We start from the raw sequence: 429978 nt of genomic DNA on the forward strand, positions 1-429978 counted from the left end.
TTAACAAGGATAATCTGGTGTTTTTTAGTCGATGAGTAGTGCAGATATCACTGTAAAATCAATCGACAGTAAGGAGAATACTTACTTCCGGGTGTAAAATTCTCCGTTATCCAATGGGAATGGACGCTCGTAATACAATACAGGGGACATGATCATTATCTTTTAAATAACGTTAACTAAAGGGAACAATCTATTTGACACAGCTGAAGCTCTGGCCTTCCTTAAAAACTAACTAATTTAATAAAAATCACAGTTGCATTACACACAATGCACTGTTTTTTGAGAACACAAATTCGTAACTAATGTAATTTTTACATTCTGATGAAAAATAAAAATTATTATGAATACAAATAAAATAAAAAAAGCCTCCCGTGAGTTACTACAAGCTATAAAGTAGATTTAAAAAACGTTTTATAGAATAAAAGCTCACTGCGGGACGTTGTAGAAATGCGTGTGTGCACCATGACAAAGGAGCCTCATTCACTTTACATTGGGGTTGTTTGCGTGGTGCCGACACGTAAATGTAACAAAGTTCGTGACTCCACCACGCATTGTGGTGTTAAGAAGTCGTGGTGAAGTCACGCATTCTGGTGAGATCAGGTTGATTATGTCCAACTACTACTGTATGGTATCAAAGTGAGCTCAGAGAATTGTCAGGTTTGAGCAATACAAAAGTAAGTTTGGAAAAATCTAAAATGATAAAAATAATTTTTGTATAAAAACGTCCATAAATTAACCATGATTAAGTTATCAACTAAAACATACGGTGGACGAGACGATATGGGGTATACTGGTTGAGTTGGCATACCATACAGTAAAGCTGAGTCCTTAGAATATATTTAAGGTTAATGAGGGTGCTTTTTCGATATAATCAGAGAACATAGGCTGTTGATGCAAGGGGGGAAGCTAAAGCTGTATCTGAGTCTCTATCGTATATTTCAGCTGCCAAAGATGGTCAGTCTGGACCTGGACCAGAGAAACAAGCACCGGAAACTAAAGCACGAACTCACGTAAAAGTGTTGAGAAAAACAGTGAAGAAAGTCATTCCAGTTGCTGTAAAGGTAGCAACTCCAGCTCCTGAGGTTCCGCCCATTCAAGAAGACATTCCAGTTATTGAAAAAGAGCCAGAAGCAATATTTGTAAAATACCAGGTCTCTCATGAGCCTTTGGCTAAAGCTCCACAAGAAATTTCAGAGGAGAAAGCAGTCCCTGGAGAAGCTGGCTTAGCAGAGGCATCTCCAAAAAAGACCACAGAAGAAGTTGCCCCAGCTGTTGATGTAACGGCACATGTTGAGGATCCAGCCCCAGAAGCACCAATCCTGGTCATTTCTTCCGTAGCTTCAAAAGATGAAGTTCCAGAGGAAAATGTTGAAGAAGAAACTGTTGCTGTTGTGGAAGATGCACCCCCTGAACAGCATGATCTGGAGGATCCCCTTCCAGCAGCACCAATCCCTATTATTCCTGAAGCTACAGAGGAAAATGCAGAAGAAGAAGCTGCTGCAGAAGAACCTGTACTTGTAGTCCAGGATGACAATACTGAAGAAGAACCTGCTGCTCTTCCTGTGACACCAGAAGAAGACAACTCTATTGTCCTTGTCCCTGCAGAGCCAAAGGAGACAGAGGAGGCAGTTCAAGTGGAACCTGCTGCAGAGGAGTCAGCCCCGGAGGAACCTCCTGTTATTGTTCACGTGGAGTCCGCTGAACAGGAGCCTGAACAAGATGAAACTGCCATTTCAGAAGAAAACGAAGCTCCAGAGGAACATGCAAAAGAGGAAGAATCTGTTTCCCCAGTAGTCCTGGAAGAAGTTGACCCCGTTACAAATGAAGAACCTCTTTCTACGTCAGGAGAAGATGAAGCAGTTGCTCTCATTCCTGTGGAGCCTGAGACCGAAGAGGAAGTGGAGCCTGCTGCAGAGGACACAGCAGCACAAGAGTCATCCCTAGAAGAACCTGTTGACATGGCTCCCGTGGAACCCAGTGAACAAGTGGAAACTGTCTCTGTGATTTCTTTAGAAACAGAAGAAGAACATGCAGAAGAAGACGAAGCAGTTGACCCAGTAGTCTCTGAAGACATCGCTGAAGTGGACCCTGCTACCAACGAAGAAACACTTCCCAATACATTAGAAGAAGACGAAGCAGTTGCTCTCCTTCCTGTGGAGCTCGAAACAGAAGAAGAAGCTCAAGTGGAGCTTGCTGCAGAGGACACAGTAGCACAAGAGTCCGCTCCAGAGGACCATGTTGTTATTGTTCCTCTGGGACCCAGTGAAGAAGAGGAAACTGTCTCTGTCATTTCTTTAGAAACAGAAGAAGACGAAGCAGTAGTCCTTGAAGACACTGCTGAAGAGGATGCAAATGGAGAAACACTTCCCAATACATTAGAAGAAGAAGCAGCAGTTGCCCTGGAGGAAAAATATGATGACCCTGCAACCAACGAAGAAGATCTTCCCAGTGCATTGGAAGAAGAGGAAACTGTTGCTCTATTTCCTGTTGATCTAGAGACCGAAGAGGAAGAGGAACTCGCTGAAGAGGAAACAGGACCACAGGAGCCAGCCCCTGAAGATCCAGTTGATTATTTGGATCCATCTGAAGAGGAACCAGAGCTGGAAGAAGAGGTAATAGAAGAAGAGGTTTCCCCAGAAGAAGAAGCAGCTCCAGAGGAATACACAGAAGAAGAGGAACTTGTAGATCTAGAGACCGAAGAGGAAGAGGAAGAGGAACTTGTAGATCTTGAGACCGAAGAGGAAGAGGAACTTGTAGATCTAGAGACCGAAGAGGAAGAGGAAGAGGAACTTGTAGATCTTGAGACCGAAGAGGAAGAGGAACTTGTAGATCTAGAGACCGAAGAGGAAGAAGAAGAGGAACTTGTAGATCTAGAGACCGAAGAGGAAGAGGAACTTGTAGATCTTGAGACCGAAGAGGAAGAGGAACTTGTAGATCTAGAGACCGAAGAGGAAGAGGAAGAGGAACTTGTAGATCTAGAGACCGAAGAGGAAGAGGAACTTGTAGATCTAGAGACCGAAGAGGAAGAGGAAGAGGAACTTGTAGATCTTGAGACCGAAGAGGAAGAGGAACTTATAGATCTTGAGACCGAAGAGGAACTTGTAGATCTTGAGACCGAAGAGGAAGAGGAACTTGTAGATCTAGAGACCGAAGAGGAAGAGGTTGCTTTAGATCCTGCTAAAGATAAGCATGAACTGGAAGAAGAAAAAGATGAAGCACCAGAGGATTATACAGAAGAAGAAGAAGAAGAAGAAGAAGAAGAAGAAGAAGAAGAAGAAGAAGAAGAAGAAGAAGAAGAAGAAGAAGAAGAAGAAGCAGCAGCAGGGGTGCTTGACCCAATAGGCCCAGAGGAAGAATCAGAAGAGGACCCTGCTACTAGTGAAGACTCTCTTCCTGCTGCTCCAGAAGAAGAGGAATATGTTGTACTTGACCCAGAAGAGGAAGATCACGAGGAACCTGCTGTGGAGGAAACAGAACCAGCCCTAGAACAGCCACCTGCTGTTGATGTTCTTGTTGAGCCTGCCAGCGAGGAACTGTCTCCAGAAGAGCCACTCCTCATCGTCACTGTGGAAGATCTAGAAGAGGACACTTCAGAGGACAACACAGAAGAAGAAGTTGTCCAATCAGATCCTGAAACAGACCTGGAGGGGGACACAGCGGATGACAGCGATGCAGAGATCATTGTCGTTAAGGCCCCATCTGATAATGAAACCATGGAGACATATCCAAGTGAGGAAGTCCCAATAAATGGCCGCAGCATGAAGGCACACAGGGAAAGTTTTAAATCTGCAGCTATATTGATAGAAGAAAAACCTGTAGGTAAGACCCCAACACTGAGGTAGTTGATGTGTTAATGAACATAAACGTGTCTCTTTGTATCTCTGCATGCCATTTAGTAAATTGTTGATTTCACTAACAACAGTTTTCTTCTCCTAGTTCTTCTGAACAGAGGTGCAGTGCTTAGTGCAGCATTATTCACACTGATGTCTATTATTATTTCTGGGTTCCTTGGGATGACTATATACAAGAAACTGCGCTGAATGCAGGTGAGTACATCAGACAGTGTCCATGTTAAATTAGCGTCAGTGCATAACACATGATTGGTATTCATTTGTTATAGCTTGTTCAACAACTCTACCTTTAAACTTGCACTTACAATTATTTCTCCTGTTTTTAGGACACTGGAATAAAGTGAATATTAACAAATGAAAGAAGCTGTTTGATAATATGGAGTAACTGAAGCACTGAGCAGAACAAGTTTCTCTGCATTGGATTGCGTGGCTCAGGAAAGTTTCCAGTTTATACATGGTTTGGACAGCCAGAAATCCGCCATAAAATGGAAACTAAAAGTGGAAGTGAATCAAGATTGTCTACTGAAAAACATATACTTCAATAATACTCTACCAGACAAAGACCTGTTCATATTTGACTTAAAAGGTAAAGATGTGGGAGTATGTCAGCAAGATATAATGAAGGTGGTTGTATTCATTTGGCAGCAGAATGGCTCCAATAACATTAATTTGTATACAGTGTTTTCCTATTTGTTGTTAGTTACTACAGCTCAGGTGTTAACTAAAGCAGTGAGAAGAAAACATCAACATGTTGCCACAGTTTTGTAGCAAAATGGAAATACTCAAGCCAAGTACAAGGATCATACTTTCGAACTGTGTATTGCCCTTTTTTTAACTAAATGGCTGTTTTTAGTAGATTATTAGCTACTTAAGATGTGATAACATGTGATGTGTAACGAGTTGAGAGGTCAAGTTGTTATTTTGAACTTTTTATGGATGATGAAAACTGTAATGCACTTGTAACTTTACTTGTTGAGCTTTTTAGATAGTGGAACATTAATTTTAAAAGAAAGGTCAGTGTGGGTATAGTCAATATATTAGTTGTTAAGTGATTCAATCAAAAAGAGTCAGTTTTTAATCACAAAATGTTCTTTACATACAAGAAGTACATTTCCACTGGCCCTATGGCTCATACATAACATTCACCACATGCTACTTCATGCTGTTGAAGAGCCAAGAAGGTCCTATCACTTTCCCTGTGCTGTCAAGCAGCATGATATCTATCACACGTTGGCATGCTGCAGCACCAGCTATATGTGCTTGGCTCGTCCTGCACACAGTAAATATAATTAGGATGGTGAAGGGTACATGGTGTTCCAAATGAAACCTTTAAACAGTGTCCTGTATTAAAACTGCACCCCACTTTTAATCTCTTAATTTTAAAATATAGTGTGAAATAAATGCAGATTTACAAATCCAAAAGACTTGAATAGAATAATGTTGAGAAGATTACCATCACAGCATGACACATTTAACTTGAAGCATTGGCTGGTAACACTTTAAATCACAAGTCAAATGTATATTTAAAATCTAACATATTTGCTATGTGAACATTATACAAATAATCTATTTTTTGAATGGACAAGAATAGCCCTATTATTATTATTATTATTATTATTATTATTATTATTATTATTTGTTTTATATTTTTGCCTACAAACATGATTCTCTGTGAAAATCTGAATGAAATGTCCTCTTTTGTTCTTCAGTGCTAAAATACCTAATTTAAGTATTTAATATTTAGGTTGAATTTGATGTACCTTTGATACTCTTGGTCTCTTTTTAGATCATCATGCAACAATTATTAAATAAAACAAGTTCATCCACGTTCATTACTTAAAGGTGGGGTAGGTAAGTTTCAGAAACCGGCTCAAGTGCACTAAAATTTGAAAGTACACAGCCGAAAAGAATCCGCCCCTTCCATGGATGTATAATAAGGGCCCCTTCCCTCAGACTTCCTTACAGAGCACCTCCTCCATAATGAACGCGCACATGACGTCAGCAGACTGGTGAAAGTGGCCGCCTGTTGCTGGCGAGTCATTGAAGTACTGCTGCAATGCACGCCCAATGACGGCACAAAATACATTTGTGCGTGCACGAGATGGAAGGCTGACAGACAGGGCGGCAATTGTACTTTTTACAGTATTACGGCTTCCACAGATGACATTTTTTCATTGATTTGTTGTCAAAGCACTTAAGATATTCATTGCTACCGGGACGTTAAGAGCATTCCATGGAATATAACAAAAAGCAACCTGATCTCACCAGATCTGCTACATTTACGTGTCTGCACCACGAAAACAACCCAATGTAAAGTGAATGAGGCTCTTTTGTCGTGGTGCACACACGCATTTCTACAATGTCCCGCAGTGAGCTTTTATTCTATAAAACGTTTTTAAAATCTACTTTATAGCTTGTAGTAACTCATGGGAGGCTTCTTTTATTTAATTTGTATTCATAATATTTTTATTTTTCGTCAGAATGTAAAAATTACATTAATTTTTGTGTTCAAAAAACAGTGCATTGTGTGTAATACAACTGTGATTTTTATTAAATGAGTTAGTTTTTAAGGAAGGCCAGAGCTTCAGCTGTGTCAAATAGATTGTTCCCTTTAGTTAACGTTATTTAAAAGATAATGATCATGTCCCCTTTATTGTATTACGAGCGTCCATTCCCATTGGATAACGGAGAATTTTACACCCGGAAGTAAGTATATTCTCCTTACTGTCGATTGATTTTACAGTGATATCTGAACTACTCATCAACTCAAACACACCAGATTATCCTTGTTAATTACACAACATTGATTGGTTTAAATTGTGTACAATGCTTTTGTATTTCCCCCCTTCGATTTGGAGAAACGAATATTTTTTTGGATGGCAGAAGACACTACACTACCCAGAATCCTCAGCTATCGTTTGGGACTACACCATGTGCTTAGCTTGACAAACCCCGTGATCAGTCCTCAAGCTCTGTGATTGGTTGACCTCGAACTGCATTCCATATGAAAAAAAACGTTTCGTAAAAGATAAAATCATACTTTATTCAGCTGTGCTTGCTTTACTCTTTGAAAGTCATCACATGAATGCATTGTAATAAATGGTTTGGCTGCATTAAATATTACACATCTATCGTAGTTCTTTGTTTATCTAAAGAGATCGGGCATCAGACTATTATTTTACTGTTCTGTTTTAATTTCACAATAAAGTTATTAGTAATAATCTGTTTTGATATTATTGTTTTTTATTAACTACTAGACCTCTGGGTCATGTTAAGACCATATTTTATGTGTTGCTGTGGGTTTTTTCCATCGCTTTTGTGTTACAAATATCAAAACAATAACTAAATATATCCGTCGTAAACTAAACCAAAAACAGCAGTATATTTTTATTTTGTTAACACTGTAAACTTGACATATTTTTAACCCGCACCTCCTACTGGTTAAAGCACGTTATTACACGTTTAGAGTAATGCAATGCAGGTAGATTGTGTTGCTTTTTAATGACTGTTTAAAATGCCTTTTTCTTAATGTCTTTCATTTTTGTAAAGCACTTTTGAATGTGTTATATTTGATGAAAACATTTAAATATTAAGAGTACATACAAAATAGTGGGAAAGTAGAAGGTCAATGATATAAATATAGAATAGAAAATATCAAGAAGATACTGTAAATAATATCTACAATAAAACAGTTTAGTGCCTGATAGGAGGATGTGCAAAACAGACAAACTAATAAGGCTTTATTTAAACATTAAAGAATACTTTAGGCTAAGGTCTTCTTTTAAATAAGAAAAAAGCTTTGGGGGTATCTATCTACAGATACATATTAAGCCTGACAAAGTACTTAACATCTAATATATTGCATGGTTTGTTTTGGAACTTGACAATCAACTTTCCTGCAATGTTAATTATGTTGAAGCACTTATTTTAACCGATATTATACATATTTATTATACTCTTATAAGATGTTAGATAGAATAAGAAATGTGCAGAATATGACAGTTTAATGGTGGAGGTACACACATATTGATAGATGTCTTGTAATGCACTGTTGAGGAACCTGTGACCCACGTTTTGCATTCATTGCATAACTACACCGTAGTTGTGTATATGATAATTATGTCAATAAACCTTAGAACATTTTGAAATCTTGAAAGGGATGTGCAAAATATCAATTATATACAGTCTTTAATGAACGATTAGAGAATAACGAGTAATGAATATGCTTTATACGGATCTGCAGATAAATGTTTAGTCTTCTCAAGCACCAACTATCAAATATCTCTCCTGATTGTTGGCACTTGACGATCACCTTCACTGAATTTTACTCAGGTGTTACTAAAGTCTGATTTAAGGGTTGTTTATATTTCACATCATTAATCCGAATCTGTAAAGTAACTAAAATAAATGTAGTGGAGTAAAAACACCACATTAACCTTAAAGAAAGCCCTCAGGATTATAAAAGACCCCCATCACCCCAGCCACAAACTGTTCTGTCTGCTGCCGTCTGGCAGGCGGTACCGCAGCATCCGGACTAAAACCACCAGACTCAGGGACAGCTTCATCCCACAGGCCATAAGACTATTAAACACCTGAACTTAGAAACAACATCCATAACATTCATCTGGCTGCTACTTAGAAATTATTTATCTAATATCATATTCACAATGTAGTGACTGCTTTTTTGTCTTTTTTTTTCTTAGTTATGTTCTCTTTTATATGTGTGTGTTATGTGTTATGTGTAACGTTGCTGCCTTCTTGGCCTTCAAGGTCAGCATTGAAAATGAGATTGTATCTCAAGGCTTTTATCTTGTTAAATAAAGGTTAAATAAAAAAAATAAAAGATTCCAATCACTTGTTTATAGACTCTTATTGCACTATTTCACTATTTTTTCTGTGTATCTGTTTTATTGTGTTGCACTGTTGGAGGACCCTGCGACCTAAGGGGGGGGATAGGACACGTTCGATTCCTGTTTTGAATAGTGTGCCGACGATGCAACCTATGTTGCAAATGTATTATCTTTTCAATTTACACACGGCATCTATTGGACGTCTGTCCGTCCTGGGAGAGGGATCCCTCCTCTGTTGCTCTCCCTGAGGTTTCTCCCATTTTTCCCTTTAAACTGTGGGTTTTCTTCGGACGTTTTTCCTTGTACGATGTGAGGGTCTAAGGACAGAGGGTGTCGTATTGTCATACTGATATTCTGTACACACTGTGAAAACCACTGAGACAAATATAACATGTGTGATATTGGGCTATATAAATAAACATTGATTGATTGATTGATTGATTGATTGATTGATTGATTGATTGATTGATTGATTGATTGATGGGTTTCATTCCATTTCAAGGTGCTTTTTGACGCTCTGTGTAAACTTTGCGCACTGCCACTCCAACATCCAATCACAGAGCTTGAGGACTGATCACGGGGTTTGTCAAGCGAAGCACATGGTGTAGTCCCAAACGATAGCTGAGGATTCTGGGTAGTGTAGTGTCTTCTGCCATCCAAAAACTCCGAAAAAATATTCGTTTCTCCGAATCGAAGGGGAAAAATACAAAAGCATTGTACACAATTTAAACCAATCAATGTTGTGTAATTAACAAGGATAATTTTGTGTTTTTGAGTTGATGAGTAGTTCAGATATCACTGTAAAATCAATCGACAGTAAGGAGAATATACTTACTTCCGGGTGTAATATTCTCCGTTATCCAATGGGAATGGACGCTCGTAATACAATAAAGGGGACATGATCATTATCTTTTAAATAACGTTAACTAAAGGGAACAATCTATTTGACACAGCTGAAGCTCTGGCCTTCCTTAACAACTAACTAATTTAATAAAAATCAAAGTTGTATTACACACAATGCACTGTTTTTTGAGAACAAAAATTCGTAACTAATGTAATTTTTACATTCTGACGAAAAATTAAAAATCATTATGAATACAAATTAAATAAAAGAAGCCTCCCGTGAGTTAATACAAGCTATAAAGTAGATTTTAAAAACGTTTTATAGAATAAAAGCTCACTGCGGGACGTTGTAGAAATGCGTGTGTGCACCACGACAAAAGAGCCTCATTCACTTTACATTGGGTTGTTTGCGCGGTACCGACACGTAAATGTCATGGGAGCCTGCCTGCAGCATGGGAGCCTGCCTGCAGACCTCCACTCTCAGGACAGTTCCGGTGCAGACCTCCACTCTCAGGACACCTCCACTGTCAGTACAGGAAATGACGATTCTGACGCGTTTTTTTCCCGCCCACCGAAGGACTCGTTTGATGGAAGATCACAATGGAGACTCATCACGGAGGTGATGAGTCCGACCACCGTGCACTTTGGGTCGGCCTTGGTCAAGTCCTTTTGACCCCCCCAGCCTGGTTCTCGTAAAAGTTTTTCGCTCAAATGACACCATGGAGGAATGTAACGGGAGTTGACAGGGGACTCTGCCCTCCTCACGAGTGCCTATTTTCGGACACTTTTTTTCACTTTTCCCCGGTTTTATTATTTTTTTGGCTATTTCACCCGGTTTCTACCGGGGACATTGCCCCCCACAGCCTGTGTCCAGCCCCCCCCCCCACACACTCATCCATATATTAACGGATTTTGACCATTTTTGTTGCATTTTTCTCCTCTCACTGATCGAATGGCCAACGCGACCCACTGTCGGAGGGCCTCCGCGCGGCCGATATGAAGCGTGACCAAGACGCACCGTCCAGGGGTCCCACGGCTCCCGCAGCGGGGTGGAGGTTCCCAGCTGGAACCTCCCCAGCTCCGCCACGGTGCACCCGGCAAACACGGTTGTTTCTCGAACCTTCCACTGTTGTCTAGCGAGTGTAACTAAAATACAAGATGTCATATTTATATATATAAATAAATAAATAAATATATCTATATAGATATATATATATATAGATAATAAGTGTCAGTGCTATTTTATGTTGTATTAGCGTGCATTTCCTGTTCGGAAAGTGGTGCTGTACTGAGAGTAAACAATACAAGGTGTCCCTATTTTTATATATTTTTATTTTGTATTTTATTTTATTTTGTATTTGCGTACATTTCCTGTTCGGAAAGTGGCGCTGCGGCTTCACTGATAGTAACTACAATACAAGGTGTCTATATATATATATATTATATATATATATATATATATACATACATATGTACAGGGGTTAAATTGGGATTTGATATGTGGGGGGGCTGTGTTTTTTTTGGGGGGGGGGGCAATATATGATGCCCAATCCTAAAGCAACTGCTCCTGTATCAGATGCACTATTTCATGCCACCAATCGAGAAAGTAAACATAGAAAGTATGTCAAATAGACCGTCTTTTTATTAGTATTATTTAACTGGAATGAATTTACATTTGAAATTATTAAAGGTGGGGTAGGTAAGTTTCAGAAACCGGCTCGAGATACACTTTTTGTTATATTCCATGGAATGTTCTTAACATCCCGATAGCAATTAATATCTTAAGTGCTTGACAAAAAATCCATTAAAAAATGTCATCTGTAGAAGCTGTAATACTGTAAAAAGTACAACCAGGCTAAACGGATTGGATGACCTACCTGCCTGTCAGCCTTCCATCGGGGCACAAACTTATCTCGTGCCCTCATTGGTCATCTGCGCGTTCCTGTGTGTTGGAGGAGGGGCTCTATAAGGAAGTGGCAGATTTTCTCTGGTTGTGTATTTTCAAATTCTAGCGATCTTGAGCCGGTTTCTCAAACTTACCTCCCACCTTTAATATATACACAAACATTTTTCACAAATTACAGACCTTCAAATTGCCATTTTAAGTCAACATTTCCCTGCACACTTACTCAAGAACATTAAAAAACAACTATATGAGTACAGAGACATATTATCTGAATTGATTGAGGAATGAAAGTCCACATCAATATAAGCAGTTCAACAACATTACTGTATGTACGACCAGCTACTTCATCAAATCCCAGATGGGCTGATAGGGGAAGCCTGTGTAGTCGTGCATCTTTGTCTACAGGCTAAATGGTCTGCAGACCTTCTGGTAGCTACCCACTTCCTCACATATTTTGTGGGGTCCCAAGAGATAAGAGGAGGTCCAACCATTTGAATGAACATTAGAGCAGAGACATTTTGAGTTTTCAGTTGTGAGCGCATTGATATTACAACTGCATTCATTTCTGAGAAACCCCTCTCACACTCTGCACTGCTCACAGCAATGGTTTCCACTGCATTCTTAAGCTTTAGAAGGGACATGTGCATCGGCACACTGGCATTCTCCTTAAAGTCCCTATAACTTTGCTTAACACCAGAGAATCCGATTTTCAAAAGAGTGTATAGCTCTCTTATTTCACACTCACCACCATACATTAATGGTAGAGGGCTTGGCCATGTCTTTGTATCAAGAACATTGACCTTTTGAAAGAGGGATTCCTCTTCACTGAGTATGGCCGGTTATTTTTTTGCAATGTAGTATGCCGTTCTAAAGACATTATGGGTGGAAGCCAAAATGTCTTTTTGAGTTTTTAGAAAGCTTGATTTGAAAGCTTCTTCATTTTGTCTTTTTACTATGTCCTGTGCTAATTTGTAACTCTGTGAGACACTATGTTCATTTATTTTCTTTCTCAAAGATTTCATTTGCTTCTCATTGCTGTTGCCATATGGGCCTACCCTACAGTTCTGCCATTCAGTAGAGAATGAGCACCTCTGTTTCCCTGTTCTCATTGCCCCAAGGGATCCCGCTTCCCTGCATGATTTCCATCCCATTTTTTTAATTTCCAACTATTAGAAATGTATATTTCTGTGTAAAATATTCCAATTTACTTTGATTCCAGCAGTCAGGCAAGTTGTCAGCCTTTCATACACTGCTTCCCTGCTCTGCTCCTCTGTCCTCCTCAGGCTGCTCTGCTCTCCTCAGCCTGCTCTCCTCTCCTCAAGTTCCTCCACTCCCTTCCCTTCTTTATGCTGCTCTGATCCTCTCTCTTTTCCAAGCTGCCCTGCTCGCCCATCACCTGCCTTGTTCTGCTCAACTCTGCATTTAAATGTAGGATAATTAAGGAACTTATGGTGAATAAATAAGATACAAATGGCTTTGACACGCTAAGTAGCAGTGATGTCTTGATACCTTTTTAAGAAGTCTGTAACTTTCCTCCTTTTTGCTTCACTCATTTCTGCATCATGCCTCACTTTAAACTCTGAAACTTTCAAAGAGAAAGGAAATAAATATATGCATATCTCAGCGTTATGCACACACATACATAGCATCAGGCTGGGGCCAGTTGTTTCATGAGAGGGGTACAATAAAAGCAGGTTAAATTGACAAAGAAAGTATATAGTAATTTTGTAAAAATAAACATAAAATACAATAATTGGTATTTGTTTTGGTAAATTTAAGTGACAATTTAATTAAAAAACATAAACAGTATTTGCTTTTATAAGGTAATGAACAGTTTAATCTCCACTTTACATCCGGGTCTCTGATTTGATTTAATTCCAATAAATCATAATATTGTAACCTTTTTTTTGGAGGGTTACTCCAAAAGAACCGCCCCTGCATAGCATGGTTTAGGAAACGGGCGCTCTGCACGGAAGAACCGCAGCAGAGTCCCGCGGGAGGTGCTGCGGTGTAAAGCTCACGATCGGAGCAGAGACACACGTTCACTGACAAAGCCGACAAACTATAGCTGGTCGCAGAGATCTGCTATTCTAAAATAAAGTCAACAATATCGACCATTGGCTGGTGTCTTTCTCTTAGTTTAAGAAATGCTTGATTTGATCAAAAGTTAGTCAAACAAAAAAAGTTATTTAACTTAATGGTAGTCGAACGTAAAACCCGAATATCAGACGAATTCATGTTAAGAAACCTGTCAGCGTATTACCTATTTTTCTCCACACTTTTTCCCGGATTCACCTGCCACTCTGCTGGCTGTCTGTGTGACTGACGGAAGAGACAGTGTGGTCGCCGATCAGCCAAGTAGATTTGAAGAAAATAAAGAAAGGGGAAACCCGCGAAAAATTTGAAAAGTGCGTCATCTTATTTATGTTCCCTACAGCTAGAAAGAGTGTTTTATTGATTTTTCGAATTATTAAGAACCTTAAACATATAGAAAGAAAAGTTTTAATATGTATATATTTTGTGTGTTAACATATAATATAGGCATGCTGCATACATTGTTAAAAATATGCGAGGGGCATGACGTCAGAGCATTTTCCTATGTGCCGGTGCTTAGCCCCGGACAGCCCCGGCCCAATGTAACCCCTGCATATGTATATAATAAGTGTCACGATCCGATTTTATTTTGTATTTGCGTGCATTCCTGTTTGGAAAGTGGCACTGTACTGATAGTGGTGATTTTATTTTGGAATTCTTAACGTGCACTTCCTGTACTGACAGTGGAGGTGTCCTGAGAGTGGAGGTCTGCACCGGAACTGTCCTGAGAGTGGAGGTCTGCAGGCAGACCCCTCTCGTAAATGTAGCAGAATGCGTGACTCCACCACGCAATGCGGTGTTAAGGAGTCGTGGTGGAGTCACGCATTTTGGTGAGATCAGGTTGACAAAAAGTGTATCTCGAGCCGGTTTCTGAAATTTACCTACCCCACCTTTAAGTTCTTTTATACAAATAAGTCGTGCTGAAAACAGACTGAAGGTTTTTTTTAAATAACTGTTTATTAAAAGCTAATATTTAAGATTCAAGATTCAAAGAATCTTGGAATATGAGTTAGAACAAGCTTATTTATCTAACTCTGCTCATATGAGTAGCAAAGTTAGCTAAATAATGTTCATCCACAAAGCTCTGTTCTGTTTTAGTACAAACACCTTGTTTTTATTGGACAGTGATTCCTTTTGTCATTTTATAAAAAGGAGGGGATTTAGTAGTGTACCAAAGGAACATATCCACTTTATTTAAAGGATAATATAACTTTGAGTTGAAGTCAGGTTTCTGAATATTTTCACAAGACATATTTGAAGGAATCCAATCCAATCCAATCCACTTTATTTCTATAGCACATTTAAAAACAACAGAGTTGAACAAAGTGCTGTACATCAACAACTGTATAAAAACATAGCATAAATACATACAAAAACAGACAGGACATGAAACAAATGTAAAACACGAGACAATTAAACCAGATCAGAAGCCACAGACTGAAAAATTCTCATACATGACGTAAAAACAATACAAAACACGAGTAAGATAAAACCCCAAATTTAACAGCACAAGTGTCGGTCTGTAAATGCAAGGGGAAAGAAATGGGTTTTAAACGAAATTTAAAAACAGGCAGAGTTGGAGCAAGTCTAACCTGGAGGGACAATTCGTTCCATAATTTTGGAGCTGCAACAGCAAAGGCTCATGTCCTCGCTGCTTTAACCTCGATTTAGGGACGACCAGAAGGAGTCTGTCAGCAGACCTCAGTGACCGTGTGGGTGTGTATGGTTTTAAAAGATCTGCCAGGTACGGTGGGGCTAAACCGTTTAGGGCTTTGTATGCAAACAGTAACATTTTAAATTGTATTCTAAAATTGACTGGTAGCAGGGGCGGATCTACCGGGGTGGCATGGGGTGGCAACTGCCACCCTAAACAATAGCCTTGCCACCCCAGTTGGCATCTTTGTTTTGAAAGAAATGTTGTGGCTCATCGGACATTTATGAGAGAAAGTCTCTAATGTCCGAGTGCAGGTGAATGCAGCACAAGATGCACGTCATGTAACCCCTCCCCCGGTCCTGGCGCGAGAGTGGAAATATGATTGGTGGCGAATTCACTTGAACGGGACGGCGCAAAATGAGAAGCCTTTCGGACCCAAGCACTGAAGGAATGAGGTAGTTGCGGTCTACAATGACAGAGAAGAGAATGTCAAGTTTGGCTGCACTCAGCATTGAATCAAAACGCACTACAGCTGTTGATCTTAATAACTTTGTGAGGCGTTTTGCTGAACAAAATAGTAATCGCCGCATTCAGCTGTAATAGACATGTCAACTTGATGCTCTGCTCACGGATGACTCGATGAGAATAACAAACTGTTAAGATGATGACCTTGTATGCGTATATTTTTTTCTTTGAGGGGGTCTGCCCCCAAAAAACTGTTTTAAGTCCTGAAAAAGTTATAAAACTACACTGCCCAGCCAACAGAAAGTAACCACTTTGATTTAACTAGGCCAGTAGGTAAGGACTTTCCACTGGATAATAACTGCAGTGATGTTTTAGCTGAATACACGTTTTTTAACCCTAACTGATGCAGTTAGTCACTTCTTTAAGGTTTGTTCTTTCTGATGTAAAGTCAAGGTTTTAACTGTATATCAATAATGATATCATTACTTGTTTTTCAAATTTGAAGGAGGGTGAGCAAGCATCTTGATGAACATTCATCATTAACTCCTCCAAAAAAATATAGTTTATTCAATAATAAATGAATATGTGAATCATAACAGTTCTTCACTATATCTGTAAAGCGTCTTTGAGCACCTGTAAAAACGCTAACAAATTAAATCTATTATTATTGTTATTATTATTTATTAACAGTGATTGACAGCTGATAGGAATAATATGATTGTTAATAGTATCATATTCATTCAGACAAACATCGATGAGACAGTTAATTAATGTACTTATTGCAGCAGTCTGCATAGATTTGGTACCCCTGCTGGTCTAAGAGTGAGACAAACTCATTCAGTTATTGTTCAGTTAAAATTCATTAAATTACGTGTGCCACCTTATATGTAAGGCTTTACTGATGTGCCACAATAATATCACCTATGTCAGGGGTCGGCAACAGGCGGACCGCGGTCCGGATCCGGACCCAGACGCCAACCTATACGGACCCGGAGCTATAATCAATACATTAATAGGGGATTTTTCGGCGCCTCTCGCTTTTTTAACGCTGATTTGGGTGACTTGTGTAATTTGTGGAGAACCGAAGAGTCAGTCCGAGTGACGGACAACTTCTCACTTCAAAAAAGAAGAAGAAATCTAGACCGCAAAAATAATTAAACAAGCTTCTTGAACACAACACGAGCGTAACGTGTCTTCACGTGGTATATGTCTCGTCGGAAAGGAGTGCTGACAGAGAGCACCGGAACGCCGCTCCAGCCCTTAACATATTGCAATACCCAGGGGCGCCGTAAGGGGGTGAAAAGTTAGGACGATTCTAAGGGCCCGTGACTGACAGGGGCCCCAAAATGTTCAGAACATTAAGAAAAAAAATGTAAGTAACCTTTCATCAATCCTCAATAATTAACATTAATAGAACGTTATATTGATAAATTACTCACAAAATGTACGATTAATTTAACTTATTTTCTTCCAAAAGTGAATTACCCAAAGCCTCTGTACACCCCCTTCTATTTACACAGGCACTTGCAGAGAGTGAAAGCATGTGAGGAGGGATGCTAGTACTTAGCCTACATACGTGTGTTGTACCATGTTTCAACGACCAACAAAGTCAGGCTCTAAGAAAAGAAGAGAAAGGAGAGAAAGACAAGAGAGAGGGACTAAAGGGCGACAGTATTGCCCCTTTCACACCAGCGCCTTTTCAGCTCCGGCTCGGAGCTAGAGCCTGAAAAGCGCCGGGTTTTCCAGTTCACACCGGAGCTGCGCCGGCTCTTAGCTCCGGAATCCGCTTCATTTCCAGCTCCAAAAAATTGTCGGTCCAGAGGCAAGAGCTTTGGAGCTAAGAGGTGACGTCGCTTACGTCTCTCTTACGTCGAGGCATGCAGGAAACTAAACCCACCTCCCATGGGTCGACTGTTATGCCTGCCTACAAGCAGTAGTGCCTATAAACACACTTTATAAAGTCAGGCAACACTAACCAGGCTTCGTGTGATTCTGTTTATTTGTGCCTTACTTTGACCATCCGTTCGCTGTTATCGATCATTGTGGAGAGAGGCAGACGTGTTGTTTTGTATTATTGCAGCTATCGGATGCAAGTAGTCAGTTTAGCTTCGGTTGCTATGCTAACATCACCCGTTTTATACCAGAGAAACTTTCATAACAGCGTTGTGATACCAAACAGTGTCAATTCAGACTGACACACATTCACTTAGGCTAAGGGGAACTGGGGATATGCATCAGCTGCTTGTGTGAGTCGGACAGTGAACACTTTAGAGCGGCCACTGCAGTGTGAGCTAACCGGGAGCTAACGGGAGAATAAACTCCCGTGGAAGAGCAGCACTGCAGCGGTCGGTAAATGCTGCAGAAACACATGAATAAACAATGAACCACGGCACTCTGGAGAAAAGTATAAGGTTGGAGAAGTCGTTATTCAATTTATTCTGGCTTCGTGTGATTAAAAGCAACACGATCATCGACCCGACGCAGTTGTTTTTGTTGTGAGCTGCCGTAATGGGTGCCGTTGGGGGGCAAATCAGCGATGTAAACGGTGACGTCATGACGCAGCAAGGGCAGCTCTGGGGCGCCAGTGGGCGGTGTGCACAGAGCGGGAGCTGAAAAGGGAAACCGGAGCTGAACCAGAAAAGCTCCCGCTCGGAGCTAGAAACTGAAAAGCGCTGGTGTGAAAGCCGCATATGTCACCCCGTTTTTCACAAGAAAAGGTGGGTGTGGTCCATGAGTGGTGGAAATTAGTCTGTTAGCTAATGTTAAGTACTGTTAATATCTTTACAGAAAATGCAGAGGTCTTTAATTTCACTGCTCTTTTAGCTGACATTTAAAGGTATGGTAGGTAATTCACTTCAGATACACTTGTCGTTATATTCCATGGAATGCTCTTAACATCCGATAGCAATGAATATATTAAATGCTTTGACAATAAATACGTACAAAAATGTCATCTGTGGAAGCCGTGGCGCTGTAAAAAGCACGACCAATCATCTGAGCCGGCCCGGCTAAAATAACTGGATGGCCTACCTGCCTGTCAGCCTTCCATCTGTGCACAAGCTTATCTCGTGCCCTCATTGGTCATGTGCGCATTCGTGTGTGTTGGAGGAGGGGCTCTGTGAGGAACTCTGAAGGAAGGGGCAGATTTTTTTCGGTTGTGTACTTTCAAATTCTAGCGCTTCGAGCTGGTTTCTCCATTCTTACCTACCTACCTTTAATAAATGCAGGCAACATCTCTGTCTCCTATTGATCTGAGTATATTATAAAGAATAGCAGTTAATTGAAGCATTATAGCACAGGCCTTTGTCAGATGGTATATTACGCTGTTTTTTTTCTGCTTCGAATAGTTCTCTCTTTTTTCACCATACCTGTGTTTGCATCACTGTAACCAATGAGCACCTGCATGTGTGTGTGAGAATGGCCCTGACACCATTTCAGCCCAGATTTACAAACTCCTGGCAGGACAAGCTCAAGCTCAATTCTCACACTGAATTTAAAAAAAGTGAGTGATGGACTGCAATAAAAGAGGGAAAGAAAGAGAAACTTTAAAACTGTTCAATTGTTATGATGTGTAAAGACTGATATTGTTCTATAATCGTCTGAAACTGTTAGGTCATGATGTGAAATGGTTAACAAAGAAAAAGGGAAACTCAAGCTGCTGCTACACTTTATTTGATTTATCTAAAATTAAGCACTTTTAAGATGCACATATTTTCAAAAGCTATTTTATTTATTTTCTCTATTTTATTTGTAAATGCAGGCCGAGAGGAACATTACACATATCCACAGTATTTAAGTAATGTTAATTTACAATAAATATTGTTGTTTTTGTATTTTCTTTATTTGATTGGCAGTCAGTTGTTGATTACATGCAGACGTTGATAAAGCTGCTGTCACTTCAATATATATCACACTAATTCATGAAGCAAGTTAGACATTTTGATGTTCCGGACCTTTGCATGGGGAGATTTTCTCTAACTGGACCTCGTTGAATTTTAGTTGAAGACCCCTGACCTATGTGATTGAGTTAAAATATTAATATTGTGGCTTTCCAAGTTAACATTGATTATAGGGGTGTAACGGTTCCCAAACATTTTGTTTCGGTACATACCTCGTTCTTAGGTCACGGTTCGGTTCGGTACGTTTTCGGTACAGCAGAAAAAATTATCACAAAACATTAAAAAAAAAATTTCAATTATTATTAAACTGTGAATAATGTATTCAAATAAATACAAAATATAGTAAAATAAACATTAAGGTGCAGCATTTCGATGAACTGAAATAATCTGTATTTGAACTGTACTAGTACCTAAGCAGCCAGCTTGACATTAGGACTTGCTTGTCATTGTATTTTCATGTTGTTTAAAGAAAGATGAACTTATCCACATTGCTTGCTGAAATGGCAGATCTGCTGGCACTAACAATGTCTCCTGCTGTGGAGAACACCCTCTCTAGGGACAGTGGCAGCAGATACAGCCAGGTAGCGCTTTGCTAACATGGCAACATAAGGATATTTGGCGTTTGTAATAGATTTGGCTCGGTCTGAACTTTCTGCGAGTGGTGGAGGCTTAAATGCTAGTGGGAGTTGGGTTTGCACTTCAGTCTTTTTTCTTTTGGTACCGGTGATATTCACATTCGGGTGATGCCTTTTCAAATGAGTGTGATGTATTGCCAGCCGCGTAACCAATGTTAGTTGAACAATGCCGACAAACAGCTTTGGTTCGGTCCACCTGTCTTTGTCCGTCACCCTTGTACGTAACTGCGAAACCAAAATGTTCCCAAACCGGAGACTTCAATGATGCTGGAGGATTTTCAGCTCAACTTTATCTGCGTTCGCCATTTCGACAGTTCCTCAAATTACTGACTACATTTGAACGCATCCCTGTGACCAGCTCTCATAGTATGCCTCTCGTCCAATGAAATGACTTGGTCGCTCTATGATATATACCTGAGATTACTTCCAGAAAGTTGTTCATGTTCTCAATTTTTCACACGTGTACCGAACCGAAGGGCCCGTACTGAATAATTTCAGTACGGGTACGTGTACCGTTACACCCCTAATTGATTGATATGATTGCGATTTAAATCAGCATATACTTCTGTCAGGGGATGCCACACCTCAAAATCTCCTGCCACCCTCTTCCCACCCCATGAATATTTGTCTAGATCCGCCCCTGACTGGTAGCCAATGTAAAGAGGCGAGTACAGGCGTAATATATTCACGCCTGCCTGTCCTTGTAAGGAGGCGTGCAGCAGCATTCTGGACCAGCTGTAGCGAGACAGGGAAGCCTTGCTTACTTCAATGTACAGAGCATTGCAGTAATCCAGTTTAGTGGATATACAACAATGTATTACTCTCTCAAAGTCATTAAAAGAAAGGAATGAGCAGTAATAGCTGATGGGCATCTTCAAAGGGGGAAATGAGGAGTTACAGGATTGAGGAGGACCTGAGGCAGCTGTCAACCTGATGAACGTGAAGGTCAGCAGGGTGGAGCAGGGGTGGAGGAATCTGGCATTGTTTGAGCAATAAAGGTGAAAGCTTGTGAAAAAGGGGGTCAGCACATCTGTTTGAGACATTTTTTACATATGAGGTTATGGACACTAAAGAGCAGTTGAAGAACGCAAAAGATCCGCAGTGAGAGAACATTGCTATGATATATTGGAAAAAATTAAATAATGAAAAACTTCAAACATGAGATGTAATTAATATTCAAACCGTGAGTACCCACTAGTGTACACAATGTCAGACTTGCAGATAGTAATGTAGCAAGAGATCCCGCCTTAAGAAGTACACAGATTATTTCGTAACCTCTTACAAGAGGAATGTTTAATGTTTTATTTTGTACATAATAACATGTTCTGTCAGAACACACAACCAGCAACCACATTGCTTGATGTTCACCATGCAGACAAGGTTTTATGTTTTGTCACAATCAAACATGTATTGTTCAAACTCAGAACTGTTGCTGGTAACGCTGCTGACAGATGAATTATTTTTGTATCAGTCCTGTTCTGACTACAAACAGGCACAGACTTCCATCTAAAGAAGACACAGGCTGTTTGTGGTTGCACAGCAGCCTCTAGTGGCCACAGCCGTCCCCTGTAGAGAGAACAGTCAGGATTACCTCGCATGCCCTCTGAGACACAATGTGACCACTGAAGTTACAACATGTCCAAACAGGAACAGAATGCTGCTGAACATTATCCAGATATCAACTGAGGTCATATACATGCATGTCATTTTCTTTAGCTTGAGCTGCTTTTATTGTCCAAGTAACAAGAGCAACTAGATTTATTTCTAGTTTTTCTATTTTGAGGCTATGTTGGAAAATGTGATGATATATCAGGAACAGAGTGTGCATTTCATACCATCGAATATTTTGCAACTGTTGCTTGCATCACGGCAGCCGGCAGCTACATCCTCTCTTAAACTTCTCTGGGGGACTTTAATTTGTTGTGTATTTATATGATCAACCAAAACTAGGCTACCATAACATCACATCTCAAGAAGATGTAAAGTAGAACATAGAAAGGGGGAAGAAACAAACAATTTCTGGAGTAAATGTGACAAGCCATCAGTCACCATCAGTGATTCCTCTAAAAAGAACCACTCTTTCTCCAAGCTATAAGAATATAGCCATAATAGCTCCAATAAAATAAATTAACTTTTACTCATTTACGATTTTCTTGACCTTAATTGAATCTGAAGGTTAGACAAAGCACACATAAGCAAAACTAAATGCATGATAGGCCACTATTGCATTTTCATCATCACATTTATATCAATGAGTGGGCTAAATAATAGAAACACCTCTCTGTATGACACAATACAGTTCAACAGCACCTCAAACTACATCCTCTAATAATGTCAAATACAGTTAAATCACCTCTCTTCAACAGTAATCAGAAACTGAAGTGAAAATGTATTGCAAAGACTTATGTGAAGGTAGATGCATGTTTTGTGTTATCCCACAGTTAAAATGTAGTGTGTCATATATGTTTTCACTTCAACAGACTGTACCAAAGTGTTTTAATTTTCATATAGTTGGTTATAATATATTGAAATCAATTAGTACTATATTAAAAAAAATACGATGAATGGAATTCCAATTATATTGAATTGAATCATACCGAAAGAGTGTTTATGCAGCATATTTTCAGACAATCCAGTCATTTATTTCTATTACTAAATTAGCTTACTCACTTTTAGTCAGGAGTCATTTGATAAAAAGAAGATTTAAAAAATGTGATGGCAAATAATTCACCAATAATAAAAAATACAGCAACACATAGCTGCAGGTAAAGGACTTAGTTTAAATACAAATATTAAAGTTTAGAACCAACACTTTCCAGCCTGAATTTTCCTGCTTTTATTGACTTCGTCTCAACTAGATGCACAGATGGCAGCAGCCCTCAGGCCCATTATGCTCATAGATGAATCTAAGCAAGGTACTTAATTGGCATGGTTTCACGTTCAGGCTGCATTGTGGACAGGGCTGGAGCCACTGCCTGCAGGAGAGGACACCAGGGAGCCTTGTCGTCTACAAAACCCTCTGGCTGAACATTATTGCCCCATCGCTGTGAGAGCTGTTCTGACAGGCTGCCTCTCCCCAACCACAGTACGATTCGAGTTGCAGAAGATGCTTTCGACTCATGCCTCCATCCGCCATTTTCAGCAGATTGAAAGCAGGTAGAGCACAAAAATCACAAGCCCCCGGTTACTTAAAGCAGGTAAGTGTGCGTGTGAACAGCCTAATCCGCCAAAAAACCTCCGACAGGCAACATTTAGCGAGAAAAAAGCCCGTACTCCGGCCAGCATTGGGAAGGAGAAAGAGAGGGAAGGCCGGTTACAATAAACTGCATCCTCCAGGCGCTGCACGGTTTACAAACCCGGTCATTTTTAGGTTTTGTCAACTTTTTCTGATGCACGGAGGCAAAACGCTTTAAAATCTGCTTTACTCTCACACCGACATCTTTCCATTTGTTCCTTGAACTTTAGCTTGGAAGGATTTAAAAATGTCTCATCACAACTCCAGGAACAGTGGAGTATAGAGAGACACATCTAATGAACTTAAATGAACTGGTCAGTAAAAGCATGCATTGTTGTCTTTGTTTAAAGAGGGCGTAAAATAGGCCTACATAAGCTCGAGCATCACGATTCTAAGACAATAAGGTTTATTGTCTTAGATTACTCCGCTTTATTTGCTCTTTAAGATCATTTCACATCAGTAGAGTAATGTTTCTAAAGTCAAACGAAGCTGTGTGGAATATTGTTTTATTCATGAATTCAATGTGATGTGTGAACACATGGACCAGTTTATTGTGCTCCTGAACAATTGGCTTTCTGAACAATTGGTTTTCCTGCCATTTGGTACCAAAATCAAGTAACTAAAGTAGAGCAGGTGGAAACATTTGAATTTCAATTAGAGTAAGAGTATTTCTAAATGTACTAAGAGTTTCAAGATGTATTGAATCTTCTGATAATCAGGTAGTTGTTTAGCCATTTACTTGCGAGTGACAGGGTAAATTGAAAGTCTATCATCACTTATTAAAAAAAAAGAAGAATCCTTCAATAAAGAAAGACATCAATTCAAACTAAATTGCACAAAAAAAACAACGGCTGTCAGCTTTATTGAAAATATCATGATGTTAAGCCCTTTCTAACTGATGCTGAGCTCCTCTTGTTTTTTGGGCTTTCTAGGAAAAAAGGCATTTTGGAGACATTATGTGAGAAAAGAGGGAAAAGTCCGCATTTGATAAGTTGAAAATTGATTTTTCTGCCTTTTTAAAAAATGTACTTTATTTTTTAAATGACTTTAAAGATGAGTCCATAATCAACATTTTCAATAAGTGGTGGTTCCAAAAAGCCTCCCAAAACTCTCATTACAGTTTGTTGGACCAGCTGTCAGGTCTTATGTGAAAATAAGTCAAAGTAAATATTGTTCTGGTGTCATGTATGTTTCAGTGAATTATGCTTTCAGTGTTTTTTACTTTTAGCTTGCCTTTACAGGGTTGCAGTTATACACCTTTGTAATACATACAATTTGATAGCATGAATTCAACATTGTTGCTCTTTTAACCGCTAACTTTACACTATTCTTACAGTTTATGTGATGATACTCCAGTAAGACTTGCTGCACACCGTCTTGTGGAAACCTATCTTTACAGGTAAAAATATCTACCTGTTGTATTCTATAAAATTAGATTATCATCTATGATGCAAAGTATTTATTAACATACCATTCTTGTGGGCATTGCAGACCATGGCTTGTACTGGAGGGGCGGTGGAAAGTCGGGATACAATTCCAGCTCATGTGTGGAAGGGTTTACCTGACTGCTTGCATCTGGGACCTTCCACTATAAATCCAAGCCGTGTCGGTGAGTACAACAACTCTAACAACCGTTTTATCAAAATGTTGATGTGCATCTGCATTTCAATGATGTACAACTTTGAAAATAACTTCCAGCAGCAGATGAGTGAAACACAGTGAGACCAGACTGTGTCGGAAAAGGAGGATGATGAACTTTTTACACATATGGAGAGAGTGTAAACAAAAGTCAATTTGAATGTTAGTTCTGTCAAAAGGCTTTTAGTATTTTCAGACACACTTTAGGGAGCATATTTGGATATATTACTCTTAAATCCTGGTAAACAGCAGGCCAGGCCGTGTTAGGCCACACATGCAAAAACAAAAGTAACAAACACCTTGTGTGTTTGTTACTTTTGTAAAACTATTTGCCAAGTGATATAAGCCAGAAAGTTAAACATAATAAATGACATAAGCCCAAGTATATTCATTACATATGATTTAACACAATATACCCAGTTGAGACAAAGTATGTGGTGACATTAAATGAGTTTGTTTCCATCATTGTCAAAACCTTGAAAAACAAAAACTCTTCACCTTCATCTCCTGTCAAACATTAAGTACGTTATTTAAATGCAGGGTTTCTAGTCTTTAGTTTTCATAAACTTTATCCTGCCAATCCTGGAGATCCATTTATATCTACTTAAGTCTTAAATCACTCTCTTAATGTGTACATACACTGATTAAATGTCAACATAATGTATCATGTGCTTTAGCCATATATAAAAATAGAAATTGTTTCTTTATTCTTATTTTCAGGTGTCTGGGCCACTCGGGCGATCCCTAAAGGCAAGAAGTTTGGCCCATTTGTCGGAGAGAAGAAAAAAAGGTCCCAGGTGACCAGTAATGTATACATGTGGGAGGTATGTTACAGGCTGTTCTGTTGGCTTCGTTCCCAAAAAAACTCTCCTACAACATTATGTACGTAGTCATTGCGTAGCTAAAACGAGCCCAACTACATTCTTACATACTTTTGTCACTTGTAAACGCTGAATGATGAATTAATACAAACAAATAAAGTTTTAACTAATGTTTTGAAGGAACTTGAAGAAACCCTTGGTTCTTACATTGCTATGACATCCCTCCTACCCAGGTCTTTGCAGAGCTATATCAAATTGTTTGTGTATCTATGTCCTGTAGGTTTATTTCCCAGCACGAGGATGGATGTGTGTTGACGCCACAGACCCCATGAAGGGGAACTGGCTGCGATACGTCAACTGGGCTCGCTCCACTGAAGAGCAGAATCTTTTCCCTCTGGAGATCAACAGAGCCATTTACTACAAAGTTTTGAGGGTGGGTGAAAAAGACATCCATACTGTACAGCCTACTGGTCCTACAACCAGGGCCATATTGAGGATTATATAATGGATACGCAGATGGAGGAAAAGTATTCTTGGTTTGGATTGTTATTGTTATCGAAGTAATTTAAAAAAATTGCATTCCACCATATAGCATTTTTTTCCATCTCATAAATCATGACACATTTCTCTCCCTAATAATTTACTTATTCAAATATTAGAAGTACTATAATAGGATATATAACGCATATAAACATTACATATTTGGATGGTAATGTGTCAGTGGTTAATAAGTGGGTTTTAAACCATATATACACATTATTTGGATGGCCGTTATGAAGTTGCAATTGTGTTTAAAATACCTTGGTAAATGCTTGATAAATAGTTTGTAAAGCATCTATAGACATTATTTGGATAGTAAATAATTTGTCAATTAATGTTATGGATCTCGATGATAATTTGAGCATTAACATGACTATTAATCAGTAAACATGATTGATCATCAGTTCATTCTATGTTAAAAGTACATTTAAGAATGGTTATAGTTACTACCTGTGATGTGTTGTATGCAGTTTAACACCTAATAAGATTAATGCAAATGTAAAAGTGGTTAATGCAGTTACGGTTGTCTAATCCCTTTTTTATAATTAACGTGCCATCAAAAAAAATACGAGCACCATTATATAATATAGATAGATAGATTGATAGATACTTTATTCATGCCAAATTTGGAAATGATATTGTTACAGCAGCAATGTGTTCAGGCATTCAAATATTTAAACAGCATATCTACATAACATATAGGCTATAGTAGAACATCCATAGGCTACATCACGAAGAATACACAATATAACATATTCTGCATAATTTAGAATGTTCTATAAAATACCAAAACAAAAAAGACGTTTACTAGAATAGCAGAAACATACACAATGCAGACTATGGTGAAAACACTGTCAAATCCCCATACCCCCCTAGACAGATAAGATGCACAGTGGCCCTGATATCCCCCTTGCCTCTCAGCAAGCCGGGCTGTGATTGGTGGCCGACCTCATCTCTCATTGTTGCAGCCTATCGGGCCAGGAGAGGAGCTGCTGGTGTGGTACACTGTAGAAGACAACCCCGAGATAACAGCTGCACTGGAGGAAGAAAGAGCCAGCAGTCTGATCAGGAACAACTCACCCAAGGCGAAGCGAGGTGAGGCCTTTACTTACTCTAACCGAGATGCAGCTCGGCATTAACCTCCTACGTGTGTGCCGATCACATGCCACAGTAACTTAGCCACGATTTGATTTCCTTGCAGCCCAGTCGAAGTTGTAACAGGCGAGCTAGCTTAGCTACGAATGAAGGAAGGCTAGTGGTAGCTAACGTTAACGCGATGTGTGGGGCTGTCTACTTTCATACCCGACATTATATGTAATGTAGCTCTAAATAACGACCGATTAGCCAACTCGTTTCTAAAAAATACACAGTTTTAGCAGTTATACGAGCACCTGGGCAACTTTTCGGCAGCTTTTCCTCCTCCTCTGGGTCCTGACGTTGTCGAGGATGTGACCTTCCTTGAGTTCCTAAAGCATGAAAGCCATCCATCGGCGAGCCTCTGTACTTGATGATGGCCTAGCAGGTTAGCTAACTAGCCTGCTGCATGTATCCAACTGTAGGCTAATGTAAGCGCATGTACTGGATAACAACCTATACTTTAACTGTTATATGTTGTGGAGATGTTAAAATTACCTCTCACGTCGTGTTGGGTCCAGAATAACCAGTTCATCGAGTTGTCAGACTTGGTGTTGCCTGCTAGCATGAGGCTAAAGGGCTAATGTCTGAACACACGGATGTCCCGGTGTACAGGAACAGATGGCAAACTGTGTGGAGTAAATTATAGTTATTATTAAAAAAGCTGTGCATTTAATCGATATGTTGAAAATACAGGTTAACACAATGGTTCATAATAGGTCGGTGTTTGCTTTGTTTGATAGCGTCAACACTTGCAATATCAAAACAACACTTGAGACTAATGACGCCACTCGAACAGTGCTTCGTCCTTTTTAGTAAATGTTGTTTCTAATATATTAATGAATACTGAAAAACGCAACATATACAATTAACTAATTGTAAGACAAAGTCAACATGGCTGCTTTATTTCACAATAAAAAAAAAAAAGAATGAACTTTGGACATGGTGGTTTCATGTTTTGGATAATGTGGGGTATTCAATGCAGGACCATGAACTAGAGAACAAAGTGAACACATTTATCTGGAGTATCTGCTGGACTTGTATACAGGGTTAAACTATCTGTCTTCAATATGTGGCATGGTGTTGTGTAGTTTGTTGCAAAATGTGGTACTGCGAAAACTGTATAGATAATATGCAGCTAAATGGTTACAAATGTTATTTAGAGACACTATTTCTGTTTAGTTTAATTATTCAAAACAACAGTCAACTAATAGAAAGTGTTGAAAACCCAATATGAGGCCTGTTGGCAGAGTTTTTATTTTAAATGTACATGCCTTTTCAATGTGTTTTGTGTACTTTTTATGCAACCTCCAGCACACCAATGACACTCACATCTGTACTTAAAGTTAACTGTGATGAAGTTAGCCTACCTATCCTAGCTTCATCTGACTATCACACACAATTCATGTTACATAATAATTTCAGTTGGTGAATTTGTGCAGTGCCTGGTGGATTATAATATAGTAAAGGCTTGGGCCCTTTAATGGTAGCTCAGTATAACATGTTAAGGTAGTTGTGTTGCCTCTGTAGATTTAGCAGAAATCCTGTGACCATGCTGATGACCATGCAGGTCAGATGACTGACCTGCAGCATGTGTTTCTCTGGTATGAATTGGGCTTTGTAACCCAGAGAAGTGCACCACAAAGTGCGTTTAGTGGGTTAGGCTGGTATACTGAGCCTACAGTCAGAGATTTGATATAACAAAGGGGGGCTTTTTTAACTTTGTTATATGGCCATGGTAATTCATTTTACCTGGTGAGGGCCAGTTTATTTAAAATGGTTAAAAAAATAAGAAGCTCCTTTTGACTTATCAATTTCTTTTTTTTAGAAATAGTGCCACTCTGTATTTGTGATTTAATTCTTGAAATGCGTTGAGTATGCGTCAACATCACATTTGTAATGAAATAGATCAAAGTTCAGCCATCACATTAACACAAATCAAACACATCGTGTGAATACCGAAGAAGGAAACCAAGGTTAAATGTCAAAGGACACACAAAATGTCAGTTTTTACTTATAATTGTTGTCTACACTTTTCATGTCTTTGCTCTTGACCAAGTCTAATACAACGCAATGTGTGTGTTTGCTTGCAGCCAGAAAAAAGCTGCTGGATACAGCCAGGCAGGCTGGTTTGGGTGGAGACAAGAAAACAAAAGTAACCAAACCATCTGTCAGGGAGATGTGGGATGGGGGAAAAAGTAAGTTGACTTTTATTTGATCACCTTCTCCCACTTAACATGTCTTAGGAGGTTACTTATTGTTTGAAGATGGTTAACTGTAAACTGACATTCCTGAAATGATTTGATGAAATAGCAGACCGTGACACTTCTGATCAATTGTTTACAGGTCTGAAGGAGGAGGATGAGAGGCCATCAACTTTAGCACCCCCACATAAACCCCAGGCAACCCATCCGAAGGCAAGCATTGACCATAAGGAGGTGGAGGACATGTCAGCAGTGATGACGGACAGGGGACATGGGGAGGAAGAGGAGGAGGATGCTGATGGTTACGAGGGATCGGGTGAAGTGCAGCAGCAAACTGCTCAGCATTCACATGTGGCTGTTTCCATGCAAAATAAGCCTCCTGGCTCTTTACTTACCGGTGTTGAAGAAAGCCATAATTACTCGCAGGGAAAGTTAGATTCTAGAGAACCGGATCCTGATCTTGACCTCGACCCCGACCTTGAGGGTGACCTAGAGGGTGAGTCATATCCCTGTCAGCACTGTGAGCGTCACTTCTCCACCAGACAGGGTCTGGAGCGTCACATACACATCCACGCTATCTCTAATCAGCAATCGCAAATGTTCAAGTGCCGGTACTGCAGCAAATCCTTCGGCTCACAGGTGGGGCGGCGGCGGCATGAGAGGAGGCATGAGAGTGGGCTTAAGAAAAAGCCGGGCTCTCTGGCAGGGACAGCCAGTTTACTCAGTCCTGTGATGCAGACTGATGGTTCAAGTCCGGACTGCACCAGTCCAACAAGTCACTATATAGCCATAGGGTCCCAGTTTACTGGAGTACCTCTGCACAACGCTGACATGCAGAGAAAGGAAATAGGGCCTTATGCTGACCGTCCCTTTATATTGGATGAAAATGGGGAGTCAAAGGAGCTCCATCCCTGCAAGTATTGCAATAAAGCATTTGGCACACATACCAACATGCGCCGACATCAACGCAGAATACATGAAAGGCACCTGCTACCTAAAGGAGTTCGCAGGAAAGGCATGCTGCTTCAAGAGGCTTCAGTGCAGAAACAGCAGCAGCCTGACGAGTCCCCCAGCACCAGCCCCCCGACTGTCTACGTGCCCAGTGCGGACACAGAAGATGAGGTAGACAGGGATGATTATGCAGTTGACATATCCAAAAACATATCAGAGAATTTGAGCTTCTACATTGACGGCAAGATTGTGTCCACCAGTTCAGTGAGCAGCTGCGAGGTGATAGAGGTGGACTCCAGATCTGCAGCTCTGTTTGGTCTGGACACGGTCATCCTCAGCCCTGATCAGATCAGTCAGGCGCTGAAGGTGGAGGGGAGAACAAGTGCCGCAAAGCATGTCTCCAACATCGGCCAGCCAGCAGCAAAAAGAAGAACATCTACGCCCCCATTTGTTCCCAGCCTTAAAGTGGAGTCCGAATCAGCGACGTTCACAGCCTCTTCATCCTCCTCATCCTCCTCCACATCGTCCTCATCTAATCTACTAGTGAGCAGTCTGTTTCAACAAGCTGCCGATTCATCAGCATTTCAACGAGAGAAAACTGTGTATCTATCACCTAAGCTCAAACAGCTCCTTCAGACACAAGACATTCAGAAATCCACCCTCGCCCTGATAACAGAAAGCCATAGACTGGCCTCCCCGCTGTCGGTAACGCCGCTGCCAGGGGCTTCAGGCAGGTTTAAAAGAAGAACATCCTCTCCCCCTTCGTCTCCACAACCTAGTCCTGCATGTAAAACAGAGAGCTGTAAACCCGACATGGTGAGCTCATTCGTCCTCAAGGTGCCAAAGGTGGAGAGCCGATGCGCCTCCCCTCCTGGGATTCTACTGGACAAGGAAGATGGAGACAGCCTGAGCCTCACTGAGAACGATATGCACGGCCAAACCTCATCTAATAGCGGTGGAAATTCTTGTAATCAGCAGCCCTTGGATCTGTCGAACTCCGTCAGTAGGAGGAGGGACAGCTCGACGAAGGTGCTGGGGGATTCAGCTCTGGATTTAAGCTTTCATCGGAAGAGCAACGCTGAGCTTGAATCCAAGGGAAGTCCAGCTCCACAGCCCCCGACAAAAAAGAGAAAGCCAAACACCAGTATGCTTGAAAAAGTGCTGATGAATGAGTATTTAGGTCTGCCTTTGCCAGGAGAGGAGGGACCCTCAGCCATACCCAATTTAAACTGTTTCCCCACTCGCTCTCCAAACGTTGCTTTAGAAACGCCCCACCCCTCCCCACCCTCTTTGACCCCTGTCACCATGAACCCCTCTTCCCCTGGCAACTCCAGTATGACATCTCCTACTCCGCCTCCACCTCTACTGCCTACCATACCTTCTCCACCGGCTATGCCTAGCTCGCCTCTTTCTCAACCTTTAGACTCCCCTGCTGCGAGACCTCTTCCTGTCCTCTCACCGAAAATGTCTCCGAGATCAGCTGAAGACGTGTCAGAATCGGAGGAGAATTTGTTTGCTGAAGAAAACAAAGAAGAGGAAGATAACCATATATCTAAGCCACTGGACTCCCCAAACACTCCACTTAAAGATCCTCTCAATAGTTCGTCGGCATCAAGCCCTCCTGAGTCGACATCAGTAGATCTGTCCACTACGGAGGATGTTTCTTTGACTTGCAACAGTCTGTTAAATAACAGAATTAACCAAAACCAAGACTCGGAAGCAGAGAAATCTCTTCCTGCTTCTCCAGAATCCACATCTCCCTCATCATCTCCTCCCCCTGCCTCACAAGATCCATCACCATCACTGGTTTCACAGGCCTTGCCTCAGATTAAGATAAAAGAGCCTCAGCACTGCACAGATGAGCTGCCAGTTATGAATCACGCACCTCAGGATGAAGTCAACTCTTCACCTCACTCTCCCAATAAACCGTCTGATAAAACCTCGGAGGCAGAAAAGGTTGACTCGGCATACTGCAAGACTTTTGTGTGTAACGTCTGCGAGGAGCCGTTCAACTCCATCAAGGAGCTCAGTGGACATATCACGGAGCACGCTGCTGATTGGCCCTTCAAGTGTGAATTCTGTGTGCAGCTGTTTGAAGACGCCCCGGCCCTGCTGGCTCACCGCTCGGCACTACACGGAGTGGGCAGGATCTGTGTGTGCTCTGTTTGTTCCAAGGAGTTTGCATTTCTCTCTAACCTCGAGCAGCACCAAAAAGATCTGCATCCAAGCGAGACGTGTTCACACACCACTGTGGAGAGCGGCAAGCTTAGGCCACAGAACTACACGGATCCATCCAGAGCCAAAGAGGAGAGCAGTCCCTCAACACCAGCACCAGAGACAATAAATGAATCTGCTCCACACAGTGATGCTGATGTAGCAAAAGAAGAGCCCGATATTAATGGCAATCATGCAGAAGAGGTGGCGGAGGACCCCAATGAGGAGCTGTACACTACAATAAAGATCATGGCCTCAGAAGGAGGCAAGCCTAAAGGCCCTGATGTTCGCCTCGGCATTAACCAACACTACCCCAGTTATAAACCCCCACCCTTTCCTTATCATAGCCGTTCCCATGCTGGCTCTGTAGCCTCGGCCACGAACTTCACCACCCACAACATACCACAAACTTTCAGCACTGCCATACGCTGCACCAAGTGTGGCAACAGCTTCGACAACATGCCCGAACTGCACAAGCATATTTTGGCTTGTGCCACTGCTAGTGATAAAAAACGCTACACTCCCAAGAAAAACCCCATCCCCCTCAAGCAAATAGTAAAGAGTCCCAACGGAGTGGTGTCGCCCTCAGCAGCCATCGCAGGTCAGAGTCCTTTCCGTAGGATGGGTCAGCCAAAGAGACTGAACTTTAATCAAGATAATGGTAAAACAAAAATGAGTGCGCTCAGTAAGAAGAAAAACCAGCTGGTCCAGAAGGCAATTTCACAGAAAAACAAAGCTGCCACTACTGCAAAGAAGGCTATTGTTAAGGTTGAAGAAGAGCAGGCCTCTAATGTTTGCCCCCACTGCAGTCGGGAGTTTACTTATCCTGCAAGTCTCAATAAACATATGGCAGTCAGCTGTCCCATGAAGCCTGTTGTTAAAAGAGGCAAGAAAGGTCTAGCTGAGGTGAAAAAGGAGCCAGTGTCTGCGGTTGATAAAAACATGAATCTTAGAAAGAAAGCTTCAGACTGTGAAATACCGCAGGCAGAGCCGGAGCCCAAACCTCTGGGAAAGACCAGAGCCCGTAGCTCGGTGGCAGCGGACCCCGAACCCTCTCAGACAAGCAAGGCAAAACCTGCGGCTGCGCTGGGCAAACTAAAGAGGCCTGCCTCCTTCCCAGTGCCAGTTTCTGCCAGCAAGAAAACAAAAAAGAGTCAAGCTCAGTCTCTCCCTCCCACCCCCTCAGACCCAGACACTCCCAGCGAAGCAGCGCCACAACGGCCAGCCATGAGGATGCAGCGCATGGGCAAAGAGGCAGCACCCAAGAGATTATCAGAGGCCAAATCTCCACCACAGCCGAAGAAAGAGGAGCGGTTCTCCCTTCGAACGAGAGTAGGGGGTCCGGTCACCAGGAGACAGATGGTCAACACAGCTCCTTCTGCTGAGGTGAAAGCAGAAGAGTCACCAATTCAAGAGCCAAAAGAGACTCAGGTGAGACATCGCCCATTTCTTTGACATTTAAAAACCAACAACAACAAAAACATAGTTTGTCTACTAGGGCTGCTCGATTATGGCAAAAATCATAATCTCGATTTATTTGGGTCAATAATTGTAATTGCGATAATTAAATATGATTATTCATTGACTTATGAAAAAATATGTGAACAGTATGTTTTTAACAGTTTATTACCCTGAACGTTAAGTATAATTCAACTGAAAAACCCAAAAAGTTATATATTTAAAAAAAAATAAAAAATCGTTTTATTTCGATTACGTTGTTTTCGTAATCGTTGCAAGCCATAATCGTAATCGCGATTTAAAATAAGATTAATTGAGCAGCCCTATTGTCTACCAAAATAATCACGATCACCACATTTTTTTAAATGCAAAATCTCCTGCTCAGTTTGTCAACATTCTGTAATTCTTTAACAAAGTTAAATGGAATATAAAAATAAATAGATTATTGGTGCTGGTTTCAGATAAACAAGTGGATAAAGTAGTTCCTCATGGGTTCATATTTGAAAATTAAACTTTGGTTATGCCTGATTAAAGTCCCGTACTGAAACGTTTTAATAAATACATTTTTTAAAGTTAAACAGTGGGATGGAGCTGACTCACAGAAACATGTTTTTTCACCTGTCAAGCTGTAATCTTCACACTTTGACATTTGAGTTTTGAATTTATGAACAAATTATGAAAGCATGTTAACGTGCCATGTGTCATACATTTTGTATCTTTTTCTTTCTGTGATAGTCTGTACTATCATTGCAACTTTACATAGCTCTTTGTTGATCAGCTTGTGTTGTGTTGCAGGAGGTGCTGATGAAGTGAGCTCTGTGGACACTTTGAAGCTCTTCCTGGGTCACTGGTGCTCACCTCTCAGGCAACGCTCTGGACTAATCACGGCACTGACAGCACTGAGGGAGACCTCTGTGGTGGGCTTTTTCACTCATAGCAAGTGAAGTCTGCTTCTCTTAACTGCCTTTGCTGGATTTAAGGAGGGAACTCTTTATCTTCCACCGATCTTCTGAACTGAACTGAACTGAGCCTCAATTTTAGCCAGCCTTGCAAAAAAAGGAAAAATAAACTGTAAATGACAATGAGTTAATATATACAATACGTGTCATAACTTGACCCAAAACAGTAAAATTAGGGCTCCGTTATGTTGGGAAGCTGATATATTGCAAATGGCAATCATGTATCAGTTAGGGTTGGGGAAAGTTGTTTATTCTTTTGTTCTGTATTTTTCCCTTTTTGTTGATTAGATTTTTGGATGCTTCCAGAGTCTCTTAATGCATGTGCAGAATAGAGTATAAACTAGATTAAGCCAATTTCCATGTCTCTCCCTATGGGCACCTACTTCAGTTTATACATGATTTGCAAAGTATGTATGTTTTGATTTAAATTTCTGTAGTCATTATGTAGATTATATCTTTATTGGCATATTTTGTTTGGGAAACAAAAATGAAAATGGCAGTTAATCACTGCAACAATTGGTCCTCAGGAACACTGTATATGTGTGTGGTAAGTATGTGTATGATTATAGTTGGATGTGTGGCCTGACAGCTATTCCTTTGGATAAATCTCAAGTTTGTCTCATGTTTTTACTTGCCGTCTCATACTCTTGTTTATCTGACGTTGGCAGTTAATTCCAGTTGTAAAATGATGGGAATTGTGTTGTAGTTTCCTTAAAATATTGTCCTTCTTGAAAATAACTTTTTAATATCACTCATTGAGCCCAGTGTTTCTCACAGCACTTTAAAACAACCTGCCAAAATGTCTAGCTGGATCAATACGATTGGCTTACTTAAGCGTGAATAATGGAATGTATTCAGGTCTGTTGCACTTTGCAGACCCTGGTAATTTGCACCAAATTGGTTCAAATCATTAATCTGAATTCAAATACAACTTGAACAGCAATCGAATCTCGACGTTTTTGGCCCCTGTAATAATTTTACACAAAAAATGACACGAACAACTTTTTGTATCCCATATGCACGAAAACTCAAATCCTCAAATACGTTGAATGCAGCCGTGTTTTTATTCTTCTCTTTGTCCGTTGGACGTGTGAAAAGTTGTTTCATGTGTTGTTTTTCTTTACAAGAGACGTGTCACCGTAATGTAACTAAACCTTCATTCATCTTAGGATAAAGTCATCATTGTGAGTTCATCTATTTCGTAATTCTGTACCAATCAAATGCTTTATATTTTTGATTTATATTATCCTGTAGTCACCACAATTGCTCACCCTTTTCCATATTCATAATCAGTACCACAGAGATGGCAGACACACAGCCAGTGCTTAACCGCTTGTAGCATGTTATGGAAAAAGTAAATTGAACAATATGATTTGAAGCTAATTTATATTTCCACGAGAAATCTTCAAGTTTGCCTTTCAGCATCAAGATTATGTATTTAAGGATGAACAAAGACAACAATCCCGAATGACCTCAAGTAAAACATTGCTGTAATTGATATAATAAAAAAAGGTTTTTCAATTTGTGTAAAGGTTTCAATTGTTTTTGTTACAGGTTTTCCATATACCTGAATAAGAGATTGAATCCAAGCAGATATAAATTGAATGGGTATGAATTGTCTTCTAACATTGATCCAGTTCCAATTCCACTCATTAAATGTCCATACTCTTTGTAAAAGGAGTTTTGAAGTTAATGATAGTGTGTACATTATTATGATGTAGTTTACTGGTTGTGTAAAAATCTGTCTCGGACACCTAAGGGCTATTTAATCACCGAGTCTTCTTTTATTTTTAATATAATAGATGAGGCTGCTCTGCGGCTATAATAAAGTTTTTACAGATTACATTTGCTGATTGTCTTCTCAATTTACAGCCTCTCACGGTTCTTCTGAGATATGAAAAAGGAATTTTAGTTTCTTATTTTTTCCATTGCGATGCGATATAACTTAGTAGTTAAACATACATCTGAATTTAAGTCATTGCCTTTACGCTGCAGGTTGGCGAGCTGCTGGCCATCGTCAACTTGCTAGTTGCTGCAAGATCTGTATCTATTTTGGGAGCAGTGCACTTGAGGTTGATATGTGAGTCGTGCAGTACGTTACATTCTTACATCTGCTGTGTAGCTTCACTTGTGTAAAGGGACAAAGCAGCAAATCGGCAGGTGTATTTTGTCATCCACAGATATTATCTTTCAAAAATATGAGAATATAATATATAAAGGAGCAGCCTTTATCGAAACATTGTGCTACTTTGAGTTTTAGTGTAATTGCCTGGCTCTCTCCCATCATAGTAGTAAAACAACTTATGTTTCTTATTGCTTTATCTTGGTTTCTTATTGGCCACTGCCATAAATCACAATAGGACTAACATGGTGTGTTGTGCACACAATCCTTATTATGGCAGCATCAGATTAAATGTTTGTAATCCAATACAATTAATTACAGAAAACCTATTAACATCCAACCTGTAAAGCCACATATCAAAAAGTGCATCCGATTTTGGTTTAAACAAATAAGAAATGTACTGGATAAAAAAATATGGAACTCTTATCTTACTTTACTTTATAACACAAATGAAAATTAACTATTAGAAGTAGATTATTAATTAATGCCAGAATTCTTTTTTTTAATGAAATAAATCCAAATAAAGTTATGTTGGAGAAAGCTCCTGAATTGATAAATATTCATGAGATGCACCTTTTTAGCTAAAATAAACCTTTTCCCTTACAAAATAATACATTTTGTTTCTGGAACACGACCTAGTATAAAAAGTGTTTTTATAACCAGGATAGAAGACCAAAACATCTCAAAATCTCTGATGTTGCATTCGTGAATACCTTTCAGGGTCTCATCTGGCATATGTGCATCTGCTGAGATTATTTTTGTCCAGACCCATCCATCACACTCCCCTACATTAATGAACTATCAAGCTCAGCGGACAGAAGCTGTGTATCAGGTATGTGCCTCTGTCATCGGGAACAAATTCAGAGATGGGATGTCTTGTGGCCTGGATCTTCACGTGAGGTTATCATGTTGATGGATGGGGTTATGGATTTAATGCAATATCTATGTTGGATGTGATCCACAGGCCGGAATTTTCTTTATTCAATGGGATGGGGAGACATGTTTTTTATTTTATTTGCCTCAGTGCCATGATGGTTTGGTTTATGGATGGATGTAGTTTATGGGTGTTGAGCTGTGTGTGTGGAGGGCTGGGCATTTGGAAGAGTGCTGCACCATACTCATGCTGTCAGGGTGAAATACACAGCACTCTCTCTTGATTGCTGTGTACGGGGCTTCAGCCCTATTCATAAAAATGCAATTCCATGCAGCTCTGTGCCTGGCTTGACTAAATAAACTACGACACCCCAGAGAGGCAGATTTAAAGCGTAGTAGAGGCTCAATTACCTCACCCAGACGGTTTAGGACAAGCATGTATTTGTGAAAATACACTCAAGTAGGGCTGGTAGCCTATGCACTAACACAATTTTCCCCAGCATAATTTGACATCACAAGAGGTGGAAGAAGTACTCATATTATTTACTTAAGTAACAGTAGCAATACTACAGTGTAAAAATACTAGTTTACAAGTACAATTCCTGCATTCAAAATTGTACTTAAGTAAAAAATATATTAGCACAAGAATATACTTTAATTAGCAAAAGTAAAAGGATGCGTTATGCAAAATTGCCATTTTGAGCACCAGATATTTTTAAATGATTGGTGCATTAATGTTGGGTAAAGTTGGGTTTATTTCAATCAATCAATCAATCAATCAATCAATCAATCAATCAATCAATCAATCAATCAATCAATCAATCAATCAATGTTTAATTATATAGCCCAATATCACAAATGTTACATTTGTCTCAGTGGTCTTCACAGTTTGTACAGAATATCAGTATGACAATACGACACCCTCTGTCCTTTGACCCTCACATCGTACAAGGAAAAACTTCCAGAGAAAACCTTAAACTTTCACAGTTTAAAGGGGAAAATGGGAGAAACCTCAGGGAGAGCAACAGAGGAGGGATCCCTCTCCCAGGACGGACAGACGTGCAATAGATGCCGTGTGTAAATCGAAAAGATAATACATTTACAACATAGGTAGACCAAATGTTTGGAAATGCATGTGTCTATAATAAGAAGATGAATCCACGAGGATGTCAGCAATCTTTTGGGAGCCATCAGGGAAGTAGTATGGTGAGAGTCTGGCAGGACCGCAGAGACAGGTTCAGCCACGACTCGAAGTCCAGGACTCAGATCCAGTACTCAGGATAGAGGATCCAGGACACACGACCACAGCAACAGGATTAGCCTCGACTCAGGATCCCGGCGTATAATGGACACAAAAAAGAGATTTGGGGGAAGCTGGGTTAATCGGAACATGAGAGTACACAGGTACAGACAGAAAGACGGAGTAAGGTGCCCCCCCCAACAGTCCAAGCCTATAGGAGCTAAACTAACGTGCACTCCCTTAGGATAGGTTGAGGGAAAAGGGTAGCAAGTAAGAAGTAGGAAACAGAGGTGGAGAGGCACACACAGGGAGAGAGGTCCCCACTGGAACCTGAAATTGGTTAGAGGTAAGGAGTAGGTCTGTGGCTACGTTCCACACTCCCGGGCCAGGCCTTCTCTGCAACCTGTTACCCTCTATTAGAACCTCGAGAGGTCAGAGAGGGGAAAGGTTTTGGATAAAGTTTTAAATATAAGATCTAAGTTTTTAGGATTTAAGTGAAAGAGTAAGAACTAAAATGTATAGGTGAAGAGGCACAACATATCTACGTCAATGCACTCTTATTAGATTATTTTTATTTTATCACTATAAGCTTTATCAAAAAGGAAGGTCTTAAGCATACTCTTAAAAATGGATAGGCTGTCTACCGCCCGAACACAAACTGGAAGCTGATTCCACAAATGTGGAGCTTGATAAGAAAAGGCGCTGGCTCCCATTGTACTTTAAAGACTCTAGGAACAACCAACAACCCTGCATTCTTTGAACGCAATGCCCTAGTAGGACAGTAGGGTATAATGAGTTCTTTAAGGTAAGATGGCGCCTGCCCATTAAGGGCTTTGTAGGCGAGAAGAAGAATTTTAAATTCTATCCTGTGTTCTATAGGGAGCCAGTGTAAGGCAGCCAGAACAGGAGTAATGTGGTCCCTTTTCCTAACTCTAGTTAGTACACATGCTGCAGCATTTTGAATCAGCTGAAGCGACTTAACTGACTTCTTGGTACACCCTGATAATAAAGAGTTACAATAATCCAGCCTAGAAGTAACAAATGCATGGACTAGTTTCTCTGCATCGTTTTGAGGCAAGATATGCCTAATTTTGGCAATGTTGCGTAGATGGAAGTAGTCGGTCCTTGAGATTGATTTTATGTGGGCGTTAAAGGATAAATCCTGATCAAATATAACACCAAGATTCCTTACAGTCTCACTGGAGGCCAAAGTAATGCCATCCATAACTAGTATATCTTTAGATAGTTTGTTTCGTAGAATCTTTGGGCCGAGTACAATAACTTCAGTTTTGGTCGTGTTTAACATCAAAAAGTTTAAGGTCATCCACGTTTTTAAGTCCTTGAGGCAGTCTTGAATTTTATTTAGGTGATTGGTTTCATCAGGCTTGATGGATAAATATAGTTGAGTATCATCCGCATAACAGTGGAAATTTACAGAATGATTCCTTATAATATTGCCTAACGGAAGCATATATAATGTGAACAAAATAGGTCCAAGCACTGAGCCCTGTGGCACTCCATGGATAACTTTGGTTTGCATGGAAGATTCATCGTTGACATGCACAAACTGAGAGGGTTCAGATAGGACCTAAACCAGCCTAAAGCAGTTCCATGTATGCCAACTAAGTGCTCTAGTATTTGCAATAGGATATCATGGTCGATAGTATCAAATGCAGCACTGAGATCGAGCAAAACAAGAATAGAGACAAGTCCCCTGTCAGAGGCTATTAGAAGGTCATTTGTGACTTTAACCAGAGCTGTCTCTGTGCTATGATGTGTTCTAAAGCCAGACTGAAAATCTTCAAATAAATCATTGTTTTTTAAATAATCACACAACTGTTTTGCTACCGCTTTCTCAAGAATTTTTGAGAGGAATGGGAGATTAGAAATAGGTCTATATAATTGGCTAAAACCTCTGGATCGAGGTTGTGCTTTTTAAGAAGAGGTTTTATTACTGCAACTTTAAATGATTGTGGAACATAGCCTGATAATAAAGACATATTCATAATATTTAATAAAGAAGTGCTAATTAATGGAAAAACTTCCTTCAACAGCTTAGTTGGAATCGGGTCTATAAATATAAGTTGATGGTTTAGAAGAAAGAATCATTGAATTTAATTGTTCAAGGTTTATGGCTGAAAAGCATTCTAGTTTACTATCTATTGTAATATTAGAGCTTACATTTCCGGTAATTACTGAATTGAATTACTGAATTACTTTATACACAATTTAACCTATAATAATATAATAATGTGTGTTGATTTATATTTTGTATTAATAACCTACATCTGCAAAGTAACTAGTAACTTTATGTAAAATAAATGTAGTGGAGTAGGTACAATATTGTATTCAAAATGTAGTGAAGTAAATGTTTTATGTAGCATTATGCCAAAGTAGGCTACTCGGTAGCCTACTTTATAATGTAAATATTACATTACAACACTGGACATTACTGTATTTTGTGCATCACTTTATTTCTGATTATCAAGATATTGTTTACTGAAAACCTAATGCACCTACAAATGTTAAAAACTACTATTAACTACAAGTTGGGAAAATACCTGTTCTTCATGAAGAGTGACTCAACACCAGGTTAAGGAGCAGGGCTTTTTCTCTCTCTGGTTTGTGCATTTTCAGCCTGTCTCACTATAGGCTACATCCGGGCCGGGTCTCTCACTGATCGGTGAGGTGGGTCATCATATAGTGCTGCTGCTGAACCTGCAACCCCACCCACCAACAGGGGTGTCACCTGGTTTTTATCTTGACTTTTTAATGCAGCAGGTTGAAAAACAATGACAGTCCGGATTGGTAAGTGACTCCTGAAGTTAAATGAAACATTACAACCCAGTTGACGTCTCTAAACATGACGGTTTACAGTCATGCATGCAGCTCTGTACTGAGACACAACAGTGTGTTGAGCTAAATGCTAACAACAGCTAACATGGTGACACGCTGCTGTAATGTTTACAGTGCTAATTTGTTTTCTAATTTGATTACATTAAGTCCCTAAATTATGCCACAGGATATTTAGCCTTGGTGCAATATCATTTATAATAGATTATTTTTAATTGCTCTTACGTTGAAGAAACTGGATTGGAGGCATTGTGGTCTGAAAATTATCTTAATTATTCACACATTTATAGAAAATGGATGCCTCATAATTTTTTCTGTCTATCAACTAATCGATTAATCACCTCGAAAATAAGCTAGTGTTTTATTTTATTACAACAAAATATATATTTGAAAAAGGTATCTTGATCATACTTGATCAGTGGCTTTAAATTATAAAGTTATTTGTCTTCTACAGAAAGATAGCTGCCAGTGATGGGAGACAGAGTCGGAGGGAGAGACAGCTGCTCATACATGACAATATAAAGCCTCCAAAAAAAAACCTAATTCTGCCTCTACTTCCTGTTCAAAGAGAATGTCATTAAAGCTAATGAAGACAGAGAGGAGATTCATTCTGTTGGGCATTCATCTCTCAGACTTGAAAGTGAAGTATCAAGTCTTCTCCTTGTTAAATTTGGCTTCAGTTTGACCTTAGCATTCTGCTTTTTCGTCATGTTTGTATTCTACGTCATGCTCTTTTTTTTAACTGCTTTGGACATTGTGAAACACATCAATGTCAGTTATTTTTGCTTTTATGCTGTCAATACATGATAGGGGGTATGGTTTTCCTGTATTGCTGTTATCTTTTCACCTGCAGAACCACCTGCTTAAGTCAGCCAAATACCCGAGCCATCCGCCCAGTCTCCTGCCATTTCCTTTCAAAACAGGAGGATGTGATGCGAGGACGTGAGTGCTGCGGTCGAGTCCCTGATGTGCTCGCCTTGCAGGGCAGTGGTGTGAGAGATGGCTTTATCACAATGGGCTTCCTGACAATGTTTTCTCTTGTTGTTGCTTGGTAGGAAATTGTCTGTTTAACTCAAGTGTACCCACTGCAGAGAGACTAGACAGTGCAGCAATGGCTTTAGTGTGATACTAACATGTTGGAGTTTTGTCTGTAGAAGAGGTCTCCATGCCAACCGCTGTGCCTCCAAGGCCTGGAAGGGTATTTTAGGATCTCGTAACATGTGCTCATTTGATCTCATGTCACTGTTAATCCTTTATTACACCTTGGTGTGTCGCTTAGCTGCACCGTGTGGAGTTTTTTTCCACACATGCCAGTATGTCTCCTTTTTTTACTACTTCACTGTGGCTATTAAGGTACATAGCAAAACAAGTAGCAGTTACAAGAGTTATTTTTCTGTTGAGTATGAGCTCATTTTTATTTTATACTCAGCAGTTTTATACAATTCCTTTTCAAGACGAAGCCTCTGGAAACCACCAGCTGTACTACCAGCCCTACTTTTCCCTTTCTATTCAACCTCTCCAATTTCTCATCCTCCTTTTTTTCCCTCAGCACAGGGGGAGGATGAAGCACTCGAGTTTGCTAGAATCTGTTTCCCAGCAGCGGCCCGAGCCTTAAGATGGATCGAGGGGATTTGCATGGGGTGGGGTGGAGAGAGTAAGAGATCTGAGGGAGAACAGGAGAGGCAGAGAGAGATGTTACTGCTGAGGCTCTGCAAATGAGGGCTGAAGAGAGGGAGGAGAGAAAAGGGGGCATAGTAACACCTACCAGAAAACAACAGTCCTGTTCTGCTCCCAGAGCACAAACGCTGCTGTGTACTCACACTCAGAGTGAGGGGGGAGGAGGGACGATTGACTTTTACCTTCCATAGTCACTGTGCTCACCCCTGTCTTCCCCTCTTCTTTGCTCTTCCCCTTCAACCCAGCCTGTCTGGAGCCGCAGAGGACTGTCAGCCTGCACAGACGAAGCACAAGATCAGAAACTGTGCCTACAGCCCAGCTGCCTGCTCTACTACATTACTCTCACACACACACACACACACACACACACACACACACACACACACACACACACACACACACACACACACACACACACACACACACACACACACACACACACACACACACACACACACACACACACACACACACACACACACACACACACACACACACACACACACACACACACACACACACACACACACACACACACACACACACACACACACACACACACACACGCACACACAGGCACACACAGGCACACATTCAGAGAACTTTCTGTTGCGCACACACACTTACATGCTGACACGCAGGCAGGCACACCCCCTCCCATTATCTGTGCGGCGAGCAATTCTGCTCATATTGGTGTGAGCAGCGAGGGGCTGTATTTGGCTCCCCAGCAGCAGCAGCAGCAGCAGCAGCAGCAGCAGCAGCAGCAGCAGGACGGGTCCAGAGGAAAGCAGTCATCACCAGAGATCCCACACCAGCTTCTACAACTGAAGGCAAGCCCCATCCCCCCTCTTCTCCCTCTTCTTTTTCCTCCCTCATCCTCTGCTCTTTTTCCGTCTTGATGTGACGCAGTGTTGCTGACCTTCCTTTATCCCCCTCCTCTCTCCTCAGCGTGTGCCAGTGGGACAGCCATGGAGGACACCCTCACCTGCAGCCATGCCACCTTCTCCCAGGTGTTTGGACGCCAGGGACAGCTCATGCACGCCAGTGAGTAGCCGCAATTAAACCTCGTGCCTCCTGACAAATCATTAGACTGCTGCGTGTCCCGCATGTCAGCGGAACTGATCTCCACCCTCAGCATTTCTTCCTGATCCAATCTTATTGCCAGTTTAATTTAGTGAGATACTGAGGTGCAACAAACATCTTTTGAAGGTACAAAAAAAGATAAGAGGATGATAGCTTAAATCTCTCTGGACTGTTGCTGCTGCGACAAAACAGAGTTTCTTTGGGGGTAAAACAGAAAAACTGGGTTATTCGTGGGAAGATGTGCATGCTTATGTATAGGGAAAGAAGACATTATTATTTATTTCTATTGTGATTGTTGTTGATGTTTCTGTTGGCTTGGAAGTTGCTGAGAAAAAGGTTGGATACATGAACTTGTGCAGGCAACTATTTTATTTTAAGGGGGGAGCTACAAAGGCATGTTTTTTCAGATTTTCTTTAGGTTGAACTTGGGGCTGTGGCTAAGCTTGGCTAAGGGTCGCATTGTGATAAAGGGTGCACTTTTTAGGACTTGATGAAGAAAGATAAATCAGAAATGCTGTATTTGTTGTTGTGTTTACAGTTTTAAAGGTTTGTTAGCAAAGAACACTGCATGTCATTTACCAATTTCATTGAATTCGAAAGTAGCAAATCCATATTTTTTTACTGTCAGTTGTATAAACAGTATGACAGATGCTAGCTGAAATGTATTCATAATGCAGGTGCACGGTATTAGCGAGGTTGAGTCTGACAGACAGAGACACTATCAGAGCTACTCTCAGAGCTCAGACTGATAGCTGAATTATTGAAAACTAAATCTATCAAGATAGTCAGAGCCGCAGGAACATTGAACACAACCTTGGAGCGCTGCAAATGAAGCATACTTCGACTGATATCTTATTATGTAATGCACATGGTCAGAAAGAATACATATTTCCCTGGGGAGGAAAGAGGAGCAGTGATTGACTTGCTTCCAGAATGAAAGTGTCTGGTGCCTCCTCCCTCATCTGCCCTGGTATCGCTCCTCATAGAGTTGTGCTGTGAGAACTTAGTCAATGCCTTTGATGCCTATGCACATCTCACACAGTGTTATGATGGCTAATGAGGCGAGCCCAGGGCAGACATACAAAATATAACTGCCTTTAGAATTGCATCCCATACATTGGCTTTGCCACATCGGTTTGATTTCCCTATGTTTCCCTTCATTACCACCTGCAGAGAGAAGTGTCTGAGTGCAGTTTCAAAGTGTGTATCATCAGAAATAACCCAGCCAAGACAGCGCTTTGTGTTGCTAATAATGGAAACACGTCAGTCATATCCTGAGCTGGAAAAATGCATTCTCTTTTCACACGTGTTTCTTAATAATCAGTGGTGCAGGATTTCATCTTTTGGGATTTATTATTCACATTTGATACATAGAGGTATTTAAGAGAATGAACAAGAGTATCCTGCGCTGTGGATTGTTGTTGTCTTTGCTGATGTTCCTTTCCTCCTCTTTGCACCCTTTTTTATAAATAATGCAGTTAGTTTGAATGTTTATGTTGGCTTAATACAGTGTTGATAAGGACACATTACTGTTAAAGGGTTGCACGCCCCTAGGCTATTGTGCTTTATACAAGTGAAACCCTGGAAACACCTTTGCTAACTGAGTGCTTTTGGAGTGCTGCTGATCTGTATTTGATGTTTTATATCGCGAACAGGGAGAGCCATCCTGGCAGAATTTACGTGTAAATCATTTGTATTCAGACGCTGGAAAGTCAAACATATTAGTCGTGATTTTCAAATATACTGGCCTTGTATTAATCTAAAAGCATGCCGTGCAGGGATTTATGTATGGTCAGTTTATCTAGAGGGCATCACTGTATACAAGAGAGGTAAAACAAGAGGAGGGTGTGGCAGGGTTGAAGATGCTTATCAAATCATAGCTGAGTCTGTCTAGCCTTTAAAATACAATTCTGAAATACATCTGTACACAGGAGAATAAATAGATTATATACTTAAGATCAACTATACTTAGGTGCCACTTTATTAAATAAACTTAGCTAAAACTAATGCAGAACAAAACAACACTGCTTAAATCCGCCCTACATAAACGTTATATTGTTTGGTTTTGTTCTGTATCATTTTGAAAGGGTGCAGTTTGTGTTGCTGTCGATCTGTACGTCATTACACAGACCGGTCTTTCTATAATTTTGTTCTGTGATAAATAATAGAAACACATGTATCATTCTTTGCATTTAACAGCAGCAGCAACTGCATCTTTTAAAACATCTTAGTATTCAGATTTTTACAGTAAAAAAATGTGTTTGTTTATTTGTTTTTCGGACCCTCAGAACTTATCATGCAACTTATCAATATCTTATGTTGGGGTTTACAACTGGTATATTATATTAACTATTTAGTGATGAAGTAAAACGTAAATCTAAATAATATAAAGTGCTGACTAGCCTCCTAGATTGAGTTTCCTCTTAAAACAAAATAACTTATTTGTAAAATATTCATACAGTATCTGTTTTCACTCCGATCACTGTGTCTATTTCTTCTTTTATGAAAGGCCACATGAAAGTGTGATGTGATGTGTATACAATATCTGCCTTATGCAAATTCTGTTTGATTGGGCCACATTGAACGGCTTGGCTGTCAGAATGCACGCACAAGCAAGAGGAGCAAATCACAGTTCCAGTTAGGCTGCTATTGTGTTTTGATGTATTTATCTGAGATTTTATTCTAAGTGAGTGACATTGTTTTGCAAAAAAAAAGGAGAAGTCGTTATGAGAATATGTTTTGATGAAAACAAAGAGCTTTTTGTGAACAAACACTGCAGCATCTTGAAATGATAGATGTGTTCTATGATATGCAGCCATTTAGAGATAAAACATTATTTTCCCGCTGTGCAGAGCCATATAAGTGCTAAGACTAATTCTTACATGGACACATATATTAAGCAAATCTAAAGCAAGAGAGTCCTTTGGTCCAAACAGCCTTTTTTTCCTTAGTGGATCTTTGCCTCTTCTATAATTTTTCCCCAGTCGAATGGCAAGTAAAGCTGCTGTTTCTGAGAACTCCATGCATTATTAACTACATCTTGACTTTGTTTTTGTCTCCTCTTCATCCCTGGTAGAATTCTCTCCTCTTTATCTTTGCTTTTAGTTTTACTAACATGTTGTCCTACTTCTTGCCCCTAAACCAACTGCAGCAAAAAAGATGTTTATACTGGCTAGAAGCTCCATGAAAAAAAGCTTAATTTGCACTGCGTTTGCACAAATCTCTGCATGCTCAGACTGGCCTCCTTCTTGCCCAGATGACCATATCCTGTCTCAGTCACCTTTCTGCTCCACTAAACCAAAGTGATGTGAGGATCGGGTGCAGTGTGAGCTTGTCCGCTGCAGTGAGGTCTACAGAGGCTTAAACTCTGAATAGCTCCATTCTCCCTCTCGTGTCGAGCCATCTTGGTGTCTCTGCTCAGGGAGGTCAAGGTGTTGGCTTTCGGCCAATGTGCTTGTCACTATTAGACTCCCTAGCTGCCGGCTATCAAACCTAATAGTATTTGATTCGGAGGGAGTAAGGCTCTTTAAAGGGCTTCTTTAATTGAGTCATTTTTTCAGTGCAGGTGTCTACTGAATCTAATCTAATAAGAGCTAACATCATTTTGGCCAAATGTATTAAACTTCCACTCTTGGTAGAAGTAATAAAATACATCAAAAAAAGAAAAAGATATGCGACCGATGCTCAATTGGCCCAGTCAATGCCTCAATGGTTTATGTATGCTTACTTATATTATTGATCCCTGTCTCTCTGGGTATCTCCAGCAGCACTGAAAATCACTTCCTCTAATCTCCATATTGCATTAAAGAACCCCAGTAGAGCTGAGAGTGGCAGACCCCGTCGGTCGTCAGTCAGCTCGCTACGACAGTTTCGGGTCAGTCAAACTGATTCTGTAAGTCTACAAAAGCTGCTGTGAGTATCTGTTAAAGTTATATTCCATGTTGGTTGAATACATGTAGAAGCTGTTTGATGTGTAGCAGCGTGCTACATTTGATTGAGTTTTAATTCTATGTATTTATTTGCAAACGCTCCTCTAGTTCTTAATGGCAGGGGATCATATGTATCTTCATTAGAACACTTTCCCTCGGGGTGATCAATAAACCGATGGGAGTAAGCTGACTGCATTAGTTTGGTGTTTTCTCTCAGACTCGACGTGCTTGCTCTTCGACAGACTTCTTGACTGACAAAAGTCTCCTCACTGACAGGCGAAAGTGTATTGCGTTGAGCTTCATGAACTCCTGAGCTGTTACTCACAGCGTGACAAGAAGATAGGTACTTGGCTAGAGGCATAGGCGGCACGTGAGGCTCAGGTTTGGGAAGGCTAAATAACTTGTTTTACCTGACGCTGTCCGCCTCCGGCGTCTATAGAAAAGAGATCAACTCAGTTTGCGGAGTTTAAATCTCTCAAGTCATATTACAGGATAAAGGAAATACAGTTTAAACTGCCGTATGCAGAGAAGACGCCGACGTGTCGCACTCAGGGGCGGTTCTAGGGGGGGCCAGGGGGGCCAGTGCCCCCCTAACACTGACCTCTGACCCCCCTGTGGCCCCCCTAACAACTTTTTGTTGTTGTTGTAATGTGAAATTGTGCAGACACCCTTATGTAAAGTAGAGATGTAACTGTTCATTGCCTTTATGTTTATATAAATATGGTGTTAGTGCAAACATTGCACTATAACTTAAGCTGAAGCTAACAGTAATAACTATAAGCTCTATCTGAAATAAATAAGTGTACTGAAGCAAATACCAATAACTGTATTGCATTGTTTTCTTATGCACAATTACTTCATACTGTCTAGTTCTCTTTTTCGTCCTGCCTTTATTGTTTTGATAAAGCGCTATAATAAATATAAGGATTATTATTATTATTATTATTATTATTGTGCCCCCCTCAGAAAATGACTGGCCCCCCAGTGGCCCCCCCTGTCAAATTGGTCTCGAACCGCCACTGGTCGCACTTATCATTCATATCACATCATCAATCTGATCATCGATCATCAGTGTTGGGACTAACGCGTTACAAACTAACGCGTTACTGTAACGCAACTACCTTTTGCGGTAACTAATAACATTACTAGTTACCTATTCCCATTCAGTAACGCCGTTATAGTTACTGTGATTTAAATGGGTGCGTTACTGCGTTACATTATGTGATCCAACTGAACCGAATCTCCCTGCGGATGTAATTTACAGGCGAATACAGTGATGTCCTCTCACAGCACCATGGAAAAGTGAAAGTGACCAGAGAGGAGTGATGATTGGTTAACGCGGGGTAACATGTCAGGGTAAGCCAATCAGAGACAGAGTTGGGCGGGTCTTGCCTTATGGGGAAAATACACAGACACACAAACACTTGCCAACACACACACGGCAATGCCCACCACCAGCACACACACACACTATGGCAGATGCAAGTATCAGCGAGAGCAGCAGCGCATTTACAACTTGGAGATATAACCACTATTTTCAATTTGTGGGGATAAAGGACGCAAAACATATTACGGTCAAATGTAAACTGTGTGCAGGACAGAAAGCATTGTCCACATCGAATAACAGCAATGCCAATCTCCTGAAGCACCTAACTAATGTACATGTTGGGAGTTGTCTTTTCTCTTACGGTGCCACAGAACAACACAAAAACTTGTATTTGTATTGTTATTATTTTTAAAGTAAAGTAACTTGTTACTAGTTACTTTTATAATTTAGTAACTAGTTACTTTTTTGAGAGCAGTAACTATAACTATTACTAGTTACTAGGGGTGTAACGGTTCACAAACATTTAGGTTCGGTACGTATCTCGGTTTTTAGGTCACGGTTCGGTTCGGTACGTTTTCGGTACAGCAGAACAAATTATCACAAAACATTTTAATTATTATTAAACTGTGAATAATGTATTCACTCAAATCAATACAAAATATAATAAAATAAACATTAAGGTGCAGCATTTCGATGAACTGAAATAATCTGTATTTGAACTGTAGCTACTGTTCTAGTACTCACAAAACATAAACTATTAGTTTTGGGTTTTTAATTATTATTAAACTATGAATATTCACTCAAATAAATGCAAAATATAATAAAATAAACATTAAGGTGCAGCATTTCGATGAACTGAAATAATCTGTATTTGAACTGAACTGTACTAGTACCTAAGCAGCCAGCTTGACATTATGACTTGCTTGTCATTGTATTTTCATGTTGTTTTAAAGAAAGATGAACTTGTCCACATTGCTTGCTGAAAGGGCAGATCTGCTGGCACTAGCAATAGCCGCGTTCACACTGCGGTACTTTTCCCACAAAGGTTCATGCGAACTTAGTTCATGATCGCGTTCACACCAAAAAGAGCCGGTACTAAAAGTAGTTCATGCGAACCTTTTTACCCCCTCGAAAGTCCCTGCTAGAGAGCAGGGACTTTCGAGCGGCTCTTTTTTGAGAAAAGAGCTATATTCCTGATTGGCTGGGCGGATTGCAAACCACGCCCCGTAAAACTCCCAAAAAGCTTTGTGAAGCCGCCATTTTATTATCCTCGCATTAGCATTATTAGCATTAGCCCAGCGCAGAAACGCAGAGAGACTAACTTATGGCAACACAAAATAAAACATGGGAGATGAGGAGGTGTCGGCGTTCTGGCGATTTACTCGGAAGGCTTCAGTAGAAGCTGCTGGGAGTCCCAGCAGCTTCTCCTGAAGCCTTCCGAGTCCCCAACTCCGGGGACTTCCGGCCGGGGACTTTGGGCGGCAGTATACGCCGTGAAGTGGTTTGCGGCCTGCCAGTAAACCCAAAGCAGAAGAAGAAGAAGAAGAAGAAGAAGAAGTGACGTCGTTCACACTGCGGTACTTTTATAATGCGGTGTTTTATAATGTCTCCTGCTGTGGAGAACACCCTCTCGCTAGGGACAGAGGTACCAGATACAGCCAGGTAGCGCTTTGCTAACATGGCAACATAAGGATATTTGCCGTTTGTAATAGCTTTGGCTCGGTCTGAAGTTTTTGCGAGTGGTGGAGGCTTAAATGCTAATGGGAGTTGGGTTTGCACTTCAGTCTTTTGGTACCGGTGATATTCACGTTCGGTGATGCCTTTTCAAATTAGTGTGCAAGTTTGATGTATTGCCAGCCGCGTAACCAGGGCCGGCCCTCGGCATAGGCAGTATAGGCGAATGCTAAGGGCGCATCAACCCATAGGGGGCGCCGAAAATTGAAAAAAAAAAAAAGTTAGAAATTAAAAAAAATATATATTTTTTTTTAATTTCATAACAACACAATTTCCCGATTTTGGATCAACAAAGTACATCTTATTATCTTATACTAACAGAACTACGCCTATATTGTGTACAGCACCCATAAACTATGGCACACACCCCCCCCCAAAATCAAGTTGAACTGCCCCAGTCCCAGTAAAAACCAAAGGTTTATGTGAAATTGTTCTTTTTTTGAAATAATGGTTTTAGTGTGCAATTATAGGTTTCAATTTTGTATTTGTATTAATTTAAAATAAATCCAACCCCCCAAACTATTGTTATTGTTATTAATAAACAAGAATACAGTTTGAAAGGGGAGTGATTTGTAAGATATCCATAAAGAAAAAAAAAATCTGCTTACAGTTCTGTTTCATATGGGTGTTGAGAGATGTATCCATAGATCTCCTAATGTTGCTCTCAAAGTGCACCAGATTGATGCTTTTAACTTCAATATAAAAAAAAAAAAGTCTTCCCGGGGGTGCATGCCCCCGGACCCCCCTAGAGGAGCCACCCCCCCCCCCCCACACTTAAATCATGTTCAAATGGATAGGAAACTAAATACAGTTGCACACATCTTGTGTCAATATCTTTGTTTTTGTAGTCATACCACAACCATGCACGTGCGAATCATAGTGAGTGTCTGCATTTTGGGGGGGGGGGGGCGCCAGCTAAAATCTTGCCTAGGGCGGCAAATTGGTCAGGGCCGGCCCTGCGCGTAACCAATGTTAGTTGAACAATGCCGACAAACAGCTTTGGTTCGGTCCACCTGTCTTTGTCCGTCATCCTTGTACGTAACTGCGAAACCAAAATGTTCCCAAACCGGAGACTGCAATGATGCTGGAGGATTTTCGAGCTCAACTTTATCTGCGTTCGCCATTTCGACAGTTCCTCAAATTACTGACTGCATTTGAACGCATCCCTCTGACCAGCTCGTCCAATGAAATGACTTGCTCGCTCTATGACGCGTTGAACACAATGGGAGAAAATTACTCTGAATGCTGCGACGCAGCACCTGAGATTACTTCCAAGAAGTTGTTCACGTTCTCAATTTTTTACGTTTAACATTATATTCGTTCGGTACACTTCGGTACACATGTGTACCGTTACACCCCTACTAGTTACTATTTAAAAGTAACTTGCCCAACACTGTCGATCATATAATATCATCATATATCATATTCCTTATCTGAGTCAGCTTCTTGAGCCGTATCTGGCCGTGCAACACTTACAGTGTCACATACTGTATGCAGAAGTATTATTTTAAGCAACACATTAGGTTGACGAAACACTCAACTCAAATGTAATTAAAGTCCGATCCACTCATGTCTTAGATGGGGCAGTGATATCATAAAACTGTTGTACGCTTTCAAACACTCTGTAGTTTATTTATTTTGTAACCAGTTGTTCTGTATTGTCTAATTATGTGGCTTGTATCCTGGATTATATGTTTAAGTCATCGATGTTTAAAGCTCATATTTGTCTAATATTAGTTTACTTTTCATTAATGAAGTATGACGCTGCGCTGTCAGTACACTTGTCCCTGTTTTTGATTGGTCAAATGTTGCTAACCCCGCCCCTTTCACGTGAACGCGCTCTCAGCTGGAGAGAATCCCTGGCTTGATTTACCGAGTTGATAACCAGCTTCGTAGGACCGCTTTGCGAGATCTCGTTTGTTAGGGTTAGTTAAGATAACTAGGGTATGTTGAACTGGCTTCGTAGTACAGGGCACAGGTGGCTGCATAGCAGCGCTAATGTCAAAGACACAGACATTATACATTATATTTTAATTTTACCAGGATGCAGTGACACAAATATTTGGGAAGGCTTAGCCTTCCCTAGCCTACAATACCCGCCGCCCCTGGCTAGAGGAATATGATGCAACATGTGCTGCATGATGGAGCTCCTGACAGACTATGACTGGGTTTTATGGCGTGGAAAATCCAACACATTGGGAAGGGAAGCAACCCTCAGGAACGGACTGCTACCACTTCCTTTCTTTCTTTCTGATGCATGTCTTATATACTTGCATTAATAATTATTTTCAACCGTCAGAAATAATAAGCACACATGAAGGGAGGGTGGTTTAAATTGTATATATAGTGTATTAATCATAGTGTTCCCTCCCCATTCATTTATATCTGTGAACCATGAAAGTGAACACTAGGTTCAGAAAACAAGGTGAAGATGGTCAACCTTTTATTATCAAAGGGGAATTTTAGAACGAAGTTGCAAAAAGATAATTGGCGAGAAAGACAAGGCAAGGTCCAATACATGTCTGTGCTGGAGCTTAAGCGCATTACCGTTTTGGTCTAATACTGTATTAATGTATGTAACATTTCTGAACAGGGGGCACAACATAATGCTTCACTTGCTTTTACAAAACTAATTTCAACCTGACGAATGCTATATCCCTGAGTGTTTCACAAAAGGCAATTTGTTGCTGCAGCACTCCCCCAAACTCAAAGTGCTTTATTGTGTCTCCCGGATTTATTGAAGGCAAAGTGCTTTGCTATTTCTGAGGCATTTCATACATTGCTGCATTGTTTCAAAGGATTCTAGTAATTCCCACACTTTGAACTGTTGTACCTCCTCTTCCTCTTAATCTCCCGCTCTTTCTTTCTCTATCTCCCTCTGACACACACACGCATACGAAAGTGAGGTTATTGCACAATTTGAAGTGGATGCACATAAGCTGAACACTGTGCGCTCAGCGACCACATCTCCCGGATTTAATAGTCACTCATCTCCACTTTAAAGCGGCTATATTTGTCACTGCTCGATCTGCTGGGTATAGTCCGAGCTGCAGGAGATTTTTAAAGGTATAATCGACATCATCTTTTACAGTCTGGCTAATCCTGCTCATCTTGGCGTCTCAATGCTTACAAGTGTGTATCCCTGGGTGTTTGTGTAATGTTGTGTGAATGAAGTAAGTGTGGTGTAAGTTTAAGTACCAGTGTAAACACACACTTTCTTTGTCAATCAGCTGCAGGTCGGAAAGACAAAACACAGTTTGCCCTGATGAAAGATGTTCTTAATGAATTCAAAGAGCAGCTTCCAGCCTGCAGCACACGTCCCCGCCGTGTTTTCTGCGTCATTGAACCCTCTGCCTGAGTGTCTGCTGACTCGGCGAATCTGCCTCCCCGTGCCCAGTACTGCTGGCCTCTATTTGCCTCTCTGCCTGCCACAAACCCCTTAGTTACACAGCTCAGCCCTCTGCAGACACATGCTGAGCTGTTTCCCAATCACCAGTGTTAATCTGCTACAATACACCACTGAGTAGACAGAGAGAGGAGGGGAAGGAGGAGAGGGAGGCTAGGACAAGATAACCGTCAACACACAAATTGAAGAGAACTAACAATTGTATAAAATAAGAGTCTTAGTTTTCCTGATGCGCATGCGTGGAAGTTGTGTGTGAAGTCTGAGAGCGTGTAGCTCCCGTAGCAAACTTTTTGAGAAATCAGGTTATGATCAGATGAGCAAGTTGATCACTCAAAGTTTATAGCGAAATACGATGTGGGGAATGTAATGCCACCGAAGAAACCAAACAAAAAGGCTAAAGTGCCATTGAATGAGAGCAGCGGTCTTTCGGGAGTGATTGACACACAAGGAGCAGAGGAGAACGCCATGGAGAGCGGGGCCTCGCAGGTGAACCACTCGGAGCTGTCGGTACTAATCCGCTCCATAATAAGAGAGGGGATAGGGGCTGCTTTCGAGAAATTCCAGCCGCAGCTTGATGCTTTAAAGGGAGAACTTGACTCATGTTGTCAGAAGCTCGGTGATATGGAGGAGGGGATAACCGACATGGATTGTAGGATTGCTATACTCGAAACCGCAAATGGCAATCTAATGAAGGAAAACAAAGAGTTCAAAGACAAAATAGAGAGGATGGAGATTCAAAGCAGAAAGTTTAATCTACGTGTGATTGGACTGAAAACGGACATTGAGAAGAGCGATCCCATTGCCTTTGTGACAAACTTTTTAAAGGAGGTGTTCGGAAGTGAGCTCTCATGTGAACTGGCAGTCGAGATTGCATACAGGATTGGGCAGGGGACTGATTTGAGACCCAGACCTATGATTGTCACTATGCAGAGATATCAAGCTAAGGAACAGGCGGACCGCGGTCCGGATCCGGACCCAGACCTATACGGACCCGGAGCACTATCTTGAAGCTGGCAAGAAGCAAGGGAGAGATTCTTTTCCGTGACATGCGAGTGAAGATATTTCCTGATATTACTCCGGATATTGCCAGGAAGAGAGCCCTAGTCAATGACGTCAGGATGAAGCTGCGCAAGGCTGAGGTGAGGCATGGACTATTGTTCCCCGCAACGCTCATCGTAACCTTCAATGGACAAACCAAACTTTATCGGGACTGTAGTGAAGCTGAGCATTTCTATAAAACAGTGATAAGCCCGGTTTCAGTTCAAACCAGAAGTGAAGGTGGGAAATGACTGATTGACATGACCTGATAGATGGTATGATTATACATATAGGAGAAGAAATTAATTGTATTATGAAAATGGGAATTGTTGCAGTTTTGGTGATCTCCACAATTGTTTTATTTTCTTGTAGGCCAATATTCATTGGTCTGAGTTATCTACTCATTTATTTGAAGTTATTTACTTCATCATCTGCGAGTATGAATTTATGTTTATTAGATTTTGAATAGAGACAAATTTCAACTTGTCTCTATTGTTGTTTATTCCTCCTAAAATATAATTTTGATGTATTGATTAGATCTAGTGTTGCGAGACATTACCATGAATCTATTTCATACTATTATTTAAAAATGTTTGGGAGCTACCGGGAAGCTCGTCTAATTGAGCGAGTGAGTATGCACATTTATAGCAATCTATGTGCAGATAAATGTTGGGTTATGTATGTGATGGTGTGTGTGGTTGAAATTGTGTTACATGTATGTTTTAGTTCAGCTCTCATTTTGATAGGAAGTGAAAAAGAGATAACATTTAAATTGCCATCTTAATGTTGAATAAGTTACCAAGTAAAGGGTTTAAATTGGCTCACATAAATATATGTAGTTTAAGAAATAAAGTGTCTGAGATAGAGGAAATATTATCATGTGGTATTCATTTGTTAGCAATATCTGAAACTCACTTAGATGACACATTTAATGACGCTGCTGTGGATATTGATGGATATAGAATATTTAGAAAGGACAGGAATGCATATGGAGGTGGGGTGGCAGTATACATTCAAAAGCAAATACCAGCTAAAGTGAGATATGATTTGATGTCTGCTGATATTGAAGTACTTTGGTTGCAAATTAATTTACCTCACTTGAAACCTTTGTTGGTAGGATGTTGTTACAGACCTCCAAATGCAAACTTATTTTATTTAGACAAATTATGTGAAATGTTAGACAAAGTTTCTGATCTTGACAGAGAGATTTATTTTATCGGAGATTTAAATATTGACTGGAATATGTTACACTGTGCCCTTAAAAACAAGCTGCAGACAGTAATTAATACATGTAACTTGCTACAAATGGTGACTAAACCTACTAGGATTTGCATAAAGAAAGATGGGTCAAAAAGTGCAACTTGTATTGATCATATATTTACTAATTTTAGCCATGTATGTTCTCAGGCAATATCAATTCCAGTAGGGTGTTCTGATCATAATTTAATAATTATCGTGAGAAAGACAAAGGTGCCAAGAGCTGGACCAAAAGTCATTGTGAGGAGATCAATGAAATATTTTAGTGAAGAGTCATTTATACAGGATGTTCAAAAGATATGTTGGAAACATGTTATTGAGAAAGTCGATCCAGATGATGCTCTTGATGTCTTTAATTTGTTATTCATGCAGGTGATTGATAAACATGCTCCACTTAGAAAACAGACTGTAAGGAACTTTAGAGCACCCTGGTTAGATGAGGAATTAAGGGATCTAATGAAACAAAGAGATGATGCAAAAAATGTAGCTCTCATCAAGTTATGAGTCAGATGGGCACATTTATAGAAGGTTAAGGAATTATGTTACAGCATTAAATAAAAAGAAAAAACAGTTGTATTATGGAAATAAAATTAAAGAGATAAAGGACGACAACAAAAAACTGTGGAGTTTAGTGAATGGCATGATGGGCCGTAAGCCGAAATCCACCTCAACATATCTTGAGGTGGATGGGACATTTTTGACAACACCAGTACAAATTGCTAATCATCTGAATGATTATTTTCTTGATAAAGTAAAACATTTGAGGAGAAATATGAATCAAACTATAAATAGTAACTCCACATTTCTAATAAAGGATTTAATTATGAAAAATAAGAAGTGTACATTTAAAATAGAAAAAGTGACAATTACAGATGTTGAATGTCTACTAGGTAAATGTAATGATAAACCACCAGGAGTGGCTAATTTAGTTGGTACATTTCTTAGATATGTTGCTAATTTTGTTGCAGAGCCTATCTGTCATATTATAAATTTGAGTATTGATAAATGTATTTGCCCACAGGCATGGAAAATAGGAAAAATTATTCCACTTGCAAAAAATCCAGCTGGACCATTTTCTGGTACAAATAGCCGTCCAATAAGTTTATTACCAGCATTAACAAAGATAATGGAGAGAATAATTGTCAATCAAATACAAAAATACTTTGAAGGTAACAAACTTAATACTGTGTATCAACATGCTTACAGACCTGGCCATTCCACATGCACCGCTTTAACACAAATGACAGATGACTGGAAGGGCGAACTAGATAATAGGAAGTTAGTGGGTGCAGTTCTACTCGATTTTAGTTCTGCTTTTGATGTCATTGACCATTCTTTGTTGTTACACAAGCTGGAACAATATGGTTTTCATTTTGAAACGCTGAAGTGGTTAGAAAGTTACCTGACAAATCGAAGTCAAACAGTTTTTTTTAATGGAAGTCTCTCAAAGATGTACCTCAGGGTAGTTGTTTGGGACCACTTTTATTTTCTATTTTTACAAATGACCTACCATTAGTGTTAGAAAAAGCTAAAATTGTAATGTATGCAGATGACTCAACAATATATTATGCAGCATCAACTACAAGAGAGTTGACAAATGTTATGAATAAAGATCTACTACTGATATCAGAGTGGGTCATAAATAATAAGTTGGTACTTAATGCAGGAAAATCGTTATTAATAGGATCAAATTATCAGTTAAAAGGTGAACCAAAATTGCAACTACATTTAAACCATATTGAAATTGAACAGGTCAAGGAGACAAAATTGCTGGGTATAACCCTGGATCATAAATTATCTTGGTCTAAACAAATTGATAATGTTGTATGTAAAATGGGAAGGGGTGTGTCACTTGTAAAAATAATTGTAAAATATTTGCCTATGGATGTCAGTAGACAAGTTTTGGATGCTTTGGTTCTGTCGCAGCTTGATTATTGTTTGGTTATATGGTCTAGTGCTGCTGAAAAAGATTTAAACAAACTACAAGTAGCACAAAATAAGGCAGCACGTTGTGCACTGCAGTGCTCCTACAGAACCAGAGTCACTGAAATGCTGGAGACACTGAAATGGTTAACTGTCAGACAGAGGTCAACTTATATTTTATTAAATGTTGTCAGAAATATTACAGTGACTCACTCACCAGATATATTTTATCACAAAGGTTTATAGCGCAATATGCACAACATAACTATCAAACATGACATACAATAGAAGGAAGGTTTGTATTACCCAAATCTAAATCAAATATGGGACAGAAAACAGTCATGTACAGAGCCATGATCAGCTGGAACTCTTTACCGGTTCACATAATTCAGGAAAATTCTCAAGTACATTTCAAAAGGTTGCTAAAAAATTATTTAAGTATTACAAAGTAAATTTGAACTGTGCCTGTGGCTTTGTATGCATATATTATTATGTACACTTATTTGTATTTACTTTTGTTTGGCCTTAGGATGGCGATAATTGGATGACCATTTTAGTTTTCACTTCATTTCACTGTAAATTGCATGAAATTATGAGCTGTTTTGTTTTGTTTTAATTTTGTTGTATGTATGTTTATGTATGTTTTGAGTGTGTGAGGACCCCAGGAAGAATAGCCAATGCTCATGCTAGTGCTAATGGGGATCCTAATAAAGACATAAAAGACATAAAGACATAAAATACATTTTATAGTCTTATCTGCAAAACAGTTTTCTTATTGTAGCTAACATAGGTTACCTGAGCTGAAAAATGTAAGCTTTGTTATACTGCTCAGTGTGATTGTAAATAATATCCTTTATTCATCAGACATCCCACTTCCCATCCCTCACTGCACTACACACTGTGATGCAGAAAGCAATCCTGAGGAGAATCTGCTGTGCTCTGAGTCAGTATACATTTGCATTAGTAGTTAGTGTGGGCGCTCCTGTGGTGATGAAATATAGCCTATTCTCCCGGGTGCTTCTCCTTAACATGCAGGGCACGCCGTGCACGGACGGGAGTGACAGTGCACACTGTATGCACGTCAATGTTACATTGAGAGAATGAGAGTTGGATTGACCAGAAAATACTAACAACAATGGAAGCATTTATTTTCACTTAGAATTAATTTCCATTAGCAATAGGAAAGAAGAAAAAGGCTCCTGAAAGGTTTTCTATTTGTTATAGCTGAAAAGGAGCATGACGCGTTTGCTATCTAAAAGTTCAATGTTGTTTTGACAGTGTCAAAGCTAATGAGCAAAGCAACGTTTGAACCTACGCTCTATAAATCTGATGCTTACAAGTTGAGAAGCTTGACTGTACGTGGTACCAATTTATACCACAAAGGAAGGCATATGCTTAATGTCAAGAAGCTCTTAAGATGTGTACAGAGTGTGCATGTCAGAGAGGAGCTGAATTGAATTCAAGTTGATGCATCACAAAGGCATCAAATCGAGCCGGGCTTGTGATAAACGGCTCTTCATAAGAAAAGGCTCATTGTGAAACACACTGAAAAGAGTCATCATTCTGCAGGATTGAGTTTACAAGAACATTTTGAAATGTGTGTGTGTGTGTCTGTTTTTGTGTCTGTGTTTTAAGGAACCAGGAAACCACCACAGATGTATCAGGCTCAATGCCTGCTTTGTATTCATGCCCCCCGGTAATACGCCTTAATGCGGGTATAAAGTCACTAGTTTGTCAGACAACATTAGGTTAGCTGCTAGTTTTCTTGTGGGATTTGTTACTGACACCAGAGTCACCAGAGCCCACGCCTCACTGAGGTCCAATGTCAAACACTTAATGCTCCTATAAATGTCTCGGACGAAGCCTACATTTGTGTGAGGAGGCCTCTTTAAGCTTGTTGCATACCTATTGCTTCCATCTGACACTGATGCAAAGCATTCAAACTCACTAGTGGACCATTTTCAGTGTAACCTCTTAATGCAGTGGTTCTCAAACTTTTTCTGTCAGGCCCCCCCTTTGGAGGAAAAAAAAAAGTCGGGTGGCGCCAGAGATTTATTTTGGGGATGCTGTGGGGTAGCTTGACGTTTCATAGAGGGTGCTCAAACATTTAGGGTTTCCCATTAATGTCCCGGGCGCTACAGTGGAATGTTCTACTGCAACACTCCCCACGCACATACACAGTGTTCCCGCAACTGTTACAATGAAGGCTCGATAATCAGCTCACGGCATATAGGTGTAAGCAGGGGTAAAGTGCTATTTTTATAGGTGGTGTGTGGACCTCACATAGGGGGGTCCGGGGGCAAGCTCCCCCGGGAAGATTTTTAAATATTGAAGTTAAAAGCATCAATCTGGTGCACTTTGAGAGCAAAATGAAGAGATCTATGGATACATCTCTCAACACAGAACTGTAAACAGATTTACTATTTCTTTATGGATATTTTACAAATCACTCCCCTTTTAAACTTTATTCATTTTTTAATGTCATATAGTATTTCATACCTGTTTTTCATTTATTCTCTTATTTTTTTATACCTATAATGATCATATAAACAACACAGCCAAGCTTTAATGAAACACAGAGACCCAGACGTAATAGTACTGTATCATATTATTTTCGAATCAATAATTTTTCAAAATATATATATATTTTTTTATAACCATTTTTCCTCCTGGTCTCTCGCGCCCCCCCTGTCATGCCTCTGCGCCCCCCTGGGGGGTCGCGCCGCCCACTTTGAGAACCACTGTCTTAATGTATTGCAGCACCTACCACCAGAATACCACAATAGTTTTAATAGTATGCTAACAAAGCCAGTCTATACAGGCCTAAAAAAGCAACATCTCTCCTGAAGACTATGGCATTACAAATTAAGGTAGAACAAATACATTAAATGAAAATTATCTTTTATAGTCATTAGGCATGGCAGTGAGGATCTTGATAAATGATGTTTTAGAAGCTACAAGATAACTAACTAGGCTTCATCTGCTCCTAAATTGCTTGTGCATCTGTCAAAATGTTTTGGAAAGTAATACATGCTTATGCTCTTTACTATGATGTTTTGTTTATTTTCCTTTCCCACTCCCCACGTTATCATTTGCTGAAGTGCTTTTCCACTATGAGCCAGTTAGTTGATGGTTAAATCTGCTAACTGTTACATATTAAAGATATTCAAAATACCAGAAAACAGGGAAATAGTTTGTTTCCCCCGACCAACGGTCCAAAACCCAAAGGTATTCAGATACGAGAAATGAATGCATCCTAAAATAGCTGACCTTTTTAGCACAACTTGCTCCATGGATTTAGTTAATGCAAGGATAAAATCCTTTCTCATTCATGTCTCGTGGTATGTTTTCTACCCTTGTGTGCGAGTAGTACCAAGCATGTGGACAGAGCTGAGATCAGAGTTAACATCAGAGAGACAGAGGCCCCCTTCCTATTTCACAACCACATCCTACATGCAATGATGTCAGGTGGTTTTTGCATCACAGCTCTGAGCTGTCCTCCGCTGACGTGAACCTGGAGAGACACGCTCGCAATCATTAAACAGCTCCACTCTCTCCTCTCTGGAAAAAAGCTCACGAAATATGGAGGCAACAGTTTTCTCCACACGGTAATGTCTCACTTGCTAATATGTTGAGTTGATGCGCCTTTGAACTCGCACAGTTTGTTTACCTGCACAGAAATGAATGCATGATAACGGTTATACCCGCATCCTGAACTCAGTGTGGCTCATCTACTATCAGAAACTTGCTCCGAATATGAATTTTGAGCATCAAAGTGATAATAATAATGGATTCAGAGCTGTCGCCCCATATTAGAGCAGATTTGAAGTTCAGCTGTTTAATCCCCATCTGTCTCATTTGAAGTCTGTGAGTTGTGTGTTACCTGCCGTCGTGCTCCGGTACAAAGATACGCTGCAGCTCTGACCCACTTTCATCCTTCCTGAAAGACAGGTTCACACACTCGCTCACAAACAGTCCTAATTGGCTGCAACCTTGTCACCAGTGTCGCTTGTTGCCCCAGCTCTCGAAAGGCACTTCAGCGAGCAGCCTCTGGATTTTGAAATGTCATGTTTGAGCTCACACAGGTCTGCTCTAACAAGCTGTGTTTACCTCGGCTCAGTGAGAAGAGGAGAGGACCCTCATTTCCCCTCCTTATCTCAGCTGATGCAGGGACATTTCTCCTCTGCTGTCTGTCAGTGGCATCTTCAAAGTTTCTCCTGAAGCTCGTTTCCATGCTTTGTGGTTGCTGCTGGCAGCCACAGTATTAGTGATGTACCTTTGCCTTCCTGGGTCCAGTTGTATATTTCATATTCCAGCTAAATGTAGACACTGTGACATTGTGTTGGCTTTTTGCAGCAAAGCTAGAACAGAATTAAGCAATCTTCTGGTGATTCAGAGTGAGAGTTATTGTATGAGGAGAAGGCTTCAGTTTCTTTCCAACAATAGATTTGAATGAAAAGAATGCAAATGCTCACGTCTGTCTTTCCCTGCTGCTGTCACTAATGCTAAATATCTCCACCTACACTTATTACCCATTGAGACTTAGAGTAGATGAGGCAGTTTGCGTTAGAATTATTGCACATAACCTGAGACGACCTTATTGTGGATTTTTTTCTCTCATACATTGATACATTTGTTTAAGGATTACTATCATTCCTTTGCTCAAAGAACTGCTACTGTTCAATAATTGTATCAAGCTGTTGTAAAATCCTATAATTGATAATATCATGAATTCACCTTTAACCCTGGCAATCCATCTTAATTATTCAAACAGTCTCCTGACTCCTGACCTTTTTGTAAAAGCTGACAGTTAGTTGTTCTTTTTGTTTCAATTACACAAACCATTACATCTGATGCAGAGATACAGAGTAACTCCTTATATCTGTGAATGAATTACCTGCGTGAGTGGAAGAATTTCCGTGAGAGCCACAATCCTCTCGGAGTGGTTTCATTAGGTGTTGAAGAGGAGGCCTGAGGCAGATTATCAAAGGGCCATCAGAGGCTTTTATGTTCACCCGATGGCTCATCGACCCTCCTGACATTTGTTTTTTTAAAGTCTTTGAGTCAAAGGAAGAAAGGCAAACCAAGATCGCTCTGTACTGATCTCTTGTACTTCTCACTAGGTGGCACACTGATCAAAGTTATAAGAAATCAGAGGCGGGCATGTAAACCCTCGTTTTCTCTGGACTGTTAAAAACCAACATTTTAATTGCGTATAACAAACCGGTTTTGGGGAGATCAGAATGTACTCTTTTTTTTTTGTCAATGTATTGAACATGTCAGAAACAAAACATACAACAATAATAATAATATATATATATATATATATATTTTTTTTTTTTACTTATAATAATAATTTTAACAAAGTACAAAAACAATAAAAATTAATTTTTCAAATAGTCTCTGTCATGTTCAACAGGGGCAAGAAGAAGCTTAAAAAAACGTTTCTGGTCCTACCCCCTCTATCGTACATTTTTCTTGTAAATAAAACATTAGGTCATCATCATCAGCGTCAACCTGACTCAGTGAAGGCAGTGGCAGATGTTACAAAAGAGTATTTAGCCATTGTTGTCACCTCTTCACTGGCAGCTGTGTGAGCCCCAGTCTGTGAGACGTCTGAGAGAGGTACATGTTCGTTTCATGTGGTTGCAGCATGAATCAAAGCTACCAGGCGGTGGCAATGTTGCTGTGGGCAAAATGAAATCCCTCCTGCAGTTTCTGTCTCCACACTGGAGCTCCATTCTCTGATGCAGAGCGGGTTGACAGAGTGAGATGCAGCTCTCTACATCACAATGTTTCTTAAAGGGATTTACCTCAGATGACTGTTTCTTGAACAGGTAAAAGAGAAATGTCTATCAAGGTTTAAGGATAATGTGGCAGGCTGTTGAAAACTTGAGAGAAGTATTTGATCTGTTAGTCAGAAGCTGAAATCTACAGAAATGCAAACCTTTGTATAATCTAAAGCTACGGAGAAGCGTTTTTAAGGCTAAATACAAATAACCCTCACTTTGTCGTCTCAGTTTTGGCTTAGAGACTTTGAAGTTTGAACAAAAAGCCTTCATTGCAAACTGCAGTTAAAAGGATTTTAAAAAGGTAGCAGATGGCAGGGCAGTGAGGTCCAGTGAATGATGCTTTAGTTTCATTATAGGAAATGTAGTCAGTGTCCGGCCTAATGACTGCTCATTGTGGCTCAATGGGAACATAAACTCTGCAGTGAGGTTTAAAAATCCTCTATGAGATATTCAGAATAACATACGGGTGTCATTTAATGTGTCAAAAATACTTTTCGCTACCACATTCAAGAGAGGAGATTTGTATCATATCATCTTCATCATTTTGCTCTTCATCTGTTTGTGTTTATTGTCAACAAGCTACTGTCTGTAAGATTAGCAAGCTACAGATTATCCTATGGTGGTTTAAAAAGACTTTCAATAATCAAACGTTTTCCCTTGTGTTGTTTGAATTATTATTAGTATGATTTAGCATTTTTAATCTTGAAAATACATGTCTGTGTGTTTATTTGTTGACAGACGAGAAAGGAAGGTTAGTTTGAAATACATTTGGCTGACAAAATCAGTTTTGGGATGTATGAACAAAGTAAGGAAGGTTTCATTGCTCTCTTTTTATTTTGAATAAATCCTGCTGTCAACATCCTTACTTTCTTACCTTTAACATCTTTCACTTGTTCATAAACTGAATAGTAGAAATGAAAAATAAATAACCTGTTTGAGGGCAAATTAGGTAATTATTTTAAGCAGCTGTCTCATTAGCATAAACAGTCAATTTACTCTTCCATAGAAACCAGGATCAATTATTTCATAGTTGAAAAGATGTCTCTATTGAAATGCTATTGGCTGTTGAAACTTACAGTAAACATATATTTACGTGTTGACACCGGTTATTGAAAAACTATACAATAAAAATGTTTTTCAAGCATTATTTTATTTGCAGATAAGATAAGGTACTCCTTTTGTACTGGCTATTTTCCTAAACAACATCTGGATGTGGGTGTCATATTCACAGAAACATGGCTTATATCTCTTTACAACACATAGTATACATGAATAGAGGTAACTTCTGATAAGGAATCATGTATGTAAGATGTGTATAAACATTGTTGGTCCCCTTGGGATGAATCCTAATGACTGTAGAGATCTTTTAAATGTTCTTCTTGTGCCAGTATGGGATATCATTTATGGTTTAATTGGCAATATTACAACAGCTATTGGATAGATTAGGATGAAATTTGGTATGGACATTGATGTGCTGCATTCCAAATCTCAGACATCTTTTCATAATGCAGCTGCCCTTAGAAAGAATGTAAATCTACGGTCGCATGCAGTGTGCAATCAATTGAGACATACTACTTTGTCATAACATTGCACCTTGAACTTTGACCCTCTTGCTCTGCTCATAAATCTGCCGTGGAGGAGGTTGTGCGTCAGAATAGTCGCGAAAGGTTGCAGTAGGACATCCTGATATTTTTGGCATACTGCATTTGACTATATATTTACTATTTATTGGGACACACTTGATAATTTATCTGGAAACACTAATTTTGAACACACCAATCTTAAACATTACAGCTCCAAGACATGTGCATATTATCACTGATATTAGCATGTGTGACAGCCCCTAGGCCTTAGACTCAGGTCCCTGGTTAGCCACCCCCCAAATCAGGAGAGATTGCTGACATCTGATTTATTTTGACTGCTCAGCTACAAGTATGGGTGCCTGACCAGTCAGTCTCTCTCTCCTCTTGGGTTGCTTGGCTCTACTGGACCTTGGTGTGTTTGTTTTTACATACATTACTGATTATCTGACTTCATAGTTAATTTAGTTTCTTTAAATAAATGCACTTCAATTGGATGAATCATGTGTGGTCTCCTTCTTTTGTCCGTCCTTGAGCCAGGGCGTGACACATGTTACCTAACATTATGTGCACATTTCTTCCCTACAGCCTCAAAACAGCTTTTAGCTTATTGACTTAGCAGCTGTACTATTGGCAACACAAATGTAACCAAAAGCCTATTGTACTTACATCTGTATGCCGCTTGCTTACATGCACTACAACCGGCTTCAAAATATTCACAATAGGCGCGTTAGGTATTACTCCCAGGAACTGCCTGGATTGAGTTGGGATTGGAAGTGTCTGGATGAAGAACTTATCCGACCAGATACAGTTGAGCATCTCAACAAGCCGAAACATGCCTATTGCGTTGTGTTGACTGTGGAAATGAGAAATGGTTCCTTGAGAGATCCTCTCACTCGCAGGGGACCGAGGATAGACGACTGGCAGTCTGCCTCAGATGCTGCCTGTCTGATTGTTTTGGGCAGATTCTGTGATTTCTCAAATTCTCAGTCTGGGGGAACACGACGACACAAACAAACCCAGAGCCGTGTTTTTTCACGGGGGGTCAATCTCTTTAAAGCCACTGTCACAATTATGCACTCCCATGTTCACATATTCCCAGTTTTGCCAATAAAGGTAGACAAAGCTCTTCGCACACACGCGCTTCCATCTGCTTTGCATCGGAAATGAGTCGACACCAGCCATAGGGATAAGATTAAATGCATTTTGAGGAAGTGTGGAAGCGTGACATTGGAGTGAAATGTGTAGTATGCCGGACATAAAGATAGAAAAAGCTTTGTGGAACATGCTGTAACACGCTTGTAATGCACAGGATAGAGTGGTATTGCTTTGGAGAAAAGTGTCCAATTTCTCTGGGGAATTGCATAGTGAAAAGCATCAGCGGGTGTTGGGCCCTGCTGTAGATAGTGGAGTGGAACAATGAGGCAAACAGCAAAATTACAGGCCTATGTTGATGCTGTCAGACACGCAGAGAGATTCACTTATTTTTATGCAAAGCAAACGTTGCTAAGCTATAATTGATCCGTCCAAATCTCAGCATTTGAACAAACTTTGTTAACAGCGGCATGTTTTCAAAAGCCTCAAAAGAAACGTTCCTTGTGGAGTTACAGCCCTGGGGGGTATACCAGGGCAGGATTTTCGCTTGGCCGGCTAAATTCAGTGAAAACTCCGGCTTTCCGGTCCTACGAAGCTGGTTCTCTTTTTAGCAGGCTAGATCTCCATGGTAACTTATGCTTAGCGGTTAACCTGGTCGGGACCAGGGGGGTATACTACGAAGCAGGATTTTCGTTTAGCAAGATAACTTCTGGGATTTCCGGTACTACGAAGCTGGTTCACTTTTTAGCGGGCTAGATCTCCTTGGTGACTTATCCTGGAACCTAGTCTGTGCTCCGAAGCAGGATAGGTTCCAGGATAAGAGATCAACTCAGCGAAAGCACCACGCCTGCTGACCAATCAGAGCTCAGTGTGCGGAGGAAATACAGTTTAAACTGCGGTTGCAGGAAAGACGGCCGGCCAAAATCACCGACTGTGTGAACGTGAAAATGAATAGAACATCACCTCCCATCTTCAGAGCAATCTGACTATTATAACTATACTATTATGTTAAGAAAGCTTAATTAAATATCTGCCACAACATGGATCAAAGTAACATTACGTTGCCTACAGTCCGCGGCACTGTGAGTGCAGACGTCGATGTGTCCCATATCATATCACATCATATCACATCATAATGTAGCCTATCATATATTTCCTTATCTGAGTCAGCTGAGCCGTATCTGGCTGTGCAACACTCACAGTGTCACATACTGTATGCAGAAGTATTATTTTAAGCAACACATTAAGTTGACGAAACACTCGAGACAAATGTAATTAAAGTCAGATCCACTCGTGTCTTGGACGGGGCAGTGATATTATAAACCTGTTAATGTACGCATTCAAACACTTTTTCTGTTAGCAGCTGTATTCACCTTGCAGGTGCAGCTATGTGGCTTTTATCCTGGATAAAGTGTTTAAGTCATGGATGTTTAAAGTTTAACTTCTTCATTTTTGACTAGTATTAAAGTTGACTTTTCATTCAGGAAGTATGACGCTGCGCTGTCAGTACGCTTCTCCATGTTTGTGATTGGTCGAATGCTCCAGATACCACCCCTTTCATGTGAACGCGCACCTAACTAGATAGGACACGGCTGGCTTGAGCGATCCACTTGATAACCAGCGTCGTAGGACCGTTTAGCGAGAGCACGTATGTTTTGGATTAAGCCAACCGGCTAACTCAAACATATCCAGGTTAGGTTGAACCAGCTTCGTAGTACGGGCCCCTGGTCTAGGTTCACTGCAGACTTTTGTCCCTCAACAAGATTGTGTTGTGTATTTATCTGCCATCATTGTAATTGAAATGTAGCCTCACTCTCTTTCTTTTGGGATTGCCTCAGATTCTCACAGATTTCCTCACCCTTTTATCCCACTCTGGGTCTTTCGGGCCCAAAGTGTGAAGTTCTTGGAGCTTCCTGAAATTGCTTTGGCAGAAGATTTCTGGCTGCTGTGACTCTTTGGCTGTAACAGTCAGTCCCCAAAGCGTGGCAGAAGCAAAAGAGTCTTTTTAATATGTTCTCTCATCACACTTCCTGGTGGGACAGCTGACTGAGCTCATTTGAATATATTTGACTCTATTCCACTGCATCTGAATATAAACATAAGCCCTCCCTTGTTCATATTTTGAACGATTTCGCAAATTAAAAACAATCATATACAGAAACTTGAACTGATATTTTTCCCCAAGGAGGGATTGCATTTAGAGTGAGCTGATTTTTCTTTTTTTATATGAACATTATATTCTCCTTTCACAAGTACTGTGGAGTCTGACAAATCCCCAACATGCCTCATTAGAGTTCATTGTTGATGTTGTTTTGCTCCTGTGGGTGAAGATTGTAATGAGCTGCCCACAACAGGCCACCTGTGTGTGGGAGGCTGCTTCACAAAAACACAATATCCCTCTGATTTAACGTATTGTACATTTTACATAAAAGATAAAGAAGAAATCTGATGATGAAGTATTTTTTATACATCAGAAAAGGTTTAAGAAAGAATTAAAATCATGAAACATTGTGGGAAATCAATGAAAGACTCAGTGATAGACATTTTAGACAATCATACAACATACAGTATAACATTGCTGCATGTATATGTCCTGTAGAGAATGAATGCATGGAAGATTGCCATCAATCAACCAAAATGAACCTGGACTGAGTGTTAAAGGGAATAGTTATCTCTCAGTTCACATAAGGTCAGCTTCGACCGGCCATTTTGAATACTATACACTGTGTATGTGATCAGCGATGTGAAAGCATAGTTTGATGTTTCCTCGCTTACATATTCTCAGCAGAGAATCATCTCAACGCTGACGCCTCATCTGGTTTGCTCTACCAGAAGAATATTAATAAACGTGAAAATTGTAGTGTTAAATATGTGCAGATGTATTTTCATGGCTTACACGCTGTCCAACCCTTATCAGTCATGTCAGCAGCCTGGAGATTGAGTATTGGTTGTAATGTCACGAGTGAGAAGCAATCTGTTTTTGTAAAGGGTTCAACAAACTAAGCATCAAGTGGTCTCTTTGGTGCTTTATTTCTTTGGAGATGAAGCTGTTGAATTTTGATTGGGGTGTACTGTATGTTGACACATTCAGGGCAGTCAAAGTATCTTTTTTATCATAGAAACCCACTCACGATCTCCATGATGTATCACAGTGTGCGACAGAATGCATTCAGTACAAATTGAAAGTGGAGCAGAGATGAGAGGAGGTGTGTCTGTTCTCACAGCATGTCATTTCCAGCAGCTGCAACATGCCATTACCTGTGTTTGGCCATCTTTGGGAGCAGAGAGGTACACCTTGTAAATGTTGAATGCGAAATTACAATCCAATCGGCGTCCTTCCGTTGTAAACATTTTATTTACCCCCCTCGACACACCCTGCCTTGATTTGATGTATGCCGCGCTGCCTGCGGGGCCCAGTCTGCTCGTAAACATGCCTCTGTCTGCATGCTGCTGCAGTTCAAGAGAGGCGCTGAAAGGTGTTGCCATAAATCTTTGATCATTCTGTTGAAAAGCCGACCTTGAATGATGTCAGTGAGTCACATCGCCTCGGTCTCTCCGTCACTCTCGCCTCAAATTGACCTCTTAGCCTCTTAGTGTCTGTTTGTGAGAGAGAAACATAGTGATGCTTGACTTGAAGCAAGTGTATTCTTGCAAACACGCTCTCCCTGTGATGACTTATGTTGGTACTTTCGGTCTACTAAAACAACAATAATACTGAGAACACAAACCTGCCAAATATTTGCCGATTTTTGTTTCACAATAAAGAGGATTTGATGCTTTCATTTCCTGATTTATACCATCAACAACTGAAGCAATATATATAATCTACCTGCATGTAACTACTTCTCGTCACACCTAAGCAACCTTAAGCAAGCTACTTCTGCAGTAGTGATCATGCTCTCAGGAAGTTAACAATGCATAAATGGAGGCTTTTTTCAATCAATAAATCACTAATCAATTGTGAATCTAAAATATTTATTATAAACGTCTCTGTTGAGCTATTTGTTGAGTTATTATAACTGTATCAGACAGCTGCTTGTTTTTAATTGTAAAGAAAATCCAATAAATAATTGTGCATCTAAATAACTGACAGCTGCAGCATTGGCAGTGACTCTCTTATGTATGTTCGTTACTCTATTTGTTAATACGTCTCTTACAAAATGTCCCCCCCCCACGATGGCTTGTTTTAATTTTTTGTTCTTGATCACCAACAGGCTGTGACCAAAGAGACTTCTGAGCTCCTCATTGTATCGCTGTAGCCTCTGAACAAACCCAACACAATAGACCTTAGCACTGGGACTCTCTCCATACCAAAAGGATTATATGATGAATTAGTCCGAGTTACTGTGTCTTGGTAATGGATTGAGGCTAATGATGCCCAATGTCCAAAAGAGGGATTATTCTAAAGAGGAGAACAATGAAGGCTGCTGCTCCACTGAGGCCGCTGATGAAGGAAGTCCCGCTAGAGAGAGATGAAGCAAGCTTTGGAGCTCCTCGGCCCACATGGCATTAGAGGAAAAAATAGATTGTCTGCCATTAATACTGTGTTCCTGTGTCTTAGCATTTGTGGTTTTACAACTGTCCTTCTCCTCCATTGCAGCAGTGCAGTCTCTCAACAGCCTGAACGACCAGATTGCTCAGTTCATGGTGACCAGACCCTACAGCGTGGCTCATGAGGACGAGTCCTTCATGCCGGGAGAGAGGGACACCTTGAGGAAGTCCATGACTCTGATGAGACACCTGCTAATGGACGCTCAGGTACAGCCTCTGCCCTCTAATTTGAAATGTACCGACACAGTTGAAGACACAGCATGTTGATCCCTGAATTACAATGAAACGTTTGCGATAAGCACAATCACTTCAACACTGGGAATCAAATACTTATTATCTACAGCTAAATGCAAATCAATGTTTATCTTTTATATAATGCACATTTCTGGATTTTCTTTTTGATATTCTTACTCTCACTGTTAAAATAAACCTACCATTAACATTTTCTTTTTTCACCGAGGGCCACATACAAAAAAAAAAAGGTATATTGCCTCATAAATTCAGTTATACTGTAAGTTATCTTATCTTTGGGAAAACGTTGGCATCCTCATCAGTAATTTTATGAACAAGTGAACGCAGCGTTTTTCCTCAGTCAATCCTCACAATCAATGTGAGATTTGTTTCTGTCAAATAACCTGAATGTAGTTGATTGATGCACTCTTTGTCTTTAGGGTAAAAAGCAAGTGTCTTTTAGTTTTCTTTAAAAAGATATATTCAAATATATTCGTCTCTCTGCTCTGCTTCAGATGAGATGATAACTCATGTTTATAGTGTTGCTCTCATTTGTCCTTTTATTTATATCCCTTCTACATCTTGATGAATGTCAGATGATTCTTGACACAGTGATGCATTTAGGTCATCTATTAGCAACATGGCAGACGTGCATGATGGATACAGATTCCCCCCCGCCACTTTCCTGGAGATATTTTCTCCGACGTGGTGTCATTGATTAAAGGGAAGGTAATTCAGCAAAAGGCCGATGCTTTCACCTCAGTCCAGTCGTATGTAGGCTGGAGTGAAAGATTGTTAGCCCACAGTCAGTTTTGTCCTGTTAGTCAGGAACACAGCATTGGGAGGTGATGGATGAGAGGGAAACTCTGCCGCGGACAGAGTGCCGATTATCTCCCCAAGACAAAATAAAAGTTTGCCGGCAGTTTAGAGTTCAGTGAAGCACTCAGACACGTCAGCATGACAGCGTTCTCTGCCTGTTGGCCTTGTTTGTGTCAGACGGTACATCCACCACCTTTACATGTTCTTCAAGTGTTTTCCTTCAAAGGAGTGCAAGATGGAGGCTTCTGTCGGATGGGGGCCTGTTGCTCTGACAACAGGACTGACAGCTGCTATAGCAATATGTTTGTTGTTTGATATTGTGTGTGCTCCACAGAGTCTCATGGATTTGGCAGCTTTTTCCAATGTTGATCTTGAGTTGATGTTTTCTACCACATGAGTGCTGTTCACAAACATTGTGTCATACCTCCATGGTTGGAGGTAAGGATATAGTTGCCTGTTGAAGAGATAACTTATAATGGAAATTCCTTAACAGCTCAATGTAAACATATTGCTGTTGTAAACATCTTTAATATTTCTAAATGAAATATACATACAAATAAATGTATTCCGTTTCTCTGACCATAACAGATCACTTTATTTTGGTTCCAAAACCTCACCTTCATTAACCCTAGTGCTGTCACATTTTGATGTTGCAGTGTTTGCCCCTCATTTTTATCATTTTGGAAGGCCCAGAGAATGAATGTTGCCTCCTGATAAAGGCGTCAGAAATCTCTTCTGTATCTGTGACCTGCGTCTGAGAGCATGCAGAAACAGACGATTTTCTCTTTGTATTTAAAGTTTGTTTCCACTTTACTCAACACTCACACACTTAGGCCAACATTTCTGCTTCTTTTAGACCTTCCATTTAAACGCCGTGTCAAACTCTTTCAGTAATTATAACTCAACTGCCACTTAAACTTTAACTTCATTCAGTTTCTCAACAATATGTTAACTGTACATTTTCAGCACCAAACACATACAGTATAAATGTAGCCTTTTTCTTGTTGGTATAGATACAGGTTCAGAGGGTTTTGTTATCAGCTAATGTTAACCAGACATAATATGTTTTGAAGTAATTCATATTCAATCATTGTAGTTGATATTAGATTTGGATGTATTTGTGCTTGTCTTTGTACCTAATTTGCCTTCTCTGTGATTGAGCTGTCAGGCTCCCAATCATCACTCAGGCTAAAATGGACAGAATAATTGTGGCCAGATTATACATCAGATTTCTTTGTTCTCTGAGTCTCACAGGTCAGAGTAAAGTGTGATCTCATCCCACATAGAGGAGCTCAGCTCATCCAAAAGGGTTTTGCATTAATTGAAAGTGTATCTGCTGTCAGATGGAATATGAAATTAGACCAGCCCTCCTTATCTTCTATTCATTCTTTAATGTCCTGTTTCAAAGAGCCGGCTGTTCCCTGTGCAGTTCAGGCTCTGATGTCCAGCATTTAGTGCCGCTGGGTGTGACTTTACTGCTGGTCGGAGAAAACTATCACAGGCACTATAGTGACTTATGTCTTTAATTGGAAAACGTTTTCTGAAACAAAATGGTGTAGTTTGTGGAAATCAGGGTGGAAACATAATCTGAGGAATTCAGCATTCAAATTTCCACAACTACAAAAAGACAGAACATGAATTTAGAGGGGATTTGAATAGCTTCTCTTTGAATGCTGTCCCTGGATTGATTGCCTCATTTGTCATTTGCACAGATGAATTATTTATGTCCCCGTTGCTGTGCTGTGGTGACTAATCAAATGCATTTCAGAGGGTGTGGAAGCTGTGAATTGATGTAGTGGAACACTGCACTGCATTAGGTCGAAGGAGTCAGCGGGGCAACAATGGTGGCCAGATGATGGCATGACAGGGGAGACATGCTCATCATAGGTCTTTAAAACTGCACAGAAAAGTGTCCTTTTGTCATGATTTGATCTACTCTCCCAGGGTAAGAAGAAGACTCTGACTTTAAATAAATAGTTAAAACATCTAAACAAATATTGGATGAATTTATTTTTAACTGTGTGCAGATATCCACTTCAGGCAGATGATAAATAAATACAATATCTGGTAACCCCCGACTTTACATCTAGTGCCACCAGCGGTTTATCTTCCACATGGATGGCTGTGATATTTTGTAATTCAATTCAATGTTTTTTTTACTTTGGAGATTCTTTAGAGATGTTTTATAAGAACTGGATACTAGAATCCAAAATGGTGGCCATTCACTTGAATAATAATTGTTTGCTTAGTGCATATACCAGGAAATGTTTTCCACTTCCTGCTTTGCTTGGGCTACCTGCTGCACATGCATATTCCTTTTCTCTCCCTTGCAATGCTTTTCTAGGCTCTGCGAAAGTTTTACAAATATAAAACCATAATATAAACAGTAATAATTGACGTCTTGTTATCGTCATTTACTGGTAGCTTTCATTTTCATAGTTTAAGTCAAGTGAACCCACCTTGTTTATTTATATTAACATTTATAATGTATACATACACACTCAGCATTGCAATGCGCCTTACACCTGACAGCTTATCTTCTTCTTCTGTTTGCAGCCTCAAAGAGGTCTAATTCTCAGAGTCTCTGGGTACAAAAGACAGCTCAGCAACATTTGACAGGAAACAAAAGTTTCTATGAGTCAGAAATCATATCTGATTGTGGCAGAGCAGTAACCTGCCAGTTTAGCCATTTCAATTACAACGTTGGCAGGTCTGCCTTAATTCATTATTGACCACAGAGGAATTAAAGGAGCAATAAGAGTCTGAGTCCAAGGTGAAATAGATTTGGAGGCTAGATTAGTGATCCAGAGGGATTTGGGTTGTTCTGCAGTTGTTAGTGAGAAAATAGATCTGTTGGGATCTAGTGCATACTAATCTAATAATCTATTTCACACAGAGGGATGGATAAATAGTGAGAGGAAAAGAAGACAAAGGTGCACCAGGGACTGCAGTAAAACTGTAGCCCCATCCTGAAATCGATGTATGATTTCTGTTATTTTTCTATTCAGCCATTTTGAGTCTCAGTGCCTGCAGGAATAGAAGGTTATCATTTGTGAAATCCTCTTTATGTGCAGCTGTCTTTGTTCTGTAAGTATCTCTGGGTGTTTGAACAGAAAGAAACCAAAGCTTTCATCTCATGCCTCGTTTTTATTTTTTTACCCTATTGTATGGAAATCAGTCCAGCCCTAATCCTTTCCATCAATTTTAACGTTACATCCTTTGTGTTGCATTGGGAGCTGAAGTGGGCTGGACTTCAAAGAGCTGGGGGTGCTCTTATTTCAACTGCAGTTTCTTATTGTCTAGACTAGAACCAGTTCCCACATTTCCACCTTCAGAAACACCAGGTAATAACAAAAAAGATTCATGAATTTAAAATCATACTGGCCATATCGGAGCTAACTGCAGAGATTTTAAATGTGTCTGTCAAAGCTGATGATGGGGTAAACCCGAGTGATTGTGTTATGAGTGCAGATTTATATTTCCTGATATGACAAATGAGATTGTTTTTCCAAATTCTGCGAGACAGCTGGACCACCAGGACCCTATGATTATACCCTCACACAGTTATCTTTCATCCAATCAAATACATGGTATTTCTGTAAATAAAGCAGGCATCAAACCTTCACTGTGGATATTTTAAAGATGAAAATATGGCCTCACTCAGATGAAATGATGCATGCCAGATTGCGAGACTTCATCATTCTTCAGCCTCTGCACAAACCATCTGTTGATGCGGTTCAAGATGTGTAAGTCTGCCGTGTTCGGGGCATGCATGTTTCTATGGAAACCTCCAGAACTGTCACAAAGCTGATCCGGATCACTACACGCATCTCTCTGCTGAACAAAGGTGTTCACCTCAATTTCAGGGGGAGTTTGGGTGATATAAAAAAGCCTCTCTCCCTGTCAATCTCCCCTTGAGTGACAGACTGTTTGGGCTCTTTGGAGCCCTTTTGTCCAGGGTTTGTTTGTGTCTGTCTGATGTGGATAAGTGTCTAGGTTTGGCTTTGTTACGCAGGATGGTTAGGGTCGGTGCTGAGGTGTCTCCGCACCCTCCTGTGACTTTCTCTGCCAAGCACCACAGACAGCCCAGAGTTCCTTGAGAGATTTTCACAGCAGATATGTGAGCCCACAATCAAGTTGATTCTGTTTTGAGGAAATAACACCGATATATGAGTCCATTATTTAGCATTCAGCCTTAGGTGATATTCCTTGTAGTGCTGCTGCTGGAGTCGCCTCCACAGGACTGAAACGTGAATAATTCATGAGGAGAAATCAGCCTCTGTGTACGCAGCAGACATGAGTAGGGACATGAATGTGACATGGAGTGACATTGGCAAGCCTTTTGTTTTCCTTATCTCAAACATGTCACATGAGCCTGCTCTACGCCGTTGTCTTGTTTACTTTGAAATGTTTTTGCTCAGCCCCCTCATCAAAGGCAGAATTTCTGCAGAGACGAGGAGAGTGTGGAATCAAAGATGGGATACTTGTTATCAAAGCCATTGAGTTCCCTGTTGACCTTAGAAGAGATTTAAATGCTCCCTGCCTCCACAGCTGGTGGGGTGGTGCAGGAAATATAAATGACTCTCCCCTCAATCTGATAGTCTGCCAGAAGCAATCGCTCTGAGGAGTCGGCCAGGCAGGCATCTGGCCCAGAGCTGCTCCACACACACCTTCTCCTTTAAACCCATACACACTTCTTCAGTCTAACCTTCAGTTGGCCACGACACTTACCCTTTCATGAAACTCTATTAGTTTTTGGGTTTTTTCTTTGCTTTTTACTGTGAAATGCTTTTATTCATCATAAAAAGTTGTAGTGTATAGTTGTGACTACATCTTTAAATGTAGGAAACATCTAAGATATCACCACCTCTTGTATTCACAGGTCGTGTGATTGATCAGTTTTAAGTTTACAATTCTATATTTAAAGGCGTATTAAGATTTAATTATGATTTGATAACCATCTTTATCTACCTGTAGTTTTCCTTTCAATATTCTCTATACTGCAGAGAATAATAAAACATTTGATGGGAGGCACTGTACATGTTGTTTGACATGTTGTGTGTTTTTTTCAACACCAGTTGACTAAAGTTTAAAGAATATTTGATGGTTGAACAAGGTTGAGACAGAATTTGACTCAAAATGACCTTTAAGACTTTATTTTATCTTTATTTTATCACACTGGTGATTTACTTTACGTTTTGAAATAATAAAACAACATAAATCCAGCAATTTAACACATAATACGCAGAAAAAAACATGATATCACATCAATTGGTTAATGAACCCACACAGGGTTCGCAGTCTACCGCAACACAATCTTGTAATCTGGACTAATGCAATTACCCAGAGAGACTATCTGGTTGTAATCCCGCCATGTAAATCAGGCTCAGGAGGTGCGGAGTGCGATGGATCACCAGAGCTCTGCACTGGTGCGCAGGATTAGTCTCATTACACCAACTCATGGGTCCACACACAGTGATGCAGTCCGGCTGCCCTGTGAAGAGTACGCCACCGGGTGGTCGTAAGAAAACACTCTGTTCTCGTCCTCACTCATCCCCCATTGTGTGTCCTTCAAATCCCTAAAAGTGTTTCCTGTCTGCTAGAGTTTTGTTTATTGAGTATTGTTGTGTTTATTTATACTGTAGCTTTCATAATTTATCATTTTGAAACACTAATCATAGTTTAATCAGTCTAATTGTTATTATCAAAGTATTTCTTAAGCGTGTTTCTACAGCAGTTTGACATCTAAGGAATATCAGTTACGGAGGGGAAGGTGATAAAGTGATATGTACTTACTTTATTACTACTACAAAAAAGGCATGAATCCCAAACGTCATTTCCTTCAAAAAGGATTGCATGTAGCGTGCAAAAGAAAAAAGTTTCTTCTGCTCTGAATGCAATATATCCGTGAGTAAACGTGAGAGCGATTGTAGATAATTAAGTTACTCGAGGAAAACAATGAATTCAGTGCTACAACAGTCAGCCGGCAAAGCCTAGACATAATCATATCCCTGAGCTTAGAGTCCCCACAGTGACAGCTTAAAAAAGCTAAACTTGCGGTGTGGATTCCACGTTGGTCTTTCAAACTCAGTTATTTTAAGTGTGTTTTACTTAGTACTCTGGATGCATTATTATGTATATAATTCGTCATTTATCAATGTAGCATGTTGCTCTTATATTAGCACTCTTCCGCTTCATCTCATCGCTTTCTCGGAACATCAGGCTTAATGCCTACAAGGTCACAAATAGTACATTGGAAAGATTTACATGGCAAAGTGTAAATGCAGGAAATAGGATCAAAATGTCAAACACAAATGCTCATAATGGAAAAAGCTAATTTCGGTATGTTTCTATAAGCTTATTATTTAAAATGGAATCAGTGGGTGTGATTGTGCTGTGCTTGTCTGCATGTGCGCTAATGAATCATATTCTTAGTGTGCTATTCTGGTTTTTCCAGCCTTGTTAGTATTCATGATTACGGTTGCTCTCCTCGACTCCTGCTCTGAATCCTCTTACGCTCTCTTTCGGTTCTTCATGTATGAATTTGCAAGCGTATGATGCCGGCTGTTTGCAGCACTTTGCTCTGCCTGGATGCTCCGCTTATTGCAGTTTGACTGCTTCAGTGAGAACATGTTTCCAGGGATCTCAGCTGAAAGCTCATCAGCATGCATAATCATTCAGAGCTGTTGCCAGATTACTGTATCTAAACCTTTTTTAAACAATTCCTTGGAGAGCAATCGGCTCTCTCATGAATCTTTGCTATTTTGTTGTTGAGCAGATGGTATTTTAATGAACTAGGCAGAAGATATTTTAATGGGATACTTGTCCTATTGCAACCCTAACATAAACTGCCAGGCAAGTGCTTTTAAAAAAGTGGCTCTAATTGTTCTTTGGAGGCAAGGTGATACTCGACATTTCTGTCACGCTCTGTGAATGAACTTCGTAATCAGGTTTGAGGTCTAAATTCACTTTTAATGTTATAATTTAAAGATGAATGAAACTAAATTAGGATCTACATATTTTGATCTCATAGGATCCGATGTACTGTGTAGGTCATCAGAAGTGTAAGATGTTCTATTCTTGCATGTAGCCTCAAGTCATTCTTTTGAGTCTCCACATTGACATTTGTATTACAATGTTTCTTTTCATGTTCCAACAATGTATGAGGTTCCTGCAAAATGAGACTCAGCAGGTTTCCATTGTGTCTAGCTTAAACCAGTTCCCATCGTTCACAATAAAGAAAAGTGAAATGTTTGATTTGGAGCAGTTTTGAAAATGGACCTCTAGTGGGACAATTTAGGAGCTCCAAATGGCTAAAATCGCTGCTTCATTTAGTCTTCTGGCTTCCTCTACTTTTCGATCAAACTGTGTCAAACTTACAAAAACTGGAACAGTTAAGTTAATGCATGTCAGTACACTTACAAGTGAATACCCATTTTATAGCATGGATGTTTAATAAATATATTTAGGCTTTAAAAGTTGGAATTGTATCAATCTCGGATGCCCCAAACCTGATAAAGTGTTTACTGTTATATACTGTATATGAGTTAAATATATATATATATATATATATATGAGTTAAATGTTGTTCCAAGTATTGATTTATCAATTCATCCTAGCAGCTCAAGATCATATCATATCATAGGCTCTCCTAAAAATGACCTGCTAAACATCAGCATGTAATCATCGTCATTTTAAACATGTTAGCGTGCTGAGGTTTGGATCATTTAGCTGAAGGATCGCTGTTTCTCAGTACAGCCTCACAAAGCTGCAAACATTACTGAAGTCTTATTATCAACATAATGAGGAGACATTGTACTCCCACCATCCACGCCTACCACCTCCCTGCAGTCTGTGCGCTGCAAGAAGATAACACGGGCAATGACAATTATTTCTACAATATATATAGAAAAACAATTTAGTAGTTTATAATGAAGAATACGGAATAATGCAAGGTAGACATTTGAGTAGAGCAGAACATATAAGTCCTTATGGAAATAACAGGGAACAAAAACCTCAAAGATTTATGAATTTTTATAGAGTTTTACACATTTTTAATAGATGCCATTTTACAGTGTGATGTACTTTATTTACAACATTTTTAGATATATAAACATATACACAATGTATACATTTGAGCAGATTCGAGGGTGAAAATCTTTTTGTATTTATCAAATGTTATGCAATTGCAAACACCTACAGTGTGGACATGTATTTGAGTGTAATTGCACTGCACTCTGCAGCCTCTCTGTCTGATCTGTGGTTCTATCAAGGCATGGGTTTTCCCTTCAGGGATTAGCAGGATGACCATTAAGATTTCACATGATTGTGTTATGAAAGGTGATTTTAAGGTCTTGAAAAATTGCGGTCCTCTGTAAACAAACAAATACTATGTGGATAAACCAATAGTATTCTTGTCCTTCCTGCTTGACCTTATCTGACTGTGTTTGTCTCCATTGTTTTGACATCTCCTCAACAGGATCACACATACAAACAGCGAGGCAGCATACATATTTACACAAACACATGCACACACAAAGCACTCAAACAAAGTCTTATTAGATGCAAACACGCTAAACACCAAGGACAATAAACACACAGGGACATGACTGCAAGGAAAATGTTTGGGCACATACTCTGTAGCATATTTATCTCTTCAGCTTGAATGTAAAATGATACCTTGGTAATTAGTTTACCCACATGCAACACATTTAGAAACAGAAAGAAACATTTCATGGATTTCTCTTTCCATGGATATTAGTATTAATCAATCAATCAATCAATCAATCAATCAATCAATCAATCAATCAATCAATCAATCAATCAATCAATGTTTATTTATATAGCCCAATATCACAAATGTTACATTTGTCTCAGTGGTCTTCACAGTGTGTACAGAATCGCACTCTTAAAAACGGATAGGGTGTCTGCCGCCCGAACACAAACTCGAAGCTGATTCCACAAATGTGGAGCTTGATAAGAAAAGGCTCTGGCTCCCATTGTACTTTTAGAGACTCTAGGAACAACCAACAACCCTGCATTCTTGGAACGCAATGCCCTAGTAGGACAGTAGGGTATAATGAGTTATTTAAGGTAAGATTGGCGCCTGCCCATTAAGGGCTTTGTAGGCGAGAAGAAGAATTTTAAATTCTATCCTGTGTTCTATAAGGACTGGAAGCCAATGTAAGGCAGCCAGAACAGGAGTAATGTGGTCCCTTTTCCTAACTCTGGTTAGTACACGAGCTGCAGCATTTTGAATCAGCTGAAGCGACTTGACTGATTTCTTGGTACTCCCTGATAATAAAGAGTTCCAATAATCCAGCCTAGAAGTAACAAATGCATGGACTAGTTTCTCTGCATCGTTTTGAGGCAAGATATGCCTGATTTTTGCAATGTTACGTAGATGGAAGTAGGCGGTCCTTGAAATTGATTTTATGTGGGCGTTAAAGGATCAATCCTGATCAAATATAACACCAAGATTCCTTACAGTCTCACTGGAGGCCAAATGAATGCCATCCATAGTTAGTATATCTTTAGATAATTTGTTTCGTAGATTCTTCGGGCCAAGTACAATAACTTCAGTTTTGGTCGTGTTTAACATCAAAAAGTTTAAGGTCATCCACGTTTTTAAGTCCTTAAGGCAGTCTTGAATTTTATTTAGATGATTAATTTCATCAGGCTTGATTGATAAATATAGTTGAGTATCATCCGCATAACAATGAAAGTTTACAGAATGATTCCTTATAATATTGCCTAACGGAAGCATATATAATGTGAACAAAATAGGTCCGAGCACTGAGCCCTGTGGCACTCCATGGCTAACTTTGGTTTGCATGGAAGATTCATATTTGACATGCACAAACTGAGAGGGTTCAGATAGATAGGACCTAAACCAGCCTAAAGCAGTTCCATGTATGCCAACTAAGTGCTCTAGTCTTTGCAATAGGATATCATGGTCGATAGTATCAAATGCAGCACTGAGATCGAGCAAAACAAGAATAGAGACAAGTCCCTTGTCTGAGGCTATTAGAATGTCATTTGTGACTTTAACCAGAGCTGTCTCTGTGCTATGATGTGTTCTAAAGCCAGATTGAAAATCTTCAAATAAATCATTGTTTTTTAAGTAATCACACAACTGTTTTGCGACCGCTTTCTCAAGAATTTTTGAGAGGAACGGAATATTAGAAATAGGTCTATAGTTGGCTAAAACCTCTGGATCGAGGTTGTGCTTTTTAAGAAGCGGTTTTATCACTGCTACTTTGAATGATTGTGGAACATAGCCTGATAATAAAGACATATTCATAATATAATATTATATAATATTAATGCCCTGCTATAATCCCTTACACAGGCTCAACTCCCTGAGCCAGACAAGTTTCGGATTCAAACTAATTTAGCATGCAGATTAATGCAATTCCCAGCTCCTGCAGGAGCCAGCTTATTAAATGCAGTTAAATCACATACATTTACAATTAGAATAAATTAAGCCAATAGCTAAAACACATAATACAAAAGTATCTCATCAGCACACTTTGTCTATCCTAATACATTTGCATACATGCTTTGCCCTTTTGCACTAAAGCATATGTAAAGTAGTTGTACCCCTTTTACTGTAGTCGATGCTCAAAACAGGTTTATGGGCAGACACAAAGAACCTCCTTTTGCTTCAATTATATTCATGGATGAGTCAGCCATATTGCTAATTAAAACAATCAAAGTCCTGCTGTCAGGTTGGCACTTCTTCTGCACTGTTGTGGCTTCACTTTAATTGCTTTTGCATTTTAATGTTTGAGCCATTCCTGCCTGTGCATATGTATGTTGGTACAGGTGTGTGTGTGTGTGTGTGTGTGTGTGTGTGTGTGTGTGTGTGTGTGTGTGTGTGTGTGTGTGTGTGTGTGTGTGTGTGTGTGTGTGTGTGTGTGTGTGTGTGTGTGTGTGTGTGTGTGTGTGTGTGTGTGTGTGTGTGTGTGTGTGTGTGTGTGTGTGTGTGTGTGTGTGCGCATGTGTGTGTGCGCGCGCACAGTGCATATATGTGCATGACAGGCACACCATGCAGAACAATATGCTGAGCCTGGAATACTGAGAGAGTTTGCTCCGGTCTGCTCTTCAATGTTCCCTTTACTGACTCCTACTGCACGCTTGAATGTCTTTCAATTTAGTCTCCCTGATAACTCTTCTCTCTCTCGCAGAGATAAATGTTGAAATATAATAAATGACTTTGCAACTTCACATGTTTTTGGCTCCATCCTCGTCTCTCTCACACCGTGCCCTTCCATTTCTCTGCCTTATTTATCTTCCTCTCCCCTTCCCTTGTTGCTCATTTTTCAACTTGTTCCAACACGTTCCATATCTTGTAGTATTAGCTTCAGCAAATAATGGAAGTAATTCCCAGCACATAGCGACTTGTAGTTCTTAGGAACGATTTAAAATTCTCTTGGTGCCACAGGGCTTTTATTGTATCGTTAACAATGAAACAGCAATTTGTCTCTATGTTGTCAATTTTAATAAACATTGAGATGTTTGTTGTCATTTTGGGGAAAAATGTGGTGCATAAAGACACAACTGAGACAGTAAATGGACAGGCTTATGCAATATTTTTGATAAGAAGGGGACTGAGGGTGTGTCACTGAAGAAATGAAGAAATTGGAAAAAGTGTCCAGTGTATCGGTTTGCATACAAAGTAGCCTCTTTAAGACACAGATAAAGCAGTGATGGAGTGATTTTTGTCTCTAGTGTTACTGTTCATTGGAGCTGTCCTCTGAAGTGGGAACACATGATAGTAACATGAGTTTCTTAATCAATAGGCTCTGCAGACGTGCCTTTACACACACAGACAAGGGGATAAGCTCCTTATCAATACACTGTACCGAGGCAGCTCTCCGTCAGATATGGATTAATCTGTTCCTCAGCACTCCACGGATTTCTTCCCTCTAAACCTGTCAGTCAGTTATTTGCCTGCAGTGCTCCATTAAACCTGGGAGAAGCCTTTTTTTGGTGCAGAAGATTCTTGTTTGGTCTCAGCTTAAATGTTTTCACTGCAGACTGCACTGTAGATGGACAGTATGGCATCTGGAACTGTATGCTTCTCACAAGCTTTGCTTACTTAAAAGCATTGCTTAACATTTGGTAAATACACTTCGCTGTTTAATATCACTATCAACAACACAGGACACACTTTTTGTTTCTAAACATTGTCAAAAAAAATTCCGTCAGTTGTTTTTTCTTATAACAAGAAGATATACTCTGATCTACTTCAAAAAACATGGCTTCTGTTATCAGCCTGTCTACTCTCCAAAGCTAGAAATAACTGAAAGAAATGCAATTCAACCTAAAAAACCCAATCTCAGTGCTGTGATAAAGGCAACAGAGTAAAACACCCAAGTCGGCAGGTTGTGTCACCTACTGATGTAGCTTAGTAGAAATAATGCCATTATCCCTTTGCCTCTTCACCTTCCTTTCCTTCTCCACCATTGCATCTCTTTTGCAGGGTAGAGTTTACATCGTAAACATTACTGTAGTTATTTTGTTACCTGAGAATACCTTGTGGTTTCTATTTGTTATACTGTATGCCTAATGACAAAATGCAGTGTATACTGTATGTCTTATGCTTTTATTGTGATAGGGAGATCGTGAACCAAGGCTTATCTTAGTGCTGGTGGTTGCTATTACACATTGCAATTAACATAAAGTTCATAATCATAAGTTAAAGCAAACGTTTTTATCGCGATTTTATTATTAACAAACACTGTGTGTTAGCTTTAGTTTTGTTAGTGTTTTTTGTCACAGTCTGCTGGCTATAGCTTCGTAGTTACCGTACAGAATTGAAAGTGGTATCAACCTTCTCATCTAACTCTCAGCAAGAAAGCAAATTAGATTCTTTTATCAACATTCAATTAGGCTTACTCCCTTAAATGAGCTTCCTTTCTTCGATTTGTATGAGATTAATATGTCAGCCTTGAATACAAGCGTATCTCAAACTCTCTTATTATTTACAGAACAAGACGGACAGCAGTCCTGCCCCTTCATCTCTTTATCCAAGACTTGCCCAGTTTTCTTGGGAGGTATACTCTAACCTGCTCCCAGCGTCCTGCCATGATTAGCCAATAAATAACTAAACGTATATCATAAATCAACAGGGAGAGCTCTGTCGGGGTGATTTCCACTGCAGTTGCCCTCTGAAGCTCACTCTGCTGCTCCGAAAAGAAAGAGAGAGAGATGGATGGAGGATTGTTTGGCAGTGAATGAGGTTGTAGAAATATTTTACCTTGAGAGATTTCCTCGTGTAGAGACATCTCTTCTACTTTATTGAATAGCTGGTCAAAGTTATAGCTGTTTTTTTTCTCCTTTGTTTCAGGACTGTGATAAATCTGCCAAAAGATACGCCAACAATTCTTTGTTACTTTGATTCATGTAAATGACACTTTAATTATGTTGATGATTATAACACAGTCAGCTATCTTTTCCATCTCTTGCAAGCTATAAGTACATCTCTCATTCCCTCAACACCACAGTGTAATAGTGACTCCTGCAGAAGAAAGCAGAGAACAAGGACAGGGGTGAGGAACTCAATTAGACATCAGGAAAATGGCTGAATGGGAAACGCTACGTGCTAAACATGCACCTTTTTGTATCAATGCCCTCCCTATTTTTTACCTTGCCACGATCTGAATGCCATATGAGGTGACTGCAGCTTTCATGTCTGCATGGTTAATACAAAAGTATGATGGAGGGAGAGTGGAAATGAGAAGACATAATGGGATGAGGTCTGGCAGTGTATAATGGGGACCGCTGGGAGAAGAGGCAATGACAGAAAACAGCCAGCAGGGAGCAGAAGTGTGATCGAGGGGTCAAGAAGAAAAGCAAAAAGTGTGAAACAGTGGAGGAATACCATTTTCTCTATTCTTTTTCTCCAACAACAGACGTATATTTCCCTTCCCTAAGGTCTTTTACTTCATTATAGCCAGATCCTCCTCTCTCCTGTCCATTCCCTCAGAGTCTTGCAGACGAGCCTTTATCTTGATCCTCATCAAGGCCCCTGGCACTGCGTTTCATCCACAACCCTGTCGACTGCTTACGTCAAGGGGAGAGGCTGTCAAACGGTTTATTATTACCAGACTATCAGAGATGGGAGAAGGACGTGGCTGCAAGGCGTTGGAGTGGAACTCAGGGAGGACTTTGGGGGACAGACGTGCAGAGTTTGACAGCAGATAATAGGTGTTGCTCTGCAGGTCTTATCTCAGTCTCCATAGGCCGGCACAAGGGAGGAGAGTTAAGCCCTCAGCCAGAGTTCAAGCCGCAGAGGAGGAGTGAATCAGCTGCTTTCTACTGTTTCTCTACCTGTTGATGGCAAACGGCAGATAGTTTGAGCTCTCAGTGATTAAAGACCACAGTAGCGAGGTCAGAAGCTGATGGGTGCATTTGATGGACCAGGTTAAAAGGATGAGAAGTACTCCTTATGATCAAGTGTCTTGTTTAAGATGCTATGACTTCATCAAAGTCTGTTTCTTTGGCTGTGTCATTAAGTTAAATATAAAGATATTCACATCATTTGTAAAGTAATCCCCAACATATTGAAGTGACTGTTATTTTGTATATATTGATTGTTGTGCTTTTATTGATGTCTTAATGTGTGATTATGCATACATGCGTCTGTTGATTGTGTGTATATAGGTATATACATATTTTGATACATATCTTTATATATATTTGTATTTTTTTGTATTCGGGATTGTGGGAAACGGTATTTCGATCTCTCTGTCTGTACACACAAACTGAAAGATTGACAATAAAGTTGACTTTGACTTTACACCCAGAGCTGTACCTTCCAAACTAAGTAGTAAGACGTAAGCAGCAAATTGTTCCAGCTAAATAAAATAATAGGGCAGTACACAGATTATAGCCTTGTCACTTCAAAGGTTGTGATGGTGAACCATCAACAGCATGCAACAGCATTTGTTTTAGTCAATAACTAATACAAATAATTTGCACTTTATAAAACACAGACAAAGTCCATTACGTCAAATTTTCCACAACATAAAAAAGTTCTTATCTAACTAATAAGTCAGCTGGTGGAGTTGGAAAAAGAGAAAGAGACAGAAAGGAAAAGCGACACACAGACAAAGAGACAAGAGTTTAGTTTCTGCTCCCTGCCATTCACTGTTTACTCCATCAATGCCCCTCTGTCCCTGCGTGTCACCACTCGGGGCAAAATGCTTTCTCTCCCCGTCACTTGCACAGACATAAATACCCATTTCCTCCAACTGTGACATTCGCTTTTGATAAATCTGCTGAGAAGACTCAAAGCATTGAACTGTAAGTGACAGTAACTCAGCTTTCTATAGCTTTTTATGTTTACTCACTGTCAACTGATGCATGCTTGATGATCTTGATGTGTCTTACATCTGCATATATTGTAGTAAACAAAATAATCAACCACCATTGAAGATGATGTACACCCGTGTCCGTGCTGCCTTATTGCTGTGGGATAGTGGTGCCATTTTCAATCCGACTAGTGTCTTGTTTGCCACGAATGTGGGCAAAAGAAAGCAAAATTGTCCTTTTTAAAAGGACACATTGTTCCTCTCGTCCTTTTGATGCAGCACTTTTTTCCATTTGCTTACTCTGTTTTCATACACATATAAACACACTACACTGCTGGTGAACGCACACAAGTAACATCTAAATGCAGAGTGCAAGTGTACCTGCCTAAGTACAAGTCAAAACTCTTGTTCTCTCTGATGTTGGCAGGTGGGGTGTTGTGTACCAAGACCAATTCAGTTCCAGAATAAAATGTCCGGAAACCTGCTGTTTTGCTTCAGTCCATAGTACACTGAAGATTGTGAGATTCAGAACTGCCACCTGTGACGTTTTGGATTGAGAGCAGCTCTACTTTATGTAAAGGCTGCAACATACTTTCTCAAGTATCTATCTGGGAAACATAAACAGACATAATGTTCTATAAGCCCTCCAGAGATGCTCCTTGGCTGTTGAAGGGGCCTCATTCCTGGTGGAAGAGTTTCTCCCATTCTTGGAGCCAATTAAGCGAAGAGGCCTGTTATTATTTGACCATGGAATGAACCCCAAATATTTCCATTTCATAAATGAGGTTTCATTTAGAAATCATTAAATATATTATATGAGCATTTACAGACATAATTGCAACTGTTAGCAATACTAACTTTATAAGGTGATAATAATCAATGTTGTTTTTACTGCTTGTTAGGCTTATCCACAACAATTGTTTTAATTAAGTGTAGGGTATTGGTAAATCTGTAAAAACTTTGAGTATTTGACATACTCTATCGCACTGTATGTTCTGAAGTCCTTATGAGCCTTACATGGAAACACTTTTCCTTTCCCTTTTATTACACACTACATGATAGATACAACATGTATGTTAAAAGTGTTTATACATGCACATCATTCTTTAGAAATGAATCTTTCTCCTATGAAGACATATTTTATTATAGCAGCGTTCTATTATTATTTCATCATTTTCAATGGGGTGACATAACAGACCTGCTATTAATGAGACATCTCCTCCTCACATATATTCACACCCTGACAGGCATTTTAACTTTATTCTACTCATCGGATTTGATGGACATTACGAGTCTAGTGAGTGAAGTGGATATTTTCCCCAGGCCCCTCATTGGACCTTTATAAATACTTGATCAGAGCCCTAAATTACTTTCCAATTGGGAAAAAATGGAAAGCATTCCAGTGTGTAGAGGATTAGTCGATATTCAATTAACCCAGGCAGACAGTCATGGTGACTGTTTATCAATACCTCTTTTTAACTGCACACCCTTGGCACACTTCATTAAACTTCCCATTTAAAAGCATCAAACAAGAGAGCAAACTAACAACACAAACACTCGGCTAAGTTTGGAAGAGTGAAGCAGATCCATAGAAGCACTGGCGGGAGAACTGGTTATTTAAGAGAGTAAACCAAGTTCCTGCACTGGTCTGTTGTCCACACAGACTTTCACTGGAGTTGTGAAGACGGAAGAGGACTTTGACATCGTCAAAGTATCCATCTGGTTATTGATGTGTATCTGGGACATGTCCCGACCCTCGACCCCAAAATCATTCATTTCCTCGCATTCCACAGTTGAGCGTTCAGCAGACTGTGGTTGTGGCTTCATATGAAGGAACACTTAACAGTCACGATGTTTAACAGAAGCAGTTGGAATAACGGGACCCTTCTGTGTAAATCGAGACGTGGAGACGGCCCTCCTCCCCGCCCTGAGCTACACATCGTGCTACATTTGTCCTTTGCTAATCAGCCTCAAATCAGGGCCAGTGCACTAATCGCGGACAGGGACGTGTCTGTCTAGACGGTGATAATGATCTGCTAACATGTGATGTGATGATCCAACATGCCACTTCTGGAGTATGTCTTTTCGAGTGACTGAAATAATTGTTTGCTTGTCATCGGTTTTACGTTGAACGGCAGGGATTATATAAACAGAAAGGTTATATAATAGAGAGGATAGAGACAAGAAGAGGACAGATGATAAAACGAGCAGACTGAAAATATCTGGACAACCATGGATTTCCAGGATATTTGGTCATCCCTCCAGTTTGGGGATTCTCTCATCTTTCTTGTACGCCACCAACAGGTCAATGTTGGTTTATGAACCTTTAACTCTTTTTTTGATAATAGTTTTGGTCCACATCATTTCAAGCACAATTAAACTGGGATGACATCTATTGTATAAATTCCAATGTTATATGATTTTAAATTATCTCTAATAACAAGACTAATAATTTGAAAACTTGTTATTTTAGAAAATACAATTAGGTAGTGTTTCCCTGGTCTTAATGTACAGAGAACTTTTTTATCATATATTCTGGATATAAAAAAAACATTATAAACATATGTTTTATTATTATCTCCCTGTAATGAGGGGACCCATTGTTGCATGCTTGTACTATTCACTGATCTGTGTGTGACCGTCTGACTCTGAGAAAGAGTGATTGATATGTATTGCTCTTGTTTTAACCATGCAGCCACGATAATGGACTCTTTTAAACTTTTTGGGGATATCAATTCCCTTTCTCGTGGACAGAATATGTATTTTTCTATATCGCTCTAGCAAATACATTGTTGTATAGTAGTGGTTCGGAAATGTTATTGGGAGATTATTCATAGATATGTTTCACTGCAACACTGCCACAGTATATCTCACAACCCTTATTCACTACAATATGTACTGTCGGGATCTGATAAGTTAAGGCATGCAGGTTGGATTATTCTCCAAAGGGGCCGCACTACAGGCCCCAGTCTGATAGTTGTAGACGTGATCTGATCTGTAACAACATCACTGTGTGGACTTCATCATAAAGCCGTGAACAGACCTGCAGTGTAACCAACAAGTTGTGTGTCTCATTGTGTCAGTCTCGCACGCTTGCAGTCCCATCTCTGCCATTGTGTGAATACCAATGAGCATTGAGCCGTTATCACCCGAGCCCGGGATGACAGCCTCCCAGTGATGTATCACTCATCTGCCTCCGTTTCTTGCCAGAGACAGGATGTGTTTTTATAGGAAATGAAATGTCAAATGCAGATTCAAAGTTGTGATTGCTCAGCAATATCTGGAATTGTTTTGAGTTAAGATGAACGGCCTACCCCGTCTCTATAACCTTTTTGTGTTTGTGTGATGGAATGTGTACAGCTTTACAGATAAGACTTCATAGTGGCAGTGTTTGTTTTCAGTGCCTTCAGATAAGCATCCTTCCAACAGTTTTTGATCAAAGTAGTAAAGCTGTACTATGTTCTCGCCACAGCTCGATTGTAATTCTCCGGGCCTCCCCTCTTTGTTTAGCCCATTAGAGGGCTGTGCCTCTGTCCTCTGCTAAGTTTGCTCTCTGAGTTGAAATGTTTTCCCCTTGGGCGCCTTGAGCCAGCCCCCTTCCCCGTCCACTGATGTGGGGGTGAGCTTTCCCAGGACAAAGAGATGAATATATAATGGAATGAAAAAAGAGGGGGTGGGAGAGACAAAAAGACAGCGGGTGTGTTAGTGAGAGGGAGGAAGGGAGAGTGAAAAGATATACGGGGCTTGATGAGTTCTTGTCAAAGGGTTCAAAACGGCTGCCAAGCTCAGAGTGCAGGGACATGGCGAGAGGAAGAAGTAAAGAGAAACAATCTGTTCTTTTCCCGATTACAGACTCGATTGCTAACTCGTTACAGACTCCATAGGGTGTGTGATACACAACACTCTCTGTAGTTAGAGAGTTACTGGAAAGCCGCTCAGTCCAACTGCGTCCCCCCCTCTCCCCTGGTCCTCCAGCACATGGTACAATCCATTTAAAAGGCTGCATGTCATCTCAGTGTGTGCTGGGTCCTCTCTGAGAGCAGCTGCTCACAGCACATTCTCCTCTGCGGGAGCACTCACTTTCCCCTCCGCCCGCTGAGCTAAATCTCTCTTTCTCCTCTGTCTTTTTTCTCTCTCCCTCTGCCCTCTTTACGCTCTCTCTTCCTCTCTTTTCCCGCGCTCTATCTCTCACACACATGCGTTTCTGACAGTGTGGTGCTTGGCCACACAGACGTTATTCTTTGTGCAGTAACAGGTAGACATCATCTCTGTGCTGCTCAGTGGAGAACAGAAGAAGAGGGACTGGCGTTTTGGCTTTTTTTCTTCTTTATATGTGCAAAGTTAACTGTAGGAGAAGAAGCACAGGTGGAGGAGGAGGAGGAGGAGGAGAGGTGGATAAGAGGAGGAGGAAGCTTCACCCCCTCTGATGCTCCACTTGACATCATGCTGCTCTGTGTGGATTTGGTCCTCAGGGGAAAATTCTTAAAATGATGGAAGACAACAAACATCTGGCTCAGAGGATTGATGGGGCTATCCAGTCTGCCAGTCAGGAAGTGACCAACCTCCGCTCTGAGCTCTCCGCCACCAGCCGCAGACTGGCCGAACTGGGTGCCAGCAGCCCCCCCGCTTTAGAAAACCATCACCAGTACAACCACCACGATGACAGCCTCCATTACCGGGGTGAGTGTCACAGCATGTGCATGTATGTATGTGAATGAATGTGAGTGGGTGTGTGTGCGCTCACACCTAATCCCCTGCCTCTCTGTGAGTGTGAGAACATGAACATGTGTGAGTGTTTGGAAATCAACAGTGGGAAGTATTTGAGGAATGTGCAGCAGGGAGACTAATATCAATCCAACCGTTCAACCGCGGACTTATTTTTCCCAAAGGTCCACAGCAGAATGACAGTGGAAAAGAGCCAGACTGAGTGTTGTTATTAGCCGGGAGGGGCTGGGGTTAGAGAGCGTGGGCCAGAGCCGGTCCAGGTTTGGTTTCCCAGGCTGCAGTTGGGCTCCTCTGGGGCTGCTCTCCCTCCAGCTCTGGCCCCCTCTCTGCTCTCCCCGAGTCTGGCAAGGAGTCTAAAACTGAGCCTAAGGCAGAGGAACTGTATGCCAACATCTCTGATGGGCTGCCGACACCATGGCACTCAGCTGGGAAAGAGATGTGATGAATGTGGAATGAGCTTTAAACTGAAGTATTCATGGGAATGTTGACGTGTTGGCTTCATATCCTGAAATGTCATACTTACATACTCTAAGCACTGCTTTTACTCCTTTAAGTTATAACCTAAGTCTGCTAATAAATACTGTATTGTATTTATTTGTTGCAGACCTAAAGACGGTTGCTTTTTTATAGTTATTTTATGTGTGCTTCAGCTTGGGCTAAACGATTGGGCGGTCTCTAATAAACTTTTGTATGATACATTCTGTTAAGCTTATTTATACAGCTGACATTTTGGTTTAGTTAATGATGGATTTTATTTTGTAATGATTGGAACAACTGTGAAGAGGAGAAGTTAATCTGATTTAGTTTGTCTTTTACCCTTTGTCTGATCAGATCAATATATTGAGTAGAGACTAACGCTACCAACAGGATACACTGAGGGATGGGATGCAGATTTATCTTTTCTTTGGCTGCTTGAACATAAAGTTTGACTTTCTGAAGTATAGAAGAGGCAACTGAATAAAAAAAGACCTCACGTTGCTCGTCTTTGGCCTCCGGGTGTCTGCGCTCTATATTTGACTCGGATACGTGATGCAGCCTGGAGGTTATTGAGATCGTACCCTGCCAGGCAGCTGGCTGTCACTGTCCATTAAGTGCTTCCCTGTGTCGGGCATATGTAGTTTAGCAGCAGGTGACTCCTCATATCTGCTGCTGGCCCTAAAGGCTGATCTGTGTGAAATGTGGTTTCAGAGTGTTGTTGTGGTTGTTTTTATGCTACACCAAGCATGCGTGTGTGTGTATCCTGCGTTTCCTCAGTCTTGCTTGTTCACATTCTCAAAATGTATAACATTAGTGTGTCTTCAAGTAAAAAGGAACTGCACTGATTTTACAATGAGTCAGGAATGCATTTTGCCATTATGGGGAGTGAACGACGACACAGTGATTTTTGGGTTAAATCCATGTGTGTCTTTACGACTTTGTTATTGGGCATTCTTTCTCTATTGTGTCTTGCAGTCCCCCAAGTTTATGGGATTGAAAAACTATTCGATTTGACACCCCTTTAAGCACATGCAGAGTGGGGGAAGTTAATCAGGATGTGGTGTAAGGTCAGCAGCACACAGGGAACAAACCACAACAACAATAGCTGAAAGTTATTGGAGAGAAAAAGAATGTCGTTGTTGTTGCTGCTTTTTCTCTTGATCCCTTATCAACAAAAGCAACCATCATGAGGGGGAATTTTGTATGCAAACTGGAAGTTTTCAATGTACATAATCAAGAATGGAGCAGGGCTGACTGCTGACTAGAGAATATACTTTTAATCCTCTAGGTACACACATAGTCCACAGACAAGGCATCCTGCTGCACAGTTGTGGTCTATGCTTTTTTTAAGTGAGTATATAACAAAACTCTATAACAAGTATTTGTTCTCTATCTGTTGGCCCGAGGAAGAAACAGCAGCATAATGGTTGTTGGGGTTGTGCTAGTAAGTAATATTGAGAAAATACAGGTTGAGTGATACATGTAGATGTATGTCTTTAAAGGGTTAATATATGCCCACATATTAAACAGTTTATAAAGAGATATGTAAACCTCAGGAGGATGAAGTAGACATTTTACCAAGTAAACTATTAGGAATGTCCATCTGCATGCATTTGATTGGCCGATGCATTAGCCTTTATTTCACTTCAGCTATAGCAAAGCCAGGTCAATTTACTTGCTGGATGACAAGGGTCAACAGAGTGGTCCCATTCAGATGAGGGGTGGCCTTTTTACACCACAGGGCTAAGCTTGGCCTTTAGTCTTTAGAGTTGGAATAACTCAGCTGCAGTGAGTTATCTGTCGCTTCATCCGGCTCGCTCTCTGCTCTCTGCTGTTAACATGCAGCCTGACATTCCCACATTCCTGAATGTCAGTGATGTCATACTTCCTGTTCCCAGAGGCCAGGCCAGCAGTCAGGTGATTGATCTAACCAAACACAGCCACTCAGCCCTCCGCCACCCTCCTCTCCACCAAAGTCACACATAGCTCTCACCTCGCCTGCATAAAGAGGGATGATCCGAGGAACCGCTTAGCTTAAGGATGTTTTTTTAAAGATTTTTAGTTTAAGATGATTCTGAGAGATCTGTCGGCCGGGTTAGGCAGTGTGGTGTCAGATGAGCCAGCGTCAGCGTCCAGTGGCTTAGGGAGATTAAATGTTCGTTAGGTGTGCATCCCTCTCAAGGCCAGGCTGTTTGTTGGTCCAAATGTGCAGGATCAAAGCAGCCACCACAGACCTGGTTTTTTAATATGCATGAACTGACTTCCTGCAAAATACATTATGTTGTGGCAAAATGTCAGGATTTTTGCAGTTTCCCTCTGGAGCTTCAATAACGTCTCTGACAGATGTCCAATAAGGCTGTAAAGCTAAACACAACACTTCGGCCTGTTGTTCCCTTTGGCCTTCGGTCTGTAATCATGAGAAACGAGAGATTAAATCACCTTTATATACAGTCAATGCAACTTTCTCTATACCCTGCATCAGGATTTAACTTGCTTTTGTATATTTTGTGTAATATCTCAAAGCATATGTATATTTTACAAAAGGGTGTTGGTTTAATGTCTTATTTTTCGAGTATATTAGAGTCAATGGAAAGCTGGCTGAACGACCTGCCTCTGTTTATTCAAGCCGTTGACAGTAATGTATTCATTGTCGGGGTGATGACACACCTCTTATTATTGGTCCTTCCTCTTAATCCATCATATTGATTTAGAGGCTGTGTTTAACGTTCCCAAACAACGCGGATGTTTCAGCATCGACTGCATTGCTGCCATATCTATTGTCCGTCTTGTGGCGGAAACATATCCAGCTTGCACTTCATTTGTCTCAGGGAACAGAGTCTGTATAAAAAAATGTTGTCCTCTAAAATCAATGTGTGCTTGATTATGGAATATTACATTATTTATACTCACATACTCTTGGTCTGTCGGTGAGAAAGGGCTCATCACACACTCATGGGAATCTGCCAATACTAATCCATAAACCTTTCTAAAACACAAGCAGGGGCAGACGTTGGTGACTCATGCAGCTTGGGGAGTATGGATGACACAGTTTCACTCGTCCCTGAGCATCAGGGTCAGTCACAGTGAAGGTAAAACAAGGGGCTCAGGGCGAGTTCTTTTGGATGTCCAGGATTATCTGAATACATTTAATTTTCGAAATAGACAATGTTTGGTGACTTGCATTCGGAGCAGGCCTTGAAAGGGGATGAAACAAAAGATGAGCACCTGTGTTTTAAAATCTCTAGTTTACTGATAGAAAGCTAAAGGTACACAATATAAAACAAAGTCAGATTAAAGAAATCTCTGATGTGTGCATGGAAGCTAAAGATTGTACTTTTCAGAAAACTAATGAAACACTCATAGTTGTGCGTTATTTATTTTATTTGTTACAGTTGTGTTTCTTGCTCGGCTTCCTCTCCATAGTGACAGTGGCAGAGGCTCATTATTATTCTTGTATTCTGATAAACAAATGTAAACAATTAACACTGATAGGTCAGCCATTATGGTATTCTAAATTCATTTAGGAAACTCAGCATTTCTATGCTATCAAGTGTTAGTGCTATTAAATATGAAGTGCTTTTTATGGTAATCAGGACTAAAAGTGCCTTGGATTTGTCCTTATTATTTGCAAAATACATGACTCTCTAAGCAGTATTGTTTGTTAAGTGTGACTAAAACAACATTTAAAACAGTTTAGGAAGTAAAATGCCCTCCAGTTTTGTCCTTATTTGTTTTTACATTGACATAACCTTAAAGTAAACATTAAAATGAGAATTCAGATTGGTTTAAAAGTACTTTCTGCAACGCTGCAACCCTATTAAAGGTGCTATGGAGAGCCTGGCAGTATATTTAATTCAGCAGAAGAGAGAGATAACACAGCTTAAGGCTTTGAGACATTCTCCAAATTGTACAGTATGCGAAAACAACTTGTTGATTAAGAGTTCTCCTAAGAGAACTAGTGATTATCTTTTCTCAGTAGAGGAGAAGCTGCACTCTAATGCTCTTTGCTACAGAGTAATTGTGGGTAAGAATCCTCTCCCCATCTGGCCTGAGTTTGTCAGAGGCCCCAAGTCTCTCATTACTTCATCGCGCACATGAGTAGGGCTGGGAACAGGGCGCCAAACTACTGGGGCAGAATCCCACCCACTCCAGCTCTTTCTCTTTCTCTCACTGTAACGCTCACAGGGGACCACCCGCCTTCCTGTCCGCTGTCCACATGCAGGGAAAGTATGCAATGGGCTCTAACCTTCCCCCTGTATCCATCACCACCCGAATACCTCACCCCCTCCCCTCCTCATATTCCCTGCCTGGCCTCCCGCAGCCACGCCCTGTCTGTGGTCAATGCAGCATGAGAGGAACTGTGTCCAAACAATAGCAAGAGAGAGGCAGCCCCTCACTCCCCTAACACTTCACCCCTCTCTCTTCCTCTTCCACATTAGACTCCCTCATGTAAAGAACTAATCATGGCAGAGTTAGGACTCTCCAAAACCAGATGAGAATACCGGCACCAGGGGCGTGAGAGGGTTTACGCTTACATTTAAAGAGGATTTAGAGGACTGTAGTGTTTCAAAAAGACAGAGGCAGTGGTCTCACAATGTGTCATTATCCTCTGAATGGCTGGTAAACGTTTGGCCTAGACTAGAGTGCTCACTTTTAAATTAGAATAAACATAGACCAATACAAAACATTTAATGATTCTCAACTACATTAATAAGGCACGGAAACCTGACAAAAGTATGACAGCATATGCACTTGGATAGAATGGGTGGCTGTGGCTCAGTGGATAGAGCGCTGGACTTCAAATCAGGGGGTAGCAAGTTCGAGTCCCACTGCAGTCAGCATGTCGTTGTGTCCCTGGGCAAGACCCTTCACCCCAAATTGCTCCAGTGGGGATTGCCCACAGTACTGAATGTATGTAAGTCGCTTTGGATAAAAGCGTCTAACAAATGACATGTAATAGAAACTGCAACAGCTAAAAAAGGCTGAAGTTGAAACTGACCAAAAGAGATGTGACAGATGTAAACACTATAAGGAGAAAACACATTGCTATTTGGCTTGTTTAAAGCAACATCCCATCTTTATTGCAGTGTTGGATTAGGTTTGTCTTCTGTATTTTCTTCCAATGTAAGCCTGAGTATTCCTACACTTAGTGGCTGAACAGGGCTTAGAAATACTTACCGGCACATTAGCTCCCTTTGTTCTACAGTCGCTGCTAATGGCCATAAATAATTAACAACTCTAGTTTTTTTGTGTTGCTTCAAAAGCAATGCAAACCCAGGTAATGAACTCACAGAGCAGTGCAGGTTGTCAGTGGGAGCTGAAGCACTGTGGACTTTGACTTGTGAAAGGTTTTCCACTCCTGGACTTGGCTGCATAGGGAGGCGGCAGGACAGCTGTGCGGCACATATCCACTTTCATGTCCATACAGGGGCAGAGGAAGCTGGCCTGTATTCCTCAAATCACTCTGAAATATTTCCAAGTTTGTGGTTCACCAGGAGGGCACAGCAGAGTGCTTCTGATTTCATGTCACTGCATTCGTTAAGGGTCAGATTTGACAGAGGACGGCTGACCCCTGTGTGTCTCAGCTGTATTAGCAGGGGTGACAGAAGCGTCAGCTGCGGTGGCATTTCTTCAATTTGTGAGGCAAGTGGCCGCAGTGCCATCCCTACCTCTGATGTAAAGGGCCACTTTCAGGGAGAATGAACCAGCAAAAGGCAGGCAGGGGGACAGGCATTGGAGCAGAAACAGAAATGCGAGCTGTAAGGAAGACGCCAACTCGAAGACAGCGTACATCTCCAGCAGACATTCCTCTGCACTTCTAGTTGCCAGGCGAGTTTTATCTGAATGAAACTTTGCAGAGAAAGTCAGTGAAAGACGATTCAAGGAGAAGTGAGGAGTACTTTGGAAGTGACACTAAGCATTGAGCTGCTTTCGGGTGTGACACTGCCTCTGAGATGATGTTAGCCTTATCAGTGAGACTGATATGTCTACGTATGATAACTAGACTCAAGCAAGAAAAAGTACTCGTTTAACTGTTTCCTTCCCACCGGCTCAGACCAGCTTTGTTTCCCACAGGATTTCTGATGAAGACGCCGTTGTATATGGATTTCCTGTGTCGAGGTCATGGCTGAGGTTAAGAGCACATTATGAGACTGGCTGGGGAATAGAGAGAGGAATTGACTAATGAAGATTTTTCCCTCCACTAGATATTTCCTTCATGTGGGCCCCTCTTTATAACTTTGATGCAGCAAAATACTCAGAATTCTTCACGGGAAATGGACTGTAGAAAATAAGATTGTGCATATCTCCAGTGAGTATCTTGTATTTATCACCACCATATGTCAGAGTCGAAAATTCATGTTGTGTATTGGGTGAAGCATTGCTTCCTGGTTGTGTTTTATGGACTTACCGGGGAATGTTTCATCGACAACATGATGCATCTGGAAAGGATCAGACTGTAAGTCCGGGTCTGGGAAACTTGCAACGAGCAGCTCACTCCACAACAGTGTGTCAGATCTGGCGACATCTTGCATTTTGCTAGCATATTGCAGCGAACTGCCCCCAATGAGTACCCCTCCCTTTACAAGACTGTGGTTATTAACCGCATTTGCAAAGCTGTGGTAACACTGTGGTATCTGTAAAGACCTTCGCCTCGCTCACGGGGCAATCCTTATACTACTTTAGAAGCAGCAAGATTCAGACATCTTTCGAGCCAGGGGTTGGTTTGTATGTTCTGAACTACTGTAGAAACATGGCGGTGCATCGTTGCGGAATCCAAGAAAGAGGACTTCACTCTAGGGTAATGAAATACAGCGTGTCTTAGTTTAAGGTGATTGTACACTAATGGAATAATAGTTGCAAATATTATGTATTTAATTTCTGCTAATCAATCCCCTTCAATACTAAACATTTAAGATAATTTCCTCCACTCTGTCTACGGTAGTACAAAACACATCATGCTGTGTAGGTTTGATGAAAGTACTGAAGCCTGTCATTAGCTTAATGAGAGCACAGGACATACTGTATGTTTCCTTTAATGACACTGGAGTCACGACTGAAAGGCATTCGCTGTACTGCGCTGAGACAAAAAAATGAGCTCTGACAGAGTGCTTAGTATAATTCTCCCAAGTGGGATATTTCAAGGCGACTGCCTGGGTGTTGTGGTGCCGCTTCGCAGCAAGAGGTGCAGATAATGATCAGACTTTAAAAACATGTCGTCCCCAGCCTCCACTATAAACATCTAACCCTTTCGTTTTCACCTTAAATCATCCAAATCCCTGTTGAGCCCCAACTCCAAACAATTGCATCTCTTAGAAGGGGGGGTTGAGACGGTGAGGGAGCCTTCACAACAGTCCCAGCTCATCCTATTAAAACGCCTCATTGCTTTAGCAGCGGAGACTTTTTATCGCTGTTGGTACATATTGTTGCCTTGGCTGTAGTGTAAATTCATTCCCAGAAGAGAACGGACTACACATGGAGGAAAATGAGTTTTGAGAAAGTGCAGAGAACCCCCTGTACCCAGAAGACGCAAAGCGTGACATTCCTGCAATGCGGAGGATAAGCAGAACACGTTGCCACTGCTACGAATCATCTGGTTCACGCAGGCCTCACAAAAGACTGATGGGATGAGGACATCCTGAACATCAGGACATTACCGTGTGCTTTTAAACACCCACACAAAGCATACATGGCAAATCATTGCATTGCGCTGTAATGTTATCTCCTCTCAAATCATAGAAGTACTGTCTCTATCATTTTACTCTTAATATAAAACTGAAATCATATGTCAAGATATACTGCAGGACTTGAGCTTGAACTTCAAGTGCTCTGCAGGCATCAATTTATTATTACACTCATGTTTGTGCATTTACTTACAAATGTATTTCCGACTAAATAAAAAAAAAAAATGTCTTGCAAAATGCAATAGATGACTTGTTGCAGTTAGTATGATGAGCAAATTATTGCCTTTTTTGGGCTGTGACACATCCTTGAAAATTAAGAGGGTCTTACTATAAACAAGCCCTTTTAAATATGTCATTTTTGGCTTTTGGAAATTGATGTTTCATTGTAAGTCAACTGTAACAGTTTGTAACCAAACTAGTTGAATGGACCACAAAAACAATATTTCGTTGTTCATCTAAGGTAGCTGTTATGGTCCACTTTCCTTGTTCCTCTGCATATATCTTGGCTTTGTCTCCATGCTGCAGACAATCACAGATGTCTCACTCGAACACACGTCACTGTTTACCTTCTGATGGCATTTCACTGAGCACCGTTGCTCCGGTTGTTTCCAATTACTCTGAAATGAATCAATTCAGTGTTTGAATGTATCATTAGGGAGAACATGGATTGAGATTACAAATGAGATTACATGCTGCTGACAAAGCACGCCATTAAAGTTAAAATAGAATAACATTTATCTGGCTCTGTCTGTCTGTCTGGACTAAAGCCACTTAATGGGAACCCATTATCGACCAAAACCAGAACAAATCTCCACAGTATAAGTACAAGGCCTCGTTCAGAACGAGCACAGTTTGCTGTTACTATTTTGTATCACCACATAAGGCCCACTTCTCAATCAATCTCCCATAAGATTAGACAATGGAGAAAAACACTAATGATGTGGGGCGTTTTTCTGCTCTTCCTCTTTCAGCTCAGACAATTGTAAGGCTCTTAGCAATGCAATAGCAGCAAGCAAAACGCCTCATTCTCATTCAGAACAATTAACAAAAGCTGATTAAACTCTTGTACACTCTTTTAGTTATATAATTAATGTATCATATTCTCTTAGGTAAAATCACATAACCAGTTATTACAAAACAGCTCAAAATTAAATGTGTATGTTTCTGTTGTCGCATCATCATCATCATCATCATCATCATCATCATCATCATCATCATCATCATCATCATCATCATCATCATCATCATCATCATCATCATCATCATCTCCCCAGGCCCCCTGAAATGTTGACATGAAGCATGTAAGTGGGCTCCATCCCTGACTTATTGTTGGTCTGCAGCCTGTAGGCATTAGTGTTGAAAGCATGCCTCTCTGTTTCCTCCTGCTGAGGAGGTTCTGCACAAATATTTATCAGGTCGCCAATTACTGTACCCCGTGTGCTTAGGCATATACACACAAACGCGCTGCGTAGAAGGTTGTGTATATGCATACCAGTCAATTTGTTTTTTGTTTGCAATAAGGGTCTGGATACATCTATCTCATACCAAATGTGCTGCCAGACAGGGTGGTGTTTCTCAAAGCTTGTGTTTATTGTTAGAGGCATGTTTGTGCATTCCTGTTTTAGATGAGGCCATTCAGAAAGGCATCTTTATCACCAGGCCTCTTAAAGTTGCTCACAGCTAGCGAGCAGTGGGCTCAATGTCCAGAGAGATTGCTTTTTTCTCTCCTAAAAACGTCTATTTTCAACCCCAATTTCCCACATAAATGGATCTGATTACCTTCCTCTTGTTAATCTCCAATATGCCACAGATTAGCTACATTCTTTGTTCCTTTTTAAACAAACAAACCAAAGATAAACCTGCCAACCTATTTCAGCTGATGGAACTATAATTCCAAATTGACTCTAAATCTATGCATACTCTACTGACTGAGATTGCCATGGGCTATTTGATCAGAATTATGCAAATTAGAATGAAGAGAAAGAAACAATCAGCACTTTCTATTCTATTCAGCATTTCTCTGTAGCTTTACAGTATGTGCTTCCCATTATGACTAACAGGGTAAACCAAGAATATAGAAAACTGCGTTAATATTCCCAGCAGGCTGATTTCAACTCGCCATTTGTATCAACATGATTTCAGTTTCATGCATAGCAACAAGACAAATTAATCTGCATGGCTCCACGCTGCAGTGATTCACTTTATTGACTGCATGTTATCCTAGTGAGTCACTCTCAAACATGATTTTATGATTAAAAAGTTATATTCAATACCATTCATTATTTTAAAGTACCTTTTTAATGGTTGTCATGGAAATGACATCAATATGCTTTTTGTTGGAGACAACACATTTGTATTACCTTCCTTCTCACTATCACTGTTTCATATCTCAGGCCGAGAAAACATGTTTCACCCCCCCACAACAACGGGACTTTAAATTATTATGTGTGACAGTCCTGACTAAAACAGAGTCAGACAGTTTCATGAGTCATGTTTGAACACACCCAATGCTTGTACTTAAAAATGGTTAAGTATTGGTTCTAACAGCATAGGCTGAGACATCTTGCTTTCTAGTTGTTAGTATTGGTTGAGCTATGAATAATGCAGATCTTGCAATACGCATAATGCAACTTAAATGCCTGGTAGATAACCGGGCAGAGCAGGCATCTGTTCTGGAGCCACAGACCCTCAGAGGCCCCACAAACCCCAGCTTCATTCTCTATCAAGTTATTGGAAAAAATATGTATTGATAAATGTATTTATTAATGTACCTTTATGGACCACTGAAAAGCAGTAAATAGTTTGTTCTCCCTTTTGTAGAGTGGTGTGGTTTCAACTTAATGGGCAGAGTGGGGACACAACAACCTTTTAGAAACCCTCGCCAATAGCACAGCTCATTTTTGCCTTTTGCCTCGTCACTAAGGGTATTTTAGACTTGACAGAGCCTCTCGAGCAGAAGAAGTTGTTTTCACAGGTTGTGTTGTACTCCCAGTGAGTACTTCAATTATCAACTTTCTTCTTTTCCCTCCCTTGTCATCTGGTTTAAGTCTGCTATTGGCCCTCTCATAGTGAGGACGGCAGTTCAGACGACTGGACGTAGTGATGGAATCTTCCGTTCTGGCCACCGCACAATGAGTTCCATTCAACATGGCCGCCGTCAGTTGAAGTGGTGTGGTTTTTTTGGTGGGAGGTTTCAAATTCAGGGGTTTCCCACAGACTCCACTCATTAACGATGGAAAGAGACTCAGCTCCTCTCTGTGTCCAGGAATGTGCTCCCAAACCTCCAGTATGCCTCAGTTCCATCGCTGCAGCAAAACCCCCCTATTTGTAAATGATGTGCAGCAGGGACACTAATGAAAACAAAAGAAGTTCATTTCTGCTTTTACACAGTTGGACCATTACATTTATCTGCTGTGGAGGGATATAGCCGCCTGCCATACCTGTGAGTTTTACTGCTTCTAGTTTACCTGTGGCTCTAAGGGAGGCACTGCTGCTATGATACATTTTTTCATTGCTATTGTGTGTCAGCAGAGGCAGGCTCTATTACTTTCCCTTTATGAGGTTAATGTGTGCCACAGGGCTGCAGAATATCCACTGATTTGTCAAAGAACTGGTCTGAATAAGAGGAGCTGGGTGTGTGTGTAATGTACTGTATCGTGAGGTCCTAAAGCAAAAACAAAGAACAGGTGAGCAGGGGCAAGGGGATACATATTGGAGATTATGAGAAAAGAGAGGGGGAGTTTCAGACCTAGATCCTTTGATCGACCCTGTGTGCTGCTGAATTGATTTTTAAGGTCAGACCATAAAGCACCGTGCTTCAGCATACTAACAGTGGCATCATGATGGTGTTATTAGTGAAGAGGGGAGGGACTGGGACAGGGGGAGGCTGGCAGGGATGTGGGAGTAATTTACAGGTATGTTAAAAACAAATGCTGTTCCAGAAAGAGACAAAGAGGTGGTGGTCAGACTTCTTCTGTGCGCTGCTGTTAGCCAACTAGCTTCAGAGTGTAACAGTGTGAGTGCATTTTTTTTTTTACGCATGTTCATCTTCTGCTACATATGCTTTCTTTGCTCTACCCAAGAGAAACTAGTTCATTAAATAATTGCCATGCAGTAAAAAGTACAACTCTTTGAAGTAAAGTTTAAAGTAGCAAAAAAGGGAATACTTAATGTACTTAGTTACTGTACATCACTAACCACCTGGTGTTAGAGATCCACACAGTTATCAAAGGCACTCGCTTACAATCCAAATCCAATTTCTTTACATTTTAATTTCCATTAATCACATGTTTTGTCAGCAGTGTTGAGACTTCGTAGAATAATAAAAATAATACATTATATACAGTAGTTTAAAACATACTACAACAGCAGCTGCTCAGTTTTGGAAGAAAACCCCACAACAGCTGCCCTGTTCTTCTAATAAAAGGATGGGTTAAATGCAGAGACTAAATCACTGTACGAGCCTTGCTGGTACCTTTGTGTGCTGATTCAAAGAGGGTTTGTTTTAAATCCTCCATTTCCACTCTTTTTCTGGTTAAGAGCATAAACAATACAGATAAACAACACCAGTACAGTCTGTCCCCGGCTCTCACCTAATGGTTACAATATGTCTTTATTAGTTGAGAAAGATAAATAAAATAATTTAGAATTCAAATCCATAAAAAGCCACAAAAACTTAATTGCGTAGTCTCTCTCCACAGACTGTGTTTTGCTGCATGGACTCACTGGCTGCTCCATCTGGACTCAATTAAAGGTCCTAGCTAAACTGACCATTCATATCTTTTAATAGATGCAACTTTTTCTTATTAACTGTGTTTTGACCTTTCAACAAGTTAACAGCGGCCCAGTAGGGGTTTAACTGGTTTCTACTCACACTGAGCCGCCTTTATGAATAAATGAAAAGGTACCTGGAGCAGGGAAGCTGCACAGTAATTAGTTTCACTTCATAGACCTATAGCAACGGTTAATGCTGATTAGCAAATGGAAATAATCATAAGGTTGCTCTTGTGGAAGTAAAACTGATTTGTTGTTAAACTCTCCTGTTCCCTTTAGCGCCTGTAGTGGAATAATCTCTTTTTCTTTGCTTTTCCCAGCACCGCTACAGTCGTGGGGGAATTCCCACCCTCTCAGTGCTGCTGAGTCAAAATGTGCTCCAAAATGACTGCTCGTTTCAGAGAGGTTTACGGTTACAGGGTCTGTAGCATGTTTTGCAAAAGGGAATGGGGAAATTTGAATCGTTCCAGATATGTCATCCATCTCACACGGATAAACTGTTTGGACAGCTTAAGCAGCACCATGCAGTACACACACCCTGCCTGTGACAACAGTTCAGCCCTTTGTACCCCAACATCAGTGTTTTGTTTTATTGTTCTGTGTGCCAACTGAAAGGGAAAACGTTGCGAGGCGGGCCTTTAGTCAGCGTCTGGGCATTATGGGTGTCTCTGCATTGTTTTCATTATGCGTGTAGGGTATTTCCATCTTTCAACACCCTCCTCTTTAAGATCTCTTGTCCCTGTGCTAACTATATTTAAACTGTAACCTGTGGTCAAACTCATTCATACAAATTCACAGGCACAGATGCTACTGTATTCTCAAGGACTATATCTTTTTTAGCAGAGAGAGAGAGACAAGGAAGTAGATAGATAAGGGCACACAGTGGACAACTGAGACATCTAGAAAAAGAGATGATATGAAACAGAGAAGATGATTGGAAAGTAAACACTTTTAGACTGTCAACAGACCGGGGAAGGGATGTGAAGAGCAGCAGAGCCCTGCGAGAGGCAGGTAATGAGTGCGTGGTAATACACCTCCAGACCGTAATTGGTTTGAATGAGCAGGCTGGAGAGGCTCTTCCATCAGGCGGTGGATGAGCAGACTGTCAGGTGACAAGCCGTAGAGGAGTGGACTAATTGGTTTTCTCCTCCAGACACGACTCCTGTCTTTCTTCATGTAGCTGACAGAAACATTGGCAACATGGTTGACAGGCTGGGCTGCTGCAGACCCCAACCCTCACTGTTTACATCTGTATGTGCTTGTTTAGAACATGTGCTTACATTCATAAACTAGGCTTAAATGAGCTATATGTACAGTATGCCAAGATTTTGCCGATTTTTCTTATTATGACAGATTTCAATATTATCTAGAAAAAGACACATTTTCTTTTGGCATCATTGACATGTGCTTGCTGCTGAAAATGTTGATTTCATACATTAATGAGATTGTGAAAGGAGATGACATGGCAGCTAAAGTTGGAGGAGGGAAAGAAGTTGAACTGTGAATTTAAGTGAAAGCAAAACGTCCTCCATATTACTGTATGTTGTTTGTCCATCCCCTCTAGGAGAAAACATTGAAGTGTTTTTTGTTATCTCTTTCATAATGTGATAACATAATGATTATGCTTTTGCTTGATTAGCACGAAGATATCTTAGGTTTAGGAAAGGTTAAGGTTAGAGTTGAAATAAATAAGTAAAGTAAGGGAACGTCAACTTTAAAAGAAGTCTATAAATGTTTAAGGGGTGTAATTTGGGGGCTCTTACTGAAAAACTGATAGTGTCGTTCTTTGGAGGACAATATCAAAGTTTCTTTTGAAGTGAATGAAGGGAGTTGCAAAGTCATTCGGAGTGAGGACGATGAACTGAGCTGGAAGATTCAGGTGAAGTGAAAGCCATGAAAGAAATGAGTGCCCGCCCAAGTGTGTAAACCAAAAGAAGGTGTCAGTTGCAGAGTCAGCAGAAGTGTAAGCTCCGACAGCAGCTGGAGTAAATTGTGCATGAACAGTGGAAGTTGTGAGCTATAGATTTTGTATTTGTTGTTGTTGAGGGGAAGGCGCTGAAAGGTGTCCGATAAAAGAAAGAGCTGAAATGCCAGGAAAAAAATATCATTTTAAAAAGGAAGTCGGAGGGTTCCCAGAAAATTACATTTCCATAATATTAAAAATAAAGATATAATTACAACATCACATTAATTTGTATATGCGAAATCTGCCTATACTGTTAAAACAGGCATGTCTGTCACATTGTTTACTGTATTTCTTCACACATTCGGCTGACTCATCTGCTTTCTGCACTTGTTCAGAGCTGGTGAAGTACTATCAGGGCCTATTGACCTCATTTGATTTCTCTGACGGGGTGTGAGGTACTGAAGTGGCTGTTAAATGACACACTGTGACTAAAAGAGTGGCTCGTTTTCATGTCAAATGTGCTCTTGCTATTAGAGGAAGTGGAGACATTGTTGCTGCATGTTCAAAGTGGATCCTTTAATACTGCTGATATCAAAGGATTACACCAAGATTGTTTGGGGCCTTACATATGTCTCCGTGTCACTGTCTCATATTAGCTTTCTAATACAGTCTTCTTTAGCTGTCTGATTACACAGCTGGAGGGTGAAGGTCCCGGCTTAAGAATGACTGTAAGCCAGCAGTGAAATTGTGTCTTTGGCCTGCACAGGAATGTCCCATCTGCCATACTTGGATTGATGGTAAAGCGGGGTCTTCGGGGTTGGTAGAACCAGCAGGGGGTTGGCAAGGACATCACAGGGTGGTACAGGGTAAGCTTTATTGTTGATAAGGGGGATAAAGTGGGGGATGGGAATAATGGGAGGGCGTGGATTGATCCCCATGGAAATCTGTGTCCCAATCCGTCTTCTGGGATCCTGCGATCAGTACACTGATGCAGTGTCTAAAGGAGAACATGCCAATCCGGAAGGAAATATATGGATGTTTTCCTTTGTGTTGAGGGCTGAGAAGATGTTGCGTCCCAGCTGTATACCATGGGAACTGCATGGACCTATGACTAATGGAGGTACAGCAGCAATGCATTACTTTGCACATACCAGGCTCAGAGATGCAGCGATGCTCTGCATGCACCAGCTGCTATGTGGTGTCATGCAGCTGCAGTGCAGTAACTTTTGATTCATGGGGTTGTGTTTCAACTTGTGATGAGCTAGGATTGAATATGGACATACATACAGTATAATTTAACCTTTTGACTAGTATGTGTGGCCATTGGATATTGAGGCCAAGGGGCAATGCCTGTGTGTCTGTTCGTGCTTGGATGAATGCACACAATTGGGTAATATGTTTCGATTGAATATGTTTGTCTCACAGGGGTGCGCAGACACATTGTGAAACAGGAAGTGAATGAATGAATCCCTCCCTGAATATGTCTTGTTTAAGTTGAACCCACAACTTCTTTATGTTTCAATCCAGCAATTAGCAGAACTTAATCTATGAAGTATTTTATTCTGTCAGCTCTGTTGCCCTGTTATAATGAGCTTTCCAAACCTGTTTCAATACTATTTATTTATGCGTTCGGTGGCAATGTCATTTCCTGACATTTTTAAGCACTAAATTAGCCTGTTTAGCTCGAGTCCTGCTGATCTAACAGCCGCCAGCTGCTCTGACATTTCTAGGCCAGCATCAGGTACGAAGATGAAGAATGGTTAAATTAAGAAAGGCCAGCCACCCACTGCCTTCGTTATTTCAGAGCACTTAGGTGTTTGAGAGACTCGCTGGAGGAGATTAAGCAGAGCTAGTTTTATGTATTTTAAATTACTTTTTCAAATGATCTGTAAATGTGGCTTTGTATGTATTTTGCCCCTTTTTAATTCTGTTATTTCTATTGTATAAGCAAATCAGTTATACAATCGACATGACCTATAACTAGAGGCAATCTAGATATAGAGATATTTGTTTAGCTGAGATCATAACACATATTAGCTAGTGTTTAATGTGGTTAGTATATTAGACCGAAAAAAAAAGTCACACACATAACATATATGGCATCGACTGTGTGAAATAGCTCCTTTGCTCTTTTCTGTTTAAGGTAATGTATTTGTTTGGCCTGTATTTCAGCCAAGAATACCCACCTACGCTTCTATCAACTCCATATATACCGTATGTATTCTATAAATATTCTATACTTTCAAATAAGGCCTGCTATGAATCAATCGCAATCTCAATCTTTATTTATGTATAGCACATTTAAAACAACCTTCAGTTGACCAAAGTGCTGTACAGGCAATAACTACAATATAAAATAACACAATGGGAGTACAATAATAAAACAATAATTAAAAACATGATAAAAAAGCACAATAACTAGAAACATATAAAAACACATACAAATGTAAAAATGTAATGTTCAACTAGTATTAAACATCAAAAACAACTGATGCAGAGGCACACAAATGCAATAGCAAGTCAGCACTGAGAAAGCAAAAAGTGTCACTCCATACATTAATTAAAATGCTGGAAAATGTATTTTAAAAGATTCTGTGATCATGGTGGGCATGTTTTCAGAGCGTAGACTGCATGTGTAGTTTAATGAGCGTTGTTTGTGATGACCGTGATGTTTCTGAACCATATACAGCATAAAGACTTTTGACTTTAATTCCTCACATCAATCGTTTTGCTGTATTATTCAGAGGCTCTACTTTCTCTGGCTTGCTAACATTTTCTTCAGAGAAAGGATTAAAGTTTAAGCCAAAGGTTGCCTGTACGACTGTTACCAAGCAACCCTGCTAGGACTGCATGCCAAGGAGTAACAATGGATGTCGGGTCTCTCCAAGTTGTTTGTTTTGAAGTTGCCAGTAGCTTTCAGTCAACCCAAGAGAAAACACGTAAGTATTTTGGTTCTAGGATAGTGTTTACGTCCAAGTGTGATCCGTGAAATTACAATGAGTAAGACAGCATCTGATATCAATTGTACAACCTTAATCACCTACCGTTTGAAGTTATACTGCAGATACTGAAACTATACATACATCGGAAGAATGGCAACTTTTTTATAATCAATTACTCGCTCAGTTGTTAAAGCAAGAAAATATACCATACATTCACTGGCTCCCGTTTCTTAAATGTGGCGATTTAGTTATTTTCTCTCTATTCTGTCACTTTTGAACTGGTGTCAATTTAAACATTGACATATAAGATTGAACTAAATCACATTTTCAAAAGGTGCAGTGACCTATCGATGTAAGAAAACAATGACTATCTCTTGCATATTGATAAAGGTCTTCCAAACAAATAGGTGATTTGAAACTAATTCAAGTTGTTCTGCAGACATGCTTCAGGTTCCAACAGCAACAACACAGAGTTTACACAGAGTTTGCTTTCACACACGCAGCTCCGTCCACCTGGAACAATTTGCAGTCAGGGCCGTAGCTCTGATGGAGGAAACTGACAACATGTCCTTAGATTTGTCTCTGGTATTGCGCGGGGGTTTAGTGGCTTGAGAACAAGGTCACATTACAGAATTACTCATAAATTGTTGGATTGATAAGGCAGTCATTTGAATGGTCTTCAATCCAAACCATATGTTTGTTTCTTTGTGTGGGAGGAGGACTCATGTTTCTCAATATGTCTTTCTGAGCATACATTAAAGTCAGAATTAAATATGGGTATCTTGAATCGTTATGAAACAAAATAAATATGTAAGAATGTATAAGATTCAGAACTCACATCCTTTAAACAGAGATACATATAACTCGTGAGGAGACAGGGCAGAACTGACAATTACATTTTCATATTTCCAGTTTCCTTATTTCCTTTGTGAACTTCAGACACATTTTCCTGTCTGTGAATTCTAAAGTAATCTTCTTCTGCACACAAAAGTAAGCTTACTTTCCTCTAGAGAACTCTCACAGAGTAACTTCAATGGTAAATTGTTCTCCGGTGTGCAAACAGTAGCTTCCAATAGCTCTTCAAAGAGAAAAAAAAATCGGTTATTGTATGAGGTCGGCCAGATGCTCAGGAGTGTCTTGGGAGGCCGTCCTATAGAAATATGGTGCAAATAGGAAACAAAATGGCGCCTCAAGACTCTGAGCTGACTGTTCGTTATTAACCAAACAACACTGTGGAGGAAGAGGGAACCGATGAAGGTCTCCAGTCACTCCAACTCTGTCCCTGGGGAGTGCACTGCCTCAGGGACACACAGGAACTTTTTGTTTCAATGTTTTTGATTTGGAAACGATGCCATGCTGATGCCTTGCAGTGGCCATATTGATGAATTATTGGTATCATAATGAATTGTGGAAGACAGAGTGTTCTAGTCTAGTCTTAAAAAAAACATTCACCTAATTTCTGTTCTCAGTGTTTAAGTGACTTCATTGCTCTCAGTGGCTGTCCTGCAGCAGGGCGCTGGCAGTTTGCATCTCAGAGCCTCTCTGCTCTTATTACTGCAGCTACTCTCATGGGAAGTGGCCCCAGCGGATCGAAGCAATGGTGATCAGTGACGCAGAACAACTGGAGGGATGAGGTGGCGGAGGAACATTAAAGAGAGAGGAAGAAACTGTGACGAGAATAACTATCACTGCAGGAGCTACAGCACAGAGGCAGGAAGGGAATCTTAAAAATCATGAGGAAAACAAATCCTAAGAGAGTAGGAGCTAGATGAGTTGAGGGATTTGTGGGCTGTAAAACTTCCAGAAGAGGCTGATTGATGAAGGAGGATGGGGAAAGAGAGGGCAGTGGGGAACACGATAGGCTGTTGGGCCCTCTGCACAATTGCACTGTTGGCGGCGACATAGAGAAAAGCTGGGTGGATAAAGAGTGTACACACTGACAGACGGAGAAAAATTGCCTGTGTCCCTCTCAGCAGTTTCAACTTCTATAACTAATGAGATGACATTAATCACTCAGTGGACCACTAAGCCAGTTGCTATTGTCTGCACTTGTGATGTACAGCATCCCACAGAAGGTCAGCTTCCTCGACAGGTGGACGAGCTTTTTGGACTGTTGCCTACTTATCATGCTTCATATCAGTATTTCATTACAGCCTGAAGCAGGATTGTAGGGAAATAAACATAATCTGTAAACTGGGAAAGACATCAGGGTTTTAACAAAACACCAAAACAACTCTTTCACATCATAATGTCTACATCCTACAGATGTTGAATTATTAAGTTTGTAGTGATTTTATCCCTCCAACAATGATGTATCTGGTTTTTGAACAGAAAAGACTGTACTGACAGCTGCAGGGGAAGTTGTGCAGTCTTCCACTGAGACATAGTTTCATCAGACAAGACCACTTTAAACTTGGACATAAAAGATACACATTCAATTACTTCAATCTTCCTCAAATGTATATCTCACATGACCTTTACTGGGTCTTGCTTTCATCCGAACGTCTCGCTGCTATCAGTGAAAGTTAGCTTCAGGCCGGCCTTTCTCACTAATGAGATTTCGGTTTCCACAGTTTTATAGACTAAATTATATTGGCTTACATAAAAGAGTATTTACCGATTTATAAAAAAAGAAATAAGACTGCATAAAATAATATTTAACATGTACTTCTTTAATAACGCTGAATTAAAGGGTTGAATGTTTAATGATAAAGAAAGAAGTAATAAAGAGAATCAGGCCACTTATATTATGATTATTTATGATCCTTGATATTACAAAAGATAAATCTGTGTTCGGTTCTAACGAGTAAAATTGGTTGTGAAAAAACCTCATAAAACCGAAAGAGAGAGACGACTGAACATGATCATTAATATGATTGTTTTAACTATGTTAAACCTACTGGGAGTGGCATTAGTGGTAGCAATAACCGCCCATAACACCCTTTACGTGATGTGTTAACATCACATAAAACAAAACAGTAGCTGGTTACATTTTTGCTAATTATTGCTTAATATCTATATTGGAAAAAATAACCGTGCATCAATCATTAACAATTTAGTATGTAATGCATGTGTCATGCCTGCACATGACCTACACAGACGCCTATAGGAAGCATAGATGAACTGTACAGTCTTCTAAATAAACTAACATATAATTTATTATTACAACAAACACTTCTAACAAGCCAGCCATGCCCAGACCTTCTGTACTGGCTTCAATCACACCCGGCAGAAAAGGTGACTTGACTTCCCAGGTGTTACACCGTTTCCCTTGACCTGCCTTGGTCGGCCATATGGCAGCATCTTAACGAAGAAGAGTAGATCAGAGAGTCACAGAACATTACCATTTCACAATTTGTTCCACAAAGTAGCTGCCGTTAAATTAACAAGCCATAATTGCATAAAAGCAGGACATCTTCCATATTGAATTGCTCTAAAATGAAAGGGTGTGTTAGGAGAGAAAACAAGTTATTTCAACAAACTCAACAACCCTGAATAGAGGTCACCATGAAATCAAAACCAATGTTAGTGCTGGAGCTGCAGGTATGAAAATCTTCAGTAATTGGTAGATGTGTGAAGTGCTAAGAAGAGTGTGTTATGTGTATGTATGACATGGGCACGAAGCACTGTGGTTAAGTTCGTAAAACCTAGCTGAGATGCTAATTAGCCCCTCCACTGCCATCCCAGTAATTACAGTCTTGTGTAGGCTGTAGCATTGACAGAGAGAAGAGGGTGATTAGATTTAAAAGTGGCTGCTGTGCTTCACAGGAACTCATCTCTGTGCTGCTCTGATGCGGTAGGAGAGGAGTAAGTGGTCAACTCTCTTCTCGAAAATTGGCCGTATTGAGGCGTTATTCATTCTGAGCATCGCATACTGCTGAGCGAAAAGCTGATTCAGGTTCTTATAGAACTGTAAGGTATTGCAAGCGATGACCTTAAAGACTTTAGTGTCTATTGTAACACTAGCTGTGAGTTGGCGTGGATTGCTTACTGGGTCATTTTTCATTTGCTGAATCCTTCACCATTACTGTAAAACTCGCCACCACTATGGGGGATGTAATCCGGTGTGTTATATATTTCTTCCTCCAAGGATAACAAAATGACTCTACTATTTGTATTTCTCACCCTCAAACGTCCCTTCTCTATGAAAGCTTATTACGCAATTCAGATGTTGTAATATGAGCAGTAACCGGAGGGATCTTCTCCTGCTATGATCTTTTATAATGTTTCTAAAACCTCCTCCTTAACTGAGCAGGTCCCATTTACTGCAGTGTCAAACTGACTGCTAACAACAGGATTGTATTTAACAAGCCCCCAAAGGCGTCATGACACACTGACGCACTTGTTAAATCAAGCTATGTATTTTCTCCATGCATTGTTTATCCTGGGTATACAGTGTGTTGCTGTTGATTACCTTTATGCTGTAAAGTCCTTTACACTCAGGACATGTTGTCAGGCCACCTTCGCTATTCGAAATAAGAAGTTGAGATTTAATCATATTATGTTTAGTTTGGAAAGATAAAAAGGGCACCTGCTACATGTGTGTTGCCACATTGTGCAGAGAGTGTACTGCTATGTAGAGCAGCCTTTATCTTCATTTTAAAGCCCCCAAGAGGGACTGCTGGAAGAGCATTCTGGGCACGTTCCCTTAAATCCTAAATCCACACGTGGCTAAGAATATCTATATTAAATAATATGTTTAAAATCCAGCATTAATTGCACTGTGGATAACAATATAACATGGATATGTAATTGCAATGTTTGCTACCGTTTACTTCCAAGCTTGGAAACAACATCGGGATTGTTTATTTTTTAGCAAAGATTTAGCACCAGAAAGCTAACTACAGTAGGATGCTACACACTGAGGCTCATCTAAATGTAAATAATCACAATATACATAGATTAATCTTGTATTGTCCTTCTCCTCTCTCATTATGTACCTGAGAGGTTTAACAATAAGATCAAACGGTAAAATATCAGCAGAATTTGTATATTAACTGAACTTTTCCACCTTCTCTCTCTCAGTATTGTTGGAGCTTCACTTTCTCCTCCCGTCATGACCAACTATTTGGAGGTCAACCTATTTAGGGTCAGCGTTTAATTAAGTTGAACTATGGCAAATATGTGAACAGCGATGGCTCCTGCAGCTGCATAAAGAAGCACAGACGCTCGCGCTACATGGGAAATATTTGACATTGCTCGGCATAATGTCGAATTTGCACTTAAGGTGTGAGAGACCTGTTCAGCTAAATTCCAGCCTGTACCTACGGGTGAAACACTTGGGTCACCTCGGTGCGAGCTAAATCCCTATAAACACTTATTGATTCCCATGGCAGTCAAGGTACTTAAAATAACGATAACACGTTGCTGACCGCAGGGGTTGTGCAAGATTTCTTCAGTGCCACTTGAGAAAACACTTGGGTTTTGAGATCGAGTAGATTAGATGAAATTGCTTGAAAGTGCTGCTGTGCGTTTTTTCATAAACTTTTGTACAAACTTGTTCATTACTTTTGTAGTTACCTCGTGCTTTATACTTAATCACATGTGTGTTTGTAATCAGGGATAACCTACATTGAAATAAAGCCAAGATTCTCCTCAGGGAAAATAATTATCTGAATCAGACATTTATGTATTCCTCACCCCTGCTGCTATAATGATTCAAGCTGAGGAGTTCTAATGCCAACAGAAACATCTAAATGATTTTTTAAATACATTTTAAAGGAGTTTACCTTATTAAATAATCAGTAAACAGGAACATTGTGTCACATTTGATTACATTGCAGACCTGCCAGGAAAATGTGTTCATCATAAATGACTTATTTCACACCTCTCTACCTAATTGTGTGCTTGCCAGTTTGAGAAGTGTTACAGCATGAGAACAAATGTTGACTAATAGCTCAAGACTTTGTTGTCGGGTCCAAGACAGCAGAAGAGCACTTGTGGTTTTTTTTCATAATTGCTTGATGCCAGAAGCACAGCATGGTTTTGTGTTCTCTCTGCTTTTCTCCTGCAATTAGCAAGTGTAACAGACAGTAGTGGCAACTCTACCAAGCAAGTGCTATTTATAACAAAAGCAAGATGTCAAACCCCAATAGCATCCTTTAAAATAAATAAATCATGTACCATTTTTTTTATTTGACTTTCATTTTTCCTCCTGCAGAGATATAGCTGCTTGTTAAGCTATGCTACATTTAGCGGTTGTACATTGCAGATGATATTAAATTCTATTTGAAGACGTGGTACGCTGGTAGAGCTGACGGTGCGACTTCCTGTGTGAGTGAGTCCCGTCCTTCAATCAGTACAGCTGGCTTCTCTGGGCCCAGTGAACATGGTAGTCTTAGTTCTATTATTCACACCTTTACCCAGCTTCTCCCATGGTCAGCACTTCTAACTACTGTATGCCTCAAATACTATAGCTAGCTGTTATACTATAGCAGCACCAACAGAAAATCATTCGCTCTATGTTTTGCACCCACCACTAACTCCAAGGGCAGCGTTACTGTGTTTTATTATTCGGCTTGATGAGTAGTGAAGGTTTTCCCTGGAGAAAGGGCTCATCTCTTCCACTGGAGCCCTTTAATCTTTCATTTTAGGGATGTTATTTCGTTTTTTAAAGCCGTTTCTTTTTTCTTGCAAACTCTTCTTTACCTCATAAAACAACATTTTAATCCACCTTTTGTTTGTGAAGACCGGAGTGAAAAATATGGGCTTGTTTAGAAAGCATAGATCAATCTTTTCAACTATTGCGGCCAAGCCTCACCCTCTAGCCATCTTTTAGTACAAGGGAGATGATGCCCAGTATCGGCCCTCGGTCCCAGCCCTGCTCTCCAGAGAGAAGAGGGTCTTGCTTGGATCTTGCCGAGGCAGATGGGACGGGCGTGGCAGGACGGGCATGTGTGAAAAGACTGTTAATCAATTCCCATGCCCATAAGGGGATAGAGGTCAGCAGAACGTCTCACATTTTCCAAATGTCCCCGCACACTCTGACAATATTAACGACCTGAGGCCAGGCCCATTGCTGCCCTCATCACAGCTTTGCCCAAAAGCAGGAAAGGCCTTGGCACAAGGAGCTGGAGGAATTGTTTTAGTTGTGTCAGTGCTGGATTTCTTCCAGGCAGATTTTTCTGCTTAATCTTCAATTTAAATCCGTCCTCATCTACAGTAGCTTTGCTGGTCCGGCAAAGCCTGTAGGTTACGGCAGGGCAGACGGTCCCTGCTCTGACCAGCTGTGACTCTCAGTATCCACCATGAGTCCTGAAGTGTATGTGTCTGTGCGAATAATACTGTTTATATTTTATATAATATTTGTATTTTACATTTTTAGTTGTACATTTTCTGTTCCACCTTTTAAGTATTTTTGTTTTTGTCTGAACTCACTGATGCTTCTTCTGTAACAAAATAATTTCCCGAAATTGGGATCAATAGAGTATTTATCCATCCATCTATCTATATATCTATATCTATGAGAGGGGTTTTAGTGTGTATAATGTGTATTGTGTTTTTGTACACATGCACCTACACACATTTGGTCACAGGGTGTGAGGAATTCGAAGCATTCATGGCATTTTAGCGATGGCATAGAAATAACAGAATTGTTGTTGATTTTTCGTTTCATCTATTTAATGTTAATCTTACTTTTCTTTGGCAACTGTACAGTGCTGTCTTCAGTAAATATGCTGGCTGAGTATTTAAAGGTAACATAAATCCCACATGCAGTTTTGAATTTGTTCTCCATCATCACAGTCCAACCGAGCCTTGAGCTCACTGTGGTTCTCCTCGAGGAGGCTGTGTTGGATTAACTAGCGTAGGGGCGGTGGTAGTTAATCCTTTGGGGTTACAGAAACATCTAATATCTAGGCCATAATGGATTCCACATTTTTCACTGGTTGAGCCACAATAATGATTACAAATGCCTGATGCATACATCTGGCTCATGTCTTCGTATATTCAGTAGCCAGCTTGAAGGATAATGTCTTTTTTTTTTTACATAGTGTTGCACAGATCAGTCGTCGTTAAGCTGTAGTCCCTCACTGTTCCCTATTGGCAAGCCAGCCCCTCTGTGATTATTCACCAGCCACCGACATCATCCTACCAGTCATATGGGAGGATGTATCACTACCGTAGCTATGTACACCTTCCCATAGTGATGCCAAGGTTGTGCATATACCTTAACCTTGTTTTCCTGATGGCATGGTTATGATTAATCAACTGAGGTGCGTTCTGCTCTCTTGAGCCCTTCAGCTGTTTTGGTTTCAGCACCACAAAGCTCAGTGTAATCACAGGGTTGAGCTCTGTACCATCATTATATTGTTTTGAGCAGATTTGGTATGTGACATTTAACTATTGATTAAAGGGATACTCATTCAAGGTTCCCCTGGTTACTTGAATATAAACAATGTAAAGCTTTCCTCGACTACAGAAAGTAATTTTCTAGTTGTTCAGCTTTTTGCTTAATTAATTGATTTAATCTTAATATTTGATACCAAAGATGTACTTATACATTGCTTAATAATCAGTCTTAGCATTCAAAACATGTGCTATTTGACTAAGACCAAAATTACCAATTAGTCAGCTATCAGCCTTAAAAGAAAAATCCATGCACAGACTTTGATACTCTTATTATTCTGCAATTTCCCTCTTGCCTCATTACATTTGTATTATGATTGCATTGACTTGTTAGGACCATGTGATATGAATAAACATGTTCACATTACAATTTTATACCAATGCATGTTGTCATAGCATCTTGCAAAATCCACTGAGAAACAGTTAAGGGACTGTGTTAAAATGATTTTGACTGAGATTTACGTAGACAGGTGAGGGTGTTCCACATGATTCTTCGCCAGATGCAGTTATGTCTCTATAACAGAGTTTTTCTTAATGTAACATAAGAAATGAAGATATTAAAGGGTGGCTTCAAGTGGTTTTAAAGTCAAATTAAAGGTTAAAAGAAATCATAAAAAGCCCTGCCTTGCTTTTCTTTTTACAAAATTAACTTTTACCTTGTGTGTATGTTGCTTTGGACCAATGAATATGCCAAGTGGTTAAATGTAAATAAGTTGCAGTCCTTCTCACCACTTCAACAGTTGTCTGAGAGTCCCTTGTGGATAGAATGACTGTATATAAATGTGTGTTTTATTTGAATCCAGTGAATTATAGGAGTGATATAAACTAAACTTTATCACATCGATTAGAACATCCAAAGTGCCATTCAACTGGTCCACAGTAAGCCACAATGCCCTCATACATCCTGAGATATTATGGATTATTATTATTATCCATAGCTACATAAAAACATCTTATTACACAATATATTCTCCTATTGCCCATCTCTCAGTCTAGTAATTAAGCTTCTGCAGCTACATTTTAACACTGACACTGAACAGGACTTCTGGAGGTTAGTGAGAGGCTCTCAGCACACCCCATCTCTTTACGTGTTCCTTTTTATAACACTGCCTTTATTTCGTCCTTTGACACTGAAATCCTTTATGCAAGAGAAATGCAACATACTCGCAGAGTGGAGCGCAGCCATAACACCGGTGACCCTGGTGGACACTCATCTTCCACAACAATTCCTCATCATTGATGTAATGGCCATGTCCCTGAACAGACTTATTTTTCTCTGTACGTTTTTCCTCAGGGCTGGCTGCTCTTTTGCTTTTAACGGCAGCACGCCAACAACTCCAATGGCTATGGATCACACAGCCTTGGAGCAGCCGTTCAGGCCTAATGTTCTGTGAGCACTGCGAGTATTGATTCCCTGTGACATGTATGATTATAAGCACAGATTAATAGACAGGAAGTGTACAGCTCCGGGTAAAGGAAAGTATTAGAGGGAGGACATTTTGCTGCAGTGTTATGGCTGCATGTTGGGGTGGTATAATGGAGATGTAACAGCTCGACCTCCCATACATAGTATATGCAATATTTCCCACGGGAGACATGTTGCTTTTCTTACAGTGTAAACAGCGTGTTAAATACTAAGTCAACTTTCACACAAAGTTTTCCAATGCTGTGGTCTGACACATTCACAGCCTGTGTTTATGGAAGCTTCAATTTGTCGTTTTTCTGGTTTAGCACAATTGGAGCAAATTATCGTTGCCACCTGTTTTAGTGATACCAACCAGTGGAAATGCGTTGTGCTGTGGGAGCGCCTTGTCAGTACTCTGTACGGTGGGATTTGGCTGAGCTCCATGTGTGTGTGCCTGATAACACCAGAAGAGACCTGTGAACATCAAGGACAGGGATGAGGAGTTTCCCTTGCCATTGTTCAAACACTTAATATCGCAACCAAACTCCATCCTGTTGAGTTATGTGACCACGCTGGGTTTCTTTTGGCTCTGTCGTGCGCCAAAGTTTAGAAGCATCATTAAAGGCATCACATCATTTAGCATTGTTAATGTATTCAGTGCTGTGAAATATAATTTAGATAGCGTTTCAAATTCTTCACACATTAAACTGTGCCAATTTCAAAGCAAGAAATAATAGACATTCAAACACTGTGGCTATTGTCATGACAATGGGGAATAATTACTGTGTAGTAGAGAAAAGGGTAACATTATTAAGGGCTTTACACTTTCTGATTGTCTTGTAAAACATCTCAACACTTATATTTTTTGTACCAGGGTTACTCAAGCTTTTCACCACCACTTTTGTTCTGATACTTCTTGTTGTGTCCCGTCAATTATGTTAAGTTTTGTCATGTTAGTTTAGTTTATGTTCCACTTCCTGTTTTATTAGACTGGGGTTTAGCTAAACGCCTTAATATTAAGACTGTCCCTCTCAAGCATCCTGTCAATGCCAGCGCCCTAGATGGCAGACTAATGTGTAAAGTAACTGATTGTACGGAACCCATTCAAGTAACAATTGATAATAATCATGTAGAAATAATGCAGTTTCATCTATTCAATTCAGCACAACATCCACTGATTTTGGGGTTTCCTTGGCTAAAGACACATAACCCACAGATTGATTGGGGTTCAGGACAAATTAAGGGATGGGGAGGGAATTGTGAACAGTCCTGTAGAATCCCACAAACCGTTGCATTTTCGGTTAGAAGCTCAGATTTTCCTGACCTTTCCAAGGTCCCCTCATGCTACCATGACCTTAAGGAGGTTTTTTAATAAAACCAAAGCTCTGTCACTGCCTCCTCATCGTCCTTTTGACTGTGCCATCGACCTGCCGCCTGGCGCACCCATCCCTAGGGGGCACTTATACTCCATCTCGGGACCGGAGCGTGCGGCCATGGACGATTACATCTCCTCCTTGTTGAAAACGGGGATAATCCGTCCCTCTTCGTCACCTGCTGGTGCAGGATTCTTCTTTGTGGGTAAGAAGGATGGGTCGCTCAGGCCATGCATTGACTACAGCCCATTGAACAAAATAACTGTTAAGAACCGCCACCCACTCCCGCTGATGTCTTCAGCATTTGAACTGCTTCAAACAGCCAAAGTTTTTACCAAACTCGATCTCAGGAATGCTTACCACCTCGTCAGGATTAGAGAGGAAGACGAGTGGAAAACGGGGTTCAACACCCCAAGCGGACATTATGAATATCGGGTCATGCCTTTTGGACTATGTAATGTTCCTGCTGTATTTCAGGCCATGGTAAATGACATTTTGAGAGAGTATTTGAATGTTTCTGTTTTCGTGTATCTGGATGATATTTTGATTTTCTCCCCAGATAGTCAGTCTCATGTCATGCATGTCCGCCAAGTTCTCCAGAAGCTTCTTGAGAATCAGTTGTATGTGAAAGCTGAAAAGTGCGACTTCCATGCAACCACTGTCTCCTTTCTGGGCTATATTGTCACCGCCAATCAGGTGCCGATGGATCCATCCAAGGTCAGTGCGGTGGCCAACTGGCCCACTCTTGATAGCAGCAAAAAGGTTCAGCAATTCCTGGGGTTTGCCAACTTTTATCGGAAGTTTATACGCAACTTCAGTTCTGTAGCCGCACCTTTGCATGCTCTCACCTCCTCTAAAGTCTCCTTTCAGTGGACCTCCCAGGCCGAGTCCGCCTTCCAATGCCTCAAGAAGAGATTCACCACGGCACCTGTACTCACTGTTCCGGATCCCCAGAGACAGTTTGTGGTTGAGGTTAGGGGTGGGCGATATTGAAAAATATGTTATCACGATATTTTCAAGCAGTATCACGATAGACGATATATATCACGATATTTTTTCATGTCGGTTATTATGGTTATTTTTCAAGTTACTTAACAGTACAAGCACCTACAAGGTAACAGAAACTAAAACAAAAAGGAGTAACAGACCAAAATAGCATTTCAAGCTGGTTTTATTTCAGAAATGAAGCCCTGAATGAACAAGTGAGCAGTGAACATCAATAAACATGAAAAGGAGGGTAAAACATAACTAAGTAAAACATAAAACATCAATAAGGAAAAGTCAGTGCCAAACAATTAAAATGTAAACTTTAGAGTAGACTTGAAGTGTAATAAAAGACTTTAGCATAACTGAAGGGAAAAACATAAAACGCCACCGCGTCAGTTATGTCTTTCCACCGTTTGCTAGTCTTTTCATAAGGAGCCCCTTTATGAAATGCCTGCCCTATGGTAGTTTGTTTTGGTGCAGTCGCTGCGGTAGATTGTGCATTCACACGCGGGGGACCTTGCACTCTTACAGTCTCTGCATGCTCTTTCTGGTGCTTGCGTTTGAGGTGGTCTCGTAAGCCCGACGTGTTGCCATCTGTCGCTTTGAAATTTCCTTTTTTGCACATTTTGCAAATTACATTTGTTTGCTCCGTGTCTGTTGTGTTATATCCAAAATATTTCCATACCACAGACGTAGAGTTCTTTTTGGGGACTAAATCTAATTCTTCTACATCAGAATCTGACTCTCCGTCCATTATTGCTGTGTGTGCAGACTGCCAACAGTGTATTTTCCCTCGCTGCAAAGAAAGGGGGCGGGGACTTTGGGAGCGTGTCAAACAACTCGGACTGAACGAAAGCAGAGGTGCGCTGACATTGTGAAATCGATCGGGCTTGATATATGGTGAAATTAAAATCAGTAGGTGAGGCTGGGGGAGCGGGAGGGGAAGAGGCTCTCCGTCCGCTGTCATAGCCCCCTGCGCCGCGCACGGAGAGCCTCTTCCCCTCCCGCAATTTTTTTTTTTTTTTTTTTATCACGATAGGACGATATCTCTGAAAAAGCATATCGTGGAGACCTAATATCGTCACGACGATATATATCGTCATATCGCCCACCCCTAGTTGAGGTTGACGCATCCAACGAGGGTATCGGGGCTGTGTTGTCCCAGAGATCCTCCGAGGATAACAGGATGCACCCCTGTGCCTATCTATCGCGTAAGTTGACCTCAGCTGAAAAAAATTATGATGTGGGAAACAAGGAGTTACTAGCTGTCAAAGCAGCTTTGGAGGAGTGGAGACACTGGCTAGAAGGGGCGGAGCAACCATTTCTTGTTTGGACTGACCACAAGAATTTAGAATATGTTAGGAAAGCCAAGCGACTAAATTCACGTCAGGCCCGGTGGACGCTGTTCTTCAGCAGATTTAACTTCATATTGTCTTTTCGGCCCGGTACACAAAACCGTAAGCCAGACACACTGTCTCGTCTCTTTGAGCCTGAACATAATGCCAAGAAACCAGTATCAATCCTTCCACTGAACTGTGTGGTTGGGTCGCTAACATGGCAGATAGAAACAGATGTGAAGCAGGCGAATGTTGTGAGCCCGGCACCCAGCGAGTGTCCAGGCAACCGCTTGTTTGTCCCTGTGTCTTTACGCTCTCAGGTAATCCACTGGGCTCACACGTCCAAGTTCACATGCCATCCGGGCGTCCGACGAACAATGTTTGCCATAAAGCAGCGGTTCTGGTGGCCGGCCATGAAAAAAGAGGTCTCCGAGTACGTGGCGGCCTGTCCAGTGTGTGCCCGGAATAAGTCCTCGTCCCGGGCCAAGATGGGTCTTCTCCAGCCCCTCCCAGTGCCTCAGCGACCATGGTCGCACATCTCCATGGACTTTGTGACTGGACTACCGCCCTCCAAAGGTAACACTACCGTCCTGACGGTGGTAGACCGTTTCTCAAAGATGGCACATTTCATTGCTCTGCTCAAACTTCCCTCTGCCAGGAAGACGGCAGAGGTCATGTTAACTCACGTGTTCAGAATCCATGGTTTCCCCAGTGACATAGTTTCCGACAGAGGACCACAGTTCATTTCCAACTTCTGGAAGGAGTTTTGCCAGCTCCTCGGCGCCACCGTCAGCTTATCTTCCGGTTACCACCCGCAGTCCAACGGTCAGACAGAGCGCCTGAACCAAGACCTCGAAACATGCCTCAGGTGCCTCGTGTCCCAGAAGCAGACCACTTGGAGCGATCACCTTACCTGGATAGAGTATGCCGACAACACTCTCCCCTCGGCTGCCACGGGTCTTTCCCCTTTCCAGTGTGCTAATGGATACCAGCCTCCTCTCTTCCCTGCTAATGAGGAAGAAGTCAAGGTTCCATCCGCGCATGCCATGGTCCGACGCTGTCGGCGGGTTTGGGCCGGTGCTCGGCAGGCGCTACTCCGGACCTCGACCCGGATGAAGTCAGCGGCGGATCGTCACCGGCGTGCGGCTCCCCTCTACAGGGCGGGCCAGAAAGTCTGGCTCTCCACCAAGGATCTACCCCTACACGTTCACTCCAAGAAGTTGGCACCGCGGTTTGTGGGTCCTTTCCCAATTTCAAGAGTCATTAACCCTGTCTCTGTGCGCCTCAAACTCCCCAGATCTTTGAGGGTCCATCCCACGTTTCTCGTGAGCAAACTCAAGCCAGTTCGAGAGAGCACTCTGGTTCCCGCCTCCAAGCCCCCTCCACCACCCCGGATCATTGAAGGTGGCCCGGTGTACACAGTCAGGAGACTTCTGGCGGTCCGCAAACGGGGCCGAGGACGACAATTCTTGGTTGATTGGGAGGGTTACGGCACTGAGGAACGTTTGTGGGTCTCCTCAACGTTCATTGTGGACAAGACACTCATCAGTGACTTCTATGATCGTCACCCTGAGCAGCCTGGGCCGTCAGGAGTCGGCCCTAGAAGGGGGGGTACTGTTGTGTCCCGTCAATTATGTTAAGTTTTGTCATGTTAGTTTAGTTTATGTTCCACTTCCTGTTTTATTTTGTCCTCACCTTGTCTCATTCCAGGTCCCTTTACTTCCTGCTCTGGTCCCTTTTCCCGCCATCATCAGTGTCTGCCCCGCCCCTGATTGTTTCCACCTGTGCCCACTTACCTCATGTATATATTGTCCTGTCTCCCCTTGTTAGTGGTCGGTTCGTCTTGTTCATTGCTCCAAGAAGTAAGATCTAAGCCATTGTTTAATGAAAGCCAGTGTTTTGCCTTTTACCCTCCACGAGAGCGCTTTACGTTTGTCAGTTTGTTCATTCCTCTAAAAGAGTGATTTTGTTTATTTGCAAGTAAAGACTATTTTTTCTTCAAAACCTTTTTGTCTCTGGGTCGTGCATTTGAGTCCTCCAAGCTATTGAGTCAAGGTTCCTAACACTTCTGTTTTTAATATCTCTTTTCTAAGTACATACCACAAGCTAAATATTTCCCTAAGAATCCATTGTAGAAGCTTTGAATTGCTCTATTTTAATGTGCACCAAACCCCCAATCAACACTAAACGATAGCTCTCCTTTCCTCAAAAACCTTTTAGTGGACGTTAATATGTGGAAACACAAAACATTACATAACCTTTTGTTCTTCAAGTCTGCTAAAAGCAATCAACTCGCAAAGCTAGCTCTTTGACACACACACAAACACACGCAGTCTGATTACAGCATGTTTTTAGTCATTGTAAATTATTGTAAGTGGTAGCTAAACATGTTTGTCTCCGAGTGAATCAACATACACAGCCCTGTTATCTCAGTGTTGTGCCTCCACAGTATCACTGTGATGTTCTCGTCTTTTTCCGGTGCGATGACTGATACAGGAAGGAGTGTGTCTGCTGCCTGCATGACAGACTGAATGCCACTGTAATTAAAGGTTGGCTGAGGGTGGGCAATGATGAGCTGTCTGCACAACCAATGATAGTTTCCTCGCATTTCTGCTTGAATACCCGCTATAACTCCCACTGAGCGTTTGTCTCCTCTTTCCATGGTGTCGTCTGCGTCTCTCTGCTGAGTGTTGGCGAGGAAGGGAAGTTGTGTCAGATGTTTGGATAGCCTCTCTGACTTTCTTCCACACCCAGGGGTGTTTCTGCAGTCACACACCCGCGCCATATTCTCATTAGTATCTAGTGAGTATTTTCCCCGGTGATGCTGTCAGGGCTGGGTTTTTCCCTCGTCGTCTATAAGGAAGTCTCTGTTATTTATTAAATAGCTGGCAAGCACACTTTTCAGTTAAATGGAGATGCATATTTTTGCCACAGACAAATAGATCCGATTTATAAATGAAATATCTTGTTTTGCTCCTTTGAGGAAAAAACATACAGTAATCAAAAGGGAGACATTTACATAATAATGTTTGACACTATCTGTGCATACTTTATTCAGTGTGTAATTGGGAAAACATCTCGAGATGGAGAATTTATTTGCAAATTGCTAATAAAAGGCTGTTTGCACCTAATTGTAATGAATCAATATTCTGTTACTGTGTTGCCCACTTCCTTGCAGAAAATGTTTTTGGATACATATTTGTATTTGTTATTGACACAGTTAGAGACTCGTCGGTTCTGATTGGTTGTTTTCCTTGCCAGCGTTTTAATGAGGAGGAAGAGGCAGAGGAATTGAATGTTCATAATTATCTGTCTTGCTTCCTTTGGGATTCAGTGGCATTTTCAGCAAATATGATAAAAACATTTTTTTTTTGTAAAAGTTACCAATTTAACCTTGAAGTGTCCTAGTTTTATTTTCTATATGGCCCTACTTCAGTGAATTAGGCTATCATTACTTTAATACACCCTAGCTGCTACTACCTGTCAATATATATGCTTCAAAATAGGTCTTGATTTAAGGTGGACTAATCGATCGAAGTGAACACCTTATTTTTGAAAGATGTTTCCATATACAGAATGGGACATATCACTGTAATTCAGGACCAGTCAGCACAAATCCTTTTATTCCCTTCAATAATGTAAATGAATAAATTAACATTTTGACCTTACTTTTGAGTGCAAAAAAGCTTTATTTTGTCACCTTTATAGCACTTCGCATTTGATTAAGATACCGAGAACAGGCCTTTTGAGATAATAAATATCTCTAAAAGACGCCTAAAATCCAGCAGATTGTTTTGGCACTGGCATCATTGTCCTGTTGTTTGTGCTCCTCTTCTGCTTTGGTTGGTCAGTTAGATAAAAGATAGACCTGCACAGCCTTTCCATAACGTTTAACCTCTGACTGCAGAGGTGTATCCAGGCAGAAAAGAGCTGGAAGATATACTGCGCACTCCTCAGGATATACTTCTCTTTGGCCATTCCCCTTGAAATGCAACGGACCCCTTGGGAATGGGAGGTTATTGAAACCAATGAAAAGTTCACATGACTAAATTCTGTAGAAGTCACCAGGGTGATGTGTTTTCATCAAATGATGGACAAATATCCAAATGAATCCTTTGCTTATTTTTCTCATTTGACAGGATGCTCTTTTAAAAGTGATGACATTTGCCTTCCCAAACCAGGCTGGGTTACCATACATTTACGTATTGAGGTTTTTAATTTCAAATGCACAAAGCATAAATACATTTAAATAAGTGCAAGCATAGATTGCCTGTTTATTTGTCTGCCCGCCAGCAGCTTTATTCCCTCTCTCTCTCATTATTGTTTGTGCTAAGTAAAGCAGCCTTTGAGTGGCCGAGCATGAGCTTGCCCGTTGTCCAATCTCCATATTAAACACTGAAGGGAAAGGTCAACACCTCACAGCTTAACAGTTATTGACAGGTCAGGAGGAGGGAGTAGGGACTGGGAGTGGCAGGTCACTGATACGGTCAGGAAAATGAAACTGTCAAAATATGCAGATTAGAGGGAAGATGAGATCATTGTTGAGGATGAGTGGTTGAGCAGATGGCACTACTCATAAGGCACCTGAAGCCAGACGCAAATTGCTGCACTCATGGACAGGTTCATGGTTAAACTAATCAACTTGTTTCATTAGCAGCAGCAGCAGCAGCAGCGTGTGACGATGAGGTGTACATTTGAGAGTTTGGAGCAAGGACGCCAGAAGTAGGGAAGGAAGGGGCCATTTGCCTCAAAACTTAACCCCCTGGCCCGATTTGCTCTAACCTTCATCTGGCATGAAATCCTACATTTGTAGCATTAGAGGGATTCACAACAGCTGTAAAATGTCTTTGGTTAGAAGATCGGTCAGATCAATAGCGGCGTCTGTAACCCTTTTCAGGAGGAAATCATTTTCGTTGTAATGCTACGGTATCTGTTCTACAAAATCATTCTCCAAACAGCAAGGATATTGTTGCCTCCAATAATCCTTTTTGTAGCGTTTCATTCGTTACAAATGGAGGTGAAACATTTAGAAAATGAGGTGGAGGAAAAGCAATGGACCTTGATGATTTCTAACCAGTTCTGTTCACTTCTTCTCGATCTCTGCAAATAAATTACTGAGTGAGAGGAAAGGAAATGTTGAACCTCAGTTACTGGAGCTCTTAGAAGTCCTTGGTCAGTGTGTTTAGCTGCATGTATAGAAAAGGGTCAGTGGAGTATATTAGAGTCACATAAATAGATTAAAAATTGAGAAAAAGAGAAGGGAAATTGAATGAAATATAAAAAATCATTGATCATGAAAAGGAGAAAAAGAATTGGACAAGCATTTTTGAATAATGAAACAAGCCTGGGTCATTACAATACAATGTTTGCCTCATTATGGCTTTGAAATGCCATAAACAATTGCAGTGATTTGTAGGACAGATTCATATTTGCAACGTCTCTGAAAGCTCAAGATTGCGTGTCGAATTGACATCATGTCAGAATGAATCATCTAAGACAAGAGGCCTGCTTCACGGCTGTGCCCTGCTCACACACTATTAGTATGAGTCCAACACATTACAACAACCTGGCTGTGAGAATATGAATAAGACGTTTTGACGATAGAATAAACTGATCGGATGTTCTGAGTGTAAATGTTCATTTCTACCCCCTGCAGATCCATCGATGCACCACAGACAGAAGACGGTGGTGAGGGACATGTGCTACCCGACAGAGATATCCAGCCTGATGGACTTTGGCACCCCGGACTGCTCGCTAGGCAAAGGTACGGTGAGGCTCCAAATATACAAGGTGTTGCCTTGGTGACAGCAGGAAGTGTGCACAGCGATTCATCGTGGCAGTTAAAAGACACAGAGCTGTCAGCTTGACTGGGAGGTTAACACTGGAGCAAAGGCCTGCGCAGGCTTCACGTGTGAGAACAATCAGATAACCGCTCCCTGTACCTGGTGACTCACAGCTCACAGCTAAATCACATGTTTTGTCACCCAATGCATAGCACAGATGCACAAGACTGGATTGACTACTTGCCGCAGAAAAGCACTTTACTTTGCAGATTGCTTTAATCTGAACAGAGCTTTATTGAAGCTTATTGCACCAGAGCTCGGTTTTTATCTCAAATTACATCATTGTAGCAAGGCCAGTTATATTCTCCAATTACCGCCATCAGTTGGACAACACATTTCTTTATAAAAAGGCCTGTGTGGCTCGGGGTAATAGTCTCTCTCGGTCTCTCTCGTGTGGAGTCATCAAACTGGCCTGCCTGTAATATTACACACCGCATAAAGTATATCGATCGCAACTGTTTTGTTGTTCACTCCTTTCTCTCATCATAATCACCACTGTTATTCTCTATTGTTCTCACACCAATGCCAAACCAGAGTGCCTGCAGTGTAATTGTTGTAATAATTTTAACTCCAGTCTCTTCATCCCATCTATCCCTCTGAAGTCGACAGCGCTTGCTCAGCGGCTATTAGACAAGCCTCATGTCATTTCCACCAACAATAGGCGGCGCTGACAGCGTTGACCTCAGTCGCTCATTCTCTTCTTCCCACAGTGCGCATAGCTGCTTTTAGTCCCCCTCCTCCTTTTTTTTATTTCACCTTCTTCTCTCTCAAGGCTAGCTAATATCTTAGTATCACTCAGCCCTAGCTCATTATCAACGCTTCCCAGCACTGATAATGCAGACTGACAGGTGAACCACGTGCAGCTGAGAGAAGCTGGAGCAATACAGTGTAGGGTAGAAAAAGAAGGATTTCTTCTGGCTTAAATGTGAGCAAATTAATGACATAGTGATACAGGCTGGAATATGTCAGACTAAAGAACTGTCAGGATAAAAGCAAAGCTGTGAATACAATTCAGTGTGGCTGAGAGGCGGGCTACAGCGTGACCTTGGAATTATGAAGTGCTACATTTGATACCAATTTGTATCTGATTTTAGAAGTTGTAGCTCTTAAGACAAGTTAAAATCAGCTTTAATCAGACATGCTCAAGTTTAAGTGGGAGTAATTAGCATCTCTAAAAGTTCTAATAATTTGGCTCCATTTGATATTATAACTGTAATACTACAATGATGACCAGACAGAAAAACATATAGCTTCAATATGTAGATTAACTTCAATTGGGAGTTGATTGTATGCACGATAAGAGAGATAGATTTCAATCTTTTGTCTCAGCTCTGATCAGTCAGAGAGAAACAAGCCTGGCAGTAATCCTTCAGGTGTCAGCCTGTGATGGACAGATCCATTGCCTCATGTGACAAGTATCTAGTTAGAGCACATGTGATCTGTGGACGGAGCTGAACACTGAGCACCAGCCTCTGACAGGCAGGACAAATGGCATGCTTGCTCTGAACTGCTGTCACGTCTTCAAGTGCCAGAGGTTTAACTCGCCTTTTTTTTGCACAAACACTCACACACTTTATGCATACACTCGTGCTTTAGTATGCTAGTTATGGCACTCAAGAGCTCATAAACCAAAAATTCCTTTTATAAGATTATATCCAGCCGTGCTCTGCAGGCTGAATTAATTCAGTTGCAGCCCTATCTGTTTTCGTTGTACCACCTACCTCAGGGTTCAGGCCTAAATAGCCCTGGCAGGCAAACAGGACCAGCCTTAACCTTATTTACTCTGCACACATCTGAGTTCCCATCTCACATGACACAGACTGTCCTTCCTCAGACAGGCAGAAGAGCTGTCCATGGAGAAATCCCTGCAGGGTTAAAGATAACATAGGGCAGCTCTTATTAATAATCCAATCTGAGTGTGTAGAGCAGTTTGGTGAGAAGCATGAACTTCATATCACATCACTGCTGTCATGGTCCATTTTTATGTAGGGTTTACATTCACACACTTTCACATTCAGGAAGTCAGTATTGTAAAGTCATGTAGGCTACAAAGGCAGTGTGGGCTCAGAGGGAGCAAAGGGCGCTCACACTGAGGGCTGTTTTGTTCTCCTTTCAGTCCCAGAGTGTAACTCCACACACTTTCCTCTGCTAGCTGTTGGCCATCAGGTGGAGTGAGAGCTCCATGGACTCACCTGGTTCATTACCTGAAGCCTAAGGTGCAGTTTGTATTCCCCTCCCCCTCCTACTGCTTACGTTTGTACACAAGGGGGGAAAAGATGAAAAGCAGGAGTGGGCGTGGGGGGAAAGTTGTCCTGGTTGCCACAGGGCGTGTCACTAAACAGGTATATAGAAAGTGGGAGCGAAAGAGAGGCACATAGAGAGGAAAGAAAGAAACTAAAGGAGCAGGAAATGTAGCCGAGTGGCTCCCAGGAGACGACTTCCTAGTAACCTGTCTGGGTGGAGCCTCACAGGCTGGGAGCGGCCGGCTGTGGTGGTGCATTCTGAGCGTTCGTTCACCGGTCTGTACGTAGACAGTACGTGTGTGTGTTTCCTTTATTTTTACCTGCTATGAGAGCTCACACCACAGTTGACAGTGGAGTCGAGCGGAGCCTGTGCTGGAGAGGACATGAGGTCCGAGAAGGAGGAGGGGAAGGCCGGTGAGTGACAGACAGAATAGAAGATAGAGACGTTGTTTTTGTGTAGGCCATAAAAATGGCTTGTGTTTGCGTTGTGAGCGAGCTCAAGTTCACATGTGGGTGTGTATGGGTGCCTGCTTGGATTGCATGAGAGGAATTTGAGTGGAATGAGAAAAATGTATGATACATAAACAGTCTTGGAGAATACATTTATTCAGTAATATAGTATATATATATATATATATAGTCTAATCAAGTACAATTGTGTACAAATGTGTGCCGTACTGCCATACTACATATCAGATATCATCTAAATGTGCTCAGTTTTTTTTAATATAATACATTTTGTACCTAGTAAACAGTATGTGAAGTAGTGCCGGAATGATTACAAGTGTTATTGAATAATCTACCTTTTATTTTTCATTAATCAATATATTGTTGATTCTATAAAAAAAAAGTTTCCAGAGTCCATACTGAGGTTTTAAACTTATCCTAAGTTTCTTAGCCCACCACCTAAAATGTAAATAATGTATTATTCTAGAAGACTGAGAGAACAACCTATTATATGAAGAATAGCTGGCAATTTTCTGACTATCAATTAATCGATTAATTTATCTAGAGTTTCAGCTCTAATGCGATCTAAAGAAATAAGCTTAATGACATATACTGTACATCATGCCTTATAAAACAATAATGTCCTGAAAATGTTCCAAATGATATATTGAATACCAGACAATTGTGTTTATGTTTTATTTTCACGCAGTTTAAGTAAATAAACATTGCCTCTACCATGGTTCATTTGTTTACAATTATATAGAAGGTTATTTAACATGATTAATGTGTGTACTCTTTGGCACAGCCCTTTACAGTAAGTGCTGATTTATTTAAATCTATTCCATAGCAGAGACTTACATATTGTTTTTACTTAAGAAAATAACTATATGCTGACCTAGATATGACATGTTCATATAGATAACATGATAATCTGTTAATCTTTTATAATCATTGTACATGAATATAGTGATATTTGGTGAGATACTGTACAGTGTAACTGATTTTAGTGGCTTAACAACAAATACTAAAGCTCTTATAATCTAAGGGAAAATACTACTGAGGGGAAATAATATATCCATTGGCTCTAGTGTTGTCATTATTCTCTGAACAATGCATATTACCTAGTACGTGTATTGTTGGTAATTGAAGATGTAAAGAGAGGGCTTGATGGCGAGAGGGGGCCCACTGGAACTCATAGATAAAACATCATTATTTTTAACGTGTGGTTGGCTCTACCAGTCTCTTCATCTGAACGTAAGAGGGGGTTCAAGCCCAGATTTCTATACTGAAAGTAGAGATGATGGACACGCTGGTGTTGGTGTCACTTGAGGGACCCACCATTCAAGACTTCAAAGCTGAAGTGCTAATGGTTCTGTAATGGGAATATGCTCAAAGGTCTAGAAAAAGACATTTGGAAAGGGAGAGACCGGATGATCAAGCAACCAGTGTTTTGCTGTATTCATTTTTGAGGGACCCGTGACCAGCTGCACTACAGAAACTAGATACAGTTTGTGACAGTTTGTGACAGTTGGAAAGTGTCACTGTGTTACCATGGAAACATATAATGTTAACTGTTTCGAACGGTTCTCTTTGAGTTTTAAGCTGAAAAATAAACACACAGCTTGTAAAGTCAACAATAGAAGATTATCCTCTTTGTAACTTCTTCAATTTTACATTACTCACTGAGTAATAAGCATATGTAAATCTGCACATTTTCTTACTTGCTCAAAATATAAAGTAACTTATAATGGCAACCATATAATCAGTTTGGCAACCAAAACCTGATGACTTGTTGCGAGTCTGGCAACCTCTTTTAAAAGTTAGCGTTCAGCCCCGGGTCCTCTGTTAGTTATCTTTATTAAGATGTTATGAAGTTCTCTTAAGTCTGTTTGTGTATATGTGTGTATCTATTGTTTGAGTCGAAGTGGTGTATGAATGAGAAGAGTTTGATTCCACTGGGTTTTGCGTGACTCCTACTGCAGCCGATGTACCCTGAGGTCACCACTCAAAACTGCAGAAGATAATGAGTTTTACTAATTCTCAGTGCAACAGACAGATGGTAGAGTCATTATAAACTAAGATCGTTGTTTTAAAGTCCTTCAACACGACCATAAGAGACTCAATGTTGCACATCCCCATGTAGAGCATCATTTTGTTGTTGCATTTTTCCAAGAATAATTTCTATTTAGACTTTGTTTGAGCTCAAGCTTCCATGAGCTAATCAAAGACATGTTCACTGTGTTGAATATTAATGATCTAAGTATTTATTGCCCTTTTTCATTATTCAAACTCCTCGGTAAGGTTTTTAAAGTGTCATACAGAAGCTTTAGAGGCAGCTTCAGGCCTGATGTGGAGTTATTCTGCTTGGGGACATGGGGGAGGCCCTTTTTCAAATCATGGAGATTTCTAGTCCTCCACGGAACAGATCCCGCGGTTTCTGACAGATGTTAATTCCCCACTACAGATTCAACAGGGACAATGTGGCCTTTGGCATTTTGGTCCTTACTGGCTTATGCAATTTCATGGACTTACAGACATTGACACACAAATCCACGAGGGCTGAGGACTGTCCCTCTGCGAAATCAGCAAGAGTTTGAGGGCTTTAATGAAGGCTTGATGATGACTTCCAAATGTTTGGTTGAACAGTATTACTTTGCTTATTAACATGGAATTAACATCTGTCAAGTCTGTAGAGATATGAAGCTACAGCCAGAAGACAGTTAGTTTAGCTTAGAATAAGGCTAAAAACAGCACAGTAGGATAATAATAATAATAATATTTCCAAGATGTTAAAGTAGTCCTTTAGACTAAATATCTGCCTAAAAGCCTCTGTCCAGATAACATGACATCATAAAGTACCTCACAGAAATATTCCGCAGTCGACAAATTTTTCTGCAATCAGAGACTTGGCACAGGAAAATCTGTGTTTGAGGTTTTATTACTTAGGGCTTTAGGGGGAGATACTGGGACCAGGGTAATATTTGAGTCAAAACAGACATGCTCAGACACCTCACCTGCAGTATGAGAGGTGTAGGAAATGAGAGGGTGGAGCTTAAGAGGGACAAGGGTCATCTTGAAAACTTGAATATTCAATGCTCATAAATACTACATTTACTGTACAAACTCACCTCATTATCTTGGCTTTCCTTGCACAGATCAAATGATTATCTGTTTCCTGTTCATAACCGTTGAGTCAGCCAGGTTAATCACTGGCTAATTCACCTCATGTTAACCAAACCCAAGCACGGTGAATGATGCCGGTGTCGAGTGACAGTGAGGGTATGTTTTTCAAAATGCAGCTCTCAACAGCAGTATTAGAAATCTATCTAGCTTTGTCCAAGTTCTCAGTGCTCTGCCAGTGGCACATCCTTGGCAGCGGGCCTAATCTGCACATAATAAACGTGTGAATCAATTACAGCTATCTGCTCTTGGCATTCTTGCACTGACCTCAGTTGTAATGTAAACCCAGAAGCAATTAATTATTGGAAGCTGTTTCTAATAGATACTGTATACTCTCTGGCACAGATACACTGTACACATGTGTATTGGGAAACGCAAAGATACAGTATTCAAATGCATCAATATGCAGGACACATACTGTATGCTTCAACCATCTTAACTTTGTATCTGCTTTCAAGTACGGTATGCAAGGTTTCTTTTAAATGAAAAAAGATAAAGCTATCACCACTATATTAAAGTTTTATAGCTGTACTGAAGCGGAGCGCGGTGTTTTCTCTGCAGACCTCGATGAATTACCATTTAAGTGGTGAATACTTTGGTCAGGTAGGTTTGAGAGCAGGCAACATGAATTATTTATGCGCATATGTGTTATTGAGAGGCAGACTTACCCTGACCTACCCTGAGTAGGAAACTGACATGAACCCTTACATGCAGGGCCTTTTCAGGATAAGGGAAACACAAGCATCAGGAAGTGGAGACTTGTCACTGGATTTACCGCTGTTTGTAGTTTAAGCATGTCAAATCTGAAACTATACAACCCAAGCAGGTCGATACAACATCTGTACCATTATTGCACAAGTTCCTCTTGTCACTAGCTAAAACTAACAGTGAGAATGCTAAATAAAATCCTTATTGTGACATGACGAAAGACAGCACTTTTAGTTGCTGCCTACCTGTGACATCTACCCAGTCTTTCTAGGATTTGAGACTCTTCTTTTCCCTCCTTCTGTCGTTTTTCAGATTTGGTTTTCGTGCTGATTTGATGCTTTTCTTTCATAAATCCTTAAGTATTATGCTTAGGTAAACAGAGAGCTCAAGGATCATAGAATGCTATGTTTCTTTCAGCATCATGTCAGGAAACTCTTCAGTTTCATAAAATGAGTTGTTTTGTTTTGCCCTTTCTTACTTTGGTTTGTAATTGTACTTGTCTTCTACCATGCTAGCAGTTCTGTAAGGCTGAACTTGTCACAGCGCAGGTTTCAGCTAAACGCTAATGCTAGCATGTCATACTTCTCACAATGATTATGTTAACAGGCTGATGTTTAGGAGGTACAATGTTAACCATATTCTAGGCCTAAGGGTTTCACAGCACTAGTCGACAGCGATCACTGTTTTAAACCCATCGTCAAAATATTGTATCTTAAGGGAAATAGGAATGTTTACCAAATGTCATGTAATATTCCAGAATAATCAACTAAAACTGCACGTGATTTTCATGGTGGTGCTAGACAAACATTCTGAGTATCATCGAAGTCATGAGGATTTATTTTCTGAGCCACACATATTTTGGTGTTGACTAAAGTGGTGGACGGGCAGATCGACGATATCGCAAACGTGAGAGCTATGACGCTGGAGGGGCTTAAAACTAAAGATAACTTTTGAGACATCAGGGCGTACCTTGAAGTACAGAAGATGGTGTTGACAAGTGCTATCTGTATTATATTAAACACATCCTCTCCTGTGCGGCTTAAATCTCTTCTGACATATGAGGAAACACTCTGAAGCAACGCAGATTAATAAGATGAGGCTTTTCGCTTCTGGTTAATACACAGCCTGCAGGGTTTATTTCAGTCCATCCTCGCTGTCAGGGCTATTGTGTTACCTCCATGAAGAGTTTAATCAGGAGCTAAAGCAGACTGCTGTCTTCTCCTGGATCAATCTCCACTGATCTGTATACTGTAATTAGTGTAGGCCAGAGCTCAGCAGACATACACTCCTCTCATAATACTGTGCAGGAAGAGCCATTACATTAACACACACTCACAAACACGCTCATACACATACATACCCACACAAATGCAAATCAAGTAATCCAGCAGCAACAGGGGGAAAGACCTCACCACACAGAGTGATGTAATGATCAGTAGATGCTCCTCACTGCTTAATATTACATATACAGTATGACGCCAACACTGATTGGCCTATTGGTGTAGTATGGGACTTTGGAGGGAAATGGGTCAGCTTTTCTTCGCTGCCTTATCCACTCAATTTTATAAGCGCTTGTCTGTATTTGATTAATTAAATGATTAGAAATTAATTTAAAAGTGTTCAGTGTTAATTAGAAAATGTTTAATGTTAACCTTGATTCGTTCCATTAGAATGATAGACATGTAACCCATCAGGTAAAAGTAAGATAGATCTGCAGGTGTAATTGCAGCCTAATAAGAATCATACACTGTAGATGAACCTCACAGATAGAAGGTGTTCTTTGTCTGTGGATCCTGTTGCTTGTAGTCATTTAACTAAGATTATGTTTAGTCAACTGAACTGAGAGAGTAAGCTTGAGCTTATTTTTTTCTGAGAGCCGTTGGTATATTTTGTCATTGAGGTAAACATGAACCACTTATTTGTTCAAGTGGTAACCCTATCATTTAGTCCCTTAGTCGTTAAGAAACACGATGGTGGGTTGTTTCCCCTCAGGGAGGCTGACAGTTTGGTTCAAAACAATCACCTGCATTGCAGATACTCACCAACGTCATGTTTACTCATTCACAGGAAGCCTCTGTCCTGGGTAACAACTTCTAATGTTTTTATTTTAATAATAAATGAGCATATGAAAGTCGAATGGGGCTTTGATTAAGCATTTTAAAGGCTTTCGTTTTTAGTGTGCACGTATCAGAGAGTTAAAGAAAAGCTTTGGTTGTGTTGCTGTTCACATTCCCAATGAGTATTTGTCAATTTGCTCTGAATTTTGTTTAAAGTAAATGTTGATATTGGTGCTTTGACGTGCTTAGCTGCACCCCCTCTCAGACTTTCTGTAGAAAGCCATTAAGCTCCCATTCACCTGAACCTCCTCCCCTTATAGATACCCCTCTCCCCCTTAAAGGTAGCATATTAGAGCGGTGCACCGATACTGAGAGCCAACAGGGGAGAAGAAACCGTTTAAGGTCTGCAGGCTCAAAACAAATCTCAGTACTGTAGTATAATTAAACAGTTGATTGTATAGCCATGTGTTGAACAGTGACTTCATCTTTCCCTGGCAGCTCAAGCTGTTAACACATCCCTTTGACACACAGCAGCAGTATGAGTGTGTCATATATTGTGTACAGGTTCTGTAAAAAATAGACATGTTAGGAATTGACAGTGTAAGAAAGAAGTGTATTTAAAAAAAGCCCACAGTTTGATGGTTTATTAAATGCAAGAATGTTTATTAGGTATTTGAAGATGAATGAGGTGGAAGATGTGTTTCATTCTCCTAACTCCTCCAGAGTGAAACAGGACATCATTAATACTCTTTGGTTGTGCACAGGAGTCTTATATTTAAATGATTGTTTTAACATGACAGTTATGTCAGCAGTGTATGTCTTCCTGCAGCAGTCAAGTTGTAAAATACTGAACCACCTTATTATCAAACCATGGATTTCTGCACCTGAGAAACAAGAGGACAGAAGGAGGCAGCAGCACGGCCTCCGGCTTTATATTGGACAGAAATAGCTGAACGATACCACTGGACTAACTAAAGTTACACAGATTTGAATTGCCAGAGAGACCGGAGGTAGTAAATCAGAATCAGAATACCTTTATTCAATCAGGAGAGACGTGATGTATGGAATACATGTTTATTATCGGTCACATTATATAAATGAAACATAATGATGACAGTTTATAACAGGTAGATGAAATGTGTTTTGGCGATTAGGCCCAGGTTTTGTAGGACATCATTCGGGAAGGGAAAGAACCGTTTCCGATGAACCCCCCTGGGTCTAGACCTGGTGGTGGTGATAAGTGGTTAGGTCCGGTTGGAAGGGAGAAGGTTGAGCTTGGCCCTGAGTTGGAAGCAGGAGGCGAAGGGGTGGAGGAGGGTTGCGCGTTGACACCTGGAAGACAGCTGATAGAAAAGGGGAGAGCATATATAGAGGGATTAACAGGTGCGATAATTAGGCTTGTGAATGGAGGGAAGTGATATGTTGGCTGAGGAGTGGCGCTCCCTGTCATCCAGTGGAGGGAGCGAGTATTGCCATGACGAGCAATACGGAGTGATAGGTCTTCCTGCCTGGACTTGCGCTGAGCTTCATTTAGTCCCACAGAGGGGAAATGTATGTAGTTACAGCAGAAAAAAGAGCCACAGACAGCTTAATGTTACATATGTTACATGCATTAAAAAGTACTAAGTTATGATATAATAAAAAGTTACATAATTTTCAAAATACACATCCTGTTAGTTCTTAGGAATATAGGTATATATAGCACAGTTTTACCGGCATATATATATATATTACACATATAGCACATATTGCACATAGTTGGTTGGTATTTAACAGCAAAGGGTGTTATAGTCTGTGTTGTGGTGTGTGTGTGTGTGTGTGTGTGGGGGGGGGGGGGGGGGGGGGCGGTGAAAGATATGTCATATCTCCTCCAGGCAGATCAGTTGGCTGCTGTCACTGAGGTGAGTTTCGACACCCCTCTCAATCATCTCAACCGTTTTAGTTTCATGGTTTGCTTTCAAATAGAGTGTGGTCCATTGAAACTGTTTTAATGTGTTTGATTGGACAGGTAAGTCAAGTTGAATGGTCAGTTCACCCAAATGAAGGAAGTTTTCTTTTTGATCTCTTACCCTTAGAGGTATCTAGGCATGCAGATAGTTTTTATTGTTGTTGTTCTAGTTATGTGTGTCTCAGATTTCAACTGTTTGTTTTACTCGAAATATGTGAACTAGACTCTTTTATCCAGTAACAGAGACATTGGTCTTTGATAATTAGTTAATCGTTTGAGCCATTTTTTAAATAACATTTTACAAAAAGAAATCCTTGCTTCTTAAAAGTGACTCATTTTACTGATCTTCTTTGTCATTGTAGACTTACTATCCTTATTTTGGACTATTGATTTGACAAGACCCTATTTTCACTATGTTCTGAAACAGTAATAGGCTACTCATGAAGGTCATTCGCACATATCAAAACATAATCAATACAACAATGTAAATTAGCAGCAGCCCAAAAGATATACTAAATGTCTTTCAGCCCTGTTTTATGGGGATGGTGGAATACACCTCAGACACATGTCCAAAAAAAAAACGATCTTTGTGGATAGGTGGAGGATAGTAAATAGGTATATTATATTAGCAAATGTGTTGTGTCATTTGGGTGAACTGACTCACAGACTCTTATGCTGAATTGAAATGAGACTGCAGGCCTCATCGTCAAAAGAAGCTCAGAATACTAAACTCAAACTAGGAAACATGTCTGATTCAGATCAAACCTATTAGATAGAAGTTTTTCAAGCACTTGCTCTAAAGTTGCCTGGTTAGAAAGTGATGGCTTTATGGTAAGAGCCAATCAATATGGATGTACTGAGAATAGTACATCTGAAAGTGCCTTAAAAAAATTACGGGTTTTGGCAATGAGAGCTTTAACTTTTAATTTAACTTCTCATGCAAACTCAATATTGCAGCACAGCTCACATTAAGCATCTTTGATCATTCATGTATATAAATAGCTCCACTCTAATCCTGCTGGCGCTTCATATACGGGAGACTAGTTCAGGTCTTTGACCTCCAATCCACACATTTCATGCTCCCACTTCCCCTTCGAGCAGCGAGCAAAACCTCTGCTTACTTTCTAATCTTAAGCCAACAGCCAATACACACAAGTAGTATGTGTGTGTTGCGTTGTGACAGCTCTGCTATGCGGGGGGACTTGGAGTGATGGCCTTGTCCCGACTGGCTTTGATGGACACTCTCATCAGGCTTGGATGAGAAGTAAATGGAATAGGTTACAGCTGAATGCAAAGGGAGAGAGTAGGCTTCTCTTAGGACCATAATATTCTGACCAAGCATCCTGTACAACCTCTCAAGCCCTAAACATCCGATACTGTGGAGTGCAGTGGACGGTTTATATGATTGCATGAAACTGCATGTGGACCCTCCTCATCTATAGGTGGGTTTCGCCTGTCAGTGCTTTTGGTTCAGCTTTATTCAAGTCAGTGTGCAGTGGAGCAGCTTGTGTGTCTCTTCACACATTTCTTGAATGTAAACCGGCCATTCATTCAGGGGAAGAAGACTTCCCGAGATATGTTCCTCGATTTTACATCTAATGTGTTTATCACTGAGGATGCTGGAAATTATTGCAAATTGGATTTGGGAGAGTTATGAAACTGATTTATTTATTAGACACACTTTCAGTAAATCTAGTGTACATTTTCCTCCATTTTTAATTAACTTACAGTATATTTCCCACAGGCCAAGTGCATGCTGCTTGTGAAACACTAATAGATTATGAATAAAAATGCTAATCACCATTTGAGAATCACTCTAATAAACAGGTTCTTTGCTAAAAACAACGACTCTGCCCGCTAAGGACAAGAGCATAACGACATTCACAGCACAGCAAGAGCGGCCGATCATTTAAACATCCTGTTTAGAGTTGCAGATTAAGCCAAACACAATAAAGCACCTACAAAATACACACTTCAGTCCAGTGGAAAAAAAGCGGAAGCCTGTAGGTAAACAGATGAATAAGCGGATTTAGGCTGCAAGAATGCCGTGAACGATTGCTCTCGCAGGGAAACAAACTATTTTTGTCACACGCAGCGCAGAGCTGCCCCACGTCTTCCCATAGTCCTGAGTCGACAGAGAGCGATGGACTGTCCCTTCCTCTCTTATCGGAGCTGCTGCAGCCCCACGAGGTCTGGCTGCACGCCTGCAGAGACAGCCTCTCTCCTTCTCCAAAGACACAAACACATACATTGTTGCATGCACACTTGCTGTTGAATTTTACATAACTGCACATAGAGTCTTGTAGGGATTTGCATAAAATGAGTTGCTCACTTTTGTATTCATTTCTTTTCATTTTTTAAGCCAGGCGAGCATCCTTAATGTTGGGATGCCAATATTTGGTCAAACGGAAATAACTCAATAACTATAGGAAGGATTGCGATGAAATCTTTTGCAGACGAGCAGGTTAACACTCAGCTACAGCAGTTGGATAATTGATGCATTGTATAGACATTTTATTTAAGATTCCTTATTTTCATTATTGATTTATTTGTCAACTTTCAGTTAATTCATTAATTGGTTTTGTCTATACAATTTAAGAATGCAGTGAAACACAAATTCCCAGAATTTGAAATGAAAATTGTTTTTTAAAACCCAACTTTATTGCTTTCCAAGTCACAAGGAGAATCAAATCTGCCTATTTGAGCAGTTGATCAATTAATTGTATCCTTGTTAATTGAAGAAGTTCATTTTCTAATGAGCAACTATCTTTTTATTAATCATGTATTCTTTCCTGCGCGATCCAAGTTGCTACTTTTCTTTGCTCTGCTATTCCGTCTTGTATTTTTTAGAGTATCATATAGGTTTTTGCTGTTGAATTACAAATCTATCATCAGAGTCTATACAGTTTTACATTTTCCTCGAGTGTTGGGAGGAATGTCATAGTGCATGGAAGACTTTGACGAGCACGGCTCAAGAGTGTATCGCTGATATTTGATGTAGTCTTATCAGACTACTTCCTCTCACTTACACACAATATTCACATGTTTCCGTCTGTCACTCAGCATTTATTTGAATTTCTTAAACCGCTATGGCCACAGCTGAGGCGGGAGCATTGAGTCTGGAGGGGGTTTGATGTGTTGATTTGAGCGGTTATTTATGTGCTGCTGCTGCATAATGACACCTTCTCTCTTTAATTCCAGATGTTTAAGCCTACGTTATAATGTCCTACTTCTTGTACATTTGGCTTATTTTGGTGCTTCATGTGTCCTTTTCCTCTCTTCCCTCCATCTTTCCTACTTTTTCCTGTTTTCTACTCTCTCCCTATGCTTGTTCTTATGTCTCCATTACTCATCTCTCTGTCTTCTGATTTATATTTGCAATCCAGCCCTCTCAGGTAACTCATTCCTCGTCTGCGTTCTCTAAATACCCAAACTCTCTCTGCTTCCTTTTCCCTCAGTGTTGTTGCGTGAGGAGGTGGTCCAGCTTCAAGAGGAGGTCCACCTGCTAAGGCAGATGAAGGACATGTTGAATAAGGACCTGGAGGAGACCCAAGGAGGCTGCTCCGCCAACCTGCTCTCAGCCACCGAGCTGCGCGTGCAGCTGGGGGACAGGGAGCAGGAGCTGGACCGCGCCAAGGAGGCCCTACAAGGTCAGAGGCCCACACAAGCATCTATCTCACCTACTCCATCCCTTAGTGTCCCTTCTTTCCAACAGCTACTAGAAAAACACAGCATATACAGTACAGCTGCCAAAGCTTTCAGTTTGAAGTGCTAGCCTTACTTGAATTCCATCAAGACAGCATATGTTGTAATGCCATGAAATCCACTTTATCTAACAAAAGAAAATCAGTCACAATTGCAATGGACAAAAGCTATTTAAAACATTTAAATACGTAAACCGTATACGTTATATTTACAGTGTAAAACCAGAAGAAACATATTGTGACAATTATAACACAAATAAAATCATCATCAGTCTAATTAATTATTTGCCGAATCCTGATGTCAAACTCTTTTGTTAATCATCTCCTAGGTGTTCCCAAAACTACCTAACTTAAATGTTTCATAATGAATTGTATACATTCTCACTGTTATGCTACATTTCTTGATATTAAAGATGCCAAACAATCGATGCAAATATGTCCGATAAGTCAGCTTCATTCAACCCAGTTTGCCCAAAAGTTAACAAGATCAGAATTTTTTTTTTTAAGTATCTTGTTCTCATTGGAGCAACAGATGTTCTTTAATTCATGTAAAACAAACAAAATATAATAATTTAATGAAGATATTTTAACACATTTTAAGATCAACATAATTATGTACTATATATAGTGCAAATTCTTCTGACTAGCTTCCAGTTTTAGGATTGAGTAGCAAAATACCAGTGGTATTAGCACATCAAGATATTTGCTCTGCTTACATAAAATAAATAAAACCGTTTTCCCTAACACACAATTTCCCGCTATGTACTGTACACACAATTGTGGTTCAGTCCGCTCACCTTTCTTAACTTTAGCAAACAAGAAGAAAAGTCTTACCAAAAAACCTCTGGACTGTGGGAAAATGTCTTTTTAAATCAGTTTCAGGGTGAATCTCTCAGCCAGTTGTGTCTTGTAAGTGCCAAAGTTTAGAAATGTGTTTACTCAAGTGGCAACAGAAGAGAAACCTGATCCTTCATGTTTGGATCTCATTGGTTTTGTGTGTTCCTGTGTTTCGACATTGTTCAGTCTCAGAGATGGGTGTCGCCCCTGATGAGCAGCCAAGTAGACTCCAGGTTCACCTAATTTTAATGAACATCCATCAATCATGCAATAGAGGCTTTACTCTGAAATATTAATGTGGTATCGATGTGGAATGGAATGTGGCGCTGGTTGTGTTGTATTGGATTGTTTTTATTTCTTGTAGGAAAACAAATCCGACCACAACGATACCCGACATTTCTCTGTCGGAGGGGAGTAAAATAAATCAGTCCTACATTAAGGATAATTACCTGCCACAAAAATACAAGTTAGGATTGAAACTCAGTGGTTGATTTAGTTTACAGCTCCTGTTTAGCATATTTCTCCGCTGCTCTGAGTTGCAGGTGGTAATCTTCAAGCTCGTAAACTGGGTTGTGTAACTGCTGCAAAACAGGTTTGAATGTCAAGTGCAAATTATGAACGTTGTCTGGAGGAATGCCTCCTGAATGTTCAGCTATGAAAGTACAGGTTCCAGTCTTGCCTCTACATTGAGTACAAACTGTCAGAGCGTTGTTTTTAGTTTTGCTTGCAGCACTTGCATCATAGCTGTTGAGTTTTCTCTGCAATAAGTTGAAAGCAATCTGATCCAATTGGTCTTCTCTGGAACGAGTCTCCACATGACAGCCAGAACAGTTCAATGTATGAATTAATAAGTGCTAATGTACCACCTACAGTATCTTTGAAGTGATTACATATTTTTCTCTGAAAACAACCCATCGTTCTCATGAACAGAAGACACAGGGCCATCTAGTGGCTCCCTGCTGCATCTGCCAAACTTTATTTCTGATTTCAAAGAGCCAAATCTCATTGACATTTATTTGTTTTGTTCAGTTTGACAGTGAGATTGTTTTGTTAAAATGCTTCATGATTAACAGGATGTGAATGCATTCTTGTTGTGTGTCGCAGCTATGAAAGGTGACCGGAAGCGTCTAAAAGTGGAGAAGTCAGACTTGATGAGTCAGATGCAGCAGCTGTACACAACACTGGAGAGCAGAGAAGAACAGCTGCGAGAATTCATACGCAACTACGACCAACATCGAAAGGTAGCAGCCTACTCCATTCATTATTTTAGGCTTACACTTTTTATAGGTGTATAAGTGCAGAAGAATTAAGAAACACTCCGTCACATTAGTTATCTTACAAATAAAGTACCTAAAGTCCACCTTTTTAAGCTATATACATGTTTCATGAATAGTTTATAACACACTATAGAGTATTTGTGATTAGATGTATTTATTTATGTATTTGTCGACAACCATCACTTCTTCTTCTTCTTCTTCTTCTTCTTCTTCTTCTTCTTCTTCTTCTTCTTCTTCTTCTTCTTCTTCTTCTTCTTCTTCTTCTTCTTCTTCTTCTTCTTCTTCTTCTTCTTCACATAAGCAGAGGCAGATGTATAAATAAGAAGGACAAACAAAGTTGTTCAATTATAAATATGTGTTCATTGAAGAATGTATTACTGTGACATGTTACGTACATGAAGACACTTCATAAATACATGATGTGTTAAAAACCCTTATTTGAATTTGAGTGTGTGTCTGTGTGTGCTCGTTCTGCAGGAGAGTGATGACGCAGTGAAAGTCCTGGCAAAGGAGAAGGACATGCTGGAGAGGGAGAAGTGGGACCTGAGGAGGCAGACCAAAGAAGCCACGGAGCAGGCCAACATCCTGCGCTCTCAGATGGACATGAAGGAGAACAGGGTCAAAGAACTGGAGGCCGAGCTGACCATGGTGAGTCACCTTCACATGGACACAGTAACAGCGTGGTTAAATGAACAATTCAAACACACAAATGTCCCTTTAACATCAATATCTGGCTCATGAATGTAAACAAGGTGTTTGCAATCATCCTCCCTTTCTCAAAGCATGTATTCTCCGGGCTCTTTTCCTGTGTTGCTGTGTCCCTCGGAGGTACAGTTGTGTGTCATTAATCTCTCTCCTCCCTCGGCGAGTCACAGCCACCCACAGACCCTCACATCAAGCTGCAGCACAGATCACATGTGTTGGTAAATCAGTGCTGCATCGCTGTCAAGAAACAGAACCACACAACTCTTCTCTTCTCTCCTCTTTTGTTCTATTGTGTTCCCTCATCTTCACTTATTTTTTCCCTAACAATAATCTTGTTGTTTACAAATGTTTCCTTTGCTTTTATTTAGAAGCTTTCACAAAAGAATCCTGAGAAAAACATGAAGTAGGATTAGAATATTGCCTGTTGGCTAACTTCAAAGGGTAGAGCTGCTGTTATTCAATATACAATATTTTGTTGTTGTCAACGTTCCCATGAAAAGACCAAAACCAATAACGTGTCGCTCCATTTCTCAACACCTTCCATTTCCCTCCCTGCTGTGGCTCTTAGCCTCAAGCCAAGCTGTTTCTGTTGGATGCCTTAATCTTTATAGACAAGTGAAACGGGCAAACCAGGAGAAGATGATTTATTGGCTGGAAAAAAATGTTTAACAGCGGATTAAAACACATTTGGTGCTCTATTGGGAATTTACAATATTGTTATTTTTATTATTATCCAGGAAAGACTAATTGGATGCATAGAATTACATTTTTAATCTACAACAAATATAAGCAATTTCATGTATATCTCATGCTTAGTTTCTGTTTCTTGTGTTTCCCAGGCAAAGCAGTCTCTGGCGACGTTGACGAAAGACGTACCTAAGCGCTACTCGGTTGCCATCCCCATGGAGCCGGTGGTGAACGGCAGTCAGGAGTGGGTGATGCAGGCCGACCTGCCGCTCACGGCCGCCATTCGGCAGAGTCAACAGACCCTCTACCACGGACACAGCACAGACAGACAGGGTGAGCTCTCCTCTCCACTCTGCCTCTTCATGCTGCTTGGTGTTGCTTTTACAGACTAAACATACTAACACAGGGTTTTCCTGGAGATTTCCCATACTAACAGGGTTTTTTCTCAACATGTGTGAAAATATGTGTGTGTGGCACATCTAGCTGTGGTCAGGATCAGCCCCTGCCACTCTCGCCAGCCCTCTGTCATCTCCGACGCCTCGGCAGCCGATGGAGACCGCTCGTCGACGCCCAGCGACATCAATTCACCTCGGCACCGGACGCACTCCCTCTGCAATGTAAGAGCTGCCTGGCCCCCTCGAGCAAGTAATCACACCTCCACACTTTCTATAAGTACATCCCTCCTCTTCGTCTTCTGCTGTTTGTGTCTGTCCCTCTGTTCTGTCGGCCTGCTGGGTGTCAGCCTGCCTGCTGGGTGGTGGCGCTGATGTTATTTTGCATTTAAGTCACTTGAAAGCAACATATGGACATTTTGGGAAATATGCTTATAATTCTTCCTGCTGGGGAAGATAGCCAGCAGCCCGACTCCAAGTAGTTACCGTTTAAAGCCAAGAAGCAGTCCAGCACAGAACAGTGTGAAATACACATATGGTTCTTTTTACAATAAGATAAAAATAAGATGTACTTTATTAATCCCAATTTGGGAAATGTTTTCGTTGGAGCAGCATACAACAAAACAAGGCATTGCACATAATACAAAAATGTTAAGAGTAGAAATAAACAATTCTAAAATATAAACATCTCAAAATAGAAATAGAAATAAACCAGCATTAGAGAGTAACACAAATATACAGATGTTACACTTAGGTGTTAGATACTTACTTGTAAATCAGTTTAAAGCTTTAAATTGCTTAAAGCAACAGACACTGGATTTTTGTGATTTACGATGCGTCAGAGTACAATACACTTATACAGCTATCGTAAATAAGGACAGCTGTAACGTAAAAGGCATTTGTCATGATTTTCTTTATTGCTTAAGATAAAAAAACGGAGAGTTGATAACTTTGTATACACAGCCGAACGTAAAGCAAATGGAACAACGTAAGACATAGCAACCTAGCTAATATTACTTACCCTGCTCATTGCCTGCTTGCCCTGCTCCTGGCAAATCCACTGTTAGCTGCTGACAGTGGCTTCATATTTACTGTACAGTAATCGTTTATTCAACCAGTAACAACATGAATAAGCACATTTCCCAAAATGTCGAAGTATTTATTTAACTCTGTATGAGAGGACAGATTCAAGCTTCCTGTGTGCTCTGCCCCGTTCAGTCCATGGAGGATCTGGAGGACCAGAAGCGTAAGAAGAAGAAGGAGAAGATGACTCTGGGATCTCTGTCGCGGGTTTTCGCTCGAGGCAAGCAGCGCAAGTCACTGGAACCCGGCCTGTTTGATGGTACAGCCACCCCTGATTATTACATAGAGGAGGATGCCGACTGGTGATGCTGAGTGTGTGAGCCTGCGTGTGTGAACCTGCGTGTGTGTGTGTGTGTGTGTTAAATGTGTGTGGATATCCACCTGGCTTTAACTGTGTGTAAAGAGTGTTTGTGTGTGAAGGTGGGAGGCGGGTACATTTTAAAAGAGAAGCCTGAAAGAGACTGCTATCCCCTTAAATGTACAGTATATCGCCCTTAAATTGTATGTTTGTAAATTAGATATATATTTATAGATGTACATGTATGCATATGTATATATGTTTACATGCGTATAAATATATACATGGGGTTACTATTATGTGTAGACATGTTAATGCTGTATTATCTTCCAAATGTCTTTAATGTTTTGTTTTTTTATAACTGGAGACTTGAAGGACTGCTGTTCATATGTAAATACTGTAGGAGTTATTGTGAATCTAGTGTTTTTAATTTAAGTATCATTTGGCTTTTGTTACTTTACAGTTGCTTTTTTATGCTTTGCTACATTGATATCTAATGTTCTTCTTATTCGCACTCTTGGCCTATTTCTTATTATGAAAGAGATATTACCTGATTGGCTTCAGAAGAAATTCATCACTTGGAGTTATAATTGGCCAAAGTCTGTGGTTTTATGAAAAATAATACTTTTTATAAATGCTGGCTCACAGTATTTAAACATAATGGGTGGCAGGGATTTTTTTCGTGAAGGTTTCCTTTTGAATTTTATGATTAACATCATATTATCAGTTCCTATAAATAATAACTGGCCAAGAGTTTAAAGGGCAAACATCCTTAAAAAATATAGTTGCCCGGACCTGAGTGCAAAAACAAAATATGAACAGTGATGCTTAGTCAGGCACACCTCTGCTCTGCACTGCAGTAGAAACACATGGGCAAGTGCCAAAGGTTAAACAGTCGTCTTTAGAGGACCTGCGTATCATTCTGTCACTGTTAGCACTAGCCTATCATTGTTTATGTCTGACTCATATCTTACTGAGCGCTATCTAACATGCCAATATAAGACGAAGGAATGTGCATTACACACCTGCATGATCCCTCTTTGTTGCTTTGATTAGATGTCCATTCATTGCCAATCAAATTAATAATATCCACAACCCTGTGTTGCTCCTATGTTACCTTTCCCCTTAGCTGAGTTATCTCACCTTGCATTATGAATGCACGGTCCCTTTTGCCTTTTTTTGTTGTTGCTTTGTGTAGAATCCCTCCTCATTTATGCAAATGTGGCTCTAATAATTCTATGTTAAATGCTTTGTAATTTAGGAGATGTTGCATAAAGATTAAATCTATTGAAGTATTTTATTTAAAAGACAACAAGTAGAGGTAACTTCAAATATGTATCTGCTGCAGCTGTTGCAGCCAGATGTCGAGGAGGTTTTAGCATTTACAAAAATGAATTATAATTGAAATGAAATCTTATTTTAAAAATAAAACTAGTAACTGAATACATCCTATGTGGCAGTTTTCTGTTCCATGAGTAATCTTGTTCTTGTGTCCCAGTCTAATGTGTCTGTCCCTCTCCTCCTGCCATTTCTAATGGCAGCTCTCTCCCGCCCGTGAGTAACTCCCCATCTGTGAATACCTGCTGTCTGTTCTGCACTCTGGGGATTATTCATATCACTCAGGTCCATTTAAAAAAAAAAAAAGATCCATGTATTACAAACGTATAATTTATCTTTAAATAAAAGAAGCGGTGGACTTTGCATGCAGCGTTTCTGTCAGCATGTGGAGACGAGTCAGGTAAACACGCAGAGTTCATCCTGGATTTGTTGGTTCAGTATGAATCAGTGTTTTCCTGCTGTTGAGAAAGGTGGTTAATGGGCAGGAGCATGATGTTATATGAATAATCCCTGTGTCTCTAATACATTCTCCGAATGGTCTAAAGTCTCTTCATAATCATCAGATAGTTACTTTTGTTACATAGTATTTTAACAACTTCACTACACTTGTTATAGAACTCACTGGACCGCTACGCTCTCATGAAACATCTAAATGGGTTGTATTTCATATGGACTTCAGGTTTAGATGGACACAACTATATCGTTTTGTTTATGTGATGTCTTAGTTGGTAAGCTAATTCAAAATACACAAGAGTGTAAGAGTGCAAAGACACAGGAAGTGAAGTTTCAAATAATTATTCTGGCTCCACCTAGTGGCAATTCGGTGGCACTTAACACATTTAAAAACGGTTTAAACTACTTTTCATCCAGTTTACTCTGACTCTGATCAATACATAAACACAAGCAGAAGGCATAAATCCAAATGCCTGTGGACAAGACATTCTAATATCTTACTGTAGCAAGGATTTGGCGGCTCTGTGTCGTTACACCTTGAAGTGGGGTGTCTGTTTTATGTAAACACCCACTGATTTTGATGTTAACCCTTCTCCAGAAGAGTCACTTCTTTTGATTTCCATATCCCTCTGACCCTGAACCCCTCCTGTATGCCACACCATAACTTCTCCTGACCAATCCAGACTCTGACAGCCTCACACAGCAGAGCCTATCTGACGGAGAGGAGCAGCTGGATCGCCTCCAGCAGGCCGAGCTCACCAGAAGCACATGCATGTCGCAGTGGAGGGCAGGTGCAGTGCAGGCCTGGCTGGAGGTTGTCATGGGGATGCCCATGTACATCCGAGCCTGCTCTGAAAACATCAAAAGTGGCAAGGTACACCTTTGGTAAAAGTGGCTTTTGTTTGCTTTGTGGTTGAGAGTGCGGTATCAGGCTGTTCTTGTTTGATGAAGACCTGTATTTGTGCTCTTTAGGTGCTGCTAGGCCTGACAGATGAGGACTTGGAGCTGGGTCTGGGTATCGGTAACCCAATTCATCGCAGAAAACTGAGGCTGGCCATTGAGGACTACAGGAGAGCTGAAGGGGACCAAGGGTGAGCTGCAACAAATGAAACACTGAAAAACATTTAGTTGTTGTATAAAAAGTTTTCTTTATTAAAGTAGACTTAATAAAGTACTGTAATTAAGGACATTGTCTTTACATACTACTTCATACTTATACTCCATTACAATCCAGATTTAAATATTGTCCTTTTTGTTCCACTGGATTTATCTGACAGCTTTAGTGTACAATAGATATTTAAATATAATTAACCTAACTTCATCATATAAAATAGTTTAAATTCTACCACATATCCAGAACTCTGCTGCCCGCCTCCTCACCCACACCCGCTCCCTAGACCACAACACTCCCGTCCTCCAGAACCTCCACTGGCTCCCCGTCCGTCAAATAATCGACTTCAAAGTCCTCCTCATTACTCACAACGCCCTCAACAACCAGGTCCCCCCCCTACCTCACAGACCTGCTGCACCACCACACCCCTTCCCATTGCCTCCGCTCATCAGAAGCCAACCTCCTATCCATCCCCACCCGCATCAATCACCGGACCTGGGGGGACAGAGCCTTCTCCGTCGCTGCCCCCTCCCTCTGGAACGCACTCCCCCAACCCATCAGAGACTGCCCTGACCTCACCACCTTCAAAAAACTTACAAAAACTCACCTCTTCAATCTGGCTTTTAATCTGCGATTGTTGTTATATTGCTTGATTTAAATTTGACTTCAACTATATTTATTTGTTGTTCTTTTCTTTTCGCTATCTCTGTAAAGCGACTTTGAGCACCTGTAAAAGCGCGAACAAAATAAATCCATTATTATTATTAAATTATTAGTAAAATCAATATCATATTTAATAGTATAACATTATCAGAGACCATTTGTAAGCATCATTGGCACTTGTTTGAGACAAATTATATTTAGCTTATGATATTTGTAATTCACGACTTAACCTTGTCAAGGGTTTTTTCACAGTGTTGTGTTGCTCCTTTCACTTCAGTACATTATATTAAATGTTCTACCATCATTTGTGGTGTCTAATCATCTTCCAGGCTATCCAAAGCATCTGAGTTGGACCATCACTGGGTCACCACATCGTGGCTGAATGACGTGGGGTTGCCTCAGTACTCGCAGACCTTTCAGACCCATCTGGTGGACGGCCGGGTGCTGAACTCTCTGAGCCGCAGAGACCTGGAGAGATTACTCAACATCAGTGACCAGTTCCACCAGACCAGTCTCCTCCTCGCTATCCAGCTCTTGCAGATACTCAACTTTGATAAAGAGGTCAGATTATTCAACAAAATTCTCATGAGATTAGAAGAAATGTATTGATAGTTCCTCGACTACCCTCACAAAACCTCACATGATTTTCATTCATATCCACCAGACCTGTAGCTTGAGTGCATGATCTCCGCAGCCTTCATCCTACCCTGACCTCATTCTATATGTCTTCAGACACGGCCACACAAGAGCTTGGGCATTAAATGATGTTGTCTTTTTGCAGGCCCTGCAGGCACAGCGGGCAAAATGTGAGGACCAAGACCAAGAGCCCATTGTTTGGACGAGTCACAGAGTAATGAAGTGGATCAGAGACATAGACCTCAAGGTGGGTGGTAGGTCAGGGACGGTATCTCCCTTTGCTCCGGAGATTTTTGGTGCAGATTGGATGCAGATACCACCCTCTTGTGTTGCCACATCACTGCTGAAACATTACAGAAGAAAACACAATAGAGAAAATAGCAAAAAATCATTCTGGAGGTTTTTTTTACCCATCATTAGACACTTCTTGTTATGACCAGCTTATTTTTTGTTAACTTTTAGCTCTTGGCAACAAACAAAACGTTTTGTTTTAGCTCGGCATGACTGTGGTTGGCTGATATTTGCGATATAATGTGACCTTTCTACCAGTATTGTTTCCTGCAGGACTGTATGTAAAGTCTGACGTCTGTGTGTGGGTTCTCTATGTGCTCCTCAGGAGTTTGCAGACAATCTTCAGGGTAAAGGGATTCATGGAGCTGTGATGGTTCTGGACCCGTCCTTTGACTCAAACGCCATGGCAAAAGCTATTGGGATCCCCAGCAACAAGCACATGCTGCATCGGCACCTGTACGAAGAGATGAAATCCCTCGCCGTCCCTAACAGGTAGCTTAAAACCCTGTGTTGGTGCACAATGGTTACTCTTTGTTCTACTCTTTAAAGCAACATGTGATTGTGTTCTATGCCATAAAACATATATCCATTCCAGTTGTCTTCAAAAATACCAGGATCTTGTAACCCTGTGAAAATAATGTTATTATCTAAGGATTACTTTTAAACATCATGTACATACATTCATTTGTAATTCCTTGTATTCACAGCAGTGCAGAGCAGGGCACTGAAGTGATCACTTCTTCCTCACCTGTGGCTGTAAAGGGCTTTGCTGAGGAGAGGGTGTCGATGAGAAGATCAGGCAAGGTATCATTTCATTTCACAATCAAATCATATTATAGGAGCAGATATTGTGCATACATATACAAATATATATTTGTTCAGTTTTGTTTTAATGCACCTTTAGCAGCTGCAATTTCCACCCAAACAACACATGCATGAATACAGAAAGAAATACAAGTCTAAGTTTTGAGAGAAAGTTCCTTCCTCATGTAGGATGTTTTTCCTCATGGGAGTTGATGTTGACAATGGGATTTCGAAAAGCCTTTCCAAGGTTTGGAAAGGTGAATTGTTTGTCGCAGCATGATTTAACAATATGGATATAAAAGAAGTACGTGTAGAGTGATTAAAAGACTATGACTGTATTTATTTATCCACATTAGTCAGTAGTCTGCAATGTAGTGTTCGTTTTTAGACAGTCTCAGAGGTCGCGTTAACCGAATATTTTCCGTCTGACGGATTTTTTTTAACAATGACGGACAAATCTGAAAGCAGTCCGTCATTTTGACAGATTAGAACAAACTCGGAACAGCGCCAAAGTTTCCCCGCAGCGAGGCTCCGGTGTTATTCCGTGTTATGCATGCCCTCCAAAAAGGAAATTATACCGTTTCCAAACCTAACTGTGCCGTACAAATCATTGAAATGTCTGTGAGTTTTGGCTTTACGCTGTGCACGCTCCCGCGAGGTGCAGCAGCCATGCATAACACGGCGCATGTGAACTGTGTCCCCCCCCGTTGACAGTTCACGAGCATGCTCCCCCCCCCCACAGTTGTGTAAAGGCCGACGGGTAATTCTGGAGTTTTACGATCCTGTCCGTCAAAATGACGGGCAGCGAAAAAGTCTAGCGCAACCTCACTCACTTCTATTTAACTGACAATATGTGGATTTGATTATTTTCTTGATTTGATTTCTGACTTTGAGAAATAAAATCCACATTTTGTTTAATGTCCCTTTGTTTTCCCAGAGTCCGCTGAGGTTACGTGCTAGCAGCCAATCTGTGGAGCGCGGTCTGGGCTTCCACGGCGGCTGCGGCTCCCCGCCCCGAGAGGCCCGGGTCCAGGCCGTCCCGCGGGCCAGAGGCAGCCCCATGCACACCTTCAAGAGTGTAGAAATCACCAACGTGTGATCAGCCATCCAGATCGCTCACACTGTTACCATTGTTGACATTGTTATTGTATTATAGTTGTTTTCTACTGAGAGTGACCTACACTCGGCATCGTTGGACTTTAAAGATGAAGTCTTATAAGGGATGTACCCCTTAATAATTCCAATATATTATTATTTTGTCCAATATAAAAACAAAACTTGAATAGAAACAAAGATCATTTTGACCTGATAATTGTAAATATAAGGAAGAGGGAGATAATTTAGTTAGTTAGATTTCCAACTAAATGTCCGGATGAGTTTCTTATGACAAGTTTATAGAAGGCTGTTGTGACCTAGCTCAAAAGGCCACAACAAAGACCATATCAACGGTTTAACAAAATATGTTTATTAAAGCAAGTGGTTCAAATTAGCCAAATGAATTAAGTGCAAAGCAAGTAAAGCATGAGGTGTGGATGTCAGTGTTATCAGTAATGTAAATGCAGCGTGAGGATTGCATGGACATGTATAAGTGTGAGAGTGTTGAAGTGCACAAAGTGAAGCAACTGAAGAACTCATAGCATACTCAACCGAAACCGGGTGCCTGTAGAAGAAAGCAGAGGGCAAACAGAGAGGAGCAGAGGCTTTAAATAGCTGCAGGGCACCAGACCCAGGTGCCCTGAGTTACTGCAATCAAGGCAATCAAGACAGCACAGCCACACCCTCTCCAGATGAACCCACAGGGGCATCACAAAGGCTTACATTTTGATAACCTCCAACAATAGCTGGAAACAGTGTTGTTCTTCTTTGATGCCTTATACAAACAGGTCTCACAGCACTGTTGTGTCCTGCTCTAACTACTTCTTACATTAAATGAAAAATAATACGTGAGATGTAGGAAAAAAGTCATAACACATTTTACGGTAGAGATACATATCCTCTGTTATTCTTTTGAGAAGACATGAACTGTGTGCACTGTGCAGTCAGAAGCCCTACACTGAGGCGTTATCTGTAATCATAAATGTTATTAATACTGCAACAAATAGTAGTCCATTTTTTATATTTTAAGAAATGTTAAAGCTGGAAAAATCCATATTTTTCTTACAGTTACAATATGTTTTCATTTAATTAAAGAACAGATTTTCTTTTGGTTTTCATTGAATGTAAATGTTTTGAAATTTGTATTGAAAGAACATCCCACAGATGAAACACACTGTTGAATGTTGAGTTATGAAGGTGATAATGTGTAAAGATGTAAGCAATTGATACATGTTTATACTGTATAAGCAGTAAGCACTGAAGAAAGGGAATTCTGTGACTTATATTATAAAGTAAATAGAGAGAATGTAATGGTATATTTTGTAAGGTTTAATCATGTTTTACAACACACAGTAACGTTTCTTCCTGAGCATGAAAACTCACGTGTGAGATATATAAATAGAAAACAGGTTTTCTGTGACTTTCTGGGCAACTGGTTTATTAACCAAGGGCCAACTTGTATAAGCGGGAAGATTAGACAAGTTCAAACCTGTATGGAAACAGAAGGAAAGTCAAAAGGTGTTTGCTATGATGTTCAGCTTCCCCAGCTGTCAGAGATTTCATGTACGTCGACATTAAAGCTGAAATGATGGTCAACTTATCTATCACAGCCCTGTCGTTATTATTTTTTCAAGACAACTTCATTTAAGTCTCTCATAAACATTAACCAAGGGATTCATTATCCTATGAAAATGTTGAAGTGACATGGATTTGTAGTGCAGATAGCGCTATTTCAGAAACATGGCCGAAAGTGACCAAGAGTCATATTAGTCACATAGCTTTTTGAAAAGATTTTGACTTTATTATTGCATCAAAAATACGTTTTTCATTTTGTTGACATAGGATTGAATGATTGTTTAACCTTTAAGTGAGTCTGAGACGCAGTCACACCTTAGAGAACCATATCAAGGATAGCTTTAATTAAACGAGACCAAAAACAAATATAAAGGAACCTTTTGCACACACAAAAAACCTCATGATAGCCAGAACATAGTTCAATGATTAACAGCCACAGTTGAGACATTAAACCCAAAACCATTTGGTCCCCTGATCTCTATGGGATAGGGGGACCTATACTGTCGTTATGCTCATGCCTAAAATCATAACCTAGATTAGCCTCTGCTAAATTACAACAAATACAACTTTTATCATGTCACATTTTCGTCACATTTTCATTGATCAAAGCTTATATTTATTGTATTTGGTAACAGCAATTGACAAAATCATTCTCACCACAAAAAATCTACTAATATCCAGCTTTTTATAGAATCCCACCTTCCTTCTCAGCAGATGTGGTTTGCCTATTGTTAACACATTTGTAAGCAATCATTTGTATACTGTACATGTTGAAATGAAATAAAAAAGGGAGATTGAGCATATTCATCTCCAAAAAAACGTGTCAACTTCATCCGCTGATGAAGATTGTGTGAAACCATCGATCTGATGTGAAGCCACAGCTACTGTTTTTGTGAGCTGTGTACTCTTGATGTTCGTGAAGATACAACTGCCGGCCTACTACAAATAATATGAGCTGAATACGTAAGACCAAAACATGTAATAATAGTTGATTTTTCTCTACTACACAATAAAGGAAAAAGTTTGCAAAGCCAAGGTGGGCTTTAATTTGGATTTAATACAATTGTAACAATAATCATAAGAGAAAAAGTGGTTGATAGTTTAAGTGATTGTCAACCAAAATTCTGAAAATTACCAGTTTCTAGCTTCTCAATAGTGAGGATTGGCTGCATTTATGTATCTGATATGATATATGGTCAAACAAAAGAAGCTGGTTGAAGACTTCTGGTTGAAGACTTCTGAATATTTTAGATATGTTGTATATAATGGACTATTGCATTAAAAAAAGCAATAGATGGACTTATAAATATCTGAAAAAAATAAGATAATAATAATAATTGTTTATTTTAGAAATATTCTGAATGAAATTAGGTCATATATAACATTAAAGTGTTGACTAACTACCTTATCTTTGTTTTGTTGTAATATATTGTTTAATTGTTCTGTTTCCGGGTGTGTCCTTGTCCCACTCACCTGTCCACAGAGGAGATTCAGAGGGCGGCGCTAGGACCATGCGGGGGACAGACCGTCGGTACAACCAGGGGAGGGAGGTTTCACTACGACTGGAATTTGAACAAAGTTCTTCTTAAAACATTCTTACCTGTAGCGGCTAACCTTTTATTTATGAATAGAGCGCTTTTTTATTTAAAATCTCAGTTGAACAGGGCGTCGGTTTTTCGCGTCTATGTCGTCTTCCTCTTTTCTCGTGAGATCTTCCTGAAAACACCTGCGTGCTTCAGGTAACTCACCAGTGAGGAGTGAAGTTTCTGGGCAGTGAGCGGCGGAAAGGTAAGGCCTCTTCCAGATCTCCTCCACAAGGTTAGACGATAAACACTATCAGATTCACCAGAGCCAAGAAATGCGATGTGAATTTATTTTTATGTTTTTTTGTTGTTGTGTCCGGATACATTTAGTTGTTAGTGCTGCTCCATTGAGGAGACGTGTCCTCCCTCTGAGGTCCCTTCCTACTTCACAATCAATAAAACCGCTTGCTGAACGACGTAAACACTCAAGAAATATTTCATTTGTTGTAGCAAATAATGTTACCCATTTGAAAGCCTAAAAGAAGCAGACGGCAGGCTTGTCATTATAGACGGATATGCTGCTTTTAATGCTGGCAATGTCCTGATGTTGAACAGGACACACCCATGCACACCGCCCAGCGGCAGGAAAGATCACGTTTGTTTGTGATAAGAAAAACAACTGTATAAAGGATAAAGAAGGTCAGCATGCAAACTAACACAATTACAGACAGACTACAGCACCACCATACAATCTGGTTACCATGGTTTGCCTTTATTATGGAAGTTGTACAGCAATTATGGTTATAAATGAAATGCAGGTCATCAACAGTGCATGTAGTCCATCAGTTATCCTGGTGTTTTATTCAGTGATCAGACGCATACTAAAGAAGGGCTACACATATCCAGCTGTTTTCTCTCGTCATGGCAAATCCACTTCTTATTTACTGTAGAGAAACCTAACAATACTGAATCAATAGCATTACTTCCTGTGTTACAGACATACTCTGTTTTGCATGAAACATTTATATATGGTAAACGTGGGAAAGGGATGTCATTGAAAACCTGAACCATGACTTCCTGAAAGTGACTGATTGTAGAATTGTGTAGTCATTTCAGAATTAATATTTGTTCTATTTAATAAAGACCGTACTTCTCCATGTAGTAATGTAGTGTATTGGATCAGAGCAGTTGCACCGGGTATTGTACTTTATTAATAACCACAGAAAGTGTTTTTGAGAGCTGTCTGTGTAATCACAATATTATCAAAACATGATATATTACAATAGGACACATTCACACATGCAAAATAAACTCTTCTATTCAAATACATGTTCTTAAGTCAACAATAACAGCAGGACATTTAACACCTGACTTTACTTTTCAGGTGAGGCCTTGTTGTTACAATAACAACTGTCCCCCTCAAACAACAGCTGAGAGGAACTTCAATCACTCTGAGGCAAAGGGACCTCAACAACCAATAAATGTAACAATCTAATACATTTAAAATATTTTTTAAAACAACATCAAATTAAAACAACTCAATATTAAAATAATTTAAAAAATTGCCATAAACAGCAAGAACATTGTTTAGTTAACATGTTTAACATTGTACACAAAATACCACATTATTAGTATTTACAACACAGACCTATGTTATCTTATAGACATTTCAATATCAATGAGACATTTAATAGTCTGCAAGAAAGGAACTAACGCCAGCTTCAGTATCACAAGTGAATGCACTGTGATTCTGGTGCCTGTGTATCAATACCGTTTTCCACTCTTTAAATCTTGTGTACAGAGAGTCTTGTGTAAGAGGAAGTTTAATTGCAGGGTGTGATCCTTACTAAGGGTTGGACTAATTAATTTGCATTTTGGCAAATTGGTCACTTGCTTGAATACTTTCCTCTTTAATAATGAATCAAAATGCCATCAGTTCATGTGTAAACCCAATTTGTGTGTCAATCCTGTCCTGAGTATAGAGCAGCTGCCGGCCAGATAATGATATAAGTTTTAACGGAAATACTTACTTTAATTTATGATGTACATACAGTAGATCTATACAATTTTATTTGACACATTGTCAGTTTACAGAATTGCTAATCCCACCGCACAGCTAATACACTTAGGGGAACACTAGGATGGATCTGGGAATAATTGTATTCTGTACTATAAATAGGTGCCTCAGACACTGATATGTTTTTATTTCCAAAGCTTTTCTAGCTAGCTACTTATTTCTATATATTTGTTTCAAAATATTGAAAATGGCGTTTCCAAAGTCAGGACAGGTTGAGTAAAGAATGTGTTTTACTTTTTTTCCCCGTACCTATTGCATGGAAGAATCTACAGAATGTTCCTAAAATTCAAAGCATGGCAACTCTTAAATGTGTTTATGTAAGGATGATTAACTCTTAAACTTTACAATAGGTGCAAAAAGAGAGATAGGCTACTTACTGTGAACAACCTGTATCACAAGGTCAAGTCATTTATCATCCATGTCACTTCAAATATTTGCCCTGAAGTGTTCACATGTAATTCTCTCCTGCAGCCATGAATTTATTTGACTGGAAACAACCATTGCTTCAGTTTGAACGTGTTTACTGTCTGATGCACACCTTGTAGATGCATAGATTTTGGCACTTTTATTTTACCCTGTTTTCTTTGAATCTGTACTTTAATTGATCTGCTTGTTTGTTGTAGACCGTTTGTTTAGTGCAGATTCTCCTTATACAATTAAACTGGCTGATGGAATGATTCAATGGCCAATAATGTGTGTGTCATGATAAACCTTGACACATATTATTATTCTTATGCTCTTTTCATCACCAAGGCCATTTTTGTTGTGTCTCGCCATTCTTTAAGTGTGAGTCACTCAGCTCCATGAAACTGTCTCCCCGCTTTTCATGTTAAAACATGTGTGGAGCTACCACATGTGTTGTTTCAATGTAACCTGTTTTCTTCTCATCCTTCTCTCTCACTCTTGATGCTAAAAATAACATTATCTTTTCACAAATGCATATTTGTGACGGTGACAAACAGGCGTAATGCAAATATTCAGTCAGGACATTGTATTAATTGTTGGATGCAGCAATACATAGCTTTTCAGAGCAAATCTGAGCAGGCTTGAAACAAACCCCATAAATCCTGAGATGTAAAACATTTGAATGGACAAGGTCACACTTTGAACATCGCATACACTGTGCTCTAAACGAAAAGGTGGAGGGCGCAGGAAGACTGTCACTTGCACATGCAGAATGAAAAACGCTTGGAGAAAAATATCCAGCATACAGATACAATGATTATCAAATGTGTAAATGTACATAAAGTGTTAAAGATGGACCTTTTGTGGAAATGTGTGACTGACCGATTTCTGGAACCTGATGCAGGACAAAGCCGAAAGGCATTTGTCTTACAATGAACTTGTTATATACACAAACTGTTGCAATGATTGATTACAAACCATATGACTAGAGCTGAAACAATTATTCTATTAATCCATTATTCAGAAAATAATCAGTATTTTATTGGATAATGATTGTTGGAGCCATTCATGTGACTGTAAATCTACCTGCCTGAGCGTCCACGAGGGTCCATTCAGGCATAGCTGATGGCTGGTTATGACTGATGCATAATTGTGAACCTACTTAAAAAGACGTTTGTCAAGGAGGCTCAATTCTGGAAAAAGAAAAAGCTCCCTGTACTGTAAACCACATGGGTTTGCATAACAACTTCATCATGGTTAAAATACATCTTTGTCAAATCATATTACTTGAATCATTTGATATGATTACAGAATGACAGTTTCACAGTGTAAGTCTTTATCTGTAGTCTCTTCTCACTGTGATCCTCTGTGTTGCAGCTTGTCCTGCAGGGATGTGTTCGAGTCGAGGTTTATGCGGTGACGACAACCGTCCCAACAGAGCCTCCAGCTCAGAGGGCTCCGGCTCAGGGGCCCACTATGCCCTGTGTGCCCTGGGAGTGGGACTCATCGCCCTGGGCATTGTCATGATCGTGTGGACCGTGATACCCAGGGACGGAGAGGACATCCCCAACTCGGCCGGCAACTCCACCGGTAACCCTACCACCATTGATCCGGAAGAAGAGGACAAAGATGCAAAATCCTCTACAGTGGCTATGGTGTTGGTTGGAGTTGGTGCCGCCATGTTGCTTTTATCCATTTTCCTTGGCGTGAGGAACAAGCGGAGGCGAGGCAACGCAAGCAGCCAGGCAGTGGCAACAGGAGTCCCCCTCATGATCGATGTGCCCGGGCAGTGAGTAGTGGCTTTTTCTTTTTGTTTACATTTCATATCTGGTGGTGTGAACAAAGCTACTTTGTATTGGAAATATACAGGCTTCCAGGCCTTGAAACATTTCTACCTGCAATATTTAAAGCCACAATCCTACATTTTCATCAATACCGTGATCTGGCTAAGTTAGTTATCGGGCTCAATAAGACCGATATTGTTGTCACATAATTTAATAGTTTGAAGTCCAACTAAAATATTTATTATGGGAGGGTTTCTAAGAAACAACGTCTGAAAGAATTATGACTGGACTCTTCTGTTCAGCACAACTCCACGAGGCTTTAAGTGTCTTTTAGCCCATCAGTTATTTTTACTAATCACAGTCTGTTTTGGGTAAGTCTCGCCGCTCTCATAGCATCATTTCTGGTCTCAGTGGGCAGCTGTACACCTTCCACTCAGTACCAGACCACACAAAGACACAGATAGCTGGTGAAATACTATAGCATGGTAGAGGCCAACAAACTCATAAAAGACAGTGAATAATTGACCTTTATTTGATAGATGGACACAAACAAGATAATGATAATGTGGCTTTCTATCTGCTGGATGTGAACATTTGAAAAGGTTTGCCCACACCTCATCATATCCGCATAAAAAGGGATCATTTGGAAATGTAGTATTAGCAGCTTATTTCTGAGGCCCCCTTAGTGGCAAAAAAACCGATGCATAGCAGCTTTAGCTTTAATTATTTTCCTATGTATTTTGTTTACACTGCACTTTCCTACTGAGGCTCATCTCTGACGTTCTATTGCAGAGCTGCAGACCCAACTACATTCAACGTGCCAAGCTACGAGGAGGTTGTTGGCAGCGATGACTACCCCGTCCGCCACAGCAATCTTCGCAGCAGCACTTCCCAGCTGCCGTCCTACGAGGACATCCTAGCTGCTGTGGAAAACGAGGGTAGACAGACCACTGACAACCCCACTGAAGACGCTCCTCCGAATGATGCCGCAACAGCTCTGGCTGAAGCTCCAGCTGACCCCCCCTCTGACCCCCCTGGCCTCACTTCAAACCCCAGCCTGCCCACCCGCAGCACCAGCCGGGCCAGCCGTCTACTGCGGCCCCTCCGGGTGAGGAGGATCAAGTCAGATAAACTGCACCTGAAGCACTTCCGCCTTCAAATCCGCACCCCCACACAAAATCCAGTGACCATTGAACCCATCACCCCGCCACCGCAGTATGACAACAAGGTGCCAGAATTAGAGTAGTGTCTCTCGCTGACAGCGTGATAGAGGCCCAGTAGGAGAGACACCCCTGAAATGAGAACATTGTCTTTATTACTGATGCTTGTGATCAGCATATTTATTCTGTTATAAAGCAAAATTAAGTCTCTGTGTTAAAGATTCTGCTGTCAAAGTTGAGATTTTGTCCTGACATCATTTATGCCAAACATGCCTTTCAGTTTTATTTAATAGCTATTTGTGTGTTTTAATAGACAATATTGTTAACTCATATAATTGTTTTTCATCTGACAGAAAAACGAAATATTCTGGGTGGGTTGCTCCTGATTAGTTTTGAGAAGTTTAAACCGTATTGTTGTGATTCAAAAGGGCTGAAGGGAAAAACATTTCTGGAAATTCTGCTATTAAGTATCATACAGTGTGCAACCTTTATGTGATTGGTAATGCACTGAGAACACAAATGTAGAATGTATTGTCCATATTTGTTATCGCTTGTTTTTAAGTATATTGTCTTAAACAAACTGTTTCCTGAAAATGAAAATGCCCTCTGTATGATGTAGTGTGACTGTGAACTGTACAATTCTTAAAACAGTTCAAATCTACTGTAACACTAACCAGAGAAAAACCATTGGATATTCTGGTACGGCATGGGTGATATCAATGCATTGTTTTCAGGACTTTTTTAGTGTTTAAATATTTAAACTTTGCTGTATGATGTTTGTAAAAAAAGTGGTGAATAAATGTTTTTCTATTTTATTCATGATCATGTCGAGATTTTATACTTTTTGTTGTTAAATATCACTGAGAAATACTTCTGTTCGTTTAATTGCTTAAACATTAACTCACTTATATGCCAAGATCATTAGAAGTAAGTAGGTCTTCTACCCTCTCCTAAAGAAACCCACTCTCAACCCGTCAGATGTTATAAACTACAGGCCTGTCTCTCTCCTCCCGTTCCTGTCTAAAACACTTGAACGCGCTGTCTTTAGACAACTCTCCTGCTATCTCCATCAGAACAACCTTCTGGATCCGCACCAGTCTGGTTTCAAGGCAGGTCACTCCACAGAAACTGCCCTCCTTGCTGTCACTGAGGAACTGCACACTGCTAAAGCAGCCTCCCTCTCCTCTGTCATCATCCTTTTGGACCTGTCTGCTGCATTCGACACGGTGAATCATCAGATCCTCCTTCGCACCCAAGAACTTGGAGTTTCAGGCTCTGCACTTTCTCTCCTCACCTCATACCTCAAAGACCGCACCTACAGGGTTACTTGGAGAGGGTCCGAGTCCGACCCTTGTCAATTAACTACAGGGGTCCCTCAGGGGTCTGTTCTCGGTCCCCTCCTCTTCTCCTTGTACATAAACTCGCTCGGATCAGTCATTAGCCCGCATGGTTTTTCATACCACTGCTACGCTGACGACACCCAATTAATTCTGTCCTTTCCCTGCTCAGAGACCCAGGTCGTCGCACGCATCTCTGCTTGTCTAGCTGACATCTCTCAGTGGATGTCTGCTCATCACCTCAAGCTCAACCTTGACAAGACTGAACTGCTTTTCCTTCCGGGAAAAGATTGTCCCACTCTTGACCTAACAATCAACATTGGCACCTCTGTTGTTTCCCCGACTCAGACTGCAAGGAATCTGGGTGTGACCCTAGATAACAACCTGTCCTTCACTGCAAACATCGCTGCTACAACCCGCTGCTGCAGATACACGCTTTACAACATCAGGAGGATGCGTCCCCAGCTGACCCAGAAAGTGACGCAGGTTCTGGTCCAGGCTCTCGTCATCTCACGCCTAGACTACTGCAACTCCCTCCTGGCTGGTCTACCTGCATGTGCCATCCGACCTCTGCAGCTCATCCAGAATGCAGCTGCTCGTCTGGTCTTCAACCTTCCTAAATTCTCCCACACCACGCCGCTCCTCCGCTCCCTCCACTGGCTTCCGATAACTGCATCCACTTCAAGACAATGGTACTTGCGTACCATGCTGCGAATGGATCTGGCCCTTCCTACATCCAGGACATGGTTAAACCGTACACCCCAGCACGTGCACTACGCTCTGCATCAGCCAAACGGCTCGTTGCACCCTCGCTGCGAAGGGGACCCAAGTTCCCATCAGCAAAAACACGTGGGTTTGCTATCCTGGCTCCAAAATGGTGGAATGAGCTCCCCATTGACATCAGGACCGCAGATAGCTTACACACCTTCCGGCGCAGACTGAAAACTCATCTCTTTCGACTCCACTTCGAGCGATAGAACTATTAACAAAGCACTTATATACTAATAAAGGGCTGGCTTATCTAAAGCCAGTTGAGTAGCACTTGAAATGTTTTTGCTCTATGAAGCCTGATGTACTTATATGATTCTGTTTTCTTCAAGTTTGTATTTTGTTGGTCGAACGCACTTATTGTAAGTCGCTTTGGATAAAAGCGTCAGCTAAATGCAATGTAATGTAATGTAATGTCTTCTAAATATGTGTGCCACTCACTTTTGATGTTTTTTCATGCTGCAACTTTGATAAAGCTGTATTTATTTTGAGAGAGATAAATATCTTCCTTGTGCTTTCTGTTAATAAAATCTAACTGTAGACGTTTGCTTTGTTTTATTTGTTGTCACATTGACAAACTCCCTATTTGATTTTCTGTTTTTGCACCAACTGCGATATGTCTTAATAATCATCGGTTAATATTCAGCACCCTCAAGTGGTTGAAAAGGGTAAAGTCCAAACTAGGTTGATTCGACCTGTCAGTTTTAGTTATACTATAGGTGTTATATTGGAATGCTTATTTAACATTTACCATTAGTAAATTAGTCTATTACACATGTACCTGGTTAAATAAAGGATATATATATATATATATATACATATTTGTTTTAAAGGGAGATATTTAACCCTTAGATGCACCAGTTTATAGAAAAGTATCCATCTATTCATACTAATTTTATTAATGGCAGCACTATTCACATTATTTACTTGCGCGACGCGCGTACATGTAAAAGCCTGCATTGAATGCATAACTTCTGGGTATTGAGGAAATTGGCAAACACAAGTAGTTGAGAAAATAGCTGACGTAATTTTCCTCTGAAAAATAATTATAGCTTGACATTTTTATGACATGCAGTACTACAACTTTTCTAATAGTTTTTAATGACATGCCATGACATTTATTAATATCTACTACTATATTGCAGTGTGATTGTTTTACGAGACACTATATTATCACTTTTTGTCAACATTTTCAACATTTATGACGACATACTTCACTTGGACTTTTTTATGAAATAGTTGTAACATACTGTAATATGACATTTTTATGTTTTTTTAGGACCTTCCTCGCTATGACTTGATTGCTGTTTAAGATATACTATACATTATATGACATTTTTATGACTTTTTTGACTTATTTATGACTTTTTCTTCCATAATGTACAACTGTATGATTTTTTTTATGACATAGCCTACCATAAGATAATTTTGTAGGAGATTCTTATGACAGCCTCTGTAGTATGACATTTTACGACATATTTGTTTACAGATTATAGTATAGTATAGTATGACTATTCTGTTACAGTTGTTCTTGAGATTTTTTTAACGTAGGCTTATAAGTAGGCCTAACTCTGGAATTGAAGTAGGCTATACTGGACATTAGCATAACATGGGAAAACTCAAGTAGGGTTATTTAAACATATCCTTAAATACAGTAGGCCTACGTGACTATTAACGCATTATGTTACCTTCCGGCAGCTCATACGTCTACAGTTTCAGGTTGACCTTCTTAAGCAAATAAACAAAAATACAGTAGAGCTTATCATGATCCTCTTTTAAATTAACATGTTAAAAAAAGTTTCTAAAAATGACTAAACTGCTGATCCTAAGGCTTAAACATATGAAATAAGAAAGTTTATTTTAAAATTTCCAACATCCACTATATTTTTTAAGCCCCTCCCCTCGGTTCAGAGGGATTTTTTTCTTTTTTTAATGTGCAGCTGCCATGTAGCAGAGGGAGGAACAGCTGGCTGAGGGAAGAGCCAGCCCGGGGAGTCAGTCACATTCCTGGCTGGGATTCAATGACTGAACCAGACACAAACAAACAGAGAGGGCGAGAGAGAGAGAGAGAGAGAGAGAGAGAGAGAGAGAGAGAGAGAGAGAGAGAGAGAGAGAGAGAGAGAGAGAGAGAGAGAGAGACACACACACATTGAGTGAGTAGGGAGACAGACTGAGAGTACGCCAGACATATTTCGAGCGCACATTAGGAGTGCGTAAAACCGCAGGAGCGTATAGAAACACGGTACCCGGTGATTGTACGTTGGATAATACGAGTTTTGAGTCGCGGAGTTGTCGACTTTAATTGCGTCTGCCTACAGGAACAGCCCCTGTGTGTTCGGCAGCCGTCAGTTTTCTGAATGGACGCGCTGGGAAGCTTCTCCGGTGACATGGAAATGCGCGTTATTGAGCGTGTAGCCGGATGCTGAGGACGCTCGATCCGATTAGTCAATTTCAGTTTTCATTTTGAGTTTTTAACTGTGTTTTCCAACCGGCGACAACATGGAGGGTACGAGCTTTCAGCCCCATCCCGGACTTCAACAAACTCTGAAGCAGTTTCATCTGAGTTCCATGCGCTCTCTCGGCGGACCGGCAGCGTTCTCCGCTCGGTGGCACCAGGACTCGTTTTTCAGTAAAGATGGAAAGTCCGTCGAGATGATGTTAACCATGCCGGCTCAGACGCCTCCGGTAATGTCAGGTCCACTTTTCATCCCGTCCGACCGCTCCACGGAGAGGTGCGAGACGGTCCTGGAGCGGGAGCCCATCTCCTGCTTCGCGGTCGGCGGTGAAAAGCGCCTGTGCCTGCCGCAGATCCTCAACAGCGTCCTGAGAGATTTCTCGCTCCAGCAGATCAACTCGGTGTGCGACGACCTGCACATCTACTGCTCCAGGTGCACAGCGGACCAGCTGGAGATCCTCAAAGTGGTGGGCATCCTGCCCTTCTCTGCTCCGTCCTGCGGGCTAATCACCCAGACGGATGCTGAGCGCCTCTGCAACGCTCTCATCTACGGTGGCACCTTCCCTCCACACTGCAACAAGGAGTTGGGTTCCCTGGAGTTGGAGCGAACCGAGAAGAGCTTCAAAGTATATCATGAATGTTTTGGCCGGTGTAAAGGCTTGTTTGTCCCGGAACTGTACACCGGCCCGAGTGCCACCTGCATCCAGTGCATGGATTGCAGACTCATGTTCCCTCCTCAGAAGTTTGTGGTCCACAGTCACAAGAGACAAGAGAACCGGACGGTCCACTGGGGATTCGACTCCGCAAACTGGCGGGCTTATGTGCTCTTGGACCCGGACTACACCGGAAAGGAGGAAAAGAGTCACCTGGAGGAGCTGCTCAAAGAGTTAAAATCAAAATATGACCCTACGGGCAAGCGGTCCAGTAAATCGTGCAGAGTAAGTCTTTTTTGTTACACCTTGTTATTAACTTACACTTATTTTTATTTGAGGTGTGTTGTTTGTATCTGTGGATATTTCAACAGCACCAGGCATTCTACAGCATCTGCATTAATTAACATTAATTCGGAGAAGGCTTCCTTCTCATCAGGCCTGTCACTGTCTTCTTTGATTTATTGTTTCCACTTTATTAGGCACCCCCAGCAGAGTTATAATGCAAATCACATGTCACATCCCAGCTTTCTGTGTGTAACCCTGCACTGTGAAACACCTCATATGAAGCCTCACTCACCTCATATATGTCTGGAAGAGGTGACAGGGAAGCCTCTAACCATCAGCTGAAGCCCCTCAGCATCCCCCCCCCCATCCTCCAAAACTCACCGGACCACCCCCCACCCAAGGGCATCTGCATTATGATAAATGGAGACTCAATGATATATGTTATTAGTGTGAGAGGGGAGAGGGGGGCAGGGAAGCCTATTATAGTGCCACGAGGTGGGGAAGGGGATAAGAGTTTAATGAGGTTTGGGATATGGAAATGTGTGTGTGTGAGAGGATAGGGGTTGTGGCTGGTCAGGATAGGATAAGATATGTGTTTGTGTTGCTTGGGTCAGAGATGTTCAGTTTTGGACAAAGGGCCAGGAGACGAGGTGGCTGTTCCTCCGTCACAGAGCAGCTGTTGTGTGGGACTCTGCTAATGAGTGGGCATCTCTGTATGCATCACCATGGAGCTGCTCCAGTCTGAGCAGGAGCCAGGAGATGTCTCACAGGGAAAACCTCAGTGCTCTCTTTGAAACATTTTGAAACATTCTCAAGAAAATGCTGTTGGCTTATAGAAACACGTCTGAAATAATGACATGGGGGAGGTTATTGGTCCTGCACGCTGCACACAGACGTAAAAAGCTGATTTATTGCATGTTTCCCCACAAATTGAACACAGACTCCTGACAAAGTCTTTGTCCAGTCAGAAAATATGTCTGTACAAAAAAAGTCTTCCACCTGTGGCTAATTTCTTCCTAACTAATGTCAGCAGGACTTGATGGATCACCTGTGAGTTATATATCTTCTGAAAATGGTGAGTCCTGCGCTGAAAGTCTTTCAGTGTGTGTGATACTCAGGCCCTGAGCATCATGGAGGGTGCGAGGCGGAGGGGGCAGTGCGCTGGCTGTGGTTCACTGTCAGTCGTGTCCCAGTTAGCAGACAGGCCCGGTCCTCCGGGAGCTGCTCACCAGCGCCCCCCCATACATCAGCCTGACAGGCCAAGCTGCTGAAAGGCCGGGCGGGGGGTTCGCAGACCACGCTTGGCTCTGCTTACCTATGAAACAAAAACTCAATGTTATCGGCCTGCCTCAGCCTCCCTCTGATGTCAGAGTGTTTTATTAATAAGAAAGAGCCTCGAAGGTTGCCTCCTCTGCCTGTGTCATCTGTCTAGACTCCCACCTCATCTACTGTATGTGGGGAATGGTGCAGATACAGCACTGGTGCAGGGAACTGCTGAGAAGATTAATGCTGATGAAGCAAGTGTTTTTTTTGTGTGGAATAGTTTAAAAGTTCAGTTTTCTCGATTTAAGTGTGATATACAATTATTTTAATAGTTTATTTTATTGCTAGGCTGTGGGTGTGAGAAAAATAACCAGCCTCCTCACACAAGTAGAAGCCAGATAAGAAGGGGGAATAAGAGCAGTGAACCATTGTGTCTGTTTTGCATCAAATCCAGCATTTGCTCATTGAGCTCTTTGCTTAATGGGCAGATGAGGGCAGATTGCTGAGAGGAGGCGGCAGACCTTCTTATTCAGAGGATGCAGGGTGTGTGTGAGCCAGGCCTTGACATGTGTTGTCAAAGGGCCGTGACCCCTGACCTTTCCCCAAAGACACTGACCCACCTTCCCCCATTCTTTTCACACCATCCAATCACATGCCCTTGTGTCCAGTCCACTGGCCAGATGGCTGTCTGATAAAGGACGGAGGGATATACAGTGGACTGATAAAACAACTCTCATCTGCAGCTTGATTGCATTAAAAAAATAGCCATTTTGAGATCCTTACAGTATTTTTTATATCAAATCCTGGATGATTATTTTGCTGACACACGGACAAAAAATGTAAATTTCTTGGAGTCCAATTCAAATTCCTTCTTGCATTGTGTTGAACCTTGCATGAAATAATTCAAATGTTAACTTTTCTGATTAGCATGACAATATTGAAGAAAAAGGATTGGAAATGCATACAAATGTTTTTTTCCCCTTCAAAGTCGAATACTTCTGAGCATTAACTGGAAAAAAATCCCTAAGTAGTGTAGGCAGTGTGATCAATCATCTGACTTAGTGGAGAGTAAAAGGGGACTCTTGAGAACCATGTAGACCTTTCTAAATGGGATGGATATTAAAGTCATTCAACTGAGGCCAATGTATACCATTTCACATCCCATTGTTCTGCTCACTCAATAAAATTAGCTTCCAACCTGAAGCAAACCAATCATGTGTGTGTAGAAAGGTAAATAATTCAGTTTTTTAATTATTAGCTGTTATCAGAAAGTGAATGAAACATACCTTTCTCTCTATCGGGCTTCTGTGTGTTAATCTGCGCCTGTGCAGTGCGTGCATCTTTAGGTATAGCGAGTATACGAGTTGTGTTTGCATGTAAACAGGAGAGTGTAATGACTGGATCAGCTGTGCGGGCCAGATTAAAATGAGCTCTCTGCCGGCTCATTTCCATTCCCATCTGTCTGCTGACCTCTGAGAAGCCCTGAAAGCTGACAGCGTGCATCTCTTTGGTCCTTGATGGGCCTGTCTGCCCAGCGATGACCCAGTCAGCTAAGAACCAATCCGCCCACATCACCCAGATACACATGGCGTCATTTGCATTTAGCTCAGATTGAGCATGTTTCTTAATTTTCTCCTGTTGCAGCCAATATTTTTCTTGGTAGTTTGTTGCAATTGCTTACTTCTGACTTCAGCCGCCTGACCACCTAACCCCCTCTGAACTCCCAACTGACCAACCCCCCCTCCCAACCCCCCCAAAAGACCATCACCTCGTCTATGCAGTGGCTGCTGGACGGAGTGTTTTGGCCATGTCAAGGCAAAGGAGTGTCAGGCTCTCCCAGGGGTTGTGGCCTTCATTCTGCGAGGGGTGACCCCATGTTAAAAGGGTGTCAGCTGGGGTTCTGTCATGGGTGATGTGTGCTAAAGACCTGCCGCCTCCTTTGTTTGAGGGCCGAGCTTTCAGAGTCTGTGAAGTGCAGCCATTTCTCTTTGTTGGTGACTTGTTTCTTTGGATGCTGTGTGGATTGGTCTGTAACCTCCAGCCTCTCCCAGGGTGGGAAATCCATGCTTGAGAGTTTGCCCTGTCACGGGTTTCCTGGTTTGGTGCTCAAAGACAGATTGGAGCCTGCAGTGGTGTCTGCATGTCTGATAGAAGTAAGGCTGGGCGGCCATAGTTCAATATTATTGTCTGTAACTATAATATATTTTCATGATATTGTCCTACAAATGTGTGTCCATATCAATGATTCTGGCCATGTTTAATTAAAATCTTAGTTATGGAATTTAGCTTTTTTACACAAATGTTTTATGGCCGCTTTGAACAGAGAACATCAAATTGATATTTTAGATTTAATTCTAAAAACATTAGCAGTCATGCCCCATTTATTATATATAATGATATAATGTATTATAACCATATTGGAAAATATTCATATTAATAATCTAATATTTTAATGTTATCTTGATTTCAACTGCCTTGTTTTTAGATGTATTAAAGCTCAAATAAAAACAAATATAAAAATACTTCTACCAACTTCCTCCATAAGTTAATACATGTTCGCACTGTTGAAAGAAGTGTTCAGATTTTTCACTTAGGTAAAAATAGCGACGCTACTTTTTAAAAATACTACAAAAGGTAAAAATTGCAAAAATGCTATATAAAAATACTACATATAGTAACGGCATACATTACAAATCTTAATTGAGTAAAAGTATTGACATTAACGTGTACTTTAAGAATCACATGTGAAAAGCAAAAAAAGGTATTTTTTACTTATCATTTGTTTTTTCATGTAAAATCTGCATGTATTGAAAATTGATAATCAGGTTAAAGATTTTCATATATAAACTAAGATTAATTTAGATTACATTTGAATATTTAGAAGCTAATTAAAAAATATGACTAAAAGTGTATTTATATAGCACTTTGCAAAGTCAAATAGCAAGAACAAAATCAGAAGGAAACACCATATAAATGCATACATGCATGCACGTTTTCAAAGTTATATTGTACGTTTTTATTTTGAAGTTGCCCGGCCAGCTCTATTTCTGATCAGTTCATGTTCAGTGTTTTGCTCCATCTTTTCTAAACCTCGATGACACAGCACAGTGCTAATGTGTGAAAGACTTCTTGTGTAACTCTTGGAGTGAGGGAGGAGGATGATTAGTGTTGATCAGCGATGATGAGAGGAGGAAGGAGATGAGCCCTGGCTGTGACTGCAGTCAACAAGCCAGACAGTCCGTCGGTCCTTGAGTGGCAGAACAGATGCCTGTATGGGTTAGTGTTATTCCACAATCATCATCAATTCCTCCTCGATCACCTCCTGATTTCCAGCTCTGTGATTAAGAGTCAGGCCCATCTGGTGCAGAGACAGGAAATCCTGGAGTCTGCATCTGCTGCTGGCTGAGCTACTAAGCTGCTGTAGTCATGGGAGGGGGGTTAAACTCTGATAATCCTACATAACCCCTGGAATGCATAGACCACAGTGCACATCAAAACCGTCATCTCCTCTGGAAAGCGTCTTCAGGAACACGGATACACTCAGACAGAATGAATGTTAGCCATGGTCTTTCTCCTCCTTCTTCGTCCCACTCTAAGCATCCTCACAATTTATAACCAGTCCCTGTGGAATTGTCTAATTAGAGCATGAATTAGATGTACTGCGGAGAGTGCACAACATGGAGAAACCAACAGTGAAACTGTGCATACAATTCATGTTTCCTGATGAGACTTTAGCGGCCAGACACATTGCAATATTATTCCCTTACATCTTCTCTCTGTCTCTCCTTAATGACCCTAAGCTCTAAGCTACATAACTGTTAGACCACATTGGAGATGTGCTAATGGAGCTCCAGCCAGAGCAGAAGTAGGCCCTGCTGGTGCCATATGACAAATCGGCATGCTGCTCTCGCCTACAATCCGCCCACCGACCACCTCCAAAGCTATCATAAGGATTAGCTCACGCAGCTAAACCAAACAGACTGCTCAGTGTTCAGACAGCATTTGGCCCAAATCGTGCTCGTGCCTCCTGTTTTGATGGCTGGCAGATCACAATCGGGGCTGCTATCGTTCACTTGCAACTGGTGCGGTGCCAAGTTGCAGCACGGAGCCTTGTGTGGCTGCGGGAAAAGCGGAATGAATGTTTTAAGGATTTACACGTCTCCCTTGCTCTTTGGGATATGCATAATTAAAATGTTCGGATTAGGATGGTTTAGATTAACTTTGAATTCTCTGCTGAGTTCTGACGAGGAGGAGACGACGAGGGGTGTGACTGCACTTTTGTCTTCGTCTGCCAGCGGCATAAAGGTTTTGAGCTGAATCCTGGAGAAATAGTTCACATTACAGACCGGTTTTGTGTATGTGTGTGAGTGTGAGTGTGGGCAGGTGTGGACCTCAACATTTAGAGGTCTCTGTCAGACTCCACACATTCTCAAAAAGGACTCGTCCTCTGTTGGAGTCTGCTCCGTGCGCTTGTGATTGGAGGGCGGCTGTGGTTGCTAAGCAGAGCTGCTCTTCCTGTGCTAAATAAGAACTTCGTGCTCTCTGGCTGGTGGGCTCAAAGAAGCGCGCCAGAACGCAAAAAAACACACTCACATGCATGTATAAACACACAGTGCATAGACCTCTTACATGTACAGAGACCTTAGCCTCCTCCATTCACCGACCATCCTCTTTCATTGTGACCTCCAATAAAAATCTCTCTTCCTGCTGCTTTCCTTCCTCCTCCTCCTCCTCCTCCTCCTCCTCCTCCTCCTCCTCCTCCTCCTCCTCCTCCTCCTCCTCCTCCTTGTCTCTTCATCACACACACTTCTCCCACAGGTCAGTACTGTACAAAACTCCCCTCTCCATCACCAAGACCTCCATGTCTGACACCTCCTCTGCCCCGCCACCATCACTCACCTCCTCCATTTGACACCTCCTCGACCCTGTAGGACACACACACACACACACACACACACACACACACACACACACACACACACACACACACACACACACACACACACACACACACACACACACACACACACACACACACACACATGCAAACACAGGTTCTCCTCCTCCACTGAGATCTCCTACTGCACTCCCCCTCACACTGCATTATACTTAGATCTCCACCTCCACTGTAGTGAGCACATGCTGTATCAGTCTGTATTCAGACTGGCCTACATACGCCGCACATGTATCACTGTACTTTTCCAGGGGCGAGGGCTGATCGTCTACTTATGAAGAGATGAAAACTTGCAATCTGTCTGTGTTTGATAGAGATAGATAGATAGATAGAACCATGCTGTATCTCCCTTCTTTCAAGAGCTCGCTAAATGCTAAAATGAGTGGGATCCACATCATTTTTCGACACATTTTGCTGTGTGCCATTGCAGACGCCTATCATCTCACGTATCGGCTCTGCCGCCAGAACATTACATCTCAAAATGTGATCTTAGAGCTCAGATTCTTTTCCCTGACAATCTGCACGTACTGTAGAGCTCCGGGGCCGCCCCTCTAATAAATGGTTTATTTCTCTTAGCTGGGTTTCGCAGGGGTCAGAGCCTTGGGTTGTACAGCAGAACAATCATTCAGTGTTGGTGAAAAGCTGCGAGCCCCTGTGTGCTCTTCAGACCCTCTCGACATGCTTTCTTGCAGAGACGGAGCAATGCATCATTGTCAGCAGGCACCCGTATCAAATGAATTCAGCACAGCTGTCCTAACCGACTCTATTGCAGTAAGGGGGGGAAAAGTTATTTATTCAGTTCTACAGGCACCCCAGGATCCGTCATGGTCACTCTTTGCCACAGCATCATCTAGTCAGATGGCTTTTTCTTTCCTATTTGACCTTTCTAGTCTTGTTTATTACTTCACTGAAAAGCACAATGGACTACATTTCAGCAAATGCATCCATATTTGGTTTCTCTAAGTTTGAGCCACACCTTGCTCTCACCTTTTGCTCTTTCTTTCTGCATCAATACAGCAGGGTCTTCATTTATAAAGACAGGCGTGCAGATTGGCCACAGTTGCTCACACACCCCCTTTTGCAGGTGTCTAATAGTTGCAGGGTTGCCCCGCAGTGTGCTCACTGAGCAGGCTGGCCAGCTGGGCCTTTCTGCCTCCCTCGTGCTTGTGGCGTTGACAAGTGTGTGGCTTTATTTCCAGATAGTCGACGAGTGCAGACACAGACAGCCATGGCCTGAAATAGAGCAGGCCAACGCTTTATCCTATAATGAGGGGACTATTATAAGCCTTGTGTCTTAGGCACAGTATGGCCGGTGTCAAGAGTAGAGGTAGTACACGCATCATCTTAAAAATACGGAAAGCTGCTTTTCAGATTATCATCAAAATCACCAACAGTCTTAAGCTGCTGCTGCACAGGAGTATGTGTTAAGGTCAAGTGTCCTTTCGAGATCTACTCAAGAGAGGATTAGAACAATTATGAAGCCTGCATGATAGTTTTAGATTAGAAAATACATTGATGGTGCAAAAACAAGCAAGTATTTTGGATATAATCAATTCACTCCTGACCTTGCATCAATTCAAAGTTTTAAATCAAATGCAAAGAAGATGGTCTGTTTGGGGCATCTGCCCCATATGGAATGTATGAATTATTCCAGAGGTAATAGCAGGGCATTGTTGGTGCATTCATCTTCACAAAGACGCCCATCTCTGCATGTCCACATTGATTTCAGGCCTTTCAGCTGCCCAACTGTACAGGCTTTTGATATAATGAGTCCCTCCAGAGAGATTAGTCGCCCTATCATCAACACAGCTCCCTAATTTCTCTGCCTTTGTTGTGGTGCAGGCTTTACTAAATGGGATGAAGGGGCTTGGCCCGGACATAGTGGGAGGAAGTGGCTTTTGTGTGGCTAGCAGGTGCAGTGGATGTATGCGTACAGGGCCACATGTATGTGTTTGTGCATGAAGTTCTGTGTCTCCCCCGTCCAGGAGGGTATGTTCTCCCCCAGTGCCGTTGAGACACACCAGGAACCTCTGGAGCTCGACTTGAACCCTCAATCACACGGCTCCTCAGGGGTTTGCAGTAAATTCTTCAGGCGAATGGTTTTCTCTCCCCTTCCTCCTCCTCCTCCTCTTTCTCTCTCTCTTTTTTCTGCTCACATCTGGTGAACAGCGCTAGCACCCCTGTCATCTTTTACTGCGTTGAGGTCATTTCCACCCTATCGGTAAAGTGGAAACACATGATGTGCAGGGTTCGGCCTTAATGGGGTGGGGCTGGCATGGACCAGCACTGACACAACTTTACAGCCCAGAGCTGCCAAAACAGCCTCTCTGTGGAATGCCTCTGACTTCAAAATGAAAGACATTTGCGCAAAATAATGTTACAATTATTATATTTACCCATAAGATACAGCTACTATAATTACTTTTTTAAATGTGTTGGATGTTAACGTGTTTTTCCTATAATTAATGGTGCAGCAAAGCAGAGCAGAACATGCTTTTCATGGCCCTTTGAAACTGCGAAAAAAAAAGCAAGCATTGTTCAGGCTTACAGAAGGATATGTAGTGTATAATGAATAGCAACTCCAGAAAGAAATGTTTCTCCTTTTGGAGTTTTTATACCTCCGTTCCAAGTTGAATTTTTGCTGCAAAATTCTTCACTCTCTTTTCCCCTGTTAATCATATTATTGATTCCAACTGACGAGCTGGAGAGATTTTGGCAATCACTCTGGATAAAGGGTGTGTCCTCAAGTTTAATTGGGATTCTCCTTTAGCAATAATGTTGATTTCCTCAGTTCTATGCCCTGCTGCGCCTTCAAATACTTCACACCACAGCTCGCAGTGTTTGTCATTCTCAGGAATCCGAGCTTGTGTCATTTGTGAGAACTCAGCGCCGCCATCTGACACGTTTTAGTTGATTCTTTGACAGTGCATTATTAGTATCAGCTTGGTATGAATGAATTGTTCGGTCACGTTGACTTCATTTTATGGTAACATTTCTTTCAAATCATCTATATAAAGTATTATATTTTTCGCTGTAATGCACTCAAACCACAGTTCTGTTTGCAACGAGTTAAAGAGTAAAACACATTTTACCACACATAATGTATAGCTTAAGTATCTCAATGGAATAAACAGTTTTACTGTCTCACTTCATGGATCTCAATGTGTTTCCAAGCAAATTCCAGTCACACTGTGGTTTCCATTTTGTGGTAGACAGAGCTGCAGTGTAAAAAGGGGTGGGCTGCAGTCAGTCAGTTACTGCTGTCTGTGGGTAGACTACAGGCAGAGTGGCTGCTAGCAGCAGCTGCATGGATTTTTATTCCTGCTGTCCAACAGGACTCCATCATAGACTGCTGCAGCACTCTTTATTGAGGGCACACACTCCTGTGCTGCATGCCTCTGTCCTCATTACCTCTGCTGCAGCTTAGCTCTCTGCCTTTGTTCTCTCTCTTGGCTTGAAACTGGAGAATATAGAGAGAAGTGCTGAGGCTGCAGTTAGCTCGGCTGCCCACAACTTCTGCCGCACAGGAAAAAACATAGCACAGACAACCAGATATTTTACAGTAAATTAGAATAAAAGTACAACTAAATACTGTGACTTTACAGTTGCCATGCCCATGGAATTACTGTGATATAGCAGTACAGAGCTGTGGTATTATGGTACCTTGCTGTACATAAATTACAGTAATTACTTGTATTTTCACATTTTTACTGGAGAAGTAATGCAACACATTAGCCAGTAATTTACTGTAAATATAAAAATGTAAATAATACGATAATATATTGTAAATCTGACTAGTTAACTGGGATTTTACCATAACTACACAATTCAATCAGCTCAATCAACAAAGAAAAACAAAGAAAATGCCCATTTTAACTTTGTATTACTCCATTGAAGTGCAAAGTATATTTCACAGTGTCTTGGACATGTTGTTACGGCCCCAACCTCTACTCCGCGGTGGTGGCTCGTGCTGAGACCCGCAACATGAAAGAATACACGCAATAACCGGTACTTGGTAACGAGCATTTATTGATAATCAGCCGTTTGCTTACACAAGCAAAACGGGAAACAAAAAGAGGTCTGGAGGACTGGCCAAAAGGAACAAACAGAAGGAGGGAACCCGAGCCAGCCACACACCGGGCAGTGGGACCCAGAACTCCCCCCCCCCCAACCAGAAATCAATTATAAACACTATGGGAAACAAAATAAAGCCGCGAAAACTGGACTACCAGGTCCTCCAGGCTAAACATAAACACATCTGCAAAAATATGGCCTACAGCTCAAAATGGCAAAGAGGTATTCTAAGGAGAGTGTCTCCCGGCTTTAGGATAGGCGAGACATCCTTCTCCTCCAGCTTCTCTTTATATACACGGCTGAGTGGAATTTGGAACACCTGGGCAGAGACGGAGCCAGGGGCAGACCAGGTGCACCTGGGCAGAGGCGGAGCCAGGGGCAGACCAGGTGCACCTGGGTAGAGGCGGAGCCAGGGGCAGACCAGGGTTGCGTTCCGATAATCCAAAAATCAGCTCCTAAATTCTAACCCTATCTCCTATTCCTTGACCTCTGAGTGAAACGTCACGGGATTAAGGGATAATGGATAGGAGAATTCAAAAGGACTGCGGTACTTTAGAGAATCCGAATGCACTTTCACTATCCAACGTGTTTATGATGCGCCAGCGGACGTCATGAATGTGCGTCTGCTGCTGCTGTGGGGAAACTATGGAAACTACAGTTTTCTATACAGCGGACTACAACATGAATGTTTAATAAGAACGAGGGACTACTGTAAACTCATCTAGAGACTCTGCACCGTGCTCTGATGCTGCTGCTTTGCTTTATGAACGTGGACAACAGAGAAACATATTCTTCATGACCAAAGTTGGAATTGAAATAAAAAAGGAAAGTGAAACTTATGCTCGTCACCCTCTCCCTCCGGTCCACATTAATACAAATTATACCAATACGTATGATAGTATGAACTATGAAAATATCTTAAAATCAATACAAATGTATTTATTATAAACGTTAGTCCTTAACATCTATCACTGTGTATATCACCATTCAAACATCTTTTAAAAGTTGAACAAACTCCACACAGCTCAGTAAAGACTGTGAAATGTTGACTTTATTTGATCATTTCAGTAAAAACTAACGTTCCTATTTCTCTTTTTGATTATAATACTGATGAACGTTCAGAACAAAGCACTTTGGCAACTTACCACATACGTTTTAAAATGCTTAATAAGCACCGTAACGTTCATGATATAATTTCTCGGACATAATCGGTTGTTTCCGTGAACGGCCAACTGTTGAGTGACGGCAAATGCTGCGGCTGCAATGCATTATGGGGCAGCATTTTCTCCTCTCCTTTCGGTTAGGGAGGTCCAGTGGTTCCTAAGCTAAAGGAGGTTATAAAGGAAGTTTGAAACCTCCTTTCCTATCATTTGGAGAATTGGAACGGCACTTATCATGGCTGCCACTGACGTACTTCCGGGTCATTTCACTTGGTTAGGAAGGTTCCTAAGCTAAATGGACTATTGGAACTAGTGCTGCGTACCTGGACTCACATTCAGGTTCAGGTCCGGACTCAAGTCCAGAGGTTCAGGTTCAGGTCCGGACTTATAAGTCCGGACCTGAACCCATGGCTTGTGTCAAGTTGTGTGAGTAACTAAAGTGAACTTATTGTGAGCTAATTATCAATTGAACATTAACTCATAATCAACTCAAATTCAAACTCGTCAGGTTTATTGCGCTCCCTTCCAACTTGTGTCTACATTTCTCTAAAAAGTACAAATGTAAAAAAAACACTTTTTGCCACTTAGTCTACAAATGACTTATGACAGCAACTACAGTGAACTACTACAAAGTTCAAACATGTATTTCATTTACCAAACTAAAGTAACCAAACAGTCCCTGAGCTGACTGAGCCTCAATCCCTAAAACGTTGCTGAAAGGTAGAGTGTAGAGTAGACTATACGCATTACACTGTTACACACCTACTATACAGTATACACTGTAGTGACTGTACAGTCAGAGTGTACTGTACTGTCTGTACACCATGTCTTTTCTACAACTCTACATGTTTACATTATACAGTATACTACATACATAGTGATGTACATACATACTGTTAGAAATTAAAATCAATGTTGATATGGCGTAATTTTGAATTAAATACACTATTTAATTTAAATCAGTTTTATTCTGAAAATCCGGAAGTTCACACTATTTACTTAATACTTTTATTCTGAAAAGTCTTCACTTCCGGTTAGCATTAGCATGTGGCGAAACGCTACGTTTTCAAACCGTGAATCGAAGGTGAAATGACATGTGATGTTGTACACTGAGCACACTGGGATTAGCACTCATTTATTGACACTGAATAACGTTCATCAGGGAATGTTTAAATAACCACAGACACCAGAATATACGTAAGTGCCAGTTTTTTTGCGAGTCCAAGTACCGGTTCCTGACGTTCCGGTTTTAACCGGACTTGAACCGAAACTTTTTACAAGTCCAGTACCGGTTCGGCGTACCGGTACGCAGCACTAATTGGAACGCAACCCTGGTGCACCTGCAGGGAGACAGAAAAGAAAACAAGGAGGGGAGCACATGTCTACACAGACATCCACTCGAAGTCAACAATTTTCTGAAGAATGTGCTGACATGGGGGTTTAAATTGCCATGCCTCTTTTTGGCTTTCGAGCCCGTCTCAGGGTTAATGCCCAGGAAGCACCTGAAAACAATAAGCCAAGACAACAATTTCAATTTTACATAAATGTATATGTTGCATAGTTTATTTTAAGGCACATGCAGCGGTGCCCCCTTTTCAACGTTCCTATTTCTCTTTTTGATTATAATACTGATGAACGTTCAGAACAAAGCACTTTGGCAACTTACCACATACGTTTTAAAATGCTTAATAAGCACCGTAACGTTCATGATATAATTTCTCGGACATAATCGGTTGTTTCCGTGAACGGCCAACTGTTGAGTGACGGCAAATGCTGCGGCTGCAATGCATTATGGGGCAGCATTTTCTCCTCTCCTTTCGGTTAGGGAGGTCCAGTGGTTCCTAAGCTAAAGGAGGTTATAAAGGAAGTTTGAAACCTCCTTTCCTATCATTTGGAGAATTGGAACGGCACTTATCATGGCTGCCACTGACGTACTTCCGGGTCATTTCACTTGGTTAGGAAGGTTCCTAAGCTAAATGGACTATTGGAACGCAACCCTGGTGCACCTGCAGGGAGACAGAAAAGAAAACAAGGAGGGGAGCACATGTCTACACAGACATCCACTCGAAGTCAACAATTTTCTGAAGAATGTGCTGACATGGGGGTTTAAATTGCCATGCCTCTTTTTGGCTTTCGAGCCCGTCTCAGGGTTAATGCCCAGGAAGCACCTGAAAACAATAAGCCAAGACAACAATTTCAATTTTACATAAATGTATATGTTGCATAGTTTATTTTAAGGCACATGCAGCGGTGCCCCTTTCAATTTAAGTAAAACCTGCACCAAAGAAAGAAATTAGTGTTTAAAGCCAAGCAAGAGCGATACAATTAAGAAAATCACTTAATTTGTTGAGTTATCACAGAGGATGGTCTGAATACAGTATTTTACTGTGAAATAATACAGTAACATGTGAGATCCTGGTAATCATGTATCCTGTACATTCACAGTAATTAACTGTGCCTGCATTGATTTCACTGTGAAATTCAAAATTACAGTATTATATTGTGAACATTACAGGTAAAGACTGTAAAGTGGTAAAACAGTAATTTATTGTAAAATATTGCAGCTAAATATTGTGAAATCATGGTAATAATTTACAGTGTACATATTTCCACAAAGCCAAAGCACAGGAGATGCTCTACTTTGATTCATCATCCTGATTTGGAGGCAGCCCAGTTTGCTTCTTATATTCCGGCTGCATGTGTCTCTCGTCTCTATGAAAGATTTCACTCTTAAGTGTATTTGAGTGCTGGCCTTCTCACTAAATGCCCTCATGGTCAATCTGCTGTGTGAAAGGTCCGATAGACTTGTTCCTCAGAGGCGTCGAACAGCAGCCGTGCAGAGTGGCTGGAGGGACAGTAAACTTTTATCACACTAATAACCCACAGTCACAGCTACCTTAATGGCTTAGGCAGCCATGCCAGGGGTTGCCTGGAGGTCAGGTTGAATTGCAGGACATAAATGGTAGATTCCAACTGGAAGAAGGAGGGGCATCTGAGGTGAGCAGAGGGGGAAGAAAGTTGTTATTGGAAGAGCAGATAATCACTTAAATTGATTTGCAATAAAAAATAAGCCATTGATTGGACTGCTCTTTTATAACACGCCGATCTGTGGCCTTTTAACCCTCTTTCTCACCCAACGCCACAAACCTCGGACGCAGTTCGAGCATGCCGTCAAAGGACACAACTCCTACACAAGTGACAAGTGAGTGAAAACATTTGCCCAGCACTTGGTGAAAACATCAGTCAGAAAAGCAGCAGGAAAAAGGAGTGTGATTTGTTAATGGAGTTTAAATGTAAACCTTTTCTCAGATTCCTCTCCCTCTGGCTGAGGTGGATGGGTCTTGAGAGTGTTTGTTTTAGGTGAAGTCAGTGCTGGAACAGAATGTTGTGAACCGCAGGCCAGACTGTGGTTCTGCGGTTCAGCTTCGACCTGAATGCAGACAGCTCTGTTTGTTTTGCTTCTCCGTTTCTCAGGGAGAAATGTAGACGCTGCCAAAGTCCTGCGCTCACACCCAAGGCATGCAAATAAAAAACCCTTCACACAGGAGAATAAAAAAAACTGTACCTGGGTGTAGTCGCTACATCTGGACTTCACCACCAGAGCAAGGGTACACGTCTATTGGTGTCTCTGCTGTCCGGCTCTCATCTTGTAAAAGGGCTCTTTGGGAGATGAGATGGCATTTGATTGTTTCAGTGGCAGGATGTTTGTGTGTTTTGTTCCAAGCCTTTTCATAAATAGCAGTTTTTATGTTGCTGAGGTCAACTGGTTTTACTAGACTGGAGAGGCAAGTCCAGAGGCACGGAGGCCTCCCCACCATCTGGCAGCCATAAAAGGGGGAGCAGGAGGTTTTTAGTGGGGGTTTATGGGATGGTAGGGTGAGACATTGAGGGAGAGGAGAGACAGAGTGGATGGTGGACTTTGGTTGCCCCCGAGCTGCAAAGCTTCCTCTGCAGTCTGAATGACAGGTCAGAAGTTCATTGCCTTTTTTTTCATCCTGCATCTGCCTTGTAAGGTGAAGGAGGTGACAGTTGGTTCAGAGTTCGAGGGCAAAGGAGAGGACGTCACCGTGAAGCTGTTATCACTGTTGCAAATAAAGATATATTCTGGGCAGGAGATCTTTGTTGTGTTGTAATGAGCTGGCTGTCTTTTAAAAGTGTTTCAGGAGATGGTAGCTCAGGGAGTGTGTGTCCCCTTGTTCTTGCAGAGCCGTCAGCTTGTTATGCTATGCAGAAGATCAGATCTGAGTCCTACAGATGGTGCAGAATTATGTGGCTGCGTAAACACTGGTGATTCAATGGCTTGGTGTTGTTTGGGTATGCGTCACCCTCCGAAAGCGCCATGCACACCACAGAGTAATGAACATTAAGTTGTTTTGTACAAATTCAGGTTCTCTCTCTTTTTGTCCAGAAACAGCCCAACAGTCAGGTGGTGGCTTTACTTTATTTGCACATCTGCCTTGAGCGGGAATCACAGCATTGTTAAGCCATGAATATACTGAAGTTTGGGGCCAGTGAGATTCTCGTTAAGATTTTCTGCAATGAAGACACTCCTGAGAGTCTCAGTTATGTTCTGCTGGAAGATTTCTTTCCCAGTTTTAAGAGCCTGAGCTGGAGCTGTTTGGTCCATCTGAAGCTGGATGCTCAGCCTTATAGGTTTTCCAGAATGGGGTTATCATTGCAGAGGACTGTGCTGCTTTGCTGACTCTGGCACTGAAACCTCCCATAGAGATTTCATCGTTTGTTATGCTGCAGCTGAAATGTGTTAACCCTTAAGCCCCTAAGATATTTAGGCAATAGAATATTTGAAGTTCTGTTTTACCCACTGAGCGCTTCCATGTCATTGTTTTTGTATTCGTGTTGTGTTATATTACATTAAGAGTAAAGCCAATGTTTTCTTCTTATGAATAAATGTTATTGACCTAGTTCTCTCGCCTTGCGTCTTGCGTTGGGGCTTAAGACCCTCTGCCGCTCTGTACAGTTTGTATATGAAGAGAAAGAAAGTGCTGACGGCAAAATAATGTGTTTGGCAGGCACGCCCTTGTAGGTTTATGTGTCACTCAACTCTAATACATTTTTAATTGTTTCCTTGCTGTGGTATAGAGCTCAACATGGCTTTGCTCAGTCACACGCTATTTAGGCGTCTCAAGCTCGGTTCAACTTGTAAAAAAAGGAGGAATAGATAGTGTAAGATAGAGATTTTCATTCATTAAACATAGGAACCTTCTGAAGCATGTTCCTGGCCTTTTTCTAAATGTCTCTGTGTCGAAAAATGTATCAACAACATATAACACATGGAGACCAACCCTTCCTTTTGTAGGCTTGACAGACACAAATACACCCAGCAGGTATTGCCTGATTCTCTATTTGAGCCATCAACAACTAAAATAATAATACATTTATCGTTTGAATTGTTTTTTCCAAGCAGAAATGCTTAATGGTTTGTGGTTCTTAAATTGAGCAATTAGCGGCTTTTCCCACTTTATTATTATAGTAAACTGGATATTTTTAAGACATTTTGTGTCCTGCAAATTGCGATGGATTTTTATATACTTTATATATCAAACAATTAATTGAATGCAAAAATATAACCTGCAGATTAATTGTTGATAACAAAAAAAGACATATATAGTCAAATGATAACACCAGAGGCAATTTTTTTTTATAGCAGCAACTTCAGTAGTAGCATTGTCATTTTAGAGTCAGCATTAGCATTATTAGGTTTATTTTGGAGTGTCTCAAAAAATCATAACAATGGTACTATTAAATATACTTCCACTGCCAAGAACATTGATTGCCCTTGCAAACTTTAAAGAAAGCATCAAAGAGATAGCCTCTCAACATACTTCGGCCTGTTTATTCACGTAATGTAAGACTCTCAAGCTTTAAGAGAATGAGTGAAATAAAGCCCAGGCCCTTGATTGAGAGGCTGGAAATGAAGGACTCTGCTCTTGCTCCGTACACTGCAGTGATTCAGAGGATAAAAATGTGGCCTGTGTCTCTTTAAGAGCGCTGGCCTGTCTGCAGAATGCATCAGTCCTGTGGAGCAGACACAGGCCAGCAGGAGGAGGGGGGTTAAGGGAGGAGTGTGGGGCTGTGCGGAGGGAGGAACGAGGACAGGAGGGAACAGCCGCAGTCTGGGCTTCCAGCCTCCTGGCTAGACTGCTGAAAGTTATTATTGAGTTCCTGTGTAGGGCCTCCCCTCCCTGCGGCATACTCCTCTGTGCTCACTACGAGGTAGATAGGGAGTACTGGAGAGGCAAAGATAAAAGTTGGCAGCCTCCCATGCCCCTTTGCAATGACCCTATGTGCAACAAATAAAGGATAATTTAGTTTGATTGTGTGTTTTTGCTGGGGTGAAGCCTCTAAAAGACTGAGAGCAACCGCACACGCTAACAGTCTTACAGCTGCTTGACAGCAGCTGAAACTGCGGGCTAGCTCACTGTTGTCTTAAGTTACAGTTTAGCAGACATGTCCTGTTTTCTTAGGAATGGCCTTAACTAGTCAAGACAAGAAGGTTGGCGGTTCACCAATGAGAAATCAGCAAACTAAATCCTCTCCTGGCGTGCTAAGTGATGAGTATGATTCAAGGACAGGTGGTGGGAGCACGACGTCTCCTTCAAACAACTTTGTCTTTGCAGTAAATGCCGGCTTTGAATTGAAAGGAAAGCTTAAAGCATGGATATAATGAAGATTATCAATAGATTCTTAGTTGCAACACAAGCTAGTTCGCATTTATTGCAGTACTTGTGTAATTAGTCTCTTGAAGGTTATCTTGTGAGCGTCCAACCTGCCTGTCTAAGAGATTTGCTGGGAAAGGCCATGGAGATTACATAGTTACACACATCATGCCCTCCTTCTCAGGTCTGTGCCTGCCTGCAACACTTATCCCTGGCCTGCCTGCTTTCCCCGTTAGCGGCTACATTAGCGCCTGAGTCCTTCCAGCTCAGCCCACCAATATAGAGACAGAGTTTTATGTAATGCTCTGTCCGGCAGTGGCGGTTCTAGATCCATTTGACTGGGGGGGCCAGTTATTTTCTGAGGGGGGCACAATAAATGCAGGACGAAAAAGAGAACTAGACAGTATGAAGTAATTGCGCCTAAGAAAACAATGCAATACAGTTATTGGTATTTGTTTCAGTACACTTATTTATTTCAGATAGATCTTATAGTTATTACTGTTAGCTTCAGCTTAAGTTATAGAGCAATGTTTGCACTAACACCATATTTATATAAAAATAAAGGCAATGAACAGTTACATCTCTATTTTACATAAGGGTGTCTGCACAATCTCACATTACAGCAATTAAATCCTGCGGTTTTTGGCAAACCGAGTACCAGAAAATATGCATTTAAAAAAAAAAGTTCATTGTTAGGGGGGCCACAGGGGGGTCAGAGGTCAGTGTTAGGGGGCACTGGCCCCCCTGCCCCCCTAGAACCGCCCCTGCTGTCCGGTGTATTTGTTCTGAACCTGCTGTTCTCAAAGTGGGGCTCCTGCAGGTTAACAGTACCCAGCTGCTGCCCGCCCTACTGTACTAAACGTGTCAGGGCTTTGGCTCGCGAAAAGCCATGCAGCACCTGAGGCTCGCCAGGAGTCAATTTTCCCTCACATACCTTCTGTAGCTTGTCACATGTGGGCCCTGATTAATCCAAGCATGTGTCTTCATTCATGGTCAGTGCGATCACTCGGCCTCTGTTTAAAGCCGTCTCGGGAAGGGTTTGCAGGAAAGCTCGGGTGAAGGGGGAAAACCCTGGCGCTGAAATGGGTATTTTGTGGAGTTCTGTTTGTTGAGTCAGAGCTTAGTTGGGCTCTACTGTTATGTGGTTGCCATGGAGAAAAACACAGGCTCTTGTGCAATAAAAATCATCCAGGAAAAGACATTTCCAAGAATTTTTCAGAATCAAGAAACAGACGTCAAATTGCAGAATTCATGAGGTGCTGCGGTCCACCACCCGCCCCTCTCAGTCCTCCATTTTAGAGAGCTCGTATTCATTTTATGGAAGCTTCGAGGCTCGAGCCCTCTCACCTATTTACTGCTGTAAGCAGATATGTTTTCCTATGAACGGAGGAGGGAAACAAAACCAGTGTTTAAGGATGGAATGTGTGATCTAAGGAACGGATGTTGTGGGTGTTTTATCCCCTATTTCCCTTACAGACAATTCCTTGAACAAGTGGAAACAAGTGAAATGCTACTTGATCTCTTTCAAATATTACTGTATACACACACTCGCACTGTGAGGCCCTCCTTTGATTCAGCGAGGTGAACATTTTCAGAGATAATAACCCCTGGTGTAGTTTTGAAAATGTGTTCACAGTTCACAGTTAATTGGTCAAACACTTATTTTTAGTAACACTGTTTAGTTTCCTTCGTCAAGGTTGCCCATTGCTTTGTAATTTACTGTCTCTTATTCTTACTTTTGTCTATCTATTTGAATGGACCCATTAGATATTTTCGCTCTCTGCTTGCTTTATAGCTTTTGTAAAACGCCTCCTGTGTGGTGGTGCAGTATAAAAACCCTGGATCTCAGGCTTTTTAGCTGAATTTGAAGTTCAAAGTTAATCAAACCAAAATAATGCCTTTAAATGACATATTCTGTGTCTGTATTATTAATTTCGTTAGTATGTTATTGTTTAAATTGTCTTAGACACAACAGTGGTTGATAAGAGGTTTACTAACCTGGTGACCAGGAAGGCAGCATTTTAACAGAATGACTAGAATGGTATCTATACATTTCAGCAGGATTTATTACCTAGGTTCAACCAATTAGCTCCTGAGCTGTTCTCAGGACTTATACTGTGTTGGTGAAATGACATCACATGGGAGCCTGAGTGAGCAGTGACCCTAACTTCACCTCGCCCTCTCACAGATTTTATGACCTCCTGCCCTAAATCCCCCTCTGCCCGTCCCGTTCCCTCACACCTCTTAACCTTTGGTATTCATCCCATTTTCATCTTTCCAAATAAACCTGCCACCTGCCCTCCTCTCCACTGGCTGCTCAGGGAGCACGTATACATGTGTTTTATCTAAATTAGCGAGTGTTACTGCGCTGATGGTTATTGTTGTTTTAATTATTTAAAGCAGTGGGTCTTTATTATGTTATATATTTAGTCTGCAATATATGCCTATGACCTAGAAACTGAAATAGTGACTACTAAGGAGCTGAAACAAAAAAGAATATCTGCAAGGGTGGTAATGGATACATTGTTTAAAGAAATTAAACAAATGTTTTTTTTCCAGCCTTCCAAAAAAAAATCTTAAATGCTGCTTTTCTCTGTCTCATCTGGTTGTTTACTGATTTTGTTTTGGGGTTTTGGACTATTAGTGGGACAAAACAAGCAACTGTGATCAGCACGTTTGGTTATTTTACAATGGATTGAATAATCAAGAAGTGAATTGTCAGATACATTGATGAAGAAGAGAAAGGTTATTTGCATTGGTACTCTAGAGAAGTCAGCAAAGTGGAGGCCTATGAGGATACATGTGTTTGTAATGTGAAAATTAACGATCTAATTACTTACACTGTAGCAGGGATTTTGATTCTCTTATATGTATATATTTGAAAATTACAATAAATAAATCAAGTATAACAAGACCACTCTCTAGCATAAGAGTGTGTTCTTGGTGGCCTGTTTGACTCTGTCCTCGGTTGTTAACATGGGGATCTCTCAGTGGAGGTCTAGACCCTGGTGAGGCCGAACATTTAGTCCCCCTCCCTTCCATCCCCCTCCCAGACCTGTGTCTGTCCTGACTCCTTCACCATCTCTGCCCTGTGAGGGAGGTGCAGAGGAGTTGTGCTGTACCAGGTACTGCGAGTGATATAATGGTCTGTGTATTATGAGCTGTAACTATTTGGGTTGCGGAGAGGTTATCCAGTGACATTTTAATCGTCTTTCTGCCTTCTTTGACATGGCATTAGTATTAATCTGCAGGATTAAAACCAAGCCAGTCAGACTGGACTGAACAGAGGGAGTGTGCTGACAGTGGGAACGGCGGTGCACACTTCCCCTGCATACAGGCAGGGATGTGCTTATCAGTGACAAACCAAGGTTTCCAGTCTGGAGACATCAGAGCTCTGAAAAGAGAGGATGGTTTTTTAACACACCCAAGTGTCTCAGAAAGGACAGAGTTGGGTTTTTTTCAGCGAGAAATTCACAGATTTTAACTTTTCTCTTTCATTGTTTATGTTGTCTTTTATTCAGACATCATTTTTTGTCATTTGTCTAAGGAATCATTTTTTACGCCCGTAAAAACCGTCTTTAAGGGTTTTCTGCGGCCCTGGAGGAATTTTCTAAATTATTTAACATTTGACCGAAAACCTGCATCATGAACCGGGGCATTGAGTGTCATGCCAAGGGCATTTTACTGACAATTAAAGTTTTTTATTGTATTACAGTATGCGAAATAACAGATTTATTTTAAAGCTCGGTACCTACTGTGCACTTAAAATCAGGATATGTCGACCTTAAACTTAGATGATTCTTTTGTTAAAAAAATGTTATGCACATCTCCCAATATTATGAATGTGAAACTTGAATGCCCCTTTAAAATAAATATTTTAATATTCTCAGATATGTTATCCTGGCTGTATTTGAAACTCATTCTGTTCCAGAAAGAACAAGTGACCCTTGTTGAAATTGAATTGTGGTCCCACAAGTGAAACCGTATTCGCAAAGAAATTAATGAAAAAATAACTTGTATTTTCAACAAATCCAAAATATTCTTTTCTTTGTTAATATGAATTAGATTTGGGGAATTTTAAATCCCAATAATTATAATTGGAATGAAAGCAGGTTTAATACTTTTTTTGTGGATTTTTCTAAACTCCTCATAGCAAACTGGGCATTTTACTTTTAGAATCAATTGCCTGTCCCTCTATGACCACAAAACTGGCACTGATGTCCAAGATTTGACTTATTGAACCAAAGCTGTGTTGTTAACAGATAAGAGTTAACCTGATTGTTACAACATATTATGACGTATTTTTAGCAATTTGATTTAGAATTATGTCACAATGATACATTTAAATACATGTAAGTTATATATTATTTAAATACACAGAGAAGCATTAGCGGCACAGATGAGTGTCATGTAATGCCAAGGGATTAAGCTAGCATGGCAAAGATGGCGTTGGCACTGCTGCACAGCGGAGATCAAGTTCTGTGAAGGCACGCAAACATGTATGTGAGGCAGGATGCAGTCGCACACGCTCTGCAACCCGGCTGCATGATACTTTAATGATAACTTTTACATTTTGTAACAATGGTAAAAACAGCTGAAATTCATTATGAAAGAATTTCACTATTTTAGGCGTGGGAAGTATTCTTGCACACGCCTACCTGGAAACCATTTTAGTGGCCCCGACAAAGACTTTCTCACAGCTTTCCCTTAATTCAATTCAGGAGCAAAAAAACACTCTTTATCACTGCTGTGTGTTCCAGTAGAGTTGCAGCTAAAGCTAATTTAACAGAGCGTTTTTTTTACGGTCATCAATGGATACTGTTGAATAGAGGATACAAAGAATAGAAGAAAATAAATAACAATATTTACATGACATGTAATATTTCATTTGTTTGGCTTGAAGCCCAAAAAGAAAATCACTCTACTCCTTTTCCGTGTGAGGTTTTGAACCCAGAATCGACCAAAACCAAAGTAGTAATTGGCTTTTGAATCTAATTTCCTCACGATTTCACAGAAGCCTTTTTTCTTGTTTTATTCATGATGTTCCTGAAAGTTTCGTAAATCCTTTTTGAGTAAGAATTCATTTTACCCTTCAGGAGCACTAAATTAAATTCAATAAACGTAGGTCAACTCGAGTCTGTTTTTGCTCTACCTCTCTTTCTCGTTAACCTTCATCCCCTCCGGCCTCCTGGTTAGCGCTGCAGCTGCTCCTACATTATAAGTGTGCTAGATGTGAATAGAAGCATAAAGGCATTGTGTGTGTTTATGTGTATGTGTGTGTGTGCCTTTCTTGGTTTGCAGACACAGCCTTGCGTCTTCACAGATCATGTGCTCTGGAGTTTAATTCTCTTATTGCAATAGTACAGCGGGGGGCTCAGACAACTATCTGCTGAATTTGGCGCTATGTGCTCCTATAAATACACCCGTCATAGAGCACGTTTCATTTCCTAAGATAACTTTGCCTCACAACCATACCAAACATGCTCATGCTAATAATGTATAATCTGCGGCGATATCTGTTTCGTGTGTTTTAGTCTCGAGTGTCCATGTCTGTTTGAATGACTTATGAGCCCTTTGTACTGCGAGGTCATCCTCACAGAGAGAGTGATTTGGATGCTACTGTCAACATACTGTAAGAAAGGCAGGCAGGCATGTCCATGTTATTACGGTTGCCATGTTTGGACCTGAACTGGAATTCATTTCCCGCCCGTGTGAGTACGGTATAATCTTTCTTTTTTGTTTGTTTTCACCAGGGAGATGGTCTTTCAGAGAACTCACTTAAATCAGGAACAGATTTATTTCGTGACGCAGAAGGTAGAAATGAAACATGCTAGCAAAGGATTATAGAGAGTTGGGTTTATTTGAATAGTTTGAATTCATATTTGGGCACGCTTTAAATAGTATAATTTTTACTTTGCTAAATATTCAATAGCTAGTTAGGAATTGACACCAAAATATATGATTCACTTGTGAAATATATTGTACAAACGGTGTACATAAAGTATAAGCTCCAACTCGACCAAATACAACAACAAGACGCTTATAATAATAATACAATATAATAAATTAAGCAATTATATCTAATTTTACAATAGAGCATACTTCTGAAACGTTTAGTACATTTTGCTACATTCGGTTAAATTATGAGACATGAATAATTCTTCTGAGGTTTAAGGACTTAACGATGGATAACAATAATTTTAAAAGTCTTTACGTATGTACAACAGACGTAACTCTATATACTTAGGAAAAAAACCTCAGGAAGAGTAACCGAGGTGGAACCAATCTACAACGAGATGCTGATATAAGGAGGTTTATGCATCTGTGGTCACTAGATCTTGTGTAGCATTAATCTTCCACACACAGCTCACTTTATTAATGCGTGACAAAAGCATGGCAGTTCTCTAACACTGCCTTTAAGCTATAAACGTAAAGCTGTGCGGACCTTATTAGTTGTTTTCCACCTTGGGAAGCAGTCGCTCTCAGACCTCATCAAGTCTCAATCCTAAAGACAATTAGGGCAATCCAATAAGCTTTACTTTAATGCCGACCTTATGCCAAGTCCTGGAGCTCTCTTTTTGTGTCCAAACTGTCATGGCTCGGTTCAGCTACATAAACAATATATCCTCAAAAATTGACACAGCAGTGGAGACAGAATAAATTGATAAGTTAAGCTAAGATTTAGCGAGGGGAAATGGGAGCTTGAGTTGTATCGGTGTGGGTGCACGGATGAGGTTTCAGGGATATTTTGGGCAGACAGCAATAATTTTCCCCCAGCTGTTACAAAGTTACCACAGAGCTTTATATAAATCAAGAGGTCCAATTTATGCAGTGAGAGTTGAATAGAGAGCTCAAGGCATCCCTGTGAACATCCACACCAAACTACACTGTACAGGGATCAGATTACTAAAACTAGTATTCTCTCACTTCCAACTAAGGCTGTCACCCGAGCAAGCCATGCCAGTTGGTGTGCCCTTGAGTGAGACAGCGCCCCACTAAGCACATGTCGATCTGGGGATTACATTCAGGGGTTTAGGACGGGAAAAGAGGCCGTAATCTGAAACTGTTGTGTCTTGTTGCTGTGCACTTTTCTTAATGCCATGCTATCATGCAGCATGCGTTGGTATTGTATGACTCTTGCCCGAGGAAGTTCAGCTGGGAAACTATTTTTGTCTCACCAGATGAGTGCTACCCCATGTTGTATTTCTTGATAATTTGGGGGGGGGGGGGGGGGGTTCACAACAACACATGGTAGAGGTTTGGATTTAGGGCCCCCTTCAATCAGTATTCTCTGTAGTGTTGTAGTGAAATTCACTCTCAGTTCAACAACAAATGGCAGCCCTAGTTTGGTCCTAGATTAACTGCACCAGGGTTCAATAAACAAATAGTGTTGATTAGCTCCATGTTCAAGTAAAAAAACAGTACAATCCCCATCACGCTCCAGTTAGCACAATATTGACAAATTATTCTTCAAGCAGGTCAAACGCTCGTTGACATTGATAAGTTTCCGATGTGTTGTGTTTCTCAGTGATTATCTGCCATGCCAGCATGAAAATAGCTGGGGCTTATCCCGGTATTACCATGCTATTACAGTATATGGCACTAATTAAAAAATAAAGCAGGTCTACTCTTGCCCAGCTGCTATTAGACCCTGTTTAGCCTACAGGTTTGCTTTGAAACGCTCCCTCATTACAGCGCCTCAAAGAAATATCATACAATAGCGAGTTGAAAAGGGCAATGCTTGAATGGAGTCTTAAAGGAGAGGCTGTACTTGGCCTTCAAGTATACATTCCTTCAGCTCAGTGCTTCCTCTGTGGTCCCGCTCCCCTGGCCCACCCCCCTCCTACTCAAGACTCTGTTCCCACAGGGGACTGGGCCAAAGCAAACTCCTCAGAGGAAGTCTCCCTCTCTTAGCAGTGAGAGAGGGATGTCCTATCATCTGGCTCAATGGGTCCTGCTAGGCAGTAGGATGTGCGCAGAGGGTGTTATGACTCCGTGGCCATGCTATGTCTATGATGTGGTGGTGAGTTAAGCTTGTGCGACTGCTCTCCTGTGAGGTCAGTGTCAGATTTAGCCAGCAGGTCCCCAGTGGTGTCTGGGAGTGTCTGTTTTCTGACTCTATTATGTCTAGCACTCCTAGTCTTCCTGGAGCTGTAAACCTCAGGGTAGAAATAGTACCAGACAGGCAGACATCCTTTTGTCGGGAAAACAACAGTCATGTCAGTAATTACAGAGTCTGATTACATCAGGGCAGCAGTTCTTAGAAAACCACCGGCCTTGAGTCAGGCAGGTGAGTGGACGATCACTGCTGAGCGGGATGCAGTCAGCTGGAGGTCTGGGTTAAAATAATTAACCTACAGAAGCAAAACCAAACACTAGGCTGTTTTTGTGTGTGTGTGTGTGTGTGTGTGTGTGTGTGTGTGTGTGTGTGTGTGTGTGTGTGTGTGTGTGTGTGTGTGTGTGTGTGTGTGTGTGTGTGTGTGTGTGTGTGTGTGTGTGTGTGTGTGTGTGTGTGTGTGTGTGTGTGTGTGTTCTCACTCCCATCCCGTCACATATTGACGGATGGTCAGGGCCCCTCCCCGTCGCTATATTACGTACAGGGTACCCCTTGACCGTCAGGCTTCTACAGGCAGGGCGTCCCATAGACCTTCATTACGGACCCCTTGACCGTCTACGGGCAGGGTGTCCCATAGACCTTCATAGACCATGTGATCAACAACAATGGCCGAACTTCGTGTTATTCTCGGTGGAAAATGCCTATTTTAAGGTTCATTTGGCCATTAAAATGCGTTTTAATGTCATTTTATGCGATGAATATGAGTTGTTAGTTCTGATTATTTGTGCACTAGATGTACATGATGTTTAGTTTGCTAGTTATGACGAAGATTACTTCATGAATGTGTACACATTCATGGTTGCTAAGGTGGTTGCTATGGACGCTGCAACAGCTCCCAGACCACGTGATCAACAACAATGGCCGACCTTCGTGTTATTCTCGGTGGAAAATGCCTATTTTAAGGTTCATTTGGCCATTAAAATGCGTTTTGATGTCATTTTATACGAGTAATATGAGTTTTATTTCTGATTATTTGTGCAGTACATGTACATGATGTTTAGTTTGCTAGTTATGACGAAGAATACTTCATGAATGTGTACACATTCATGGTTGCTCACGTTTTTTTGGTGAAAATGTGTTTTTTCACAGCAAAGTCACCCTCTGTACTTGGACTTATTGGGAGAATCTAAAGGCAAGAACATCCCAAATATTAATTTAGGTCTTTATTTTAGACCTTTAGTGTTGCCGTCTGTGAGAAAAATAAATGGGGCTCAGAGCCTCAGGATACTGAAATCTGTATTTTTTAAATCTTTTTTCCTTCTAATTTGTTATTCTTTTCAAAATAACACACTGTTATTTACTCACCAATAACACACAATTATCCTTGCTTTTATTTATTGGTTTAATTCCATAATCTCGGGCTTTTTTGGCATCCGTAAGGAACTGAATTTCAAAATAAAAATAACCGGAAACAGACATAGGCATTTCGAGCGATTACCCAAGATCCTCAGCTATGGTTTAAGCTCGCTGATTGGATGTTTTAGCCGCAATGCATGCTGGGATTTGGTGTTTATATTATATGAAATCCGGAAAACATTTTAAAAGAATAAAATAATACTTAATTCCGAGTGCTCTTGCTTTTCTCTTTGAAAGTCATCACATAACGGCATTGTAATGCACGGTTCGGCTGCATTACATATTACAGATCTGCCGTAGTTCTTTATTTATAGAGCCCTGATGAGAAGACCTTTGGAAAAACTGAAGAAATGCTGCCGAAACTGAATACTTGACGTGGATCATAAATATATCAACAATTAAACAACATCTTCAATTTCTCTTCACACAATACGTCTCCTTGCAGTATCAACACTAATTCGGCTGACTTTTACATTTGATCTAATTCATAGATGGGTTATATTTACACCATAACGGTGCACAGCTGATATAAAAGGACTTGTAGTTTTTAAAGATATTACTGATTTGAATTTAATTGAATTTTGAATGTAAGAATGTAAATACTGAGTCTGAAATAGTATAGCAATATGCTGTAAAATTATGTGAAAGCATGAATAAAACTACACATCTTCAGATGTTGTACATACATAAGTGTCCTACACTAATAATACCAAGTTATTATTGCTGTGTGCACCGCCTAGTGGTTAAAGCACGTTATTGAATTATTGTTTGTATGTGTATTTGATTAAAAACATATTAAGAGTACATACTTTCATAGGGGGAAAGTAGAAGGTCTGTGATAGAAATATAGAATATAAAAAATCAAGAAGATACTATAAGTGATCTCTACAATAAAACAGTTTAGTGCAGGATGTACAAAGATATTAATAGGAGGAGGTGCAAAACAGAAAAACGAATTAACCTTTATTTAAACATTAAATAACAGATTAAGGTCTTCTTTTAAATAATAAAAAAAATGTGGGGGTATCTATCTACAGATAAATATTAAGCCTGACAAAGTACTTAACGTCTAATATATTGCTTTCCTGCAATGTTAACTATGTTGAAGCACTTATTTTAACTGATATTATACATATGGATTATACTCTTATGTATGTAGATAGAATAAGAAATGTGCAGAATATGACAGTTTAATGGTGGAGGTACACACATATTGATAGATGTCTTGTAATGCACTGTTGAGGAACCTGTGACCCAAGTTTTTCATTAATTGTATATGATTATGTCAATAAACCTTTGAAAATCTTGAAATCTTGAAAGGAATGTGCAAAATAGCCATAATATACAGTCTTTAATTAACTATTAGAGAATAATGAGTAATGAATATACTTTATTACTCGTTTCCATTCATGTCAATTGCAGATACATGTTTAGTCTTCTCAAGCACCAACTATCAAATATCTCTCCTGATTGTTGGCACTTGACAATCACCTTACCTGAAGTTTACTCAGGTGTAACTAAAGTCTGATTTAAGGGTTGTTTATATTTCACATCATTAATCAGAATATGCAAAGTAACTCAAATAAGTGTAGTGGAGTAAAAATACCAGGTTAACCTCTGAATTGTAGTGGAGTAGAATTACAAAGTAACAATGAGCTGTCATGCTATATATTAATGCTGCATTATGGACAGCGATTTTCACCCATTTATTAATTATATGTTTTACATTTGATAACACCAATGTGTTTAATACTGGCAACTTCTAATTATGGGAAAAACGAAAACGTTCAGTAGAGACGTCCCATAGAACATTTTGCGAAACACAATAGTGTAGTGTGTAGTTCTGGGGGGGGCGTTAGATTCCAGTTTTGGATAGTCTGGCGCGGTTTCGTTCCATTTCAAACAGCTGTTTGACGCTCGGCGTAATCTTGGCGCACTGCCACTCCAACATCCAATCCCAGACCTTGAAGATTAATCACGGGGACTGTAGTCCTAAACGATAGCTGGGGATTATGGGTAGTGTAGTGTCTTCGGCCATCCTAAACAAAAAAATGTTGACAATCGCAATGATGCTCGAAATGTCCCTTATAGGCCTACGTCTGTTTCCGGTTATTTTTATTTTGAAATTCAGGCCCAATCCCAAACCACTCCCTCGACCCTACCCCTCCGTGATGGAGTGAACTCCGTCTGTAGCCACACTCGCAGCTCAACGAGGCTCCCTCCTGTCAGATGGAGGGAGTAAATACAGCAGCAAGCTTTGGGACGGCCTCCCCTCTCTCCGGCAGAAACAGGAAATGCCGTAACTGTATGTAACAACGGTTTCAAATCAGCATCTCTTAGACAAAAAGTTTAATTTAATAACTCAAATAAAACTCCAAACATCTTTCATTGAGTTTCAAAGCTCTTTTAGTTTTAAACCTGATGTTTATAAGCTTCTTAGTTTTTGCAACGGTCTGTAAATATACACAACTTTATAATAAAATGCACACATTTACCTTTTTCTAGACTAAACACAGGTACGATCCTAAGTTAAAAACATATGAGGTTATCATGAGGTTGTTAACATCGCAATTTATCTGTGGATGTTTGCTGGAACTACTTGTAAACAGCGTGACTCCGGTCAGGTAGAGACCGGTCTCAAGTCAGCACTGCTGCAGACTCGCTGTTTGAGGGCTTGATAGCCCACTCCCCCTCCACACTTGTTGCTTTGGAACAGCCCTCAATATGGCGGACCCTCCGCGTGAACGCGCAAACGGAGGGGTAGGGTGTAGGGGTAGGGTGTAGGGGGCGGTTTGGGAATGGGCCTCAGTTCCTGACGGACGCCAAAAAAGCCCGAGATTATGGAATTAAACCAATAAATAAAAGCAAGGATAATTGTGTGTTATAACAGTGTGTTATTTTGAAAAGAATAACAAATTAGAAGGAAAAAAAGATTTAAAAAATACAGATTTCAGTATCCTGAGGCTCTGAGCCCCATTTATTTTCCTCACAGATGGCAACACTAAAGGTCTCTAAAATAAAGACCTAAATTAATATTTGGGATGTTCTTGCCTTTAGATTCTCCCAATAAGTCCAAGTAAAGACGGTGACTTTGCTGTGAAAAAACACATTTCCACCAAAAAAACATTAGCAACCATGAATGTGTAAAATAGGCATTTTCCACCGAAAATAACACGAAGGTCGGCCATTGTTGTTGATCACGTGGTCTGGGAGCTGTTGCAGCGTCCATAGCAACCACCTAGCAACCATGAATGTGTACACATTCATGAAGTAATCTTCGTCATAACTAGCAAACTAAACATCATGTACATCTAGTGCACAAATAATCAGAAATAACAACTCATATTAATCGCATAAAATGACATCAAAACGCATTTTAATGGCCAAATGAACCTTAAAATAGGCATTTTCCACCGAGAATAACACGAAGGTCGGCCATTGTTGTTGATCACGTGGTCTATGAAGGTCTATTGGACGCCCTGCCCGTAGAAGCCTGACGGTCAAGGGGTACCCTGTACATAATATAGCGACGGGATGGGAGTGAGAACGTGTTGGTGTGTGTGTGTGTGTGTGTGTGTGTGTGTGTGTGTGTGTGTGTGTGTGTGTGTGTGTGTGTGTGTGTGTGTGTGTGCGTGCGTGCGTGCGTGCGTGCGTGCGTGCGTGCGTGCGTGCGTGTGTGTGTGTTTGTGTGTGGTTACAGGTTAGACTGGAAGACAGATTTGTGAGACAAGGAGACTAGAGGGGAGTGTCCAGACAAACATGTCATGTGTATGTCATGAAACAAACACCTGTATGAAGTAAAACTAGAAAAAAGAGATCAGTCATCAGATTGTGGATTTTTTTTTTTGGTAACAGTTTACTTTAACATAAGGCTTTTAAAAGCAGTCAATATGTTCGGACGAGAAACTAAAACTGTAAAAAAAAAATTGGTAGAACTTATTTATATTATTATTAGAATTGTTGTTATATTTTGCTTTATATTTTCTTCTCTTGTTTAATTGACACATTTGGATTCTAAAGTGTTTATATGTCAACACTCGGAGACTAGCGACCACTTTTTTGGAAGCTAATATGAATTCAATTTTTTTTTTAAGTATATGAAGTTTTATTTTATTTGATCTAGGATTATGACATGAAGAGCAGTGATTTTTAGAATTTGTTTAAATTACCAGACAAAAGTGAAACCAATTGATCACTATTTCCTAGATCTCAAGGCAAAGTGCTTGTTTTATCCGTTTAACTAAGATAATACATTTCAGATTTCATTTTTTCATTTCAGATTTATATATATATATAATAAAACTCTTGTAGAAACTCTTTTACTTATTTTGTTGCAGCGCTACAGACAATTTGGCTATCTGTAGTTCAGGTATATACAGTATATACCTCCACCCTTGAACACACTGTACCAGACACACACAGTCCCACACACACATACTGTATGCATGTCAACACCCGCCAACCACCCACCTCCCCACGCGCCCCAACTCCCACTCATTCTCATAGCTGCCTGCCTGCACACACACACAAACACACACACACACACACACACACACACACACACACACACACACACACACACACACACACACACACACACACACACACACACACACACACACACACACTCATGCAGCGGCTGGCATTGTGTAGCAAAGCTGTGAGACGTGAATCATTACCGGCCGGGCTTCTCGCTTAATGCTAAATGAGGTTTGTCATTAATTTCCATCTTGAGGTGATTACAGTGGAGCAGCGATAAAGGTTTCACAACTACTCGCAACCCTGCAGGAGTGTTTTCCATTGAGGATTTTGAATGTAGACAGAGTAATCATTTGTCTTGAATCGCACAGGCAGACGAGGAGATGGGAGTGTTTGCCATTCCTGGAGGCAGAATGTCATAGTAGTGAGTAAGAGAGCAGCAGGCAGGTCTGTGCTGGCCTCCGCGCCTGTATAGGTAAACATATCCTCTGTCTGACAAGTGCAGACCTGAGAGCTGAGGAGAAGCTATCTCAACACGGGGCTGCAGCTTGCCACACACACACAGACCCTACAATATATACAATCAGGGTCTCTGGAGATTCTGTATTTTGTAGCACTTAACAAGGCAGATGCTTCCCTCCCCGGGTTTTCTAAGCGTAGTTTCGCTGGAACATTTCATGCCTCTGCGGCCCTCCCTGAACTCTCTCTGAACACTTCAACTCAATCGTCTGTCAGATCTGAGTGCAATTACTTTAATTTGTCTCCCTCTCTGTCTCCCTCTGTTTCTATATTGCAATATTTCTGTGGTTCGGGCAGTCGATCTGCTCCACCTGATGGCGCCTCTTCTGCCTGGCAGGGAGCAATGTAGCCCTACTGGCTGCCAGCCAGACCAGCTTGAGTGTCTGCTCAGCTCAAAGCCCTGCTCCCACTCCCACACACACACACACACACACACACACACACACACACACACACACACACACACACACACACACACACACACACACACACACACACACACACACACACACACACACACACACACACACACACACACACACACACACACACACACACACACACACACACTCTCACTCTCACACACGATCATGTAGACATGCCAAGCTCAAGACTGAACGCTTACACAGACACATCTTCTATCCCCCTTGTCTCTCTGTGACTTGTTCTCTGTTGGTTGGATTTTCTTGCTTTCTGTGAGGCTCTGCTCTTGGCTGTAAAAAGTCACTCCATGTTCTGACAAATCTGTGTGCTGCCTATGAATAATGCCATTAACAGTCATACAGTAGCATTTTTAGAAGTCGTGGGCTCCTGAAATATCCACTGTACTCCATGATGTAATATGTGCACTTTATCTCTGTAAGGATCACAATGATTAACCGTCTAATCTCTTTCCTCTCCCCAGTCTCCAAGCCCGGCCTCAGCCAAGAGGTCCAAATTTGACAAATTACAATCTCCGTCAGCTGACAAAGACAGGAAACCCGACTGGCTACAATCGCTGTCAAAGTCTGCACACAAGGTTTGTATGCGCACATTGCTAGTGTGAAAACCGGATTTGCCGCAAAGGTCAAAGGGGGGACTTATAAGCCGTTGTCTTTTTGAATCATCACATTATCACCTATGTATGGCCTCTCAACATTCAGCCTAGTTAAATGAAAAGGGGCCTTTGAGTGTATTCACCACAGATTACTTTATGTTCTAGTTGTAGTTTATTGTGAGTTTATTCAAGTTTGTTGTTTGGTTTGTTGTTGCAGGATCTGAAACAGGTCCAAATGAAACAGAGGCCCTCCGCTTTCCGCCCCTGGTCTCCGAAAGCAGGAGAAAAAGAAAAGCCGGCCACTAAGAAGGAGGTGGATAGGTGAGTCATCTGATGAAAGCTGTGGTAGTTTTACTTTTAAAGAGACAATATAATTGTTAATATCAGACTTACAACCATGGAAATCTTTATATTGATCTTCATTGTCTACACAGGTCCTACTCAAAGACTCAAGAGACTTTGACAGCGGCTCCCCTGGCCCCTCCAGTCAATCCCAGGGACAGCCACACTCCTAGCAGGGGGTCAGCAGTCATTTCCAGGCCACCACAGGAGATGCATAATGGAGACGCACAACCTGAAGTAAAACCGCCTCCCTGCAGTCCTGCCAACCAACCGGAGGACATGGACACAGACGGAGAGATCGATGTGGACAACTGTGATGACCGTGAGTTGGAATAATCAGAAGAAACAGAAAACTTGACAAATGACAAGATGTATACAGTTGATATTATACACAGGTTTTACAGTTACAACTGGTTTTACACAGTGAGCCCCACTGGACAGGAGGTCAGGGTGATTCCTGTACAACTCCGCCCCCTGGTGTTTAGTAGAAGAAATACAGGGAAAATACAAGTTGCATGCTAATGTTGCTGTTATTAGCCAAAAAAACAAACCCCAACATTCTACTTTTCCATGTTTTAAAACTGAGATCTAGCTAATAACTAAGTAGCTAGTACTTTCCACCTTTTATGCCAGGAGGTACTTTTACCTTAAAAAGTCGAAATTACAATTAAAATACATGAATACAAAGTTATGTATCCACACATTGAGTCGACTTGAAACACATTAACACATCAAGTTTGCAATGAAGTGTGAAAATAGTAAACACAACCATATTCTTGGTATGGTCTTCTTATTAATGTAAAACTATGTTTCTCTTAGGTCCAGTGCCAGCTTCCTCCCTGGCTTCTCCCGCATCAGCCTGCAGCAGTGTGTCTCAGACTCTGACCCCTCAGAGCGTCCCTCCACCTCAGGACGCACCCAGCTGGCAGTCGGAGATGGTTTGTCCAGAGATGGACACCCTGAGACAGATGCTGTACGGAGGCACAGACAGCAAAGAGGCCCGGGAAAAACTCCTGCAGGAGATTATCAAGATAAGAGTGAAGCAGGAGGAGAAGCTGGCAGTTGCTTTGCAAGCGAAACGAAGCCTTCAGCAGGTATGACATCCTGTTCCTGTGAAATACTATGTGGCAGGAATGAGATTCATCTCTGTGTTTTAAACATGAAATGATTCTGATTTCTTTGTTACCAGGAATTGGAGTTTGTGAGGGTGGCAAAGAAAGGCCGTCTTCGTGAGGCCATCGAAGCCAAGCGAAACCTGCGAAAGGAGATCGAACGCCTTCGCGTGGATTGGGAGAGGAAGATGAGGGACGCGGAGGAGTCTAGTGGGCGGCTGAAAAGAGAGCTGGAGAGGGAGAGACAGCTGCGAGTGTGTGACAAAGGCTGCGAGGCTGAACGTCTCCGGGTCAAGTACTCCACTCAGGTGAGATGTCTGCAACATAATCAACACAACCACCTGTATATACTCTGTTGATTTGTGATTTTATTGTATCCCTTTGCTTCATTTGTATACTGACTGCCACCTGTTGTTTTGTGCAGATTGAAGAGTTGCATGTGCAGCTCCAGCAGGCAGAAGCTGACCGTGAGCAGCTGAGACGAGAGCTTCAGCAGGAGAGAGAAGCTCGGCAGAACCTGGAGAGTGTTGTTAAAGACCTGCAAACCCAGCAGGCCCTGCAGGCCGACAGCAGCCCTCCTGCAGAGCCCATGGACGCAAACACAGACGCACACAGACAGACCACACAACCCACCAACGGATCTTAAAGTTGCACATTCAAAACTGGAGAAAGAGACTCAATAACAAAGGAGCATGGTAAAGGACTTTGTTGCACCTCCTGTTAGGGCAAAGAGAACTCAACAAACTGCAACGTTTTGGAGAGGAAAAATCAGTCATATATAATATGGTATGATACAAATCAATATTATTATGACAATATATGAATTTTATGAAATGAACTGGAAAGTAGCATGATGTCTGAGCATGTTGTAGAGCGTGAAATTAAGAAAGACTTCTTCAGTGATGACCACATCTCTCCAGTGACGTCAGAGACACATAACGCTGTCCAAGGATTTTATTTTGGTATAAGCTATTCTATGATGTGCAAATATAGCCACATAACACTACTTGAATATGAAGGGAAGAAACATGTTGAGTGGATGATGAAACTCTTGGTGCCACAAAATATTGGTACACTCAAAGGTGTCATTGCAGACCACTGGAAACAAGAGACACCAGTTTACCACTATTTACTTTTAATATCGGCTTGCTTTTTATAACTGTGTAGAGGATGTACTTTTTAAGAAATAATGCTTGCGCAGCACTGTTATTCCACAGGCAAGAAAAAACATCCATATACAAACATGTACGCATGTATACCGGCTTGTCTACCTTTTGTATTTTATAAACCTGAAGTATTGGAGGTTACGTGGGCTGCCTTCAGGTCCACCACTGTTTTATGCTTAGATATTTTATGGAAGTGTTACTTTTTAATATTATAATGCAACTTTATTTGTTGTTTGAGCGTTGTTTTCCAGTTTTTGCAACCAAACCATGTGATAAATAGCAAATATTCTTGCCCACCTTAGTGCAGATAGGTCAACAAATGCCCTCCTAAAAGAAAGAAAAAGACTTCAAGAGACATCTGTTTTCGTTGACATGCGGTACTTCTGATTTTCTATTGAGTATTGTAAAATAATTTATATTCTATAATAATAATTTGCTGCCTATCAACAGAAAGCATTCATTTTTAGTCACTGGTTTTAGGGCTCTTAAATCAACAAATGCTGTTTATATGAACAACATTTCTACATATTATACGAAAATATGGATATATATTTTTTTACTTTAAGAAAAGGAATTGCACTTTTTAAAGAAAAGAACCTTGCATTGAGCATTGTACTCCCTGTTACATTTTTAAACACGAGTTAAGAAACTTTGAATTCAAATACACTTTCCCTCAGTTTCCTCTGATGTAAATACAATGATATTGTAAATAAGATATTTGTCGGTATGTTTGCTTGCTCCAGACTTAAATTGATTATGAATATTATTTTTTGCTCTTACTTGAAACCAAAAAGAGACTATATTTGGATTTTTAAAACTGCAATTGTGTTGTTGTATCCCTGAGCATCATTGCGATCACAAGGCATTCAGCAGAATGAATGGACCTGTTGGTTTGAACGAGGAGAAGGAAACCATCAAAGGTCATAAACCTATCAGTAGTTTTTCTAGGTTTGACACAGCAACAGATTATTATAATTTGTCCCTTGATTTTGTTTATTTGAAAAGATCTTTATTATTTGATGAATTATAGAGTATATATTACTACAGACCAAAAACTGAAAAATGGATTTGAAATCTCTGCACCTCCAGCTCCCTCGACAGATAGACCAGAAGCGACACTTTCTATCGGTTTCATCCATAGGTGCTCTCGTGTATTTTAGACAAGAAACACTTTTATGTCTTATCATTACTTATGATACCCTTGCTCAGTATTTGTTGGGTACAGTGTAATAGCAATATCCATTTTGTTAGCTGATGCTGTTGTAGTTTTGGTTTGGATGTGGGGTTTCACTTGCCTCTTGTTTAAATGTTTTCTTTTCCTTTGGAAAACTTGTATAATACCCATTAAAATCTAAATCAATCCTAAATCGTTCTGAGAAGTGTTTTTGTTATTGTGCCTGCGATGGAAACTGTGTTACAGTGCATGTTTGTGTCTCGCAACTTGGAACGCCGAAATGTATTACAGACATTCAGCGGGTTAAGAAAGGTTAAGGTTGGGTAATTGACAGAAATCACTCCAGCCTGTTTCCTCAGTTTCACAGATCGTCTCAAGTCAGAGGATGGTTAGCTCACATCCCGGCCCTCTCTTTACCAGATCACTCCTGAATTTGTTCATGAATATCTTCATATAAACCAGAAGACAGACTTAAATACAATAAAAAGAGATGCATCGTACTAATATGATATATATGATATGAAAGCTATTGAAGAAAAAGACTTTCCATAAAAAACAGCATGATTTGGGTCACCAGCTGGCGGCCCAAGTATTGGGACTCAGTTTCCGTGCGGAGGACACAGGTTCAAGTCCAACCTGGCACCATTTACGCATGTCCTGCCCTCTGTCTCTCCCTTTCAACACTGTCACTCTTCAATAAAGGCTAAACTGGCCAAGAAAAAAAGAAACAGCATCATTTTTGTAATATTTACAACGTTTGTATGAAATAGAGGAATCACTTAAACGCAATACATTGAGTTGAGTCTTCCTTGTCAATTGAATAATAATATCTGGTCACTATTTTAAGTTACTGTTTCACATGACATGAAAGCTATTAAAACACTGAAATTATCTTAAATGAAATGTAATGTAAATCTTCTTTTGAAATATCTTTATAAATAAATCAATAGCACATAAGTAAGAAAAAGGCGTGCCACATATCACACATTTATTGTATAATGTTCCCTGATATGTGCAGGTTAGAATGGAGTTATTAAAAATAACATTGATCTTGTATCTTCCAATTGGTAATTTATTGATGGTCCCTAAGTAAAATCCGGTTTTATCAGTTATTACAAGAGAAAACTAGTTTTTGTTATCCTGAAATTACGGCATTAAAAAATAATTTCAAGCATGTCATACTTTTGCCTGATTTATTTAGCTAATTTTCACGATGAGTTTGTACAGCAAAAAGCTTGAAATAAAAAATGTGCGTGTCTTTTTATACCTTGTATTGTATGTCACACATTTCCTCTAGGGGGGATCATTGCACACAATTGAAGGATGGATAATTTAGTGCTTGTTAAATCAAATGCACCAGTGTGAAAATATCCCTAAATCATTATTTTGTATATCCTGAAAACCACCTATTGAATCAAATTCAATTGCTTTACTATTTAATGATAAGGACTGCCATTGTTGTAGTTAAATGGATATTACCAGTCTTTCTGCCCCACTCTCTTTCTTCAGAGACTTACTGGTTGCGTGAAAATCCCTGCATGAAAGCAACGCACAAGCCTTAGCCTACTCCAGGATTACAGCTTGAGGAAGATTTAGTCACTGGCACATGTTGCAGACTCTTTCTCTGCGAACCTCCTCTGACTGCAAAAAATAGACACAGAAGAACATATGGCTGCTACACCGGATCAATGGTCATTTCATGACGAGGAATGAACCTTCAGGATGGGAATATTGTTCCCTGATCCAATATGGGAAGATTTAAACAGGAAGACATGGATATTCTGCGTGAGAGAAGCTGTGCTATAAACAAACTTCCCTGAGGAGTCCAGCAGAGTGAGGTGAGTTAATGGGACAGGAGAGTTGGACTCAAATGTACAGCTCAGGGATGAACAGCACCCCAGCGATGGCTCTTCTGTCTCCAGGGCCGAGTGGCACCCCACCACGCTCGCCTCTGTCACCCAAGAAGAGCACCTTTCAGTCTTTGGGGTCTCTGACATCAGGAGTTATGTCCCCCTCGCTTAGTAAGGGCTCCTCTTATCAGGCAAGAAAGGCTTCGATTGCCTTGAACTCATCCAACCAGTCCATAATGACCTCTTCGAAACTCTGGCAGAAAGCGTCCATCTCCAGACTGGCGGAGGAGTTTTTCTGGATTGGTGGCAGTGTGGTGGCACAGCCAACATGGAGACTGGGTCAGATGGGTAAGACTTGCAAATTACTCATGAATCTTCAAACACAAAAATACTGCAGAAAAAGGTTGTTAAGTAGCATTTTAAAATATTTTGTTTACACAATATTTGATATTTTAAACATTTTGAACTTTAACCCTGATATTTCAATACAATTTTCCTTTAAATGAGTGCATGTCTCAACATAACAGAGTAGGCCAGGGAAGCCTGTGAGCATATGGACGGTAGACAATCCTTTGGGATTAGCCTAACTGAAGTAGCAGTTTGCGTCACATGCATCTGAGCTTCAGATTACAAACAAAGGCTCTCAGCACACAAAACAAACACCCCACTTTCCCATTGGCCTGAGCATTACAGGATAATTAATTGCTTGATCTGAGATGTTATTTCAGTAGATGCACTTTGTACCCCTAGCATTAAAAAGTTCCAAGAAATATCAGCTGTAGTTAGTATAACATACTTTGATTCACAGTGAGGGTCTTAATAGATTTGTTTTTGTTGGCAAAGATAATTTTACGGTGGTGGATCTTTTCCCTTATTTTCCCTTTTATCATGAACACATAGCTACAGTTGCAAGAAAAAGTATGTGAACCCTTTGGAATTACCTGGATTTCTGCATAAGTTGGTCATAAAATGTGTTCTGATCTTCATCTAAGTCACAACAATAGACAAACACAGTCTGCTTAAACTAATACCACACAAACAATTATATGTTTTCATGTTTTTATTGAACACACCATGTAAACATTCACAGTGCAGGGTGGAAAAAGTATGTGAACCCCTAGGCTAAAGACTTCTTCAAGAGCTAATTGGAGTCCGGAGTCAGCCAACCTGGAGTCCAATCAATGAGACGAGATTGGAGGTGTTGGTTAAAGCTGCCATGCCCTATAAAAAATACACACCAGTTTTGAATTTGCTATTCTCAAGAAGCATTGCCAGATGTGAACCATGCCTCGCACAAAAGAGCTCTCAGAAGACCTACGATTAAGAATTGTTGACTTGCATAAAGCTGGAAAGGGTTCCAAAAGTATCTCTGAAAGCCTTGATGTTCATCAGTCCACGGTAAGACAAAGTGTCTATAAATGGAGAAAGTTCAGCACTGTTGCTACTTTCCCTAGGAGTGACCGTCCTGTAAAGATGACTGCAAGAGCACAGCGCAGAATGCTCAATGAGGTGAAGAAGAATCCTCGAGTGTCAGCTAGAGACTTAAAGACATCTCTGGCACATGCTAACATCTCTGTTGACGAATCTACGATACGTAAAACACTGAACAAGAATGGAGTTCATGGGAGGACACCACGGAGGAAGCCACTGCTGTCCAGAAAAAACATTGCTGCACGTTTGAAGTTTGCAAAAGAGCACCTGGATGTTCCACAGCACTACTGGCAACATATTCTGTGGACAGATGAAACCAAAGTTGAGTTGTTTGGAAGGAACACACAACGCTATGTGTGGAGAATCCAAAGGGTTCACATACTTTCTCTTGCAACTGTACTTAAATCCCTGTATGACGCAGCCTATAATCTCATGAACAAGTGCTTGATGGTACACCTCTGCTTGTCTCCACTGCTACCTTGTTTGTTATGAAGCCTCAATCACAATAATTCTCTCAGCAAAATGTTTCAATAATACATTTTATCATAGTATTACTGATTGAATGTGATGATCCGTGTGGATTTCAGTCAAGCTCAACTAATAGACGATACATAATGTGTCTCCATGTGCGTCCTTGTAGTGGAGAGGTGTATGTGCACAATGCAGATCGGCACTCAGATGACCAAAATGAAGGGGAAGAAGAAAGGACTTGTCCGATTCTTTTACCTAGATGAACACAAGTCCTGCATCCGGTGGAGGCCCTCCAGGAAACATGACAAGGCTAAAAGTGAGTCATGAACAAACTGAGTTTCAATATTTATTTTGGCGGAGCTGAACATACAGTACAGCTGGCTGTCTTGAGTGGGTTTGGTGTTTGGATTTAGACATATAGATACAATTATTGAAAGTGTATCACATGGCGTGAAAACTTATGTTCTTCTCTAAACTTCTGTTTTAGCATATTTCGCCTATGTTTTTCTTTGGTTATGATGATGTTCTTAGCAACCAGTTTCTTGTAGTTTTACCAGGAAGCTCAGAGATGTTGATGTTTAGTTGATTGACCCCCAAGACATTTATTTTATCGTCTGTTTCAGTAACTATCGATTCCATCCATGAAGTATGTGAGGGGAAAAAGTCAGAGATGTTCAGGCGCTACGCAGACAACCGTTTCGACCCAAACTACTGCTTTAGTATTTACTACGGGGAGCGAGTGAAGTCCCTGGACTTGGTCTCCAACAACGCAGAGGAGGCCCGCACCTGGATCACCGGGCTCAAATACCTCATGGCTGGCATCAGTGATGAGGACAGTTTTACGAGGAGGCAACGCACCCGTGATCAATATCCTTTTTCCAGTTTCTCATGCACATGTTTAGTTTTTAAATGATTAATTATTACAAATACATCACTACTTGTCTAGGCTATCATAGAGGTAAACATAGCCACTTGTAGAAGAACAGCAGACATAAACTGATTCATGATCATGGCTTTGTTATGTTCTCCTTAAGTGCATCCTCACATGGTTACAGCAGACTTTCTCTGAGGCCGACAAAAACGGAGATGGCACCTTGAGCATTGGAGAGGTTCACCAGCTGCTCCACAAACTCAATGTGAATTTACCCAAGGAGAAAGTCAGGCAGATGTTTCAAGTAAGACAAAGGTTGATTATGCAAACTTACGTTACATATATCTACTGAGCATGACCCAAAGTCAAAGCGACCTCTGTAGCCTACTTTTATATCTTCAGAATGCATATTGCATAACTGGAAATATAGATTGTTTTCAATTGTGGCTACATGGCTACACTACAGATGACTACAGACTACAGATACTATAGATGTCTGTACATAATGTAGTGTAAATCCATCTGATACCTGTTTAGATATTTCAGTCTGAACCGAAGTATAAAATAAAAAAATAGGTTTGTGGATGGCAAATAAATTGCATCCAACAGAAAATGCTTTCAAACATAACTTAAACCCAGACAGCATCTGCAAGACAGGACCGTAAAGCAATTATTTTTTGATGTACTCTTTTTATGGGCAGACACACTTTCTGAATGTACAAACTGGCTACAGAAAGTAAAACCGGAAAGTAAAGTGGTAGAAGGTTTTTGATGTTTCCCTAAGAAGCCTATTCTTGTGTGATCTTCACATGATTTTATAGACGCGGTAAGATACAAGGATGGTGATAAAACCAGCAAACAAATATGTAATTACAGTATTTTGGCATGAAATTGCAAGAGAGTGCCACAGGAAAGCCATATGGCCTCCGCTGAACAGATGGCTTTAGTTTTACTGCAGTATTGCTTTAGTTCAGTAGCTCTCTGTCCTCTCCTCCTGATAATGATGATAATCTCTGTGAAAGAGCTCCATCATGTTTGATGGAGAGAGAGATACATATATCCTTCAGATGGGTCTACAGTGGTACATGTTTTCTTTGGCAGGGTTGTTATCTGAAATCACAAAATGTGAGTTATTTCTTGCTCATAAAATACTTGTTGTCGTTATCTGTAGGAAGCAGACACAGACGAGAACCAGGGCTCTCTGGGCTTTGAAGAATTCTGTGCGTTTTACAAGATGATTTCCACTCGCAGAGACCTCTACCTGATAATGATCTCCTACAGCAATCAGAAAGAAGTCCTGGATCTTCACGACCTTGCACGCTTTCTGGAAAACGAACAGAAGGTATACCAACAACATTTGTGTTATCATGTAAAGTTGTTCAACTCTACTTGACACTTACACATTCATGGTTTTCCTCTAAAGCCATTCAATGTATTTTTGGTGTGAAGTTACATTCCGTATTGTAGTGTTCATTGTTGGATACAAATGTTTAGTTCCAAAATAATATATAAAAAGCCAAACATGGCAAACAAAATATTATTTGTAAGGATTGATACATAATAACTCAAATGAACTATTATAGAACATTTCCTACTTCACAAAGCATGTATTTAACATATGTGTAAAATGTCAGATGAGGTAAGCCAAAAATAACATTTCCTGATGTTTTATTTGCAGATGCGAGGTTTGCCTAAAGAGTATCTAGTTGACATAGTAACCCAATTTGAGCCATGTCCTGAGAACCTGCAGCGAACAGTGCTGGGTATTGATGGTATGGGTAAATTGTTTATTACAACTATATAACAATGCATCAGTAATTTCACATTTGTCAATTAAACCTGAAATGCAATGAACAAACAAATAATACACCTGCACTGAATCTCCCTTTCTTTAGGTTTTACTAACTTCATGAGGAGTCCGGCAGGTGATATCTTCAACCCTGAGCACAATCAGGTGAACCAGGATATGACGCAGCCGCTGACCAACTACTTCATTGCCACTTCACACAACACGTACCTGACAGGAGACCAGCTGCTCTCTCAGTCTCGAGTGGAAATGTACGCCTATGTTCTGCAGGCAGGCTGTCGCTGTGTGGAGGGTAAGAGCCTAAAAACAGAACTGCAGCTCTCTTCACTGTTATTTTAGGACATTACAGACAATGTGACTCACTCATCCTTCATTATTTCTTCTTCTCTTATTTATTTCTCCCTTTGCAGTGGACTGCTGGGACGGGCCTGACGGGGAGCCCATTATTCATCACGGCTACACTTTGACATCCAAGATTCCATTTAAAGAAGTCATTGAGACAATTAACAAATATGCCTTCACAAAATCACCGTAAGTGGGGTACTGATCTTTGCAATCTTTCACAATAAACAGCATCTTTCATGTTGGTTCAGGTGTCATCACCTCGCCCCTCCAGGTACCCAGTGATCTTGTCCATAGAGAACCACTGCACTGTGCCTCAGCAAAAAAAGATGGCTGAGTATCTGAAGGAGGTGCTGCAGGACAAACTGGATCTGTCCGGTGTCAACGTTCATGAATCCAAGAGGCTGCCTTCCCCTGAGATTCTTAAAGGGAAGGTTTTGGTCAAGGTAAGTTGTTTTTGCAACATCTGCAGCCAAATACTGCTCAGGAGTATTAAACAAAGCACACAAACAAAACTGACTGGTAATATTCATTAATTCATTTATGTTTTCCAGGGTAAAAAGCTACCAGCAAACCTAGATCCTAGTGCAGAGGAGGGTGATGTGTCGGATGAAGACACTGGTGATGAGGAAGAGGAGGAGGAAGAAGATGACGATGATGATGATGATAATTCACAGGCAAAGATGGATTGATGGATGGATGGATGACAGACAGACAGACGGACAGACGGATAGATAGACAGACAGACAGACAGACAGACAGACAGACAGACAGACGGATAGACAGACAGACAGACAGACAAAAACACAGAAACACACAACGACAGACAGACAGACAGACAGACTTTCTTGATTGGTAAAATAATGTATTATGTTTGACTGTTTTAGGACGGTAGTATCGTTAACCCTACCGATCAAAGAAAAAAGAAAAGACGATTTGACAAATCGATCATAGCGAGCTTCAAACGAAAGGTCAGCCGCTTGCTTATTCTCTAAACGCTTTTGAAAATGGCCCATTCTACAATTTCCCAGTTACTACAGATACTGCAAATAAAGTTTATTTTTTCAGAGGAAAAAAAGGTTACGAGTGAAAAACAAGACAATACCTGGTGGCGAGTCAGACCACAGCAAGGAGAAGGCACAAATAGTTTACCATCCCAAGTAAGACTGGTCATAGAATTAAGCACTTTTAGTCATTTCCTTTTCTTAATATTGTGAGTTATACTTACTGTATGTCTATATCTCTACTTTCAGGAAGAGGAAAACAATGAGGTTGTCCCGACATCTGTCGGACCTGGTCAAGTACACAAAATCAGTCCGTGTGCATGACATAGAAACACAAGGTAAAGGGTCTTAAAAAATGTGAACATCAAAACATACATACAAATCTTACAGTCAATAAAATATTCAAGCAATGAATGTTTGATGTTGTGTTTATTCTATCTGCTAGCATTTGAAAACAGTTGGCAGGTATCATCCCTCAACGAGACTGTTATGAACCAGATCTTACAGCTGAAAGCAGCCGAGTTGGTCCGCTTCAACCAACGCCAACTTATAAGAGTCTACCCGTCCAACTACAGAGTGGACTCAAGCAACTTCAACCCACAACTGTACTGGAACGCAGGATGCCATATGGGTAAGACGGTCACAGAGACTGCAATGATGCCTACTTTAAAGTTACAGTGAGAGGTTGTATTAAGTCCTGCAGCAGTTTTTCATTTGTTTTCATGTATTTTATTTTAGTTGCACTGAATTATCAAACAGAGGGCCGGATGCTTGATCTGAACCGAGCCAAGTTCTCAAGCAATGGGAACTGTGGATATATTCTAAGGCCAAAGGTCATGTGTAAAGGTATGTGCATATACAGATTGCCTAAAGTGAAAGACAACTGTCTTTGTGGGGTAGTTAATTGAGTTTTCTTTTTTTCTCAGGTGCCTTTAACCCCATGTTAGAAAGTCCCCTACAAGGAACCAGAAAGATTCAGTTAGTGCTGAAGATCATCAGCGGACAGCAGATTCCTAAACCCAAAGACTCAATGTTTGGGGACAGAGGAGAGGTGAACATGCTGCTCTTTTAAGAATATCTATTAAGACAATTGGACAAACCATTAAAAAATATATTTCTCATCACTAAAATGCTCTTTTACTCATGTTTCTCCTCTTGCAGATTATTGATCCCTATGTTGAGGTTGAGATAGTTGGTATAAATGTGGATTGCTCCAAGCAGCAGACCAAGGTGGTGGATGATAATGGTAAGTCTTATCTCATTATTTCATAAACAACCATCGTCCCAATAGTTTTTCTATTTGTGTGACAACTGTTTAACTGTCATTCAGGTTTCAATCCAATGTGGGAGGAGACCCTTGTCTATAACGTCAAAATGCCGCAGATCGCTCTGGTGCGTTTCCATGTGTGGGATCATAATCCTCTTGGACGAGAATTCATCGGACAGAGAACTGTTGCTCTCAGAAGCTTGATGCCAGGTAGATTACTTGATGGGATATCTGATATGCAGACTTTTGCGATGCGACAAACAATACCACGCTGCAATAAAGTAAATTAACCATTCCAATAAAATAAATGTGGCGTAACGTAAAAAATGTAATGTGCAGGTTATCGGCATGTGAACCTGGAGGGGATGGCGGAGTCATCCATCTTTGTTCATGTCGCTGTCAATGACATGTCATTAAAGGTAAGGTTATCTTAATTAAGTCAAATCAATTGTCATCTTTATCTGACAACACTGTCTTTAAACCTTTGGTGTCCTTTATGACACAGATGAAACCTGGAAATGCGGTGCATGCGGCCAGAAAACACATCCAAAAAGCAGCTCAGAAGCATATGAAGGGTCCTCAAAAGCAGCCTTCTCTAGACTCCTCTGTCCAGTCATCAGAAGACGGACGTGGTCTGTTCTTCCGCAAGGATCTGGATACCATTTCCCAGGACAGCAGGAATGGAGAAATATTTCCTCTGTTCCAAGGCCCAACAGCCAAGACTGCAATCCTAAAAGGGGCCATGAGTGAGCCATTGAGGCGGGCGCACCGAGTTAAAATTCATGAACCATCGGGGACAAGGAGGGGAATCTTCAGCCGGGTGTCCTCCACTGACTCCTACTACACGGGGGCTGCTCCCTGTGCAAAAGAGGATAGCTTTGACCTTGAGACCTCACCCCAGGCTTCCTGCGAGGTTCCTGACAGCCAAAACTCAATTCAAGAAGAGTGGGAGAATGAACTTGCTGAACCGCCAGAGTCACACTGTGCTGAGCAGGAGACAGTTCAGAGGCTTGAGCCAAAGCATCCTGAACAGTTCGAGGAATTACCAACAGGACCAGACCCAGACAAGTTCATTGCTATTAAACCTAAGCAACCAACAGACACTCAAAGTCAGCCTGATACACTCTCTCTGCCTCGGCCTCAGCTTCTGCCTAGACACATGCAACAGCATCTGCTTCAGCCCGAAGAAAAATCCTCTCCACTCATTGCTCCACCGTCCCCTGCCAGGATGAGACGGACTTTAGAGGCTCCAGCCACACCTAGACAGTTTACACCAATACGAACAAAGGCCCGCTCACGCAGTTGCCCTCGAAAATCAACTACATCTCCTCAGACACCTATGGTAACCCGCAGGCCTGCTGTCCCCTGGCAGACCCAAGGAGCACATAACAACAGCAGCTCCAGCAGCCAGGTGAGGCCAATCCCCAACGGCCTCCTCCTGTCTGACAGCACATCCAGCGGCAGTGGCGGCAGCACAGACAGCCTGGAGTTTCTTCCGTCCTGTGTGCCAGCTGGGGCAGAGTCACGTGAAGGCACCCTGCAGAGGGAGATGAAGGCCCTTTTTGACCAGAAGATGAGGGAGATTGGCTGTAAATCCCCAATGTTTCTAAATGGTGAGTCAGAAATGATGTGTCATAGTCTATATATACACTCTATGGTCATAGAAAGTAAATCAAAAGAATTGCAGATACAAATTTGGTTGACAGTATTAATCATGCATTTCTTTTTTTCCCTTTACGTTAGAACAAGCTGAGATTTGACTGGTCCTTCCGAAGACGATGAAGAGAGTAACAATACAACCACAAACGGTTGTTCGAAGAAATAATTGAGATTTTCTTTATAGATCAGTAGGAGAATACCACGAAATGTACACAATTAGATATATTTTTTTATTGTTATAGGCCCGCTGTAATGTTTACAATTAACACAGTTTGTATGCATGAAATTGTTTTTTTAAATACATTGTTGAATCATCTGACGCCATTGCCAACTGTACAAAACAGCATAACGCACTTATATAAAAGTAACAGTAAACTAAGCACACTAGCAATATTTGTTAGTCTTATTGTTAACAGTGATCACTGATTGTTTTTATCATATAAAATCCATCTGCTTTTTTATTGAAATGTTAGTAGTACTATTTTAAAATCAATAAATTGCTTATTTTAATAAAATGTGAGTCCTGTTATTTGATATGCCGATGTAAAATATTATTTTTCTTCTGATGAATCTGATATATATTCAAGCAAGGGAGTTCAAGACCTACATTTAAGTTAACACTTCTGTCAAATGTTTAAGAAAATGCTCAGCTATCAAAACTAAAAGTAACTATTGTCAGATTTCCTAAGAATAAAACTATGTTCATGTTTTTTATGCTTTTTCTTTATCTATGACAACATTTTCTTGGGGTTTGTTCGCATTATTTGTCCTCAAGCGCAGAGTCAGTTCTTCAGTCAGCATGGTGCAGCAGGATTTCTGTAGGATCGACAAATAAACAAACAATAGGTAAACAAATAATTCATCAATATGTTTTAATTTAATGTCAATCGTTTTTTAGATGAGATAGATTTATTCAGACAAATGAGAGTCTGCATTTTCTTGTTGTGCTGATATGAAAACCAATTGGTTAATGCTTGTATCTGTAACATATGTGTTGTTTTCAAATGGTTAAGTTAACGCTGCAGACCTACAGGCTTATGAAACCGTTCAAACCCCCTTTTGGATACATTTAAGTACACACTGCTGAGCAAAGAACAAGGCTGTTTGGTATAGTTTCTGAAAGGTTAGGAAGTTTTGTTGGTGGATGTTTTTTTTTCTTCCGCCTAACGGAAGTAATGTGATTTGAATGCACTTGCACTCACCCTCTGCTCAGCTGCACTTCTGCGGCTCTTGGAGGTGAGCTCCAGGACAGCCAGCAGTGCTCCCAGACCCAGGCCCAGGGAAAGAATCAGAAACATCCCCTTGAGGCTGTGTGGCTGCACAGCTGACGACTTGGCCTTGTCTGCGATGCAGCTGCTGGCCCACCACTTGCTCCGCAGGTAAGCCAGCTCCCCTTCCTCGCTCAGCTGTAGGATTGCCACACTGAGGTTCTTTATGATGGGTGAGCCTTGAGGAAATGTATAGGTTTATTGTTAATTATACAATTTTAATTATTAATTCTTTCAAATGTCATTTTCTATTAGTTTTATAATATGCTTAAGCTCACCAAGGCTGGCAGCAATGCTGTATCCTCTCATTCCAACCACTTCATGAACTCTGACTAGCTCACAGTGACGTGCTACTGCCAAGTCCAAAGAAACAGACTCTCCAATAAAGGCAAAGTTTCCTTCTCTTGCACGCCAGACCCCTTCGTCCAAAGACGAGACAAAACTCTTGGTTTTCTCCATGTGTTCAAAGATTCTGCGGTACACTGGATTGTTTGAATTCTGCATGAATGAAAAAACTGAATAAGAGAAACAGCAGAGAAACAGGGGATTCATAAATAATCCAATGTCTGTAGTCTACCTCGAAGAAGGCAAGGGTGGAGGAGCCACCCAGACAGCCATACTCGATCGTGTCCTGATTGGCCAAGTCTTCAAACCCTTTCACTGTGAGGTGAGTGGATTCAGAGGTCTTAGTGGAGCTGAGGTTAGAGAAATAACATGCCAGGAGGACGATGGTGAATAACCACCAGCTGCAGCAGATGACACGTCCTGAAAGAGCTTTGGGGTGAGGGCCAGCACCTGACAAAAACATTTGAAAGCAAGGAGGGAGATCATTTTATAGAACACAAACAATAAGTACATATATTGTTGTCCATCTCAATTTGGGGGGATACAATTGTACAATACAATGTGTCACCTTGTAGAGTCAGAGCTCCAGCTGTGTACCACAGGCTGTGGAGGAGGCTGAATCTGTTCTTCTCACTCTGAGGCTGACTCCACTCACATGGGCTGAGTCTGCATTTGCATAAAAACATTACTTATTAATTCGATCGCACTCAAAGGAATTCCACTGCCAGCAGAAATGTGAAAATATCCACAGACAAGATATTCAAATCCACATCACATCGATACAAATCCACTAATAAATCATTAATATCACTGTTTTAATAGATTATATTTGAATCACTAACCTGGCAGCTAAAAAGATGCAAGCAGCGGTCCCGAGGTAGGCGATGAGTATGCCGACCCAAGTCTTGGCTGTAAAGGGAGACAGGAAATCAAAGAGGCCCGGTCCCTCTGAGATATCCTTCCTCAGAAGGATGCTGATTCCTGTCTGCATGAATGGTTTGGTCATCCCCACCACTTTCTCCCGGGCTGCAGTGAGTGTCAGCGGAGCAATAGCGAGGTCCGCCTCCTGTAGAGAACGCATAAATACTTACTGTTAATTTATAGAAACTGCTTAAGAGACTTTAATGCACCAGCAACCCTGCTGATAAAGTTCACAAATTCACTGATTTTGAATGTATCCGTTGTGAGTCACAGACACCAGCATTCTAAATCATTCTAAATCCAGCAGAGAGCATGGCTGCCCTTTGACCTTTCCAAATGTCAGTGTTGATGCATGCACTCACCCCTCTCACCACCTCTCCAATCATCCCATTCCAGTTCCCGCTCTCATCCTGTCTGCCGTATGCAGAATCCTTCACCAGGTGCACCTTGTACTTGAGGCCCAGTTTCTTGGCTACTTCAGAGAGCAGGTCCATGCAAAAGCCTTCCAGTTGTGAGCCTTTGGACACTGCATATGGCTCTTGCTATAAAATAAAATACATCGAAAGACAATCAGTGACGTGTTGCATCTTAAATAGTTTACATTTCATGGAGGTTAAAATAAAAATACCTTTATGGTTGTAATTCTCAGCTCTGATTGCACTGGTGTTGAGGGTGAAAAGTAAGAAACATGTCAGTACAAAAAGTCTTCCACATAAGCATGTTAATCTTTTCTATGAAAGCTTGGAAATGAGACAAGATATGAGGGGGAATAAACCCATTGGTTCTCAACATATAATCTGAGGAGTCACAAGATGAGTAAAGGGATAAGAAAGAAAAAAGTATTTCTTCAGGCATCCTTTAAATCAAGATGAAAAAAGTGACCCTTTGATTGAATTTCAAACTCTGATGGGGTAACAATTACATGCTGTTCCAATTTAAGGGGGTCATATGCGAGCATGGGAACCATTGGAATAAATACTGTAGATACATATTGTTATCTGGAAAGGTTGATCACAGCTAAATATGGAAAGATCAGAGGTCTCTTTTGTGCATTGGCCATCTTTAGACTTGACTGTAACATGCAGAGATGTCTGAGATTAACATTGGGTGACCATGTTTTGACCTTCTTGTCACAACTGTTTTCCGGTATCCTAGAAATCTGGCCTCTCTCCTCTTTTGAAAACGGTTTGAACACCACAATCTGTTTAGAGCATTGTTTTAATTCAAAGACTCTCAATGCCATGGCACTGTGAGATGGGACGGAAGTCAAAGAGTATCAAAAGCCCTCGATTCAGGCCAAGGCCTCGGGGATCCATCGCCACAGGGTGATCCTGACAACCATCAGATCCTCCTTTTCAAAAGATGACACGTATACAAGCTCTTCAAGACGTTTTGGCCACTCAGAAACACAAGGCCTTTGTTTGCTCCATAGAGTTAATTTATTACCGTTTTTTGTGAGAGTGACAACTGGCTCGCTTCCCTTTCTGTTTTTCAAGAAGAGTTGGACAGGATGTGTTGCTACACTTTGATATTGATCCGAGCTGGCTGTTTATGTATTTATGTCTCCTCAAGCCTGAGAAATTTCTACCAAATCCAGCAGTGAAAACATGAGGAATTTGGCAGGGGATAAAAAGAAAGCTGTCATCACACTGAATAACAAAATACAGTGACCGGGTCAAACTTTGAAATATTGGTGAAAAGGGACAAACCTAAGTTTTCCAATGTTGTCAATCCAGCCAACTTGTATAACCAAAAGCCCATTTAGTCAATTTCAACATGGTTCAAGGTTAAAAACGTATTTGTTTTTATCTTACAAGCCGTGTTAAATATTTAATTATAATTATTTCTGCCTAAGTAAAACCAGTGGTAAAAAATAAATAAAGTTCCTTACCTGCAGTGCACACTCCCAAGTCCAGGAAAAACCCAACAGACAATACACAGAAGCCAAACAGCATCCTGATTCTCTTGATTTGCATCCTAGAAGATATAAAAGAAAAATAGTGGTTGGTTCACAACCTTTCTTGATAAAAATGCAAAGATGTGACTTAAATCAAGACACCAAATAGTGCCACCAACAATCATTAAGGAGAGAATATGATGGATGTTAGTACCTGAGATGAGTCCAAGATGTGGCTTCTGAATTGGGACGTCAGACTTCAAACCGACCTGGGCGATCTCGACTCTGATGCAGTGTGATCTGAAGTTTTTCAGACTCAAATGTGTTATGGAAACAGCCAGCAAAGTTTTTGTGGGTGGAGAAATAGGAAGGATTTTGAAGGGGTGGGAAGAAGCAGCAGGAGGTACACACAAACAGCTCCCACTGTGGATCATCATGTGGATTTAATACTTAATATGACCTTGAAAAATCATTTTATAATATGAATAAAATGATCATGTTGTAACAGTAACATTACAATTTTATTTCAATGAAAATTAATATCACACTTTTTATAATGTCTATTGCATGTTAACAAAGTTGAATAATTATGGCTCCTGAATATCAAAGCAGCTGTCATGCTTTGTGTTTTGTTCAGGAAAAAGTTAATTCTTTAGAACTGTTACTGATATTGATTAAATACGTATGAATAATTAATTAAGATTAAATGTATAAATATATATGTAACCATTTCTTTGGAGGTGTTGTGCAAGTTTGGAATGAGAAGGTTAACAAGCTTTAGTACCTCTTTAAAAAGCAAATAATTCGACCACAGAATTGACTGAAAGGCCGATGACTTTGTGAGGCCATGGAGGTTTCTCAAAGTCTTGCAAAAATGTAGAGAGAAAATAAATATTGAGTTCACATATTTGTGCAGAAACCAAACAAAACATATATGTGCTGTAGCTGGAAGACGGCCTTGAAAGGTGTTAGAGGCTCAGTAAAAAAAAAGTAAGGAAGTCAGGAATTGTATTTTGTGTAGCTCCGAAATCAATAATAGTAATAATAATAATACATTTTATTGATATAGGTGCCAATTTTGCAACAGTCCTTCTTGTCACACTCACTCATGACTCGTGTTTTAATTTCCTGCGATTAATTTACTGAATAGAATGAGTTGGTTAATGTTTTTTGGAGTTGGTTATGGTTTTATAGAATTATGTTGCTCCTGGGGTGAAACTTGACCTGAATTAGGATATATTTATTCATTTTTCATCTTATTTACATAATGGTCTAAATAAATCTTCACATAGAGCTACAATATCCCCATAGGTCAAGACCTTTATATACAGTCTATGGTCAAGACCAATGAACAGAAGAGAAAAAACATAGAAATCAAGTGCACTGATTATGAATACGGTGTGATTCAGGTGTGAAGCTCTCAAAAAACATGAAAGGGGACTCGGATTTGGATTATTTGTTAACTGCTTTATAGAAGGAATGTACAGGCACTTTGCATAGTTAACTAGATGAATACATTATTATCATGTAAAACAAGCTAGTATTTTCGTATTTTATATAGTTTATTTTTGTATTTTATGTGGTCATTACTTCGATATTGGATTGTTTAAATTACAATGTATCCCGAGAGATAGCAGGTGTATAACAGGTAAACCTACCTATGGGAAATAAAGACCAGGATATAAGGCGCGCAATATATGCTTCGTTGTTTTTCTCATCGCTTATTTCTGTTATGATCTACTTGTTGACTTCGATGAATTCGGTTTATCTCTTCAACCAATCGAAAAACGATGCGCGTTGCGCGCGAGGTGAATCGGCCTCCTACAATTGGCTGAGGTGTTTTTTTTCCAAAGGGGCGTATTTTTCTAGCCATCTTGACTGAATATTTAGCCCCATCCAAGGAACATTAATTTGATATCTTCGGCATTTTGCTACCTTTAAGTTGGGAACAAGCACCATTTGGAAGGTTTAAAACATAACTATGAAACCGGGTCGAGTTTGTGTGTATGACCGAAGTCACAGCGGAGAAGTGAAGGGCTGAAGATGACGCTGTCGCTCCTGAATTACCGGCTAGCTAAGCTAACGGCTAGCATGTCCGCCTTGGTTGTAGTCTGTCACTAGCTGACATTTGGCTAGGTGCAATTATTCTGTCTGGCACTCGCACTGGAGAGGACGACTTCGTAAGGTAAAGCACTCTGATATTTTCGGCCTTTTCAGCGTTGCTTAGGAAACCTGCCGTTTTGTTAAACAACTTCTAGTGTGTCCTGTCCGACCGAGTAACGTTATCACATCAGCGAGAGAGAGATAGTCTTTTTGCAGGGGTCTGGAGTACAAAGCTGCAGCCGAAACGTTGCATATTTGCAGTGACGTGAACTAATGTATACATGCAAGTCATTTTTGAATTCAGGCTCGGTGCATACAGTGTGTCTGCTTTCTGGTTGCTGTTGGCATGTATAATTGGGCTGCTAATCAACTTGCAATCCAAATGTTGTCTGTGCTGTTGTGCGCTTAAAATGGCTGACAGATGTTAGATACTCGGGTTGGTATTTAGCGCTCTTCAACCTAACTACGCACAGCAACAAGGAAAAAAAATAGAGGATACTGACATATGATTGGGCTGAGGGAAATGAGGGAGTGATCAGGCTCCAGATTGGACCAATGGAGAGACAGCTGAGGTGCATACATGCGAGCAGTGCAACTCACAGTAGTTGTGTTTGTGCAGTAAGAGTACTTGAGGTGTCATACTGAGTTGACCCCTTTTTACCTATTAAATGTTGTGACGAGGATTGATAATGAATCACAACAAGGCTTACAATTACATTGCATTTAGCTGACGCTTTTATCCAAAGCGACTTACAATTAGTGCATTCGACCAAGAAGATACAAACTTGAAGAAAACAGAATCATATAAGTACATCAGGTTTCATAGAGCCAAAACATTTCAAGTGCTACTCAACTAGCTTTAGATAACCCTTTATTAGTATGTAAGTGCTTTGTTGGTAATTTTATTGCTCGAAGTGGAGTCGAAAGAGATGAGTTTTTAGTCATTAGTCAATAAATGCAAAAATATAAAAGCTCTCTTCAAGGAGTATGATTAATAAGGGTAATATTTATCATGCCACACATAGGAACACCAAAATAATAACAGATAAACAATCTCGGAGGGGAATTATTACATACATTTGTAACCATTTTATTTATTCATAAATGATTAATTTGTATTTTTAATTCATCATTAATTTTTTTTCTCTGTATCTGTCAGGGAGCTGGTGTAAACTCCCATGCGGAAGGTGAGCAGGTGGGAATGTGAGACAGTTGTAAGCGGACTCAAAATGGGTAGGGGCCGAGGCAGAGGGAGAGGAAGGGGCAGGGGATCGTCTGGCCAGCTGCGGCCCCCCTCGCCCTACAGACTGCAGCTCTCTCCATCCAGGGAGACTTTGACGTACGCTCAGGCACAGAAAATAGTGGAAGTGGATCTTGAAGGAAGGCTTCATCGGATTAACATCACAGATCATCTGCCAGTTATTACCGAGGACGAGATGATGGCCCAGGACATTGCCGAGTGCAACAGCAACAAGGAGAACAGTGAACAAACGCAGAGCAAAACCAGATCATGCAGGAAACCTTCAAACTGTAAAAGTAGGAGAAGTGGTAAAAATACATCTCACCAGAACCAACGGTCCGGCTCCCAGCAACACTCAGGACCTACTAACTCCCTCCACCCACCATCTAACCATATCCCTCTGCCCGAGCCCGTCTTTCGTGTGCTGAGTTCCGTTACCCCGTCAGAGGCAGCTCCTCTCCCAACAGCCTACTATCAATACATAGAAAAGTCAATGGAGGAGCAGGACAGTGTGGCTGAGTACGACATGGACGAGGAGGACTTGGCCTGGCTGGAGATGGTTAATCAAAAGAGGGTGTGTGACGGGTATGCCTCTGTATCGGCAGACACTTTTGAGCTGCTGATTGATCGCCTGGAGAGGGAATCCATCCTGGAGTCCCGCAACCAGGCCCTGTCCCAGAGCGCCGTGGACGAGGACGCCTTCTGCTGCGTCTGCCTGGACGACGAATGTCTGAACAGTAATGTCATCCTGTTCTGTGACATCTGTAATCTGGCCGTCCACCAGGAGTGTTACGGTGTGCCCTACGTACCCGAGGGTCAGTGGCTGTGCCGCTGCTGCCTGCAATCCCCCTCCCGTCCTGTAGACTGTGTGCTCTGTCCTAACCGAGGAGGTGCCTTCAAACAGACAAGTGATGGACGTTGGGCCCATGTTGTCTGCGCCATATGGATCCCGGAGGTGTGCTTTGCCAACACAGTGTTTCTGGAGCCTGTTGAGGGGGTGAAGAACATCCCTACTGCTCGCTGGAAGCTCACCTGCTACCTGTGTAAGCAGAAAGGCCGAGGAGCATCCATCCAGTGCCACAAAGCCAACTGTTACCGAGCCTTTCATGTCACCTGCGCCCAGAAGGCCGGCCTGTTTATGAAGATAGACCCAGTCCGGGAGACTGGGGTCAACGGTACCACCTTCTCTGTGAAGAAAACTGCTTTCTGTGAGCATCACTCTCCGGTGGGGTCCCGACGGGACGGGTCTGGGGACGAATCGGTTGAAGGGAGACTGGTGGGGGGAAGGGGAAACCGGGGTCAGAGGTCCTATACTCAAAGCCCCCCACCAACACCACCAAACAAGAAGGCTACCAAGGGCCAGAAGAAGAAGAATACGAAGGGTCGGTCATCACGCCGCTCAACCGTGCCTGTGCTGCTCGTGCCTCAGATCCCATCTCACAGGTGTGACATTTGCATACTGTTACATTTACATACCAAGCATGCCTTATTGATTTACTGTTGTTTCTGCTGTGTTACAATATGTATTAGTAGTATTGTTGAGGTTACACTGGTAACACAGGTTTGGATCCAGTGCATTAAAAAAGTATTTTATGTATATTTATGAATTGATATTTAAATGGCCTAACCATATCACAGTACTGCTGCACCGTTTTCTTTGATGTAATACTGTTACATCTCCACAGGCTGAACAAGATCTGCACAGGAGTGGAAGTCCAGAGGAAGAATCAGTTCATGCAGAGACTTCATAACTACTGGTTGCTGAAACGACAGTCACGAAATGGGATGCCTTTAATACGCCGACTTCATTCCCATCTACAGGCCAACAAGACTGCAGAGCAGGTGAGGAGAGAGATAATGTATTTATGTGTTTAAAACATGAAAAAATACTCTGATAAAGTATAAATAAACTATTATTTAATTTAGGGGTGCTTTCAAGAACTCACTTATTTACTTATTGTACGTTGCTTTGGATAAAAGCGTCAGCTAAATGTAATGTAACTCAACAGGACAATTAGTATCATGACATACAAGGGTAATAAGTCAATATAATGCCATGCTGTAAGTAAGGCATTGCATATAGCAATTTTTGTATCTAACTTCGAAAATACCGTTTAATTATAAGAACACCACCGTCTGGATAAAAAGGTCAGTTGATTGCATATGGATTTAGAAGTTAATATATAACTACATTACCCATTTTAATTATCAACGCCCATTTTCATTAACAGTCATTAGATGATCAGACCTTCAGAGAACCAATGAAGTCCTCTGAGTCAGTGGAGTCACTAGGAGCTGAGCACTTCACACCATGTTTGTGTTCTCACACTGAAATTAAAACATAAGCCCAGACATCACACTTGCAATGGCTGATTTAAATACATGGCAGGCTTCCACACAACCCTTCACAGCTCTCTCATATTTGCTGTGGACCTCTCACAGCTGTAGAGGTGTGCAACAATTTATGGATATTTATTTGTAATCTAATGCCAATTTTCTTATAATGGTAGGGAATGACTTGAGCTGCTTAAGGGTCATAAAATGCAGGTTAAAATAAATATTTTCTCTAAACGTATCCGCAGGTTTATAAAATACATCTGTATGACATCGTACATTTTTAATCTGATGTCCCTATGTTAGCTTTTTATACAAACTTAAACTTGTTAACATAAAAATGTAAATTGGGATCCAATCCATTTTTCACAAAAATCCTCATTGCATGGATTTAGACTTGAGTGTGCGATGTGATCATTATTATTTTCTTTCTTTCTGGAAACCTAAGGGACTAATTCAATTACTTTTCAAAAGGCGTCTGATACCTTTAGCACACTTTAATCTCATCACTGCTCTCCAACGCAAAGCTGGAAGAAATATTGATTGTGATGGATTTGAAAGATGAATACAAGTTTGATGGTTTTGTTTCTTTTGTGTTCAGAGGGAGCCTGATGAGAAGCTGTGTGCTGCAAGAGAGGAGCTACGATACTGGCAAAAGTTGAGGCAAGACCTGGAAAGAGCCAGGCTTCTGGTGGAACTCATCCGCAAGAGAGAGAGGCTAAAGAGAGAACAGGTGCGGTGAACAGGAAGTGTAGACGAGCTATAATTATTCGGGGGTATTTTTTACACCCTTCTGTATTGTCATTAATAAGCACGTATATCAGAGCTACAGAACTACTCTGCCATTTTGCCATAAAATGTAGCTTTTCAAACGTGAATACTTGCTAATTGTTTCCCATCCATGATTGATGGGACAGTTCAATCTGAAAACCTTGCAACCTTGGAAATAGTCGCATTTTGTTTTTGTCTATTTTCTAAAATCTTACCATCTATGAATAATCTAAGTGAAATTAAAAGGCGGATGAAGCAATAACGAAAAAGTCCTTGGATGCAGCATTAGTCTCTGCTCTATTCAGCATTTGGAGTAACCTTGGTGTACGCTTCTCTCTGCTGTGTGTTGCGTCATCACTCTTTAGATGAAAATTCAGCAGGCTGCTCTTGAGTTGAAGTTGACCCCTGCGCTGGTGCTTCTGCGATCCACCTTGGAACAACTGCAGGAGAAGGACACGGCAAAAATCTTCTCTCAGCCGGTAAATCAGTCAGAGGTTGGTGCAGTTAGAAAACTACTTAAATACAAAATTCATACCAAGCATTGCATCTGTTTTGTCTCTGGCCCGGCTAACAGTCTTATTCCCATCATCCTCTGAGGTCCCAGATTACCTGGAGTTTGTTTCCCAACCCATGGACTTCTCCATGATGGTTACCAAACTGGAGGGACATGCCTATTGCTCCATCGCGGACCTAGAGAAGGACTTTAACCTCATGATCTCCAACTGCCTCAAGTACAACTCCAAGGACACCATGTTTCACAAGACAGCCTTACAACTCAAGGAGGTGGGCGGAGCTGTTCTCCGTCACGCCCACAGGCAGTCTCAGAGCATCGGCCTGGACCCCAGCACTGGCATGCATCTCCCAGAGTCTCCAAACAAACATGGCTTCTCCAACTGCACCTGGGATGATGGTGAGTTGAGTGTGGAACATGCTAGTTCTTTGCAATAATCACCCTCATGCCTCATCTCTGGGTTTATTTCCTTTGTCTTCTTGTCCTCCCTACAGTGGACTCTCTCTTGGACCCAGACAACAGACTGCACCTGACCACAGAGGAGCAGCTGAAGGCTTTGCTGGACAAACTGGATGTGGTTGCATCCATGCGCACCAGTGGGGGTCGAACCAAACGCATCAGACTGCTGCGGCGAGAGATCAACAGTCTCAGACAGAAGATGAACCAGCCGCAGCAAAACTCTCAGTCTGTACACGGTAACGACAAGGAGGAGGATGTGAAAGAGGAGGAAGAGGAGGAACAAGAGGAGAAGAAGGAGAAGGAAAAGAAAAAGAAGACAAATGTTAAAAATGGACCTTTGACAGCCGTCTCAAACTCTGCATCAGGTAAAAATGATTTTCATGTCGTTTATGCCTCTGTTAATGCCTTTTTTTAAATGTATTTATCGAGCTGCAACTTCATAAGTCCAGTGTGTTGTTTTGTACTATCAACAGTTCAAGACCAAATTGTTCATGAATAATTAGGGATGTAACGATACCAAAAACTCACGGTACGATAATATCGCGGTAACAAGTCCACGGTATGGTATTTATCGCGATATTGAATAATAAAGAAAAAAAAAAGGAATTTTTTTTGAAAGTGTTCTTTATTAAATAATAAATCTGATTTCTACAGCATTTTAGTAGGATAGCAGTATTTTAAAGTGTCAAAAACAAAGTGACAGTAACAGACTGGAACAAGAAAACCAGTAAAAGTCACTAGTCACTCACTCAGCATCATCAGACAGGTTTTTAAGAATATGAGCATGTCCACATTTCCAGGTAGATGCTGGGATGTTTGGGCGTTTACAATATCCCCTGCTGTGGAAAAAACTCTCTCGCTTGGTACTGATGTTGCTGTTAACCGAATATTCTTTTTAACAATGACGAAAAAATCTGAAAGCAGCCTGTCATTTTAACAGATACTTGGAACAGCGCCAAAGTTTCCCCGCAGCGAGGCTCTGGTGTTATGCCGTATTATGCATGCCCTCCAAAAGGAAATTATATAGTTTCCAAACCGTACTTTGCCGTACAGATCATTGAAATGTCTGGGAGTTTTTGCTTTACGCTGTGCGCGCTCCCGCGAGGTGCATGCATGTCTCGGTGGGCATGCATAACACGGCATAACACCGCCCACCCGCCCCCCCCGTTGACAATTCACGAGCGTGCTCTCTCTCCCCCCACCCCCCCGTGTCAGCGCGACACGTTAGTGGCAAGTTCAGACCCGGCGGGTAATAATGGATTGTGACGGATATTTTACGATCCTGTCTGTCAAAATGACGGACAGCAAAAAATTCGAACGCCACCTCAGTGGGACGGAGAGATATGCTTTGGCCATGGGTGACAGCAGTGGGTCAAACTGTGCATTGTCTCTCCACCACTTCAAAAACAATACAGTTTTTGCCAAGAAGGTGAGGCTTATTGACAGGGCGAGATATAAATATACTGTTGGTACTTGTCAATGTCTCTAGGTATTTAAATGTAGCCCTGTAAATACGATGTCCTTTTGTGTTCTGTTGTTTTATGTTCATGTTGTAACCTACTTGCTGCCATGTTGGACAGGTCTCTCTTGAAAAAGAGATCGATGATCTCAATGGGACCACCTGGTTAAATAAAGTTTTTTTTTGTTTTTTTAATAAAAATGTATATCGCGGTATTGGGACGTTTATTGGGACTCACGACGGTATTGGGACGTTTATTGGGACTCACGACGGTATTGGGACGTTTATTGGGACTCACGACGGTATTGGGACGTTTATTGGGACTCACGACGGTATTGGGACGTTTATTGGGACTCACGACGGTATTGGGACGTTTATTGGGACTCACGACGGTATTGGGACGTTTATTTATCGCGATATTCGGTATATCGTTACATCCCTATGAATAATACAATAAAATGCACTAAATCCTGATATGGCAGAAGCTGCAACCAGAGAAGTCTCGATATGAGTTAATAAATGACTTATTACGTAATCGTTTTAGCTGTATTTATGGTTCTTCTATAACATTTGTCTTTGATGCAGATGACTCTCCACCTGTGCTGGAGCTCACCTGCCCAGTGTCCTCACCTCTTCCTGGCGAGGCTCCTCTGGAACCCCCCGTCCTGGGCATCGCCCCTGGAGGGCGGCGGTCTCCTGGGCGCTCCTACAAGCGTCAGAGGTCATCCCGCAGCGGAAGCAAAAGCCAAGGTGAAGACGAGGCTGAAGTTGGTGAAACACCGTCTTCACAAACAGAGGCTGTTCACGAGGTCACTCCGCTGGGAACCCCCCCGACTCAGCCTTTGGTTGGAGTCGGTCGCCGTACGTCTGTTCTGTTCAAAAAAGCTAAGAATGGAGCGCGGATGGTCAAAAACAAGTCTCCGCCTCAACAGAACGGGCAAATATCTGAGGGGAAAACCAACGGGATGGACAGCACCCCGGTCAGCCCAAAACCCCCCAGTGTGACCAACATCACCACCTTACCTCCTACCCCCAACGCCTCCCCCACACCCCCCTCCTCACACCACCTGAGGTCCAGAGGCCCCAGCTCAGAAAGTGATGCTGATAAACTCCCTACACCACCCAGTGAAGAAGGTAAGAACTAAATATTGACTAAATTACAGCTAGGTAATTTAAGACATCTATTTTTGTCACTAATTCAGTTGTGTTTTGGCCAGGCCTGACAAATGGAAAGCACACCTCTGTGGATCATGATGATGAAGACCAAAAACTAAAGTGAGTACGGAGCCACACAGGCAGTGCACCCCATGCAAGAACCTCTCAGACTTCTCTTGAATATCTTGAATCTCACAAATGAGCACCTCGTCATGAACAGATTGCATTTATCACGCTAAAATAAGATATTTACAACAGGTTTAGTTTTGTGAATCCAACACTTGTCCAAGCAAATCCAAAAAGAGAAAGTTTAAATGTTCAGCACAAAAATTCAAAACATATTATTCTTGCATGAGGTCCATTTGTCTTTGACATCCTTAGCCATTTCAGTCTAGCTATAGTCTCACCATACATTTTTCTAATCATAATTCAATTCTGTATTGTTTACAGCTGTAGCGTCTCCCCGCCCAAACGAAGTCGTGGAAAACCTGCATTGGCAAAAGTTCCAAGCAGTGAGAACGGAGACATCTGTGGCTCTGGTGTGTATAAGGCATGCAACTAAAAACTGTAACCATCTAAGTAGTTTAAAATGCCTCTGCTTTTTGGATCACAATGGAAAAGCTTTCTATGAGCCATACAGTTTAAAAAGAAAATAAGATTAAAATGTCCTGAATACAAATGAATTGAATGTATGGGAATATCCTGTTCACAGGACAGTCTACACTTCTGTGTTCAGAAAGTGAGACCGAGCTCGGACCCCTGGACCTAGTTTGGGCCAAATGCAGAGGGTACCCATCATACCCAGCTATGGTGAGGATGTAGTTGTCTTGGAGTTATGGTGCATCAGTCTCAGAGCTGACATAAAGAGAAAAGCCTCCCTGTTTCCTATAGAAGGGCGTGATAATCATGTAACTTAAACTGACATTATTCATTGTTTCAGATCGTTGACCCAGACATGCCCCAGGAAGGGCTTCTTCACAACGGCATCCCCATTCCAGTGCCTCCCGTGGAGGTGCTCAAACTGGGAGAACTGAGAGAAACAGAAGAAGGGGAAAAGCTCTTCTTGGTGCTTTTCTTTGACACCAAAAGAACTTGGTAAGATTCAGACAAGCCGGCTTAACCTCATACTGACTTTCAAATCAGTCATGAGCAGTCTTGGTCATTTTGTCTCTTCTGCTTTTCAGGCAATGGCTACCTCGGGACAAGCTTCTGCAGATGGGGCTTGACGACACCGTGGACAAGCTGCGATTAATGGAAGGCAAGAAACCCAGTGTTCGCAAATCTGTGCACACTGCGTACGACCGGGCCATGGTACATTTAAATCACATCAGGGGAAATGTTAACTTCACTCCCTCCAATTTTATATAACATTTTAGTTTCAATGTATAGAAGCTTTATCAATGCTATTTGAACAGGTGGGGAAGCTGGTTGTATTTGAAGGTTTTTCCTGCATAGAAGTGATTTATAAAATGGATAGAAAAAGTGCTTGAAGACATTTTCCTAGATGAATTTGTTCATTTATTCCTGTAATTTTTGTAAAAGATTTTACACAACCACTATTGCTATGTGTTCATATAAAGTTTTTATTTTAGGGCAAAGTGAGTCAAGACTAGCTGAAAAAAGTGTAAATATGAAATTGTCAAAGGGATCGTCTTGATTCAAAAACATATTTAGATTGTATTTGCCATTGAAATGTCACTGTGTTTGATGGGGTGTGAAAGTCCCAATTAATGTTCACGTCATATCTGGACTGCAAGTTTGGCTTTGGAAGATAATTCAAAGACATTTCCTTCTGAGTGATCTGCACTCCGTTGAATTACAGACCCTATTCGAGTGTGAACTCATTTAGCGAAATTGCTCGATAGACACAACAAGATAGATGTTAAGAACAATTCGGCTGCCAATTCTTCAACTTGCTGTCCAGCTAAGATGTGTGGTCGGTGGGGCTTAAGAGGTCTTTACTTATTTTTCCATATTGTGAAACTGTGTTATGATACTATAATGTCGGAGTACCTGGTGCAGCTACTTGGTTAGTGAGATGTGAAGCCACTACAACAGTGAAGCTGGTTATTTTGTGCTCATAACAAAGTCTACTGCGATCACTCACTGGAGAACCTGCAAGTTGTCTGCTAATCTGGCTGAAATGACTTGAAAAGCACAATCGGTTCGTTAAAAATAAAAGAAGAAAAACGTGTAGGATTGGTGGAGCCATACTGTATGTGGCATTACAGTGTGTGTGTGTGAGTGTATATACATATATAAATACAACCTCAGTGTAGTAAAGGTGCATGTGTATAGTTTTGTAAATATGTAAATCTATGTTTATATTGGCTTACATGAAGTAATTTAAGGAATGCAGAAATCAAATTTTAATTTATAATTTGTGGCAGGAGTGTTATTTAAAAAGTAAAATATTGAAAAGATTTATGTATGATGCTAAGTAGCTCTTTGTAATAGTGATGGTATTCACCAACATGTCAGAATATATTCTGTAGGAGTGAGGAGGCACAGAGCTCTGTAGGCAGCAGTGAACGCACCGTCTACAGCAGGACGTTTTGGATCATGTCACATGAACTGTTCTGCAGGATCTATAATCTGAGACAATATTTTCTCACACAAGAATAAATGCTGTTTGAAACTACTTCCTGTGTGTGTCGTCTGTTGACTTTTCACATGTTTTGTCCGACATCTTCCTCTGTAGGTCAAATGATCGTTTCAAGCAGGGTTTGAGTTATAAACTGAGCTCTATGGGGGTCTTTTAAACTACCACATGCACGCGCGCACGCACACACACAGCAGCAGCCCTCTACTTGCTACAAACTTAAATATGAAAAGGTTCAACTACGCAACGCACACCACATCATCTCGGTTTGCGCAGCACGCTCACAGGCATAGATTGCACAATGTATTGCGCACCTTGGAGGTGCAGTGCAGGTGTTCTTTTGGAAAACATGTTTTTCTTTTTGTCTATTTACCTCGTTAACGTAAATAATACTCATTACATTCACACATGCATTATTTGGGATTAAACAACTCAATTACCCCAATTCATGAAAAGTGCACAATGATAAAAAGTTAAAGATGAATTTGTTAGCATTATTTATTACATTTTTCAAATTGTATTTAGGTATTGCGCACATTTCGGTGTCAAATTCTTTTTGCCACCATAATCGTAGTGAAATGTGATATCCTGACAGCCTTAGTGTCACATTTTGATAGTCTCAGAAAATATTACAGAAAATCAGACATTACTTACAATGCGATGAAAATGTGTCATTTTCTGCTAGGTAATAAATTATGCTTGTTCACAACATCTCTACTTAATCAGGACAAGTATAGATTTGTGCAATCTGGGATTTATTTCATAATACTATAGACATACTCTTAAGACTTGCATTGACAAGAACATCCTCAAAGGACACAAGGATGAGGCTACTGTTTATAAACCATCTTTACAAAACTGTCATCGAAAAAAGTCGCCTGAAGTCACTACATCGAGTGTTGACTGATAATCATTGAGTGAGCTCAGTGGCATCTTCTTAGCTAGACTCGATGACAATGAAAACACTAGCTGAAAATAATGACGTTGTCAAGTAACAGGCTGAATCTCGTGAAACTTGTTTTCTACACAAAATGTAACATGAATGAAACCTGATCATCTTAAAATTTGAATGACTGGGATATAAAGTTCTATCACTGGGATGTGCAAATCAACAGAGAGCAATTTGCCTGTTCGTAACGCAGCCTGAATGACACATGGAGGCCCATCCCTGTTCTGGAAGCCAGTTGTTGTTTTACCAGTTTATGCTGAGCCCGAAAACATGCCACGCATTCATGCCGTGCATATCCCGTTTTGTTCCATTGGGTGCTTTTGTTCCATGAAATAAATCTCTATTACAGAGTTTGCAAAAGGTAGTTTAAGTTGTTTTTACTTCCTCATCTTTACTTACTGCTATTAATAGTTATAGCTTGTGAATAGCCTGTCATCTGCGATACATTCACTGTCCGCGAGGGAATTTCCTGTCTTAATGCAGTAATAAAACAATATAAAAACATTTAAATATCATTGCAATTATTTTCTACCACAGTTCAATTTAAAACATACTAATGCTGTTTTGCCCTGACTGTTTCTGATCAAAAGCAGTGGCGCAATGACATGCTTTCTTGTTCAGGTAAAGAAATACTACTATATTGAAAGAGTTCATTCCTTCTTAAATATTGTAAAACGTTTGTAGTGTTTGATTCCAGTAGTCGATGTTTGTCTAGTCCAACATGTTTCAAAAGAGGCTTCGAAAATATCTTGGAACCAGTGTACAAACTATTGTTGAATGAGGCGGAGCGCTAAGAGAGAGAGAGTCCTATAGAAGAGATAAGAAGCCGTTATCTGTGGAGTCCTGCTGGTCAGATTTACCACCTCGAGAGCTCTTGCTGGGATTCGGGGTGGTTGAATACTTTGGGGGGTATCTGATGAAGAGACGGTCCTCCTCCTTCTTAATCCACCTCAGAAGCTTGGTGATAGCAGTGATAGCACAGGCCTTTGTCACCAGAGGACTGAAGCAGGTGTACAGCTCAAACTTACTGGTGACCTGCGGCAGAGAAGAAAAAAGACAAATTAAGTCACGGTCTGCATTATTAGGAGAATATTTTGACTTTTTTTTTTTTTTATATATATAAATAGAAATTGTTGAATTAAATGAGAAAATAGATATAGGTTCTTTAAATATAAAGCTACAACCAGAAGATAACTGAGCTTAGCATAAATGCAAATTACAACAAATCCACATACAAGCAACTTTAAAGCTCTCTAATTAACAGGTTTTATGAGTAAATCAATTATAACCTGCTGTCTCATGAGAAATTATCAATAAGATAAATGCTATTTTCAGATGTTTGTATTTTTTTGTTAAGTTTATAAACTGTATTTTCTACACACCTGAAGGAAATCAAGGTATTTATTATTAAAGTATTATTGTTCAAATTGTATTACCCCAAAAAAAAAAATAGAGTTCAAATATTCATTTTTTTCCCTCTAGTACAGTTCATCAAGAAAATTGCAATATCGTATTGTCTTCCTCTAAAACTATAAAAACGGTTATTTGCAGATGTTAAACCAGCTTTACCAACAATTGTATCAGAATGTGTAAATGCTAGATTTAAGTTAATGAAAGCAATTTGGCTTTGTATTGTATCAGAATAAAAACATAATGTAATTGTCCCATTATCGGCCACATAAATATAGTTCATCCCAAATATGTATTGTATAGTGACAGTGCCCAGCCGTGAAATAGTACAACACCTAACCCCCAGTAAAACCACAACAGCTAATTGTTCCCCTTATTTCCATTTGTTTTTATGCTAAGCTAAGCTTACAGTCTCTTGGCTCCAGCTTCATATTAAACAGACACATAAGAGTGAAAGTTTTATCTAATCTAATCTTTTTGAAGGAAGCAGATGAACATATCTATGAAAATGTTTCCTTTAGTAATCCTTCAAACACATTTACAGTTCACACCCTCATGTCAACATTAGTGAATATTGGCTAAGACAGTATTTAGAAGATGTATATGGCGACAGTGCTACATACCCAGGCGAGCAGGGTCTCCCTCTCAGCCACGTGGTAGATGAGCTTGAGGGGTCGGGAGGTGCTGTGGATGCGGCTGTGCATATACCGGTAGAGGTCCAGCAGTCTCATCTTCTCCTCTTCACTGCTGTACGGGGCCTCCATCTCTGGGCTACATGCAGCAACACATTGCACAGTAAAAGTTAATGACAAAAAAGCATTCAAAGCATTACAAATACAAAGATACAGTAAAATACAACGGCAAATTAATTGATTTGTAAAACATAATGCACCAATTTAGAATAGTTTATGTCCCCACTGTAGTTGCATAGATAATAATAGTGAAACACACTCACACCCCCACACACACCTGGTGAACTGAGTGAGCTGCTGGTAGGTGTCTGGCACGTCAAAGGGCTTGTACATGAAGTGTCTGAGGTCTGAGACGCCCACCTGGCTCACGCTGTACGACTGGACTTTGGCAATGAGGCTCAGAGAGTTCTGCGCCATCATGGCTTCCTCTATCTTCCTCTTGCACTCAGCTACAGCGTAGAAAGCTTCCTTGTCTGTCGAGAGCAGCAGCAAGCAAACAGTGCATTCTGGAGGGTCCAGGTAAGAAATGTATGCATAAAAGTAACAGTCAGGATTAAAGAGGGGGAGGCAGATGGGAGTCCAGATCTCCCCAGCCTGAAAGGCAGAGGAGGCTCCGATGAGGTTGAGCAGGAGATGGATGTCAGCGGGCTCCAACCTGGAGTCCTCGATGACTGTCTTTTCTTGGACGATGGTGAGCAGCCGGTTGTTGGCGATGAGGATGGAGAAAACCAGATTTGGGGTGATGGCTTTCTGCAGTATCTGGCTGATATTGTCCCTGAGAGAGGAGGCCAAGGGTAAGCACTGTACAGCTACCAGCAGGAAGCTAGGGTCAGAGTCCACCAGGTTGAGAAGACCGTCCAGAATCTTCTCTGAGCCCGCCAGAAGTCTCCTCAGGTCGTAGTTCTTCTTGTGTTCAAAGATGCGAGATATGCTGGCTTGTGTGAGCATGCTGATGATCTGATAGTAGACATAGAGGAGCTCTCCACGCAGCTGCTTCTCCGTCTGACGACTGCTGGAGACACACACCAGCACCAGAGGCCCTTTCTGTAAAAACACCACGGTGTGCCCATCTGATGCACGAGAAAAACAGACATCACCAAGCATTAATGTCAGTACTGGTAAATCACACACACACACACACACACACACACACACACACACACACACACACACACACACACACACACACACACACACACACACACACACACACACACACACACACACACACACACACACACACACACACACACACACACACACACACACACACACACACACACACACACACACACACACACACACACACACACACACACACACACACACACACACACACACACACACACACACACACACACACACACACACACACACACACACACACACACACACACACACACACACACACACACACACACACACACACACACACACACACACACACACACACTTTACAAATGAATTGTAAACAAAAGTCTAAAATTAAAGATATAAGATAAGATGGACTTTTATTAATCCCTCGTGGGGAAATTATTTCTCTGCATTTGACCCATCCTAGTGTTAGGAGCAGTGTGCTGCCATTTTGAACGGCGCCCGGGGAGCAGTGTGGGGAACGGTGCCTTGCTCAGGGACACCTCGGTAGCACTTGGTCTTGCCGGGACTTGAACTGGTGACCTTCCAGTTCCCAAGCCAAGTCCCTATCGACTTCACAACCACCGCCCCTGGACATGTTGTGGACTTGTGTGTGTAAATAGTAGTATAAACTTCCAAAATAAATTGCTGTGCTACTTGATGAATGTAAAATAGTTGATTAAATGTGTAGTTGATATTAACGTCTCCATGCTCACGTCATAATTATTTTTTTGGTAATAATTTCTTGTCCACTTTGGCAAGCTAGAGTCACTGCGACTGCTCTTGGTACCCACTTCCTCTGAAAAATGCTTACACTTGCTTTAATTAATACAAATAGAAAATTGCATCTATAACAAAGTTGCAAACGTTATATGAAAGAAAACAAAAAATGCTCTCACCTGAATAGATTGAGCGGATGATATTATCTCCACTTTGTACAAAGGAAACCAGCGCCATCATGACTCCCATTGTAGAAGAAAGAGCCTCTTCACTGCCGTAACGGGAATATATGGGTTTGCCTGCTTCACTCAGAACAAAAACATGCTTCCTGTGCTGCCTCCAGCTGTCAGCTGTCACATCCTCATCACGATGAGACATAAAAGCAGGAGGCTCCTGGGTTTCTGCCTCCATTAAGGGAGAAGACCCTCCCTTCACGCCTAGTCCTTGCTCCTCCAGCTTGGCCTTGGCCAGCATTGTGGCAACAAACTCCCCAGAGTCGCTCCGCTCATTGTCCGTGGCAGTATCCTCATTTTCTATGTCCAACTGCTGGGAGGACACATTGTTCTGACACTCGGAGCTTTCGGTCTCTTCAGTCTCTAGCGGTGTTACCTGGTGAGAGTGGGGCTCTCCATCCAGACTCTCCTCCTCAGCTGTAACGTCTGACAGTGAATCTGCAGGCTCCTCTTTAACAGCGCTCCTGTGTTTTCTCTCCAACGGATAAGGAAACATGTGATTCCCCAAGAGGGAGAGAGAAGTCGCCAAAGTGTCAGCTAAAATAAAACAACAACAATTAGTTTATGTAATGAATGATAAAGACATGCCAGCTTAAAATGTGAATAGCTTGAAACAATAATTTACCAGGTGGATTGCTCTCACAGGGCGGATCACAAATCTTCACTCCCTCTGTCTCTCCTACTTGATTGTCTCTCTCCATGATACCATCCCAGTCACTGGAGATTTAAAATAAATTACAATATTATTATTATGTATTATATTACAACAAAACAATTCGAAATGAACAGCAGTATAGCTAACTTATGTATAAAGGTGGTTGTAGCATGCATGCACATCTCAATCTCTTATGAATAGGATCAGTCATACTGGAGCAGTGGTCAGGTCACATGATAACAGAAATAATTGTTACAACTCCAAGATACCAAACAGACTTACATTTTACACTGATTTAATCTCCTAGCAGCCTGGCTAATGTGACACTGCAGACACAGGGCAGTCGGTTAAAAGGACGGGGAGTACCGGTAATTGGTGTTTGACCGCCAGAACTAGAGAACAGACGTTTCTTTAATAGTAGCTTAACTTACAAACACGTTTCTTAGTATACGAACTCCTTTACAATCAAGAAAGCCTACCTTAACATTCTGATACATATTTGACTGTATATTCCGATGCAACTAATGAAATGTTGCTGTCTGCACTCTGCAGTTACATGGCTAACACTGCTTGCTAGCAAGCGACACTCACAGATCAATTTCATGGCCTCGGCTTAACAATTAGCATGCCAGTAATCGTGGTCAGCTAAAATCAGACAGATAAAGACAAAGAAAGATACTTACGATTTTGAGCCGTCCAAACGTTGAGTTGAATATTTTATTCACTACATCAACTTTCATCAACAGCCCGGCTCCAAACAAGCTGTCAGGAATGAGAAGCAGAAAACAAATGTTCCTCTTACGACAGCAGACATCCGGAATCTCTGATGACAAGCTAATCTGACCAATCAGGCTGCTCTGCGGCGAGGTTTAGCCCCGCCCCCTCACGCTGCGTTCCTTATGCACTGCGTATGAAAGCAATGTACGTTGGAGCCTTTATACATACAGTACAGTCTATGGTTGTAGCCTACAGTCTATGGTTGTTGCTGGATGAGCGTAATATTTAAAGTTTATACTTTATAAGTTTAAAACAGGAATCCCATCTTGCTATTTCAGCATTAGCCACATTGTCCTACGGGTATGTGATCAGCAGTGTTCCCTACCAACATTTTAGAGAGATAAACACATTTGTTTTTGTATTATACATATGTGGGTTTGAACTCTAGCAATATTTTTTACAATAAACATACAGTCTCCTGTATGTCCGGATCGATACAATACTTTCACGTGCAACAGTAAGGGTTACTTGATACCCTTACTTATGTGACCTGCAATGTGCAATATACACAATAATCACTTGTTATGTGAACAAAATATTTTTTTAGAAATGTCCCAACCTTTTTAATAATGTCTCAACACCTTAATATGTTATGTCCCTTCGTTTTTTAAATTGGTAGGCTACTAATTTTAACTTCTTTTATTCTATTACGAACGTGTGTTTTTCTTCTCTATATATTAAGTTAGCTAACACTTATTATCGCATGCCTTTTTTAACTGCTCTTCGACTTTTGCTGGAACACTGTAAATATCCCCGTTTAAAGGAATTATAATTCTGATTCTGAAATGGGTTGCTAAGCAAACTCTATGGTAGTGCTGGGCTCACAAATGTGACTACGAGCTAAGTAAACTCACATTTATGCTGGTTTTAGCATTACATTTCATTTGAAACACATACTAAACAGCCGGACGTGCTGTAGACATATACATGCTCCAGTATAATATTTATTAAAAGTTGGCTAGAGAAGACTATTTGAACGATGTTTGTTGTTGTAAACTAGCAGGGCTAAACTACGTAACATCAGTCTATGAACGTAACTTACGTCATATCCGATTCTCCAATCCTCGCCACTGACACAAACAACGTAACAGTAGGGACAGGGAAGAGATGGCGACCAGTATGTCAAACGCTAACGTTACCTAGCCAAGGTGATGTTTTTTAAACTACCCATTAGATAAAGAGTTTACCTTGTTGATTTCACATAAGCTAAATAACCGGACACTATGGAGGAACCGTGGAACTTTGAGTTTCTGTCCCGCATCGCTGACAGCTGCTTGTCGTTCCTCTCAGAATTTGTTGACGACTGGCTCGCCAACGATATGAGAGTTTGCATATTCAAAATCCTACTCAGCTGGCTAATTGTAAGTCTTATCGCCATTCACTTTGCCTGGAAAGTGTACGGAAATACAGTCAACGACATGTATTATCGGCAAGGTACGTTTTCTTTGAGCTTATCTGTATCAGTTGCTAAACTAGCGCTAGCCACGTTGGCTTCATCTCTGGTGTGTTTGTGTTGATTTTTAGGGACTGGACAGAATGGAGGCACTCCTGAAACAGCATCTCATCTGAGTGGATGGTAGGTGTCCGAGCATCCGTGTCGCTACACACAGGTAGATGATCCTCCTCACACTATCTGCTGCTCTAAAGCTTCAGTTTATATAGGCCTGAGCATCAGTGCAACAGTTACGATCTTTGCTCTTTATTATTATTGAATACCTAATAATTAAGGGATATGTATTTCCTAGTTAAAAATGTTGAAAGGATAAAGTGTAATCTAAACGTAATACATTATTGCCAACAGATCACTAATAGGGGTGGGGGGGAAAGTGTATAAGAGCCTGAGGTATTTTATCATACTTTTTTGATTTAGAAAAAGCATTATGTTGTTCTTGCAGGGAAGGCAAAGCAGGAGATACCCTAAAGACTCATCGCGATTAACAAGACATGGGTGTCGGACCTTTTCCAAGTGAGAGCTGGGCTCCTGTAACGAGACATTAAATGCACCCTCAGACTTTGCTTCAATGCATTCAAGATGCATGCACATTCTGGCAACTTCCCGAAGAAACATCTGCTATGCATACCAACAGTGTCACACTGATATCCACTGTATCAACTACATAGTGCTGTGAGTTGTTTATTTTGGCTTGTCAACATTGGTCATTGAGCAGAACCTTGCTTGAATTGATTTGTTGACAATGGTCAACTTTTTTTTCAAGAGGCTTCAGTACAAATGGGTCCTACAATGATGGGATTGTGTGTGAATTGAGGTGCTTTAAGAACACGGACACGGTGGCACACACTTACCGCAGAGCAAAATAATTGGACTTGTTTAGATTTATGGAAAGAACAATTAACACTGTTTCTCATTACCTGAGAGGAACATTGTGTGAACCTAATGTGAGATACAGAGTGCCTGATTAGAGTATTTACCCCTCTTTGACTTTTTCCATGTCATTTATTAAACATTGAACACTCAGCCAACTCCTGTGCCAAAATAAAACAACATATCAGATACAACGGATCAAAATTTGATTCTGATATTAAATACTTTTGACTGTTTTGTTAAGAAATGCAGCATTGTACTGCACTTCACCAGTTTTAGAATAACATCTGTAGCAGGAAAAACATACATGAGATCTGGGCTGTGCCAGCCGCCACAAAGCATTGCAGCACGTTGTATGGATGTTTCTGTACAGGAGGCCAAGGGGCTTATGATGGGAGAGGCTCAGCTGAATGAACCACAATACAGGAAAAGTCCTGAAGGAAAAACTGCTGCATTTAGCTTGAAAACAAAGCCAAAATGGCTTTAAACAACAATATTTAAATTCTTTAGTGATCAGTTCAGAGTACACACCTCAGTCCAGATTAGATAATAATTTGGTCATCAGATTTCCAAAACTGAAAGAAATCTATCCATAATTAGTAGATTCAAAGCCATAATTGCTGCCAAAGGGACCTGAGGATTAAAATATTTTCCTATGTGATCAACCATTTAGAAAAAAAATTCTGTTAAGTAAGTGGCAAAAAGATTAGTTAAATCCACTTGGGATTTAATGTAAAATAATAAAACATGAGAAATTCAAAGGGGAGTTGAATACTTTCAAAGTGCATTGAATGAGCCATCTTACCATCAGCTATTATAACTGACGTTATAATACTGTTATAATGGTGAAGATAAGACGATGTACTGCAGTGTGTATTTACAGAAATGTTTAATGATGTGCATAGTCAAAGGAACTAAACTACAAAATCATCAGCATATGAGATAACTTGAAGTTCCTGAGAAGAAAATACAACTGCAAGTTTTATGTAAATGCTTGGTTGATATTAAATGTGTTGTTTTTGAAAATACTGACGTCATTGCAACTCTCATTTAACGTTTTGTATACACTCTGTGGCTGTTAAAATGTAAACAGCAATACTAGTTTTGCCTTCAGGTAGATAATACTAATAATAACTAACTAATAGTTTCACAAGTAAAATATCTAAGTTGACTTGGAAGAAACAGATACTACAATGCCAAGCCAGATAGACTGGTAAATTACTTTATTTATTTGATGTATTCCCTAGAACTAAATCCTCTTATTTTGTGAGATTATCCTATGTTAATAGGGATTGGTGGAATTAGCAGCATGTGCACATCCATCACATTGGTGCAGGTTAAGCCAGGTACAAGTAAGCGCTGCCCAGCAGAAAGACGTGAAAAAAACGTGTAAGAATCATTGTTGGTGAGGAAGTTGTTGACGTCCAGCCCCTGTGCTTGTGCCTCTTCGTACAACCCCCCGTCCGTGATGGCCCCCGCTGCATCAGTGGGTCCATCCTGACCATCAGTTCCACCGCTCAGGAAGACGGGGCCAGTAGGCGGGAGCTGCATGCCTCTCAGCTCCAGTCCCACTCGCAGAGCCAGCTCCTGGTTACGACCACCTCGACCCTTGCCTGTCAGCTTCACAGTGGGCTCACCTCCGGCTAACAGACACGTGGATCCCCATCCTTCTGTACGTCCTTCACCCAGAACCTGCATAGTACGGCAGAGGTCCCAGCTCTCCACTCCAACTTCAGGCCCCAGCTTCAGCAGCTCAGCAGCAATCTCTGGAGGAGGTTCCTCTCGAGAACATGCAAAGCGGGCCAGAAGGCCGTAGAGTTTGGAGACTGCCCTCACATCACCACACACTCCTGGTGCCAGCACAAGAGGGCGGAAACCTAATTCGAGAGCACGGCGACCTGCCGACTTGAGGGCAACACTGTTGGATCCAATGACGGTGTTGAGAACACGCCCCGATCTGCTGGATTCATTTGTTTTATGGCTCCTACTTGGACTTGGTCTCTCAAGGACCTCCTTTACTGAGGCTGGAAGCGAGTTCAACAGCTTGTAATGTTCAAGGACTGATAAAACTTCTTCAGGCCACACCTCACTTGGCACTGTGGGGCCGCTGGCAATGATGTCCAGAGGGTCCCCAATAACATCTGACAGAATCAGTGAAACTACCTGTGAAGAAGTAATTAGAGAAGTGATGTTTAAAGGTAAAGTGGAGAATGAGTTCCGTATGATAAAAAGTGGATTAAAGAAAGGTGTATTACCTGGGCAGGGTGAGCATAATGCGCAAGTCTTCCGCCCTTCAACAAAGACAGGGCGCGTCGCACAGTGTTCAGCTCTTGAATAGTGGCACCAGCACCTGCAAGTTTGCGGGTAACATCCTGTTTCTCTTGCAACGAGATTGGTGGGATGGGTGCAGGTAATAGCGCCGAACCTCCACCTAGACACAGTTTTGACACTTTGCATCAGTGATTTACATTACAAGGTATCATTTTGTAAAGAAAAAGCAACTAAAATATCAAATTCTTGCCTGATATCAGTACAAGTAGCAGGTCTTCCTCCGTCAGTTCACTGGCTAATTGCTTGATTACTTCAGCGGCCTTCTGGGCATCAGTATCAGGCAAGTTGTGTTTAGCTCCCTCCATGACTCTGATGCGACTGTTTTCTTTTAACAACAGGTGGCTGGGATAGAAGGGATACATTTTAATATTCTGATTACTCCTATTTGTGTAGAATCGTTGTTATTTACATCCTATGGTTTTTGCTTACTCTTTTCCGTTCTGCTGCAATGTCTGCTGAATCCCATGTGGCACGCTTACTACTCCTTTGACTAAATGATCCCCCAAAATCCTCTCTGCCTCTGCAGCCATACCCAGTACAGCTTTTCCGAAGCCCACCAAATGCAGGTTCTGTTTGAGTGTAAATGTGTGACCATTGATAATGACCGAGTCCTGCTTGCGCTCTATACTCTGTCGGACCACTGTGTCTGGCTGCACAGCTTCCACTGCAGCTGCAAACACCATGCGTGCCCTGGAGTCCATTGACATTTTGCACAACGCAGGTTTTCGCCTGCCCACGTGAACCAGAAAAGGCTGATGCCGAAACAGGGAAAGAATACGGGCCATGGAGAGTTCACTTGCTCTGAGCAGTAATTGCCTATGGAAATAAAAAAGTAACAGTTACAAAGACGGTTCCCACAAAATATTTTATTTTAAAACGCCACATAGAATTTAGCAATGTGCAGAGGGAAATGTCAGATATTTAGTTTTTCACAAAAAAAAATTGTGGCCACTTTTAACTCAAGTAAATATTGAAAATAACAGGACAATTGTTTATTTACTGTAAACCTGCTGAGTTTTCAACATTGTACACCCTAACCCATAGCACTACTAATTCTGCAGTTATAACTGGAATAATTGGCTCAGAACTCAACAGTAAAGTAATACATTTAAGGCGAGTGGTCACTTACAAATTGAAATATCATGTTGCAGAGTCCATTGACTTCTGGCTCTATTAAATATTACCCATGGTTAAATCTAAAGAATTCATGATAAGTGTGGTACCTATTCTACTCACATACATGTATCATTTCTTTATGTGTTGCTTGTCAGCTTACTAAAAGGCTGAAAATAAGGTTTTCAGAACCTTCAAACAAAACCCTACATAGATAATAGCTGTTATCATCATAAGCCAGTAACACATTTCCCGGAATAAGCTTTCCAAAGACTCATGAGACGGCCTACCTGCAAAGGTTGTAAATGGGATATAAAGCCTGTGGATTTCTGTTGAAGCCTGTATTGTAGACTCCAGCTCAGCAGTCAGGCAGTGTACGGAAATATGACCAGAGACTTACTGGAGTTGTTTACCCTGTGGGTAATGATTGACTTAATAGACCACAGGACCCATCAGACCCCTGACCACCCAGTTGTGCATCAGTCCCTGTAGTTGTTTATTTCTGTCCCCCAGGACCAGGCGAACGAGAAAGAGTAGTATCTCACTGAGTAGACTTTGGAGCCATTCATACTAGTTCAAAGATTACAAAACCTACAGTATAACTAGTTTGCACTGAATTCATGTTCATGCTGGTGACAAGTCTTGTTGTCTCTAAGTTTGCCAGGAATTGTTTTTTGACATAACGTACATTATAACTGATTGTATCAATATCACCGACCCTACAGACACAATTGGTAAAGTCAAAAATAAGCATATTAAATACATGTGTTTGTGTAGTTTATTATAGGCCATGACAAATTATTTATCCCTTAAGAAAAACACACACACACACACACACACACACACACACAGTGACTCGCACTGATTGAACCATAGACTGTGTAACTAACCGATTAACCACAAGATGCTCTTTAGTATTTAATGAATGCACTACTAATTCAACAAACTACGTATGTCATTGTATGAGACAAGAGTACAATAAATAAAATACAATTGGTGAAAGAGAACTGAACCTGAGGAGTTCCCGAGCACGAGTTTGTACGTTACCATGATCGCTGTCGACATTTTACACTGTTGTTGTTTTTTAGGAACCTCTAATATATCTATGCACCTGTGCAAATCTTCGCACTTTTGACATTATGACCAAATACACTACGCTGCTAACGGATAAGGTAAAATGGATTCCTACCTCACAATGTCTTGTTTGTGAGAACAAATCCCCCGGTGATGTTTTCGTCCTCACTTCTCCTGTGTCCATTTCGCTACCAAGGGCAAAACCTAGAAGTTGATAGAAACGAGAACAGACAATAAACTCTGTCTGAGAGCAGGCAGACAAAAGTGGCAGAAAGTGATGGACCAGACTGTTGACACAACAAAGACCTTATACGTCCATTCACCAGACAGGCAAAGAGAGGAATAAACTGTAAGATATAATTGTATTCTTAATTGGCTGTGTGAGCAAGTTATTGTCACTTTATTCGGGTTCTTTCATGGCTACTTTATGGAGGAATTTACGGAACATGGATTATTTTGTAGGTCTTCATAATGCAACTATCGCGATATCTAGCGTAGTTTCCGGACAATGCGCGCGTCAGGTGATGCGCGTCCCCGACGTGTGGAATGAAGGCGGTGCGTCTTTTCCCTCCCTCCTATTCCGAGGATCACCAGTATTACAGGCGGGCTTTTGTAGTTGTTTTTGAACTATTATACTTGTAAAAATAACTGTTAGCGCCATTGCAGTTCACATATATATATATATATCCGAATTCTAATAACTGACAATCGTAAACCGATTTACAGTAGAACGAGGGCCTGCTTCCTCTCAGCAGTAGAGGCCATCATGAAGCTGACGGACAATGTGCTGCGGAGCTTCAGGGTGGCTAAGGTGTTCCGAGAAAACTCAGACAAAATTAATTGTTTCGACTTCAGTTCAAACGGAGAAACGATTATTTCTAGCAGCGACGACGATTCCCTAGTCTTGTACGACTGCCAAGAGGGAAAGTAAGAGCCGTTTCTCTTTATTTTTGCTCTATTGTTTTTGACGTGAGGTACATGCTAAGCTAGCTAGCGGGCCTGGTACGATAATGCTCCGCAGCGATGTTATGAAGACAACATGTTAAATGTCTGTATTTGCATGCAGTTTCAAATCCTAAATTGATTCTGATTATTAGGGTTATTATTTAGTTAATATGTATATGATATCAAGCCATCGTACTGTTGGAAAAGGCTACGAATTATTTTTAAATTACCTGCTGTTACGTTGCAAAGAGTAGCAATCTTGACCCGTTTGAGTTTATTGCAATCCCTATTGGTTGATATGGGCTGCTTCTAACATATTATTTACTTACACGGATTATCAGTTATATTAAGTAATGAGCTTAATATTTCTGAATCAATGAGTTGATGACCAGAAAAATAAATCGACACCCAAATGTGCAGCTTTACTTATCTATTAGTATTTACAATAATCATTAAATGGGGTCAAGAATGTTGATCAGCAGTCCAAAAAAAACGACTGTCTTTGAATTTGGGCTGGAACTTTGATGTGCTGGATTAATTGAATACCAGTCAATGATCTAATGCTTTCTTTTTTACTCATCTGATTTATGGCAGACCCAAGAGGACCCTCTACAGCAAAAAATATGGAGTGGATTTGATCAGATACACACATGCTGCAAACACTGTGGTCTACAGTTCCAACAAAATCGATGGTATGTTGATGCTCAAGCCTCAAGGACTTGTTTGTAGTTTTTGTAGCATGAGTATCTGTTATGTTGTGATGTCATGTGATATTGTTGCTCTAATTGAAGAATGCCAAACGTTTCTGTTTTGCAAATACTAAATGAATTATTGTACTCTAGTTATAATGTGAAATGTGTGTTCATAACTACTGGGGAAACAGTTTTGTTGACTACACCGAAAATGTTGTTTTTGAAAAGCTAACCATCCTGAAATGCGAGTATTGTGTTGCATAAAACATTTTAGAAATGATCATGTCTTTCCTATTCGAATACATTTGACTTTTTGACCTATCATCGCTCTGCGGTTATTGCAAACAACCACCCGCGTGCCACCCTACTCACTTTGGTCTGAGGTAGTTGTTTGTACAGTTTGAGGGTCTGTGATTCTGCCCCATACAGGAGCTAACTGTACAACTGACTGCCTTGCCCACGGTTGAGTCTACTCATCATCCTCAGAGCCTGTAACCCACTTCCTGTTTGGATCACGGCCTAATTCTTGCTGCTGTTGGTCAAGTTGGATGTTTGCATTGTCATTTTTAACTTGTGTTAATATTTGTTAAGATACAATCCGGTACCTGTCCCTTCATGACAACAAATACATCCGCTACTTTCCTGGGCATAACAAAAGGTGAGGACTAGATTTACAAACATGTGTTGATTTGATGTTAGGAGTTTGAATTTCCTCTTTTCTCACGTGTTTCTCTTTTCTTGTGTGTAACCAGAGTGACCTCGCTCTCCATGTCTCCTGTGGACGACACATTTATTTCTGGTTCGTTAGATAAAACAATCAGACTGTGGGATTTGCGGTCACCTAACTGCCAGGTGAGAATCTTTTTATTGTAGCATCCACCCTGTTCAACTAATATGTAATATTAAATTGTTTAGGCTGGAAAAAGTTGATATTGACCTGCTCTTTTGATCTTTTAATTTCAGGGCCTGATGCACCTCCAGGGGAAGCCAGTGTGCTCGTTTGATCCAGAGGGTCTTATTTTTGCTGCCGGAATAAATTCAGAGATGGTTAAACTTTATGATCTGCGGTCGTTTGACAAGGTAAGAAGTGTTTGTATGACAGAGACTTACCATAATGTAATACAGTGTAATACTTGATATTTAGCTTTATTTTTAAAGGAGCTAAACATATTTATGATATCTCTTGTCCACAGGGTCCTTTTGCAACCTTCAAGCTTCAGTATGACCGAACGTGCGAGTGGACGGGACTCAAATTTAGCAATGACGGGAAACTCATTCTTCTTTCTACAAATGGTGGAGCTCTTCGTGTCTTAGATGCTTTTAAGGGTGCTATTATACATTCGTTTGGGGTAAGACACATCTCATTGATACACATAATGTCTGAAAACACTTGACACTTAAAAGTAAAAAAAAAATGTAAACAGAATCCACATCTCAATCACACACGTGCGCAGTGTGTCTGTTTTAAATTCAAAGCATCTGGAAAACCCTCACATGGTCAATCACATACATTACTGACCGTTTATGTTTTTAAGAAATGATGAGGATCATTAAACTTCCTACCAGTTGTTTGCTGTTCTGGTGTGCACATAATCATTTCTAATAGATGAATGTTCGTTCACCCACAGGGCTACAACAACAATAAATGTGTAGCGCTGGAGGCATCGTTCACGCCGGATTCTCAGTTTGTAATGATTGGTAAGTTTCCCATTTCCTCTGGACAAGGTCAAATAGCATTATAACAATCATAAAAAGCCTCGGGAGAGGAAAGTACCCCAAAGAAATACTGTGGGCTGTGGTCACGTTTTCATAAAATATATTTTTCTTTTGTTCATATATATTTGTAGGCTCTGAGGACGGAAAGATCCACGTGTGGAATGCAGAGAGCGGCATGAAGGTGGCTTTATTAGACGGGAAGCACACGGGACCCATCACCTGCCTGCAGTTCAACCCAAAGTTCATGACGTTTGCAAGTGCCTGCTCCAACATGGTGAGTGGGGGGGTGTGGAGGAAAGAGTGTAACTGTTGAAGATTCCAGAACCTTTGTAGATGCAATACATGGAGAATGTAGTCAATATAAAATGGTGTCACTCCACTGAGCATCTCATGGACTTAATCATCTTGTTCTTAGTAACATTAATATAAAATGTACTTATGTTTTGTAACATCCTTAAAGCTCACAATTACTTTTGTGTACATAAAACAAATGTATTCAGTACTATATAATGTTTGTTTCACCTTTTTATTTTGTAACTAATTGTCACTTTATCTATCATTGTCTTTCAATTTGAATAGTGTCATTTTATCCTTGTGTCATTTAAAATGATTTCATCTTTTTACGATTAGTACTCCCACCTGCAACTGGTGCTTTTATTACCGCTGCCCTCTGAACCTACATATGACTAATAAAACTTGACCTCCAAACTAAATCTGTACACGCGTGATAGAACTGTGACTTTGAGAGCGTCATGACTTTCAATCTTTGTCTCAGGAAAATGGAGAGAGCTAAATACTTTTTTGGAAAACTGAGAAACCTTGTATTTTTTGATTCGCCACATAAAATCACCAGCAAACACAAAGCGGTTCCGATGTGACGATACATTTTTAAAACGTTTTCTTCTTTCAGGCGTTCTGGCTCCCGACCATCGATGACTGATGAAGGCAAAGTGAGGGCTTCTGTTGGAGGCCAGAGACAGACAGACAGAGCAGCACAGCCAGCACGGTGTACATTTCACAGGAAGTGCTGTCTGTTCAATACAATTTGTAAATAAGTTCACAGAAATAGATCAATTGTCTATTCTTTTTTTATATTTTATATTTAACATTAAACTGTTTCTTTGTAAGATTTTGAGTTTGTCTTTTTCATTGCTGTGTTGTTGTTGTGGTGTGTGTGTTACACAGGTCAGAGAGAGTCCAGTGTTACCAGAAGTAATTGATCTTATTGAGCCACTGACTCAAAGAAAAGAAAATGTAATTAAATATGTTTTGTATTTTTGTCCTGATTCACTTTGGTATTGGTTTAGATAGTCAGATTAAAAAACAAAAATGGTTGACACATGAACAGGAAATAGTGAATTACTATAAATGTCAATGCTATTTAAATTACAATCTTACAACACTTTTGAAAAGTACAAATGATGTTTTTTCTTTCGTAAAATATTTATTCAAGCATTAAATCTGTTTGTTTGATAAGTCTTATGAGTTCCAGTTGTGAGATTACTTTTTTTTCAGCTTGAGTTCACAGTTAATGTGTATCGCCTTATTTTCCTAGGAGTTACTAGGAAGTTAGTTTTAGATTTGTGGATCAGAGATTGTAAAAAACTGTCACCATGTTCACATGATTTACACCGGAAAAACATCTTACACAATCTGTTGACTATCAAGTTTGCTATGCGTATAGTAAACTGAGATTGACAAAGGTAAATATGTTGGGTAAACTTTCCAAAACAGTATGCTCCTCTTGAAATAAAACCAAGCAGCTCCTCTTTTAGATGTTTTCCTTCTCATCCCAAATCATTGTGATTTCTAAATCATAAACCACAGAAAGTCTCCGACATAACACGTACTGTGGGGGAAACTTCTGTGTAGCAATGCAGGAGGAGTCACCGACTCAGGAAGGAGACACGGAAAGCTGGAGCTTTGATGTCAAACACTGATGGTTTATTTAGGAGCTTCGGCCGGAGAATTCACAAAACAAGAGCCAGAGGTTCTGACTTCACGGTAGAGTTGCCACGTCAATTCCGAAGAACTCTACCCCAGACCCATGTATTTAGCTAGTTCAGAGAGAATCATCAACATTGTGCTTAACAAGATAGAATCATAACACCTCTATCAGCTGACGCCAACAGGCAGGAACAGGGAGACAAAACACTGAGCACAGCAGCCAAGGTTACAGGTGCGTGTGTTCAGTCAGGACAGAACTGATAAACTGGGTCAAAGTTATGGGTCTTGGAAAATATTTCCCCAACAAGTATGCTACTATCTTACCAAACACTTGCTCGTGATAATACTTCTTGGCACGGAGGTAATTAGGTCTGCAGGTCAAAGTGACTTCCTACAGGCAGGGCCGCCTTAATGCACGGGCTGACCTGGGCTGAAGCCCAGGGGCCTACGGAGATCAGGGGCCTATCATGAGCCAATACAAAAGTTTAAAAAAAATAATTAATTAACTTTTTTTTTAATTTTATTTCGGATGTTTTTAAAAAACATTTAAATAAACAAAGTCTTGGCTTTCAGAATATGAAACTTTTATTTCCAAAATCACACGATAAATACATTTTTGAAGCTTGTAAAGGGAAGATGACAGCTCTCACTCGCCACTCACTCCCCCTCCCTCCGGCTGACATTATGAATGTAAGGCGTATAGTAATCATAGATAACACGGCAGGGTCCGTTACAGTTTGTTTTCATCTGGTTTCAAATAAACAAAGTCTTGGCTTTCAGAATATTAAACTTGTTTCGGCAAATTCAGATGATAAATACAACGTTGAAGCTTGTAACGGCATAATTACAAGCGGAGAACGGAGTAACTTGACGTCACAGCAGGCATAACAACAGCCTGTGTTTCTCGTGAGTGTTTTCCCTGGGAAACAAACACAATACACACAAACGCAAAAATACACAAACACACACACTCGCGAGCTTCCCCCAGACCAGTAATCCAAACGAAAATATCTTCCCTCTGTAGTATTTTGATAATTTGCTCCGCTAATCAATCAGATCGATGGATTCCAGAGATTTTTCTCAAACACGATGACTCCGAAACAGTCAGTGGGCACCACTTAACAGCCAATCAGAATGAGAATATGTTTCACATGTGACTTATTCAAATTGCGAGTGATTGAGTGACAGATGAAGGTTGTTTAGGAGAAAATGTTTGAGAAGAAAAAGTTTGAGAGTGGCGCTCGGCAAATGAAATTGTTGAGGGAAAAGGAGTTTTGAGACAAGCAGCTATTACAAAAAATGCCGAAGCTTACAGGTTAGTTTAAACCTGTAGGCCAGGATGAGGAGGAAGGACGGATGAGTTCTGGACCGAGCAGTAGCGGTGCCGGCCGCGGGGCCTCTGAGCCAAGTAGGCCGTCTGGTTCTGATAGCGATGGAGTAGCGGGAAAAGAAAAGCAGACAGGAGGGACATTATCTGTTGGAGGAGATGGAGAGGACGACGAGGACTTGCTACGTGGAGGGGAGCCAACGGCAACCGGACAAATACATGAGGGAGGCCCGATACGTCACTCATCTGGAGGAGAGGACCAGGCGCGCGTAGAGCAGAGTGGAGAAGTGCGATCACAGAGCCTGCCGAGGCTATACATGACTTTCATTTGTTGTTTAAATAGGGGGCCTACAAAACCATCAGCCCCAGGGCCTGATGGCAGGTTAAGGCTGGCCTGCCTACAGGTCCTGCTGAGTGGGGGATGGGTGTGAGTGTCACAGACTAGGACCCGGGGCTGGACACTCAGTCATTGGGAGCTAAATTTGGGAGAGAGGTGATCAGGTTCCAGGTCTGTGCACATGATACCGTCCTACTTACTTGAGCGATGCCCCTTCTCACACCAACACACTCTCAACAAGAGCAGACACACTCGGCGAACCTCTTTTTCAGAACGGAATTTAGTCTGATCATCTGAAGTAAATCACTTTTTTTAACAGGCTTCCCTTTTTGGAGTTCAGTGTTTCTTGACTGGACTGAATATTTGGGCCTGGTGCTGTGGAGCTCCAGTCCTCACGCGTCTTTCAACACCCGTACTCTAGTGCTTGGTGGGAGGAAGACACCGCTGACCCGAGATGTTCCTCGCACTAGTGGTGACGCCAGAGCTGAGGGAGTTTCTGACCAAAGCGAGAGGTGGAGCACTCCGCCTCCTCAAGGTGTGCATCCAAGACGGTGAGTGAGTCTCAGAGCAGCAGGCGACATGGAGATGAGTTGGCCCTCAGTGTGAAGAGTGAGATAGCAGATAGGTCATTCATGGGTTTTTTTGTTTTGGAAAGATTTTTTTGATTTCTTGTAAGTGGATTACTTTGAAACTGTGAAAAAAAACATGTGACACAATGTGCTGGGCAACTTTCCAGAGCTTTCAAATTACCAATTGACACTCAACAAATCACTGTCATCTGGAAAAACAAGTTCTTTATGCAAGTAGTGATTGTCCATGATTTATTGCTTTTAGTTATTATCAGACGAAGAAACTAAGGTGGTCAAAGGATAAAATGTTACATTAACACTCATCATGGTCCCAAGATGTTACCAGACAAAGAAGACACAACAAATCACACAATCCCAGAATCTAAAAACATGTCACAACGATTTAAGAAACAACAATACAAAAAACTAAAAGAAGGACAGTTAAATTCATTGTTAATTAATATCATTAACCATTTGACTTGCAATTTCTAGAAATATCTGCTCGTGTCAACTTATCACACATTTTTGCCTCTGTGTGGACATTTCAATCAAATTTTATTTATAGAGTTGAAAGAATTAAGTGTTTTGAGAAAAGCAAAGACAGCATGAAAATGTAAACATAGTTTTATGTAAGAGTAATACATACATTGGTTTTACTCTGTTATCCCTTTGATAATTTGGTGACCCCTCAGATTTTCTTGGGACCCTTCAGGGGTCCCACCAACAACTTTATACTATAAATTAAAACATGTCTGTAGTGACCTCGAGTGGCTCAAAATGCAAAGTCAAGTTTTCCCTTTTTCATGAGCTGCAAACTTTTCTTAAACTATAGACCTCTGGTTCCCAAAAAGAAAAAAACATATTTCTGTATTGACTAATGTAACCTATCGGTCAACAATATTTATTATCATGCAAATCATGAGAGGCCTAAGAATCATTTTATAACTGTTATATTTTGTTTATGTAAAGATGGCATGAAGGTATCCAATGTATGTATGGCTTCATATAAAGAGGTCACGAAACAAAAACAAAGTTGCTTAACCGGAGTTACAGACCGTATCTAACTGGTAGGAGAATAGTGGAGGCGTGTGAAAACAGACATTCAGAGTGTCAGCTGAGCAGTGAGAAATTATCATTGAGGCAATAGGTCTCATGGCAGCTTATGGATGAGGACTGATATGTTCATGAGATGTTTATATCTTGTTTTGGTATGTGACACTTTAATCTGATTCATGGCAGACACATTCTGTTGCTATCTTTGTGGACTGTGCCTCCCATATAAAATATGTGTCCTCATATTTTGAAGTATTGATGTCAACAGATATGAGTTTTCTGCGAAAGAGACAGCCCGTCTCGTGGCAAAAAGAGTGACAGGCCTGCTTCACTTTCTTACTGAAGCACTGGGATCTTTCCAGGCGTCACTCGACTATTTTGAGCGACACGTGACGTGACTTGGTTGCTTGCTGCTGCCAGCTGACACTCATGTTCGTTCCACTTTTAAAAGAGAAACAAGGTCCATCTGGTTGATTTCATCACAGCTGGCTTTGGTACGCGACTCGGACAAAAAGTCCTCTGATAGCTTATGACTGTATAACCTTGTTTTAAACTTGAAGTTAGAAAAGTCATGTGTTTACATTCAGTTAAATACTGACATGGACCAATAAAGATTGAGCGTATGGCTGAGCAGGAATGTGTTGTGGCTCAGAATAGAAATGAGCCCCAAGAGACAGTCAGGAAATCCCCCCGCACCCCACAAGGACAGCATTTAGGTGTATGATTCGTGATTTCCAAGCCTAGAGTTTTGATTAGGTCATGTTAAAAACTCATCCTGACAAAGCAGTCAGACATTGATCAGTGACCTTATTCCACCACAGGGTGAGGGTCACCACATGAAATAACAATGTGGACTCTCAGCAGGTTTTCAGATGTTATCAGTTTAGACTTGAGGTAGTGACAAATGATACGTGTTTGTTTCTGATGGAACAGGGGGCTGAAACAGTCAGTCCGAAAATATTTTCATAATCAACCAAAAATGCCAAACTTGTTTCAGGTTCCAGCTCCTCTAATGTGAAGATATGCTTTTGTCAGTGTTATGGCACAGTATACTGAACACTGTAAACTGGAATTTTGGTCCGACATAAAAATGATATTTGAAAGTATCACCTTTGACTTTGAAAAGTGAGCATTTTGACAATTTATAGAATAAGCCATTCATCTATTTATAAGAAACATAATCTGCAATTTAATCATGAATCAAAATCATTTTTGGTTGCAGTTCTGTTTGACCTAAATAAAAGGATAAAGATTGACAAGGGCTACGTAGACAGTTTTGAGAGTTTGTTATTGTATTTGAATACCATCACATTATGTTTAAGTTGGTTACTCTAAAATATGAATACTTCACTAAAAAAGTATATGGTTTGTTGAGATTATGTTTATTATCAAAAGTAAATGACTTAATTAAAGATTTTTAATTGTATTTGACCAAGTTAGTATGAATGTGCATGTTCAACAAACAATGACAAATAACAATGACATTCTGTCTGAAATTATATATTAAATGACTACATATTTAATTATCCTCCTACATGTAAATGATTATCGTCTGTGGCTGTACTGTCTGTGTCAATGTGCTCCATATGGGGGGGTGAGGTATGTGATGCGTTGTGGTCTGATTTTCAGAGCAGCTGGTGCTGGGGGCCTGCAGAGAGCCGGAAAAGAGCTGGGAGCAGGACTATGACCACTTCCTGCTTTCTCTCCTTTACGACCAGGAGCCCTGCTACATCCTGTACCGCCTCGACTCCCAGAATGCACAGGGCTACGAGTGGATCTTCATATCGTGGTCTCCTGATCAGTCTCCAGTATGTCGTTGAGCATATTTTTAATTCTGCACTAAATACTAAAGATCCATGCATACATTGCTGTTGATAAAGAAAGCCTCAGATATACACACTTTAAGGAAATAGTTCTATAGAACAGCACCTCAGTCAAGCTGTGCTGAGACGGTTGATTTAATTACAGCAGATCAGCGACTTGTCATTGTACCAAAGGCTTTCAAATACTCTATCTAAGATATCTTTGATGAAATCATCAGGGTTTCAGGTTAAATCAGAGGGGTGCCTCTTTAAAGCAAGTCTTTTTTTGCTTGGTGACTTTACCAAATAAACAACGTTTGATTTCCAAGGGGTTTACAAGTGTTTGAATGAAGCTAAAGTACATTGGCTCTATTAAAGGGGACATATTATGCAAAATCAACTTTGTCATGTATTTTATACATAAACATGTGTCCCCTCTGTGTAAAGAGATTATGAAAGTTTCAAGAAAAAAGATTCTCTCTCTTTTTGTCCTGATCCATTTATATAAAGACCTGTCTGAAAATGAGCTGATCAGATTTTGGCCACTTTATGATGCCATAACGATTCTTTGGCTTGTGTAACCATTAGCCAATCACCAACCAAGGTAACCCCCCCCCCACACACACCTTATCACCTGAATCTCCTCCTAGAGCACCATTGTGTTATCACATTGGTGGCGTGGGGAGTGGCTCCTTATTTTCATCTAAAGTAACAGACAGAGAATCAGCACTTTTGAAACAGGGCTGAAACAGAGGGGATTATGGGATGCTACAATGCATGATCTGTTTGGTATTTCTAGCCAAACACTTCAGAGACATGTTTTGTATATCTGAGACCTATAATATATTGATGAAAAACACTATAATAGGGGACCCTTAATTCAATTAAAAACCTTTATTTATCCAGGTAAAATCCCATTGAGATCAATGATCTCTTTTTCAAGGGAGACCTGCCGCAGTAGGTTCCACAAGAAGACATACAAACATAAACAACCGAACAATAAAAGGACATCATACAGCAAAATGTACAGGGATTACAATTTACATATCTAACCACATGTACAGGTACCAACAGCATCTGATTTTGTAGCATCCAACCGAGCTTTGAAAACATGTAGTGGTACTAGCTTGGTAATTTTCCATTCTTTTTGCAGACTGTTCCATGTTAGTGGAGCTGCACATCTAAAAGCTTTCTTCCCTAAGACAGTCCTAGCACTTGGCACATTTAATAAAACCACAGCATGCGATCTCAGGCAATAAGTAGTTTCAATTCGCCGAGAGATCAGGGAGCAGATATAAGATGGTAGTTTATCCAACATGGCTTTGTAAATGAAAAAGTACCAGTGACTGAGCCTCCATACAGTAAGTGATGGCAAAACCGCCTTGGTATACAGGGTACAGTGATGCGTAAGTGCTTTACAATTTGTCAAAAATCTCAGTGCACTGTGATACGCAGCATCTCACTTGCTCAGGTAATGGGCAGGTGCATTCATATATAACAAATCACCATAGTCCAGCACAGGTAAAAAGGTCACAGTGACCTTGAAAAGTGAAAAGTGAATGTACTTTGAAGTAGTTTACTTCAATATTTCATGCTAAACTAAATTCAGGAGTAAAATGTTCACTTGTATTCCCTAACATTATTTTAGACCAAGTTATTCGTTTGTTTGCAGATTTAGATCATTAATACAAAATATAAATCATCCAACCAACTATGGTGTATTACTGTAGATACCCACCTGCTGAGCAGTGCTGAGTTAGCTCTATATTTAACAGTTGAAAATAAAAACTGATGCACACAAAATAATGCATCCCTAATTATATTACTTATTACCCATAATTACTTATATTATTTCAAATTAGCCCATGCTGCAAAAGAAATACTTATACTTTTGTTATATTGATGCTCTATTGATACTTTAGTTCTTTCACTAAGTAAGATTTTGATATGCTGGACTTTTACTTGTGACAGAGTATGTTTACACCTATCCTACCTTATGCTATCTGGATACTTCATCCACCCCTGAGTAATCTTTAGCAATGAATTGAGCAATTTTTTTGTTTTCCCTTAGTGCAAACCATTTGAAAGGAACACTCACCAGCAACACACAGTATACAAACAGTGCATATCTTTTCTCCTCCTTTGGCTGCAGGTGAAACAGAAGATGTTGTATGCTGCCACCCGTGCCACAGTAAAGAAGGAGTTTGGAGGTGGCCATGTGAAGTACGAGATGTTTGGCACAACCGAGGTCAGAAGTATTTGAAATTCTTCCTGATCTACTGTGACTGATTGTTTTTTAAAGTGTAATGACGTGTGGTGTTTGACTCTTGTTTGTTTCTTGTTGTGTTTTCAACACTAGGAGGACATTTGTTTGCTGGGATACCAGCGCCATGTGTCCTCCTGCTCAGGTCCTGCCCCGCTCACACTTGCTGAACAAGAGCTGCAGAGGATTAAAATCACAGAGGTGAGAGGTCGCCATACTCTCTGCAGTGTTGGCATTGTTTCACATGCCTCGTGTTCGTAATACATCCGCCTTTCTTTGAAGTATAACACTTTGATGTGATTTTATTCTTTTCAGTGCCGGGTTAAACAGGTATGTTGATACAGTGTTATAAATTCAAATTTGAGCTGGATGGGGAAAGACAAAGAGAACATATCCATTGTTTGTGATAAGTGGTCATTTTATATACGATATATACTATAAGGTAAGTCATAAAGGAAATGTGAGGCTATGTTATCCAATGAAATATTTGCTTAATTAAGACGCTTGAAGAGATAGTCAACTATTTTGTGTGTGTGCATGTGTGTGTTTGCTGCCCCCTGCAGGTGAAGACAGAGATCAGCGTGGAGAGTAAGCACCAGACACTTCAGGGTCTAGTTTTCCCTCTGCAGGAGACTGCCAAAAGAGCCCTGCAGCAACTTTCCCAAAAACGCATCAACTACATTCAACTGGTGAGCCGTAGGGGATTAGTTCAAGAGTATGAAAATGAGCTACCTCGTAAAAAAGCCAGTGGCATTTTTCCAGTTTAAAAAAAAAGTTATCATCAGGAGCAATTAATTCCCCCGTGCTTCTGTGGTTGTATTCTAAGAAACACATCCTGTACACTGTGCATTATTTATGTGTTCCAGAGGTTGGATGTACAGAAGGAGACAATCGAGCTGGTCCACTCCAACTCGACAGAAACTCGTGAATTGCCCCACAGAGTTCCCAAAGACACTCCCAGATATCACTTCTTCCTTTATAAGCACTCTCACGAAGGAGACTACCTGGAATCTGTTGGTATGTCACTGATTTCCTGAAAATCCTCTGCTATTCACATCTGTTTCAATATGTACACGCAGGCACGATTAGGTTCACATCTGTACACCTGGACTGCAGATGCTCAGAGATGTTGAGAGAGAGTGCAAGAGTACATGCCTTCATCCGCATCAGTGGTTCCCAACTGTTTTGCCTAGTTGACGCCTTAAAATAAAGCAACAGTTACTTGTAAATTGGATGACAGAAAATAGCTGCTGTGAGCATTTCAACTGAATATTGATTTTTCCTGCTCTATTTATTTACCTTGATGAATTTGTGTAGGCCTTGGGAGGTGAAATAGTCTGTATTTACAAGAATAAAACCGATAAAATAAATTCATTTTAAACCATCCAGATCTTAGGTACCTCTTTTGAGTGTTTGTTCCCTGATCCACATCAACATAACATATTCAAAAATATTTTGTCTTTTTTTTCCTGCATGCAGTGTTCATATACTCCATGCCAGGATACAGCTGTAGCATTAAGGAGCGGATGTTGTATTCAAGCTGCAAGAGTCGACTACTGGAGGACGTGGAGAAAGATTACCATTTGGAAGTTGCTAAAAAGGTAACAAAGGGATACAACGATCATTTAAGACAGTTTAATACATGGTTGTAGTATCCATTATAACAGTCTGGTCATGTTCTCTGAAATATTTTCATTAAAAAACGAAATGAAAAAAAGATATTCAGTGTTTCTCCTCCAGAGTTGTTGTCCCTGTGAAAGGCTTTGAAAGACACTCAGATTTGAAGACATAATTTACAGTTGAACTGAATAGTTGATATATAAATAATAAAAAGAATAAGGAGGGGATGGTTGCATTAGGGGATTAGAACCATGACCTCAGCATTTCTTAAATCCTGGTTTCAGTCCTGGTTGTATTCACTACCTTTAAATGTAATTGATGTTCATACTAAACACTGAGTACTCATTCACCTGCATGCTTGTTTCCATTGTTCTGCCTCTTGTGCAGTTGGAGATCGATGACGGAGACGAACTGACTGAGGACTTCCTGTATGACGAGGTCCATCCCAAGCAGCATGCTCACAAACAGGCCTTCGCTAAGCCCTGCGGCCCGGCAGGAAAAAGGGGACACAAGCGCCTCATTAAGGGGACAGGAGGCACCCTACAGAACAGCTAGAGGCGGACCCCTTCCTCCCCATAGTCCCCAGACCCTCTAACACCCATAGGCCCAGAGGAATGAGCACAGTGGTGGACTTCCTCTGCTGCTTGTGTACAACACTTGTGCTTTATAAATATGTTTTTGATGATACAATAATGGTCAAATATATGTCTCTCCCACAGACATGTCTTATAAAGACAAACTATAGATAACATGTGTAAGAAAACATGACTCAAATCCCTAATCAAAAAACAATCAGGCTAAACACTGACAGATTAGCTTGTTGTTGTATAGCTAATCTGTCTGGTTCTTTCATATGTCAAACATTTATTTCTGCCATTTACAACATACAGATTACAAGTTTTGTATCAGCAATGTTTGTCTGAGAATATGAAAGGAAATTTCAAATAAATGTTGTTTATACTGTGATATTAGACCTTCTTGATACAAATGTGTGTTATTATTCAGCATGCAATGTTTAACCCTAAATATATATAAATATATATATAACACTGAGTTAAATCTTTAGACTAGCATCTGTCTTGATCATAACAACCAGATATATATTTTTCGTTTTCACATTTGAGCCCTTTAAGTTCTATTTTGTTTACATATTGCCACGGATAGCAACAACACTGACATTATACAGCAGCAATAGGTGGAAACCATGAGCAAAATCATTTGTTTTTCCCACAGGGAAAACATGATAAAGCTGTTTTAAAATACCATTTTGAAGCCAGTGCTGCTCTATTGAAATACATACAAGTGCATAGGTACATGCTGTAATGGCATGGTCAACAAATGTATTTTTTAACGGGACATTTTTGTCCTTAGTCCCTGAGTGTATTTAGCTTCACAGTTCATTATAGACTTATTGGAGCTGTGGTTGCTGTGGCTGTTTTTGCACAAAAACTGAAGCCATATTAGAAACATGGAAACCCAATGCATTAACTGGGCCAACATTATTGTAAAATTAAAAAGCCGTAACTATTCCAAGAAAGGTACAAGGGTTAATCCATGGACTTTGTGTTGTTTGTGGCCGAAATCTCAAAGAATAGGAGTTTTAAATTAGACGAACAGTGAGCCACCAAGGGGACAGCCCTCTGGTCATGGCAGTGAGACTGCAGTGTTTGAAACGCTGCACCGTGTTGATTTAACAACATCAGCAGGAGTTCTGGCTAATGTGGCCTCAGAATACAAAAACAATGCGCAACTCTGCCCGCGTCAAACGACGAAAGGTCAATAGTTACAAAATGACTTTTCAGGGCTCTTTTAATGCAGACACTCTTTTTCAATTTTTTATTTTTTTTAAATCTTCACAATCTGTGTAGATGCTGCATACTTCTTCAACATGCTTCTGCAAAACCTCTGAGGAACTGGACACACTCTTGTAGTCTGCCACTAATGAGTGCACACAGAGCAGAGGGGATGCTCTCTCAGGCTGTTAGTCAACTAATTGGTCATAAAGGCTCTTGGTTGACTAAGAAATCTTAAGCTGATTAGATGTATATGCTTTTATTTTGAGGGGTGCTCACATGCTCACAATCACGTTATGATCAGGCATTATAACTACCAGGTCAACCGCCTATAGTTTATGATTTGATAATTAGCACTGAACACAACTGCTACAGGCCGATGGGTTTCATTTGATTAATACTGATTTTATAAACTAAAATAATGGACATAGTCAACTTTTGGCTTCATGGTTGTTCTGTATGTAAAGTAAGGATAACACAAAAAGCTGTTAAATACATCTTTAGGGATGATGACTTTTACTACTAGCTGAATATTAGTTCAAATGTTTCAATCTGGAATAAAGTGGTGGACAAACTAATTTCCATTGCTATCACCTCCTAGAGCAAAGCTGCAACTAGGGCAACAATACCACTGTCAATCTGTTTATTGTTCATTGTGTAGTGCACTGTCATTATCACATTTATTTGCAAATTAAAGTAACCAAATTATAGTTACAATTGTTGGACGAAAACAAACCTTTTGTTCTGATCCCTGTGAACAAAGCTCTGCTGATGAATAAAGTTTTCTCTCAATAACCAGCAGATGGATTTATGTTGCTGATTCCAGGCCATTAAAGCTTTTCTCAGAAATAGTCTGGATAAAGGCCCTTTTTTCCCCTCCATGTTGGAAGAGACAAACAGTTATTCCTTTGTGTCTCAAACATCTTATCAATTCTTAGAACATTCTCGGTATGTTAAAAAAATGGAGTAAGCTTCAGGAATTTCTTGAACAACCCAAACTATTTCTAAATCTTTTGAGGAATATTTGATTTGGTAGGGTTTAGTCGACATCACTGTTCAGACAAAATATCTTCATATACGAACAATGAAAACCAAAAACTGTGAATTACTAGATTTTGAACACAAGTAACAATATTAAATTGTTGTTATAGGAACACAAATGATTTGCTTTTTCTGTATATTATCCGTGCTTTTTTAGCTGCAAGAGAATTCCAATGGTTTTTGCAACAACACACAATCTTTCTGAAGCCTCAATATCTCTGCAGTGATACACAATGCATTGTGCTGCTGCACCTGAACAAAGATAAGAGGTTTTTCTGAAACCAAATGAATGCTGTATAGTCCGCTTACTGTTTCCAGAAAACTTGCCCGGTTTAATCTTATTACCAAGATGGGGAAAAGCACAATTACTAGAATTCACTCGACAAAGTATAACAATAAAATATCAGACAAGCAACATACTTTATTTCCGGTTTAATGGGCCTCTAATCACGTCATAACCGAATAATCACCACATAAAAAACAGTTTTCGCCTTTCTTTGTCTTCTTCTAAAACGACTGTCAGGATAGTGTAACACAGAAATTATGCAAATCCCAGAATAGGGTTTTGTAATCTGAAAATAGTAAAAAGGGAAGCTCTGCATACTCAGGTGCAGCTCAAGTAAACATAGGAAATATAGTTCACAATTGTCCAAACAAGAGCTGAAACAATTGGTCAATTTCTCCATTAGCTCAACAACTAATAATACATCTAAAACCTTTTATTTATTTGTTTACATGGTCAATTTAGAACCAAACCCCCCCCCTATCCTGGTTTCCATCATTATTTATTATTCTCCCTGAGTTTTAATTTCCCTCTTTTATTTGTTATAACTCATAAACCATCCTCATTACAAAACATACAAACCCTAATCTAACATGACATGTCACAAAGACCAGCAACTAAACGTTCCTCAAAAAACCAGACAAGTCAAAATTAGACCTCAGTCACAGTGTTAACATCGAGCTGAAGGTTGATACAGTATGTTCCTTTCATCTTCAAATTCTTGGTAGTTTCTCTGCCTTCCCAGTACAATGTTCTCCAATTACCAACTGTCCCTGGAGTCTCTGTGCTCCTAAAATCTGCTTTTTCATATCATACACTTTAGGACAACGTTCAGTTTGAAATGCTTTGTATATAACATTCAAACATGTACATCTTCCTTTATGAGGAAGGTCGTTTCTCTAAATATTGGTTATGGTTATTTCATGTTTGTCAGGTTCAGTTGTAATTTGCTTTGTTTGACTGCTGAATATTGCATGGTGCCAGTTTAGCAAACAAGATAATCCTGTTACATAATAAATAATAAAGTAAATCAAGATAAAGGTTCACGGAAAAATAACTGCACTGTTCTTTCCCCCCCCTGAACTTAAAAAAAACATAATGTGCAAACGCATTCAGCGGGGTAAATAAGTCCACAATTATTCCTAGGGGAAAAGCACATTTCAGGATTTCTTGGAAAATGTGGAGATTTAGAAATTCTGGAACAGCATGCTTTGGTTATGATACAGACATGTTTGATATGTTTGTGTGAGTGATGGTTCAGACTTTTAAGTAAATATTGAAAACACTTAAACAACTAAATGGTGAAAAACCAGCTGCCCAGCAGGCCTTATTTGGTCATTCAGAGTAAAAAGAAAAGTTGAACTGATGTGGATTTCCTAGAAAGATTCCCTAGAAAATAAACGCAAGAGGGATTAATAAACAGAAATATTACATTCTCACCCTGAGGCACGGCTTTTGGATAACAAATCAAGCGTAATGCAATGCAAAAGAAAGGATTAGAGGGTGAAAATACCTTGGCAACATCACATTTGTCTCTGCCTGACAGTAGTGTTAACTCGTTTTATAGTGTATTGTCACAATAACAACTTCCTTTGTCGAACGTAATTACTCCGGCAAACCTCTGAGAAAACCTCTCGCAGTGTTTTTCCACCATGGATCGAGGGAAATCTATATTACTGGAAACAGGCTGTGTGTGCATTCCTATTATCTTTAATGTCGAGGCGGTGAATTCCCAGAAAGAGAGCTCTGTCAGGGCGGCCCGGCGGGGCGGAGTCAAGCCCTGCAATTATTCCTGGAAAGCGAATAGGGGGAAACTGCCGCGCGATTCCTGGGAGCGAGCGCTCGCTTCAGCCCGTGGCCCAAACACGGGGGAGAGATGAGTCTCAAAACCACCGGGAAATGACCGGGCTCACCGCGGTGTTATCCTGAGAATCAGCCGAAAGAAAAACAAACATTTTTTCATCAGCAAAATCGCTGCTAAATACCGGAGCTGTTAGAGCAAGACAACCAGAGGCGAAATGGGAGTTGGTGCGGCGGCTGTGACGTCAGAGCCGCCGGTGCTGTTCTCAGAATAGACTTCTAGGAAAAGGTGATTTTTAAAAGCCCAGCCTTTACACTCTGTCCTTCACACATTTGGATCCCATTCTGGTGACAACACACTCCAAACCGCTGCTACGGAGATTTCTATGTTTTAAACGTGTTGTTTTCATGTTTCTCGTCCAGTGTTGTTCTTATTACAACTACAGGACCAGACCATTACTGACTGGGTACACCGAGCTCTTTTATCACCGATTTGAACGCTTTTCGTTTTGTTTTGTGGAAGTGCTTTTTCCTTTCTTCGGACGGAGATCATTGTCTTTATGTTTCGTTATTTTCTGCGGAAGAAACACTGACCGGATCTTAATCTGCAGAGGATTTAAGGAATAGCATGATTCTTTGTGTACCAGCGTGAGTTGACTTTCTTTGTAGCCTATATGCGTTTTCTATTTTATTGTGTGCGTTGAGAATCCTATCAAAACCAATTATATGTGTAAAAGTAATACACATTGTATTATTGTTACGTTTTATCTTAGTCTAACAGTGTTAATTGTACATGTTTTCTAGGAATCGCAACTATCGCAACTCATGTATACCAATTACAAATGGCCTGTAACACGGATAACAAATATTAAATGCTCTTTATCAAAAACGTCTTAATTATATCAGTAGAAATCATACAGTTAAGTTTAACCTTTATTTAACCACGATGGACTGATTCAGGTTAAAATGTTATTTAAGGGTCATTACCAAAATTGCCATCAGTAACAGACAAAACATAAAATATGTCTAAATTAAGTATTACATATGTATGTATTAAATTTAATTACATACAATTACAACTGAGATAATTCATAAGAATATTCACAGTTTGTGCTTCTCACGTTTAAAGTGGACAAAGAAGTGAGCGAGTGAACGCCTCCATCTGTTCCTTCTTATTTAGCAATAAACACTGAACTAAAAATATTGATGTACTTTAACAAGGAAGAGCAAACCCTGCATTGACTATTTTCTTTTATGTTTTTTTTTAAACCTTGTTTTTCACTTTATTTACAGTCCGAGAGCACCTCTGACTGCTGCTCCGTCCACTGATACCCTGAGGGGGATGCGGGCAGGAACAGCACCTACCCCTTGCCTTCAAAGCACCCCCCCACTATGGGACCCAACAAAGGACCTGCGGGCGATTGCCAGCAACTTCTGCTATCTAGAAAACTCAGGTATGAAAAGTGTTTAACACTCACACTCTTTGTAAAAGATTTAGTTAAATGTCATAATTGTGGAAAATTAAGCAACAAACAGGTCAGTAATAAGGAATGTTCAGAGTGACTAATATTTAGGAATGTGTGTGTGTAGGATGGTACTGGGGAGCTGTAACTGCAGCTCAGGCCCACGCTGCGCTTCAAGAGGCATCTGAAGGAGCTTTTTTGATACGAGACAGCAGTCACCCTCTGTACATGCTGACCCTCTCCGTCAGGACGGCACGAGGTCCCACCAGTATTCGGATCCAGTACAGCGGGGCACAGTTTTTGCTCGACTCCAGTTCCCCGGCCAGGCCAAGCCTGTCGTCCTTCCCCAACGTGCCCAGCCTGGTGCAGCACTACATGGGGCCAGGGAGGAAAGCAGAAGAGGGCAAGGTGTGGGAGGAAGCCCCTTCAAAACCCTGTCAGCAGACAATTCAGGAGACATCTGTGGTTTTAAAACTGAAGCGGCCCGTGTACAAGCCGCAGGGCCTCCCCTCCTTACAGCACCTCACTCGCCTGGTTATAAACAGACACTCTGACCGGCCCGAGCAGCTCCCACTCCCCAGGCCTCTGCTGCGTTACATTCAGGACTATCCCTTCAAGGTATGATGGGTGCCTCATGATGTTGTTACATTTAGGGTCAAATAAACTGTCAAACAGGTCTCTGGTGCCTGAAAATGACACCGCTGCTCCAGCAGTTGGAGGCCAGTCACGAAACCACTGGACAAATGTGTATAAATTCAATTTATACTGACGTGCCTGGTGCCAGACTTGATTGGTCGAGGATTGGGTGATGAAGTACAAAGACTTGTGCGCAACGATGTACTGTAATCACATATTTTGTGATTGATGTGGGAATTGTCCATGTCCATTTGACCCTCATCAGTTGTGGATGTACGTACTGTTTCCAATAACTACACTGATTCCATTAAGACATATTTTATGCCGTTTTATTTTTCTCAGTAAAACATTTTTTCTACCTTTTACATGTGTACATTTTTCTATTAAAATAATGAGCTTACTTACTGTCTTCTTAATAATTTTCACTTCCTCATCTTTATTATTCACCACCACATGATGGTTTGTTTTTGAGTCACTTTTTCACAAATCACCTTTGAACACAAAGACTGGCCTTTGAGCTTCAAGTGTGTGAGATTCAGATTGTGTGAGGAAGTGAAGGCCACATTGTGTGTGATTTTGCTCAACAATGCGTACAGCCTGCATCTGAGTCAGCGAGTGGACGAGGAAAGGGGAGGACCGTTCATCAGCGAATTCACAGAAGTACTGAGAGCTTCCTGGGAGCGGGAGGGAGATTCTGAGAGGGAGGGTTCTCAGAAAAGCCTCAGTAATTACCTTCAGCTCTGAGCCTGCTTTGATGCCATCTCGCACACATTTTATTGTAGCGGAGGATGTGATAACAACTGTTACCAGGTGAAGTATTACAGCGACATGAAAATAATTTGAGCCACGGCAGAATGTGAATATTGAGTGATCAATGAGCTCAGTGGGGGCGGGGGGCTGAGGCGACCTGGGCTTAATGCCAGCGTAATAGGATCTCAGTTTCTCAATCCAGATCCAGCTTGTGGTCCTTCTCTTTGCGAAGGATGCAGAAACGCGGCCTAAGGAACAAATACAAATCGGGATTTAAGACTTGAAATGAGGAAAACAAATGAGTTTTTGTTTTGGGTGTTAATGAGCTAAGTATTATAATTTAATTAAATATTTTAACAGTGAAGCCTTTTAATTAAATAGAACTGATGGGGCTTACTCTGACATTACAGCGGGTTAAAGAGATCTGCACAAACCTGCCGCTGATGTCGTGCCTTGTCTCCACATAATGCATCTCTTCCACATTCACCTCCACCCACCGTTGAATGAGCGGAGGGTGTCTGGGATCCACCTCCAAGTAAACACGGCTGGTAATCACCATAAAGAAAACACAGAGTGAACAAAAGATTAATTATCAGGACAGGATTAGCGGCAGCACCCATGAGATGAGAGCAGGGGCACATGTCTGGAAGTGAATTCACTGGAAGCTTACCTCTTTAAAGAGGCAACACGATACCCGTGCTTTTCGGAACATGCTGTTCTTGTGACAAGCTGCCGCCGTTTAGGAATTAAACCCAGGTGGGCTTGCTTGCTTGCCTGTGTGTGTGTGTGTGTGTGTGTCAGGCAGTGGGGTTCCTTACCCATGATCTGATAAAACCTGTGGAGCCAGAGTCAAAATATGTTTGATCACTTCTAGGCCATCGTTCCCTCCATCCAAAGCAGCATGGTCTTCAAACCTGGGACACCAGAATACACATAAATACTTGAATTACTACTTCTAGACATTGCATGCAATTTTTTTACTTTGGCTACTCTGAAGCGAGCATCACATTAATGAAATACAATTACAGATTTTAATATTTTATTTGTTAATAAATTATTAGTATGATTGTATTAAATGCGGCAGGTTTGAATAAACAGTTCATGAAATGAACACGAATATGAATGGCACATGAATAGCACATGAATAGCACATATCACACCGTACTGCCTAGAAAACCAAAAGGAAGTTACAATGTCTTTGGTCATCATTTAGAAAAGAACATAATCAGATCTGTTGACATCTGTTTAACACACAAGGAAACAGTATATTAAGTTAGGAGTTACTAAAAACTCTTACTTGCTAAGAGGGTTGTTCAGATCATCTGTTGCACTCAATAAATAATTGAGAGCAGCTTGATACATTTTCTTTTTATGTGTTTATGTTCTTGTCCAGGAACTCTGGCTTCTTTACTTTCTAAATGTTTCTGATTGAGAGTGATTTTGAGCATGTCACCTGCATCAGGGCAGACTTCAGCACTCATGGTGCAGGACCTAATGCTTGCATGAAAATATTTTAACACTCAGGCTTTTGTTTATACTTTGACTTTTTTAAGCTTTTCGGGATTAACTATTTAGCAGATGGATTTTCTTTTTAATTGGCAAAAGGACTGTTGGCCAAGACGCAGGAGACGTGAGGCGACACAACAGTCGTGTTCTGTCGGGACGTGTTCTTTGGTGTCAGATTGGTGTGTCTGGGCCTTTAACCACACCAAATCATGGATTTCAGTCAAGTCAAGAGCTGAGAGCGCAGGCTAACTCTCTTTGATATCCCATGAGCGGACTTAAGCAACTACCTTATTTAAGTTGGATAACCAAATAAATCACCATGATGTTAGATTGTTTATAGTAACTCTTAAATTAGTCAAGTGAAATGGGACATCAATATTACGATATGGGACAGATACAATTATTTAAAAAAAGGAGAAGTCACCAAAAAGTCAATAAATTAGTCAGAGCACATTATAGGGATCATTATCATTATCATCTATGATAACAAGACATTTATAATGTAACATACATACTTAAATACATGTGTTTACTCCAGTTGAGGATACTTCATAGGAAGAGTTTTAATTGTTACAATAATCCAGGAATGCAGAGTGTATACTGCTTATAAAGCTCATGCTATGGGGAGGTTGAATACAAAGGTTTGGAGAGGCTGAATGTATTTTAATCACCGATACACTTCAGGTTCCAGCGCCGTCATATCCTCTGAAAACAGGTACGGGGGGTTGCTGACCAACACAGAGACAGAGCTACAGAGGCTCAACACTGTTTCTGCATCTGGAAAAACACATTTGAAGTTTGGGTAACATTTCATGATGCCAGTGTTTATAATGCATTCTAATAGTTATAGCATGGTTTTAACAAAGTTGAGAGAAAGCCATTCTTTATGCTTTATAACACTATTGATAACACATTGACTCATAAGGGCTATCAAAGCACATATCATTCATTAAGAGGTGATAACAAGTTACATTGTGGTCATTCTTGCGTTAAGAAAAACAAATATTTTACAATGTTGTGTGTATTGTTGGCAAAGGTTAATGACTAGGATTATAATGCAATATAAAACAATTGTAATGTATGACAAGAACAGGGATTATAAAACACAATATATGACTTGACTTTATAAGACCTTTGATTGACCCTTTATGACTTATTTTGTTCATTGTTTATAGAACACATTATAAATTGCTTATCAGCAGTATGTTTAATTCACTGCTTTCCCTTACCTTTCATTACATCTAAATGATGGATTTGTAACCTGTCCTGAAGCCCCAACCTGCAGAGGAAATTCTTCATCAGACTAAACACAACGTTTATTGTAAGTCTTTCACCGCAACAAAAGTAAATCAATAAGAACATTTACAACTCCCTTTCTTGGGCTGTGGTTAATTACCTTAAAGCATTCTCTCCTGTTAAATCCACCGCATCCTGGCTTTGATCCACAGCGATGGCTTTAAGCTAGTGACACAGAAACAAACACAGCCATTTCAAGTGCTGTTTACTTTTTGGATACAAGTAGCTCAGGGAAAGAAGTGTGCATGAGAACGTGACAAAATAGTGGAAAGTACGCCTGGTTCAGTGAGCTGATAAATACTGTGCTTTGTCATGTGACGACAATAACTTATTCTCTGAGGTCAGGAACACCAAACTTATCTGGGGACCATAATTGTCTTGAACACGAACACACACACACACACACACACACACACACACACACACACACACACACACACACACACACACACACACACACACACACACACACACACACACACACACACACACACACACACACACACACACACACACACACACACACACACACACACACACACACACACACACACACACACACACACACACACACACACACACACACACACACACACACCCCTTTTAAAGCTGAACTTTAAAACTTTATTTTCACACATCCTTATCCCCTGACATACACTCCTAAACTGAGTGACAAAGGACAAAAAAGACTTCTCCCCTCCCCCACACTCACTCACAGTCAATCCCCAGGATGTATTGATGTTTTGTGAGTTAACTTGGCTTATTTGTTTGTGTATGTATTGGAGTTAAGTTTATCTAGTAAATAGTCTGTGACATGAGTATGTTTGTTTGATGTACTGATTTATTATTTGGAGTTAACAAAAATACAGACATTTTATGTTGAAAGTGAATTGATTTATTAGTTTTCCTTTGTAAAATTCAGTAGCTAGGTCACCGGGCTATCCCTCTGTTTCTGTGTGTCTAAAAAGTTTAATTTATTCGTTCAGGGATAAGACCTACGCTACAACGGTGCCAACACATTTGTCATTGCTGAAATATTTCACTGAAGAGATGAAGATTTTGAACAGCTGGGGTTGCGTTTGGAGTCACACACGCAAGCATTCCCAGTCAGAAAAATAATCATGATGGCAGGCTTTATTCTCTTGGGAATATGTTAATCCATCAAATATTTGATGACATACTGACGTTCTTAGAGGCTCATCGCGAGCGTCTTCTTCCTTCAATCAACACAAATCTCACCTGAGGCCAACTCTTCAGCAGACTGAGAGAAATAGCACCAGAGCCACATCCAACTTCCAAGCATGTTTCCTGTGTGCCAACTTCAGTCCCTGGCTTAATCTGCAGATCAGTGAGCACCAGTTCAACCAACTCCTGCACCAAAAAAACATGGCTCTGGTTATGAATGATTGATCACTGTAGAATTGTGTGTCCTGTTTTCCTTCTGTCAAACCTCAGTTTCAGGTCTTGGTATGAACACAGGAGGTTTCATCTTCAGTGTCAGATCTCTGAAGTCCCACTCTTCAATCACATACTGCACAGGCATCCTACAACAAGAACACACATTAATGAGTATTCTAAGTAAAACATATTTAAACAAAGGTGTATTTCAACTATTTATACCTGGATAGGCGTTTAGAGCAGAGCTTCCACATCTGCTCAGTTTTTTCTGGACTGAGAAACTCTGTTAACTTCTCCTGCTCAAGACTTTCTATCTGGATAATGAAACAATAAGTAGAAACAAGTAAGAATGCTGTCAATTGTGAATGTAGCTATTCAGACATATGAGGCAGGATCACCCATAAGGGGACAAAAAGGGAAACGATTTATTGGATCTAGCCACTAGTTCGGGGCCAGCAAGGATCGTGACCAACTATTATTTAATGTAAGCACATGTCTGTGGGCAGGTCTCACATCAGGTAATGATGAATGAGCCCAGCAAAGTTCCACTTACAGTTTTAGCCCCGAGCAGATAAGCAAGGATGTAATGGCTGGAGTGGTCGGGCTCCGTCACGCCTCTCTCAGCAAAGTGTCTTTCCCATAAATCTGCTGCCTGTCGAGCTGTGATCCGGCCTGCAGGTAAGACTGGAGCGCTGCATGACCGCACTGCATGGTAGCCCCAAAGTCTCTACAAATTAAAATAAGAAGGTTTAGAGTTATCATGCTTTGGTTTAAACAGGTACTTGTTGATTTCTACTTGTGCCTCCCCACCATATGCTCAAGTCAGATTTATTGTTAAGATTGGATTTTATTGTTTGGCTGGTCACATGCAAAATCTTTCAGATTTAGGATCACGTACGAATTTCCAAATGAAAAGCCTGCAGTTTTACATAGTCTAGTGACACATTCTGGTTTCCATCACATGACCTTCGTCACCCACAGAGTCCCCTGATTCCTACTTCCCTTATCGGCCTAGCAGGATTGGATAGCCTTTAATGTTCCAGAGGAGCAATTTGGTTTAATAGCGGCAAGGATTATTCAAAAAGAATCGCCACTGCTTTGATATCTGATTAAGACATGTTTGATGGAGAAATGGCAAAAAAAGCTTTTTTCAGTCCCTCCAATATGGATATTTCTATCGTATTCAAAATATTTTTTCGGGGTTTTGAACCAAACCAACATGGCATTTAAAGACATCAACTTTGAGAAAATTAGAAGGACTTTAAAAATATATATTTTCTGACTATTAAAAGACGAATCAGACATAATATGCTGATTTATAGTTTCAGCTCTATTCGGTTTGCAAACAGTATTCAACACACTACACTTCATACAATATATAAGAAATATGTTTGACATATATATAGTAGATGTCATCCTAATACAATTGCAATGAGCTATAAAAGCACAGAGTCCATGAGTATTTTTGTTAAACTGTGTGTGCAATAACAACTAGGCCGACCATTTGTAAACAGTCGATGGAGCCAATAGTCTCAGATGTCTCGTTGATTTGGCCCTCCTAGAAAAGTTTAACTCCTCCTTGCAGGCATGGTTTAAAACTTTGCATAAAAAGGGTGTGGAGTGTCCTTCAGGATCGCTCTAACTTGATGAACATGGCTAAAATAATTTAAGTTAGTTCAAATGGTCTTTTGGCAAATGATATGTTTTGTATACGATGCTAAGGTTGCCAAACTAACAAACTATAGTACAGTTAAATTGACTCAAAGAAGATGAATATAAATGTTTATGAGCTTTTAGTCAACCTTGAAAACCTTCAACTTTTTCAAGAAAAACAGTCTGTGATTGGCTTATTTATATGCTGGCACATCTCCAATGCTTCACTGCCTGATTATCTATTTTGCACCTGTCCTGGGGCCTGTACTACGAAGCTGGTTCAACCTAACCTGGATATGTTTGAGTTAGCCGGTTGGCCTAATCCAAAACATACGCGCTCTCGCTAAACGGTACTACGACGCGGGTTATCAAGTGGATCGCTCAAGCCAGCCGTGTCCTATCTAGTTAGGTGCGCGTTCACATGAAAGGGGTGGTATTTGGAGCATTCGACCAATCACAAACATGGAGAAGCATACTGACAGCGCAGCGTCATAGGCTACTTCCTGAATGAAAAGTCAACTAAAAACATATAGTTCTTATATGAAGAAGTTAAACATTAAACATCCATGACTTAAACACTTTATCCAGGATCAAAGCCACATAGCTGCACCTGCAAGGTGAATACAGCTGGTAAAAGAAAAAGTGTTTGAATGCATACATTAACAGGTTTATGATATCACTGCCCCGTCTAAAACACGAGTGGATCTGATTTTAATTACATTTGACTCGAGTGTTTCGTCAACTTAATGTGTTGCTTAAAATAATACTTCTGCATACAGTATGTGACACTGTGAGTGTTGCACGGCCAGATACGGCTCAGCTGACTCAGATAAGGAAATATATGATACATTATCAAGTGATATGCCGTGGACTGTACTTAATGTTACTCTGATCCGGTTACTTATGTTGTGACTTTCTTAACGCTAATGTTATAATAGTCAGATTGCTCTGAAGATGGGAGGTGATATTCTATTAATGTTCACGTTCACACAGTCGGTAATTTTTGCCGGCCGTCTTTCCTGCAACGGCAGCTTTTCTGTATTTCCTTTCTCCTGTAATATGACTTGATCGCTTTAAACTCCGCACACTGAGCTCTGATTGGTCAGCAGGCAGTGCTTTCACTGAGTTGAGCTCTTAGCCTGCAACCTAACCTGGTCCAGACCAGGTTAGCTGCTTAGCATATATTACCATGGAGATCTAGCCTGCTAAAAAGAGAACCAGCTTCGTAGGACCGGAAAGCCGGAGTTTTCCCTGAATTTAGTCGGCTAAGCGAAAATCCTGCTTCGTAGTATACCCCCCTGGTCTTCCAGCCTTTGTTGTCGGCTGTCTTACTGTCTGATGATTCTTCCCGTCTGATTTTCCTGCCTGGACTGAGTAGCTAGTTTTGACCTTAGCCTATTTTTAGACTTTAGCAAAGAGAACATTTATCTTTCACCGTTTTTGTCACTTTAGATAAAACAATTATTTGATTTTCTGAGCCATTAAAATACCTCAAGTGTTAGTTAAACTAAATAATTAATTAAAATGTAATCATTGGGTTCTAGGAACTTGTGGTGGACCGTTTTTGAGCAATACAATATGACTTACATATTTATCAATAATTAAGTGTAATCTTAGATAGGCCTATACAAGGAACATTGACTCTAAATATTGAATGGGGTGGAATAAATGGCTGCGATAATTATTAAATAAAATGTAATTCAATGATCTCTTCTTGAGATACAATTACATCTTAAAGCTTTTGTTCAGAAGCAATTAGACTGTGCTGCCACTGCAAACCCAGTAGGTATAGGTAAAACAACTTTTATATTTGTATACATACAAATCCTAATAACATTGAAGTGTTAATCCCCACAAACCGGCTCAGTAAATAAATAAGCATGAACACTGGGATTATAAAATAGGCGCACTGGTCTGTAAATTGTATCTGTTACAAAGAATCATTGTGCTACACAGTTAGCATCACATGTCGAGCACCAGGGTGACTCGACATGTGAAAACAACAATGTGTTTTGATAGTTACCTTTGGTCCAACACTCCTGCAACCATAGCATGTGTAGCCTGCACTCAGAGATCTTTTCCACATAATGTATCCTAACAAACACAACCTATCAATATTGTTTTAGTTTCATCGCTGCATCCTTACGTCATTCTGTTATCCTACATGAACACTTTCAAGGTCACTTGTATCGACCTAAATTAATGTTAAATGACATGTTCTGGATGGCACTGTAGTTGGTAGAGTTGATAGTATTTCCTGCACATGGAGCATCAAACCTCCCGGCTGTTGACCTGACACAGAAACGTCTCCACATGCGGTGCACACTGCGCAACACTGACCCCCTGGACACATTTCACTGAACTAAATGGTATTATCAAAAAGAATACATAATAACTCACACAAAATGAACAGAATACATATTTAACAAATCTACTTTCCTTCAAAGTATTTGATATTGAAAACAAATGAGATTTTTGCATGGTAAACCAGATTATTTTAAACTGCGCAATACTGACCCTGGTGAATAATGCTGCCTTTAAAGACTGTCGAATGTGTTATTATTTATGAAGACTTAAATAAAATCCCAGCAACATAATGATAAACCTAAAACGAACACCTAAAGTATTTGATTCATATTTTATTAGCCAAAAATAATGTGAGTATTGCAAACAGTTGATGGTAAAAATCGATGTAAACAACTATTAGCAAATGTATCATCCTTTAAATATACTTTCGACAGAAAATTGCAACTGTACATGCAGCACAAATGCCAGATCATTTATATAATATGTTGTTATTATTTTTTGTTTTTTAAATATCCTGAACTGTCAGTTTAGTATTCACGGCGTACGGTGTATGTATTAGTAAATTCCGAGGTGTTCCTGAACACATCAGCAGTGTTGTTTTCTTGCAGTCAAGTGGGCATGAATGTGTCGAGTTTTGTAGAGTTTTAAGATAGTTTGCTATTAGTTGACAACATGTTGTTCAAAGTATCGTGGTAACACATTTATTTGGACGTAAGAGCTGCTAAGTGTACTTATTTGAAGGTTGCTATATTGTGCTTCAACCAAAGCTGTAAGCTAGCAGCTAGCCTCTTCTGCTAAATAACAGAAGACTGCCCTCTGAAACTGAGACGTTTGGCTGAGATGCTGATCATGACCTCTCGAATAGAGTGTATATTTTTCAGTGAATTTCACCCCACCCTGGGTCCAAAGATAAGATACCAGGTAAGTGTGCACATTCTATTTTTTAACAAGGGTCTAAGATGTCCATAACAGTACAGCTATGAGATACATTGTTAACAATATAATCAAGTACATTCAGAGGTGGGAAAAGTACTCAGATATTGTACTTAGGTAAAGGAAGAACTACCAGAGTGTAGGAATACTCTGTTACCAGTGAAAGTCCTGCATTCACAATGTTACTAAAGTAAAAGTGCAAAAGTATCAGCATCAAAATATACTTAAAGTACCAAAAGTAAAAGTACTCATTATGCAGAGAAGTAACTAAAGGTATTAAATATATATATAGTTGAGTAAAAGTACACGATTAAGCTCTGAATTTTAGTGGAGTAGAAGAAAAATTGAAACACTCAAGTTAAGTACAATGTACAAGTACCTCAACATTGTAGCTAAGTACAGTACTTGAGTAAATGAACTTAGTTACATTATACCTCTAAGGACATTAAAGTGTAATATGCTGTTGTATTTGAAACACTTTTTCAAAATAGTATCAGATAAAGCAAACATCTTAATAATAATTAAGAGTTATTTGTGTGGTATTGACCTTTGAAGTGAACAGAACAAAGTATTCTCTGTGTATATTATGGGATGTATGTGTATACACACAGTGCCTCCTATGTTCTCTCCTCACAGGTCCCAGAGGAATACATTTCACGGGAGCTCTTTGACACCGTGCAGGTTTATATCATCACCAAGCCAGAACTGCAAAACAAATTGATAACAGTGTATGTAATCTAATGCTTCTTTCTCCTCTACAAAGTTCATTGGTTGTTATGAACATGTGATATTGTTACATGCTAATGTCTCTTTCAGCATCAAACCATTCTCTCTTCTCTTTTCATCTTTCTTTTTTTAGCACTGCCATGGGAAAAAAGTTAATAGGATGTCCGGTGTGCATCGAGCATAAAAAGTACAGCAGAAATGCGCTGCTGTTTAACCTCGGCCTGGTTTGTGACGCTCAAACCAACACGTGTGCACTGGAGCCGATCGTCAAGAAGCTGTCAGGGTACCTCACAACTTTGGAGGTAATGAATGATGCATTTAACCTATAGTTACATTATGTTTGTTTTCAGACAACTCAGAGATGATCTTAAATGATTTTGCCTCTTTGTGTTGCAGCTGGAGAGTGAATTTATATCCAATGAAGAGAGCAAGCAGAAACTGTTACCCATTATGTCCACCCTGTTAGAAGAACTGAACGCCACAGGAGCCTGCACCCTACCCATAGGTATATCACTTTGTATTTGACTGTGTGTATTCCAGTTTTATATGAGAATGATACAAATATCAATATACTTTGTTACAGGGACATGGATAAATGCATATGCAGATTTGTTCTGATTGTTTGAAGAAGATAGCATTTCTTAAAATTGGTTAATATTCCTTGTTTACGGGTATAGCAATACAAGTGTGTAAATTGTATTCAGTGATAGTATTTTACAGACAAGTACTGGCCAAAGCAAGCTGTAGGGTAAAGGGTGTGCTTTACCCTACAGCTTTTGCTGACACTTTGTGGTGGTTACATTTTGTAATACTAGTTATTTTCTAGCTGTTTAAAGACAGCATTTAAACTCAAATGTCTTCTTTATTGAGAAAGTATCCTACAGTATGCAGTCATCTATTCCCGGCTTGTGATACCGTATGTCTTATCTGTGGCATCGATCCAACTAACAAGACCCTTTCCTAAAACGGATTTATTGAATAGCAGTGATGAAGGTCATTGCTTAAAACACTTACTAAAGGTCTAAGCACAGGTTTATAATGTTGGTTTAAAAAAGTACTCCTTTGTGTAGCATTGATGTTCATTATTTGGCATTTGAAAACTAATAATAATGGTCAAGAGATTATGTTTATCTAAACTCTCTTTCTGTTTGCAGATGAGTCCAACACCATCCACCTGAAGCTGATCCAGCTGCGAAAGGACCCCCCCATCGTCCAGGAGTACGACGTGCCCGTCTTCACGCAGTACAAAGACCATTTCATCAAATCTCAGTGGGATCTCACCACTCAACAGGTAGGCCTTGTGGTCGATTTCTAGGAACCGTTTGATATCTTTAAAGATATTTGCCAGAATTTATAGAAGCAAATAAAGATTAGAGATGCTTTCCGCTGTGCATGAAGTGATAGGAAAAGTTCTTTCTTATCCATTATTTTATGGATGAAAAGGAGGTCACTTTAGAAGAAAGTGCTAATAATTTGTGCAATAGGGTTTTATTGCTGTAAGAGTCTTGAATGTACTAGTACATCGAAGGCTCTAAAGATCTTCCTAAAGGGATACTGGGATCACCCGCAGAAATGACTCACCTTTTGTGACCTTGAATCCCTAAAGAAATTACATTACATTTAACTGACGCTTTTATCCAAAGCGACTTACAATAAGTGCATAAGACCAACAAAATACAAACTTGAAGAAAACAGAATCATATAAGTACATCAGGTTTCATAGAGCCAAAACATTTCAAGTGCTACTCAACTAGCTTTAGATAACCCTTTATTAGTATGTAAGTGCTTTGTTAGTCATTATATCGCTCGAAGTGGAGTCGAAAGAGATGAGTTTTCAGTCTGCGCCGGAAGATGTGTGGGCTTTCTGCTGTCCTGATGTCAATGGGGAGCTCATTCCACCATTTTGGAGCCAGGAAAGCAAACCCACGTGTTTTTGCTGATGGGAACTTGGGAAATGTTCTTTCAAACATCCAAGGCAAACAAAGAATACAGGAACAAAGACAATTCTTAATTAATAGAAATAAGTTAGTTGAGACATATGTCATAACTCTCACACAACTCGCACAGTATAATTCCAGTCTACATTTCTGGTTGTATGCTCACATATTTGTCATTTATTTAAATCCCCTCAGACTCAGAGAGGGATAGCGTGCCTTTGCAAGTGTGGTTGTGTTCATGCAGAAGTGTAAACAGTGAAGGGATGCTAGACAAAATCATTTTTCTTCAAGAATTTAAAGTAATCTGGTTCATTTTTGTTTACTGCAGATCTTGCCCTATATTGATGGATTCAGACACATCCAGAAGATCTCTGCTGAAGCGGATGTAGAGCTGAATCTTGTGCGCATTGCAGTGCAGAATCTACTGTGAGTACATTTCAGTGAAGAAAGGGCAAGACACACCAGCGACAGCTCGTGTGCGTCAAAACACCCTCATCCATTGTTTTCTATGTACAGTAAGCCCGGGGGCTTCAAAACCAAAATGTCATGATAAACCACTTTCCTTTTCATCAGGGCTGATGGCCGATAGCAGAAGTTTCTACATTTGCTCTTTTAAATGTGTACATTGTCTATGTTTGTGTTGCACTTAAGTATAGTATGAGTTTTATTCTCAAAAGAAACAATAAGAGGGAGGTACTGAAATGTCCTTTCTGTCACAGGTATTATGGAGTTGTGACCTTGGTGTCCATATTTCAGGTATAGTGTGATTATTTAATTTTTATGATATTGGGGTCACTATGATATCAAAAATAAAATCTAAATATTACAAGAAAAATATCAATATATTTGCTTATCATTTTTTATGAGCAGAATGAAATCCAAAATATAACTTATTTATAATAATAAGGCATTTACTGAAAGAGTAAGAAACAACAACACATCTAAACTCAATGCCAAATATGGTCGTCACTTTCTTCAACATCTCTTTTTAATTTGCACTACACACTATTAATTCCTTGTTACAACCATCCACAAAGATAACCCCTTTGACATGTCTACATCTATTCTTTTATTTTTTGTCTTTGTATCTAAACACACATATTCCCCTAAATTCACAATAGCTAAATTCTACTAATTTTTTCTCACAGTGGCCTGATGCTCTGTCACAAATTTTTTGAGGGTTTGTTTAATTTGGCAAATGTCCTGTCTCTGTTTACCCCCCACCAGTACTCCAATGTTTATTGCACCACCCCCAAAGTCCAAAGTCTCATAGATGACAAGTCCATTCAGGAAGAGTGCCTCAACTACGTCACTAAGCAAGGTAAATAAGGGATGTCTTTGTCGTGTTTGATTTCTGATTGTTTTTTTGCCTCCGAGGGGGCGGATTAAGTTTCTTTTTGTTGTGAACATGATATTCTAGGAATGCCTTTAGGGGATTCTTTCAAATTGGACACCACGGTCCACTTGTACCCATGGAAATTAGGTTTTGGTGGACAAAGTCAAGGTCACTGGGAACTCACAAAAAATGTTTTTGTCCATATGTTATGGTTTTACATTTTATACATGTAATAAATACAAACGTCTTATAAGATAAAATGATGAAGTGAGGACAATTTGCACAGACATGGATGTAAACTGCAACTTGATCAGTTTGTAGAGGCATACAACTACGAAGGGTTAATTCAATTTATTTGTATTGTTGTGTATCAGGTCAGAAGCGTGCGAGTATAAGAGATGTCTTCCAGCTGTACTGTGGTCTGAGTCCAGGAACCACAGTCCGAGACCTTTGCTCTCGCTACTCGCAGCAGCTTCAAAGAGTTGATGAAAGGTCAGCATCAATCCCCTTATCAGTTCCTCTAAGTTCTTTATGACAACTGAAAAGTCAAATTGACATTTATTTACATGTGTGACATGACATATTGCGCTTACAGGAGGCTGATCCAATTCGGACTGATGAAGACTCTTATTCGACGGCTGCAGAAATATCCGGTGAAGGTGAACCGAGATGAGAGGAGCAGGCTGCCTCGACTCTTCACCGGTTGTCATAGTTATGATGAGATCTGCTGTAAAACAGGCATGTTTTAAACCACTCTCGCTTTGTTTTGTATAGCTAATAATTAAATGTGAAAACACTTAACAATTATGTTTTTTTTACAGGGATCAGTTACCAGGAGCTGGATGAACGTTTGGAAAATGATCCCAACATTGTGGTGTGTTGGAAGTGACATGAACATTGACTGAAAGACACAGAGATGCCTTTTTTCCGACTGAATAACAGGAAAAGTGAAGAGATTTTTTGTATATTTTTTGTTAGTGAAGAGTGTTTTTTTTTGTTTTTTAACAAATGTCGTAATTAATAATTATCATACATTTCTGTTCAGATCAAGAGAGGACGGTCATATTTATTATTATTGTACAAAATATAATTTGTGATTAATAAAATACATTATACCACAATGTGATAGATTGTCTTAACTCACAGTAAGAGAAAACCCTTTAACATTTAATTTATTTTTAGAGCCATAGAAAACTAATCCAGAGAAACACTAAAACATTTTATTTATTTTTCACAAGATTTACTTAATAAATATAGCTACTTTTACAAATAAAAGATTGTACCTACAAAATATCTGATTAGCTTATAAAATAACCTTGCCTCATACACTCCTACATATATATTCTTGTTTAAAAATAATAATCATTTTTAATCAATAGTCCTTTTTTGTAAATATGGTCCAGTTTTTTTTATTTTAGAGGTTGAAGCAGGGTTGAAGTAGCGCCATATTGAAGTTAATATATGTCTCATTATTAAAATGATTTCAAAATAAAATAAATTGTGCAAGAACAACAACATATAGAGAGAAACACAACGTTCGGGTCCTGCTGAACAATCAGAGCAAATGTCAAAATAATCTAATAGTTTTTGCCAATTTATAGTTTTTAATTTAACTTTGTTCTACTCTGATTGCCGTTGTTTTTCCCTGAAGCACCGCCCCCCTCTGGCGGGAAGGGAGGAACTGCGCGCTGGGTGAGCTTGTTTTACAGTCACCATGACAACCACAGCTAAAGAAGAGTATCACTATCCACTACAACTATCGCTGAAGAGACAACTCTTCTACTTTTTTAATTGATAGGTTGGTAAATAGTTTTCTCCCACGACATGGAGGCGTCTGTCGTTCTCCCTATTGAAGCAGAAGCGTTTGTGAAAAGTCTGGAAACTTTCTCTCTCAAGGAAGTGGGCTCTGAGAGGTGAGATGAAGCAGCTAACACACACCTGTGCTAACGTTAGCAACATGTTAGCGTAGACTAGCAGGTGGAAGTATTGACATTATTTACTGAAGTAAAGTAGCAGTACTACAGTATTAAAATACTCTGCTACAAGTAAAAGTATGAACTATTAGCGTAAAATGTACTTTAATCTATATAAATCGTTCACTATTGATATGTACTGTATTGTACTGTTCTTTTATTTATTTTTACTGTTTATACATATATATTCTCTGTTTATGTTTATTTTGTATTTTATTTATTTATTTTCCCAAACTGGGATCCATGGAAATATATTATCTTATCTTTAGGTACCAAAAGTAAAAGTACTCATAATGCAGAATGGCCCATTTAAGCACCATATATTATGTTTATATATTATTGTATCCCGGTAATACTTATTTATGCATTAATGTGGTCATCACTTCAGCGTTGCACTTGGTAAAAGTGGGGTTCATTTGAACTACTTTATATACCACTGGGTGGCCTCACCTTTATTGATATATGGTAATGTATTCGTCGATTTATATTTTGAGTTCATAACAAAATACATCTGCATTTGTAATAAACTTAGTGGAGTAAAAAGTTGAACATTTGGCAAAATACATAAATCCCAGGAGGAAATTTGGTCAATTAAGATTTGGTTAATGGCTTTCACGGCCTTAGTGTTGGTTATGACATATACGAAAGAGCCCCTTTGTTGTCATACAATGTATGCAATGCATGTATGTAATGCTTTCAAGAATGGTTGTAAAAAAAAAAAGCAACTCTTTGTAGCTTCACAAAACAACACAATTCAAGGTTACACGAGAGAAAAATATATGAATGGGTAACATATAAGCAAGATATGAAGTCTTGTAAGAGCAGACCTCAGGTTTTTATTTCAAATATGTGGTCTGCTTGGTTAAAATGGCATTCATTCAGCTTACCTCACACTTTTTATTGAATTTTCTATGTGTGTTGACAGGTGGTTCAGACAGCATGAGCACATTGAGAAACTCAACATGCAGGCCATACTGAGTGCTACTGCCATGCACGATGAGTTTGTCAAGGAGGTCCTGGTGTCATATGGAAAGGTGACTAGTCTACATGTGATGAGAGACGCCCTGCTAAATTATCCGGTTGTTTCTATCTATATTCTAGTATTTTTTTCCTCACCCTCTCTAGATACCCGTTCTGGTCCATGAAATGATCCTTGTGGAAGTGTGGAAGCACAAAGTGTTCCCCGTTTTATGTCAGTTGCAGGACTTTAATCCAAAGAGTACATTTCATCTTTACATGGTGGTGAGTGACACATGAGTTGTAAAAATGACAATCAGCTTGAAGCACTCATAACAGATTTTTGATGTCATTTGATTTCTTAGATTCACCATGAAGCCACAATCATAAACCTGCTTGAAACGATAATGTATAACCAGGTAAGTGTGTACACAAAAACATACCTCTAAATTACATTATTTTGACATTTTGTATATGTGTTAAAGCATGAAAGTTATCATACGACAATTACATGTTCTGTTTCTGTATGCAGTATATACTGTCACGCTTTTTTTGAAATGTTCAAAGAGTTGTGTGTCCTGCAGGACTCGTGTGAGGCAGCTGGGGACGCTGTTCTTGACTTGGTGGATTACTGCCACCGCAAACTCTGCCTGCTGGCCAGCGGAGCGACCACTGAGGGCCAACACAAGCTGACTGGGAAGGCCGGTGTGTCTTCTATAGAGGTACGAAAGTCTGACGTCTATGGTTTGGGGGTTTATTGTTCAGGCATATTGAGAGAAGTTTTTCTTTTACCTAAACTGATAAGTCATATCATTGTTTTCTCGTGATGAAGGAGTTGCAGATGCAGAGTGCTGCGCTGGAATTTGAAATCTCCCTGAAGGCCGTCTCTGTGCTGCGCTTCATCACTGATCACACTGAGAGGTAAGTTTAGTTATTAGAAGCTGAGAAATATTATAATAAAGGTTAACAGCTTGTTTTTGTCTGACCAACAGTCATATTAACATGCCTACAAAGTAAAATGATATATATGCATTCCATTTAGATTGTAGTATATATATAGACAGACATAATAAGGACAATTGCAAAACAGTAACAGGAAATGTTCTTTCAAAATGTTCACATTGGAGGATTTGGGTTCCGGTATTGTTCAACGTTTTGTTTGTAAATTAAAAAAATGTAATTCATAAAAGTTGCAGAAAATTAAATGTCCTTTATTTTATGAATTGACCAGTCCTTTCACTTCTATAACTGAGGGAAGGTTTTTTTCCTTACAGTATAAGTGTCATCAACCGCATGCTCTGCACCCACAACATACCCTGCGTGCTGGTTCATCTGATCAGCTGCTGCCCTTGGAGTCGACATCAAAAAGGTGAATCACATCTCTCGTATTTTGAATGTTCTCTAACCTTGTGCATGGACAATATTAAAATAGGTCAGTTTTGCTTAATAAGTGACCCTTTATCTAATTGAAGGTGAGGTAGAAAAGTACATAAACGGAAGATGGCAGAGGATTCCTGGTGAGGACCGTTTAAAGATGACAAAGCTGGATGGTCAGGTCTGGATTTCCCTCTACAATCTCCTGCTGAAGGAAGACTGCCAAAGGAAATATGACTTCAACAATTACAACAAGAACCAGCTTCTAAAGGTATACTCACACAACATGTATACTCACTTTTTGCATCTGACTGCACATTTTTACATTCTTTTATGTTCCTTTACTGCTGCTTGAGATATTTGACTTTAAATTGTATCAATCAACTCCTCCCAGTGAAGTTTAGGAAGTGTGTGAGTGCCAAATCCCCCTCCTCCAACATCATATCTGATCTCCTTGCTTGTTTAAACACAGATTCAGTTTCTAGGGTTGTTTTGACTTAGATGTTTCCTGCTATTATGCGTTCTCATCCTTTTCCTGTTGTATTGGTTATATAACCCGGGCCGTGTGCATGCTCCTGTAATCACATTTTCCCTTGTGCCGTCTGCCTAACTCATTGTAGAAGACACTGCTGAAGTTGTTTTTGTTGCTGCTGTAATATTTTGTGTGTGCCACAGCTCCGGGGTTTCATGACGGAGGTGTTGTTGGATCAGCTGCCAAATTTGGTGGAGCTGCAGCGTTTCCTGGCTCATCTCGCCCTCACCGACCCGGCCCCTCCTAAAAAAGAACTTGTTTTGGAACAGGTACACACTCACACATGTGCACACTTATCTGTACCTATATATTATATGTGCCCTGTGAATTCACCCTCTGCTTTATGTATAGATCCCAGAAATGTGGGACAACATTGTGAGAGAGAATTCTGGGAAGTGGAAGGCGATAACAAAGTATCAAGTCAAAGAAACGTTCAGCCCGTCTGAAAGAGACCTGAGGCTGCAGGCCCAGAGGTAATGCATAAAACACAAGTCTGAGACACAGTCTGAGACACAAGAGATACATCGAATCCATCAAATTGCTCTCTGATTATTATTGAAATGGTTTTACCAGGTTGGACCAGGTGTACAATTTGGACGTGATGGAGAGTTTACTCCCTGAGAAACCAAAGTGTGGATACTGTGGGAAAGAGGCGGCAAAGAGATGCTCTCAGTGTCAGGGAGAGTGGTACTGCCACAGGTAAGACACAAACATATAACTGACCATGGTGTAAAAGGAGCTGAGCCTGGGGTCATGGGCACCATTTACCTGTTGATGTATTTTCAGACCATCATATATAGTATTAGCATAGTAGTAATATATCGTTAACCTCATAACATGTCATATTTTAAGGTTTTCACAAAAAGAAGAAAACACTTACCACAAATCAGGAGCTGCTCTGGAGGCTTTTACTCCCTTTTGTTCTTCAATATGTCGTCCGGTGTCCATGTCACTTCCTGACTGGTCTTTTTTCTCTCTCTTGAATCAAAGAGAAAAGCTAATGCTTCACTTGTGGTCAGCCGAGCCCTGTTGTTAATGGGGCCCGCCATCTTTGTATGTAGCGTCGAAAATGCCTAAGTCAAAGAGATGACTTAGGCAGATAGCGATTTTGCAACTTAACAAGCATTCTGATAGGCTGATGGCATAGGCAATAACGCACGGTGAATCAGCAGTATTAGGAGAGTAGTGCTAGGCAGATATCTCAATTTGGCCAAAATATGACTTAGGCAATAATGCTATGAGGCTCTGATGTGAGCTTTGGGTAATGACTGAAAGACTGATATTGTGGATTTAAGCTGCCGAATTTAGTTTTCTAAATCAGCCTCCGTAAAGAGCTCAGAGTAGAATAGGTTCTCCCTCCGCTTGAAAGGAGCCAGTTGAGATGGTTTTGGGTGCCAGTATAGGCAGGGCATCCTCATGCTTTCAGGTGACATGGTAAGTGGTAGTTAAAGCTTAGTCTGAATATGGTGTCTAACACGATGGACCTTTATCCAATTCATCCTAATGTGTAATTCAAATCAAAGTGATCTGCCTTGTGATGGGTTGTCAGAAGAGTGTTGCGTACAGAAAAACATCACTGCTACCATTCTGATCCTAAAGTAGCATGACTTTAAGAGGCAATGCATTTCTTACCATATATTAGTGGACGTTAACGAATGTACTCGTGGAGGGCCATTGGAGCTATATGGTTAAAGCACATTACAGCAATACTGGTTTGATTCCAGCGTTGGGACCTCTGTTGTATGTCATACCACTAACTCTCTCAGTTGTATACACTCTTAATATATTAACTCTCAAATCAAATCAAAAATGCAGAAAAAGAATCTTCAAAAAAAAAAAACAGTCCACTAGCCCAGACGACGTGTCTAGGTAGAAGAACATATGGGCTACATTGCTAGCCTGCTGCCAAGGCAACCATCTGGAAAATGTATCAATGTATGGCTATTGGTCTATGTTTGTGCATTGCACATAAATTGACATCTGTTCCATGACCATTGCACATACTTTACTCTAATACTAAATGTTTTACAGTAATAAACATATTTCTTATGTTGATATCATTCAGTAAATTCAGTGTAATGTGTTTCTGATGATGTAAAACCTCGTCCATGTTATTGTTTTTTTCAGAGAATGTCAGGTGAAGCACTGGTCCAAACATAAGAGGGCCTGCCAGCTCATGAAGGGGGCCGCAGAGGAGATCCAGAGAGACCTGCACATCAGCAGCTGACAGAGAGAGGCTGAGAGAACAGATCCGCATATAGCACAGTGGAAATGTACATTCCTCTATGGTAAAATGATATGCCCAGTTACATTATGGCATTCTGTTTTAACCAATAATTTGTCTATTTAATGACATAGATTTCTTCCATACTTTGATTCTATTGTTCAACACAGTGGAGGTGTATTTACTTCAATACACCGGCAGCAAATAAAATGCTTTACAAACTCTCCATATATTTTCTCTTTGTCCGTTGATATTGGAACAAAAAGCATGTAGGAATTTTTCAATGAGCACAACATATTGAAATACTTATATTTATACTCACATGGTTATAGAAGCTGTAGATTAGTGGCTCACCTTCTCAGTTGATATTCCTGCTAGTTACACTCAGACTTTACCCTCACCGAATATAAGATTGTTGACTTTCTGTCAGTAAATAAGTTTAAGAATTATGAATGTTTTAGTTTTTAAGTTTTACAGTTTCTGTACAGTATATATATTTACAGTGGTGGAATTAACATTACACTACATTCACTCAACTTATTTTATGCATGCAAGTCCAATTATGAGGCCCTTTTTCTGCTACTTTATATAGTCGACTCCACTATATTTTGGAAGCAAAAATCATGTTTTTTTCTTCCCCATATGTATTCTAGTTACTTTGCAGGTTTACATTATTAATTAAACAAATTAAAATCATCCAATTAATAATACCACTGCAACATGTACACATTACAGTAGGCTAATTCATCAAATGTACACAAGTTATATGATGTGTATTATTATGGGCCCTTCTCCATAATGAGTACTTTTTGTCCCTTTCACTTTTTAAGTAGCCTATATATATTTGATGCTGATACTGATACTGATTTTGAATGCAGGACATTTGATTGACCTGTAACAGATTAGATTTAGCCTCAAGTATGTAAAGATCTAAGTACTTCCTCCAGCACAAGTTTTACTGCTGTGGTAAATGAGACACAGATCTATCACAGTGGGGGGGGAGGATCTGCACGCCCACTGTCTCAGCTGCGCTCCGGACTCAGAAGCACCCCTTATGTGAAACCATTCCGGATGTCTGAGCAGCTCAACTCTCATTTTACTCTCAGTTTTTCATGATAAACTCTCTGTTCATAAGATGGTTATTGTCTTCAGAAGTGCTCAGACTCAGCGGTTTCTCTGATGTGAAGGAGAGCTGATCTTTGTCGCTCGCTAACAGCCGGGGATGAGAGAATGTTTCCAGAGATGTAGCCGCGGCTGCACACCTCCGTTACTTGGAAACCCTGAGAACATTTCTGCGGAAAGTTTTTCTCTTCGGATGGAAGAAAGTTTTGAGACAAAGCGGCTGCAACAGGGCTGTTTTTCCCCCTGTTTTGGTAAGTTGGGCTTCATATTTTAATGTTCTCTTAAGTTATTTCTGTAATTTACCAAGCGTGTGGACTGGTTTGGGACTTTCCTCCTCAGAGCCCTCGTGTACAGTAAATGTGTTGTTGTATTAATTATTTAGTTTTGTAAAACGTAGCCTAACCAAACACATGCTAAAGTTTTAGCTAGGCTATTGTGGCTACTTTTGTACTCTGCTTTATATGCTAGGTAAGCAGAATATGTTGTGCATGTACTGTATGTATGTGCATACGTATGTGACATGTTATATAATTAGCCTTGTTACAAATAGTGTTGGATTTATGACAAAACAATGTCATCTAGAAAACATGTTTACCAAACCATCATACAAAATGTTTAAATGTTAAATACAATGTCTAAATTCTACTGTAGCCTAGACAAAAATATCCAAACTAAATAAACATTGTGTAATAGTAGCCTACTGCCTAATTTACAATCAATCAGATTTGGTGTATATTTACTCCTGTAGGCTACTACTTGCAGCCTTCTACATTTTAGAAACTATGATCAGTTCATAATGTGATGTTTGTCACAAATGTCCCAGTGCAAATAAGACACCTCCCTATTAACTGTCTATAACAATACAATTAAAGCATGTCACAGCATTAGTACTAATAGTCCAATAATACATTCTGATGAATGTATGTGTGTGTATGTAGTTATGTATTTATGTATGTAAGTGTAACATATGCCATACTGCTGCATAATTCGAACTAACTCCATACATTTACCTGATCATGCTTCTGTATTTTAAATAAAGTAACATTTGAGTGCAGTTTACATCATTTAGTATTAATGGGGTACATGATCTACTAGTTTTGATTTTTTTTAAAACATTTTATCCTTCACCAAAAAAACAACCACAAGTTTAACAGTCAAGTTTTCAGGGACTTAGTCATAGTGAAAGAGACAGATCACATTGTTTGAAATGGAGCCTCGGATAGTCGTCGGAAGGTACCTGCGTGTTATATGTGTTTTTCTTCTTCTCAGTGATAATGGAGGAAGCCAGGCTCTGAGGGGACACTATGTCGTGGGGGGAGCTAATCGAGCTCCGTGACCTGAGGCCGGACAGAGAGAGGATTGAGTTGACACACGGCACTCACACGCCCTGCTCGCCTCCACGCCTGGAAAGAGCCAATGCCCTGAGGATCAGTCCGAGCAAGGTACCAGACCTGCTGAGCCGGGCGGGCATCATCAGAGTCCTGAGCAGCACCCAGGACCCCGATCCCACTGAAGAGAACGGAGAGGGGCACAACTTCCAGCCCTGCAGCCACGCTCAGCCCACATGGTGCGACCTGTGTGGAGACTTCATCTGGGGCCTGTACAAGCAGAGCCTGCGGTGTGTCAGTGAGTAGGCTGTGTGATTTCCTCTGTGCATATGCATGATCAGAAAAGAGAGTGAGAGTGAGAGAGGATATTTGGTTATGCAGAGAACAATCTAGCCACCAATGTAGGTGCAGGCCAAAAATAACACTGTATAAATCATTACTTTGTCCGCTTGGTTTGCCACACATGATGTTCTATGTTCTTTTTCTAACAGTATCAAAAAAGGCATGCAATTGTGTAAGTGGTTTAGGTGTTGTGATCATTACCCAGGCTCCGACTCTGATGATCTTCTTGCTTAAGGCTCATCTTTGAGTTGCAATATTACTGGACTTCCTTTTCATCAACTGAAACCCACTGAAATGTAGCTGTGGTTTGTGTAGATTAGAACATTCAGTGAGCAGGAAAATAATTTCTCTTTACAGGAATCTAAATATAAACCACAAACAAAGAAGTGTTGACATAAACACAAGCCGATGACCATGAACACCCGGTAGCCTTTCATGATAATAAGATTATACATTTGTTGCACGGTTTAAGGATATGACCTCCATCATTTTTGCTGACCTCAATATTGCTGGCTGTGTTTACATGCGTGTTTGTTTTATAAGATTATCCCCAACATTTTAACCAATATGACGGCAAAAATACAGCAGGGTTTTCCTGTCCATTTTAGGACCTGGTCATTGAGCAGACATTACAAATGTGTGTGAACAGGGTCAAATAATCAATTTATTGTTCCAAATGTGTTGTTTACATTATTTATGTTTTATTTATTTGGGATATTTTAAAGTAAATCGCTTAATTCCAATGTCTAATTATTCTTAAGAATAAAACGTGTATTGCTCTTTGAAAGGGCGTACTTGCATTTTATATGATTTTCATTACATCTATAGCATACAATGGATATTAAAATGACAAATTCAATCTGCTATACCATACATTTTACTTTAATAATTTGTCATTTCAATTAAACAGTATATTCATCATTAAGGCCATAGTATAAATAAGGTGGTGTTTACCTGAGCGGCATTTTATTCAGACGGGTTTGCAATATTCTGCACCCTAATGAACACCTCTCAATATAAAGAATTCCAGTTCAATACCAACATTTCAATTTACACATGGCCAACAACATCAACTAAATGCATGGTAACTGCAACGACTAGAAATAGCCATAGGAGAACATCAGCCATAGAGAATTGCACTCTCCAATAATATCACATGCCTGTTTTACCATTGAGGATGTCATCATCAGTATTTGTCTAAACTTTGTTTTTCTGCATTACAGATTGTAGATTCACATGCCACCACCGCTGTCGTGATGGGATCCGGTTGGACTGCAGCTGGGACCGAGGCTCTGTGGCTGAACATGCATGTGTGGTGGAGCACACCATAGAAACAGACACAAATGTGGTAAGGAATTTTGTACTTGGCACTATGTCTGTCTTAGTATTCTCTAATATCTTCAGTCTTGCTCACAATAAAAAGTGGTATTAGACACTCTTTACGTGCTTTTTAGAACATCCTTAACATAACTTGAAGGTATTACCATATTGTGCCACTATGGTTACCATTAAAACTGAGACAATGAGTTTGGCCAATACAAGCATCTACTTTGCATTTCACATGATGTGCTACTCGGTAATTATGCTGGACTGCTTTAGGGAACAAAACACATTTTTAAATGACCAAAAATGGGAACCATTTTAAGCAATAAAGAGCCACGGTTGATCAAGTTCCACAAACTGCAATATGGGGATGTAACAGGTCCCACCATTTGTAAGATCTGGTTCAGTGTATTAAGTAACTGCTGTAAAACATCTGTGTTCAGTCCATGAGCATGTTGTTACACCAACTGTTTTATACATTTAAGAAAACAAACTCAACAACAAAGTTAAATCGTGTAAATCAGCCAACCTTCTTGAGTATGATGTATTATACAATCTGTTCATTTTTGTTGTAAGTTTTCATGTCCTTGCTAGTTTCGTATAGGGTCATAACAAGTACATAAAATAATTAAATAAACCCTATCCAGATAAACGGACATAAATTAGAGTTCTGGCTGCTGTACAGAACACTCCTTACTGTGCTTTCTGCACTACAGTGTTATTAACAAAAAGAAGAATCAAGGCTAAAACGAACTAGTACTTTGTCAAGGTAGTAGGGCTTGGTCTCTTGGTAACAGGATTTATTCCCTCTCTATCAAACTCATGCTGCTTATCAAAGGATTGCTGGAATGTAAATTCTTCAGAAAACTGTTCAGCAGAGTATTTACAGTACGTAGACATGGCTGGATATGTTCATGGTGCTTTTGCACAGGCGTTTAACACAGCAGAAAGTTTGTCTTTACAAAGCAGGGAAGAAACTAACTAAGTGGAAAGAACCAGAGCCATAATTATTGGTATTGGTAACACCTGTCAATCAATCAAAGTCCCCATGTCACAAGCTAGAAACGTCTCAGAGCGGTTTACAACATATACAGCATGCAAAAAATGGAAAATGGAAGAAACATCATAAAGAGCAACTAAGAAGGACTTTCTCTACCTTTGGTTCAGTCAGAATACACTGTAAGAGCAACAGCTGAAGGATTTCTGGGTGTAGAATCCCACATATGTGGACTTCACACTAGGAGGCTCCAAAGTGTTTCCTGCCTACACACATTAGCCAAAACTTACTGAGAGACAAAAAGATATGACCAACTCCTCAGCGAGTGAGAAACAAATATTGAGGATATTTTACAAATGTCTTCACTATTTGGATATGTTTTCTTTTTCTTTTTTGGTGTTTCAACTTGAATGAAGGATTGTTTAGCATTTTCAAAATCATAGCTACTGGAAAAAGCAGTTTATCTCAACTTTAAATTCAGTTTCATTAACATTTCTGATTATAGTTTTCCAGAGCCAGATAGCCACTACAAAGCTATACCTTTCTTCACTTTTATTCATAATATAGTATCAAACCCCCGAAGGTTTAAAAAGATTTTACAATGCAATACATTCAGTCAACTTATTTTCTTTTGAGTAACGTTCTGACACCAGAGATCCCTTACCTACATTTAAAATCTGAACGCTACAGTCGCTAAATGTATTATTTTGATGGAATTCTCTGGAACATGAAGATTGCTGTAACACAAAATCGTGATTGAAGTGAGACTTATCATGTCTACATGCAGGTACATGATCATTTTGTGGATCAATGCTTAATGTCCTTAATCAGGTCTCCCACTAACAGATTTTAATTATTGTCATAATGTTATATCCTATTGAATTGCATTATGGAGATTGTAGAATACATTGTTTTAAAAGATATTGGATATATTGACCTTTGCTACTTTGATTTTGTATGCAACTGAAGATATCAAACCCATATAAATGAATGTCATTCATTTCAGTAGATTCCTCTGCAACACAATACATAGACATAGATCTCAACAAAACATCAACAGTTTAAGCTGGAGGCTTCACATACTGTTGATAATGTTAAAGTAAAAATACTGGCCATATATCTTCCATATTAAACCTATAAAGTCACTGCCTCCCACTAAATAGTGTGGGAGAAGAAGAGTGAAATTAGTAGAACTTGTTAATAATAGCCTATATATAAAATATATAATAAAGTTAGGAATGGCATTAGTGTTATATTATTTAAATGTGATGCTAGTGCCAGATAACTAACTAATAGTAGATTTGCTCAAGTACTGTTCTTAAAGGAATGGTCCACTCATTAGATAATTAATCAAAACTGCAGTATTTAGTGAAACGTTATGTTTAAACCATACCCTGAAGAAATCAGCGATATTCCCCGGTAAATAATGATTTTATAGCTCTTTTTTATCAAGACCTGTATATTCCGTCTGGCCGCCGCCATGTTTGCCATTTTCAGTAGTCACGTGATGGTCGTGACGTCATCCATGCGTTCACTTTGTCAACACACGGAAACATGGTGGAGTATTTCAGTTCGGACTCGTCAGCAGAGGAACAAGTTTTGACCAATGTGAAGAGATTGGATGGGGGAATTCAGCCATACATATCAGTTTGACAATACGAAACCCTCTGTCCTAAGACCCTCACATCGTACAAGGAAAAACTTCCGGAGAAACCCCACAGTTTAAAGGGAACATGGGAGAAACCTCAGGGAGAGCAACAGAGGAGGGATCCCTCTCCCAGGACGGACAGACGTGCAATAGATGCCGTGTGTAAATTGAAAAGATAATACATTTGCAACATAGGTAGTCCAAATGTTTGGAAATGCATGTGTGTATAATGGGAAGATGATATAAGATACTATATGTATGCATGTAGTACCACCCTTGCTAGCGATTCCCTCTCTAGTTTAGCATACTCAGCTTCGTTGTCCCTGGCCATAGAATCACGATTTTATGGGGCCGGAAAAACTGGGGTAAAATACACACTAGCCGGTACTACGCTATATGGAAAGGCCACCAAAAACTGTCCTGGCCTGGACGTTAAAACGGGGCTAGCCGCTGCAATGAAAATGCGCTATAACATACCTTATTCTTACTCCGAGCACTACTTCTGCTCCTCCGTCGCTTCACACTTGCAGAGGGCGATTTCTCTACTGGCCGAACTGGTGTCCTGGTCGGTGATGACACCAGAAAGACATTAAGTAATGGTTGTTCCATTAACCATGTTCCATGTTTTATCATACTCTCAGAGTAGTCGTCCGGAAATTTGAAATGTTCGCTGCATACATGAGCCTGTGAATCTTTCGGTTCGGGCCGGCCACATTTCGCTAGCCACTGCCTCCGAATGTACTTCTTACGCTTACCTTTTGGCAACAGATGGAACCGAGCATTCCGTGGATTGTTCCTATCAGAATTGTGGCAATATTTCGCGATACAGTGAGGCATATTTGAAGAGAGAAACTACAGTAAATAACATGGAGATCAACGTGTCTTCGAAAACCAAACGCATGGATTACGTCACGTCCGGAAAATGGCGGCGCCCACAGTGTTGATGTTATTTCGGTATATAATCAGTTTAAAATCACTGATAATGTCATCGGATTAAAAAAAAAAGAGAGAGACTGGCAGAGACTGGTCTGTTTTATCGGATGATAATTATTTAAAAATGAGTGTCATGAGCATACCATTCCTTTAACCTGTTAAGCCCCGAGCCTGTTTTCAGGTCTCAGGCTCGAAAATGACATTCCCAGAACAAATGACCATATCTTCCCTTCTAAAAGGGTTAAATTAATAATCTTTTTTCTCAAAGCAAAGTTACACCTGTGAGTTGGATGTAGAAGTGTCAGAATCAATATAGATGTTTTTATTTTAAAGTGAATTCAGATTGAACACAGTAAAAAAATGTAAATTATTGTTTCCGTCCAAAAACAAAAAAGTACTTATAGTGAAAATCACCCTTGAATGATGGGATGGTAGACTAAAAGCTTTAGGAATCCAAACTACAACATATAATAAGTACCCTGTATCAAGATTGATGCAAAACAAGTGAAAGTTTACCTTTTTTAGAGAGATTTAGCAACAAAAAAAACACTTCTGGGGTCATTTGGGTGGATTTGACCTATCTCTGGCCCCCCTTGCTCGATTTTGCTGGTTGACCAACACACTCTCACTCCATAATCGTCCAGGAGCGACGTTTGGTCAGTGTCCGTGGCGTGCAGTTGTGACGCTCCTAGGCTCCTTCAGCTTCATAAAGGGACGCAACTGATTGCAATGTATTCCCATCTGCGGCGGGATTTGACGCTCATGGAAGCACAGCATTCGTTTGTGTCGGCTGCCCTTAAAGGCAATGTGAGCGTCCATTCTCATTGGATAACGGAGAATTGTACACCCGGAAGTAAGTATTCCCCTTACTGTCGATTGATTTTACAGTGATATCTGCACTACTCATCGACTAAAAAACACCAGATTATCCTTGTTAATTACACAACATTGATTGGTTTAAATTGTGTGCAATGCTTTTGTATTTTTCCCCTTCGATTCGGAGAAACAAATATTTTTTCGGAGTAAAGGGTGGCAGAAGACACTACACTACCAGAACCCCCAGCTATCGTTTGGACTACACCATGTGCTCTGTTTGACAAACCCCTTGATAGTCCTCAAGCTCTGTGATTGGAGAGTGTGCTCCGAGGGTTACACCGAGCCTCGAACAGCACTTGAAATGGGATGGAACCACGACAGACTGTCCAAAACTGGATTTGAACGGGTCCACTGCGTTTTTCATTCAATGCATAACTACACCATAGTTGTGTAGGCCTATATGATATGTCAATAAACCTTAGAAAATCTTGAAATCTTTAAAGGCCCTGTCACACTGTCCCGAAATTGACACCCGATGGACACACGAATATGGAATTGTGAATTTCGCACGAAAATGGCCCCGAACCACACACAAAGGCAACATTTGCATTACATTTAAGACATACAACTGCAATGAAAGTACCAAAAACAATTATGTTACAGTACTATGATACTGTACTGATATCTTCAGACTTTGTTCTTTACTTTATCCGTCTTTATATGTAGAAAATATTACGTTTTCTCCGTAATGTTGTTTCCATAACAACAACAATTTCCTGTCAACTGTCCTTCAAAATAATATATTATATCCTTTTTAGTTTTACAGAACACAAATTGGGTTATTTACATAATATATTTACATGATTTTGTTGTGCAATAAAACAACCCGATGGACACACGATAAAGGAAATGTTCAAATTCGGCTGTAATTGTAGCAACATCGGGCCATTCGTGAGGGCATCTTAAGCCATCGTATGACCGCTGGCGGAGTTTCTCAGGCTCCGGCAGCAACTTCGTGAGCGGAGGCAAAATCTTTGGCATGCCAAAAAATTGCCGAAGGACCTTGCGAAGGTTCATTTTCGTGTTGAATTCGTGTGTCAATTTTGCCCTTCGTAAGGCCATCGTGAGGGCATCTTGTTATCCTCGGTGCCATCGGGCATTCGCCCCGATCAGAGTGAATGTGAATGCACCGATGATAACACGAAGATGACACGATTTGACAAGATGCCCTCACGAGTGCCTTACGAAGTTGCCGCTCACGAAGTTGCTGCCGGAGCCTGAGAAACTCCACCGGCGGTCATACGATGGCTTAGATGCCCTCACGAATGGCCCGATGTTGCTACGATCACAGCCGAATTTGAACATTTCCTTTATCGTGTGTCCATCGGGTGTCAATTTCGGGACAGTGTGACAGGGGCTTAAGGGATGTGCAAAATAGTCATTATATACAGTCTTTAATGAACTATTAGTAGAGAATAACGAGTAATGAATATTCTTTATAGGGATCCTATTAATATCTAATAATAAAAATAATGAAATTCAATAACATGCTTTAACCACTAGGTGTCCCTTTTATATCAGCTGTGCACCTTTATGGTGTAAATACAGCCTATCTACCAATTGGATCAAATATAAAAGTCAGCCGAATTAGTGTTGATACTGAAAGGAGACGTATTGTGTGAAAAGAAATGTAAGATGTTGTTTAATGGCTGATATATTTATGATCCACGTCACGTTTTCAGTTCCTCATGTTTGTCTTCTCATCAGGGCTCTATAAATACAGAACTACGGCATATATGTAATATGTAATGCAGCCGAACCGTGTATTACAATGCCGTTATGTGATGACTTTCAAAGAGAAAAGCAAGCACACTCGGAATAAAGTATTATTTTATTTCTTTTAAATGTTTTCGGTCTGTTTCCGGTATTTGTTAATGACGATATGCTGTGAGATGTGAGACTGGAATTGCACAGGGGAAAATAACGTATCTTTAGATGCGGATTTTGTTAAACTAATATGTTTGCGCTGTGGACCAACACTATACATTGACGGGGAAGGGGGTAGCAATAAAGATAACACCATTAAACAGTTACACAACATAACAGAAATAATATCGATAGCAGCGTCCCTAGCAACCACCTTGGTAACAATGAAAACGTTCTATGGACGCAATTTCCTGAAGTAATCTTCGTAATAACTAGCAAACTAAAGATCATGTACATCCACTGCACACATAATCTGAAATAACAACTCATATTTCTCGCATCAAATGACATCAAAACGCATTTTAATGGCCAAACTAACTTTAAAATAGGCATTTTCCACCTAGAATAAAACGAAGTTCGGCCATGTTTTTTTTTTCTGCAGGGAGAAATTTGCAGATCACGTGACATAGACGCCAGCCATTGGAATGAATGGTGAAAAAAACGGGGTTTGTCAAACAGAGCACATGGTGTAGTCCAAACGATAGCTGGGGATTCTGTGTAGTGTATTCTGCCATCCTTTACTCCGAAAAAATATTTGTTTCTCCGAATCGAAGGGGAAAAATACAAAAGCATTGCACACAATTTAAACCAATCAATGTTGTGTAATTAACAAGGATAATCTGGTGTTTTTTAGTCGATGAGTAGTGCAGATATCACTGTAAAGTTAATCGACAGTAAGGGGAATACTTACTTCCGGGTGTACAATTCTCCGTTATCCAATGAGAATGGATAACACACATTGCCTTTAAGGGCAGCCGACACAAACGAATGCCGTGCTTCCATGAGCGTCAAATCCCGCCGCAGATGGGAATACATTGCAATCAGTTGAAAGCTATTTGCGTCCCTTTATGAAGCTGAAGGAGCCTAGGAGCGTCACAACTGCACGCCACGGACACTGACCAAACGTCGCTCCTGGACGATTATGGAGTGAGTGTGTTGGATTGACATCTCTTTCTAACCGTCAGAGGCAATGGAATTGAGGGGAACTCCCACATACTCCTTATTTGGTAATGTGTGTGTGTGAGACTGACGCATAGCCAAAACCGGAAGCTGCGATAACTCTGGTGGCTACCATTAGCAGCTAACTTTTACTCTCCAATTTTTACATAAAAATTGAATTATGGATTATAAATTAAAAAAAAAGTATTCCACAGAAACATTATCAACCTATGGATTAACCGATTCAGCCACGTTTTTTCTCGTTTTAATGCCATTGAACAAGTCTTTTGATCAGATTGACAGCTACGGTGAGACGATCTCCCGTAAAAGCTACGTAAAGGTACGTGTTGTGATGTCTGTGTTTGCTTCCCCTGTCTCGAGTTTGGATCACTCAGTGGTGATATATATACCTAAATAATCTGTGGAACCTCAGCTTGGAGTAAGTAATAAGTGTATCTTTTATCGCTATGATACATATTAACTTTCAAATTTATGCATTTCAGTTCTTCAATAACATTACTTAATTATCACTTCACTTTCCTGACACAGTTCCACTAACATACATTCACCGTCGATTGTTATTTTTTAATATTCTTTGCGGAATTTGGCCGTGTAAAATGTCCTCTTGGGTTGCCGTACAGCCAATGCGTGACGTCATTAGTAAGCGTAACGGACCCCGTTCTAATCTGGTAGGCCGTGCAGATATGGTACCTACTCCGGCTAAAATGATTGACATTTTCCATTTTGGATTTTTTGTCAAAGCACTTAAGATATTCATTGCTATCGGGATGTTAAGAGCATTCCATGGAATATAAAAAGGTATATCTCGAACCGGTTTCTCAAATGTACCTACCCCACCTTTAGGTAAGAATGGAGAAACCAGCTCGAGTAAACTAGAATTTGAAAGTACACAACCGAAAAAAATCTGCCCCTTCCTTCAGACTTCCTTACATAGCCCCTCCTCCAACACACACGAATGAGCACATGACCGCGCACATGATGACCAATGAGGGCCCGAGATAAATTGACAGGCAGGTAGGCCATCCAATTATCTGCCGCAGGCCGAGCCAGATAATTGGACTTGCTTTTTTCAGCTCCACAGATGAAATATTTGTATATATTTATGGTCAAAGCATTTAATGTATTCATTGCTATCGGGATGTTTAGAGCATTCCATGGAATATAACAAAAACTGTTTCTGAAGTGAATTACCTACCACACCTTTAATTACAATTTTGGGGGACTTCTTCTTTACAGAGTATTTCCATGTGTTGCTACTTTGTACTTCTAACCCACTAAATACATTGTGTACTTTTACTCCCTTACATTGATTAAACAGCTTAAGTTACTTTGCGGATTTTTATTAATAATGTAAAAATATAAATAAGACTTTTATTACATCTTTAGTTACCTTTTGTATATTTTGAAGCTAATACTTTTGTATATTTACGTGAGTAACATTTGAATACAGGACCTTTAGTGCTTCTTCTCAATAGGCCTATCGAAAGCAGAAATGATCATATGACGTGAATAATAGGATTCACATGGTGTCTCTCTGTCTTTGTGACCAGACCCACATTGATCTATCATCACCACAGATAAAATGTATGGGTCATCATCACATTACATTTTCAGAGGGGAGCCGCAGCGTGGGAGAGGGAAGCGGCAAAGAGAGGGGGGTGCGGGTGGCATTTCCATTTCCCATGGCTGGCCAATCGCGACCGGCTGAGGAGATTTTGTGTATTTTCCAATCTCAACTGAACGGCCTTGGCTGGGTGGGGCTTCGGCGGGGGGAAGGAAGCGAGGCATGTTGGGCGGGGGCCTGAATACACATCCTGTTTCACACAGACAGGATTTGTACAGTGGAAACGTGGCCCGGTTGAAGTTAGAGTTAAACAAAAGTCGGTATTTTTTGTCGAGTTGACTGTTGTTATCAAGACGCTACAGAGAGATTTCCTCCTCCGAGAGATTAGTGGACGGTTTTCGTTAGTTGGTTCTTTGCCGTTGTTTCAGCCAGACTTCTGTTCAGCAAAGGTTTTGTATTAAGCTTACTGCAACCAAAGTTATTTAACTAACCACCTTTTAAGTCGTCGTATCTTCCGGTCATTGCCTCTAGTGTTAAAGTTTGTACCGGTAGTCAGCATGTCAAACGCGGCCAGCGACACAGAAAAGTCCCCCTCCTTCGAGATGACCTGGGGCAGCTCCACCAGCAGCGGCTACTGCAGCGACGAGGAGCCCAACTCCGAGTTTGAGCAGTACTTCACCGCCAAGACATCATTCTTCCCCAATACCCGGAAAGCTAACGTTACTGCTAAAGTAAAGCAGGTGAGAAATAGACAAAAAATTGACAAGAAAAAAAGCTTTAGGCTTGAATAAAAACTCTTAATGTTAAGGGAAGTGAGACCAAAGGGATGGGTGATGGGTGGTTCTCCATATCTACTCTTGCGTTATTTTATATGTCTTCTCTCTTTCTAGCTATTTTTGTTTATTTGAAATGTATAACTGTTCTCATAATTGTATGGGTCACATCTGCGACTTTGTTTTGCTAAAGGGCACCCCATCAGACTGGGGTGGAGTTCTGGTTTCTCTAGTTTTGAGGAAGCCTTGTATTGTGGGAACCTATAATAAATGTCAGCACTGGGAATAAGGAAAAATAAGTTTCCTAACATGCCTAAAAAAACAAAACAATTATTTCATTTAGTTCTGTGACGCACAGACCCACATTTGAACTCATACTGAGAACAACCCAAATGTCATGTTTAGTGACGCAGACCGGCTACTCAAGTTTCCAGCCTGACACCCACCATTCATTGACTATTCAGGTTTTTCATACTTATTCCTCAACTACATATGAGTCATGTGTTGTTTTGGAATTGTGTCCCCCGCACCCACTATCAGCTTTCTTTATTGAGGAACAGATGTTGTTTATTGCAAAACTTCGTGACATTCACAATTTTCTGTATCTGTACAGAAGCCATTTTTGTTTTAATGTTGTTGGCACTGACAACTCTTGTTTTGAGATGACACTGCTTTCGTGGGCATGTAGAGACAGTTTGTGCGTGCTTTTCCTCCTACTGTTACCATATTGGAAGGCTCAACATGGCCCTAATTGATTTATTGACTTGTTAACAACAGTTTATTAACTCCACAGCCTTTCAACCTGCCTAAGGATGGCTCCTATTGATCTTTTTCTACTTGGACGTTGATTTAAAAGCTACCCATCCCTGTAACAGCTTGCAACTGTGGTTGGTTTTACATGAGACAATCCTGGGTCACAACATGAGATGGGGGCGGGGTGGCAGGGTGGCCTGAGATACATTTTCACTATTTGTTTTGTAAAAATAAATTCCACATTTATACATAAATTATTATTTTAATAATGGAGAAGATGGCTTAAGTATTCATCCATATATGCTGGATATGGTTATTTTGGTTTTTGCAACTTGGGACACCCTTTTTACCTATTAATCATAAGGAATTATCTGGAGTACATTATGGAAAATTAATTTGTGTTGTTGCATCAATTCTGTAGAATTTCCCTCCCACACAGGAAATACCAATTGGTCAGTACAACGGTCATGTATGCTAAGACCAAATGTGTATGACTGAAACATGACTGCAATTGTGCGGTTGATGAGGCAGCTGACTTCACAGGATGTGCCTTTAAAACAAGGGAGGGCTTTGTCTCTCCCCCTTGTGTGAGTCGGAGAGTAGAGGCTATTTTTACATGAATACCAAGTTGAGGAATGCAATGCTGAACCGTTGTTCACAGACATTGCAAACAGCTGCAAGTTGAACCTACCCCTCCTTTCTCCAGCCCTATAGACCAACGAATTGGAGCAGTCCAACAGGATTGAGCAGAGCTGACATCATCGCTTTTGCCTTTGCTACGTTGACAGGAAATTGAGTCTGATGCAACTAGTGTTCCCTCTTAGAAATAACGGGGACCTGACAAAGTCAATTAACACCTTTTTACTAAAGTGTGTCTGTTTTTATTTCCCTTCAAAACAACGTTCAGCCACATTTTGGATAGAACAACTTGTCTTAAACCGAATTTGGATCACACCCATTTTGCTTTCACATAATAGAGCCACACCTTCTAACCTTGTATAACCTGCCCTGGCTTCATGTAAAAAAAAAACATACAATTTTTCCTTCAACAGTAGCATGTTGTAAAGAGAGTTTTTCAGTGTTAACAATGGCCAGTTAAGTTAACACTTGTATAAGTTATCAGTAATTTCTCTGATTTTTAAAGTGCATCACATTTTTAACAGTTGTGCTATGGCCATTTTAAGTGTCCATTTCTGTTCACGTGTACTGGAGTCTTTCCTCTGTCCTGTTGTGGTCAGCACTGACACCTGGTGGTTTAACACTGTAACTCATCACTGTCCTCTCCAGGATGAACAGATTGAATGGGGAAAGCAAGAATTGATGACTACAGATTTTCAGCAGAAGGTGAAGGAATACAACGCTCAAATCAACAGCAATCTGTTCATGAACATGGTAAGGGGCGTTGAGACACAGCATATCAATGCATTTCACTCTAAATGGGTTTTTTCTTTAGTGTAACATTTTCATTTTTCTTAACAGAACAAGGATGGTTCCTACACAGGCTTCATAAAGGTGCAGTTCAAGTTGGTGCGACCTGTGTCAGTCACACCTCCAAAAAAAGGGGGTTCCGATGCTGGAGTAAGGAAGGCTAGTGGGGTGAAACGCCGCACGTCGTTCTACCTGCCAAAGGATGCTTCTAAGCACCTGCACATTAGCTCACGCACTTCTGCTCGGGAGGTCATCGAGGCTTTGTTGAAAAAGTTTACTGTGGTTGACAATCCTGGCAAGTTTGCCCTGTTTGAACGCAGCGAGCGTCATGAGCAAGGTACTTCTGCTGTTTTCAAGAGGGTTACCTATTGAAATCCTGCAGTATTTAATTCTTGTAAATCAAAAATGGTACGCTGTCTAGTAAATGTAGCCCTTTGATCTGCCTCTTTCAGTTTATATTCGCAAGGTGTCTGACAATGAGTGTCCCCTCCGCCTGCGTCTGTGTGCTGGGCCCAATGAGAAAGTCCTCAGCTATGTTCTGAAAGAAAATGAAACTGGAGAAGTCAATGTGAGTGTAACATCAGAGCCCCATGGATTTTAAAACATCTTGGGGTGGGGTGTAATTGTTGTATTTTTGTTAAATAATCCTAACTTGTAAAAAGGGATTCAACTCGTGTGGTTAGTTTAAAAACGGTACTCGCACTAATGCATTGTGTCTCTCTTTACAGTGGCATGCCTTCTCTATGCCTGAGTTGAAGAACTTCCAGCGTATGCTGCGGCGTGAAGAGGAGGAGCACGTGAAGCAGATAGTGCAGCGATACGCTCTGGCCCGCACTAAGATGCAGGACGCTCTGGCTGGTTCGACTCCCGGTTGAGGCGACTGCGCTCGGGGTTTAACATGCACCACTTGGCTGGCCTAAAGATGACCAGTCATCACTGCATCCAAAGATCCCAGATAATACAACTCAACACACCTCTTGGGTGAACGAGAGAGTGAGACAGGGCGCAAGACTGAGAGAGAGCTAGCGCGAATGTGCGTGTGAAGTGATGCGAGAGATGAGAAGTGCCTTACACCTGGAGAGCCTGATGTGCCTGAGAGAATGAGTTGAGAGAAGTCGATATTGGCAGATGAGACAGTGGTTGTTTCCAGTCATGTATTTTGCTATTGGGGAAAATCTGATTATCCAGTGTACCTCAGCTGTGTCACTTAAACTTTAAAGAAAATGTCAATGAAGTTTCAGTCATTTGTAGGTAGAAAAATCTGTTGATTATACATTTGTAGGTGCAGTGCTGAAGTCAAGAACTCTGCTGTAATTGATCTGATAATCCCGCATCTGGAAGTTACATTCCTTTTTATTTTTCCAGAATATAAAATTGGTAACATCATTATTTTAAGTTAAGATAAACTCAAGCAGGTCCTTAAACAATCATACTTCTTAACATCCATTGTGACATGTTTAATTTATCCAGTTAAAGAGGTAAATACAATTTTTTTGCTGAAAGGTATCTGGATTTTCATTTGACCCAGGCTCAATAATCTGCCATGTCCTCTCGACACCCCTGATGGGTGCAACTCTATTTTTTATTTGAATGTCAAATTGTGAGTTTGACTGATGTATGGACATTTGTATGAAACTATGAATGTCAGTGGTGTCACTCTGGTTGACTGGAATCCTGTATGAACATTGGTATACACGTGTTTCACTGGTTTGTCATTCCCTATGTCTTTCCTTTTTTTTTTTCTGTCCTAGAAAATGTTTGTCTTCTATTTTTTCTTTAACTATTATTGTATCCGCCTATGCACATATTTACATGTTGAAGCAACACATCTAAATGTAGTGACCAATCTGCGTTCAGTAAAGAATTTCCAAGTTAAAACAAGTTTTTGTATTTAATCAAATATTAAATGAAGAAAAAAAGAAAGGAGAAAAAAATATTTCTGTTATAAAAGCTATTTTAAAGACTATTTAAAAAGAATGACAATATTGACAACATATTTAAAGGGTAAGAAACTGAGTTTAGTAAAATATGACAGACTATATTCAAAGTGGAGAGCTGTGCAGATCTAGAAAATAGTTGCCACATGTAACGTCCCTTAACTGAACACTGTTCAAAATGTAGAAATAGATTAAAATGAATTTTAATCCGATCACTATTTTTAGAATAACATCACTAAAATGATAATGACGTTTCGCTTTAAGGGTCTCACTGGCTGCCGTCTGTCAGATCAGCTGATCTCATCGACCTAAACAGCTAACGCTAGCTCAACGTAGCCGGTGGGGAACATTATGAAAGAACATGGCGATTTAATACCACATGATAAGGTAGGGTATTGAAGAAAAGAATGACATTGAAAACGAATCGTGTTTGGTTGTGTAGGGCAGATACATCGCTGTGTTTGTCTAATAAACATCGCTTCTCCGTCTAGCTATTTATCATTTAGCAAACCTGCGTCAGTGGCACAGGCTAACAGGCTAAGTCACCTAAACAAACGGGTAACCTAAGCTACAGTTAGCTACACAATATTAGCCACACTGGTCGTATATCAAGAGGGAAGTTAACTAAGACATATACTGTGCATTATATGTACAATAGCGGTAAAGTGTATACGTCAATGTGGCAATATAACAAACATGAATAACTGGCCGTTTGGGATTATGGTTCAGTTGTCGTATGGCCCAGTGTTAGCTTCACGTAAAACTAGCAGAACGTAACAATATCACGTTAGCGTTACATTTCCTCGACGCTCTGCTTATGTTTTGTATAGTACTTTCGTCGTAGTAATATTAGGTACAGTGTCATCGTCTTTGATTAAATTGTGCCTCTGAATTTAATTGGCTTTTTCTTCAGGGTAAAATAGCAATTGTATGTACTGCGTTAGATGTTGTGTATTATAACTATTAATCAACAAATATCATGCTTGTTCACAGTCTCTTAGTGCTTTACCGTAGGCAGCAACACAAGGGAGAGAGAGTCAAGTCTGCCTGGGAATGTGTTCTTTCAATGTGCACTTTTTATTTTCAGATCCTGGCTTTGGTAAGGAATTGAGAGCTTCTGGCCACCAACCAGATTCAAAGCTTTAACTGGTAACTAAGTATGTATTATCATTGAGAATGGGAGGAAGTGGATCCAAATCCAAAGGTGTCTGGCCTTTCTCAGGCAATGGAGCTGGAGGGGAGACAGCCAGTGATGGGACCGAGCAGTCTGTGACCCGCCTCAAAGCTTCCAGAAATGCAACCCCGTTTGTTTTCACCAGGAGGAGGTAAATACAAATAATTGGATAATGGTTGTTTCATCCAAATAAAGGAATTAAGACCACACTGAAGCTTTGGTTATATTGTGCTTCAGAAGTAGGTAAATTGTTTTAGACTAATTCCTCCACAGTGAGGCAATTACATGGAGTAGATGGCAGAGCTCAATAAACCTGTTAAAAATAAGATCAATAATTAAAGGTCCAGTGTATAGGATTAAGTGGCATATAGCAACAAGGTTGCTGATTGCAACTAACTAAAACACTTACCACCCTTGTAAACCAGATTCTCTGAGTAAATAAAAAGGACAAAAGCCTCTCTTGAACCAGTTTGGTTTATTGTTTTTTGGGCTACTGTAGAAACACGGCAGTGGAACATTATAGACACCGCTCTAAAGTAACGAGACAACAACAATTCTTAGTTTCAGGCAATTGTAAACCAATGAAAACATAGTTATGAATGCTTATTTTCTCTTTTCTGTTTATACATGCCCCTAAATCTTACCCACTGGTCTTTAAAACAATTGAAGTGTATAGTATCAGCAAGAAATGGTGCATAAGTTAGCAGTAGGAAGTGGGGGTAGGAATCTCAAGACCTGCACAATACATTTGGCCGGATGCCACTGGTTTTTAGTGAAAGTATTTTAGTTTTTTACACAAATTAACTTGACAAGTTCCCTCTTGCTGTTTGACACTGATCTGTACTTGCTGTGTTGGCAGTTCTTTGTACTACGATGAAGACGGTGACCTTGCCCATGAATTCTATGAAGAGACGGTTGTGACAAAAAATGGCAGGAAAAAGTCCAAGTTGAAGAGGATCCAGAAAAATCTGATTCCACAGGTGAGATAAAGCCACATATTGACAAATGATGGTCTGGTTAAAGATGTTTCAAACGATTTGTCAATATGAATGTCCTATCTTTATTTTTTAGGGAATGGTGAAGCTGGACCACCCATGTATTCATGTAGATTTCCCCATCATCATCTGTGAGGTGTGAAGTTGCACAGGACTGATCTACTATGAAGTGCAGCCACAGGTTCTCTATTTGGAGCAAAGTCTGGTCCCAGTGTTCAAGCATCACACTCAAGACGAGTTGTCTCTGGAGAGAAAAAAGAAAATCCAACTGATATATTGAATGAAATGTCATACATTTGTATTCAACTAAGATCAGACGGTGCCCTGTTCACAAAATCAATATTTTGATATCCACTAAAGTAGTGTTGGTACAGGTTGTGTGTCCACTACCCAGCTGATATGTAGGCAGTCTATACAATACATCAAATGGAGCTGTATTTTTCTTGTGAGTTCTTTGCAGGGAATAACATCCTCGATTTGAAAAGGCTTTAACGTTTTATGCCTTCTGTGGGACGTAGAGTGAGTGTCTTTGTACGTGTACATGTGTGCACTTAGGTTTGTTTGAGGGAATGTGTGTGACAGAAAGACTGAGGATGTAGTTACAGGGTAGAATAATTAAGGATTGTGAAATGTATTGTGTATATATGGTCATGTTCTGTATTGTCATGTCTGAGTCTGTCTCAGTAACCGGAGCTCAGACCTGCACTAGTGAACATAATGTACTGTAAATAATATCAGATTTCTTAGTTGGAATTACTTGAATAAATGGTTTACTGAGCGGAATATCTGGAGTCAATATGTTTTCTATCATGTTTGTCATGGCCTAATTGTATTATTGAGATATGTCCAACTACACTAAACAACATTTGACCTCATGGTTTCATTAACTTCTTACTTAAGACAAAAAGTGAGTCTATGGTAGAGAGAAGGGGGTAGACATTTTGGGATTTAGCTGAGTTGTTTCCTTGCCAACACCAGCAAGTGGTATTGATTCTTATCTAACTCACAGCAAAAACAGTATTACAAAAACTATCCCTTGTCATCCATTGTACTTGTCATCATCTAGCTATAGAAACAACGCTCAGTTTTATGATGAAAAACTAATGATGTACTCGGTAAAATAATTGTAGTTTACTAAAAGTGAATGAACAAGTTAAAATTGCATTCAATCAAGTGGTCACATTTAAAATGTAGAAGGCTATTCATACACTTCCATGACAGCTGTAAGTATAACCCTGATCTCTCATAACTTATTTTTAGCTTTTACTCATTGCCGTTTTAAATGTCGGTGCTTACTGAGTTGTAAAGCGGCTGTTTGCAAATAAGGCACTTTTTTTTGCTTGTTATGCAAATATGGAGATATAACCTTGTAATATAATTAGTTTACACTTAAGTAGCATGTAAGGTGTGCCAACTCTAGAGGGCAGCAGAAATCTTTACCTGTACTGACAAAAATGAGTTCCTGCATGAATATGTTTGTAGGTTTACTCTCTTGCCTCTAATGATATTGCTGTGCAGTTAGACTTCCCGAAAAGGCTGAAGATATAATTAAAGGTTTTTAACTCAAACCAGTTGAGGCTGTTGTTGCCAGCTGACGCAATATCAAATTTTAATAGCAATGTAAACATATTTCAGTGCATAGCAGACAAATCCCCACAATAACTGGGTAGGGTTTCCTTTGCATACATTTCCTGGTGTCTGTAATTGTGTGGAATGTGGTTGGGTGTGTTTTTGGGCCAGAGGTCAGTCACTTTGATGTGTTTCCCCTCCAGTGGTCTTTGATGTGTTGCTTAAAGTCCGGCTTGTATTATGAGGATGAGCCCCTTCTTGTAAAGACTTTAAAATGTATGAACTTTATGAATGTGACACTGTCCAGCTCTGTTGATCCATTCAATGTGTTCTCGGATACAGTGTGTTTTATGAAAGGGATAACTTGTCCATGTGGCTTTGGTTGAGAGAGATAATGATTATAAATGATCTGCAGCCTTTAAAAATAACTAAACATGCATTGAATTATAAACAACAGAGATACATTTTTCTCAGGGATCACTTAACATATTCAATCTATTTAAAGTAAAACAGCAGTGCTTCGTGTAGTCTGTTTTTTCTCGATTCACAGTTGGATCATGCAACTGAGAGGGATCAAACACAGTGGATTGAACTGAAAGAGTACTCTAACAAAAAGTTTGGTGACTTTCTGTGTATCTAAACGAAACGGTAATCCACATGAATGGAGGTTTAGGTTTACAAGTAGGCCTACACAAGGGCAAGTAAACTTGTATTGAGGTCAAACCAAATTGTTCCAATGAAGTTCTTCCATCCCTCTTAAACAAGTCACTATTACTCAAATGATAAATGTTCGGGACGCAAAGTGAAGGTGGCAGGGCGGGCTTCGAGTTTCCCTGCCATTGTTTTTGCTTCCTGGCGGTCCCTGATTTCTGCTGATGTAACGCTCAGGAGGCAGAGGTCAAAGGCAAGCTGAGACTGGAGGGAAACGGAGCCATTCCTTTGTTCCTTCACATGGGTCGTTCATGCTGCACTTTCCCTAAACACACAGAAACTGATGACATGGTGAAATGAGTCAGCAAAGCTTGGAAAACAAACAGCGGAACTGACTCCAGCACAGGAAAACATTTCACTTCCAGGCCCTCACCTCACCCCATCATGTGCTCAGGGATCCTTCAGTTCATGTGTCTCTGCAAAGAACAACTCTGAGAGGAACATGGTTTTCAAAACGTTATTGAAAGAAACACTTGACAACACAGTAGTATGAAAACAGGTGGTTACATTTGGTTAATTATGTGTCAGTGTGAGGCCTCTTTCTCCCATAGCCATCGTGCCTCAGGTCTTATCCCGGGCTCTGCACCGTCCTATCAGCTGTACTTGGCAACGAGTTGGCATGTGATACTTGGTTTTTCTCACTGAACCTTTGCCAGTGGCTGCCATCACATGCCTCTGGCAACAGAAACATCTGCATGCCAGAAGCGTTGTGCCCACTGTCTGAAGTGCGCTGCTGGGAACATTAGTGGAAAAAAACATTAAAGCCTCTTCACTCACAAAGCAAAGAAGCAGAAGTATTTGATGTAAATTAACAAAAGCTGTATTCAGAATGTTTATTTTTGACTTTTCTGAAAAGGACTCAGCTCATACTGGCAAGTGACTGATGTAATAATGTATGTGTTGTGGTGTAATTTCAGGAGGTACATTCATTCATTTCGATTTACATAATTGCTAGTTTAATGCTTTATACATTACAATGATGAACATTTAAATGTTTCAGTATACTATTGAATGTAGTAATAAGTAATTCAATATTAATAGACATTGCCTATAGTACAAAAAACGTACTGTCTACATGTTAATTAATCAACAAGTTCTGCTTAATACTCTTTTTCAACATAAACTTGTGATGATTTGTATGTCGTTGCAACTTAAATCCCCAAAATCCGACTTAAACTTAAACTAAAAACTATTTTTGAATTGTAATCACGCATCAGATTGTTTTGGGCTCAGGTTCCAAGGTCTTTAAAACAATGTTTGTTTTTAAATAATGTTCATAATCTACATAATGGATGCATACACAAATAGACTTTCAGCTATAATGAGAAGAATGTATATTTGATTTGCAAGCTATTTTGGAGTTGTGTGCTATTCTTACTGGTTGAAAGTGGGTGAATTAAAGCTAGTTTGCAGTTGTTTTAATGCCCAAAATTCACGTCATATTAGAATAAAGTCTTCCAATACTTTACATGCCATACTATTCATAAGCTATATCTAATTGTAATATAGCTGAAAGGTCACGGAATACAGTGCTCATTTGTGGGCATGGTCTTATTTTTAGGGATGTGGCAAACTGGCCCCCTGCGACCTTAGAGTCTTGACATTGCTCTTTACAGTGTATCTGTTTCACAGCGGACGAGGCTAACTTCTTGGACTAATTCATTCTCGGATACAGTAAATATCTTTAAAATCGCCATCAAACTACATCATACGGTCACTAATCTCATCCCTACATTTATGTGTAGGCTTGTGGTAAAGAAACACGTCGCTGTAACATATTAGACACGCGGACGGAGTTGTTGGGGTGTCCGGTTTGGTTTTGCATTTCCCCCCCTTTTTGCGACATGAATGGTACATCCTAAAAGTGGTTTGGCTCGCAGAGTAGCAACTGACAACATCGCAGGGGGCAACTTCACTTCACTTTACCGACCAACACAAGTTGTGGGACACCGACCAGCAACGCGTGCTGTTGTAACTTCACCCCGTCGTCTTTTTATTCCTCAAAAGCAATGCAAAATAACTGTTCCTATTAGTTTTGAGGCAACATAGAAAAGTAGCGGCTTGAAGTAGCAGGCTTCTGTTTTTTTGGGAATGCTTCCTCAGCCTGCCTGTAAAGGTAAGTGTGTCCCGCTGCAGTGAGACTTTACTTTGTTGTTGACTTCAAGTCATTCATTGCTTAGAAAATACTCAAAATGCCAAATAATTGAAACTAGTTCACTACAGAATAATAATGTTTTGGGAGACTTTAGGAATCTGCACAAAAAACTATGGGACATTATTTAGATTTTGTATCAATATTTATTTTGGCTTTGTTTTTTTTAATAGCATTTCTTATACTATGATGCACAATAACAGTAAAACGTCACTGTACTTTCAGGTTTTTAATTTACAAGCATTAGCCAACTGATAACTATATACATTAATAAGCAGGGAATTGTTGCATTTATTAGAAAAGTAAACAAAATGTAATTCCTTCTGTGATTTTTTTGCCGGTTCATTGTAATGTCTGGCTCTACATTTTTAACAGTCCTATAAAAACTGCTTTATATAACCTTTTGAATTACTAACCTAATAAAGGAATGTACTGAGTACTGCCACTGATTTAAATAATAACAATAATAATAATAAAAACTAAATATCTTTCTCCTCTGTGATTTGTAGAGCAGAAAGCGACAGTCCTATCTGTCAATTCCCATCTGAAGACATGTTGTACTGGACTCTGCCTGACTGGAAAGTGCTGCTTCTGACTGTGCTGCTCTGGGACTGCCTTTGTGCTTTGGGACTGAAGCCCACGAGATGGCCACTGTATTCTAAAAAGCCTTTGCTCCTCGCTTGGAATGCCCCGACTGAGGACTGTGGCCCGAGGCATGGTATACGCTTTCAGTTGGATAAATTCCAAATCGTGGCCTCACCCAATGAGGGCTTTGTTCGGCAGAACCTTACCATCTTCTATGAAGATCGCTTGGGCTCATACCCATACTTCAAGTCAGATGAAACTGCAGTGAATGGGGGGCTGCCGCAGGTGGCCAGTCTCACTCAGCACCTGGAGAAGATGCCTGAGGGAGTGCAGAAGTATATACGGGAACCAGGGGCCAAGGGCCTGGCAGTTATTGATTGGGAGGCCTGGCGCCCACTCTGGATACGTAACTGGGAAACAAAAGATGTTTACCGCAAACATTCTCGTGAGTTGGTGCGTCAGAAGAACCCAACATGGCCTCCAGAACAGGTGAGCAAAGTGGCCCAGCAGGAATTTGAGATGTCTGCCAGGAAGTTCATGCTGGAAACCCTGAGGCACGCCAAGAGCCTGAGGCCCAACCAGCTGTGGGGGTTCTACCTGTTCCCTGACTGCTACAATCACGACTACAGGCGCACTCTGGAGAACTACACAGGCCGCTGTCCTGACGTGGAGGTGGCCCGCAACGAGCAGCTCAAGTGGTTGTGGACTGAGAGCACCGCCCTCTTCCCCTCCATCTACATGGCCCCTGTGCTGCGTTCCTCGGACTCCGGACGGAAGTTTGTCCGGAACCGTATAAAGGAGGGGATGCGTTTGGCATCATCAGGCGATGGGTTGGCACGTCCTGTCTTTGTGTACACCCAGCCCACATACAGCAACTCCCTGGAGCAGCTGACAGAGGTGAAACTCTAACTCTAACACTCTTGATTTCTGTTTGTCTTTCTGAAACTTTTTTTTTACCCTTCTGGTGAAGTTTGAAATCTCCAAATCAACACATTAAACACAGAAAAAACGCAACTCACTAACTAAATAGGCAACCGAGGCTCAGTGGTGTGAAGATTTTTGTAAAGTAAAATGATCAGTTATTAAATCGGCACGGTGCCTTGATAAACAGGTTATTACCGTTTTTAGAGTATCGCTAAAAAAATGCATATTGAGTCTCCTTAAGATAACCTTTCTAATGTTTTGCTGAGCTTGCTCAGTCATGTATGATAATGCACATTTAGGATATGGAGTTTTCCTGCTCTGAGATGAACTCCCAGTCACAGCTCTCTCTCTGATCAGTGCGTGCTCAATGGAGCTTTAGCTCTGCTTTTCCTTATCGGCAGGAGCAGTCCTTTCCTGTTCTGGTAGCTGACAGACTCCCCAATACCTCTCATTTATGTGGAGTGGGCGGGATGAGTGTTGCTCAAGTTGAAAATCTCGCTTACACCCTATAGACCATTTCCTTATGGAAGAATGAACAGATAAGTGCTGCTGCTGCACTTCTCAGTTCACACACAGTAGCTCATGGCTCACTAACACTTTGACCCTGTTATACTGATACTGCACAGTGTATTTTTCTTGTGCTTGGCCTGTAGTCTTAGAAAAGTAAAAGGTTTTGATAGGCGTTTGAAATGCTGTATCATCTTTTACAGACTGACCTCGTCTCCACCATTGGGGAGAGCGTGGCTTTGGGAGCAGCTGGAATCATCATGTGGGGAGATGCAGCGTATGCAAGCAGCAAAGTAAGTGCCCATGTGCTAATCATAAATCATGAATTACTCAGACACTACTTACAACACTGACCATAAACACGGTGATCTGGTAAGTTGATAAGTCGTATGTGCAGTCAGTAGATAACATTTATTCCTCAGGCTTCAGTTCAAAGGGGGTCACACATGGACGTCTGAAGATAGGCAGGCAACACAGGAGATAGTTCTATTTTCTTTAAAGTCACATTTATGCTGCAAAACTTAAAATTAGCTATGAACAGTGCATATCTCACAGTCATACTGACGAAAAAGAGGAAATGAACATGGCCGATTCATAGTCTTTAAAAAGAAGATCAGAATGATCCACAGTGAATGGTGACACACTTGGTAAAAATCTGAAGACAAACAGGCATTCATTGGAGAAAAATGTCTTTATTATACTTAAATGATGACAAATGCATGTTTTGTTTTGCAGCAGCAATTCACCAGGGTCACACACACATCTTTTGATATTAATTCATATATTAATTTATTTTTCATCCATCTTACATTTTTGTATGGTGTATAAGTAATACATAGAATATGAACTGCATCTTTTCTTTTTATACAGTGAAATTGCATTGTGTTTTTTCCTTGTTGGCCTCTATTTTGGATACATTAGCACATCCTATGCTGGTTGTGATCAGGTGCCATGTAATTGATATGTTCTGTTTAGATTCAGGCTCTTTTTTATTCTAGAAGGCAATCTTTAAGGCAGTTTGTCCTGAACCATGTGCAGCAGTTACACAGCCCATTTAATAGATAAGATGTGTAGCTCACAAAGTACAAAGTACCTCATAACAATATTTATATTTATAAAGGATTACTCAAGTATTGTACTTTCTAGAAATATTATGATTAATTGAACATCCATCAATCACCAACACTCATCTTATTGTTTCTTTTTATGGGCATAATACAACAATTTTGCACAGTGAGACATTTTACTTTTGATACTTAGATATATTTTGACGATTATGCTCATGCACTTTAACCTAAGTACAATTTAGAATGGAGTAAATAGTAGTTGTAACAGAGTATGTGTACACAGTGTTATTACCTACTCCACATAAGTAAAGAACACTTTTACCACTAATAAATGTTACACTGAAAGCTGTTAACATACCTTTAAAAGTCACAAAGGATCCCGTCACACTCCGTGATGAATGTAGAAAAACAGGCAGGTTTGGTGTTAAAGGTCAGCAGTGCAGACGTGGCCTCAGTGAGTGATGGATGTTTTTTTTCTTTCTTTTTCTTCTTCAGAACAGCTGCTCTGACCTGGACGCCTATCTCCGGGGTCCGCTGGGTCAATACCTCCTCAACGTCTCCACGGCAGCAGAGCTATGCAGCCAGACCTTGTGTGGTTCTCACGGCCGCTGCCTGCGCAAAAATCCAGACAGCGATGTTTACTTGCATCTGGACCCCGTCAGCGACGCTAGCGCCACAAAGAGCGGCAGTCTGAAGGGCAGCTTGGAAAAGACCACTTTACAAACCCATTTTCAGTGCCAGTGCTTCAGCGGCTATCAGGGGGAGGGCTGCGATCAGATAGACCCTCTACACCAAAGAGGGACGGCGTCTCAAATGATGGCGTCAGCTCTGCAATGTGCCATCTTACTGATTATCTCTCAGCTCCTCTGTTAATATGTGATGAATTAGTTGATGTATGTCAGAAGTAATGTTGTGAAAGTGGAATTTATGCACTTAAATCTGGTAATAGCGCAATATGTATTCAAAGTGCCTTATCTTTTTTAAACATGATTTTTCTCTGACATCTGATCTTTTTTATGGTGGCAACTACAGTGTTATTATTTATTTGAATGTATGTTTAGGTGTTCTATATGAGTTTTTCTTTATATGAAGTATAGTGTCCAAAACCTGACTACTAGTTTTATCCTAAAACAGTATTTTTGTATTTTAGCAGCTAGAAGCACAATGTAAAAAGAAAATGTCCGACAATTTATATGTTCCACAATTTCACGTACATAACCGCTTCTTTCTTTGTGATGTTTTCTAAAAATGTGACTTTTGTCTAAGAAAATAAATGTATTTGTTACGGCCTATTTTGAATTTCTTTCAAGATTTACAGGACACAATAAGAAGGGCAGAGTAAACAGAAGATTTGGTTTCCGATAATGCAGGAGTGCTTCTGCTGTTTGTAGCCAATAAAAGTGAGGCTCCAGGGGGAGACATGGCATGTCCACTGAGGGGAGGCAAAGCCAGCGAGTCCTCAGGGAGGGACTCATTTGCAGGCTGCTGCCTCATACCCCCTCCCCATGTAATTGCAGGGTGCTGTTAAACCAAGAGTTATTTTTACTAGTTTTAAGAGCTGTGCAAGGCATATATTACATTTGTAGGGTAACAAGTTCATTATGGCTTGCTTGAAATCCATTTGAAGTCAAACTTAATTGCCCTTCGAGGTCAAATCTCTTTAGTTAACTGTTTGTTAAAAATAATAGTTACTTCGATTTTACTAAAACAAAAATACTTTATGAAAGGCAGAATAGGAAGTTTTAACTTGCCTGTGACTTTAAATCTGCTCCTTTAAATGATCTGCATGTCTCTTGTGATTGGCTGTTCGAGATTCTTTGCACACTTCTGATTGGTTGTTTCTGGTTCCGAGAGGCACTTCTGCTTTGTTCCTTCCCCTTTTCATGCATTCAGATCATGAGACTTCTGGTTGCTGTTCCCTGCTTTTCCAGACCACAAAGTACTAACCAAAAAAACCTCTTCCAGTTGTAAGATAGGTAAGTGTCTGTTTGTCATTTTGTCCTAAATCCTTTCTTTTCCTCCACTACATAACATTATGGTCGGTTACTTGTTCAACTTTAGCTACACCACAACAACATTTGAGGTTTTCTGGGAAGTAGAACAGGATTAGAATTAGACAGAAAAAACACAAAGTTGTCAAAGTTTGGTCAAAAACTAAAAAGGTAAATGAAAATTCGAATTTGCTTAAAATGTTGATACTTGAGACTCAAGTTATCTCCCAACATATAACCAACCACAACCAAAAAGTATGAAGATGACAATTTCGCAATATCACAGTATTACAACACAGTGGAGTGATCTAAACCAGTGGTTCTCAACTGGTGGGTCGCGGATCCGTTTCGAGTGGGTCGCGGATGTGTGAGTGAAGAAATTTATTTTTAATTTTGGGGAAAAAGTCAAACTTTTATTTTGAAGGCCCGATTTTCTAGGTAGGCGTTGGACTGGAAGTACCGGAGACCATACACGGTTTTGAAAACTTCTGTCACATAGTGATCATCTTCTCGATACAACATCTTTGCTGATGTTTTTTCGAGTCTTCTGGCCAATCAGAATCAAGATTGTTGCCGGAAGTCCCCACAGAGAATAACTTTGCGGTAGAACTCTTTTTTATACATCCATGGTTACAACTTCAGATAACAATGAACACATAATGAAATATGATGACTGACAGGTCACAGAACAATGGGAGCTATCTACCCTTACCCACAATTTAAAGTAAGTCACACAGACTATCTCCTCTTTACTCTTCTCGCAGCAAGATGTCAGAACAAAGTGAAAAACAAACAATGGCATAAAATATTATTAATATGTCGGGTAGTAATATCCATCCATCCATCTTCTCCCGCTTATCCGTGGTCGGGTCGCGGGGGTAGCAGTTCCAGCAGAGAGCCCCAAACTTTCTTTTCCCTGGCGACATCAACCAGCTCTGACTGGGGGATCCCAAGGCGCTCCCAGGCCAGCGAAGAGATATAATCCCTCCACCTGGTCCTAGGTCTACCCCTTGGTCTCTTCCCAGCTGGACGTGCCTGGAACACCTCCCTAGGGAGGCGCCCAGGTGGCATCCTAACTAGGTGCCCGAACCACCTCAACTGGCTTCTTTCGACGCGAAGGAGGAGCGGCTCAACTCCGAGTCCCTCCCTGATGACCGAACTTCTCACCTTATCTCTAAGGGAGACACCAGCCACCCGGCGGAGGAAACCCATCTCGGCCGCTTGTATCCGCGATCTCGTTCTTTCGGTCATGACCCATCCTTCATGACCATAGGTGAGGGTAGGAACGAAAATGGCCCGGTAGACAGAGAGCTTTGCCTTCTGACTCAGCTCCCTTTTCGTCACAACGGTGCGGTAAAGCGACTGCAATACCGCTCCCGCTGCTCCGATTCTCCGGCCCATCTCACGCTCCATTGTTCCCTCACTCGAGAACAAGCCCCCGAGATACTTGAACTCCTTCACTTGGGGTAAGGACTCATTCCCTACTTGGAGTGGACAGTCCATCGGTTTCCTGCTGAGAACCATGGCCTCAGATTTGGAGGTGCTGATCCTCATCCCAGCCGCTTCACACTCGGTTGCGAACCGATCCAGTGAGTGCTGAAGGTCGCAGACCGATGAAGCCATCAGAACCACATCATCTGCAAAAAGCAGTGGTGCAATCCTTACTCCACCGAACTGCAGACCCCCCCCCCCACGACTACGCCTCGAAATCCGATCCATGTATATTACAAACAGGATTGGTGACAAAGCGCAGCCCTGGCGGAGGCCAACCCTCACCGGAAATGGGTCCGACTTACTGCCGAGGACCCGGACACAGCTCTCGCTTTGGGAGTACAGAGATTGGATGGCCCTGAGTAGAGACCCCCTCACCCCATACTCCCGCAGCACCTCCCACAGTAACTCCCTGGGAACCCGGTCATACGCCTTCTCCAAGTCTACAAAACACATGTAGACCGGATAAGCGTACTCCCAGGCCCCCTCCAGGATCCTTGCGAGAGTAAAAAGCTGATCCGTCGTTCCACGACCAGGACGGAATCCGCATTGTTCCTCCTCAATCTGAGGTTCGACAATCGGCCTGACCCTCCTTTCAAGTACCTTGGAGTAAACTTTCCCGGGGAGGCTGAGTAGTGTGATGCCTCTGTAATTGGCACACACCCTCTGATCCCCCTTTTTGAAAAGGGGGACCACCACCCCGGTCTGCCACTCCTTCGGCACTGTTTCCGACTTCCACGCAACGTTGATGAGACGTGTCAACCATGACAGTCCCTCAACACCCAGAGCCTTCAGCATTTCCGGGCGGATCTCATCCACCCCCGGGGCTTTGCCACTGTGGAGTTGTTTAACGACCTCAGTGACCTCCCACCGGGAGATTGGTGTTGATCCCCCGTCATACTCCAGCTCTGCCTCTAACATAGAGGGCGGAGTTGTCGGGTTCAGGAGTTCCTCAAAGTGTTCCTTCCAACGCCCCAACACTCCATCAGTTGAGGTCAACAACGTCCCATCCTTACTGTACACAGCTTGGATGGTCCCCTGCTTCCCCCTCCTGAGGTGTCGGACAGTTTTCCAGAACAACTTTGGTGCCGCCCGAAAGTCCTTCTCCATGTCTTCTCCGAACTTCTCCCACACCCGCTGCTTTGCCTCGGCCACGGATGAGGCTGCTGCCCTTCGGGCCTGTCGGTACCTTGCAACTGCCTCGGGAGTCCCCCGGGATAACAAATCCCTGAAGGCCTCCTTCTTCAGTCGGACGGCTTCCCTGACCACCGGTGTCCACCAGGAGGTTCGAGGGTTACCGCCCCTTGAGGCACCTAAGACCTTGAGACCACAGCTCCCCACCGCGGCTTCGGCAATAGAGGCTTTGAACACCGACCACTCTGGTTCAATGTCCCCAACCTCCACAGGAATGCCCGAAAAGGGTAGTAATAGATTTATTTATTTTCTTCTCAGTGTACCAGAATGCATAGTTTATGTTAGTATTTCTAAAAATCTCATTAAACCTTTTTTAAAAGCATACTTTAGTTCTGTGAAGGGATATATGCACTGTACTTGACTTTTATTAATATTGTATGCTGAAAAGCGTATATATTACAGCACGATTTTTTTGTTGAATAGATTTGAGTGCTTCAAAATGTTGGGTATTGACCAAGTAAAAAGTGGGTCCCGAGGCCTGACCAGTTGAGAACCACTGATCTAACAAGTGCTGTATTTTCCTTCTTTGCAGGGATGAGTTCCTTTAATCACGAGGTGTTGCTTTTCTTAAATCTGATCAGCCTAGTGTCAGGGCTGCAGTTTGCCACAGAAGAGCCTTTCCTCACGGTGTGGAACGCCCCTACTGCCAGCTGTCTCTCACAATATGGCATTGACCTCGATTTGGGCACGTTCAGCATTGTCCAGAACCAGAACCAGACATTTATAGGTGGAAACATTACAATATTTTACGCTGAAAAGCTTGGTCTGTATCCCAGGTACAATGGCAATGCAGAGGCTATCAATGGCGGGGTACCGCAGAACGCCAGTCTGGAGAAACACCTCATGGTGGCCTCTGAAGATATCCACGCCTGGATCCCTGACAGGGATTTCCAGGGCCTGGCTGTGGTGGACTGGGAGAGCTGGAGACCAGTTTGGGAGAGAAACTGGGACAGTAAGCAGGTGTACTGGGCGGGCTCAAGAGCACTAGTGAAGTCCAGACATCCAGACTGGAGTCCTGCAGAGATAGAGGCCGCAGCCCGGGGGGAGTTTGAGGAAGGTGGGAGGAAGTTCATGGAGGAAACGTTAAAGCTGGGGCAGCAGGAGAGACCAAATGGGCTGTGGGGCTTTTACGGTTTCCCCAACTGCTACAACTACTACAGCGACAGAAGCAGGAACTACACAGGCGAGTGTCCACCTGTGGAGCTGAAGAGGAACGACCATCTGATGTGGCTGTGGAACGTCTCCTCCGCTCTTTACCCCGACATCTACCTCAGCCTGCAGCTGCGAGACCTGAGCAGAGAAGTGCTCCTCTACACCCACCACCGTATCCTGGAGGCCATGAGAGCTCCATCAGCACCACCTGTGTTCCCCTACGCTCGCATCGTCTACACATACACGTTAGATTTCCTCTCTCAGGCAAGTGGCAGATGTTTTAATTAAACTCATTGTGGGATTGTCGTGATTTGGTTCTGATTGTTCTGCATGCTTTTTCCTTACTGCAGGAACATCTGGTCTACACCGTCGGAGAGAGTGCTGCTTTAGGATCTGCAGGGGTGGTGCTGTGGGGCGACCATATCTTCTCCAAATCTCAGGTACAGTGACTCACACGGTAACCATTCACACAGTATGTCTGGGTACATGTTTTGTGTTTATGGTCATTCATATTTCTCATGTAAAGCTTACATTGATCATGAGCACTCAAGTGTTTTGTATTTACTGCTCGATAGACAATGGTGATTTTGTTTTGTTTTTACTTAGTGTCTCTATGGTTATTTTAAAAGTCACTGACTAATGGTTTAAAAACCAGAAATAACCTCAAACATCATGATGAAGGCAAGATGGCCAAAGGAAATCATAAAGAAAATCTGGAAAAGAGCTGTACGACATGTTTTAACTTTGATAGTGTGTGTTCTTGCTTAGACAATTTAAAAAGTATCTTGATGCTTTCAGTGATCTTTATCATTAGCTCCTTTCTCAGAGGTTAAAATAAAAACACATTTGAATTAAGGCTTCTTTTATTGTGTTGTAACTTTCTGGTCCTTTAGCTAATGTCTTAGAAAGTGTTATACTAAAAGAACATCTAGTATTATTTGATATCTCATTTATCTCATGTCAGCAAATCCCATCATGGGCACTTATACTGAACACCTTCAAATAAGTTCAATTGTTTGTATTCACAAACAGTTTAAAAGCACTATTGCAATTATAGGAAATAATCCAAAACTTCAGATTAGAGTTGAATTTTCTGTAATATTTACATGATATATTACTGACACATCTATATATTTGAGAGAGTTCATGTTAAAACAGAAACATTTCCAAGTTAAAAACACCAAACAATAACCAAACAGCCTAGAAACTAAACTGATCCAACCCTCACTACTCTATTCATACACCTCTTAACAAATATCTAGTTTAATAGAATTTCCCAAACATACTGTGAAATTTGACCCGTTTTAAATGTGATGCTCTTTTATGAGCAGAGGCTCATATGTGTTGAAGTTCTCTCTTTTTTAAATCAATACTAATGTGAATGCTTTATTTATGTCTCTCTTATTTATTTCCTCCTTTTAGGCTACTTGTGAGGCTGTCAAATTGTACATGGACCAGACTCTGGGTCCTTACCTGGTGAACGTCACGGCGGCTGCCACTCTCTGCAGCCGGACCATGTGCTCCTCTCAGGGAAGATGCCAGAGGAGGAACTCAGAATCAAGGGCCTACCTCCACCTGGACCCTGCCGTGTGGAAGGTGGTGTCTGAGAAGAGGCCACAGGGACGGCAGAACTACAGAGTTTTAGGACAGATGAAAAAACACGAGGTCAAATTCATGATGTCTGAGTTTCGGTGCAAGTGCTACCCTGGATGGGGCGGGGAGAGCTGCTCCAAACGAAAGCAAGGATAACAGACTTTCCTTAACGGAGTTTCAAGGACTGTATTGGTATCATAAATGGCATTCAAGTCTTTAAAACGTGTCAACATGAACCACTCCATGGGTAGAATGGTAAAAAAGGTCAATTTTTTTTACAATTGACCTTTTTTACATTTCCCTTGATTTTCATCACTTGGATGTTTGAGCCTCACTGCACAAAATGATTTATGTGCAGTGTTCGTCGCTCGAAAACCGTTTAGACATCTGACTTTAAACGATTTGTACATGCAGGATCTTGGGTGATGTGGAAAACCGGAACCATCCAGTGCACAAAACCTGAGAATGGAATTATGGATGCAGTGAAGAAGGAGACATATTATGTAGTACCACATGCTACTTTATACTCAATACATTCCAGTGGGAAATATTGTACATTTGAATCATTGTTTTTTTCAGTGCAAGCTTTTAGTTGCTTTAAAGATTAGGGCTTTAAAATGATTCATCAATTAATACAAATGTATCAACCAAGGGAAATATGATTTATTGCAAGAGATTACTGATTGCATGAACACCTTTAAAAGCTGCATGCAAATTAACAGCACAATATATGATGGGACTTTCTGGATTATAAGGATTTTTTTCTCTTGATACTTTAAGTACATTTGACCGATGATACTTTTGAACTTTTGCTTATTGGCTTGTATGCATATGTATTGAAATAACCGTATGATGGGACTTACTTGAGTAAATAACTTGCCTACAATATGTTTGATGCTGTGGCTTTCATATTAAATATTTCTGTGAATGGTTCCGAGCAGCAGGTGGCGCTGTGGGACAGCTAACTGGCAGAGATGCATGAGACATCAAGGTCAGAGCTCTGGGTGTTAGTAATCACAAGGAGAGTCAAATCAGTGTAGGGGAAACAAAAATAATTGACTCAGTAGATCCGCTTCTTCTGACTATATGCTCCAACTCTCCAGCCGCCGCAGCGTCCATGAAGGGTTAAACTCTGACAGAGAAGCAGAGAGGGCACAAGGTGACCTTGATTGATTTACGAGTGGCTGTACAATGTTGTCTTATCTGATAGCCACCGCTGCTCCAAACTGGTGTTGTTGATTGTGATTTCCCCCCTCTGTCCCCTGCGGGGCCGACAGGCTGGAAGAACAGACTCCCACAAGGTCCTGCTGCTTCCTGCTTCCTGCTTTATCATCATCTGGCTGGATTATAGGGAAGATGGATGCTCTTTTTTAAACTGGAGATAGGTTTTCAGCCTGTGTTCTTTTAAAACATAATTTAACTCTTTGGCATTGATTGTGAAGTTTCTGGAGAAAAACAATTTGCGTGTCATAAGCCAGAGACACAATTTAATGTCCAGCCTATATTTACTTAGTTTCTTGATAATGGCAGAAGGAAACACAACAAGGCTCTCCTTCTGATTGACGTTTGTGCTGCTTGTCAATCTATTTGTGATTATTATGTTCACCTTGGCAGCCTTAAATCCACTCCCTCTGTCCAAATAGAGAGACAGAATTATAATAATGCTGTGTTGTTATTTAATAGGCTTGGGTTTATTAAAGATGTTGTTTACAATATTACATTCCATTCATTATGCAATGTCATATTTAACATTTTGGACCAGTATTTCACATTTTAAAAGAAAAACTTGCAGAAATAATTTGACACGGAGAATTTCACACATTACGAGCAGCATTTATCAAATGATCCCACAAACTTTGAAATTGCCTTTCAGTGTCATAAATGACTACATGAGCAGCGCCAGTCTGATCTGTTTATCTGGTTTGAGTGGTCTTCTTTCCCCTCCACCCTCTGTCAGGTCTGGCAGGCCCTCTATTTCTCTATCCTCTCATCTCTGCATTTCTTCATTTTGGCGTCTCGCTCTGTGACCCCTCCATGGTCACGTCTCCCCTTTCCCTGCTGCTCGGTCTAGAGATCGTCTCGCTCGCACTCCGTTTAATAACTGTTTTGTCACGCTCCGTGTCTTTGTCCTTCAGAGGAGTCGACTGTGATCAGGTTTCTTAAAGATCTGATGCGCACTTGTTTACATGATTTATAATAATAATCCTTATATTTATTATAGCGCTTTATCAATGACTCTCAAAGCGCTTTACAAATACACATTACACATACAGATCATACGTATACATGCGTAGCCTACATGTCATCAAAGACACGGTGGTGTGCTTTGATCAGACTTTTATATGAATAGTTTGATGTACAACTATTTGCTTGATTGCTTAGAGTTAGACACGAAGATCAATGGCGGTATCTCTGCACTAAATGTGAAGCTACAACCAGCACGTGGTTAGCTTAGCTTAGCTTAGCGCATAGAAAACTCTCACGCTGGTTGTTTCCTGTTTCCTGTGAATATTTGTTTCAACTATGACTGTAGTTGTTCCCTAACTGTACCCAAATCATTATGTGCTGGACTATGTCTTGGTTGGGAGCAGTGGCCTCTGACAGTCCCTACTGGTTTTAGTACATTTACAAGTACAACAAAAAGGATGTAAGACTTTGTGAACATTACATATTAGGGTTGGTAGGAGGGTGCGCTCACTGCGTTCTTTCCCTATCCAAAAAGGTTAAACTATTCCTGCAATGGAAATGATGAAACCTCTGAAAGACAAGTGAGGGAAAACAAATATGGTGATCCATTTTCTCAGGTCTGATCTAAATTGCCTTCACTCCTATGTTGACGACTTAAGAACAGGTTACAAATGGTTTCTATAAGGATTTACCTTGCAAAAAAATGACTATCTTTCATAGTTCTTTATTTATAAAAACAAAACGTTATGTTTTCACAGATTAAAAGTTTTTTTTGACGGGTGTAAAAAAGTAAATAGGAAATATTCCTGAAAATGTTTTCCCCCCTGTTTAACCGATGAAAAAAAACAACGAAAGATTATCCTGGCAAAAGTGTTTTTTGCCCACCTGTTGTTAAGTCATAAACACTGGAAAGACATTTTTTAAATCAGAACGGATAGCCAGAATTTCTTTGTTCCGAGCTAGGGCATTTGCATTTATATGCATTTGGCAGATGGTAAACCACACCTTTTTTTATGAGCTGGAATTACATGACACTACTTCATACTTACAGCTACTGATTGTGAGTGAGTAGGCTATAAAAACCGATGGAGAGGGGTCCTTGAATCACTTTTTATCACATCTCCATGTACGTAAATGAAATCAGAGCAGGGGATCAGAGACATTACATGAAAGGCAGAGTGTGAGAGAGGTCACAGTGTCCTATTTCTGAGATGGAGCTCTGACATTTCTGCACCGACTGGTAGGATCACCACCAGCTGCAGTCAGACCACATCCTATAGGAGTCGCTGACCAGGTGATCAATGTATTTGCACATACATGAATTTGTAGGGATGTGCAGAAAGAACAGACCACTGTGTCTTTCAGTTTCCATGTGTGTGTTATTGCTGTTGATGATTTGCTTCCTCTGCTGCCTCCTGATGAGAGGTGACCTGACAGACTGTCCCATGTGACGTCTCCTGAGACGAGCAGCACTGCGCTCAACCCCAACCCCACCCGCCCTGCAAGACCCCATCAGAGCATTAGAGCAAAAGGAAACACCCATTCACACACTTGTGATACAAAGGTGGCTCCTGCCAACGCCACACAATAACTGTGTGTGCCCCAGGAGCCATTCAGGTGGAAAATTACACTGCCCAATCAATCGCTAATAGAAAATCTTTCATCTTGTAGCGGCCAATCATATGCTGGCTGTGTGCTTTCTCCTTGAAACAACGGCCAATCAGTTGCTCACAATGCTTGTCACTGTCATGTTGATCATCATCAAATGTAATTATTCTCCTGTTTCATGGACAGATATTGATGGCGTTGGTCGGTGACGGATGATGAGGGTAAATAATGCAAGCTAATCAGAAACTAACTATGCAAGTGGAAAGAGAATAAGCATTTTCCCAACACAGGCAGTCTTTCAGTTTGTAATTTGTGATATTTTTTTCTTTCTGCCAGCATAATCCATTTCAGCGTTTTTCTCATTCATTTGAAAGGATTTGATCTTGGCTCATTTGAATAAACATTTTGCTCCATATTAGTCTGGGTAATGAAGTGGATCTCAGAAGAAAATGCTTTTGTTATGAGAGTGCAGTGGCACTAAGGAGTCTCACACTGGTCACCTCAGTGGGAAAAATGCTGATTGGATAGCAGATTTAATATAATGCAGAATACTAATAACGATAATTTTTTTGTGGACAAAGTTTGAATGTTAAGAGCGTTGGACCGAGTGTTTTTGGAAATGGGAAAGAGGGGTTTTATACACAAGACAGCAATAAAGCCAGTCCCCATGTTGGATTGTAGAATAGAAGTCTTGAAAGCACAACACATTTTAGAGAATGGGTTTTTATTTTGTTGTTGAGGTTAATAACACTTTAATTTAACAGTCAATATTTAGCATTAGACAGTGTATCTGGCTGCTGCGTAAATTAATAATTGGGTAATACTATAAAATATTGGTCCCCTATGTCCCTACGTCATCCTTTTGGCCATATATTGCTTTATTTTGTAAAACTGGCATTCAAAAAGTCAACAGGAAAAACTTGTCAGCATCATTTAGGGACTACAGCTAAAACAATGTTACCAGCGTTGGCATATAGCACACACACATGCTCAAAGAAGGGTTTTTGGAGTATTTCTGTGAGAGTGGAAGAAACAATTCAGCTCAGAAAATATGATTAGATTTCTAACGTACTGAAGCGATAATTATCATGATTCTTATTCCACCCCTAAATACTCAACATGGCGTGCGTTTAAAAAAATAAACTATGCTTGGTTCCGACATTTCTAGAAGTGAAAAACAGTCTCTGCAATAAGCAAGAAGTTATTTTCATAGATGACTTCACGTCCTTATATTATTATATTATATGAATGAATAAGGTCAACAAAGTGGTGGTGCAACAGTCATTTCCTGCCTCCGGAAACTGCGGCTGTGGTCTCGGATACTAAAATACATAAAGGTAGAGTGGGATTTAATGGGATTCATGACTCCTATTTCACTATCTTAATCGACTGTCTGTTCCTTCTATTTTGATTTACCAACTTTTATTATAAACAACTACAGTAGCCTATGGAGCCCATGCACAACAACACACACACAGAAACACACAATAGCATGCACTCATATGATTTCAAGCTCAACCTCAACACAAATGTCATTGTGAGTCGTAACCTTTACTGGAGCACATTATCTGCTCTGATATGGCGGGGCCGGGGCGGAGGACCAAACGCGATGCGATTGGATTTGAAAGGTCCCCATCCAAGTCATGCCCACCGGCTATCTTGCCTCCACAGTTCAGCAACACCAGCAATATACGGCACGTCGCAAAGTTTCAAGGATCTCATCTGTCCCGCCATATCTGCATCTCCCTGCCCTCAATTAATCAGCGGTTAATAGGAGCTGGGTGACTCTCGTTAGGAGAGGAGAGGATGTGGAGATATTTAATAGGAGTGTAATGCAAAAATACATATAAATAATAATTTAGATAGTTCACCTGCAAAACGTTTTTTTTTTTTTAAATGTTTCAACAGCTTATGAGTTGAGCTTCATCAATTGAACTGTTTCTCTTGGTTGTTAAATTCAACGTGTATATCTTTGTATACTTTCTTGTTTATTACTAGTCTTTGAATTTTTATTGTACAATGCCATGTCTTTTTATGCTGCTGCAACACAAACATTTCCCAAATTGGGATCAATAAAGTACTATCTTATCTTATCTTATGGTTAACAGATAATATAGTATTATTAATAATTCATGAACAAAGCCTGTATACACATTCTTAGAGTAATTTAGTTGAAATCGAAATGTAACTACTCACTTGAATGAGCACTCAAGTTACTCAATTCACGTAATGAGTAGTACCAGTTTAGCTAAATTATTCAGATAATGTTATGTAGGTTTGTCACAAACTGTCACATATCCTCTAATGATAAATGTATACATTTGAAAGAGTCATTTGAATGTATAAGATGTTGACATGTAGCAAATACTAAGTTGACTGTGAAAATAGAATGACCAAATAATTTGTAACACTTCTCCGCTGCTCTATTAATGAACTAACATAGTTGGAGAGTAGGATTTGACAGAGGATGTGTGGGAAAAAGATGGTTGTGGTATTAGAAGTAGACGTGTTTGCAGAAGTGCTGACATGTGTATCTGTCACTACAGGTCATGAGTTATGAAACTGACAATGCTTGCTCCTTGTTTAAACCACAACGATCAGAGGTTGCCCTTGATGTCAGCTTGGATAGACAAATTGAAAATCTGCATTACATAAACAATGTTGCAGTAAAAAAGGCAGCTGCCGGGATGCTTCCTTCTATTTTAACGATTAAAGGTAGAATAAAGAAGGGGAAAAGTTTACTCGGCATTAAAAAATAATGTATTTGTACTCTTGTTCTTTTCATCATTGTGAATTCCTTTTCAACTTTATTGTTCTCAAGGGAGAATTTGTCTTGCAGCCAGGTAATACACAGAACACACACAGAATTAAATATAAGATACGTAAAACCATACCATAACACGAGTCAACAGGAGGTACTTAAGAACTGCTTTGATTGAAATGCTCTCCTAAAGCTATTTTTCCAAAAGTTTGGACAAAAGTGATTGATCTACTCATCGACTGACCAACCGTCTGATCAACTGTTCCTAGAGCCACGGCATGTTGAAACCCAATACATAAACAATAACAAGTACATCTAGTGAAAACACAACATAAAACCTTGAGTACATCTAGCTGACATGTTAACATTAAAACTGTTTGACACATGGGCGCTACAATAGATAAACCTTATTACCCCAGTGGGGTAATTTGTCCTGGGCACAGTGGCACATTCTCTAACTTCACATAAAAAAGATATTCACAAAAACATCCTGAAAACACATTAAAACATAAACACATTTGACATTGACAAGACGGCAGCCTTCAAAAAGGACCTGAAAGAATTGAATTGCTTAAGAGCATTTCCATTTATTGCACATTGCTCTTTTGCTCTACAATAAATAATTTGCCACCTTGTTTGATACTTCCTATGAAGGATGGAGAGGATACTTTCAAACAACTCCAGCCTTTGAAATTGCTCATTTAAATGGTAGTTTACAGTTCTGATAAAAAAAAAACTGAATTACATATTAAAGGGGCCCTATTACTGTATGCACATCTCCCGGGTTATATGTGTATCTTGTGCCCTTACTGTGATATGTTTACATGCTTTCATTTTCAATAAGTGCTTTATCAATCTGCTTTTATTGGTTGGCTGACTGGATCTGTTGTGATTGGTCAACCGCTTAGAGATGTCCCGCCCTTTAGCCTATACCGTACAATGTGTTCAAGGGCTGGCCAATAGAAGCACAAGTGTTACATAGTGATGTCACTATGTTATGAGAGTAAACAAAGGAGTCCAATGGAGGCGTATCAGGCAGGGGGGGTGTGTGTGTTGGAGAGAAACTCCCTTTGGGATTTTAGCCTTGGCAGACCATTTACATGCACACAAACCTATATCAAATGCTACAGTAAAGGGAAGACCCCAGAAAGCACAATAGGACCCCTTTAATGTGACGAATGATATGACCTTATAACTACCTAATCATTATTAATGATTGGAGTGTGATCGTGGTGTTGAACGCTGCTAAGGTCAAGCAGCACCAGCTCAGAGAGGTGTTTGGAGTCTGTAGCCATTTCCTCTGTAACCTTCTGAAAATCCGATGTATGGAATTGTTCTGATTGGTTGTTATGAAATACTTGTCTCTTGAGAGTAGTGATTGACTGTAGATGACCAGTTGCTAATTCATTCGTAGGTGTAAACTTGGAATTTTCTTGTCCTCCATTTGAGCTCTGTTCTCCTGCACGCTTTGGTAAAAGGTCCTTTTAAGATCCATGAAAAATAATTGACTTCATGTCTTTTTTTTCAGTTGTAAATGATGAGGTGAGTGGCGGGGGTAAGTCTCTAGTGTAGTTACAAAAATGTGATTGAATTTTACAAAGCAGCTTGTTCATATCCTAATTAAAAGGAAACCCAAGTCATCAGCTGTATATGTTCAGCAACTACCTGCTGCAAGTAGTTTTATATTACATATTTCATATACCTAGTTTCAGTCCAAATGTATACAAGCAACATCATTTATATTTGTTAACTGTTGTGGTCAGAGATCTTACACAAAACAAAGAAAGTCTAACATTAACGTATTTTAGTGAATCAGTCCTAGGTGGATCTAATGTAATGTAAACTTGCAGGTCACAGTGTTTAATGTTGAGGGGAGAGCCTAATATCTGATACAGGCCGTCACTGGCCACATTTTACCTTTAACATTTGTGTTCAGATTAGCTGCTTTCATACTTTTTCATCTATTGAAGTGAAGTTACATTAGTTCCACTGAAAGGATATCCACCTCTGTTAAAAATGTCAGCATTTGATATATAAGGATTCAGGTTAATATGTATGCTCACAGTAGGGGGCAGTAGTGAATAATGTTTCACCTTGAGACAGAATCTTCAGTAATTCTGAGTGAGTTCATAAGTCTGTATTTTACCTCCAGTGAGTGTTGTGCTTCTTGTAGGGGAACGAAATTGGAGTGTGATGAGTGGGGTTAGATGTGATCTCAAACGAATGAAAGGCTGTGTTTAACAGTATTCCAGAATTTCAGATTCAGGAACTGGTGCCAAAGAATTCAACATGAAATATTGCCCTTTGGTATTCATTCATGCTTGAATTTAAAGGAATTGGTTTTAATTGCAGGAACATGTGTGAAATGTCCATTTCAAGAACTGTTATTTTGAAACTGTTTTCTCCTGCATGTGTTGTGATTTCCACACATCCTTTTCATGAATTACACTAAAGATGAGGATTATAACATCAGGTGGTCTCTGCTGCTTTTCACGGTCTCCCACCCCCCAGTTGGCTTGAATTGCATCTTTCAGTGCTTCAGTGGAGCAGCGTGGCTCCACGGGGCAACATTCTTTCGGCACGCTGTTGTTCTTGGGCGTTGCAAAACGGTGGCTCCCCGGTTGCTCAGCCACCACCAAAATGCTCGATTTCTGCACCTGTTTCCAAGACAACTGACATTTAAAGGGACAAGGGGCGGCTCTGGTTAGTGACTGTTTGCCCTTGACCAGCACTCTGCTTGTACTTCAAAACTGTTTGGTTCAACCTGTTACTGTTTCATTATTTACCTCTGAAGGGCTACTAAATCAAAACAAATGCAAACTGCCTGCGAACTATCCCTTTACTATGAAGCAGCAGGGTGGACAAAGCAGACATTTTAAATCAAGGATGGATGAATACTTTATGCGTGATGAAGAAAACAGCCTAAAATGGGGATTGTGGAAAATGAGAAAGCTTGCCACCATTCAGTTGAAAAACTGAACAACTAGTTTATCTCATTTATTAAAAACTGGCACCCTACAGTGCACTACATTTAAAATTATCTCCATATGGGGACAGAGGAAGTAGTACTACTGGCAAATCAAGGATGTCAGTGACTCTAAAGATTTGTTCAGATTTACAGTAAAATGTTGCCTAAAAAAAGGACAGTCAATGGGTTTTTCACAAAAATCAATCAATTTAAAAAAAATTACAACTTAAACTTCAAAAGACCTCATGAAAGACGCCACACGAAGTGAGGAAACCCGGCACGGAGGAAGCCCGGGGTCCCCTTCTGGAGCCAGGCCCAGAAGGAGGACTTGTCGGCGAGCGTCTGGTGGCCGGGCTTGCCACGGAGCCCGGCCGGGCACAGCCCGAAAAGGCAACGTGGGCAACACCTCCGCTTCTCCGTCCCGCGGGCCCACCACCTACGGGAAACAGTGATGGGGTCGGGTGCGCTGCCAGAAGGGTGGCAGTGAAAGCAGAGGGTCTCGACGGACCAGACCCGGGCGACAGAAGCTGGCTTTGGGGACGTGGAACGTCCCCTCTCTGGGGGGAAAGGAGCCGTAGCTTGTGCGGGAGGTGGAGCGTTACCAGTTGGATCTGGTTGGGCTCACCTGCGTCGGCTCTGGAACCTTACTTCTGGATAGGGGTTGGACTCTATTCTTCTCCAGAGTTGCCCAAGGTGTGAGGCACCGGGCGGGTGTGGGGATACTCACAAGCCCCGGTTGGGTGCTTCTTTGTTGGAGTTTACCCCAGTGGACGAGAGGGTCGCCTCCCTACGCCTGCGGGTTATGGGGGGGAAAACTCTGACTATTGTGTGTGCTTATGCACCAAACAGCAGTTCAGAGTATATGGCCTTCTTGGAGACCCTGGAAAGAGTCCTGTATGGAGCTCCTGAAGGGGACTCTTTAATCTTGCTGGGAGACTTCAACGCACATGTGGGCAATGATGGAGACACTTGGGGGGACGTGATCGGGAGGAACGGCCCCCCTGATCTGAACCGGAGTGGTGGTTTGTTACTGGACTTCTGTGCTAGTCATGGATTGGCCATAACAAACACCATGTTCGAACATAAGGATGCTCATAAGTGTAAGTGGTACCAGAGCACCCTAGGCAGAAGGTCCATGATCGATTTTGTTATCGTATCATCGGACCTGAGGCCGTATGTTTTGGACACTCGGGTAAAGAGAGGGGCGGAGTTGTCAACTGATCACCATCTGGTGGTGAGTTGGGTCGAGTGGCGGGGTAAGCCTCTGGACAGACCTGGTAAGCCCAAACGTGTAGTTCGGGTGACCTGGGAACGTCTGGAGGAGGCCCAAGTTCAGGAGGCCTTCAACTCACACCTCGCTGTGGTCTCAAGGTCTTAGGTGCCTCAAGGGGCGGTAACCCTCGAACCTCCTGGTGGACACCGGTGATCAGGGAAGCCGTCCGACTGAAGAAGGAGGCCTTCAGGGAGTTGTTATCCCGGGGGACTCCCGAGGCAGTTGCAAGGTACCGACAGGCCCGAAGGGCAGCAACCTCAGCCGTGGCCGAGGCAAAGCAGCAGTTGTGCGAGAAGTTCGGAGAAGACATGGAAAAGGACTTTCGGGCGGCACCAAAGTTGTTCTGGAAATCTGTCCGACACCTCAGGAGGGGGAAGCAGGGAACCATCCAAGCTGTGTACAGTAAGGATGGGACGTTGTTGACCTCAACTGATGGAGTGTTGGGGCATTGGAAGGAACACTTTGAGGAACTCCTGAACCCGACAACTCTGCCCTCTATGGTAGAGGCAAAGCTGGAGTATGACGGGGGATCAACACCAATCTCCCGGGGGGAGGTCACTGAGGTTGTCAAACAACTCCACAGTGGCAAAGCCCCGGGGGTGGATGAGATCCGCCCGGAAATGCTGAAGGCTCTGGGTGTTGAGGGACTGACATGGTTGACACGTCTCATCAACGTTGCGTGGAAGTCGGAAACAGTACCGAAGGAGTGGCAGACCGGGGTGGTGGTTCCCCTTTTCAAAATGGGGGATCAGAGGGTGTGTGCCAATTACAGAGGCCTCACACTACTCAGCCTCCCCGGGAAAGTTTACTCTAAGGTACTCGAAAGGAGGGTCAGGCCGATTGTCGAACCTCAGATTGAGGAGGAACAATGCGGATTCCGTCCTGGTCGTGGAACGACGGACCAGCTTTTTACTCTCGCAAGGATCCTGGCCCCTCCAGCGTACTCCCAGGCCCCCTGCGTGGGAGTACGCTTATCCGGTCTACATGTGTTTTGTAGATTTGGAGAAGGCGTATGAACCGGGTTCACAGGGAGTTACTGTGGGAGGTGCTGCAGGAGTATGGTGTGAGGGGGTCTCTACTCAGGGCCATCCAATCTCTGTACTCCCAAAGCGAGAACTGTGTCCGGGTCCTTGGCAGTAAGTTGGACCCATTTCCGGTGAGGGTTGGCCTCCGCCAGGGCTGCGCTTTGTCACCAATCCTGTTTGTAATATACATGGATAGGATTTCGTGGCGTAGTCGTGGGGGAGGGGGTCTGCAGTTCGATGGACTAAGGATTGCACCACTGCTTTTTGCAGATGATGTGGTTCTGATGGCTTCATCGGTCTGCAACCTTCAGCACTCACTGGATCGGTTCGCAACCGAGTGTGAAGCGGCTGGGATGAGGATCAGCACCTCCAAATCTGAGGCCATGGTTCTCAGCAGGAAACCGATGGACTGTCCACTCCGAAGTAGGGAATGAGTCCTTACCCCAAGTGAAGGAGTTCAAGTATCTCGGGGTCTTGTTCTCGAGTGAGGGAACAATAGAGCATTAGATGAGCCGGAGAATCGGAGCAGCGGGAGTGGTACTGTAGTCGCTTTACCGCACCGTTGTGACGAAAAGAGAGCTGAGCCAGAAGGCAAAGCTCTCTGTCTACCAGGCCATTTTCGTTCCTAAAGAACGAGATCGCGGATACAAGTGGCCTAGATGGGTTTTCTCCGCAGGGTGGCTAGCGTCTCCCTTAGGGATAAGTGGAGAAGTTCAGTCATCCGGGAGGGACTCGGAGTTGAACCGCTCCTCCTTCGCGTCGAAAGGAGCCAGTTGAGGTGGTTCGGGCACCTAGTAAGGATGCCACCTGGGCGCCTCCCTAGGGAGGTGTTCCAGGCACGTCCAGCTGGGAAGAGACCAAGGGGCAGTGGCGTAGCCACCATAGGGCCAGGGTGGGCCCAGGCGCACCCAGTTTACTCATTGGCCCCCCCTGAGAAAGCTTTGGTGTCATTTAAAAAATAAATAAAAATTATTCACCCAATAATTATCAAAATTATTATTATAATAAAAAAAATTATTCACCCATTGAGAATATCCAAGAATTCAAAGTGAAATTCAACAAATATCGAGTTTAATTAATGTTGTAAATATTACTTTACTTTTACCTATACAGGTATCTATCTTATTTATTTAGTTAGTTATTTATTTTACTAGCTAGGACCGGGAGGGAGGGAAAGGGGAAAAATAAATTAAAATTAAAATACACGTCTGGTGAGACATCTCACTTCATGTTACTCTGAGGTCTGGGGTTACGTAAGTAACCTATAGTTCTCATTCATAACACTCCGTTCGATGTCTCACTATGGGATATTGTAGCTCCCGTATTGTCAGACGAGCTTATCTCGAAGATCACCGATCAACCAGAATTTAACAGGTGGAGTCCCGACTCAACAAGGTGCCCAGCACTGCTCGGGCCACGCTTGGAGCGGAGACGTCCATCCTGTAAAAGCGGACAAAAGTGAGCGGCGAAGACCAGCTTGCCGCTGCACAGATATCCTGGATGGAAACACCCTTGAACAAAGCCCAGGATGTAGCCAGGCCCCGAGTCGAGTGAGCCCGCAGACCCAAAGGTGCTTGCAGATTCTGACTCGTATAGGCCAAAGCAATCGCCTCCACGATCCAGTGGGATAGTCGTTGCTTAGTAACAGGCTTACCCTTGTGAGGTTTAGCCCAGGACACGAAGAGTTGATCTGAAGCTCTTTTGATCTGTCCATATATGTGTGCAAAGCCCGGACTGGACACAATAGATCCCGCTGCTGCTCCCCGGAGGAAACCAGCTCCGGAGGAAATGCCTCAATGTCAATCGGGGTACACGAACCAACCACCTTTGGTGTAAAGGCAGGGTTGGGTTTCAACAACACTCTCGTTTGCCCTGGGGCGAACTGAGTGCATGAGGGATGTACAGACAGTGCATGGATATCACTGACCCGCTTGGCGGATGCCAGGGCCAGTAACAGCACTGTCTTGAGTGACAGATGTTTCATGTCAGCTCCCTCCAGGGGTTCAAATAGGGTCATTTTGAGCCCATTTAAAACCACTGCCAGGTCCCATAAGGGCACCAGCGACCTGGAGACAGGGAGGAGCCTGCGCGCTCCCTTCATAAAACGGCAAACCAAAGGATGTTGGCTAGCCGTCTTACCCTCAAAGCCCACATGGCATGCAGCAATAGCAGCCAGGTACACCTTGATCGTGGAAAAAGCTCTGTGTTTATCGATCAAGTCCTGTAGGAATGATAAAATCACCCCGACAGGACATTGAAAAGAGATGTGCCCTTCTTGAAGGCACCACTCCTCAAACACCCTCCACTTACAGTCGTAAAGAGACCTGGTGGAGGAAGCTCTCGCACTCTGAATAGTGTTTATCACCTTCTGAGGGAGTCCCACTGTATTCAGATTGTACCACTCACGGGTCAGGCCCATAGTGCCCCGTGCTCTGGGCGTGGGTGAAGGATCGCCCTCCCCGCCTGAGACAATCTGTCCCTGCGTGGTGGGAGCTGCCACGGCTGCCCGCACAACAGCTGATATATCCCCGCCAGCCCGTATATTGCGGGCTAGGGTGGAATCATCAGAGTAAGTGTGTGGCGTTGCTCTTTCACTCTGGCCGGAGTTAAGGGGAACAGAACCAGGGGTGGGAGCGAGTACAGAGGACCCGGAGGTCAATCGTGTACGAGTGCGTCCCCGCCTAATGGTGCGTTTAAATCGTGCATTGAAGAGAACAGCTGTCATTGAGCATTTTCTCCCCTTGCGAACAGATTTAACGCGGCTCCGCCGTAACGCACCCACAGCGGACTCTCGATCCTTGGATGAGGAGTCCAGTCTGCATAGAGTGGTGCACCCTTTGACAGTAATTCTGTCCCTAGGTGCATAACACCCGGTACTTGTGTCGTTCTCAGAGAAAGGAGACGTCTGCCGCTCCAAGGGATCAGTTTGTGCGCCAGTGTGTGTGACTGGAGACAACGCAAACTCCCCTGGCGGTTCATACACGATATCGTGTTGTCTATCCTCACGGGGACATGAAGTCCTCTGAGAGAAGGCAGGAAGCATTTTTGGGTGGGGAACACCGCTAAAAGCTCCGGGTAATTTACGCGTGCCCGCTGGAAGTCTCTGTTCTAGAGACCTCTCACCGGGCGACCTTCGTAAGTCCCCTGTCAGCCCGTCTGACCTGCGTCCGTGGTGACCACCTTCCGTGAAAGGACTGCACCCGTAGGCGCGTCCCGTACTGGAAAAGTCGGGTGTAGTGCCACTACGCATTTCATAATCACCAAAACTCTCCATAAGCCGTGGCGTTCGGGGTTTTGTTTTATTATGAGGCGCATGTTGAGTGGGTGCTTTACGAGGACATTTTCCTCCGTAATCTGACTCCGCTCGGTGGGCTTTATAGATAAAACCCTTCTTTCTAGGAGAGAGAGAACCTTTCTCTCCAGAATGTGGGTTGACTCTCTCTGGGTTTGTGAAAACAGATAAATTATAACTGTTTTGAAAAGCCCAGGCAGACATCGTGAGTATCTCCTGCTGTATGCTCCTTACGGCCCCTACACACGGCGGCGTGCGTTGCCGCTTGGCGGTGGGCATGTCTTGAGCTTGGGGAATCAACGCGAGCAGCCCGACCAACAACCAACCACATCAATGTCCCGCCCCGGACATACAAAGCAAAGCATTCATGCTACATCCATGCTGGCTAAATATACTGTCTCTGCTTGCTAGCTGTCCATTCAAACGAAATACACTGGATATAAACTCCCCAAACAAGCGAAAACCTACCAGTTTCCCCCACTGTCTCTGCCACCTCCCCCCATGCCTGGCTCCTCCGGTTTGTATCCCTGTATGTTCCCTACCGCCACGATCATTTTCTCCTCCTTTTGTTGACATATGGGAAATAACTGCGGTCTGGCTCTCCCAACATACACCCGGTTTGATTGGCTACTGCTTGTACTGTCAGATTTACATACGAGGGATTTGATTGGCTGACGCCTCCGTCGAGGCGGCAAAAGTAGAACATTGCTCTACTTTTGCAGCGAGCACCTCGAGAGAAGCTACGCTTTACTACCAGAATGCAGTTCGGCGAATCGTGACGTCACCCCATTCAAAGTGAATGGGTAGAAGCGTTGAAGCGGCACCGCACGCCGCCGTGTGTAGGGGCCGTTAGAGCCAGCTGGGATGTCACTCTTATGGCTCCGACCGGCACTGCGCATGTGCGTGACGGAGGTGCCTTTTCAGCTCCAGCCGGTACTGCGCATGTGTGTGCCGGTGGTGCCCTCACGGCTCCAGTCGGCACTGCGCCTGCGCGTGCCGGTGGTGCCCTTAAAGCCCCAGCCGGCACTGCGCATGTGTGTGGCGGTGGCTTCACGGACCCGTCAATAATCCGTCCTTTGAGAGATGCCGTAGCTGCTCTTGAAAGGGGAAGGATTGACGGGCCGTTCTTTGCAGCTCTAGCCGGCACTGCGTACGCACGTGGCGGTTGGTGAGGTTGAGCCATCTATCTCTTTCCTGCACCACCATGATCCCCATTACCTTGCCCGTGGCCTGGACGGCGCAGCGTTGGACACGGAGACAAATGTCTGTGACCGCGGCTATCTCGTCCAGAGTGGCCGGTCCAGGATTGCTCGACATATCCTCACAGAGCTCCACTTGGTATGCGGTTAGCATCGAGGAAACGTTCAGAGCCCTGGCGGACAATGCTGCGGCTCTGTAGGCCCGTTCCGTCATGGTAGACTGGAATCGGTCCGTTTTCGCTGGCAGCGTGGGGTTCCTGCTTGGCGGCTGGCCCATCCTCGGTAGGAGGTGGGCTGCCACCAGCGGTTCCATAGGTGGTATGTGGAGCAGGCCAAGCCTCTCCATACCGTCACAGTCAAGGGAGTGGGCACCCTGGATTGGGGCCTTGTTGCTAAAGGGCCGGTCTCTCCACGAGACCGACACCTCATCCAACATCTCCGGGAAGACCGGGAGGAGTTGCCTCTTTGCCCTCGTTGTTTGGGAAAAAAGTTTTCCCTCGTAACGGGACCTGGAGGTCTCCTTGGCCACTTCGGGCCATGGGATGTCTAGTTTGGCCGCAGCGCGCTGACACACGGCTTGTAGGTCCATCCTGGGCGTGTTCCAGCCCGAGGCAGGACGAACAGATCTGGTGTGAGTCTGTGCCTGACACTTTCAACCCGCAACCGCAGCGCCGAGCCTCCGAGTTCCTGACTCCTCTGGTGTGAGGGGGAGAGGCATCCATCTCGTTCGCCGTGAGGCGTGGAGAGGGTTCGCTCATGACAGGTATGTTCGAGAATTTTTTTTTTACCGATCTGTCTTTAATCCGGGGGGAAAAAGGACAGCGTGGGTCTTTTTTCTCTCAAGGATATTACCTGGTATGGTAATATTCCTGTAATCCTTTTCTCCTCCGTGGAAGAGAGAAGAAAAAAGTGTCCTCGCTACCGTGGTGACGGTAGTGAGGGAAAAAACACAAGTTAGCAACTGGTGTGTTGCTAACTTGAAGTCAAAACCTTACCTTACTCCAGAGGAAGAACGGCTAGGTTGACTATAATACTCTTCTGTGAGAGAATCGGGTAGCCGGCTAACGCCCGTCGACCGAAAATTAGCTTTGGGTTCAGTCTGTGGACTGTTAAGCTAGCCCGGCTACCGTTCGAGATGTGCTCTGAAGCGAGAAGAGGTGTTTGAATGACGCATGCGTCGTGGCGCAGGCTACTTATAGGGGGTGATTTCCCCTGACGTTGACGTCAAGAATCACCGGCCAATCAGGATTGGCGTAATGAGATTGATGCTTCTGTTTGCTCCGCGATGAGGCGCATCCCATAGTGAGACATCGAACGGAGTGTTATGAATGAGAACTGATTGTTGGTTCCGGCGCGCGCCATAATAATGTGAGAGAGACATAGAGCTGCCTGCAAAATAAATGATGGCTCAAAGTTCACTAATGAACTTTGTTTTTTTTAAAAAGCCAGACTCCAAGAAGAGCCCCCACTGCCCTCATCTAGCAGCGATCTATACGATCATTTTCTGATAACGATGAAATAGCCCCGCCTCCCTCTCCCCACGTCTCCCTCTCCCCACCTCTCCTGCTGCTGGGCTGTCAGAAGAAAAAAAATGTTAACGGAAACTCTGCGGCACGGTTCCCTCGTCCCTTGGAAGAGGCGGAGAGGTGGGTGTTTTTCATCTGCTGGTGGACAGTCCGGAGAGATATACACAGGGTTGGGTTGTAACGGAATACATGTAACGGCGTTACGTAATCGGAATACAAAAATCAAGTGTATTCAGCTGGCGTTACATTTGAAAAACGAGTAATCTGATTACAGTTACTTTCGTAAACCTGAAGTGAATACATTTTGGAATACTTATTGGAATTATTGGTGGAAAAGTTTCCTCACAAAACGTAATATTCATTACCGGCAGAACTGTGTGCACACTGCACGGCGCTGCAGCATGTCTGTGAGCGAGAGAGAGATGCAGCGTGTCTGTGAGGCCCCGCCCTCGCACGCAGATGAGAGAGATCGATCTCTTTTAAAATATAATGAAAGTTAGAAACGGAGATGGTTAGATAAAATGTGCAAGATAACGTTTATGTAGCATTTCTTTATTGTCGAAATGATGACATTTATAACGGGATACAATCAAAGTGAATGGCCTGCTGCTGCTGAATGCATGGGGCAAGTGACTGGAAAAAGTTTTAAAAGTTATTACATCGTTTCAGAAAATAATAATAAATAATAATGATAATTCATTCTATTTAGGGGCACCTTTCAAAGCACCCAAGGACACCTTACAATTCACAACATATTCTAAGGAAAGGTTTTAAAACAGTACAAAGAATGCAGTCCGGGTGATGTTTTTTATGTGTGGTGCAGATGAGAGAGCTGTCCAGAATGACACCAAGATGTTGTGTTTGTGCTCTTGATAAGCCATTAAAACAGTAAAATATGTGTCTCCTGTTCACCAAAACATACCCATCTGTTATGGAAAAAGAAAGTATTCCAAAAGTATTCTAAAAGTAATCTGCCACCGGTCCCGGCGGGGATTGTTGTTAGCTTCTGATGCACAGAAGAAAAATCTGGCCCACCCTATTTTTTACAGGCCCACCCTAAAGTACATTTCTGCCTACGCTACTGCCAAGGGGTAGACCTAGGACCAGGTGGAGGGATTATATCTCTTCGCTGGCTTGGGAGCGCTTTGGGATCCCCTAGTCAGAGCTAGTTGATGTGGCCAGCGAAAGGAAAGTTTGGGACTCTCTGCTCTACAATTTCATTGGTCCAGTTTCAGTTCTTGTTAAGTATGTTTAACTAATTTCCATTAATACATTATTTTTTCACTCGAGCAGATCAAATACAATGATAATGCTTGTAAAAAGAACAAAGAGAAGAGACATTTCTATTACCATTTTTTCCAAAAAGGAATTCCAAATGTAGTTAATAAGATTAGAAAGTTACAGTAGATTGGACCCAATTTTACTTTAGAGACTTTTAAATGCTTCAAAACTCAGCAATAATTCAAACTATATTTACTTGGTATACTTCATTAACCTGCTTTACAGAGAAATAGTTTAAATGAAGCAATTATTGTCAGTAAAGTAAATTGACATACACATTAAAAGTTGACATACACATTAAAAGTTTCATTTGTGCATGCCATAGTTTTGAATAATTGGAACAGTTTAGGCTCAAAGTCGAGGCATCAGACATGCTGCTGTACGGATCTCACTGTAACACCCAAACATAAACAGAGATTTAATTTACTGAGTCAGTTCTGAGCTGTTACAGTACTAATTAACACATATCCATTACAGCAAGCATACTGTTATTTAGACTAAAGACTCACAGCTGTACATAAATGTATTTATTAGTTTATTTCACTCATGGCAATTATTTTTAAACAAAACATGTACACTTGTACACAGTTTTTAAGCCCATCATGGAAAGGAGCAGGGAAAAGAAAATCTTATTTTACTTGCCCCTAATAAAAAAGAGAGACAAAAATAATCACTGCTTTTTTTTGTCGTGTAGATACAGATGTTGCCCCACAGTAATGTACATATGGAAAAATCAATGAACAATACAAAATGTGCATTGATTTGTAGTCAAGCACATATTTCGCTTTGTTCAACACAAACACATTTTTGGATATTTTACTTTTCACATGTGATTTCCATGTTCATTTATCATCCATTATAACTTCCAACAATCTAGATTCAGACACTTTCTCTTGTTTTGTTCAAGTTAAAGATAACTTATTTACATCAAATCCTTTTTAAGTTGGACCATTTCATTTGCAATACTTTCTGCCAAAATATTAAAATCATCCCCTGAACTAAAAACACGTGTGTCATCAGCCAACAACACAAATTGAAGTAACTTTTTACTTGTCACAAATGTCAAATATATACAAAATAAAGAGTTTTTGAAAGTTTGAATTAGTCCTCGAGTCGTCACAAAGAGACCTTACAAGTTTAGTCAGTTACTTCTGTCTCGAGTCATATCTGAGTTTAGTAGATGCTTTGTGAGTTGTTCCAACGAGCGAGGCAGTTACTGTGTCAAGACTCCAACTATAAAGGATAGTTAGATCAAACAAATAATTTAATATGACAGAACAAGGTTATAAATGCTGTTTGGCTAAATCTATTTACAATTTCACTTATCTTTCAATAGAGAAAAATATTTTAACTTGCTTTTTTCTTTTTTATATTTTCAGACGTATCCAAGTCTTATTTGAGGGGCTTTTCACTTTTTAAATTATATTTTCTGCAAGAGCAACAGTTTCCAGAAGTTTTATGATACAAATATCTGTCCATTCACACCTTGTGAAATTACATGTGCTGTTTAAATGTTAATATCTCCTACTGATGCCATGTTTTAAAGGTCCTGCAAACAACATATTGTCATCAAGAAAAAGTCCCATGTATAGTTAAAGGATGACAGCCCTAAAGTAATCAGGGAGATAGATATAAGACAGTGAAATGGAGCCAAAAAAGGACCCTTGATGCATATTAAAACAGCAACCCTTAACATGGACTTTCAAGGTCACCAAGATGAAAAAGCGAAACCATAACCTTGAAGTCCCACTTTTCCCTCTCGCGGACTAACAACAGCCTCTCTCCTCATCTCTTTGTTTTTTTCCTCTTTCTCTTTCTGTCTCTTTCACTCTCCTCTCCCTGTGTCGTCTCCCTGATCGGGCGGCAGACAGCGTGTAAGTGCTCTAACCCAGAGAAGTCTCCAGGAGCTCTTGTGATTGGCTGTGCTCTGCAGCACAGTTCACAATCGATTAAGGCACGGTGAGCTCCCGTTAACAGCTTTTCTCTGCTGCTCCTGTGGCTTTGATACTGTCACATAGACTCCAACTTCGCCCTTAACCCTTCAACCACTGTCCCCTTTCTCTCTGTCTCTGTCTCTGTCTCTGTCTCTCTCTCTCTCTCTCTCTCTCTCTCTCTCTCTCTCTCTCTCTCTCTCTCTCTCTCTCTCTCTCTCTCTCTCTTTACAGTTTTACTTTCATTTTCAAAGCCAAGACTCCCTCACTCCACTGCCACTTCAAGACATTTTTTGCAACTCACTCCTTGCTTGTGTAACTCTGTAGTTCATTTTCCTAGAGTTTTTCCTCTCAAGTCACTTTGAGCTTCTTCTCCTTTAGCTCACCTTGTCTTGTTGAATTTCAGTTTTTTATCCTCAGGGAGAGCAAAAGATCAAAGGATAGAGATAAAAGAGAGCGATGTTCTTTGTCTAAGTTTCCAAACATAACGAATGAGGTCTTGCATATTATTGGAAAGCTGAACAAATTGTAGGTGTTCTGGTATATCTGTATGCAGTGGTGTTATATTTGGAGGATATAATTCATATTGGATGTTTCCACAGCTCACCATTTCTGCCCGGTGCACAGTGCAGTGCCAGTGCAGTAAGTAGTGAGCCTGTTATGTGTTGAAGGAGAAAATGAAGTGGCAGTCAGGGATTTCCTCTACATGCTTTCAACATGAAGAAGGCTGAGTAGTAACTAATGGTACTTACAACCTTTACAGTGACAAACATGGCAGTGCTGACAGAGCCAACAGCGTTAACCTCAGAGGAACCTTTTTACTATTTTCAGGCTTTTTACAGACCAATAGTTTTTTGTTTATTTCGAGAAGATGATTGGCAGAATAATTGGTTATTACATGAATAGTTAGTTGCAGCTTTTTGGTTCACAATAGATATACACATAGCAAATACAATAGTTGTGTGCTGCTATACAAATGTTCTGAAAGTTGTTTACAGAACTTTTAAACTGTGCAATTGTTTCTGTCTGCAGATCTGATTCTTTGTCAGGTTGAGATTGCAATTGTTTGTGCAGTCTTAAAAAAAAGCCAGCAGAGAAGGTTATCCAAGTTCTATCCATTCATGAAAACTCATGGAAATCACACATTGCTTACTTGTAGCTAAATAAATCATTTTGGGATAATCCTCCCGTGAAAAAACTTGCTGTCCGGATGCATTCAGGCGAGTTATAACCTTGTGTTTCGTTGTAATTCTGTTTGACAACAAGATAAATATTGTAAAACAAAATCAAAGCATTTGCTTCCTTTTCCCTCTTGCCTTTCTATCATGTCGTCTCCGCCTCCTTGGGCTGAGAGAAAAAAAAAATCAGTATGTTTATGGACGAGTAGAAATGCAATTCACACAAAACTGCCACCAAAATGCGTATTTCCAGCTTTTTGTAAAGCTGTTCATGTAGCAGCTAGCAATGAAAGACAGCATTGCCTGAAGAAAATTATGTGGTTTTTTTCACCATGGTTTTTATTGTCAAAAGGCAGTGAACCATTCTCCCAGAAACACAAAAGATGTGCAGTGAGAGATGCCAATTGCTCGATCTGCCCACAGAATGTTCTTTTCTTCTCCCTTTTTTCTATTTTCTCTATTGTGGCTCACAGAAAAGCTTTAAGTGGCATTTAACTATGTTCTCGCTGCAGACATAGCCTTCAGCAGCTAAACTCAGAAGCTCTTTCTCTCCATACACACGTGAAACATGACAGCATCCCAGATATATCTATATTTTTGTATCGTCAAGCGATTTTGTTATTGTTAAAGATAACATGAAACATGCATGTTTTGGCACTGGTAGTGCCCGAAGATATTAGACAAACCACCTGGGATAAAATATGATTTTAAACAAGTTGGTAAAACACAGATATGAAAAATGTATTGTCTACCTAGCTACCTAGCTAGCAAGCCTAGATTTTTGAGTGAAGTCACTTCATACAAAACAGGGTTGGTTTATTTCCAGTGGTTGCCTGGATGGACAGCCTGACAGTCAACACTACTGATAGCTTTTTTAAATTGACCACTAGAGTGACCTCATTTTGGTAGTAATTATGGAATGTAATCCCACCGTTATAAAACATTATACATGAAGAAAGAATATTTATTAAAATATTAAAGAAAGAATCCTTAAAGAGGAGCAGGATTACAGGAAAAGCTTAATACAGAAATGGAGATGAAGAGGAGGGGAGAACAGTGGAGTCAGTTGAGTTTGTGGGGTGACAGTGGTACAACTTTTACCACACTTCACAGCAACTCATCGAGTGAGGGTGAGACAGGGGCAAATGATAGTCAAGTAGATAACACAGGTTAGATAAAGCCAATCATTTATTTAGTGACTGTTTTGGTGACATTAGTCAAAAGAAACTGGGGTTTCGGTATGCATATTTGGATCTGGTAGCTAGCTTACTACAGTAGATAGCCCCTTTGACTGTATCTCCTTGTATCCAAGAAGAACATTGAAGGAAAACCAACTTCTATATATATTGACCTTTAAAAATAGGGACTTTCTAGCTAGATAGCTAGGTAGAAATCACAAAAATATATTTTTTATATCTGTGGTTTTTCAACCTTCTCCTGGTCTTTATTATTCAGTTCCAGTTAGATAAGGATGTAACGATACAGCCTATGAGGAAGTTTCATGTTAACCAATGCCATAACAAGATTTGTGATAAAGTAGTGCTTTGGTTATTGGATGAACATTCACTCCAGTTTTTTTTCTCAGTTTCAAACTGTCTGCAGTCAAAGGAGGGTTAGCATCCCTCACTCTTGAACACAGTCACGCAGAGACTATCAACTATCAATACATTGCTGATTGTGAAAAGATCCCCCTGTCTTCTTCAGCAACGTGCAACCTGAGCACCAAACCTTGATCATGTGATAATGAGAGAAACTGATGATGAGGTAATGATTAGTTAATTGAGAAAGGAGTAACAAACAACTTGGTAAATTGATTAATCCTTAATAACTTTTCTAATAACTCCTAATGGAGGACTAGTAGATAATGATTAGTTTCTAGAAGACAGGCTGGGAGATCTTATTGAAAAATGTAGTAATGATTAGTTGAATATTTGCCAACTGATTATGCTGACCCCTTTGACCTCTTTAAGGAGTATGTTCTAATTAACTCTAAGCCTGCTGCTAATAGGGTTGTTTAGACTGTGAGCAATTAAATAATAATCCACATTACAGCTTAACGGTCATAAACACATTCAAGTCCGAAAGAACGACTCCTCAACTCATGACCATCGAAAGATTGGCCTTGGTGGAAATCTATGGAGGCCATTGTAGATACTCAGCTATAGTCTCACAGTAGCTGTACAATAAAAAGGGTGTAGCATGGGACTAGGCATTACCCTTTACATTTTGGAATATTTTCAAATACACAATTGTTTTCACTTTTGTTAACACTGCAAAATAGAGCATGGCCTTAGTGGAGGTCTGCAACTGGAAGTGCCATTCCAGTTGCATTTAATGCCACGATTAAAATAACACGTCCTTCACTTTTCTGCTGTGTCAAAATCGTCACATGCTTTCTCCAAAAGAAGCTCACTTCAAAGGATAATTGGGCAGCGGTCTGTTGTATGTGAAGATGATGAAGATCTCCAACACAGTATAATGTGGTACAAGCAACCTGTCGGCGGCTGACGTGTGCCAAAGCCCTCTGGGTGGTGTAGTCTATACTGCTCTCTCTATTGGTATCACAGCCAACTGCTCTTGATGGCAGGTGCCACATGCAATGGAGGGAAGAGGATGTGGCGCTCTCACAGACGACATGACCTCCAGGGCCCCGGCTCATCGCGTTTGTTTGGAGATGGATCTTGTTGGGACCTTGCCGGTGCATGGTGTCCCCTGCCTGGCTCCTCTCCCCTCAGAGCTGTAATCACAGCAGACTGCGTGTCACAGCGCCCCGCTCTAATTGGCCTGTCACTCTCCATGCGCTGGAGGAGGAGGGGTTGGCCTTTGTGGGGCTGCCATGGCGACTGGGCCATTTAATGAGAACGAGCACGCTGTGACTAATGACATCCCTGAGCCCATCGGATATACTGCAAATGGACAATTTGCTGCATCACTCACACACAATACACAAACATAAAAGCCCACACCCTCAGCGTGGTCAAACCTCATCGAATGGTAGATGGTTTCCACCGTGAATCAATACGTGACAAGTGGACTTCAGTATTAATTCTATGGCTGTCATCCATTGTTATACACTCTTTAGCAATAATAGTTTTATCTAATATCGCTACTGCTAATATTATATGGAGATATTAACTACAGCTTAAGATACACATTGGCTATTATGGGTCATTGCTCAAGAGACTTTAATGGGAAACATAAGCCTTATCATCCGTAATGGGAGTATGGATTTGAAGTGAGGCGTGATAACAGTCGACCATATTCCCAGGAGAGAGAGAAAAATACATTTCCTTGGCCCTCTTCCATCTCTTCCCATCATCCTGTTTATTGGTCCATTAGTGACCAAGTGACAGCGTGAAATGCGTGGATATCTATCAAGTATATCACTTCCCGAGCTGGACGACAACGTGCCATCTTTTTTGATTCCCCAGAACGTAACGACGTGCCTAGAACAACAGTCATTGACGAGGTTTAAGGTCATGATGCAGTCAAGTTTACTAACACAAGTCAAGGAACCGTCGTGGCAGCCTTTTGTATTACAGTTGTGTGTCGGTTCAGTTGTCTGTTAGCTTATCCAATAGTATAGAAGAAGAAGGTAATCAGTGAAGAGGCGCATAACACCACTGTCCTCAAAATGTAGTAAAACTGGTAAAAAGGTTCACAATATTAACGCACTATGGTCCTTTATGCTGACGGAGCTCATCAACCTTACTGTGGTGGTTCATTGTCACAGCTCTCATCAACATCTTTTCTGCTGCAGGTAGCTGTTTTCTGTATAATATTTCTTTAAAACAACTGTATCGTTAGCCTAATAGCATAATTGCCCAAGTCATATTTGAATGTTTTTGGAAAACAAGAAAAAACAATTTTTAGCAAGCACATTGGTGGTTTTTTATTGATTTTGTAACAGTATGTTCAACCAGATGTGTGAACAAATTTGCACAAAAAAGTCACAACATCAATTGCATAACAAATAAAAATGACTTAGGCAGAATGTGCCATGACTTAGGTAATTTTTCTTACACAACTTTTTGTACACATGAATACAAACATAACATAGAAAAGTAGTTTTACTTTCCTAAATATAACCAAGTTGTGTTACCTGTCTAACCTTAACCAAGTTGTTCTAAATATCTGACCTTAACCAAGTTGTTTTACTTCTTTAACCTTAACCAAATCCTACTCAGGTGCTGTGTGAACTCGTTTTCTATTGATGAGGGAGGTTGTCGTAGTACTGGTGGGCCACTCTTGGTAGTACTGGTTCCATTGCTTGCAAGTCATTGTATTTCCTGAGAGTAATTGGCAATTGGGCAGGAAAGAGTGGGACCCAGTGGACCGGTTCTTCGGGGATGCTGAGTCGCTGAGGTAGGTCCTCCCAGTCAGACTCAAAATCAAACGTGTGCCAGATTCGACCATCTGCCAAGTACTGGAGAGCCCGAAGGTCATGGACTGTGGGGTCGCCAACTTTTCTGCCTGGTCGAATTTTGGTGACATAGGCCCCAGATAACCTCATGAAGTCACTGTGGTATAGCTGGGTCACCTTGTATGGGGATGGGTGCAAACGTGCAGTCTCAAAGATGACAATGTAATCACGTGGAGTGTGAATATCTTTGATGGTACGCCGTTCAATGAGGCTATGCATGGAGTCGCACTCCATTTGTGTGTGCCCTGCAACCAGAAACTTTTGTTCATGTTTCGGTTGGCATCTAGGACTGACTCAAAGTGCTTGCACTGCAGATGGGCAAAAACCTGCTGAGGGAGCCCTCATGCTCCTCCCAGGCGTAACAATACTCATCTTTGTTACCCAGGTTGAAGCAAGTAAAGTTGTGCATATGTAATTTAGTTTTGTAATACATCTTGCTAGCTTTTGTCTTGGGACACAGAAGAACGCTCTGAAGGTCCATTGTCCACACTGAGAGCTTGTCACTGGATTCCTGTTTATCCTTAGCTTTTTCAGCTTGAGCTTGAGCCTTTAATTTCATGTGAGTAGTAAGGGTATCCTGATCTATATTTCCCACCTTGGCGCCGATACATACATCACTGGTCTTTTTTTGGTACGAACACAGAGTATTTCTTCTCACTGAACACTTTTCGGAAATATGTCTCACTCACAACACATGCTCCACTTTTACCAGCAGCTTTCTGGTATTCCTTGTGAAGGTCACTTAGAACTGTTCCCGGCTCCACAAACTTCTTATCCTGATAGGGGGGAACCTGACGGCAGTAATGGGATGGAACAGTAGGCAACCCAGAGAGCCATTCTTTCAGGAAGGTCTGGTCCGCATCTGATATGGGCATATGTGGACCAGTCTTATTGATCTTGGGTTTGGGCGGATCAGTTTTGGTTTTCATGTCCACAGTTAACCATGATCCGATGGTCCTTGGGGCAATGCCAAGGGTTGAACAGAAAAGAATCTTACACACAGGTAGTTTACATCTATCTGCCAGTTGCAGGTGGTATGATAGGGACGTTTTTCTCCTTGATGCAACACCACCTTTCTTCTGCTTTATAGGCACATTTTCCACTAAAGTCTGGATATACAGCTTGCGTGTCTCCCAGGAGGGCATGGACCAGAAATTGTTGAAGATATCCGTTCTCCCTTCTTCACTCAGCAGTTCACAACTTAGTTTCTCCGACCTTAAGCAGTGCTATGATGTGCAGGGTGGGCCCATGGTCTTTGGCTGTCTTTCCTGTCCCGTTGCGTTCTTGTAACTCTCCCCCTTAAGGCGCTTCTCTTTTATCACCTGTCGCTTCCACATAATTATGTAACCTTGGACGCTTATGACGTTTAACAGCGGGAGCTTCAAGTGCAGCCTCTTCTTCACTATGTTGAGCCGTGTCTGCATCACTATCATCATCTGGGCGGTCATCTTTCTTAGGTCTATAGTCCTCATCCAAGACAGAGTCATCGTGTTCACTTTCTGACCATGAATCAGGATCAGAATCAGCTCTGGAGGCTTCATCGGCTGTTTCTTCTTCAATCCGTTGCCCGGTGTCTATGTCATTTCCTTCTTTCTCACATCTACTGTCATCTAAATCCTTCTCTGAGTCCTTCTCTAAATTTGTATCAAGTTCATTTCCTGACCCTGAAGCAGAAGAAAATAAAGTTGCTGAGTGTTGCTATTTCATCATACCTTGTCGCAGAAATGTGATTAAAAGTTTAAACACACAGTTCCTAATCCCTTTGATTGACTGAAAGTACATTTAGTGTCTAGAAAGTTGAAGAAATATGAACTAGCTCACCAGATGAATCAAAAAGAAGAGCTAATGCTTCACTTGTGGTCAGCAGAGCCCTCTATCTCATGCGGTCCGCCATCTTTGTATGTATGTAGCGTCAAAAATGCCTAAGTCAAAGAGATGACTTAGGCAGATAGTGATTTTGGACTCTAAAATGCATTCTGATAGGCTGAGGACATAGGCAATAAGGCAGGGTGATGCAGCAGTGGTAGGAGAGTAAAGTTAGGCAGATATCACAATTTGGCCAACAAATGACTTAGGCAATTATGCTATTAGGCTAAGTTATTTGCTTAGCATCATATAGAAAACACTGACACCCAACAGAGAGAAACATACTGATAAAAGGATGAAGTTGGTTTAATATTGGACTTACTTTCATCAGATGGCTGATTTAATTACAAATAAATGCTAATGTTTTACGACTTCTGGATGTGTAAATAAGCAACTTGTGCTTACATGTTGGGAATATGAACTTCCGGTAAAGTCCAGTGCTAACTCACACAATGCACTGCAGTTAATAATGTGGTGCAAGAGAATGAACCCATAGTTATATGGCAGTAATAAATGTGAAACTCTGGTTGCTTACCATCCATCCATCCATCTTCTCCCGCTTATCCGTGGTCGGGTCGCGGGGGTAGCAGTTCCAGCAGAGAGCCCCAAACTTTCTTTTCCCTGGCGACATCAACCAGCTCTGACTGGGGGATCCCAAGGCGCTCCCAGGCCAGCGAAGAGATATAATCCCTCCACCTGGTCCTAGGTCTACCCCTTGGTCTCTTCCCAGCTGGACGTGCCTGGAACACCTCCCTAGGGAGGCGCCCAGGTGGCATCCTAACTAGGTGCCCGAACCACCTCAACTGGCTTCTTTCGACGCGAAGGAGGAGCGGCTCAACTCCGAGTCCCTCCCTGATGACCGAACTTCTCACCTTATCTCTAAGGGAGACACCAGCCACCCGGCGGAGGAAACCCATCTCGGCCGCTTGTATCCGCGATCTCGTTCTTTCGGTCATGACCCATCCTTCATGACCATAGGTGAGGGTAGGAACGAACTGAGAACCATGGCCTCAGATTTGGAGGTGCTGATCCTCATCCCAGCCGCTTCACACTCGGTTGCGAAACGATCCAGTGAGTGCTGAAGGTCGCAGACCGATGAAGCCATTAGAACCAAATCATCTGCAAAAAGCAGTGGTGCAATCCTTAGTCCACCGAACTGCAGACCCCCTCCCCCACGACTACGCCTCGAAATCCGATCCATGTATATTACAAACAGGATTGGTGACAAAGCGCAGCCCTGGCGGAGGCCAACCCTCACCGGAAATGGGTCCGACTTACTGCCGAGGACCCGGACACAGCTCTCGCTTTGGGAGTACAGAGATTGGATGGCCCTGAGCAGAGACCCCCTCACCCCATACTCCCGCAGCACCTCCCACAGTAACTCCCTGGGAACTCGGTCATACGCCTTCTCCAAGTCTACAAAACACATGTAGACCGTATAAGCGTACTCCCAGGCCCCCTCCAGGATCCTTGCGAGAGTAAAAAGCTGATCCGTCGTTCCACGACCAGGACGGAATCCGCATTGTTCCTCCTCAATCTGAGGTTCGACAATCGGCCTGACCCTCCTTTCGAGTACCTTGGAGTAAACTTTCCCGGGGAGGCTGAGTAGTGTGATGCCTCTGTAATTGGCACACACCCTCTGATCCCCCTTTTTAAAAAGGGGAACCACCACCCCGGTCTGCCACTCCTTCGGTACTGTTTCCGACTTCCACGCAACGTTGATGAGACGTGTCAACCATGACAGTCCCTCAACACCCAGAGCCTTCAGCATTTCCGGGCGGATCTCATCCACCCCCGGGGCTTTGCCACTGTGGAGTTGTTTGACGACCTCAGTGACCTCCCCCCGGGAGATTGGTGTTGATCCCCCGTCATACTCCAGCTCTGCCTCTAACATAGAGGGCGGAGTTGTCGGGTTCAGGAGTTCCTCAAAGTGTTCCTTCCAACGCCCCAACACTCCATCAGTTGAGGTCAACAACGTCCCATCCTTACTGTACACAGCTTGGATGGTCCCCTGCTTCCCCCTCCTGAGGTGTCGGACAGTTTTCCAGAACAACTTTGGTGCCGCCCGAAAGTCCTTCTCCATGTCTTCTCCGAACTTCTCCCACACCCGCTGCTTTGCCTCGGCCACGGGTGAGGCTGCTGCCCTTCGGGCCCGTCGGTACCTTGCAATTGCCTCGGGAGTCCCCTGGGATAACAAATCCCTGAAGGCCTCCTTCTTCAGTCGGACGGCTTCCCTGACCACCGGTGTCCACCAGGAGGTTCGAGGGTTACCGCCCCTTGAGGCACCTAGGACCTTGAGACCACAGCTCCCCGCCGCGGCTTCGGCAATAGAGGCTTTGAACACCGACCACTCTGGTTCAATGTCCCCAACCTCCACAGGAATGCCCGAAAAGCTCCGCCGGAGGTGTGAGTTGAAGGCCTCCTGAACTTGGGCCTCCTCCAGACGTTCCCAGTTCACCCGAACTACACGTTTGGGCTTACCAGGTCTATCCAGAGGCTTCCCCCGCCACTCGACCCAACTCACCACCAGATGGTGATCAGTTGACAACTCCGCCCCTCTCTTTACCCGAGTGTCCAAAACATACGGCCTCAGGTCCGATTATACGATAACGAAATCGATCATGGACCTTCTGCCTAGGGTGCTCTGGTACCACGTACACTTATGAGCATCCTTATGCTCGAACATGGTGTTTGTTATGGCCAATCCATGACTAGCACAGAAGTCCAGTAACAAACCACCACTCCGGTTCAGATCAGGGGGGCCGTTCCTCCCAATCACGCCCCTCCAAGTGTCTCCATCATTGCCCACATGTGCGTTGAAGTCTCCCAGCAAGATTAAAGAGTCCGCTTTCACTGCCACCCTTCTGGCAGCGCACCCGACCCCATCGTTGTTTCCCGTAGGTGGTGGGCCCGCGGGACGGAGAAGCGGAGGTGTTGCCCACGTTGCCTTTTCGGGCTGGGCCCGGCCGGGCTCCGTGGCAAGCCCGGCCACCAGACGCTCGCCGACGAGTCCTCCTTCTGGGCCTGGCTCCAGAAGGGGACCCCGGGCTTCCTCCGGGCCGGGTATCCTCACTTCTTGTGTCGTCTTTCATGAGGTCTTTTGAACCAATCTTAGTCTGGCCCCTTGCCTGAGACCAATTTGCCATGGGAGACCCTCCCAGGAACACAAGGTTCCAGACAACACAGCCCCCAAGTTCATCAGGGCACACAAACCTCTCTACCACGGTAAGGTGCTGGTTCTTCAGAGAGGAGGTTGCTTACCATTAAAGGAAAATAAGATTTATAAATTGAAAAAGAAAATCAAATAACAAATACAATTGTATTTAAATTAATCCACAATTGTTTCAGTTTTAAGGCTTAGATTTGTAAACATTCACTGGCCTAGTTAGCACATGTCATTACTTTAAAATTATAAAAATATTGACTGAGAAATGCCATATAAGTCGTTGCGGTTGATTACAATGACTTGTTTATTTGTACTTTTCAGCTTGAGTGGTTTCTTAATTAACAACAGTACCTATCCACTCATGGAAAAATGTATGTTTTGCAAGACACGATTAACCAGTAGCATTATGGTTATCATAAGAGAGATCACAAACAGAATATTCTAAATCAGAAATTGATGCAGCTAATTACAAAGTGCCGACATCTTGCAATTATCCACAGAAGACGCCTTCGCCTTATTGAAATGATTATTAAAAAGCAGTATGGCATTAAGCTTATGAGGATAGTTTGGGCTAAAAGTACAAGGGCATGTGTGTTTCATTTAAACACCCCACTCTCTTTTCCTCTGCTCTCTAAGTGGCCTCTGTGCAATGTTTGCTGTTACATAATTGCAAGGGCTCAGGGGAAGGTGGAACTACGACTGAAATGCAGCATTGGAGGATATACAGTGTGGCCATTGTAATTCATGGTGTGGCTATGGCCCCATAAAGATACATCCTAGCACTGCCTATTACAGGAGGTGATTTAAAGTACACTGGCCTGATCACACAACCTGGGAATATAAAGACAGGGACACTGCTCTCTCACTCTGCGCAGTTAGACTCATTACCATTTATTAGAGCCTTGGCGAGGCACCGTATCCACTTTTCAACATGCTTGAAAAATCAAAACATGAATAGTAATGCCAGAGAAAATCTGTCCCTCACTGCAATCCCCAGTTAATCAGCAGTGATAATGTTTTGCTAAACTATAATCTCATCTGTGAATATTAATAAGGACTCTTAGGGATCTCAGCCGAGTGATAACGGAGAGCGTGTGTCTCCTGCTGAAAAATTGACAAACTGTTGAGACAGATTGTTGAATCCCTCAGTTCTCACTTTGGCTCTCTTGGTTTTCCTCGGTGGCTCTTCAGTGTGAAAGCAGTGTGTGGCTGTGATTCACTAACAGTTTTTTTATCAACAAACTGCCACTTTGCATATAACACCCACGCAGCACACAAAACACACACACTTGGATGAACACAATAAGATGGCATGCGTGAGATTAGAGTGCACCTCTCTGCATACCGTCTCCTTTTCTTCCTGCACGTTTGGGTGTCCCTGGATGATTAGGAGCCCTATCTCTGAAGGGCATCGGGAGTGTTTACAGCCCATGTAGCCTTTGAGAATCGATAATGACATGAAGACCCTGGGCAGGTTAATGTTCTGTGAAGAGGCTGTTATATATAAAATCCAGAGTGTTGCTTCTAGGAATGGTAAATGCATCACATCTGAGTATTGAAGTCTTACTGCTGTGGCTGATCTGAGCATGGCCTGTGACCCTGGTCGAGATGCACGTCAAATGAGCCGAATCAATCATGGGGACAGCGATCGGCCATTACAGACCAAATGAGATGGCCAACGCAGGCAGCCCTGTGGGTTTGCCTTGATTTAACAACATATTATAACACGTTGATGACAGCGGCAGACGAGTGTCGATGTGTTCTGAAATGCAGTCCCAGGTTAAGTAATATTAATAATAAACCATAATGGAAAAAGAGAAAAACACCCTGAGATGCGCACAGAGGGGCAATTGCAGCCTGCTCTTTGTGGCTAACCAGCTATGGTTTGGTTTCTAGCAGGGGCATCCCCGGCTGATGGGACATGCAGCCCTTGGAGGTGAAATTTATTGGTATGGATTTTGTGCTGCTACCGTTGCATTGAATCAGCGTGATCAAGCAGGCAGGCCGAGGGAAATAGGACTGTTCTGAGAGTGAATTATACGCAGTCACACACTCAATTTACCCCTGCAAAGTTATTTAGGGAGGGAACAGACATGCAGGCATACACATGCTATGTGGTGGCATGCATGCTGCTGACTCACATTCATTAAAACATGCACTCCACATTAGTTAACACGATTAGTAACATTAAATCAAGTCAAAAATGTAATCCAATTTCTCTTTTGGGCAATACATTTAAATGATACAGTAGTTCAGGCAATAATGTGAAAAATGTCACCACATAAAAGTATTTAAAATACAATGAAGTATGAAAAAAGATCATCTTTAAATGAATCCAACTATGACTGATTAAAAAGCAGGGATCAGTTAGTTTGTGTCATCTATTTCCAGTAAGAACAAATACTCCTCATGCATGCATATTAAAGCTACACTCTACACCAGCCCACTACATAATTTACTGTGTTACAGCCGGCGGCCTCGCAGACAGACAGTGGAGACCCGTGTTGCCAGGCTGTTGTGTTTGATCTGGATGACTGTGTTGAAACCTCTTAATGCCAGTTTATATAAAATATTCATCTTAATTTTGCAGGCCATGAATCATCAAGGTGTTTCTGGCCCTCCGCCCCCGCTCCTGTCCTGTGGCGGAGCAGACAGCTGTTTGAAATTAGACACCAGATTGTGTTACTTAAACCGCTAGCAGGAGCAACGCTGATCGCTCCCTAACCCGGCGAGCAATCTGTTAGCGTGTTGAATCGTGGGAATGTGATCATGAGTTTGCTGTTGTTGTATTTAAAGCCTGGCCTCCCTCCCAAACTGCTTTAAAATACAGTCTATGTTTGAATCGTACAGTGATGCTACTCTTTTACACTGGATATAAAAAACTCCCTAAATTATAAAACTGACACATTTTATAGGAGGTGGTTTAACAGCAGATTTGTGAAAAATGCACAGTCAGTATACCTAATGACACTTTGTTGCTTCATCTAATGAGTAAGATGATTCTGCAGCCATGCTAGCCTGCACTCAGGCACAGCTGTGCTTACTGATAAACACAAACATCAGCATGCTAACACACTCACAGTCACTGATGGGCAGCAGGTGTTAGGCTTTCTATATAAGCCATCTAATTTAGCATGCTAGTGTAACCCCGGTGTAATGTCCTCTCTGCAACAGACCACTCAGAGCTGGTGATTACTTCAGTTTATTCCATACATAGGATACCTGCATTGCAATGGACACATACAATGAACACGTGAGCTGCGTTTCTCAACAGATCCTCACGCGGTATCTAAATCTCCTTTACAATCCAATAATCAACAACACAACAATGATCGTATAGTGGTAACAATGTGAAACATTAAACATAAACAAACTGGTGTACAAAACTCACATACCTGCATTGCAATGGACACATACAATGAACACGTGAGCTGCGTTCTGTTGGAGAGATAGCACCACGCTCACGTTAGCCTATTAGCTCAAATTAGCTATTGACGAACACATTAATAAATCATATAACACAAATAGCGAATCACACAAAAACATGTTGCTGTGAGCATTAAACGACTAACATTAAACTAAACAAACACAACAGAACGTTATTGTCCTAATAAAATAATAACATACATTTTGTCCACAGACATAATACAATAGCACCTTACTCTCAACAGATCCTCACGCGGTATGAGAACCTCCCACAATCCATTGCGGTAACAAAGCTACAGCAATGCAGGCACACGTTTGTAACACCAGATGGCGTAATTCTCCAATTTAACCTGGATTTTACACCAACCTTTATAACTCTGTTACATACACCCCCCTAAAATTCTGCTAAATTGGGCAAAACACAGAAAACAACAAAACACACAGGAGATACAAAATACAAGCCGTGTAGAAATTTGAGCATAACCTCGTTGAAGTCAGTTTGAAACTGTCCACTTGGAACAAGTCAGCAAGAGATTGGCCAAACCCCTTAATAACATAGACACAAAAGATGCCGTGTACACCTCTTATAAAATAAACATTACTCTTCTACATCTTGAAATTACTGAGGAACACTGTAAGACAGTGTAAATACTGGTTAAAAAAAACTAAAACTAAAACATATATATATATATATCTATAATCACTATCAGGAGTCTAACCAAAGAATATGTCTCTCATAATAGAAAACACAGAACCACTTGTTGACACCGAGTCATCAACAATCTGCTCATTCACTTCACAAATGAGTCTAGCTGGAAGCTTTATAGGTCTACCTGCCCTAGTGCAAAGTGGAAGAGGCTGTTCACTAACTACATGGCCCTGTGTGAGTGCACCTAGTTGTGTATCTGTTGCCATGTCAGGGGAGGGCACACAATGAGCGCTTTCTGCTGAGGGCTGTAAAGATGCATCTTGGGACACCTCACATTCAACAGTGGAGGGCAACTGTGCAACACGTACGGAAGAGTCTGAGGGATTCAAAACCTCACACACAACATGTGAGATCAAAGACTCTTCTGCTTCTGAAGATGCTGTGCTCACAACCACAACTGAAGAACAATCATCCCCATCATTTGCATCATCCATCATTTGCATCATCCATCTGCAGGAGCCAGTTAACTGTCTTCGTCTCACTGTTCTGTACAGCAAGAGAAACCACTGGGTCACTTTGTCCACTTCCAGCAACAGAAGAGCAGCTTGACTCAAGATCTTCATCGCCTCCCACGGGGAGAAAACTCACAGGAAGCAGGAGATTCCTGTGAACAACTTTCTCCTTTGACGTCACAGGATCTCTAATGCAGTACACATTGATTCCTGGCTTCACAGATATCACTTCATAAACTGTGGAAACCCATCTGTCTGCAATCTTTCTTTTCCCTCTCTCACCACGATTTGCAAGCAAGACTCTGTCACCAATAGTGAGAGGTGACCCTTTTGCTTTGCGGTTGTAGTTCTTTGCCTGACGTGCCTGTTCAGTCCGACTGTTCTGCCGGGCAATGTGAGCAGCTTCAGCCAGGTCACGTTTCAAGCGGGAAACAAACTCACAATGGCCAACAACAGCACTGCGAGAGAGGGCATGCTGGAACACAACATCAACTGGCAGACGTGGGGTCCTCCCAAACATGAGAAAGAAAGGTGCAAAGCCTGTTGTTTCATGCTCAGTGCAATTGTAGCAGAATGTCAGCATTTGGAGCATTTGTGGCCACCTGACCTTGGAATGTGGAGGCAGGGCCCTTATCATGCTCCCAAGTGTTCTGTTGTACCGCTCGACAACTCCATTCCCCATAGGATGGTAAGGGGTGGTGTGTGACTTCTGGACGCCAGCCACCTCCATGAGCTCTTTAATGAGTTGACTCTCAAAATTGGCTCCTTGATCTGAATGGATGCGTTTGGGGAAACCATATATGCAGAAAAAGTCAATCCAAAGTCGACGAGCGACCTGCTTAGCTGACTGATTTTTACACGGGAATGCATGAGACATTTTAGTAAAATGATCTGTGACTACCAAAACATCCACACACTTTTTGTCAGTCTGTTCAGCAGTCCAGAAATCAATACAGACTAGTTCCATCGGTTCAGAGGTGCAAATGCTTTCAAGAGGAGCACGGTCGTTAGGCTCAGGTGTTTTTCCAACCACACATCGGAAGCAATTTCTCACATGATTGATGATGTCACGTTCCATCCCTGTCCAAAAGAATCTCTGCCTGACAAGAGAAAGCGTGCGGGCCTGTCCCTGATGACCAGCCGAGTCATGTATGCCATTGAGGACTTGGGCCTTAAGGGAGTCTGGAACCACAATTTGGTGGATCGTCGTGTTCATTTGTCTGTCTTTCTTTACCTTGCACAAAATGCCATCCTTGACGGAGAGTTTGGGCAAGTGTCTTAGCAGTTTTGTCACTCCGCGAGACTCAGCAGCACGCTCACGTCTTGTGGGTCTCCTGCGGCGCTGGATGTAATAGAGAGCCCTGCCTATGACATCATCCTGCTCTTGGAGATTAACAAGTTCACTCTTCGGTAGAGAGGAAGTCTGGTCGACACCAGCGACCTGAAAAACAGCTGGTCCTGTTCCTCTCACTTGGCCGACACCTCCAGTGTCGTGTGCATCCAACACTGCTGAGACGTCATGTGATGACAGGGACCCCTGAGAAGGAGGCTGGGTGATGACGGCGACTTCCTCGGACTGATCAACAACCACCTGGCAGTTATTAGTACACCTAAATGCATCTTGCACTGTTCTATCCACCATCCCAGACATGTGGTTCATTAAAAACGCATAAGGTTCAGTCACAAGACGGTGGCTCATGCACGACTGGACAAATGGCTCTCTACTTAATGCATCAGCGACCACATTCTTTGGACCAGGGATATAGTTCAGGTCAAAACTGTATGCTGCGAGCTTTGAAACCCACCTCTGCTCACAAGCATCCAACCTAGGCTTAGTCAAGATGTATGTCAATGGATTATTTACCGTCCAGACTGTGAAGCGTTGGCCTTTTAGCCAATGGCTAAATTTGTCACAAACTGCCCATTTAAGAGCGAGAAACTCAAGTCGATGTGCTGGATAGTTCAGCTGAGAGTTGGAAAGTGTCTTGCTAGCAAATGCTACAGGTCTGGCCATCTTTCCATCAGGAGGCAACTGTGAAAGGACGGCCCCTATGCCATCAAAGGAGGCATCAACTGCAAGAATGAATGGAGCGCTAAAATCTGGATGTGCTAAAGTGACACTGTGCACCAGCTCATACTTCAATGTTCCAAATGCTTCTTTGCACTCATCATTCCAGTCTGTTGGAGAGAGTCTGACATAGCCTTTTTAAACTTTGGTTTGTGGCCTCTCCCTCTTTTGTGTGGTGTGGCAGGCTCAGCCACAAGGTTGAACAGCGGCTTAGCTTTGGCAGAACATCCCTCAATGAAATGGTGGTAATAGAGAACCATCCCTAAGAAAGACCGGATCTTCTTAGCACACGGTGTTTGCCCATCTTGCTCCATCAAGTCAGCTTCCTGCATATCATTTATAGCCTCCACTTTACTCGGGTCGGTCTTAACACCATCCTCACAAATAATGTGTCCCAGAAACTTGACTGACCTGCGTAGAAAGTAGCACTTCTTAGGGGAGAGCTTTAAGTTGTTGGCTGCAAGACGAGAGAAAACCATCTGTAGACGCTCAAGTGCAACCTGTTCAGATGGAGCATAGACCATGAGATCATCCATGTAGCATAGCAGACTTGTGAAGTTCTCATCCCCAAAGATGGACATCATCATTCGCATGAAAGTGGCAGGGCTGTTCGTCAAGCCCTGGGGCATCCTGTCGTATTCATGAAGACCGAATGGGGAGGAGAACGCTGTATATTTTCTGTCATCTTTATGCAGTCCGACATTGTAGAACCCTGACGTGAGGTCCATTGTGGAAAAGAACACATTTCCACCAAGCGCAGCAAGGGCATCTGTCTGATGGGGCAATGGATGTGCATCTTTTACTGTTCTTGCGTTCAACCACCTGAAGTCATTGCAAAGGCGAAGTTCACCATTTAGTTTGACAACGAGGACAAGGGGTGATGAGTATTCACTCTGAGATTTGCGAATGATTCCTAATTCCTCCATGTCATTCAGAGCAGTCCGTAGCTTGTCATAGTGGCATGGCGGAACCCGCCTGTATGGAAGTCTGAAGGGCTTGTCATCATCAACCAGGTGTATTCTGTGCACAAAATCCACTGCCTCGCCACAGTCCATTTTGTGCTTCGAAAATGTTGATTCATACTGCTCAATGATTTTCATCAGCTTATCTTTCCACTCGAGAGAGACTTCACAAGATGAGAGGTCCAAATCCTGAAAACCCATGTCACTCAACACGCGGGACATCTCCTCCTCTGACCTTGGCTCAGGTGACGGGCTTTGTGTGTACTGTGCACTGGATTGGATGCAAACTGGATCTGGTAAATCCTGCACTGAAAGACAGGGGGACACATCAGCAACCTTTGCATTTTTTTTAAGGGTGAGTGGCTTTTCAGTGGGGTTTACAATTTTGACAGGAACCCAGCCATTTCCCCATAAGGACGTGACAACCCTCCCTCTCAATGATGACTGTACTCCCTACTGCAGAGACATCAGACTCAGGTAATTTCGCCCACACCAAACTTTCAGACATTAGCTGCAGAGTTACACATCTTTTCAGTTTTGCCGTGCCAATTTTGTTAGTTACTGCTCCACCTTTGCATTCATCTGAGGAGGACAGCAGAGACATCAACTTGGGCAAACTATCACTCTGAAAACTTGTCACAGGAGATGTGATATTTTGGCAACTTAATTTTTTTCATCTGCAAAATGAGCCACTTGATAGCATTGCTGCCGAGAATCATTTCATCAGTCTGGCCTGGCACAACTAGAACAGGAATTATTACCTTATAGCCATAAACTGATGCAGTAAGATCATACATGGCAGATGGAGTAACAAGGTGACCACCACAACCAACTATGACAAAGTCTTCGGCTGATTTCCTTTCCATGTTAGGGACAGATTGTGAAAGTCTTATGTCAGCTGCCTCACTAATTGTGCATGCCATAGATCCACTGTCCACTAATGCTTTGAGAGCTTGTCCATTATTGGTGGTCACAGCTGTGTGGAATAGACTATCAGTCTCTGGGAGTCTTTGCAGCCTTTGTACAATCAGTGTCTTATTTGATGGCACCATGCTGCTGTAGGTGTCATACAATGTTTCACAATCATCAATGTCTTTCATATCCAAGGTGGGAGGCTCACTCACATAATCTGCACTGTCCTCCCTCTTGTGCAGATCATTCAGTTTCCCTGCTGGTTGTAGTGAGGAGGACGTCTCCCCTCTGGGCACTCACGTCTTGTGTGGCCAGGTAAGTGACACTGGAAGCAAAGTTTGTTCTCTCGACAGTGTATGAAAGCAGAGTGAGAGCTGTCATTACATATAGAACAAGGCATGTCCATAAAGCCCTCAATCTTTGGTGGCTTGTTGCTAGTATATTGCCTCCTATTAGCTTGAGCATACCCAGGGGCCTGAAGCAACACCTTCTCCAGCATGCCAATCAACCTCTCGAAAGCGGGGGTGTCCTGGCTCACAGCTTGTGCCTATTTGGGAATGTCTGACACTAAAGCAGCATTAGTGTTCACCTCAGCTACATTCATGTTTATCCTGCCTCTCTCTGTGGAAGACCTCAGTCCTTTCTCTAAATGGTATTCATCTAACACTTCCTGAACTTCTCGTGCTGACCATTTATCAATTGTCTTGGACCTAAATGTAAGAGCTAAATCTCTGCTGGGGCAGTGTCTGATGAACATACGTGTGACTTCAATACTGGGATTATCAAACACCTTACCCTGTTCCCTAAGACAACTGTCAGCCACATCGACAGCTCTGTTTAGTCTGAGCCAGTACTCATATGGGTCCTCTTGTTCTTTTGGTAGAGTGGAATAAAAGTCAGCTAAGGGCACAGAAGAGCAATAGCTGGAGCTGAAATGTTTGCGGAGGAGTCCATAGATGGCCTGTGGGTTCTCTTGGACATCAATTCCACTATTTCTTATCCCAAACTTCACAACATCCTTTGCTCTGCCCCTCAGATGAATCAGAATTTCTTCAGCTTGATGCTCTGGCTGGATACTGCTTTTCCTGATGTAATTTCTCATCAAATCCTCCCATTCATCAACAGGCAGTGTGTCTGAACTCTCTCCTCTGAACACAGGTGGGTCTTTAACTCCTCTCTGAGTGACTAGCTGGACTTGGGAGAGATCCAGTGTTTGGCTGGGGAGTGTGTCTTTTTTAATGCATGTTTCTTCATGACTTGTGTGCGCAGCAGCTGTAGTGTTAATGCGTGACATAATGCTATCAGCTAGCTGCTGGCCTATCTGCTGCACAATAGTGCTCATTTGGTCAGCTAGTCTCACATCATCAGGAGGGTTGGGGAATGATGAGCTAAAGCACTGTGGTGTAGATAACTCTACTGTAGGCTGGATGGAAGGTGTCATCACATCTCCATTTCTGATAGGACTGTGCACTGAATCCCCATCAAAAGCTTTCCTATCCCCCACCTTAAAGTCACCTAGTGAAAATGGAACAGGTGTGCTACATAGCCCTCTACCCCTACCAACATTGAAAGGAGTCATTTCAAAGGTATTACATCTACTGGAACTCATGTTTTATCGATAGTAAACCAAAATAAAATGACAAGTTCAAAAGAATAAGGCTTATATCAACAAAATAAACCTGAGAGTCCAACACAATGAAGGAATTGAAGCTCCAAAACGTTGCAGCGGCGAGAAGACATCCACTCTGGTCCGGCGTAGTCAAGAACGGGTCAGGGCACCAATGTAACCCCGGTGTAATGTCCTCTCAGCAACAGACCACTCAGAGCTGGTGATTACTTCAGTTTATTCCATACATAGGATACCTGCATTGCAATGGACACATACAATGAACACGTGAGCTGCGTTTCTCAACAGATCCTCACGCGGTATCTAAATCTCCTTTACAATCCAATAATCAACAACACAACAATGATCGTATAGTGGTAACAATGTGAAACATTAAACATAAACAAACTGGTGTACAAAACTCACATACCTGCATTGCAATGGACACATACAATGAACACGTGAGCTGCGTTCTGTTGGAGAGATAGCACCACGCTCACGTTAGCCTATTAGCTCAAATTAGCTATTGACGAACACATTAATAAATCATATAACACAAATAGTGAATCACACAAAAACATGTTGCTGTGAGCATTAAACGACTAACATTAAACTAAACAAACACAACAGAACGTTATTGTCCTAATAAAATAATAACATACATTTTGTCCACAGACATAATACAATAGCACCTTACTCTCAACAGATCCTCACGCGGTATGAGAACCTCCCACAATCCATTGCGGTAACAAAGCCCCCCCCGCGAGCAAATCGCGAGCATCTAACAGCCTCCCCCCTGTTGACAATTCAGATTTCCCGGGAAATGTAAGTGTCGTGGTGGGCCCGCCCTGGTAAATCAAATGCCCGCCCAGAGATGTATGTCTGCCGCCGGGTCTGTCTCCGGCACGGGAAAAAAAAAATTGTTAACAGTCAGATGTTAAAGGTGTAGGTAAGTTTGAGAAACCGGCTCGAGATACACTTTTTGTTATATTCCATGGAATGCTCTTAACATCCCGATAGCAATGAATATCTTAAGTGCTTTGACAAAAAATCCATTAAAATATGTCATCTGTGGAAGCCGTAGTACTTTAAAAAGCACGACCTCCCTGCCTGTCAGCCTTCCATCTGTACACAAACTTATCTCGTGCCCTCATTGGTCATGTGCACGTTCGTGTGTGTTGGAGGAGGGGCTCTGTAAGGAAGTAGCAGATTTCTTCCGGCTGTGTATTTTCAAATTCTAGCGCACTCGAGCTGGTTTCTCCAAAATTACCTACCCCACCTTTAACAGAAAGATGTCGACAGCCGTTAGCAGTTAGCCGTTAGCCGCTAGCTGGCCGCCATGGGTAGCTGCTAGCCGTCGTTCGCCCCTCGTGGTCAGCCACTAGTCGTCGTCAGCGAGTGCAGCCGGGACGTGCAGCCGCATGCCCCGAAGAAACCAGCCCACGAGGTAGCAATCAGTTTGCTGGTCGACCCAGCAGGTCGTGCATCGTCCCCCTGTTGGATGGAAGGCTGATGCGGGAACGGCGAGCAACGACCCCAGGGTTGCAGTCGGATAGTTTAAAAATCAGCTCCTAAGTTCGAACCCTATCTCCTATTCCTTGACCTCTGAGTGAAACGTCACGGGGTTAAGGGATAGGAGAATTCAAAAGGACTGCAGTACTTTAGAGAATCCGAATGCACTTTCACTATCCGACGTGTTTATGATGCGCCAGCGGACGTCATTTTGTGCGTCTGCTGCTGTGGGGAAACTATTGAAACTACAGTTCTCATTCATAACACTCCGTTCGATGTCTCACTATGGGATGCGCCTCATCGCGGAGCAAACAGAAGCATCAATCTCATTACGCCAATCCTGATTGGCTGGTGATCTTGACGTCAACGTCAGGGGAAATCACCCCCTATAAGTAGCCTGCGCCACGACGCATGCGTCATTCAAACACCTCTTCTCGCTTCAGAGCACATCTCTAATAGTAGCCGGGCTAGCTTAACAGTCCACAGACTGAACCAAAGCTAATTTTCGGTCGACGGGCGTTAGCCGGCTACCCTATTCTCTCACAGAGGAGTATTATAGTCAACCTCGCCGTTCTTCCTCTGGAGTTAAGGTAAGGTTTTTGACTTTCAAGTTAGCAACACACCCGTTGCTAGCTTGTGTTTTTCCCCTCACTGCTGACACCACGGTAGCGAGGACGCTTTTTTCTTCTCTCTTCTCACGGAGGAGAAAAGGATTACAGGAATATTACCACACCAGGTAATATCCTTTGAGAAAAAAGACCCACACTGTCCTTTTCCCCCCGGATTAAAGACAGATTGGTAACACTTTTTTCTCGACGTACCTGTTACGAGCGGGCCCTCTCCACGCCTCACGGCGAACGAGATGGACGCCTCTCTCCCTCACACCAGAGGAGTCAGGAATTCGGAGGCTCGGCGCTGCGGCTGCGGGTTGAAAGTGTCAGGCACAGACTCACACCAGATCTGTTCGTCCTGCCTCGGGCTGGAACACGCCCAGGAGGCCATTGACAACCCCGGCTCGTGCGGGCATTGTGCCCGCTTCACTATGAAGAGCCTCCACCGAAGGTTAGCACAACAAGCTAGCCTGTCGGGACGGGACTCCCTCATGTCCACTGATCTGCCGACCGGCAATCAAGACACGGGGGCGTCCGCCGCAGAGATGGAGCCCCTCACTGGGTCGGTCTGGGGCTCATCGACAGCGGCATCCGCAGAACCGGAATCCCGCGCCATATCAGGCCGAGATCCGGTGGTGGCAAGAGACGCAAGGGAACGGGGCCCCACGCTATACCAAGCTGGGGCTCCCGGCTGGACCTCACCATGGTTTCACCCGCGGAAGATGTCCTAGAGTTAGACTACATGGAGGACGAAGAGGATACCTCTGAGTTCCTCCTGTCTGACTCGGATGAGCAGGAAGACGACATCTTCATGTCATCGGCTCAGGCTGCAAAGCCGGGAGCGATGGCTGCTCTCCCGGGCGATAGCACACCAGCTTCGCCCTGTCTAAGCATGGACCTGCAGGCCGTGTGTCAGCGCGCCGCGTCCAGGCTAGACATCCCGTGGCCCGAAATGGCCAAGGAGACCTCCAGGTCCCGTTACGAGGGGAAACTTTTTTCCCAAACAACGAGGACAAAGAGGCAACTCCTTCCGGTCTTCCCGGAGATGTTGGATGAGGTGTCGGTCTCGTGGAGAGACCGGCCCTTTAGCAACATGGCCCCAATCCAGGGTGCCTACTCCCTTGACTGTGACGGTATGGAGAGGCTCGGCCTGCTCCGCATACCGCCTATGGAACCGCTGGTGGCAGCCCACCTCCTACCGAGGATGGGCCAGCCACCAAGCAGGAACCCCACGCTGCCAGCAAAAACGGACCGATTCCAGTCGACCATGACTGAACGGGCCTACAGAGCCGTAGCATTGTCCGCCAGGGCTCTGAACGTTTCCTCGATGCTAACCGCATACCAAGCGGAGCTCTGTGAGGTCAATGTCAGAGAGAGTCAACCCATATTCTGGAGAGAGAGGTTCTCTCTCTCCTAGAAAGAAGGGTTTTATCTATAATGCCAGGGGAGGTTGCGTTGTCTCCAGTCACACACACTGGCACACAAACTGATCCCTTGGAGCGGCAGACGTCTCCTCTCTCTGAGAACGACACAGGTACCGGGAGTTATGCACCTAGGGACATAATTACTGTCCAGAGGTGCACCACTCTATGCAGACTGGACTCCTCATCCAAGGATCGTGAGTCCGCTGTGGGTGCGTTACGGCGGAGCCGCGTTAAGTCTGTTCGCAAGAGGAGAAAATGCTCAATGACAGCTGCTCTCTTTAATGCACGATTTAAACGCACTGTTAGGCGGGGACGCACTCGTACACGATTGACCTCCGGGTCCTCTGTACACGTTCCCACCCCTGGCTCTGTTACCCCCAACTCTGGCCAGAGTGAAGGAGCAACGCCACACACTTACTATGATGTTTCCACCCTAGCCCGCAATATATACGGGCTGGCGGGGATATATCAGCTGTTGTGCGGGCAGTCATGGCAGCCCCCACCACGCAGGGACAGATTGTCTCAGGCGGGGGGGGCGATCCATACCCACGCCCAGAGCGCAGGGCACTATGGGCCTGACCCGTGAGTGGTACAATCTGAATACAGTGGGACTCCCTCAGAAGGTGATAAACACTATTCAGAGTGCGAGAGCTTCCTCCACCAGGTCTCTTTACGACTGTAAGTGGAGGGTGTTTGAGGAGTGGTGCCTTCAAGAAGGACACATCTCTTTTCAATGTCCTGTCGGGGTGATTTTATCATTTCTACAGGACTTGATCGAAAAACACAGAGCTTTCTCCACGATCAAGGTATACCTGGCTGCTATTGCTGCATGCCATGTGGGCTTTGAGGGTAAGATGGCTAGCCAACATCCTTTGGTTTGCCGTTTTATGAAGGGAACTCGCAGGCTCCTCCCTGTCTCCAGGTCGCTGGTGCCCTTATGGGACCTGGCAGTGGTTTTAAATGGGCTCAAAATGACCCCATTTGAACCCCTGGAAGGAGCTGACATGAAACATCTGTCACTCAAGACAGTGCTGTTACTGGCCCTGGCATCCGCCAAGCGGGTCAGCAATATCCATGCACTGTCTGTACATCCCTCATGCACTCAGTTCGCCCCAGGGCAAACGAGAGTGTTGTTGAAACCCAACCCTGCCTTTACACCAAAGGTGGTTGGTTTGTGTACCCCAATTGACATTGAGGCATTTCCTCCGCAGCTGGTTTCCTCCGGGGAGCAGCAGCAGGATCTGTTGTGTCCAGTCCGGGCTTTACACACATATATGGACAGATCAAAAGAGCTTCGTCTTAATGACCAACTCTTCGTGTCCTGGGCTAAACCTCACAAGGGTAAGTCTGTTACTAAGCAACGACTATCCCACTGGATCGTGGAGGCGATTGCTTTGGCCTATACGAGTCAGAATCTGCAAGCACCTTCGGGTCTGCGGGCTCACTCGACTCGGGGCCTGGCTACATCCTGGGCTTTGTTCAAGGGTGTTTCCATCCAAGACATCTGTGCAGCGGCAAGCTGGTCTTCGCCGCTCACTTTTGTCCGCTTTTACAGGCTAGACGTCTCCGCTCCAAGCGTGGCCTGAGCAGTGCTGGGCACCTTGTTGAGTCGGGACTCCACCTGTTAAATTCTGGTTGATCGGTGATCTTCGAGATAAGCTCGTCTGGCAATACGGGAGCTACAATATCCCATAGTGAGACATCGAACGGAGTGTTATGAATGAGAACTATAGGTTACTTACGTAACCCCAGACCTCAGAGTAACATGAAGTGAGATGTCTCACCAGACGGCCCTCCTTGCTATGGTGAAGCGAGAAGAGGTGCTTATTTTGAATAACGCATGCGTCGTGGCGCAGGCTACTTATAGGGGGTGATTTCCCCTGACGTTGACGTCAAGATCACCAGCCAATCAGGATTGGCGTAATGAGATTGATGCTTCTGTTTTCTCCGCGATGAGGCACATCCCATAGTGAGACATCTCACTTCATGTTACTCTGAGTACTGGGGTTACGTAAGTAACCTATAGTTTTCTATACAGCGGACTACAACATGGATGTAGACTCTGCACTGTGCTCTAATGCTGTTGTTTTATGCTTTATGAACGTGGACAACAGAGAAACATATTCTTCATGACCAAAGTTGGAATTGAAATAAAAAATGAAAGTGAAACTTATGCTCGTCACCCTCTCCCTCCGGTCCACATTAATACAAATGATCCCAATACGTATGATTGTATGAACTATGAAAAGATCTTAAAATAAATACAAATGTATTTATTATAAACGTTAGTCCTTAACATCTATCACTGTGTATATCACTATTCAAACATCTTTTAAAAGTTGAACAAACCCCACAGAGCTCAGTAAACACTGTGAAATGTTGACTTTATTTGATCATTTCAGTAACGTTCATATTTCTCTCTTTATTATAATACTGATGAACGTTCAAAACAAAGCACTTTGGCAACTTACCACCTATGTTTTAAAAAGCTTAATAAGCACCGTAACTTTCATGATATCATTTCTCCGTCATAATCGTTTTTTTCCGTGAACGGCCGACTGTTGAGTGACAGCAAATGCTGCGGCTGCAAGGCATTGTGGGGCAGCATTTTCGCTTCTCCTGTCGCTTAGGGAGGTCCAGTGGTTCCTAAGCTAAAGGAGGTTATAAAGGAAGTTTGAAACCTCCTTTCCTATTATTCTCATCATTCTAGAGAATTCGAACGGCACTTATCATGGCTGCCACTGAGGGACTTCCGGGTCATTTCACTCCTTTAGGAAGGTTCCTAAGCTAAATGGACTATTCGACTTCAGCCCTGAAGAGAGCTTCGAAGCATTCGTCTTTCCCGCTTCTGGCTGTTCGCTCCTCCTCTCTGGGAGCTGTAGTGACGTAGGGGACTTCCCCCCTCGTTCGTGTCCGATATCGCGTTAAACAGAGGATTTCGACATTTTATATTCATTGCTTACTTCCACATGCCTTTTCTCCTCCTTATCTCTTTCATAACTTTATATGTAATACATGTTAACGGCGTCAATAGCCACTTTAATGATACTAATGGGCAGTAGTCCCGGATGACGGATTTTCAGAATAAAAGCTTGGTATTGAGAACTTCCGGGTTTTTCCAGAATAAAATAGCATTTAAACTGACGGTATGTTTAAGGTACATTATGCCATAAAACATTGATTTTAATTTCTAACAGTCCCTCCTTACACACCTAAAAGGTGTGTATAATACTGAAATCAATGAGTTCTTCATCTGAACTCTGCATAGTACATAACTCATATTAAAAACATACAATCAAAATGGAATGGTTCAATAGCCTCAACTTTACAAAAATACAAAAAATACTTTGACTGTGCTTAAACATAAAAGTTTTCCCTTGTGCATAACTTCTAGTGTTAACATTCAATATCATTCTTCAAAATGGCAGCAATGGCTTGGTATTAGAACATTTCTTCCTCCCTCCTTTCACAGAAACCTTTCCCATACCACGCTCAGTGTTAAGGCACTTGTTTTTACAAAGTGAAAAGAAACAAACCATTTTAAAATAGCAATGATTTATAAAACATGAGATCTACCATATTAGAATAGTGAAAAAATAATAAAGAATAAATAAACTATCTTGGAATAAATGGATTCACTCCATTTTAGCATTTTAGTTTGCTCACTTCTTCACATGATTTCATAATTTAAATTATCACATCAGCTGGACATTCATTGAACAATCTCATCAATATCTGTATATGGGTCGTCTTGTTCTGCTAGCATTTGTAACCGTCTCCACATGAGAAATGTACCCTCCCTCCTTTCATACCATTTAAGGTATGAAAGTAATATGTTCTCTAGAAGAGGCCGTTGTGATCAATCGGTACGTTAGGACATGGAAATGCAACATCTAGGCCTCCCCTGGGCCCCCTATGCTATCCTTGTGCACTGTGGAGCCTAAACTCTCCCTGGGACTGGTCTCTTAGCCCTACTGGCTTTGGGGGGTTTCGCCATATTGATTAACTGCATAAAAAACATCACTGGCTGTGCTAGTGCACAGGTGCTAGTGCACAGGTCCCAGTCCAATCCTGTGGCAAGACTGAGTACAAGGTTTTAGTTCCATGATACCACCAAACATCTACTCTGGGGTACGGCATTCTAGACAGTCATTTCTGGGAGAAGATTTTGGTCAGTTACAACAGTTGTAGAGTTTCATCACTTGAAAGTTCCCACTTCAGTAGCTTTGGGTGATCTGTTCTAATGATGTGATAAAATCCCTGAAATGGTGTGAAAACCAGTGGAATATCACCAACGCATTATACTAATTTATCTTCAATTCTGGTCTACTTGAAGAACCATGCTAACCCCTTTAACAGTGTGTGGAACCTTGGGTGCCCGAGCATGTGATAATTACTCCCTCCTTTAACAAGGACTTTAAAAACAGAAGTGGTTTCTTTAATGGTTTGTAGTTCAATTCAGGAATGTTCACTCATGGCAGATATGTTTCTCCTTTTAAATAACGTCTCTAAATGTCAGGTCATCACTGATTAATGGATGAGCATTAGGAGGTGGTGGCACTTGTCTTTTAAAACTCATACTCTGGTGCTGTGCGCTCCCTCTGAAGGGGCAAGTAAGATTTAAAACATCTGCAGGGTGGGTTGAGCGACCCCTTCTCCCTGAACGATATTTGTTGTTGAAAATATGCACCATTAAAATGAGTGATCCAAGGCCCCGCATGCATTACTCCCAATTATACTAGTTTTTCAAAATTAAAATTTGCAATCGCTCTTTGCCTAGTGTCTTTTTAAAACTCTACATCTGGTTCGACAAACAAATGTTGTTTCCACCTTAACAGTTCTCCTATGGTAATAACCATGCTACAATGGAGACATCAATACTCTAGATTGGAATACTTTCTTTGGCTTGGTTCTAGCTCCACCTTTAACATTTTCCATTCAAATAAAGATTTGTCTGCTTTCTATATTGTAACAAATTAAATCTTCCCCAAATTCTCACATGAATAAGAATCTCTGTAAGAATAATTTGTTTATATGATGAAAAGATTGAATAATATGTTCTACCCTCAGTGTGTTTTTAGGATTATTTTCTAATAAGTGTGTTTATGTGTAAACTCACTCACTCCCGTGTTCCTTCTCTCCCCCTCTGGTCGTCAAGCCACGACCCCCTCACGTTCTGCTGGCCCGTGCCAACTCCTCCGTCCTGTCCTCTCCTCTGTCCTGCCTTCTCCTTAGTCCATCCGCTCTTGGATCCTCCCGCTGTAACTCTTTTCAGTGGCTCAACTGCTTTGCTCCTCCTTTTCAGTCTCTACGCTGTTGCATGGAGGGCGTATTCCGCTCTCATGTCCCACACTCTGCTCTTGTGCCAAATCTCGTGGCTCAGTTTGGTCCTGATTGAGGGACCGATGAGAGTTTGCCTCTTTGTCAGCATGCTGGTTTGGTTCTGGATGCCTCAGGTGGAGCTGGTTCTGGATGCCTCAGGTTGTTGTTGGTTCAGCTCGGGTTCTCTGTCTGTTCGATGGAGGAGGAGTCTCCTGCGGTGAGGTCTGAAGATGGGATCGTAGCAGTCTGACAGGCAGAGAGAGAGAGAGAGATCTCGGGACGCATTACCAATAGCTAATTCCAACACACTGAGGAAAAATATATCCAATCCTTTCTACTCAATTTTCATAATCTTACTATCTGTCTTAGATGTTAAATGTCATCTAAGCCCAATTAATGTCTACTAATGGTTGTGCCATATCCCTAAACATTGTTTCCACCCACTGTAACATGGCTACTCCAAATAACTCTTTCAGGAAACCATTTTCTTCTATAAATTAAAAATACCTACATGTTTCAAGCACCACATATTTCACACACTATAAAAGAACGTCCCCATATTTTCTCCATTACTTTAAATCTCACTGTTATTTAGAAGATAAGTACGTTTTGTGACTGGACATATCTGCAATGTCGCCACAATCTGCAGCTGGGGAGTTTGTAAGTACAAAGCTGTACTTGTGGGCTAGTAGCCAGTTTCTACTGTAATCATTTTCAATAATTGTGCTCAGGTCACCGGTCGGTTGTCCATAAACTTAACAGGGAGTGGTTCTGGTACAGACTAAAACATGGATCCAGTGTATTTGGAGATTCCCCTAATCTGTAAATCCCCATCACTTACATATCCCGATCACTTAAACCCATCTCATCATTTGATACAAGAACTGCATATATGGGGGGTGAATCATCTTGATTGTAACCACCTCACCTTTGGGACCGAGTATTTCTAACTCCTCCTCTTGTGGCTCAGCTGATCTTTTGGCTCTGGGGATAAGTGAAACTCTCTGAAACACAGCTGGAGTTTTGTTAGTGATGTGGGCATTCTCTATGAGTGAACTAATGGATCCATGTCTTACTTATTGTACTCCCCATCCAACCAAAAAGGTGCCAAGTGTAATGAGCACAATCAACAATGCTATTCTAACTCTTATCCCTAGGGGACCCCACAATTGGTTTGGCTTTGTTCTTGACATCATCTCTATTCTCTCCATGGTTGTGTCAGTTACAGAATTTAAATAATGAGTACCATAATAACGTATACGAAAATTGGACTCTTTTTCAGATGTAAAACAAAAAAAATAGGTTTTCACTTTAGTGTACAATCTATAAAAATCTATAGACAATTCGTCTTTTGAGCTGTTTTTATCTTTATCTTTATCTTATTTTTATTTATTGTTTTGTTCCAGCTCTGCCAAATCAGTCCTAACTCCCAATAATGTTCTGGAAGTTGTCGGTGAAGGGGGACAATGTGTGAGGTGGTGTCAATTTGCTCCTTTTTCTTTACCTTTAAACCGGAGCTCGTGTGAAGTTCATTACAACTTTTCACTGTTCCGTCCATCGGGATCAGCTCACTGTCTTTTGTGAACTTTCACCCTCACCCAATCACCTGGCCGAACAGGAGTCTCTTCTGGAGTCTCGTCTGGTATCTCTGTAGCTTTCCCAGCCTGTGTAGACAAAACTTGGATAATATTACTCAGAGTTTTGACATATTCATCACTTCTATTCGTCTAATATCTAAAACTGGAATACTCCCTCCTTGGAGGAGGCCCAAGCTTCAGCATACCTTTTGTCGTTATGTGACCTATTATTAAATACATGTTATTATTCATTAACTACAACGTCACTGAAATCAACATATCTGTATAATCATGACACTCCCTCCTTTGAGCATAACATGCTCAATCAATATTGCAATGATTACCCTATTCTGCACAGGACATGTAAAACCCATAACGTTGCACAAAATAAATATAACTTCTCCGTGTAGCCATAAGGTGTATAAAATATATCATATGATGTATGGCTTTCTGATGGTATACAAACATATTCACTAAAATCTGCCATTAGCACAAAAATGTGTTTACTTGTTTCAGGAATGGCTTTTGTCCTGGTATTATGCATCATTGTTGCTGCGAAAAACAATACCCCTGGTGTCGCTAATGCGTCTCAATAATTCTAGGATTAGAGGATTGTTTGATACTGCTGAACAAACATATGATAAAATAATATTTCTCCAAACTAGAGGGAAAATATGAACTATTCTCACAGAGGGTGACATGCATGGAGGGCTGGTGCCCCTCACTCAAAATGAGATATTGCCTTACGCACTACATTATAAATCAGTAAAGTCACTCAAGAATAAATAAATAAAAACTGATTCTTGAAACTGTTGTAAAAACCCTACAACTTCTTCATCCAAACTCTCAATCAGTGTTATGTTATTTAGTTTGCAGCTCATTGCCTTAAAACAGATACTTCTAACCGATAACATTTTGTTTATGAGAATAATGCAATCTGACTCCAAAAATCACATACTTTTTTACTAAAAAACTACACTTCCACTAACACAGCTCCGGTCTTCTGACGGGGTCCATCTATGTACTGGCTGGAGAATGTTGGGCCAGTCTCTGTCGCTCTGTCACTGTTCTCCCGCCAACAGTCACTCTCTAGTTCTTCTGGGTTCTTGTTGACTTCTTCACTGGTTTGAGACAAGCGACCCTATCGGACACCTCCCTTTGTAGCCAGACTTCACCACAGCAGAATCGAGTTTCTGTTTTTAGGTCTCAACAGCTCCACGTCTGGTATATCCCCGCCCCTTGAACTGCAGTCGGTGTAAACAGAAGGACTTGGTAAGGATCCTCCGTCATGGGCGAGTGCTAGGTTTCCGTCTTCATATTTTGGGTGGAAACCTGTCGTCTTGACCTCACTAGCTGTGTGGACACAATAGTTTTCTGTGTAGGGGAACAACATCACTCGTAATCTCTTTCCTTCTCATAGTTACAAAAATAGTCTGCTAAATGTTCTATGTTTTATGCTTTATGTGTAAATGCAATATGCTACTCACTATCTTGTTTTACATTAAACCTCTCCCTTCTGTGGTGACAGATATGGCTCAATGTAGCTGGATTTCAAAATACCCTTGTGCTGAAGATGCATCACCTGGTGGTCTGGCCCTCTGAGCTTCCTCATTGTTGTGGTTGATACCAGGGTGTCAGTGGCATTTGGGTCATGGTTGGCACCCCTGTTCGTCTTTGACATCTCTGGGACCCCCTGCCTCCGTCGTCATCATGGAAACCTCCCCGGGGTATCTGCATGGAGGGCCGTTGTTTGGTGCAATGTTCTGCGGACACTCTCTGGACCAATGTGTCAGCTGACCACATTTGTAGCAGCCTTCATCTGTTCTTCGTCTTGATCTTGGCTCTCCTCCTCTGCCACTTTGTCTTCCTCGGAATTTTGTATTCTGCATCTGAATCTCTGGAAGTTTCCCCTCCCTTCTCCTTGTCTTGTTCCTACAAGCTACGGTGTCTTTTGTTTTTTCTGCTATGTCTTCCCTCACTGGCAGGTCTGCTACTCGGACCTCATTTATGCTGTGTGCCAATAGGCTGGCATATTCCAGATGGAGTATCAGACTTGTAACTCTTATAAATCTTTCTTCAGCTTCCCTCCATATAGTTAGCTTTTGTAGGCATTGTTCATGCTCATAGTCGAGCACTGCTCTTCTATGGGCTTTGGTTGGTCCAGGTTGATCATCTGCTGGAATCAGTCCTCTTGTTTGCCACCGTTCCAACAGTTTCTCTATTTGGTTCCATGTCTTCTGTCTTTTAATTGAAAAGGTTAAAGCATCTGATCTGATTTTTACCTTTTCCTTAATATCTGCAGTTGAGCCTGACTCTGCTTCTGGTCTCAACTTAGTTTCTTTCGGTGACATGCTCTCTTCCTATTCGAATGAATATTATTAAGTTAGCAAACATTGAAACACTAATCATCTGACTAGCACCTTCGTTCCTGATAAATAATATCCTATGTCACCCGAACTTAACTTTAAATCTGAGTGTTTTTTGTAAAAGTTTTTTTTTTTTTTATGAGAAAGTTTTTTTTTTTGTATAAAATATTAATAAAGTAAATTAAAAGATACAAATTATGCAAATTGTTTAAATCTGAAATGTTGAACAAAAATTGTAGAGTGTATCGTTTTGACTTTGAGATATGCTAATCTAAATCCTGTGTACAGTCAATCAATTGGTGTTTGAATATTCTACAGTGTAGTTTGAAAGTCTATTATGTAAAGTTTCTTATAATTAGAAACCACTTTGTAATTCTATCCTGGCGATTCGCGCATGTGTTCATTCATAACACTTCTGTATTACCAACAGAGTGCGCGGTTGTAATTTCCAGCTCAATCCACTAGGGATAGCTGTTGCAAAACTGACATCTTTTTAACAAGAAGTAGATTATTTCCTTAAAAATGGGAAGAAAATTTGAATATGGTTAAACAAACAGCCCACAACCGCCAACACACATTTGCAAACAAGAATATTCAAATGAAAAACGCCAATACACACTTGTAAACAAGAATATCTCAAATAAACCGAAGCAGAAATACTTCCAAAACCAGACTCCTACAAATACCAAACTTCCCACGGTAAGATAACCTGTCTATTTTATAGTTCCAACTCTGCCAAGAGATATGATTTGTCCTTCTCAATATGGAGTGCCTAGCATCATGTGAGTGTGACTGAGTGTGTAAAAACAAACAGAGTACTTTCAATTAGCATTTCACGAAATGGCGACTTCCGTGTGTCTTATTTTCAGCATGAGGGCAAAACAAGATGGCAACTGATTTTCCAACCTTTAACCTGAAGAACAAAGGGATTTGATAACACACCTCGTGTCTCTCACAGGGGTGGTTTAAATAATGGCGGGGCAATCTTGTCAAGAAAATTCAACACAAAACAACACTGCAGTTTAAAATAACATTTCTATCTAGTTTACTATGAACAAATGGGCTTTATCTTATTGATATTATCACTTAAAGTTAGGAACCCTTTACGCTTAAGCCATACACTTATCTGCGTAATATTTGACTTTATAGTCCACTACAGTCAACTGCTGCCATTTAGACACGCTAGGTGGATGTATTATGGAAACCAATCAGCGACTATTAAATGACCGTCGTCAATTTAACGTAATGCTGTCGTAACCCCAAATACTGTATTCCACCCGCAATATCTTGGTTGAAAATAGAACAGATATGACCACTGATAAAGGCTTACACCTTAAATCAAGCCTTTTCCTCAAAAAAGGACTTTTTTAAAACAGTTCTCAACTGTTTTCGACTAGCACTGTCTTCAGTTACTCAACCCGAAGTTGACTCGCTATGCCTTGTTGGTTTTCAATTACTTGGCCCGTAACCAACTCGCTATGTCTCATAGATCTTAACAATAATCGTTAAATGGACATATATATCCTTACGTCATAGGCTAACTAACGAAACAAGAGACACCTACATGAAAACGCAACCTATCCAAAGACACCTATCCAAAGTACAATGACCACACACATTTATAGTTAAAATACTAACACACACAAATTAGTAACATGCAGGGTTAAATGTAAGAAAAAGAAGAAATATGAACTCACCCTACTTGTGACAAAACAACGCCCCAAGGTATATAATTGTTATTGTTATAAATTTGGTTGTTTTAACATTAATTTAGGCAGTCTTTAGGAGTCCAACTTACCAGACAGACACACACTCCTATTGTTCACTATGTAATCTATTGAAGATTTTGAATAAACAGGTACTTCTTTTACCTTTCTTTATTGGGCCCGAGTGTATATCTGCTAGCATTGTTCAAACTCCTTTGAAAACTGCAACTGCTCTCCCTGGCGAAACGAGATCACGTCGGGGTTCACCAAATGTTATGCTGTGTTCGTTATTCTCGCGTCCAGGTAAGAAGCTTAAAAAGGAAACTAAATGGAGTCTCTGAGAAGGTTCAAAATTGGTACTTTAATTAATAAAAAGCGCGGTAATGTTACAAGCAGGATATTGTTCAGTCAGGAGAGAAAGTCTGCAGCTTCCTCTCCCTTGGTGGCCGTACAGAAGAGAGCATCGAAGCATTCGTCTTTCCCGCTTCTGGCTGTTCGCTCCTCCTCTCTGGGAGCTGTAGTGACGTAGGGGACTTTCCCCCTCGTTCGTGTCCGATATCGCGTTAAACAGAGGATTTCGACATTTTATATTCATTGCTTACTTCCACATGCCTTTTCTCCTCCTTATCTCTTTCATAACTTTATATGTAATACATGTTAACGGCGTCAATAGCCACTTTAATGATACTAATGGGCAGTAGTCCCGGATGTCGTCATGACGGATTTTCAGAATAAAAGCTTGGTATTGAGAACTTCCGGGTTTTTCCAGAATAAAATAGCATTTAAACTGACGGTATGTTTAAGGTACATTATGCCATAAAACATTGATTTTAATTTCTAACAGAATGCACGCAAATACAAAATAAAATCGGATCGTGACACTTATTATATACATATGTATATATCTATATATATATATATATTAATATATATATATATATATATATATATAGACACCTTGTATTGTAGTTACTATCAGTAAAGCCGCAGCGCCACTTTCCGAACAGGAAATGCACGCAAATACAAAATAAAATCGTACTGACACTTATTATATACATAAAGTATATAGATATATATAAAAATAGGGAGACCTTGTATTGTTTACTCTCAGTACAGCACCACTTTCCGAATAGGAAATGCACGCTAATACAACATAAAATAGCACTGACACTTATTATCTATATAGATATATATATCTATATAGATATATTTATTTATTTATTTATTTATTTATATATATAAATACGACATCTTGTATTTTAGTTACACCCGCGAGACAACAGTGGAAGGTTCGAGAAACAACCGTGTTTGCCGGGTGCACCGCGGCGGAGCTGGGGAGGTTCCAGCTGGGAACCTCCACCCCGCTGCGGGACCCGTGGCACCCCTGGACGGTGCGTCTTGGTCATGCTTCATATCGGCCGGCGACCCTCCGGTCGCGTTGGCCATTCGATCAGTGAGAGGAGAAAAATGCAACAAAAATTGTCAAAATCCGTTAATATATGGATGAGTGTGGGGGGGGGGGGGGGGCTGGACACAGGCCGTGGGGGGACACCCGAGACCGGGCAATGTCCCCGGTAGAAACCGGGTGAAATAGCGAAAAAAATAATAAAACCGGGGAAAAGTGAAAAAAAGTGTCCGAAAATAGGCACTCGTGAGGAGGGCAGAGTCCCCTGTCAACTCCCGTTACATTCCTCCATGGTGTCATTTGAGCGAAAAACTTTTACGAGAACCAGGCTGGGGGGTCAAAAGGGCTTGACCAAGGCCGACCCAAAGTGCACGGTGGTCGGACTCATCACCTCGGTGATGAGTCTCCATTGTGATTTGAAAACTTCCATCAAACGAGTCCTTCGGTGGGCGGGAAAAAAACGCGCCAGAATCGTCACTTCCTGTACTGACAGTGGAGGTGTCCTGAGAGTGGAGGTCTGCACCGGAACTGTCCTGAGAGTGGAGGTCTGCAGGCAGGCTCCCATGGACCCCGCGGCAAACTGGGGGTGTGTCAGTGACACACCCACGGCCAGCTTACCGCCCGCCGATTTTGCGGCAGCTCTTTCCCTCAAGAACGCTAACGAAAAAGCTCTATAATGGCAGGCAAACATTTTTTACTTGACTTCTTTTCTAAAAAGAATATAATTCACAAGAAGAAAGAGGCTAGCAGCACCGAAGCTACAAGTGAAGCTGCTACTAGTAGGGTGAGTTGCCCTAATGTGGGACACGCCCTAATGTGGGACACCTAAGCTCAAATGGGTGTAGGTCTAACCCAGTCTCACGGCATTTCGTGTTCACCAACACGATTTTTAATCTATTGATTCGTGTTCACCAACACGATTTGCCCCTTTTTTTCGTGTTGCACAGCACGATTTTAAAAGCAATGTATTTCTACTGCCTGCAGCACGTCTTTTTCTCCGGTCGGGTCGTGGGAGACCGGAAGCTGTGTGGTTCATAAAAACATGTTCTTACTCAATATCAAGCCACAATTATTGCTTTTATTTTAAATCGTATAATTTCGGACTTTTGTTGCCGTCTGTGAGGAAAATAAATGGGGCTCGGAGCCTCAGGATACTGAAATCTGTATTTTTAAATATCTTTTCCTTCTAATTTGTTATTCTTTTCAAAATAACACACTGTTATTTACTCACCAATAACACACAATTATCCTTGCTTTTATTTATTGGTTTAATTCCATAATCTCGGGCTTTTTTGGTGTCCGTCAGGAACTGAATTTCAAAATAGAAATAACCGGAAACAGACGTAGGCCTATAAGGGACATTTCGAGCATCATTGCGATTGTCAACATTTCTGAGTTTAGGATGGCCAAAGACACCCATAATCCCCAGCTATCGTTTAGGACTACAGTCCCCGTAAAGGTTACGCAGAGCGTCAAACAGCTGTGTGAAATGGAACGAAACCACGCCAGACTATCCAAAACTGGAATCGAACACCCCCCCAGAACTACACATGCTGTCTATTGTGTTTCGCAAAATGTTCTATGGGACGTCTCTACTGAACGTTTTCGTTTTTCCCACAATTAGAAGTTGCCAGTATTAAACACATTGGTGTTATCAAATGATTATATAATTAATAAATGGGTGAAAATCGCTTGTGTCTATAATGCGCAGCATTAATATCCACATGACAGCTCATTGCTACTTTGTAATTCTACTCCACTACAATTCAGAGGTTAACCTGGTATTTTTACTTACATTTATTTGAGTTACTTTGCAGATTCTGATTAATTATGTGAAATATAAACAACCCTTAAATCAGACTTTAGTTACACCTGAGTAAAATTCAGGTAAGGTGATTGTCAAGTGCCAACAATCAGGAGAGATATTTGATAGTTGGTGCTTGAGAAGACTAAACATGTATCTGCAATTGACATGAATGGAAACAAGTAATAAAGTATATTCATTACTCGTTATTCTCTACTAATAGTTCATTAAAGACTGTATATTATGGCTATTTTGCACATCCCTTTCAAGATTTTCAAAGGTTTATTGACATATCATACACAACTACGGTGTAGTTATGCAATGAATGAAAAACTTGGGTCACAGGTTCCTCAACAGTGCATTACAAGACATCTATCAATATGTGTGTACCTCCACCATTAAACTGTCATATTCTGCACATTTCTTATTCTATCTACATACATAAGAGTATAATTAATTATAATATAATTCAGTTCCTGACGGACGCCAAAAAAGCCCGAAATTATGGAATTAAACCAATAAATAAAAGCAATAATTGTGTGTTATTGGTGAGTAAATAACAGTGTGTTATTTTGAAAAGAATAACAAATTAGAAGGAAAAAAAGATTTAAAAAATACAGATTTCAGTATCCTGAGGCTCTGAGCCCCATTTATTTTCCTCACAGACGGCAACAAAAGTCCGAAATTATACGATTTAAAATAAAAGCAATAACTGTGGCTTGATATTGAGTAAGAACATGTTTTTATGAACCACACAGCTTCCGGTCTTCCTCGACCCGACCGGAGAAAAAGACGTGCTGCAGCCTGCAGGCACGAAACACATTACCACGAAAAAAAGGGGCAAATCGTGTTGGTGAACACGAATCAATAGATTAAAAATCTTGTTGGTGAACACGAAATGCCGTGAGACTGGGTTGGTAGGTCAGGGCTATTCAACTTCATTAGCAAGTGGGCCAAATAGGAACATCACTGGGGGTTTGTGGGCCACACAATACTTTGTCAAGGAATCACTACAAATAACTCTTGCTTACAGTAGTGTTAATAGCAACCCGATATCACGGCAAGACGTGAACATGTGACGATTTACCATGCTGGGAGACGTGAATATGTCACGATTTGGTCCCTTCAAACGTGACAGTTACACGGTAATGTTAACCCATGTTAACCATTGGAGAAATAACCGGAAATGCCAAGCAAATGCTACCCCGACGGTCGGTTGTTATTGTCAATATTAATATAATAATGATTTATTTTTTAATAGTCACACTCGATTACGCCAATTTTCTTGTTGCCCCAGCTGTTCGACACCTCTTTTAGCAGAAACAAAGGCTACATTAATGTATTAAATCGATGTTAATCAGCTTCGGTTCATGTTAATTTACAAACTCTTCAACTACAACCGTAGTTATATTTAAAAACATGTTAGAAGGCCTAACAAAATACTTTAATGCAAATTAAAATGTAAATGTGGAGAAATGTGTGTATAACAAAATACATCGGTGATAAATGAAACCGGAAACTGACGTAGGCAAGATCCTCAGCTCGATGATTGGATGGTTTAGCCGCAATGCATGCTGGGATTTGGGGTTTATGTGATGTGAAATCTGAAAATGTTTTTTAAAAACAAAATAAAACTTTATTTCGAGTGTGCTTGCTTTTCTCTTTGAAAGTCATCTCACAACAGCATTGTAATACACGGTTCGGCTGCATTAAATATTACATATCTGCCGTAATTATCTATTTATAGAGCCCTGCTGAGAAGACTTCTAGACAAACAGGAAGAACTGCCGCCAAAACTGAAAACGTGACGTGGATCATAAATATATAAGCAATTAAACAACATCTTACACTTCTTTTCACACAATACGTCTCCTTGCAGTATCAACACTAATTCGGCTGACTTTTATATTTGATCCAATTGGTAGATAGGCTGTATTTACACCATAACGGTGCAGAGCTGATAGAAAGGGACACCTGGTGGTTAAAGCACGTTATTGGATTTTATTATTTTATTTATTATTTTATTATTTATTAAATATAACTACGGTTGTAGTGGAAGAGTTTGTAAATTAACATGAACCGAAGCTGTTGCCTGGCAACTCAATCGCACAATGTCACGTCCGTTAATTCCACATCCACACCAGATCTACATGCATGGATTAACATCGATTTACTACATTAATGTAGCCTTTGTTTCTGCTAAAAGAGGTGTCGACCAGCTGGGGTAACAAGAAAATTGGCGTAATCGAATGTGACTATTACAAAATAAATCATTATTATATTAATATTTATATAACAACCGAGCGTCGGCGTAGCATTTGCTTGGCATTTCCGGTTATTTCTCCAATGGTTAACATGAGTTAACAATACCGTGTAACTGTCACGTTTGAAGGGATGAAATCGTGACATCTTCACGTCTCCCAGCATGGTCAATCGTCACATGTTCACGTCTTGCCGTGATATCGGGTTGGTTAATAGATACTAATACATTAAATGAACTAGTCAAGTGCATCCCTTTTTTTTTTACTTTAATTGTATCAACATAAATCATTACAGAAAGCAACCAGTCCATAAAAAAGTAGGAAAGCTTCGGTTACAAGGCTTGACACAAAAGTGCAAAATGTTGCATCTTTAAAACTAAGGAGACATGAGTTTCATCACATTAACAGTAAGTAGCCCTGTGTATAATATCCTCAACACTTCCAAGCATACATAAGGTGCATTGAAGACAACACAAGCCCATAAAATGTAATAGAACATAGTAAAACAATAGCCATCAGACTCACAATAACATTCATATCTTGGAAACATTTTTACAATTTTCGAAACAGTAAGTAGGCTTGTTTGAATGACCATAAAATGAATGACCATAAAAACAGATCTGCATACATACCATGAATCAGACTTCTGTCATGTTTAGCCTGTTTGAGTCAGTGAGAGAAATTGCACTGCCTTGATTTAGCTATTTCAGCATAGTTTGGCTCATAAGCGGTAAGAGCAATCCTGAGACACTCATGCAACTTCTCATTGGTCATGGAGCAACGTGCCCTTGTTTTGATGGCATTCATATGAGAAAAGCTAGACTCACAAGTATAGGTAGATCCAAACATTGTCAGTATAAGCAAGGCCACCTTCCTCATTGTTGGCCACTTGACTCCGTTCAAATGATGCTAGCAGTCCCTGTACTTTCCTTCTTCGTTCCTCTGAGCCCACGGGAAAACTGGCAGAAAACGAGCCGTGATTTGAGTTGTAGTGTCACTTTACGTTGTATTCTTTCATCACGGATATACTTTCGTTGCACAATAAACACACCGGTGTATTACTTGTTGCGGCTGGCAAAGTAAATACATATTTGTCCGTCCATTCATTCTGGAATTGGCGATTTTCCGAATCAACTTTACGTTTCTTGGGCTTGGAGAGAGACATCTTGAAGCTGTTGTTAACTAAAGCACTTTCTCTGTGGCCCGCGAACCTAGTGTGTAACGTGAGTTTGACTGAGCCAATGACAAGTGAGGAAACAGTGCGTTTTTTTTAATGAGCAGAGCGCCGCAGGCAAAATAATGGATTCAAAATCATTCAAATGAATGGAAAAACCAGCGTTTTCGCCGCATCGTCGGATTTAGTGTGATCAGACATTAGTTTTATTTATGCTATTACACATATGCCATTTCGATTTGCAGGTAACCTCTTGTGGGCCAGAAAAAAGTTCTGAAGGGCCTGATTCGGCCCGTGGGCCGCTAGTTGAATAGGCCTGGTGTAGGTCTTCCGCAAACAAATGAGAGTCAATTAAACTATGGGTAAACACAAGCTGTGATGTCATGCGATTGAAATCACATGACTTCTCAAATGTCCAATCACAGATGAGGGTGGAAAAACCTTCAAACAGGAAGTACCCTGTGTGAAGACCACCCAAAGGTCAGTGACATAGTGTTTTGACAAATGTAATGTTAAGGTTTTAAATTTCGTATAAATAAAACAATCTTGCAAGTTTTTATCAGGATGTGTTTATGATATGTTTGTTCATCAGAACATAATATAATATGGTGTAAATATACTCTATATCTTTTATTTCAATCAAATGTTCCATCGTCCCACTTTAGGAAACATGTTTCGCAAAGTGGGACAGTATGATTTGCCTAATGTGGGACAGGTCTAAAAGGGGCATGGGTTGTGCAAGAGCAATGGTTATTTACAGAGTTTTAGTCTTCTAATGCATTATTTTAGATATTTAAGGTGAAGGGCAAATTATATTAAATAATTGGGGGTGGCTGCATCTCTGTTAAAATGGTATGACAAAGTCAGGGATAATGTTAGGGATAAATGTCTGAGTTTAAAAGATGGCAATTAATTTAAGCCCAAATATTACATTACATTACATTACATTTCATTTAGCTGATGCTTTTATCCAAAGCGACTTACAATTACCAATTACAGGGACATTCTCCCTGTAATATTCATAGTCATTTAATAAATCCTTCCAACACACATTGTAAAAAAATAGCCTAAGTTAAGAAATCATTCCAATATGTGCTATAGGTCAGTAAACAAAAAAAAAAACACAGTTTAAAAGGGGAGGGATTAGTCGAATATGCATAAATAAAAAAATTAAGAATGCAGACTAAGATAAAGATAGGAGAGAGGAGTTTATCAAATATTTTGTATTGGTTGTGAGCATATTCTAATGGTTTTTGGATTATTGAAATATATACAGTTCTGTTTCATATGGGTGTTGAGAGCTATATGCATAAATCTCTTAATTTTGCCCTCAAAGTGCACCAGATTGATGCATTTAACTTCAATTTAAAGAAAAACATCTTCTGTTGTAACAACAATAACATTATAAATAGTAATATAGCTGAACATGGTATTGCACATTTAGCTTTGAGTGTTACTGGCCTGAGATGTTTTTACTACATGAATTAAGGTGACTGAGGCTTTTTAACATAGAAATGTCATTGTGTGTGTGTGTGTGTGTGTGTGTGTGTGTGTGTGTGTGTGTGTGTGTGTGTGTGTGTGTGTGTGTGTGTGTGTGTGTGTGTGTGTGTGTGCGTGCGTGCGTGCGTGTGTGTGTGTGTGTGTGTGTGTGTGTGTGTGTGTGTGTGTGTGTGTGTGTAAAGCAGCGCTGTCTGCTTATTTGCAATGTAGGCTAGGCCTAATCAGAATAATTTCAAGTCCAGATTCAATGTTTGCATTAGTAAGCTATATATATTTTTCGTTTTGTTTATTTAATAAGTTAATGTCAGGACAACTTTGGGAATTTTGTTTGTTTGTTATGAGTTTGAAATTTGAAAGTGGAGATAGAGAGAGAGAGAAAAGCAGAGCTGTCTGCTAGTTGCAATACTGTAGCTTATGCAATTTAGGCCTATACATTGTTTATGTAACGTATGTGCCAGTGTGTCCATGGTTTTGAGTCTGTGTGTGTGTTGAGCACAGCGCCGTCTGCTTTTTGCAGTACAGTAACTAAAGTAGGACTAAGCATACCGGTAGTTTCTGTGGACCTGTCTGCCCGTTTGTGAGTGCACTGCGCACTTGTGTGGCATTGTTTGGGATGACCTGATTAAAATCCCCACTACACCACTGCTTGTCAGGGTCACCAGTGTAGTGTAGAGAGATAGGGAGTCAGAGGCGGTGCAAGGAAGGTGCAAAAGGGAACTTTATTTAAGAGCTGCTAAGGTCATGTTGTCCGGTTGCAGTCCGGGAAGAAGAGAGAGAAGCCATGAGGGCACATAATATATATAGACAACACATAACATGTCCGTGTGGAAACAAAACCCCAACTGTAGTTACATGTGTGAATTATGAACCCAGTGTATAAATAGGTGGTCACCACAATACATGTATTTATTCACATACAGAGCATATGGTACAACTAGTTCCCCGAACAGTGTCCTGCACATGCTTATATACAAGAGAGGGTGTTACACAGTCACAAGATGCAGGAATACCGGTTAGAAGCAGTATTCTATGTTTTGTTTAGCTAAGGTTCACGTCAGAAATGATCATGCTTGTCATATGTCTATCTCCATAGAGGCTGAATCATCATGTTAATCATTGTCACATAGCTATCATATGTCTAAAACAGTGTGTCCTGATGCTTTTCTAGGTAATCATACATCCTGGCATGTACACAGTTACAGTTGGGCCTTTGTTATCATGTGCTACTCTGATATTGGAAGAGTACATTCAGTATTTTCCCAACAACAACATTGAGTCTTATGGTGGTGCTAAATGGATGTCCTACAGTTGTTAAGATATATTTTATTCTCAACAGAAGTGGTAAACTGTTTATCGGACGGACAAAACACCACTAGTGTGGATAAAATCATACCGGTATGTTAATTAACAATAGTAATTAACGGTACATCAGGGTCCCGAAAAATGGTTGACTCTTCAAATGTCCTCATTCCTTTTTACTACAGACTTGGTTACAGTTGTTTATATAAATCTTTAATTGCGTTTCTATCAATTCCTTATTATTTTTATTTAACTTATTCCTCGGACTGAACTCTTAATGCTTCTTTCCATATTACTCACTATATATTTTTTAATTGTCACTAATACAACGAAAAAAATACTTACATTCTACAATTTCACAATGAATAAAGCTTTATGTTTCTGTCAAAATGTTTTATTTGGTCAATCGATCTATTCAAATCTATTTTATTGTCAAAATAATTTTGCTAATCTTAATCTAATCTTTTGGTGAATTCATTCATTTCCTTTGAATTACTTTTTTTTGTACCCCTAATTGATTTTAAATAAACCCTCATTAAGGATGACCTATTACAAAGTGCAACCCTGTTTCAAAGTGTTCAACAATCTTTGGCTCAGTTTGTTCCTGAGGTGAGAGTCATTGATCTTTTAACAAATGACCGAGGAATTGTTACTCATTCCTTCATTCCTTGCTTTGTCTATAGGTTAGCATTTGTCAATACTGGGGCAATTACACGCAGGATATGATGCAGATAATTCCCAGTAGCTGTCTTAAAATCAATCAGATCACTGAAGCCCAGAGACAATAGTTGTTCAATGACGAGTGAATACTGCGATGTAGTTAGAACGAGCGAAGGCCATGATAGATGGTCTTGTTCTCTGAAGCAGGCAGCAAACAGATTGTGATTAATTCCCTAACAAAGTGATTTGCCGGAAGTAGTAAAAAAAAGGGGGAAATTGCTGCAGTTACTTTCCCTTTTTTTCTGTTAATGGTGTGTGTGTGACAACAGTATATGCGCCTTAATGCATATTTTCGTTTTCTGCCTGCTGAGCTGAGCGGTTGAAATGCAAATCACAAAGACGCACACTCACTCGGTTCTTCTTATCATTTGATTCTCTCATAATGACGTTTAAGAAGAAAAGGAATAAGTGTCCTACACTCACAGCCAGTTTAGCAAGCATTGATTCATAACACATGACACGGATTAAAATAACACATGAGCTAATCAAGACTGGATATTAAGCATTGAATTGAAGAGAAAAAGTCAATTCTTATATATATTTATGTTTTGTTAAATGAACCAAACTCATGTTAACCTCCAGCCCTATTTCTCTTTCCATCATCCAATGCTCACTCTGATTGTCACAGAAACTGCAAGCTTTGTTTATACATCTAAATACTGTATGTGTGCAAAACAGACAACATTTTGGTATTGGTGAATGTGGCTTGTTTATCCTTCAAAAGAAACCATTAGTCAAACAAACAAAGGGCAGTATTTGAGCAGACGTTACTGGCAGAAGCATTCAAATCCGCTGCAACTCGCTGCCAGGTTAGTAATTGCTCTTTTTATGGTGGTAATTATTTCCTCTAAGGTGCGCACTGTTGCATACTGCAATTATACATGTGCTGCTATCTCTGTGTGGATGGGAATGTGGGTGGAGAGTTGTGGGAAGTATTCTGAAAAAAATCCTACATTTGTGTGTGGGTGTGGGTGTATGTGTGTGGGATGTGCAGTCATAGAGAGGAAGAACAATTTTATACTGCTGAGATCTGAATTGATGCTCAGTTTCTATCAAGACAACAAAACAAAAAATATCAAACAACTGCGGCTGAAACGATATATATATATATTTGTGTAGTCCTGGCTTCAGTTAAGTCCACGCTTCAGTAACAAAGCCCTGCTGAAAGGTGTACATAAAGGCAATGTGTAAGCATGATAAGGCCAACAACATACTATTACGAATTCAGTTTTCGTTTGTCCCCCTGTCCTCTGTCTCCATCTATTTCTTAGTTGTTATTTTTTTCCGTTTGCTCCAGACAGTGTGACCTGCAGGACCGGGCTGGAAAATGCCATTACACAAACACCTCTAACAGATAAGTTCTTCACTGGGAAACAGTGCAGACAATGTTTCCTGATGTCTCTCAGCCACTGAGATGAGGCAGTAGCTTCTAAACAGGAAAACCTTGGGCAGAAATTCATATGGATGATCCTGTAGAAATGTAGCAAAGACAGCAAACAGCAGATTCAGCAGATCTAAGGAGAAGAACTTGTTATTCATTCAAACGTCAAACTGCACCAGTCCCAGCAACTGAACAGTCCAGGTGGGATTCTGTTATTTCCGACAGCATGAATTTATTTATAAATGACCATAACCAGTCATGGATATGTGTCTTACTCAAGTTCAGGGCCTAAACAGAACTAGTGGATTAAAATAAACTCAGTTAAAAGGTTAGTTAAAGGACACCATTTTATAACTAGAGATTGCAATTCCTGAAGAAATTGATAGTGGGAATGCTTTATGCTGAAAAGCTGATGCTAAACTGCTATGCTGAAATATAATGTGTAAGAAGAAAGTGAATAATTTAGATTGAAATTATACATGAACACTGGGGGCTTGAATGTGTGATGAGAAAAGAAAGTAAAAAGGCTTGGAAAAGCAGCAGAATATTTGAACTGCAAACTTTTGAACTTGATGGCGAATGATCTGTCGTCATGCCAATGGCATTTGATGACATCCCATAATACGCTTAGATGCGTTGATGGCTGCATCGTTACCAAACCTGTGAAGCTTTGGGCCGTTTGGAGCATTTTCACTGAAGTTATGAGAAAACCGTGTTGCCATGGCAACGGCATTTGAAGAAATCTCAAAACTCTCCCGTAGATGTCTTCGCGGCTGGACTGTTAGCACACATGTGAAGTTTGAGCACTTTTTGAACATTTTCATAGGAGTTATAGCGACATCGTCTTTTATGGCGAGGGATGCGTTTCCATGGAAACGGCATATGATGACACCCCATAATTGACGTAGAGCTGTTGAGGGCTGGACCGTTAACCATTATCTGAAGTCTGGTGCTCTGAGCATGTCAGTTGGAGTTATGACATCATCGTGTTCCATGACACAGGTGTTTATATTTGAGCTAACGACGTGTCCAGAGATCAGTGAGAGGAGAGCATTTTCATTGTTCTGAATGAGAGATAAACCTCTTACATGTGAACGTTTTGTTGAAGAACCGTAACAAATATCCGGTGAAATTTCAAAGCGTGAAGCATGTTAAGGAACTTGAGCATCTGAAGTGTACTTTTTGTGTAGTTTCGGGTTAATTATGTGGCCTTTTTGGCAGATTCAAATCAAATCAAATCAAGTTTTATTTATATAGCACATTTATAAACGATTTATGGTCGAGACAAAGTGCTGTACATATAATAAAAATAGCCTACAGTAGAGACACTTTACAGCAAATACAACAGCACAGATTGTTCAGAATATCAGTATGAGAAAAACGACACCCTCTATCCTTAGACCCTCACATCGTACAAGGAAAAACTTCCAGAGAAAACCCACAGTTTAAGGGGGCAAAATGGGAGAAACCTCAGGGAGAGCAACAGAGGAGGGATCCCTCTCCCAGGACGGACAGACGTGCAATAGATGCCATGTGTAAATCGAAGAGATAATACATTTTACAGCATATAGACCGAATGTTAGGAAATGCATGTGTCTGTAATAAGAAGATTAACTAAAGGTGTGCGGCTGCTGTGGTGGGGAAAGATTGGGCTGAATTTACAATGGGATTTAATGGAGACATGTTGAATGTTTTTGTCACTTCATGCTCTCAAGAGGCATTTTGTTTAATTATTTTTGCTTCATTTATTTTTTACTTTTCAAGCTACGAGCTGTTTTCCTACGTTTCTCATGAAAAAGTATGTCTCAGGAATGTAGAGTTTGGGAATTATGGCAGGTTTAAAAGAAAATATGAAGGCACAATTAAATCTGTCCTCCACTCTAGCTGTGACATCACACACTCTAAAATCTGAAGAAGGCCTCTTTACCAAGGTCTGAACAATGTTTAATATATCTAAAAGTATGAATCAGATTTAAAAGTTGTGTTACACGAATAATGTCAGAAAAATGGGTAACATTTTAAAGTTGGAATGAGGTTTCTGAGTGAAAGTATGCAGGAGCAGTTGAAGTTGCATGAAGATTGTTCAAGTCTGAAGAGTTTCTCCATTGACTTCCATGTTAAAGATTTGATGAATTATGGGATGTATCTCTGGAATTATGAAAGTTATGAATAAGAAAAGTAATAGCCATCGATTCCCGACCGAGCTGAACGTTTTGATGTTTGAACGGAGTTTCTGCGATGTGGAATGTGGAAGAAGAAGAGGTGCAAAATAACCCGGCGGAATAATAAAGAATGTTGTGCGTAGCATAACAGATAGTTGGAATGTTGTGTCAGCATTCCCACTAAATTAATCATTTAAAAGCAAATGGATTCACATTTCTGTTTCTAACTCTGATAGAAAATGTATTTGTTCTTGACCTTAATGGATGTGGTCACTCAAAATTCTCATAACTTTTCAACTTTAATTAATTTCAATGGTCTGTGAGAATACCACACTTCTATATCTCCTCTTATTTCAGTTTCCAGGCCAAAATCTTTGGAATATAAGATGTTGACTCACACGATGGGTCTCATTTTGAGCTAATGATGATGAAAAATGATCTGATTATTATTTAATTGTAAACTTTTTTTTGCTGTAACTATTAGCATCAGGTAATCACTGCATAACCAAATACAAAAAGTTAAGGCTCAAATATGAAAGTTTAAAAAATACAGAATAATAAAATGGAAATTCTCCCAAAATGTTCAACTTGACTATATGTACTTAATATTTCTTCCCCTTGCTTTAAAATGCAAAAAGCCACCGCAGGGAATAACTCTATAAGATTCCAATGACATGACTGAACGAATGCTACTGCCATTGTTGACTTTGTCAAATCAACAGTTGGACCCACAGGGCGTCCTATCAATCAGTCGGTGTGGTTGAATGGGTGGAAATACGATAATTGTCCCATCCTCTATCTAGTACAGTATCATAACCTAATTCTGAGAGATATCATCTCCTGGGAAGATTGTTCCTGTCATCACACTGCTCCACATTCCCATTCAGCTGAACTGGAAGCTATATTTATCCTTTTTTCCCCCCGTTAACATTTGGAGGATTTGTAATCATTGTTCAACCTGAGCAGCTGCCAATTAACCCGACTCCCCTCTCCGTTTGACCTCATCAGTGTGGCATTAAACTAGCATGGTCACCAGGGCCCTGTGCCGTTTCATAAAACTGTGCATACAGAAAGAGCCTGAGCGAAAGAGAGACAATTCATGCCAATTTTTGTATCCCTTGTATGAAGGAACATATGGGATTTGTGCCTCAGTAAGTTTACAATTGAGCTTGTGAAGTCTCAAGGTAAATCAGCCTTCGCTTATTTTTTATATATAAGTTTGCTTCAACATCTGCCAGCCTCTCTGCAGCGACCTCTTTCTGTGTGTGTGTGTGTGTGTGTGTGTGTGTGTGTGTGTGTGTGTGTGTATATCTATAAATGCGTGCCGTGCCTGCTGTGCATGTGTGTCAGTGAATTGTAATGCATTAGCTTGCTCTTCCCAGCAGAGTGCCAGTCTAAACTAAGCAGCAAGATGATGATGCTCTCTGTGAGCTGACACAACCCATTTGGCCAGGAGGGGCTGATCCACACCAGTAGTACACATACTGTTTCAATCACATTAGTATGCATGAAAAAGTGACAGGTGACACGCCCCCAATTAGGCAAATGAGCTAAGTCCCGCCTCCCATTGCGAGATCCTTTGATGTGATTGGGTACAATCATGCTAATGAGATAAGTCCCGCCTCCCATTGTTCGAGATCCTTCTGATGTGTGTTATAACAGGTAGGTGTGACATGCCCCCCTGTGTAGTGCCTTTGTTGTTTAGTTCTTTGATGTATTGATTAAGATAGTCTCTTTGAAGTTAGATTGTTTCATTTCATTTCAAACCTTTATTTATCCAGATTGGTCCCATTGAGATCATAGATCTCTTTTTCAAGGGAGACCTGCAGCATATAAGTTCCACATGAAACATAAAACAATAAAGGACATTATACATTATATTTACAGGATACATAGTTATAGACATTTACAAGTGCCCATTGTATCAGCAAGCATTTCATTTTGCCTAGCTTTAAAAACATGCAGAGGAATGAGATTGCTCAGTTTCAATTCTTGCTGAAGATTGTTCCAAGCAAGTGGAGCTGCGCACATAAAAGCTGTCTTACCGAAGACAGTCCTTGCTCTTGGCACATCTAACAAGACTACATCATGTGACCTCAGACAATAGCTGCTTGCAACTCTCTGTGTTATCAGAGAGCAGATATAATACGGGAGTTTACCCAACAAAGCTTTATAGATAAACGTGTACCAATGACTGAGCCTCCGTACAGAGAGTGATGGTAAACCTGCCTTGGTATACAGTGTACAGTGATGTGTAAGCGCTTTACAATTTGTGACAAATCTCAGAGCACTGTGATCCGCAGCATCCAATTTGCTCAGGTAATTGGCAGGTGCATTCATATACAACAAATCCCCATAGTCCAACACAGGTAAAAAGGTCACAGTGACTAGCCTTTTCCTGGCCTCAAGCGAGAAACAGGACTTGTTTCTGAAAAAGAAACCTAGCCTAACCCTCAGTTTTTTAAGCAGGTTATTGACATGAAGTTTAAAAGAGAGACAATCATCAAGCCAGATACCAAGGTATTTGTAACAGGCAACAACTTCAAGTTTTGTTCCTTGCGTAGTTACAATATCTAAAACAGGCTCTGGTGTCTTTTTAGCTTTTGAAAAGAGCATTACCTTGGTTTTATCCACATTTAAAAGAAGCTTTAATTCAGAGAGCTGAGTCTGAATAGTGTTAAAAACAGCCTGTAATTTAACACCAGCCTCCTGAATGGAGGGACCTGCACAGTACATCACAGTATCATCCGCATACAAATGTAAAGTAGCTTCATCCACATTATCACCTACACTATTAATATATATGGAGAATAAAAGTGGTCCTAAAACAGAACCTTGTGGTACACCATTAGAAATATTTAACCATTCAGAAGACAGTCCATCAAAATGAACACATTGGGACCTTTCAGAGAGGTAGTTCACAAACCACCCCACTGCAAGGCTGGATAGGCCAATACTGAGTAGCCTCTGCTTTAAAATGCGATGATCAACGGTGTCAAATGCTTTGGAAAGGTCAATAAACAGAGCTGCACAACTCTGCTACTCTGCTGCTTATTATCTAAAATAGTAGTAATGTCATTTACCACTTTCATTGTGGCAGTGATGGTGCTGTGTTTCTTTCTGAAGCCTGACTGATGTTTAGACAGGATATCATTTATACATAAAAACTCCTTTACTTGTTCACTCACTAAGCGTTCAAGAACCTTAGCCAGAACTGACAATTTAGCGATTGGCCTATAGTTATTTAAAATAGTTGCCTCCCCTCCTTTCAGTAAAGGCAAGACATAAGCAGACTTCCATACTTTTGGAATTGTATTCATGCTGAGGGAGAGGTTAAAAAGAGAAGTAAGAGGTGGAGCAATAAAATCTGCAGCTATCTTTAAAAAGAAAGGTTCTACGTTGTCCGGGCCAGCCGGTTTCCTAGGATCTAACTTGGATAATGCTTCATGAACAATACCAACAGTTAAAGGAGTAAAACTGAAAGGGTTTTCCAGACCACATTGTTCAGAGTCAAGGATTGGAGCGTTCACAGGAGCCACACAGCCAAACAGAGAGCCACAAGACACAAAATGCTCATTAAAGCAATTTAGCATAGTAGCCCTGTCTGATATAGTGCCAGATGCTGTGGTAAGGCACGGAGGTAGCTCATTTGGGATATCACCAGTGGAAATCGATTTTATGGCTTTCCAAAATTTCCTAGGATTATTCAGGTTTTCTGTGGTAACCGACAAATAGTACTTTGATTTAGCACTTTTTACTTGAGATGTGAAGCTATTTCTTAGCTGCCTAAAACGTAGCCATTCTACCTCTGAGCCTGATTTCCTAGCCTTAGCCCAAGCATTATTTCTCTCATGAAGGAGACTGGACAGCTCAGCAGAAAACCAGGGATTGTTTCGTCCCTTCACTCTAAATGTACGCAGAGGTGCATGTCTATCTATAATTTTCATAAAACCAAGATAAAAATAAGACCATGCAGTTTCTACATCAGCACACAAATTGATTCTACCCCAATCAAAATCAAACAGATCATGTAAAAAACCCTGCTCCACAAAGTGTTTTTTGTCTCTCTTTGTGATGACACGTGGTTTAACCTTTTGGACCTTAGTGTCCCTAATTGTGGCCACAACACAGTGGTCACTCACATCATTAGCAAATACTCCCACAGATGAGTATTTATGTGGAACATTTGTTAAAATTAGATCAATTAAGGAGGATTTATTTGGGGACTTAATATTTGGGCGAGTAGGACTGTCTATAATCTGGGTAAAATTCAATGAGGTACACAGGTTTTTAAAATCCTCTGACACAGAAGTTAACCAGTCCCAATTAAAATCCCCAAGCAGCACTATTTCCTTGTAGGAAAGTTGCGATAACAGTTTTGCCAAAGACGATAAAGAGTCCTTGACAGCCGAAGGGGCCCTGTAGCAGCCCACCACCATGAGCTGTTGACCCTTTGTTACCTCAATATTCACGGCTAAAAATTCTAGCTGTTTACTAACAGATTTGGAAACCATATTAGTTACACAAAACTTATTTTTCACATAAATGGCAAGCCACCACCTTTTTTAGGCCGGTCAGTCATTGTATGGCCCCTGCCCCCTCACACCCCTTTGTAGTCTAGTCCTTTGATGTGTGTTATAGCAGGTAGGTGTGAAAAGCCCCCTGTGTAGTGCCTTTTGTTGTCTAATTCTTTGATGTATTGATTAAGACAGTCTCTTTGAAGTTAAGTTATATGACCCCTGACCCTCAGAGTTGAGTAATTAGCCTTGTAATCAGATTGGAGTGAAAAGCCCCACGGCGTAGTGCCTTTGTTGTATAGTTCTTTGATGTATTGATTAAGACAGTCTCTTTGAAGTTAAGTTATTTGACCCCTGCCTCTCAGAGTTGAGTAATTAGCCTTTGATATTTGCCCTTTGATGTTAATCTCTGTATATCTTTTGAAGCTATGTGTGAGAGTGCCTACCCTCCCCCCTCCCAGCTTCCCCCCTTCTCCCCACCCCTCCTGAGGCTATGAGCCAACAGAGTAGTGTATAGAGATAAAGAAAAATGAAAAATGGCAAGAGACGCCTCGAATGGGGTTTAATCAGCCTGTGACAATTTACCGCCACCCGTCAGGAGCGCCAGTCAAGAAATAAATGCAGCAGCAGTGCGGGGTTCAGACGCCTACAGCCGAAAGATCTGTGCACAAACTTATCTCGTGCCCTCTTTTGGTCATGTGCACGTTCATGTGTGTTGGAGGAGGGGCTCTGTGAGGAAATACGCTCAATCTAAATCTTTGTCCGAAGGAATCGAACTCGTCCTTATTGGGACTTTGGGAGGGGTCTTTTTCTTTTTCGTTTAATGGGTGATCTGTCAAAGGGTATGCTGTCAATCATTCTTAAATCTCTTGAACTAGGAATCTTAGAAATGCGTCTTAATCCTCCCAATCCTAGCTCTTCCTCCTCCTCCTCATCGTCATCATCCCACTCAGCATGACTTCCACCTCCCCCTCAACATAACAAGTCCCCGCCCTACTCACCAGATCATTTAAAAGTAAGGACCCCTCAAGGACATTTGTTGAACACTAACAATGGATCTGAGAAAAAACAAGTCTCTCCCCGTGAGTTACAGCCTGGAGCAAACGCCTGGAGGACCCCCATCCTCTAAAACAATCTGGACACCCGATCTCGACAGCGGTATGGCTGACATTGATATGGCTGACACTGATATGTATCAACCTCCATCTACTCCATCCGAGTCTCCAGGGGAATCAACAACTTGGTGTTCATTCGGTTCAATACGGCCATTCGGGACACTCTACAACCAAGGCCTCATACGTCACATATGGTGACATAAGATATTTGCAGTAAAAAGCAAAGAAAACGCAGACAGCATGCGAGATCAAAGAAGAGTTTTCACCGCTCCCCCTCAAGGTGGAGGAAGAAGAAGGAGATATTTCCCCGCCGACAGAAGTAAGAAGAGTCCTGACAAGCACCGTCTGGGAAACTAAAAGCGGACCATCGGGGCGAGGGTATTACCGTGCAAGCCATATGGTGACACTGGGGAAGGACCCCTCTGATGATTTTGTTTTGGAGTATTTCAACTCTACATGCGGGGTTTTTCAGACATCCTTGCGGGTGCCTCTGACTGCTTGGCTGAAAATGATTGATGGAAAAGCTACAAAGCTTAAAGAACTTTTTTAAGACATCGACATTATACTGGTGAAAAAGACTCTCACTTTTGCAGAGGACTCCGCCTCCCAATCAACATAACAAGTCACACCCTCCTCACCAGATCAATTAAAACTAAGGACCCCTCAAAGAAAAGCATTGTGTATTCTACCTATGTAAAAAGAGCATCAGGGTTGTCTTACGAAAATGTGTTATCTCTGTATCAAGATGAGGTGTTTAAAAATGAATTTTGTGAAAAATACCAACTGTGTGAGAGACGTCATAAAGACACTCATTTTAACCACAGTGTTTGTTCTCTACAAATGTTTTAAGATTGTTACAAAATGTAAAAAATAAAAATAAAAGGTCTGGAGACAAAATTAATTCAGGTGACTCTGTCTTTATTAAACAAAAATATAATACAAATGGTTTAGAGCAGGGGTGGCAAACATACGGCCCGCGGGCCGGATCCGGCCCGGGAGGCATTCCAGCTTGGCTCACGGAGCTGAAGGATTTAGCTAAGTAGGCTATGAGAGGAGGGAAAAAAAACTGCTATTTTGAATCCTTCCACTAGCGGGCGCACTACTGCACCGGTACCAGTGAGAGTGCAGCCAGACTGTAAAAAAAGTGATGAATAAGAGTAGTGATTGCAGTCAATAACCTCTGACACTCTCATCCCCAAATGTCTCTGTCAAAAAAGAGAAAAGTGGACACGGAGTGCCGAGTTTTCCAAGAAAAATGGACCGCATCCTATTTTTTTACAGAGGTAAATAGAAAACCTGTATGCTTGGTGTGTTCGCAGCAAGTTGCTGTGCCCAAATAATATAATATTCGCCGCCATTATGAGACTCGCCATGGAGAGAAATACGACTGCTTGCAAGGACAACGGAGAAAAGAAAAGATAAATGACCTGCTATCAGGTCTAAAGAAACAACAGGCCGTTTTTTCCCGGAACCGAGATATAAGTGACGCAGCCGTGAAAGCCAGCTATCTCATTGCTAACGAAATAGCATCAGCCTCAAAGCCATACTCTGAGGGTGAGTTTGTGAAAACATGCATGCTGAAGGCTGCAGAAATCGTGTGTCCTGAGAAGCGACAGGCTTTTGCCAACATTAGTCTAACGAGGAATACAGTGAAGGATAGGATTGCCGATCTTTCAGCAGATTTGGATAGCCAGAAAAAAATAAAAGTCAAGTCATTCGTAGCATTTTCAGTTGCAATCGATGAGAGCACTGACATTACAGATGTTGCTCAACTGGCCATATTCATTTGTGGTGTAGATGAGACTTTGACGGTCACCGAAGAGTTCCTTGAGTTGGTTCCTATGACAGACACCACTAAAGCGGATGACATTTTTAGCGCTCTCGTTGAAGCACTGGACAGGGTCGGAGTGGACTGGACCCGTGCTGTCAGTCTGGCTACAGACGGCGCACCATCAATGATCGGGAAAAAAGCAGGTGTTGCCACGAAATTCAGGGAGAAAGTACAAGCAGCAAATGGAGGAGATCGTTTTTGGACATTCCACTGTATTTTGCACCAGGAGGCATTGTGTTGCAAGACGTTAAAAATGGATCACGTCATGAAAGTGGTTGTCCAAACTGTTAATTTCATCCGAGCCAGAGGGCTGAATCACCGTCAGTTCGACAGCCTCCTCAGTGATAAAGACATCACCTGTAGCCTACCATATCACACTGAAGTAAGGTGGTTGAGCCGAGGTGCCATGCTGAAGCGTTTTTCTGATCTACGGGAGGAAATTGGACAGTTCATGGAGAAAAAGGGTAAGCCAGTGCATGAATTAAAAAACCCAGAATGGCTGCAGGACCTTGCATTTATGGTGGATATTTCAGAGCACTTGAATAATCTGAATATAACGATGCAAGGTCGCAAAAAAGTTGTCACAGAATATTATGACAGCATACGCGCATTTAAATTGAAGCTGGCTTTGTGGGAGACACAGCTGTCAAGTGGTGACCCTGCTCATTTCCCTCATCTAAGAAATGTGCATATGACCGGAGTTACTGCTGACATGAGTCGGTACAAAGACAAAATTACGGAATTGCTGCGCCATTTGCAGTTAAGGCTGCGGATCTGCCCGTCGACATACAACTTGAGATAATCGACTTACAATGTGATCCGGATTTAAAGGACAAATTTGCCTCATCGGACTTGGGCACATTTTATCGGTATCTTTTGCCAGGATACCCCAAATTGACAGCCCTGGCAGCAAAGGTTTTGAGCATGTTTGGGACCACCTACCTTTGTGAACAGGTTTTCTCTGTAATGAACATTACTAAAACAAAGCTGCGCTCAAGACTCACACACAAGTGCCTGAATGAACTCATTCAATTGGCTGCTAGTCAGGATTTTAAGTCTGATATTGATGCCCTTGTGAGGGCTAAAAGATGTCAAGTTTCAGGAGCAAATTAATCAGTGACGTGAAAATAAGAACCTACTGAAATATTTGAACATGTTATATTATTCTGTCATAGAACATTGTGTATTATAATGTCAATCAGCAGCTGCATTAGGCAAACAATAGTTTGATTTGATGTGACACTGTGGCTGCACTGCCCCAACTTCTTTTTAAAATATAGAAATGTTATATCTTCAAGGCAAGGGAGGTAACTCAAACTCCTCACTTAATAGCTCCCACGTTTTTATTTGTATTTTGTGGTGAGTCAGTTCAGGTGGAAACTGTGATCTGTTGTAAAGAACATATATGTAGCTCTTGAAATTGCACTTGTTTTTTCTTAATAAATGTCAGTTTGTTCATAACGTTTTGCGTCTCATTACATGTGGACATTTTCCGAATGTACTTGGAGCCTACTTATTTGCACTTAAACAGAAATATTGTCGTTATGTAGGGCCTGTGGGTTATTATGCTATGATTTTACTGGTCCGGCCCACTTTAATCAAAGTGGGCAGTATGTGGCCCCTTAACTGAAATGAGTTTGCCACCCCTGGTTTAGAGGGTAAACATGTAACCATCTTGGACTTAATAGTCTAACAAAAATACTTTATCTGAATAAATTTGTTCTTTTTAAGCGTACTTTTTGAAATTATTTATTTATTATTTCAGTGGAACAATCCAGTTTTTGTTAACATCAATGCTTTTTTCTCTTTTCTTGTGTTACTAAGATACCTTTAGACACACTTTGGCGTATGCAAGACTTGTTCAGTTAAACAAGGTTTTTTCTTTTTCTGATAACCTTACATATTTTAGTTATTTTTCTGCTACCAAGATACTTTAAGATACACCTTGATGCACGCAACACTTAACAAAAGGGTATAATATGAAGTACTTGGTAAGGAAGGGGTTTTTCTTTAAGGGGTGCAACACTTTAGAACAGGGTAAAATATTCATACATTTGTAATGAATTGAGTTTTCTTTCTTTTGATTTTCAACATACTATTTGTACACAATGACTTTTCCATATTTCTGACAAACTATACTTTTCTGACTTTTTCCCTAAAATCTTGACAAACTATTACTTATTCTTAAATTTGACCTCTTGCTGCTTCGTTGGAAATGATAGATGAAAAAGCTACAAAGCTTAAAGAACTTTTTTTTTTTAAACTCTCAATTCTACAGATGGCTCCCCCCATTCAACGCAATAAGCCCCACCCTCCACTCAGCAAATCATCTAAAACGAAGGACCCCACTAAGACGACAGTTGTAAACTAGCCGTGGATCTGAGAAAAACCAAGACTCCCCCCGCGAGTTGCAGCAAGGAACAGAGTCCTGGACTACCATCATCACCACCATTCTGGACACCTGAATCTTGCAGTACTACTGCTGCTGATGTTACTCCTAGGGCCAAGACATCTCTGTTTAGGGACACAGTGAAATCGGAGTTGTTTCATATTCTGGAGAGGGTGCTGTATCGGTACAGAGAAGAAATATGCAACGGATGCCGAGTCAGTCACCCCGGCCAGAGGCAACATGATTGCCTGAATGACATGCCCGATTTCTTCTTCAGAAACAATTACAACGCGTTAATGAAAAGACTTTGGCTCGCCAACTTCATTACTGTGATTGACCAGAGTCTTATTGAGAAAGGCATTTGCGAGGATGAACGGAGGATCCGACACGCTTCGGAGGCTTTCCTGCACAATCTTATAAATTGCAGACGCCTCAAGGAGAGACTTGAAAAGATCCATATCGAGTTGTATGGAGAAGACTATTAACCAGCAGTTGACTGAAGCCAGGGACTTGTTCGATACATTGACTTTTTTCTTTAAAGTAAAATAAAAATGGGAAACTACTATGCAAAACGCTCTGTATATATTGATCAGAATGTAGTCAATACCCTTTTAATAAGTGTGGTGATGAGCACGATTGAAAACAAAATGAGTAGGGACCCCTGTGTAAAAAGAATGGCCGAAGTTTGTAAACTGCAAGACATTTGGATATCGTTCATTCTGGCAGTACTATTCCGGGTCATTGGGAAACGATTGTAAACGAAACATTTAAAGTGGTCCTGGAATCTTCATTTTCCGAAACATTCTGTAACATTATCTCAGAAATGAAACAAACATCAAAAGTGTATCATGTGCTCTCATTGTATGCTCTGTTTGTAGATGTAATGCATATTTGTGTCGAAAACAGCATACACATGAATATTTTGACTGAAGTGAAAAAACTCCATCACGATATCTCCAGTAATATGGGGAATTCTAAGCTGGAGACGGTCCTGGGGATGTTACAATCAGTATAACTATTGATTTTGTGTGTGAAAAATAAAAAAAGTATTTTTTTACATTTAAAAACTGTTGTCTTCATTATAGCAAGGGGAGCGTGTCTGATACATGTGTATTACAGTCCTTCTTTTTGTGTTTTTTCAGTGTTTTCTGTGTGTCTGTACACACAAAGCACAAATCATTTAAAACAAACCCTGAATCAAATTTAGAGAGGACCATTAAGAGTCAGATGCTTGACGAAATCTACTAAAACAAAGTACTTCATTATCTACTTTTCAGCTTTTATACACAAAAGTGTATCTTTCAGTAACTTTTTTCAAAAAATGTAAGCATAAATCTGTCAAATGTTCAAAACAGCCTTGTTTCACTGAAATAGCCTCAAAATCACAAACTGCCATTAAGAGTCAGATGCTTTACGGAATCTAATAAAACAGAGTACTTTCATGGTAGTGGTCAGATTTTTAAAAAGAAAAGTGTATCTTTCAGTAACTTGTATAGTGTATATGCTTGACGAAATCTACTAAAACAAAGTACTTCATGGTAGTGGTCAGATTTTATACACAATAGTGTATCTTTCAGTAACTTTCTCAGAGAATTTAAGCATAAATCTGTCAAATGTTCAAAACAGCCTTGTTTCACTGAAATAGCCTCAAAATCACAAACTGCCATTAAGAGTCAGATGCTTAAGGAAATCTACTGACACAAAGTACTTCACTATCTACTTTTCAGCTTTTTTAAATACAAAAGTGTATCTTTCAGTATCTTTTTTGAGAGAATTAAGCATAAATCTGTCAAATGTTCAAAACACCCTTGTTTCACTGAAATAGCCTCAAAATGACAAACTGCCATTAAGAGTCAGATGCTTGACGAAATCTAATAAAACAGAGTGCTTTCATGGTAGTGGTCAGCTTTTTTAAAAAGAAAAGTGTATATTTCGGTAACTTTCTGAGAGAATTAAGCATAAATCTGTCAAATGTTCAAAACAGCCTTGTTTCACTGAAATAGCATACAAACTGGCTGAAACTGTACAGTGAATTGGAGAAATTACAGCACAGAGTTTTCTACTACGACACAGATAGTATAATCTATGTGACAAGACAGGGGGAGACCACAAATCAAAAAAGGATGCGTTTGTGTAATCCCTTTCACACGCATCTTTTTTTTATTTGTGGTCTCCCCCCTGCTTAATGGCAGTTTGTCATTTTGAGGCTATTTCAGTGAAACAAGAGTGTTTTGAACATTTGACAGATTTATGCTTAATTCTCTCAAAAAAGATACTGAAAGATACACTTTTGTATTTAAAAAAGCTGAAAAGTAGATAGTGAAGTACTTTGTGTCCGTAGATTTCCTTAAGAATCTGACTCTTAATGGCAGTTTGTGATGTTGAGGCTATTTCAGTGAAACAAGGCTGTTTTGAACATTTGACAGATTTATGCTTAATTCTCTCAGAAAGTTACCGAAAGATACACTTTTGTGTTTAAAAGCTGACCACTACCATGAAAGTACTCTGTGTCAGTAGATTTTGTCAAGCATCTGACTCTTAATGGCAGTTTGTCATTTTGAGGCTATTTCAGTGAAACAAGGCTGTTTTGAACATTTGACAGATTTATGCTTAATTCTCTCAGAAAGTTTCTGAAAATATACACTTTTGTGTTTAAAAGCTGACCACTACCATGAAAGTACTCTGTTTTAGTAGATTTCGTTAGGATTCTGACTCTTAATGGCAGTTTGTGATTTTGAGGCTATGTCAGTAAAACAAGGCTGTTTTGAAACATTTGACAGATTTATGCTTTAATTCTCTGAGAAAGTTACTGAAAGATACACTTTTGTGTTTAAAAAGCTGAAAAAGTAGATAATGAAGTAGACTTTGTGTCCGTAGATTTCGTTAAGATTCTGACTCTTAATGGCGGTTTGTGATTTTAGAGGCTATGTCAGTGAAACAAGGCTGTTTTGAAACATTTGAAAGATTTATGCTTAACTCTCTCAAAAAGTTACTGAAAGATACACTTTTCTTTTTAAAAGCTGACCACTACCATGAAAGTACTCTGTTTTATTAGATTCCGTAAAGCATCTGACTCTTAAGGGGAGTTTGTGATTTTGAGGCTATTTCAGTGATACAAGGCTGTTTTGAACATTTGACAGATTTATGCTTACATTCTCTGAGAAAGTTACTGAAATATACACTATTGTGTATAAAAGCTGACCACTACCATGAAGTACTTTGTTTTAGTAGATTTCGTCAAGCATATACACTTTTGTATTTAAAGCTGAAAAGTAGATAATAAAGTAGACTTTGTGTCCGTAGATTTCGTTAAGCATCTGACTCTTAATGGCAGTTTGTGATTTTGAGGCTATTTCAGTGAAACAAGGCTGTTTTGAACATTTGACAGATTTATGCTTAAATTCTCTGAGAAAGTTACTGAAAGATACACTATTGTGTATAAAAGCTGACCACTACCATGAACTACTTTGTTTTAGTAGATTTCGTCAAGCATATACACTTTTGTATTCAAAAGCTGAAAAGTAGATAATGAAGTAGACTTTGTGTCAGTAGATTTCGTCAAGAATCTGACTCTTAATGGCAGTTTGTGATTTTGAGGCTATTTCAGTGAAACAAGGCTGTTTTGAACATTTGACAGATTTATGCTTAAATTCTCTGAGAAAGTTACTGAAAGATACACTTTTCTTTTTAAAAGCTGACCACTACCATGAAAGTACTCTGTTTTAGTAGATTTAATTAGGATTCTGACTCTTAATGGCACTTTGTGATTTTGAGGCTATTTCAGTGAAACAAGGCTGTTTTGAACATTTGACAGATTTATGCTTAATTCTCTCAAAAAAGATACTGAAAGATACACTTTTGTACTTAAAAAAGCTGAAAAGTAGATAGTGAAGTACTTTGTGTCAGTAGATTTCCTTAAGAATCTGACTCTTAATGGCAGTTTGTGATTTTGAGGCTATTTCAGTGAAACAAGGCTGTTTTGAACATTTGACAGATTTATGCTTAAATTCTCTGAGAAAGTTACTGAAAGATACACTATTGTGTATAAAAGCTGACCACTACCATGAACTACTTTGTTTTAGTAGATTTCGTCAAGCATATACACTTTTGTATTCAAAAGCTGAAAAGTAGATAATGAAGTAGACTTTGTGTCAGTAGATTTCGTCAAGAATCTGACTCTTAATGGCAGTTTGTGATCTTGAGGCTATTTCAGTGAAACAAGGCTGTTTTGAACATTTGACAGATTTATGCTTAAATTCTCTGAGAAAGTTACTGAAAGATACACTTTTCTTTTTAAAAGCTGACCACTACCATGAAAGTACTCTGTTTTAGTAGATTTAATTAGGATTCTGACTCTTAATGGCACTTTGTGATTTTGAGGCTATTTCAGTGAAACAAGGCTGTTTTGAACATTTGACAGATTTATGCTTAATTCTCTCAAAAAAGATACTGAAAGATACACTTTTGTACTTAAAAAAGCTGAAAAGTAGATAGTGAAGTACTTTGTGTCAGTAGATGTCCTTAAGAATCTGACTCTTAATGGCAGTTTGTGATTTTGAGGCTATTTCAGTGAAACAAGGCTGTTTTGAACATTTGACAGATTTATGCTTAAATTCTCTGAGAAAGTTACTGAAAGATACACTTTTCTTTTTAAAAGCTGACCACTACCACGAAAGTACTCTGTTTTAGTAGATTTAATTAGGATTCTGACTCTTAATGGCACTTTGTGATTTTGAGGCTATTTCAGTGAAACAAGGCTGTTTTGAACATTTGACAGATTTATGCTTAAATTCTCTGAGAAAGTTACTGAAATATACACTATTGTGTATAAAAGCTGACCACTACCATGAAGTACTTTGTTTTAGTAGATTTCGTCAAGCATATACACTTTTGTATTTAAAAGCTGAAAAGTAGATAATGAAGTAGACTTTGTGTCCGTAGATTTCGTTAAGCATCTGACTCTTAATGGCAGTTTGTGATTTTGAGGCTATTTCAGTGAAACAAGGCTGTTTTGAACATTTGACAGATTTATGCTTAAATTCTCTGAGAAAGTTACTGAAAGATACACTATTGTGTATAAAATCTGACCACTACCATGAAGTACTTTGTTTTAGTAGATTTCGTCAAGCATATACACTATACAAGTTACTGAAAGATACACTTTTCTTTTTAAAAATCTGACCACTACCATGAAAGTACTCTGTTTTATTAGATTCCGTAAAGCATCTGACTCTTAATGGCAGTTTGTGATTTTGAGGCTATTTCAGTGAAACAAGGCTGTTTTGAACATTTGACAGATTTATGCTTACATTTTTTGAGAAAAGTTACTGAAAGATACACTTTTGTGTATAATAGCTGAAAAGTAGATAATGAAGTACTTTGTTTTAGTAGATTTCGTCAAGCATCTGACTCTTAATGGTCCTCTCTAAATTTGATTCAGGGTTTGTTTTAAATGATTTGTGCTTTGTGTGTACAGACACAGAAAACACTGAAAAAAAACAAAAAGAAGGACTGTAATACACATGTATCAGACACGCTCCCCTTGCTATAATGAAGACAACAGTTTTTAAATGTAAAAAAACACTTTTTTTATTTTTCACACACAAAATCAATAGTTATACTGATTGTAACATCCCCAGGACCGTCTCCAGCTTAGAATTCCCCATATTACTGGAGATATCGTGATGGAGTTTTTTCACTTCAGTCAAAATATTCATGTGTATGCTGTTTTCGACACAAATATGCATTACATCTACAAACAGAGCATACAATGAGAGCACATGATACACTTTTGATGTTTGTTTCATTTCTGAGATAATGTTACAGAATGTTTCGGAAAATGAAGATTCCAGGACCACTTTAAATGTTTCGTTTACAATCGTTTCCCAATGACCCGGAATAGTACTGCCAGAACGAACGATATCCAAATGTCTTGCAGTTTACAAACTTCGGCCATTCTTTTTACACAGGGGTCCCTACTCATTTTGTTTTCAATCGTGCTCATCACCACACTTATTAAAAGGGTATTGACTACATTCTGATCAATATATACAGAGCGTTTTGCATAGTAGTTTCCCATTTTTATTTTACTTTAAAGAAAAAAGTCAATGTATCGAACAAGTCCCTGGCTTCAGTCAACTGCTGGTTAATAGTCTTCTCCATACAACTCGATATGGATCTTTTCAAGTCTCTCCTTGAGGCGTCTGCAATTTATAAGATTGTGCAGGAAAGCCTCCAAAGCGTGTCGGATCCTCCGTTCATCCTCGCAAATGCCTTTCTCAATAAGACTCTGGTCAATCACAGTAATGAAGTTGGCGAGCCAAAGTCTTTTCATTAACGCGTTGTAATTGTTTCTGAAGAAGAATTCGGGCATGTCATTCAGACAATCGTGTTGCCTCTGGCCGGGGTGACTGACTCGGCATCCGTTGCATATTTCTTCTCTGTACCGATACAGCACCCTCTCCAGAATATGAAACAACTCCGATTTCACTGTGTCCCTAAACAGAGACGTCTTGGCCCTAGGAGTAACATCAGCAGCAGTAGTACTGCAAGATTCAGGTGTCCAGAATGGTGGTGATGATGGTAGTCCAGGACTCTGTTCCTTGCTGCAACTCACGGGGGGAGTCTTGGTTTTTCTCAGATCCACGGCTAGTTTACAACTGTCGTCTTAGTGGGGTCCTTCGTTTTAGATGATTTGCTGAGTGGAGGGTGGGGCTTATTGCGTAGAATGGGGGGAGCGATCTGTAGAATTGAGAGTTTAAAAAAAAAAAGTTCTTTAAGCTTTGTAGCTTTTTCATCTATCATTTCCAACCAAGCAGCAAGAGGTCAAATTTAAGAATAAGTAATAGTTTGTCAAGATTTTAGGGAAAAAGTCAGAAAAGTATAGTTTGGAAAAGTCATTGTGTACAAATAGTATGTTGAAAATCAAAAGAAAGAAAATTCAATTCATTACAAATGTATGAATATTTTACCCTGTTCTAAAGTGTTGCACCCCTTAAAGAAAAACCCCTTCCTTACCAAGTACTTCATATTATACCCTTTTGTTAAGTGTTGCGTGCATCAAGGTGTATCTTAAAGTATCTTGGTAGCAGAAAAATAACTAAAATATGTAAGTTTATCAGAAAAAGAAAAAACCTTGTTTAACTGAACAAGTGTTGCATACGCCAAAGTGTGTTTAAAAGTATCTTAGTAACACAAGAAAAGAGAAAAAAACATTGATGTTAACAAAAACTGGATTGTTCCACTGAAATAATTTATAAATAATTTCAAAAAGTACGCTTAAAAAGAACAAATGTATTCAGATAAAGTATTTTGTTAGACTATTAAGTCCAAGATGGTTACATTTTTACCCTCTAAACCATTTGTATTATATTTTTGTTTAATAAAGACAGAGTCACCTGAATACATTTTGTCTCCAGACCTTTTATTTTAATTTTTTACATTTTGTAACAATCTTCAAACATTTGTAGAGAACAAACACTGTGGTTAAAATGAGTGTCTTTATGACGTCTCTCACACAGTTGGTATATTTCACAAAATTCATTTTTAAACACATCATCTTGATACAGAGATAACACATTTTCGTAAGACAACCCTGACGCTCTTTTTACATAGGTAGAATACACAATGCTTTTCTTTGAGGGGTCCTTAGTTTTAATTGATCTGGTGAGGAGGGTGTGACTTGTTATGTTGATTGGGAGGCGGAGTCCTCTGCAAAAGTGAGAGTCTTTTTCACCAGTATAATGTCGATGTCTGACTCTATTTAAAAAAGTTCTTTAAGCTTTGTAGCTTTTCCATCAATCATTTTCAGCCAAGCAGTCAGAGGCACCCGCAAGGATGTCTGAAAAACCCCGCATGTAGAGTTGAAATACTCCAAAACAAAATCATCAGAGGGGTCCTTCCCCAGCGTCACCATATGGCTTGCACGGTAATACCCTCGCCCCGATGGTCCGCTTTTAGTTTCCCAGACGGTGCTTGTCAGGACTCTTCTTACTTCTGTCGGCGGGGAAATATCTCCTTCTTCTTCCTCCACCTTGAGGGGGAGCGGTGAAAACTCTTCTTTGATCTCGCTAGCTGTCTGCGTTTTCTTTGCTTTTTACTGCAAATATCTTATGTCACCATATGTGACGTATGAGGCCTTGGTTGTAGAGTGTCCCGAATGGCCGTATTGAACCGAATGAACACCAAGTTGTTGATTCCCCTGGAGACTCGGATGGAGTAGATGGAGGTTGATACATATCAGTGTCAGCCATATCAATGTCAGCCATAGCGCTGTCGAGATCGGGTGTCCAGATTGTTTTAGAGGATGGGGGTCATCCAGGCGTTTCCTCCAGGCTGTAACTCGCGGGGAGAGACTTGTTTTTTCTCAGATCCATTGTTAGTGTTCAACAAATGTCCTTGAGGGGTCCTTACTTTTAAATGATCTGGTGAGTAGGGTGGGGACTTGTTATGTTGAGGGGGAGGCGGAGTCATGCTGAGTGGGATGATGACGATGAGGAGGAGGAGGAAGAGCTAGGATTGGGAGGATTAAGACCCATTTCTAAGATTCCTAGTTCAAGAGATTTAAGAATGATTGACAGCATACCCTTTGACAGATCACCCATTAAACGAAAAAGAAAAAGACCCCTCCCAAAGTCCCAATAAGGACGAGTTCGATTCCTTCGCACAAAGATTTAGATTGATCGTATTTCCTCACAGAGCCCCTCCTCCAACACACATGAACGCGCACATGACCAAAAGAGGGCACAAGATAAGTTTGTGCACAGATCTTTCGGCTGTAGGCGTCTGAACCCCGCACTGCTGCTGCATTTGTTTCTTGACTGGCGCTCCTGACGGGTGGCGGTAAGTTGTCACAGGCTGATTAAACCCCATTCGAGGCGTCTCTTGCCATTTTTCTTTTTTGAAAAGTGACTAGGTAAGTGGAATTGCCTGTCTTTTTAAATTTTTGTTTGAGCATATTTCTATACACTACTCTGTTGGCTCATAGCCTCAGGAGGGGTGGGGAGAAGGGGGGAGGCTGGGAGGGGGGAGGGTAGGCACTCTCACATATAGCTTCAAAATATATACATAGATTAACATCAAAGGGCAAACATCAAAGGCTAATTACTCAACTCTGAGGGGCAGGGGTCAAATAACTTAACTTCAAAGAGACTGTCTTAATCAATACATCAAATAATTAGACAACAAAAGGCACTACACAGGGGGATTTTCACACCTACCTGCTATAACACACATCAAAGGACTAGACTACAAAGGGGTGTGAGGGGGAAGGGGCCATACAATCTAACTTCAAAGAGACTATCTTAATCAATACATCAAAGAACTAAACAACAAAGGCACTACACAGGGGGGCATTTCACACCTACCTCTTATAACACACATCAGAAGGATCTCGAACAATGGGAGGCGGGACTTAGCTCATTAACATGATTGTACCCAATCACATCAAAGGATCTCGCAATGGGAGGCGGGACTTAGCTCATTTGCATAATTGGGGGCGTCTCACCTGTCACTTTTTCATGCATACTAATGTGATTGAAACAGTATGTGTACTACTACTCACACCAGCGCTGCTCATTTACAGTATGGGAGGTGTGTGTGTGTGTGTGTGTGTGTGTGTGTGTGTGTGTGTGTGTGTGTGTGTGTGTGTGTGTGTGTGTGTGTGTGTGTGTGTGTGTGTGTGTGTGTGTGTGTGTGTGTGTGTGTGTGTGTGTGTGTGTGTGTGTGTGTGTGTGTGTGTGTGTGTGTGTGTGTGTGTGTGTGTGTGTGTGTGTGTGTGTGTCTTGGTAGAGGGGCTGGGACATAACCCTTTTTTAATTTCTTCCCTCTGGTAGGCACTGCCCGCAAAAAACAACTAGACACAGGAATTGCATGCACATGCACACTTTAGGAAATACCCTGTAAATATTATGCATTTTTTCCCCGCTGCAAACGCTTTATTAGATACACCTGTATGTTGCAAACCAATATAACAGCCCTGCCATGACATATATCTATACTCAAAATTATTGGTGGCAAATGTGTCAATTTAATGATGATCTTATGGATACAATTAAAGGTAGACTAAAACTTCAACCTCTGCCTGTGAAAGGTGGAGCCACTGCAGGGGTGCCTTAAACCTGAATTCTCTCTGATAGCCAGCGGAGGGCTCCTCCACTGGTTTCAAAATATGGTCATATTGTATAGAAGTCTATGAGAAAATGAACCCACTTCTCATTTTATTTATCACTTCAGTAAATGCTGTACCCATGAGTTTAAACTTTAGGGTCTCAATGGCTAGTTTTATGTAATATTTAACATAGCATTTTGATGATTTTGTAAATTAAGGTCCTATGGTCCTATTTAAAGTGAAATAGACAATCAAGCAGTGCATGCTGTTTGGCATGGCTACCTTGTGATTGACAGGTTACCATGTTGTCTGTTCTGGGAGTTCATCCCTTTTTTCTTAATACAAATTTTCATTGTGTTTTCACTTCCTGAGAATTTGGGAAGAAAAGCAGGAGACAATGTTTGATGGAGAAAAATATACAGATTTTAGGATATGGTAAATGTTTAACTATGGTTTTGCATGATAAATGGAGGCATGCTAAATTTGAACTTGACTACTTTGTTCAGTTTTTGTTTTCACTTTGTCATAAAGTTGTTGATTCACCTACTCTATTGTTATTCATGAGGCTATAGTGTTTGATGTTGTTTTATTTTTAATTATTATAATGTAAAATGGTTCTAATACTGTACTGAACAAGTCATTTTGCATGATGAAAATGTTAGAACGTGGCAATGTTGTCAGGTTATTGTCAGGTTATGTAGTACCAAAAAACGAACTAACTAACAAAAAATGACTTTATAACTTACAAGCCTCTTTTGCATTGTTCCTATGTATCACTGATGCTTGTTCTTTGGATAAGTGGCAATGACTGTCTCACTTGCACTATAAATTGACTCTGTTTCTTTGTGTAATGAGTCTTATTAAACAAACTACAGCCTCAATGAGGCAATATCATTCAGAGAATCAAGATCAGTGGCCCTGGACCCAAGTTACACCACCTTCTCTGCCCACATCCCTCCACGTTGTTAAGGAACACGATAAAGAAGGCGATGCAGAGAAACAAAAAGTGTTTGGCCACAGCTCAAGCAGAAGGAAAGCTTCCTATTAGCACTGGGGAGATACAATCCAGGTGGTGAAATCGAATTCCTTAAGGACTCAGGCAGTTTGTTTGTTTCTGCACAGAAAAGCCAACACAGCTCAGGACTCTGTGGTTTATTGGACTCAATTCTACTATTTCAATCTTTTCTGTATTATTACTAATTTAGATATAGAGCATGTCCAGTGATGCTTTTTTTACAGGTCCGCAAATTCCTAATCATTTATTTCAAAGTTTCCTGGGAATAACTGTTATTTAACACTAATTATTGGTTAAACAGAGACAATCAATTAATTCTAATTATTTTCTAAGCTTAACTAAATGGAGTAATCAGCAGGAAAGCTGAAAGTGTCACAACTCCAGCCAGGTCCTAGTGTTATTCCTGTTGTTTGCTCTGTGTTTTGTCTTTGCCACCATGCTAACTCGTGTGCAGGTCCAGCCACTCTCTCCTTGCAGTCGCCACTTTCCCGCCTTTTCCATCACCAGCTCCTCATTCTCCCAACCAGACATCAGATCATATCCACTTATATACTGCCAGATTGTCAGGGGTGCTTATGCCTTTAATTTCTAGCAACTTAAACCTGATATTCTGATCCAAGTTTTTGCTGTTCTTTAGCTTTAATTTGCTTTGGCTTTACTTTTCGATAACTTTGCCTGTTTTTGACTGAGTTCGGATTCAACTGGACTTTTGTCATAATTTGTCCACCTGTGATTCATGTTTTTGGGGTTTAGGCCTGCTGTTATTTCTCAGCGGTTAAAACATCCCAAAAATGGTAAGCATATAGTTCAAGATATAAAGAATTAAATATGATATGATTTACCTGTCTGTAAATAACAACACACTAGATGAGACATAGAAACATACTCCTTTTTCAACAAAAATGTTCACAATAACAACATTTAATTGTTTTTTTATTTTCTACAACTTGTAGTTCTGCGCCGTTTTGAACTACACATCTTCATTTCCTGGATTTAAAGTGCTCCTGAATTCCCAATGCATCCACCTTTACACAATCACTGCGAGACTGCTGCTTCATTGTGTTCATAATTGTAATCCCTTGGACAGATGAAAGGGCGAACTATATGCTGGTTAATTAAAACTGCAATCTAATTTACCCCTTAAACCGGCGGCAAAAAGCGACCTCATTCAATTAACTCACTTTCCTTTCAATAACACACAAACAAACAAGTGAGGGGGTTGGAGTCACGTAAATCCACGCACATGTTGATTGCCTTCTACGGCTGGGATTGTTTTAATTTGGTAAACAGTGGCTGAGGTGGCGTTTGAGGTGCCGTGGAGGAGAGTCTGTGGAGCAAAGGGGATTAAAGACCCTTCCACTGGCCTTCTATTGGCACTTGTCATGCACTTAATTTGATGCTGTAATTAACTTTTGAAATCTCAAGGCATTTTGCAGCATGTGTACACAGGATTCTTTGCAGATAAATGCAGTGCGGGGGCTGATAGGACGATGTAGCTGACTGCTGCAGAAAGCCTTTCCTGTTTATCTCTCCCCACTACAAGAAAGACCATGATCCCGCTGCCCTCTGAAGGCCTAATGGTATATATCCATATTGTGTGTATGTGTGAGGGTGTTCATTTGTGTGAAAGTAATTATATTGATGGAATAACTTGTGTTTGCAATGTTTTTCTTCCATTTAGAGCCTTACTTTGCACAGAAGATGTTGTCAACATGCTACTTGGTGTTTGCCTGCTTGACTGAGGACATATAAAACAGTCAAGGAGCTACTTGGATGCAGTCAAGGGTATAAGGTGTTTTGCAGTTATATACACAGACACACATTAACACGCACTGAACAATGTTTGAACAATGCCAGTGCATACACACCAAGACACATAGATCTGGACACATACACTCATGCAGGTAAATCAGTTCATGCGGAAATCCACAAGGATTTAGCTGACGGAGAGCAAGGCGACTTTTTCATGAAGGCCAACCAATCAGGCGATAATTGCTTTGAAATGAAGTACCTTCTGTATTTGAATGCTAATTAACTGATGAAAGAATATACTCAATAAGTCATTAACAGAAACCCAAAAGAAATTGTTGACCGAATGAGTGCTTTGGAAAAAAGTTTGATTGTTTAAATGAGAGTAGATAATGAGTAGTCATTGACCTTGATACACAAGTCATTACAGTATAATTGAATTAAATGCAGCCCTGTTTGTTATTTACTGTAGGTGGTTGGCAATTAAATGTAGCTTAGAATCCCATTAAATGAGACAATATAATGTATTTAAACACCGGCCTAAAAGCTGCCTTTAATGCTGCAAACGTTTTTTATGTGGATAGTTAATTTCCCATTTTAACCCTGTTGCCCCCCCACCCTTCGCTCAGCTGCAGAGCTCTCTGGGTCACTGAAAAACTTCCCAAGTCAGGCTTCCCTCTTTTTGCAGTCTTGAGATAAGACTGCTGTTTGTTCTGTGAACATCCAGCCTCTCCCATAAGTAATATACATTTCTTAAAAAAAAAGAAAATAACCTTGAATATCATTTGAATATCTTCTTGAGAAAATGATCCCTTAAATGCATGGAAAGAACCCTTTGAACCGAGAGCAAGGGCACAGTGAAGGGACAACATCCAGATAAATTGGTTTGTGCTAGTCAGTGTGTGTGTGTAACATTCACATTATAATGTGAATGTGAATGTTACACACACACACTGACTAGCACAAACCAGTCAGTTTAAGTCAGTCTAAGTTTTACCTTTTGGTAAGGTGTCAAAATAGAAGAATGGACAGCAGAGGTTTTAAATACAGATGTAATGTACAGTGCATATAATGCTGCTTTATACCAAAACATCATCAATACTCTTTTAGGGGGAAATGTTTTTTTTTTCTCCACCACATTTAGATGACAGAGAAAGTTACAAGTTTCTTTTCAGAATAAAATTATAGAATACCATAATAGGCAAATCATTGTCAAATATTAAATCAGTTGTTTCAAACAATATTAAAAAAGCATTTTCATTAGAAATATCTATCCTTTTGCCGGCCACATTTTGTAAATCCCAGAACTATTGGTTTTTGTGTAGCTAATGAACATATTGGATAATCATTCCTTTTCTGTGTGCTGCTCACTCTTTTCAGCCCAATTAGCACCTTGAGATACAGGACTGGAGTTAAGAGACAATATCTACAAGGGATTTTTTTACCCCCCAAAAAGTTGTTTACAAGCTAATCTTAAAATAATAAAAAGCTAAATAATTGTCGGACAATAGCGGCTGGGCTTTTGAGTTCCAACACTCATGTGCTTTCACATCAGTTTTATTTAAAACAACTATAATGTTTTGAGGTTGATAACATTGTTTTGATTGTATTTCTGCATTGTATTTCTGCATGTATTTTTTCTTTTAATGTTTCTTTTATTATCTTTTATTTTTAATGACTGATTTTAAATGCCATTTTCTTAATGTCTTTCGTTTTTTGTAAAGCACTTTGAATTACCTGTAGTGTTGAAAGGTGCTATATAAATAAACTTGCCTTGCCTAAGTAATGGGTTAAGGCAGTTTTTCCACCACTGTAGACCAGGTACTGAAAGCTGTTTTGTTAGTTTCATAGTCAGTGTTTATACAGTGGTTTTTCTCTGGTTCATAAATGTGTGTGTGTTTGTGTGTTTAAGATGACCGTTATGTCCCCTCCTGATGTTCTTTGGCCCCGTCATTAACCTGGGATTAGCCTGGCAGAAATGGATGTCAGGGGTCAGGGAGTAAGTGAGTGGCCCTGCTGCACGGTGTGGTTCCCAAGCCCTGAATTGAAATGTAATGCTTCCCTCTTATTTCTTAAAAGAAAAAAGATCTCTCCTTACCTCAAGGGTATTTGTGGAAGTAAGTGTGTGGATGTGCTTCAGATTTGCTCGAGTGCATAATAGGTAGTAGTTAAAGTTGTACGTTTCTTTATAATCTTCAAAATGTATTTTTGAGATGTTCATATACATTTTAAAAGTGCTGCTCAACAAACTCAAAGTTTAAACTGAGTTGTGGCCATTTGGCTGCCTCAAGATGTGGGGTTGGGAGCACGTTTGCCTGAAGCTTCTGAAGGGGGCAGAATTTGTTTTATGAGGGTAATTGATGCTTTGCTGCAGGAGAAGAGGGCAAAGCAGGCATGAAATTGTGCAGGGGATCAGATCCGTATCGAAGCATACGGGAGAGCTGAGGGAGAACAACGGAGTCTGGCAGCCCGGGGTGGCTGGATTAGGGTGCCGCTCTGCACTGAGGTACAGTTAAGAGCCAATTTTATTCTCTAGCAACCCAATCAGTGGAAAAGCCCTGTATCCTATTAGAGTCAAGTTTAGGGAGGAGAAGCAGAGCTACTGGGGAACAGCCATTAAGACATTCATATAGCCATCAAAATAGAGAGGGAAAGGCACAAAGAATGGAGAGAGAGGTGGAATAAAATGTGAAAACGCAAAAAATATATTTGACGAAGAAACTTCACTTAACTTGTCTACATGTAAATGACATCCTAAGAAAGTAAAAGTGATAACTTTGTGCAAACAGTCAGGAGGTCATCCAGCACCAAAGGCTACGAAGATGAAGATCTGAGCAGGCGGTGGGGGTGGTCATTTTACACCTGAATAGCCAGCTGATCTCTCATTGTGCCCAGGTTTACACCGTATGAGCACTAAGCAGGGTCATCGGCCCAATTCCCTCTGTGTATTCTTGTAGCGTTGCAGTGTTATTGTGTTTGCCGCGTGGAGCTTGGCGTTGACAAATGCATAGAGGGCACAGCTCATTAGGATTCCTGAGCTGTGCGTCTGTGAATAAGAAGAGGGAATTGGCTGTCAATCCCTAATTAATAAACTCTGCTCCTCTCCTCCCTCTCTGCTCGCAGTTGTCTGATCAATAACCATTGTACTGCCTCAGATGGGAGCCAATCAGATTTATCTGCTAATATCCTGGGTGATGGCCAGAGCTAGACTGGAGATGACAGTAGGCACTAAGCCCATTACCCTCTTATTTACTGTTTTAAATTCTGCTATAGTCACACCCCGTTGCTGTCTCCAGAGTAACACATACAGTGTAGGGGAAAATCTCTTTTCTCTTCGTGGGACAATTTAAGGACAAAGCAGATGGAAAACGTATGAGTGTCTCTTTATTTTAGCTTGTTTTCTGTGCAGGGATATATTTGTAAACACGCATGCAGATGTAGACATTTCTGTTTCAATATATTTGCAAGTTTAAACAACCGACCTGTTTTCCATGTACAAACAGGATGATATGGTGATCAATTCATTCCCTGTCTCCTCTTCTGAACCTGTAATCAATGCCTCCATCTCCTCTAAAAATGACACAGCATTATAAAACAAGCTGATTAATTTCTAATTTCTCATCCTGTTATAAATCCCGATGTTCTTCCCTTTATCTTCAGCACAGTCTGAACCAGTCTGTGTCCACATCCTGTTCATCTGTCTGCCACATTTGACAGCAGGACGGACATTCCCCGTTACTCACAGTGATATAGTGTCAATGAATAAAATCAGCCTCACTTACTGTTGCAAAAGCACCACTGAGAAACACAGATGGAAAACATCACATTTAAAACCAGCACTGGTCCTCACAACAGTTTATATCCTGGTGTCATTTAGAGAGGTTGAGAGTGGATTAATGAGTCCCAACCTTAGCTCTCAGGTCAAGCTGTTGCTACAATAAATGATGTTCAAACATTGAAAACATCTGATTAAAACTTTGTAGTTATGACCAGTGAGAGCAACACTGTAAATATGTAGTCAAGCCTTCTCCCGTTGCTCCACTCACTAAAAGCAACTCAATGCAAGATTGAGTATTTTTTTCAAAATGAGGGTTTGCTACACTATTATTGCAATTCACTTACAGTATACACCGCTGCTGAACATATGGACAGCTGTAACGTTACATGTGCCTTAGATATGATAATGAGGCAGACCTCCCCAATGCTTTTACATTTTTTTATTCTCGATTCGAGAAAAATGATTTCTCCATAAACACCTCAACCCTTAGAGAGTCTCTCTCCCCTATCTCAGACATAGTCATCATTGAACAGGATGATGTTAGGAATCTCTTAAAACCAGTCAATATTAGGAAGGCCCCAGGTCCTGACCATATTTGTGGGCGTACACTCCAGTATTGTGCTAACGAACTCTGTGGTGTTTTCCAGCATATATTCCAATTGTCACTTGAGAATAGCCAAATTCCTGATATGTGGAAATCCTCAACTGTAATTCCCATCCCTAAGAAGCCTCATCCTAAAGTCCGAAACGACTTCAGACCGGTGGCTTTAACGTCATTGGTAATGAAAATGTTTGAACAATTGTTAAAGGCCTTGTCATGTCAGTAATAGGTGGTGAACTTGATCCACTACAATTTGTGTATCAGGCAGGGAGAGGCGTAGAGGATGCAAAGCTTTTTATACTGCACACCCTCCACAAACACCTTGAAAAGCCACAAGCCCATGCCAGGCTTTTGTTTGCGGACTTTTCTTCAGCATTTAACCCAATGCAGCCGCATCTCCTGGTGGAGAGCCTATTATGTCATTTTAAACTGCCCGATCAACTTGTTTTATGGATTTTAAACTTTCTAACTAATAGAGAGTAGAAGGTGTCTGTCAATGGACGCCTCTCTGACTCTGTCATCACTTCCACGGGCTCGCCTCAAGGATGCTTTCTTTCGCCCCTACTTTTTATAATGTACACTGATAAATGCAGGAGCATGCAAGACAATAGCTACTTGGTTAAATTCTCTGATGATTTCATTTCATTTCATTTCAAACCTTTATTTATCCAGATTGGTCCCATTGAGATCATAGATCTCTTTTTCAAGGGAGACCTGCAGCATATAGGTTCCACATGAAACATAAAACAATAAAGGACATTATACATTATATTTACAGGATACATAGTTATAGACATTTACAAGTGCCCATTGTATCAGCAAGCATTTCATTTAGCCTAGCTTTAAAAACATGCAGAGGAATGAGATTGCTCAGTTTCAATTCTTGCTGAAGATTGTTCCAAGCAAGTGGAGCTGCGCACATAAAAGCTGTCTTACCTAAGACAGTCCTTGCTCTTGGCACATCTAACAAGACTACATCATGTGACCTCAGACAATATGATACCGCCCTCTTGTCCCTCCTTAGCAGCTCAGAATCAGGCCACGAGTGTGCTCTTGCCGATTTTATTTCCTGGTGCGATGACAGTTTTCTGGATTTAAATGTCTCTAAAACCCAGGAATTGATCATTGATTTTAGACGTCACAAGGATGTTCCTAAGGAGTGCATCATACAAAATGACAAGGTAGAAATTGTCACATCATACAAATACTTGGGCACCATTTTCGATGATCACCTCAAATTTGATGTGAATACTGAGTGTATTTTGAAGCGGGGTCAACAGAGAATGCACCTTCTTCGCAAACTGAACTCTTTCTCGGTCAGGCCTTTCATTCTTTGTCGTTTTTTCATTGAGAGCCTTATTTGTTTTTCTTGTATCTGCTGGTTCCATAGCCTTACACTGAAAGACAGGAACAGCCTGAACAGCATTGTTAAAACCTGCTCCAAGATCATCGGCGTGAAACAGAGAGACTTAAATTCCTTTTGTAACCAACAGATTCTGCGGAAAGCAGAGAGCATTCTGAACTCTCCAGGTCATGTTCTTTCACATGAATTTCGTCTGTTGCCATTAGGGCGTAGATATGCTCTACCTGCTCAAAGGACTAATCGATTTTCTAAATCATTCATCCCTTCTGCACTCAAACTTTTAAATTCTTGAAAAGGCTTTTAACTTGATTATTTATTTATTTATTTATTATTGTGATGCTTTGAACTATTTATAGTGTAAATTGGAATTATTCACATCTGTGCTCCCGGGTGTATCTGTGTGTTTTCTTCTTGTATGTTCCTGCCTGTGTACATGACATAAGCTGCTGCTCATAACCAATTGCCCCTTGCGGGATTAATAAAGTTGTTGATTGATTGATTGATTGATTGATTGATTGATTGATTGATTGATTGATTGATTGATTGATTGATTGATAACATTACTTATGATCAAAAACTAGCAAGTTTGATCACACAGACGCACATCAAGCAAGTGCAAAAACACAAGAAGTAGAGATGAGATTCAAGGCAGAGATATCACAGGGCATCAGTCGGAAACTCAGAGAATACTAAGAATTATCCAGTTTCCTCAAAACCAACCTTAGGTCAATTGTAAAAACTCAACTCACAGCTTCAAAGAATATAATTAAATTGTGATTTTTGAGGTGAAGCTTATACATATAAAAAACACATTATGCTCTTCTTTATGAAGGGTAAGCTTAAGTTATTCCAAGGTCAAAGTTTAGTTGAAGTCCGCATTGCTCACCAACGTATCATAAAGCAAAGAAAACCATTTGGGCCACAGAATGGGGATGACAAATACACCAATCTCTCTATGGGAAGACAGTGTCAGAATGATCATTTGAAGGTTAAGTTGTTACACAATGTTGCTTGTTCCTTTCACTCCACCAATTCTACATTTGAAGTTCACTCATCATGTCTACTCTTCCTGTGAAAAAAATATGTGAAATGTCTTCTTTTTCTCTTGAACGACCTTTAAAATCTGAAAATAAATAAATAACCCTTAATACGATATATTATGAAGTACGCAATCAAGATTATACCAAAGAGCTTGGTATAGCTGAATAAAAGGCTACCCTGCTTGAAGAATATTTCTAGGCTCTGCAAGAATAAGATTATAAACAATCTGAGGTACTGGATAATGACCTTTTCTCTCTTGAATTGCCTGGAATAAGGTACTGCATGGACACACCACGCAATCTTCTACCCTCAGGCCACTAGGATCCCAAATAAGGTCACTGCCTTACTTTATTAAAGGTGTTCACATGTTGACTGTTTAACTATACTAATGAAAGACGGAAAAAACACACAACGAAATAGAAGTTTATAAAAATAAATGTGTAGGAGAGTCATGGGCGAGTGGGTCGGTCTGCACTGCCGTCTCAGTTTTGTTGTTCCTCGCCATCTATTTTGTGACCCATTTACTTTACCCAGTTTCTTTTAAAGTCCTCCTCTCTGTTTCCCAGCTTATAGTTGATTCTCTCTATTTTCTTTGATCTATTCTACTGTCAGTTTCCAGGTGCACTGAAGGTGGTTTAACGTCCAGCCAATTTTGTGTGATGTGTCTAAATGCGGCATGCATATCATTGTATACAGATATTTATCTCCTACCCTTTCTATTTCTTATGGGACAGTACCTAATATCACATTGGATGGTTTTTATTTAAAGGGGAATATTTGTGACTTTCTTCCGAACTAGACAGAAATGTTAACTATGTGCAAATGTAAGTATTTTGCAATTCATCGTTGAAAAATAGCTTTTCCAGTGTTGAGCTTTGTTCCCCGGTTAACAGATTTGTGTCCGATCCTTTTTTGAATTTATTTAATCACATTTCTTATTATATCTGTTGTATCTTTGCATTTTCTTTGAACTAAAGTATGGAGAAATGCTCCAAATGATATAAGTTTACTCCATTGTTTGTCCATTCGATATTTATATACTTGAGTAGCATGGTAATAGATCATCAAATCTGGAAAACTAAGCCTACGGTTAGCATTTCCCTTTTAGATATCAGATATAATAGGAAATCAATGTATTCCATCTTTTAAAATGAATAAGACATTCTTACAACCAGGGCCCTTATTGTCTCAGCAATGTGCTGTTCTTGCTATCGGCATTGTAGGCCTACTCACAAGTAATTTGCTGAGATCTGGGAAGGCAGTAACAATGCTAAAAGAAAATCCAAATAAACACAACATCAATTGACAGGTTTTACACAATCTCTCGTGTCAGCTAAACGTAAATACTGATGAGAATATGAAGGAAACTGATGACCTTGTTCAACTTTAACCTAAATGTTGCAGTTGTGCACACATAATTGTTTTACTTTGCAAAAATACTGGCAATTGATGTGCCCTCATTTCTGGTTTTCCTCAAAATACAGTAGTTAAGATAATCAAGTTTAACTGTTGGCTGTTTTAGCCTATAGCAGCAATGCCATTATGTTCTGAGATCTTAGTGACTTCAGTAAGTATGTTGTCAATATATAACCAATAGGGAAATAAATTAAATCCCATTAAAACAATTTAATCTTAATTTGCAGACCGAAAGGTCTCTTGTGAAGCTGTTGCTGTGTTAATTTTCTTCAGGTGGCCCAGACACTGGAGTTGTTGCTCTTCAACCACAATCATTATTCTTGTTCAATGGAGTTGAACTGAATTATCACAACATCCGAGGAGGGATTTGAATTGAAGGGGTGCCTTTGTCAATGCTCTACCACCCAAACAAACTTGTTGTTAGTGCCCTCCTGCAGAGCAAGCTTTCCCTAATGTTATCTCTGATCACTTGGGGATGATTACAGAGGCCAGCCTGCAGTGCAACAGTTGCTGCACACAAATCCTGAGTGTGAAGGTAAGATTGACTCAAGAATGATGCCCTCAACAATCACCTTTCATATGTTGCATTGTTAGAAACTATCTGCAGGATCACAGCCTGTCAAGACCTGGGATTATTCTGTATCTGCTAAAGTGACATTTTGGGAGATTGTGTGAAGTGTGTGAATTGTAGAAGTGGTTGCACGTATGTGTATTTTATTCCTTACAAAGCTATTCCAGCTGGCACATACATTACTAAGACATCTTTTTTTTATTTAGAGAGTCTTTATGGGGTTAATAGCTCAGATACACATTGAAAAAAAGAATAATTCCCCCATGCACAGACACACTCACATCCACGGGGAGCCACATTAATCTGTTTTTTGATTCAGGTCTTAATCTACCCTATTCTACTCCACTGACAGGCCCCACCTACAAATTCAGTAGTAACAAAAAGGCTGGATATTCATGAAGAGAATCAAACAGGCAAAGCATGCATCACAAAACCTGTTTATTTTGTGTTGTAACCATAGTGCCCATGCATGTGTGCAAAAGGACAGGTGTTAGAAACATGTTCTGAGCCCTAGACTGGAAATGATGTCCGCTTGACTGGCATTGCACTATTATACATTTGTCATTATGGACAGTTTGATATATTCATGTTAACATTGAACTGTCTGGTTTGCTGTTTTTTCAAATTTGACCGAGATTGTATTCATAAATAAATGTTCTCCAAATCAAATCGTATGCAATTTAACTGAATGTTTGATCTGACTTTTTTTGCTGCTGTTGGCTTCCTGCGTGTTGGCCCAGAATTTTGCAAATGAAGCAGACTTTGACGTTGATCCAAAATGTAAAAGCCCGAAGATTTGCTACTAATAGCCATGAAGGGATTGCTGAGGCCTGTTTACTTGTGTGCAGATGTCTTGATTACTCAGCCATTAGATTAATTGAGATAAGCTTTACCATGCTGCTCATAGACCCTGCATATCCCATGTAGAAATAATCAGCGATTAGTGGTGCAAGGTTAATACAACATCCTGCAGAGGCCAGCGGAGGCGGACAGCCCAGCAGTCCAGAGGCAAATCCAGGGGTGAAAGAAGACACCCGCCATAAAAACTGCAGTGAATCATGTCTTCAGCCTCATGGGACCATCGGACCATGTCCTGGCACTGATAGTTTGACAGATGATACATCACCATCAACTGCAAGATCTATTGTTATGACAGCAGGAATGATGGTATCATACCGCAGTAATATCCACTATCTGACAAGCACACAGATATGCACAGACGCACACACAAGCGTACTGTAACTGCAAATACACACTCGCTGTCGGACAAATGATAAATTCTTTATTTTTCTCATAAACATTCTGGCAGATCACAGATTAAATAAAGTTTTGTTTTCATTGTTAAAAAATACAATAAGTCACAGTTTGCAGGGCTGATTTATATCACTGTTTTTGAAGTATTGCACTTTTACCACTAGATGTCTCACTCCATGCTTGTTTTTAGGCCACACTCCTGCACACACAAACAGTCACATGTAGAGTGCACATGGTGTGTTTAATATGACCAGCCAAGCCACTCTCCACATGCGTTGCGGTCTCCTCTGGGAGAACAGGAAAGCATCTGCCTCCCTCTGACTGTCTAACACATTTCTGGGAAAATAGCCCAAACCTGCAGCTCAAGAGGAGGGAGTGAAAACAGACACATACAAATAGAT

The 429978-nt window shown here is 40.9% G+C and overlaps 21 protein-coding genes across 31 annotated transcripts in view; 17 read left to right on the forward strand and 4 right to left on the reverse strand.

The window, feature by feature from the left end:
- LOC117446179 (fibrous sheath CABYR-binding protein-like) overlaps positions 1–12871 on the forward strand; it is a 19558-nt gene extending 6687 nt beyond the window's left edge. The window contains exons 2-5 of one of the 2 annotated variants that reach the window (XR_011643220.1): positions 943–3819; positions 3937–4046; positions 4178–4437; positions 12734–12871. Coding sequence is in view for 1 of the 2 variants with exons in the window: in XM_071203116.1 (XP_071059217.1) it covers positions 943–3819; positions 3937–4040 (2981 nt within the window). In the remaining variant the exon portion in view is untranslated. Of the gene's footprint in view, positions 1–942; positions 3820–3936; positions 4047–4177; positions 5465–12733 lie in introns of those variants that run through there. The other variant, XM_071203116.1, reaches the window with a different exon arrangement.
- Positions 12872–23217: 10346 nt separating this feature from the next.
- On the forward strand, positions 23218–36876 carry prdm2b (PR domain containing 2, with ZNF domain b). The gene is made up of 9 exons (XM_034082569.2): positions 23218–23394; positions 24769–24831; positions 24924–25041; positions 25791–25894; positions 26172–26324; positions 27400–27526; positions 29659–29763; positions 29912–34365; positions 35188–36876. The coding sequence occupies exons 3-9, from the start codon at positions 24927–24929 to the stop codon at positions 35203–35205; spliced, it is 5076 nt and encodes a 1691-aa protein (XP_033938460.1). The 5' UTR covers positions 23218–23394; positions 24769–24831; positions 24924–24926; the 3' UTR covers positions 35206–36876.
- Positions 36877–44746: 7870 nt separating this feature from the next.
- kaznb (kazrin, periplakin interacting protein b) lies at positions 44747–159308 on the forward strand. 4 transcript variants are annotated; one of them, XM_034083515.2, is made up of 18 exons: positions 44747–44946; positions 45065–45160; positions 72881–73038; positions 93674–93881; positions 130811–130918; positions 145039–145230; positions 147226–147362; positions 147876–148046; positions 148943–149123; positions 149274–149407; positions 150401–150524; positions 153038–153228; positions 153327–153445; positions 154458–154689; positions 154910–155011; positions 155381–155547; positions 155763–155859; positions 156797–159308. In XM_034083515.2, the coding sequence occupies exons 2-18, from the start codon at positions 45085–45087 to the stop codon at positions 156956–156958; spliced, it is 2559 nt and encodes an 852-aa protein (XP_033939406.1). In that variant the 5' UTR covers positions 44747–44946; positions 45065–45084; the 3' UTR covers positions 156959–159308. The 4 variants fall into 4 exon arrangements, with proteins under 4 accessions (XP_033939406.1, XP_033939409.1, XP_033939407.1 ...); XM_034083516.2 differs by lacking the exons at positions 44747–44946; positions 45065–45160 and adding an exon at positions 65575–65650; XM_034083517.2 differs by lacking the exons at positions 44747–44946; positions 45065–45160; positions 72881–73038 and having other exon boundaries at positions 93224–93881; positions 156797–159307.
- A 728-nt stretch (positions 159309–160036) lies between these two features.
- tmem51b (transmembrane protein 51b) lies at positions 160037–166293 on the forward strand. Of its 2 annotated transcripts, none has more exons than XM_034083648.1 (3): positions 160037–160317; positions 163912–164323; positions 165111–166293. In XM_034083648.1, the coding sequence occupies exons 2-3, from the start codon at positions 163926–163928 to the stop codon at positions 165562–165564; spliced, it is 852 nt and encodes a 283-aa protein (XP_033939539.1). In that variant the 5' UTR covers positions 160037–160317; positions 163912–163925; the 3' UTR covers positions 165565–166293. The 2 variants fall into 2 exon arrangements, with proteins under 2 accessions (XP_033939539.1, XP_033939540.1); XM_034083649.2 differs by lacking the exon at positions 160037–160317 and adding an exon at positions 161382–161535.
- A 3437-nt stretch (positions 166294–169730) lies between these two features.
- On the forward strand, positions 169731–208585 carry skib (v-ski avian sarcoma viral oncogene homolog b). The gene is made up of 7 exons (XM_034084036.2): positions 169731–170976; positions 204479–204592; positions 204828–204931; positions 205045–205274; positions 205772–206046; positions 206142–206372; positions 206489–208585. Exons 1-7 carry the CDS (start codon positions 170083–170085, stop codon positions 206708–206710), a joined length of 2070 nt encoding a protein of 689 aa, XP_033939927.1. The 5' UTR covers positions 169731–170082; the 3' UTR covers positions 206711–208585.
- Positions 208586–210307: 1722 nt separating this feature from the next.
- Positions 210308–218679, forward strand: plch2b (phospholipase C, eta 2b). Its single transcript, XM_071203296.1, has 21 exons — positions 210308–210602; positions 212326–212472; positions 212780–213023; positions 213202–213331; positions 214199–214369; positions 214706–214799; positions 214923–215126; positions 215245–215365; positions 215451–215622; positions 215731–215853; positions 216064–216147; positions 216245–216336; positions 216430–216518; positions 216626–216811; positions 216919–217026; positions 217107–217231; positions 217342–217426; positions 217511–217657; positions 217787–217866; positions 217953–218556; positions 218675–218679. Exons 1-21 carry the CDS (start codon positions 210308–210310, stop codon positions 218677–218679), a joined length of 3306 nt encoding a protein of 1101 aa, XP_071059397.1.
- A 643-nt stretch (positions 218680–219322) lies between these two features.
- Positions 219323–223865, reverse strand: LOC117446135 (glutamate receptor U1). The gene is made up of 10 exons (XM_034082144.2): positions 223752–223865; positions 223532–223617; positions 222269–222300; positions 222003–222182; positions 221562–221785; positions 221288–221385; positions 220952–221169; positions 220653–220872; positions 220309–220553; positions 219323–219922 (listed from the first exon to the last, which is right to left on the reverse strand). The coding sequence occupies exons 2-10, from the start codon at positions 223614–223616 to the stop codon at positions 219818–219820; spliced, it is 1407 nt and encodes a 468-aa protein (XP_033938035.1). The 5' UTR covers position 223617; positions 223752–223865; the 3' UTR covers positions 219323–219817.
- A 1537-nt stretch (positions 223866–225402) lies between these two features.
- Positions 225403–236210, forward strand: brpf3a (bromodomain and PHD finger containing, 3a). Of its 2 annotated transcripts, none has more exons than XM_034083370.1 (13): positions 225403–225722; positions 226800–228323; positions 228566–228722; positions 229816–229947; positions 230351–230479; positions 230583–230895; positions 230991–231320; positions 233000–233548; positions 233632–233689; positions 234020–234108; positions 234282–234379; positions 234510–234664; positions 234754–236210. In XM_034083370.1, exons 2-13 carry the CDS (start codon positions 226819–226821, stop codon positions 234935–234937), a joined length of 3699 nt encoding a protein of 1232 aa, XP_033939261.1. In that variant the 5' UTR covers positions 225403–225722; positions 226800–226818; the 3' UTR covers positions 234938–236210. The 2 variants fall into 2 exon arrangements, with proteins under 2 accessions (XP_033939261.1, XP_033939262.1); XM_034083371.1 differs by having other exon boundaries at positions 234306–234379.
- Positions 236211–236642: 432 nt separating this feature from the next.
- On the reverse strand, positions 236643–242777 carry mon1bb (MON1 secretory trafficking family member Bb). The gene is made up of 6 exons (XM_034083820.2): positions 242648–242777; positions 241935–242026; positions 241256–241846; positions 239500–240292; positions 239154–239301; positions 236643–238155 (listed from the first exon to the last, which is right to left on the reverse strand). The coding sequence occupies exons 2-6, from the start codon at positions 242008–242010 to the stop codon at positions 237928–237930; spliced, it is 1836 nt and encodes a 611-aa protein (XP_033939711.1). The 5' UTR covers positions 242011–242026; positions 242648–242777; the 3' UTR covers positions 236643–237927.
- Positions 242778–243759: 982 nt separating this feature from the next.
- Positions 243760–246090, forward strand: tcta (T cell leukemia translocation altered). Its single transcript, XM_034082484.2, has 3 exons — positions 243760–244175; positions 244266–244317; positions 244637–246090. Exons 1-3 carry the CDS (start codon positions 243965–243967, stop codon positions 244677–244679), a joined length of 306 nt encoding a protein of 101 aa, XP_033938375.1. The 5' UTR covers positions 243760–243964; the 3' UTR covers positions 244680–246090.
- A 180-nt stretch (positions 246091–246270) lies between these two features.
- On the reverse strand, positions 246271–250018 carry glyctk (glycerate kinase). Of its 2 annotated transcripts, none has more exons than XM_034082477.2 (5): positions 249698–250018; positions 247825–248211; positions 247586–247737; positions 247320–247495; positions 246271–247227 (listed from the first exon to the last, which is right to left on the reverse strand). In XM_034082477.2, exons 2-5 carry the CDS (start codon positions 248178–248180, stop codon positions 246337–246339), a joined length of 1575 nt encoding a protein of 524 aa, XP_033938368.1. In that variant the 5' UTR covers positions 248181–248211; positions 249698–250018; the 3' UTR covers positions 246271–246336. The 2 variants fall into 2 exon arrangements, with proteins under 2 accessions (XP_033938368.1, XP_033938367.1); XM_034082476.2 differs by lacking the exon at positions 249698–250018 and adding an exon at positions 248799–249287.
- Positions 250019–250107: 89 nt separating this feature from the next.
- On the forward strand, positions 250108–254062 carry wdr82 (WD repeat domain 82). The gene is made up of 9 exons (XM_034082480.2): positions 250108–250509; positions 251122–251219; positions 251811–251877; positions 251972–252071; positions 252183–252299; positions 252413–252568; positions 252848–252917; positions 253067–253209; positions 253846–254062. Exons 1-9 carry the CDS (start codon positions 250349–250351, stop codon positions 253873–253875), a joined length of 942 nt encoding a protein of 313 aa, XP_033938371.1. The 5' UTR covers positions 250108–250348; the 3' UTR covers positions 253876–254062.
- A 2621-nt stretch (positions 254063–256683) lies between these two features.
- On the forward strand, positions 256684–264826 carry twf2 (twinfilin-2). The gene is made up of 9 exons (XM_034082478.1): positions 256684–257097; positions 259798–259976; positions 262123–262218; positions 262330–262434; positions 262549–262563; positions 262797–262922; positions 263100–263250; positions 263713–263834; positions 264241–264826. Exons 1-9 carry the CDS (start codon positions 257001–257003, stop codon positions 264406–264408), a joined length of 1059 nt encoding a protein of 352 aa, XP_033938369.1. The 5' UTR covers positions 256684–257000; the 3' UTR covers positions 264409–264826.
- A 1921-nt stretch (positions 264827–266747) lies between these two features.
- cisha (cytokine inducible SH2-containing protein a) lies at positions 266748–271269 on the forward strand. Of its 2 annotated transcripts, none has more exons than XM_034082483.2 (3): positions 266748–269059; positions 270064–270224; positions 270361–271269. In XM_034082483.2, the coding sequence occupies exons 2-3, from the start codon at positions 270113–270115 to the stop codon at positions 270855–270857; spliced, it is 609 nt and encodes a 202-aa protein (XP_033938374.1). In that variant the 5' UTR covers positions 266748–269059; positions 270064–270112; the 3' UTR covers positions 270858–271269. The 2 variants fall into 2 exon arrangements, with proteins under 2 accessions (XP_033938374.1, XP_033938373.1); XM_034082482.2 differs by having other exon boundaries at positions 266749–269418.
- Positions 271177–279789, reverse strand: hemk1 (HemK methyltransferase family member 1). The gene is made up of 11 exons (XM_034082479.2): positions 279496–279789; positions 276373–276546; positions 276042–276133; positions 275872–275965; positions 275661–275792; positions 274522–274586; positions 274355–274404; positions 273797–273902; positions 272438–272533; positions 272054–272164; positions 271177–271867 (listed from the first exon to the last, which is right to left on the reverse strand). Exons 1-11 carry the CDS (start codon positions 279556–279558, stop codon positions 271813–271815), a joined length of 1038 nt encoding a protein of 345 aa, XP_033938370.1. The 5' UTR covers positions 279559–279789; the 3' UTR covers positions 271177–271812.
- Positions 279790–280205: 416 nt separating this feature from the next.
- nprl2 (NPR2 like, GATOR1 complex subunit) lies at positions 280206–285832 on the forward strand. The gene is made up of 11 exons (XM_034083345.2): positions 280206–280700; positions 281349–281440; positions 281572–281740; positions 281835–281943; positions 282593–282729; positions 283704–283801; positions 284095–284131; positions 284603–284696; positions 285086–285203; positions 285307–285449; positions 285533–285832. Exons 1-11 carry the CDS (start codon positions 280620–280622, stop codon positions 285598–285600), a joined length of 1146 nt encoding a protein of 381 aa, XP_033939236.1. The 5' UTR covers positions 280206–280619; the 3' UTR covers positions 285601–285832.
- Positions 285833–286409: 577 nt separating this feature from the next.
- zmynd10 (zinc finger, MYND-type containing 10) lies at positions 286410–291997 on the forward strand. Its single transcript, XM_034083624.1, has 12 exons — positions 286410–286624; positions 287610–287718; positions 287810–287926; positions 288007–288060; positions 288226–288363; positions 288474–288562; positions 288916–289010; positions 289114–289286; positions 289691–289816; positions 289899–290020; positions 290121–290246; positions 291675–291997. Exons 1-12 carry the CDS (start codon positions 286536–286538, stop codon positions 291772–291774), a joined length of 1338 nt encoding a protein of 445 aa, XP_033939515.1. The 5' UTR covers positions 286410–286535; the 3' UTR covers positions 291775–291997.
- Positions 291998–292808: 811 nt separating this feature from the next.
- LOC117446728 (ras association domain-containing protein 1-like) lies at positions 292809–309625 on the forward strand. 2 transcript variants are annotated; one of them, XM_034083093.2, is made up of 7 exons: positions 292809–293144; positions 294163–294519; positions 295787–295911; positions 307604–307708; positions 307796–308081; positions 308197–308312; positions 308473–309625. In XM_034083093.2, the coding sequence occupies exons 2-7, from the start codon at positions 294198–294200 to the stop codon at positions 308617–308619; spliced, it is 1101 nt and encodes a 366-aa protein (XP_033938984.1). In that variant the 5' UTR covers positions 292809–293144; positions 294163–294197; the 3' UTR covers positions 308620–309625. The 2 variants fall into 2 exon arrangements, with proteins under 2 accessions (XP_033938984.1, XP_033938985.1); XM_034083094.2 differs by lacking the exons at positions 292809–293144; positions 294163–294519; positions 295787–295911 and adding an exon at positions 305004–305530 and having other exon boundaries at positions 308473–309462.
- Positions 309626–309714: 89 nt separating this feature from the next.
- On the forward strand, positions 309715–312628 carry tusc2a (tumor suppressor 2, mitochondrial calcium regulator a). Of its 2 annotated transcripts, XM_034083095.2 has the most exons (4): positions 309715–310068; positions 310769–311006; positions 311715–311835; positions 311927–312628. In XM_034083095.2, exons 2-4 carry the CDS (start codon positions 310858–310860, stop codon positions 311990–311992), a joined length of 336 nt encoding a protein of 111 aa, XP_033938986.1. In that variant the 5' UTR covers positions 309715–310068; positions 310769–310857; the 3' UTR covers positions 311993–312628. The 2 variants fall into 2 exon arrangements, with proteins under 2 accessions (XP_033938986.1, XP_033938987.1); XM_034083096.2 differs by lacking the exon at positions 309715–310068 and having other exon boundaries at positions 310075–311006.
- A 3153-nt stretch (positions 312629–315781) lies between these two features.
- Positions 315782–320655, forward strand: hyal2a (hyaluronidase 2a). The gene is made up of 4 exons (XM_034083092.2): positions 315782–316246; positions 316792–317764; positions 318502–318591; positions 319861–320655. Exons 2-4 carry the CDS (start codon positions 316835–316837, stop codon positions 320236–320238), a joined length of 1398 nt encoding a protein of 465 aa, XP_033938983.1. The 5' UTR covers positions 315782–316246; positions 316792–316834; the 3' UTR covers positions 320239–320655.
- A 598-nt stretch (positions 320656–321253) lies between these two features.
- Positions 321254–327719, forward strand: hyal1 (hyaluronidase 1). Its single transcript, XM_034083838.1, has 4 exons — positions 321254–321341; positions 324574–325457; positions 325544–325633; positions 326616–327719. Exons 2-4 carry the CDS (start codon positions 324576–324578, stop codon positions 326940–326942), a joined length of 1299 nt encoding a protein of 432 aa, XP_033939729.1. The 5' UTR covers positions 321254–321341; positions 324574–324575; the 3' UTR covers positions 326943–327719.
- Positions 327720–429978: the final 102259 nt, after the last annotated feature.

This window comes from Pseudochaenichthys georgianus, chromosome 5, assembly GCF_902827115.2.
Source record: "Pseudochaenichthys georgianus chromosome 5, fPseGeo1.2, whole genome shotgun sequence".
Lineage (NCBI taxonomy): Eukaryota > Metazoa > Chordata > Actinopteri > Perciformes > Channichthyidae > Pseudochaenichthys > Pseudochaenichthys georgianus.

Bases quoted from the DNA above. Each gene is read 5' to 3' on its own strand.
- LOC117446135 (XM_034082144.2), bottom strand. From the start codon at position 223,616: ATGCAAATCAAGAGAATCAGGATGCTGTTTGGCTTCTGTGTATTGTCT. The intron at 220,873-220,951 runs GTAGACTACAGA...TCATTCATGCAG, and splicing joins CCACCCTTGCCTTCTTCGAG to AATTCAAACAATCCAGTGTA. The intron at 220,554-220,652 runs GTGAGCTTAAGC...CATTTCCTCAAG, and splicing joins CAGCATTGCTGCCAGCCTTG to GCTCACCCATCATAAAGAAC.
- hyal1 (XM_034083838.1), top strand. From the start codon at position 324,576: ATGAGTTCCTTTAATCACGAGGTGTTGCTTTTCTTAAATCTGATCAGC. The intron at 325,458-325,543 runs GCAAGTGGCAGA...TCCTTACTGCAG, and splicing joins CGTTAGATTTCCTCTCTCAG to GAACATCTGGTCTACACCGT. The intron at 325,634-326,615 runs GTACAGTGACTC...TCCTCCTTTTAG, and splicing joins ATATCTTCTCCAAATCTCAG to GCTACTTGTGAGGCTGTCAA.
- hemk1 (XM_034082479.2), bottom strand. From the start codon at position 279,558: ATGTGGAAAAGATCTCTGAGTGCAGGCTACACATGCTATGGTTGCAGG. The intron at 275,793-275,871 runs GTTTGACAGAAG...TTTTTGGTGCAG, and splicing joins TACCAAGACCTGAAACTGAG to GAGTTGGTTGAACTGGTGCT. The intron at 274,405-274,521 runs GTAATTAACCAC...TTTCCTCTGCAG, and splicing joins ACAGGAGAGAATGCTTTAAG to GTTGGGGCTTCAGGACAGGT.
- LOC117446728 (XM_034083093.2), top strand. From the start codon at position 294,198: ATGTCGTGGGGGGAGCTAATCGAGCTCCGTGACCTGAGGCCGGACAGA. The intron at 294,520-295,786 runs GTGAGTAGGCTG...TCTGCATTACAG, and splicing joins GCAGAGCCTGCGGTGTGTCA to ATTGTAGATTCACATGCCAC. The intron at 307,709-307,795 runs GTAAGGGGCGTT...TTTTCTTAACAG, and splicing joins GCAATCTGTTCATGAACATG to AACAAGGATGGTTCCTACAC.
- nprl2 (XM_034083345.2), top strand. From the start codon at position 280,620: ATGCTGATCATGACCTCTCGAATAGAGTGTATATTTTTCAGTGAATTT. The intron at 283,802-284,094 runs GTGAGTACATTT...TTTCTGTCACAG, and splicing joins ATTGCAGTGCAGAATCTACT to GTATTATGGAGTTGTGACCT. The intron at 285,204-285,306 runs GTCAGCATCAAT...TTGCGCTTACAG, and splicing joins CTTCAAAGAGTTGATGAAAG to GAGGCTGATCCAATTCGGAC.
- prdm2b (XM_034082569.2), top strand. From the start codon at position 24,927: ATGGCTTGTACTGGAGGGGCGGTGGAAAGTCGGGATACAATTCCAGCT. The intron at 25,895-26,171 runs GTATGTTACAGG...TATGTCCTGTAG, and splicing joins GTAATGTATACATGTGGGAG to GTTTATTTCCCAGCACGAGG. The intron at 29,764-29,911 runs GTAAGTTGACTT...AATTGTTTACAG, and splicing joins GATGTGGGATGGGGGAAAAA to GTCTGAAGGAGGAGGATGAG.
- tmem51b (XM_034083648.1), top strand. From the start codon at position 163,926: ATGTGTTCGAGTCGAGGTTTATGCGGTGACGACAACCGTCCCAACAGA. The intron at 164,324-165,110 runs GTGAGTAGTGGC...GTTCTATTGCAG, and splicing joins ATGATCGATGTGCCCGGGCA to AGCTGCAGACCCAACTACAT.
- twf2 (XM_034082478.1), top strand. From the start codon at position 257,001: ATGTTCCTCGCACTAGTGGTGACGCCAGAGCTGAGGGAGTTTCTGACC. The intron at 259,977-262,122 runs GTATGTCGTTGA...CTTTGGCTGCAG, and splicing joins GGTCTCCTGATCAGTCTCCA to GTGAAACAGAAGATGTTGTA. The intron at 262,219-262,329 runs GTCAGAAGTATT...TTTCAACACTAG, and splicing joins AGATGTTTGGCACAACCGAG to GAGGACATTTGTTTGCTGGG.
- hyal2a (XM_034083092.2), top strand. From the start codon at position 316,835: ATGTTGTACTGGACTCTGCCTGACTGGAAAGTGCTGCTTCTGACTGTG. The intron at 317,765-318,501 runs GTGAAACTCTAA...CATCTTTTACAG, and splicing joins CCCTGGAGCAGCTGACAGAG to ACTGACCTCGTCTCCACCAT. The intron at 318,592-319,860 runs GTAAGTGCCCAT...TTTCTTCTTCAG, and splicing joins CAGCGTATGCAAGCAGCAAA to AACAGCTGCTCTGACCTGGA.
- mon1bb (XM_034083820.2), bottom strand. From the start codon at position 242,010: ATGGAGAGAGACAATCAAGTAGGAGAGACAGAGGGAGTGAAGATTTGT. The intron at 240,293-241,255 runs GTGAGAGCATTT...CTCGTGCATCAG, and splicing joins CATCCGCTCAATCTATTCAG to ATGGGCACACCGTGGTGTTT. The intron at 239,302-239,499 runs GTGTGTGTGGGG...TGCTGCATGTAG, and splicing joins CAGCTCACTCAGTTCACCAG to CCCAGAGATGGAGGCCCCGT.
- brpf3a (XM_034083370.1), top strand. From the start codon at position 226,819: ATGCGGAAGGTGAGCAGGTGGGAATGTGAGACAGTTGTAAGCGGACTC. The intron at 229,948-230,350 runs GTGCGGTGAACA...ATCACTCTTTAG, and splicing joins AGAGGCTAAAGAGAGAACAG to ATGAAAATTCAGCAGGCTGC. The intron at 231,321-232,999 runs GTAAAAATGATT...TCTTTGATGCAG, and splicing joins CGTCTCAAACTCTGCATCAG to ATGACTCTCCACCTGTGCTG.
- glyctk (XM_034082477.2), bottom strand. From the start codon at position 248,180: ATGGCCCGTATTCTTTCCCTGTTTCGGCATCAGCCTTTTCTGGTTCAC. The intron at 247,738-247,824 runs GTAAGCAAAAAC...CTTCTATCCCAG, and splicing joins TTGCAGCAGAACGGAAAAGA to CCACCTGTTGTTAAAAGAAA. The intron at 247,228-247,319 runs GTAATACACCTT...ACTTCTTCACAG, and splicing joins ATTATGCTCACCCTGCCCAG to GTAGTTTCACTGATTCTGTC.
- skib (XM_034084036.2), top strand. From the start codon at position 170,083: ATGGAGGGTACGAGCTTTCAGCCCCATCCCGGACTTCAACAAACTCTG. The intron at 204,593-204,827 runs GTTTGTATGCGC...TTGTTGTTGCAG, and splicing joins TGTCAAAGTCTGCACACAAG to GATCTGAAACAGGTCCAAAT. The intron at 204,932-205,044 runs GTGAGTCATCTG...TTGTCTACACAG, and splicing joins ACTAAGAAGGAGGTGGATAG to GTCCTACTCAAAGACTCAAG.
- zmynd10 (XM_034083624.1), top strand. From the start codon at position 286,536: ATGGAGGCGTCTGTCGTTCTCCCTATTGAAGCAGAAGCGTTTGTGAAA. The intron at 287,927-288,006 runs GTGAGTGACACA...TTGATTTCTTAG, and splicing joins CATTTCATCTTTACATGGTG to ATTCACCATGAAGCCACAAT. The intron at 289,817-289,898 runs GTACACACTCAC...CTTTATGTATAG, and splicing joins AAGAACTTGTTTTGGAACAG to ATCCCAGAAATGTGGGACAA.
- kaznb (XM_034083515.2), top strand. From the start codon at position 45,085: ATGGAGGACACCCTCACCTGCAGCCATGCCACCTTCTCCCAGGTGTTT. The intron at 73,039-93,673 runs GTACAGCCTCTG...TTTGGTCCTCAG, and splicing joins ACCTGCTAATGGACGCTCAG to GGGAAAATTCTTAAAATGAT. The intron at 155,548-155,762 runs GTAGCTTAAAAC...TTGTATTCACAG, and splicing joins TCCCTCGCCGTCCCTAACAG to CAGTGCAGAGCAGGGCACTG.
- cisha (XM_034082482.2), top strand. From the start codon at position 269,399: ATGATTCTTTGTGTACCAGC. The intron at 269,419-270,063 runs GTGAGTTGACTT...CTTTATTTACAG, and splicing joins ATGATTCTTTGTGTACCAGC to TCCGAGAGCACCTCTGACTG. The intron at 270,225-270,360 runs GTATGAAAAGTG...GTGTGTGTGTAG, and splicing joins CTGCTATCTAGAAAACTCAG to GATGGTACTGGGGAGCTGTA.
- plch2b (XM_071203296.1), top strand. From the start codon at position 210,308: ATGGCTCTTCTGTCTCCAGGGCCGAGTGGCACCCCACCACGCTCGCCT. The intron at 213,332-214,198 runs GTAAGACAAAGG...CGTTATCTGTAG, and splicing joins AAGTCAGGCAGATGTTTCAA to GAAGCAGACACAGACGAGAA. The intron at 215,366-215,450 runs GTAAGTGGGGTA...TCGCCCCTCCAG, and splicing joins TATGCCTTCACAAAATCACC to GTACCCAGTGATCTTGTCCA.
- tcta (XM_034082484.2), top strand. From the start codon at position 243,965: ATGGAGGAACCGTGGAACTTTGAGTTTCTGTCCCGCATCGCTGACAGC. The intron at 244,176-244,265 runs GTACGTTTTCTT...GTTGATTTTTAG, and splicing joins CGACATGTATTATCGGCAAG to GGACTGGACAGAATGGAGGC. The intron at 244,318-244,636 runs GTAGGTGTCCGA...TTGTTCTTGCAG, and splicing joins GCATCTCATCTGAGTGGATG to GGAAGGCAAAGCAGGAGATA.
- wdr82 (XM_034082480.2), top strand. From the start codon at position 250,349: ATGAAGCTGACGGACAATGTGCTGCGGAGCTTCAGGGTGGCTAAGGTG. The intron at 250,510-251,121 runs GTAAGAGCCGTT...GATTTATGGCAG, and splicing joins TACGACTGCCAAGAGGGAAA to ACCCAAGAGGACCCTCTACA. The intron at 252,072-252,182 runs GTGAGAATCTTT...TTTTAATTTCAG, and splicing joins TGCGGTCACCTAACTGCCAG to GGCCTGATGCACCTCCAGGG.
- tusc2a (XM_034083095.2), top strand. From the start codon at position 310,858: ATGGGAGGAAGTGGATCCAAATCCAAAGGTGTCTGGCCTTTCTCAGGC. The intron at 311,007-311,714 runs GTAAATACAAAT...CTGTGTTGGCAG, and splicing joins TTTGTTTTCACCAGGAGGAG to TTCTTTGTACTACGATGAAG. The intron at 311,836-311,926 runs GTGAGATAAAGC...TTTATTTTTTAG, and splicing joins AGAAAAATCTGATTCCACAG to GGAATGGTGAAGCTGGACCA.